The sequence below is a fragment of the Dermatophagoides pteronyssinus genome, unplaced genomic scaffold (genome assembly GCF_027571235.1).
Source record: "Dermatophagoides pteronyssinus isolate colony J.1.1.1.1 unplaced genomic scaffold, Derpt_VIB-CSIC_2022.12 sq0002, whole genome shotgun sequence".
NCBI classification, from domain to species: Eukaryota; Metazoa; Arthropoda; class Arachnida; order Sarcoptiformes; family Pyroglyphidae; genus Dermatophagoides; species Dermatophagoides pteronyssinus.
In genome coordinates, this window is record NW_027461526.1 from 42 (window position 1) to 487,147 (window position 487,106).

Here is a 487,106-nt window from a genome sequence, read left to right on the forward strand (position 1 = left end):
TTTAAATCCAATTTTATTGATCATGTTTTGCTGTTTTGTTTGTTTTTCTCTGATTATCATTATTTGAATCAAAATAATGAAATTGTCAACCAAGAATAATAATGTCAAATGAACGTTTGTTTTTCTTTTGCTTGCTTTGCTTTCTTCCAGTGAATTAATGACCAAAAAAATGAATGAATGAATGACAAGGATAAGACAAGATAGATTGACAATAACAACATTAACAACAACCAAAAAACAGATTTCTTTATATAAATGATTTATGATTAAGCAAATTCTAAGAAACAAAACAAAGAAAACAAAAATCAAATCATAATGTCTGATTATCATCATCAAATGCAATGACATAGGATTTTCTTTTTCCAAGATTTTTTCTTCTTCTTCTTTTCTTTTTCCTTTCGTTTTTATTATGTTCAGGTGGAAAAAGGAAGAGAAGAAGAAGAATCCAACAGAAAATGATAAAAAGAATTTTTTTACTCTTTACTTTTGGATTCTCATTTCTCTCTCTCTCTCTCTCTCTCTCTCTCTCTCTCTCTCCTCTACATCTACCACTGTTTTATTCCAATCTATTTTTTCACCTACACAATAAATTTTTTTGAGAAAATATGGGCAAAAAACATCAATTTGTTGTTGTTGTTGTTATTGATTGATAGCAAATGTTATGAATAAATCATCATTAACCATTGTTGTTGTTGTTGTTGTTATTGTTGTTGTTATTTTTGAATTCTATACATCTATTGATCTTTGTTGTAACACGCAAAATGCATCTATTGATCCATTCTATTTATATGCGAAAACAAAACAGAAAAAATTTATGGTTATATTTTTATTATCATTAGCATCATTTGATGTTGTTGAATTTATCATTCAGACAATGAAACAAGACGAAGCGAACGACATTAATTTACTATACATTATTATTATTATACGACAATTGTCAACCGAAACAAACCGAAAAAAAAGAAAAGAAAAGAATCATTGAATCAATGAGAGAGAAACAACAGGAAAAACACACAATTTGATCTCTCTCTCTCTCTCTCTCTCTCTCTCTCTCTCTTTTTGTTTTTCGATAATCAAACAAAACATATTGACATTTGAATTCAATTAATAAACTCTGTATCTTTGTTTCTATTTTATTTATTTATTCCTGGATGTTTTTAGTATTGCCTTGGTTTTCCCAATTCAATGATGTTCATCATCAACAACAACAACCGGATAGAAAAAAAAACAACAACGTGATATTTTGGTAAAAAAAGAAAATAAAATACACTCTAACAGCAACGAAAACGAAAAAAAATGATGACAAAATATTGATGTTTACTTTATGGATCAGAAATATCTTAGTGAACGAAAAATAACTTACCAACCAACCAACCAATCAACTAACTAAAAATCTACCTTATTTGAAAAAAATATGGATAGAAATGATTCGCCATTTGTGGCTCATAATGTTTATGGCTTAATAACAGTGAAGTTCATTCAATGTTTTCGTAAAACTTTTCATCATCATCATTTTTTTCCAGCTAAAAGTATTTGTATTTATTTTCGTGTTTGTGTGTGTATGGGATGTTTACCTCAGCTACAGTGTTTGTTTATCATTTTGTATTCTGTTCCGGTTTTTTTTGTTTTGTTTGTTGATTGAATTTTTTTTCATTCTTTTGATTTTTAATGAAAAATAAATAAATAGAAAACTTAATCAAATTAAAAACTTGCTTCAATGATGTAATGAAAAAAAAATGTTTTCATTAAACAACATACGAAGAAGCAGCAGCATAAGCAGCAGCAGCGATCAATCGCAACCAATGACCCCATCATCTCCACCACTATCACCACCATTACCATTATCATCATCAGCTATTCCACCATTACAACAACAACAACAATCAACAAATCCATTACTTGGTTCACCATTACCACCAAGATATCGTTTTCGTGAATTATTAATGGGTGCAACAACCGATATTTATAATACATATATTGATGATGGTGAAAGGTATGTTTTTTTCATTTTTTGAATCTTTAAACATTGTTCCAATTTCCAAAAGAAGAAGAAAAAAATTTTGCTGATAATAATTATTATGGAAATTTTTCTCATTTTCTTTTGAAAAAAATCATAATTACCCACAAACAAATGTGTAAATCATTTATTCATAGTGATGATGATGATGATGATAATTACAATAATCACACAATGGATAAGATTTGTTTTGTTGTTGTTGAATTTTTCTCTTGTTGTTGTTGTTGTTTCCATGTAAACAACAACAACAACAACAAACATTTATATAATTGAAAATTCAAACATTTTTGACCTAAATAAATAATCATGATTTGGTTTTTGGAAATCAAAAAAACACAGGAAAAATGGCAGTCATTTTACTTGATTGCAATGATTTTTTTTTGATTCCCATTCGGTTTTTTTTCTGGTTGGAGAAACATTTTGGGAAATTATTTTTCCCAGGAATAATTTTGAAAAATTATCATCATCATTAATGATGATTGCGAAAAAAAATAAAGTTTTCAAGTATTTTCATTCATCCATCCATCTTGACAATTCAATTCAATTTCTATCTTCAAATAATCATTATTATCAAATGCCAAAGGCAAATTTACAAAATATGGATAGATTTTTTTTGCTGTTATTCCGTTTCAGTAAATTTTTTTTAAAAAGGAGAAAAAATAGATGGAAAAATTTTGCTTATGTAAGCATAAATCGGTTGTTGTTGTTGTTGTTGAGAAAAATTATTATTTTCTTTTGGAAAAAATAACGAAAAAATCTTTTCGGAAGATAATATTTCAAAATGTTGTTTATTTTTCCCGAGCAATTTTCTAGGAAAATTTGTCTACAAATAACTATACAGAAAACTGATAATCATATCAATTTTCAATCTTGAATATTCAAAATTTTAGCTGAAACAAGATTTTTTATTTTGTTTGGTTGGGAATATTAATTAATTAATCGATTATCAATAAACAAACATTAACCTTTTGTATTTTTCAATGTAAATGCTTTTGTATCCAAAAAAAAAAATATAATGATGATGTGATTTTACAAAAAAGAAGATTTTTCCCGAATATAATCCTATTATTATCATTTTGTCCAGCTTTCTCTACTACTGAAGCATTTTTTGCTCTAAATGTTGACTGTACTTGAAAATTTTCGGGTAAAAAATGAACGGAAACAATAATAATTTCGGAAATTTAAAGTATCGAATATACGGTCACAGTTTTTTCCCTTGATGCTGATGTTGTTAAAATTCAAAATATAGTAAACTTTAGTAACTTTAGAAGATATCTTTCTTTATTTTCTTTTGCAATTGAGAAAAAAAAACCATCCATTCACCAAATAGACAAGCAATAACTGTGAAAAATAAGTTTTGGAAGAGAGAGAGAGAGAAAAAAACATTCAAGTTTTGAATTTGCATTTGAATAAATCAACCAACCAAAAACGTTTCAATATTGTTGAATTTTGGGTTGTCGTTTTTCAGCAAAAAAAAAGCAAAGCAAAGAAAAGATTCAAAAGAAAATGACAAATGATTAAATACATACAGCCGGTGTTTGTTGTTGTTGTTGTTATGGATGTTTTTTTTGCCAGGCCACAAAACCAACAATGAATAAGACGCATTTTGCGTTTTCGGGTTAAATTGAGCAGAAATTATCATCGATGCTTGTGAATGAATTTTTCTTGATTGTCACGTTGTTGTTGTCAAACAATGTTCAATTCTTGATTCAAATTCCGGAATGAATTCTATTGAAATTCAAAATAGTAAAAATTTTAAACTCAAATGAATCAAAATCCAATACTGATGATGTCTTGATTATTATTTTCCCGATGATGATGATGATGATTACAAAATGTAATTCTTTTCGTTTTGAATGAGACTTCTTTAGAATTTTTTTGTTTGTTTGTAATTCTTGATTTTAAACAGGCAAACAAAGAATATTTTTCTTTAAAAGCCAAAAAATCAAGTTTTTATAAACTTGTAAAAAAAGAGATTGTAAAAAACGAATGTGATTTTTTTAAATTTTTTTTTGGTTGTTGTTGTTGTTGATGTCATCTTTATTTGACAGGCTACCATAACAACAACAACAACAACAACAACAAGAGCATCATTCATTCAAGCTTTGATTTCACAATCACATGGTTAGAAAGAGTTTCCGTTTCGATATTGAATTTCCAAAAACTTTTTTCTTTTTTTTTCATTTTAAAAGTTGTTTGGCTTGACAACAGCGGAGAAGAAGTGAATCGATTTGAAATTTAAAGAAAAAAGAAAAAGTTTTCATTGGAAAATTGTCAAATTTTTTTCATTTTGAAATGGAAAACCATCTGATTGAGTGAGATAATCTTCATTATTTTCAGAAATGAACAAAAAAAAAGTTTTTGTGGTCAATCAAGATTTTCCAGAAAATTTTTCCCATTTGAACATTTGGCTTCACTGCATTGCATTTTTTAGAAAACTGAAAAAAATTTCAACCAAAATCAATTCTTGTGTCTGTATAATCATCATCAAAATTCAATTGACCATATTGATGTAATGAAGATTTATAGCAGATCTTCTTTTTTGTTTTCCTTACAAACAATTAAATTTGATCAAAGATAGAATTTCAAAAAGAAATAAAAATTTCTTTTTGCTTATCTTTCCGTTTGTTGTTTTCATCATGTCCAGCGTTTGAAAATATCATTTTTTTCCAAATGATGACCATTGTTGTTGATGATGCTGAAGATTATTATTATTATTTTTTTTTTAATGACAAAAAAGCCATTAATGATGACCATTCAATTATTCATTTGGTTGTTTGAGTAGGCCAAATTTTAATTTTTGTTTTGTTATGTTTTTTATGGGAAAACAAAACTAAAAATTAATCAGCGAAAAAAATGCAGAATGTTCGTGATGTCCAAAACAAACATTTCTTGTTGATGCTTTTGACTTTGGTCGGGAAAAAATTTTTCCGGTAAACAAAACATGAAAATTTCAATAATTAGGCTATAAATTTTCAAGAGTAGAAAATGTCATCTGAACAAACAAAAACAAGCAAAAAGCAAAAATGTAAAATGAATAATAATCATCATGAACATCTTTGTTTCTCGGGATTCTCGAATGGTCATTGCATTTGTGAATGTTGTTGTTGTTTTGCTCATTTTGCACTCTTCACTTTTTTTCGGCTGGTTTCCTTTTAGTTTAATTCAAAATTTTTCTTCTTTTTTTTTGATGGCGAAAAACAAATATACAAAAAGTTTTTTGTTATTTTCATTCAACAAAATAATGAATTCTATCGAAATGATGTTCTGTTCGGTTCTGTTCTGTTTGTTTTGTTTTGTATTACGCTTTTTGATCTTATATTTTTCTTGTTGTTTTAGTTTTGGTTTTCGGCAAAATTCTCTCTCTGTGTGTTTCTCTTGACATTTGAACCAAATATGTAAACAAAAACGAAGGAATTTGGAGCATTATTTTCTTGAAATAAAAATGGAAAAAAAATGATTGATCGAGTGGTTTGTATCACATAAATAGGAAAGATAAAAAATTGAACAAAATTTATATATTTTACAAAAAAAACTTTGTAGTTTTTTGCTGTTTGATTTCACATTATCATTTTGTAATTCAAAGTTTTTTTCCTAAATTACATTCAATCAATTAGCTTATAAGCCAGATTCGAAAGATAATTTTTTCAATTAAAAGAAAAACATTTCCGACGTCTTTCAGGAGGAAAAGTTGCTGGAAAATTTCCTCATTCGATTAACAAGAAAAAAACGTTTGAAATCTTTAAGTTTCCTCAACATTCAAAGATTTTTGTCGATAAAAGCTACTATGATAATGATGATGATGAACTCAATCGTGAAATATAATAATTTTCCATTTTTGGAAACAAGAGTAGTTTTGGGGAGATGAAGATGATGATTTGTTTCCCCTTGTTAGCGACTATATACACACAAACAAGCAAGCAAGCAAGCAATTAATTTGCTTTTTTCCTTAGCTTTTGACTAATTCGTTTTTTTTCTTATTCATTTGGAATTTAGTTTTTTTTCTAATGTAGATGACTATATTGACATAAATGATTACCCGAGAGAGAGAGAGAGAGAGAGAGAGAGAGAGAGAGAGAGAGAGAGAGAGAGAGAGAGAGAGAGAGAGAGAGAGAGAGAGAGAGAGAGAGAGAGAGAGAGAGAGAGAGAGAGAGAGAGAGAGAGAGAGATTGAAAGCAAAATAATTATCATAAAAGATTCTGTTTTGTTATCTTTGAATCTTCCTAGAATTTCTATTTGATTTTAGAAAATTGAATGGAAAAAGATTTCAAAAGTTTTTCAAAAACTAAATCTTTTTTCTTTTTAATTCAAAATAATTTGATTTTTGTTAACAAAAAAGTTTTTAAAGTTTTAAAATAAACTGTGTTTTTTTCAATTTACTGATCGTTTTTTTTTGGTCAAAAGTTGTCTCTATTTTATTTTTTGCTATTCAAAAACAACTATTTCCACCTAGCTTAACATCAACAAATTGGCGATTCAGCCATTTTGTTGTTGTTGGTTTGCATTATGCATATTCATGAATCCATGTTTTTTTTCTGTTTCGATTCGAAAAATAACAAACAAACGTTTTCCAAACGAATAATCATCACTGCTCATAAATCTATTGTGTAAACAACAAGCATCAAAATGTAAAAATAGCCTCAAGTTTTTTTTTTGAAAATAAAGTCGAATAATTGTTGTTGTTGTTGTTTTATTGTCCAGTTTTACATTTTGGAAATTTAATTTACTAAACATTTCCCTCGAACAACTTTTGATTTGTTGTTGTTGTTGTTGTTACTCGATTCTTGTTTTTTTTTGCCGGCATTTAACCGGTTTGGCCAGAATGTCGAAATAGTCAAAATTAGTGAAATAAAGTGATGTTACCAAAAAGTTATATGATGCTGCCCATATCAAACATTAAATTGTGCAACCAAAAAAAAACAAACAAACATATCATTCATTCATTCATTCGTTCAATATGATAATGATGACAAAAGTGAAATGAAAAATGCAAATGACAAGAATATTCTTCTGTCGATAACAACAAAAAAATCATCATCATAAAATATCTATTGCAGCTTTGTTTGTTCGTTTGGTATAATAAAAAACAAATTTTATGATATTCAAAATGCAGAAAAAAACCCCGATATCATTATATTCATAAAGTTTTTTTTTCATTTTTTTTTATTCTGGCTTGAAAAGATGTGAAAATTCACGGTGTAAACAACAACCAAAAATGTCATCCATTATGCAAACATTTTGTGGCCCAATTTATAGAGTTTGATGATTGATTATTGACTTTATCATCATCATCATGGTTTGGCATGAGCACATTTTTTTTCATTAAATTCAGACTATTTTCGTGTGTGTGTGTGTGTCACAAATATCATTTAAACGATCATTTTATCGATTAAATTAAACAGAAAAAAAAAATCCACAAACCAAAATTGGATCAAGTGTTTTTTTTGTATTGATTGACTGATGGATTGGCAAAGAAATTTCCAAAGAAACTTTTTTTTCTCCAAAAAAACAGCAAATTTTCTATTCAAAATTTGATTTTTGAACAGAAAAATTATTTTCTACAACGTTAATGTACTTTCCTTTTGTTTATGATTACATCATTATCATCATAATCTTAATCATTTCATTTAATTTTATTGTTTGTTTGTTTGTTTGACAAAATGATTGATGATTGAACGATGATGATGAACAAAACAGTGTAAAATGATCGTGGTGGTGGTTAATTTCTAAAAATAAAACAATTCTTACATCATCATCTAATCATCATCTAACCAACTAACTAACTAACAAGTATAATCGGATTCTATTACAAGAGAAAAACAAAAAGAAGATGAAAATGAATGATTCTTTAAATCTGTTCGTTATTTTTCCCTTTGTTGATGCTTCTGTTGTGTTGTAGTTTAGTTAGTAATACCCCTTTCGTTTAATTTTATATTTGACAATTAATAAAATCCCTTTGATAATAATGATTATGGTGATGTTTATAATGATCCTGTTGATGATCATGATGTAATCTTACATTAGAATAACCAAACAAACCAAAAAACCCAAAAAACCAATCCATTAGCATTACATCACATCACATCACATCATCATGATAATCATGATGTCAATGTAATTTCATTATTACAATTCGCTTAATTTCACACAATTTCTTCTTTTTTTTACAACTTATTACAACATTCGACTAACTAACTTAACTTGACTAACTAAATATTATACACTTGGATAGATGGACAAATTTATAATTTACTTTACTTTTTTTTTCTTGGCTAGTTCTAGCTAGATAATTTATCGTTCCAGTTAGAGATATTATTATTGTTGATTATAATTGAAAATATTTCTCCTTTTTCTACACCATATAATATGATTGTCGTTTTTTCTCACTCATTTTTAGATTCTTTGCGTTTAAATAAATTGATTTTTGATGAACATCAAAAATGATGATGATGATATGGTAGACGAAATAAGCAGTAACTAAGCAAAAAATGATGGAATTTTTTTTTGCTGTCCAATGATGCATCATATCATTACATTATCATCAATGATGATAGTAATCATTTCATTTCTTTTTTTTATTATTATCGTCCATTTGTGAATGTGTTTTTTTTTATCATTCGTTGTTATTATTGCCTGACTGTTTCTCTGTGTGTGTGTTATTCACATTAAAAAGAATAAATTAATGCAGAACAAAAAAAAACCACCAAACAATTGTGATAATGATGGTGGTTTAAAACATGGGATTCTATTCTATTCATTTGATTCTGGTTAATGATAATAATTTTCACATTTGAATTTTGGTTGGCTGGTTGGTTGGTTGGCCAATTCTTTTTTTCACTCCCTCTCTTCACATTTAATGATTTTTCCACCAAACAAACAGAAAAAAATGTTCATTTATTCAGCATCTCTCTCTCTATTCAATTTCTGTCATATTTTCACCATATTGCCCTCACTGTTGTTGTCGTTGTTGAAATGAAAAAATGTTTTTCCCATTCAACATCTTCTTCACTTCATTTTAAGTTTTTTATTTAAATTTCTTTTTTCAGTTGCTTCTTTTGTTGTTGTTTTTTCAATTTAAAATTTAATTTTTCATGATTTTCTTCTTGTTGTCGTTGTACTACCCCATCGGCAATATGTTGATGTTTTGGACACTGGGTAAAAAAAAAGTTTACAGAAAAATTCATTTTTTTTTTGTCAGTAAGGGAGAAAAAAAACGGGAGTAAATTTTCTCTTGGTTTTTCGTTGTTTGGATCATTGTTCGATTTTACCTTATGACGCCTCCTATCAGCTAATTTTCTAAAACATCATCCCTTTTTGAGATTCAGAAAGCGAAAAATTGAAAAGAAAATATATATTTTGTACACGATTAAATGTCATTATCATTCATTCATTTCATTCATTTCATTTGTTGGTCGGTCGATCCGTCACTCGGGTAGATTACCATTATATAACAAAATACAATGAATTTTTTTTTTTTTTGAATTCAAATTATTATTTCATTTTGGATATACAGACCGAAACATTTTTGTTTGTTTGTTTTTTTTTTTGGTTCCCAAGTGATTTTTCGTTCCTATTCATTTCCATTTCGGTCGGGCAAAAGAATTTTTCCCATCAGCATCTCTACCACCAACAACATTGCTATATTCAACCCATTATTATCTTTGCTTATTGAAAATTTTCATTTTCCAATACTTTACCCGGTGAATATCTGATGAAGCAGATTCACATTTTGAAAGCCAATTTTTTTGTTTGCTGCTTTTCGGTTTGAAATTTTAAAAATAAAATTTTTTTTGTTTTGTCTGTGGTTCCAATGCAAAATAATTTCCTTATAAGTTATTTTTAGTTATTAAAATCTTATTTATAATTTGAAATTAGATTGATTGAATACAAACAAACAACCGACAAACAAGTAAATATTATTATTATTGGAAATTTTCTTCTTCTTTTCCCTAAGTTTATTTGCGTAGGTTTCAGTTTTATTTATCAACTGAAACAAAAAACAGAAAACATGGAAAACATAGAAATTCGGTTGATTTTGATTTTGGTTGAAATAGAATCCAAATAAATGCTTAAAAAAACAACAACAACAAAATGATAATAATGAATTTTTGAAGAAAAAAAGGAAAAAAAGCAGAATTTTTTAAAAAAAACTTTACAACATAATTTCTTTCCCGGGAAATTTCCCACAATCAATTAATTTGATAATGGATATTTTACCGAAAAAAAAAAACAAAAAGAAAATATTCACATTTTTTCCCGAATGGGTTTTTCATAAACTTTTTTCCATTTTCTTCTTCTTTTCATTGATAAACAAAACAAATAAGAAGAAAATGAACAACAAAAAATATAATCTTTAAACCAAAGAAAAGAAAAGAATGGACATTCTATATTTACATTCATAGATTTTTGTTCTGCTTTTTGTTTTTGTTTTCCTAATCTCTTTTCATATTTTTATCTTTTTTTTGTGTAAAAAAACATACGAAGAAGAAAAATAATGAATCTATGGAAAATGAAAAATTCTTTATTTCATTCGACCATATCGTTTTGTTTGTTTGTTTGTTTTGGTTCATTGCTATCAACTGCATTTATTCTTTAGTGTTGTTGTTGTTCTTCACCAGAATATTCTTTGTGTTGTTGATGATGATGATTTTATTTTTCCGAAGAAAAATGGTTAGTTTCTCTCTCTCTCTCTCTCTCTCCCGACTCTATGTAGAAAGGAAACAGCAACAACAACAATGATTTTTTGTCACTTTTTTTTCCAGTTTGGGATGTCTCCAATATGTTGTTCCATGCTAAAAACTTTTTTTTTGCTGTTGTTGTTTGCGTTGTTCAGATGTATAAATCTTTTTTTTTCATTTTCATTTTCATTTTCTGGTCACAGATAAAAAATACAAGATTGTGAAAGAAAAAAAAATTATGTCCACCAATGCGATACTATACGAGTAAATAAATGTTTGTTTGTGTTTGTGTTTGCTTGCGAGAGAGAGAGAGAGAGAGAGAGAGAGAGAGAGAGAGAGAGAGAGAGAGAGAGAGAAAGATGAAAAAAGATTGTTCACCATCTGAAATATTCATATATGTATAAGAAAATGAATTGCTTTCTTTTTTTCTTTTTTTTCGCCTATTTCCACGCAAACACATAGACAAGACACTTTTCGGATAATGTAATCATCTTTTTTTTCTTCTTCTAACTCTCCTCTACATAGTAAGATAATTTTTTCTTGGTTAAAAAAAAGATAGTTGAATAAAATGAATAAGAAGATATTTATGTCATCAAAAAGTAATGAAAATGATTTTTCTTTTCGTTGTTCGGGATAATATTCTCATTTTACAAATGGAATATTCTCATTTTTTTATATATGTGTGAATAGAATAATGAACATACATATACATTGATCAAATTGATGTTTTTCAAGAATCGAGAGAATTGAGATTTTTCTTCATTATTCTTTAAAATCTTAGCATATTAGTAGGGTTAAAATAGACAAAATTGAAAAAAAAACAAAATTCAAACACCAACAGATTTTCAACAAAGATCATTTGATTTATCGCAAGGTATATATTTGATTTGCAATAAATAAATAAATAACTGAAAATATTTTCAAATAAACATTGCAGCTGGCAATCATCTTTTCGATTTCTTTCTTTCTTTTTTCAACATTTCAAAGTTCTATTCAAAGATATGATATGGAATTTCACTATAGCTTGAAGACAAAGCAAAAAAAAAAAAAAAATTCAATTATCACGCAATTTTCTGTTTTCACCTTTTCTCAAACAATAATAATAATAATAATGTTTCGAAAATGAAAATGAAATTCTTCGATTTTCTTTCTCGATATATATGTTATTATTGAATTTCTTTTCACCTTTTGTTTTTTTTCCGGTAATGTTTTTCCCAAATTCATTTTTACTATCAATTTCCTATTTTTTTTCATATCAGTCAAGAAAATGTTTTGTTTGAAAACAAAACATTAATAAACACCTTGTGTGTGTGTGTGTGTGTGTGGAAATAGATTGGTTTATTACCACTATTTTTTGGATTCTCTTTTTTTTATATTGAATTTCCGTTGAATATTCTGCTTGAAATTTGTTGATCGAACACTAGATGGCAATCTATTTCAGGTGTTTTTTTTTGTTGAAAAAAATGCATTTTCAATTGTTTCAAATTTTTTTTTCTTTTTGCATTCGATAGGTTTCACTTGTTTGAATGAATTTTTTTTGAACAATTTTTATTTTGTCAAAAAGAATACGCCATAGGTAAGCAAACAAACAAACAAACCAGCAAACAAAACAGAACGAAAAAAACAAAACAATACAACGACAGAAACCTTATGACAAATATACATCAATTTAAATTTGAATTTTAAAAAATTTTTTTTGCATCATTTTTTTTCCTGAAATGAATGAATTTTCTGTTGTTGTTTTTCCCATGACAAACAACCAAACAAAACAAAACAAAACAAAACAACCAAAGAAGACAATGAAATTCATTCATTCATTCATTTGCCAAACTAACATTCAAATCACATCGTCATATTCCATATGAATATTTTTTGTTTTTGTTTTTTTGTTTTTTATTATAAATAATTCATTTCTGTCACTATCTGTATGTAGGATTGTTACATTTTTTGTTGCTGTTGTTGACTTGTTTATTTGTCAACGAGAAAAACAAGCAAACAAATTTCGAAATGAAAAATCACTATATCATTATTATCTGATTCTGATTTGGAATTTATATTTCCCGTAACCTTTAATGATGATGATCATAGGGAAAATTCAATGAAAAAAAAATGAATTGCCAATTTTATTTTCGGGTATTTTCCTTTTTTCAATCAACGAAAATAATTAATAAAAAAAAGAAGAAGACTTTTCCTCCCCCCACACCATAAAAACACACTTTCATTATCTGAGAAATTTCTTTTCTTTCTTTTTTAATCACCAAAAAAGCTAAGAAAACTTTGAAATTATTTTTTTATTTTTTTGCCCAATTTATTATTATTCGATAATTCTGTTGTCCGAGGAAAGAACCGAGTAAAAAAGAAAAAGATTTCATTGAGATTTATTATCACTCGAACATACATTATATTATGTTTTTTGCCCTTCAAACAAAGTAATAAGTTATCATTCAAAGTGTATTTGGGGGATGAAAAACACAAAAATATTAATCATTCTATAAAACTGAATCTAGAATATTCTAGCTTCTTTGATTCATTGAAAAATTAGCAAAGAATTTTATTTTTTTTGCTAATATCCAACCATTGTAATAACAATAACTATATACTTATATGACTATTAATCCACAATTCAATATGATGATGATGATGATGATATTCATCATTAAATTATTATTATCATTCTTTTTTTTCTAATTTAAATAATTACATTTTAAATAAGCTTATTGTCAATGTTGATGATCATGATGATGATCATAGTAGAAGAAAAGAAAAATTCTTCTTTTTTTAACAAAACTTTTTTTTCTCAAATTTCTGAAGAATTGAACAAATGAAAAAAAATGTTACCGTTTTCATCTCTCTTTTTTTTGAAAAAAATATTTTCCCTTTATGAAAAAAAAATTTCAATTTTTGATGATGATGATGATGATGATCATTATACTAAGCGTAAACGGAGAGAGAGAGAGAGAGAGAGAGAGAGAGAGAGAGAGAGAGAGAGAGAGAGAAAAAAAAAACATATTATCTATATAATAAACACGAGAAGCGAAGCTTCTCGAGAGTGTCGTGCACAAAAAAATGAAGGGCAAGAGAAATGTGTTAGGAAATTTTTAATACACAAATGTGATAGAAAGGGTCTGCAGAAAAAGTCAATGTGCGCAGCAGCTTGCGCAACATGAATTGCCTCGGGATAGAAACAATTGTTAACGCTTAGGCCCCGGTCTCATTGTTATGGGACCGCGGCCTTAGAGAAAATTGTGGCTTGCAAAAAATCTCAATAGGAAAAAATAGCCAAAAAAATGGAAATATTCAAATATAATTTTAATTTGGTTTAAGCAGGTTAGGTTAGGTTTGTGCAATTAGGTTTTCCGGGAGGAACTAACTAAAGCGCCAATATTTTTGGCTGTTTTTGGCGATTTTCTCCACTATTTTTCTTGGACCGATTTTCGGTGAGACCCGAAACAAATGGATAGAAAACCAATAAATAATTGGATCGAATCCTAAAAGAACAAAACTTCAGCCAAAGATTTGGGCGATGGGCGGCGTAGCCGCTCATCTGCCAGAATCTACGGGCTGAAGCAAGTGTGCGTGCTGCTGGCCGAAGGCCGGCAACACACACTTGTCTATATAATAAACACGAGAAGCGAAGCTTCTCGAGAGTGTCGTGCACAAAAAAGTATGGTGACCAGAGAAATGTGTTAGGAAATTTTTAATACACAAATGTGATAGAAAGGGTCTGCAGAAATAGTCAGTGTGCGCAACAGTCTGCGCAACACGAAATGTTTCAGGATAGAAACAATTGTTAACGCTTAGGCCCCGGTCTCATTGCAATGGGACCGCGGCCTTAGAGAAAATTGTGGTTTGCAAAAAATCTCAATAGGAAAAATAGCCAAAAAGTGGAAATATTCAAATATAATTTAAATTTGGTTTAAGCAGGTTAGGTTAGGTTTGTGCAATTAGGTTTTCCAGGAGGAACTAACTAAAGCGCCAATATTTGTGGCTATTTTTGGCGATTTTCTCCACTAGCGGTATTTTTTTGACCAATTTTCGGTTAGACCCGAAACAAATAAATAGTTGGATCGATCGCAAAAGAACAAAACTTCAGCCAAAGATTTGGGAGATGGGCGGCGTAGCCGCTCATCTGCCAGAATCTACGGGCTGAAGCAAGTGTGCGTGCTGCTGGCCAAAGGCCAGCAACACACACTTGTCTAATGATAAAATTCTTTCACTATCTCTCTCTCTCTCTCTGTATGTGTTCTTTGGATTTTTCAACAAAAAAAACCCATCAGAGTTTGCGTGGTTGGTAAAGGTAAAACATTTGAAAAGAGAGAGAGGAGAGAAAAATCAATGGAAATTTGATCCAATCCATACATATGTGTGTGTGATGTAATGCTGGAACAGAATATTCTTGTTGTTGTAATCATCATATAGACACACACACACACAATAACATTATTATGTTCACAGAATACACACACACACACACACACACACACACACACACTATGATCCAAACAAACTTGTTTGAAAATATAGTATATTATTTTCTCATTTGATCACATCATTGCGCTGTTGTTCAAAAGCTATTTTTCTTTTCGTTCAAATCATTCATTCATTCTTTCAACAACAATGATGATGATGATGATGATGATTAAAATCATCATGGTGATGATTTTTTTCCATATTTTCTTCTACTGTTTTTGTTTTTGATTGGTGACAAATGTGAAAAAAATGTTTTTTTTCTTTCTTTCTTTCTTTCTTTCTTTTGTTTTTGCTTGATTTATTCATTATGAATGAATGAATGAAAAAAAGATGTCTAAAATCTGATTACAGAATGTAAAATTCATAGGTATATTTTTCTATTATCATCACTGAATCATCATTTGATCTTTTCGAACGAATTTTTCTCTCAACCCATCATTAAAATAATGAATTTGGAAAATGTTTGTTGCCTAAAGAAGAACGAGAAAATAACAAAACATCTTAAAAAGTAGTCAAAATTCTGATCATCCTGATTGTGTAAAATGAATGAATGAAAAAATTCAATCATCTGTGAATATATAAATATTCTATTGTTGTTTGTTTGATTCTGATTACATTAATTCTTTGTGATTTGAAATTTGTTCCGTCTACAACAAAAAAAAACGAAAATTCTTTAAGAATTTTCCGTTGTTGTTTCGCTTTTGTTCCCTTCAAAAAAAAACGATTCTATTGTTGTTGTTGTTGTTTGTTCTGATTTATTTTTTTTATATATCGTTATTTGCAATCGATTCAAAGACAAACGACCATAGTAACGCCAAAGAAGAAGAAAAAGAAATCTAAAATTAATCAGATTTTTCTCATTAAATTCAAATTCTGATTCTACTGATTCTGATTCTACTGATTCTAAATCACCAATTTCGTTTGTTATTCACATTGATATTCAATCATTTCAAAGACAAAATAGAAAAAATCAACTCGTTAATCGCTTTTTGCTTTCCATTGACAATTCGCCAATTTTTATCCGAGAAATCTCGGAATTAAAAATGTGATACTTTTGGAGCGTGTGCGCAAAATGTTTCTTTTCATGTTTTGGTTTAAATAAACAAACAAGGAAGATTTTAACAAAAATAAAAAAATTTTAAATTTTAATTAATTAATTAATGAAACAAAAAAAAAGAAATTTGTTTACTTTTTCATCAACGATAACAACAACAAACGGGGTTAAAACCAATCAACCGCCAACAATCAATTGTTTTCAAGTGAAAATATATATATATCCTTGCTGCTTGCTTGCTTGTCTTTCAATTACAACTTGAGGCAAATATTTACTTGAATTTTAATTTAATTTTCAAAAAAAAAAACAAAACAACGAAAAAAATCTATTATCGTTTTCTACGTAAAAACAATCAAAAAATCATTTACTTGATTGATTTTTCCAATTAAATATCCGAAAGAAGGAAAAAAATAAATTCCAGCAAGAATTTTTTCAATGAAACTTTGAGTGATCACATCATCATTTGTTGCGGGTGTCATCGAAATTTTCATTCAACCTCTTTTTTCGTTTTTTTGTTTCATATTCTTTGTGTCATACACATCACAACCAAATACAACAAAAAAAATTTGGTTCAATGTCAAATTTATGGTTTTTTCGTTTACGAAGTGGTTCAAATCCTCCACCAAATCAAATGGATAGACGACGTTCGTCATCCGAACGTGTACCAATATCATCATCAACAAATAATAATAATTCTAATGATAATAATAATAAAGCTCAAAAACAAGTGATTGTAGATTTAGATCATAATTTTAGACCATTTAGTAAAACAATACCATCAGATAGAATAAGTGGTGGTGGTGATGGTAATCAAACAACAACAATGTCCCGTATACAATCAGCTAGATCATCAACAGCATCATATTGTGGTGTACAATATGGTACTACTGCTGCTGGTGGTGGTATTGGTACATTTCATATTTATGGTGATGTACCACCATTACATAGACGATCATTTTTATCAAGTAATCCACAAGCATCTGATTCATTGGATAATGTTGCACAGCTTATACCAAGGTATCATTATCATTATCATTTTTCGTTTTTTTGTTTTTTTTCATTTCCAAAACAAGGAAAAATTTCAAAAATTCCTGCAACAAACAAACAAACCACAATGTTAATACTTTTTGATTACTTTCTTGTTGTTTTTGGATTAGAATTTTCATCTTTTTTTCTTTTGAAGATCATAAATCTTTTTTTTGTTAAACACAGCATACGACAGACGTAATTTCCAATTTTATTTCGATTTGCGTGAAACAGTTATTTATGACTTTGGATAATCGAAAAGCTTGATGAATGTATTTTTCTTTCAAAGCAAATGTCAGTCGTCAAATTTGAAAATTTTTTTTGATTACAAAAAAAATGGTCAACAAACGAAAAAAAAGAAAACTTTTTTTTTGAATTGAAAATGAAATTTTTTTTTCAAATTCTGTCCGCTGTTTGTTTGTTTCCATTCTCGACTCGGATTTTTTCCCATAAATTTCATAGTTTTTTTGTTTGTTTATTTTTCCCAAAAGAGAATCAGAAAAAGAAATGTTTCTGTCATGATTGTCAAATTCGGACTTTAAACAAAACAAAAACAAAAAACAAACAAAAACAAAATGACAATGATCGATCCAGAATGATGAGAAAATGGAATCATTTGGCCCTCTAGGCATATGAGTAACATAGACGAAAAAAGGAAAAAATAAAAAAAGTTTCTCTTACGTTTGCCATTCACGGATATTTCCAATTATTTTCCAAAACAAAATAAAAATGAAAATGAAAATTATCATTATTAGTTTTTCTCTACCAATAGGATAATCAATTTAGGTAAAATTTAGTAATCGTAATCGAAATCTTTACAAGTATTATTAGCTTGTTCAAAAAAAAATAACATCCATAACATTTTTGCCATAGTAAATACAAAAGGAAAACAAAAACTAAACACATTTTCGTAACTTAATATTTATCTCGCTCTCTCTCTCACACACGCTAATATCATTAAATGATTGAGTCAGCAATTTGTCGTCGTCGTCATCATCGTCAACGTTTGTTGTTTATGTCAAATTTTTTTTCAATAAAAATAAATAGTATAAGAAGAAAGTAAAGTAAATAGGAAACAAAAAAAAAGTGTTCCAAAAAGAAATTCGTAAGGAATATTCTTTTTCTTACTTACTTACTTACTTACCCAACCAAAATGATTAAGATTGTTATTATTATTATTATTTTCCTGTGTAATAAGACGACGATATTGTCAAACACAACTACTACATGAAATGTTTGTTTTTAGGGTTTTTTTCGGGTTTTTTTTCGGGTTTCGTGTTTATCCCAGTGTGTGTATGTGGGATATATTTATTAATTGTTTCACTCGAAAAGCCGGGAAAAGGAAATGAAAAATTCTTTTGCTTCTTTTTTCATTCTTCATTAGAAGTTTTTTTCTTTTCATTTGAAATTCTATATATCCATTAGAGAATTAATGTTTTTCTTAGTTTAGCAAAAATATTCTTATATTCTGTGTGTGTGTAATAATATTATTATTATCATTTTGTTGTTGTTACAGAATCTATATTCTGATTGATTATATATATAATCTTATGGCCGGTCTTTGCTTTTAGATAAATTTGCTTTACCTTGTTTTTTTTAAACAACAAAAAGAAGAAGAAAATCATCAGTTATCAGTATTAATATTGGAAATATTTTTTCACCCACCCCCATTGACCAACCAACCAACCAACCAACCAACCAACCAGTCGACCATTATCATCATCCACTATGTAATTATTATTATTATTTCATGGACACATATGAAATTTATACATTCTGTTTCTTTTTTCATTTTCGGTTATTAATGTTTTTATTTTTCGGGTGTTTTTGTTTTTCTGTCCCCAAAACAAAACAAAACAACAGAAAATCATTATATAAAAAAAGGGCCAAATCTTTTTTTTTGTAAGCAAAAAGCAATGAGAGAATATTTCCCTCTCTCATGGCTTAGATTATTTATGCTTTTATGCATTCTTAAATCATTTATTTATTTATTTATGTATTTGATATTTGATATTTGATATATCAACATATATTTGCAATAATGGTTGAATAAATATATTAACTAACCAACCGACCAAAGTATAAATACAGTCGCTGCCTATTGATGCTGATGTTGTCCATAATCATAATCATAATCATAATGATGATAATACAATAAAAGGTTTGCTTTAGCACAACAAAATTATGTAACAAGAATTCTTAATGGTTTTTTTTCAATTACATACACAAACACCTTATGGTTTTTATTAGCAAAAATGAAAATCTGACCAGAATTTCTTTTCCATATTTTTCATTATTATTCTTGATTTTGAAATTGAAATTGATTTTTTTGAATTTGAATTTGAATTTAATTTGTTGTTGTTGTTGTTGTTGTGTCAAGATGTTACACAAATGCTGTACCATATGTGTTTTTCAATTGTTGTTGTTGTTGTCATTCAATTTATTCAAAAAAAAAAAAAAAAAAAAAAAATGATTAAGAAAATTTTTTTTTCTTTTGAATTCCAGTTTTCTTGTCCTGAAAAAAATGATGACGACAACATTTTATTATTATTATTATGTTCCATATGTTTCGTTTTGAATTTGTTTCATTTGTTAACCTGGAACAACGACAACGATGATGATGATGATGATTTGGACAGGAAACTTTTTTTTTCAAAATGAAAATGAAAATGAAAAAAAACATCTTTACCATCGTTTATTATCAATGTTTGTTTGACAAACTAAACTTAACATAAGCCAGACATATATTGGATGTAATAAAATGTACATTTTTTTTGAAGGAAATTCAAAACATTTTTTTTTATTCATTTCCATTTTTGTTAATAGTTTTTGTTGACCAACCGAATAGTTAAAATAGTCGAATAACTGTCATTTACATTATAATGAATTATTACCTGAATTCTTCAATCAAATTTTATCCTTGAAACAACAAAATGATTCCCGAGAAATATTCTTCTTCTTCATTACTTCCAGAAAATATTTCCAATTTTCTTTTTTTTTTACTGATTTTTTTTTTCGTTTCGTTTTGTTTCGCTTAGTTTAGTTTTGTTTTGTTTGTTTTTATTTCACTTCATTTCACTTTATCTTCATTCAAAATTGATTGCTGTTTGGGTTGGTTTTGAAGAAAGTTTGCTTGTTTTTTTTTCATTCATTCATTCTTTCACTTTTAAAATCTCAATTTTTTTCAATTTCTACAACTTTTTTGTTGTTGTTGTTGTTTTTTGTTGTTTATTTAGTTGACTTTAAGGATTACTCTTTTTTTTATATTCTTCTTCTTGTTCCATCACTACAGCTACCTGAATAAAGAATATTCTGTAGTAGACATGGAATATTGTCAGAATAATTCATTCAATTTTTTTTCAAAAATTCTTTGTGAATCTTTTTTTGAATTGCGATTGAATCGCCTTTTGAAGATGAGAATTTATTCTTATTTTTTTTCGTTGATTTTCCATCCAGGAAAAGAAAACATATTGATTTTACCAGATTTTACTTTTTTCGTTTCTTTTCTCATATGACAATAGCCTTTTTGTTCAACAACAACAACAACAACAATGGCTGATTGAATGAGAATGTATTGTGCAATTTTTATGTTTTAATTTCGAAACTATTTTAACATTTTATTGAATGATGATGATGATGATGTTAAAATAGCCAGGTCAATGAGAATTACAGGAATCTGATATCTATTAAAAAGAAAATCGATATTTTCTTTTTTAGTTTTTGAAAGAATTGCTTGTTTTCTTTTAATTTTATCAAAATTTGAAGTTGATTAAATAAACTTTTCTGATTCAAGTAGTGTGTGTGTGTGGATGACTTTTTCAATCGACAATTCTTTTCAAAAAAATTTTCATTCAACAACTTGAATTTGAAAGAAGAAGAAAAATTTTTCTAAGAAAAAGTTTGTCAAGAATATCTTTTATATTCACACCAAGAATATTTCTGAATTTGTCAAGAGAGCTATAGCAAGAAAAAACAAAAATATTTTTTTTAATGACAAACTCACACACACACAAAAAAATTGAATGAAATTTTGTTTTTGGACAAAGGAAAAGCCTTTATATCTAACACAAACACACACACAAAGCAAACATCAAACGCCAATCAAAATGTTTTTGTTGTTACACCAAAAAAAGATAGGAAAAGAAAAGCTTCTTAAATATAGGTTTTTTTATTTTCTTCGATTAACACTTGAAAAACAAACAAACAACAAACAGCAACTATAATAATAATCGATAGAGTTTGACCAAATAAAATGATGATGACAGCCAATACCACCAATCATTATCATTATAGCACAGAGAGAAAACTTGTGTTTCGCAAGAGACAAGGAAAGAAGATGACGATGACTAAAAAAAATCATCGATCCATAATCGATTGGGAAAGTGAATTTGATTTTGAGTTCGATGATGATTTTGCTTGATTTTAATTTGAATTATTTCAGGATTTTTTGCTGTTTCTTCCATTATCAATCAATATTTGATGGGAAAAAAACGAAATGGAAAAAGTCAATTTTCACCTGTTCAATGATGATTCTGTTTTTCTTTTTATACCTTTCATCAAACAAGCGTTTGATTTAATTGAATTTTTTGTTCGGGTACAGAAAAAGAAAAACTCAACAAAGATTCAACAACCAACCAATGTGTGTGTGTGTCAATTCAAAATCAATACATAAACATTTCACATGAAAAAGAAGCAAAATCGATTACAAATTCATTGATCACACTGTATTCATTCATTCATTCATTCATTTTTTGTTTAAAGAATTTTAAATCAGGTGTTTTCTTTTTTCGTGGAAAAAAAATGTTTTTTTCACTGAAATAACGAAAATGATTGATGATTTCCATAACCATGTTTGAATGTTTTTTCCTACAAAAAACATGGTTACTGACAGCGACAACAACAACAAAAATCCAGTTGGATTCTTGTCTTCGTCGCTGTCGATGTTGTTGAGAAATGAAACAAAATGAAACAAAATAACCATTTTATGACATGATCATCATCATCTTTTTTGTAGAAAATTTTTTTTCCATTTTTGTAAAACATGAAAATTCACATTGTTTTTCTTTCCTAAACAGAAGCAAAAGTTACACTTTCAGTTATGATTTTTTCAAGTATGTCAAAAAGAAAAAAACATGATGAAATTTCAATGATGTTTTTTGTTTTCAATAAAATCCAATAAATCATTTATTTTTGGTTTGGTTTTTGGTTGAACTGATTCCAGATTATTATTTTGCAACTAAGCATTTTTTTGTTTGTTCACAATTAAATGATAGGTTTTCTTCTTCTTCTTCTTCTGGATTTTTCCTCAACAAAAAGAAGAACAAATTTGACAAACAACCAGCTAACTTGACTAAGCAATCGATCAATTTTGTTCTTTTTTTGATGAAAAATTTCTTAATTTTTTCTTATTTTTCTATTTTATTACAATACAGGATTCGTGTGGAATTTTATGAAAATGAAAATACGTTTAAAGAAAAATTACATGTATTTTTTATCAAAAATCAACGTACAAGTAAGTCGAGAATTTTTTTTGTTTTGTCTTTTGACTTTTCATTCTTTGAAATTTTGTTTTTTGAAGAATATTTTCTTTTTCTTGAAATTCAAAATGTTTTCAAATTTCGTTTCAAAACAATGCCATTATTTACTATTAGTAAAATTCAAGTGAAAAATCTGTCAAAAAAGAAGAAAATTGCTTGACATTTTTGAAATCTTCTTTTTTTTTCTCTTTCTCTCTCTTTCTCTTTCTAGGTCTTCAAATACGTATCATTAAAACTGTATTGAAATTATTGACATGTTTATTCTACATTGTACGAGTGATATTTGATGCTGGACCATTGTTAGCAAAATGGTTAGTTTGTTTTTGCAAATATACTTTCGTTTGTGAACGCCAACATTGTATATGTCATTCATTTGGATGGGGGAAAAAACAAAACAAAACAAATCAACAAGAATCAAGAATTTATTGATTTTTTCCCTCACCCTTGTGTTGTTCTCTCAAATAATATTTCATTTCATTATCATTTTTGGAGAAATGGTGGTAGTAGTTTCTCTCTGTTATTATTGTTTCATTTTTATTAATCGTTAATATGAACAGAATATTAAATAATAAACAGAGAAAAAGACAGAATATTAACATCCATTAATAGCCATCATTATTATTATTATTAACTTATCAAATATAATTAGATTATTATTATGGTTATGGTTATTTACAGAAGTTAGTTTAATAAGTTCAAGTAGATTCTCTGTTGATTCTCTGCGTTTATTCATTCATTCATGATATTATTTTTACATCTGATAAAATGTTTATTTGTTTTTTTCTTCTTCTTGGTTCTTTTGGAATATGAATTTTAATCAAGTTAAAACAGAATTTGAGAAATATGTCACACATCATCAAACGAACGAAATATGTTTGTTTTTGTTTTTCGAAAAACAACAACACTCTGTTTTAAATTGAGTGCAAAAAAATATTCTGGATAATTTTTTTTTGTTTCTCTTTATTTCTTTGGAATCATATGATTAAATAATGTTTAGCCATGATTGTCCATTACCGGATCTAACTAATCAAACATCACCAAATTATAATTCAATGTATGATTGTCGTATGTATGATAATCGTTGGCTTCCAGTCAATGTTTCTGCTCAGATGGCACCATTAAATTGGTATGTTTCAAATGAAAAAAATAGGAAAATTGTTAATTTCCAATCGAAAAATTATTACTTTTTTTTTTTTTGCAGGCGTGCTATTATTTGGGTCGATAGATCATTTGTGATTTGGTTTTTACAGGTATGTCAACAAAGCCCCAAAAGTTTTAATTTTTTTACACGAATTTCTGCTGAATCATTAAATATTCTTTTCACCCCCCCTCCACATCAAGTCAATTATATCGATTCTGTGCTTTACAGAGGCCTTATTATTAGCTTATCTAAGCAACAAAGTAAGTATTTTTGTTTTCTGCTTTTTTTTACAATTTACAATTTTGTTTCATTAACCTTGTATACAAATCACACACAATTAGAAATTGTCATTTTCCTTTTTTTCACTTATGAAACAAAAAAAAACAAAAATTTTCTTTATTTGCCCATCAAATCAAGCAAAAAAAAATATTCACAAGAAATTCTTCTTTTTGGTTCAGATTTCCAATTTATTTTATTCACAAGTAATGCAGCCATACTGTGTGCGTGCGTGTTATATAAAATAATAAGATGTCAGAATGATGAATGTCAAAAATTGAATTTTCTTCTTCTTTTTTTTGCACTTGTATGCATATTACCATCATCATACAGGAAATTTTAACGAACCATCGTTTTTCAGACGAAAAATGAATGAAACGAAATTCACTAATGGTATTTTATTTTCTTTCTTTTTTTCTTTCATTCTTGTTATGTTTGAATCACAAAATTGAATTGGCACACACAACGACAAATACCGACAACAACAACGATAATAATAAAAGGGAAATTGTTTACAAACAATTTTTACATTTCAATTTATTGTCGAAATTATTACAAATATTCCTTATATTGTATCGGTAAGTTTTTCTTGATTTTTGATTTTCAATCGGATAAATTTATTTTCTCTCTTAAATAATGGAATTTGTAACAACAAACCCGAAACGCTAACGATAATAACGATTTTTTTTTCAGCCAGCCAGCCAATTTAGTCAATTTAGTCAATTTAATAATAAAGTCGACGAAAAACCAGGTGTATAAATTGATCATTTATGTTCTGATGATATTTTCTCATATGCAAAGATTTTCTTGCATAAAAATACTAATTTATTATTTGGTTTTTTCATTCTTTGAAGTAAAAAAATCAATTTTGAATTTCTACACACCGAAGGTGATGATTCATTCATTCATTGTGCAAAAAAAAGATTGTTAATTTTCATCTTCTAATATCATCATCATGATAAGAATATTAAAGAATTTTTTTTTGAAGAATTTAATAAACCAAACTATGGATAGATATTTTGGATAACAGTTGATAATATTGGTAGTGGTGGTGGTGGATCATCAATCAATATTTTCTTTGGCTGGCTGGCTTGCTGATTATGAAAATCGATTGGCAAGATTTGAAATTTTGATTTTCTTCTTTGGCCATCCAAGATCATATGTTTTTTGGCGATGGTGGAATTTCAAAATTACGAAAAGATTCTTGAAATTGATTTTCATTTTCTTCTTTGGGAAAATATTTTAGCAAATTGAATGAAAATTAGAAATTTTGGTATCATTTTTTTTTCATTGAAATTTTTCGTTCTGCTGTTTAAGCTTCATTTATTTATCATACACTTTCTTTCTTTTTTTGTGGAATTTTCTTATTAAAAAACTTTGAAACTTATTTTAAACCGTCAAAATTCCGTAGATGATGATGATGATGATGAAAATTTTGTTCTTCATCACCATCCAGTTTACAAAACGAAAAAGAATGTTTTTTTTTTCATTTTTAGTTCAGATCAAACTTTAATTTTTTTTTTTGCCCAAAATGTTTTACAATGTCGCTTGGTCTGCAAACTTTTTTTACTGGCTGGCTGGCTGTTTATTATCGACTTTTTTTTGATGTCATATTATCAAACAAACAAACGAAGGAAGAAAAATAAAAAACTTTCCGACAATGTTTCTGGAAATTATTTATTTACCCAATGGCAAAAAAACAAAACCGTTATGATGATGTTCAGAAAAATTTTTTAGGAAAAAAAAAAGTTTTTTGATAAAAACAAAACTTTTCTTGTTTTGTTGTTGTTGTTTTTCATTTTCATTTTTTTGTTTGTTTGTTTTACTGTCAATCAATTTTTTTCATTAATTTTTTTTTGTTTTGGTTATCCAGTTTTTCTATTCACCTTTACGTAATCTTTTTGTACCATCATTTTTAAATTGTTGGCTGGCTAAATATACGTTGGAAAATATGTTTGTAAGTTAAAAGTTTTTTTTTTGTTTTAAATAATGATGGGATAACTTATGGTTAATAAACGATGATAGATTATTATCTTAGATCTTGTGCAATGTTTTAATGGTGGTACCTTATTTTTTCTTGATAGTGAATTTATTCAGTAGAGAAAACCGAACAAACAAAAAACCATTTAAGAATAATTATTCCAGTAAATCAGAGAGAAAATATTCTTGATTCTTTTCCTTGCCCTTTGCAATAAAACACATTATGCGAAACCCAAAAAAAAACAAAAATTATTAACATAATTTTATCATTAATAATTTGATCCATGAATCGACAATAAATATTTGGAAAAAAATTTTTACTGACCAAAAACATTGAAGAATGATTTAAATCGTGCAATGCAACGATCACAATCAGCACTTTCACAACGTTTAATGATTCTTTCGGCAACATTATTATGTCTTATATTTACAAGGTAATTTAGAATTTTATTATTCTTATTTTTATTTTTGGTTTTACAATTAATGTTTTGTTTGAATTTTTTTCGTTAAAATTGTTTCACTTGAAAATACAACAACAACAACAACAACAGTCTTTGTGGATTTCAACATTTTCAACGTGCCGGTGGCCGTAATGTTGATCTATTTGAAAGCCTTTATTTTGTTGTTGTAACATTTGCAACCGTTGGTTATGGTGATTATAAACCAGATCGTTGGCCATCACAGCTGTTTATGGTTATTATGATTATTGTTGCCTTGATTGTATTGCCTACACAATTTGAACAATTAGCCTATACATGGATGGAACGACAAAAACTTGGTGGTAGTTATAGGTATGGAATATTAATTCATCAGAAAAAAACGAACCCAAATAAAATGAAATGAAATAAAAATTTCCAGTTCAATAATTATTTTCATATAAATTATCAAGATGACTTTGTTCATTGATGAAATCTCAATGGACAACGAAATGAAAATGAGAAAATGAAAAAAATGAAATTCTAATTTACGACAGTCATCAAAGATTAGTTGATTTTTTTTTGTTTCAAGTTCCGAAAGTAACGATTATTTGTCAGGAAGATAATCAAAAAGAAAAATAAATACACCCTTCATCGATTCGTAAATTTGCTTGATCAGAAAAATTGATAAAGAAATTTGGTTTTTCTGTAGAATTTTTCCGCAGAAAGAATTGGAAAAATGTCAAATTTTATTATTATTATTATTGACATATGTATCGTCGTTATCGAATCAAACCTAAAATTATCAATCATTATCTAATCAAATAGAGTTACATTGAAAAGCAAAAAAAAAGAGAGAGAAATTCTACGTTAAACAAATAAATTATTCTGTTATTGTATCAAAATGATATTTGATATTCAACATTTTTTGAATGCAATCTTTGTAAAAATCTAACTAATCATATTATTGATTTTGAATACAGTCGTCCCTCGTACAACGCGGTTTTGTCGTTCCGCGTAGTATCGAAACCGCGTTGTACGAAATGCATGTAAAATAGAAGAAATGGCTCGTGTAGTATCGAAACCGTGTTCCGCGTAGTATCGAAACCGTGTTGTACGAGACCTACAAATAGTAGAAATATGGAAATTTGTACCGTGTTATATCGAGACTAAGCTTTAAAACATAATTTTTTTAATTTAATTATTTTGCGAATTCGATTTTTCAAAACCGCGTTGTATCGAAACCCTGACCGTGTTGTACGAGGGAAAACTGTATAATTTCGCAATTCTAGAACCGCGTTCTATCGAAACCGCGTTGTTCAAGTACCGCGTTGTACGAGGGACGACTGTAATAATATTTTTTTTCTTGTTTGAATTTCATTTTCATTTCACTAAAACTCAATATATTTTATCTGTTTGTTTGTTTTTTTTAAATATTTGCATAGTACACATCGTGCACAAACCGAAAAACATGTTGTCGTTTGTTCAACAACACTTGGTTCAGATACTGTGATGGATTTTCTAAATGAATTTTATGCTCATCCTTTATTACAGGTAAATGTTTTGAATTTTCTATTCAGTGATTGAAATTCGATCTTTATTTTTCTGATTCTGATTCACTTTTTCAATGTCTAGGATTTCTATGTTGTACTATTATCACCATGTGAAGTTGATACAACAATGAAAATGATATTACAGATGCCAATTTGGGTACAACGTGTTATTTATCTACAAGGTTCAGCATTAAAAGATACTGATTTAACACGAGCAAGAATGAATGCAGCTGAAGCTTGTTTTATATTGGCTGCACGTAATTATAATGATCGTTCGGCTGCTGTAATTATTATTTTTGTTTTTTATTTTTTGAAGCAAACTTTAAAAATTACAATTTTTTTTCCTAAACAAAAAAAAAAATAAAAGAAAGACAGACTAACCTTTCTCCCAAAAAAAACTATCAATTACATTTGCAATCAAGTTTTACCAAACAAAAAAAAAGTATCTGTTTTTTTTTCTTGCTAAATGAAAATCTATTTTGGATTTTCCACATTTTGAAAATAAAGCTTTTGAATAGAAAGAAATCATTCTCACACATAATTCATTAACACTAATTAAAATGATACAATTCTATTTGCGATTGAATTAATGATTCCATTCATTTTCTTTTCTTTTTTTTCTATTCAAATATTTTTTCTTTTTTGTCAATAGGATCAACATACAATACTTCGATCATGGGCAGTAAGAGATTTTGCTCCAAATGTTCCACAATATATACAGATATTTCGTCCGGAAAATAAAATTCATGTTGCATTTGCCGGTAATCAATTGTTCAATATTGTCAATATACATGTATATGCATGAATAAATAAATAATTTTTTCATAATGAATCATTCATTTGGTTTCATTTAATTTGTGGCCCGTTTCTCTCTCTCACTCTCTCTCCAATGATTAATTCATTCAAAATGAATGTTGGGCTTCCCTGTATTTTTTTCTATTATTTTTCTGGCTGACTTGAATGCTTGCTTTTATTGATTTTTTTTTTTGTAAATTAATTGACTTGCATATTGATAATTATTTCTTGAATTGATGATGATGATGATGAAAATAAATTCATTAACATTGTCATTGTTTTTTTTTTTGCTACTTTTTTTATGCTTGTTTCATCTCGTTTTAATCAAAAAAAACGAAACGTAAACGTAAACAGAACATGTTGTATGTGAAGATGAATTTAAATATGCATTATTGGCAAATAATTGTCTTTGTCCGGGTACATCAACATTGGTTACATTATTATTACATACATCACGTGGACAGTAAGTTATTTTTTCGAGGGGGAAAAAATTCCCAGAAAAGTTTCCCAACTATCCAATTACATATTCCATTGATTGATGCAATACGAATCAATTCAATCATTTCTCTTTCGTTTTTTTCATTCATTTTTTTTTGATAATCATTATAGAGAAGGACAAACATCAGATGAAGAATGGCATCGTTTATATGGAAAATGTTCCGGTAATGAAATATATCATATTAGACTTGGTGATAGCCGTTTTTTTGGTGAATATGAAGGAAAAAGTTTTACCTATGCTTCATTTCATTCACATAGAAAGTAAGTAATAAAAATGATTTTTTTTATCTTCTGTGTGTTCAAATCAATTCCATAACAATCTAACTAAAATGATGTTGACTTTTTTTCTTCTGTTCTGTTCGGCTGAAATAAATGTATTGCTATTTTCATTCTCTCTCTCGCAAGACAATCGACAAAAGAATGAAAAAAACAGGCTAATGGTTTTGTTTGAAGAACCAAAATCAAAGAAAAGAATAAAGTGAACCTCGAATATAATTGACTAGAATCGATATCAGAAAGGAGAAAACGAAAAAAAAATCGAAATCGTAATTGTTCGTTTTTGGTGATTTATATGTGTGTGTGTGTTGATCTACAGCAGCAACAATAATATACCCTTATAGTTTTTTTGTTTTGTTTTTATTTCTGTCAACCAAGACCAAGACTTTATCAATGACAATTTGAAGAAAAAAAATCACTTGAAACTGAGATTTATTTTTATATAGTGAGTGAGATAGAGAAAGTGTGAGACAGTGTTAAGCAAAACAAACACAGAGACAAATGGCAGAATGTTGAATGTTTTTTTTTGTGTGTGGAAAAACAATATTTTCAAGAAGAGAGAATCGATTCTGAAAGTGAAGTGGTCTAATTTTTTTTTCACCTTTTCCAATTAAATTTTTTTCCCCGGAAAATTTCTCCATTGGATAATAACAACAACAAAAATCTAGGTCAAAATTACTAATCAAATAAATTATTAAAGTTTTTTTTTAAAAAAAAAGAAAATTCTAATTTCAAACAAACAAAATAATTTTATTAAAGAAAATTTATTTATAAAGGAAAAAAAATTCATTAATATAAAGTGAGTTGTCGTTTTCGTTTTCGTTTCTTTCGTTTATATTTCTTTCGGAAACATTTCCCCTTTTTTTTAATTTTGTTCTTCATTTGCTGTTGATGTGATTGATTGAAACAATGGCAACAAATAAAAATGAAATTAACAATAGTAAAGTATCATTTTATCAATCAGTACATATAAATAAACGTATACCATCAACACTTAGTTCAATTGTTGTTAAACAAGGTGAATATGTTTTAGCTGATAGTGGTATAAAATTATCAAAATTAAAATTAAATCAACAACAATGGAGAAAATCACGAATGAAAAAAAATTCAAAAATTTTTAAACAACAACAACAACAACAAGAACGAAAACCAAGTAAACAACAACAAACAGCAACAAAAACAGTTAAATCGATTGAAAAAAATAAATCAAAATCATTAATATTACAAACAAGAAAAAGTAAATTGATAACAAAATCTAAATCGATACATAAACAAACTAGTAAAAGTAATAGTAAAAGTGATAGTTATAGTGAACGTGCCAGACAAATACAAACATGTTTAAAAGATACAAAAATTATTAAAAAAATTCGTTCCGATGATGCAACATTATTATTACCGGTTGCTGAACAATTTTCAAAAAATTTTAATGAAAAATTATTGGATATTATTAAAGAACGATCATCATTATCAATGGAAAAAATGAAAAAAACGACAACATCAACAATGACAACAAAAGTAACGGAAAAAAGTAAAAAAATTCAACATATTAATTCGGATGTACCGACAATATTGATTGCACCGGGTGATTATCAACATATATTTAAATGTCCAAAAACATTGGATAATAGTGTTAGTCAACAACAACAACAACAACAACAAACATCATTATTACAACAATATCAATATCAACAACAACAAAAAAAACGAATTGAAGATTTTTATCGTATAAAACGTATACCATCCGATACACCATCATTATTGGTTGAAATAATGAAAAAAGAAAAACGTGTAACGGATAAAGAAATTGATGAATGGAAACAAATGCGTGAAAAAGTAAAAATTTTAAAACTACAAGTTAAACAACAACAACAACAACAACAACAAGAAGAATTTGCTGTTGAAAAAAGTAAAATTCCATCAAAAATTATGAGAAAAATTATTAGTATTGATGTTATTAGTACCATTACTCCCACCACCACCACCACCACCAACAACAACAACAACAACAAATCGAAGATTATTGTTAATGATGAACCGATATTGATGAAAAAATCATCATCAGTAAAAGAAATTTCAAATCAAACAAAATTATTACCGAATGAAAAAAATGAAAAAAGTGAAAAAAATGAAAAAGATGATTCATTAATGAATACTGCTGATAATAATATTAATAATGATAATAATCAACAAGAAAATCGTAATCAATCATCAGAAATTATTATTGAAGATGATAATGTTGTTTTGCCAAATACCAATATTACCAATAATGATGGTGGTGGTGGTTGTGGTTGTTGTAGAAATTGTCAGATTATTTGATTCAGCTACAAAACAAAAAGTTGATTATGTCATTTTTCATTATCATCATTATTAACAGAATAATTCATTTATAAAAAACCAAAAGAATAAATAAAATATTACAAACGAATAAAAAATGAATTTGAACGCGCTACGCATTTGTTTATTTGTATTAGATTTTTTTTTTTAATTTAAAAATTACATAACTCAATTAAAAAACTAACTAACTAACTAAAGTGAGATTGCAATGAGTGTGAGTGTGTGAAAAAAAATTCCATTAGCCTGGAATGTAAAATCTAGATAATTCTGAAAAGATTTTGCAATCATGTTGACAGTCGTTTCAACCAAAAACAAAACTGAGAAAAAAAACTTTTTTGGACAAACTGATTATTAGATTTATTTTCTAAATTTCATCATGATTCTCATCATCATTTTCATAATCTTTTTTTTCATTTTCTCTCATAGATATGGTGTTGCATTGATTGGCATACAAACTGATATGCATGGTACATGGCCAATAATGTTAAATCCAGGACCATCATATGTATTAAAACATTCGGATGTTTGTTTCTATATGAATATTGCAAAAGAAGAAAATTCAACATTTGTACCAACAACAACAACATCATCATCGATTAGTGCAACACATTTAACAATATCTGGTAGTCAAATAATATCAAATAATAACGGGGATAAAAATGTTGATAAACCAATTGAAAATTGTAATCTACAACAACAACAACAACAACAACAACAAAATCATCATCAACAACAACAACAACAACAATCGCAACAACAACAACTTTTATTACATGATAATATAATAAATTTTTCAAATAAAAATAATGATAATGATTTAGATGGAAAAGATAATAATGATAATAATGATGATCCAACAATTAAAATGTTGATTGATAATGATGAACAACAACAACAACAACAAAAGCAACCATCATCATTATCAATACCACAATCATCATCTGGATTGATAAAATTGAAAAAAGTTTGTTTGATTTTTGTTGTTATCAATTGATGGTCAAATTAATGATTTTTCATTTTACATTTTTTTCATTAAAGAACGAACGTAATGAAAATAATCGATCAGAAATGCATCTATTATCAACTGATTATAATAATAATAATAATAATGGAAAAGATAATCTTAGTACAAGCAGTGGAAATCCATTTTCATTTAGTAATTTGCGAAGAAAATCATCAAGTTTATTTTTATCTGATTTAGCATTAGGTAAACGTCGTGATTCATCACCAACACGTTTAAAACGTGCTGTTGCTGAATTTGCAACCAAAATGAAACGTGTTACAACTGGTAAACATTTAGGTCATTTAGAAGTACCGAAAATTGAATTTGGTTCACCAGCAACTAAAACAATGAATGATGTTGTTGCTGCACGTGGCCGTCGACCAAGCATTGCACCAGTACCAGCAATGTTAGGTGATAATAGTAGTAGTAGTGATGATGATGATGATGATAATGATGATGATGATGATAGTTCAACCGAATCAAGTAATCAAAATGATGATAATGATGGTAATGATGGTGATGGTCAACAACAACAACAGGAAACAACAATCGAATCAAAAACGAATGATAATAACTTTGGTCAATCAAAAGATTTGACAACAACAACAACAACAGCAAATAAACAATTTGATCGTCATTCAGAAAATCAATGGACATTTCCAGCAGAAAATTCTGTGTAAGTAAAATTTTGATACGTAATTAGGTTCAAAGATTTTTTCTTTCTTTCTCTCTCTTGTGTATACATGATTAACCCATTGACCGATACGTGGTTCATAATTTTTTCAATCAAATGAAACCAAAACACATTGATCTTTTTTTTCTCTCATTTGATTTGTTGTTGTTGTTGCACGTTTCACATTCGGAATAACAAGTGAAATGATCTTTGGCAAAAAAAAAAAGAAACTTTTCCATTAGTTCCATTGTACTACTTGTGATGCTATTTTAGACAAATGTATCAATTTTTTTTAACCGATTTTTTTCTTCGTTTGTTACAAACACACACACAAAAAGAGAGAGAGCCATTGAATTGTTTATATTTAAAATGTGTAAATATTTATTTCAAGAAGAAAGAAGAAGAAGAAGAAAAAAATATGTTTTTTCGAAAATTTTCCATTCATAAAAAGAAGAAAATTTTATCGTCATTACGATCGAGGGAAATAAATGAATGAATGACACAAATGTATTCAAAGATTGGTCCGAAATCAAACATCAGAATATTTTCGGTTAGAGGGTAAATTTATTGATCATCATTCGATTGATTGATTGATTGAATCATATCAGAATGCTTGAGGATATTTTCCCTGGTTTATGCAGCAAAAAAAAATCCAATAATTCTGCATCACGAATTCAGTGATTCGGTTTCCACAGTGAAGATTTGATTTTTTCAATTTGAATTTTCCATTCAATTTGGTTCAACTTTTTTTTTTGATTTTCATTTTTTTTCTACTTTTCTTTCCACTATTCAGAGCGAGCAATAGAAATAAAAAATAAAAGCTAAAAGATTTTCCTTTTCATTGAACTCACTCATAGTTATCATCATTTGATTTCATTTTGATTTGATTTGCTTGATTTTTCTTCATTCGTCTGATATTATTATCACTTAGCAACATCTAAATGAAAAGAAGAAGAAAAAAACTATGATTGATATCGATGATGATGAGACGAATGAACAAATTCAAGAGAAAAAAAAAAGTAAATTGATTGAATGAAATTATCAAAGTTTCTCTCTCTCTCTCTCTCTCTCTCTCTCTCTCTCTCTCTCTCTCTCTCTCTCTCTCTCTCTCTCTCTCTCTCTCTCTCTCTCTCTCTCTCTCTCTCTCTCTCTCTCTCTCTCTCTCTCTCTCTCTCTCTCTCTCTCTCTCTCTCTCTCTCTCTCTCTCTCTCTCTCTCTCTCTCTCTCTCTCTCTCTCTCTCTCTCTCTCTCTCTCTCTCTCTCTCTCTCTCTCTCTCTCTCTCTCTCTCTCTCTCTCTCTCTCTCTCTCTCTCTCTCTCTCGGGTAATCATTTATGTCAATATAGTCATCTACATTAGAAAAAAAACTAAATTCCAAATGAATAAGAAAAAAAACGAATTAGTCAAAAGCTTTTTTTTTTTCTCTGTTTTTTTTTCTTTTGTTATTGTTTTTTTTCGTAATTTAAATCTGTGATTTTGAACCAACAATTACTGAAGATGCCCTATCCAGGGCTAAAAGATATCTCTAATGATACAAGGTGCTATTTATGTGGTCAATCCTTTGAAAAACCTTTTGGTCTACGGGTTCATATTGGAAGATGCCATCCTGAATGGAATCAAAAATTGATAATTGAACGAAAGTATCCGTCATTGATGACGTCGAGGCCTGATATTCGCGGCAATGGCATTCCAAATATCGTTCCACAATCCACGACATTTTCTCCAAATTCAATTAATCATCTGTGCAATGTTAATAATAATGCGTCTACTACATCATCGTGTACTACTATGTCATCAACCACTACCACATCTGTTATACTGGCGGGAAACAATAGTATTCAAATTTCTTCTTCCAACAACATTTCCAATTCACCTAATGCTATTGTTACTGCGTTGACCGCTACATCATCATCATCTGTCCCTGCCTCATCTGTTACAACGGCGGGAAATAATATTCAAATATTTTCGGATAACACTCAAAATTCGACCAGTGACAATAATACTGCGGTTACCGATACATCATCAACATCTACCATTGCCTCATCTGTAATGATGACGGTGAATAATGATAATTTCGATCAAGCAAATGATGGTAATAGTCCAACGACTGATATTTCTCAATCTTCAGAAGTAAATAATAATGAGTTTAGTAACCATTGGTGCAATAAGTTTGATTCTGTTCTTTCAGTCAAAAATGACGGTTTATTCGATTCCACATGTAACGATTTCGTAAAGTCTCTTCTTAATGTTGCATCCGATTTAAAAGGCCCGAAACATCCGGCGCAAAGATATTATCAATATAGGAAAAATGGTTTACCATCAACTAGACAAGCTGGTTATAGTAGCGCTAGTAATCCTCTTAGAGCCAGAAAGGCAAAAAGCAAACGAAATAAAGAAAAATATCAATACGAAATATGTCAATTTGAATATTATAATAGAAGGCGTAAAGTTTTCCAACGATTGAACAAAACAGATGGTAATAAAGCCTGTACAGCTTCAAATGCCGATATTGAACATCATTTTAAGAATAAATTTGAATCTGTCAATCCCAACATATTAGATAATTATATTACGTATAGATGCGACGATACGCTTGAGTTTTTCACAGTTGATGATATATCATTGGCGGCTAAAAAAATCAATTTGGATACGGCACCTGGGTGCGATAAAATTTGATGATATATATACGCAAGCTAAATTGTTTGCCTGTAATTTTAAAAATTGCAAATGTCATGTTGAAATGGTCATATGTACCTCAAATATTTCGTGAAGGAAGAACAATTCTTATCCATAAGTCTGGTGACGTTAGCGATGTTAATAATTTCCGCCCTATCACGATATTCTCTGTCATTCGAAGAATTATTGAACGTATGATTGATGCCAAAGTCCGACAAAGTCTATTCATTAATCCAAATCAAAGAGGTTTTACATCCTCACCTGGTGTTAAAATTAATACGGCTATAGTAGAGTCATTGTTGACTGATGCCAAAGTGAATAAGAAAGATTTGACAATTTGCTTCTTAGACGTGTCAAAAGCGTTCGATTCTGTTGGACATGATCATTTGATGAAAGTCATAAATTCTAGTTCTCTTAATGTTCATCTGAAGAAGCTGTTACATGAACTAATTACAAATAATTCAACATCAATCAATATTAAAAACCAGAATACCGGTACCATCCATCTGAAACGTGGTGTAGCTCAAGGTGCTCCAACATCGCCCTTGTTATTCAATTTATCGATCAATTTTATTATGAATGAATTAACAGAAAATATTATTCAAAGTTCTTACGGGTATTTTCTGGGTGATTGGATCTCTGCCATCGCTTTTGCTGATGATTTAGCAATAATTGGAAATAATGATCAAAATGCCGCTGCACTGGTTGAAATAGCTAAATCTAACTTCGAGAAAATCGGTTTATCCGTTAATTATTCCAAAAGCAAAACCATATCACTAATTAATGGTATCATTAACACATCGAGTGTGAGTTCCGGGTCAAATTTTTTTGATTCAATCGAAAAACTGAAAGATAATGAACGTATCAAATATCTTGGTATTGATTTTAATTCGCAAATCGTCTTGGACAAATCTGCTACGCTGCAAAAGTTATATTCTAGACTCAACTGTCTAGCCAATTCACCTTACCTACATAGCGATCAAAAAATTAATCTAATTAATAAATATATTTTTCCTTCGGTTGTTTTTCCAATCGAAAATGCTCCATTGAATCAACTATCAATGGACTTCTTAATGGACATAGACAAAGCTATTCGTTCGGCGGTAAAAAGTATAATTCAAATTCCAAATGATACGCCTAATGAATTTTTTTACGCGGACAAGAATTTCCGTGGGCTAGGTCTAATTCGTGCCACTTGGGAATCTTTTATTCAACATATCAATTCATGCAAACTATTAGATAGAGCTAGGATTCCACAAGTGGACATAACAAGAAATCTTAAAGATGAGGTCGTCCAATGTTTCGAGAAAATAGGGTTGGAAGCCCATAATGTGGATGATTTTAATTTGATCGATTCGAAAAGTATTCGTAATGATTTGAGGACCAGAGCTTTCGAGCAATGGTGCAGACTTCCGGTCAAAGGTGCCGGAGTCGTTTTATTTAAAGAGTCGCCTTGGACAAACCAATGGCTTTTTAATAGAAAAAATCTATCATTGTCCCAATGGACAAATGCTATTAAAATGTCGACCAATTGTGTACCAGTTCGATCCCTTCCAGGCCGTAGTATGGATGGCAGCTCGTGTAGAACTCAGTTCTGCGCGAAGACAGAAACCCTTAGCCACATCCTACAAGCGTGTTCAAAGGGGGAATCGTTGCGTATCATTCGACACCATCAAATTTGTGATAAAATTAAGGACTGTTTGACAAGCCACGGGTTCGAGGTTTACCGTGAGGTCCACTGTATTGATGCTAATGGGTCGAATCGGAGAGCTGACATTATCGCCATCGATCGGAACAAAAATTTTGGTATCATATTAGACCCGACGATCCGGTTCGAAAGGGATGAATCTCAAGCGATGAATGTCGATATTGAAAAAGGGACATTTATACACCTTGCCTCAATTTCTTGGGGAGACACTACCAGATCAATAATTGGGTAGTTCAGGGCTTGCTGTTTGGCGCCCGAGGGTCTATTCCCACCTTCACGGTGGATGTGTTAAAAAAAATCGGAATTTTTAACAAAGAATTCATTACCGATTTATCATTATTGATCATCCAATCTTCATTAAAAATTGTTCACAATCACCTGTATGGTTGATTGTTTTGGTTGATTGTATTTATATTTATATTTTATTTATTTTATTTATTATTGTTATCATCATCATTTTTTTTTCTTCTTTTTTTAATATGTATTCACTGTGTTAGAAGCAACTCCAGTTAGGAGCAGTTAATAAAAGTTGTTCTCTCTCTCTCTCTCTCTCTCTCTCTCTCTCTCTCTCTCTCTCTCTCTCTCTCTCTCTCTCTCTCTCTCTCTCTCTCTCTCTCTCTCTCTCTCTCTCTCTCTCTCTCTCTCTCTCTCTCTCTCTCTCTCTCTCTCTCTCTCTCTCTCTCTCTCTCTCTCTCTCTCTCTCTCTCTCTCTCTCTCTCTCTCTCTCTCTCTCTCTCTCTCTCTCTCTCTCTCTCTCTCTCTCTCTCTCTCTCTCTCTCTCTCTCTCTCTCTCTCTCTCTCTCTCTCTCTCTCTCTCTCTCTCTCTCTCTCTCTCTCTCTCTCTCTCTCTCTCTCTCTCTCTCTCTCTCTCTCTCTCTCTCTCTCTCTCTCTCTCTCTCTCTCTCTCTCTCTCTCTCTCTCTCTCTCTCTCTCTCTCTCTCTCTCTCTCTCTCTCTCTCTCTCTCTCTCTCTCTCTCTCTCTCTCTCTCTCTCTCTCTCTCTCTCTCTCTCTCTCTCTCTCTCTCTCTCTCTCTCTCTCTCTCTCTCTCTCTCTCTCTCTCTCTCTCTCTCTCTCTCTCTCTCTCTCTCTCTCTCTCTCTCTCTCTCTCTCTCTCTCTCTCTCTCTCTCTCTCTCTCTCTCTCTCTCTCTCTCTCTCTCTCTCTCTCTCTCTCTCTCTCTCTCTCTCTCTCTCTCTCCAAACAAAACAAAACAAACATAGAGAAAAATATTGTCATTGAATGTTTTTTCTTTTTATTCTTTGGTTACATCAATGAATTATTGAAAGAATTTTCCATTCATTTTCATTTTCATTTTCATTTTTCTTTCTTCTTTCTCAAACAAAAATAGGATCATCAAAGGATTTCCACCAGTATCACCATATGTGGGTGTATCACCAACGCTTTGTTATTTGCTCAAAGAGAAAAAACCATCATGCTGTCTTCAAATATCAATGGTTTGTTTGTTTGTTTTGTTTTGTTGTTTTGCCCGAAAAAAAACAAAACCGAAAAAAATTCTTTAACTTTTGAAATCGATATGTTTTATGCTATGTTTTTCAGTATTGCCTTACCACCACCACTACCAGCCCCAGCAAATGAATACCAAAAACAAGGAAAAAGCAAAAGGAAATGATTTGATCTTATCGATTATTATTTAGAATGTCTGCCTGTTTATTTTCTTATTTATCTTATCAACAACAAAATCATCGTCATCATTATTTCATTTGTCGGGAAATAGGTTTTTCTACTGTATTTCAGGTTTTGTTTTGACTTTTAACATCAAATGGGAATGGACCAAAAAAAAAAATTAGGCGCTGAATAAAGATAAGGAATAAAAAAAAACAACCACACAACACAAACCTTTTGTGGTGACATGACAGATAAATTGATAGCAAACAAAAACCAAACAAACCAAAATGTAATTATTTGGTTTAATGCGCGCGTGTGTGTAATCATTATCATCATCGATGGTTAAATAAATAAAAAGAATCTGATCATCATTTCTAAATGTCCAGTTTGTTTGCTCGATTCCATAACAAATGATGATGATGTGATAATAATGTTCAATGGTGGTAATGGTAGTAATCGTTTGTGGTGTTTATAACGGGGGAAAAAACAAAAACATAATGAATATCGATTACCATTCGTGTGCGTGAATACCAGAAACCTTTATTTTTCTCATATTTCATTTCATTTTTAGTTTAGTTTTTTGGTTTTTTGGTTTGTTTGTTTGTTTGTTTGCTTGCCTGCTATCACTTTCTATTAATAATGATCCAAGATGATGATGATTCAGTATAATGGTTTTCTGTTTTATTTATTTTGTTTTTTCGTTTTTCTTCCGTTGTTTTTGTGGTTTTTGTTTCAGCCATGTGAACATTGTCCATATTTTCATTCACGTGATTATGATTGGCAAGGTATAAAATGTATAATATTAGCAGCAGATTATGCAAGTTATGGTATTTATAATTTTATAATACCATTACGTGCACATTTTCATCAATCAACAAGTTTACGGCCAATTATATTACTGTTGGAAAAAACACCAAGTTTAGCATTTATTGATGCAATTTCATGGTTTCCATTAGTTTATTGGATGAAAGGATGTATTGATAAGTAAGTTGTCAAACGATTACAATGTAAATTGATTTTATCGATTGAAATTCATTTTGTTTTTAAACAGTCTTGATGATCTAATTAGAGCCGGTATTAATCTATCCGATTCGGTTGTTGTTGTAAATAAAGAAACAACAAATTCAGCTGAAGAAGATTATCTTTCCGATTGTAATACAATTGTTGCCGTACAAACAATGTTTAAAATGTTTCCATCCGTACGAATTATAACCGAATTATCACAATCAAGTAATATGCGTTTTATGCAATTTCGTGCACATGATATTTATGCATTATCATTATCTAAAATGGAAAAGGTAAATTATTACATTATCAAAGGATTAATACGATCGATACTATCGATATTTTTTTGAATTATTATTATCATTGTCGTTTATTAGCATGAACGTGAACGTGGATCACATATATCATATATGTTTCGTTTACCATTTGCGGCTGGTAATGTATTCAGTGCATCAATGTTGGATACATTACTTTATCAGGCATTTGTTAAAGATTATATGATTACAATTATACGTTTATTATTGGGTATTGATCAAGCACCTGGTTCTGGTTTTCTATCTTCGATGCGTATTACTAAAGATGATCTTTGGATACGTACTTATGGTCGTCTTTATCAACGTCTTTGTTCAACTACATGTGAAATTCCTATCGGTATTTATCGTACACAAAGTACACATTCAAATGATATTGGAACGGTAATTATATTTTTTTTGTTGAGATAACTAACTATTCACTAATCAATTTTTCATACAGGGTATACAGATTTCATTTGATTTTATGTTACCATTAACCGAACAGATGAATTATCAGGCACTTACATATGAAGTTGAACGTCAAGAAATATCTAATTTGGTACGGAATCGTCTTCAAGATCTTGGAATTCCATCCAATGATTATGGTTAGTATTTTGTTTTCGTTTTTTTTTGTCAACCATATAATTATATTCCGTTTTCATTGTCTGTCTCTCCCTCTCAATATATGTCATTGATATAGATAATTGTTCGGAAAAACGAACCGAACTATCCTATGTTATAATCAATCCAAATTGTGATCTTAAACTTGAAGAAGGTGATATCATGTAAGAATTTATTACAAACAAAAATGATCAAATTTTCTAGTTTTTTTTCATTTGGATTTTTCTTTCGTTTTTTTTTCTCTTTTCAATCAGTTTCATAATCAAACCAAGCCCGGTGAATAGTAAAAAAATGTTTCTAAATCGTGCAAGTTCATTACGATCAAAATCACCGTTACGAAAAAAAAGAAAAAAGAAACATTCTAATGATAATGATGATGGTAATGGTAATTGTCATTTAACCAATATTAATCATAATAGTGGCGTTAGTGGTGGTGGTGGTCTTCGTGTAAGTGCAGTGGATGGTATCAGTATGCTTAGTATTGTTGATTCAACCAGACAATTATCATCAGTGAATGGTAAAGGTGATTTAACAACCAAATCCATATCATCCGTATCAAAATCATCATCATCAACATCATCATCTGCATCATCAAATTCATCAAGAGCATCATTACATGTTGATGATAATATTGAACAACATATTTGTAGAAATAATCGTCGAAAAGCACCATATTTAAATAAATTAAAAGGAAAGAATAATTTTTTTTCAATCGATAATAGTAATATTAATAATAATAATAATGATCATCGTCGTCATCGTCGTCATGGTAAAAATAAAAATCAACCAACATCATCATTATTATTATCATCGACAACAACAACAACAGCGACAACGACAACAACAACAATGAGAAAAAATCGATTACCCAAATTAATGATTGAATGTAAAACAAATAATAATAATGATGATGTTATCGATAATGATGATACGGATAGTGATGATTGTATTATATTGCCTGCTATAACAGTACCAAAAAATTATAATGGTAATCTTTTTGATAATCAACAACAGCAACAACATGATAATAATCCGAATACTGATGATGATGATGATAAACATTCTTATCAGCGAAAAATTCATCAAAAAAATTCTGAAATTGTACAGATTTGTATCGATTCACCAAGTGAAGAAGAATTATCAACAAAATTATCAACAAATACTAATGTTACAATAACTGGTCCAACACAAACAACAGCCGCATCAACATCTGCGTCCGTATCCGCATCATCAGCGACGACTAATCATAATAATGATGATAATAATCAAACATTTAATGGTACTATTGTTTAGTTAGAAAAATTATTCAACAAAACAAATTCCGATACATCAGACGTCATCAGATCATCAGATTTTTTTTTTTTTTTTGTTCAAGTTTTATAAACAAGGAAGTCAGAAAGGGAGAATGAGAAAAATGAATTTTTTCATTTTGTTAAACAATTTTTTTCCCATGTTTAAAACTTTGAATATTGTTGTTTTTTATTGGTTCCCGGATGAATATCCCGGTTGTTACATTTTTGTTGTTACATTTTTTTCGATTTTTCGATTCCGGGTAAAACCAAAACAAAAATTGTATGTGATTTTCCATTTCATTTCCCGATCAGGAAACGATGATGATCGATATTTTTCCAACAAAATCGAATCGTTTTTTGTTGTTGTTGTTGTTATTATTATTAAAAGAGAATATTAAAAGTATAATTTTTGATTTTTTATGGATGAAAATTTGTTTGTTTTTTTTTCGGGAAACGATGATTTTCATTTTTTTTTCACAGAATCTATATAGATTTTTGTGGACGGAAATGATACATTTTTTTTGTTTTGGAAAAACTTTTGTTTGTTTTGTTTTTGTTTTGGTTCATATTCAATTGATTTTGTTTTTTAATTAGATTTGTTTGCTTTTCTCGCTCGGTGTTTTTTTTAATTGAGAGAAAAAAATAACATGGAAAAAATTATCCTAACATGGAAAAATTGTTTCATTCAATTTGGTTAGCGCAAAAAATTTATTCAGGTCATGGTTTTTCACAATTTTTTTTCTTTCAAAGTGAAGAAAAAATTCCATTTGGCCAACAAAACGAAAAAAATATTGTTTTTCCTAATCATGTTGATTTGTTTGGAAAATGAAGATGTTTGTTTTGTTTTGTTCTGTGTGTATCGTTTATAATCAATCAATCAATCAATCAATTATCAAATTTGGCAAAGTTATTGGCATCGAACAACCAAAAAAAAAAAAAAAAACGAAAACAACCGAAAACAAAGATTTAATTCAAAATACGAAACAAGGTCATCTTTTTTCTTTTTGTTGATTGAAATTAATGAAGAAGTAAGTAATTAAGTAAAAGTGAATGTAAGTAAAAAATCCAGAACATCAATCAATCGATCAATTGATCGAATGAATGAAGATCATCATCATCATCATCAATGAGGATTTTATCGATTAAATAATCATCATCATGTTTTTTTGGAAAATCTTTTGCTTAGCAACTTTATCATTATACACTGAACTGTTTGTGCTTGATTAATATTAGCGATGAATGAATGAATAGAAATTTATTGAATTTATAAATTTTCAAATCATATTTTATCGAGGCAAAAAAATACAAATATTTTTTTTGTTTGTCCTAAAAGTCCAAAGTTTTTTCGTTTGCATTCGTTAATTATCATTTTTGTTTTTTTTTTTTGACAAGCCAGAAAAAGTTACCAAACATTTTTTTTTTTTTTGGAAGAAAACGAATCAAATGAATTTCGTAAATGTCATGACATGACATGAAATCGATTGATATTGCACACATGCATGTATCATGGAATGAATGAACTTTTGGACATAACAACAACAAGTGTATGAAATATGAATGAATGAATGAATGAAATTTCACTTAAATGGTCATTCGCATTTGATTGATTGCAATTTTGCAATTGCTATACAAAAAAAAATTGCAAAATTGCAATCAATATGAAATCACCATCAATTGAGATCATCCTTGATTCCACCCTTCATTCCCCCCTCTTCATTTTCAATTTTATAATGACAACAGCAAAAATCTTTAAATGAAATGAATCATTGGATTTTTTTTTGGCAAAGAACAACTTGTTGTTACCGGTTTTTTTCCTGATTTCCATCTCTGAAATTACCACCCCTCAGTATATCGGTTTTTTTTGCGTTTTGTTTTGTTGAAATGTTCGATGATCAGACATATCTGAAGAAAAAGAAAAAGAAAAAAAAATCTTGCACATTGATTACACCATGACCGTAATCATCAAACAATCGTAAATTTATTGACCTCAAATTTGTTCACAAACAAACAAACAAACAAACAAACGAACGATGAAACAACGTCGTTGAAGATGAATGACGTTAAACAAACGTTTTTTGTTTTTTTTTTCAGTTGATCATTTCATTCATCGGTCATATTCGGATGCAATAACCATCATCATCATCATGGATGCCAGAATCAAAAAACTAAATAAACATTAAACTTTGAATAATAATAACAATTCTGATGCAATAAAACTATTGAAATATTTTCAAATTTATCAATATTACCAAATGATGATGATCGTCATTCATGAAACAGCAAAAAGCAAAAAAAAAAAAAAACAAAAATCTGTCTCGATATTTTTTATCTTAAATTTTCAATCAAATTAATCTTATTGTACTTTTTTTTTTTGAATTTTTTCAAAGAAAAAAAGAAACCGGCTAATATAAATCTGTCCTTGAAATGTATGACAGTGTTTGAACTTTATTTTCTTTCCACCAAAAAAAGATTCATAGATAGATTTCATTAGTAAAAGTTTTATCATTGTCATTTTACTCCATTCATTCATTCATTCATTCATTCATATATTCTTTTGAAAAAGAAAGATTACAACAAAAAAAAATTTACAATCATTATCATTGATATGTTGAATATATGCATCTTGTTCATATTTTTACGATATACTTTTTTTTGCCATCATTTTTTCGGTCGTTACTAATAATTTTTTTTTTTTCTTTTTTTTTTTGGTTGTTGATAAAATTCACGTTTCACTTATAATGAATATAAATTCAAAAATTTCAAAAATGCTCTGATTTTGCTTCATTTCGTTTGATGCTGCATGATACTCGATTGGAAATGAAAAGAAATTTAGTTTCAAAGAAAATTTTTTTTTTATGATTTACTTTCACTTTTTTTTTCACTCTGGTTATTGGCGGTTCAAATTAGTCTGTCTGTGTCTTTAGGAAAAATAATTTACCAAACATAAATAAATAAATAACCAAATCGTTCTGGATTTATCCAAATTCATTGAATTATGTAATGTGATCACATGATATTTTGTTTCAGTTGGTTTTAATTTATTTTTTTTTTTGTTGGTTAAATCGATTCTTTTCAAGTTTACTGGCTGTCGTCCAGTGTATACAAAGACGCACGTTTCAAGCATTGATTTTTTGAAAAAAAAAGATTTTAAAATTCAAAAAACAAAAAACAAAAATCTAGTCCGTTCGCAAAAAAAATGAATAAAAATTATATGTATCATTTGGAATTAATGTTTGAAACAAGCTATTAATGGCCACCACCACCACCACCACCACCACCGTCAATATCGATCAAACGAAAAATAAAATCTATCGATGTTTATGGATGGTAAATGTATGTATGTATGTATGTATGTGTGTGTGTATATGGTGTGGTGTGTTTTATGAGACGATCATGATCATTGCATCAAATATCATCATCATTAAAAGCACATAAAACATCGCATCGTATCAATGATGATAATAATGATGATGATGACGATGAATAACAAATTTTTTTTTTCGATTTTATTATTATTGTATAAATGCTTTTTAAACTAGATAAATAAATAAATAATAAGTAAATATATATATAGTGATGATCGCCGTCATTGAAATTGGAAATTTGTTTCGAAAAAAAAATTTGTTTCGTTCACTTTCTCTTTCATTCACTTACTTTTCATTCATTCAATTCATTTCATTTCATTCACTTACATCTTGATCATCATCATCAACACGAAATTTGATATAAAAAGAGCATCAATGTTCATCAATTCAACAATATATATTTCCATTTCATTATCGAAATGAACACATAAAGAGAGAGAAAGAGTGAAAGAAAGAGTGAAAAAACCTACAAAACTAATTCAAACATTGATACATTCTATTCAATTGATTGTTTGTCTTGTCTTTTCTTTTCGTACTTCTTAGATTCAAATTGCCTGAATTTTACTTAACATCATTCCGCATAATCATCATCATCATTAATTTTCATCAATCAATAACAAAACACAAACATTTCATTAAAAGATCAATAAGATCATTATCATCAAATCAAATCAACAACATTTACCTGTGTGTAGATTTTTTTTTTCATTTTCTCCTATTCTGCAACTTTTGAAAGTTGCTTTTTTACCCAACACATACTTACATCACATCAACAAAAAATACAACATGAGTTCATCATTCACACAACGAATAATGATCTCGAAAAACATGATTTTAAATCATCATCACCGACAGCATCATCATCATCATAATTATAGGCGAATGTCCTTTATGATCAACAGAAATAGTCTAATGTTGTTGATGACAACAATAATATTCATCATAATTATCAATATAAATAATGATAATACATCGGTATTATGTAATCCATTAATGAATATGAAAAATTTTAATCAAGAATCATCATCATCATTACATTCACGATCAATAACATCAAATATTCATAGTGATGAAAATGATGATAATAATAGTAATAATAATAATGAAGAAAATGATGAATGGAAAAATGTATTGAAAAAAATGACGGAAAAAAATCCATGCGGTTCGAATGAAAATTATACAATGTGTGTACAATGTGGACAATGGACTGGTAATGAAGATGCATTCTATCTTTGTTGTCTTAATTTGGATGGTGTACGTGAATATTGTCATAATTTTATTAATTATGATTTGGATGTTGAACAAAGAAAAAAATCAAAATGAATATTGAAAAAAAAAAATAGGAATGGAGAAACGATAAATCCAGTGATACTCGTAATTCGCTATTTGAATTTATTATTATTATTATCATCATCATTTTGTGGTTCAAATTCCTCTTCTTCGTAAACCGTATCGTATATTTGGTATCGATCATAAGAAATTATTTTTCAAACAAAAATAAAAAAATTAACCACCGATTTTTCACAGCCACATCGATTTCCAAAAAATTACATTCATTCATTATTTTTTTTGGATCATTTTTTCTTCTTCTTCTTCATTCAATTCTGCCTAAATCCTATTTAATCATGTTGATCATTTCATTTCATTTCATTTCGTTTTTTTGTTTTCGCACTATCAATTTTGTTTATCTCTCTCTTAAATTATTATACACATCAATCAATCATTGCATTTTCAATCAATCTGATCATTCAAAATTGATTGATTGATCACTAAACATTATATACTTAAAGCAAACAAAAAACCATATTTTACCTGAAATGGAAATTTCAACAGAAAAAAAAATATAAACAAAAATTCCAATTTTTTTTTCTTTGCAAAAACTTAATTCATAATTTATATAAATTTTGTTCATTATACACACACACACACTTTCATTATTTATTTGTTGTTTTTACTTTTTTTTTGATTGATTGATTGATTCATAAAATGAAAAAAGAAATTTAATAAAAACAAAAATTGATTTTCAATGATTTTTGATTCTAAATTAAGATTCTTATTTTTAGAATCAAAATTTAAATTTATATATTATGAATAGCAGCAGCAGCAGCAGCAGTGATCGATATGCCATCTTTATCGATTTGAAGGCTTAGCAAAAAAGAAACCAAAAATTTCTTTTATTACTTTTTCAATTTGATCAATGGCCGTAATCGTCGTTTACGTTGTTCATCCACATATTGATTGATACGATCATCGATAGGAATATCTATGTAGTTGTTGTTGTTGTAAAGAAAATAAAGAAAGTAAAACAAAACAAAAAAAAAAAATTAATCAAAATTATAACATCATCATAGATCATATGATATGATAATATAATCAAATGATTCCGTTCGTATGATGTTTATTATGACAAAATCATGTGATTTAAATCATCAGATATATTGTTATTAATAAACTAATAATGTTCGCGTGTAAAAATTGAATTGATTTTCTTCTTTTTCTTTCTTTTGAAAATTACCTAAATGTTTTCCAATAAATTGTATGGCAAGATTTGTTGTTAAATCATGTACCATAATCGGGTTGATACGATTACGCCAGCTAAATGTATTGAATATTCGATTAAAGGCACTGAATACATATGGTATATCGCTTTGTTGTAGATGATTACTACCATTTATTATAATAGCTTGTCGATCATCTTTATTATTATCATCATCATTATTATCATTTGATCGAATCCAATCATTAATTAATTTTGTATTGGGCATTTTTGATAAATTTTCTGAAAATATCATCGATACTGGTTGTGGTATTAAATCTAATGCTTCATCTTTAATTGGAAACATCCATGGATCAAGTGCAATAATTGTTTTAAATCGTAATTCAGCTGCACCGGCCATCAATACTGTTGCACCACCAAATGAATGACCCATCAATGATATTCGTTCCATGTCTATTGATTTGATTTGAAGAAACAAAAAATTCAAATTAAATTATAATGAACATAATGATAATCATTTATTTTTTAATACCAAGCATATTTTCAAATTCACGATAATTATATCCTGGATCAAGAAGATTATCAATTTCATAACCAGCATTTAATGCTTCCATTAGATCTAATGCACGTGTACATTCACGAACACGTTGATTGATTTGTTTTTTTCGAAATGCTAGCACATCATCATCAGCACGAAATACGCTTACATAACGAAAACGAATCCATGCTAATTCTAAATGTGGTATATGTGTTAATGCAGTTAATGCTTTTGGTGGTACATAATTAGGATCATCAATTTCATCACCAAAATCAACTTCATCATCGGCATCAACTTGATCACCAGTTTGATTGAAAAAATCTGGATTTGAATTCTTAAATGAATAAGTTGGACGTTTTGGATAAAATGTTAAACAAGCTGAATTATCACGATGTTCTAAAGCTATTTGGAAAAAAATCAAAAATTAAAATTGTTGTAGATTTCTTGACTTTTTTTTTAAACCTTACCTGCAACAACAAATCCTTGTGAGGCCAGCTCACAACAGATTGCTGAATAAGTTGTACGACATGAACCAAGACCATGTGAAAATATTATGATTGGATATTTTTGTCCATCCGGTAATGGATGTGGTCGTGCATTCGGTACAGCCGGTATGAAAACATTTTTTTTACGAATTTTATTTGCCATTGAAAACATAAATTGTGATCGTATATTAGCAACATCGGCATAACCTTGTGTATAGAATTCATGCGGTAACCAATTTGGCCATAAAAATGGATTCATTTCATATTGTTTACCCGAATTCGTTTTAGCTGGATAATAAATACGAGTAAGTATACCACTTTTACGTGATAATCCAATCATTAAATCACGACAACCAATTTTTTGATATTTTCCTGTCGGTAATGGTACATGATGACGATCATTCGTTTTCAATGTATAATTACGTGTTTTACTAAGTTTTTGAATTTTCTTTGGCATATTGATTTTATTCGGGCTAATTAATGATTTAATCATTAAGTAAAATTTGAATTTTTAAAGAATATTTAATCGAATAAATAATGAGCATTGATTGAATTGTGATTGGAAGAAAAATTAAATCGATTTTGGTCATAGATTTGGTTGTTAAAATATCGAAATAATGAGGATATACGTTTGACGTCAATGTAGACAAACGTAATTAGAAACAAACATACACAAAGAGAGAGAGAAAAAACAAAATGATTTGCTCAAATATGGATGGTCACAATAAAAAATTTATGATGTTAATTCTGGTCAGTACAGAAGAAAAAAAAACAAAACAAAATCGATGAAAATATCATTTGCGAATACAAAAAAAAAAAAATGAACTAACGAATTTTTTTTTTGTTTTTTTTGGGCTCGTTTGGTCGTACGAAAGAGCAATTTGATTACGATAATGATGATGGTGATTTTAAAAAGATAATTATCATTTGTACCAAAAAATTAGATTGTTCAAGGTCGAATGTATGTATTTCTTCATTTATTATCCAAAAATATAATTGAATCCAACAACATTCAACAGGTTTGTTGTTTTTGTTTCAGTGATGATAAAGGTATTCAGTAGAAACAGTGTGATGATACCATTTTATTATTATTTTTTCCTGGAAACTGAATGATCAATATAAAATTGAAAAATTGTCAGAAATTTTAACGAAACAAAAAAACTACTACTTACATCAAAGAAAAACAACAACAACATTCGAATCATTCGAATCAATCAAATATTTTTCTATCTTGAGGATTGGTTGAATGCATTCAAAATCTATGCAATTCAACATTATTTTTTGATTTCTTCATTTGTTTTTTTACAATCATCATTATGAATTAGCCATAACAAGTTTTTTTTGATTATGATTTTTTTTATTTCGTTGAATACAAGGGCGTATTCTCGCTTCACTTGCCATTCATCAACTTTACAAAGTTCAGTTCATTGATGGTGTTTATGCGTGATGATGATGATGGTAAAAAATTTCATTTACATAAAGACAATTAATAAAGAGTACATCGTCGTCATATCATTTGATCATTGATTTCTTCATTATATAAGATGCCAAGAAAACTTCTTTTTCATCCATCCATCCATCAACAATTCATATTATTGTTTACATTAAAAAAAAATGTTTATTAACGCCATCTATTGATGGTTTTTTTTCGGAGTGTGGGAAAAAAACATAAAATTCAAATCGATAGATGGTACTGTGTGCAATTAAAAGTTATTTTTACTTTTTGAAAAAGTTGTAATTTATTATTATAATGAAATTCCGGCAATCAAACAAAAAATTGCGTAGGTGTCTTTTCTTGGTAAATTCATCAACAACAAAAAAAAGAGGCAAAAGTGATTAACAAACAGAATAAAGAAACAGAATGATTAAAATGTAATAAATTTTGATTGCGACAGGCGTTGTCATATGATGATGATGATCATCACTTGATTCATTTCTATCAAATCCAAATCAAAGGGAAAAAAATAAAAATGATTGAAAATGAATCAAATCATGAATTGAGCAACTGAATAAATAGAAAAAAAATTATTATTATTATGGCCAAATCTATAGCTATAGAGTGGTAAAGAAAATCAATAAATTCTGTAATTCTATCATCGGGTAATTCTGTTAGTTAGTTAGTGAATAATGAATAGCGAGAGAAAGCCAAAAAATTCCAGATTGATCAATCTCTCCCCTTTCTCTCTATTGAAAAAGAGAAATAAAAAAAACAACTTTGGCGACAAATCAAATCAAATCAAATCGAATGAAAAAAATAATAACTACAAAAATCCTAGGCGTTTTCATTCATTCAAACAACAAAGAATTTTTTGTTTCATATAATAAAAATAATAATAATAACCTAATTCAGTTTATCAATAAAAGTTTAGTTTTAGTTTTATTGCAATTTGAATTTACGCTTGGAACAGAATTCGGAATTTAAACGACGACGACGACTAGACAACAACAGCTTTTATTAAAACGAAGGAAAAAAAATTCATTACCATCATTGAAAGTTAACAACAACAACAACAACAAACTCTTTATTTTAATCGAAAATTCTAATGGGATAAATCAAAATCATAGAGAAAAATCTTTTTTTTATCGAGAAAAAATATCGGTAAATAATCTTTCGCACACACACACACATATAGAGAATCTGGGTTTTTCCATTTTCACTTAATAATATCGATTATTATAAACTTAAGAAATTATTAACCGTCTTTTTTTTTATAAATTATTAATATTAAATATATTAATCTTCTTTATAGCTAAAAGGATTTTCATTTCATCATCATCATCTTAATAATCTTATTTCAGCTGCAAATACACACACACAATGTTGTTGTTGTTGTTGTTGGTTTTTTTCACGACAAAATTTTATTATAGAAAGTGTCAAGCTAGAAAAAATTGATTTTCAATCTATTTTTACAATTTTCATCGATCGATTTTCAATCAAATTTTTTTTTTATAACCAGAATTGATATCGCTAGATATCCAGCATATGTTGTTTGATTTATATTGAACAAACAGAATCCGAACAAAAAAAAAATCCAGAATCAACAACCAGAAAAAAAACCCAGAATCAAATAATTTACCTCCTAGAATCAATTCAACAACAACAACAGCAGAAAAAATTCTCCAATTTCATTTGAACGAAACAATATCCATTCTGTTGTTGTTGTTTTTGTTGTTGATGAATGGCTATTATTATCATTAGATTTTTTTTTATTTCTAATTTTATTTCTTTTGATTAAAAGTGTGTTTAAAACAAAAAAACAAAAAAAAAATGTTTCATTAATGCATTTACGAAAAGAAGAAAATGAAAACGAAAAAAAATAGCGACTGCGTTAACGCCGGCGCCATTCTGTTCTGCATAGCCAGAATTAAACCAACGTACAGAGAATCAACCAATCGACCAAACCAAAACAAACCCCAAAAAAAACACAAAACTAAACTAAACCGACCAATTGTACACACAATTGAAGAATTTTTCTTTTCGCAATAAATAAAATTGCTGCTGTTGTTGTTGTTGACTTTTATTTCTTTTCTTTTCATTCCTTTCGACAAATTTCTTTTCACATTTTGTTGTCGTTTTTATGCAACATTTCAAGTTTTTCGTTTTTATTCATCACCATTATTATTATTTGCTGATGATCATGGCCTTGTTGTTGTTGTTGTTGTTGTCGTCGTTTACATAACATGACAAAATGTTGTTGTTGTTGAATGATTCTTCTTTTTCTTCTTCGTTGTCGTTTTTTTTCGTTCACATAAATTTACGAATCAAAAAACCGTCAAGTGTGTGTTCGAATCAATGTTTGAATGTTTTTCATTGTTGTTGTTGTTGACATTGTGTGCCTTTATTTTTTTGATTTAAGAAAATTTATTTGCGAAAAAAAAACGTGCCAATTTTTCTTATTTGATTTATATATCATGATGATGGCAGAATCAAGAATTTCATTACCAAAACAACAACCAAAACAACAACATTTTAATTATCGAAAAAATTGTCAATTATTAATACCATCATCATCATCATCACCAAGTTTAAATTTTAAAAATTATCATAGCATTGATGATGATGATGATGATGATGATGAAAATTTTAAAACAAAATTAAAAATTTCAACAAAAAATATAACAAAATCATCATCTTTAAATGATAATATTTTGTTGACAAGAATACAAATGACAAATTCATTAATGAATAATGATGTTGATGATGATGATGAACAGCAAAAACAACAACAACAACAACTTTCACCGGAAGAATATGAACAAATATCAAAATTATTATTATTACATTTTAGAGATGGACGACAAAATTCTGCTACTATCGATACAATCGGACAACAATCGCAATATTTAGAAGATGATCCACATACATGGCCATCAAATTGGCAATCACAAGCACCAAAAATGATATTAACACCTGATTTATATTTAAAAGAAAAACCAACATTAAATGAATATCAAAAAAATTTAATTTATAGAATTAGTAATAAATATGAACCATTAAAATATTATTATTTACAAATGATTAATCAACAACAACAACAACAAAAGTTAAAAAATCATAATAATTCTGTTGAAAATGATTTACCTTTAAATTCATTTGAATCATTTGATGAACAACAACAACAATCGTTTAATAAAACATTTTCACAATCAAAAATAAAATTTTTTACAAAATTTAATGATTCATTAAATAATAAGGAAAATAATCAAGCAAATAATTTGTTAATTAATGATAATGATCATCGATTTAGTAATATGAATCACATTGCCAATGTAACAGACCATCATAACCATTCAATATCACCATCAATAACATTATCGTCAAAAAAATCTTCATTATCATTAACCCGCACAACAACAACTAATTATGATAATGATATAATTAATGGTAATGATCAAATATTATCGGTTAATAATATTCATTATGATAATTTGATTAATAATGATAATCAAATATCGATTGAACAATTTCAAAATCATAATAATAATAATAATTCATCTGTATCAACGACAGCATCATCAAAAAAATCATTTAAAAATGATGAAAAATTCATAAATAATCAAAGATCATCATCATCATCATCAAGTAATCAACATATGTCAGCATCAGCAACAACAACAACAGGTTTATCAACAAAATTATCAATATCATCAATACATTTTGGTAAATGGTCAGCTAAAATGAAAGATTATTTAAGAAAAAATTAGATAAAAAAGGTCATCTACATTTGTCAATCTCAATCTTAATCTTATAATCTTTATCATTGTTATTGCTATGTTTTGTATTTTATTATTTTATAAATATTTGTATTTTTTGAATAAACAAATGGCCGTGAAAATAAAAACTTTGTTTTTTTTTTGTTATTGAATATTTTTTCTCCCAGTTTTGTTATTATTCTGATTCTGATTCAATTCGAAAAACAATCAAATCAAACGGATTTAGGTGAATTTGTTCGGATTCACATGTGTGTGATCGATTGATTGATTTATTCTTTACATTTGTATATTCTATTTTGTAATTCTTGATTGTTTATATGAAAAAATTAATAAATAAATAAATATTCACAGAGAGAGCACGGAAAACAAACAAATCACATCCATTGGCTAAAAGTTTTTCATATGGTTTCCTTGATTCTGGCCAAACAAAACAAAAGAATAAGAATAAGAATAAGAATAACAAACAAATGTTACAAAATCTTAAAATCAGTAAGCTTTGTAAGTTTTGTAATAGATATTATTATTATTATTTATAAAGTGTATCATGTGCCAAAATCTTTTTTTTCAATTCAATTCGATTCAATTTAAAGATTTGGGATTTTCAACAACAACAACAAGAGAAAAAAAGAGAAAAACAAACGAAAACCAAACAGAGAGAAACATGAAGAAAACAAATGTATTACATTTACCAAAAAATAATGATAACAATCATCATCATTATGTAGCCATCATCATTGTGTGATGTATTTACATTTTAAATTCATTCTAAAATTCACTGAAATTTTCATGTCATAATAAAAACTTTTTCTTTCTTTGAATAGATATTCTTTTCTTGTTCATTTCTTCTCTCCATATTATTTTAAAACGATTCTTTACCGAAATAAAATTTTCTTTTTCCTCTTTTATTGTACGAAGAATCAAAAGAAAATCGGTTATTCTCTTTCCAAATGGATTAGAATCTTTTTTTTATTTACAAATGTTTTTTTTTCTCTTTATTAACATTTTTTTTTTTTTTTGGGGAATAAAAAAAGTTAATCATTTCAATATTTTGAATTGAATTGATTGACTGAATGACTGACTGACTAACTGAATCAAATTCTTATTGTTGTTGGGTTTAAAAATTTTTCAGAATACAGAATTCTGGCTACAGTCCAGAACTATTAGAATGAATGAATGAATGAACATTATTCTTACAACTTTATTTGTTTTGTTGCTATTGTTATTGTTGTTGTCCAAAATAGCCTACGCAAAAATTCATCCAAAGTAAATATGGATAAAAAAAAAGAGAATACATATCGTATTTTTTTTATATATTTAATTTCTTACCTTATCAAAGTTATATATAGATAGATAGATAGATATCGAGAATATTCTTTATCAAGAAACGAACAAAATGCCAAAAAAAGCAATACAATTATTCCAACCAAACTAACCAGCAACTATAAAGAGAGATCATTGATCATTTCATTGTGTCATTTCAATTTATTTATTTTCACATATATTGCCCTCATTCATTCATTCATTTTGTTTGTTCATTTTTTTGCACTTACTATTTAAAAAAAGGAAACAAACACAAATAAAACATACATTTACAAACTACCTACCTACCTACAAAAAAAGAAAATGTGTGAGAAAAGATGATAAACAAAAATATAACTAACTAACTAACTAAGTGACTACGACAACAACAACAACAACATTAGCAGCAACTTTGGATCATCATTCAACCACAAATAAATAGATAGATAAATAAATAGAATTCCATGTAATATTGCAGGAATGAATGCAGGAATTTTCTTTTATTTTCTTTCTTTCATTCTTTCACTGGTTCGATAATTTCTTTGATCAATTTTTATTTAATGTGCAATGTGAATATTATCCGTTTGGAATATATAAATGGTCGAAAATAATGAAAAACAACAACAACAACAAAGACGACAACGACAACAAAAATGGAATATACATTTTTATCGATATTATCAATCAATTTTGATTGATGTGAATGAATTTGTACAAACACACACACACACACACACACACACATGTACATGTTTAATGCATCTTTAATTCACCCCTTTTTTTCTCCCCTTATTCTTTTTTTTTTGTTGTTGTTGTTCCAGAGACACACGCAGACATTCATTTAAATATTCATAATTTGATCTGGTATTTGATCTTTTTTTTTTGTTTGTTTGAGCCGGGGGATAGAAAAAAGAAATTTATTGATCGAATTTTTTCTGTTTTTTTTCCTGCGGATGCTAACCAATTCATTTCGATTATTTATCCATTTTTTACAACCAATGCTGCCATCTACTATTGATGAATAGATTTACAAAAAAAAATTTCAACATTAATGATAATGATCATCAATAGATGGCAGTTTAGATGTTTGTTTGTTTTTTTTCTTGTTTTTCGCAAAATTAATTTTTTTTTTTAATTTTTCATTTGTAAAAAAGGGGAAAAAATCAGGGTCCTGGTGGTCTGAAAATCTTTTAATAAATCATAAATTCCAAGAAAATTCTCGTAAAAAATAATCATTTTGAATTTGAAAAGAGAAAAACAAATTTCTGGTCAACGAACTTTCTCTCTCTCTCTCTCTCTCTGCGAATGAAAATGGAAATCGAATGTGAAAACAAAACAAAACAAACAAACGAACAGAATTTATGATCCAAAACCCAAAAATAAAAAAAGGAAAAATAATGATCATATTGTAAAATTTCAAGATTCTAAAATCAGTCACTGACTTTTACAAATCATTAATCAAAAATCAAGTGAAAAATATCAAACAACAACAATCATCATTATCAAATGAAGATTCAAAAAAAAAAAATTTATTCAAATAAGAGAGAGAAAAAAATCCATGTTTTTTATCATCATTATTTTTTTGTGAGGGGGGTTTTGTTTGTTAAAAAAAAATTGTTGTTGTTATTGTTGGCGGTGGTGGTGGTGGTGGTGGTGGTATTTTATAAACACCACTACCAGAAAAAAAAAATATCCATACACACCAACAACAACAACAACAACAACAACAATTTACTGCAGTATGGTGGTATTTCTATCTATATACATCTTTGTTTTGAATAAGAAGAAGAAGAAGAAGTCAAGAAGAAACATATATCCAATGGATCTACTTTCACACATTATAATAATGGATGATAATGAAAGAAAAGAAAAGAAACGAAAGAATGGTCCTTCCAGCCAGCCAGCTACCAGCAACAACAATAACAAACCAGAAAAAAAAATCATTTTTGTGAATAAAGAAAGTGAAATAAAGAAGAAAGAGAAGAAAAAGAAAAGTAAAATCGAAAATGTGCTCATGAGTTTGAATGATGATGAAGGTGGTACTTTTTTTTTGGGAAAATAAATAATCTGACTGATGATATAACACACACTGACAATATATTAGGAAGCAATAATAATAACAACAACAACAACAAAGAATCTTGATTCTAAGAATAATTTTTCCAAACAAAAGTGAATGAGAGAGAGAGAGAGAGAGGGAATCTATAATTCCATAATATTCTGGATCATCAAATATTCTCTCACTGTGTGTTTGTGTTTGTGTTGTTCATGTGTGTGTGTGTGTGAATGGTGGTGGTTGTTGTGGTGGTGAATAAAGGTGATTTTTGATCTGTTCCTGGATCAAATTATTTTGTTTTTGTTTTTGTTGTTGTGTAAGTGATGGTGTTTCACGTGTTATTAATGAAATTACAAAACAAGATTTCTTCAAATTTGAATAGAAAATCATTGATTGATTTGATTGATTGATTGATTGATTGATCTTCCCACAAAAAGCAAAAACTTTTCAAATTCCTGATGACATTATTTATTATTTATTATTGTTTTCACTCATCGAAAATCCTCATTGCATCATCATAATCATTGTTATTTTCAATTGAATTTTTAAAATTTCAAAAAAAAAACTTTTGCTCATTTTGCCGGTGAAATACATTGAAGAAGAAAAAATTTTCTGAATGTTTTTTCTCTTTTTTCTCGCCGAGAAAAGAAAATGTCCATACCGGAATCCAATAATAATAGTAGGTGGAAAACCAAATCAGAAAAAAAATTTTCAATAATAATTTACAAAAAATTTACAAAATTTTACAAAATTAGTGTTACAAATCAAAATTGAACAAGATGAATCATTGGATGAATCACTTTATCATGGTAAGTTTTCTGTATAATTATGTTGTTGTTTTTTTTGCGTCTTTAAGCATCCATTGTTTGCGATTTTCATAACCAACAACAAAAACGCAAATTTTTTAAAATTGAAATTTGTAAAAAAAAAACAAAAACCAAAATAAATCATCAATGAATATTTGAAATTAAATTCTGCGTCACTAGATGGCGAAATGTTTAAGAATTTTTTTTTTTATGAATAAGGTTCATTGTTTTTTTTTTGTTTAATCGTTCGATTTCATTTTGATTCGATTTTGATTTTGATTTTGCAGACACATTAAAAAACCAGAAAAACTCAAATTGTTTGTGCAACAAAATATATCAATCATCTTTAGTGATTTAAATTACTAATTTAAATCCAAAAAAAAAGGGCAAAGAATCAATTACAACAACAACGACAATAGACAAAATTTCAATTAAATTTAATTTAAATTTGAAAAAAATCGATTCGATTTGGTTTCGATGATCAACTAAATTTTAGAAAAAAAATGATTAACGATATTTATCAAGATTCGGTTCAACGATACTATTTAATTATCCATGTTTGAAGATGATTTTTTTCTTCAAAAAAATCAAAAGTCAAATTTATTCATTCGAAAATTGATTCACAAGTGTAGTTTATTTGGATTTTTGTTAGTTTGTTTCTCTTTTTTTGTATTCTTGATTTTTTTTTGTGAATTTTTACGTAAATTGACAGCAGCAGCAGCATGAAAATGAAAAAAAATGTGTCAACACCATCATTCTGGGGCGCCCAAATCAAAAAAATGAACATCAACAATGAAATTAATAAGCAGATTATCAACATTGATGATTGCATAAATTCTGTTTCTGTTTGTTTTGAAGGTCAAAAAGTTTTTTGACCAATTCACGAATCTATTCTATTTTCATCGATAATAATCTATCCTTGAAATTCTTGATCAGTTTATTTATGTTTGTTTGTTTTTTTTTCAAAATAAAGAGGATTTTTTTTATGAAGTTTTAGCCGGATTGATTTTTGGGAACAGAACAGAAAAAAATCTATATAGAAATTTGATAATCGGTTAAAATTTCTGGTTTTGTTTCGAATATTATTCCAGTACCTCAATTGAATTTTGCATTTCTTTTTTTCTTGTTTTGACATTTAATTTTTTCAAAAAAAAAATCATTCAAATTTAATTGATAATATGGATCATTTGATGAAATTTTTTGATTGATTGATTGATTGATTTTTTCAAAAAATCATTATCTCAATCAATCGATTGATTTGCTGATTGATAATTCTTGTTGTTCTTGATGATGATGGTTATGGTTTTTGTTGCCACTACCAGTTCGGAAAAAAAAATTGGCAGTGGTTATTAGATGAAATTAAAAAAACGATAAAGCGATTATAACATGTTTGGTTGATTTGAATATCAAGAGATGACAAAAATGAAAATCCATTTTTGGATTCGGCAAACGGATTTATTTCAATTCAATCGATCGATCGATCCTGTTGTTGATGATAATGATAATAAGTTTCAATCCAAAAAGAAGAAAATATTGAAACAATAACGATCAACCTATATCTACCTAAATGGATAATAATGGTCATAATAATGGTCATCTTAATGAAGATGATACACATCCGCAACAACAACAACAACAACAACATTATCAATTATTTTGTGATATAACAGCATTACATTGTTCAAGTTTTAATGGTTATAATTCAAATGATCAAAGATTATTGAATGATATGATAATACAACCATCACAACAACAATCATCATCTTCTGATAATAATCATGATCAGCATAATGATAAATTGATTCCAAAATTATTATCATATTATAATAATGATATAGATGGTGATGATAATGATAATGGTGATAATGATGATGATGATGATGATAATGTTAATGGTGAAATTGATAATAATGATAAAATGGATGTTGATAATAATAATAATAATGGTTATGAAATGATTACTAATCATTATCAACAACAACAACATTATCATCATCATTATAATAATAATAATAATAATAATCATGAAGCTAATCAAACAATGATGATGACCAATTCATATGGTTATCCTCATCATCCACATCCACATGGTCATGGTCATGGTCATCCGGATACAACATTTCCAGCAATGTTTTATCATCATCATCATCGTCATCCATATCATCATCATCATCATCATCAACAACAACATTCGATTGAAACAAATTCAACACAATTTTATATGCAAAATTTTAACCATAATGATCATTATCAACAACAACAACAACAATCGCATCAATCACAATCGGAAACATCATCATCAATTTCAAATTGGTTTAATTCAACAAATTCTTTATATCCATTAAATTTTAATTGTAAATCATCATTATCATCATCAGGTATCTTCTTTGACGATGATTGATTGATTTGATTTGTTAATTTGCGCTGTTGTTGTTGTTGGTGGTGTATATGGATGCTTATAGTTTTTATTTAATTTTAAATAACTTTAAAATTACAAACCCTGGCAGAAATTTAAATTTTAAATTTTTGTTTTGTTTTTTTTGATTTATTTATAGCCGCTAACGGAATAATAACAACAACAAATGGTTCAGGTCCAAATAGTGTTGTCAGTTCGATAGGATCAATATCACCATCATCGAGTAGTACGAATGTATTCTCACCATATCCATCGACATCATCAACAACAACAACCACAGTAACAACAATTCCAGTAACATCATCATCATCATCAGCACAATCAAATTCATTATTTCCAGCATCATCATCATCAACATCAATGAACAATATGTCATCCTCATCAACAACGGCAACATCATCAACATCAACAACAACAACTACTACACCAACACCAATATCAACATCACCACAATTAAATAATGGTAATAATCAACAAATTGTAGCAAGTTGTTCGGTTGGTTCACCACAATCAACAACAAATAATAATAATAATAATAATCAGAATAATAATCAATCAGGATCATATCCACCAAATCATCCATTAAGTGGATCAAAACATTTATGCGCTATTTGTGGTGATCGTGCATCCGGTAAACATTATGGTGTCTATAGGTAAATATTGTCAAAATGTGAAAAATTTTAGAATAATTGATTTTTTTGTTTCTGAATTCATTATTCATAGTTGTGAAGGTTGTAAAGGATTTTTTAAACGTACCGTACGAAAAGATTTATTCTATGCATGTCGTGAAGAACGTAATTGTATTATTGATAAAAAACAAAGAAATCGTTGTCAATATTGTCGATATCAAAAATGTTTACAAATGGGTATGAAACGTGAAGCAGTACAAGAAGAACGACAACGTACTAAAGAAAAAAATGATAATGAAGTTGAATCAACATCAAATTATAATCATGATCTATTATTACAACAAATTCGTGAAGCTGAAATGCGTATCGATATTAAATTACGTAAAGAAAGAATAATGGATATAACTGATGCCGTAAAACAACAAGTTGCTCAATTATTTGAATGGGCTCGTATGATACCACATTTTATGGAATTGCAAGTTGATGATCAGGTATTATTAATGAAATCCGGTTGGAATGAATTGCTTATTGCTGAATTTGCACATCGTTCAATTGAAGCGGATAAAGTATTAGTATTATCAAATGGTTTTTATATTAATGAACAAGCGGCTAAAAGTACCGGTATTGGTGAAGTATTTCAACGTGTATTAACCGAATTAGTAAGTAAAATGCGTGAAATGCAAATGGATAAAACTGAAATTGGTTGTTTACGTTCGGTTGTTTTATTTAATTCGGGTAAATATTGAATGAAATTTCTTTTGAAAAAATTAACTAATTTTTTTTGTTTTGTTTTGTTTTTGGGCAAATTAGAAATGAAAAATCTTAAATCAGTTTCAAATGTTGAACAATATCGAGATAAAGTATATGCATCATTGGAAGAACATTGTAAAACACATTATCCAAATCAACCTGGTCGTTTTGCTAAATTATTATTACGATTACCACCATTACGTAGTATTGGCCTTAAATGTGTTAATCATTTATTTGTTAAACAATTGGGTTTATTAAATAGAAATATTGGTAAATAGAATTGCTGTTATCATATCAAATCCTGATTTATTAATTTGATTTTTTGTTTGTTTTTTCGTTGAAAATTCTAGATGATTATATTTTAGAGAATCTAGAATCACCATCAATCAATCAATAATTTATTCTGGATGCATAATAATCCAATTCTGTCAAAAATGATTGGGTTTGTTTTTTGTCTTGGACAACTTCGATTGACTTTCCATCTTCCAAAATTATTATTTAGTAGTTTTTTTTTGATTTTATTTCTTGATTTTTAAAAATAATTTTTTTTTCTCAAATTCATATCAAAAAATTAGAAAGAGAGAGAGAGAAAGTGAGAAAAAATAGATTTAAAAAAAAAACAAAATTGTAAATTCCAAATTTTTCCCTTTCTCTCTCTCTCTCAATCATTGTGTGCATGTCTCATCGAAATCAAAAAAAAAAAAATTTGTAAAATTCAAAATCCATTTTTCGTCGTTATCACATCTTTTTCTTTTCCTTTCTCTTTCGTTCCATTTTTGTTTGTTTGTTTATTTGATCTCTCTCTTTTCTGACTGATTTTTCTCTTCTTTACTTATTTGATTTTTTTTTTTCAAAACAAAACAAAAAACGACACTTAAGGAACAAAAAATTGATGCAATATTGCAACCAGGCTATATATAAATACTATAAATATAAAATGTGAACGTTACAAAACTAAAAACTAAATTGAAATGAAACCGTATGTTATTTGGAAATAAAAAAATTTTATCCATTTGATTTTATGTTTTGTGTGTGACAATTGTTGGGTTCAGGAAATTCAATTTGTGGAAATTTTTTTCTTCTCTCGAAATAATGATGATGAAATCTTATCCGTTTGTTATTTGAAAATTGATCACTATTTCTCTTTATATTTGAAAAATTCAAAATAAATAAACATCCTCATCATTCAGCTGATGATTTATATATTTGTTTTGTTTTCCACATTTTCATTTTGAAGCAAAAAAATCTCTTCAAGAACAAATTTGAAGCTCGTTTGAAAGTGTGATGGGAAAGGACCATGATGATGTGTTTGTTTGTTGATGCATCGTTTTATATTTTTTGCAAAGGAAATGAATAAACAAAAAAAAACATTTCGAAAAATGTTTTTGGGAAAAAAAACAAACAAACAAAAATGATCCTGACATCGAGATTTGTTTTTTTCTTTCAAATTGAAGGTAAGATAAACAAGAAAATAAATAAAAAAACATTGATCAAATGATCATCATCCATGAATCTATCCTTGTTTAAATGAATGAAAGAATCAATGAATCACTGAACGATAGTGAAAAACACACACACAGCTCTACGATAAAAATTTTAAAAAAAAATTCTCTTTATGAATAATAATAATCTAGTCAATCATCAGCAAAACAAAACAAAACAATCAAAAATGTATAATCTTATAATCATTATTATGTTTTTGATTTATAAATTTAATAATAATCATTTTGTTTATACAACATCACCATCGACATCGGATATTGTTGAAATTTTATCATCAAAATCATCATCATCAACATCGACATCAACAAATTTTCAACATTCATCAAATATATATCGTTTGATCAATAATAATAATAATAATAATAATCAATGTCCAAAAACATTAAACTGTACGGATGGTTATTTTGATGAAGGAAAAGATTGTTATGAATCAAATCGTAATCATTGTAATTGTATTGCACATTGTTGTTTAGCATTTGATTGTCGTGATTGGGGTCATTTAGTACAATGTCGTCGTAAATGTGGTAGTCAAAAACCGAATCGTTTTGGTTTAAAATTAAGTGAAAAATTAGAATGTGAAAAATATTTATGTGATCCATATTATTTTGATCCAACATGGGATGCACGTAATAGTAATAATCAACAACGTAATTGTATTGGTCATTGTTGTTATGCATTTGATTGTCGTCGTGCATTAGGTTATTGTCGTCATGAATGTGGCGTGGAAACATGGGTTACAGCAAGACCATTAGGTCGATAATTATAATTATAATTATAATCATTTTTTTTATTTATAAATTTTTTTTTGTTGTAATTCTATAAAATCCCAATTATATATTAATAAACATTAAAAAAAACTATTATATTGATTTTTTGTTGAAAGCCCTTCTTCATCATTATAATCATAATCATCTTCATCATCATCATCATCTTCATGATTAAAATTGTAATTAAAAAGTTTTTTTAAAATATTTAAATAATTTTGTTGTTGTTGTTGTTGTTGTTGATCAATGTTATTATCGATCGATTTAATTTGATTTTGTATCCAATTTGAATAATAACTTACTCGTGAATAAATACCGGGATATTTTTCACGTCCACAACCAACACCATATGATACAATACCATAAAGTATATAACGATTGGATGATGGATCTAAACGAAATAATGGTCCACCAGAATCACCTTGACAAGAATCTTTATCTTTATCACCGGCACAAATCATATTTTCCGGTATATATAAATCATCATAAACACGTTTACATTCACTAATCATTAAAAATTAAAAATTAAGAAAATCGACAACAGAAAAGATGGAAGATTGAAAAACTTACAAATCTGATCTTACGGTTACATTTACTGCTTTTAATGCTGGTGATGATTGACCATTTTCCGATGTACGACCATAACCAGAAACAGTATAACCATCATGTCGATAAAGTGATATTAATGATGATGATGATGATGATGGCGGTAAACAAATAGCATTGATCCGGGAATTCGGTAACATTGATGGTAATGGTTTAGATAATTTAACCAATGCTATATCATATTTGGATGAATTTTTTCGATATAATGGATATTTAATAACTTTTTCAATTTTTGATATAATTTGATTATGATCATTATTATTATTAAAATTATATTCATTTGATAAAACTGAATTTGTACCGGAAACCATTCTTAAACTTTCCATTTGATTCGCTTTTACTGGATTACCTCTAAGCCTATATATAAGGGAAAAATGAATTTTCTGTTTTGAAAATATGAAAAAAATTGAATTTGATTTTTTTTTGGCCTACCATCCAAAACAATGTGCTGCTGTTATAATCCATTCTGGATTGATGATTGCACCGCCACAAAAATGTTTATAATTTGTTGAATAACGACCACGTAATCGTTGAAATGAAATTTGCCATGGTATTTTTCCAATATCAATATTTTGTCCACCAACAATTCTTAGTTGATTTCGACGAAAATTAAATGGACTAGAATTTGTTATGTCAAATTCATTTGGCATACGTCCATTCGAATAAAAATGATCAATATTCAGACCACAATTCGATGTACAACATAAATGATTATTATGATGATGATGATGATTCCAATATGGTTTTATCGTTGTTGTTGTTGTTGGTTTTGTATACGAAAGCTGCTGTGTTGGTATGAAAATTCCAGTAAAATTTGAATAAATTTTTTCCTGATCATTATTATTATTTGAATAAATCAATGCTAATAATGGATGTAATTGCATTAATTGTTGTTGATAATTCATTAGATTAAATCGTGGAGTGAATTGTAATGATGAAGAATTATTATCATTATTAACAAATTCAATTGATGAATCATTTTGATGATGAAAACCGATATCATTAGCTGAATTTCTTTTGGAAATATTGAATAATTGTAATAAAAGTAACATTGAAGCCGTTGGATGATTATCGATATTCATCGATGGAATCAATGTTGTTGTTGTTGTTGGGTCCAGCATATTGAGATTTTTGTTTTGAAAAAAATTGATCAATTTTCTTAATTTTCAATTAAAAAAAAACAATAGAAAAAATATTCAAATTAAAAAAAAGACATCCAAAGCACACACACAATGACAGTTTTAAAATGAATTTTGCTTTTTTTGAAAAAAGTTTCAAACAGACATTCTAATAAGCGTCATCATTCATTGATGACGACGACGGCGACGACGGTAACGACAACGATCATCATTAGTAATAAACTAAGATAAATATTCAAGGACATGAATCTGGTTCAATCAAAAAATCTAAAACTAGAAAAAAAATCACAACGATATGACGGTTCTCTTCTATATCGTCGTCAATGAAATTTTTTTTTGAAATTGACAAAGATTTACAGGTGAATTTTTTTTTTCCTCTTCTGTTGGTTTCATATGGATGTCAATTTTCTCTGGTTGATATGCGAGAGTGTGTGTGTGTGTGTTTCGATAAATCGGTGCAATAGCTATTCGGTAAAATTTGGTGCATATTTCATTATCATCATCCTCATCAGTTATGATTACAGAAAATCAATTAACGAACTAATTAAATAGGAATTGTTTTTATTAACAACAACGAAAAAAAAACATTGAATTCATTTGAAGGTTATGGCTTGTTAGGCTGATTTGTTTTATTTTTTTATTCATTTTTTTTTTTGAATGCCAAAACCATAACCAATTTGATTGTCAAGTTCGTTTTCATAGTTTTTATTATATTAATTAACAATGAATGTATGTTTTATTTGAAAGAAATACAAAGATACATGTTCATCTGATGATTTCCAACGTAATTCAATTCAATCAATTTGAGTTTCACATATTTTCTTTGCCATTTCATATACATTTCTATGTGATGGAATTGAAAGAAATTTACGAATTTTTGAACGAATTTGTCCAGCAGATTCTTGATAATAATTTCGTTTATCACGACACATAGCATCATAATCTTCGCCATATTTTTCAATCATATATGCACAGAATTTAATCTGATCAGGACTAAAACGAAAATTTTTCGTCGCTGGTTGTGATGCTATTTCGGCTAATTTTTCTGCTACACTTGTTGTTTTTGTGGTTGTTGTTGTTGATTTTTCAGCCACATTTTCAACAGCAAATTCATTGGATTTTTTCATTTTTTTCTTCAATGTTTTTTGATGATTTCGTTCTAGTTTTCTATGTAAACGTTGTACAATACTTTCATTACGATCATTATTCAATGCGGGATTTTTGAATTTTTCATAAAATTTAACATCACTTAGTAATTTATTCGGATCTTCAGCAAGTCCCATTGTTTTCATATTTTTTATTAATGATTTTTTTGGATCCCATGATTGACGAACAGCATCACAATTAATCGAACCACCTTTACGTAATTCTTTCAAACGTTGACGTTTTAATTTATTACTTCGTTTATAATGAAATGATCCGGCTTTCTTTCGTCGTTTGGAAACTCCACGTGCCTTACCCATTTCTTTTTTTATAAAAACAAAAAAATTATTTAATTTGACAAAAATAAAAGTAAACATCAATCAAAATCAAAATATAAACATGCAAACACGTGGATTTATGCGCATGAATTTTAAATTCAAATGCCGTTCATATAGGACATGTCTGAAATTTTGAAAAAATTTTCAAAAACAATTCTATTTTTTCGATAAAACTTTTTGTTTTTATTCAAATAATTCAAGTTTAAAAAAATCCAATTTATTTACAACAAAATAAATCATCATCATTCAATTGTAATTAATTAATTTTTAACATTTTTACGTTTCTTTCCATTCTTCTTTTTACTTTTTTTATTCTTTTTATTTGTTGATTTTAATTTTAATTTTGTTTTCGATTCTTTTGTTTGATCCGATTGATTTTGTTTGGATTTTTTTGCTTTTTTCGATTTTTCAACCCCAGTTTTTTTGGTTTGCTGTTCTTGACCATCAATCGATTGTGATTGATCGACCGATTGATCATCATTGAATTTTTTCTCATTAATATCACGTTTAACTTTTGATTTCGAATCTGATTTTTTTGTTTCAATCATTTCCTTTTCTGTTTGTTTCGATTTTTTCTTTGATTTTTTATTTTCTCCATCAACCAATGTTTTTTCTTTTTCAGCTTTCTTTTCAGTAATATTTTCTTCGGTTTGATTCTCTTGTTGTTGTTGTTGTTGTTGTTGCGTAATAAGCTCATCTTGTTGTGCTTTTGTTTCCACAATAATATCTTCAACAATAATTTCTTTTGGTGTTTTCGTTATTGATGCGGATTGTTTTTCATCATCAGAAGTCTGGTGGATAAAAAATTTAAAAAAATTATCATCATTTCAAATAAACATCAAACACACTTACAACGCATTGATCAACATCGCAGATTTCCGATTCATCAACAGTTTGATCATTTATTTTCACATTTTTATTTTGTCTTTTTGCATCATTACTACCAAAATTGGCCACAAATAATATACAAACAAACAAAATTATAGTCGAAAAACGCATGATTGATTTTTTTAATTGGAAATTTCACAAACAAAAAAAATAAAATGAAAGTTTATTAAATGTTCATGATAATAATAATAATAATAATAGTGGAAATAATAATAAAATTACAATTTACATTTTCAATACGTTTTAAATATTTTCGTTATTAATAATTTTTTCCAATTGTACGTCATCGAAGCCACCGCAGATATCTGTCAAGTCTCTAAAAATAATTTCCGCTGTCCGTTTTATAGATATGTATTGTACATAAGCTTGTATTTGTTTCGGCACGTTTAAGATTTCCATGTATTTTTTATGGTACTTGGTTGTGAGACCATCCCATGTCATGACTATTGGTACTTGAAATACTGTAGCATTGTACATTGATTTCAATTCTTTTGCCAAAATGTCGTATTTCCTTGCCTTTTCCGTTTCTGTTTCTTTTAATCGATCCTTATTTGTTATACCTACTTCGACTATCCATATCTTTTTTGCAGCCAAATCATGTACCAGTAGGTCCGGTTTGTTATTATCGATTCTTGTATCCGTAATTATCGGGACGTCCGATTTTATTTTTACACGGTTATTCTGTATAACGTTCTCAACGCGATAATTTTTCAATCTTTTATTTCTTTCAATGCCGTACCTTTGACAAAACATTAAATGTAGGCTCCTAACGACATCATTGTGTCTATACTTGTATTCCGAGTTTAGCAACCTTCCACAACACGTGGCCAGGTGATCTACTCCCACATTGGTTAGGCTACAATGCTTGCATTTTTTGTTTCAAAGAATAGGTTTCTATCCTGTACCTTACACAATAAACCTTCTTCTTGCGGTGAAATGTTTGATTTCTTTAACCATAGCGATGATTGTTCTATATTCACTGGTTGTTCGCCATGGTTGAACAGTTTACCGTGCAATCTTTTTTCCCTTATCTTTTCCAGCTTATCAGCTTTTTGTTTCTCTTTAATGGTCATTGCGTTTAGGGTTGAGTCTGGGATTTGGTATTTGTTGGTAATACAAAAACAAAAAAATAATAATAATAAGAAGTTATGACTAACTCGAAACTCTTTAAATAATAAATTTCCGACCAAAATAAAATTATCAAGAAAAATTGATTTTGGATATCAATCGAATCATTTTTTTGCTCTTTATTTGCAATTTGTTTATTTATTTTTGCTTGTGTGTGGGTCTATCAAGGAAAACATATTGAATTTCAATTTCTTTTGTCCATTATCGTCAAACGATGATGATAACAATAATCAATTGACGTACACAAAAAAAAATCCAATCATAATGTTTAAACTAAGAAATGGATGAAACTAAGAAATTGAAATGGTCGTGTGATCTGTTTTGTTTTTTCCCAATGATAAGGATACATACTTTCAATTCCATAAACTTTTTTAGAAATTTCATTTTTAAACAACAAAACTGTAGTGACAAATGACGTAAATTGCGATTTTATTTTAGTTATTCATTTAGTTATTTTGATACGTGATTATCGATGAGTGTGACCGATTGTTGATTGATTGATTGATTCAATGATTGATCGCGACATCAATTCAATTTTTTTTATACAAATTTTGTTTGATTTGATTCAAATTTTGCTTGTTTGCTCGGTTGGTTTGGTTGGTCGGATTCCAAAAAAAAAAAAAAAAAAATGATTGATGGACAAGGATTGTCAAAATTAGAATCGTATGCCATTATTATGTTAACAAGGATTGTTTTTGGCTTATCATTCCTCACAATTGTTCCGGTCCATTTCCAGCGAAACAAATGATGATTATCATGTTATAAAAACTGATAATAATTAATTCATCTTGAATTCATTTTTGTTGGGATTTTGTTACAATTTAGAGCAAAAAAAAAAATGATGGAAAGTTCAAGATAAAATTTCTCATTAGTATTGTTTTTGTTATTGAATTATTCAAGCCAAATTGAAAGTCCCGGGTGAAAAAAATCACCTTGAAATATTCTACGGAGAAGAAAAAATATTCTATTTCAGGTAAATTCAGGACAAAGAAAATTGGAAAAAGTATAAAATCGATTCTGTTTTTTTTTTCGGAAAAAAACTAACTTTTCTTCAAAATAAAAAAATTTATATTCCCTAACCATTCTTTTCACTTTAATCGATTAAATGTTACCGTATTGCTCGCCTGATATAGAATAACCGAGTGAGATAGAGAGAATTCTGGTTGAAAAAACCATTTTTTCTTTAAAATAGAAAATCGGTTTTTTCAAATTCAAATTTTGTGTTTGTTTGTCTGCTGTCACAAGAATATTATCATCATCTACCATGAATGAATGGAAATCATATTTTCACTTTTTCACTCCCACAATCAATGAATGAGGGGAAATAAAACAAAGTAACTGTGCATGTGTATATGTGTCTGGTGTGTGTGTATGTAACATTACGACAAATATTCTGCCCATTTGATTCAATAATTTTCGAATGAAAAAAAAACGAAAAATGAAAATGAAAATGAAAAAATTGTTGGCAACCGTTTCGGTTGAAAGCCATACAAGAAGACATAGTGTGTGTGTGAGAGAGAGTGAGAAATAGAAAGCCTATGACAATCAGTTTTGTTTTTTTGTTTTCGAATTCAATTTGGCAAAGAAATACAATTCTGACAAACGATGATGATGATGATCATTCATTCATTCCAATGATGATGATGATGAGGCAAAAGTTTTGTTTTTTACCACAAATTCAAAACAAAAACAACAACCAACCAACCAACCAACCAATTTAATCTTTTAAATTTTTAATTGATTCAATTTCCATTGATTGATTGGTTGATTGATTGATGAAATTAGACAAACAAACAAAAATGCGTATCACGATCATAAGTAAGTAATCCTTCCCTGATCGGATACAATGTTAAAAAATAGAAAAAGAAAAACTCATCAATGTCATGACAACAACATTACCTGTGTTAAATTTTCCCGATGATAATAAAATTGGAAAAATGGATTTTTTTAAATTATTGATTTCTTAAAAATCCTTATTGGGTTACCATGAAAACTAAATTATAACATCATATTAAAAATCATCATGGTTATTAATAAATTGTAAATTTTGATTTGATTTCAATATCAATGGTTTTTTTCTGTGTCTGTGCTTGCGATAATTGAAATTTTTAAGAAAATCATTTTTTTTGTAAATTTTTGGTTTGAATCAATTAAAAAAAAATAATAATAAAATGCTTTCATCATTATCATCGACAAGATTGAAAAAATATTTTACATTTATAATTTGTTTAATAATTTTATCAACATTTTTATTTATTCATCATACGACCAATCAATTTTATCAAAATCAATTACTTAATAATACGCCCAATAGCAATAATAATAATGTAGCAATTTTAAAATATTTTCAACGATTACAACAGATTAATATCGATACAATTCGTTGGATGAAACATTTGAATTTGACTGATTTATATTATAATCGATTACCTCAAATTGAAAAAAATATATTTTCGGATACGGAAAATATAATCATTACTGCTGCTGATCATATTGATAATGATTATGATGATAATGATAATCTAATGTTGACTAAATTTAATCTATCCGATATTGATGGTTTTGATTCGAAAAATAATTTTAAAGGTAATCAATAATAATTTTTTGGATTTTTTTTCTCATTAACTGAATTCTTAATCTTTCAGATAGAATTCTTCTGTTTCATCTTCGATTAATCAATCGAATCGATACCTATATTTATGCTGATCAGCCAATAACCGATGTAGAAAATGAAATTGAACATCGAAGATCAAAAGGAATGAAAACTAATTTGAAAAAATCTGAATTCAAAGTAATAACGAAAATAATTTTGGGTGCAAGATTATGTGATCCATTGGAATATGGTGCCAATTTATCGGTAGTAATATTTGTTGTTACAAAACCGGATGATTTTCATTTACGTTCATTAATTCGTTCAACATGGGCATCAAAATTTCAATCGAACAGCAATACAAGTCGATTATATTTTGTATTCGGTAGAATAATGCGACAAAAATTATTTGATTTTCGTAAAATTGATGAAATGATACGACAAGAAAATGATCATTTTAATGATATTATTCAATGGAATTATTCGGAAGATTATTTTCGTTTAACAATCAAATCAATGGCTATTGTACGTTGGGCAAGTATTTATTGTCCATTAGCTGTTAATGTATTTAAAGTTGATGCAGATGCATTAATCAATTATGATAATTTTATTGAATTTTGTCAAAAATTAAAACAAAATTATCAATATAATCAGCAAAATAATAATGCAGCAAGATTTGCAATCTATGGAAATCTATGGAATAATACTGCTGTTATACGATTACAAAAGAATAAATTTTTTACAAGTTTTCATGATTTTCCAAAAAAATTTTATCCACTTTATACTGGTTCAGCATGGCTTATGAATGGTCGTTCAAGTTGTTTATTTATCTATTTAGCTGCTATACAACAATCAATGCCAGCATTATTATGGGAAGATATTTATATAACTGGTATTGTACCGGAAAAATTGGAAAAAATTTCAAAAATTCCGTTCAAACGTTATCAGATGCCTGGTTTTCAATTCAATGTTAAACCAAAACATATTGATCAATGTATTTATAATCGTAGTATTATATTTACTGAACAAATGAAAGAAACAAATTTACAATCAATATGGAATCATGTAAATAACAATTCTGTTGAACAAACGATAACAGATTCAAATCATACGCCATTATCATGTAAATTTCAATTAAATTGATAATTACATTGTTTTCTCAATTAACCACTGTGATTTTTGCTTGTTTTTTTTTATTGTAAATAAGTAAACGAATTTGATTTGATAATTTTAATAATCATGAATAAAAATATTTTTATAAAATTTTTAATACATTCATTAGTCAATATTATTGCAACAACAGCAAAAAAATAAAAAATAAAATAAAAATATTTAGACTAGGTTCGTAAACTGATTGTCACATATATCGAGAGCGTGAGAGTGGAAAAAACAAATCACCAGATCATTATTATTTTATTGCCATCCTTACAAAAGTATCGGGTGAACCTAATAAATAATATTTTAGTAAATTATAAATGAAAAATAAGTTTCATCTCTTCTTTCCTAACCCTTTTTCTATAATTAATCAATGTTTGATGAACTTCACCATCATATTCATCGAATAAATTTCTTTCTGCCAAATAATTAGCCAATATTACTAATGCAATAAGAATGGAAACCGTAATAAAAATAGTCAACAAGATGATATCTAAATCGGAGAAAATGAGAAAAATTCAAAATTTGAAACATGAAAATATATTTGAAAAAATATTTGATAAACAATTTTACCTCTAATAGATAGTATGAAATTGAATTTATCGATTGGATGTGGTGATGGACCGATGGTTGATGGTTTGAATGTATCGATAATTGAATTCAAATTTTGACATATACCTTGATAATCACATCGACCAGGCATATTTTTTATTTCACATTTTGAATCAACTGGTAATATTCGATTTGGTTTACAAGTTTTTTCGAATTTTTCCAGACAACAAAAATGACAACCTTCAATATATCTTGAACACATTTGACAATGACCATTATGACAAACACCATCCAAATGTTCATCACCACAAAGTGTATAATCGGGTAAAGGTTTACGATCCGGACATAAATATGATTTACCATCACATTCTGAATGGTTTAGACAAAAATTGAGATCATTCGGTAAACAATGTTCACCTTTCATTCGAAATTCACATTTTTCATTACAACATAAAGCATTTGTTTGACTTTGACTACATTTGGCATTCGGTTTTAAACGGCATTTTTTATCGCAACAATTACCACCATCCTTACCTTCATCACATTCTTCACCTTCTTCAACAATTCGATCACCACATTTATTTCTATTTCGACAAGAACCTTCTTTGTTTTAGAATCAAAAAAATATCAAATATATTGATTTAGTTAATCAAAAAAAAAGAAGAAGAAATTAACTTACTTTTAATCATTTCAATAAAATCATCAAATTTCGATTCCAAATTATGATAAATGGCACGATTTGAGCAAGGAGAAAATTTAAAATTATTTGGACCTTTTTTATAATTAAATGGATAGCTCATTATGAATGAACCATTTTCTTCAGGCATACAATCATTTGTTTCAGGATCATGTGGTGAACCAAAATTATGACCAAATTCATGAACAACACTTAGTATACAATAAATTTCCCATGGATTTTTACAATGAGCAAAACTTGATAAACCACCATTAATTTTCTCAAAAATACGTCTTATAAATGTAAGGCCATTCAAATCGGTAATATTTACATTACTAAATACATGTGATAAACAATAATTTTGGTCAGAAATTTTTTCAATATATTCAGTCCAATTATATTGTGGTTTCAATGGATTCATTAATTGTTCTTCTACTTCAATAATTATAACACATGGAAGAATACCAAATCTATCCAATTGATTTTCTGCTGTTGCATTTTCATAACCATTTTCTGACCATTTTGTTTGGAAAAATATTTTATTTACAAATCTGATAACAAATTGACTATGTTGAACAGTTAATATTAAATTTTCATTAAATCTTTGAAATAAATCATAATCAATTTTAAGCTTTATACCACAATAACGAGTTGAACTATGACGTCGATGTCTATGAGAATTCCATTTTGAATAAATATTTGGTACAATAAATGAATGAGGTATATGATTTTCATTGATAAAATGTGTATTTAAATTTTTATCAAAAGAAATACTTGGAGTTAAATAGAATTCATCCGAATCGGTAGAAATTAATAAAGAAATTTCACCATTCACAACATTAATAATACCATATGAATAGATTTTTATTGTATGATTCTTCCATTTGGAATTCATTATTGTGCCTGTAAAATATTTCATTATTGTTAATAGATTATCGATTGGTTCAATATGTCCATCAGATTTGATTGTAAATACATTTAATGGTTCCATATCAATATCAATCAGATTTAATTGTATAATGGAATTATTATAATAATCATTATCAATACAAATTAATAATAGTTCAAATTGATCCTGTTTCGATGATGAATATATTAGTTTAATAAATGCTTGATGTTGTTGTTGTACGTTTGATGATGCTGTTTGATTGACGAAAGATTGAAGAAATAAAATCAAATTCTAATCCAAAATGATATCTATTTTTTACTTACAATTATTGGTTGTTGAACAATTTATTGGATGTGACCAGTATAAGATTATCATTATGATTAGAATATTGTTTGGAATTGGCAGATAAGATGGCATTTTGTTTTTTTTGGTGGTGGAGATTGAGCAAATATAGAAATAATAATAAAAAAATGTAAAAGTGAGATATTTTCTTTCTTTGACCGTAATCAAAGAAAATTTGGCACAATAATGGCTGTGTCAGGGTCAAGTGTTTTCGCTCTGTCTGTGTATTGTTTTCTAAATTGATGATTTAGGGTGAAAAAAAAGAATAATCAACAAGTGAAATGAATTGACAAAATTGAAATCAAAAATGGAGTTTCTTCTTTGTTCATTAATATTACTTGTGATGAAAGTAAATAAAAACAAAGCAAAATTCTTGCTACCATCAATAGAGTGTGGATTGAAACAATGATAATAAATGGCTTATTATTATTATTATTATTGGTTAATCAATGATAATTGCTTAGCAATTCAGTTGCGTGTGATGATTTTATAGTAAAACAATTTTTCATTGTTGCATGACAACCATGATGATGTTCATCATTTTATCACTAATGATGATCACAATTGAATGAATGAATAAAATATTTAATTTGTATTGAATCGATAATTATGCTACCAAATCATTATTTATAAAATTATTATGGCCACTTGAATTGAGTAAATAAATAAATATTAATTAAATTAGAATCGAACAATATAGGCAAAAAACCAAAAAAACAAAACCAGAAAACATTTCGAGATCATTGATCCGATTTGATGCTAAGGGACGCTCCATTTGAAAGATTTCATGAACATTTCGTTTTTGTTTTTTGTTGTTGAAGAAAAAAAAACGTTTCGAAAACGTTTTCATTTTCTGGGTTAAATAAATATGGATGTTGAAAATACCATGATGAAATGATCCGATGCGGCATTCTATTTTTGTCTTCGAAATATCAAATGCGCATGTGTAAAAAGAATCTTGCTCAAAATGCATGCTTTATAAAGAATATTTCCACGTTTATTTTGACGATTTTTTGTTTTGTTTACGTGCATCATTTCAAGTTGTGATTCAACGATTCTTTTTCTGGTTTGTTTGAAAAAAATTTGATGACAACTAATATTATGGCTAATGAACAATTTAATCTCGATGAATTATTCAATGAAATTGATAAGAAAAAATTTCTAATACATTTTGAATATTTTATTAAACATGAAGAAAAATGGTCGGATATAAATGGAAAACGATTGGATATTAATGATATTGTAACGAAAATAACTGAAAATCTATTGAATAATGTTTGTTTATCGGGTTTTAAATATGAAAAATTGTTACTTAAATTACCATGGCTAAAATATCTTTTCAATATCGACGACGACAACGGTGATGATGATAATGAAGAAAAATCATTACGACCAGAAATATTTATCAATTTTATTGCCGAATATATTCGAATATTTCCGAATCGTTGTGAAAAATTTCTTGATGATTTTCTATTCTTTTTACGTGGTAATACATTACTCAATGCATCTGATTCAAATGAAATTGTCAAAATTCAAGATAAAGAATTACAATTATTTAAATGTTTCAAACAAACAATTCAAACATTGATCATTAATGTTAAAAATTTGGAATTTATATTAACACGTCTGATGAAAAAACGTTATCCATTCATTCATAATTCTATTGTACATGAATTTCAATGCTATGCATATAATATAATTAATTTTATTGAATTATTATCCCATGATAATGCAATCGATTTATTGGATTTTTTATTTCAAAAATTATTGGAAATTGATTTGGAACAATTTTTCAATGAATTCATACAACAAAATAAAGAAAATAATCATATATTCGAAATTGAAATTGATTCAATTGTTGATCATGATCAAGAACGATTTAAAAAATTGAAAATTCTTGATTCTATTCTTGATTTATTGTTTGATCATATTGATGATCGTATAAAATATCAAGAAAAACAACAACAACAACAAGAGAAAAATGATAATGATGAAAATGAACATCGTTGGGATAAAATGATACAAATATTAACAACAATATTCTTTCAACGTATTTTATCATCCGATTCGATACATTGTCAATATTTATTATTCTATATTTGTTCACATTCCGAATCATATTGTAATATATTGGTATCCGATCTTTGGACATTATTATCAACACCACAAACACCAATTATTATTCGTCAAAGTAGCTTAAATATTATAATATCATTATTTTTAAATGGACGTTTTATCAATATAAATTCAATATTTTCATTATTGAAACTTATTCTACAATCATTGAATAATTATCTACATTCAAATAATCAATCAATCAAAACGAATTTAAATGAAAATGATTTAATATATTATCAATTATGTATAGGTTTTTGTCAATTATTCTGTATATTTCATAATGATTTTAATCGTAATCAAATTGATTGTCTAAAAAATTTAGATATGAAACGTGCTATAATAACATCAAATTATAAACCATTACAATATGTTTCATTAGAATTAGGTGAACATTTTTTACATCTTTGTAATTATTATCGTATTGGTTATGTAAATATTGCCGATATTCAACATCATACACTTCAACAAACATTTTTACAATATCGTTCAAAAACTTGTTATTTTGGTGGTATTTATTTGAAAACAATTAAAAATCGTATATCAATACATGTAAATGATATGGAAACATTATCGAATGGTACAAATGAAAATATTGGCTATCGAATTCATGATGAATCAATGGTAAATTGTTCAAGAAAAAATGGCTCCAATTATCAACAACAAAAAACAATGATGATGTTATCACAAAGTCCAAATTTTACAACAACAACAACAAGTGATGATGGAATGACTACTAGTCCAACTGAAAGTGGTGGTATCAATAATTCTTTAATATCCAAATTTATTATGAATCATATGCTAAGTGATGATTGTGAAACAATGGAATAAAAAATTTTTTTGTTGTAATTTTAAAAAATTATTAAAATATTCAAATAATAATGCATATTTATTATTCGTTCTATTTGAATTATTAAAAAAAACAAAAATGGTCCAGAAGAAAAAAATTGTGAATCATATTCAATGATGATGACCATCATCATCATCATGTCCATTAATCATCCATTTTGTTTTCGCTTTGACTGATGCCAAATAACGAGATGATGGCATAATAATATAACAATAATATAAACATTTGTCATCGGACAAACACACACAATGTGATCTAATTTCACATTTGTTAACAGTTGTTATAATTGATGATGTTCCAGTGTTCATATAATTTGAATAAGCGTGAAAAAGTAAAAGTAAAAGTATTTTTTGTTTTTATATACAAAATAATAATAATAATAATAATAATAATGGAAAAAGAAAAACAACATTATATACAAATAAAGAATAATCATATTCGCTACTCGATGAGATACATTTTGAAATAATTTTCTAGATATGGATAAAATAATAATAATAATCCATTATTCACTATGCTACACTTAATGTTGTTGTACGACTTTCGGATGGAAAAAAATGTGATGATTGATCGGAATTGAATGTAAAACTATCCTGATCCGGAAGGCACAATTGTTGTTGTTGTTGTTGCTGCTGATGTTGTTGTTGTTGTTGTTGCTGATGATTTTGTTTTTTATTTTGTAAACTTTGTAGATAATGCTATATATGAAATAAAAGGTAAAAAGAAAGAAAAAAAAATCAAAAATTAATCATTTGTTGACGTCTTGATGCAGCAAGCATAATAACCTGTGAAATAACATCACCATGTGCTGTTCGTACTTGATAAAGATAACGATATTTACGATGCCTTTGTTCAAGACGTTGTTCATCTAGATTTGTTGCATTCATATTTATTGAATTTTTTATTGATCGATCATTATTTGAACGAACACTATTTGTAGAATGATGATATAATTTTGCCGATACATTTGGATATGGATAATGATAATGATTTAGGCTACGAATACTTTCACGTGAATGATTTAGAATAGATGGTGTACAACGACCATTACTTGTATTATCAACCATACCATAACCATTATGATATTTATAATGACGTGCCGTACAACAACATTGTATTATAATACCAATCAATGTAAATATTGGCCATAATAATAATATGATAAATGATCCAAAACATAATGATTGTGATCGTTTTATACCGGACAATAAACCATACCAATCATTTGTTGGATTTGTTCCAATTATATTATAACCATTATTATTGATAATATCGTTTGTTGTCGACGATCCAACAAAATTATTACTATTACTACTTAGTTGATCCAAAAACCAATGTATCACTTTAAAATCTTCAAGAAAATAATCGATACATAATAATGCCAATGCACTTCCATACATACTGGATGCCATTATTGTACCGCCTGAATTTTTTTTCATATAAAAAAACGAAAAAAAGAAAGAATAGAAATTAGTTCAAATAACATTCGATTTGATATTTGATCAAATTGAAAACAATGAAATATTGATCTATTTGCGAATAGATCAATGGACAGGAAGGATGTTTTTTTTATTAATAAACACGTTGTGAACCAGAACAAAAAATTTTACAAAGTTTCTGGTCCATCGAGCAGCAACAAATAAAAGATTCATTCAATGAGAATATTAAACACACATACAATGATAATAAAAGACAGGCCAATGACCAATGTACATTTGCAGTTTTATTATTGTTGTTGGTTGGTTTTTTTTGTTGCTAAATAATAAATAAACTATATTTTTATGATAATGTAGAAATAATCTAGTTCAAATAAGGATAATCAAAACTGAAATGTAGATATATAAATTTGATAAAATAAAAAGTCAATGTTCGATATAATGGCCAGTTGAATAATAAAATCCCAAACCAAGTGATCACAAATTATTCAAATGAGTTTTTTAGCTGAATTTTAAAAACTGATCTTTAACTAAATATTTGTACCAAAAATATGTGATCAATGTGTGTATATAAAATTAATTGAAATTGACAAAATGTAAAAAATTTTCCAACCAAAAAAAATTGTCACAACAATATGAAATAATGATAGTATTACATATAGTATTAAAAAAACAGCTTACCTTTAGAAAAATAAACGGTTGTCAATGAACCAACCAAACTTAATGAAATAAAAAATACCAATAATGTTAATGATGATAATGGTGCTTGTAATGGAATATAATATGATCGTAATAGATATATCACAATTAATAAACCAATGGCTAACATAAGGCCAAGATGTATACCGATGATGAATAGACCAAGATAGGCGACTAGCATTGTAAACAAACCAATCATAAGACCGGCTAATAATGATGCAATTAGATTACCATGTTGTGGAATTAATGTTGGCACAATAGATATATTTTCAGCTGTACATATTGTATGAAATAATATGGCACCAAGAATAAAACCAACAAAAAAACTAAATGCACGAAAACAACGATAACCATAGGTAAAATAAACAACACCCAATACCAATAGACTTGAGCAAAGCATCGATGTAATTAATTCATAATCTTCAGGTGAATGAAAACATTGTCGACCACCGGGAGCAAATGAAAATATATTATTTGTATCATCGGGTTGAATATTATCAACAAAAATATCTGTCATTGTTGTACTTGATGTTTGAAAAAAAATTGGTCGTTGATAATCTTCGGTTAAATTTGATGCTATTGTTGTTGATGATGTTAAAAATGGTGTTAAACTAATATTATCAATAGAAGATGATTGACTATGAAGAAGATTATTATTATTATCTTGATGACTATTTTGATCTAGGTTGACAACATTAATATTGGTAGTTGTTGAATAAAGATTTGATCGATTATCATTCGATGTTCGTATTATTCTATTCAAATCGAATAATTTCTGTATCGGTGTCATCATTGTTGTTGATGATGATGATCGATGATTATCATCAACATGATGATTACGTGGATAATGAGGTATTATTGTTGTTGTTGGCATGATTGTTGTTGTTGTTTTTGTCGATGATATTGTTGAATTTAAATTGATCGATGTTGAATTTTCATTAAAATTTAAATCATTTAAAATGCTTGAAATTGTTGTTGTCAAATTTTCGGATGATAGGATTTCAACACTTTCCACATTATGATGATAACCACTGGAATCTGTATTGAAAAATTCCATAAAATCTTCATCATCATTATCATTGTTGGCTATTCCAACAATATCATCATCATCATCATTATGATGATGATTATTTTGATCATTCAATGTTGAAAACAAGAATAAATCCTTCATGTAATGAAAAAAATTGTCAATGTTTTTTGAAAAAATATTTTTATCTTCAATTGGCAATGTTGTTAGATTAGTTTGTTTAGTATAATTTTCCGTTTCAATTTGACTATTATTGTTGTCATTATTATTCAAAATGGTAAATGATGAATTTAATGATTTTTGTTGTTGTTGATGATAAGGTTGTTGTGATTGATTTGTTGTTGTTGTTGTTGATTGAATCAAATTCTGAATTGAAGAATTTAAAAATAATGTTGATTTAGCCATAAGATTTTCAATGATGAATATTGGTCAAGAAATGTTTCCTACAAACAAGTCCAACAAACAAGAAGAGAGTGAGAAAGAAATCGGATTAACATTTTTTCAAAATGGAAAAAAATTGCTCAATTAACACAGGCCATTTTCTCAAATAGATCTGGAAAAATAATAATCTTTAAGATAATGACAATGAAGTCGTGTGAAACATTAAGCATTAACAAAATAGAAAAAAAACACCACACTAGAACAAACCGAAACATTCATTACCATTATCAATGGAAAGAAAAAAGGGATTAAAGATTAATATAGTCGACTTGACGATTACGATTATTATGTCCAATAGTTTGTTTTAGCAATAGTTTATTACGTAGGTGTAAATAAAATTATCAAAATTTTCTACATACATTTTTTATCATTACAACAAAAAAAAACATTATTATTGTTCAATTCAATTATACTGTTCCAGAAAACTGAAAACGATTCAAATTTTTTTAGCTCAGACTTAAAGCCATTTTGCTTTGTGTGAAAAAAAAATATTGACATTATTCAATTTTTCCATTCAATCAAAAATCACACACTCGTATTCAATTTTCAATGAAATTCACAACAAACAAAAAAATTCAAATTGCGTGCGTGTTCATTCATCATTCAAGAAGCAGCAAAAAAAAAATGAATAAATAAACACACAATCAGAAATCTATAAAAGTTTTCCATTTAGAAAAAAAAATATTCAAATTTCAATCGTTTTTTAATTAAATTGGCTGCTGAAATGAAGAAAAAATTGATAATTAACCTTGAAAACTAACTGAATATTTGAATAAATTATTCGATTGAATATCCGGAGAGGAAAAGAAACAACTTTTGATAATTGAATTAATAATAAAGTTCAAGATGAAGGATTCTTTGTCGATTGACATTCATTCACCAACCACAAAATAAAACAAACCTCGAAAATCAATTTGTTAGGATTCATTTTGATCATCAGCATCTTTGATAATTTTGAAGAAAAGCACAATGAAAACATACGAAAAAAACAATAGATTTTCAATAGATGTTATCGGATAAATCACAAAAACAAAAACAAAACGAAATTTGAGCCAAACAATCAATTGGTGAATTCAAATGTTCAAATGTAATTTGTAAACAAACAATCATCGATTGAACAAATCACAATAATGGTAATGATGATGATGGTATGGTATTTTTATAATGTTAATTTTTCGTCGTTCTTGTAGTTGAATAACGTTAAACAATCGTTCGTTTTTTTTTTGAATTTTCAAATCACCAATGAAAATTTTAATATCAAACGAACGTAAAACGAAACGGAAATTTTAATATCAAACAACTTTTTACACAAATGAAAATTATACGAATGTCGAATTGATTGACAGTAAAAAATTTTTGTTTTGGCTGTATAAAATTTACGAAAAGAAAAAACAGTAGACATTATTCATTCATTCACTATGAATGAATGAATGAATGAATGGGAGAAAAACGATGCAATGATTCAATCTTTGTATTTCGTATTTCTCTCTCTCTTACACATTTCACTCTCTTTGTCAATTTTTTTTGCGTTCGTTCATCATCATCATCATCATAATAATCATCTGTAAGTGGTAGTAGTGTTTCAAGTTATATGTCGTCGTCGTTGTCGTCGTATGAAAAACGGATAAAAATCATTCATTTTTACGACTGTTTTTCGCTGTTGTTATGAAATGAAATGAAAATAAAGAGAGAGAGAGAGAAAGGTTATGTGTTTTTATGAACAAGATCAACACACACAAAAAGACCATAGAAAGATTGATAGTTTGGAAAAACAACAAAACAAAAAATAAAACCGTAGTCGTTATGACAACGTTTTCAGCGAAAAAAAGGAAAGGCAAAAAAAATCCAAAATGATGATGGCTATCACCGGTGTGTGTATGTGGATGATTTCAATTTCAAATTTTTTTGTTTTGTTTATCGATCTATGCTGGTATATTTTCCTATATATTGAAATTGAAAACGACAGGATGTTTCAATTCATACGCAAGCAATATTCATTTAAACAACAAAACCACATATGTTTTCGCTGCCAAAGGCCAAAGTTTACAAACATTATTTGGCCAAATGTTTTTGTCTGTTTTGTTTTGGTTTTTTTGGTTCTGAATGAATCGTGAAGGTTAGGTAAGAAGTAAGCAATAACAACAACACCTGGAGAGACCCAAATGTTGTTTGTCATTGAGAAAATAAAAAAAAAGTCACGGCATGTGTTCCCCATTAAGTGTTTTTTTTGTGTGTGTGTAAAAGCCATCAACCTGATATGAACACCAAAAATTACTCTAGGGTCCATTTAGTCATTCATTCATTCATTCATTCAGAAAAAAAAGTCAAACCACAATTGAGTGATGAGCAATGTATGTTAAATAATCTCAGGTGTTTGTTCAACAGCAACAGATAATAATGCATATCTCAATAGAAATCGTGGGATTTTTTTTCGTTCTTCTTTCAAAAAAAAAAAAATTAAATATTTACATAAAAGATTTACCATTCAAAAGAATAAAAATGTTCGACCAGTCAGGTCAATCATCATCATCATCATCAACAACAACGAATAATCGAATCAAATTGATTCGCATCGTTCGATCAATGAATGATTATGCACACATGATGTCAAGTATAGATCAATTTTCCATTTACTTATCATTTTGGTGATCCAGATTATTTAGGGATGATCTTCAACTGAATGAATGAAGTAAAATGCCTTGCATACAACAGCCCTGATGATGATGATGATGATTATGATGACCACTTATGTGGGAAAAAAAAAGCGATGGATAAAGTTGAAAAAATCCCTGCATTTTTTTAATCATCTTATGTCTGAAAGGCATTGAAAACAACTACAACTACAAATCCTATGATTGATTGAATTGATAAAACTGGATAAACACCACCATCATCATCATTGAGAAGAGAAAAAAAACATTGAATAAATTAATAATCATGATCGATTGGCTAATTAGTGTGTGTTTCGGTGTATCGATGTAATTTTACAATATTGCATTCATTATCAAAATGATTTTAACCCTTTCATTGTTATTAGGTGTAGTTTTTTCTTGTTTCAATAGTTTCAATTTCTTTTCTTTTTTTCAAGGAAAATTTTCCTGAAGGAAAACAAAAGTGCTTGAATAATATTGATCCTCCACAGGCGTGTTATTTTTTTCTTCTTTCTTACTTAACATTTGAATAATTATTGGTCTGATGATATTCAAGAGGCTAGACTTTGCCTCACATACATCAATTTAACCTTTGACCAAAAACCTGTATTTAAAAAAAAAGAAATAACGATAAGTGATAAAATATTGTGACCACGTTTTTTTTGATTGCAAGAAACCAAAAAAAAAACTCAAGGTTCATTCAAGTAGGTAGATTGGGTATAAATTAATGATGCTTTTCTCACGGATTTCACCCAAAAAAAAAAGAAAAGAAAGGCGAACACCACACACACACATTAGTTTACAAACGAAAAAAACTATAGTTGATAATCATTAAAGACAAGCAGCATTCAATTCATTGATAATGATGATGACATTATACACAAGGTTTTTTTTTTCTTTATATAATTTGATGACACATAGGGTATCTGGTTTTTAATGGTGGGTTAACCTTGAAGAAAAATTATCATCAAAATTATCATCACGACCACAATGAAAAATGGTGATCAAGTTTTTGGTTGATATGTTAACCATATGGTCATCATTATCAATGACAAGAAAAAAAAGTCAAACAACAAGTGTATCAACTACCAAAACAATGGATTTTGAATGAAATTATCCGTTTTTGTTGACCACCAAAATGTCATTTATCATCAACATGATGGATGATGAATGAATAGCCATATATACCTTATGTTTTTTGAAAAAATTCAATCCAAGTTCATTCATCTATGATGAAATGATAATACGAAAAAAATAGAAGAAAATAATTCACCCATCCTCTAAAAAAGTGTTTAGAAAGAAAGATAACCGGTGGATCATCATTTGTTATTCGCTAATTTCAAAGACAAAATAAGAAAATATTCAAAGAATGGATTCATGGTCCAATGATCATCATTATCATCATCATCATGGATTTTTTGACAATTATCTATCACCATAGGAATGTTGTTGTTGACAACATTTTTGAAAGAAAAGAAAAACTGGAAAAATTTAATAATAAGAAAAAACTTACGGCACTAGTTTTGTGATTGTCACCAAAGTTAAAAAAACAATTATGTGTGAACGTTTTTATTTTTAGAAAAAAGCATTCAATGAATCAATGAAATGAAAAAAACGAATCCCGATCAATTGAAAAATAATGAAATTATCGATTGAATGAAGCAGGATAACGGATACTCTCAGCTAGAAAATTGCTAAAGTTTTTGAACCAGAAAAATCGAGAGCAGAAAAAAGAATGGAATCAGAAAAAAACCAAACTTGGTAGCCAATCATAACCAATCTAATTCAATCAACAACAGAAAAAAAAGATGTGATTGTCAAAATCATTTTGATTATGATGATTATTATGATTAATAACATTCATTTGATTGATGAATTTCAATTGAAAATTTATTGATTGGTGAAACAAAAAATGAATAAATGTCAATCATCTTTTACGATCAAACAAAGAGAGAGAGAAAAAGGTCAAATGTCAAAAGAATTTCCAACTTACTTTAATGCTTTGTGTTTTGATATCGAAGATCAGAAAAAAAGTTTATTGTCGTTGTTGTTGTTGATGAACCGAAAGAATCAAAATCTGAATAATCAATGTGTGTGTGTGTAATAAACAAATGAAATCAACAATCAAAGAAAACAACAACAAAAACAAAAACAACAATAAAAACAACAGAAAAACCAGAAAATTTATTAGTGACAAATGTCAAAATGATAAATGTCAATGATGGAATCAACAAGATTCAATGAAAATAAACTAAACTAAATTACATAGGAAATGAAAAATTTTTTGGATGAAAGGAAATCCGTTGTTGTTATACAAATGGGGAAAACAAAAAATTATGGATTATAATCTTTTTGTTTGATGATAAAAAGAAATGTTTCACTATGGTTACAAAGTTGTCAATCTAAGCATATTTTTTCGTTGTTGGAAAAGAAAAAGAATGTCAGGAATGCATTCATCATGAATCATAAAACGTAAAACGTAAAACGCACAAACAAACGAAAATACTTTTAATCAAATTAATGCAAAACATTAAAATTCTTTTAACTTTTTGAAAAAAAAAGATTAATTAAAGAACCAAACAAGCAATAAGATTAATGATTTGTAAAAAAAATTCGTTAATTCGAATTACTTTTTTTTCTTAAAAAAAGTTTGTAATGTTGACTTTCTATTCGAATTGATTATAAATATTAGTTTTTTTACAAAAAAGTAATAATAATTTCTTAACATTTTGATCCCGTCATCTGTCTGTTTGTGAGTCTCTCTCTCTCTCTCTCTCGTCTACAAAGATCTAAATTTAGACATTTTCTTTCTTTCAGGCTCGAAATTCTCTATTTCATCAAACCAAAAAACAATGAATAATAATAATAATAATGATGATGAATTGATAAACATTATAAAATGTATAGAGAATGAATTTGATACATCATTTAAATGTTTATTGAAAAAATGTACAGAATTTACAAATGTTAACTGTTTTTATTGTAATGAATGTGATAAAACTATCAGCAACAGCCACCACCACCGCAACAACAACAACAACCAGGAAGTGAAAAATGATGATGATTATGATGATGATGATGATGATGAAGATGAATCAAAAACATTACAATCGTTGACATTTACGGATGATTATAGCAATAATGAAAAGAATAATGATGGTGATGGCAATGGCAATGGCGATGGCGATGATAAAAATGAACAAAATGAAACATTAATTGAACAATTGAAACCAGAATTAATACGTATAGCATTATCCGAAGCAAAATTAATGATAAAAACATATTTACTTGCTGAACGTACAAAACAAATGAAACAAAAAATCGAACGTTTAGAAATGGAAAATTTTCATCTACGAAATCGATTGAAATCAACTGTATGGTGTAATAGTATTGTTGATTTGGATGATGGTGAAAACGATGACGATAAACTTTCACACGGCTATGGTGATGCGGCCGACAAATGTGATGCTAAAAATGACACCACCACCACCACCAATCTAATAATGTTAAAATGTGCAATCGAACAAGAAATTCAAAACTATCGAAATGATTATAATAATTATAATGATTATCAACAACAACAACGAGAACAAAATAAACAATTACGTAAACAACAACGTTATGAAAATAAAATTTATGGATTAAATCAAGTGATTAGTTATTTAAAAAAAGAATTATCTGGTAGAGTACAACAAATACAATTATTAAGTAATTTTAATAATCAAAATCAAAATAATAATGATAATCCAATTTATAATGATATAAATGAAATGATTAAAGAATCATCATCATTATTATTAATGAATAATGATGATTATCTAAAAATTTGGAAACAATTAGCATTTGAAATTGAATTGAATCGTTTTAAAACATTGATTCGAATCGCTGAATATGATGATCACAGTGATGATGATGATGATGATGAAGAATTTGGTCAACAACCACGACAATCACTGAACGATTCAGATAAATTACAATCAATATTATTGAATGAAACTGGTATCAAATTGAATTGGAAATATTTACAACAAACTACTAAAAATAATCATCATCAAAAATCATTATCGATGGATTGTAAACAATTTTATGAACGTATGGGACAAATATATTTTATAAATATATTTATAAAAACAGATAAACGATTAGGATTAAAAATTATTGGTAATAAACGTACACCATTAATGATATGGAAAATTAAATCAAATAGTTTAGCTGAAATGAATGGTCATTTTCGTATGGGTGATTTAATTTTATCATTAGATCAAGATGAAATGATTGATAAAACACCTGAAGATTTTTTTAAATTAATTGAACAAAAATATTCGGGAAAATGGTGTCGTTTTAGTATATTACGTATACCAAAAATTTCTAAATATCAATCTGAATTGGAAATGAAATTAAATTTTGAATTATTATATGATGATCCATTTGAATTGAATACAATGTGATTTAGCAGTAAACATATTTAAATGGCAAAAAGAGAAACTAACGATATATCCTTATTTGGTCATCTTTTTTTTGTTGACATCACTTTTTTTCTCTTTTGATTACAATCAATAAAATAAAGTAGTTGATTTCACGCAATGTTTTTTCTTTTTCTTTTTCAATGACCAATTCCATGGACGAAGACGACTTGGATGAAAAACTGAAAACACCTAGATTTAAATCAAATTATTAGTTTTGTTTGAGCTCAGGACAAACTTGTAAATATTGAGAACACCGGATGATGATGTTTTTGATTTTTTTCGGAAAAAAAACCAAACAAACAACATTACGTATCAAGAACAAGGTCAATTTTTTTAAAAAAAAGCATGGAAAAATGATCCAAAAATAACATCACATTTTCAGAAAAAAAAGTAAGTTTAGCCCAGGCGCTTATTTACCTTGATGAAAATTTTATTTTATTTTCAAAATGATGACAAATATATTAATGCTTTCAAACAAACATTCAATTGATTGAAAATTTCATTTTGATGTAAACAAAATTATGATGTAAAACGACGAAAACAACAACAACCGAAATAAACATTTACAGAATAAACACACACTAATAGCACACCAGTGTTATCATCTTTATCCGAAAAAAAAATTTTTTTGATTCATTGATTTTGCGCGATTCGAATATTTTGACTTTGTTGCTTATTTTTTTCCTAGGTCCTTTTCAATTTAACCCACATCAACTACATCTACATTGAATTGACCGAGATTGTTGGGTTCCAACTCATCAACAACGATGGCGGATAGATATTTTTTTTTTAAATACGCCTGTCTGATTCGAATGTGTCAATGATGGCCTAATTTTTTTTCCAAAAAAAAAAAAAAACATTCGAATCTCGGTATATAAAACATTCGAATTGTATACACTACACTGTTAAAAACGGCCTGAGGTTATATCCTCAGAATAAGAAAAAACCCGAGGTTATATCCCCAGATTCCGAAAAATCTGAGTTTATATCTTCAGATTATTTTAAATCTGGGGTTATAAACTCATTTCAATTTTAAAATGAATTGTTTTGATTAGTTTGAAATTTTTTGATAAACAACAAAAATCATGATGGATTGTATGATTCAACATTCAATGGAAAATCGATCGAGTTTTTTTTGTTGTTGATTATATCGAATCGAATACAACATCAATTCGTGAACAGATTCTAAATTCTGAATTTGAAGAAAATCTGGAACACCAACATACAAAGTTGAGTAAACAATTGAGATATTGTCCGGCGTTTGAAAATCGTATTGATCACATCATTTTTCTTATGACCGACTCAGATGTTATCCAGAATTTTTTAATAAAGATCAAAAAGGAAAAAGAAGGAATTAAAATGATGAAATTAAATGAATGTATGAACAGAGCTATTTACACTCAATTCGAGCATGTTGTGTGGAAAATGAAATACGACGCGCGCGCGCGTTTTCAATCCCGCTATTTTCATGTTGTTTACATGTAAACATGAATATTTGGTAAAGTTTTCTTTTAAAAACTAAAGTTTCATTTTTTTTCTGATTTTCAATAAAAAAAAACTATTCTAATAGAAACAATGAATTCGATTAAGAAACGTAAACATCCTATTGTTGATGTCAGTGATGAAGACGATGATGATTTCAATCGAAATTCTCGAAAACATGAATCAAAAAGCAGAAAAAAATCTGCACCTGAACTTGGTAAGAAAAAATTGAAACGTATCGTTTTGGAATCAAGCAGTGATGAAGATAATAATGTAATCGATACAAATATTAGTGATTCAATTAATGATATTAAAAAAGATGCTAAAATTAGAGCACGAAATTTAGCTGCCGGTAAAGCTGATCTAGATGTTGGCAAATCTTCTGCCTCAAAATCAAAATCACCGAAAATTTCACCACCTGATCAAAAGAATAAAATTCTTAATTATTTTAAGCCTAAAAATATTGATTCGAATGAAGTTAAACAAGAAGTGAAAAAACAATCCAACGAAACGAAAAAAGTTGAAACAAAAATCACCGATGATGATGGTTATACATATACCACAGTTAAACCATATAAATCCAGTTCAACAACGACAAAAATCAATAAACATGAAAACTCTGATCATATAAAAAAATCAAATGATAAGAATTCTCATCCGAATGAATCGATCGAGAAAAAAATGAAGCAAAAAATTGATGATTCTCTTGATAAAAAATCCCAGATTAAAGATGTTGAAAAACCCAAAGAAAAGTTAGCCGACAAATCAGGTGATAATATGACGGCAATCATTACAAAATCATCAAATAAGGAATCACCACGTAAATCGGATAATCAGCTTAATACAAATGAAAAAGTTATCAAAGTCAAAGAATCACCATCGAAAAATAAATTGTTGAAACAGGAAAAATCACCCAAAAAATCCAAATTAACGAGTTTACCAAGAATAGTCGAAGCACAACGAGTCTCCGAATTATGGGTAGATAAATATAAACCAACTAGTGTAAAACAAGTAATCGGTCAACAAGGTGATCGTAGTTCATTGAATAAATTGATAAAATGGCTACGTAATTGGCATTCAAATATTGATAAAAAACCAGGATTCGGTAAATGGGGACCAGATGATGGTGCAGGATTTCGTGCTGCATTACTTAGTGGTCCACCGGGTATTGGTAAAACAACTACAGCACAATTAGTATGTAAAGAATTGGGCTATGATTATCTGGAATTGAATGCATCGGATCAACGAAATAAAAAATCATTGCATGAAAATGTTCGTGATTTATTGAAGAATACAAAATTGACCGATTTTTTCAAATCAACAACTAATACCAATGATCATGATGATAGATCTATTGATAATGAACAAAAACTTACCTCAAAACATTGTCTAATAATGGATGAAGTAGATGGTGTTTCGGGCAATGAAGATCGTGGTGGTATTGCCGAATTAATACAGTTAATCAAATCGACAATGATACCGATTATTTGTATCTGTAATGATCGTGGTGATCAGAAAATGCGTTCATTAGTTAATCATTGTTTTGATTTACGATTTCATAAACCAAAATTAGAACAAATTAAAGCAACATTAATGTCGATTGTATTTAAAGAAAAAATGAAAATTGCTCCAGATGTATTGGATGATTTAATTGTTTCATCCAACTTTGATATCCGTCAATGTATCCATAATCTTTATTTACTTTCCATACAACAATCATCATCATCATCAAAAGTTTCAAAATTGATCAATAATAATCAAGAAAAACCGATAAAGGATGTTCGATTGGTTTGTATTTATATTCATATATATATTTTAATACCATTTTTAGCTTATCATTTTTTTTTGATATTTGTTTTTGTTAAATTTCCCACTGTTTCAAAAAAGACACCATTTGATGCTATACGAAAAGTATTTTGTACTGGCCGAGATTATGCTTTGATGTCTTTGGATGACAAATCAAATCTATTTTTCTGTGATTATTCAATAATGCCATTATTTGTTTATGAGAATTATATTTCAATCAATTTGTCTAGTAAACAGTAAGTAGATATTTTTTTTTGTATATTGATTTCCTATTTCGTCATTAAATAATCTTATCTTTCTTTCTTTCTTTTTCAAAAAAAATTGTTTATTTTTTTTCATTTGTTTGACTTATATAGGCCTAGTGTTGGTAAACAATTAAAACGATTATATAAATCAATTGATTCAATATCACAATCGGATTTGATTGAAAAAGAAATACGTTCAAATCAATCATGGTCTTTATTACCATTGCAGGCAATATTTTCAACAGTAATGCCTGGATCATATATGCGTAGCGAAAATGGTCTTGGTTTTCCACAATTTCCACAATTTATGGGCAAATTATCAACAACAAATAAAAATAATCGTATCATTGAAGAATTATCATCACATTTAAAATTATCAGTGAATGGATCAAAACAATCGATTATTATGGATTATTTAGAACCAATCAAAAATACAATTATTAATTCATTGAAAAATTTGGATAAAGAATCGGCTATTACGAATGTAATCGATTTATTGGAAAATTATTCATTAACAAAAGAAGATATGAATTCGATATTGGAATTTTGTGTTTGGTCAGGTGAACAAGATCCAATGAAAACGATTGATTCAAAAATGAAAGCAGCATTAACACGTGCTTATAATAAAAAAGATTTCACCCTACCATATGCACGTGATAGTGATTGTCGTAATGTAACAACAACAAAATCTGGTAGAAAAAAAGGAAAAAATAAAAATGATTTGGATGATGGATCACAGGATGAATCAATGGATGATCAATTCAACGATGATAATGATAATGAAGTTATGGATTTTTATTGAGAAAAAAACAAACAAACAAAATGAATAAAATTTGGTTTGAATAAAAAATATTTTTGTTATTCAAATATAAATAAATGGATTTTTTTTCAATGTTTAAAATTTATCAACAGAAATTAAAAATTTGATTTTAATTTTTTCAAATATAGTTTTTTTCCAAAAAAAGTGAAATTTTTTTTCGCTCAAATTTTTTTTTCAACTTGAGGCATCCAATGATAAGGAAATTTTCAAAATAAAGTTGAATATTTAGCCCAACAATTCAGCCACAATTTCTTCATATTCTTTTTTCATATGTGATAAACTTAATGAATCGATACAATTCTTGAAAACATCATTACTGAAACAAAATTCTCTACATGTTTTATGTAATGATGGTTCACGATACAGGATATAACATTCTTCACAAATACGATCTGCTTTAGCAAATTTGGCACGATCAAAATTACCCAAACAATCGATTGTAGAAAAACTTGATCTTTTTGATCGATTCATTATGTTATTATTATTATTATATTTTTTGTAGTTGTTGTCGATGTTATTTGAATCTTCATTCGTTCGAATAATTGATGCCATTGTAATGGCAAAACAAACAATTAAATAGATGATTATAGTTGTGGTTTTCATCGTTGTTGTTGTTGTTGTTGTTGAAATTATTATTTTTCTTGAAAACAAAACTAAAATTCTTAGTCAAACAACAGTTCTGTTGTGAGATTCAAACTTTACTAGAATCAAAAATAAAATGACAGATAAAATTTTTTCGTTACCAGTTTTTAAATGTTTTGGATGTGTTCAGCGAATTGACTAATATTGCACTGAGAAAGAACGAAGAAACAAAAATTATCAAATGTCAATTCGGTACCGGATATTCATGAATCCACCGAAAAAAAATCCAATCCAATAATCCAGGGCAAACAAAATATATTTACAATTTCATTTATTGGCCATTTTGAAATTCCAAATCATTATTTTAGAGATTAAATTAAATTAATTAATCCATTATAATCATATGATGACGAAAATCATGACGAATTCCATTACATCATTTGATTTTTTTAATTTGAACCCAATCGCCAAACAATAACAACAACAACAGTTTAATGGTGATAATTTTATTTTAAAAATTCAACAGAAATCTTAAAATTCATATATATAGAGGGTTAGTGTTTAGCAGTTAACTGTTGAATAAGTTCTTTAAAATATTGTCTTTTATTTGACAATGACATTGCATCGACACACATCCAGAATATAGGATTATCATAACAATCATCTCTACAATCGTCAAGTAATTCTGCACGATATCGTTGAAAACAATCATAACAAACATTATCCAATTCAGCATATTTGCGTACATCAATTTTACTTGAACAACCATGATTTGATCCTTTGAAATTCATAAGCGTTCTTACTTTTCTTAAATCTTTTTTAACTGAAACCATTGAAACCATTTGAATGACTATCTGAATAACGATTAAATAGAGAATGAAAATGGTTTTTGCTTTCATCGTTGTCTTTAGTATTTTTTTTCTGTTTTCTGATTGAAGAAGAAAAATCAAATTAACTTTCGAAACTTTTAACAACCAATAAAACTAGAAGAAAAAGAAATCAATAGTTATTTATATGGAAAAACAACTAATATGAATTCTAATTTAATTTTTTCCAAAATTAGATTATGGATCTATCGATCACAAAAACAGAATGAATCAATAGGTATTGCACTGGAACAAAAATATCAAATGTCAATGTAAAATCCCGAATCAAGAAACGAAAAATCCTATTCAATAATCCAGGAAAACAAGAAAAAATTCATTCAATTTCATTATTGGCTGATTTTGGAATTCAAAATCATGGTTCGGAGATTAAACTAAATTAATTAATCCATTAAAGCCATATGCTGATGACGGAAAAATCATGACGAATTCCATTACATCATTTGATTTTTTTTTAATTTGAACCTAATCTGTTGACGCGCCAAGCAATGACAACAACAGTTTAATGATGATAATTTTATTTAAAAATAAAATAGATTTCTACATTGTTTATTTATCAACAGAAATTAAATTAAATCTTAATCACAGAAAAACTAGAATTTGAATCGAAATAAATCAGTAATTGTTTATATAGAAACAAAATAGATTGTTTGTTAATAATAAAAAGTTTTTTCTAATTCAATTACAACGTTGTTGTTGTTGACGTCAATTCATTGATAAAAATCATTATTAAGAAGTTTTGAAATATAGAATTTTAAATATGCTGTTTTTTTCTTCTTCTTTTTTTGAGATGATAACACACAGTCGGGAAGAAAAAAGTAATAATCAACTTTTTTGAGATTATCATCCAGATCTAGATCTATTAGCCAGAAAAAACTGTCTTGAATAAATATTAAACAGGTTCATTTTTTCTCTCTATTTTCCCTAATCGATTCTTTTTGAATCGAAATAATTTTCGTGTAATCTTATCTAGTAAAAAAAAACGTTATCGTTAAAATGTTTTCATATTAATGAAAATCGACAATGTCATTGTTGTTTTGGCTATAAAAAACAAATTTGTAATTGCATTTTTACCTGATATCAATGATCAAAAACGTTTGAACGAAAATCGATAGAATAATGAGTTTTATTGAAATTGATGGATTTCAAATTTGTTATGAAAAATATGGTCATGGTCAAGTGGCTGTACTGATCATACCGGGTGCAATCGGTAGAGCAAGCTGTGATTTTGATTTTCAATTCGATCCTGATCATCCAGGTTGTTTTGATTTTAATCGTTTTACATTTATTTGTGTTGAATTAATTGGCTGGGGACGATCATGTCCACCGGAACGTCCATATGGACCAACATTATTACATGATGATGCTGATCGTTGTGATCGATTAATGCGGGTAAGTAATATTATTTTGGCATAACATTTTTGGCATTACATTAATTTTTTTTTAAACAGAAACTTGGTTACAATGAATATTCAATTTTTGGCTGGTGTGAAGGTACTAAAATAGCTGTAATAATGGCACAAAAATTCGTTAACAATGTAAAGAATCTTATTCTACAGGCACCATATATTTATCATGATGATAAAATGACAGAAAAATTGAAAATAATGCGTGATTTTGCTAATTGGGATGCACGATTACGACGACAATATAAAATTATTTACAATAATAATGCTGATCGTGCTGAAAAATTATGGCAAACATATGTTGATTTTATGATTGAAAAATATAATGATATCTATACAGATGGTTTACTTGGTCCAAAAAATGAAAATGGTCAAAATCAAATTGTTTGTCCAACAATGATTTTCATTGGTGAAAGAGATTTTTTCTTCACTGTTGAACAATGTGAAAATTTTACCAAAGAATTTCGTAATGGAAAATTAATTGTATTTGAAGGTTGTGGTCATTTTCTACAAAGACGTGGTGCGATAAAATTCAAAGAAAATATGGAAAATTTTCTTTTAAATAAAAATTAAAATGTTGTTAGTAAAATAAAACGATACGTGTGTAAAAAACGTTTCGAAACCCTAATATAATGAATAAACATTTAATGATGATTATTATTGATTAAAATTCTTGATTATGATCGAATTTACATCATGTGCATGTGTGTGTGTGTGTTTGAAGTGTGTAAGTGCAAATTTATTTTCTTATTTTTCTATAAAAAGGAAGAATATAACATCACATCTCATTTCAAATAGAAATTCATTGCAGCCAAGTAATAACGATGATGATGCGAATTGATGAATTCGATATAGCATATGAAAAAATTGGTCATGGTACGGATATTGTATTATTCATACCTGAAGCATTGGGCACTGTTCAAAGTCAATTTCAACAACAATTTGATCCCGATAATGATGGCTGTTTAGATTTGGATTGTTTTACATTCATTTGTATTGATCTACCTGGATGGGGAAGATCCAATAATCAAGAACGTCCTTATGGTCCAACAATTCTCGATGATGATGCTATCCGATGTGATAAATTAATGAATGTTTGTATATCTAATTAAATATAATTCAAGTTCAACTTATCTGGTTTTTTTATTTGGTCTCAGAAACTTGGATATAATGAATATTCAATCTATGGTTTTGGTTTGGGTGGACAAATTGCTATTATTATGGCAAAAAAAATTGGTTCCCGAATCAAATCAATGATATTACATGCAACGGCAACATATTCGGATGATAAATTAATACAAAATTATAGAAAATTTCGTGATCCAGATTGTTGGAATGATGGTGGTATAATGTTTCGACAATTAAAACATGTTTACAATAATGATTTAGATCGTATGGCCTATGATTGGAACAAATATATTGATTTAGCTGTTAATAAATTCAATGAATATTATCCTGATGGTTTATTGATAATGGATAATCAAATTCAATGTCCATCATTAATTCTATATGGTGATCAAGATAAATTTATTGATATTGAACAGATAAATTATTTGACAAATAATTTATCAAATAATCGATTGATAATATTTTCAAAATGTGGTCATCATTTAAACGATGAAAAACCTAACAAATTTAAAAATATCGTTGAAAAATTTTTATTGGAAAATTTTTGGTGCAGTAAAAATTGTCTTTATTGATTAGAACGATATTATTATTATCGCTAATTATGATATAGCCAATTAACCGATAATGAATTTAAGTATGTCAATTTAACATTGTTGGAAAATATGATGAAATAAATGATTTGAAAACCTGAAAGAAAATTGCACTCTCTTTTTTTCTCTCTTTCACTCTTTTTTGCACTTTCAAACTGACAACATGTCAAGATATGTATGTCCAATTTGATTGAAGAGAGATAGAAGGAAAAAAACTTGTTTGACTTGATAAAAGGTAATGATATGACCGAGTAGTTTTGATAGTAAATAAAATTAAAAAATAAAATAACCTTTTTTGATGACGAATAACGAATAATTATGATTCGAAAAAACAACAACAATAATAATAACAACAACAACAACAATTTCGTTATCTAGGTGGCAATGATAATGATTTTTTAATGAAATTTTTTTTTTGAAAAAAATAAATCATAAATATTTCTTTCATTTTTCTTCAAACATTACATCGATCCATACATGATGGGTTTTATAAAGATTAATGAATTTAATATTTATTATGAAAAATTCGGTCATGGTAATAATATTGTTTTAGTTATTCCTGGCGCTATTGGAACGGCACAAAGTGATTTCGACATACAATTCAATCCAAAACATTCTGGTTGTTTAGATTTTGAACGTTTTACATTTATCTGTGTTGATTTACCTGGCTGGGGTCGTTCGATACCACCGGAACGACCAATCGGACCAAACGTTATTCATGATGATGCTGATCGTTGTAATGAATTGATGGAGGTTGGTAAATTGTTTTTATTCCGCTTATATTTTTATATATTTGGAAATGATTCGCTATAGAAACTTGGATACAACGAATATTCCGTTTATGGTTGGTCCGAAGGATCTAAAGTTGCCATTGTAATGGCAAGAAAATTCGGTGGAACACGTATAAAATCTTTAATTGTACAAGGATTAATGACATTCCATACCGATTCAGCATCAAAACATATTATGTGGTCACGTGATCTACAAAATTGGGATATTGAATTATTACGTAAATATGAACAAGCATATGGTGATGATATTGATCGTGTTGAAGATCTTTGGCAAAGACATTTGGATTTAGCCATCGAAAATTATGGCCGCTATTATCCACAAGGTCTTTTAGGACCAGTACAAGATGGTCTACGTAAAATTGAATGTCCAACATTAGTATTACATGGTGATCGTGATTTTTTTATCGAATTAAAACACGCAGAACATATTGTGGCTAATGTACCGAATAGTCGCTTGATTCGATTTCCAAATTGTGGTCACAATCTACATCAAATTGAGCCGATCAAATTTAAACAAACATTGGAAAAATTTATACTTGAAAATAATATATAAGAATGATTGTTTCAACAATAAATACCAATTGACAATCATCCAATGGACAATTATAAAATTCAATAATAAAAATTTTTGAAAAATTTATTTTTATTTCAAATAATTAAAGTTGAATTCAAAATAAAATTGAAAGAAAAGACAGTTATTATTGTCATTCGGAATTATCATTATGAATTAGAAAAATATTGTTACCGAAAAAAAAGCATTCAAATAAAATAATTAATTAATAAAGTCGAATTGAAAAACAAAAGCAAAAAAAACAGATCAAGTATATGAATGATCAGTAAATTTACTAAAATTTTATATAAAATAGACTAGAAGTTCAAGTGTGACAAAACACAGGTTTGTCATTTGGATCATATATCATTTGATCTGTGTGTTTGTTTTGAGTATATAATCAATCAATAATTCATATATCAAGAAAAAGAAAAGTGATTCATAGAACAGATTAGGAAAGAAAAATGACAAGATGACATTTGAGAATTGAGAGATTTCTTCATTTTTAGAATCACATTATGGCACTTGTCATTGTCATTGCTTCAATTTGGAATCAATCGATTATTTTTGAACAAAAACGACAATATCTCGCAGATTCGATCGCAATTCATTCAATTGTTCCATAGAGTTTTCATTGATACCAATAGCACGTAATGATTCATTACTTTTTTCCAATTTGGTCAATAATTCACGAAAACGAAATCGTTGTTGTGGTAATAATGAATGTTCAGCATATGATAAACATGATTTACGAAATACAAGAACTTTATCACATACACGTTTTAAATTGTTCGACATTCTTGATGGACTTATATTGGATAATGATGCCGTGTCAGCATTATTCTTCGTATCGACATTTAAATTTTTTCTCTCCGTTTGTGAAGTATTCTGTTTTATCTGTTCGTCAAGCATCGATTCAATCTGTTTTGAACAATCAATTATTGATTCTCGATCCGAACCAATTGTAGAATCATCAATATTATTACCAATCGATTCTGATGTGATAGTTTTTTTCGATTTAGTTGAATTGGTCGAATCCGATACAGGCTTTAATACAACATTAAAATTGTTGGTCAATTTGTTGTTGTTAAGATTGGATGATGATGAGTCATTAGAGCTTTTCAGCAAAGATTTTCGTGTTGGAATTCTGTTTGATGAAAAAAAAACAAATAAATTTCAATAAATTTAAAATTAAATTGATATTACTCACTGAGATTTTGTAGCTGTTGGTGAACTTTTTGTTTGTTGTTGTTGTTCACCCATATCAGAGGAAACAGTCATTTTATTACTTGTCACTTTAGAATTGCCACGTGTTTTCAATTTAGGACTAGACAGAGCTGAATTGGATGATAAATTTTTATTTGATTGAATCGATGCAGCCACTGTAGATGAATTTATAGAACTTGTCGAGATTACTGAATCATTACTTTTAGAAATTGAACCAATGCCAGAATCTGATGTTTCGCCGCCCGTATTATTATTATTATTATTAGCAGTAATGGATGAATGAAGTTCCCAAAATTTTTTATAATTTGAAACACCACTATTACGTTTGGTTATTTCATCATCATCATCTGCATCATATCCGGATTGTGAAATGATTGATTTACTCATTATTGATGATGGATCCATCATATCTACAGTATCATTTGTAGTTTTTTCACATTTCATTTTTTGTTCGTCGGATGGTTTTAAATGTTTTTGATTTTTTGCATTTGAACCGCTATTGAAAAATGAAGCCAATTTTGAAGCTTTTGATGTTTTTGCTGGCTTAGTAGATGATGATGATGATGCTGTAGTTTGTTGATGATTATCATCATTGGCTGTTGATTCTTGTTTTTGTCGTATCGATTGAAATGGTTTTAATGGAACTTTTTTCAAAACGGGTGTAACATATTCAGCATCGACGGCTGCAGCTGCATTACTATTATTAACATCCATTGCCATATCATTGTTATTGGTCGAATTTTTAGTATAAAATTTTGATTGTGAAAGATTTGAAAATATTGGAATGGCCGGTGCCGGACAACTTGGTTCCGGTTTTGAACTTCGTTTGAACAGGAATGATGCAGTTTTGGTCGTATTGGCTACTTTGGCAGTAGTTGCTTGGTCCTTATTATTATTGATATTGTTGGATTTTTGTGTTTTCAAACGGAAACTTTCGTTCAGTTCATTTATAAATGCGGAATTTTGAATAGGAATTTTTGAAACGGAATTTGTATCAGTCGATCGTTTGGATGTTGCTTTAGTTGCTAAACGAACTTCATCATTTTCTTTGGGTAAATCTTGATGTTTAATTGTTGATTTATCTTTCGATGATTTCTTGGTTACTTTTGTATTTTGCTCAAAAGTGTTATCGCTATTAAAGTCAACACTATTAAGATCAGATGTTGTTGGTGGAGGTGGAAAATCTTCAGGATTAATAATTTCATCCAAAGTCATTAAATTATTTAATGGTTCTATGTTTGAAGAAGATGGTTTAAATGAAACAAAATCAAAGGATTCACTTTTACTCAAAATTTTCGGAGTAGGATTAGTAGGCGATTTCAATTCAATATCGCCGATTGGAGGTGGTGGTGTAATCTGATGAAAAGATGGTAATATTTGATCGTCAACATTAGCACTGTCAATCTGATCAAAATTGGACGATTTTAATGGCAATCTAGGCGATGCAACTGATTTTAATAATTGCAGATGATTTTTGTTGCCGTTTCGTAATTGTCTAGCTTTAGAGTTTTTAAAGTTGAAATTAACATTTTCGATTGTTTTCGAGTGTGTTAGATCAGATTTTTGTCTAGTAAAATTGAAATGCTGATTAGGTTTGGCCGACATTTGATTGCTATTCGAAATATCTTCCAATATCGATACGTTATTGGTATCTTTGGAAAATGTAGTAATTTTCGGATAATTTTGTTGCGGTGATTTAATCGGTGCTGCATGTTGTAATGTAAGAATATTATCAGAAGAATCATGCAAATGATGAATATCCAAGTTTAGACAATCAACTGTAGACGATGATGTTGGACTGTTGATGAGAAAATTATCCGAATTATTATTATTGCTCTGAAAATTGGTATCCAACATCTCGTTTTGTGGCCGTAATGAATCCAAAAAGGCATTAATCTGGGTACCTTTCGGTATTGTTCCATAACGATTAATGGCACGTTTCATATCAATATCGGATTTTTTACTAGATTTCAAATTAATCATTTGTTGTTGTTGTTGTTCTTGTTCATATGAATCAATGGCAGGATGACGATCGAAATTTATTTTATTATTTTTATTATGTTTGACACTAGATTTTGTTCGAGATGATTTTGTTTTCGTGTTTGCTATCATCATTGCTTGTTGTTGAATATTTTTATTCGTTGTTGTCAATTGAACATTATTATTCGTCGTACTAGATCGAGTAGATGATGTTGATGATATTGTATTTGAATTATAATTACGTTGCTGATCTGTGTCCGAATTGTACATATAGGCAGAATTGTTATCATCAAGCGCAACCGATTGTTGTGCAGCAAAATCGGCCATATTTTTTTCAATTGAGCTAAGACTTTCAAAAACTTTTTCAATATCATTCATCGTTTGTTCAGCACCTTTAAGTATATCCTCATCACCTGTAAATATCAAATATATAATTAACAATTAATAATGAAATCAAGTTTCATTTTTTTGTTTACCTGGTTGTTTATCCTGATATGTTGAATCACGAAATGAACTAGTTCTTTTTGGTGGTGTTGGCGCTTGTTTTACTTTGAGCAAATTTGGATGCATTCGTGGTTGCTGTTGTTGTTCGCTATGGTTATTACGTTGCCTCAGATTTACTTTGGCTGTTGTTTTAGCCGATGGATTGTTTGTTGGGCAAAAGCTTGAAGGCCATATTGGATCACGAGATGATGATGAATTATCATCAACAATATTATTGCCAGTAGAAGCTATAGATAAATGACCAGCAATATTTGGTGAGCTTCCCGAAAGTTTTTTATATGGAACTTGATTTTGACTTGGTGAAGTTTGTTCAGGATTTGTAACTATAGTGACTAAATTAGAAGTTCCTGTGCCACAATTAGAGGAAAAACCGCTTGTAGAGCTACCATCATTGTTTGATTGAAGTTGTTGAGGATCAGTAAATTGATCGGATGAAATGAATTCTTCTAATGAATATCCGCTGGCACATGTTTGATACATTGCAAATAATGTCCGATATAAATATTCAAACGTAGGTCGGTGTGTCGGTTCCCAATTCCAACATTTTTTCATGAGATCATAAATTGGCTGTGGACAGCCATCTGGGCATTGCATTCGATATCCATTTTCAAGTTTATGATAAACATCACTTAATTCGATTCCAGGATATGGTGCCATACCATAGGTGGCAATTTCCCAAAGGAGAACGCCAAATGCCCATACATCACTTTTGGTCGTAAATTTATTATAAGCCAATCCTTCGGGTGCCGTCCATTTAATTGGAAATTTGGCACCAGCACGAGCCGTATATGTATCATCACCCATTAATCGAGCTAATCCGAAATCGGCTACTTTTACTTGATAATCTTCACCAACCAAACAATTTCGAGCAGCTAGATCACGATGAATAAAATTTCTAGATTCTAAATAAGACATTCCATTGGCTATTTGTGTGGCAAAATATAACAAAATAACTGCCGACATTTGTTCACGATCATTATTACGAAGATAATCAAGTAGATTTCCATATGGCATAAATTCCGTAATAATGTAAAATGGTGGCTCTAATGTACAAACACCAATTAATTGAACTAGATTTGGATGTCGCATCTCTTTCATAATTGATGCTTCCTCAAGAAAATCTTTTACAGCCATTGTATCTTCTTTCAATGTTTTCACTGCTACTGTCATATTATATTTTCGCCATCGTGCTTCATAAACATCACCATATTGTCCGCCACCAAGTTTCTGTTTCATAATTATATCGGTTCTATTGATTTCCCATTCATCAGCATTTTCATTTATTGCTGACCAATAGCCCGATGATTGTTTAGTTGCCGGATATAATAACATTGTGATCAATCCATCTTGTTGATTTGAATGATGATGAACAAGTTCGGCAATCGTAATAAATTTACATTCAGGCCTAACATAATAACGAAGATCTTGATCTTGTTTAATATGATAATGATAAACACGTCCATCATATCGCAATGAAATGGTTCGTTGGCCAGGTGATGATTCTGATTCTCGTACCAAAAACGAACCATTAATGCCGCATGACAATAATTGTTCGGCATCCGAACGGGATATATTTCCATGATACCATTTATGCTGATCCAAACATATAGGTGTTATATAGGCTTGTGGTATCCAACCAACTTGATTATTGAATGAGATCGCTTCACACCATTGGCCACTTTGATTACAGGAAACAATTTTCATTTGATCACCTAAAACATTCATAAGAAATTATTCATTAAAAAATCATCAATTAATCAAATTTAATAATGACAAACCTTTACGAAACGATAGTTGATTTTCACCACCACTTTGAAAATCATAAAGTGCAACAAACATTTGTCCATTCGGTAGATGCTGTTGAGAATCTGGTGGTGGTGGTGGCGGTCCAATCAATTGTTGTTGTTGTTGTTCGATTTGAAGAAGATTTTCTTGCGAAATAGAAAGACCAAAACGTTGTTCAAATAAACAACAATCGTTATTATTATCTTGGCTGGCATTTGAATCTAGACTTTGTTGATGTTGATGATGATGTTGTTGTTGTGGCACTTCAGGTAATGGACGTGATGATAAAAATGATTGTTCTATTCGAATTAGATAAAAAAATATAGAAAATTATTAAATAAAAATCTAACAAAATGAACTTGAAACATTTGATAATGGCAGATAATTTATTTTCGATAAACAAAAGTTGTTAACCTGTTAATTATTTTTTCTCATTTCGGTGTTAACTAATATATTTTCAACATCCGTAACATGACACATATATCAAAAACAATGTCTATTTTGAAACAAAAAACAAAAAACCCAAAAATGGTTAAATAAAAATGATCCAGAAAAAAACTGCGTGACAAACAAAGTTCATCGAACCCTGTATGTTTGTGTGTGTAGGCAATTTTAATCAACAAATTCGACCACCAACAGGAAAAAAAATATGAAAGGGCAATTCTCAATGGATTAACAAATTGATGAATGATTATGAATGAAAACAAAAAAATATCAATGACAATGTTGACTATTACGAAATTTTCATATTAAAAAATAAATTTAAACAAGGAAATTGATTATCACTACAACCAACAAAAAAAAATCTCGGTCACAAACATAAAATTTTAAATAAAAATCTAATTTCAGATAAAAATTCCAATGAATTTTGATTCAAAATTTGATTACCATCATTTGATTTAGTTTGCATAAATACAAATTGTTGATGATGACAACAACCCGGATCATCATAAAAAAAACAAGTATCCCACTATATTCGGAAATGGATACATCAACAACAGTGATGAGTTGATGATGAACATATAACCGAAACATAAATGCCAACAACAGACAGGTGTATCAATCAAAGTAATCTATAATAAAGTGGGACACAAATTTTTATAAATCCATATAGAATGTATTCATTTTGTTCAGGAGATTTGATTATCAAGATACAAAAAGGGGGAAAGAGGGAAAAAAGAAAAATATACAAAATTCATTCAACAAAAATTTTTCTTAAACAACATCTTTATATCTTGTTCTCTTTATGGCAAGTTGACTATAAAGCTCTGTTGGGTTATGTATAATAACAAAAGAGAGATTTTAGTTTTCAAAATAGCAAAGAGAAAAAAAATGAATTCTATTTTAAATTTTACATTGACCATCATTTTATAAAGGAAAAAAATGAAAAAAATCAAACAATTGCCAAATACACACAATGATTATGTTATATGCATGGAATAATCTTTTTTTCCCCGTTTGATTACTGTCCATATCGACCATCATAAACATAAAAACCCGGCAATCAATCAAAAAAGAAAAAGAAAAACCGTCTACAAAAATGCAGGACAACTCTTGTAGAAAAAAAAGATATTCGGCTACAGTCATTCATTCATTCTATTTATGATATTTAATGAATTTTTTTTCCTCGTAATCCTCATTTGAGGACATTCATTTTCGAAGGATTTAGGTATATGAAAAAAAATTTAACCCTTTTTTTAAATCAAAGGAAAACTTTTAAAAAAATGAATTTCCGATCGAAATCAAAATCAAAACAACCAATATCAAATGTAGAAAGAGAAAAAATGCTTTAAAAAAAATCTAAAAATTATGTAGAGCAAAATTCATATTACTACATGCATTTGATAACAATCAAAAAAACAACAACAAACGAAATGTAAAATCCATTCCGGTTATATGATTTTTTCATAGCCGCCCAAGTTCATAAATGACATCCTCATTATGAATGTTGTTGATTTCAGGTCATTATTATTATTACACATCATAAAAATAGGCATTTCAATAATGACCATTCTATTATTACCTGATTAACATCATTTCTAAAATATAGCAGACAATTGTCATTTGAATTTTGAAAATAAAATACCGAGAAAAACATAATGATAACAATTAAAATGAAAATTTTTTTAAAAAACTAATTACCCTAATTTTACGCTTTTTATTACGCGGCATATACATGATTTTTTAGTTAAATCACAGTGCATGAAATAATTATCAAACAAACTGAACTATGATTTATGATGATAGTCATCAACCTAACCTAACTCAACTATAAGTGTTAGTCATGGTCATCAACCTAACCTCACTGAACTATTAGGCATAGTCATAGTCATCAACCTAACCTCACTGAACTATTGGGCATAGTCATAGTCATCAACCTAACCTAACTCAACTATGAATCATAGTCATAGTCAATCTTGTTTTAATGCGCCATATACATAAAATAGGGTTTATATGTGCGAAATTATGGTAATATTCAATAAGAAAAGACATTTTCGAAAAAAATTCAAATTTTTCATTGCTTACCATTTGTTGGATCAAATGCAAATAATTGCTGCTGCCGTGATTTTTGATGATGATTTGATTTTTGTGCAACCGAAGATCGTTGGCAGTTATTATTATTCTGTTGTTGTTGTTGTTGTTGTTGTACAGCAGCCAATTGTGATTGTATTGAATCAAGATGACCTAATAGATTTTGTTGTTGTTGTGGTGTAAATGATGTCGATGTTGTCACTGTAAATGGACTAGATGATGATGGTATTGATGATGATGTTGTTGCTGTTGATGATGAATGATGTGATGGTGATATACCTCCACCACCACCACTGCCAATAATAATACCATTATTATTCACTGATGATGATGATGATGGTAAAACACCTGCGACAAATTGTCCCGATATAATCAATTGTTGTTGTGGATCGATAAAATTTGATTGCTGTAATTGTAATTGTTGTTGATGAAATTGTAATTGATTAGGACTAATTTGTTGTTGTTGTTGTTGCTGCGATTGTTGTAATAAAAGCCCAGGATGATGATGATGTTGAAATGATAATGGATGTTGTTGAAATATTTGATGATGATGATGATTATGTGATTGATGATGATGATGATGTTGTTGATGATGATTATTAGGATGGTTATGTTCATTTTTCGATCCTTGTGCTCCCATTTTTTTTCGGTTTCTTGATTACTTATACAAGAATTTAGATCGAAATCAATATCACAAGAAAGAGAGAGGAAAAATTTTTCAATTTTAAACAATAATCAAATGAATCATTCTTCCGGTATGTATATTTGATGTGAATATATTTTTTTCTGAATGCAACAACATCAATCAAAACAAATTATCGTTGACAATTGCAAAAAAACACCATTCCATTTATTCGGCTTTCAAACGAATCTGAAAATGAAAAAAAATATATATAGAAAATTGAAATCATAAACATTTTCAACAACAACAACAACAGAAAAATCTTGTAAATATAAATGGAATAATCATCGATATTTAAGATAATAATCATGCAACAAATCAATCAGTTAGTCAGTCAATCAGTTTCTCAAACATATTTTTTTCATTTGTTTCGCTTCATTCGAATGTTTTTTTCTTCTTCAAACATTCGAACGTTTTCGAAACGTTCGAATCTTTTCAATGTGTGGTGATCAAACAAACAAACAGACAGGAAAAAAACCCCACCATCAAATAAACCCTATACATACCATCATCATTGATTATGAAAAGCAGATTTTTTAATATAAAAGATGATAAAAACAAAAACAAAAAAATTTACACAAACATTACACAAATAAATAAGATGCCAGATATGTAGGAAAATGAATGAATGAAAATCTATATGAGATCTATTGGGTCATTCTGGAACATTGTTATTATCATCATCATCAACGATAACTTTAAAACAAATCTTTTGGATGTTAATCCATTCTGTGAATTTTTTGAAGTAAAATGGAGAGATAAAACCTTTTTTTTCGAACAAAATCAAATGCAAAAGATATGAGCAAAATTTACAATAAAAAAAAATAAAAAGTTGGACCCGATGATGATGATAATGAAGGTTCTTAAAATATAGCCGATTTGGACACATCAGAATAAAGTTTGACCGATAGGTCCAAGCTTGCTCATTTTTGTTTTTTTTTGTTTTTGTCGTCGTCGTCGTCGTCGTCTTCACTTTATTCATTCAGTTCATGGCATGTTTGGGAGGGAATGTTGGAATTTTTTCTGCTTAATACAACCAAAAAAAGTTACGAAATTAGTAGCATAGAAATATGTTTTGTATATCCGAGAAAAAAAAACACAACAATGTTAACTTTCAAATATGCTTATAGCATGATGATACTCTTAACTCAAACACCACACACTCAGCTGTATATCCAAGAGAATCCCAAAATTGATAGAAGCATTTTGTAAAGTTCAAATGGGATTTCTTTTTTTCCTTTTCCATCTTTTTTTCCTGTATACACGCAGACCATTTTTTTGTTGTTGATTGGAAGCATACAAATCTGTGTGAAAATAGTGAGAATTATCGAAATGATTATGCGCAGTTTGTTTTTTCGGCTTTTCTACAAATCAGCTGTTTGTCTATACTTATCACGTGATGTTAGTGATGTAATCGATTTAATCGATTATGAATTTCGATTATTTTATCAATGAAATTCAATGAATAAAAAATTCTGTAATTTTTGGGATTCCTTGACAAGACGTAAACGACAATGATGATTGATTGATTGATTGAAATAGAACCTTGTAAACCTAATATATTGCCAGATTTGGATTAAAAAAAGCCGGATTCGCCAACAACGTCATTAACAACGGATGTAACGTTTTGTAAATTATTATTTCATTTAAATTAGGAAAAATATCGATTTAAATCCATACAACGACATTTATTCATTCATATTTCCGTTGTTTGTATTTGTTGAAGATGATGGCATTTATTGAAAATTATTGATTTTTGTTTTCTCTTAAAATCGATTAAAATTGTGAAACCAAAAATGTTGTTATATTTTCAACTAAGATTCTTTAATTCAAATATTTTATTAGCCATATTTTTTTGTGAAATTTTTTCCATAACCCTTGGTGTTGATCGTTCAAAATTATCGAATAAAAATACATTGACAACGACTACGACAACGACGAAGGCAACGACGGTGACAACTTCAAGAGCAAAACATTTATCCGATAATAATGATCTATTTTTTCATGGTAAAAATGTCAAAAATGATAATCATAACATTAGCAATAACAAGGATTCTGTTCAATTACCGAAATTATCTAAACCAGAAATTTTAACTACAACTACGACAACAACAATTCCAACCATAAATGAAACATCAACACCATTATTATCATCATTAATAAGTAAAAAAATTGAAGTAATTGCATATTGTAAAGATCCTGGACGACCACCAAAATCACAAATATCACCAGTACAATTAACCTATGTTGAAGATGAACAAGTACAATATACATGTGATGAATTTATATCATTAAAACAATATAGAAAATGTTTAAAAGGAAAATGGTATGGTGAAATGCCATTATGTGGTAATGCATTTCGTCAAAATGATGTTGTACAAGTGTTTATTTATGAAGCGGAAAATGGTTTTCCAAAACGATTACTTAATGAATATAATTTGACAAATAATCTTAAACCATTCAATAAATTTGGTAATTCATTTATTGCTGAACGTTATTCAAATCCAGTTCGTGCAAAAGGTGCAAAAGATTATTATTGGAATATAATCTTAGAAAAACCTGCATTAATTCAAATGATACGTATAAGTTTTTCAATTGTAAATCATTTGATTGATCCAAAAATGCGTACAAATGTATTCGAAATTGTTACCGTTGTTACTAATCAATATCGTGATTGTCAACGTGTTTCGAATAATTCCGTTTCACCTTGGCATTATAATTCAACACGTTTTGATTATTGGTATTTTTGTCGGGCAAAATCATTGGATGATTTTTATAAAGAAATTGAACAAATGTCTAATCAGATACGAATTGAAACAACATCACAGGTACCGATTAAATATGATTTAGCAACATTTATTTTAGCTGAACAATATAGTAATAATGATAATTATACTGATCCAATTTGTGGTCTACCTGAAATACCTGTCGGATTAGAAGCACGTGTTATTAATGATCAAATAAATTATCTATTTACATGTGCAAAAGATTTTCAACGTGTTGATAATTATGGTGGTCAATTTCTTACCATACAATGTGGTTATGATAATCGTTGGCATGGTCAATTACCAATCTGTTTACCTACAAGACAATGTCAAAAATTTTCATTAGAAAATGATGAAACACATACATATTTGATTGAAATATATAAATATGATCGTGTGTTTTTTCGAAATGAAACCGATTGGATACCTGTACGTGGTAGTCGAGCATTTTTTCGTTGTAAAGATGAAACAAATATTTTTGTCGGTAAAGAAATACGTATATGTGATGATGGTGAATGGACAGGTAGTTTACCGAATTGTTTACCAACAAGTTCAGTAAAATCAGAAGGTATTTTATTATAATCAATCAAAATTGAATTGAATTGAGATATTCATTGTGTTTTTTTGTGTTAAATACTATTAGATTCATTGAAAACCAGTACAATAATGATGATTGTATTATCAACATTAATATTTACATTTCTAATGTCATGTGGTATGATTTATTTTTTTATGAAAATTCGTAATCAACAACCTGCGGATCAACGACAACAAATGGGTCATAATGGTACTGGTGGTATTATGTTACCAGGTATGGAACTTTCTGATTCTGGTGCATATTATTCAACAGCGATTGGTAAACAAATTGATGATGAACAATATGAATCGATTGATTTTTCCGATGATAATCGTTATACACCATATAATGATTTACATAATGAACAACAACAACAACAACAATTACCAATTTCAAATGAAGAACAAGCCATTTCGGATTATTATGAACGAATGAATACAAATATTTCAACCAACGTACAACCATCATCGCCAATTATAATTTCTGATTCATATTATGATGATTCAAATGTACGGCCATCATATTTAGCAATGAGATGAAAAGTATAAATTCACAACAAACAAAAAAAATCCTTTTAATAAAAAAAAAAACTTTTTTTTTTTGTTTGAAATAAAAAAAATATTGATTTTGTTCAATTACGCATGGATAGATGGTGTGACCTATTTCAAAAATATTTTCAAAATATATATTTCGTATCTATTTTTTTTTTTTTTGACAATTTTTTTTTGCTCAATGTTTATTTGGAGATTATCAATTTCATCAAAAAAAAATTTTTTGTTTTTTGTTTTTCAAATCTCCAATTGTGCAACATACAAATACAAAATACAAATATTTCTGTTTATCATTCGACAATTTTTTCGTTTGCCTCGAGGTTACCATCATTTACCACCATCTAATCATGTATTTTGTGTGTTAAACAACATTGTCGTCTTGAACGAAACATTACAGCAGAAAAACTAAGAAGAAGAAGAAGAAAACTACGTAAATACGTCATACCTTTTTGAAAGTGATTACTGAATTTGATTAGTTTTTTTCTTTTTTTCATTTTGATTATTAAATAAGTAAATCCAACCGTCGATTGATTGGTGAAAAAAAATGATGAAGAAAATATTTTTTTTTTTGATTTAATCCAATCGATTTTGATTAACGATGTAAAATCAATGTATGAATTGTCAACGTCAATTGAAAATGAAAATGGAAATGTTTTGTTCATTTTGAAGAGAATTTGTTGTTGAATTTGTTGTAACGTCATTTTTGAATTTTTTCTGTTTATTTGATTAGTTCCGATTCTAAGGAGAGAAGAGAAAAATTGATTCAAAAATCAGGTAAAGCTAGATTAATTAATTAAAAAACTAGAAAGTGAACTAGAGCTCCTTGAAACATCATCATCTATAATTGATGATGATGACGACTAAAACTTGATCTTGGAACAAAATTTTCCATTTTTTTTACTTTCTTTGATGATGAAGCAAGATTCATTTCAAAAGTAAACATTTTTTCTTGTTCGATAAATGATCAATAAGAAGTTTTTTTTTGCATTTTATTTACTTTGCTTTTTCTCAAAGAAAAACAAGTTTTTCTCTCTCTCTATTTATTGCTGGGATTCTTGAGAATGAAATTTTTTTTTTTCATTTGAAATGTGTCTTTTCAAGAAAAAATTGTTTATCAAAAAAACAATCTTGACATTTTTTTCTTCATTCTTTCTATCTATCTGTCAACATTTTATTTATCCGACATTGAATGTTGTCACATCATCATCATTAAATAGCTGAATGATATCCATATTTTCATTTAGTACATCGCCAGTGTACATTTTTGTCAAAAAAACATCGATTAATTAATTAAAAATCCATATTTTGAAGGTAAAGGTTGGGGAATGGAGAGAGAGAAATTAATCAATAATTTATAGAATTTATAATTGGAAAATTATTATCAAAAAAATTCTCATCATTGAATTTTTCATTTGAAAGACAGAATTATCTTTTTCGTTTTTTTATCCAATAAGAACGAACGAACGAAGTAAGGATCATCATTGATGAACGAAAAAATATTTAACCTTCAAACACGTGTTGATTTTTCTTCTGTTTTGTACAGTTTTTTCTTTTCGTTGATAGTTGTTGTTTCTCTGAAACACCAACAACAACAAACAGCAAAAACCAAAAACCAAAAACACTTACACTTTATTGAGATTCGCTAAAACTTGGTGGTTACCATTCAATCATTGCATTTTGAATGAAAAAAAGAATTTCTATTTTGGTTTGTTTTGGTTGTTTGTGGTTATTCAATCGAAATTTTTCTCGTCACAAAGTTTCTCTCTTTTCCTCTCTCTTTCCTTTTTTCTCTTTTTTGTTGTTGTTGTTTACATTTCAACCACAATCGTCGTCGTTGATGATAATCAATTTTATTCGCATCACCTTTTTGTTTGTTTGTTTTGTTTTTTGAATTGTTCGAATCAATTTCAAAAAGGAAAAAAAAAGACAGAAATTTTTAAATTTCCAAATTGAGCTAATAACAAACAAAACAAAAAACGAAAGTTTATTCGATAATTTACCTCAATGTGAACAGAAATAGAAAAAAAGGAAAAATATCTTGAACACACACGATGAACAAAACAAAAAAACGGTAGTAGTTGATGCGTGTGTGTGTTAGATGTAATTGATCATCATCATCATCAATGATATCATGGCCATCACTTTCTCTTTTTCTTCAACAGGATGGAGAGAACATGATCCATGATAATGATGATAATGAAGAAGAAAAGTAAATGAAAAAAAAATCATTCATAATTCAGTTTTAATTAAGATAATTTCAGTTTTTTTGTTTTGTTTTTTGGAAAAAAATCAAAAAATCATGTCCAAATTAAATTTTTTTCTTCTTCTTCTTCTTCTTCTGAATTCAAGTGAGAATGCGAGAGATAGAGATTGATACATCGAATTGTGATGAGAGTAGAAGAAGAAAAAAAAGGTTGATTGGAAAACGTCATCATCAGATCAATTTGATCATCATTTATTAATCCAGTGTTTTTTCTTTCTTTCAGTATCTGTTTTTTTTGAATATCTCTCCAAAGAAAAAAATGAATTTGAAATCATTTTGTCGTTGTTGATATCATTCTGTCGATGTTGTTGTGGAAGAAAATAAATCATTGAAAAATAATGAAGGGTAAATTTTGTTTTTTGTTTTATAAATCAAAAACATCAACCGTCAACAACAACAACAACATTGATTTTGATCTTTGATTTTAATCGTTTTTTTTCTTCACTTTCTTTGAATTTTTCTGAATAGCCAATGTTTATTCTGTTCTGTAAATGTCAAACAATTTTATTCTTTTTTGAAGATAAAAGTGATAATAATAATGATGATTAATTTGAATAACAACAACAACAACAACAATGGTTCGGATGATGATGAATCATCCGCGAACGTATTGAAAATGACCAAATTCAATAATGATAATGATAATGATGATGGTGAAAAAATGATGAAAAAATATATCATTAGCATGGCATAATCTTCGTTATGATTTTGATGATAATGTTGATGATCGACAACAACAACAACAAGATTATAATCATAATAATTATCGAAAAAAATTTAATAAAAAATTTGATTTAAAAAATTTTCTATTATTTCATCAACGTCGTGGATCAATTTCAACACCAACAACCACCATTATTCAAACATCAACAACAAATTCAAATCAAATCAATGAAAAAATATCAAATGATCAATCATCACCAATTTTACGGCGATTAACTGGTTATTTTGAATTTCATACAGTAAATGGTTTACTTGGACCATCAAATCATGCACGAAAAACTTTACTTAAATGTTTAACCGGTTCGATAAGATATTCATCAGGAATATCATCCGATTCTAGAATTTATCGTTATGAAACAAATGATATTAAATCAAGAAATCATTTTGCATGGATTATACGTAATGTTGATAATTTAATTACATTCAATCATATGACTGTTAATGAGCTATTACGATATTCCTATATATTTCATAATGGAATTTTATCATTATTTCGTTCATATCAACAACATATTAATACAATATTTGAACAATTATCAATTGAAAAAGATAAAGTGATCGATAAAAAACTTAACGAATGTTCATATAAAGAAAAACGACTTATTTCAATTGCACAAGAAATGATGTCCATTGATTCGATGCCTACATTTATGTTTATGGATGAACCATTCGAAAATTTAGATATTATTTCAGCTGAAAAAATATTATTATCAATAAAAAATATATCGAAAAAATATTCCATTACAATGATTATATCGGCAAAAATATTCGATTCATATCTGATTACATTGTTTGATAAACTTTATATATTAGCACATGGTGGTGTTTGTATTTATTCTGGTTCACCTAAATTATTAGTATCAACATTGGAAAAAAATCTTGGTATTATCAATTCATCACACAATAATGATAATGTAGATGATAATAACAATGATGATGAATGTATAGCAATTGAAGAAATGTTAAAAATTTCTTGTTTTGAATTTACTAATCCAAAAGTAAGAAAATTAGCCGATAAAACATTATTGGAAGAACATCATTTTCTATTACCATATTTACAAAAATTAGAATTTCAACCAAAAATTTCTGATATCCCCTGTAAATGTTTTTCAATTATCGATCTATTTATTCAATCATATCGACAATTTCGTCTTTTATATTTAAATCGTTGGTTTCCATTAAAATTATTGATATCGATTTTATATTATCTATTTTTGGCATTTTTTCTTATCGATAATGAAATGATTATTGCAAATCGTTGTTATGATTCAATTAGTGAACGTTTAATTGTACCATCAAATCAAACATGTGAACAAATTATTAATGAACAAATAATGATCGATGGTTATGTTACATATCAAATGTATTCAATGTGGTTTTTAGCTTCATGGTCAATTTTAACAACATCATTACATTGTTTAAAAATGTTAAATCTATTTTGTAATGATTATCAAAATCGTATGTGTTTTATCTTTTATTTAACAACAATAATCCATTTTTTAAACCCAAAAATAGGTCGTTTTTCATTCAATGTTTTTATTATATCATCATTTTTCATCAATCTAATTGAATCAATAATTTGGTCAACAATTTTTACCTGTTTAATGTATTTTCTTATTGATCATACAATGATTGAAAATCATCATTATTATAATCATCAAACAACAATAGAATCATCATCAAATAATAAATGGTTATTATCATCATTATCAAATGTAAATATACAACGTTTTAATCATGTATTATTTGCATATTGGTTATTATATCTTTATCATCAAGCATATGGAATATTATTAAGTGTTTTAATATATCCATTGAATAAGAAAAACTTCAACAGCAGTAACAAAAATAATAATAATTATTCCATTGTGATTATGATTACAATCGGTCAATTGATTGTAATTATATTTCAATTATTAAACAATAATATTCTAGTCATTATTGATCGTATACATTCATTAACAATTCGTTCAATTGCATCAACAATAATATCATTACAACCAATTTATGATACTGTTTTATATTCATTTTATAGTTTAGAACGTAGCTGTGATTATCATCATCATCATCATAGTCATTATCAACAAAATGATTATCATCGATCAAATAATAATCGATATTCATCATCAGTATTTAAACAATATTCAATACCATTAGAATTTAATGAAATTATTAATAATCTAATTTCAATAGTGATCATTATAATTGTGATTCGTATAATATCATTTCTATTGCTTTGGTATTATTTTTGTCCAAAATTAATTATTCGATGTTCAACAAACAACAACAACAAAAACAACAAAAAACATCCATCATCTACAACAACAACAACATCATCGAATCATCATTATCAATCGCAAATAATTCCAATCGATTATGGACCAACTAATCGAAAAAAAGCCAAAGTACGTATCATACAGCCAATATTTAAAGATGATGAAGAAGTTGAATTTTGTCGTGATAAAATTCAATTAGCATGGCGTTCATTATCATTGTTTGCTTGTTGTAAAAAAACTACCGATCATAAATGTGATTCGGAATCGAATTTGATTCTGAAAAATTTAAATGGACAATTTCGTTTGGGTAGTTTGAATGCAGTGATCGGTGGTAGTAATGATAATATTGGCTGTCATAATGGTAATATTCGTACACTTTTACTAAGAATTTTTAATGGTCAATTAAAAACTCGATTAACATCCGATACTCAATTCTATGAAAGTCAATTTGCATCAAATAACGTCTGTTTCATCAGTCGATATCCAAAAGAACATCTGATTTCGGGTTTGACTGTTAAACAATCATTAATTTATGCATCGATAATTAAAAATATTGAAGATGATGATTATAGTGCTAGTCGACTTGATCATGAGGAAATGGCTTTAAATATTCTTGATGAATTAGATTTAGGACATCAATCCGGATCATATGTTGATGATTGTAATCAATCCGAACGTAAACGTTTAGTATTAGCATTAGAATTAACATCACTGCAGATGCCAAATTTAATCTGTATCGAAGAACCAATATTTGATTTAGATGCAATAAATGCTGAACAATTTATTCGTTGTCTTCGACAATTAACCGATCGTCATTCGATTACATTTGTTGTATCATTTCAACATACACAGCATCAAATTCTTGCACAATTCGATCAAATTTATTGTCTAAGTTCAAATGGTCATTGTATTTATTCGGGTTCATCAAAACCACAATCAATACGTCAACATTTGAATCAATCAATTCATCAAATAACCGAAACATCATTATTATCATCATCTAAACGTGCTATTGAAGAATTACTTCGATATTCATGTTTAGATAGTGATGATTGTACAATATCATCAGCTATCGAACAATTAGTCAAACAAAATGATCAACAAACATTAAAAGCTAATGAACTTTTACCACAAGAAACAATATCACTTGAACATAAAGGAATTAAATCGAATGTAGCATCATTTTCAATAATGTCTATTCTACGATTAAGTCGTCGTTATCGTGGACGTTGGTTTTATTCACTTTGGTTTCATTGGATTATTTATGCATCCATTTATTTTATTATTGCACTTTTATTGAATGGATTATTTGGTTCGGAAATTACCAAACCTGATGGTTGTATACGAAAAGATATTTTTAATGCAACAGCCGTTTGTCCACAATATCGTACCGGTACAAAAATGATATGGGATATAGATGGTGAACATCTTTGGGATAATTATCGTTATGTTTATATTTCAACACATTTATTTTTAATGTTAATTTTATTTCAATCGGCAATGATTTTCTATCAAGAAATTAAAATTTTTTTACATGAACATCAAAATGGTAAGACTATATTTTCTATCTGAATATTTTTTTTTACTAATTTTATTCTATCCAATAGGCTGGTTTAGTTCAAGTGTTTTCTATATTTGTCATTTTATATGGATTGATTTTCTACCAATCATACCGATAACAATGATTTATCTTTATTTAATCGATATTGATCATTTTGATTATCCTTATTATGAACCGGATGAAATTATCGATAATGATCGTCAATTACCACATACATATTATTGGTGGGCAGTAATACTCATATCAATTGCAATTGAATCAATTCATAGCCTAAGCCATTTAGTTGTGATTATATCGACAAATCGAATACGTTCGGAATCAATTTTTCTCATTCTTCTTTCATTATTTGCTCTACTTTCGATAACATCAAATTTTCAAATTCAAACAAAATTTTCACTATCATTTTTGAATGTATTTCGTTATCTAAATGAAGCCATACTTATATTACATTATGGTTATTTTAATTCATGTTCATCACCATTATCACGATCAGCCTATATCCGTCAACAACAACAACCAATATCATTGGTTCTATACAGAATTGGTTCCGATGATTTGAATCCTGATTTATATTTTTATCATTATCTTCGTATATTAATCTGCCAGACTATATTATTTCGATTAGGCTCTTTGTTTGCATTGTTGCTTCGTGCAAATGGTGATCGTATATTTCATCATCATCGATTATGGATGACTGGAAAATCTTCATCCACTACCATTCAATCGCAATCATCATCCTATCTGGATCATCATGAATGGTCAGCGACAACGACAACAACAACAACAATTGAACATTCAAATCATCACGAACAACAAGAGCCATCGCCATCAACTTCAACGGGAAGTACATTTAGCGATCTCGCTACAAAACATTCATCATCCTCATCTCCTTCTAGTCTTGACAGTCAGAATAATGATGATGATGATGATGATCAATTAGAATTTCGTCTGTAAAATATATAGAAAAATTATTAAAAAAAACAAAATTTTCTCATTTAAACTACCATAATAAAATTGTGATTTATACAAAAAACAAACCGTGAATTTTCTAGAAATTTTCATCCTCTGACCACTTCGAACAACAAAAAAAAAATATTGTCGTTCGACCTTAGAGGTCATTTGAATTTTATTCATTATTGATTTCCTGTCACGGTCGACGCTTGATTTTGTTTAAATTTAAAAAACAAATCTTCCAAGCCAAAAATCTTTTTAATTTTCATTTTCAAACATGTCGCAACAAAAACAACAACAACAACAATCGAAAGAATTAAAAATTTCATTAGCATGGCTTAATCTTCGTTATGAAGCATCACGTTGGCTTCATTATCGTCGTGAAAAGGTTTCAATTTTACGTCGTTTAACCGGATCTCTGGAATATCATCATTTAACCGGATTTATGGGACCTAGTGGATGTGGTAAAACAACATTGATTCGATGTTTGACCGGTAATATGGCTGTTCGTTCGGGATTATCATCCGAAACGGAAATTTATTTGAATCCATTAGAAAAACGTCGACCAGTTATCGGTTTGATTGATCGTGCCGTACATGAAATGATTTATGGACAATTAAATATTGGTGAAGCATTATGTTATGCATTTTTATTTAAAAATCATTGTTTTTCCAAACAACAAAGGAATGAACATATTCGATCAATCATTGATGAATTAATGCTTGATCCAAAAATTTTAACACGTCGTTTTGATCGTTGTTCAGGTGGTGAACAAAAACGTATTGCAATAGCACAAGAATTAATGTCACTAAGACATCAACCATCATTTTTGTTTGTCGATGAACCAACTACCGGTTTGGATTCTAATTCAGCACTAGTCGTTATGAAATGTTTACGACGTTTAGCTGATAATCATCGTATGTCGGTTACTATTTCAATACATACACCGAATAGCGATATTTTACATCTTTTCGATAAACTTTATGTTCTGGCTAAAGGTGGTGTTTGTATATATACTGGACCACCAGATATGTTGCGACCAATTCTTAAAGAACGTTTTGGTATGGATTCAAGTTGTGATGATCATCAAGAAGATGAATTGGAAAAACCACCGATCGAAGAATATCTTAAAATTGCATGTATGGGTAAGTTTACTGTGAATCTTTGAAGACAAAAAATTCATGAAAGTTTTCTCTTTATTTATAGGAATCGATAATCAAAAAGTACAAACATTATCTAATGATGTTTTAAAATTGGAAAATGATCGATTATTACCATATTTGGATCAATTAGATTTTCTTCCTTATGGTGTTCCACAACATTTCAAACGTTTTCTATTCAAAGATTTTGCCATTGAATTTATTCGTTTATTTCATATAATGTTTATAATCAATTATAAATCAGTGTTGGCAGTTTTGATGACATTTACCTATTTATTTGTTTTCATTTCTACTGTTTTTAATGGTGAAGAAATTGTTCGTTCACAAGCTTGTTGTGAATTACCTGTTTTGAATTCAACAAATATCTCAAAGATTATCATTGCAAATTTCATAACCGAAGATGATGATAACGAATCGAATGGTGAAAATTTAACTGATTTAGAAAATTGTCATGATAATCTTCGTAATAGTGCACATCATGATTCATTTATAATGCATCAATCAATGACAACATTATTCATATCATCAATAGCAATGGGTCTTGCTTGTTTTTTATTCATACCAATCTTACAAGTTTTTCGTAATGAACATCGTAATCGTTGGTATTCGGTTGGAACATTTTTCTGGTCATTAACATTAATTCAATTGATCGAAAGTATTCTTTATGTTTTAACTAGTACTTCATTGATTTATTTTACAATGGATTTTATAAATCTTGATCAAAATCAATTCAATTGGACTAGATTTGGTTATTTTCTATTCTTTTATTGGATTGAATTTCTTTATATGCAATCATTTGGTCATTTTCTACTAATTTTAGCCGGTGATCGTATACAGATTTTTATGGTTTTAGTACAAGTATTCATTACCATATTGTTTGTTTTCAATGGACATTTTATCATTTTGGAACGATTGGGAAATCCATTGGCAATCAAAATATCAAATTTTCTTGCCTCAAGATATATAAACAATGGTGTATTGTATGCTTTCTATGGTCTTGATCGATGTGATAATCCAATGACTGAATATTCAGTTATGCTGCATAAATATTCGGTTAATGTTGAAAAAATTTTCGAAAATTTAAAACCAGTTTTTCGTAATATGTTTTTACTTCGTTTAATGACAATGATTTGTATGTGGTTACGTTTCAGTTATAAGGGTAAAGCTACACGTATGTATCGTCGTTTGGAAAATAATGATAATTTATTGGCTGTTGATCAACAACAAACATCTAAATCATTGAATGGTGAACGAAAACGAAAACGTTCAATTAAAGTTCGTTTTACTACACGAATCAAACCGGATGCTGAAACTAAATTTGAAAATTTTTGTCGTGATAAAATACATTTATCATGGCGTTCATTATCATTGTTTGGTGAACGAATGATACGTGAATCACCATCGCTGATGAAAATGTCAAATCCAAAATTAATTCTCCGTAATCTAAATGGTCAATTTCGTTTTGGAACATTGAATGCAGTAATGGGAACATCAGGATCGGGAAAAACTTCTTTATTGAAAGTTTTAAATGGACGTTGGAAAACCTATCTAAGTGCTGAATCACAAATTTATATTAGCAAATATACACCAACAAGAATCTGTTATATTTCACAAGAAATTTCTGGACATTTATTACCCGGTTTAACAGCCAAACAAAGTTTAATTTATGCAGCCAAATTGAAAAATATTGCCGAACGTTTATATGGACAATCGTATGGAAAAATTGATTATGAAGAAATTGCAACAAATCTTTTGGATGAATTAGATATTAATCATACAGCATCAACTTTTGTTGAATATTGTTCGGATGGTGAACGAAAACGATTAGCATTAGCATTAGAATTAACATCATTACGTATGCCAAATTTGATCTGTATTGATGAACCTACCAGTGGATTGGATTCAAATTCAGCTGCCATTGAAATTCGTTGCCTCCAGAAATTGGTTCGACGTCATTTGATTACATTAGTAGTCAGTATTCATCAACCAAATACAGAAATTTTAAAAATGTTTGATCAAATTTATTGTCTTGCACGTGGTGGTGTTTGTATTTATTCAGGTACAGCTGGAAAAATTGCCGAAAATCTTCGCCGTATTCCGGAAATTAATCTTCCTGATTCATGTAGTTGTACAGTGGTAACCGAAGAATTAATGAAATATTCATGTCTTTCAAATGAAGATCCAATTGTACAATCACTCTGTCAATTATCTGATCAAAGAATTTTAAATGAAGAAATTAGATATGAAGAATTTGAAGAAGATATTGTTGCCGTTGATGATGGTATAGAGCTAAATCGTCCAAGATTTTCATTAACATCATTTTGGTTTCTATTTTTTCGTAATCTAATGTATCAGAAAAATTATCTTTGGTTAGAAACAGTTTCCTATATTGTTCTTTACATTTATCATGGATATTTATTACGATTTGTTTTCAATCCAAAATCCGTTCATACAAGTGGTTGTGTTAGTTTTGATGAAGATTTTAATCATCTATCACCAGCTCGTTTACATGAACAAATTGATTTAGTTAACAATACATGCTATACAATTCTAATGAATTCATTTTTTCTATTAATATTTTTGGTACAATCTTCATTTGCATTGACTAAAGAATTTGTTTATTTTTTTAATGAACATCGAAATGGTAAGTTTGTCTCGTTAGTTTTATTTTGAATTTTTTTTTTCATTTTAAATTATCATCAATAGGATGGTATTCAACAATGTCGTTTTATTTGGTTAAAGCTGGTTTTGAATTATTATCCATAATACCTGTAATACTTGTATACAATTATATTGTCGATGTTTTTGAACCAATACAACCGGGAATGTATATGTGGATGGTTATATTAACATTTTTAGGTGCATTAGTTGTACAAGGACAAAGTCATTTGTTTGCATTGTTAATTGGATCAAATTTTATCGTATTAATTGTTGTGGCATTTTCAAATTTTTTCACATGGTTTGTTCTATCAAATACTTTCAATCCAATTGAAGAGATGCATTATGGTTATCAATTTGTTGCACAATTTTCCGTATTACGTTTTATCAATGAAGCATTATTTCAATTACAATATGGTTTTGGTCGTTGTAATTCGAATGAAGTATCTGTCGTATTATATAAAATGATGCTACCACGTGATGAACAAGGACAATATTTTTATCATTGCCTTCGAATGTTAATTTTTCAGATTGTTTTCTATCGTTCAATTGCATTAGGTGTATTAATATTTAAATGTAATCCACAACAAAATCGTCAAAAACGTGGTCGTCGCATACGAGAAAGCTTTCGACAACGACAAAGTTTACGTTCCGATCAATTGGATACATTTATACCGGGTATGAGTGCCTGGGAACAGGAATTCAATATTCGAACCTATCAATTATAGATTCAATAAGTTTTTTTTTCTAAGATATGTCACTCAATTACAGAAAATAGTGATCAAGTAAAATTTTTTTTTGAACAAAACAAATGTTGAATTTGGAATATTGTATGGTTTCCATAGTTACACACTGTTTTTTTGTAATTCTGCGTTTGTTTCATTTAACAATAACCTCTGTTTTGATAAAGATCATTTTCAAACAATAATTCATAGATATGGATATGGATGATGATGATGATCAAGAAGATTCGATATCATTCAATCACAATAATAATCAAGAAACTAATCAACTAGATTTTCGTCTACTACTAACACATTCTCGTTATGATCAGATTGAAAAAGAATTATTGAAAATGTTTAATGAACGTCATCATAATAATAATCGTTATACAAAAAATCGTTGTACACATCATCATAATCATTCATTGGAACGTTCATTATTTGATATTGAAGAAGATTTACATAAAATTTTATTACTTCTTGTTAAACAATTAGAAATGTTAACCATTAATAAAAATAAAGATGTTAAAATTGAAACACCTGTTAAAGTAGAAATTGATAATCAGATTCCTAAATCATCAGCACTTGCGACAACATTGTCGATGGTTAATGATGATGATAAATTTACGAAAAATTTAATTAAAAATCATCAATCAAATGAAAAATTGAATTATAATCATCACCATCATACGGAACAACAACAAACTAATCAATCAAGCAATACTTCATCTAATCCATCATCCGAATATAGTAAACTTTGTTTGGAAAGTGATGAACGTTTTCGTAATAAATTTAATCGTCTGCAATCATCATCATCAACAACAAATCATCAGATGACAAAATTACCAACAACAATGATTCATTATCGTCTAACCAAACCAGATATTGATTTGGTTCTTGATGGAAATGATCAATCTACTTTAAATCATCAAAGTCATTCAAAATTTGTAACAAAACAAAATCAATTGGCTCGTTTTAAACATCATAGTCCATTATGTAATAAAATTACTGAATTACATAATCAACATCAAAAATCATCGCATCATCATCATCATAATCATCAACAACAGCAAACACCTCAACAAATAATCAAACAAATTCAAAGTTTAATTGATGAATTACATTTGGAACATGATTGGATATCAAAGTAAGTGACAATCAATACTTTTTTTTTGCCAATTTTCTTATTAAATTAATTTATTTTTAGAAAACTTCATCATTATCAGGTACAAAATGAAGAAATTTTATCCGAAAACAAAACATTGGCAAAAATGGCCGATCAAATTAATTTACATAATATGCAAACATTATCCGAACATTTGATTCATGTAATGGATCATCTTTATGAATTACATCAGTTGAATAAAAAACATCTTCGATCAATTTTAGAATAAAATTTAATGAATAAAGAAATTACTCAAACAATTAAAAAAACTATTTATTTATTTATTTACATATAACAATTACAAAGCAAAATCAATTCGCCTTTGACGTAATTTTTCAATATGTTGTTCAAGTTTTTCTTCGATTGTCATTTTTTCTGGATATGGTCCTTGTGATGGATAATAATGTTCTGGTGCATCGCCTTCGACCAATTTAACAAAATAATGACAATGAAAATATCGTATTTCACCGAAACGCATTCGTGCATGTTTACGAAAACCTTTGTAAACAATTCCTTTCGTGCAAAAACTTTCCGCAACCCACATATTTGATTTGAATTCAAAATTATGGTCTTTAACAGCAATTTCTTGAGCTTCTTGTAAGATTTCCTTTACAATAGCACCACCTTTAAGTTTAACATATGAAAGTTGTTTGATTGCTTCATCGATTGACATGCCACGAATCTAATTTTTTAAAAGAAAAGATTGCATATTAACAATTAGTAAAACTAACTGTTAAATATAATACTTACAAAACTGGCTACGAAAAACATTTTTTTCGGTGAATATTTTATATTTTCACGATGATGACAATAATACTATGCATTTTAAAACATTTCTTTAATGATTTTTATTTTTTTTCGATAAAAAAACCGTTGCTTACCTTTTCAACAGGACCTTGTTCAGGTGGATGTATAATTTCATTATATTTTGGCCAACGTTTTGGTTTTGGATATAGCCTATCTTTATGTACTTCTTGATCATGTTGATAGGTCCATGCATCGTATTTAGAATATGTTGTTGATTCAAATCGTTGAGGTTGACATATTAGATTATTACAAATTATTCTTGCATCATAGAATTTATTTGATATTGGCCAGATTTTCGATCGAATTAAATTATTCATTTTTCTTTTCTTCAATCACGATTTGATTCAAAAAAAAATTGAAATAAACATGTGTTCTTGGTAACATAGTATATGGTTGGACAATAAAATATCACACAATAACCGAACAAATTGCGACACGCAACAATAAAAATATTCGTTTGGCCTCATTTTTTTCGGGTATCTTTTTCGATTGAATAAAATTTCTTATTTCGGTTTCGTTTTAAGAAATTTATTATCATTTGATTTGTTTTATAAAGATCATTACCGAGAAAACAACAAAACAATTTTATTCGATCAACTAACAAGAAGATGATTACATCAACAGCAACTAATTAAAAAACTACTGTATTTGTTCATAAATTCACTTGATTGGTCACTTTTTTTTTCTCGCCCAATTATGACTAAATACTGATGGTCAGCAATGACCCGAAATGTTGTTGTCCTTAATTAGTTGTCATTCATGTGACGCGTCAATCTAACCCGTTTTTTTTTGTTGCTTTCATTTCGCCGCCGAATATTAATCATCATTTGTGATCAACTTTTTGAAAACTTCTTAATCAGGTTTAGAAAATAAATTTTTTTAAAACATCTTGAATTAATATGTTATGTTTTCATTCAATCAATCATCAAGGTAATTTCTACAAAAAAAATTTTTTATACTTCAATGGCCAGACATAAGATTAAAAATCCAGTCTCACAACAGACACCTTCATCATCATCTTCATCTTCATCATCAACGGCGACGATGACGAATAATTTGGATGATACGATTGTTGGTATTCCAACTGTTCAATTTCTTAATCACAAAACAAATCACGGTGATGTTAATGAAACATCAGCAGCTAATAATTTATCATCGAATGATGTAATTAATGTTTCTTCATCGCAATTATCGAAATCAAATGATTTGGTTGTCAATGATGAAAATATTATCAATGAAGATAGTAATAATAAATTTAGCCATAATAATAGTCATATTAGTAGTATTAGTAATAATTTACATCAAGAAACTTCAACATTAGCATCACCAACAACATCGTGTAATAAATCATCATCACCTTTATCATTATTATCAACAACATTATTTTCATCAACATCATCATCATCATGGAGAATATCCAAACAAATTTCATTGATTTTTTTATCAAGTACAACAATATTATCACGTGCCAAACAATATCTATCATCATTACGACCCGGTACATTTTTTACATCATTAATACCTGTATTAATGGGCACAATATTGGCATCGAAAACAAGTGGTGGACAATTTTCTTGGATCATACTATTGGCCACATTATTGACTGTATTATCTGTACATGCAGCCGGTAATCTTGTTAATACTTATTGCGATTTTGTTCGTGGTATAGATTCGAAACGTCAATCAGATGATCGTACACTTGTTGATTCAATATTAACACCCGAAGAAGTTGTTAATCTTGGTAAGAAAATTATAAAATTGAAACCCAAAAAAATAAAACTGATTCTAATATTTTATTATGATTTAGGTGTACTTTTTTATTTTATTGGTTGTATCGGATTTTTGGTCGTTGCTATACAATCACCTGCACGAATGGAATTACTTGCATTCATTTATTTTGGTGGCTTATCAAGCTCATTCCTTTATACGGGCGGTATCGGTCTTAAATATATTGCATTGGGAGATATTATAATTATGATTACATTCGGTCCAGTTTCTGTTTTATATTCATTCATAGCTCAAACAGGTAGTTTTTTTGGAAATCTAAAAAAATAACATTAATTTTAATGTAAATTTTTCTTCTGAAAAAAATAGGAACAATTCGTCTAGTAACATTATTATATGCAATACCATTGGCATTGAATACGGAAGCGATATTACATTCAAATAATACCAGAGATATTGATGTTGATCGTCGTGCCGGTTGTGTAACGATAGCCATGTTAATCGGTTATCGTTTATCACATGTACTATTTGCTTTACTTTTATTCATACCATACATATTGTTTGTTGTCGGTGCATTGAATTATTCATTATGGTTTCTATTACCATTAATTACATTACCAAAAGCATTCGAACTTGAACGTCGTTTTCGTTATAAACAATTGAAATCAATACCCAGACAGATGGCACGTTTGAATTTTTATTTTGGAATGTTTTATCTGTTTGCTTGTTTTATGTCACCAGCACATAAATTACCCGGATTATTACCTCGATTATAAATATATTCTGATGTAGTAGTTATACTTATCCTGAATCCCAAGAAGTGAAATGTATTCCATGATTTTTGTTTTGGAAAATACTTTACAATCTTGTGTGATATGACCAATGATTTTTTCAATTTAAATATTTTTGTTTTTGTTTTGTAAACAAAACACATAAATCGAATGACACCACCATAAACACCTATATAAAGTTGTAATTTTTTTTCCACAATAAACGTGGTGTGTTAATGAACAAATTTTTTAAAAATTAAATTTTTTTTCTTTATAAAGTAATTTTATTTATAATTCCTAGATGTCGCGCTTTATACAAGCACGCCAAAATTACAAATGTCTATTCTTGATCATTAGTTATTGATGATGACAAACTCTTGGTTCATTATCAATGATTAACTTTGATCCGATTACGTATTGAAAACTATTGATTATTGGCCAAATACGAACGCCCATTTAATTATCAATAAAATGTGAATCAAAAAAAATGAACAAGGCGTGTATCCAATTCGTTTCGATTAGAATTCCAAAATCACGATAATGATTATTTCATTTTGGATTTCAATTCAATGAAGTGTACAGAATTTATTCATTCAACTGTAAAACTTTCTCTCTCTCTCTTTTTCCCAGAATAGCACCACATATATCATTCTATGGAGAGCAATTCTAAATCGTTTTTTCTTCTTTTCTTTCTGGTAATTTTGCCCGAAATCAATCCATTTCATTTATCATTGCAATGATGATTTGTTTGAATTTCAACTACCCTTTCGAAAACTATTTGCTACTATGCTTATCATCAAATCAAAAAACAATTTTGTATATATATCATTTTCAATTTCAAACTCTTTTTTGTTTCTTCACATTATATTTGATGACAATAAAAAAAAGTATTGTATTGTTCCTTTCCTTATTTTCGTATGTAAGCAAAAAAACCCATTTTCAAACTTGGATTATTTTTCTTGTTGTATGGTTGTATGGATCAAATTTCTTTCATCAAGTAAAAGATGTTATTTTTGTTGTTGTTGTTGTTGTTGCTCTTGTTTGCAATTTGGAATTGTATTCATATAAAATTGGAAACATGTTTAGCCATTAAGAAGTTTTAGAAAATGTTCATTGTTTCGTTTTTTACTTTTCGTTGTTTTGTATTCATTTCAAATGGGTTGGCTAACCATATATTTTCCTTCCTGTTTCTGGATATAGCGTTTCTGTTATTCAAGAGAAAGAATAAAAAAAAACTTGAATCTATCAAGAAAATCTTTTTTTTTCATTCATTCATTTCAATTCATCAACCAACACGAATCATGACAAGCTCTTTATTCTTTCTTTCTTTCTTGTTTTTTGTTGTTAAGAAAGCGAAAGAAAATTTTCTAAATTCCAAAGAATAAATTTTGATTTTTTTTTCTCCAGAAAAGAATTGCATGTCTCTGTGCGAGTGTGTGTGTGTGTGTGTGTGTTTAACTGTTTTTTTTACTAGCTAAAAATCAACGATAATGAAAATGAAAACGAAGAATTTAAATTTAAATTCAAATTTCAACAGAAAAAAATACATTTCGCCATCACACATGTCTTGTTTGATTTTGGCTATATATATTGGTGGCCAAACAAAATTTTTCTTTTTTTCTCATGAATGTCAAACAACAAATCCTTGAAATTAAAATTGAATGAAAGAAGAAAAATTATTTTCCACCAAGTCATGTTGTTTCATATATAAATCAATTATTTGAAACGAATCTTGAAAATTTTTTTCAGTTTGAAAAAAGTAGATTGTTATAATTGAAAAATTCAACAATGTTTTCGGTTTCTTATCTCGTCTTTCGATGATGTTTGTTTTGGTTTTCTTTCTTTTGAAAGAATTTTTTTTCTTTTAATATTTGATAAGAGAAAAAAAAATAAGTAAAGGATGCTTTATTAGCTTGAATTGAATCTTGTTGTTTGTGTGTGTGTGTGTGTGTGTGTGATTGGTATCTCTCCAAGGGATATATATCTAAAGTTTCAAACACTATGCCAAACTTGAACTAGAAAAAAGAAAAGAAAAATGATGATGATAAGCTACACTATGTCTGTTGTTGTTGTTAAATAAGAAATGAACGAAATAGGAACAAAAACCTTATAGAGACCCTTGAGAATCAGTTATATATTTTTTTTTTCTTTCACAAACTAATATGTAGTCAAAGTTTTGTTTTCATTCAATTCAATTATTTATTTATGAAAATTCAAGATTTTTTTCGTTTGTATTATACTTGTGATGTACAGAATATTGAAGATGATAAAGAAAATTCAAGATTAATTCATTAATTTTTGGAAAATTGTGTTGAATTTCTTCTTGTTGTTTATTCCGGTTGTTATCAACTTCAAAAATTACTTCAACATTCTTGATCTTGTCTTTGAATTTATTGAACAAAAAGAAAAACCAAACAAGGTCGTCGACAAAAACAAAATAGTTTTTTTTTATTATTGTCAGACATCAGATATCCATTCATTCATTCAGATTTTGTTGTTACTGTTTTCCATTGTCCAGTAATGATATTTATTTTGTTCACGGTATATTGGTCATGATTCATTGAATAAGTTTTTACTATTTTAAAAACTGTTTTGTTGTAGCCTGGTCAGCCAAGTCATTTGTTCTTTTTTTGTTCTTCATTTTTTTTTATTACCTAAATAAATGGTAATGATAATAGGAATTTCCGAAAAGGTAAATGAACTCTATCAGTTCATTTGTTATTTCATTCAAATATATATTAACCATTTATTCTCGATCGAAGATAAAATGACCGGTTTTCTATTCTCCCATTTGTATTTCTTATCATGAATGTCTAATCGAAAAAAAATTACATTTTAAATCGATGTATTAATGATGATGGCCACAAATCATTCATTTTTTTTTGCTGTTTTGTTTGGCGTTGAGTTAGAATAACTTGTTATATAAAACAAAACAAAACAAAATTCAAGAAATTTTTTGTTTTAAGAAGATGAAAAAAACGATGATCTGGAGAAAAATACCAGCATACATCATTTGGGTTTTATTTTTTATTTTTTTTTTCGAAGAAAAAAAAACATCCAGATCAATTTTGTTCTCTGTCTGTTACAGATGAAAAGTTGGAAAAAAAAATTTTTTTTAACAGAATTTTTTTTCCTGTTTTGTACCAGATGTGTCTAATAGGATTTAAAACACACACATACACATACACACACTAATGGATAACCCGAAACCAGAAAAAATGAAATTTCAAGAATTTCGATATAGGCCAAACATATCATATGAAGGACAAATGTTTGAACTTGAAATTCAAGAAAATTTGTCTTGTTTTAAAGATGTTCAATGTATTTTATTATTTATGAAAAAATTAATTTTAAAAATATTTTTTCTAAGAAACATTTCAAAATTAAATCAGTAATGATGATGATGAACGGATTTTGGATTGTTAAACACCAGATCAGCGTGTGTCTTTCTTTCCCTAAGATTTAAAGTTTCATTTATCATCTTTTTGAGCTTTTGTTTTGTTGGAAAAACAAAGATTCCAAAAAAACTCATGGCGTCATAGTGATCTTTTAATGATCATGGTGATGAGAAACTGGAAAAATATTTTAAATCTGACTTTTTTCTGTTTTGTTTCGTTTTTCTAAACAAAATGAATAACAAAAATTGATGATTATGAAATTCATTATGGAAAATAATAACTGTTTGTTTTAACAAACCAAATAGAAATGAATAATGAATAAAATTTTCTTTTTGTCTATGAAAAAAATAGATTCCATAACCATGGAAAATCCTTAATTGAAGGAATTTGATTAATTAATACATAAATTATATTTTCCATGTTCATCATCATCATTGGTTATACACAATGTAATGAAAATTGACTATGACAATGTTATTATTAATAGAGAATACAAGAATTAACCAAGAATCTCTGTAAATTAGATGATTCTGTTTGAGTCTAATTTGTCTGATGGTATATCAAAAAAAACCATGTCGTAAATATATTGACACATTGTTTTTTTTATCCATTTTTACTTTGATTTTTTTCTCATGAATTCATTTTTTCTCTATGTCTACAATCGTTTCCCTATAGGCTTTTATTATTTATTTCTGTTAATGTAGCAAAAAAAATGTATCAAATTTATATTTTCCAGTGAATATTAACTTTTTTTCTGTTTTGTTCAGGGGGCTTACATTCAATTAATTATTTTTTTTTCTCGGTTCCGTTACATAATTACAAGGAAAATTTTTTGTGTTTCAAAGGAAAAAAACCGTTCGTCCGTCCATAATAACCTTAACTAAGCAACGAATTAAAAAAAAATCCGAAATCCCAAAGAATTAAGGTTATATGATGATCATGATGGGCGTTTTAATCAATGTTGAATCAAATGGATTTTTTTTGCTGTTGTTGTTGTTGTTGTAAATATTTATATATGCTTCTTCTTTCTGGTGATCTTTTCGTTATGATTCAGAAGAAGATACTTCAATGTTAACCACTTCTATTTGGATATCTTCTGTATTTCTACCATGAATGCAAGGTATATATCAATGGTTGTTGCTCAAATCTTTTGTATTGGAAAGAGAACTATTCATTTCATTCATTCACTATTTGAGGGCGTTTGAAGACGAAGAAGAAGAAGAAGCATTGAATCACTGAAAGTTTAAATTCCATACAATATACAGAGAGAGCAAATGAAAAGAGTAAACAAGAAATAAATATTATTCAGACAAACAACCAGAAAAAAAATAAAAAAGAAGTTTGTCCATGAATGAATGAATGGATATCCAATGTATGTGAAAATTTTTTTTTCAGTGTGCCCATTCGCAAAATCATCATCATCATCATATATATTTTTTTTCTCGGTTATTCGGTTATTCTATTCGGTTATACCATACCATTGGATTTTGATCGAAAACTTTTTTTTTCGTGTGCATGTTTTTTTTTTTATAAATATATATTCTTGATACACAAACGATACCGAAAAATTTTTCGAAAAAACCAAACACATCGACGCCAAATCTATTTTGTATTTGTTTGTTTGTTGTTGTTTGTTTGTTGTTGTTGTTTATGGTATTCTGTTGCATTGAATTTTTGTTTTTTGGGAAAATATTTTCTCATATAGAATATTGCATATTGATTTTCGTTATTTTTGGTATGTGGTGATCATCATCATCATCATTATCGTATCGTCACATGTATCATTCGTTGTGTTATAGCATTTGTTTAACATTCAACAACATTTATTTATGTGTTTAAAGAGTGTTTTCGTCAAAATTTTTATGTTGTTGTTGTTGTTGTTTTCAATGTTGTTTTTTTTTAATTTGAAATTCCTGACCGAAACTGAATCAATGTTTTGATGTTTTTTTTTTTGATGGCCTTTCGACTGGATTATCATCATACACGAGTGACATTCATTTTTTTAAGTGACATGTGTGTATGTGTGTCCTAAAATAAATCAAAAGATTTTGTTGCCAAAGTTTGCCAAGAATGAATGAATGAAAAAATTTGTGAATTGAAAAATTAGACTGCAAAAAAAAACTATTACACAGAATCTTTCATTGAAACAACTCATCATTTTTTTGTCTTTGGTAATGTCATGTTTTTTTTACCTTTTTAAATTTTAAAAGTTTTAAAAAAGCAAAAAAACAAAACAGAAAAAACTTTTCTCACAGGCATTTTTAAATTGGTTGGTTAGTGTGTAATATTCTGTGAAATTTGTTTTTGTTTTTTTTTTTGTTTCATTTTATGAATGAATTACGATAATGATTTGGTAATTTGACCAAAACAAGCAAAACAAACAAAACAAAAAACAAACTGACCGATTATGATTTACAAGAACATGTTCCTGACATTCTCTCTCCCTCCTTTTTTTTTGATCAATCGATCTTTTGAATGTGTTTTGTTTTGTTTTACCATATCAAACGATCAATAATTTATTTTCGAACCAAGAAAAGAAATCGTATTTTGTTCAATAATAATAATTTTTAGGGTGGAAGAAATAAGATTTGACTTGATTTTGACGCCTCAATTCATTTAATTTCATTTCAAAAGATGAACATTTTGTCGTTGTTTCTTTCTACTAACTTTCTCATAAGCTTATTGTTTATCATTAATAATGTTACTTGAGATTTTAACATTCACAATGTGTGTGTAGAATAGTAAAGGAAAAAAACTAAGGAAAAGAAAAAATCCCACACACACACATAAAAACGCACCGAGAATTTTCGATTTCTATTCACTGGACTGGAATAGAAAAAAAAATCTTGTTCACTTCTTTGTTTCGATTCTTAGCTTTTTGCAAAACATTGATTATCAAGAAAAAAAATGTGAAGGATTACACCCTGTGTTTCTTACATTTTTCTTCTTTTTATTCTCTTTTCTGTCTTCTTTCCTTATCTCAAAAATTGTTGATAATAATCACTTGGATCATTGATAATTTTTCATTCAGAACACTTCAGAATGTTGATCATATATTTGATAATATTTGTTCTGGGTTTTTGTTTATTCTCACATGAAGCACACGCAAAATACTGTCCAGATCCTTTTCTTCTTTTTTTTTCTGGAAACATTCTGATCCAATTGATCAATAAGATACACAAACACATATTGCAAGTTTATGAAAGAATTGATCAATAATGATGCTTAATATAGAGAATATACAATGTAATGTTTCAATAGTTTTTTTTATCTATGTAAAGATAAAAATGGAAATTAAATCTTCACATTCAATACAGAAAAAATTATAATCTAGTTTAGATGATGGTGAAGATGATGAATTTTCAAGACATTATCATGATGATCATCATCAATTTTTATCTGTTAATAGGTTTTTTCGCTTTCTGTTCATTGTCAGTTTATCAGTTGTTTTCTTTCTGTTTTCACCCGAATAACATTAACACAAAAGGGATGTATTTTTTCATTGAATGACTGACTGACTGATCATCATCATTATCATCACTGAATGGACCAATCGATCAAACCAAGAGAGAGAATATTCTTTATTTTCTCATAGACATGATATGCGGGTGTATGGTGTTTTGTATTATTCTTGGAAGGATTTTCATCATCATTTCTTTTATCTTCACAAAGACAGAATTTAAAATATAATGATGATGATGATGATGATAATGGTTTTGTTGTTGGTAATTTTCCATTTTATATTCATTCATAATGTATTCATCAATTCGATTCTTTAATGTTTTTCATGTTGACCATATATAATAAAAAAAATTTTCTGATGGGAATCAATTGAATGTTTTTTCCTCTAACTGCTTTTACCCTATCGATGGATAATATTTTTGTATTCTCTTTGAATAGGAAAAAGAATAAGAAAAGAAAATTACCATCATTATCTCTTGTTGCATATTGTTTTTCTTATTTTCCACCTGATTCATCTTTCATTCATTCAATCTTATATAAGATGGATGAAACATCTGTGTTTTTTGGCAGAACGCACACACACACTTGATTGTACATTAATTTAATCACAATTACCTGTTTGTTTGTTTGTTTGACTATAACAATAAAATTAGTATCAAATAAATGGGCGAAAAAATCCATAGAGAGAAAGAATAACAAGACAACAAGGTAAATTACCTATATATCTTTACCGTCTGTGTATATTTAAACCAATTTTATCTTTATATATAGCATGCACGATGTATATATCTAAATGACTCACGATTTGAAACTAACTATAACTACAAATAACTACAAAACAAAACGAAATATCAACCTGTGTTTTTTTTGCCCATTAATCATTATTACCGCCAAACACAAGTATTGATTTGAAACCAAATGATAATAAAACAACTCTTGAAATTTCCATTTCCTATAAATATCTATTATTAGATTGAAAAAGCGGTTTTTTGTTGTCGTTGTTTGGCCTAGGATTCACTGACAACAACAACGAAAAAGTGGTCATGTTTTGTTTTTGCTGTTAATTATTTTTGAAACAAAAAAAAGAAAATGCAAATTATCATCATCATTACAGGGATAATAATGTAAAATGACAATGTTTTTTTTCTAATATTCAAATATTATTATGGATCTCATTAATGTTTTTGAAACAAAACAAAACACACAGTCAAAATAGAAACTCAATCTATTTTAATGTTTTCAGTGTGATACAATAATCATCATATAGTCGTCCACCCATTAGCAACAGAATCATTCCACCAAAAAAAACTGTCATTATCATCATGTTTTTTTTTTTGTTTTTTGCTAGAATCGATTACTAAACAACCATTTTTTTCTTGGTTGATGATACACTGGTATAAGTGAGATTCTATTTTCATAAATATATAGAGAGAAAGAGAGATTCATGTCAATAATCAAGGTCATTTGTTTGGTTCTTCTACTTTCAAATCCTATCATACATAATGTTTCACTTGGTTAAACAAACAAATAAACATGGTTAGAATAAATTGACCATAAAATTTTTTTTGTTCTGTATATGATTATGGGACAAATGCTGGAAAGATGTGCATCCAATTTTTTTTTCATTTGAAAATTTTTTTCACAAAAATAAAATTTCCGAAAAAATTTTCCATCAACCACAAATGTTGATCGATTTTTTTTTGTTTTTTTGTTTTTTGCTTTATCGGAAATTTCATTTTTGATTCAGTTGAATTAATTCATTTTTTTTCGTTTATTCTAGCTTAACAAGTATCATTCAAGTGGCCAAAACCAAGAAAAAAAACCAAAACAATTTTCAGCCAAAATGACGATGATGATGATTGCACCAACAGCAACGCTGGAAACAGTAACAATCGTACGACCATTAAAGGTTTGTTTCATTCATTTGAATTTTTCAAGATTTTGTATTTCTGTATTTTTGTATCTCACTGATTTGTTTTGTTGTATTGGCCTTGTTTGGTCGAAGAAACATTTCCAATTTCTTTATTTTTTCTCATTGTTATAATATTTGTTATATTTGATAACATTTCCCTCATCATATTCAATGACGATTGAAAAAAAAATTCAATCAATGCTGAACAAGCAAATATGTTTTGATCATTTCAATCGTTGTGTAGAAGAATTGTCAATTGTGTGAGCAAAAAAAAATCGATTTAAATTTGGTCGAATTGGTTCATTGGAGAACGAAAAGAAAAAAAATCCACAATCCAAAAAACCATAAAAAACGATTTTATTCTTGAACGAATCCGGGACAAAATTGATTTTCCACTTTTTCCCAATTTTTTTTACGTTTTGGACCATGCAAATTGCTTTGTTGTTGTTGTTTATGCATCGGTGATATTTTTCAACAACAACAAAAAGAAATAAAAATTGCCAAAGCAATATTTGAGAGGTATTTGAAATATTGAAAAACTTTTATGACATTTTTTGAAAAAAAATAAAATTTTTTCTAAAATCAATGCAGTGAAGCTTGCTTGTCGTGATTTGAAATTTTTTTTCTTGTTCACCATTATCATATTCCAAACGATAGATGTCGCTATCAGTTTTGGAATTATTTTTTTTCTCACTATCAAAATCAAAGCGGGATACAAATCAAATTAAGTTTTTTTTTATTTTATTTTCATTGTTTGTAATGATGATTATAATTTAATTGCTGGTAAATCCAACAACAGCAGCAGTAGATGTTATTGTTATATGTAACAGTTGGTTTTAACAGATTACAGAGAAATTTTCCAATGATAATAATTGAAATTGATCCAAAAAAAAAAAATCAATTTGATTATTAAGAAAAAAAGAGAAATATTTTTCATATTCCCATGATGCTTTCGATGGAAAGTTTTTTTTTATAACTACAGAAACAGTATTCCCACCTTTAAACTATTCATTATTCTGGACACGAATTTTGGGAATATAATTCTTATTATTATAATAAAGTTATATATGAAATGAGAGAGAAAGAGAGAGAGTGAAACAATAGAATACAAGAATATCTAAATGATAAATTGGTTGATTTATAAAACACACACACACACATACCAATATATGATGCCTAACAAATCATTTTTGCTGGAAAAAATTATTATAACCAACGAATGAATGAGAAAAATCATTGAAGATTCAAGCAAGAAGCAATTATTCCTCTCAAAAGACATTAGTTTTTTTGTTGTTGTTGTTGTTGTTGCAAACCATATCTATCTATCTAAATGATATGTTTATGGCCTTGTTTGGTTTTTTTATTATTTCATTTCTCACATGAATAAATGACGCCGGTTTTAGCTGTTGGTAATGTCGCTGTTCTGTTGTTCTATTTCTTTCAATCAAAATGATTGAAATGAAGCAATAAAATGGGTGAAAACAAAAAAACATGCATGCATGCTAAAAAAAAGACTGCTGTAATTTAATCATTTGGAAAAGATTTATCCAACAAAAAAAAACGTGTGTTTGTGTTTGAGGTCGAGGTTCATCATTAGATTGAGGCAGCCGAAATTCAATAATCATGTACAGGAGAGAGAGATTGATTTTCTCTTTCGGGTATTATTTAATTATCAGAAATTTACAATGGAAAAAAATACATTTCTTCTTCTTCGTCTCGTTGGATTAAATATAGATTTGAAATGAAAGAAAAGTAAAGAAGAGAAGAAAGAAGAAAATTTGCTAATAATCAAAATCAATCGAATAATAATATTAATGATGATCAAAAACATTTTCATTAAAACGATGTACCGAAGGATTAAGAAAATATGTACATTATGGATTTTTCCATTTGTTTTGCTCCCCCCATCAAAAAAAATAAGAATGGAAAAAGAATTTATTTACATTGCTTATTCCGTTTCGTTTCGTTTCTTTTTTTTCTGGTTATTTGGATTCATCTAAGCAAAGCAAAAGGAAATAAAATGAAAAAAAATAAAAAAACATTCAAGTTTGAAAAATTACACCAATTTTATGTAAGACATTTCTTTTTTTTTTTTTTTGCTTGTTTGGCTTTCTTGTTGTTCTTGCTGTTTTGGGATTCAGGAAGCAAAATTCTTTTTTTCGTTTTTTCGTTTTTTTCCCCATTCATTTCATTCATTCTCTATCATTTTTGTTTGTCTGTCGATGTTTGTTGCCTGTCAGTTTTCTGATGTTCAATGATGATGATGATGATGATTGTTATAAAAAAAAACAAAGCTTTTTCTCTCTCTCTGACTACCCCCCGGTTGTATTTTTTTACTAAAGTAAGTAGCCGGCGCCATTCTTTTTTTTTCTTTTTTTTTGGTATTCCCCGTACCGTTTAGTTTTATATAAGATTTTAACTATAGAAACAAAAAAAAACCAGAGAAAAAAAATTAGGAAAAAAAGCCTTTACTTTTTTTTTCTTTGATATTCCTGGGCGCCATTCATTCATTCATTCATCCATCCATCCATACATTATTCTCTGTGTTTTCATAGTGATTCAAAATTTATATGAAAATGTTTCACATATACATTTTTTTTTTGCTGTGAAGCAAACAACAAGAAACATGCATTTACAGAATTTACCAGATATACAAAAAAAAACCGGCTCTATTTTCGGTCTTTTTTTTATCTAATTTTTCTTGTTGTTGCTTGCTTTCTATCTATCTATCTATCATAGTTATATAGAACCGATGAGACTTTTTTTGGTTGGAACAATGGTTTGTACATGGCGCCCAAATCATCATACCATTAGATTGATGTGTGTGAAGCACACGCGCACATGAAAATTGATAAGAATTTGGATAGATAGAATAAATGAATGTTTTTAGATATAAGTCTTTTTCATTTGTTCAAAATGAAATGATGATTCAAGTGAAATGAGAAAACAAAACAAAACCAAACAACAAAAAAACAACAAGATTCACATATCACAACGGCCATGTTGTTTTTTTCCTCTTATTCTCTCATTCTCGCGTTTGTTTTTTTGTATAGGAACAAACACACTTGCACATACTTCAAACAAAAAAAAGCTTCTTTTATCCTGGAACAAGGAATATCCTCAACAAATATACATTTTGATAGTAAAAAGTATTGTGTTGGAGATATATAATATGGCACTGCTATTTAATGATGGCGCCAAATATCCAACGAAGAAGAAAAAACCCATAGATCTTTATTGAACATATAGCATGCGTGAATTTTTCTGGTATAGTGAAGATTCACATTTTTTGTCTTTTGTTGAGTTGATCAGTTCTCAGGTCCGAATTTTTCAACTCTCTCTCTCTCTCTCTCTCACTCTCTCACTCGCTTTCGGTGCCTGGAAACGAACATTTTTTTTTGGTCTCATTTTATTTTACTTTATTTTCATTTTTTTGGGGAGCTCGGATTCCTTGTATGAATGTATGTGTGGGTAGTTTTTTTTTTTTGGTTGTTTAGTTTTTCTGACAAACATAGGTTCCACTTCTTTCATTTTTTTTTCTTCTTCTTCTTCTTCATTCGATTAGTGAATTTTCATCATCACTAGAGTTACTGCTGCTGCTGCTGCTGATGCTGCTATTGATGTCTGTGATTGCCTGGATTTTTCTTTGTCTTTTTCTTCGAATAAATGATAAAAAAAAATTATGTAAAATTTAATTCTTGATAAAGATAAGATTATCATCATCATTATCATTATGGTGGTGGTGAACGGAAAAGTGTTGTTCAACGTTGTTCTTTGTTTTTTTCACGGTTTTAATATGATTTTCTTTGTTTAAAACTTTGAAAAAAGAAAAGAAAACATTTTCGCCAATGTGCGTGTATTTATTCCATTCATCATCATTATCAAGTTATGGATTTAAAATGACCGGTTTGTGTATTTGTGTATGTGTATTTTCAAATTGAAATGAAAACAATGTTTTAAAAAATTTATGTTCATCATGAATGGTTTCATACCGAATACATTGAATCACGTTGTTGGTGGTGGTCAAGCTCCTGGACCACCACCGCAACAACAACAACAACCGGTTATTGTTATGAATGGAGCCATACCAAATCATCTTCATCATAATCAACAACATCAAAATCATTTACCAAATGGTTTTCATCATCATCATCATCAACAGCAACAACAACAACAACAACAACAACAGCATCCTGTTGTTCATTATGTACAGCATCCAAATCCACAACAACAACAACAAGGTCAACCTCAATTGATAATTCCAAATGGAAATGTGATACATTTGGCTCCAAGCCCACAACCACCACCACCACCATTGCCATCATTACAGCAACAAGGCGAAATTTATGTACAAAGACAGCCAAGAATAATGATGGTTAATGGTGGTATATCTGGTGCCATTTTAAGTAATCAATCACAGCAACAATCAAATATTCGATTGGCTCCAAGAGCCCAACAACAACAACGTATGATTCGTTTAACTACAAACGGAACATATGCAGCAACTAATAATAATAATGGTAACGGTAATGTTACCGCTATTATTGGAACCAATAATGGTATTAATGGTTTACGAACACCACCAATATCAACAACATTAATATTAACAAAACAACCACCACCAAAATGTATACTTTGTTGTTTAGCTTGTTTTGGTATGGAATCATTATGGTTTAATCCTAATTTCCATTTTTTCAAGAGTATGGCGGCGGTCCCACTTGTATAAACTAAAAAAACTAGTTTGCCGGATCATGCTTGCTTGATATGTTAAACTCGAAAGTTTGTCAAATCGCAAACTTTTCCCGTTTTCTACTTCCACAGTGCATTTTTCGGTTTAGTCTGTTTGTTAGTTTATACAAGTGGGACCGCCGCCTAAGCATCACTAATTTTTGTTTTCTCACTAAATGAATGAATGAATAAATGAATGTTTAACAAGAAATAATTTCTTCATCAACATAAACTTATGATAAAGAATCGCTATGAAGAAAAAGTTGAAAAAAATGGAATTTTTGTTTTTTTTTCTCTAACATCCAACAACATCTTTATAAATTTTCCACTCTAATTGTTCACATTATGTGTGGTTGTTTGGATAATAATAATAATAATAAATTTTGATTTGATTATTCGCTTGGGTTTTGTCCATATGATAGCTCCACATGGGATTCTTGTTTCATTCATTTTCATTGATCATGGTTGTTGTTTATGGTTTTTTTTCTTCATAGCACTGTGTGTTTGTTCGTCGAAAACTAGTGAATGAATTCGGTGTATGAAGAAACGAAATTATTCAATTCATTATCATTACTGAGTCTTTGATTTGAAAAGTTGATTTATCTGAATTTTTCATTAATTTTTTTCCATTTTTCATTTCATTTCTTTTCTCAAAAAAAACAATAGGTTATCGCATTAATATGTAACATTTTAGTTGATTTATTGATGATATTATGTTTATTATCAACAAATTGGTTAACAACAATAAAATATCGTCAAGGTCTTTGGCAATATTGTATAGATATTGATTCACCACGTCCATTACCATTTGGTCTTGATGATCATGATGGTTGCCATTGGGGACGTAATGCTGGTATGTTATTTTTTCAATATTTTTCAATGAAATTTTTCAAAAAATACATTTTTCAAATCATAATTTTTTACTAATATCATTATTATTTGTATTTTTTTCTATAAAAACAAATATTATAGCTTATATAAAATTATCCGGATTTTTTGCTGTAGCATGTTTTTTATTGGCAATCATTGCAACAATATTAACTTCATTCGGTCTATCATCTCGTGATCCAAATAAAAAATATACATTTTATCGTTTTGCATTGTACATTAATCTTGGCGCTTGTAAGTTTTTTTTTGTTTTTTTACAAATAAAAAAAATTATTATTATGATGATGATGATGATTATCGATCTGTATTTAATCAATATTTTCTTTTTCTCATTTTGTTTCTGTTTTTTGGGGTCTATTTCGACATCAAACATCATTATTATTATTATTATTATTATCATCAAACAACATTGTTTCATTCATTCATTTCATTGATAATAGTGTTAGCCATAATTGTTTCATTAACATTATATCCGGCCTTTTTTTATTCCGAATTACATCATACAAATATGGTACCATCAAATCGTCCACATTGGTATTTTGGTTGGGCATATGGTGTTGGTTGGGGTGCGGCAATATTTTTAATTGGTGCCATTCTTCTATTAGTATGCGATAAAGAAACTGAAGAAATTTATTATCAAGAACGTACTATTGTACATGCTAATAATGGTGGTGCCAGTAATCATTTATTACAACATCAACATCAACATCAGTTAACGAATAATCATCATCATCATTCAAATAATCATCAACAATCGATCAAAGCTTGATTGAAAGAAACAAATGAAAGAATGTCCTCCTTCTGTATTCCTTTTCATTATCAACATTATTTCCATCCTTTTTTCCTTCACCTACCTCTCTCTTTTGATTATTTGCCATATTACACGATATAACAACCAACCAACCATCATTATAATATTGACGGATAGAGTAAGGTGATGATGATGATGATGAATTTTTTTTTAGAGATAAATTTATTTCCGGTGATGAATTTTTTAAATTATAAGCGTGGGTAGGTGTTTGCGTATGTAAATTGAAACAGTGTTTGTTTGTGTGTGTGTGTAGGTGTTAAATTTGTTGATTTTTTGATATAAATATTGTCTGTGTGTGTGTTTATTTGCTTCTGTTTTTCGTTTTGGTTTTCATTTTGTATCTGGTTATAATAAACGCTGGTTATAACATTATCATTGATGATAATGGAATTTATTTTTATCTTTTTTTCCATTTGAAGAAAAAAACAATTCTTGCGTCATTTATTCTTATTATTCAGATAGTTTGATAAGAATTATATGGTCTTCTTTTTTTACAAGTTTCACTCCCACAACACATAAACACGAATGTAACCATTGGCAATTTAATTAACGTTATGTAATGTTTTTTTGTTGAATTCTGTTCTTCTTCTTTAACCCTTTGATTTCATTATCGTAACAAATTATGTTTGTTTTTTTAAAGTTTGATTTTTCCATTTTTTTCGTTTCGTTTTTCTGTTTTTTTTTTTGGAATAGAATGAATCATTATAACACACACGAATATATAAAATGTCAAAAAAAGAAAATCAAAGTAAACAGATTCCCTTCCCTCCATTCTTTTCTAAAAAATAATTTTGTATAAAATAATGTTCAGCCTTTGAAATTTACAACATCATTCAAATATCATCAATTGTCGAAAATTCATTTGTCACACTTACCATCATCATCCATTATCATTGTGCCGGGTCAACAACAACAAAAAAAATTTGTTTCCATTTTTGTTTCCAATCTCTTTTGCCCATTTAATTGTAAATATATATGGATTCTTTGAATAATTTGAATAAAATTCTATTTATTATTGGCAGCAAAATGAGTTTTTCACAATTATTTTGTTTATCATTTCAGAATTTTCCAAAGATTCGAGATTCTATCAAAATCTACTGCACATTTATTTACAAGAGATTTCATTGCCATCTGGTGTAAGAAAAATCGAATGATCAAAATTGATTCGAATTTGTTTCATTTTCACAGAAATTCGAATCAAAAAATAACGTCATCTTGTGGCAAGAATTCCAATTTTCAAATGTTTCAAAATCTAATCAATAGATGGCATTATGATTTCCAAAAAAAAAACAAAAATTTCTGCTTTTTTTGAAAAAAAAGTGACAAATCAGAAGTTAAAAACGAACAAACAAACAAACAAACAAAAAAACTAGATCAAAGGCGGTCCGAAAATGAATGACACTAAACACCAGACTACGATATATATATACCTTTCCTAATGACATCGTATATAATGGAGGAGGCTGAACCCAAAATTCAAATGGGGATAACAACAAAATCAACCAAACACACACACACAGCAAATATATCTTTTGTCATCATTCATTGTCGCCAATGATGAAAAAATCACTGAATGGGATAGAGGGAAAAGCTTTATTTTTTTCTTGCCCTGCATATCATATTTTTACCGCCATCATCACCTCCTACACACACACAGACATCAGCATCATTGAAATGGCCAATACATCCGCATTCGAATAAGAGAGAGAGAAAAAAGCCGGGCATTGCGGTTGCTTCATCATCATCATCATTGGCATCAGTGAGACCATTTTAGCTTTTTAGTTTTTATCCATCAAACCATACATTCATATCATTTTTCGATCCCGCCTTTTTACTCTCTCTCTCTCTCTCTCCCTCTCCTCTCTATCTATGAGAATTACAAACGAGAAAAAAATCAAGTAATTTTTTTTGAATTTATTTTTCCGCCGTTTTTTTCCATTGATGATAATCATTTCACACAATGTTCAATACATTGATGATCGTAAAGAATTGAGAACCTCTATCATTTTCGGGGTGATTAAGTAAGAATTTTTTTTTGTGATGTGTTATTATTGATGAAAATCTGGAATTTTGGATCGATTAACATTTTCCGATTGAATAAATTAAAATTTTTTGTTTGTTTGTTTTGTTTGTTTATTTATGAGAATTTTTAACACATGTTTTTCGTTTTGTTTCTTAAATCATCACGTGTTTTTTTTTTTGGTTTTGGATAAAAAAGTTATTAATTTCTTTTCTAGTCAACATAAGAATTTCTGTCGTATGTTTTCATCATCAGCCTGGAGGTAAATTTGTATAAAAAAATTCAATTTTTTCCGGAAAAATTTGAAGATTTAAATCATCATCACCCAAAAGAAGGAAAAAAATTAATTAATTTTCAATCAACCGAATAACCGATGTTTTGATGCCAACAGATGTGATGATGATGAGGAAATGAACATATTTCTGGTCTACAGACGAAATAATATTGATATTTGTTTTTCAATTTGTAAAAATTCTTTCATTTTTTTTCTCGATTAAATCATGTCGACTTCATCATCATCATCATTACAGCAATTATCACCCGAATCATCATCATCATCAACAACAACAACAACAAATCAATCAAATAGATTGGTTCAATCACCATTGAATGATTCATTATTGATGAATCATCATCATCAACAACAACCACATCAATATGAACTTTTATTAGATCAAAATCATCAACAACAAAATTCTGATGATTATTATAATGATTTATCATATCAAACATCACCATATACAACGAATACAATGATAATGTCACCCGATTCATTTCATTCATATAATCATCAGCCGCATCATCATCTCAATCCAAATAGTCATCACCAACAACAACAACAACAACAACCAAAACAAAAACATTCAGATTCATCTGATCATCATTCAATATTGAATGAATGTTGCATAACAACAACAACAACAACAACAAATTCAATAAATAATGATACGGATAACCATACGGCAATGATTAACGCAGATAATATAAATCAATCATCATCTACTACTATCACCACTACTATTAATGATGATAATATTACTAATGATACATCATTATTATCAAAAGAAATAGTAAAACCACCATATTCATATATTGCATTAATTGCAATGGCCATACAGAATGCACCAAATAATAAAGTAACATTAAGTGGTATTTATCAATTTATAATGGATAAATTTATATTTTATCGTGAAAATAAACAAGGTTGGCAAAATAGTATTAGACATAATCTTTCATTGAATGAATGTTTTATAAAAGTTGCACGTGATGATAAAAAAACTGGTAAAGGTAGTTATTGGACATTACATCCAGAATCATTTAATATGTTTGAAAATGGTAGCTATTTAAGACGTCGTAGAAGATTTAAAAGAAAAAATGAAAAATTATTAGCTTCAAATCGTTTAAAATTGATTAAACGTACGAGAAAAACGAAAACGAAATTGGCAAAAGAAAATGATAAAAATCCAACATCTACACAGATCAATGAATCATTTGATTGTCCACCACAAAATTCAAAATCACTAGTTACGATCAAAGATTTACAACAACAACAATCCGACCAGAATGATTTGAATCCAAGAGATCAACAACAACAACATTTACAATATTATTCAATAACAACTACTGATATTGATGATGATAAAACAATTGAAAATTGTCAGCCAAACAATGATTCTAAATGTGAAATCAATGATTCTTCAACAACAGTAAAAAATTCAAATATTCAATGTTTGTTTAATCAAACAAAGTCGACAAATGATTCAAATCAACATTATCATCATCAACAAAATCAGCTGCCATCAGCTACAATCAAACATTATCCAACATTATCAAATCAACATTACTATGATGAATGTTCTGTTTCTACTGTTGCGAATTCTCATTACAATAATATTGATGCGGATAATGATGGATCAATAGATTATTATTCGATTTCTCATCCACATCAACAGCAACAATCCTCATCAAATGAATATTGCAAAACATCAATCAACAATGATTACTATAATCGACAACAACAACAACATTCAATTGATTCATCAACAATAAAATCTTGTCAGCATCATCATCATCCGCATCAGTTATCCTCAATCAATAGCAATACATTTCCATTAGAATATCCATTATCGATTGTTGTTCCAACCAATCAAATTGTTAATAATTTTAATTTAAATAAAACAAGAATAACAAATCAACAAATTGCTACTGATTTATCTTGTCGTATTAACAACAATAACAACAATCATACACAACAACAACAACAACAACATCAATATGATGACGGCTCAATGATTGTTACCATGAACGGATATTCTAATTGTCATCTCAATCATCATCCTAATCATCACCAAGATCAACAACAATCAATGGATACATATTATAATTCAGTTACATCATCATCCGGATCATTAATTCAATCATCATCATCATCATCAACAGCGACAACATTTATGGAATATTTCAACAGTAACAATCATCATCAATCACCGCCATCATCTTCATCATCATCATCGTCGTCGTCATCGTCATCCGCATCATCTTTGGATTTGTCAAAGACAGTCAACAATATCTATCATCATCATCATCAGTATGGTGATAATGACAATTATTCAACATCTATAATAGGAGAAAATTATCATCCAAATCCACATCTGCCACAGCAGCAACAACAAACATCAAATAGATATCATTTCAATATGATCATAGATCAAGAGAAAAAATTTACAATGAATTCAGTTGATATGATGATGATGACAAATTGGGAAACATCATTTTATCGATCACATCAACATCAGCAGCCACAACAACAGCAACAACAATTCATTGGGCAAGATAATAATCACGGAATGATAATCGATCCAAATGGATCGATTTTATCGAATACACCACCACAAACACCGGCAATAATAACAACAAAATTAGAAATACAAACAACCGATATAATCAATGATTATAATCAATAATTATCGATTTTTACAAATCAAAATTCAAACAAAAAAAAATCAAACCGAATTTTATTGATCTTTGATTCTAGGCAAAAAAAAACGATAAATTTGTACACGTGTTATTTATTTATTCTGCATATTATTTTTCTCATTCAAACATTTTTTTTCCTGGATTCATTTTCAATCCTTTCATTCATGTCTATCTATCTATGTGTGTGTGTGTTTATGTCTATCTCACAGAGCAATAATAACTATGTTTTTTTGAACGAAATTCATTTTCGTTTTCATTTTTTTTGTATATGAATAATTTCCTTGTCTTGTCTTGTCTTGTTGTTTTTTCTGGTAAACGATGATAATAATGACGATTATAAATAAATAAATAAATGAAAAAAATATCAACAACAACAACAACAAGCCAAATGACCTAGATTATTATACATCACATCGTTATGTTATCACAGTGTAAAAAAAATACGAAAAAACAAAACGATTATATGAATGATGATGATGGTGGCGGGTTATTTTTTCTTGTTTACATTCATAAATGCAAAGTTCAAAGGCCAATAGGTAAAAAATATTCGATGAAAAAGTTCATCGTCCAAAAAAAAAAAAACAAACGAAGAATCTGAATGAATGAACAAAATATAAGAGAAAACTGGTGAATGATGAAGAATTTTGGATGACCATTTTTTTGGTGTTTTTTTTTTGTTCAAATTTGCTCAGGTATATCAGCAATTAACCATCAACACTTGTAATATACTTGAAATCAACCAAACAACATGGCTAGTCATTCCTAAAATTAATGTATGGACAAGAAATTCTTATCCACACATTTCTAATCTTTCAATCAATCAATCAACCGATCACTCGAATTGAATCAATTTTGAATTTGGTTATTAAAAGTTTTACTTGATTTCATATAAATCAAAAGAAAAAAAAATTGAAACAAATGGGATCGGTTTTCGTTGTAATATTATCAAGTGGCATCATCATTGATTCTTTTCCAATGAAAAGAACAAAAAGTTATTGCCAAAAACAGATAAAATAATTGTCTTTATTTTTTATTGATTGATTTTTTTCGTTTGTTAGTTGATCAATTTTCAAGATCCACACACACACATATGACACCTTGATTGTTCAATGATCTTAAAGAGGCTTGAGATTGACACTAGATAGATTCACTGGAAACCAAAATTGTGTCAGTGAATCAAAGAAGAAGAAGTAGAAGAAGAAGCGAACAGAAATCCACTTGAATCATATGATCAAGCACCGATTCAGACATTTTTTTTCTATCACCGAAGAAAATATATCCTAATCATATTGATTTCTTTGCAATTCAAGCAAATTTGAAAGAATTCGAAAAATTTCAAAAAGAAAACTAAAATGGATGATGATGGTGGAAAAAAGCAAAATTAATTTTCATCATCATCAGCCACCGACAGGAAAAAAAATCCACGAATATGGATGGCAACAAAAAAAAGATCATCAAAATGGGAAAAAATATATATAAAACTTTTGGATGAAACCATTTCATTGAAATTATCCTCAGCAAAAAAAAAGCTTTAGGGCAATTATCTCACTATGGTCTCATTTTTTTTTCGTAGATCTGGTTGATTGGTCCAAAAAACCAAATTAAATACAGACCACCATCACCATCTACATCACACACACACACAAATAATGTCTGTTGGAAATCGAATCATTCCATACGAAAAAATGAAAATGAAATCAACTTAAGGGCATCCTCTCTTTTACACATGCTGTCACATATAAGCCTATATTTATTTCTGTTTGATATCAAAGATTCTGAATTGAAAATTGAATGAAAATAAAAAAATGATATTTTGAATGAAGTAAATTCATTCATTCACTATCGACGTCAACAGAAAAGAAAAATTCATATATTTTTTCTACTGAACAAAAAGAAGAAAAAATGCACCCATATCATTCAGGAATAGGAAATTCATATTTTCATTATTATTATCATCATCATCACACATGTGACACTTACACACACACACACACACACACACACACACACACACCAAATATATTCGAGTAGCGACGATATGGTTGGAAAAGAAAGAATTTTTCATTTCAATTTAAAATTAATGTTTGGTGGCTAAATATATGATTGATGTTGTTAGTGTTGAGTGTATGGAATCTCACCAGCTAACTTTTACATTCACTTTTACTTTCTCATTTTTTTCCAAATACAAAATCTCACTTCATTCACTTCAAGTAGAGTAGTTTTTCATTCTTGAAAATTTTATATTTTTTCATTTTTTTCTCTTTTTGTTGTTGTCGTAGTCGAGACCTATAACAAAGATGCTTAGAGAGAGAGAAAGAGAGAGAGAAACTTGAATTACTAAATGAATTACTAAGAGTAAAGTGATGTACTATTTGATTTTTTTGCGAAAACCCACACACACACACACAAATGAAGATGATAATGATAACTTCTAATTTTTCAACACTTTCACAATTTAATCATAATTGAAAATTTTTTCTATTTCCACATTGCATTATTGTTATCCTTGGCTTCAGTGCAATATTTCTCGTTGAAAATTTTTTGTTGTTGTTGTTGTCACTTAGATCCGATTAATGAATAACAAAAAACCTTATTTTTTTCTGAAATATAATCATCATATTTATGATTAAAATCTTTACAAGTATGAAGATTAATTTGTCGTTTATCATTCAAAAAAAAAAAAACAATTTTGATGATTGAAATTTTTTTCGTCATCATCGTCGTTGTTGTTATCCAAGCCGGGCCACCAAAGTTGTTTTGGGCGCAGAGAAAGTGATGAATAAGTCAAAAAAAAATAAAGGAAAATCCTTCTTGACAGCCGCGAATAGAACGCAAAAATCTTCGGGTGGTCGCTTTTCTGTTGAAAATTAAACTGGGAAAACAAAAATCTTAATTCTTTTTCCATTTGAAAAGTATTTAAATATATCTCATTATAAGTATGTGTGTGTGTGGTATTCTTAATTCTTACATCGTTAAAAACAAGCTATTTTAATGTTTTTCAATTGGAAAAAAAATTCCTGATATTCGAACGGAATCTTGAATTTTCAATAGGAAAATGAATTTTGAACATAAATTCTTTTGACAAATTTTTTTTTTTGATGATTATTGAACAAAATATCCCAAAGTTTCAAAGTTCATCATTTCAATAATGAACTTTTAACTTTTTGTTGTTGTTGTTTGTTCATTTTCAAATTATTATTGCCCAAAACATATAAATGATTCGGGCAAATCATCAAATCAAATGTTTGTTTGGTCTAGACATGATTTCTTGGTTACAATATTTTTTTCCTTTGATTTTTACAAACGAAAAGGCTATTCGATTCGATTTTTTTGGGTGAGAGGACTAATAATGATTATAACTCAATGTGAAAATACAGTGTGAAAGCCAGAAATATATTTTTTTCAGTAATGTTCAACAACAATCCATATGCAGAATTATTGAAAAAGGAAGCAATGAAGAATGAAAAAAAATGCCGAACACATTTAGCAAGCTAATTTACATGTCATGTTTTTTTGGTTGGTTGTTCGTATGGATGGTTAAGATCTGTTTTCTCAAATTCAGATTTTTCGGTTCGAGAGAATGACTGACTGTAAAAGGACAAGTGTCGGATACTGAAGTACAGAAAAATATTTGAATTTTTCCTTTCTCTTACATTCTCATTTGAGCAATAAATTACCAAAATTGTCTAATTTTATTCTTTTCCATCATCTTTGATGGTTATGGGATGCCATCAATAGCTTTTTTTTTCGCTGATGATGTTATTCATCAATCGAAACATCAATGGTTTTCGAATAGTATAATAAAATGCATTTTCTGTCATAAATAAAGAATCAAATGTCATCAGATGATGAAAATCAAATAGAATCGATTTGTCAAACACACCAAAAACAAAACAAAAATCACATTAATTATTTCATGAGGCCAAAAAAAGTCAAATCTCAAACAACAGGAGCAAACGACCAAGTAACAGCCAGAAAAAAAACCAGAAGGAGAAAAACGATAATATCATTTTAATTATGGTCATTTTGCAACGCAGCAACAGCCGAAAAAAAATTAGTAAACTAAAAATTGTCATCAATAGCATGATGAAAATCATTGATGATAATGATGGTGATTATCATCATTATCATCATAATGACCGTCTTTATTGGTTAGTGGAAATCTACACACACATGCATACCAGTAGTCAATTTTTACCAACCAAAGAAAAAAACATTAAAAATTTTTCGTCGGATCTTTGAAAAAAGAAATCATTGATTTCATCCGTTTTTCCTTATGTATTCTCATGTTATAATATCTCAAATTCCAAGTATTTCGAGCTTTTTTTCTTCTTCTTCTTCTTCTTCTTCAAAGTAAAAAAATATTGAAATGTCAATCGAAAAAAATGTCATTGGAAACGAAATACAGAGAAGAAATGAAGAAAATCAGCTTGACAGACTGCTTGTCGCCAAAACTTATGACACAGTCATTCATTTATACACACACATATGAGAATGACACTATAGTAGTATTTCTTATTGGTTTCTTATTTGAATCGAAATAAATTTTTCTTATTTCTCTATGACAGTTTCCTTCATTTTAATGTTTTTCAGTGTGGAATTTCATTTTTATTGAAAATTTCAGATTGACAGACATACATTCAATGAGAAAAAAATGTTTGTCAATCAAAAATTAAATTTGAATGGATCAAATTATTTAAGATTTTAATTGGAAATCATTTTGCTTCTTCGAAAAACGAATTGATTGACTTTATTGTTGCTGTATGCTTTATCATCGAATGGATCGATGCCAAGACCTCCCATATGGAAATATACAGGCAAACAAAAAAGTAAGAGAAAGAAATTTCTCATCTGCCACACGCAATATCTGGATGAAAAAAAAACGGATTAAAATTAAATTTATTACAATGAGAATGGAGAAAAATGCAAAGTTTTAAGAGAAAGAGAGAAAGAGAAAACTAAACTGAAATGATTTGATTTTTCATCAAGTATAGTTACCATATAGGCATTATCATCAAAATGATTTGCTCGCGAATCATTCAAAAAACGGAATAAAATTTTGTTTCAATTTTTTCATCAAAGTAATATCCACTTGACCAATTGAAATTATTTTTTTTCTCGAAAATTTCAAAAAGTGGAAAATTAGCGAGAAATGAATGAAAAGGTAGGGAATCGAGAAACCAAATCAAAGAGAGGGATCATAGATCTTGGTACTTGAAAATATTGAATTGCGTTTCAAAAATTACGTATTTTCGACTCGTGAGAGAGATTTACGTAAAAGCGAATGAAGAATGATTTAGTTTCTCCGATTAACAAAAAAAAAAAAAAAAAAATGAACAAAACACATTGAATAATTCAATTGCGAAAATTCCTAAAGTAAACATTTTTGTTTCAAATGATGATGAGGATCATAATCATCATTTCCTTTGACAATCTTTTTTCTCTTTTTTTTATTCAATTTGATTCATAATTTTCAATGAGGATTTATGAGCCTCAAATAGCCACTTAATAATTGATTGCTTCGTTTATGTGGATGATGATTGATTCAATATGGAACAATGCTTTTTTGGATGGCTTTATTCCTTCCAATTCACATAACCAACCAGTAGTAAGATTAATTGAATTGAAATGAAATTTGAATCGCATTTTTTTTGTCAATGACAAAAATGTTACCGATTTCAGAACACACACATACTAGCTGACGATTATTTCCACTGTAATCGATTGAAAATTGATTGCGTATTTGTGTGATCTGTGTGTGTTTCAGTGTGTGTGTACAATATGGATTTAGGATCACACACAAAGTGTGAAAAAAAAGTGAAACATATTTTGTCCATTTTTGTTGTTTCCAGCTTTTAGAAAGAAAAAAAAAATCTGATAAGACTTATGTCACACTATATAAGCCACTTGAAAAACAAAAAATATTATTATTATTTTAACGATTTGCAACAGCAAAAAGAAAGAGTGAATGAATGAATGGTCTTTGCTTAGGGGCCGGATCAATTTTTGTTGTTGTTTGTTGCCAATATTATTTTAACATACATTTTTGTATTGTTTGAAAATTAACAATGAACACAACCGATGACGACAAAACATACAAGTTATCAATACACAATCTTTCTCTCTCTATCTGGCTTTGGTTTTTCCATGCTGACCCATACTATTATTGAATATCAAAACGAAAAAAAACAGTGGTGATTTTATACCCGGTTTGTGTTTTTGGTTTAGATTTCAGTTTAGTTGTTTGATCATATAATCGATTCATGTGTATGTGTGTGTGGTTTTTCTGTCCATGTTTTGTTCCAAAATCTTGTCAAAAAAAAAAAAAAAAAAAAAAAACTTTCTACACATGTGATGAATTATGGATGATTCAATTCAATTCACACACACATTCATTTGCATAATAGAATTAGAACATCAATAGAAAGATTGAAAGTAAAAAAAATAAGAACTTATTTTATAGTTGCTCTTTTATAAGGAAGAATTTGATCAAATTGATGATATTCTGTGTTCTACGGTTAAAAATCACAAAAAAATTAAAATTCAAATCCGAATTGTCCAATAAACGAATAAAATTCATTCAATATTCAGGTCATGAGAACAGCATCAGCCAAAAGACATATGGAAACCAATGTGTTTTCCTTTGATTAATCTTTGGTTTCTATCAACTCAACTAGCACACAAATACACACCGAAGAAAGATAACATTCTTGTATTTTTTTTTAATAGAAAATTCAATTTAATTTAATCATCAATTTACTAATAATGAAAAAAATAATTAAAACATAACAAAGAGAGAGAGAGAGAGCGAGAGAGAGAATTTAAATGACAGGAAAAGAAAGATTTAAAGAAAAAAGCCAAAAGAAAGAAAGAGTGAAGGATAACAAACAAACATATAAATTTTGAGATCGAATTAATCATTTTTGATTTTTGTAATTTGTTTTTCGTATGAAAATTGATAAAAATTTTTGCTGTTTTTTTGCTCTAATTATAAATTGATTATAAAGAATTTAATTTAGAAAATTAAAAAATTGTTAAACATGGTGATAAAGTGTAAAATGGAGGGATTTTTGTTTTCATTTCTTTAAATTTTATAATAATAATAATAATAATTTATTAATAAAAATTGAGATAATTTAATCTTCGTTTGATTTTATCGTTAATGATAATTGTGGTGATGTTGATGTTGATGATGAAATAATTGATGCAATTGAATAATCTTTTAATGGTGATGTCGATGATGTATTAATGATAGCCATTGATTTAAAATTTTCCGAACCAGTAGTGTCATCTGGTGAACAACATGATGAATAATGATGACCAATTTCTTTGTTTCTTTGTTCAACACTAGATGGTGTTAGAGGTGATGATAATGGTGTATTATGAACATTATTATTATCGATGCAAACATCAACAGTTGTTGCCGATGATGTTGATAATGGTGATGCTGGTGATGAACGATCTTCCACATCATTTATCATAATGTTTAATGATTCTTTACCAAGACGATCTTGATTTTTTTTCGTATCAATACGAAGATCAATAGTGCCATCTTGTTGTTGTTGTTGTTGTTGATGTTGTTCAATTTCAAAATAATTTTCCAACAAATCATGATTATCCGGTGATGATCTAGTTGATGATGGTGGTGATGATGATGATGATGATGATGATAATGATGTACCACCACTACTTAATGATGCAATCGATAAATTTGGATGATGATGATGATGGTGATGATGATAAGAATCAAGAATTAAACCTGTAGCATTATTATTAGCAACAGTAGAATTATCATTAGTTGCTGTAGTCAATGGATTAGAATATAATGCTGTCATATATAATGATTGTAATGATGGTTGTTGTGATTGAGGATTATAATGTTGTTGTTGTTGTTGTTGTTGTCGTGATAAATCAACAAATGATTGTGATGATGAAATATGATTATTATTATTATTATGATGAAAATGTGAATTCTGTTGTTGTTCAGAATTGGCAAGAATTTTCATTGATTGAAAACAATCTTGTACCGATAAGTTAGTCAATAAACGACGATCTAATTGAAGAAAATTCAAATTATTTGATTTTCATTCCAAAATCAATAAACAATATTACATACCATATGGATTGATATTATTATTAGCCAGTTGTTGATTATCATGATTTAGACTAGAACGAATTTGAAAATTTTGATGATTTAAATGTTGTTGATGATTATGATTATTCATTGCCATACGTTTCCGTTCAACCATCTGTTGATGTTGTCTTTGTTGTTGTTGCTGATGTTTAATATTACGTCGTTTTCGGCGACGAAAATTACCATTTTCAAACATATTATTAAATTTTGGATCCAATGTCCAAAAATTTCCTTTACCTGGTTTATTTTTTTCTCGAATTACTTTTATAAAACAATCATTCAATGATAAATTATGACGAATACTATTTTGCCATCCTTGTTTATTATCATGATAATATGGAAAATTATCCATTATATATTTATAAATACCATTTAATGTTATTTTATGATCAGGTACTGATCTGATTGCCATTGTAATTAATGCAATATATGAATATGGTGGTTTTTGATTGATTGATGATGATTGATTTGATGTATTTGCCGTTGATGATGTTGATGATGATGTGGATGATGATGATGATGTAGGTGTGTGTGGTGATGATGATGATGATGATGAATGACCAATATCGTCATTATTATCAATATGATGATTATTGATTGATTGATAATTAATAACCGATTTTATTGCTGTTGGTGATTGTTGTTGTTGTTGTTGTTGATTATCAAGTTTATTGGTCAAATCAATTGCCGAACTAAATTTTCTTGTTGTTGTTGATTTATCAATATTATTGATCAATGATTTCAAATGATTATCATTTGCCTGTGATGGTGATTCTGTTACCGAATAATTTGATTGTTGTTGTTGATGATGATGTGGATTCCAAATTCCTGTTGCTGTAGTTGTTGTTGTCGGCGTCGATGTTGTTGTTGTTGTTGTTGTTTGTTGCAAAAGATTTGGATTATATAAATTGTTCAACAATTGTCCAACAAAAGCACGATTTATATCGAAATTTAAATCAATTTGATTGTTGTTGTTGGGATATTGTTGTTGTTGTTGTTGTTGTTGTTCGATATTAGCTTTTAATTGTCGACTAAATTCTTGTAAAATGGCCATATCAAAATTATTCTGTTGATTTTCACAATGAATTTCATCACCATCATCATCATGATTATTGTTCATTGAAAATGATGATGATAATAATTTACGTTGATTCTGCAGTTTAGATAATAATAATTCTAATGATAATGGTGATAAATTGTTAGCAATAAGATTGGCAGCATATAATGATGTATTTGTAGAATCTTGTTGTTGTAATGATGATGATGATGAAGGTAATAATGTTGTTGTAAGATTTGAAAACGAATTTGTCGGCATCATTATTGAATTATTAATCGATTGTTTTTCAATTGTTGACATTATACGATCAAAGATAGATAGATAGATAGATAAAGCGAGAAACACAAGTCAAAAAAAAAAGAAATTCAAAAAGAAAAAATCACATGTTGATTTTTGAAGAACAAATCAAATGATTTTGATTTTCATCTACGTCAATTGTTTAAATATCATTCAAAGATTTGTTTTGTTTTTTGTTTCCCAAAAAATGATGATACTGATGAGATTAGTTTGAAATAATAATAATAATAAAAAACTGGAGAAACAATAGCTAAATTATATATAGGTGAAACAAAACAATAATAAATATTATCCATTGGCGCCAGCCAATTTTTTTGTTTTTGGTTTGTTGATAATGATAATGATTTTTTTAACACAGAAAAAAATATAAATATTTTTTTTTTCAATGTTGATTCAATTGGATTATCATTCTTTTTTATTATTAATGGCAATTAATGTTGTTTGTTGTTGAAATTATTTCAACAAAAAAAAAAAAAAAAAAATCTGCACACTGATGTTATCAAATGATGATGATGATGACGATGATGATTGGTGATGTTTATAGGTAGCCAAAAAAGGATTTTTTTTTATCATTGATAAAGACAAAAAATCATATATTAATGGGTTATTTTCACAATAATAATCTTTTAAATGAAAATGATTTTATTATCAAAAAAATTTGTTATTATTATTATTTAGTTTTTCTATACATGACATCATTTATGATGATAATGATGATGATGATGATGAGATTGAGAGAAATCGAGAAAAACAGTGTTTAAAAAAAAATGTTTGTACTTGAAAAAAATGCTGGTACAAATTTTTCTGGTTGAGATGCTTTATTGATTTTGTCAGCTAATCAGTATTTGTAAATTTAAAAATCCTGTTTTATAATGATGAGGAATCTAATAGGTGATTCTTAGGTCCAAATAATCAAATTGAAATCCGTAATTGATGATTTTTATTGCATAAAAAATGAATGTTCCGGTTTTTTTTCAAAACAACAAAAACAATACCAAAAATATGTTTTTCTGTTCGTTGATTGATGTATTTTGAATAACATTGAATTTCATTCACCATTTCAAAGTTATCAATCGAAACGCAAAAACATGTAATCTATTTAAACGAAACAAAACAAAAGCAAAACAACAATGTTTTTCTTCGCCGAATGTTGAAACAAAACAACCGAATGAAACTGGGTGAAATAATGAATCAAATCGCTGGTTTTTATATAATAAAATTTTCAAGCATAGAAATTATTATGTTAAGAAAAATTTTACGAACAGCACACATGTGCAAAATTCATTTGTAAATGTGCAAACGACGACAACAAGGATAACAGACAGCCGAATTTATATGATGATGATAATCAAACAAAACAAAACAAACGAAAACATTGAATTGAAAAAGAGAGAAAATCAAACTACAACAAAATCCTGAAACAAGATAAAAGCAGAAGCGTTTTTGTTTGGTAATTTTCAAATAAAACGAAAATTCTGTATGATGTTTGTTTGTTTTATTTGACGATGATGATGTTTGATGATGTTTGATGATGATGATGATAATTTTCTCTATATATGATTGTCATTGATTTTTTATACTGTGTGTTTTTTTTCGTTGTTTTGTTGATGATGATGATTATCAAATGTTTATAAATGTGTTTCTGTGTATGTTCATAATAACAAATAAATGAATTGAATGAGGAATTGGTAATGTAAATGAAATTTGGGATAGAAAATAATCAAATTATATAGAGATAGAACAAGAGGAAGAAGAAATGATTATGGAAAAAAATAAATATATGCTGTATAAACAAATGCGGATGATGATTTTTTTCCCTTTGAATGAACCCAAAATTGATCATTGATTTTTTTTTTTTTTTGGCTTGGAAAGTTTTAACCAAAATTAAAAATGAATTTAAAATCTTGCAATTTTTCTCGGATTCCAAGTTCAAAACATTTTGAAATTTTTAAATGTTTTTTTTTTCAACCAAAAAACAAAAACAAAAACAATGTCTGTTTAAGGGATTTTTTTGTTTGTTTGTTTTTTCACGATAGAAAAAAAATTTGTTGATTAAATAATATTGCTAATGTCTGATGAACATACATAAACATCATGTACAAACAAATGATAATAATAATGTCGAAAAGAAAGGAAAAAAAGAGAAATTATTGTTTTTTTCTGGCAAATCGATGATGATTTGTAAATTTGATTAATCAATCAATTCCGATTGATTGATTGATTAATCGATTTATGATAATGTTGAGTCTGTGTGTGTGTGTGATGGTATGTTTATTAAATGATAATTAATAATTTACTTTATAAATAATCATTTGACGATTATGAAAAGAAAAGAAAAAAGGATTCAAAAATCGAATGAGAAAATTCATTATCAATAAACTACTAGACAAACTAGATTAAACTGGAAAAAATTTTTTACAAAAACAAAAACAAAAACAAACATTCTTTGTATTATCTTATGATAATAATATCACACCATTGATTTCATAATGACAAAACAACATAAAATAATCAATAATTGATTGATAATTATTTTTAAAAAACAAACGACGACGACGACAATGAAATAATATTAAAATAATCCTGGTAAAGAAAACAAGAGTTTACTATCATATATGATAATGTTATACATACCATACACGGGTTTAATCTGATTTCATTCAGCAAAAAAAAACAAACAAACCAGTTAAAACCAGATTCAATCGATTCAATTGATTGAATGGCAACTATCAACATCATCATCAACAACAACAACAGCAAATAAGAATTATAATTATAATTTACATTTACAGCTATCTTTTATTCAGAATTTTTGTTGTTGTTGTTGTTGTTGTTATTTCAATACGACAATCAAACAACAACAACAACAATCATTATAATGATGATTATTGTCAAATTCAATAAGATTATTATTATTATTTTTTCGTTTGTATTTTATATTCATCGAATAATAAAACAAACATAAACACAACATACACAGAGAGAGAGAGAAATAGACAAACAAACACGCAAACAGGAAAAATATTTGTATTTGTATTTGTTTATTTATTTATTTATTTTTTCTCTCTGTCAAGATATACAATAATAATAATCAAAATAAATATTTGAATGTAAAGAAGAATGGAGAAATATTATTATTATATCGGCTAAAACAAACATTGAAACATTCAATTTATTCAATCAAATGATGATGATGATGATTATGAGGATAATTTAATAATAATAATAACAGAAACGATAAAATGATAAAATGAAAATGAAAATGAAAAAACAAAACAAAAATGAAATTGATAATTGATTATGCAAAAACAACAACAACAACAACAACATTGATATTATCATTTGGTAAACATTTGAAATTGAAATTGAAAAAAAAAGAAAATTCCATTTTTTCCAGTTTTTTCTCATTTTTCAATGATTATTTTTCAATAATAATAACCCCAGTTACAATTTATATTACCGGAATAATGATGATGATGATAATTTTTTTTGGAAGATGGATAATAGAAAAACAAAACAAAACAAAACAGGAAAACATTGAAATGGATTGTTTTGTTTTGTTTTGTTTTGTATGTCAATATTCTATTTGGAAATGGAAAAAAGAGGATAATCCAAATATTTGTACAGAATATATTGATAATAAAGAATATGGTGTATATATTTTGTTCGAACAGGCTCATCTGCAGATGATGAAAACAAAAAATAGCAAAAGCAAAAGAAAACACAAAATAGGAATGTCATGATCAAATTTTGTTCATTTGTTGTTTTTTTCCTGATTAGAAACATGAATCGATACAACAAATAAACAATGGCAAAAACAAAAATAAACATTGTTCAATAGAGAGAAAAATACTATTGATATCGATTCCTATTGATTTTGATGATGATGATGATCATCATTATTGATATTATTATCATTATCCAAAATTGATAAGATAAATCTATATATATCGCAGAGAGATGAAATTCATTTATTTGTTATAAACAATGTTTGTTTGTTTTTGTTGTTTTTTGGTTCCTGTTTTTCATTATTGAATTTTTGTTTTTTTGATTGATTTCGTAATAACCTGACAAATCAAAAGAAAAAAAAACAAGCAAGAAAAATATTATTAAACAAACAAGGGAACCAAACCGAAACACCCATTTAAAATAGAAACACAAATCGATTGATTATTATTGAATAACAACAACAACAACATTGAATGATGTGAATGAAAGAAGAAGAAAGAAAGAAAAAACACTAAAACACCCATCGGGCAATTCAATGTTTATATTTATAAAATATATTAGAATCCAAAGCAGCAAAACAAAGACATTTGTTTTGGTTCTCATACAAAGAATGCAAACAAAACAAAAAGAAAGTAATTCATTGACATCAAAAGATTATTTCTTTTGGTTTTATCAATGTTTTTTTTGGTTCTGTTTTGGGAGAATATTTGAAAAAACAAACAAACAAACAAAGTTGACAATGGTGTAAGAAGAAAAAAACACCCGTTTGAATGTTTTTGTTTACATTTTTAAAATGTTTACCTTTTGTTTTCTCATTGACAAAAAAAAATGGTAAAATCTAGAAAAAAAAAGTTTTCAAATGGAAAAAACCAAACGATTGACAATTACCGTGTGGGTAGAATCACGGAAAATAAAATAAATGATAAATTGTTCCATAATCAAGAGAGAGAAAGAGAGAGAAAACAAATCAATATTTTTGCTTTTTCTTACCACCAAATGAATTTGGCAAATGGCAAAACAAACAAAACGTAAAAACATGAAAAAATTTTCAAAAAAAATAAAATATGATCATAATGATAAGATAAATAGCAAATTAATCGATTGAAATTCTATGGAAAAATTATTAAACAACCACAAAATTGCCGGAACACAACGTTATTTTTCTTTCAAAGCAGAAATCATTCAATGAAAACAAAAACCATAGGTAAAAAACAATCGATCCATTTTGGTTATATTGAATCACTATTTGATGATGGATGATAAAATAGAACGAAACAGAAATCAACTTTTTTTTTGTTTTGTTTTTTATATATTTATAAAATCATTATAGAGGAATGTTATATATAAATAATCATTAATGTTTAGTGTTTATAAATGTCATTAGTAAATGATAATAATAATAAATGAATGGAATGGAATGAATGAATGATTTGACAATTATCGAAAAAAAAGAAGAAAAAGAAAAAAACATTTCATTTTTTCGAAAAAATGTTTTCCATTCAGGAATATTATTATTATTGTTTTTTTGAAAGAATTTTTCCAGGCTGAAGAATAATTTTGGATCAATTTTCCCAACGAACTTTTTTTCCCATAGAATCAAGAAAGAAAAAAAACAAAGCAACCCTCAACAACAACAACAAAAAATCACATTCATTAATAGAAATTAGCAACAACCGAAAACAAAACTCATTTCCTTGAGGTTTATTTTTTGCTGTTGTAAAATTCAAAAAACGAAGAAGAGACAAATCAATGTTATTTTATAAAATGAATTGAAGTTTTTTGATAAGAATTAAATCAAAGATTAAGCAAGTAAGAGAAGAATGTTCTTTTAATGTTGTTGTTGTTGATTTCTCAATGGTACACATCGATATTGAAAATTTTTGAATCATTTACAATGTTATTGCTGTGATGATTAGTGTGGGATAAATTTTGCAAAACAGAGAGATAGAGAAGAAAAATATTCCGGGAAAACAATTTACAAAACAATGATAATAATAGACATACAGAGAGAGAGAATCAGTGTGAAACAAACAAACAACAACAAAAAGAAATTTCATCTTCAAGTACATTTCGATGAAAAATCGAATGATTTCTTTCCCGAATCTAAAAATGAATAACAACAGAATGCAAAGAGAGAGAGAGAGAGAGAGAGAGAGAGAGAGAAATGTACTTTTATCAAAATAAAAAGAATCTATTTGAAAATTCAGAACAGAATATTAGTTAATGAATACAGCCAGAATCCAGAATACAGATGTCTATTTACTCACGAGAATTATGATTCATACGACAAAGCAAAGAAGAAAAAAATGAGAGAAAAAATACATACAGACAAACAAACAAATAAACAAACAAACAAAAGAAGAAATTCGCTAAACATCAATAACCGAAATAAATTTTTCGGTTAAAGCGAAATTTGGAACAAAGTAACTTGACGAATGAAAAACCGAAAAACAAAAAAATGATTACCATAATCACCGGGTGGAGTAAAGTGAACATTATGTTTTCACTTATTGTTATTATTATCACACACAAAGTCCGAATTAAAAGAAAACACACAACTCAAATTTTAATTTAACCTTTTTTTGTATGGGAAATTTGAATGAAATAAAACTTTGTTTCTTCTTTTGCTTTTTCGTTTACCATCATCACATCAGATCCAGATTATCATTACAAAATTATATGGTCTATAGGATGTTGATAAGACAAAAACCAAAAAATTACCTATGTTTAAACATTGTCAACAGAAAAAAAACACATATTTTTCAGGTAAAATCAAAAATTTTCTTGTTCTGTTCTGTTTTATTTATCATCATTATTATTATGTATAACAATCATAATTATGATTATTATGATTACAACAACAACAATAACAACTACAAGTGGTAAGCGAAAAAAAAATTAATAACATAAAAATGTCCATTTTGAAACATATATTATGTGAGAAAAACAACGACAACAACGACAAGAACTTTTGAAAATTGGTTCATCAAAAATAATAACAAAATACTTTGTTACTTTTTTGTTGTTGTTTGAACCTGTTTTGTATCACCTGACTTGATGATGATCATCTTATCAAATCTAGATAGAGATTTTAGGAGATGATGAACACACACACATCACACAAATAATAAACACACGGCACGAGACAAATGATAATAATTTGTCTTTTTGTTGACTTTTTCAAATTAAAATAAATGTTGTTTTTGGAAAAAAAAAGTTTGAAATGAAATGTTTCAATCGTTGTTGTTGTTGTTGTTGTGGTACATGAATTACATAATTGAAATTAATGGTTTGGAAACCAACTGAATCAAAAGACATTTGATTATTTACCTTGTGTGTGTGTGTGTGTGTGTGAACATAAACAGGTCAATTATCTAGTTGTGAATGTTTGAAATATTTCCATTTTCAAACAAAAAAAAAAAAGAAATGATGATAATGATAAACAATTTAAATCAAAAACAAAAAAAAATGGAGAATGGTAGCGGTAGTGTGGTATATAATTTGATTGAATTTTGTTCTTGTGTCCTATAATCATCCTATTTGCATTTTTGTTTTTTTTTCACTGAAAATATTTTCTCGACAAGGATTTTGAATTACAGTATTTAACAAACAACAACAAAAAGTTTCTGGGAAATTGATTTGATGAATTGTTCAGTAGAATGGGAAAAAAGTTTTTTTTTGATAAACTTTTATTTTCTGTTTTGTTTATTTTATTTGGCTTCGTCAATAGAGAAAAACAGAATTCCTTCAAAAATTCATTGGAAAATTGAATTTTTTTTTGTTGAAAATTCTGTCTGGTTGTTACAGAATTTCATTGCAATCATTTTGTTTTCATTGAATTGCAATTGAAATCAATTTCGTTTTAATGTTTATCGTTTGTTTGCAAAAAACAAATACGAAGAAAAAAAAATTAAATAAATAAAAACCGGATAAAACAACAACAGAAAAACAATCCAAAATCAAGTAAATAGGACGAAAAGAAAGAAAGAAATCAATCCTGAATGAATGAAAATCCAAAGAATAAATATACAGTGGTACCTCGGTTAACGACGATGATCGGGTCCTGAAAAACCGTCGTTAACCGAAATGTTCGTTAACCGAGGTACGATTTTCCATAGGTTTCAATGGAGAGCGGATAAAATTGATCCGACCTCAGACCTTGATTTCCTATTATCACCTTAAATTCTCGAAAAAAGCCATGTAATCATAATAAACTGATTATTTTTGAATTCGTTCTTATCTAGGCTAATCCATAGACTGGATCTGATAACGGAAATCATCACTTTTCGGTGATAAAAATGAAAAATGTCCCACTTCCCTTAAAAGTTTGCTTCACTGTCATAATTCTTTACCTTTTTTCTCAAAAAAGAGTTGCAATATGTTTTAGATTGTCTAACGATGGTCACTAAAAAATCCAAATTCATTTGTTTGAAGATCATCACTAAAAAAATCCAAATTCACTTGTTCGAAGATCATCACTAACGAATCCGAATTCACTTGCTTAAAGATCATCACTAAAAATCCAAATTCACTAACGAAGCAATGTTCTCTGACAAATCCAAATTCACTTGCTTAACGATGGTCACTAACAAATCAAAATTCACTAACCAAGCAATGATCACTGAAAAATCCAAAATTCACTTGTTTAACCATTCCAACAATGGCCAGTAAAGAATTCAAATTCACGTGTTTATAACGATTCAATTCGTTCAAAACGATTGAATTCAAAATGAAATTTTGCAAATTTTAAATCCATTCAAACCCAGGAAATTGTTTTCTTATTCAAATCCGAAATCTTTCAAAAATGAACCATATTCTCCCATAGCACTTTTTGATAACCAATCGAATTTTATTCCTTGATCGATAAGATTTGTTAAACTTTTCATTCTTTGTTGGACTTGTTTCGTTTATGAATTTGAATTCGTTACTTAGTTGAAATTGTTTAGAAAATGAATTTTGATTTGTTAGTGACCATCGTTAAGCAAGTGAATTTGGATTTTCAGTGATCATTGCTTGGTTAGGAAATTTGGATTTTTCAGTGATCATTGCTTGGTTAGGAAATTTGGATTTTTCAGTGATCATTGCTTGGTTAGCAAATTTTGATTTGTTAGTGACCATCGTTAAGCAAGTGAATTTGGATTTTTCAGTGATCATTGCTTGGTTAGGAAATTTGGATTTTTCAGTGATCATTGCTTGGTTAGCAAATTTTGATTTGTTAGTGACCATCGTTAAGCAAGTGAATTTGGATTTTTCAGTGATCATTGCTTGGTTAGGAAATTTGGATTTTTCAGTGATCATTGCTTGGTTAGGAAATTTGGATTTTTCAGTGATCATTGCTTGGTTAGGAAATTTGGATTTTTCAGTGATCATTGCTTGGTTAGCAAATTTTGATTTGTTAGTGACCATCGTTAAGCAAGTGAATTTGGATTTTTCAGTGATCATTGCTTGGTTAGGAAATTTGGATTTTTCAGTGATCATTGCTTGGTTAGCAAATTTTGATTTTTCAGTGATCATTGCTTGGTTAGCAAATTTTGATTTGTTAGTGACCATCGTTAAGCAAGTGAATTTGGATTTTTCAGTGATCATTGCTTGGTTAGGAAATTTGGATTTTTCAGTGATCATTGCTTGGTTAGTAAATTTGGATTTGTCAGTGATCATCGTTAAGCAAGCGAATTTTGAATCGTTAGTAATCATAGCTGAATAAGGGAATTCAGATTTGTTCAACCAAAAAGAATCATTTTCGGCTAGCGATTATTATATTTGGAACTTGTAATTTTCATGAAATTTCTTGATTAGATATCAATTCTCATAAGTAGGATGTTGTCTTTGTTGAAAAAATCAAATATTTATAATAAATTATACGCAAAAAAATCAAAAATTGATTTTTTTAAATCGTCGTTAACCGAAAAAATCATCGTTAACTGAGGTAATTTTTTCTCCTGACCCATCGTCGTTAACCGAAAATTTCGTTAACCGAGGTGTTCGTTAACCGAGGTACCACTGTATAGGTCTCATACACACCATTGGGAGTCAATAGATTTTCGGGCGCGTTCCGATTCCATAATAATAATAATAATAATATCAAATGAAATCATTGTACCCGAATATAAACAAACATACACAATATTACATAATGTAAATCGTTTTCTTTCATTTCATTTCATTTCATTTCTTCTTCTTAAATAGTTTATTTGTCAATCATCATTTATTCATCATTGACATGAAAATCGACACCATAAGAAAACAAAACCAAACAGTTTTTGGGTTCTGTTTCTTCCTTGATCAAAGAACATAAATGTGAACCAAAAAAAACTAATGAAAAAAAGATCAATGTTTCAGGTTTGAAAAAAACTTTCTTTTCAAAGAAAAATGAAAGGAAATAATTAAAATTCAACTAAATAAGCATCATCAACATTTAAATCCAAATAGTGAACAGGAAAAAACAAACACACACCGCAAATAATCTGTTTGATGGGAATATTTTTTCCTTCATCAAAGAAAACACATATAGTTAATGTGTGAATTTTTTCGTTAAAAGAAGTCTTACTTCACACAAACACAATGAACAATGGAAACTAATCATTGACATCTCTCTCTCTCTCTCTCTCTCTCTCTCTCTCTCTCTCTCTCTCTCTCTCTCTCTCTCTCTCTCTCTCTCTCTCTCTCTCTCTCTCTCTCTCTCTCTCTCTCTCTCTCTCTCTCTCTCACCAGTGGAAGAATTTCTTTCAACAAAAATTTCATATTTTTTTCTGTTTCATTTGGCCATTCATTGTTGACAAACAAACAAACAAACAAAAACAAAAAATGTAAATCAAAATTAACCAAACCAAAACAACAATGATCCATATTATGAATGATTTAAAATGAAAATAATTAGTTTTTGTTGTTGTTGTTGTTGTTGTTCACGATTCATCATTGTCAACAACAACAACAACAAATGTATTATTATTGATTAGTCGGTGGCGGTGGTGGTTTTCCCGTATGAAAAATGGTGTAATTAGGAAAGAGCAAAAGAGAAACAAACTTTGTTTATTTGTTTGTAATCACCGACCATTTAATCTAAATTTAAAGATTAATTAAAAATTCATCATCATCATCATTGTCGATGGCGGTGAAAAACAAAATGAATCGGAAACAATGTTCATTAAATCCGGATGAATTTCAGTGGAAAAAATAAACAAACAATCAACATGGAATCATAATCGAAATGTCAAATGTTATAATTGAAAATTTTCAGATGAAACAACAATCAGAAAAAGATTCATTAATTCATCATCATTTTTCTAGAATTGGAATGACAATTTATTTTGTATCTTAGTTTCAAGTTTGCAACCTGATTTTTTTTGTTACGAAATTATCATTTATTAATGTAAATCTAGAGAGAGAAAAAAAACCCAAAATGGACAATGGATTTAATTTGAATATACAAGTGAAAAGAGAAACCTTTTCAAAAAAAAAAAAAAAAAATATACAAAAGGCGTTAGCAATGTTTATTATTGGTGTTGTTGTTGTTGATGTTTGGGTTTTTTTTGGTTATTGAATAAAATGAAATGATTTAAACATTGACATATAGTAAATAATAATGAGAAAAACTTGTTGATAAAGATGTATATTGGTGTGTGTTTGTGTGTGTGTATTGCATGCACGCAATCTATGTTTGTATATAATTTGGGTGAATGAAAACAAAAAGGAATGAAAAGAAAGCAAAATAAACAAATGGAATGTTAACAGTGCAAAGTTTACTTGGGTAACTGAAGGTCAACAAATAGTTCTGAAAACAAACAAAACCAAAAAATTGTAAATAAAGAATTGATTCAAATTGATTTTCGGAATCGAAGTCAAAAAAAATCTGATTGACATGATGATTACTACCATTGATTATGATGATGACCAAACAAAAATTCATTGTCAAAATAGAAATGTCAAATCGATTGAAATGTTTATTGGATTTTGATTGATTTTTCTCCTGAACAAAAATGAAAACAATAATCAAATTTGCAAGAGAAAAAAATGACATGTATTAAGAATGACAAAAATAACCGCAAGAAAAAAAAAATCTAATTCATTTTGATTCCATTATGTTAATTATTATTATTATCATCATCATCAACATGTGATAATTCTTTTCGATTCCTTGTTTTTGTCATATATGTGATCTGTCAATACAACAAATAATAATATTCTTTCGACCGTAAATTTATGGGATTCGCCCAAAAAAAACATTCACCCACACACACACACACACATGGACAAACATGGACCAAGATAAAAAACAAGAGAAAAAAACAAAGCAATTCTTTTCCAAAATACCATATTATCAATGAACATATTTGTTTGCCGAAGTGTGCATTTGTCTGTGTAGTATTAAAGATTCGATCAAAATCAAATCAATCAATCTTGAATTTGTATCAACAATAACCAAAAAAATAACCAAAAAAAAAATTTTCTTTTTAATTATCAAAGTTTAGGTTTTTTCAAGTTTTCAAAGCTCAGAAATTCTTTTTTCACCACTTTGATTTGATATCGATATTCAGTTTTGCAAAAAAAATATAAACATTGTTTTTCTTTTCCTTCGAATTCAGTCCAGTTCATCATCATCCATGATGAGCTAGTCCAACTTCATTGGACATCATCATTGCTGTTGATCAAATATTTACATGAAGATTAAAACTTGAATAGTTTCTTCTTCACTAAATATATATACAAAACAAAGCAAAAATATTTGGACAAACCAGTAAATGATAAAAACTAACTTTTGCAGACTTGTTTAGATGAATGATATTTATTTATTTATTTTATTTGATTTGATTATGTTTGGACATATGTCTTTCGATTTTTATTTAGTCTATGAATGAATGAAGCAAATTGATGATGAAAAGGAAAATAAACGAATTTCAATGTTGAATGTTTAGAAACAAGATGAAGAAAACATTTAGCCAAAAAAAAACTAACAACCGAAATCAACCAAGGACAGCAATTTTTCAATGACAGAAGAAATGATCATCATCGAATTATCCCAAAGAGAAAAAGGATTTAGGATTTTTTTTTTGTTCTACATTTTCAACTAACTAAAGAAGAATTCAATGTCATCAATGTTTAATCGGAACTAATTATCGATTTTGAACATATAAAATTACCCAACAACAAAAAAGAATCTGCTAAATTCATTGGAAATAATTTAGGTTAAAATTTAGATTTTCATTTTCTCTCAGGGAAAGGTAACAAGGGATAAACGTTTTTTTCATAGGAAAATAACAATGTAACAGAATAGAAAGAAAGAATCGATCAGCACTAACCAAAACACCGAAAAAAATGAAATTATCGATCAATTCATAGCATGTTTTGTCATTTAAAAGTGGCAATTTCCATTTCATTTTCAAAAAAAATGAATCTTGAGCAATAATTTACAGCCCAAAGAAAAAGCTTAACCGGAAAAAAAATATGGAAAATTAAAAAATTCTCTTGAATGGCATTAATTTCCATTAAGAAATTCCAAGGAATTCTTTTTTCTGTTTTTGTTTGTCACAATTTTTTTTATTTTGTTTTTTTTTCAATTATATTTACCGGACTCTACCGGATATTATTTTCGGTTTTGTTTTGTTTCCATTGGAATCTATTACCAAAAAAAAAACCTGAAAATGGACCAAAAAAAAAATCTTAAATCGATCAAAGCTTGATGATGATGATGATCAATGTAAGTTAATGTAATGTTACAATGTGATTCGATACGAGCTTCTTAATATTTTCTGTTTTCTGTTTCTTTTTCTATATATGAAATGAAATTGTTGGCTATTACCAAACAAAAAAACTCTTAAGATTCGTTATCGATTTAATCTTGACTATAAAGTGATTCGACTACGACAACAACATTTTTTGTTTGTTATTAATGTAATATAAGATGTTTAGACTCTCTCTCTCTCTTCAAAAAATATTGTTACATTGTATATATGGTGTCCATTTTAGTTTTTCTTATTATCATTAACATCATCATTATGATGATGAGGATGATTATTATTATATCAATGAAAAATTATTATGTGAAAGATGTTTGTTTCATAAACATAAACTCTATAAATGAAGCCATAAAATTTTCCCGGGACCAAAAAGAAAAATATAGAAATTCGGTTATTATGGACGGAAATTGTCTAGCATTTCTGGTAAATAAAACAAACAGAGAAAAATGTCCACAAATTCGACTTGATTGTCCATTTTCTTTAGTCCACTCAACAGCAAAAAATCCATTTCCTTTCCATGTATTTTGGTCACTTGATGATGTTGACTTGTTTTTTGTTTTGTTTTTGTCATCATTATCAAGTTTGTTTTTTTTAAATAAAATTTTTTTTCCATAAAAACAACAAATCTTTTCATTATCATTTCGTTTGTTTGTTTGTTTGTTTCTATTAGATTTATAATGAAAATAGATTGCTTCTAAAACAAACAAACAATCCAAATTTATTTATTTATCTTTGTTGATGTTTTGTTATTGCAAAACATTTTGATTATCAGCAATCACTGATCATCATCACAAAAAAAAAAATATTATCATTGTCAACATAGACACAATGATCCAGTGTCATATGACAAACAACATTTTAATCTTTTTTTTTCACTTAACACACACACGCACACCAAATCCAGAAAAAAAACTTGGTCAAATTCCAACATCATGATCATAATCATGATGATAATTAGTGCAGGTTTTTTTCAGGTTTTTTTGTTTTCTAAACAAAAAATAAAAAAAAACTGAAAATAAAAATAAAAACTTTGTAAATTGATCTTATCTTGCTTACAATCTAAAATCATAATCATTTTAAAGAAAGAAAAAAAATTTCAATTTGGCGCCATTCAGACCGACAGACATACAACCCATTTATTGTCTTCTTGTTTGATTTATCAGGTGATAATAATGATTTTATTTCATTTTTTTAAACAAAAAAAAAAACAAACTTTCATTTTGATTGAAATCAATTTCTTCCAAAGTAATAATCCACTTGGATTTTTTAAAAGTAAAATGATAAAAATTCTTACAAAAAAAAATTCTCCATAAAACATGTTAATTAAGAATAAAATTCCATTATCATAAATAATCATTAAACTTTGATTGCAAAAACTAAGCAATATGGTCATCATTATCATTATCATTGCATAAAAATGTCTATTATCAATGTCAAGGATTATTATATGACGCACTTGATTGATTAATTGGATGTTTTTTCAATTTGCTAATTAAACATAAACAATCATCGTTTGCCTAATTAAAATGACTGAAAAAAAAATGAAAAATCTCATTACAAACTAATTTGCAGAAAGAAAATTTCATGGAATCTTTTCCATTTTTTTCTGTTGTTTATTTTCAATTTCAATCAAACACAACACACAAACAATTTGTTTCAAAACAAACAAAATTGTTTGGATGCTCAAAAATGTCCTCAAATTATTGGCCATGTTGATGAATATATAAACAGCTGGCAAAAGACAAATCATTGTTGAATTTTTTACAAACAAACAAACAAACAAAAATGCATATTGCATCCAATCTTTTTTTAAAAAAATTTTTATTGCTTTTTTTCAGGTACAAATTTGTTTGTTTCTCGAAATTTCGTCAATTTTTTCCCTGACTGTTTGTATTTCCCAAAGTTATCAATCGATCGATCGATCGATCGATATTGAATTTTTCATTGTAGTCAGCAATTATTGTTGACAATAATTAAAAAAAATTTTAACATCATCAAGCTAATAACAAGAGAGAAAACACAATGTTTTTTAAAAAAATTCAATTAGTTAGGTAAGAAAATGATGAGAATCCTGAGAATGTTTGTCAAATGTTTGTATTTATTTTTCTTCCATTTTTAACAATTTGACAAATTAATAATAAACTCATGGTCTTTGCTTTCTCTTTATCACATTTGAGTATTTACAGATGACATATATTTGTTGTGAAAAAGCAAAATTTTTCAATAATCATATTCTAATTATTTTGGTTTTCTTTCTTCTGTAAATAAACATTCATCTTTTTTCCTTCAACTGAAACAATCGCTTTTCCTTCAAAAAAAAACTTTTATTATTTTTGGAATGAAATTTTCATCTAATTCTTTCATTTCTAATACAAATATCAGATTACCCGATGACGATGATGCTAATCATAATCATCATAATTTGAATTCGATTGTCATCATCATCATCATCGTTCGGATTGATAATCGTTTATGTAAACATTTTACTTAAATAACAAAAGATTTCAAAAGGGAAATATCATCATCATCATTATAGTGATGAAAATCAAAAACAATTTTTTTTCCGAATGTTTATAGTGTGTGGGACCAATTTTAACAATAAAATATTTTGACAAGCAAAACGAAAAAAACATCGGATTTTTCTCATTCACAAACAAAATCAAGCTGCCATATGTCTGCATTGAAGAAAAGAAATATTCCGGATTCTTTTTGTTATTCATATTCAGATTTAGATCAGTGTAATAACAATCCATAATTTTTATGAAATAATGTTTTTTGGTTGAATAAACATTCAGCAGAATGAAAACAAAACAAAAAAACTATTTTGTTTTGTTTTGACAGAAAACAATTGGAAAGAAGAAGAAGAAATCTTTTGTTGTTGTTTGGAATTAACAAATCATCATCCGACCAGATTTGTAATAATTTATTGCAATCAAAAATCGATTGATTTTTGGATTTTGTTTTGTTTTGTTTTAAACATTTTGTTTCATTGAAACTTTTTTTTTTAAAAAAAAGGGAAGAAAAATCAATCGATCATTGGAAAAATGATTTCAGGGAAAACAAAAAACTGTTGCACAAATATTTTATTTGTTGAAAATATTTTATTTATTTGTTTGATTTTTTTTCTTTGTTTCTAGAAAATTTACCATTTTCTTCACAATATGAAGGACATGTGTGGGCCATGTGTATTTTGTTTTGTTTCATCACTGATGATGATGATGATGTTTATTTTTTTCCAAAATGAATATTCCTTTATTGTTTTGTGTTTTTTTCTGTTTCTTTCTTTCTATTTGGCTTGGTTTTTTTGGCAATAAATCGAATCGAAAAACAAAAATTTGCTTTTCTCTCTTTCATTCTCACTTCAATTGATTCATTCAATTCATTCATCGTTTTGAATTTTTCTTTTTATTATTATTTTGTTCTGATTCATGGCATCCATTTTCACAAACAAATTTATTTGTTTGTTTATTTGTTTTGAACATTTTTGTTGTTTTTCATTCATTCATTCGCTTGCACACAGACAAACATGGTGTTTGCATTTTCAAAATGAAAAACATGCAAAACAAAAAAACAATGATCATCAAATTATGTCAGTAGTAATTATAAGGAATTTTCCTTCAAAAAAAAGTTTGGAAAAAACAACAACAACAATGGAAAATTCCGGAAAAAAAATGTTATGATTGAATAAAATCAAAACAGATGAAAGAATAAAGTAAATAAGGAATCATTAGGAAAAACACCTTTTCGTTCAACGATATCATCATTTGGGAAATGAAAATTGTTGTTGTTTACTTATTGATTTCTGGAAAAGAATATATGTCAACGAAACAATGGAAGAAAAAAAAACAATAGGAAAAAACAATGAAAAAATGTTTTTCTCGATTCTCGACTTTAGGAAAAGGAAATGCTTTTGTTTTTCGTTTTATATTGGAAAACAAGAAAAATTGATTCAACGATTTTTCAAAAATCATGATTGTTTTGAAATTTTTTCTTTTCCGTCACTGACGGTATGACGACAATTGACAATTCTTGAGAATTTTTAATTTTTCTTTGGAAAAAATATTGTTGTTGTTTTCTCAAAATTCTAACGGATTTTAAATATTAAATTTATTTTTTTTTCTCACTTGTGACTTGTGATAAATATATGCAAAAAAGAAAAACAACCGAAAGCAAAAATCGAGATTCCATCGGGAAAACATTTAAGTTGCTTTTTGCGGTTACAAAATTTCGAAAAAAAAACTCAATTTCGTCACCAAAGCGACGTTTGTTATTTATTTGTTGTTTTTCTCGAAAGTTTTCCCAAAACCAAACAAAAGAAACAAAACATTTTAAAAAATTTAAAATAATTCAAATTTCATAATTGTTTTGAAACTTTTTTGTTTCTTTTTTTTGTGTGATCCCGAAATAGAATGCAGAAAACCGAATCATCATTCTATTTTATCAGGTGATTCGTTTTTTTTTGCAACAAGAAAAATAATTGATTTTTTTCCTTCCTTCCTTCATTTGTTTTCGATTAAAATGATATGACAAACATACTGAAGAAAAAAAAATGAAAAATTGTTCAAATTTTGTTGGCATAAAATTTGACGATCGAAAATATGGTCGAAAATAAAGCACAACAACAACAAAAATGATCACGCAAAGATTTATTTAGGTATGCCGTGTTTGTTGTTGTTGTTGTTATTGCATAAACCACTTTTTTTCATTATTTTGTTTTCAATAAAGATAATTTGTGGTCGTAAGAAAAATATGGAATATTTATTCCAACAGTTCCAAGGTTTCATTCAATTATTTTCGATTTTTTTTTTGTTTCTTTGCTGGCATTCGGAAAAAACAATTCAAGTGGGATGATGATGATTTCCAAAGAAAATAAAATTTTGTCAACAATGATCATTATGAGAAAACAAAAAAATGGATAAATTTTTACCTCCCAAGCATACCACCATATAAACAGCCTACAACGTCTAACTTTTTGATTTCAATTTTTTTTTAAATTCCATGGAATCAACGTTGAGATAAATTCTTTCGAATCAAAGAAGAAGAAAAAAGTTTCAAAATTCATAAACAAAGTTAAGTTTAGAAATATTTTTTTGTTTTGTTATGAATTTAATTTTTGTGACAAATAAATGATGATTTCTTTGGAATTTAATCTATAATCAAAATCAAAAAAGATATATATGTTGGCCATGACAACAAACAAACAAACAAACATTGCAATAGAGGAGAAACAAAACAAAAAAATAATTGTTATCATTACGGTTTTAATTGTCATGTTTTTTATTAATCATCGAAATTCATATGAATTATCTTTTCGGACCTCTCATATCATAGACACACACGCGCATCACCCGATAAATCAGGCCATTTTAATCAGTAAATCATGATCAACAAGTGTTTGACAGACAAAATTTAAAAAATTCAATATTTTTTAAAATATAAGGACAATTTATATACGAAATCAAAATCATATTCATAAATAAAATTAAAATCTTTTTTTTTGTAAAAATAAAACTAATCACAAATTATAAAAATAAAAATAAAAACAATAATTTTGGTCGTTGGTTTTGTTATGGAATGTTTGACCGGTATACATATTTTCGATACAAATTTATGAAGAAGATCAACAAATCAATCAATTGGTCCATTGTTTTTTTTCACACTCTCTCAAACATTCAGGCATAAGGATCTTGTTTCATAAGTTCAATATCAGCATCAACCATTTCTTTGACAAGTTCCTGTTTAAAAAAAAAAAAAATCATTATTCATTTGAAAAGTTTATGTTTTTATTATGATAACAAACTTGAAATGAAGTTTTAGGTTTCCAATCAAGTTTTCTTTTTGCTTTTGAAGCATCGCCCAATAGGAAATCCTATATTGATTTTGTAATCAATAAATAATAATAATAAACATATCGATTATGTGAAAGGATTAAAATATGAATATTTTTTTAAAAAGAAAAATACGTACCACTTCCGCTGGACGGAAATAACGTGCATTCACTTTTACACGAATAATACCAGTCTGTTTTTCTTTACCAACTTCATTAAGACCATTACCTTCCCAAATGATTTCTCTATCAATATGTTTGAAAGCTGATTCGACAAATTCACGAACTGAATGTGCTTCACCGGTTGCAATGACAAAATCTTCCGGATTTTCTTGTTGTAACATTAACCACATGGCTTCAACATAATCACGTGCATGGCCCCAATCTCGTTTTGAATCCAAATTACCCAATTCGATGAATTCTTGTCGATTAAGAACAATTTTTGCCACACCACGTGTAATCTTACGTGTGACAAATGTTTCACCACGTCTAGGTGATTCATGATTGAATAGAATACCATTGACGGCAAACATTTCATAAGCTTCACGATAATTGACAACAATCCAATAGGCAAATGATTTTGCAACACCGTATGGAGATCGTGGATAAAATGGTGTTGTTTCACGTTGCGGTACTTCTTGTACTTTACCATACAATTCTGAAGTACTTGCTTGATAGAATTTCATTTTTAATTTTCCATTTTCATTTGTTATATTTGCTGTACGAATTGCATCCAATAATCGTAATGTTCCAAGTGCATCAACATTGGCAGTGTATTCACTTAAATCGAATGATACTTTTACATGACTTTGTGCAGCTAAATTATATATTTCATCTGGTTTAATTTCATGTATTAAACGAACCAAACAGGTACTATCAGTCATATCACCATAATGTAATTTCATTGCTAAATTAGAATAAAATTGCCATTCTTGATTCTTTTGTCCATTGGACATATAATCATGTAATGGGATAGAAATCAACTTACAACCCTCTTGATGTGTTGAACGATCTTTGTAAAGATGTTGAATACGACCAGTGTTAAATGAACTAGATCGTCGAATTATACCATGTACTTCATAACCTTTATCGATTAAAAATTCAGCCAAATATGAACCATCCTTAATTTTCGAAAAGAAATATAAACTAAAAAATGAAATGAATTTAATCAAATTAATCAATCATACCTGGCCAGAAATACCAGTAATCAGAGCAATTTTTCTTGTATGACCATTCATTTTATTATATCAGAAATGAGAAATATAAATGATTATCAAATGACTAAAGAATTTTGTTAGCTAAATTGAGATCAAATTCAAGTCGTCCAGCTTAGTTCGAAACAAATAAAAAAACACATAAACACAAGCTGAAAATATCAATAATTGAAATAAATAAGATATTCGTTTTTTACATCATGAAGATTGATGTTAAAAAATAGAAAAATTCTCAATTTTAAACTAAAAAAAAAAGAAAAAAGAAAAACTTTGGTCCAATAAATAAAAAAGAATTTCTTTAAGCTGACCTGTATCAAAAAACCAAAATCAAAACAAGCTTCAACTGTTCGTATAGAACGTTACCAGAATATTTTGCCGGATCATATTTTTATTCAAATGTAAAAGAAAAAATCATATGTTGATTGTTGAAATTTTAAATAATTCCAACATTATTCGATTATAATCAATCATAATTAATTTTTTATAATGAAAATCTAGCCATACTTCAATTTTTCTTGTTTTAGAAATCATTGTATCTAATTTTTTGGCATTATTATTATTGTCAATATTTTGTGAAACAATAGCCACCAATTTTGTTTTTGTATCATTATTTCGGTTTGGTAAGTTGTTGTTGTTGTTGTTAATATTATTATTTTTGAAAATTTCCTTTTCACCAATATTCATCGTAACAAGATTCATTAGTATACCTTCATATGGTTTTATTCGTATCATATGTGTTCCTTCGGATAATATAATCATTCTAGGTGAATTTATTGATGTTTGAAATGTATTTGGTTTGATCATTGTTTTTGAACCAATTATTGGATCATAATTTAAAAATTTTGCTTCAAATAAACCTTCAAGTACATAGAATCCACCGGATAAAATTAATGGACGTTCATGATGATGATTATTATTATTTGATTTTTTTAGTTGACTTTTTCGTCGTAATTTATTATCTTTTTTATGTGTATTCCAAATATGAATACCAACACAAGCAGCATTTTGTGCAACAAAAAATATAAAACGATTAAAATTTTCATTCAATGTTTTCATTTGTTGAAAACTTTTATTCCATTCATCATCAATATCGATAACATTAGTTTCATTACCACATACTGATATCCAAATACCATTTACTGTTGGATGACGATAATGTTCATATGGTATTAATTTATCAATTGGACCAATACGTCCTTGACAAAAATCATTTGGTTCTTTACAAACACAATGTAAAACCGGTGCTATTGATTCATTATATATGGCGCCATCTTTAATCTGACGATAAAGTTGTCTTTTTAGAATCCATTTTAATGAACAAAAATATATACCATATCTTGGTACAATATCTAATACTTTTGATGATGATCGTTTCCAATTTGTTATTGTACGAAATGAATATACAGGACGATTTAAACGATTACCATTATTTTGATTATTATCAATCGACGATAATATTACTAATGAATCATTTTTATTTAATGTTTCTAACATTTGTACTTTGGTCGAATTTTCTGTTAATAATTCAAATGATAATAAATTCATTTGTAATAGTGAACTTTTAATTGTTGTTAATGAACTCATTAGATTCATTTGTAATGATGATGATTCGGAATTTAAAGATTTTTGATCATCCGACATGATTGATTTTTTTTCAAGTTTCAAAAACAACGAAAATTTCAATTTACTTTTTTCAAATTGAAATTTCGGGAAAATTTTCTCATTTTATACCAAAAAAGAATTCGAAAATCGAATCAACCAGAAGAAATTAAAGAATTATTATTGTTGTTGAAATATTCATCATATTTCATTCCAAAAAAACTAAAAAAAAACAATAATCGTTGTTGTTGTCGTCGTTTGATGTAACATGATCTTTTAAACAGTCATTTTTTGATTCCAGTTTTACCATCAGAAAATCCAAAATTATGATGTTTTATCAATTATAAATTCAATATTCTTGTTTCCACATGTTTTGTAAGTGCGAATTTTTCTTTTTTCGTTTTTTTTCACTGAAATATTATACCCCTATGTCATTCAAGTATTTTGTTTTTTTTTCGGATGTGCAAATAAATTCAGCGAAAAAAAGAACGGATAAACTCTTATTGAATTTTTTTTTGTTTCACATTAATAATGATGATGATGACACTGATAGATATTTATGTTGTGAATATGAAATTATCATGAAAACGGTTTTTTTTTGGTGATCGAATCGAATCGATATCGATTCGATTCGGTTTTTTTCTTGATTGCCAATAATCTTAATTTATTGTTTTTTTTCTTTGCTTTTCCAAAATGTATAATCAACTTGTCTCATTTCAAATGGAATCTTTTTCTCTCTCTCCTATCGATGGATCTTCTGACTTACATTCATCTTACAAACACACATAAATTCACCAACCAACCAACCAACCACATACACACATCCATTGAATACATATGTTTGACATGTCCGAATCTTTTTTTTTTTTCGTCGATCGGTGATCTATTATTGTCGATTTTTTTTTGCTTGCTTCTGTGTAAGAATAGAGGATTTCTTCTTCGTCTTCATCTTGTTCGTCGATCATCGCCAATGAATGATTGTCAATGAATGAATGAATGAATTTGGAACAAACACATTGAATTTCCATTTGCTATTAAGTTTTTTCTTCTTCTTTTTATTTGATTGCCCGAATCTGGTTACTTACGATTTCTTTTTTCTTTTTTTTATTTCGATAAATCCTTGGTCATTGTGTGCATAAGATTTATTCGTATAAAAAAAAAATTGTCCGTTCCAATAATCATTTGGTATGTGTTGATGAATTGGAATGATTTTTCTTTTTCATGGCTGTAAGCGAAAATGTCACACACAATACTAATTCCAGAATCGTAAACACACACAGTTTGATTGATTCGAAAAAATTTTTAAAATGGATTGCTCATTTTTTGTTGCAAAACTTGAATCACCCTATATATCTTATTTTTGTTGTCAATCTTGTTGCTGTTTTGTTCCAAGATTCGATTAATCGAAAATTCATGTATCGATTAATCGATAGTGATGGGGGAAAACAACAAAAAAAGAATGAAAACAATAGTGATTTACGAGAATGAGTTTTTTTTTAATTTAATTAAATGTTTATTTTTTTAAAATTTTTATTTTTATTTATAAATATTTTTTAGGAGAAATTTATATTTTGTATACAATAGGAAAAAACGAGAAAAAGAAGAAGAAAAGAATTTCATGTGTGTAAATTGTGTATGTGTGTGAAGAACAGAGAGAGAAAGGGAAAGAGAAATAAGTCTTGTTTTGCTTTAAATAATTTTGGCTTGATTGTTGTTTGGTTACCAATTTGAAAATTTGAATAAAATTTAACAAAAAAAAAATCATCAAAGTAATAATGTTGTTGTTGATTCATATGTGGATGGTTCAAATCCATCGAGAAGAATAATTTATTTACAATATAATTTTGAAATAGTTATTTTTTCTGTTTTTTAAAATTTTAAAAATTATTTTACAATTTTTTTGTTGTTGTTGTTGAAATACTTATTTGTATGAATGAAATGAAATGAAATGAATGAATGATGATAATGAAAAACGAGAATGGTAGGTGGGTGGGTGGGTGTTAATGTGTAACAAGGCTGATTTGCGAATGCATATTTTTCTAATCAAAAAAAAAAAAAAAAATCTTTACATGCATTGAATTGAAAGTTGAAATTCTAATGGTCTTGCATGTGTGTGTATTTGAATCAGAATTGAGCGCCAAATTAAATTTCTTGGAATTTTTTTTCTGAAATGAAATGAAATCATAAAACATGATCATTTCTCTAACATTTTTGAATTATTCTGGTGTCTATATTGTTGAAAATTTTGTTGAAAAAACAAAAAAAAACAAAATTCAGATAAAATAACATTATTGAAAACCAAAAACAAAAAAAAAAAATCATTCATTGGGTGTTTGTGTGTGTGTGGATGATAATGATGGTGGTGTGTTGAATATTTATAAAGAATGATGATGGTTGGTGATGGTTATGATATTTAATCAATGAATCATTGATGGATGATAAATAAAATATGGAGAGAGAAAGAAGAAAAAATTGAAGCAATTGTCAAGTACATTTTTTTTTATAAATAATATTATTATTATTACCCAATTTGTTGTTGTTGTTATCGTTGCTTGTTTTTAAATATCTTTCCTATAATAATAATGGCTATCAATAAAAACGATTTATGTCTGTGTGTGTGTGTGTGGTTGGGTTAATGGGGGTGTGTGAATTTGAAAAAAAAATCAGAACCAAAAAAACGAAAGGGTAAAGAATTTCTATTGAAGAAAACAACCGAAAATGAAAAAGAAAAATCCAATTACAATCATTTCCTATTCATCAGAATCAAAGTTTTTTTTTCTCGAATTTTTCTGTAAAATTCAATTATCATTCAATTATTTTGTATTGGAAAAAACAAAATTTTTTCTGGTAAATTTGAATTTGAATACATAAAAAAAAAAGAAAGGATAAACATGATGATTACGAGTGATGTTTTTGATTCAATGCAATACCGAAGGGAAAAATCAACAAACCAAATTTTTTTTTGTTTTTTTTTGTGGATAAAATGATTTAACATTCAATTTTGTTTCAAATATTTCAAAATTCTTTGCACAGTTTTTTTATAATACACAAGGTTTTATCTCAAAGGCTTATTTCTTTGTTTTAGAAAAAAAGTGTTTGTGTGTTTTGTCAGTGAATTTACATTTTTGTTTTTGTTTTTTTTGAACTACTTTTTTCTTCTATTTTGATGAATTATACTTTGGTAAATGATGAATTTGTCAGGTGCCTAGATTATGATGATGATGATGATAATGATGATTATTGTTTTTGTTTAGAAAAAAAAATTTCAAAATTTTTTTCACTCTGTTTTCTGTTTTGTTTGAAAACAGAGATGAATGGCAGCGTAGAATATGAAAAATCAAAATATTTGATGCAATTTTTTTTTTTTTTTTGGTTTTTGTTGTGAGTTTTTCTTTTGTTTTGTTTTGTTTTTTGGTTTAACGAATTAGTGCTACATCTTGACGATTTGTATCTTGTCTTGGTACCATTTCAATAACAGCTTCACTACGATAATAAACTTGTCTTTGACCAATATTTGTTTGTTGTTGTTGTTGTTGTTGTTGTTGTCCACTACCATAACCAGTATTTGAATTGGTTGAATTTAAAGGCACTGAAGAATCATCTTCTTCTTCTAATGTTGATTGACCACGTAATAGATAATGTGTTGATGATTGATGTCTACCACTAGCTGATGCTGGACCATTTGATGATGGAAAAATATCATTTTCAGTTAATACATCATCATCAATAATATCATCATTAAGCTCCATTGCTGAACGTTGTTCGGATGGTCCAACACCAGATTCATCACCTTCATCAATACAACCATCAACATCAATTACATCATTGAGCAGTTCATTTGTATCACCATTACTTCCTATAGGCATCGGTGAAGGCCTTTGACTGCCCGGATTACTATTACCGGAAGTTTGTTGTGTTCTAACATTACCACCACCACCACCACCACCTATATTACCAGGTGTAGGTTGATTCGTATAATATGTTCCTCCTCCACCACCTCTTCTTAATGAATTTGGATTATATTGTGATTGATGTTCCATTGATGTTTGTTGCATTTTATTGAGCTGATGTTGAGCACAATCAGGATGATGTTGTGGATGTATTAACATTGATGGCTGACCACCACCACCACCACTAGTCGTTATTATACGTGATGTATGTTGTGGATGTCTATATTGTACAGATTGATGATGATTGTCGCTCATGATTAACATTGATGCATCGGTTAATTTACTTGGATCAAGAGGTAAGGTTCGATATTGTTGTGGTTGTTGTTGTTGTTGTTGAAGACGATTACGAAAATGACTTAATGATGGAGGAGGTGGTGGTGGTGGTATTGAACAATCAGATGATGATCTTATTGAATCACGTTCAATATTTTGTTGTAATTGTTGTTGTTGCTGTTGTTGTTGTTGTTGATGATAATAATGATCACCAACTAATGGTGATTGTGTACCACCAATATGACCTCTTGTATTTGGTGAACCAATCATCATTTGTGGTGGTGTGGGCGTATCAGGTGAATATTTATCAACAGGATCCAAATGATGAGATGTACAAATAGTACCACCATTTGGCTGTACAGTTTGCATCTGTTTAGGTCGCCTTTCATTAGATGATGGATATACTAAATGATGATGAGCAGTTGATGAATGATGATGCATTGGTGCAATATCTAAATCAGGTACATAGCAACCATTTTCTTCTGAATCATAATAACCCATTTGTGGTATATCATCATCATCAACACCAATATCTGGTTTTTGTCTAATAGCATTTGCTGTTACAATTTTACGACATCTTGAACCAGATGATGATGATGTTTGTTCACCATGTTCTAATGGACATGAACGATCTAATGATGTAATAGTCATTGTACGATCTAATCCAACTTCCATTGATGCTTCACGTGAACGTCTTAATTTATATTCACGTTTACGTTGTGAACGTTCTTCAATTTTACTCCAACATGAAATAGCAATGGAAGCACACATACCAAATACAAGTGCACAGAATACAATCAATATAACAACCATATGTTGTGAATTAAGATTCAATACACCTTTGTTACCTATTTTATTTGAAAACAAAAAAAAATCTTTGTGTAAAAAACGACAAAATACAAAATACAAAATTACCTGGTGCACAAGTAGTTTGTTTATCTTCATCATAACGATATTTACAATTATCAACACCATCACATTTTAAACCAATATCGATACAAGTTGAATCTTCACAATCAAATTCATCAGGACGGCAAGTTTCTGCTTTTATATTATGGATTTTGGATTTTGATTTACGTTTGTTGTTTGCGTGGGAAAAAAATTTTATTCACCAAACAGATTAATCATTCAGCAAAAAGCAAATTATTGATTTTAATAAAAAGCCAAATCACACACACAAAAAACGAATTGAAAAAAAATAAGCGAAAAATGCAAACAATTTATAAGCGAACAAGCCAAAACGGTGAAAAAAATGAAAGGAAAAGAAAAAAAGAAGAAAACAAAATCAAGTGCCTGAGTATTTTATTCGACAAACAAACAAATAAACAAAAAAAAACAAAATAGATTTTTTCAATTATAAAATACCTTTATTTGATAATTCACGAAATGCAGTGAATGTAATTTCAAATTGTACATTACTTAATGCGTCCGGTTTAGCAAAAAAACGTATATTCATATGATTATCATCGGATCGTACTGGTTCAGCTTGTGTACCACAGAATCGTTGTTTACGTGCTAAATCGCTTAATTTTTCACCATAAATATCAATATAATTTGCTTCACAATTATTTGGACTTGTTAATTTATATTCTTTAAAATTTAGATACATCTAAAATTGTAATTTAAAAAAATTTGGTTATTTTATCGTTTGAATTAAGCATTACTTTCAATTATTTACCTTATAACCAGCTGCAACAGTTATATTCCACATACAATCAATTGGAACATTTTGTGTTACTGAATAATTTGTTAGCTCAAGTGGTATATCACGATTTTCGATGGTCCCACTAACACCGGTTTTATTAAAACGACATTCATCTGGTGGTTCTGGTCTTTCATCTGAATATTTGTTTTGATATTAATACTTTGTTCGTTGTTGAGAGAAAATAACTTACTTGTCATTTTGATAAAGGAATAAACAGCTCTAAATCCTTGATATTCAATACTATCATCGGATACAAAACGTAAAAAGAGGTAACGATCATTTGAGATAATATCTCTTGGAAAATCTGGGCCACATAATTTTGCCAATGGTGATGAATAACCATATGCACCATCACGTATTTCAAGATAATCATATGCACAATTTGGTGAATCTTCAAGTGAAAATTGATCCCTAAATTCTATACTGATCTGATATCCATGTGGTGCTAAATTAATGAATTTTTTAAATTTTAAAAAATGAATTTTTTTTCTTTCAATAATCATCACTAACCTTGTATCACTCTTTCACATTCAGTATCATTGGGATAATTATTTGGATAATTTGGTGAAAAAAATTCTTGATATTTTAAATTTCCAACTGTAAAATTGTAGCATGGATCATTTGGATCGATTGCAATCATTGCATCGAAACGTGGATCACCACCACCGCCACCACCAACAGTATCAAATATTGTATCATCTAATTCTAATGGTGATAAATCTGCTTGTAAAAAAGCTGGAAATGACCGTAGTCTTTGTTGTTGTTTTTGTTCAGATTTAGGCTTTTTTGTTAATTTTTTTGATTCATTTTTTGGCTGTCTTTTTTCAATCTGTTTGATCGATAATTTTGATTGTTCTTCAATCGATGATAATAGAAATGAATCTTGTATATTTTGGCCCGTTATAAGGGATGATGATGATGATGATGTTTGTTGTGATGGTAGTAGTGGTGGCTGTTGTTGTTGTTGTTGTAATATCACTGGTCCAAGACTATTGTCTAATGATGTATCTTGATGGTGGCCACCACCAACGCCACCACCAACAACACCATTGATCACCGTTGAGGTAGCTGATGATGATAATGATAATGATGATGATGATGATGATGATGATTTAAAGGCGGCAGACAATGCCGCAGATCTTTCGGCAGCACTGCTGAAATCTTTGGCACGAACTAATTCTAGATTTTTTTACCAAATAAAAGATTCAAAACAGTGGAAATAAAAAAATAATAATAAATTGAAAGAAGAAGAAAAAAGAGATTAGATTAGATTTTTTTTTTCATTTCCAAAGCGAAATCAAATCAAATTTTATTATTATTATTATTAATGTCAAACGAAACGAGAAAAAAAGTAAAATAAAATGAAAATTTTCGTATTTGCATGACAATTGATTTGACATGATAATATAAATCCAGCGATTTGTGTGTTTGAACTACTTGATTTGAAAATATGAAAATTCAACGATAGAGAATGAGAAAGAAAGAAAGAAAGAGAAACTTTAATTTAAATGTAAATTTTTTTCTCTCTCACTATTCTCATTCTCGTTTTCGGGTGTATGTGTTTACCCCATAAATTGACAAATTGTTAAAAGAAAAAAAGAAAGAATTTTCAACAAAGTCAAAAACATTTTTTTTTTTTTGAAAATCTCATTCAACAATGATGATGATGATGATGATGTTTTTTAATGACATTGGCTGTTGTTTTGCCGGGGCCAATGATATATATTTTCCATCCATTTAAAATATCTAAATATTCTTTGTCCACCAAAAACATCCACATAGCCGTGATGTGTGTTTGTTGTTTTTTGGTTGGTTGGTAAATGACAAATGCAGATCCATTTTCAAACAATATCAACAAAAAAAAAAACGAAATGGGAAAAAAGATTCTGAATTGCAAAATAGTTCCACATTTTACAAACATCATCATCTTTAATATCAAACCAGAGAAAAAACTTAATCGAAAGGAAAAAAGAATGAAGCGAAAGAAGTAGAAGAAAAATTGTTTGAATTTTAAATTTTCTTTCCAATGTGACCGGCCGGTCATTTTTGTTGAAAAACGAAAAACTTTGCTTTGGGTATTTTTATATTTAAATTTTTCCTTCAAATAAATTATTTCCATCATAAATACATATACTGGATTCTGGTGTTTGAACATACCAGAAAAAAAATTATGATGGTCATCTTTTCTCTCTCTTTCTTTCACTTTCTCAAGAATTCAAGGCGAAATAGAAAATTCTGAATTTGACAGCTGATATACGACACCACCATATCTTATTATTATTCGTTATGTTTTTTTTCTGTTTGTCTGTGTAGAATAATGTCATTTTTGTTTCGAGAATAAAGTTGAGAATTTTTTTTTTTTTTTTGATTCAAACAACAAAAGACAAACATTCGATGAGAAAAAAAACTTTCTATTCCATTATGAAATGCGCCAAGAGAAAAAAAGTTTCTTGTTTCTTTTTTTTCACACACACACACACACACTAACACACAAAAGCATCTTATTTATTCGGACTATGTATCTTTTTGTTTTGTTTTATTGGTTATTTTTTCCCTTGTTTTTGGCTTTGATTTTTCACACACACACACGGTTGTTGTTTACCGTATCGATCGGTAAATGTTTGCGTGTTATAATATTCTATACACACAAAGATTTTTTGGTGTGAAAATAATGTCAAGTATGGAAAAAGTGAATGGAAATGGAAAACAAAAGTTTTCGGTAAAAGAAAAAAAAAATGTTTTTTTTTCCGCTACATTATCGATTATTGGTATTTGAATGGATGTAAGAGAAAAAAACCACAGTGAAAAAAAGTGTCAAATATATTTATATAAATTATCATTTATCGATATTCATCGGAAAACTTTTTTGGAAACAAGTTTATTTTTCTTATCCAAATTTGCATCATTACCATATATCGAGAGAAAATTTCTGGCAAAATTCTGATATAATACGAACAAATCGACAACAACCAGATTATGTAATTACATTGCGGTTGATGTGGTCTATTTTTTCTAATTTTCATTTCTAAAAAAAACTTTTTTCCCTTTTTTTCGCGGTTATGTTCATTAGAAATTTCACACGAATGCACTGTGTTTGAAAAACAAACAACAACAATTTTATGGTGACAGTTTCGAGAGAGAGAGATCGAATTAACCGATTACAAAAAACCGATCATTATTATTGGGAAGTAAAAAAAATAAAATAAGAAAATTCAACTAACCAACTAAAACAAACTAATTTTGAAAATCGAAACCTTTGAACCGAACCATAGAAAAATTTATCGATTCACAATTTCACAAGTATCATTTGTTTACTCTTTTGGATGATAATCTGGTTGTCATTAAATGATTTTTTCTATTTCATCGAGTGATATTCCTTATTAGAATTCAATATTAAAAAAAATCGTATCGTTTTTGAATGACAAGTAGTGGATGTTATGGAAAAATATATTTTGAAAGTTTGAAGCATTTTTTTCCCCTTATAGATAATGGTTGACATTGAAATACTAGCAAGTAAATATGTTTATGAAGGATATGTCAACAAAAAAAAAAAAAAATTTCGATCTCGTTCGTTTTGTTTGGTTTGTAATGAAATTTTATACTCGAAATAATTATTACAAGACATGCACACACACACACACATACATTAAAAATAACAAGAACTAAAAACCATCATCATTATTATTATCAATTTGAAATGTCTTTTTATTATTCTAGCTGTACTGATCATCTAGCATCTTGAATATTTTTGCTTTTGCTTTGGTTTCGTTATATGTAAGCCGATATTTTCACTCTCTTTTTAGTATAATGGACAAATTTTTTTTTAAATAAAAACTTACTTGAATGATGATAATAGATTGGCTGGAACACAACGGTCGTAACCATTATCAAAAGGTATCCGATCGTTTGGTGCAAAAATGCTATTTGTTTGTTTTTCGATTGTATCAGCAAACCGGAAAGATTTTTTGTAAAAAAATTTGAATTTAAAAAGAGAAAAATAAAAAGTAAAATGAATTTAATTTGAATTTTGTTTTTTTTTTCGTTTGAATTTAATTTAAATTTTTATAAAAACAAAAAATAAAAAATTTTAATTTTCATTCAAAAATGTTTGAATTTAAATCTCTCTTTTTTTCAGTGTTGGTGTTGGTGTGGTGGTGAAGCTTTTCTCTTGTCTCAAGATTTAATATTTCTCTTGATTATTCTTCATCTTTTGATTCTTCATTTTCAGTATTTTCAGGTTCCGTTGTTTTCTTCGCTTCAGATGATTTGTTTAGTGATTCTGAATCAGCTGCTGCTGATCCTTCACTTTTTGCTTCCGTAATATTTGTTTTAGTTACTTCCGTCGTAGCTGTAGCTGAATCAGGATTTGTTTTTGTAGTTTCATTTTTAGATTCTGATTCTGCTTTTGTTTCTGTTTTTGTTTCTGGTGGTGGTGTTGTTGCTGTTGTTGCTGTTGTAGCTGCTGTTGTAGCTGCAGTTGTATCTTTTTTCGGTGTCAACATTTTCATCATTATATCCATCATCTTTTTTTCCTGTTCAGCTAAATGATGTGCTAAACGTATCCGTATACCACGAGCAATACAATGAATTTTAATCAGATCATCTTTAATATCATTTGTAATTTGATCTGGTCTTATGTCACGTAAAAGATTTACTACCTGTTCGATTGCTTGACGATTTTTTTCAATTTTAAGTGCTACATCTGAATCTAATTTACATGTATTGAATAAATATTTTGCTGCATCATCATTTTTACCCATTTCTAAAGAAAATGGTACAGTTTTTGATTGAAAATCCATTGGTTTCGATGTTGATCCGGCATTTGATGTATCCACATTAGTTTTTGTAGCTTCAGTTTTACTTTCATCTGCAGTTGTTGATGCTGTTGTTGTTGTTGTTGCTGCTGTTGTTGTTGCATCTGTTTTTGATTTTGATATTTTCGATTTGCTTTTTTTACTTGCAGATTTCTTTTTACCTTTACCTTTTTTTATACCAGACTTTTTCTTACCGGCTTTTTTTGATGCAGCCATAATAATAATAATAATAATCCAAAACGGATTGCCAACAAAATATTTTTATTTTTTTTGTTTTGATACGTATAAATTTGAACGAAACAACAACGAAACAAAAATGAATTGAAATGAATTTAAGAAATAAATTTTTATGGTTATTTTCAATAAATTTATAGCCATTCTTTTCAATTTCAATGAAACAAAAAAACCAAATTGAATTATCGAATTTTTTTCTTTGTTGTTGTTGTTGTGGTCGATGAAAGTGTTAAATTCCAAAAAAAAAGAAATTTTCAATGAAAAAAAAACATACCTTTTGTAAAGCTATTGCCTGCAAGGTTAACCATTTGAAGTAGCGTATTTTGATGTTTTTGTTGTTGTTTTTTTGTTGTTGTTGTTGTTGTTGTTTTTTGTTTGGCTGATCCGTTGGCCTTATGCAAAGCCTTCGTCTAACCGTATACAACAATGGTTATTGTAATAATGAAAAAAATGATGAAAAAAATCGTATATCTTAATATTGAACATCAAGATTGTTGTTTGTAAAAGTTGTTTTTGCAAATTGATAAAGATTCCAAATGATTTTCGATTGACCTGTTATTGTTTTTTTTCAAATAGAGAAGAAACGAAACAAAATAATTAATTTTTATTGAAAATTTTTTTTGAAAACAAAAATAAAAATTCACACATTCCAACGAAAGATGGCGTTGATTTTGGTTAATTTTTTTCAGACAGAAAAAAAATTCAATTTTTCTAATCGATCAATACCAGAAACAAAAAGCAAAACACAACAAAAAATTTTCTTTATCCAGCTATTGATTTTTATCCGAAACAAAAAAAAAAATAAAAGAATAAAATCTGATGAATCAACAGTAATCAACTATGTAAGTAAACATATGGCATCATTGAAAACAAAACAAAAAAAAACAGACAAAAACAAGTCAAAAGTCAGAATATTCTAGTCGATTGAATTCTTTAAAAATTTTTTCGTTTTTTTCCCATACGTTATCTTTGAAAATCAAAATGTATTGTGTTATTTTTAGATTCACAAACGATTCGTTTCAATTTTGCCCATCAAAACAAAACAAAAAACGAACAACATATATCATAATTCAGAGCAATATGAAACCGGCATTCTATGGATCCCGAAAATAAACGACCAACTGATGATGATGATGATCAAAGCAATGTGTTTGTGTGTGTTTAATACGAAGAAAAAACTAACTGAAACAGTCGAAATGAGATGATGAACAATGACATTTGAATATCAGAATTAATTAAGCTCAAATGGTAACCATTTTTTTTTTTTTTTTATTAAACCAAAAACAAAACTATATTCCATCATCATCATCCGTATTGAACATTGTCAGTCATGAATTCATTCATTCATTGAGCTAAATTTAGAAGAAGAAGAAAAAGAAAAAATTCTGTTTTTAGCAAAGAATTAAGAACAGAAGATTATATTATATTCATGTTGATGGTTAAATTTCACATTATCATCATCATCATTATTCTATTCTAGTTTTCTTCTCTTCTTCTTCCCCTTTCACTATCTTTTTTCTTTTCTTTTCAAACTAAAAGAAAAAAAGGCGAAAGAATGAATGAAAAAAATTTCCTGTCTACCGAAATATAATCATATAATATTTTTTTTTGCAAAATGTTAAATATTAGTTGTTCTTTATGATTATCTTCATCATTTTTCTCTTATCTCTCGGTAAAGTTTCCGATTTTCTTTCTCGAACAAAAATACTTGTTTCTTGGAAAATTTTCCAATTTTAAATTTTCTGTCTACAGAAATTCATTAGAATATTTTTCCAAAAAAGAAAAGAAAAAAATAAAATGATAATTTCCTAAGGATTTTCATTCCTTTAGAATCATTGAATCTATGAATGTTAATAACGATGATGATAATTTGAAATCCTTCTTTTTTTTTATTTTACCCGGTTTGTTTTTTCAATCTTGTAAGAAATGTGGAAATCGCTAAATCTCTTTCTCTCAGCTGAATCTTAGAGATTTGTTTTCAATTATTCGGTTCAAAAACAGAAGAAAAAAGAAATTTTCATTTTGAAAAAAATAATTTCCATATTTTTTTTTCTTCGTCGCTATAAAGAAGAAGCGAAACAAAATGTTTGCCATAGTTTTCGTCATTCCAGAGTTATTCTTTGGATTTTCTGCTTTTTTGTTTTTGTAATTTAATTTTTTTCCCATTTAATCGTGCTCGAATAAACGGAAGAATAGCCTCATCATTTCCATATGTTGTGCGTGTTTCTCGGTTCAAAAAAAAATGCCTGTATGTGTGTGTGTCATATTCCACATGTGATGATTATATGAAAACTCACGCTTAAAAAAAATTTGAATTTCATTTCGTAAAAACAATAATAATAATTTTTCATTTTATTTTAAACTTTTAAATTTTTTTCTTCCGTTTTTTCTTTCTTCGCTCACTCTGTTTGTAAACAATCAACAAAATTCAACAACATCCGTCATCTATGAACATCCATCATCAACAATAACATTCGAATTTTTCGAAAAAATATTAATAATAATTCAAAATTGGATCTTTGCAAAAAAAAGAGCAAAAAAAAAATTTCATTTCAAAAAGGAAAAATAATAAACCTCAATAGGCATATATAGACGAAGGCAATTTGTATTTGCAATTGTCATCTGCACCCTTTTTTTTCTCTCGTTTGTTTCGCATTGTTCTCCGAAAAAAATTTTGTTTCTGGTAGCAGCGAAAAATTCATTTTCTTCATTTTGGTCGTCGTCGTCGTCACCATAATAATAATAAACGAATGAGATAATATAAACCCGAACCACCGACCAAAGCAAAGAACAAAAAACTAATTGAATAACAAGAGAAAAGAAGAAAAAAAAATGATGATACGCCTTATCTTACAACGAGCATCATTATCATCATCCAAAACATCGTTAATGTCATCTCATTCAATTTCGAATATTCGTTTCTTATCTTTTATTATGGAACAACAACGAATGTTTTCGTTTAATCATTTGTTTAAACAACAACGTTTCATTTACAATAATAATCTATGCGGTTACAATAATCATCATCATCATAAATGGTTAATGTTACCATTATCATCATCATCATCATTATCATCAAAATGTTTCATCAATTCGAATGTATTTTGGATAAAAAATTTTACCAAAGAGAAGATTAAAATCTATGATAATATTATTTGGAAATCATCATCATCATCATCATTGAAATTTCATGATTTATCATTCAAATCATCATCAAAAACATTGTTGTCAACATTGAATAGATTAACAGAATTTGATGATAATAATGTCATCAATCGATTGAAAAAACCTATTTGGATGTTGTTGTTGTCGTTGTTGTCACAACGACCAGAATATTATTATCTAATCAATAATAATAATAACATCATTGGAAATGATATTGGACAACAACAACAACAATCATCGATTCGAGTATTTTCATCCAATTCAACATCGAATATTGACAATAATAATGATGATGATGATGATAATAGAATCAAATCATGGTATGTATATGATGATGTTTTTTTCAATTTTCTGGTTGCCTAGTGAATTTTTTTTCCTTTTTCTTTTTCTTTCTATTTTCTATATTCGAAATTGTCTATATGGTGGGGGGGGAATGTATTCAATTTAATCCAATTTTCTCTCTGTGTGTGTGTGTGTGTGTGTGTGCATGTGGATGGCTATCACATTCATTCATTTAAATTACATTTCAATTGTAAATGTAAATATAGGAATATATATCAGAAATGTTAGAATGAATGAATTCGAGAGAGAGACAGAGAATATTCTGTAATTGTCATTTACAATGAAATTCTAATGGGTAATGAGAGAGATGCTAGCTATTTTTTTCCTACTACTTTTTTTTTCATATTCAGTTTCAGAAATCAAACCAAATGAGTAGCCAAAAGAATACATTGTATGTATCACTATGGATATATATCTTTTGGTTTTTTTTCTGAATGTTTACAATGATCATCAAGTGCTTTCTACTGTTGTTGTTATTAAGGTTGATGCAAACAAACATTATCACATTTTTTTCACTTCCTTCTGAATGTATCAATGATGATGATGTAATGATTTAATCATTTTCATTAACAAACATTGGGTTATACTAGGGGAAATTCTTTTTTGAATTCCATTTCACAACCATCATCATTATTATTATTTTAATGGATAGAATTTCGATATTGATGGAGAAAGTATTTTCTTTTTCTTCATTTTTTTTTGCATCATTTTATATTTACAATTGATGGCGAAAAAAATATATATCGATATATCGATAGTTGAAGCCCATTAGTTTGATGAATAAATGAATTTTCAAATACTGTATACTGAAATAGAATAGTTTTGTGTAGAGAAATAAAAAAAATTTTCATTCTAAACATCTTTGGAATGTTATCATCTAATATTCATTTCCTTCCCCCCACCACCACCACCACCAACACACATTGAAAACCATAAAATTTTTCAATGGAAAAAAATTTTCCATTTTTCACTTTTAATATTTCTCTAATTTCATTGGGTATTCCAAGAACAACAACATTCAACAACAACAAAATTCATAACCACAAAAAAAAAACATTAACAGGTTCGCTACCAGCGACGCATATGTGCGTCGTTTTAGTTCTTTATTTTGAACCCGACGACGCAAATATGCGTCGTTTTTGTATTACATTTAAGCAAATATGCTTGGTTTTAGTATTAACATTTGATCGAATTTGCGTCGTTTTTGTTTTTACATTAGATCGAATATGCTTGGTTTTAGTATTCACATTTGATCAAATTTGCGTCGTTTTTGTTTTTACATTAGATCGAATATGCTTGGTTTTTGTATTCACATTTGATCAAATTTGCGTCGTTTTTGTTTTTACATTTGATCGAATATGCTTGGTTTTTGTATTCACATTTGATCAAATTTGCGTCGTTTTTGTTTTTACATTTGATCGAATATGCTTGGTTTTTGTATTCACATTTGATCAAATTTGCGTCGTTTTTGTTTTTACATTTGATCGAATTTGCGTCGTTTTTGTTTTTACATAAATGCAAATACTCGTCGTTTAAGATTTTACATTTATTTATCAATTAGATTTTTTCAAATTTCTTATATAATTACTTTTACAAATATGCGTTGGTTTTAAAATCATTGCCATTCAAAGTTCTATTATAAAAAATTCCATGGGCTGTGGTTAAAGATTTGTTTCTCAAGCGCTGGTAGCGAACGAGTTAATGATATTTATCAAGAGAGAAAGAAAAAAGGAAATTTTATGTAGATAAAATTTATTCACATTTGCAAATTTAATTGACTTTCATCATCATCATCGTTATGGGCAAGTTAAGAATTGAAAAAAAATGATGAACTTTCTTGGGTCTATCTTGTGTAGTAAAACTAACCAAATAACAACAACAACAGCAAAAAAAAATTCTTGAATTACAACTAAAAGAATAATGAACAAGATAGGAATGAAAATGGAAAAAGAACAGAAAGAAAAATGAACAAAATGGATTCTTAATGTCCTTTTTTTTCCCTTACACACACACTCTTTTTTCTTTTTTTGGTCGGTTGGTTTGAATTCCGTTTTTATCATCATTTCAATTTCATTTTTGCAGTTATTTAGTTATACCACACACATTTTTCGTTTATCATTGATGAACCAAGAAAAATGAAATGAATGCAAAGTGAAATTTTCGTTTTTTTTGTTCAAATTTAATACTACATCCTTTTCTTTTTCTTTTTTCTTAGTTGGAAATGTGATAAGCCATTACATGAACATCATCCGCAACAACAACATTCGAATGTAACTAATGGATTGAATAATGTTCAGGTACTGAACAACAACGATAACAACAACAACAAAATAATCATTAAATGTCCACATTGTCAAACAATACAGCCAATCAGTAAAAATGTTAACTATTTTCAACTATTTAATATTTTGGAACAACAACAACAACAAACAAAATCAACAACGACAACAACAACAACAAATAATTATCATTTAAATTATAATATCGATTTAGAATATTTACGAAAAAATTATTTATGCTTACAGCAAAATATGCATCCTGATATGAATATTAATCGATCAAATGTATGTATTTTTGAACTAAATTACATATTGAAGAAGAAAAAAACGGTTATTTTTCTTCGGTACGGGAAAAAAAATATGATGATGATAATGATGTGTGGTATCGAGAGAGAGAGAGAGAAAACAAAATGTCTTTATATTTTTGAGAAATTGTGTGTTTTGGCCTTGTTTACCATCTTTTTTTTCAACGATGATAGACATGTTTTTTTCGCCAAAAAAAATCATTTTTATGCACAAACCAACTAACCACCTACAATTTGATAGAAATAGAAACCAAAAGTTCGACAGTTAGATGGATGGATGGATATATTTGAATGTGGATAGAAAAAAAAGGCAGGTATAAACAAAACAGAAAAACAACACGAGTATACCATTAGCCATTATCTTGTTATGTTTGTTTTTTTTGTTGTTGTTTTGTTTCTATCGAAAAATGGTAATTTTCATTTTTTAACAGAGTAATATTTATTGACATTGAAATCTTGGAAAATTTTCAACGCTATAATCATCATCATCATTGCGTTGAAACTTTTTTTTCATCCAAAAAAAAATGAATAAATTCATCAATCCTGATGATGAACTGAATTGATCGAAAAAGAATTAAATAAAAAAAATGAAAATGGCAATCCATTGGAACAACAACCGAAGAAAACTCTTTGAAAGATCCAATTTTTGTTTTGACTTTCGATAATGATAAAAAATGGATCATTTGTGATTTTAAAGAGTTTCAAAAGTTTTTTTTTCTTTTTTGATTTCTTTTTTCTTTGATTTCGGCTTTTTCTCGAGAAAAATTTTGGAGAAAGTCAGGGGAAAAACATCAAAAAAAAAAAGAAATCCATGTTTCAGATTTTTTCATGTTTCGATTCTTCTTTCTTTTCTTTTTCTTTTTTCAAAAGTGTATTTTCAAAAGAAATTGTTCAATTTCATTTCACCAACCAACCAGCCAACCAACCAAAACAACAATATTTTGTTCGACAAGGTCGTTTCATTTTGTTTCGATGAAGAATGTGTGTGTTTGGATGAAAATAGTTGTCGGTATCAGAATGAAAAAGAAAAGAAAAAGAAAAAATTTATGGCTTTCAATTCCATCATCATTTCAGAAATATTGCCGGGTATTTTTCTTCTTCTTCTTCTTTTTCGCTTTCGGTTATTATTATTATTATTATGTTGATAAGGATCATTTCTTCAAGAATTGAATGTTTTAAGTTTTTTTTGTTCATCTTTGATCTTTTTTTTTAATATTACCACATGAATGCTACTACTACGACGACGACGACTATTTTTACTGGTTCTGGTTCATCCCGAAAATGTCATTGTCAAATGTGAAGCAATTCATTTCATTTCAAACATTTTTCTTTTTGGTATTTTGGATTTTCTTTCTTTCTCATCTTTCTTGTTCAAAATGAAGAAGAAGAAGAAAAAAAAATTGAGAGAATGTAATATTTTACTTCTATTCTGGGTAATAGATGTTTGATGAAAATAAACGAATAAAGTTTTTTGTGCGAATGATAAGCAGCAACAACAAAAAAAACATCGTGTTTGGAATGATGGTTTTTATTTTTGTCAACGACTTTTTTGGAAGCTTGGGTAAAGGAAGCAAAACTTAAGATGAATGTATTTTTGATCAGTTTTCTTTTTCGTTTGTTGTTATTTAAGTGGAAATAGTTTTAGGGGAGATCCGGTTAAGAATCAATCGACCTAGCCGGTTATGAAAATATGTGTGTGAGAGTGAGAGAGGAAAAGGTTTTTTGTTTGCCGGTTAAGCTCTCATCATCATCAATTCCGTTTAATTAATCTATCTTTTTCTTTTGTTGTTTTTTTTAGATTGAAAATGAACTTTCATCAACAAATTCATCGATTATAAATGATGGTTATAAAATATTACGTGATCCATATCAACGTGCTATTTATATGTTACAGTTAATGTTCAATATAATCATTGATGAAGGTATTTTTCTTTCCAATTTTTACGTTGTTGTTAATGATTTTGTCAATTTTGTTTTTTGTTTTTCGTTTTCTTCAATAGTTAATGTAGATTCTGAACCAGAATTATTACTTGAAATAATGGAATTGAATGAAGAAATTGAATTGGCCAATAATGATCATGATGGTCAACAAATATTAATGGAACAATTGGAAGAAAATATTGAAAAATTAATAAAAAATTTAACAATTGCATTCGATGAATTGAATGCTAGTGAAGCACGTAAATTAACAATCAAATATTCATATTATAATAATGCATTGGCAAAATTGAAATCATCAATTTTGAAAAACAGTAGCAAATGATGTATTCATGTATTCTTGACCCATTTTTGTTTTTGTATGCTGTAATGAAATATTTCATTTTTTTTTCATTCAATAAAATAAATGTGAAAAAAAAAACATTGTTTGTGTGTTTGCTTTATTTGATCGGAAAATTGATTGAACAGCAACAACAAATTGCATATCTGTAAAGTCAGAAATATCCTTTTGATTTTTTTTTTTTTTTTTTTTTTTTTTTGGTTTATCATGAATAATGATTCTGATTTTTTTTTTGTTTGGTTCTTGTTTACATCTACACACAGAGAGAAAAAAGCTAATCAATTTTTTTTGTTGTGCAACCAAAAAACAAAATGATAAAAAATAATGAAAATGACAAATGAACCATAAATAAGAAAATTTTCAATCATCATAACACTTTTCTTTTGGAACATTGAAAAAAATATATTTTTGTTTTTTTCGATTAAAACCAACTATTTCGACAAATATAATCTATATTAACATTCAGAATTGAATTGGCTATTGATTATTATTATCACCATCATTATCATCGAATAACATCATCAAACCAATAGCAAAGTTGATTCAAAGACAAATTCCATTAATTTGTTTGAAGATCGACATGTAAAAAATAAAAAAATTCAGTTCAATTCAGATGATGATAATGATAATAATAATGATCATTCAGAAATTCTGTGTGATGAAATGATTATGAACCAGCCAAAAAAAACATTAAGCAACACAGCAAAATAATAATAATAACGAAAAAAAACGGAAATGCAAAAACGAACATGGAACGGAAAGGAAAAAAAGAAATGATTTTCATCATCATCATCATCATATAGATTTTGAGCAAAGATTTCCGAATCAATCCCCAAACGATGACGATATAGGGGAAAACGATGATGATAATCATCATCATCGACCGGAAAAAAATTTTTTTCTTCCATTGGATTCAATGGATTGAACCAATTTTATACCAGAAATTCTTTTTTTCTTTGATTATCATTTTGGTTATTTAAAAAGATTGACATTATCAATTGTCATTGAACGATTTTTGCTGTTGCAGTTCAGCTAAGGGAAAAAAAAGTTTTTTTTCCAACAGAAAAATTATTATTCGGGTGCAAATAGCAACAAACACTTTTGCAACACACATATAGATAAAAGTGTGGGGGGCAAAACAAAAAAAGTTTAATAGTTATTTTTTCCGCCTTGTTCATCATCCCCCCCTCAAATTGAAGAATTTGTTGTTGTTGTTAAGATTTGTTGGTAATCATCATCAAAATCATTATAAATAAAAAGTTGGCCCAAGCAAAATTACAACTTTTAATAATAATAATCGAAAAATTCTGTTTCTCTGTATGTCTGTCTGTCTGTCGAATCTAAGATCAACAATAACAATAACAATGAATAAACTAAGTTTAGTAGTAGTAGTAATGATGGAAAATTCTTCATCGCTGAAGACTTTCTTACATTCTTGAATTTTTTTTTGAAGATTTATTGAATGAAAATGATGATGATGATGATATAGCCACATGAAATGAATGTCAATTCTGTGTTGTGCGTTGTGTGTGTGTGTATTCTATGGAATATCGCATTTCTTTCTTTTTACATTCATTCATTCATTCATGTTTCGCGGTTATTTTAGAATATATTTTCTCTCTCTCTCTCTCTCTCTCTCTCTCTCTCTCTCTCTCTCTCTCTCTCTCTCTCTCTCTTTTGCACACCCATCATCATCATCATCATATCGTTATAAGGCAGAAAAAAAGCGGAAAAATGCAAAAAAAAAAGAAAAAGATCCAAGATGATGATTATGTGATGCACGACTTCAATGTATGTGAGTGTGTGTGTGTAAAATCTAATCATTTATCATTTCGTCGTGGGCATACATAGCAAAAGAGATAGCATGGGAGAAATAAAAAAAAAAAAAAAAAGACCAAAAGTTTGTTCCATTCCGTTTCATCATCATCATCTCTATCTTTTTGCGACTTTTTTTCACATTCATTCAAGTGAGGGTGACTTACTGTCTCTTTTACCCGTATACTTAGACAAATCATCTTTTTTTTCTATATTTTTTTCAAAGCTAGACCCTATTTGAATGAATATTTTCTCTATTATGAAAAAAAGAATATACAAGAATCAGTTGAGAATGTAAAGAATGATAGCAAGAAAAAAAATATAAGGTGAATGAATGAATTGAATTGAATGAATTTAAAATTCAAAATTCTCAATTCCATAAATTTTATTTTCAATGAAAAAAAAATTTTCATGTTTTGTATTCATCATCTTGAACAACAACAGCAAGAATATTCTTATCAAACAAAATGATGATGACAGTTAGAAATGGTTTGCGCGTATAGAATTCGAAATGAATTTTATCGATGATCATCATGATGATGATGATGATGATGAGGATCATGATGATGGAATGTCTGTACTTTAACCAAAAATTTCTAATTGATTTGATTCGTTGAACGAACGAATTCTTTATTCTTTGTTTTCTATTTTCGGCTTGTTTTTTTTTTTGCTAGAATCTCAAGCCATAAGAAATGAATCGCAACCGAATGATTTTCTTAATTTTACTTTTTTTTTTGTTGCCTGAATAAAATGACAAGCAAAAGAATAAAGAAATTTGTTCCAATTGTATATTCATCATCATCATCATCATTGAGAAGTTTTTTCGAAAAGAAAAGTGTTTTGCAAGTATTTTCATGAGTGAATTGAGTACGAAGAATAAGGCGAAACAAATCACCTAACATTAGTTGAATCAACCATGCGAATCATCATCATCATCATTATATGGCCAAAATATTAGAATGACGGGCACAAAAATTCAATGACAAAATAAAAATGATATTTGTAAATGAAAAATATATTTTCAAACAAGCAATACTGGCTCAGGAATGATGGATAAATTTAGAAATCAGCAAAAGAATCTATGGTCGATGAATTTTTTCGTTTTCAACTGCGAGAATAAATGAAAATAGTGAAAATGATTCTTTTCAACAGCAGCAATTAACAATTTTATTTACATATTTTCTTCGCTGGGGGAAAACATTCAAAATAAACGGATAGATAGGAATCAAAGATAACACCAAACAAAACAAAAAAAATCAATTTTCTTCTCTCTAAATCAACATGATTCAAGTGATATACCAATTCGGATTTTATTTGATTTAGAAACGAATTTTTCATCAAAATGAATAATAAATTTTTTTTTCATCATCATCGTCGTCGTCGTTTTTTTTTTAAATAAAGTAAATAATAAAGTTAATGTTTGTTTGTCTATGGATGTGTTTGTGTTTGCGTGAGTGTATCTATGTATTCAAGCTCTCAATTCCATTATCAATTCTATAGGAATTTTCAAAATGAATTATCAAACAAACAAACAAACACATACATGTTATCGAGAAAAAGAGAAAAATCAAACTTTGATTTTTTTCTCTATCCAAAAAAAGTTTGGTAAATATCAATTTATAGATCGTTATTAAACTATCGTTACTGTACATATAGGAAAAAAACCACAGATACGAAACGAAGTGAAAATTGAAAATCGTAAACAAATATAAAGCAACCACTAAACACCCAATAGCCATAGAAGAAAACAAAATTAATTTCAAGAATTTCTATTCGAGATTAAATTCGATGGCCACAACACCACGCTATATTTGGATTTGTTTTTTTTTCACTGGAAAATTCAATTCATATAACGGAAAATTTTTTTGTTGTGAAGAAATTCAAACTGATGATGAAAATTTCTTCATTCAATTTTATTTATTCTGTAGATAAAAAAAAAGAGAAAAAGAATAAGCATTTAGATTTGAAAAAATTTTCTTCTTTCTAACTTACACAATTGTGAACCAATATCAAAAATGAATGGTTAACCACCAATGGAATAAAGAAATGTGTCGAAAAAAATTGTAAGGAAACAAAAGTTATGCAATGAATTCATAATGAAGTTTTTCTTTTCATTTTTCATTTTTCGTTGTTGAAAATATTTCGATTTAAACTTTTTGAAAACAAAAAAAAATTTCGTTTTTCTTCAAATTGTCAATCGGATGGAAATTGAGCCTGTTTTTTTTTTGTTTTTTTTTTTTGTTTTGTTTTGTTTGGGCCAACAAGGTTAAAATAGAACAAACCAACAATCGAGTGAAATTAGAATTGAATTTTTTTTTGTTGTTTTGTTCTGCCGCTTGTAATTTCGTTTTTTTTTTGCAAGTTTTCCAATTGTTATTCAAACGAAATAACAATCAAACAAAAAAAAGTAATTTCGATTCAGAAAGAATCCAAGTTCATTCTTTGTCATCATTGAGTTCAATTTCCAAATTCGATTTTATTTTCATTCATTTAAAATGACGAAAAATTCTACTGATGATTAGTTTCAATGTTTTCTTCTTTTTTTTTCTGGTACAGATCCACTAATGATTATGACATTTTTGTTTGAATGTTATGTAATAATGCATAATGTGTTTGATGTTAAATGTTGACAATCAAATGAAGAAAATGAGCTAATTTACAAACAAACAAAAGATCTTTTCTTTTCTTTTCTTTTTTTGTTGTTGTTGGTGAGTTTACATTAAGTTATTTTCATTTTATTTTATTTCATTTTTTCCCTATACACACATTCTAGGATTGTTTTGGTGATTGTACGGGATGTAAAACTGGTAATAATAATAATAATAATAAAAACGCCAATAACCTTTAAACCGAATTTTCGATTTTTTTCATTTCCAATGAATGAAGAAAATTAGATCAGAATATTCATTACCATCGTTTTTCCATCAATAATCATGGATTCTTTTTCAATGAAAATAATAATTTTTTCCAATACGATTAATGATCATCGAAGAAAATTGAGAAAGAAAAACTCTCGAAAACATTCGAAAAAATTCCCGTGAATAAAAAAAAACTATCAAAACTAACTATCGATACTATCGAATCAATGATCAATGTATCAACACTATCGGTCGATATATGTCGATAATTCAAGAGAAACGGAAAATTCAAATAACCGTTATCTTCATTAACATATCGGTTTTTTTGATTGGAGAATTTTTTTTGTTTGGTCCCGTTCTAAAAAAAAAGTTCAGCAACAAAAACATAAACAACAACAACAACATTGTTTCATGATTCGAAAAAAATCTCTGTTGTCCAGTCGATAAGCTTTCGACCGATTTGTTTCGATCACAATTCATGATGATGATGATGTTGTTGGTGTTTAGCAACACAAAAAAAATAAACTTTGAAATTTGGAAGCATCGCCAAGCCAAGACTTGATGAAAAAAATTGATGAAATTCTCCAGAGTTTTCTCGAAATCTTCTCTTTTCTATTTCACTGTTTTTTGTTTTATCATCGAAAATTATGAGTGCAAAAAAACAAAAAAGAATAACTGAATAGAAATCGTAGAAGAAAATTATTATTACGAATAAATCTAATGGGAATTTATTGAAGAATTCTATATTAAAAGTACTTTTTTGTTCGTTCTTGCCCAAGCCCAAAACAAATAATAAACAATTTTTTTTGTTTGTTTGTTTTTTATATGAGGATGCAAACGAAAACAAAAACAAAAACAAAAATTCTGCTTCAACCGTAACGAAAACGATATTGTAATGCAAAATGAAAATATTTCTCTCTCTCTCTCTCTCTCATTTCAATAACCATTCGAATTTGAATTCGAAAATCAATTGACCTAATCATCATCATCATCAACATAGTATTTCCTTTTCTATTTTATTTTCCGGAAAGTTTTTTTCCTGTGGCTTAAATTGATAATATCGAATTGAAATTGATGCTTCGCTTCATCGGTTACTTCTTCTTCTTCTTGATGATAATGAGAAACTATAGATTATTTTGAAATTGAAATTGTAGATTTTTTTTTTCATTTTCGTAACAAATCGATCTTTTGGTATCGTAGTTGTTGTTCATTTTTTTCCATTGGTTTTTTATTTCACTGTTTCAAAAACTGCTATCAATATTTTACTCTGTGTCTGTGTGTATTGGATGTGTCAGAACCAGAACCAGAATTCTGAAACATACATAGAATCAAGAAATGAAATTCCAGCATTAAATTTGGCCAAAATGTTGATTTCTACATTCGATAATATCGAACAATTTCCATTTTCTTGAACTTTAATATAACCGAAAATAAGTAAAAAAAACGAAAATTATTGATAGCAGTTTTTTTCCCATTTTCGGTTGGGAAAAAAAATAACATCCATCAACAATGATTATGATGAACAAAAAATTCGGGTATTTTCTTTTACATTTCACAATTTTCCTTCTGAAATGTTTGAAATAATTGTCATTATGATTTATATGTCTGATTTTTTTCCTTTCTTTTTTTTTTTTGGTTATTTAATTCACTTTAAGAATGGCGTAATCGGCGTTGATATGATAGTGGTGTATGATCATTTCACTTTGATCTTTCTTATAAATGAAAAAAAGAAAAAGAATGACAATCACACCATAGAAAAAAAAGGCACATTCATCACCAACAAATGAATGAATTGAATGGCGGCAAAATATTGTCAATGAAAACTTTGTTGTTGTTGTTGAAGAATTTTATCCCAAAAAGATTATTCTTTTTTTTTTTTTTTGATGTAAATGAATGAGAATATGAGAAAAGTTGAACAGAGAAAGAAAAAACAAATACAAAGTTTAAATGTTTCGAGAAAGTGAGTGAGTGAGTGAGAGATAGTCAGATAGGCTTTATACAACAACAATTTTTTTAAATTAAGAAAAATTACTTTTTTTCCTTTCTCTGGCTTGCTTTTTCCATTGGTTTGGCAACGATATCTATCTATCTATCTATCTGGTTGTAAGCTGCTATGTGATTTACATTTCATCATCATCAAGATATACTATTCGGGGTGTCAAGAAGATTAAAAAAAAAAATACAAATTCCCGGTTTGTTCGTGTAACCGCCAGTGTGTTTTTGAGTTTGCCTATCCTAGATAGTAACACACAGTGAAAAACGGTCCAATGAATAAACATTAGGATTTTTTCAAAATTTTTCATTCATTCTCTCGAAAATCTTGAAAATACAGCCAAAATTGTAATTATTTTTTCTTATTTGCTCTTTTTTTCCCATTCGAATAAAAACACCCAAGCAAACAAACAAACAAAATCAAAATACAGGCCCTGACAAAAAGCCAAATATCATGACGGCGCAACCATATATATGGAATAAATAAACCCCGAGTGTGTTTCATTTTAAAGTTTCAAACAGAAAAATTTAAATGAAAATTAAATTCGGCTAATTCTCTGATTTATTCTTTTTTTTCTTTCTTTTTAGCTGCATTTTGAATTTGTTTGTTCACTGGATCAAAAAAAAATCGTTGTTTGTCATGTGAGCAACAACAACAACAACAACAAAAACATTATGATTAAATATTTGAAATGAAAAAGAAAAAACGAACGAACGGGTTGTGTTTCTCTTCTTTTTCTATGGCACAAATCTCAAACTAATTGCATATTTTTCTTATACAGAATCGTAAAGGAAAGAAAAAATTCAAACGAATCGAGAATTTCAAAATAAAAAAAAATGTCAGAATATTCATTTTGGGCAGAAGAATGTATCATTTTTATCTTTATTATCAAGCATTCTCTGTTTTTCTCAATCAGTCCATCCAAAAAAACAACATTTCTATAGACAGACTTACAGCTTTTTTTTTCTCTCTTTCTCAAAAAGAAAAACACTCGAAAAAATGAAGAAAAACAACATATAGAACAATATGTTATTAGCATCATCTTGAAGAAAATTCTTTGCCATAATTTTTATTTTTATTTTTTTCCAACAGAAATGAAATTGAGAAATGAAAATTCCCATCCCATTCATTCATTCATTCATTGCTTTCAATATATATTTTCCATTGATTGTAACTTTATGGTCTGGATAAAATGAAATAAAATAAAATATAAAAAAAATTTCCATCAATTTTATTCCATGTTTTTTCTTTTTGTTCCCCCAAATGGCAGCAATAACAATAATAACAATTTTCTTCTTCTTCTTCTTCGTTTTTATTTGCTATCGGTTTTGAATTTCTTCATCATCCAATTCAGTCATTGATTTTGAAATTTTATTTTATGAAAATTCTGAATTTTTTTTTGAGAACAAAAATAAAATTTTCAGACAGTCATTGAACGGATGGAGAAAAAATTTAATCTGTTTTTCTGATTCTGTCTAGAAAGTTTTTCTTTCCCCCCACCAAACGAATGAATCATTATGAATTTCATTTCATTTTTCTTGGAACTATTTTTTTCGGGCAAAAGAGAAAAAAAGAAAGCCATAGACGACGTAACCGGTAGCAAAAACAAAAGCAAATCAAATGAATTGGTTGATTGATCAGAAAAATCGAAATATTGTTGAAGAAAATTGAAGAAAAACAAACAAAAAAAGAGAGAAAAATCTCAAAGATTTTTTTCCAAAATTTTTTCATCTTGACAATCTGGAAAATGTGTTTTTTGTTTTCATATTTTGTTCACGCAATATTTTTCCAGTTTCACTTTTTTTAGCTTTTCAAGGATGTTTCAAAAAAAACTGGACACACTGTAGTGCATTTGACATGGATAACATTCAAACATTGAACACCCACACAAACAAACAAAAAAAATCTGAATGATGTATTGTTTACACAACAACAACAACAACAACAACAACAATCAATATCAGATTGAAAAATGAAAATGCACATACATAACCGACGATGATACATTCTCAAGAATTTCATTTTTTTTCGCTTATGATTGATAAATGAAAAAAATAACAAAATTTCAAACGATAACCACAGAATTCAAAAAAACTGCTTCCCGCACTAAATACATTCAGAAGTGAAAAAAAGAATGAAAATATTGTCATTCAAATCCTCGGGTTTCAAATGTTTACACTTGACCATAATGAATATAATGGGAGTGAAGAAAAACCAAGTATATCATCGAAAAATACTATTAGAGAAATGAAATGGATACATTTTTGAAAGAATATTCTCTGTATCTTTATTTATTTATTCAATGTGTGTGTGATGACCACATCCAAAAAAGTTTCAATTTCGTTTATGGTCATTTTGTTTTTTCTCGTTTTTTGTTGCTGTTGTTGTTGATGATGTTAATATTTCAACTTCTTGAAAATCATAAGATTTGTTGTCGCTGATCCATATGATAAAATGATAATGTGATCTGTTTGTGACAAACATAAATGAAAAATCTTATACCGCGAATAATGATGATCCAAGTGACAACCAAGTTGTCCATGTTTGTTTATTCATTTTTATTCTTTTTTTCTGGTTTGGGTTTTGGATACCAAAAAAAAATTCAAAGTTTTTCTTTTTTGGTAGTCATCATCGACGATGAATGTTCATAATGATGATAATGATCATCATTAGCATTTTCTTCTTTTTGTTTGTTTGCTCGTTTTTTCTTTCTGGTTTGTTGGTTTGCAGAGTTTTTTTTGAGGAAATTCTACTTTTTTATTCGTGTTATTTCACTTATAGTCTAATCAGTCAAACACACAAAGTCAAACGTTATGGTCATTACTTTTTTTATATATTTTGGCTAGTGTGGATGTTGTCTTCTTTCTTTCTTTTTTTTGGCTATTCTGTCAAGTGTACACAAACAAACAAACAAACAAAAAATATATCCAAAATAGAATAACTGCATTGACTTTTCGGTTCACTTAATTCAGTGTTATTGTTATTCTTTCTCTCTCATTTTTTTATATTGAATAACATTTGTTGGATACATTCAATAATATGATGCTTGAAAGAAAGTGAAAGAACGAAAGAAAACATCAAATAAAAAAGTGGACAAGTGAAATAATCTTATGTCAATATATATAGTCGAACATTATCGAATGACAAAACCATCATCATCATTTTAGATGACGATGATACTGATGTTGATGATAATAATAATTAGGCTTAATTTACTTTTATGGTTTTCTTTTTTTCTGGTTTGGTTTGAAATTATAACCGAAAAAAAGAAAACATGAAGATAAAGAAAGAATCCTTATCTTTTTATAAACATCGATTCTTTCTATTTTTGGAAGAACCAACCCACAGAAATGGATTTTTCTTTTCTTTTTTTTTGTTTGTTTGGTTCCAGTGAAACTTTACAAATCATTGAATCGAATCGATGACGAATTTTTTCAATTCAGAGAAAAAAAAGGGATGTGGAAAAAGAAAAAATCTTCTTCTTCCATCATCATCATCATTGCCTTCATCTTGTCAAATGAATGAAAGAGAGAGAGAGAAAAAAAACTAAAATCGATTGATAATGGTCAACTAACCATGCTGATGGACAACATGTATACGATAAGTTAAACAAAAATGATGGAATCATTGTCAGGTTGAATGAACAACAATTTTTTCCACAATCGAATATTCAAAGCAAATATAAAGTTGAAAACTGCTTACGATCATTATTCACTTCAATTGAATATTTCAAAAAAATAATATTAGCCATTTAAGAAAAAAAAATTTGATTAAATTTTTTAAAAATTTCACAAAATGAATGATGAGATCATCATTTTTAAAAAAACCAACAACAAAAAAAAAATACAAAGGGAAAGTTTTCGTTTAAAAGAAAACAACAACAAAGATTTATTAGTACAAGTCATATGATTTGTTTTTGGATTTTTTCCCTGGAAAAAAATATGATATTCTTTCGAAAAATCTTCGGGAAATATTCTGGCAAAACAAGCCCAATAAGGCACAGAATATGTCACACAGAATGGTAGATTTTGTTGCTGTTAGATTTTTCCCCAAATAAAAAAAAACATACAACAATAATCACATTACATCATTGAAATCATTCATTACTTTTGTCTTTTATTTTTTTTTTTTTTTGCCATCCACCCACAACAAACACAGTGATGAAAATCAAGGAAACGATGGTGGTATAAAGTAAATGACAACAAAAAAAAAAAAAAAAAAAAAGAAAAGAAAGAGAAAGATTCGGTCATAAATAAAACGGATTATGAATGTGTTGTTGTGTGTAGATGCTATTCGGTTGTCAACAAGGGAAAAAAAAAGTTGCAAATCTTTTTTTTGGTCCATTGTCTTTAGTGTTTTGGTAGAAAAATAAAAAGAAGAAGAAGGGAAAAAACACTATCTTGGAACAATGTTTGTTTGTGTAGATATTTTTTTTCCTGCAAGTTTATGATGGCTAAACACACACACACACATACATGACCATTATTCATAGATTCAGAAATCTGTACAAACAAACAAACAAATAAAGAATAAGCCAAAGAAGAAGAAGAAGCATCCATGTATAAAACAACAACAACAACAACGATGCGGTAATAATAATTTCTCAGATGTTCTTTCTTGCTAACTTCTTTGTCTTTCGGTTATTTTTTCTTCTCAAACTTACTTTTACTGTGAATGTTTTCTGAATGTTGTTTTTTGAGTTTGTTTTTTGTTGTTCATTCATGGAACCAGAAAACAATGAAAAATCCAGAATTTGAAAGTTTTTTTTTTGGGCTCATTTTCTCATTATCATTATGCAATAATAATGAGAAGCAACTAAAGAACTAAAAAACTAAAGAATGTTGAATTTTTGAATAGATTCTGTTGTTGTTGTTGCTGCATAATATCATCTTTGATGGCTAAAATACTTTTTTCTTTATGCAAAATATTATTATTATTGTTCCTGGATTTCATTCATTTTTTTGAATTAAAATTCATATAATTTTTTTCAGGAAAACAAAACAAAGCAATGATGATGATAATGGGTAAAAAGTAATATGAGATCCTTTTTATAACCGAAAAAAGAAGAAGAATAAGAATTTGTTTGTAACAAACAAAAGTTTCAAATTAAATTTTCATGTCATTCGTGAAGAATTCAACAGCAGCAAGAAAAAAAACTTTAAAATTTATTGATTAATAGTTTAGTTGAACAAAAAAAGATTGCTGCTGTTCTACAAATCATTCTTTATCCATTTTCAATTCAAGTGTAAATCAAATTTCCAAAAAAGCAAAAATCATTCATTTGATATCATTCAATGATCCAACCAAAACATATGATTCATTGATTTTCGCTTTTTCTATTTTGAACTTCAATTAAATCAATCATTTTCATCATTGACTGACTGACTGACTAGTCCAGTCTGTCTGTTTGTCATGATCATTGATGATAAATTAATTTTTTTTTTTTTTGCTTCAAATCTTCATTCATTCATTTTTTTAAGGGGCCAAACAAAAAATGATTATTGTTGAATAGAAATCTCAAAAAAAAAGAATCAAATTAAAAATGATACAGATAGATAGATAAACTGGACAACAACAACAAAAAAGTGTTCCAGAATTTCTTCTCTCTCTTGGGTTGTTGTTGTTGTTACCCAAATATTGTCATTGTCCGGAAATGTCTATATGAAAAAAAGTTCGTTACATTCCAAACGAACTACTATTGGGAAATGAAACGAAACGAAACGATCAAATATAAAACATAATAAATCATTAAGACGAATTTTTCTTTTGGAAGTTTGAATTCTTCATTCATTCGATGAAATCGAATTCGACTTTGTCAAACAAACAAGGATAACCAATGTCTTATTGGTTATCCTCCCCTATAAAACAGAATCGGTTACACCCCCTCTGAAAACACACACAGAGATAGACACAAAGTCTATTGACTTGAACAGCTTTGACCAATTAAAATTGAAACGTCATTCGTTTTTTTGTGTTCGGAAATGGAATTTGTCCATTTTCATTCTTTCGTCTTTTTTTTTAATCAATGACGATTCAACAGCAACAACAGTGAAAAAATTTGAACACAACATCAGTATAATCATCATTGACAATTAAAGAACATCATCATCATCATCCTCATCGTTGCTCGAGAATTTGATAAGAAAAGAAAAATTTTATCTCATTTTCTTTCAAATGAATGAATGTGTTTAGCATCTTGTTTTTTTGTTGTTGTTATTATTCTGGGTGTTTTGAGTAATACTGCTGTAATCAAACTGAATAAATAAAAAAGGAAAACACACAATAAGAAAAAAAAAGTGAATAGAAGACATTTTGGCGAAACAGAAAGTCGACGAATTGAAATTGATCCTAATTGGTTCGATTCTTTCAATTCAAACACACACACGCACACAAAGAGATATCAAAAGTCCAGAGAATGGACATCACACATTCAGAATATAATCGATAAGTTTTTTTTCTCTCATGTAGACTCTGGACTCATTTTCACATTCTCATTTAGTTTTCAAATTTCAAACTTTATCGTTTTTTTTGTTTCCATTTCAATAATTTATTTCTTCGCGTTCAACTCTTTATCATTATTTTTTTTCGTCGTTGTCGTCGTCGTTCGATTATGTGTGTGTGTGTGTGTGTGTGATGTGATCCAGAAGATAAAAAAAAAAGTTTCTCAATTTCAAAACTTCATTAGACCCTGGAACAACAACAACAGAGGAAAAAACTCGATAGGCTGTCGTTTATATATTTTTTCTCATTCAATTCATTTTCGATGATCATCATCAATGATGATGATGATGATGAGAAGTTATATAACTTAATATTAATAAATAAAACATTTTTTTTTTCATTTTTGAAGTTTTTTTTATATTTCCAATTTGTTTTTTTTCGGTAAAATATTTCACACATAGATGTAATGATGATATTTGATATCGCGATACAATCGATTTGATTGGTTTTTTTCTCTCTCTTTTTGTTGGTGCATCAACGAATCGATCGATCTTTTTTTCTTTTTTTAAAAAAAGATCATTATTTTTGTTGGTTGAAGAAGAGCTAGGTGTTCAACATTTATAAAGTAGACATTTTTTTTTGGTTCCTACACAAGTGATTTATTTTCAATTCGGTTTTTTTTTCATATATATCGGGTAAATAAATGATGATGGTGATGGTGATCATGGAAATTATCAAAGTTAATAATAATTGTTTTTCATTATATTTTTCATTCGTTTGTGTGTTGATTCGCATTCATTTTTTTTCTGGTTTTATTCAATCAAATTTTCTCATTTTTTGTTGGTTGGTTGGTTAAGATTTTCTTTCGCTTATTCATTCATTGATTATGAGGAAATCGAAACAAAAAGCAAAAAACAAAATCAGAAACCAATATCGGAATAATTTTTTCTTTTTTTTTTGGATTCATTTATGATCCAATTTGATCCTTTCATCTTTTTTTTGCTCATATTGATGATGAATTATTATTAGTTATTGGTTATTCGTATAATATCTGGAACCAAAAACAAACAAAAAATGAATTTCAATGATATGGAAAAAGTATAATAATATTTTGATCCATGTATTTTGGTTGAAAGATGAAAATAAATTCAGCTGAAAAAAAGACAATAATAATGAAAATGCAATATAAAAATGTAAGCCACATATATATTTTTTTGCCTGGAATCTTTGATCATCCATATTTTTGGAAATGGATGGAAAAAAATCATCTTAATAAGAATGGTTTATACACAATGGTTTTGTGTGAATTTTTCCTTTTCACAAAAAAAAAAATCCAAAAGTAATATCCCCAGTGCCATATATAGATGTTTAGTTTTTTTATTTCTTTGGTTCATTAAATCCATTAAAGTTGGAAAACTTTTGCCAAAAGAAAAAAACTTGGAATGGTCATCAGTCTTTTATTTCAAAGTTTCTTTTTTTTTTTATTTCAAAGCGACGATGAATTTGACTTTTGAAATTAAATAAATAATGAAAAACAACATAAAACTAACGGGAAAAACTAAAACAAACTTTTCAATTCAACTTTATTTTTTTTACTCATTCAATTCGCGAATCATTTATTTTCCAATTAACATAATAAACTTATTATCATCATTAGGTTTGCTTGTTTTTTTTTTCAATCAACCGAAATTGAAATAATGACTTTTTTTCACCAGTTTTTCGTTTATGGTTCAAGGAAATCTTCGAGAAAAAAGCACAGTGTCATTACACTGGAACAGCAAAGTTCTCTTCAATCGGATTATCAGAAGATTTTCTCATTTTTTTTGAATAATTTTTGATAATCAAAAAACTAACTAATCCTGATTTTCATAATTTTTAATTTGTAATCAAACAAAACAAAAACAAAATCGGTAACCTGAATCAATGAAAATTGATAGCAAAAAAAACATAAAAAATAATCATTAAAATTAAAATCATTCAACAGAAAAGATAACAAAGTCAAAGTCAATTTTACTCAAGTATATTTTTGATTCATTCATTTGTTTTGTCCAGAATGGTTGTTGTTATTCCGGAACTTTTCATTAATTCAATGTTCACCGTGAAAATGAAAAAAAAATCCAGTTGTGAAATTAAAATGAATGAAGCAGCAAAAGCAAAAGCAAAATTCAACACACACACACAGACTTTAATCCACCTACTAACAACATAGGTCCCTGAATAAACAACAACAACAACAACAACAACAAAAATCCAAAGAGCAAAATAATTAATCAGATAATGAAAGTTAAATCTAATTATAATAATGCTGTCTTATCGTCGAATATATTATGTTGTTGTTGTTGTTGTTGTTGATGATGATGATTATACGTAATTCTTAATAGATCATTTTCATTCTACGCTTTTTTCTCATTCATTCATTCATTTTATACCATAAATGAAGAATCCAAATAAAAAAAAGTTGGAATTAAAAACAAAAAATCATTAATAGTTAAACATATTCCTGTTTCATATATATTTAATAAGGAATTAAACCTTTTTCATCATTATTATGGGGCAAATCAGAAAAAGATTCTGTTGGATTTTTATTCAAGATTTGATCAGAAAATTAGAGAGTAGCTTATAAGATTCTTTCTTGGTTGGAGGACTTGAATTTGAAGAAAATTATAGCCTTTATCATCTTCGAAATGACAGTTGCCACAGGAATAGGGGAGAAAAAATTAATTGATCAGCCATTGACCAGGGGAACGAAAGCAGGATAACCGAAATTCTAGCTGATGACAGGCATTGTTTTGCTTCCGGATTTCATTATCATCGTAATAACGATGGATCGATTCTGATTATCAGTACGGAAGTTTAAAAAAAAATTTTTTTGACGATTTAAAAATGGATTATTCAGCATATTCACCAAGTGTTAACCAAAATCAAAAGGGTTGATGTTTGAGCAAATTAATTAATGATAGAAAACAAAAGAGAAAAATCAAAAAACAAATAATGTTAAAATGTCAAACATCAAACTATCCGGATGACACACATAACTGACCATAACTGGCCAAACAAAAAAACCTATTGGACCATATCATTTGAGAAACAAAAAATATTGATAATTTTTGGCCTTGTCAAAAAATTAAAAACGAAAAACAAAACAAAAATGACAAACACACACACACACACACAACACGGAAGTAAATGATAAACAAATATTACATACCAGGTTATGATGCGATGATGAGGTTTTTTGTTTTGTTTTGTTTCAAGTAAAAGTTTGTTTGTTTTTTTTGCTTAAATTTTGATAAATTATTCATTCATTCATTCATTCATTTGGTTGATGAATTTTTATCGTTGTTATATGATTTGTTTTGGTTGTTGTCATATTTTTTGTTTGAAAAATTGAAATTTGTTGTTGTTTTCATTGTGCATTGACATTTTTCGTCGGCCCCAGCCAAATATTCATTCTGGAAAGAAAAATTTAAAAGAAAAATTAAAAATTATACAAGTTATTGTCGAAAATGATGATGATTTTTTTTCAAAAAGTTTTCTTTCTTGTCTGAGATGTTATCATTATCATTAGGAATAGATGACATTTTTTTGGAAAGGGAGAAGAAGAGAAAAAATTGTTCAAATGTTCAAAGAACGTGATGATAAGAATCTATTACGAATGAATTTGTTTTTTTCTTGTTTTTTTGGTGGAAAAAAATGAAAAACTAATGAGAATCACAAGATCAAGTATGAAGAAGAAGAAGTGAATGAATTGAAAAAATTTTTTCCTATATCCACCCATTTGACTAAATATATTATTATTTCTTTCGTTTGGGAATAGCTTCTTGCTTGCTTGTAGGAGAAAAAAATTCTTAGAATTTTTACGATGATGATAAAGTGTTTAATCATCAAGTGTGAAAATGTCATCATCATTTTTAATGATGATGATGATGATGATGATAAGATTCCAACGTAGAGCAAAACAAACGAATGAATGAGAGAAATGGAATGAAAAAAAGTTTTTCATCATCATTAAGCAAGCGAACCCTGTTGTTCCAAAGAATTCATTCGCCAATGAATTTAGATGAGAATTTTTCACTGTTGTTTGATGCTTTGATCGTTTTTTTTCAGATGAAAATCCCAAAAAAAATTAAATGAAAATAAACCAAAAGTTGATTGATCCGAAGCAACAACGAAAGTTTTATCCGGGTAAACCTTGAATTATTTTGTTTGGTTTTTTTTGGATAAAACTTTGGTGAACAAAAAAAAAATTTTGTTTACGGTTGCAGAAATTGAACGAAAAGAAAAAGTGTTTTTCTCACATTTTCTGAACGAAGAAACGATAGACGAATTTTTTTCAAACATTGATGTAATCAGGCAATGATGTTTTCTGTTTGGTACATGTTGTTCACCACCATCATATACCAACCAACGGAGAAAAAACAAATTTTCTATCCAAGTTGTTTGTTTTTTCTCCTCAGTGATCGATTCTGATATTCTTTATCCATATAGTTTCTTAGTTCAAAATCAACAACATCAATTAATCATTCTGATGTATGCGCCATTAATGCATATTACATGCACACACACAGAAAATTTTTCCTGAAAAGATTCTTTCGTAACACTTTCGCTTAATCATTTTGTTTTTCATTTCGCCATACCCAAATCATGTTTTTCTTACATGAATATAAATGATGATGACGGTGGTGGTGGTCATTTTCATTTAATTTGATTGAATCATTGATTGTTTTCAAAGATATTCTCTAGAAAACAAAACTCGTTTACAAGATTGTTTCGAAAATAATAACCTGAAAAGTGAAAAACAAGCTTCTAGGCCTTTTACCTTGCTTGTTTGAAGTTTCTTTCTCAAAAACATTCCCATAATGTCATCATCATCATCATCATCAATGAAATATGAAAATGTCAAACAAAAATATGTTCATCATATATGGCTATCATTAGATTCTATAAGGAAAAAAGACCAAGATGGTGAAAAACAAGCAATTTTTTTCAATCATTATTTTTCCAGTTTCTTTTTTGGTTCATTCCCATACCAAAATGTAGAGAAAATTACAACCAATGAAAAAATTGAAGGAATCTCACCTCCAGGGCGTCTTATGGACAAAAAAAAGTCAAAGTAAATTTTCTATCCAAACTTCGTCTTGCTCGAGCTCTTTATATGAAGGAATTTTCAGTTGTTAAAAGTGAAAATAAATAGCCCAAATTGATTGTCTAACGTTTTTAATCTTAACAACAACAACAACAACAGTATATTTTTTCGAATGTCTAAGTTGTCAACATTATTTCCATTATCATTGGATGGGTTGGATCATGATAGTTCATTTTTTTCTGGTAATAATTATTTTCATTTATTCAATGGGAAAAAAATGTTTCCAATGAAATTTGAAAACCAAAATGAAATGAATAATTGATTCATCATTAATGAAGATTTTCCCGACGAAAAATTCATTTATTTATTTTGGAATTTTTCAATTGAAATTCAAAGGTTTTTTTTTGATATAACCGACAACTTTTTTCTTCTTTTAGCTCATTCTGATTAATCTTGAAAAGTAATATATTTTTTCTCACGTAAATAATGAGAAAAACAATCTCAAATAAATCACACAAAAAAAAGTAAATAAATTACAGGAATCAATAGAATTTGCAAAATATTGACTATACTGTGAGTGCGAATGAATGCGAATGAATGAAGTCGAGTAAAAAAAAAATAATAAATTGACACATTTTATCCCCGTAAATATTGAACAGGGTTAAATAAAATATATTAACCATGTTTCTCTCTCATGTAATGACCTACCTCTAGTGTATAATACTAGTTCTAGAGGTCAACTTTGAATAAACTATTACTTACTCTCATGTAATGATGGATTCATTATTCTTTTCTTTTTCCCATTTTGATAATATTATGAATCACGTTTTGTTCGTTTGCTTCAAGCAGAACAACAACATAATATAGAAAATATGAAAAAAGAAGCAAACAAAATCATTTTTTTTCAAAAAACCTAAAATTCTATGTCATTTTTTGGGTATACAATGTGTCTGTGTGTATATATATTGATATCATTAATTTTCGCCAAACAAAAAAAAAACAAACATAATTCTTCATGTTTTTTTTCAGGGGAATTTTTCCATATCAGGTTTAAGGTTTGGTTCAGTTTTTTACTGTGTGTGTGTGTGTGTGTGTGTACGATGAAGGCAATCTATTTGTTTGTTTGATTTTTTTTTTTTGGTTGTAATTTATTTTGTTTCATTCATTTATTCGGTATTTTTCTCTTTATTCTTTGGTTATATAAAGATATTGGTTATTATTTAGGTATGTTTAGGTTTCGGGAAAAAAAATCAATCAATCAATATCAAAAATAATATTTGTTATTTTTAGGTTCGATTTTTGTTGTTTGGAATCAATGTTGAACAACAACAACAACAACCAAAAGAACAAAGGTAAGATTGGAAAATGTCTGCGTGTGTATGATATAAATCCTAGTGAAATAAAAACTTTGATATACAGATTTACGATGTTACGGAGTTTGTTTTTTTTTTTTTTTTTGTTGGCTGGGATCAATAATTAATATCCATGGATCAATGGGTAAAAAAAAAAATCGATCATTTTTTTCCTATTTTGAAATCATAAATGTTGAATAACTTTTACGGTATAAACTGACCATTTTTCGTTTATGAGGGAATTTTTTATTTTTGTCAAAATATTTCTTTTTAATTTAATTCAAAATTTTTTTCCACCGGAAAGTTTTTCACATTCAGTTGGGAATTTGAAAGAAAAAAAAGAATTCAAAGTTTAAATTTTTTTTTGTTCTAAAATTTTTAAAATTAAATTAAATTGAAAACAAATGGAAAGAATTTAAGAAGAGAGAAAAATCGATTTTAAAATCTACAACAATGATGATGATGAGATTAGTTTGTCGTTGTTGTTTCGCAGACAAAAAAAACAAAAAACAAAACAAAAGAATCGATATAAAATCAGAACAAGTTTTGTTTTTTCATAAATTCTAATTGGAATAGTTTAATGTAGCATGTCAAAGTTCATTTTCATCGAATAAAAAAAGAGTGAAATTGTTTTTGCATTTCAAATGCATTGAAAGAAAATTTTTATACGATGAAATCGAAAAGAAAGAAAATGAATGTCATTCTGTGAAATCATTCAGAATGAACGGTTGAATGGGTTGAAATGTGATGTTGATGTTGATGATGATGACATCCGATTTTTTTTTGGAAAAAGTCAAATCGATTATTGTCGAAACGGAATAGTAAACTGAAAAAAAAGATTGGAGGGGTAGAAATAGTCGATTTTTTTGCAATTTTTTTTTGTTTTTTCATTCACTTCTATATCGATTTTTTTCTAATAAACAATTTGTGTACAGTGTGGTAGAAATAGGAAAAAAAATTTATTGACACGCTATTTCATCATTGTAGATCAATTTCAAGTGAGGATAAGTGTGTTTGCATGCAAATGATTGAATATTGATTAATTGATTGATTGATTGATTGATAAAAGTAATGGAACTGGAAAGAGCGAGAGGAAAACAATCATGTTCGGTTGATATTCAGGAAAAAATTTACAAAATTCATAATTCTTTTTCAAAAATCAATCTATAATTGGCTTCATCTTCATCATCATCATCTGTTTTGATGATTGATTTCAAGTGTTTCAAGTAGAAACAAAAATCAATATCATTAGTTTACCAAAAAAGAAAATTACGGTAATAATCACGATCTACTTTTGGCAATAATGAGACAATAATGATGACAATCATTACATAATTGACTTGAAAGAAAAGAAAAGAGAAGAAGAAAGAAGAAATTGAATGATAATCAAAATTGATTGGCAAAAACATCATTTTCACAATTTTCTTTTCAACTGTTTTCATTTTGAATCTTTATTCATTAACAATAATAACCATCATCATCTGATGATGATGTACGGCAATGATGAATGATGTAAAAAAAATTTCATTCAGAAAAAAATATTACAAAATCTCAATGGAATTCATTCATATTAAAATTATTATGAAATATATAAGCAAAAAAAATGGATATATTTCAATTCTGTTCATCATCATCACATCTTTTTTTTGTGTTTCACATTGTGGATGATGTTTATATAACTCTTAGGTAGAAAGAAAAAAAAAATTTCTATTGCGTGATACTCTATTCTATTCTATTCTCTATTGTTTATTGGTTTGAGTGAATTTTTTTATTCTATTATTTTCTTTTAGATTTTGACGGATTCTTTCCAAATGCATACACACACACACACAGTCAGTCACGCTTCATGATTTGTATTTTTTTGTTTTCTATTTATCTTATTTTCGACGATCAAAGAAGAAAAAATTTCTTCGTTTTGTTTTGTTTCAAATGTCTGAAACAAGAAAATCTTATTGTTTTTTAAAGAATTTATCCAAAAAAAAAAACGAAACAAATGTGCAAATTACATCAATGAAATGTGCATGTGTTTTTGTTGCATCATTGTTATGTAATAGGCAAAAAGCCAACCAAAAAATATTCCTTGGTTGGTCAAATCAAATGAATGAAAAAACTATTTGGAAATAAAGAACCATCAAAAGTAGAATATGAAAGGCAAAAAGATATATTTTTTTGAAAATAAACCAAGTTAACTGATGAACTAAATATAATGGAATAAATTGATGATGACTTGACTACCTTGAATATGAAAACACACACACACACACACATCAAACACACAGTACATCATCATATTGTGTACTGAACACAAATTATTTTTTGTATGTCCAGAGAGAATTTCACCCATTTCCCAATGCTTCATAAACAAACCAGAATGTAATGTACAGAATTTCAAGAGAAAAAAAATGTGAATGAAAATGAGAGAAAGAAAAATAACGGAACAGAATCCAAAAAAAAACCTGACAACATCAAACCACACGAATCACACGCGAATGATGATGATGACGAAACACACACACACACACACAACAACGATAGTTTCTATCCATCTATGATGTAGAACATCATCAAGAAAAACAAAAACAGAAAAAAAAAATTTATTTGTCGTTTATTCGAACCCATCAAGTCAATAGGATGCAGATAGATAGATAGATAGAGTGAGAATCAAAATATACTTGGAGTAAGAAACAAAGATCCATACAAAGATAGGAGAGAAAAAAAAATTGTGGAGGGGAAAAAATATACCGACCAACCAACAAAGACATGTTTCGGGGTAATTTGACATTTTTGACAACATTTTTATTATGTGATGATGTTCAACTCATTCACATATTTTTTCTCTCTCTCTCTATATTTTTACTTTCATTTTCACCATATTTTTACTTTTTGATGCTTATTGCTTCTGCTACTGTTGTTGTTATTGTCGGCACAGTGTGCTGATGTTTCAACGAAATTTCCCAAATGTTCAGTTCATTGGATTGTTGTATTCGTTTCATTCTCTATCATATCTGAGCTATACTTTTTTGTTTTCCAAAACTGAAAAACAAAACGAAATAGAAAAATTTTTATTTCAATCAACATTGTATGTACGATAGGTTTGCGGCCATATAATATTTCATTCATTTAGCTATTTCATTCATTTACTCTCTAAACATTTATCATATAAATGATAATGATAAAATAAAAAGGAGGAAAGCGAAAGCAAAAGGAAATTTCGGCAATATTAGTTTGATTATTATGATGATGACAGCAAATTTTTTTTTCTGTTTCTCTGATTCATTCATTCATTCATTCAACCAGAAAAAAAGTGAAAGTAAAATATCGTATTTTTTGTTTGGGAAAACAAATGATGATGATGATGATGGCAATGATAATTATCCAAATGGGATTCATTTACAAATGATAATGATAATGATAATAATGATGATTAAGATGAGATGAAATTAGTTACTGATGCTGATGATGTAATCCAGGTAGAAATAGTTTGTTTTTTTGGTGCTAAATGAATGAATATAAATAGTTAATTTTCTAATTTGTTATCGTTTTTAATGTTAAAATAAGATTTTTATCTTTTTTAATATTATTATTTACAATCGAACAAACACACACAAACTTGAATAGATTATCATTGTTTTTTATTTTATTTGGCCAGTAAATCAATCAAATATCAAAAATCAAACATCAGATAATCCTTTTTTTTACAAAAGATCGACAAAGAGAAAAAAAAATCAATCATCACCATTTAATCACCACAATGGTGGTCATCAAAAATCACCATTATTTAACTTGATGGAATTTGAAATGATAATACCGATGATGATGATGATTTTGGCGTTGTAGTAGTAGTAGTATTCCAGAAGAAGGGAAAAAAGTTTCATCGATTTTTCTGATCGATCATTTTTGATCGATTTTTTATATCACCATATTATACAGGATTATTGGCGAATCAAAAAAAAAAGAAAAAACCCTATCCTGTTTTTTTTCTTTTTTGATTGAGTAATCTTTGAAATAAGATTCATAGCAAAACTCGGTCAAAGATATTCATTCATTTCCTTTAAAGAAAGAAATAAAACAAGTTAAGTAACATCATTATATTCATAACCAAACAAAACACTATTATTATTGAAACGATAGAAAAGTTTTTCTTCCTATTTCCACCAAAACATGTAATTCATCAATGGCTAGTTTTTTTTCTCTGGTTCATTCTATGTCTTCGACCAATAAGTTGAAAGAAAGAAGAAAATCTCATCATCATCATTGGGGATCATCAATATTTTAGAAATATATTTTATAACATTGCTCTATGTGGATAGGAAAAAAGCAATCCATCCGATCTTTCATCATCATTGAAATGAAAATTTTTGTTGGGAAAAAATTTACATTTAATTTACATTTTTGATTTTTTTTACGCCACATTTTCCCCTCACTTTTTTCTTTTCAGTAGTTCAAAAGTTTTTTAGCTATCAGCATGCTACCCATCATCATCATCATCAATAAAAAAGAAGAAGAAAATGTTATAACCATTCTATCATGCACTAGGGAAAACTTTCCAGCAAAAAAAAAAAATTGCTTTAGATGAATTTTGTTTTTGTTTTTTTTTTCGGAAAAAATTTCTCAGAATTCAACAACAACCAATGGAATAATGTTATGTGATGTTTGGAAGAAAACCAACCAAACGCATCGTAGACACTGATCCTTAATCATTGTTTTTTTTTTTTTTTTTTTTTTATTTTATTACAAAAAACCCTTATACCTAAAAAATAAGGGTAAAAAACAAAAACAATCCAGAAAGAAAAAAAAAAAAAAAATAGAAATAAAAAAATACAATGAGTTAAACAACATCAAAAAAGAAATAATAATAATAATAATAATAATAACATAAATAAAGAGAGAGAGAGAAGAAAAAAAAAACAATAATCAAATTACACTAAGGATGTTTTTACAAAAGATAGAGAATTCAAAGGAAAAATTTTTAATGATAATGTTCATATTCGATTGATCTAAATTGATATGTATTTGGTTTAAAAAATCCTGACGAAGTGTATTGAACTTTTCACATTCGAATAAGAGATGTGAAGAATCTTGATTACATTGGCCACATAGACATGATGAATCATTGATCAAGTTAAAGCGAAATAAATAAGATTTCAATTTGCCATGACCAGAGATCAGCTGTGTGGTATCAAAATTCGGAAAAAAATTTTTACATTCAATACGACTTTTGACAGACGGGAAGAAGATTTTTGTATTCAGGCCAGTCATAGATCCAATCCATCTTTGCTGCCACTCAAAGACAGCAGCTTCTTTACAAATTGAACGAATAAATGACAAGGGAATAGTATTATAAGAAACAACTTCTAATTGCGTTGCATCTTTTGCGTTGATATCAGCAATTTCATTACCAATTATTCCAGAATGACCCCGTATCCATTCGAAACAAATATGTGCTGTAATTTTCAATTTTTCATATATGGAATTAAAAAGATCGGTTTTTACACCAAAATTTTTACATGCTAACAAGACAGATTTGGAATCAGAATAAATTTTTGCCGGACAATTACGATTTGATAACCAACAAATAGCTTTATAGATGGCCAACAACTCTGCCTGAAAGACAGTGCAGGTATTAGCCAATCTGAACTTTTCGACATATACAGGAATATTTTCATCATCTTCAAAAACCACGAATGCTCCACCCACACGACCATCGATTTTCGAACCGTCCGTAAATATTTTCATTTTATGTTGAATTTGACAAGAATCAATATCACCATCAGAATAGTTAAAATACTGTATCAAATTTGGATCAAATAAACAAGTACGATCAATGATAATTTCATTTAAAAATGGATCGACAAAAGAACCGCTTCTTTTAGCAACGTAAATTTTTGATAGCATCTTAGCTTTGATATCTATAGGCAGAATATTTGCAATTATAAATGAAGCCGAATACGAAATCGTTCGATATCCTTTTATCATACTAATGGCAAAAAGCCTTTGTATTGATAACAATTTTTGGCAGTTACGTTGAATATCAATAGCCTTGATCCAAGTTGAACAAGCATACAATAAAACAGGCTCGATAGCCATAAGATAAATGGTCCTCAAAACGGAATAAGAAAGTCCCCACCGGGAACCAAATTTCCGTCTCAATACATTATAAATCTTCAATACTTTTGCCGAAACATATTCCAAATGTTTACTCCATGTTAATTTTCCATCCAGAAACACACCCAAATATTTCATATTAGATACAATAGGAATTTCAAAATTATTCATTTTTAAACGAGAAACCGTATCGTATTTTCTTTTCCTAGTTACGATTAAAGCAGTTGATTTATTCGGATTAAATTGCAAAAAATTTTCATTTCCCCATGACCAGATTGCATTCAATGATTCATTAATTAGTTTAAAACATAACGAAGAATTATCATGATGACAGAATAGAATTATATCGTCCGCAAAAGCTTGTATATAGCAATTTGATGGTAAAGGCAATTTCAAAAGATCATCGATTAAACAATTCCACAATATAGGCGATGATTTACCTCCTTGAGGACAGCCAGCAGACAAAATTTTTCTAGCTTCACAATTAAACATAGGTAAAATTACCTCACGATTTTTGAAAAAATCCACAAAAACACGATAAATTTTTGTTGGTACGTTAAAAAATCTTAACCGTTGACAGATTACGTCAAAATTTGCATTATTGAACGCACCAGCAATATCAAGTGAAACAATTATACCGAAAGAACGATTTTCCAGTACCATCTCCATCTTTTTAGTTATTTCACTTATTGCATCAACTGATGATTTACATGGCAAGAATGCGAATTGTTTATCAGACAATTTTCCATTCGATAATAAATAATATTGTAACCTACGCGAAACAATACCTTCAAATATCTTTCCAATCACCGGTAACAAAGAGATGGGTCTGAAAGATTTAAACGTGCATTCATTCGATTTTTTGGGTAATAATTTAACAATGGCCTTTTTCCAACAAATTGGAAAAATACCAAAATCATAACACTTGTTAAAAAAGACGATGCAATAAAGACGGATAAATTTCATGAACAATTTTTATAATATTAGCTGATAATGCATCATAACCAGGTGATTTATCATCTTTTTCAACTTTAATTGCATTATCAACTTCATCAACGGTAATTGGATAATCGATAGTTGTTGCATCATAATAAACATGAATTGATGAATTTAATTCATTCACGCCATCTGGGAAAAAATTTTCTAAAAAATGATTCGCTGTTTCCATGGAAGAATTTGACCAACGATTACCGATTTTAATGGATTTAAGTGTAAAATTAACGTCACTATGATTTTTACATTCACGATAAACTTTTTTCCAAACAGAATCTGAAGTTTGAGTAGACAAAAAATCACGACACTTTTGAGTTTGCCAATTTATCAAATCAGATTTGAATAATTTTAGCAATTCAATATATCGCAATTTCCAGGATTGTCTAACTATTAAGCAGCGTTGACGTTGAAATCTTCGACGTACAGAATTTAAGATTGATTTTTGTTGCCTCAGTTTTAAAGGTAATCTGAATTTTGATGGTTTATTTTGAATTTTATCCAACGAATTTTCACAACAATAATTAATTTTCATCATCAAATCATCAACAAAATCATTAAGCTCTGAAGAATCCGAAATATTATCCAATTGTTCAATAAAAGAATTTAAAGATAATGAAGAACGAAACAATGACCAATCAATATTTTTAGTACAATATTTACGAGTTAAAGATTTTGGAATAAATTCACCATCTGAATTATATACAAATGAAATAAGTCTGTGGTCCGAGAATGATTCGCAGTCTTCAACTGCCCAAAAATTAACGAACCTAGATGCTTTTTGGTTGACCATCGTTAAATCAATATGACTTTGAGTACGATTATTATCATAAGTAATGGAACCATCATTAAGAATAATCAAATTATTACTTGAAACAAAAGCCATAAGTAGATCACCACGAGAATTATTATCATTACTTCCCCATAGACGATGATGGGCATTCCAATCTCCAGCAATAATAATTGGATAATTATAATAATCAACAAATAATTCTTCTAACAGATGAAATAAATTATTCAACTCATCTTCAGAATCGTTGTAAGATGAATAAATGGAACATAAAACAAACGGATGTTCAACATTCACCAATACAGCAACACAAGAAGATGTCACGAATTTTGATAAAGCCATAATACCAATTGAATTTGAAATAATTGCACATCGAGCCCCAAAATCAGTACAAACAATTGTTTTGTTATTAAAACCACCAATACCACCACCATAATTGTATGGCTCTTGAATACAGAAGATTAATGCATTTAAATTGTCAGAGTTATCCACAAATGATAATGTTGATTTTAAGCTATGTTGTAAATTTTGCTGAACAATTTTTAAAGAATTAAAGGCCATAATCAATAGATTCATTCAATCTTTTTTCCGCTAAAACATATTGTGGACAACTTTTACTATAGACAGAATGATCAATTGGTATGATGTTATTATTTCCTCGAATACTTTTGTTCTTCCAATCACAATTATAACATTTGGTGATTCCATTTTCATCTTTAGCTGGACAATCATTAGATTCATGATTCTGGTGACAATAATGACAAACCGGATCATTTTTACAATTATTAGTCACATGACCGAAACGTAAACATTTGAAACATTGTGATACATAATTTCCTTTTTTAACATTGCAAACTTTATGGCCAAGAAAAACTTGTCCCATTTGCAAGCACAGATGATATATATTTGGCGATACAGAAAGAACAAAAAAATTGGTACCAATTCGATCCGATTTTGAAATAACCACTTCAATAGATTCTCCTTCATTTTGTAAGCAATTTTTAATATCATTATTTTGAGTTGTCAAAATATCGATGAAATCTTTCTCAAGGATTTCTTTTTCCACACCTAGAATCAATAATCTTGGTTTCTTTTTTTCAGGTACTTTTGCCTTAAGACCACAATTCAGATCATTAATAATGTTACCGACAGCAGTACAATCAGCCTTTGAAGGACATTTAATCAAAACTTTCTTATTACGTATCGGCACTTGTTTGATTATTTTGATTTTATTATCAACAATCATTTTGCAATCTAGCTTACTATTAAGATAAGATAGAGTTTGTTTTGAATCGTTAATTGATGAGTCCACTGCATCGACAATACATACGAAATCTGGTTTTGGCATTGGTATATTATTGGATGATACGACAGAAGCATATGTCCTTTTGCTTGCACGTTCTTTAGCCAATTCTTCTACTTTCAACTGTAACTCTTTCTCAATAACGGATTTATCATCTTTTTCCTTCTTTAATAGATCAGTAGCCAATTTATTTTCTCTTTTCAAAGCATTTATAGTTTCAGTAAACTTATGAAAATCACGATCAATTGCTTTAAATTGTCTTGACAAACCAGCGATAAATGACTCGTAAAAAATAGAGAATTTACCAAAATCATCTTTAAAATGGTTAATTCCAGTATTGCCATGAATCGAATTAACATTCTTAAAAAACTTTATCCATTTATTATATTCTTCGTAATTCTCATGGAAAAAAGACATTTTAAAAAAAAAAATTTTTTTTTTTTTTTTTGTTTATGTTGTTCACTCAATCGACTATATCATTGTGATTATGATCCAATTTTTTTTTACTTCAAAATGATGATAGAATGGTAAAAGAACCAAAAAAAAATTGATAATAACGATGATGATGGTTGGAATGCAGAGCATGCGTATTGTGAATCAAATATTGTTTCAAAAAATAATAATAAAAATTGATGTTGTTGTTGTTGTTGTTGTTGTTGTTGTTGTATATAAATAAATAATAAAATATTCACGAAAATAAACGGATGAGTACAGAAAGAAAGAAAGAAAGAAAAAAACATATTTGCATCAAGAATCGAGAATCGAAAACCATTAAATATTCATTAGAAATTTAAATTTTTTTTTTACTCGCTTCTTCTTCTTCTTCTTCTGATTCTTCTTTCAAAGTATAATTTAATTTTCTCTCTCTCCCTTTCAACTCTATTCGGGTTTTTTTTTCTTCGTTGGCCCTGTATCGATAGATAGATAGATAGAATGTAAAAGGCAATCGAATAAAGAATTTCTCTTTGACTTTACTTTGCTTTGAAATATGATGTTTCTATCATAACCAAAGTAAGGATGAATAAGAAACGACATGATGATGACGACAGCATGAAAAGAATTTTTTCTTTTTTTTTAATATTTTTGATTTGAATTTTGGATCTACAAGCAAGCAAGTGGGTGAAATCAAAAATGGGAAAAACGTTCATTGATACCGATGATCATGATGATGGCTTTGAACATCTCTTTCTCTCTCCCTTTCTGAATATTCCATTCAATTTGAATTGATGGCGTCATGGATGCTACAACACCATGATTATTAGTTGCCCATTTTTTTGTAACGCTGATTCATTTCATTCAATCCTTTGTTATATATTCCCCGATAAAAAAATGAGAGAGAAAATAATAATAATAAATGTATGATGGAATCAAAATTCATCTCTTTGGGAAAATGAGAAATGAAAAAAAAAATTTCTGAAATGAAAAATTCTTCGATCAAAATATAGAGAGAGAGAGAGAAATCTGTGTGTATGTGTGTATGTCGTAGATGGGTATGATTCAATTAAAATTAATGATTCTACCATAGACTGATTATAAGAAGGATTTTTTTGTTTCTGTTAAAGAAATCAAGATACAAAGTAGAAAATGAAATTGTAATGGCAAAAGGGGAAAAAAACCTATTTTTTTCATTGAAGAAATAAAAAAATTTTGTATATGATTCAAATGGGAGAAAAAAAGGATTGTCTGTTTTTTTTTTTGTACCCATCACGAGACAGCAAAATATAATAATTTGATAAAAGTTTTTTAAAACAATTCCATCAACATCGAAATCAAATTGTATCTTTTTTTTTTGTTTTCAAATTTTCTATTCTTTTCAAAAATGAGGAACAGGAAAAAAAGGTCACGACATGAAGAATGTAGACCTTTTTTTCTTTATCAGAAAAAAAATCATTGAAAAATCTTTTATTGATGGAGATTCATTCAATTGATTATGTATACACAAGTTTGTACGTGTCATACATACATACATATCTACATAATCATCATGAATTATAATTAAATTTTTATCACTATATATGGATTATGTAATGTAGAACATGAATAATATTGAACTGAATGATTGCCTTGAAGCAATTGAATTTTATCTATCTATTCATATGAGAATAATGAAATTATCATACAATGTGTGTGTGTGTTTGAAAGTAATTTGCATCAATTAACCTTGATTCTTTTTTTGTTTGTTTTTTTTTCTTTCACACAATGATTGATTAGAGAATCACCCGAAAGAAAAAATTATCATCTTGGTTCAAGAATAATTTAATAATAGAAGATTTGGAAGAAAAAAAATGATGATAAGCTCTTCAAATTGAATTTTTTCCTTTCTTCTATTGACACATCATCATAGCAGTAGTCGTTTTTAAGCAACCGAAGAAAAGAAAAGAAAATCTTCATTCAACAATTGACCAAAGTTTGCCTAAAAACAAATATAGTTTTTTTTCAAGTGGATTTTTTTTCTATCTATATTTCCATCCACTTGAAACAAATACATCATCATTATCATCGTAATCATTTCGAGAGAGAGAAAAAAAGATGCTCATCATAATCATAATGACACTAAAATGATTTCTTCTATACATCATCATCATCATATGTAAATATTTGACATTGACAAATTTTTTTTTATCTATTAGCATCCCAAAATACTAAGAACAAAAAGAAAGAAAAAAAAAACGATGACATAAGACACGCATCATTTGAATTTTGAACAATTCACCAAGAAACTTATATAATCATCTAAACATCCATCCATTCATTCATTCATTCATCCAACCATAACTACTTATATGAATATTACAGAATGATCTTTCTATACATAACTACTACCGTTGTATGTCAAGTGATCAAATATCACTATATATTTGACTATCAAAAGTGAGAAAGAAAGATACCAAACCAAGAGAAAAAAGGGCCAGAAGGTCCACACGTTTTATCCATCATCAATAAATCCAACAACAACAAAGATGATGATGATTATCATCATAATGAAAGAAAATCAAATATAGAAGAAGAAAAAAAATGTTCGATGTGAATACAAATTTACGAATTCAATGTGTGTGTGTGTGTGTGTGTGTGTGTGTGTGTGTGTGTGTATGGCCACAAAAGCTATTCTGTAAAGAATCTTGAAACAAAACAACAGAAAAAAAAGATTCTTTTTCCAACTTTACTTTTTGTTTTCAAGTTTTTTTTTTTTGTTTTCTTTAGGCAAAAAGCCATATATTTTCTCTCTCTATTTTTTTTTTACTTAAATCCATTTGATTGTGTTTCTGTTTGTATTTGTTGTTATTCAATTATTCTTTTCCAAGCAACATCAACACACACACACAAAGTAGATTCTTAAAAGATTGTGATAAAACCTAGCATAGATAGATAGATAGATTTTTTGTTTTTGTATCAAACTAAAAAGAAAAGAAGAAAGAAAGAAGAAAAAAAATTACGATTAAATGTAATGAATTTCGTACAGAATTCTCTCTTCATCATTTAAATGCTTAGCATTTATTTTTATTATTTCTTTTATATTTAAACAAATACAAACACACACAGAGAGAAAGATACACTTTCCAACACTAATTGAAATTACGTGCCCGATTCTAATTCAATTGATTTATTTTTTGGATTCTGGAAAAAATATTCTTTAGCCAGTATAACAATACAGAACGTTGACCAATCAAATGATCAATTGTATGGATTGTACAATTCAACAATAAAACAAACATATCTATTTCTATGTTATATTTTCAAATGAATGAATGAATGATGTTGGGATTTTTATTTCTGATTCGAAATTATATAATGACCGGAATGGATTTTTGGAGGAAAACAAATAAAAAATAAAAAATTTGTATTTTGCTACTGAATTTTAATTATTAATTTGAAATCCGAAAAAATCTACAGCCATATTTGTTGTTGTTGACATTATTATTTCGTCGTATTTGCTAAAAAAAACATTTTTTTAAAAAACAAAAAACGGAAACATTTTTGTTTGAAATGAACCTTTTTTCCCTTGTTCAAATTGAAGGAAAAACAAATGAATAGACAACAACAAGAACAAAAAAATATTTTAATGGTCACAACCAAAATGATTTAGTGTAATTTATCTTTGAAAAAAAAACCATGGAAAAACATTACATCCAGAAATAGTGTAGAAATGAAAAAACTGAGCATCCGTAAAAAAATTGGAAACTTTATTTCGTTTTTGTTTTTGTTTTTGTTGTTTTTGTTTTTTGCTTGGTAAACACCATAAATATTCTGGTGGATAGTTTGTTTTTTTTCGCCTATTTCAACATGATAATGATGATGATTGTTTTTACTTCCAAAAAATAAAACAAAGAATTTTTCCATTCTTTTTTGTGGCTACTTTTTCATTTCATTGTTTCTACAGTATTTCTTCGAACAAAAAAACTGCTAAGATGGACACGAATATTATCATTGAATAGTCCATATGGTGCTTGAATTATTTACATTGTGAAACGATGAAAGAAAAAAAATGGGGAAAACCAAACGAATATGATTTTACAAATGCATAAAAAATTTCTCAAGAAAAAAATGAAAATTCAGTTATTTTTCAATTTTTCGAAAAAAAATTGAAAACGAAAAATTGAAAAATGAAATCCCGATCGAAATTGACACGGTTTTTTCTTCTCGTTTTTTTTTTGGCAGTCATGTCAAGATGCATAGTCGAATATCGATCGACAACAAAAAAAATTCAACATTTCCCATCAATTCATTCATTCATTGTGCGAGAAGATGAAAAAAAACATCGATCGTATTCTCGCATATGAAACATTCATTCATTCATTCAAAGATTAGAATGAAGATCGTGAAACAAAAAAAAAATTTATATATTCACAACGAGAGAGAGAGAGAGAAAAAAGAAAAAATAATCGATTTTTAATCTACAAATTTTTCAATGAAATCAACTGGAAACAATCAAAACAAAACAAAACAAAAAAAAAAAAAAAAAAAATAGATGAAAGCTGAACACAATCAATGTATATTGACATTCAATGTATACATTGATGTGTGTCATGATGATAATCAATCCAACTAATAATAACTAGAAAAAAATCCTTTCGCTACTGATCTATTGATGGAAAATAATAACAACAGCCCCCGAAATAAATAAAAAAATCAAAGATGATACCCACGAATAAAACATTGTGTGATGTTCATATAGTGGTTTGCTAATTTTCTTTTTTATGCTTTTGGCTTTCAATAACAACAACAACAACAACAACAAGAAATTTTCCCTTTTTTTTCATTCTATTGTCGTAAATTACGTAAGAAAAGAAAAAATTAATAAGATTCATTCATTCATTCAACACCATCATTTTTTTTTTCGTAAATATAATGGATATATCCTAGCGGTTAGGTTTTCTGTATAAAAAATAATAATAAATACTGCTGTGTGTTGTTAGTGTTTACACACTGCATTACATTTTCAATGTTTGGTTGGTTAACAAACGAAAAAAAACACGGTAAAAGTTCTGTATACCATAATAATATTATTATACTGGTATATACTGGTGGTGGTTGTTCCATCAAACATTAACACGTATTAAACGTAAAAAAAGGAAAAAATATTTGATATCAAAAACGACGACAACAACAGAAATACAAGAATATCACATAGCATCCCGTCATCATCATCATCATCATCACCATCATACCATACGGGTAACTTAATTTTATTCAGTGTTTGTTTGAGCAACCCAATATATAATGTTTTGTGTGTGTATGTGTCGATGTCGATGTTGATGTTTTTTTTTCACAGGGTATTCTAGAATCCAGAATCCAGATTAAAAAAAACTAACAAGAGAAAGAGAGAGAGAGAAAAAAAAAGTCGTTAGTTTCTTCTTCATTTTTTGTTTTTCTTCATATACATTTTGTTTATATGCGGGGAAAAGTTATTACCAAAAAGTAATACAACAAGCATAAGGGGAAAGGTGTGTATTGCTTGTTTTGCCATTATATTCTCTTTTTTTTTGTTGGAAATTAGTATGCTTGACTTATTATGAGCATCATAGTGTGTCGATTCTTTCATTCTTTTACTTCTGTGTGTGTGTGTGTGTGTGTGTGTGTGTGTTTTTTATATAATGTGAATGTTGGATATATGGATATAATGTCTGTGTGTGTGTGTGTGTGTCTGTGCTTGAAAATTAATTCAGCTATTTAACGGTACAATGCGGAAACCCTGATTCTGTTGATGATGATGATGATGATGACGACGACAAGATCAAGAATAATAATAATCAAAATAGTAGAAAATAACCCTTTTTTACAAAACAAAACTGCTAGTTTTGTTTTGTTTTGTTTTGTTTTTCAGTTCTTCAATCACACTAACACCATTATCATCATCAACGACAACATCCAAAACAGAGAACATTGGTGTTATTCGGTATATACACTTTGTTCTTTCATGATTCTCGAATTTTTTTTTTCGTTGAAAAAATTTCAAAGAATTTTTTTTCCATTTTATTTTGGTGTTATCTTTCTTGCAAAGAGAGAGAGAGATAGGTGAAAAAAAAGAATTCCTGTATAGAATATAGCGGTGGTTGTATGTGGTGTAGGAAAAAAAAACTTTCACTATATACATTTGACCTCGTTTTAAAACATTCGGTTTACATTTTTCCGCATCACCATCATAATTGGTTGTTGAGATGTAAATAAAATTTTTTTGAAAGAAAAAAATTTCGAAAACACAAATGCTTTCCTACTTCTTTTTCTTCCATGTTTTCTGATGATGATGATGATGATCAGAAGACAAAAAAAGGAATATTCCCTGTAATTGATGTCAAAAAAAAAGACAGAAAATTCATATATAATCTTTTTCGCCCAAAGAAATTCAAATTTTTTTTCTTCTTGTTTTTGAATCCAAGAAATAGTTTCATTGCTGGCAAATAAATCGATTCGATTACCATTGATGATGATTATGATCAAATTGAATGGATTTTATGGCCAAGAAAAACAACAACAAAACAACCGATTTATATATTCGAAAAAATGATTGTCGTTGAAGAAATTGCCAGCCAAAAAAAGAAAACTAAAAAAAAAATTCAAATCAAAATTTCTCCAATTTTCATTTTTTCTCTCTCAGTTATATTATTGTTTCAACAAAAACTTTATGGATAAAAATTATTATTGCAATTCGTAAGAATTACGAACAAAAAAAACAAACAAAACAATGCACATTATTTACCGAAATCGATTCCATTTTTTCTGTAAGAATTCATCGAATATAATCAACAACAACAACAAAGATTGAACATTAATCACACGACGACAAATGAAATAAAAAATATAATTTCATTTTGGTTCGTTCCATTCCATTATTGTTATTACTAAAAACGAACGAACAAACAAATAATGTTTTGGGTCGATCAACCAAAATCAATGAAATGTTATGGAATCGATGCGAAAAAAAAGAAAATCAGCAAAAAACAAACAAACAAACAACAGAATCGAAATGTTAAAAGTAATTAAGACTAAACATTATTTACTTTATCGGTTTTTTTTTCAAGCTAGTTTGGTTCAATATCATTAGAATAATTTGGAATGAGAAATCGAAGAAAAAAACATAATGATAAATGGTGAAATGAAGAAAAAATGATGTCCGAATGTGTATAGTTGGATAAATATGTTTTCAAGAAAGTTTCCAGTTTGTCGGCAACTTTATCCAGTTTCTATAGTTTTGGTTATTATAATAGTTTTTTCTTTTGTTTCTTTCCTGGCCAAATAAATCAATGATTTTCACGATCAATCAATCAATTGTTTATTATTCCAACGCGGGTATGTTTGTTTTGGAAAAATACAATGAAAAATCAAGTGAAAGAGAAATGAATGTTTGTCGATTGATAAGACCAAGAGAGAGAGTAATAGAGAAGAATCAAATCAAAAATATGGAAAAGAATTTCATATTGCATGATGATCATGATGAATTGAACATAAACAACATCCCAAACAACAAAAAATGCCTGAATAATTGATGTTCAAGTGTCTATTACACATGTGTTTGTCTATCAGAAAAATTTTATTCTCATTTCCATAAGAAGAAGAAATTTTTGTTTTTTTTTCTTCTTCTTCGAAAATCTTATTTTTTTCCCATTAATAATAGGATTAACGAATTTATTTAACTTAGTATCTTTGATCATCATTTATTACAATAACAGTTTTGTTTTGTTTTGTTTTGTTTTCATTTCATTGATAAAAAAAAAATGAAATTTTAAAGAAGAAAAAAAACATTGTGAAATTTCTTCATTCTATCATCAATATTGAATTATATACAACAACAAACAACAACAAAACATCATTGTCATTACCTTACCAGAAGAGAATCTATGGTGATTCTTTGAAGAAAATTCCAAATAAAAACATAAGTCAGTCTATCAATGTGTGTGGGTGTACGAAGTTCAAGACTTATTCGTATAATTGAATTATATTCATTCATTCATTCGATTCATTCATTCATTTCCGACAGAAAATACATTTTCGTTCAGCCTTTTTTTTGTTGTTGTTTTCTGTTTTTATCATTATAAAGCTGATAATCCATTTTCCATTGAATTTTCTTCTTGTTTTTTTTTCATTGATGAAAATAAGAAATAAGAGAAGAGAAAACAAAAACAAAAACAACAATGTCATTTTAGTGTCTTACATTCATAGAGAATCATTAGTTTCGATTCAATTATAACCCAAACAAACAAACAAAACACAAATACAAATACAAACACAGCAAGTAAAATACAGAATCATTATTTCGTTTATAAAGAAAGAATATTTTTTTCTATATATTTTTTGTCTGATCATTTTTTTTTCTCCAAAAAAAAAACTTTCAGATTCATTATCATCATCATCATCAATTGTGGCCATACAAACAAACCAAACACAGAACTCATTACACGACAGTGTTTGATCAAAATTGATCAGTGCCAAAGAAAAAAAAAAACATTGTGGATCAGAATCAAATATTGTTTTTTTTTGTTGTTGTTTCTGTTACGCAGACACCCACATACACATTGAATGTTTTTTTCCAGTTGTTTTCTGGGTCACCACTGAAAACAGAATAAGCGAAAAAAAACATATTTGGAATCTGAGGAAAAAAGAAAACAATACCCACAAACGACAAGATATAGAAAGAATTCCGGATAAGAACGCAAAGAATCTTTGATTTTTTTCAAGGTTTTCTTTCTCTATCATCCTTTGTCTGTTTGTCTGTTGTCTGTAATGATAATGTTTGATAATCATCGTCATCATCATCATCATCATTTATGTTGATAATGGATTTACTGTATTTAACAACAACAACAACAACAAGATTAATTCGTTTTGTTTTTGTTTTGTTTTGATCATTGCAAATCAATATTGATTTATGTTTCCAGAAAAACAAAATCAATCGATTTGTATTAAATCATTTATAAAAGATTGATTCGAAAGAAAGAAAATAACATCATCATCATCATCGAGAATAACTTTTTTCTGTTGTTCGGTTCTGTTTCGTTTAGCTGGCCGAATGTAATACAAAAAAAAAAATATTGAATCTTGATAAACATTGAAGAAATGAATGAAATGCCTAAATACAAACGACAATGATGAGGACAAATGTAAAAATTTTCTTTCTTTTTTTTTGGTATAAAACCAATTAACCATCAATTTATAGATGGAAGAAAATTGTTGTTACATTTGAAGAAAAAAAGTTTCTTTTTCGATTCTTCTTTCACCAGCCAAAAAAAAACATTAGATACTGATGATTACAGTGAAGCAAATGGGAAAAAACTTCTTAAAAACAATTTCGAATCCTCGAACATTCAATTTATACACTTTTTTTCCACATCACATCGATATAAACCCCATAGACGTTAATGACTTGACTTTTCATTCAAAACATTTAGCAGTTTGTTTTATTTTTTTTTGGTAAGAATTGTTCCTTTTCTTTTGATATAATTCGGATTCTGAAAATGATTATATTCATCGAATGATTTTTTGTTAATGTTGGATGAATCATGTGATGAAAACAAAATAAAAAAAAACTTGTCAATTAGAAACTGTAATAGATAAATGTATTAATGATGGGCGGTAAACAGTTCAAAAACGTAATCGAAATGTAGTTTTTAGATCGAAATTTACGAAAACTTTTATTTATCTCATTCGAATCAAAGATAAATATTTGAGATAAAAAAAACGGATGTTTTTTTTTATTTTGACAAAGTTATTACATCAATGATCACTAAGAAACGAAAAACAAATGCGAAACACGTGAAACGAATATGAATATTTTTCGTGATTAGATGAAAAAAAAAGAGGCAAATAAATCCTGCAAAAAAAATGTGTTTACATCATAACGGTAACGGATGTTTATCAACATCATGATTTAATAATTTTCAAAAACAAAGAAAAAATAATTAATCAATCTGATGATCTATCGAAAGTAATATTCTATTCTCAAATTTTCTCATCTAACACACATCACACATTTAAAATCATCATTCTATAATTATGATGATCATCATAAGATGATTTTAATCAAATTTGGATCATTATTTGCCATCAAAGCCATTGATTTATGCACGTTGTGTGTGTATGCATCTTATGGCTGTAATAATGTAAAGGAGAGAAACAAAAAACTTAATGATAATTATAATAATAACAAGAAAGGATTTTATATTAAAAACATTGGATAGCAAAAAAAAAAAGTTTGATCTTTACTCGTGTGTATTTAAAGATGTTTTATTTTTGGAAAAGATGATTTGAGCGTTTTAATGAGAAACTTATGTGTGTGATGATGATAATGATAAAATGCAAAGAAATGCAAAAAAATATTCCATCATTATGGCCATGTGTGCCTAAATGATAATGATGATTTCTTTTTTCTAAGAGGATAGGAATTCAGAAATAACTGAGAATAATTATGTGCAAACAGGGGTAAAAATGAATGAAAATTTTGAATTTTTTTCAACCTTAATTCAATCGTTTGATTTCCATAAAACGTGTGTGTGTGTACTGCAGTAGTCACAAGATCTCAGATCGATTTTTTCCAGCGATAGCGATTGAAAGATAGGAAAAATTCTTAACAAGAATTCATAATATGAACAACGGATGTTCACAAAGCCAGGATTCTCGATCTTTATTTTCCTTGGATTCTTTAATATTCATTACAAATTCTATTCAAGTATATTTTTTTTATATTTTGATGTCAAAAAGAAAAATGTGAAAGCTAGAATAACAAGATGATGATGATGGACAGATCAAACATAGACCATATATCATTTGATTCTTTCATATTTCTCCTTTTTTTTCTGGTCCAGAAAACCAAACCAGAAAAGGAAAACATTTCAATTTTGTAGGAAAATTTTTTTTTCATTTGAAATGAAATTAATACAATTAATAACTGAAGAAACTAATCAATAAGTGTGTGAAAAAGGAAGGAAATGAACCTTTCCTTTTTATTTTACTGCAGTGCAAAAAAATTGATGTTTTCCATTTCTTCACACACACACACACACACACACAAAGACAAATTAAATCGCTCATCTAATATTCAATGTACAAACATCAAGAATTGAATGGGACGAATTTTGTTGTCATCATTCGCATCGCCATCATTTTCTTTCTTTTTTTGGTCGATAGGGTGGGAAATCTTTGCTGTTTTTTTTCATCTTCTTATTTTTTCGAATTCAATCCAAATTGTACAGAAAATTCTTTTCAATATATAATATCCTTAACAAACGAAAAGTAACGAAAAAAAAAAAAATAAAAAATAAAAAATAAATTCTTGTCTTGTTCGTTCCGTTGTTGGTTGGTTGGTTGAAGATTCGGACCCGAATACACAAGTGTATACAATATACACACAAACACGAATGAAACACATCAAATTTCATGTTCAAAAATGTGTTTTTTTTTTCTTTTTTTTTCCTTCTTGTTCGCCAAAAGAAAAGAAAAAAACGAACGGCAACATCTTCCTTTTTTTTCCAAATTCTTGTTGTTGTTGTTAAGAATTACATTACATTTTCATTTCATTTCTTAGTTTAATTCGACATTGATTACTTTTTAAATGGCCACATTTAATACAGATAGGATAGATTATGGTTTGTTGATGTGTGTGTGTGATATGAGTGAAGAAGATTCTCTTTCAAAAAATTTATTCGATAAGAACAGCAACAAAAAAATGAAAATGAAAAACAATTGTTTCCAATACAGAAACTACGGTCATTCACATAGATTGATGTTTTGAATTTATAATAATTTTCTTTTCTTCTTTCTTTTTTATTACATTGTTTGTAATGAAAAAAAACATTGCGATTTTAATTGTTATAATTTATCATATTTTTTCGTCTTTAACATCACAAAATAGCAACAACAAAAACTAATGAAATTAAAAAAAAATCCTTTTTCATAATCGATTAAAAGTGTTAAAACCGACACAATCAACATCCGAAAGAAAGAAAATGAAAAATCTTCTTATTATTAAATATTCTTTGCAAATACGGCTTGTCATTTATTCCATGAATCCAGGGCCAAAAAAAATACATATAAGAATAAATCTGTTTGAGACAAAGAAAAAAAAATGCATGAAATACACTGTTACTTGATGTGATTAGATATTCTTTGGAACAAACCAAGCCAAACCAAACCAAACAAACAAAAAAAAAGGCCATGACAAGATAATATAAGCTGCTATCGTATCATTATTATATTCATAATAATATACCATGATCTGACATCATGGATTAAGTCGATCTGTCATTTTTTTGGGTTCTTTTTTTTTGTTAGTTTCATCATATATTATATTCTGGTTCGGTTCGGATTCTGTTGTTGATTCGAAACAATGAATTTTCGTTGATCAAAATGGTAGATATGGCCATCATGATGGTGACAACGATTTATGATTTTGAAATTTCATTCATTTCTTTTCTTTTCTATGTCATTTTATTTCATTAATTCATTATAACGATTTTTCCGTTTTTCGCCGGTTTAAATAATATTGTTTTGGATTTTTTTTCAAAAGAATTTTCTTTTTCAAAGAATAAAAACAAGGATATCACTATTTTGATGAATCAAAATGGTTGAGTCAAAATAGAAATTTTTTTAATTGAAACAGAAGTGTGTGTTGCTGGCCTTTGGCCAGCAGCACGCATACTTGTTTCAGCCCGTAGATTCTGGCAGATGAGCGGCTACGCCGCCCATCTCCCAAATCTTTGGCTGAAGTTTTGTTCTTTGCGATCGATCCAACTATTTATTCATTCGATACAATCAATTATTTGTTTTCTATCCATTTGTTTCGGGTTTCACCGAAAATCGGTCCAAAAAAATATTGGAAAAAATCGCCAAAGATAGCCACAAATATTGGCGCTTCACTTAATTCCTCCCGGAAAACCTAATTGCACAAACCTAACCTAACCTGCTTAAGGCCGCGGTCCCATTACAATGAGACCGGGGCCTAAGCGTTAACAATTGTTTCTATCCCGAGGCCATTCATGGTGCGCACGATGTTGCGCACATTGACTTTTTCTGCAGACCCTTTCTAACACATTTGTGTATTAAAAATTTCATAACACATTTCTCTGGTCACCATACTTTTTTGTGCACGACACTCTCGAGAAGCTTCGCTTCTCGTGTTTATTATATAGATTTATTTTTTTACCAGCACACAGAGAAAATCAGTTGAAAAAACCATAAATTTTAAACATGAAATGAGTGAACAATAAAAAATACACCCCAAAATTGAGAGAACATTAAAAAATACACCCTAAAGTTAACTTTACCCAAAAATTTGTCCACTTAATTTTGAAACCCTACAATTAGGATATGATGCGCATGCTTTTATACAACGTGTATGTTAAAACATATGTTTTCTGCAGAAAAATCCGTAATTTTTTCATCATTCTATGACGCAATTATTCAATAAATTCTACATATAAAATTTGGTCATTTTTTGTTTTCTCATCGAAATCATGGTACTTTTAGACGAGGATGCTTATTGTTTCTTATGTAAAACTCGTTTCATTACGAGTGATGAAATCAGAAAGCATTTTAAGAATGTTCATCGCAATTACCAATCTGCAGATGAATACTGTTGTAAAGCTTGTGTTGCTTGTACATATGTAAATTTGCGAAATCTAATCAGACATTTCGTAAATCATCATTGCCAACCGAATCGATATATAGAAAATGTTTGTGATGTCCCTGATGAGAGTCTGAATCAAGATATAGACTATATCATGCAGTTAGATATTGATCAAGCTAATGAGTCAATTGAAATTGATCAAGCTAATGAGTCAATTGAAATTGATCAAGCTAATGAGTCAATTGAAATTGGCCAAAGCGATGAGCTTCAATATGATGATGTAAAAGATGATGATCAAATACTTGACATTTTAAAGGAACATTTATTGAAACAAATGGTTAATGTCATGTCCGATCTTACGCTAACTAGAAAAAAACAAAACATGTTTATTGATTTGGTAAAAGATGCATTGAAATCTATTAATGACTATCATAGAACTGCCTTTCAAAAAATTATCGATTTGAAAGAATATAAAGAAGAAAAAGTTAACTGCTTTCTCTCGTAGCCATTTTGATAATGAAAATCTTGATAAAATTTTTAAAAATTTTAAAAATATGAACAAAATTCAATCAATCATTGGCCCTTATCCAATGCCACGAAAAGTTTTAATCAGAAACAAACCAGATCAATTCAATATAAGTTATATAAATAGCGAGCGAGTCATTTCTAATCGATATTTTTTTTATCAATATATTCCAATAATTGAAACATTGTCTTATCTGTTACAGAACGAAAATCTTCGAAATCTGATTCAAAATGAATCAAATTATCAAATACCGAACGTATTCTCAAGCTATCGTGATGGCCAAATTTTTTCTAAATCTGAATTTTTCAAATTACATCCCAATTGTATCCGATTAACATTATTTGTAGACGAAGCCGATCCATGTTCTGGCTTAGGACCGCGAGCATCAAAAAACAAAATAACCACATTGGCTTTTCAAATTCAGAATATTCCCAAAAAGTATAATTCCACTATGACCACTGTATTTCCTGTGATCATGGCTAAATATTCAGATATAAAAGAAAATTATTGTTCTTTCTTTATAAATTTTGCGGAAGATTTAAAAAAACTTTATTGTAACGGCCATTCAATCAACCTACCGAATGGAAGCCAATATAAATTTCATGTAGCGTTAGCATCCGTGGCAGCTGACACTTTGGCATTTCACGGTATCTTCGGGTTAATGAGCCCAAGCGCAAAACAATTTTGTCGTATGTGCCAAATCGATAGAAATGGGTTAAAAAGCACTGACCCAATGCCTGAGTATCCAGAAAAGGATATGGATTGGTATATACAGGCAACCAATGCAATTAAAAAAAGTAGCGATGAATGCTCAATTTTCGGCATCAGATATGAATCGTTATTGAATACTATTGGTGAATTCCATTTAACAAATAATTTTACATTTGATCCGATGCACGATTTGCTCGAAGGTATTGTTCCTCAAGAACTATCATTAGTTCTAGGTGTTTTCTTGAGAAAAAACTTTTTCACGATCGATCAAATAAATGGCCTAATTCAAAATTTTGATTATGGATTCAGTGAGAAATCAAATCGACCTGAACATATTTTGAAAGAACGACTAATAAAACAAAAACGAATTAAACAAGCTGCATGTCAAAGTTGGCTTTTATTACGAGCATTCCCATTCATCTTTACCAATCGAGGAAATATCGATGAGGATGAGAAAGATGATTTGATTATCTACCAAGAAATGCTTGAAATGATATGTTATTTGATCCAAATCACGCAATATTCCTTTTCACCACGATTTACAATAGATATGATCAATTCATTCAAAAATGTGATAAAAAATCATGATCATCTGAAAAACAAACTTTTTCCGGGAAAACGAATAAATAAAGATCATCATATTTATCATTATCCAAGATGTATCGAACAATCAGGACCGATTGTGCTTCACTCTTGTTTGATCTTCGAAAGGAGAAACGCTTTTATTTCAAGTCAAATCAAAGCCACTAAAAACTATATCAATTTACCGAAATCGATCGCCGACAGGCAAGCCATGAAAATGGCCATTGACCTCAATGATTGGAATTGGAACGATCGGCTTGAATTCAAAACGAAAAAAATGTTTTTTTCTGATACGAAATTTTCCGAACGGGGATTCAATTTTGGTTTGAATGAAATCGAAATCGTAAGAAATTTAAAGTTCAATGGCATCTTATTTAAAAATAATTTGTTTGTATCAATAAATGATATTGATCAATACTATTTTCTAAGAAAATTTTCAATGATTATAGCAATTATATATCAGCACGAACATGTAGAATTCCTTTTATTTAAATATTGAAATTTGAACATTTGATTCGTTGTTGATCAAGATATATCTGAACAATTTCAAATTATCAAAAATTAGGTAAGTTGAAAAATTTAACATAGAAAAATTTTTGCATATTTGCTTATTCTAAATTCCTTAACACGTTCGCTACCATGGTAGAGATTCGCAGCGTTCTCTGCAGAGATTCGGAAACAAATCTTTTACTTCCACAAATATTCTACAAAATACGTACATTCCAATGTTAACATCGGCGATCATGTATTGGTAAAAGATAATCGTTACAGTCGGGACAAATGGCAAACCGGCGTGTTTCACATATCATGCATGCCTGATCCGGCAAACTTAGTTTTTAGTTTGTTCAAGTGGGACCACCGCCTAAGGGTATTATACGTACTTATCGTATACAAATTGGAGATATCGTTACAACAAGAAGCAATCGAGACGTATACCCACTCGAGGAGGGGAGCGATTGCAAACAAATGTAATATGATCTTCATGGTAAATTCAGAAATTCCATATATTCTATAGAACATGAAATGGAATATAAACAAATCGAATATCAATTATTGTTAACGACATCATACATTAAGAAACTCAAAAAAATATTCGAAGGTCATGAATAACAAATAATCTAACAATAACAAACACCATAAATATCATAAAAACATTGAAACTTCAGATTTGTAAAACAGAAGCACATGCATGTGCTTCTGTTTTACAAATGTGTTTACACATGTGTTTATACAATGGATCCATTTGGTCGACATAACACGAATATACTAATTAATCACATGCATGACATGTCAAACAAAATCAATCACAAATTTTCAAATTTGACACCAACATAACACCAAACCGTACAATAAAATTCTAAACACACAACACCAAAATTGCCCTTATATTTTGTAATAGGGGTCTTTTGTTTTGTAAATAATAAAATAACACCAAAATCCCACAATAAATTTCCAAACACAATCTTAAGACCCAAATCTCATCATTCGATCACCATCATCAGTGGACAACGGTCGTCAACTGCATTGCATTAAAAACTTTTGTTTTGTTGAGATCTAATTTGTACATTATTGCAAATTATCAATTTTTTCATTGTATTCTTAAAAAATAATAAATTTTTTTTTTAATTTTTAAACGAGTCTAAGTTATCAAAATGAGTCTAACAGCAACGGAAATTTTATCATCGATAATAAATGTGGATGATGAGAATGATGTTGATTCTAATTTATCATCGATAATAAATGTGGATGATGAGAATGATGTTGATTCTAATTTATCATCGATAATGAATGTGGATGATGAGAATGATGTTGATTCTAATTTATCATCGATAATGAATGTGGATGATGAGAATGATGTTGATTCTAATTTATTAATTGATTCTAATATGGTTACCAACAATGAACCGAAAAATGATGATAAACCGAAAAGTGATGAACAGAAAAACAATGAACTGATAAATGATGTTTGCGAACCAAACGGAACAAACGTTGATAATTTGCCAACGGTAGGTACTTTTAGATATAAAAAACATTTTTAATCGAACTTGGTACTTATTTTCATGTAAACAGTTGGCTGAAATTTTCGAAATTAGAGGCAAAAAATCGTTTTTCAAAAGTATCGTAGAAAAAAAATTGATAACATCTACTGAACGTCAAGAATTGGTCGAATGTGTAGGTTATTTTTTATCGGATCATTACAAAACGTTAAGCATCCCTATTAAATCATTACAATACTGTGCAAAAGAACTAAGTAAAATCAGTCAAGATTCAGAAGTAAGTTTTATTCTAAAAATTTCACTCAATTGACGACCTATATTTTTATAGGGAGATTATTTTTGCTATTGGAAGTCGTCGCGAATTAGAGGTGGAAGAGTGGTGGAACACAAAAAACCGATTGGAAAATTGTACAAATTTTTTGAATATCGTCGAAGGAAGTTCCGACGAGGACAACGATCATTATTTGCCGAAAAAAAAACCAAAAAAAACTCTATCGAAATGGACGATTCAGGAAATAACATTGTTGATCAAGTAAACATTCAATTTAGATCTTATATTCATATATATTCATACATTTTCAATTTAGAAAAAAAAACTGGATGCGATCATACCAATACTAGCCAACAAATCAATAATTTTCAATTTATTTTCTGTCACGTATACATTAAGGAATATTATCCGCTGCAATTGTGATGACCCTGGGTCAAAACTCATAAAGGAATTCGAATGTTTTTTTTTCTTTGACGGTTTATTGGTAAGCATTCTAATAATATTAATGGACTCTTATTAATCTTTTATAATCTTTTATCTATTTTTCAGATAGAAGAAGAATTCAAACTTATATATCCACATTCAAATGCTTTGAATGAAAAAGCGAAAATCAACGAATTAATCAAAAAATTCAAAATTTTTTCAAACAATGATGATGATAACAATGATGATGATGATGATAATGAATTTATGAATTTGTTCATTTTTTTGAAAAAAAAACTGAAATGTAGATCACCGATCACCACACGCAAAGCTTGTATTGATTTATCAGATGAATATGATGGGCTTTTGTTCAATTTACAAGTATGTTTTGACTATATAGTTATATTGATTATTGACTTTATTTTATTTTATGAATAGATGAACGATGATGTTGCAGCCATTTCAAAAAAAAATCAATGATATTTATAATTTTCCTACTGTATTGAAACAAGTCGACGTTTTTTTCCTATCTTATGGCAACAAAAGCATTAAATTGGAGTCCTTCAAAAAAAGCTTCATGTTGCTTTTAAAAATGTCTTTAGTTTTAAAACTTAAAGTTAACAATGCCAATTCCAACATAATGACATTTTTAAACCTCGTATTATTTGATATAAAAAAATCAATAATGTCGAAAAAAATCAACGATTTTTGTGATTCAATTGGTTTGGAAAGAAAAAAATGCTGCTAGAATCATTCCCTGAAATGATTTTTACATCGAAAAACACAAAACTATAATTAATTTAATGTTTCTTCGAATAATTAATGTCTCTTTTCAAACTAAAAATTCCCATTGCCAATGCCAAAATTTTGAAATTAATATATTAATTTATAAATTTTTTGTAAATTAAATTTGAGTAAAATTTTTTGTAAATTAAATTTGAGTAAAATTTAGTGTGAATTGCATTTGGGTGTAAAAATTTCATGGTGTGATGCATTAGGGTGTGAAAATTTCATGGTGTGATGCATTAGGGTGTGAAAATTTCATGGTGTGGTGCATTAGGGTGTGAAAATTTCATGGTGTGATGCATTAGGGTGTAGGAATTTTATGGTTTAATGCATTATGGTGAAGAAATTATGGTTTTTTTGACGAAGCCATAAAAATTGAACCTTTTGGCATGGAACAACAAAAATGAAACCCTAAGTTTTTACTCTCTGTGAGGTGATCATCAGATCAGGTTAAATCAAAATTCTTTCTTTTTATTATTACCGAATCCGATTGGTTTTCAATCAAATTTGCCAATGTTTACCTATTAAACCAAGCGAAATGATTATTATTACACTATGGGTGATTGAGAGAGAGAGAGAGAGAGAGAGAGAGAGAGAGAGAGAGAGAGAGAGAGAGAGAGAGAAAAAGAATCCAAAATAAATTATTTTGGATTCTTTATTGTTCTTTCGAATAAGATCCCGAATACGATTATTATTTGGTAACAAAACAAAACAAAAAAATTTCATCTGTTTGTTTGTTTGTTTACTTGTTTACTTATCTTTTGATATTCTGATCCGAAATATAAACGAACCAAACAAACGAACGAACAAAATCGACTTTGGTTCGATGATCAATCAATCAGCATTTTTTTTTCTTTCTTTCTTTCTTACTCTCATTCATGAATCTGATGATGATGATGATGATTGTATTACATAATCATCGTGAAGAGACCAAACACACACACATATACAAATAATCTATTGATTCAAGTGAATAATATGAGCAAACATGATGAATATAACAACAACAACAGTGTAATGTTTGTATATGAATGAATGAATGAATAATAAAATGATGAAATGAAACGAATGTTTTGATTGGATCGATAAACAAAAAAAAAAACGTGATTTCTATTTGAATGGTTAAAGATTTTTCGCATCTATCAATATTCCATTACAAACTGAGGAATTTTTGAAGCCAAAAAAAAACAAAACAAACAACAATTCTGTAGCCAAAATTTTCATTCATTACAAGTTGATTCAAAGAGTTTTTGACAAAACAAAAAAATGGTGTTGCTTTTCCATTGACATTGTAATCATCATCATAGAAATCGTTACAGCTAATTTTATCAACAACAACAATGATTGAATGATTGAATTAACCGAAAACAAAAAAATAGCAATAGAAATTTATGGCTGAATGAATCCATTATTATTATTATTATGATTATCATTTAGCAAATTAATTAAATAATAATTATATTTCATATACGATATACAACACAGAATGCTGAATTCACAGAATCTGAAATCTATCTATCCATATAGAGAATGTTGTTGTTGTTGTTGTTGTCGATTTATAATCATGTTTTCATCATTCGATAATCATTTCATTTTCATCATGTCGTTTGTTGTTGTTTTCGTATTAATAACGACAACAACAACAACATTTTGGGAAAAAAATCGATATTTTTTATATGAAACAAAATGGCCAATCAATCCAAGGATGGGGGGAAGAGAAATAATATTCGAATGATGAAATATAATGTTTCATCCAAAAACCGAAACAAATTTCGATGGTTTTTTACAAATTTTTTCGATCTGTTGTTGTTGGTTGGTTGTCATTTGGATGATCCCCATCGATATGATGATAGTGAAATGTAAAAACATCAGGCTTTTGACCGCATCATTTTTGTTTTGTTGTTTTTTGGTGAAACATCTGGTTGTTCTGGTTTTTGTTTTATTTGTGGTATATCTCTCTCAATGTGTGTGTATTTGTATTTACTTTTTTTTCTCTGGATTCTTGTTTTTCTTTTATTCACAAATATCCAATAGAACATATTGAACATTGATCAGAAACAACAACGAAAATCCAATATCCACAAAAAAACACATATCTGGATAATAAAAATGATAGATTCAGATTTTTTTTCCGATAATAAATACTATTTTCTTAATTTCGAAAAATGAATCGAAAACGAAACCAGGAAAAAAAATATTGAATTTCTTCAAATATTTTGCTGATTCAATCATTTTTTTTCTCAATATATATCTGGAATATGGACACAGAGAAACCAAAATGTTCAAAAGTCAGATAAAGAAACCAATCGACCAATTCATATACAGATCTTTTTTTTCAAAACTATTTTTTTTTTCAAAACACACAAACGTCCAAACAAGTCTCATCATTCTTAAATTATCTTCAACTTGAAACTTTTTTTTTTTGGTACGAAAAAAAAGAAAGAGTGTGTATTCGATAATGATAATGGGAAAATAGACATGGATCAAATGGAAAATTTCGTCTTCGTCTTCTTCCTCTTGTTTCATCATTTGTTTTTGTTTTTTGCACTCATTTTCTTCGATATGATGATTATGATCATAATGAATGAATTGATGGTAAGTAACAACAACAACAACAACAACAAAAGTCACGTCAAAACATTTGGTAGAATATCAACAACAACAACAAAAATCTACTTGGACCGCGGTAAAAGTGAGAAACATTACCAGAAAAAAAAACGGTGCGAGGGAGAGAGAAAAGTTTTCGAAAACTTTTTTTTTTTTTTTTTTTTTGATAATGATCAACATCTTTTTATAGTGTGAAACTTTTTTTTTCCCGTTGTCAGGAATGTTGTCCCCAAATGATAATAATAATTTTTTTTTTGTTGTTGCTCGTTTTGAATTAGTTTCTTTTATCCGCTTTTTGTTTTTCGTTCAGAAAAATCATCAACAAAAAGTTTTTTTTTTTGATAATAAAACAAAATAATCATAATCATCAAAGTTTGAATCATTCAAAGAAATGATCAGAAAACATCAAAAGAATCAAAGAAGTCAAATCAAAAAAAGTCAAAATTCCAAGAATTTCAAATGAGAAAAGTTTCTTCTTCTTGTGCAAAAATTTTATTGGATGTCCTGGAATGAAGATCAAAGTGAATCATTAAAGGAAAAGTAAATAATTTTAATTCACAAAATCAAATTTATTGAATTTGCATTTTTGAATTCATTCATCATGAACATCAACACATATCATGATTCTTCTGGTTCACTGTTTCTTGTTTCATCCTTTCATTTTCTAATTAATCAATTGTAATTAATGTTTTTTTAATTTCTCGAATAGAATCACATTCCAAATGCATTTTATGCAAAAAATTATGGAAAAAAAAGTATAATATTGGCACGGTGGTATTTGCATAGATTTGGCAATGTTTCATCCCACATATATTTATCCCGAAAAAAAGCCTTTAATAACCATGGTTCATTCTGCTAAAGCTTTATGGCTCCTTGTAGAGCCATGATTATCATGATGATGATGATTACCGCATGCTGATTGCATTATTTTACCGAAAAAAATAATGAGATGATGATGAAACGAAAAAAAAACCGAAACTGAAAACCAAACTGAAAATTGATGAATAGTATCTTCAATTGCAAATAAAAATATTCGGCCATTCGATAATGATGAAACAAAAACAAAAAACTTGCTAAACAACAACGCGGAAGCCATTGAAAGATTCCATTGAAGCATAAAACAAAAAATTTAAATAGATTCAAATCAAATAGCTGAACAATTTTTGTAATCATAAAATCTATGCTCAAAACATTTATAAAATATACCCACACACACACACACACACACACAGAATCCCAAAGAATAAATGTTTCAAATCTCGAAACTTTAAAGGATTCTCTCTTTTTCTTCTCACCAAATTTTATCCTTTTTTTAATATACGAATTTTGTTTTTTTTCTGTAACAACAAAGATGATTTCAAATGAAATGAGAAAAAAAAACAAAACAAAAAAGTAAATCTCTGACGATGAAACAAAAATAAACAAAACAAAAACTCTGTCAAACACAAACACATAGTACATTTTTTTAATATTAAAAAAATCCGTTTTTATTTTCTCATTTCCGTATCTTAGAATTATATTTGTTTGAAACCGAAAATCTTGAATTTCTATTTCGACCTTAGTTGTTGCCAAAAGAAAAAACATAAAGTGATAAACATGCTCAACGTTTTTTTTATCTATCATTTGAAAGGATGAATTCAAACTCCGGGAAAAAAAAGAATGAAATCAACAACAATAAACTTGTTCAAATGGAATTTTCAATGCGAGAAAAAAAATCGATCATTATTGAAACCTACCGAACTCTTTCTGTTGTTTATGGATGAAAAAATGTGGTTTCTTTTTTTTTTTTGTTTAGATTTTATTATTATTTTCATCGGTTATATGTTTAGCAGAACAAATTTACCGTAAAAAATAAAAAGAAAATATATTCATCTCTTTTTTTTTCCTTTTCTATTCACAAAAGAAAGTGGATTTTTTTATATTTTCATTTCAGAAATGGTTGCTGTGTGAAATCGTTTCTTCGTTTTAAAGAAAACTTTATTTGAATTTCAACTCGATTCTTATTTTTTTCACCCAATGAAATCTATTCATTCGATTCTGTGTTGTTGTTGTTTCTTTTTTTTGTTGTTGTTGTTATTTTGGTTGTGTAAATACCAACAACAACAACAACAAATCTTACAACCCGAAAAAAGTGACTATTCAATAAACGGATAAATAGATTTATCGTTTTCTTTGGCTGGCTTTCTTTTTTTCAAAAAGTTTTGAATGAAATGAAAAGAATTTTCTTATTGAAAAAACGCTTTTTCAATCGAATCAATGAAAAGGGAAAAGAAAGTTGGAATAAAATTAACCCTTTGTCTGATTTATTTTTATTTTCCAGCCATTCATTTGTAACAAATGTTTGATGAATGAATTGAAGAAGAAGAAAAAAAAATGAAATTATAAATCATTTTTCTTTGCATTGAAATTTTTTTTTCAGGAAAATTTTCCGGAAATAATATCCGTACGAATAATGATTGTTCAGTTGAATTCACCTACGAAAAAAAAATGAATGAAATTTTCATCTATAGATATTAAATCTCAATCTTCTGTTCATTTCAAAAACAAATTGTTGTCGTTAGCAACGACTGAACTGTACTGGAAAAAAAAGGAAAAACCCCTTTCATACTGATTCCAACCAAAGGAAAAACAAATCAATTGAAAATTTTCTATTTAAAAAAAAATAGAGCATTTAATTAAATTGTCATTCAGGTTTATGTTCGATTTTGGATTCAAGGATGTTCTATGGTATATGTTTGTGTATATATCTCAATCAAATTCGGGAAATTGAAATCATATGAACATCAAGCAAATGAATGAAATGAATGAATGAAATGAATGAAATAGGAAAAATAAAGTAGTAGAGACTGCACTAATAACATATTTTCATCAGAATCAATAGAATTGTCCTGTTATTTTTTTTTTCTCTTCACTTCACATTATTTCGGTCCATAAGATGAATTGGAATTGAATAGGGAAAAAAATTTTCCCAATTGAAATAACGGAATTTTGTAATAAGCTTCAGGGGTCTCTTTGGAATGATTATAAATTGGATTGATTGTCATTTATTATTATTATTATTTTTCAGGCTAGGCTTTTATTCAGTATACAGGATATATAAGTGGATGTATTTTAACTTGATCCACATTTGTTGTTGTTGTTGTTGCTCTTGTTGGACACTATGCATCATTATTGTCATATTCGTAATCACAGTTACTTGACTTTTTTTTTTCTGTTTTTGATATGGATGAAAATCCAATAAAATATAAAACAATTTCTATGTTAAATCTTTAGTAAATAATAGCCTAAAACTCTATATAGAAATTTTTCAAAAAAATCATCATCATCATTATAAAGAGAAAGAAAAAAAAACCGATTAAAGTCGAAATAGCCGGCCAACAAATTATTTTTAAAAAAATGCAATACAGTGAAGCCAACATTTCTTTTGGCCAATTTTGCAAAAAAAAAAAAGAAAAACATTTTTCCACCATTCAACCATTGTGTTGTATTAATCATCATCATTCGCTTATCAAAAAAGAAGGAAAAAGAATTCATTTTTTGTTTCATAAAGAAAAATTTCTTTCTTTCCTTTTTCTTTTCTGAAATAAATTTAGCAACTATAATCTTATTATTATCATCATCATCATTAGTATTATTTACTATAGATGGATGTGTGATGGCCAAACAAAACAAAAAAAATTGGCTAAAATGTTTTGGTGTCCAAATGTAAAATGAAGAATTTCGATTTCAAAAATTAAAGAAAGTTTCATTTTCTTCCCCTGCTTGCTTTCAATTCTTGTTCAAATTGCCCAATTTTTTACTATTTTTCGACCGCATTTCAGTTTCTTTCCGATTTTTTTTTTGTTGAAAAAATAAAAAATTCGTTACAATTTTTTTATAGAAGTCAATCTAGACTGTAGAAATCGTACAATAACATTCGTACAAAGTCAAAAGAACCAATAATTTTAGCATCATCATTTTAACTAGAAAAAAAACAACAAAAAATCTATCTACCACTACTATTTTTATTACATCCATAATACAAGAAAACTATTAGTTTCATAAAACAAGAATGAAAGAAAGAAAATTCAAAGAATCGCAATTTGAACTTACAACAACAACAAACCCATAACAACAACAACAACAATTCTATCGAATGTTATATGTGTGTTTCTGTGTAAGTATAGTCAGTTCAGTAAGTCTATATTTTCTTCTTTTTTTTACATCCCTCAATCAGAATTTTTATTCTCTATGTGTGTTTCTTATGTAATAGATAAGAATATATTAGAAACAACAACTAGGGGAAAAAATGGTAATGGAATTCGAAGCAAGGTAATGTTAGTTGTAGTTGGTATACTAAGGGAAAGGATGGGGGAAAAAAATACATAAAGATAGAATCTAATGGTTTAGTCATTTATTTTATTACAATAATATTTAGAATGATGATGATGATGATGATATACCCCCTTGTGAAACAAATAGCCATACAAAAAAAAACAATAATAATAAAGAACCAGAGGAAAAAAAATGGTGTAATAATAATAAATAAACCAAATGAACAAACGGTATGTCATATCAGAATCCATATTGATATATCCGTATATGGTACATTGAGAACAACAACAGAAAAAATGTGGAATGTATCCAAAAAAAATGAATTAAGAAAACTACTGATTTTGTTATATTTCTTCATTGTTTTGTTTTACTCTTTTTTTTTCTCTCTGCTGTTGCTGTTTTGTTGTTTGACTTTCTAAACATTCCATTTTTATTTGAAACAAACAAGTCAAAATACTGAACAAGATAATAATAATAATAAGAATTTTTGTAAAGAATGTAAGAAGCTTTATTCTGTCTGTTTGTTTGTATGTTATTGTTGTTATTGTTAATAATAATAATATTCTGCTGTTCATCATTTGAACAACAGAATAACAATATGAAAACGTGAAATATGAATATTTTTCTTTTTTTTTCATTAAAAAAACTCAAATATGAATTTTCTTTCATTTTCATTTTCGTTTTTTTTATGTTGAAAATTTTACAAACATCATAGACAAATTGTATATGATTGAACAAAAGGAAATCGACACCCCAAACCAAAAAAACGAAATTATTTTCTGAATGAAAATCAAATAGAAAAACAATCTGAAAGTAGAGAGAGAGAAAACGTGGAAACAAAACAAAAAATCTCATTTTGTCACTTTCACCCGACCATTTTTTTTCTTTCTTTCTCATTCGCACAATGTTGGTGTTTATTTTTTGTTTTCCTTTCTTTCTTTGACGCCATTCTTTTTTTTTTCTCCAAAAGAATTGATATTATTTTTCATAAAGAAGAAAAAATTTCATAAAAAAAATTCTGCCGAAAACACACATACACACACAATATCCGTCCAACACAACACAAACATAACGGAACAAAACAAAACAAAACGAAAAAAAATTCCTGCAGAATCAAATGAAAGTGAAAAAAACAAACAGAAAAAAAAGGCAGAAATGAAAAAGTAAATTAAAAATATATAATACACACAGAAAAATGAAACGTAAAATAGTTCGATTTTTTGCCAAAAAACCATAACATTTTTGGGTTTTAACGTCATCCACAAAATGTTATGGTTTTTTTCCTCAATATTTTATGGAAAACTGAAATCGTGAAATATTAGGATTTTTTTCCAGAATATTTCATGATTTTTTGCCAATCTTATACTCAGCCCAAACATTTCATGGATTTTTTGTTTTGCCCAAACATTTCATGGATTTTTCTGCTAGCCTCAATATTTCATGGATTTTTCTGCTAGCCTCAATATTTCATGGATTTTTCTGCTAGCCTCAATATTTCATGGATTTTTTCACCAGCCTCAATATTTCATGAAAAATTTCTGGACTTAGAAAAAATTTTAAAATCTTAATTTTCATTTTTTGGATTTATCAAAATTTCATAATAAAATATGTACGATTTGAAAAAATATGTTAACTGAATGACACTCGGCCAAATATATCGCGTTTGCAATGAATTTGCGAAGTTGGATCTACAAAAAAAATGATAGATTTGAAACCACGTTTCAATGAGAATGGAATCCTATCTCCCGGACAGAATAATCATACAGACAAAATGGATGTTTCCTAACCAAATTTTTTTCAATGGGGCTAAAGAAGAAGGTATTGGATTGGATCTTCCTTCATTTGTCTACGATGAGTTCCACTCGAATTGACTAATATCTAATTTGGTTTAAAAATATGAAGGGGACAGATGTGGCAATTTGTTCATGAAGCCAAAACTAGTGGCTGTTGTCATTCGGTGGCTTCGTAAACAACTTATAACCTAAAATTGCTTTTGAATATCTGATTGGATTCATGATCGATTCATGAAAAGATTTGGTAAATCGATGTTTGTTCGATTTAGCCATAACAATTGAACTTGAAATTTGAAACAATTCGTTAACATTCGAAACATTGTTAATAATTCAATTAAACAAATGAAATAATTCGAATCCAGCATTTTTGTTTTTAAACGAAGTTTTTGTTTTTCGTTTGCCATTTGACTATTTTTCGAATCAGAAATATTATTTTGTGTAACAGCTTAAAGCATCGAAAAAACAATAGAAAGCGTTGTGGCTGGATAAGGAAATCTCCAACGGTCGAGCGAGAAATCGGAAGCGATACGGAACTCAAGCAAGCATCAGTAGTGAACTGAGGGCAACCAAGGAAGATTCATCCATTCATGATAAATTATTAGAAATCACATAGCCATGATTTGAGCGATAATCTGGAAAATAAAGCAAACAAATCGGAGAATTTTAATCTATCCTTGGCCAATAATCTTAATTATTTTATTCACTGATTAACTTGTTTACTTTTTGTTTATGAATTTAAAAAATGATCTTTATGCCACCTTAGTCGGCTAAATTTATCTTTTCTTTTCTCTTTTATTTCGCATTTTTTTGTAAATAAAAATATTTTTAACCAGAATATTTCATGGATTTTTTGCCCAAAAATATTCAGTCTTTTTCCAGAATATTTCATGGATTTTTGTCCAAAAATATTCAGTCTTTTTCCAGAATATTTCATGGATTTTTCCAAGAAATATTAGGTCTTTTCCAGAATATTTCATGATTTTTTGGCCACAAATATTTGAGTTTTTTGCCTCAATATTTCATGGATTTTGCCCAGAAATACAAAAAAAAGAAAAAAAAACGTAACATTTTGTGGATGACGTTAAAACCCAAAAATGTTATGGATTTTGCCGTATATTTTACGACTTTATTTTTCTGTGTGTATGATGATGATCGACAATCGAAAACTTTCTCATTCTTTGCTTTATTTATTTTTTTTTTTTTTTGGTACACTATTTTTCTTGATTCTTGATTCTTTAATTCTCTTTTTCCCGATGTGTGAAAATACTTTTTTTCATTTCATTTCATTTGCCTTGTTGTTTTTTCCGGTCGTAGCAAAGAAATAAACTAATAATTCTGTTGTTGTTGTTGTTGTTAAAATTGAACTTTTCAACAACAACAACGACAGAATTTTAAACGGCTAGAAAAAAAACAACAACAAAAAATTCTTTCATCGCACTCAAATGATAACTAAAGATAATTTTAATTTGTTTTTCGTAAGATCTTTAAAATGTGTGTACGCTATCTCTCTCTGTGTGTGTATATATAAGAAATGAATTTTATTTGAAACACACACCGGATAAATCGATGTTTGTTTTGTTTTTGTTTTTGTTTGTCGATCAATGTGGAATTGTTGAAAAAAAAAATCCAATTACGTTGAGTTGTGAGAAAAAAAAACAAGGAAATTTTGAAGTGTTTATCGTCGTTGATGTCGATGTTGAGCAAATTGATTTCGAATGAAATTCTTTACCGAAAATAATGATGATTAGTAGGCGGTAAAAGTGTTAGTAAGTTGTTTGATGATGTTAGTGTTTTGCTTGTTTTGTTTGTTTGTTTGTTTGAATGACTTATAATGATGATGATGATGATATTGGATTAATGATTAACCAAAAGGGGAAATGAAAAAAAAAGAAAATGGGCGCGTTACGATTTCATCATCGTTTCAATAGTGTTGTACGTTAAAATAGACGCCCGTAACAAAAATGTTCATCGAAATCGAATGTGTCGATGTGTTTGATGTGTTTATCATCATCAACAACGAAGAAGAAAACATGAAAAACAACACAAATTGGCCATATTTGAAAGGAGAAAACCAAAATAATTAAGAAACGATACAACTTTTACACACCCACATAACCAGAAACAAGAAACAAGAATAAAAGAAACGTAATAGATTCTTGAATCAATCATTGATGTATTGCAGAATATCGAAACCGGTATCAAACACAGAATTATTATCACATTTAAATCAAATTAAATGAATCAAATGAATCATCATCGAAAAAATTGGTTCAACAATGATAACACTTTTTTTTGGTGTATTATGGATCTTTAAACAAACAAACAAACAATAATATAACGGACAGAGCACTTAATAAATTAAATACACAGATGATAATAATGATAATAACAACGACAACAACAACAACAAAACACGAATAATATTGGCCATCACAAACATTGCACAAATTACATAATCATCAACATCAACACACAAACAAACATAAAAACATCAATGAACACACACATCATTTATAATAGAAAAATAGATCAAACAAACCAAGAAAAAACAAAAACACAAACATTGCACATAAATTTGTTGGATCAACATTTGAAAACGAATAAGAAGAAGAAACTGTAGAAGAAGAACAGAATCGTCATTCATTTCATTCATTGATGTTTGAAAGAAAGAAAGGAAGAAAGAAAGGAAAAAGATTTACTTATTTAACCTTATTTTCGCTTGGATTGATTAAGTGTTTTGATTCATTTTTTTTTCTCCATTGAAAATAAATTGATTGTGAAAAAAATTGATTTTTTTTCTTTCAAAAATTTGAATCGCTTCTTTCAATGATGAAATCATAGATTACAAATGTTGATGAAATATTTTTGTGTGTGTTTTTGTTTGTTCACTACTCACTTACACAAAAAACAACGAATTGATAATTAATTAAATTTTTTCTTCTTGTTTCTTGATTCAAAACATTCTTGAATTTGGATCATGAATTTTCAGGTTGGTTGTCGTTTGCACATTGTTATGAAATTCCATATGAAAACATTTTCAAATGAATTGTAATAATAATAATCTTCTGGCTGAATGTCCTGAAGCTAAAATTTCTGGGAGAGAGATAGAGAAAGAGATAGTAAAAGAAAAACAAAACAAGAATAAATATTACAATTACAATGAATGTTTGAATTCAACAACAACAAAAAAATAATAATTATCATCATTGTTATCATCAATTGATTTTGGCAGTTGTTTTTGCCAAAAGTAAAAAAAAAATTTTTGACAAAGAATTTTTTTCAAACCCGAATCGAATGACAAATGATGACCGGAATGAAAATGATAGGAATTTTTTTTTTGTTGTTGCTGCTGGAAACATCATCATCATCATCAATGAATAATGAAACATTAACGAATAATGACAACTATGACTATATGAAGCCAATAATAATCGAAAGAAATAAAAGTCTAACATAACAACAACAACAACAAAAAACCAAGCTTCATTCACATACTGACAACTGACCAACGACCAACGAAAAAAAGAAACGAATTTGCCCATCATTTTGTTTTGGCTATTTTCACCTCATCTTACTTTAACTTTTAGCTATAGTGTAATAATATGTGTCGATGTCAGCTTCAATTTGGATCGAATTGAATCAATTAAGTTCAACAACAACAACAACAGCAAGAATGAATGAATGAATGAATGAAGACGACATCAAACGAACAACAAAGAATTTTGTTGTTGTTTTTCTTTCTATTGGGACCAAACAAAAAAAAAGAAAGAAAGAATTCCAGTACTAAGTTTATTGCATTTTTTTGTTTCATTTGAGTTGCATGGTTGTTGTTCTATATTTTCATTCTATGGTTTTTTCTTGCTGTAGAATTTATCTTGACCGGCTATATCTATCCATCTATCTATTCATGATTCAAAAATATCTCAATCTTCAATCTATCCTTGTGTGTGTGTGTGTGTATTATGTCATTTCTCATTTCTTCTGGGTTCTCTCGATCTGTATCGGTGTGTGTGTATGTGTTTCTGGTTCAAATCAAAAGAAACGATCCTTATTGAAAATACAAAGAAGAGAAAGAAGAAAAAGAATACCATACAGAATCGAATGATGATCAACAAAATTGGCTAGATCAAATGAACAAATAAAATACAAAAAAAGAGAAAGAGAAAAAGAGAAAAAATTGGCAATCCAATCTCTATGGCCATTTGATATTACCACTATTTTGACCTAAATGATGATGACTACTTTTTTTTTGTTATTCCAAACAACAACAACAACAACAAAAAAAAAATTTTATCTATTTTTCTATATAAATAAATAAATCCCTAATCAGTAAAAAAAAACTGAGTCAAATTAGCATTCATATATGATTATGATGATGGCCTCTATATGATTATCATCATCATCATCGATAAATGGGTGACAGATTTTTTTCCTTCATCATCATCATTGTTGTTGTTGTCGCTAGTCTTTTGTTGATTCCATATCACATTATTATCATTGAACTTTGTTGTTGTTGTTGTTGTTATGATGTAAAGATTGGATGCACGATGATCAAACGATAACAACAACAACAACAAGGAACTATGGAAAAAAAACTAACAAACTTGATGATAATCGATTGATTGAATGGACGAATGAGAACAAACACACAATGTGACAAAAAAAAACTATTTCAACATAATTGAAACTAGCTAATTTTATCTTTTTTTGTTTTCTTTAGCAAATTATATTCAATTTGTTGGCCTGATGATTATTCAATTTTATTTTAGCATCATTTTTTTTTTTTGGTTGAAAATACGTGGCTACTGATCATCATTATCATTTTTATGATTATTATTATTATTACTGGTTGTTATTTGAAGTTGAATTTATTCTGAATAGTAATTTCATTGAAAGATAAGATGCTGTACGAACAAACGGAAAGAAAAATTAAACAAATGTTAGATTACAAAGATGTGTGGAGAGAGAGAAAACGATGCTTCTGATGATGATTATGATGATTATGAACGAAAATAAACTTAAAGATAAAGATAAAGAGGAAGGTTTGCCCGAAAATCACGAACATGAAGAAACTAGAAAAAAAAAGAAAAGAAAAGAAATGTGTCGAGTATTTTTTTACTATACTGTGTGGTATAGGCAACTGCTGGAATGAGAAGCAACAACAACAACAACAACAACAAAAAACGATGAAGGAACGGAAGATGATTTCACGAATCTTACTAATGATCCAGAAATGATCCTTCCAGAATCAAGAAAGAAAAAAAAATGATCCAAACGAACCAAAAAAAGAATGATGATTATATAAGAAAGGCAACAAAAAAAAAACATCAAAAAAATGTTCTCTGTATGTCTGACTGTCTGTATTCTATTTTGCTTTCATTTTTTTCTGCTTTCTTTTTGTTTTGTTTCGGTTCCAAGACCCAAGACATGATTTGTTTTTTTTCTACTAAGCTTTGGGCAACAAATAAAGAGAGAGAGAGAGAGAGAGTGAAAGCAAGAAAAATGAAACACAATGAAATCAGAACAGAGAAGAAAGAATGAGAGGAATGAATTCTTGTTTTATGAAAGATTGATAATGATAAAGATTTTCATATATTTTTTTTAAATGTGAATTTGAGCAGAACAATGATGATGATTATTATTTAAATGAATTTTTTTTTCATTGTTCTCTGCTTTGATAATTGACATTACATTACAACAGTTGAAAATTGAAAAAAATTTTCTTCTCAAAATTCAAATTCATGAAATCTATTCATGATTCGGGACGATTTGTTGTTTGGATCACGAATGTTTCGTGTTCAAAAAATTTGAAAGTGAAGAAAAGTTTCAAATCGATTTGTTCTTGTTTTGATCACTTGTTTTTTTCCGGTTGTTCAAAAGTCAGAAAAACAAACAAAAAAAAAATCGATTGATGTTAACAAGATGCAATGCAATGAATGAATGATGTTCACGTTTCTTTTCTCAAATTTCTTCTTTAAAAAAAAAAACATTTCATTAGTGAATCACTACAGAAGAAGAATCATCATCATCATATTCACTATTGGTGTGACTTTTTTTTTTGTAGAAAAAATTGATGATGCTTTTTTCGAGAAAGAAAAAATCGATGACAATTGAAATTCAATAGTCTATTTATGTGTGTGTGTGTGTGTGTGTGTGGGTGGATGAATTTTTTCACTTTTTTTTCCTTTTTCAACAACAAAACACACACACACACAATCATTTAACAAATTGTTCAATAATTATTATCAAATTACAAGTGAAAAAAAATAAGGAAGACATTAATGATGATGATGATGATTTGTAAAATTCGAAAAGAATTCAATGATTTTGTCTGACTTGAACGACAACGACGAAGATTTTTATTTGCTTTTTATCATTCAAAAAAACACAATTTGCACACCTATGCACCACACACACACACAGACATTTGTGTAGAAAATACAACAAACGAAATTCTGATTCTTGATATACCAAATGAGAAAAAATTCACATCACCATTGTATATCGCGCGCGCAATTCCATTTCCAAATTCATTTTTTTTTTGTTGTTCACAACAACCATAAGAATCGGATGCATAGATTTTTCTTGTTTTCGAACCAGCACACACAAACACACACACATAACAGACTTTTCTTCAAATAAAATTCCGATGCTGTGAATTTATGAATTCACAAAAATAGCGGCCTCAATGATCATAGATGTTGTTGTTGATGATGATGATGCAAACAACGGTAGTAGCATTTATTGAATAAAATAGTAGACTGTAGTGGCAAAAGAATTTAATGATCATCAAAAGAATAATAATAATAATAATAAAGATGCGGCGCTTCTGTTCTCCTTATTCTTTTCAATAAAAGAAAAATTCCTATGATGCGCAAGTCTTCAACCAGCAGCTAACCAAAAAAAAAAAAGCAAATTCCGATGCACAATGTTGTTTGGATTCTTTGCCACTCCACTTTTTTTTTCTGGGGTAATCATCATTAATGATATTTGTACAAGGCCATTTTCAGCAAAAAAAAAACCGATTTTTTTATCATCATCATCATAACATTTTCGAATGCTTCTAGCTTTTTTCATTATTATTCTCGTTTTCAAAAAAAAAAAAAAAATAACAGGGAGAAAACAAAAACATCATCAATCGAAAATCGCATCCAATGGCCAACCCAAGAAAAAAAAATATATATCCAACAACAACAACCAGTAAGCCAAAAAAAATAACATAACTAGCCAATACTGTTTGTGTGTGTGTGTGTGTAAGAATCTAATGTCTTTTCACTGTTGGCATCTGTATCTTTCTATCTATTTTTGCATGTGTATGTATGTCTGGTTGAAAAAAAAATTTATTTCCGCACTATCCGCATTTGCTGGTTCTTGTTGGATCGATTCTGTCCAAATCGTATTTCTCATTTTCTATTTATCTCGTTTTGTTGTTGTTTTTTTCACTTTGTGTCTTCTGTTATCGTCGCTGTTGTTGTTGGTCGGTTTGGTTTGGTTTTGTACGATTTGTTCTCTTCTAGATTCTTGTTGTTGTTATATTTACCCAATATGTATGTCTATTTTGGTTAATGTCGATAGTGGCCATTTAAACAAATAGTTATTGTACCAAAAAAAAAAAAAAAAAAATATATGTATGAGACACATAAAAAAAATCTATTGCATCCTCAATATAGAGAATATATGAAGATTATGTGTGTGTGTGTGTATCTAAGTTCCACATTTTTAATGTGTTCAATGTTCTTATAAAATACACACACACAGAATATAGTGAAAGAAAAAAAAATTCATATATAAAAAATGGGGCAAATCAAAAAAAAAAAAAAAAATAATAATATCATCAACAACCAAGTAATGTCATCATCATCATCATCATTATTATCATCATATATTTTCGAGAATAACGATTTACAATTTTTTTTTCTTTCTTTCTTTCTTTTGGTACAATAACAATATATTTTTAAAAAAAACCGATTCAAACATTGTTTCTGCGTTTAGCATTTTGAAGATTTTCGATTCTTCATGATGACAATTTTCATTTTCATTTTTTTTGCTGCTTTCATGTTTGACTTTTTTTTCTCCCTTCTTCATCCTCTCTATATTCCTTTTATTTATTTGCATCGACCATCATCCACATGGCCCACATCCACATCACCATCGTCATTATCATTGTGTGTGTAGAAATAGGCAAACTATTTAAACAATAATAATAACGTTACTGATAGATAAACTATGTTGTTGTTGCTGTTTTTTTCGATTACTTTTTTCAGTTGTTGTTGTTGTTGTCTACTATAGTATAAACATATGGATTTTTTTTCTATTGACAATGTTTATATTCGTTTACAACAACAACAACAACAACAAGAATCAAGAAAAACACAAATCTAAAATTATAATTTATATAGCCCATTTAGTTATATTATTTGTATATAACTGGAAATAATAATAATAATAATAATAATTTTGTTTTTTAACCCAAAGTGTAAAACAAGGCAAAAAAAAAACGAGAGATAATTCTGTCGGCCGGAATTTATTTTCATTGATAAAAATAGCAGTAGTAAAATTACTGAGATAGTGGTAGTGGTGGTGGTTGGTGGTTGTTGGTTGTTTTTTCGAGAATTAATATCTTGTTTTTTTTTATTTCTAGTATACAATAATTTTGTGTGCGAAATATTTAAATAATAATAATAATATAAAAAATACAGAATACAGAATCGGTGATTAAATTCTTTGATTTTTTTTTTCGTTTGTTGTTGTTGTTGTTGTTGAATGAATGCCAAGAATGAAGAATGATGAAGAAAAATAACGAAAAAGAAAAAATGTATAATCTTTACAATGATTTCTTTTCTTTTTCTTCTTTTACATACATTTTTTTTCACAAGATTTCAGATGCCAAATAGTTTTATTTTTTTACTTTTTTTTCGTTCAGTCGGAAGAGAATTTATTATTATTGAGATTGTGAAATGTAGATTATTATTGTTCATCATGTCATGACTATCATCATTTTTTTTTTTCTTCTTTTTCTCCGATAAATTTTCTTTTCCACTTGATGTTTATGATGATGATGATCATCATCATAATCATAATAGTATGATTCATTTACAATGAATGCATGTCATACATGTCTTTGCAAAAGAGAGTGTAAATCCAAGTCTTTTATAGTTTGAAAATGATTGGCCTTGCTTTCCAAGTATGTGATATGGCTTGATGATGATGATGATGATGGTGATGGCAATGGTAACCACAATTGTATACGAATTACTCGTTAATTTTAACTTCAAGAAAATAAATTGAATGTATGGAACGACCAAGTGGGGGGGGGAAATTGTATCAAACCATTCCATGATGATGATGGTTCCATTATCCCATAATGTTCTGTTGAAAAAAAAGTTTTTTCTACAGAATCAGTGAGTGAAAGTGAGAGATGGACAACAACGAAAAAAAAATTTCAAAGTTTTCAATCAATATGATGTGTTGGCCAAACTTTTTTTGTTGTTGTTGTTGTTGTTGGTCTATTTGGGTTGATTTCATCATCAGCATCAATTCATCTTATTACCCACACAAACAATGTAATCCATAATTTTTTTTTTTCTTTTCCTTTTTACCAAAATATCCAATCGAAATCAAATAAGCCGATTACATTTTTTGGTGTGTGTTTTTGTGTGTGTGTGTTTGGAGTACTTTAATGTTATTGTAAAGAAAAATGATGATACTATTTTGAAAAAAATAGATCTTTGATATATATCAGAAACAGAATCATTAAAGTGATGTGATGACCATCCTGTTTTTTTGATCATAGTGCTGGCTTTTTTCTCTGTGTTTTTCTTTGTGTATTTCATATTTAAGAATGATTTAGCTGATGATAGCAATTTTCTTTTCTTTCTGGTTTCTTCTTATCTTCCTGTTCTGTTCTGTTATTTTTTTGTTACTTAATTTCAGAAGCAATGAAAATCTTTTCTTTTTTTCATTCGAAACATTGATCATTTCCGTTGAAAAAAAAGGTAAATTCTTGATTAATTTCAAAAGAAGGAAAATCCAATTTTAAAAAATGGCCATTTTACAAATCAATTTCAAGGTATTAGAATTCTTTCGAATTTGTATCTGTATTTGATAAATTTTTCCTTGACTGAAAAAAAAGTTTTTCCCAATTTCCAACCATCATCAATAAAAGTAAATTCTTTTTTTGGAATATTTTCATTCAATACAAATTCGATCTATTGGTTATCGAATGAATAAATGAATGAATGAATGAATGAATGAACTGAAATATTCAAATTAATACCTTTGATGTTATATGATAAAATCTTCTTCTTTTTTTTTTGTTCATTATTCTTTTCACAAATGATTCTTTTCATAATGGCCAAAGCCAAAGCAAAAAAAAAAAAAGTTTTTTTTCCTTCAATGAATTGAATTGAAATATATTTATCAGCTACGAAGCTTTTTTTTCTTCTCTTCATGTATATAAAAGATCATAGATAGGCTTGAAAAGATTGTATGTATTATTTAATGTCTATTTTTTTCTCTCTCTTTATTCATTCAAATTTGCTGGCTGCTTTTTTTGTTGTTGTTGTTGTTGCATTCATTGAACAAATTACCGTCGTTCTTCTTCTTCTTCTTCTTCTTTTTTCGGTAATATGTATTCAATACTTTTCAGAAGAAGAAGAAGAAAAAAACTTTAGATTAATGGATAGATAGACATGGTAATTTAATGATATCATGAAATCATGAAAGATCTTTACCCCGAACCGAACCGAACCGAACCAAACAAAGAGAAGTAAAGAGTTGATTTTCATTCAAAAAAAAAACATTCTATGATGCACCCACACACACATACATAATTTCCCAGATACAATAAAGAATGAATGAATATTGGAAAGGGAGAAAAAAAGAAAAAAAGTTACGACAAAATCAATATTATAAGTATGGTTGAGAGAGAGAGAGACAAAAGATGAATGATTTATATACATGAATTTTTTTTTTTTTTTTTGAATCCAAAGATTGTTGTCTTATGGTTTTTTTCATTCTTTCTTTCTTTCTATTCTTGCTTACTTATTATTCTTCTTTTTTTGTTTTGTTTCTGGAAAACAGTGAAAATCTTTAACCTTGAAGTAAATTATATGTACTCCCCGATAGAAAATATTCAGCCATTTTTTTGTTCATTTGTCTACCAATGTGGATAATGTGGTTTTCTGGAAAATGAAGAAAAAAAAAATTGATCAAAAGTTTTTTTTATTTTCGCTTGGTTCATGATTGCCAAGATCAATATTTTTTTTGAAGAAGAAGAAGGATATAATCACCCAAAGAAGAAGAATGAAATGAAAAAAATAAATCAAAAGTAGAAAAAGTTTTCTATTAATTTTTTTTTTTGAACCCTGGAAAAATACCGAACCAATGATTATTTTTTTTCTGCAATGATGATGATTATGTAGAGAATCTAATAGTGAATCAAGAGAATGAACCCGAAGCAAACAAAACAAAAGAAGATTTTCATTTTCTACAGAATCTACAAACTAAATCGGTTAGTAATAGTTAGTTATTATATAGATAGAGAAAGAGAGAGAATGATTGCATGAAATGCCGGGATGTTTTTTGGAAATTCTCAAATTTCCCGAATTTTTTTGTTTGTTTGTTTGAATCATTCATTGAATGAATGAATGAATGAATGCAAATAATGATGATGATGATGATTAAACCAATTTTCAAAGCTGAATAATGCTTTGAACCAGAATTTCGTTAACAAAATAACACTAGGTCTACTTTTGTTTTGTTTAGCATACATGATGCCAAATCTATTTTATTTTGTTGTTGTTGATTTTCCCATAGTCCATACTGGCTTGTTGTTTTGTTGTTTTCGTTTTTTTTAATTATGATGATGATCCTATTATATCATAGTTTTTTTTATATATTTCATTTTGTTTCACGGTACAATTCAATTGATCCATATGATATCAAATCATTTCTGTAATTTTCATATTTTTTTATTTAGTTCAGTTTAAAATCTTTTCATTTCTGGTCATTAAAATCATCATTTTGTGTAAAATGTGTTGTAACCCAAAAAAAAAAACAAATATACCATGAATACTCTAGAATATTCCCAATTGAAACCGGTGTCATTCATTCAGTTTTTGTATTGAATTAATTGTCATTCACATTTGAAATTATTATCATTTTTCTATTTGCATTTTCGTGGGTAATAAAAAAAAATAAAAAAATACCCAAACAAAATCCGAATAAATTATACTGAATTGAAAATAAACATGATGATAAACAACAACAACAACAACAACCAACAACACTACATTTGGAAACAAAATTCTCAATAGGTTCAACAACAACAACAACAAAAAACTTTCCCGAATTCCGGGTATTTGGTTGTTGTTGTTGTTGTTGTTATATGTTTGTGATAATGCTGATTTCAAAATCAAGCAAAGGAACAAAAAAAAATTTGCTTGTTGTCGTCGGGTTTGTTACCGGCTTGTTCATTACTATACTATATACACAATTCACAAAAGTATTCTCGGGTACGGCAAGAAAAAAAAAAGTTTCGAAAAACAACATTGTCAATTTTATATATATATTATTTGGTGATATTGTGTGTTGTTGCATGTTGATTATGAAATCTAAAGTTAATGAGCTGAATAAATTATTATTGTGTCCGTAGTCGTCCGTAATATTCTCTGGTCAAAACAAAAACAAAAAAAATCTTCAATATTTAATAGCCATTTACACATACACACACACACACACAAATGTCCATGCAAGTAACATAAATGATTCTAAAACTTATTATCATCATCATCAGTCGAGAACTTTTTTCTTCATCAACGGATGCAAACATCTATGATGTGTGGATTTGGTCAGGCTAATTTGTTCAAATGACAAACAAAATTTTGTTTTTCTTGTGTTTCCTAATTTTTCTTTTGTTGATTTTTTGTTAATTTTTTCATAGGAAAAAAAATACTCATTTGACATTTGAAAATTTGAAAATCAAAAAAAAACAACAACAAAAAAAAAAATTCAAACAGAAAAATTCTCCAGAGAAATCTGTCAGAATGTCGATCAAATATTTTTCTCTCGTTTCTCTCCCCTTTCCATTATTATATTGAAAATCTGATTTTGACTGAAAAAAATAATTCTCTCTTCAATTTGTATTATAATGAAATAATAATGAGAATTTCTTTTTTTCATTCCAAACAAAATAATAATAAATCCAAAAGATAAATCTGTTGAGAGTTGTTGTTTGATTTCCCCACCAATTCAAACCGAATTGAGAATATGTATTGTGAACAACCACGAAAAGTCTGATAAAAATTTGCATCAACTGTGCTCTTTAAAATTACATTGATGGTGTCGAAATTTTTTTTGTTTAAAATTCATTTTTTTATCTTATGATAGAATCGGTGTCTTAGGAGAAAATTTTCGGCATTTTGTTTCCAAAGAAATTATCTTCTTTGATTTTTTTTTGGCAAATTTGGCTTATTTTCTAGTGCAAATTTCTTATTGCCTGATAAATGATGTGATTATTCGATTTTTCTTTTCTTTTGAATCATCATCATACGATTAGACATTTTTTGTTTGGCTTACCTAATCATCAAACTTTGTTACCAATGAGCAAAGTATCAAAACCAAATGGAAAGGAAAACTTTCAATTTTTTTTCAATTTTATTGAGCAAGAAAACAGATAGATTTTTATTTGATTATAATAATGAAAAATAAATTTAATTTGGTAAATTTAAAGATAAAAATATTAAATAAGAAATATCAAAAAAATATTTATATAAATATCACAAACAAAAAAAATCACCGAGAGATCTACTAATTACAAATTATCATATATCATATCAATTATTAATCAGGCCGTTTAGGAAATTGAATTTGACTAATTTCGTTTTCGTCATCACCATCGTCATGATTCTTCATTTCACCAAATAATTGTCTATTGTTTTTTCACTTTTTTGGGTATTTTTGCTTTTGTAATTTTTGTTTTGTTTGCAACAAATTCATCAACAATTTTTGTATATTGTTCTGGATATTTTTTATAGATAAGTACATGTAATGCATCATGCCAACAATGTAATTCAGAATTTTCTGGATTTCTTGATTTCCATCCATTATATATTTCAATATTATGTGTAATACTACTGACAACATCAGCTTTTGAATGTAGAATGCATCCTGTTTGTTTGAAGAGAAGAGTATAAACAAAAAAAAAATTTGTATTTAAAATTTGTTATTTGTGGTTTTTTTTCACACATTTATTTACCTGGTAATTTTGATTCATTTGCAAACATAAGATCCTGTACTTTAATATAACGATCATATGTAAATGATTTTGTTAATTTTAAAAATTTATCAATAGTTTTTTCCAACATTGGTTGAAATATTGGATGATTTGTTATGGCTTTTGATGCACCTGGTGGACAATCCTGTGCATATACTAATGAATCAACAATTATACCTTTAAGTGATTCATAGATATGACGTATTCGTTCATTTTTATCTTTATTTTCTTTTAAATAAAGAAAAATTTCACCCATTTGATATCCACCAACAGAAAATCCATGTATGAGTATTTCATCATAGACAAGATGATGATTAGCCAAAAAATTAATCATTGTTTCAGCATTTCTACGGCCACCAATTTTTGGTAATAATAAATGCATTGGTAATGTTCGTACTGAAAGTATATCAAAACCACGTTCAAACCAAAATTCACGATATTTTTCCATATGAATTTCTTTTGCTTCTAACCAACCAAAAAACAATAACAATGGACGTTTGGATAATTGTCGAGTTTTGGTTATAGCCAAATTTTGTGTTTGATCTTCATCACTATTTGGACAATAACGCATAACAATATTTGATGGTAATTGAATTTTTTTCTCTGTTTTAGTTCTTGAATCAATATTTCTTGATAATGGTATGGCAACAGGTGATTTCAATATAGCCTAAAATTTAAAAAAAAGAAGAAAAATTAACATCTTTGTCTGCTAAAGGAATTATTTATTTAAATTACCTCAAAATGTTTTTCATTATAACTTTGTCGATTAACATTCGAAACAACATTCAATACACGATTTGATTTTACATACGATGATTTTGATCGATTCATTTGTATCATTACAACAAATGAAGTAGGAATTTTTTGATTGACCATCATAAATTGATCAGATGATGATGTGATGGCCATTTTCATCATTGATGATAATAAAGTTCGTTGTTGTTGTTGATATCGATACATTTTTGTTTTCTTTTTTGTTTAATTGTAGATTTCAAAATTTAGAATTAATTTTGCACACAAACAAACATTCACTAAATCACCGGATCAAAATATGGATCAAATCACCGAGTTTTATACTCAAAAAAAATTTTCAGCTGTCAATTATTTCTGTTCGAGAACATATCGAACGAGAGAGAGAGAGAGAAAGAGAAAAAAACTAACAAACTTTTTTTTTTTAATCACACTCTTTTCACATGTGATTGTCATTCGATTGGGAGGAGTGTATGTTTTTTCTGTTTGGTTGGTAGTTATCATCATGTAATAATAATATAAACATATATCCTCATCATCAACATAATCATTTTACATCTATTGAATCCATGTGATAATTATTATCAAACAATTTTAAGTATGTGGGGATGAAGAAGGGGGCCAAAAAAAATCGATGATGATGATGAAAATGATTATTATTATGGGTTCATGTTGATGATGATGATGATAATAATCATTTTTAATCGTATGTCGGCATTGAATTTTGCCACGAAGTCATAACATGATGATAATGATGATAATGGGTAGTGGTATTAGTTGGTCAAAATATTCATCATCATCATCATACAGAAGAAGAATATTTATCTAAACAAATGATAAAGAGAGAGAAAATGAAAATGAAGATGATGAAAAAAAACCGGTATCACAAGTTCTCTGAATCAAACAAACAAACAAATTCATTATATGAGGAAAATTGATTCAAAAACAATTCAATAATAATCATTATCGATCACATCGATCATGTGTAATACGTGTGTGTTTATCACTCTGTTTACAAGTGAATACGGTTAGGTTGGTTGGAAACACTCACATGGAAACAAGCAACAAGGATTGTTTTTTTGGAGTGATGGGTGAAATAAAGGAAAAAAAAGATGTTTTTGGGGAAGAGAAAACCGGATTTTTTTTTGCCTAGCTGTTGTTATTGTTGTCGTTGCCAAACCACAATGAGAAAAAGAAAGAAAGAAAGAAAAAAAAACAAACTAACTAATTCAAATTATCTAATCATTGTGTTGGTTAGTTAGGGGTTTGATCATCATCATCATCATCCGCACCATCATGATGTATTTTTTTTCTGGTTGTTGGCAAACGAACAGAAAAACAAAAAACAAAAATCTCATAATGATTATGCGGATGACGACAAATAATTAAACAATCCTTGTTTTTGTTGTTGAACTTTGCCGTTAAGGTACATTAAATGTTTTCGATTTTTTTTTTGATGATGATGAGGATGATGATGATTAACCACCACTACTAAACAAAAAAAACAACATCGAACAATCGAATGATTTTAATATTGTTTCGAATCATCATCTGTATTCTGATAATCTGGAAATGACATGTTTCTCTCTCCCACTCTCTCTCTCTCTCTCTTATTTCATTTTATTGTTTTGTTTTGGTCATTGTTTTGGTCATTTTGTTTTGATTGCAAACAAACACACATTACATGACCGGATATTACAACATATATATCCTTGTTGTTTTAGTTTATTGTAAAAATTTGTTTTTTTTTCTTCATAAATTAATGTTTCCGCATCCTGTATTAACGAGGTTTTTTCTTTCTCTATTGAAAGAAAGAATATTTTTTAACACGCGAACATTCCCGGGTTTTTTTTTCGATTTGATTTGATTTGATATAATGTACCTAGCACATTATAAATATATCAAATACATTAAATCAAACAGTTCGAAGAAATCATATCTAACACAACCCTAAAAATATCAAATATCAAAAAAAAAAATGATTTGTTTTCAAATTAGGATCGAAAAAATGTCCTAAATTTTTTTTCGATTGAGATTTTGATTTGTGTGTTTTACCCATCACATATATTGAGGGTAAGAGGTGTGTGTGTTTGGTTGGGTGAAAATAGATTATCAATTCATTTCCCTATTTTTTGTTCTCGTTTTTTTTTTGCAATAAAAGTTTTATAATTTTGTGAGTGCATGATGTACATTTTTTCTCGTTACAAGTATCAATTTCTATAGAAAAAAAAATTGTAATTTTAATCTGTACTTTTCCTTTGATCAATTTTTTACAATGTTGTTGTTGTTGTTGTTGTAAGTACGTACATCCAATAAAATTAACAACAACAAAATTCAAATTCACGCGATTTATTTTTCTGTGGATTTGTTTTCATAAATTTGATTGATTGATTGATTCGATTTGATTTCAAATCAATTATAAATCAATGTACTTTTTTTTCTTATTTGTTCTTTTTTCATTTATCATTTATCAATGGGTAACAATCTCTTTTTTCACTTAACATAATTGTAATTATTAAAAATAGAAAAAAAAAGATCAATCGGAACAAAAAGAAAAAAAAATTTTGTACATACATTCATTGATGATGATGATAATGATAATGAGAATGGTGTTCATTCAGCAATTATTTTTTCTTTTGAAATTTCAAAAAAAAAAAATTATATTTTCATAAAAATTGGTTAAAATTCTTTTTTTGTTGAATAAGAAAACTTTTTTTTCGTCAATAATAAAGTGCTCAATTTCTGCAGAATGGAAAAAAATTGTGTCTTATCTAATTCATTTGAAAATTATGATTTTATAATTTGTTTGATGCTTTGGGGCTTTCGAGAAATCTCATTTTATTTTTTTTTCAATTCGAATGCCAAAAACAATTTCATTGAGCCAATTTCGAACGTTTTTGTATGTACGAACTTGTGCTGCCATCCTTTGGAATTTTTTATTTTTTTTTGTTACCTTTTGTTCGATTCGAACGTTTACAACAAAAAAAAACGAAAAAAAATGGAAAAAATAATAATAACCATTATGATGATAATGATGATGATGAACACAAGAATTCTTTGCCAAAAATATTCTATATTCCAACGATTGTATCCATATTCTAGCGACGATGGAATTTGAGAATACACGTATAATGATTATTATTATTATTATTATTATTATCGTTGGAATTCTCATTTTCAAATATGAATTTTTCTTTTTTCGTTTTGTTAAAACAACATCATTCTTATTCTTCCCAAAGTCTATAACCATGGTAAATAATAATAATAATAATAATAAAATAAAAATGAAATAATACAATTTTATATCCATCCATCCATCCATCCATCTATTTATTACGAAATATTTTCTTCCAGATAAAATTCTTTCAAGAGTTTTCTTCATTTTATTGGTATCTATCTATCCAATTTTTTTCTCCGAGTTTTAGTTTTGGCCTCATCACGAACATTATCCGTATACAACAACAACAAAAAAAAAGTGAACGAAATTGAATATGAAGATTTCAGGAATGAGCAACGAAAAACCATTTTATCGAGAGAAAAAAAATGAATCGAACAATAGCAAAAAAAAAAACAAAATTTTTGTCTAAAAAATTGTGTTATTTGTGATTCTTGGATTTCATCATCATCATCATCATTGAAGGCAACAACAACAAAAATGTTTGAAATGTTATCCACCATAATAATGTTGTGTGTTTGTGTTATTCAAATGTGAATCTTTCAAACATTTCAATTCAATAATTGTATAGTGATTCTCATAAATATTTTTTTTTTTATTTTTGCAATATGAGTACCGTTAACACTGATAATATAAAGAAGAAAAATAATAATGGTAAAAAAATTCTTCCCGAAAATGATTCCATAAACTTTTCTCTATTGGTTTTGTGAGTTGTAGAGGGGAAGGAAGATGATAGTTTGTTGTTGTTGTAGTTGATGTTGTTTTTTTTTTGATTTGGGGTAAAAGCAAATAATAATAAAAAACAATCGATATCCAGCCATACATTAAAATCCTAAATTTTTAATGTTCACACAAACAAACACAAAAAACACACACGTTCGACAATTAGCTTGTTTGGCACGTATCACTACTATATCATCAATTTACTTTTTTTTTTTTTGTTTGGTTATTTGTTTCCGTTTTTTTTCTTGTTCATTCTTTCAATTCATTTTGGAAATTTTCTTCGGGTTTTTTCATAATAAAAACACACACACGAATATATATAAAATTTATGGCTACAATCGTGATTTGGATCAATGTTTCTGTTGGATTCACATTTATATTCGATACAAAATACTAATGCGATAACACCATCATCATCATCATCATCAAGGGGTTCTCTTTGCACCAAGACATTGAAATATAACATCAATCTCTTCGAAGAAACTTTATTTCTTTTCTTTTTTTTTTATATGTTTTGAAGAAATTTATTTTCAACAAAAAAAAATTCCATTTGTAAAAATCTTGTCAATTTGTTTTTTTCCACTGATACGATTTGCTCAATGTGCGGATTTAATGTTTTTTTTTTTTTTTTGGAATTTTTTATTTTTCACTTGGATATGACTGGGATCCCATATGGATCATTGCTGATGTTGCTGCAGATGCTGTGTGTGTTTGTATCGGATTCAATTGGATCAGTCGAATCGAGATTGATTGATGCTGTCTATTGAATCAGTTTATTTATATTTTTTTTTTTAAAGTTTAGTTTAGTTAGTTAGTTATTCTTTGGTTTTTTTTTCGAAAACTGATGATGATGATAATGATGATGGCGGTGGTCCTGGTGTATTCTCTATTTTTTTTTTTTTGTTTTGGGTAGGATTGATAAATTGTTGGAACGGTCGAATGTATGGGGGATAAACACTCCTTACTCACAACCATAAAAAATAAAAATAAACAACTTGAAAATTAACAAACTTTGTACTTTGATACCAAAAGACCCAAGAGAAATGGTACCGGAATTTAGTTTTATTTATTTATTTTGTTTTTTTTTCGCGAAAGAAATCGAAATAAACAACCAACCAAATAATAATAATAAAGAATCGACAACAACAACAACAACAACAACAAAAAAACCGATCACGGATTGTAAATTCAATTCGATTTAACAACAACAACAAAAACAAAGATTGGAGTAAACATGTTAAGAATATACAGTGTTAAATTATCAAGAACCCGATAATCACTATTTTCACATACATAGTCACAGTGACGGTGAAAATGGTTGAAAATAATAATAAATGTTTACGGAACTCAAAAAAAAAAAAAAACAAAAACAAAAAAACAAAACAGGAAAAAATTACATTGCACTCATTGCACATTGATTACATCGTTCGTATAGCGCTAAGTCCTGATGAATTATGAACCATGTTTATCTTGGATTTTTGTTGTTGTTGTTGTTGATTATAGTTAGTGTCCGAACAACTAACCAACCAGAAAAACAAAAACAAAAAACTTCATCAATTCTCATGGATTCTCTTGAATAACTATAAATTTAAATTTTGTTGTTGTTGTTTTTTTTTTTTTGCTTTTCAAAATTAATTTTCATTAAATTCTTCTTCTTTTTTTCCTATAGGAACAAAAAAAAAAAAAATTTCAATTACCATCATTTATCAACAGCGAAAACACAGTGTGCGAAATATTGAATTAGAATTTGTTGTTGTTGTTGTTGTTGTACACCTGATATGAATCAATCGATCAAACTATTTGGATGTAATGAACATTGACAACAACAACAACAAAAATGAAATTGTAAATTTGAAAACTGAATTTTTAAAATTTAAAAAACGAAAACAATATCACGCAATAATGCAATTGGTCAGAGAAATTTTCCCGAGACAAAACTGAGATAACTGAGACAATTTTACTGGGAAATATTTTTCAAATTGAATGCAAGAAAAAAAAACAGACAAAATTATTGTTTTGGTAAATAAAGTTCAATCGAAATGATATTCTACAAAGTGAAATCAAAATCTTATTCTTTAAATGGTAGTCATATCATCATCATCATCATCAAAAAAAAGCCGGCAGCAATGACAACAACAACAAAAAAACGATTATCATCAAGTTACAACAATCGATTGGAATGTTTCAAAATCATCATCATCATCATCGTTTCAGAAGATTCATTTTCAACAATATGAACATATTTTTTTCTGGTTTGTTTGCTACCTCTATATTAAATTATTGTTGTAATCGAAATTCCAATCCAGCAACAAACAAACAACAACAACAGAAAAGTATTTCTGGAATTTTTTTATTTAAAAGGATAAGGGGATGGGGAAATCTATGTACCTTTTGTTGTATTTCGTGATTTAGATTTAATTAGATCAAACATTTGTAAAGTTAATGTTAACATTTAATGTTGTTTCATTCATTGTCATCTGAATTTTGGATATTTTTTTTTTTTTGACGTCAACAACGATTATTATCGTTTCGTTCTTGTCATTTGAAACATGATGATGATGAAACAATTTCGAAATTTGAACAACAATTTTATTGACCATATTTACATCGAATATAATTATCATCATCGATGATAATGATGTAACCAATGGTCAAACAAATCAAGAATAGTAAATGTAACAACATCAACAACAAACGAAAGAATCTTGAAAATTTTCTCCAAATCGATTCAATCGAGAAAAAAAAAATTTTCCATTAACCATTTTTATTCATATTTTTGTTGTTGTTGTTGACATAATCACATCACATCATTCAATGATGATGATGATGTGATGATAAAATAAAATTTATTACAACATAAAACAAAATGATGTTGTTAGTGAACAACAATAACAAAATCAAATTTTGTATTTTTCTTTTATTCAATCATTTATAATAAAAATGAAAAAAAAATTGAACAAAACGATAGAAAAATATGTACCGATTGTCCAATGAAATGGAATAAATTCAATCAAACAACTTTTTCTTCTTCTTCTTCTTCTTCTTTGTCCAAAAGATGCAAAAGCATTGGTCATTCTTTTTTCTTTTCGTTTTTTTGGACGAAGAATTTCTGATCCAAAAAAACTTTTCTCTCTCAATCACTCACTCACTCATTTTTCTTTCATTCACCAAATCGGTTTCGTTTAGAAGAAAATGAAAAATATTTTTTTATTTTATTTTTCCTAAATTTAATTTCACACTCCTCAATCATCATCATCATCAATGGTGGTTCCATTATTTTCGGTTAAGTACCCGAAATATAGAGAAAATTGCCGGGCACATCAATTGTCCGAACCACCAGAATCTTATGTGTGTGTGTGTGTTTTATTTCATTTTTTCACTAACAAACCAAACCAGCCAGCAGCAGAACCGTAATCATTCTTTGTGTGTGTGAAATAAATTAAATTCTTATCAACAAAAACTGTTTTCTCGTTGTTGTTCGTTTTTTAAAAAATCGTTTCTCTTTTTCTTGTTTAACTCATTTCTTTTGTTTTCCCAAAAGTCTTCAAAAACCATCATCATCAAGGTTTTTTTTGTTGTCATTGTTGTTTCGTTTACAGTCGATTTTTTCTCTCCCTCTCTCGTAAAACAAATGATTCTCGCTTCACAATTTTATTGATGAACGCCAAAAAAAAAGTGCAAAATTGTTTTGCAGGCAAAGAATTTCAACCGAAAAAAACAAAAACATTTTGTATCGACATTTACCATCATCCAGTATGTTCAATGTTGAAAAACGGAAAACAAATTACTTTTTTGAAAAAAAAAGTTTTAAAAATCTTTAATGTTCTGTTTTGCTTTTGCTGCTGTTTGCTATCGTAATCTTACATGATTCGATTTTAAAATCCGTTTTTCAAGTCAAGTAACAAAAAAAAAAAAAACATTTCCATAACCTTCAACTGTTTTCTGTTCGTTAATTATATTTGCTACTTGCGATGTTTTGTTTTTGTTTTGTTTTTTCATGATCCAAATCATCATCCATCACTTTCAATGATGAATGATGATATTGTCTTCTTTTTTCTTATTTAAATTCGTGATTCTTAAGAATTTCTTTCGATGAAAAAAAAATCTATGCCGAAAACCTATTTAGGAACACAGACACCAACTCACCTTATTTCATTATGTTTCAGTGAAAAAAACATTCTCTACCAAACTTCATACTAATTCGGTAATCGACTTATGTAATTCTCATTCGCCTGTATCGCATACATTGACTTTTTTTGCTGTTTTGTTTTGTTTCTTGCCTAATTTGATTAAAGTTTCATTATGATTATATTAATGAGCATCGTTGGTTTTCTTTGAGAACAAAATGTTCATTCATCTTTGTATATAACATTCGGGTTAAGCATATGAAAAAGAAAAGAAAAGAAACATGAAAATTATATATATTTGATAATGTCACCTTGTTTTCATTGTTAATAATCAACATTGATAATCATTAGTAAAGACAGCTGCAATCGTTTTTGTCTTTTTCTTTTCTTTCTTTCCTTAAATGAATAAATAAATTTAGTGATAATTTACTATCATCATTATCGATATTGTATAATTTTTTGGGGAATTTTTCTCAAAAAATAACCTCTTTTAAATTTCCCCTTTTAAATTATAATTTACAAAAAAAAAAAATAATCCAGATGTTTTGCCCGTGATTTTCATTATTATCATTACCACCAAAAAAAAAAGAAAAGATAATTTATCTATTTGAATAACTTTAAATTACCGTTTTACGTATGTTATGTAATTAATAACACTTAATTAACAGCAACAACAATAGGATTCTTATTAAGAATTTCTTTTTCTCAATTTCTATTTCCTATATCAAGTATTGTTGTTGATTACTTATACCACCAGCAACAACACTTACTTATTAAATATTTGCCGACATTAGCATAAATTTTTACAATTGTGTGTCAGCATCTTCTTCAATCTGCCGATTTTCTCTTTGATTTTTTTTCTTGTTTCGTTTTCGTTTTTTTTTGACTAAATCAGCAACTACTACTGTGTGTGTTGTTATTATCAACTTGATGGTGAATTTTGTCACGATATTAACTCAAAAAATTTTGGTTGGCTATCCCAAAAAAAATAAAACGATCATTTCCTTGACATTTTGGAAGTATCATGTTTTTCTATAGTTCAGTGTCTTTCCTTCTGGACATTTCATATATGAAACCTGAGTAGCGCATCTCACAAAAAACACGATTAGAACTTGGGCCCATGATGATGATGATGATGATGATGAAAAGTTTCTAATGACAAAAAACTTGACTTGCTTGAGTTCAAACAGTATTTTTAGGTTGTTATTGAATATTTTTTTTTTTTTACTTTCATACACACACACGAGACACTTACAATGTTTTTTCTGGAACACATTTAATATTTTTCTATTACATGTCTTTGCTTGAAAGAGAAATTCTACAAATTCTCCAGAGAATTTTTTTACAAACATTTTTTCTCCCTTGTCTCTCTTTTCATTCGTTTTTTTTAAGTTTGAAACTTTTTTTTTTACATTCAAGTTTTTTTTAACTAAAGGCAGTTCTACTAAGAATAAATTCACTTTTCACTTTTTTTTTTACTAGATTCTTACGAAAAAAAAAATATTTGTCCAGAATGAGAAATTTCATTTCAAATTTTAATTTAGAATCAAAGAGAGAGAGAGAGAGAGAGAGAGAGAGAAAAAAAAATCAGAATCAACGAAACATCATTATCGCAAAAGTATTAGCTTTATGCATGTTTTTTTTGTTGTTGCCAATTTAATTCATTTTTGTCATTTTCTTAGTTGTATTTTTGAAGAATTTTGTTTATTTTTTTTTCATATGTAATTTGTGTATCGTATGATTATAATGATGATGATTATTATTATGATGATGACTATTTATGTAGTCACAAAAACAAAAAACAAAAATACCAAAATTCTTTTTAGCGAAAAGAAATTTGACTACATTTTATATAGAAGATTAGATTCGTGTGCTGTTGTTTTTGTTGTTTCTGGAACGAAAAATTGAAAGAAATAAAGAAGACAGAAAAGACTAATCATAGGCCATTTTTATTATTATTATGGCAATAATTTATTTTTTAAGGAAAAGTAAAAATAACATTATGGCTAAATAAGAATACTCGAAATTGAATGAGTACAAGGGATAGAAATTTTTCAATATTTTTTTTCTAAAAATAAACAGAATAAAAATCTGCATTTGCATATCGATTGATATTTATATGCCCTAAAGATTCTTTGTCATGATTTAAGTTTTCAATATCATTATAAGAATTATGAATGATTTAGATTTGTGTTTCATTCGCATAAACAATGATTTTGATCTGTATAGCCAAATCATCATCAAAACGAAAGAAAGAAAGAAATCATTATGATCGAAATCAGAAATGAAAGAAAAAATGTATTGAACCAAAATTGTTACTTGATAATACTTTACTGATATATATCAATTGACAATTGTAAAAGATAAGATTTGTTTCGAGATAAATAAATTGACTCTATTTATTATTATTATTATTATCATCATTTTGTTTCTTCGTTATATATTTCTTCGATTTCCTATTTTTTTCTTTTTTTCCAAATCTTTCACTTTTTTCTTTTTTTTTGTTCAGTTCATTGAATAGTTCAAAGAATTTTTTGTTTTGTTTTGTTTAACGATGATAATATTTCTTCAGTTTCTGAAATGAAATTTTCAAGAACATTTTTCATTCTGTTTTCATCATTTTCTTTCTTTTTTTTTCGTTAGTATAGTTTTTGTGGAAAGCGGATGTTCTGTAAAGCCAATAGATTGAAATTGATTATATCTATCCATCAGTGTTTTCGTTGTTGAATAATAATATTTCTGAATTCATATCAAGAGTAGGAAAAAGGCTTAAATCTTTTTTCTTCTTCTTTTTATCAAGCTATTTTTCATCAACAAAAAAAATGTCAAATATCATCAGATTATCCTGCTGTATTATTTGATTGATATTGTCGATGTGAAGGAAAAGAATCAGAGGGATAAAAAAAAATTTAATAATAGAAAAATCCCGTTAACACCAATGATGATGATCCCTATGTGTGTGTGTTTCATATTTGATCAATGATAGGATTTCTTTTTTTTTGGTATTAAAAAAAACCTTAAAAAGAAAATTCATTTGTTTCATTTGGAAAAATGTTCATCGATACTTTGATTTTTATTGACATTTATTTTTTCTTCGTTTGGTTTAATTTGTTTGGATAAATCCACCCATTGGATCCATTACCTTACGAAAGTCGACTGGATTATTTTTCTGAAGCAGACAAACCAAATATGAATATTATTCTCATCATTATTTTTCGTTATCGAAAAAAAACTTTTCAACACTTTCAACCATCACACATCATCCAATTCATAAGAAATCATTTTTTTCTTTTTTTCTTTCCGTTCCTTCTGGAAACAAATTGCATAAATCTTTTGATTTTTTTTTTCTTCGTTTCCTTGGTTCACATATGCTTTTTTCCATTGATGATAGAATAAATGTTGTTCCTATGTAATAAATCTCAAATGGATGATAATGATGATGATAAAAAAACGATGGAATACAAAAACAGAGGAGAAGATAGATGATGAGCATGGAAAAAATCTGAATATATGAAAAAAAAACGAAATGAACATTCTCATCATCATCATCAGCAATGGAAACTTGATTTGCAATGTTCCGTTTCTTTCTTTTTTTTTGTAATCAACTTTTGCTTGCAATGCTTGAATACTAATAAGATCTATATGAATCTAGTCTCCGGATGAAAAGAAAGAAGCAAAGAAAAAATCTTTCTTTTTTCCCCCTTACACCCGAAATGAAGAAATGTAGAGAGAGAAAATGTTAAGAATTGTTTTGAAGATTGGAAATTCTTCAAGATGTCGTTATCAATTCATGCTGATCATCATCATCATCATCATCATCATTAACACTGGAGACAAAAGAGAGAGAGAGTACAACGAAAAAAATTTCACTACAACAAATTTGATATTTATAGATCAGATAATCTTTTGCACAAAATGTGTGTGTGTGTGTGTGTTACACTATAACATTTCAAAATAATCATATTCTAAGATAAAAAGAGAATTCCTTAATGGTTATACAATCGGTTTCCATTATTAGATTATGAGAAAGAAAACGAAGAAGACTCAGACTTGATTTGAATTGAGAAAAAGAAAAAAGATAATGTTTTTCTTTCAAAAAAAACAATGGGATCTTCTTGACGATAACCTATCTTGTGTAAGTTATGAAAATTTGTATTCTGCAACTAATAATAATAAATAAATAACCGTAAAATCAATTAGGCAAATATTATAAAAGACATGTCACACAAGACTGTATATGTATGTTTGAGACATTTTAGTATCAATTTCATTTTTTTTGTTTTGTTTCTTGAGTGCCGATAAAGAGATTGGGAGAGATTGAAGAAGAAGAAAACAGAAACATAAACGTCATCATATTTATGATGATATAAACAACACCAGAAGCTTATTGATAATAGCCATATTTGTCTATTTGTTTGTTTGTTTGTTTGTTTGTTTTTGTCTTTTTTTTTCTCTTTTTTTGGCTATTATTGTCATTATTATATTAAGCTAAAATGATTATTATTACCAATTTATAAGACATTCAACAAACAGAGAAACAAATATATATATTTATGGCTTTGATTATGACAGAATAATATTATTGCGCATCATTTTCATCATCGATTATCGAAACATTATCCCTTAATAATATTTGTTAATAAATGATCAGCCATGAAGAAAATGTCCGAATTTTTTTCCAATGTCAAAAATATTCTTTTATTTGAATCGATTTTTTCTTTTTTTCTTTGGCTAAGATTTAGCTTTATTCAATAAGCTCATTTAATTGTCATCATAATTTTGTTTGTTTTTTTGTTTCTCTCGATTCGTTTCGCATGAAATTGATTGATTTTTAAATGAATTTCTAGTTCTCATTTTTTTTTTGTGAAATTTTCTTTTCTGAAATGTTTTTTTTTTGATGGAAAGGATTATTTAAACCTTTTTCTGAAATTTGATGTCCAGAAAAAAAAGCAAATCCGATTCATTGATTGAAAATTTTTTTCAAATTCTTTAACGGAATTTAATTGGAACATCTTTTTTTAGCCAATCAAAGTGAAATAATTGTCATCAAATGAATTTTTCTTTCAAACTTTAATTTCTCTATAGGAATTTTTGGATGAAGTTAATAACAAGTTTACTTACATTGTTGAAAAATAAATAAATCAAATGCTTAAAAGTAAATTAAATTTCTTTTTTGCTTGCTTCCGTCAATCCGTTTTAACATTTTGGCCAAAATCAATTTACTGAATTTTGTTTGAAATGGAAAATAGAATCAAAATTGACTGCTTTTTTTTGGCCAAATCTTAAACTTTTTTTTCTTCACAATTCAATACGATAAATTAAATTTTATTGAATTTTGTTTCAAATTTTGTTTCACAAGAAGAAAATAACAGCAATTTCGTTAATAAAATAGATTAGTTAGTTTTTAATTTTGTTTTGAAGTCAAAATATCAAAATTTTTCCAAACAAAATCAAACCAAAATGCAATGCAATGAAGTTAACATTTTAGTTGTCAAGTGAAAAAAAAATTTAGATGAAAATAATACTTTATCGAGGTAAATATTTCATATTGATTATATCAACGAAATGATGTTTACAAAGTTTTTTGTTATCATTAAATTCATGATAAAACTTTATTCATATTTTGTATGTAATTGATTGATTGATTTTTGATTGAACAAAAATCTTTTTTTCTCATTTTTTCTTCCACTGAATAATTTTCAAATCTGTCAATCAAAAAAAAAGACAAAATTTTCTTTAATCACAATCTCTGAATTCATGAAACATGAAATCAGGAATTTTTCATTCTAAACACTAATGCTTTTCATATTAATCGAATTTGATAACAAACGAAACAAAAAAACAATGACTACAAATAACAAATTATAAAGATGATGATCGCGTTGCATAATAATAAAAATTTCGTAGCATCCATTAGTAATCATGATGATGGTGGTGGTCATATCAATGATAATGGTAAGGTCCCTGAAGATTTTCATTTTTTTTTCTTTCTTCAGAAATCATCTGAAATTCAAATCGTCGGTATCCAGTGAAAGACGGGGGAAAAAATTCTAAACAATAGTCAATAAAGTAAAAAAATGAAAATGAAAATTCTAATGGAATAATTTTTCGATTCATATTGTCTAAAAATATTTCCAAGGAAAAAAATGTGATTGATTCCAAATGTCTCAAGAGAAATTACTGGATAATAATAATAATAATGATGACCAAATGTGAATGAATGGCCGGCCAATCATTTTCATTTCTTTCGAAATCGAATGAATGATAATGAAAGTCCAACGGTTTTTGGAATTCTGGTATTTTTAACGAATAATGGATAGTTTTTCTGTTCATTCCAGTGCTGAAAGAAAAACAACAAAATAAAGTTTAATCAAATTCATTTTTTTCTGTCATTTATTTTGAAAAAAATCGATAATTAATCAATTATTATCTATCATCTGTATGTTCAATTCAATCAGGTCAATCAATTCTTGTTTTTTCTTCATTTAACTTCTCCTGTATTCCGAACAAACAAACAAAAACAAAAAAAAATTCAACAACAAATAAATCAATCTTGTCTTCATAATAGTTTTTTTTGTTCTGTCTACCCATAAACATTCATTGTTTATTAACAAAACTGGTTTGTTTGTTTGTTTGTTGGAAAACAAAATAATGAAAATGAAAAATAATATTTATGAAACAACAACGAAGAAGAAGAAAACCTCATAGAATAATGATGGACCATAAATAATCTGATCATGTTGACGTTGTTGTTGTTGTTTTTGCTATTCATTTTCATAAATAGAAATTTTTTTTTTTTTTTGATATATTGACTGTAAATATACACGAATAAGCTAATAGTGTTGTTGTTCATTCAATTTTTGATTCTTTCATGTTATACACACTTATTCACTTTTTTTTCGAAACATCATATGATTTAACCAAAAAAAGGCTGCTGTTTGTATGTATTTCATTTTTCAAAAACAAAAATATTAGCCCTTGTTATTTATGTGAAAAAAAAGGAATTCATTTTTCAATCTAGATATACATTCGATAATGATGACAACAACGACCAGGACCAGGACGACAACTTTATGAAGGATTGAAAAAAACCAAGATAAAAAAAGTGTTAATGATGTTTTTTTTGCGCTCAATGATAATAAGGGTGATGATTACCGCGCATCAATCATTGATTTTTTCTTTTTTCTTTTTGGTTTTCCGATGAATATATTTATTACATTTGGTGAATAGGGAGAATAAATTTCCTAATTAATCAAATGAATAATGAATATTTTTTTTCTTTTTGGATGAATCTTGTTTACTTTCGACCCAAAACAAATTTCCAAAATTGATAGTCAAAGGAATGGAGAAAAAAATAGTGTTCCAATGTAGATAAACAACAACAACAACAAAATCATTGACAGCTACTCTATATTGGAAATTTGCATATGATGAATATCGATTTAGTCATCGATATGAAATTTCATTTATCGGGGTTTCAACCAAAAAAAAAACATTTGCATTATTCAGTATGTTGTGTCATTTTTTGTTTTAGAAGAAACAAAATCCAATCACTATTTAGTCAATTATGGTTTTTTTTTGCAAACGAATACATATCATAAACAAACAAATATGAACGCATATATCAAACTTCAGTAAATCAAAAATGGGAAATTTCTTCTTTCTTCTTATTTTCTTCAAATGAAATTAAATTTTATGATTAATTACATTTTCAATGTCAATGTGAAAGAAGCAAGGGAAAACAAAATGAACAAGAATCGAGATATATTTTTGATTTTGGTGTATTCGATTTTCAATCATATCATTCTTATGCTATATATATGAAAGAGAGAGAGAAAGAGAAAAAAATTGGAAGCAATATTTCTTTTCATGTTTTGTTTTATTATCATACGGGGGGAAGTGGGGTGAAGAAAACAATTCTGCTGACTAATGTTATTTCCATATGTACACACACACACATTATCTGATTATGTTATTGTGGGTGGATTGTGTGTGTGTGTGTGTGTAAGTATTCGGACCATATATATCCACTTTTCAATGTTTCATTTTTACATCGGATTTTTTCCGTTCATTTTGCTTTGTTTCGTTTGAGAGAGAAAGAATTCATCCTTAACAAAATAAAACAAAATACATCGACAGCCGGCTATGTTGTGAAGCAAGTTCGGTTCGAATTTCGAACTATATTTTTTGATCAATAGTATATTTAATTTGTTCTTTATTTTAACCATTTATTCGCAGCACAACCTTTGAATAAACAACATTGTTTTACTCACAATCGATTTGTATGATTTGTATGATTTGAAACTGAAATTGTGTGTACTTCATTACATTTATTCAAAGAAGTATTGATGCGAATCAAAGATTTGATTTGAATTGTTTGAATATTGATTTGAATTTGATTAAAGAATTTTGATTTTGTTACGATTTGATTTATATCATTGAAGATTAAAAATGAAAGATATACCAGATGAATTGGCAAGTAGATTGAAATCTTGTAGAATGAATATCACATGCTTATCGTTCCGAAAATGGGATAAAGATCGTTCATCATTATTGAAAGATGAATTACATGAACTGCATGAACAATTGGTCCTTTTGCTTGAACCTGATGAAGAATTTCCTCCAGAATTATTGAACAAAATGATAGAATATTCTGATTTGATTGAAAATTATATGAAACGATTTGAGCCTAAGATTCAAGTCAATGATGTGGTTGTTCGTAACGTTAATAATAGTGACGGTAATGGTGGTGATGATGGTGGTGATGATGGTGATGTTGTTAATGAATTGGCTAGCTTATCGTTATCGAACAAAACAAAAATTCGATTAGAACAGTTGCCAACATTCGATGGTAAATTCGTAAATTGGAAACCATACAAAAGTATGATAGTAAACTTATTGATAAGCAACATGACTATTGATGAAGTGATGAAGAAATCTTTGCTATTGAAAACGTTGTCTAATGAACCTGCTCGTATAGTTGGAATTTTAATTGGCGAACTAAAAGGCTTATCGGAAATTTGGGTCAAACTGTGTGAAAAATATGATGACCACGAATTGGCCATTCTAGAAATTAAGAATGATTTAAATAAAATTCCTAGGATTGTCAATGAAAACCAAACCGATAATTTAAAAATGGCTAAGGATATTGTCGAAAATGCAAATTTGGCTGTGAAATTTTTAGAAACTGATTCTTCTTTTTATGTCACGAATTTGATACAAGCTGTTGCCTATAAGTTTTATTATCGGGCACAAAGAAAAATGCTATCTGAAATGTCGAATTTTGAAGATGTTGTAAAATATATTGATAAATTATATAAATCGGCATTGAAATATGATTATAACAAAATTGAAAAGTTCGATCAATCTACAAGAAATAAAGAAGAAACGAAAAAAGCTTTTGTTGCTGCTATTTCATCGAAATATTGTTTTATTTGTGGCAGTAACCATCAAAAAACTTATGAATGTTTTGGAAAATTTGATTCGAAAACCATTGCTGAAATGATCAAAGGCAAGGGTTTGTGTTTGATATGTCTGCATAGAGGCCATCTTAGCAGAAATTGTTCTTCGATTATTGATAAAAAATGTGAAAAGTGTGATAAGTTTCACGCTACTGAAATGCATGACGTATTGAATGAAATATATCAAACTAAACCGAAAGGAATCGCTGCATCGATTCCATCATCATCGGAATCGTCATCATCATCAGGATCATCGAATGGTGAATCTTCGGATAGTGGATCAGTAGCCGCTATCTCTTATCGAAGTTTGTCTAATGAATTTGATGCAATAAGAAATGGTAATCTTGAAAATCGTCCAATGATCTATGGAAAATGCAATGGAAAAGAAAGCGTTATATTGTTGGACAGTGGTTCTAATATTTCGTTGATTGATCCTGATTTGTTATTAGATGATCAGAATATTTCGGATAAAAACTATTCAATGTTAGCATCTTCGCCGTTGGGAGAAGACAAAACCAGTCACAAGAAAGTGGTTTTGAAGATTCGTGGCAATTCATACGAAATTTCTATTGATTTGTTCGCCATGAAAATGAATGAAAAGAATTTAATCATTATTGGAACTGATAACTTAGGTTTCTTTTATAAGAATCAACCAAAAGTTCTGTCAATTCCCACGATTTTTGGTGACATCAGTTACCAAGCACGAAAGGATTTTGCAGCTTGTAGCTCAACCGAAATGAATAATCCGGCTGCTCGTGAAAATGTATTCGATATTGTTGAATTTAAGGATGAACAATCATCTATGCCTAAAGAAGAGTTGTTGAAACCGGAATCAGGAAATGTTTTGAATATCGACAATGATAATTTGAACATCGATAGAGATGAAGATGATGATATTCGGATCAAGCTACGAATTGGTCAAGTTATTGGTCGTTTTGAAGCTCAATTATCGATTTTATCCGTTCAACGTCCGAAGGACAACTTCGAAAAAAGTATCTGTCGCTGAATCAAGACTACTTGCTCCATATGAACTAGGCAATGTATTGAACCAAATGCACTTTGTTTTTTCTTCCCGTATTACAATGTGTTTTGACTCGATGTTTAATGTACAACGTTTTGGCTCGTCAACATCTATCAAGAATCTCGAGTTAGCTGATCGTGTTGTTGACTTGCAAAAATTGATTTCTATTGCTCGATTGTTTATTTTTGTGGATAAAAAGAAAATGATCTTCAGCGATAATGAAAATTCTAGCAAATTGGATAATCGAAAATTTGAATGGATATTTTTTCCACTTGGTGCTTTTGAAATTGCAAACGGACGACAACAACAGCCGATGACTGACGACGTTGCTGTTTTGGAAACAAATGGAATTTGGCCTAACCGTTTGAAAGAATTTCGTTCTAAATTTGAAAAGTTTTGGCATCCTCATTGTTTGGCTTTTCTTAAACAGATTAATGAATCGAATTTTACTGATAACAATACTGGAACTCTTGGTATAGTGTTTTTCGATCGTTTTATCAGTCGTAAACCATGGCTTATCGCTTTAGCAGATGACAACGTATTTAAATTCCCTTTCCGCGCCGGGAGTGTTGTGAAGCAAGTTCGGTTCGAATTTCGAACTATATTTTTTGATCAATAGTATATTTAATTTGTTCTTTATTTTAACCATTTATTCGCAGCACAACCTTTGAATAAACAACATTGTTTTACTCACAATCGATTTGTATGATTTGTATGATTTGAAACTGAAATTGTGTGTACTTCATTACACGGCTAATTTTGTAAATGGACCAGCTATCAAAAAAAAAAATTGACATAATCGAAACTAGCCTTCTCTTAACGCCCCAAATTGAATAGAGCAAAACAAACACTTCAAACAAAAAAACGATTTGAATGAGCCAAACTAAATATTAGATTAATAAATAATGAATTGTAAATGCTTTTCTTCTTTTTTTATTAGAGATGTGTGTTGTTTTTCATTGAGAAATTCTAACACACACACACACACCTATCTATAACTACCTGAATTTTATCATTAATTTGTTATTATCATCATCAAACATCATTGAATTGTTGAATTTGATCGTTCGTTCATTGCTTCTGTTTGTTTTTTTTTCACATTCCGGTTTTTATAACAAAAAATAATAATAATAATAATAATAATAAGAATTTCATATCGAATTCCTTAAATTTTCTTTTCACTTTATCTTCGTTTTTTTTTGGTGAAAAATAAGAATTTTCTTTCCTTTCGGATAAATCTTTCAATGATGATCGTGATCGTCTATTACAACAGCGTTATATTCTGTTATTATTATTATTATTATTATGATTACATGGAAAAGCTACTTAGTTTGGTGGATATAAGCAAACGCCCAAACGCATCTATAATTTAATGTGGAATGTGGAAATATACGAAAGAGAAAAAAAAACGAGAATTTAATTCAATTATGGTGAACATATTAAGGGAGAAAAAAAAAGTAAAAAAGAGACAAGTTTAAGCAAAAAAAAATGTTCTCATCTTGAATCTCGGAGGCAACGGTAAAGATTTGCAATTCATAATTTTCCTTTTTTTTCTTCCATCACCGATAAAATACGGCTACAGAATTTTGATTATTGAGAAAAAATTAAAATTCTTTACATAGGTTGTCTGATGCTTTTTTTTTCGCTTTTCTCATTCAATTTGACTGGACACAATATTTAAATCACTGTATTTTATTCATATAGTATTTTATGATTCATAGCGTACAAGGTATATTCAATTATTTATAAACTGGTTCCCTTGTTTATTATGATCATCATTCCATTATAATTCATTGCATTTCAAAAACAATAGGCCAACAATACAACAACAATGATAATCAATAATTTAGTTTCTGTTTTTCAATGGTCCCTGTTCAAATTCATTCTTTCTTTTATGTTTGTTTTTTATTATTATTATTGGCATTAAATCATTAATTTCAATTATCGTAAACAAATGAGAATAGAAAAAAATATATTCATAAATTAGCTATGTTAATATTTCTAACAATATCCATCACTATATATAATATTGAATGATAGTGAATGATATATATTATATATCATTCACTTTCATTCATCAATACCAACACAAATTCTACTTGTTTTTCGAGATTTTTTTTTGTTGAAAATTCTTTATTAACCATAGTAAAATATGGAACTAGGGCTGCCATCTATTTTGTAATGTTAATTTTTTTTTCTTTAAAAACAGAATCAGAGAAAAAAAATTGGCTCGAAAACAACAATCGATTAGTTTGATTAAAAAAGATAAAATCTCAAAAATAAAAATAAAAAAAAACATAACATGATTTCATAAAATTATTTGAATGGAAATTCTGGATGTTCTCGTAAATTATTCATTTCCATTCGAACTCGTCGTCCCTTTTCGCCTTGATCCAATGAATCAAGAATTTTACAATCCTCATCACTGATCTCGAAATCGAATACATTAAAATTAATTTTGAGCCGTTCTGGATTTGTTGTTTTCGGTATGGCAATGATGCCACGCTGTATAAGCCATCGTATAGCAATCTGTGCTGTTGTATGGCTATATTTTGTAGCAATAGATTTGACAATTTCATCTTCTAATACACTTTTCTCACCGGCACGATTTCTAGACAATGGACAATAAGCTGTCAAAATGATTCCATGTTTTGCACAAATTTTTTGCAAATCAAATTGTGCTAAATAAAGATGGCATTCAACTTGATTTGTGACTGGATAAATCGAAATCGAAGATTTCATTAAACGTTCAACTTGTTCAGCATTAAAATTCGATATGCCAATCGATCTTGTCAATGCTTTACGTTGAACAGTTTCCAATTCTCGGTAAACATCAACGATGTTTCGATTACCAAAAATTAAACGATTTGTACCAGGTTCCAATGGCATCTTTTCCGTATCAGAATCACCAAGAACGAAAGGCCAATGAAGAAGAACAAGATCAAAATAATCTAAGCCTGATTCTTTGAGATTTTTTCGAACAGCAGCTTCAACACGACCTTCTCCATACCAAGTTGGCCAAACTTTGGTGACGATAAATAAATCTTCTCGTTTGACCTTACCATCAGCAATTGATTTTCTCACAGCTTCTCCTAATGGTACGAGATTCTGTTATTGAGAAACAAAAAATTGAATCAACATTAACTAAACAAGTTTTCTTTTGAATGATAAAAATTACATCATAATAATCGGCTGTGTCAAAATGACGATATCCAACATCGATAGCTTTAAAAATGATTTCTTTTAAATCATCACCGACAGCCGCATAGGTACCAAGACCAAGAATCGGAATTTTAACACTGCCTTTACATTCAATCGACCAAACTGGTGATGTAGCCATTATTTTGAATAACGATTGTCAATTGAAAAGGACAAAATAAAACAACCTTCAAATTAGTTGTAACAAATAAACAAGTGTTAATTATCAAATGATGATTAATGTATTTTATAATATCATTATCAAATGATATAAAACAATTTAGCAAAAAAAAAAAAAACAAATTAATATCAATTCGATTTTCTCCGCCCTTGTTTTTAATATTTTTTGCATTTCACAGATGACGTAGCGGTGAGAAAAATTCCAGAAAAATCAAAAAAATTCGAAAAATTCAATCAATAAAATATAAATTTATTATCAAAAAATGATAGTGAATGAAAAACAAAATCGATTCTAAAATGAATGATACAAATATTCGAAAATTATAATCTACATAAACAATTTTTTTTATAATCATGCGAATTTTAACAAAAAAAAAGGAAAACAAAATATATTTACACATAAATCAATTGCAATTTGGTGAGAAAAAAAAATTTTAGTAATGGCCAAAAAAAAAGTCTGAAAAACCAAAACGAAATATTATGTTTCATATGAATAATATTGAGAATTGAAATATCATTTTATAGCCAAAGTGATAATAGTTAATGGATAATGAATGAAAATTTCCGAAATAGATTCAATAGATTTTTTTTAAGATGTTATAGAATTTGTGTGAGTGCTTAGATTAGGGTATTTTGTTAGATGGTTTTGCTAAATAAATTGGCACTTTTCCAAAATATAAATTTGAATTATTGTTTCTATCACAATAACAACTCGTCATCATTATTGTTTAGATTACGCAATGCTGTTTCATCAATATTTGATGATCTATTCATTAACATGTTACATAGATCAGTCATGACAATATCTTTACATGCATTCATATCACAATCGATATCCAATTCCAATGCTAAATGTTCGAATCCAAATTTCCGTAGAAAATCACCAATGATTATGGGAGATTTTATCAACTCAAAACAAGAGATTTCATTAGATTTTTCCAAAATTTTGACATTACCAAATGTATTATAAAGATAGTATTGAAACAAGGTAACGACTGCCAAACATTTAACCGATACAGGTAATGAAAAATTATCCGGTCTTGGTGATACGATAAATGATCTTAGAACTTCAACGCCGCCATCTTTTTCCAATAATGTACAATATTTATTGCCTGAAAAATAAGTAAAAATTTTTCATGAAAAAATTAAAATGAATTATATCAATTGGATAAATCTTACTATGAACACGTGTTAAATTGGCCAATGCCCATACAGCCCAATATTGTGCTTGCCATGAAATAGACAAAACACGAAGTAATCGTAGAATAGGTTCGAATGATCTACAAATCATTAAAATTTATGTCATTAATAATCAATATTAATTACATAAACAAAAAAATTAATTTACCTATAATTGATATTTCGTTTTGAATTAATCTCCCATCGTGAAATAGCACATTCCATTCGAGCAAGCATTTCATCACGATTACAAGTGGGAAGATGTCGATTCCATATTTCGGCACCATCCGATGCAATATGGGCAAGAATACCAGCCGAATTATAGCTAACTTCAATACCGTCAGATTGTGAATCCAAAAGCTGTACGAATCGAAAAATATAATCATCTTTCATCAATCGATATCGAAGATGAGCACATTCGGATACATTTCCCAATAATCCCATCATGTTTCGTAATAATTCTATAACATCGATAACCGAAAAATCAATAAAAAATTTTGTTCTAGTAAATTAAGTAATCAATGTACCTGGATGATCAGGAAATTTTTCCATACAAGTGACAAAAAATTCCATTCCATTATGATTCAAAAATCGTTCACAATTTATTGGAGTTTCATCTAATCAAATAACAAAAAATCATAAATGTTCAATTTGATTTCTAAAACTTACCTGTAACATTCCACATTGTACTCCACGCTGTTTCCATTACTTCATCACAAAGATTACGATTATAACGAGATTCGATTAAATTCAACATTTTTTCAATAGCACCCAAATTGCCTACAATTGTTTTCTGTTCTCCTTCCACTTGACAGGCTAATAAATTTAGCAAATAGATTCCTGAAAAAGAAAAAAATCATGAATTGTTTTAAAATATCATTTAATTTGCTCAATAATTCTTACCTAATCGCTGTACAAAATCATCATCATCCATTCCGACAATGTACAGAAGAATATCAGCCAAACGAGTGTATTCAGAAATCACATCGGCTGGTATCTGAAAATGTATTAGATTCAGACAACCATTTCGTAGCATCTAGAAAAATTAAATAAGATTTTTGTTTGACAAAAATTTAAAAAAGGAGTGACATACTGTTTGATCATATCTAAATGTTTGCATAGCATCTAACAAACGAGTAACAATTAATTCTTTGATTCTTCTACCCAATATTGGTTTTGCTTCGTCTGATTTAATGACATAAAACAATGTAGCCGAAGCTGCCATTTGAATCATTTTATCATTAGGATGACGGCCAAGTGAACAGACTAGAATTTTAACAGCTCGTTCCAAATCATGATGGCCATCCTAGAGAATTGCATCAAAAATTTAATTTTGCGATTTTCTTAAACAATAAAAAATACCTCATAACGAAATATATGAAATAATTCATTTAAACATTTTTTCAACATTTCTGGTCGATTCATATAGGCCTCACATGAATTCAAGACTAAATCTTCGAAATTTTCTCCAGCAATTTTTATGGCTGGAATATGATGTCGAGAACTTGGCTCAACATTTGTATTGAAAATGCCCAAAAATTCTAATGGATTATTTTCCCGTTCAGCTAGACCGGTTACGATTCCAACTAAATAAAACAAGTCAAACATCAATATCATCGATAATGAATAAAATTACTTACCAGCTATATTTGAACCGGAAATATCGAGTGAGACCAATTTTGGCAATGATGAGATGAGAGTTCTAATCGGAATTGTAGGCATTTTAGGATCACGTGTTGCTGTTGTTTGATCTCCCGAATTAGAAATGTCTAATACTCTGTTTTCATATTTGAAACATTAAAGATTAGATGAATCAAATAATTTTAAATAGAAAATAAACATACTTCAATGATTTAATGTTACAAATCGAATCAATTACTCTATAAATTTCTTTGACATTGTATAGAATCAATGTTTCTAGATTCGACATTTGTATTAATGATCGACCATCATCAATAGATTGACATTGACTTAAATCCAGATGAGTAATTCTATCGAGATATTTGGAACCGGCAAAAAATTTCTCTTGCATATCTACTGGCCATTCATGTATAGCGATTCGTTTGAGATGATTAAAATCTCGATTCAATATAATTGATTGACGAAGTTCTGGACGCATTTCTTCAAGATTTTGTGGCATCAAACCAGGTCCAACAGTCAATGATTCAAGTGATGATGGTGACCATGTGACGACTTCAACAAGTCGTACATAAGGATAGCCTGGTGTTTCAATGCGATATACATGATACGGATACATTTCGAAACGAAGCATATCTTCCGAATAATAAAGCTCTGAAGCTACATCTTCAGATGTTGTTGTTTCAGTATTGTACACTAAACTTAAATAATCAAAATAATCATATTCAGGAGGACAGTTTTTCGGATGTAATGGACAGGTAATCTCGTGTGTATTCACTTCAAATACATTAACATCGAGTGAATCTCGTGAATCATCCTCGGATAATACGAATGACATTGAAGAGGTGGGTGAAAAATTTCTTGGTGATGATTCATCCTTGACATTTTGATTAATATCAATCGTATTGACTGTCGATGATTTCGAACATTCCGAATTATTTTCATTATGATCATTTTCGAAAGTATTATGTGAATGTGGTCGAAATTTTTTCAAAAATTTTGGAAACTTATGGCTATTGCTGTTTGATGTTGATTCTTCCATCAGAGCGGCCAAAGATTCTCCGGGTAAATTATTAGTTTCGAAATCATAGAATGCAGCTTCAGCACAACTTGACAAAATTGGACATGATGACGAAGTAGCCGCAGCTGAAGTCATTGATTGTGATGACAATGTTGAATCACCGATAGAATCCACTCGTGTTGGTTGTAAAGGTGGGAATTCTTCCGAATTCAATCCATCAACCGCATTATTTCTTGATAGTAACGTGGGGAATGCATTTCCCGATAACTGAGATGATGTATGGATTCGTGGAAAGTATTGGTCACAAGAGCTGAGCAAACTTCGCCGACACATTGATCCGAATGGATATGAAAGATCATTGAATAATGGAACATGACGGCTTTTCAAATTGAAAACCGAATATGGAAACGAATTATCAAAATATGATTCATCGTCATCTTCGGGAGCCGAAATATCCGTTTCAACATTCATGTCAATTATTGATGATTGTTTATTATTATTATCATTAACAAATTTTGATGGACAAACCGATGATTTGGATAGAAATTTATCATCATAAGAAAAATAACGGCCATAATATTTACTGAATAGATGCATTGAATGATAGATTCCTTTTGGTAAAATCATAATTTTTTCTCGATTAATACCGCTACCATAACAATAGGGACATTGATTTGGTTCGAGATTTTCATTAGGAAATTGTGAATTATTTTTAGATCTTATAATCTGTGAAGCACTAATGAGTGGATATTGAATTTCATTCAGATGATAAGTTCGGTGGTCATCGATTAATCGATCATAACATGCATACGCTGTAGCTTCCATATCGAAAAGAAATTCTTTGGCAAAATATGGATCACAAAATAGGCCCATTTCACGATTTAATTCATAGTTTGTTTTCGGTATTCGTGAACAAGAATGTTCAAATGTCGTTTGTAAAGAATTAATGAAAACATTTTCATCGATTGTTGGTTGAGAGTATTGTGGACATTCTTTACGTAACATGTATGAATTTTGAAGATACGATTCGGGACATGCTGTTTTATAGTTTTTATTTATTTCGGTTAGAATTTTGCCTTTATGATAAAATTTTCGAATGACAAAAGGATAATTTTGTCGTACCAATGATCGTGGAATTTGGCATGGATGATCAGCAGGAATTTCATACACTGTAACTAATCGACATAATTTTTCAACATCATGAACTTTTAACAATGTTCGATTGACTTGTAATAAAACATTGGAAGATAATCGGCTACATTTTGAAAGATTTAATGATCGTAATGTTTTGCCTTGCGCATCAATAAAATCAGTCAATTCTTCATCGGTTATATCCAGATTACTTAGATTAGCCGAAACTACTGAACAATGTTTCGTACTTAATGCGGATAGAAATTTGTTACAAACTTTTTTTGAACGATAAATTCGAAACAACTACGCCAATTCAAAAAAATAAATTATCAATTAAAGGAATATTTTAGAAAATTTTGATCTTACCTCGATTAGATTGTCACAAATTTCTGATGGTAAATGTTGATTAATAGAAATTTTCGAAATATTTTTTACAATATATTTTGCACATAAAACATATAATGATAATGGTGAATTGTCAGTAATATCTAATGGTTCAAGTGGACCCTGATAAGAATCCACAAATGGAACCGGATGAATGGGTACGGTGAATGACATTTTTTGTTATTAATTTTTTTTTTGGACCAATGAATTTGGATGATGATTGATTGATTAGTTGGTTGATGTTCACAACAAAACGGATTATTCAGATTTTACTATTTTGTAAAAAATCTGAAAAAAAATAAGAAAAAAAAGTAGATTTGCAAAATGCAATAAGATGTTGATCTCATCATTCGATGGTGTTTAATAAGTGTTTTATTGATTATTCAATCATAAATTTTGATGAGTATACTCATCATTGCTGTCGTCATATTATGCGCATTCAATTTTTTTTGATGATGATTATTATTATCGAATGATGATGATGATGTCGATGATTTGGTCTATTTAAGGTTATGAAAAAAAAACAAAATGAAAAATCAATATTTCAAAAAAAAAAAAAAAAAAAAAAATACTGAATAAACTTACAAATTTAGAGTTGATGATCAAATCAATTAATTAAAGAATCAGTCTGAACGTTCCAAAAAATTTTCCAAAAAAAAACCTTGAATATAAAACGAAACGAAAAAAAATTTCATTATAAATCAAACAACTTATTTATATGATAAACGGAAAGAAGCGAAAGAAAGCTGCTGAAAGCAGCAATATGATGATCGGATCATAATGAACAAAATACTTTTGAATCGATTAATACCTCTAGAATTTTGTTGTTGTTTTTTTTGAACAAAATTAATAAACAAAAAAAAATGACGACAACTGCACATCATTGACGAAAAAAAAGTATGTGTAAATGTGAGTTGAGATTGAGATAAGAAAGAGAGAGAGAGAGAGAAATAAAAATTTATTTAAGGAAAATGTAGACGGAGAAAATTAATGATTCTCATCGCAAGTAAGTAACGACAACGACGTCAATTGTTTTGTATATTGACAACAAAACAAAACAAAAAAAATGAAAATTTCTCTGGAACCATTTCATTGGAACAAGATAATCATGAAAGAGAGAGAGAGGAACGATACTTTCGAATGTTTTGTTTTGGCTTCTTTTCAGTTTGGTTTTCAGTACTCAATAGTGGTGGGAGTGCGAGAGAATAAAATTTGTCACAATGTCAATAGACAGAAAGAAATTTTTTTGTTTGTTTGAGAAAGTTTTCAAGAGAAATTTTTTTTTTAATTATAGAAAATGTCTATAGGTCTATCTGACAAAAAAAACAAGATAAAAAGGAGAGAAAGTGGACGTATTGGGATATTTTTTTTCAACAATATCACCATTATCAAATTGAAAATAGAGAAAACCTTTTTGAATTATTAAATGGATGGTGATGATGATAAAAAACTTACTTATTATGAATGATGATGAAAAGATCGATAAAGAGAGATTATTAAATATTCTCTTTTCTCTCTCTCTCTCTCTCTTCTTTTTTTTTCTTTTTCACAAAACAAAATTTGATAAATTTTATCAGGTGAAGGTCAAAGGTAAATAATGTTGATGACGATGAAAATTTTCACAAAACAAAATGAAAACAAAAAAATTAAAGGTCATCAAATTGACATTAAATCAATTAGAGACGATATAGTTTAATTGGTTGTTTCGAACACAAACAAAAAAAAAAAAATTTACGAATGAAATTCACTTTCACATTTTAATCAGAAAAAAACAACAATAATAATAAAATGAAATCAATAACAAAATGATAATGATGATAATGTTGTTGTTTTTTTTTATTTTGGTTGTTGTTGTTGTTGTTATTTTACACCAGAAAACAGAAAACAAAATCCAATCTAATCCAAATCCGATCATAATAAACAAAACAAAAATATTCCTTGTCTCTCTCAATACACTGTTATATAGAAAAAAAACGAAGTCAGCTGCTCAATTTTTTTTTCGAAATACACCAACGAAACGAAAAAAAAAATGATCCAAAGCTCAAAATGATTTTGGTGTAATGGCAACAGAAACATTGGAATAAATGAATGAATAGATATATGGTAGTGGGCGCATTCTCAACAACAAACGACTATAGTCGTATACGACGACAACAACAACAACAAAAAATGTTTATTTGGCCCTGGTCGTATCCTTGTTGTTACATGTTTTCTTTTTCTTTTTTTTTGTTGAATGATTTTATCGCCATCTAGGATGGAAATAGTTTAATGTGGAAAAATTTTTTTTTCTTTGAAAATTATACTGATAAAATTGATAATTTTACCTTTTTCTTTTTGGTTAAATTATCAATTAGATTTCCAAAATTTATTATTGCACCGAGAAAAAAAAATGAAAGTAAACAAACTAAATTAATATACCGGATATATCGGCAAAATTGTCAACATGTTTTTTGTTTTTGTTTTTGAAATGAATCTATTGTTGATTTATAATTGTTTGTTTCGTTTAAACAAAACTATATTGGAAAAAAATTGACCGATAAATAAAATCATTAATCAAATCGAAATATATATTTTTTTTTGGTCAATATTCGAATTCAAATTGTTGACTAATTTTTCATTCATAAAATTTTTTTTCCACCCTTGTTCATTCATAATTGTTTACTCAACTACTACTACTTCACATTATCGAATGTTATATTTTCGGCATGATATTTTAACTAATATAATGCTGCTAGCATTTATCAACAACAACAACAAAAAAAAAGGATAAAAAATAAGATATCCTCCTCGTTACCTAATTACAGTGATGATTCGATCGATCAAAAAAAAAATCGAAAACAGTTTTTTTTTTGATAGACAAAGTTTTACTGTAAATTCAACTATCATCATTCAAGTACATGTATATATATAGTTTTGGTTTTTATAAATATGGTTTTCTTGTTGATTTAATTCAATCATTAAAAGAAATGGGATGATTTCGATTGTAAAAAGCTTCGATTTTCAATCGATTGTAATCATTATCGGTTTACATTGATGATATACACCTCTTCTTTCAAACAAACAATTACAACAATTCTGTATTTTTCATTTTTTTTCATCATACAATAATTCTTATGAATACAAAGTTTGTTACATTGAATCGTTGAATTCTTCACCAAAACAAAAAAAAAAAAAAAAAAAGAACAATGAATTCGAACAGAAAATATATCGAATCCAAAATGTCACCTTTTTTTCGATCATGATTTAACCTTCGATTTTTTTAAAATCACTTTCTCTTTTTTTTTCTCTCATTCGTTTATTGATGAATAAAATTCAGCTGTGTTGATTTTTTCTTTTTTTTTAAGATTTTTAAATGGTTGTGAAAACAAAACAGAAAACATAAATGATGAAATTTCGTATGATTTTCAATAATAACAATAATAATAAAATTTCCATCATTGTCTTTCCATTTGTTTTGATGGTGAAATAAAATTTTGAAACATTCCCGCAGCAAAAAAATTTTCATCTCGAAAATGAAACCATCGGCGAACAAAATTTTCAATTCATTATTTTCATCTCAACGTATGAATATTCTTTATTCATCATGGTCTTCATTGAATAATCATAATATTGGACCATTATCATCACCAACAAACGGATCATTTCATCATAATAATAATCATCATAATCATTTTTATAATCATCATCATCATATATCAATGTTTTCAATTGGAAAATTTCGTTTATCATTATATTTTATTTGTATATTGGCCATAACAACAACATTATATTGCCTTATTTCATATCGTTCAACATATTATGATTATCATCATCTACAAACACCATTGATTTCCATCAATAATAATCATGATAATAATCTTATTAATAATAATCAAAACATTAATGATCAACATAATGTTCATCATCATAATAATAATAATAATAATCAACAAGAAGATAAGGTATCGAATTCATTATTATTATTATTATCATCATCTAAACAGACAATTATTGATAAAGTGATACATATGATTAATCAATATTATCTTGATTATTTTCATCTAATGATATTTGATAATAATAATAATATTAATAATGATCCTGTTTTTGTTGTTGACACTTCCACAAAACAAAAACATAATTCAGTGCCTATTATCAATAATAATAATGGCCGATCAATTGAATTATATAAATTGGTCAATATGATTGACAATCTAACACAAATTGATGATAATATTGATTATAATTTAAAATTATCATCAAATTCATTCAATAAATATCTTCAAGAACGTGATAATAATAATAATCAATATGTTGACGATTATGTTAATGATGATGATGATGAATTTGATTCAAGTAGTATTGAATATCAATTACGGCAATTAGGTTTCAATCTTAAACATATCGTTTATCTATATGCACGTAATCATCCAGATAATTTAACAATGGCATCAATGGCTAAATCAATCGAAGATTCATCATTTTCAACAACAAAAATTAAATCAAATCGACGTTTTTATCATCAACGTCATGCTCAAACAAAATCAAAATCACAAAATCTTTCCGGTTTATTATCCGATGAATTTCTTGAATCAATCATATTTATAACGGCAATCGATTCAAATCAATTTCAATTGGGTAAAAGTTTCATCAATTCTTTTGGACATTTTCGCAAAATTGGCAAAAATTTATTGAATTTTGAGCTTATGATTTATGATCTTGGTTTGTATCCCGATCAATTGAGTCAAGTAAGTAATAGAAGAAAAAAAATGTCACGCAATTTTTTCATCTTTCCCTCTTGTATAGATTGAAAGACTATGTCAACAACCGAAAAGAAATGGAAAACAAATATTATGTACAATTCGTACATTTCAATATGATATCTATCCATCACATGTTTCCGATTTACGAATGGCTGCATATCGTTCAATTATCATACAAGAAATGTTACGTGATATCAAATTGACAAGACAATATCGTCGAAAACAAATGATTAAAAACAATGAAAATAATATCCTTAATAATAACGACAAAAAAGACAAAATATTTAATCGTAATATCAATGATACAACGACAATAATTTGGTTAGATCCACAATATCATTTTATTGATTCCAAACATTCGATTATTGAACAATTACAATCAAAAATTCTCCATCAATCTGGTATATTATCATGGCCGATTGAACAACCAACATCAGCATTGACACATCCACGAATGTTTGAATATTTTCATACAACTAAAGAGAATTTTTATTTTCATCGAATGATTCGACCGGGTCATTTGATGATTACCATCAATGATCAAACATGGAAACCATTCGAATGGGGAATCATGTTACCTTGGGTTCGTTGTGCCTTGACAAGTGATTGTATTTCACCATTAGGCAGTCAATGGCGATCTACATGTCGATTAGATAAAAAACCACATTATCGTTATAGTGGTTGCCATCATTATGATATGTCAGCATTGAATGTTGTTCTAGGTATTGCATTCAATTTTTCATCCTCATCATATTCAGCACGTTTATCACAGCGATTTTTTTGGCCATTCAATAAACCAATGCCGGCAGAAAGACAGAATAATCAAGGTAATGATGATGATGATGATGATGATATTATATTTGAATATCAATTTGAAGATGGTGATGATCAACAATCAAATAATGTTCCTGGAAGATATGATCTTGTTATGAATGATGATGATATACCGGAAGAATTTTTCGATCAATCACAGCAGAAAAAATTTTCTGGATTTCTTTTCTCATCAAAACCATCATCATCATCAATGTCTTCCAGGTCTTCATAAAAAGATTCAAAAAAAAAATTCGTTACTAGTCCTAAAAATTCTTGTTTTAAATTTCAAAAAACAATGTGATATTCAAAAAAGTAAACATTTTCATCCCGTTTTTTTCGCCCCATAAATCAAATCAAGATAAATTTGGAATCTGCATCGATTTTCGATTATTTCCACGAATATTTCCAAAAAAAATTTTTATTAAAATTCTATTCAAACTAGTCGTAGAATCATTGTTGTTTGAAAACCAAAAACACTTATCACCCACATCTACTTAATCCTAATGTCCATGATTCAGTTTATTTTGAAACAGAAAATCACAATCTCCAAGCAAAACAACAACAACCACAAAAAAAATCATCAAAAAAGCCTTAAAAATTTCTTATAGTTTGTGATTCTTTTAATCTGTTTTTTTTTCGTTTGTTTATTCTACATGTGAAAATAAAGATAAAAAATTTGACAAGAAAATTATTTATTTCATTTATTACAAATGACACAATACACATGATTTATTTTATTTTGTTTTATGAGAAAAAGAAAAAAAGAATGCAAAAAAAAAATTGAATGAGAATTAATCAATCAATCAATCAATAATAAAATCACAACAATGACAGAAAGAGAGAAAGAAAAAAATATAAAGGTTCCAAATTGATGAAAAATAATTCAGCGATAGAAATGATGATGATTATGATAATGATAATAATGATAATGATAATTTTTATGATAACTTTTCATTTATCCACATTATATTTAAATGTATTTTGTGTGTGTAAATGATGAATGATGACAAAATTGGATTTTTTTGCTTGTTTTTCCCCGTATGGAATCAACAACATCAAGTCAATGTAACAAGTATGTTTTTGTTCAAAAAAAAATAAAAATTAAAAATTGAAAAAAAATTAAAAATTCATTCAAATTATCAATGAAAATCATAATCAAACAATAATTGTGTAATGAATGTTTATGTGTGTGTGTGTGTGAAAGTGTATAAAAATAATTAAAAATTAAAAAAAAAATGAATTATGAGATGAAATATAACAATGATGATGATGAGACCGATTAGATTTTTTTTTTCGTTTTTTTTGTGATGGCATCGATTATACAAAAATTATGAAAAATTTCTGGCACTCATTTTGAATTTTTTTTTTCGTTTTTTCCATTTTTTTTTTGTTTGTTTGTTCAAGTAATATCCTTAAAATGGCTGTTCTAATATTGATAAAGTTTGATAAGATTTAAATTGAATAAAATGGATTTCATTTTGGATAATTTTTAATGCTTTTCAGCTACTACTGTATGGATGGATCCAAAAATATTACCAGAATTTCGTTCGAAAAAAAACGATTATCTACATTAAAATCTTCAAATTCTTTTCAATGATCGCCACTACAATCTCCAGTTCCAGTTGTACATTCTGTACCACGATGTCCAATATTACCACAATTATAACAGGATGCTGATGAAGTTATCGATGTTGTTGATGATTTATCATCAACTAATAATTGCGTATGATGTAAACACATTGTCGGACCTGTTGGAATAACATTCGTACCGGTTGTAGCATTTCGATCGACAACAATCAATGAATTTGGAGGTGATGGTCCAGCAGCAATCAATGGACCACCAGCCAGATTGGCTGTCGTATACATTGAATCCAACTTTATGAATTGCTGTCCGATCTGAGTTGTTGTTGCTGTTTGTGGCATAACCTGTACAACTGCAGGTTGAGGTGGTAATTTATTACTTGACACTGAGGATGCCGGTGATATTGATGAAGGTGATGGTGATGATGATTGTTGTTGTTGCTGTGATTGTGTCGATGATTGTGGTTGTGGTGAACTCATCTTTAGCATTGCAATATTCTGTATAACAGCATTAGTCGCATTTGATGGTATTGGTGGCGGTGGTGGTGGTGGTCCCGTCGCTGTAAAAGTTATATTGGCACCCAATGGACTTTGTATAAATGGAATATATTGTTGAGCAGGTGCAACTTGAGGACCTAAATGCGTTACAGCTGATGTAGGACCACCACCAGCATTATGATGATGATGATGATGATGTTGATGAGGTTTGTGACCACCGGAAGTACCTGATTGATGATAACTGTGATGATATTGATGTGCTAGATGAGCAGATAAAGCATTTGCTTGCGTAGATGGCTGCTGCTGAGCATTGGTATTAGTACCTCCACTGTCATTACCAGTAGAACCGGCCGATGGATTAGCTGGCGTGGTGGCTCTTGGATGATAATTCGATTGTTGTTGACCAGATGATGGAATTACAGTAGCCGATGTTGCAACAATCGGTACCGGTATCGTTGCATTGGAACCAGTTACAGCAACAGCAATTGGCTGAGCGGGAACTGGAACCGCTTGTTGATTTGCAACAGCCGCTACGGCTGCTTGACAAGCTAAAAATTGTTGTGCACGCAAATAATTGATAATATTATAATAAAGCTGTTCAATATCTTTCTTTTGACTGGCCAATAGATCACGTTGTTCATAGGTAAACGCAGGATGATACATTGCCATCGTTAATAATAATAATATTTCAGAAAATAAATCATCAATATTCTGATTTTTAGGTAGATAGATTTGATCGACTACTTGACAAATATTTTCATGTGACAATTGTTTTCTTATAGCATTGAATACAATTGATGAACAATGACTATTACTTGGATTCATCAGACACAATGATATTATCAATTTAGATCGTGATGGAAAGCTGGCAATGTTTGATGATATATTTTGATTCGTTGCGGCCATCGTTGTCAGTGTTGTTGTTGTTGTTGTTGTACCGATTGTTTGTTGTTGTGATTGATCAACACTTTTGGCAATTATATTATTTGAATTTGTCAATTTGCCATTATCATTATTTTTATTCTCATTATTATTATTATTATTATTATTATTATTATTATTATTTGTCGGTGTTGTCGTATTTGAATCACGATTATTTGATTGTGATGATGCTGATGATGTTATCGATATGGCCGACGAAGATGACGATGTAGTTGTTACATTATCATTTTGCATTTCATTATTATTAGTTATCACCGCTGCCGGTATCGTATTATTAATAATACCATCATCATAATATATTTGATTATCGGTAGTAGTACCGATTGTAGTTATTGTTGTTGAAACTTTTTCCAATAAAAGATCACATTTACAAACAGTATCTAATTCTTGAAAAGTGTTTGCTTTGATTTCTGCATCTCTAAATGAATTATAATCACGTTTGACCATATCTTGTATGACATTATCGAAAAAACGTATTTCCAATGGAATGCACATTGAAATTAATCCACAAACCATTTCAATACGTTTAGCTCCGGATAGGCTTTTAAAATATGAAAATATTTCCTCTTGCTGTAATGGTTTCATCATTATGATAGGTGATGATAATGTTGTCAACGGTACTTGATGCTGTTTAAAACAATCGTCGTCTTCGTTGCCTATCTGATTACTTTCGTTGTTAATAAAATTATTTTGATCGAAATAATTATAATCTTTCATTCAAACGGATAAATTATTTTTCAACTATTGAAAATTGAAAATTCAAGATAAACAAAAAATTGATGACAACTAGAATAGTAAGATGAAAAAAAAGTCATTCAAATATATGTGAATGACCAGAATGACCTATTGAATTGGAAATAAATATTTGAAAAATTATTATTAATTTTTAAAATATAAAATATATGGCTATAGCTTACTTTGATGAAATTTCCCAAAATTTACTCTTTTTTTCTTAATCAAATAAATCAAATGATGATAATGAAAAACATTATAAATCGAATCGATTAGTTTCAAATTATTATGAATATAGATAGATGGATTCGAAGACCATATACGATTGTTGGTTTCTTTTCTTTTTTTTTGTATCAGTCGACTACAAATTACAAAAAAATCATTATCATTATATTAAGAATTTCCATATATAAAAAAAAGAAAGAATCAAATTCAGATCAGCAACAATAACAAACAAACAAATTAACAACAACAATTGTCGTTCTAATTGATCATCAATATATTAATTGCTTTTTTTGGTTAATTAATAAATAAATCATCTATAGATTATGAATCTCGAAAGAATAATGATTACACACAGTGAATTTTTTGGTTAGAAAAAAAAACAACAACAACAAAACACACAAAGTGATGATACTGTTGTTGTTGTTGTTGTTGTTGGAATATATATATATTTTTTTTCTTTGGAGATGGAGATAAATGAATGGAATGAATTGGAAATAATGAAAAAAAAGGGGCTGCTTAATAATTTGAGAGAGTGTGCGTGGTGTATAGGTGGCGCTCAATGATACAACCGATCAACACCATCATCATCATCATCATTATCAACATTACAACCAACGACGACGAAAGCGACGATCACGACAATCGAGCAACAAACAAAATGGTTTTTTTTTAATTTGTTCCCGATAGATGGCAAAACAATCATCATCAATGGATCGATTTTTTTTGAAAGGAAAATGAAATTCAATAATCATTATTAATACACAAGAAATAAGTAATTTTATTTCAAAAAATTAAAAATTTTTATTCGATTTCTTTCTGTTGCCTGTTGGTTTTTTTGTTTCATTTGGATTGATTTGTTTTCGTTGTTTCGGTATCATTCTTGATGCACGACTATAAACATCATTGATAGCGAATGGATTTGATCGTACAAGATAATCTGGATCAGTTAGAATTGTTTGCATATTCAATAATTTTTTCTCTTCAACAGCAGTTTTTGATTTACGTTGTTGTGGTATTCGTTGATCTTCACAAAGTATTGGATTATTAGCATGTTTACCACCACGTGGCATTGGTAATGAATATTTTTTACCACGAATTCGAATTGGACGTTTAAAATTTATATGCATTTTTACCGTACCATCTTTGTTGATTGTAATAGCAACACGTTTTAACGTTTGACAATTACCACAATATTTGCAGAATTTCGTGGCTGTCGATGGATTAATTCGGCAACATGCATGACATCGCATTATATATTGTCGTGTTTGTCGAATATGTAGACCATCTTTTGGTGATACAACATTCAATCCCATTTGCATGAGAACATTTTGCATAGCAAAATCACCCGTTATACATGCTACCGTCAATTCATCATCATCGTCTTCATCTTCATCGAATTTGATACCCATTAATTTATCACGAATTTCCTGAAAGTTTTCCTCTGTAATCCAACCATTATCATCATCATCATCATTATCATCAACTGGTGGACCATCTGTTTCAGGTTCATTTTCCGATTTGATTTCATTGATTTCTTGTGTTTCATTTTTATCGATTGAATCAATAATTGCACCATTTTTAACATCATAACCAAACAATTCTAAATCTTTTACTGTCAAAGAATTTGAATTTGATGATTTTGTTGGCAATATTTTGATATCGGGATTTTCTTTCAAGTTAATACCTTTATTTATTTCTTTTTCTAGACGTACGGTCAAAGCTATCAAACGGATATCGGTTTTGGATAGTTGATTAAAATCGCCAGTTTTTTTAGCAAAATAGGCAACAAATTTAATATCTTCATCAGTTGGTTCACGATATTTTAATTCATATGGAAGAATCTGTAATGATTCACGTGTTTTTTCATCTTTGATTTCATTGACAACATCATTTAGTGTATAAATTGTTTCACCATAATCCTACAATTAAATGTGAGAAAAGAAAATTCATTAGAAAAACAAATTTGATTAATAAATAAACCTTAATTAACCTGTAATGGACAATTGAATATAAAGGCACCGGAATCGGCAACAAGATGTTGAACTTTTTTCTGTATCATCATCAAAATCAATCAATTTTAAATTGTTAACATAAAATAAACCAAAAAAAAACTGAAAAATTTGCTCGAAAGAATAGCCAACAATGATTCTTTGTATCACGTGGTGGATCTATGTATCCAAAAAAAAAGTATTCATAGAATAGAATAATGCTACTACCATAATGGCGAATAATTTGCTACTATCATCTGTTTGCCTTTTAACTAAGTAAAGTAGCGGTTCACTGTAATATAACATTGTATCTCACACACAGAAGAAATGTATCCACGAAAAAAGGAGGAGGAGGATGAGGAAAAAGAATAATGTTGAAAACAAAAAAAATGGATTGAGAAACGCGTCTGCAAAACACACACACACACATACTCAAATCAGTTATATCCACTCAGTGTATTTGATCCTTGAGATATTGCAACAAGACGACAAAAACGCTATATCCAATATGTGACTGTATAAAATAATTTTGGACATTTTAATGTTCCACTCACATTTTCATTCATTCATTCATTCAATCATCATCATGATTCATTGAAAAAGTGGATCCTATGGACATCAATTCAGACACTAAAACCTGCAAAACACACCCAAATGCTAGAATTTGGGCCAAATTTATTCAAAAGAAAAAATCATTTCCCATTCAACAATCAGATTTTATTCTTCTTCTTCTTCTTCTTCTGCATTTACAAGATTCTTTGAAGAATATCGAACAAAGACCTTTGTATTTTTTTTTGTAAAATCTATCTTCGTGTGTATGAACAGAAAAGTAAAAGAAGAAAAAAAAACGTCAATAGCCACGAAAAAAAAAGATAATTTACAAAGACAAATTATCCTTGATGTTTGTATTTGGTTGATCATAATTTTTTTGTTTCTCTTTTTCAACTAAATTTTTTTTTCTTTTTTACATCATCACCATTTCGAATGGTGGCACAACCCAAAAAAACAAAACAAAACTACTATATTTTGTCATTAACACATTCATTCAATATAGCAGTGATACAATAATATTAAATCGAATTGAAACAATTATCATCAAACGTATTTCCTTTCAATGGAAACGAACAACAACAACAACAAATTCATTCGATTAAATTTTTTCTAATTTTATTTTATTGTTTCAACTAAATTAACAATCTAATCATGATCAAAGATTACAGAATTCTCAGTTCTCATTTTTTTTTGTTTCGAATCTCGAATTCTTGTTGATCCAGATTTTTCTGGCCATTATGATTCTCAATAACAAAATTTTGATTTAAATTTTTTTGTTTGTTGTTGTTCACACACACATCCATTCGATATATTTTATTTGACTTTTTCAAACACACACATGCATGCAAATTCAATCATGGCCGAAGTAAATAATAATAAATCTTTGCTGTTGATCAATGGACAACAGCAACCAACATCTCATCAATTTAGTGATAATTTTATCATCAAAAATAATAATTCTTGTCCTGTTGTTCAATCATTTCAAAATATTGATAGAGAATCATTGTTACGTTTAGAAAGTTTAATTAGTGAATTTTTTCTACCAATTACCTGTAATGAACGTAAACGACAAATTGAACAATCATTAGCAGAATTTTCCAACACACCAAATTCATGGCAATTATCATTTGTTTATTTTGAACATACATCAAATGAATATACAAAAATGTTTTGCCTTACCGTTATCGAATCATTTATTAATCAACGATGGCATACATTATCAACAGATATTCGTCAATCATTTCGTAGTTCATTATGGAAACATTTGTTTGAAAATCATGCTAATATTACACCGGCAATTCGTAATAAATTTTGTAAAATATTAGTCACAATTGCCCGTTATGATTGGCCTTATCAATATCCGGATTTTATGTCAAACATTCTTGAATTATTAACACCTGATCCTGGACAGAATATATTACATTCGGCTACATTAATTTTATTGGGATTAAATCTACTTGGAACAGCTGTTGAAGAATTATCATCAAATAAATCCTATCATCATAATCATTTTACTGGCACAATTGAATTGGTCAGAATTTTGCAATCACAATTACCAAACATGTTGCAAGCATTAACATTATTGTTAGAATCAATTATTTCCAAACATGTTAATTATTATTCGGCTACACCACCACCATCACCAACATCGATACATAATCAGAATAGTAATAGTAGTAGTAATAGTAGCCGAAGTAATGCCGGTAGTCCACCGAATATTCTTTCACACATCACCAAATGTAAGTGTCATTATTTCAAACATACAAACAAACAAAAAAAAACTTAATTTTTTTAATTTCAATTCTGTTTTTTTTCACAGCCAACGATACATTAGGTAATGTCTTTCAAATGAGTCTAAAAAAAGGATTATTACATTCCATACCTGAAATGGACCAAGAATTTGTTCATCTTACATCACAGATTTTTGTTTGTCTATCACAAATTATTGATTTTATGCCTGTAAGCTATTTTCAATCAATCAATTCTACATTATTATCGGCTCTTTATGTTTTGGCAACATTTGGTTCAATAAATCCATCATATAATTCATCAAAATTAGGCCTGATCTCGATGAACTGTATTAATGAATTAATATCAAAAGTATCAACATTTGATTCGGAAGCAAACGAATTCATTTACAATGTATTTCATAATACATTTATAATTTTACAATTAATTGTTTCATCATCGTTAAAATCACCGAATGATGGTGAAACAAGATTCGATGAAATTGATGAAGATTATTTGAAAAAATTTATTGATTTTTTAAAATTATTTATCAGTAATCATTTGGGTCGTTTTGAAAAATTTATATCATTTCCAACAAAAGATTTTCTTCAATTATTATTTGAATTCACTACAAAAATGTGCCATTCATATGAATGTTATCTAATGTTATTGGATACATGGTCAGTTTATTTTGATTATCTTGAAAATTATATTAATCAAATAACTGGTAATAAACATCATAAAGATAAAAGATCAATAATGGATGAAAAATTCGAATCAATCAAAGAACCTATATTATCGTTTTTGTTGTTTATTTTACGTTCCATACAATATAGTTGTAATCATGATTATCTTAAACATTTAGATGATCAAACACTTGAAGATGATAGTCGTACAGAATTGCAAAATTATTTTTATCGATCGATTGAAATTGTGGCTAAAATAGCTGATATTTATCCAGAAGAAACAATCAGTTATATTGATAATTATTATAATGAAAAATTACAGAATCTATATTATGGTCTTGAATTCTTAGTAAACAACAATAATAAACCTCTATCATCATCATCATCATCATCATCATCGATGATGATGGTGAATGGAAAATCATATTGTTCATCACCTACAAATAATCATAATCATATTCCAATCGAACAATTAAAATTACATTTAGAAGATTTTATCATTACACTTCAGATGTTTTCACGTTTTGCAAATTTTTTTATCGACATACAATTTGAAAAATATTTTATTCGTACTAAAATGAAATTTGATAAACTTTGTGAGATTTTACATTTTATTGAAATACATAAATTCGATGATGATCTTCATGGACAAACCACAACAACGAATCCATTGTTAAGCGAATTTCTTTTGCTTAAAGCACAAATTATTGCTACGTTTAAAGCTTATATCGTATGGTATCAACAAGTTTGCTGTGCCAGTGATAAACATTCGATTCAATTAGCTCAAGCAATTGATCATATAACCATCATAATCAATACTTGTTGTTCGATTATCTGTGATACAAATAATTGTTCTCAATCATTAATCGATCATCAACATTCAATTACAGCCAACAGTGATTTACAATTGGCGCGAATTTCAAAATGTTCGGATGCAAAAAAGAAAATGTTTCATAGTGCAGCATTGACATTGAATACATTTTCAGCAAATGTTCGACCATCGTTTGTATTCAACTTACAATCTGTACAACGACTTTTTGATCAAAATTTTCAATCCAATCTGCTTCAATTAAACGTTTCGGACAAAGGAAAATGTGAATCAATGCCACCGCTTGTTGATAAAATTTTAATTTCACAATCAATTTCGAATTTCTTGATTTTACCATGGTTTCAACTATCGAATGAAGAACAAAATTGGGAACGTCGTTCCATATGTTTTAATATGTTTATTGGAAATTTTTTGCATTTATTCAACAATATTGATCTTGATGATTCGAATCGTATCATTGTTACAACAATTCAAGATAAAAGTATTGATGAAACATCCAAATGTCCAAATGTTTATTGTCGATCATTGTACATATTAAAACAAGTGATAAAATCACATTCAGAATCTCCCTTGAAAAGTAAACAAATGTTATTAATCAGTTTAAATTCATCATTAGAAGCATTCATACAGCTGTTGGCACATAATCAACTATTAAATTCGACCATTATCGGTTGTCAAATAACTAAACATATCCTTGCATTATTCATTGTCGTATTTAAAGTTTTATTATCACGTATTCATACGGATTTTGTCGAAAGAACTATACAGACATTGTTGCAGATTATAAATCGTCATAATTTTATGACACCGATTTCTAGAGATACAAATTTATCTCAAACGAATTCAAACACAAATAATAGTGAAACATGGCCTGGTTTAAGGGTGATAATTAAATTTTTAAAATTATTAATTCTTGTCATTGGACAACCATCGTTGAATTCATTTATCCGAACAATATTACCGGATATTATTGATTTTGCTGTGATTCGAATTCAAACAACTATGATTAATTCAAAATCACCAATGACAATTTATTTTAAAAATTCAACCGGATTTCATTATGATATATATCATAAAATGTTAAAAGTTTATTATCGTTTTTTGTATGAGCTTTTGCTCAATAACTGCCGTTATTTTTTTCCACAACGACTTAATTCAATACAACAACAACAACAGCAACTATGTACTGTGCCAACAACAACAACATCACCGATTAAATCATCAAACGATAATTATCATGATAGTCAACAGCAAAGACATTTTGATTCGATAATGGAAATTATTGGCGAATCATTTTTACAGCCAGAAAATATACATTTATTTCGACAAAATGTTGATTCATTAGAATCAATGAATCAAAAATTAAAACTATATGAACGTTTAAATTTTCGTGAAAAATTCTGGGAACGATTTCTATATTTATTTATGCAAACATTAAATGATCATTCATTGGATCTTTTACAAGAATCACTATTTACCATTATATTTCATATGGCTCAAGTTGATTTTATACAATTTTATGAATCATTTATGCCTAAATTTTTATCAAATCTATCACGTTTGAATGATCAACAGCGATTAGAATTGATGACAAATTTTAAAATAGAACAGCAACAACAGCATCATCATCTGACACATCAACAACAAATACAGATTGATTTTCCAACATTTAGTTCAAAATTAAATCAATTATTATGTAATGTTCGTTTCTTTTACAAGTGCAATAATTAATATTTTATGTTTTAAAAGGGGGGTATGTATTCTATTGATTTTCTGTAAGCAATTAAATTAATCAATTTTTCTTTTTTAATTTATAGTTTGGATGTGTTTGATCATCATTGTAATTGTGGAGACATTTTTTTTTAAATGATATTTTTTTTTCTGTAATTTCTATAAAATTCTTTCATCTTATTTTTAAAAAACTTTTTCTTTCTCACTCTTACAAATGCTGCATTCGACCATTTTACAATTTACATATTTTGCATGAATCTTTCTCAGAAATTGTGATCAATTTTTTTTTGTTCAATTTTGATTGAATCATATTTGGTAGATTCATTCAAATTTTATATATTCCTGTTCATATTTTTTTTTCTGTCGTACAAATTATTATTTATGAATGAAAAACAACAGATGTACGAATCGTTTTTTTTATTGACTCGTAATGATTTGTTAAAAATTTATGAAAAATTAAACTTTTTTTGAATAATTATTTTTATTTATAAATTTTTTTTCTCGCCCATCATTATGCGCTAAAATCATCTTACATCATTTGAAAAAATTTTATTAGAATTATTAAGAATTGTTGTTTGTTTTTCCAATGCAAATCATTTTTTCCAGCTAATTTATTTGTGTAATCTAATTTTTGGGTTTCGATGATGATGACAGCGGTTGACGGAAAAGAATTTTACGCGATTTAATCGTTGAACCTAAATGTCGTTTCCAATACCATAGTGCAGCACCGATCACGCCCAATACAAGCAAAGACTGTCGAAAATATTTTGAAAATTTTTTTTTTGTTGTAAAATGAAAAAGTATTGATTTTTTCAAAGATAACTTACGTCAATTAATAATTTTTTACGTTTATCATGTTCGGGTTGTGCACACCATGCTAAAAATGTTGTCACATCTTTAGCCAATTGTGATGCTGTTGGTGGTGTACCATCTGAATATTCTACTGCTTCATCATACAATGCTTGAGCCATTGAAATAGCACCACCGGGGAAATACGGATTAAAATATTGTCCTTCACCGACAATAAATCCGGCCGGTGGTTCTTGATAACCAGTTATCAACGAGAAAATATAATTCTCATAGCCATGTCGTGCAAGCACAATATAACTCAAATCCGGTGGATATGCACCATTATTGGCAGCACGTGCAGCTTCTTCATTCGGATACGGTGATGGAAATGCATCGGATAGTTTACCCGGTCGCATGAACATTTTACCATGTTCATTTGGACCATCTTGTACTTGTATCTTGATTATAGGATATTTTTAATAATTGAAAAATTTAAAAAAATAATGATTACCTCTTCGGCTTCAGCACGGGCTTCATCTTCTGTATGTGAAACACCAATCAATTCACGATAACGAACAAATTTAAGGCTATGGCAAGCCGCACAAACTTGTTTATATACCTCATAACCACGACGAATTCTGAAAACAAATAGCTAATTTTTTTTCAATTCGCTTTATTTTAAAAAGAAAAGAGCTTACGCTTTATGATCAAATGATTTGAAAATACCATAATGTGGCCACGGATAATCAGGTGGATGACAATAGATATCAATAGCTTTAACCGATTGATGTAGACTATAGATTAAACCGACAGTTCCAGCACCAAATACACCGGCCGTAGCCAATAGAATTTTTCGTTTATTATTGGCATTCGTGTAGGAGGAGACATTGTTCTTATAATCACAAAGAATCAATTACAATTAAAATAATCATAGGTACAGGAACAAATACCTTTTGATTGACCAAATTAATCGATTTGTTTTTTATGTTGGCCAAACATTTCGATGATGAACGCGATAATATGGATGCCATTGATCAAATTTGATGAATCGTTTATCAATTATAAATGGCAGAAAATTTTGATTAACAAAAAATAAATTATTTTAAATCACCTGGATCAAAATGTCTTCCTCACTATCACCGATTTTTATTCAATAAAATTTATAACACCGAAATTTATCCGTGTGGACGACACTACAATTTTCATATGTCCTCTACAACAGTGTGAGAAAAGAAAAAAGCTGACATCGATGTATATGTGTGTGCTATTTTAATTTGATCAAACACATAGGGTTCATTTAGCCATTATGATTGGAATAATTTTTTTTTTCATCATTCCAATTGCGATTATAATTTTTTTATTCCATACACCTGGCATATTTTTTTTAATTCAATTTAATATTTAGTAAATATTTCTTTATAAAAAATCATGGCCAGACTTTTCTTCAGATGATTGATGATTTTAATCGTTAGCTTTATTTTTATTTTCATAAATATAAATAACCAATTTTCTATTTCCAAAGAATAGCATTGTGAATTTTTTTTTAAAAAATAGACAAAAATGAAATATGTTAATAGTAATAATTCCATTTCATCATTGGTTTCAACACATACAAATACAAGTAATAATTCTTCATTTGAAGAACTTGTATCAAAATTATTCTCCTGTAATATCGTACTTGTATTGACCGATAATGCCAAACAATTTGTACGAAATTGTTTTGACAATGTAACATTTGCATCGATTTTAAATCAATTCGCATCGATCGCAAATCTTCATTGTGAGTTTTATTATTTCTTTAAAGAATTTCCATTATTGAAGAATATATTTTTTTCCTTTCAAAAGTGACAATCCGTGATCTTAATGGACATAATGCCTATGCACTAAATAAGATTCGGTTTAGATTTTTTGATATTGATCAATTTAAAAATCGTCCGAATGGAACACAGCTAAAAAAACTTCATTCCGATATTATATCTTCCATGTCAAATGCATATTTAATGCAACAAAATGATGATGATAATGGTGATAATAATTTTATGAATGAGACACCTTGGTATGATATGTGGAAAAATGTCTTCATCGATACGTTAGAACCAACCGAACATGATTTTATCGGTACAAATTGTGGATGTTTTTTCGTGATAACCAAAACTGAATTACCTCATTATAAAGTTATTTTTGAACGTCTTTGCTCATCGGTCAGTAACAAATATCAAATTTTGCTTTTATTGATTGTCTCATTGATTGACAGGTGAAACAAAATTCTACACTTCGTTTCATTCAAGCAGATTTTGTTCGATATTTTATTGTATTGAGTGATCAGATACTTGATTCTCCATTATCACCGAATGCCGATGAATTCACTAAAACGTGTCAAAATCTAAAGCTTGATTTTCCAAATTCATTTGTTTTTTATATCGATGTAAATGGTGTATCATCATCAAATGCCCGTCCTGATGATCCATTCAAATCGACGACTGATGCAATTGGTAATCAAATACCCGACGTGATTAATGAAAACATTATGGGTGATATAAATCCTACCGATCCTCTCAGTGTTGTTTCGGAAACAAATAACGAGAATTCCAAATTTTATCAAGAACTTCAATCACAGCGCCAACAAAGTCATCAACAACAAAATAATAGCTCAACAACAACACCTTCGTTACAATCACGTGATATTATTAATGATTGGCTATCTCATTTGTCCATCCATGATCATTTAAAAGAGTTATTAGATTCAGTTTCAGAAACTATAGATTTCATGCTTAGGTATATTTTATGCTTTTCTTGTTTTTGAAAATTTACTTTGTCTGATTCAGATAGTTTTTTTCGTTAACAGAGAATTCATATCCAAATTTCTTGTTCCATGGGCTGAACGGCAAATCAAAATTCTAGGTGAACTAATCGCTCTACGTCGAGGTTTTCGCAAAAGTTTATTCAGCGCTACAAAATCATTGCTAAGTAATATGTCTTCATCGACTGTTGGCCTGTCAAAATCGCTAGGAAGTTCCGGTGTTATTTATATTCCTGATGCTCAAGAAATGCAACAAAGAAAATTGGCCGATATTTGTATGATATTTAATATCTATGAAATGGCTCACAGTCTTTATTATGGTGCTAGAAAAGATTTTCAATCCGAATCAGCATGGATATATTATGCAGGTGCTTCGGAAATGAGCGCGATTTCTTCATATTTCCTTCATAAATATCAACACAATCATATGGAACAGGCGATTACAACATATCTTGATCTTTGTCGTACGGTAAATCTAGCTACTCGAGCAACCATTTTGGCATCCGAACTATTATGCCAATTACATCGTTATGATGATGCGGCCAATCTTTACATTCGAATGACCGGTGATGATTCTGATCTTCGTTCTGCTTTATTTCTTGAACAAGCATCCAAATGTTATTTATCTGTGTCACCAAAATTATCTTTGAAACGATCATCAACAAGTCAAATATTATTGAATGCAATCGAAAAATCTTTCACCGATGATCGTGTCAGTACATTAGGTTGTCGATATCGTAAAGCAGCATTCCACTATATATTGGCTGGTCATCGTTATAATCGCTGTGGTTTGAAACATTTTGCCTTGTTTTGTTATCGTCGTTATAATTATCCCAATTGGGAAGCGGCATCCGATCACGTTAATCTAACTGTTGCTCGATTATTTTTATCCATAGCATCGACAAACAATTTTCGTAAACAAGCCGAATATTATCAAAAAGGATTGGAAATTTTGAGGAAATTTTCACACAAACAACTTTTTTTCAATGAATTTTTACGTGAATTGAAAAAAATGTCCAATAATTGGCCAATCGATTCCAATGATACTGTTCAACAGTTGCAACAAGTGCAATCATCTAATCTATACGTTTTAGATATTCCATACATTGATCGGATTGAATTCAAATCACCTGATTCGATACAATTGGGTGAAAAAAGTCCGTTGGTACCACGGAAATTGATTCGAACCACTTGTTTTGTCGGGGAAGAAGTGCACATTCAATTAATCATTATTGTTCCATTCGAATTGGTCATATCAAACATTTCACTTATACCAGATAAACCAGACCATATAACACCGGTTGTTCACATCGAACCAATAACTATTAGACCAAATGAAAAAAATCTGCTTGATCTGAAATTTATCGCAAATTTCGAATCTGAATTCTCATTTATTGGTCTCAGTTATCAAATAGATGGATTAAATTTCAAGAATCTTTTCAAACAAAAAACACAAAACTTATTGGCATTTGTGTCGATACATGGGTTACCATTGATCATGTTCAACGTTCACTTTAATGAACTTCAATTTGGTATTAGGGAATGTCCAATTGAAAAGCTTTTAACCACTAATCGAATCAATATTCCTAAAAAAGTATATGGATCAGAAATATTAACGTTTGGTATTACATTCGAAACGAATGTTTCTCATAATGAATTGAATTTGATACAATTGAGTACGAATACAAAAGATTTTTATGAATGGAATTTGAATGAATCAAACGACGAACGATTCGAAGCTCATTACATAATCAAAGATTTAAATCAACCATTGAACTTATCGATGCAAATACCGCCAAACATTAATGAACATATTGTCTATTTTAAACTCAGCTATCAATCACCGGATGGTCGTAATCGAACCGTTATTCGAGAATTATATTTCGAAGTTATACCTTGTATTGAAATCGAAATGTTTCTATTTGATCAAGTGATTACATTGCATAATCTTAGTCAGACAGAATCTTTAGCCATCTATGATGTTACTGTTGGTGATGAGAATTCATCAATCATGCCGTTAAATCATTCTGATTCGAATTGTGTACTTATTCCGATCAATTTAAGCGCTCATCTTCTAATACAAAAATCATCCATACAATGGGTACTTTATGGCAATAATATACAGGAAAATAATCGTCATGGTAAAATCAATCTGATTTTATCATCATTGTCAATACAAGTTTAAAATTGCATGTTTTGTTGTCGATTTTATCAATTTTTGGCCTTTAATTTTTTTATTGTCACAATTATAATTATTATATTGAAATTAGTCTTTTTTTATAATTTAACTTGAGAATTATTGATATAAGCGGATTTTTTTTTATTTAAAAAAATGATTAGTTCCAGAAACAAAATACATTTGATAAAAAATTAAATTTCAAAAATGACATTTATTTTACTTGTTATGTGGAAATAGTTTTGTTTAAAAAACGATTCTGCTTTAGCCAGCAGACACATGATTCGGTTGTAAAAGAAGATCAAATCCTCTTAACCTAAAAATGCTTTCATTCGTAATAAATTTAAGAGGTAAACAGCTACGTTTATTTCGAAATTTTTATTATCGTTTGATCAGAGATTTCCGACTATTGAACGATCAACAGCAAAAAGCACCCGATGGATTCGGTAAATTTTTTCCTAAACAAAAACCTCAACAATCACAAAAACAACAACAACCGAAGACTCAACAACAGCAATCTGGAGCAGAGAAACCGAAAGAAATAGAATTTAAATTTTCATTTGGTACTCGACCCGGTGGTGGTGGCGGTGGATCAAGTGGACCGAGTCCAACCGATACAAACATGTGGTCATTGATTGGTTTCGCCGCTACTTTCACATTGTTGATGGGTTATTCATTTTTCAAAATCCGATATCATGAAATTACTTGGAAAGAATTCATCAATCAATATCTTCGAGGGGGAATGGTGGAAAAACTTGAAGTTGTTAATAAAAAATGGGTCCGAGTGAAATTTATGCCTGGAGCACCTGTTTCATCCAATACTACACTTTGGTTCAATATTGGCAGTGTCGAAACATTTGAACGAAATTTAGAGAATATTCAACTCGAAATGAATATTGAACCTGCCAATTTTACGCCTGTTGTTTATAAAAACGAAATCGATAGGTATGATTGTCTTTTATCTTTCAAAATCGAATTAATAAATATCATCAAACAAATCCAGTTCCCATGTTATTTCGTTTTTGCCCACAGCTTTGATCATCGGTCTAATATTATGGTCAATGCGTAGAGCCAGTAATGTAATGGGTGGTGCGCGAAAAGGTGGCGGAATTTTCGGTATGGGTGAATCGACTGCCAAATTGATAAATCCGAAAGATATTCCTGTAAAATTCAAGTAAATTGTTCAGAAATTGTTTGGCTACAAAAGTTTATGTAATTCATTTTTATTTATAGAGATGTGGCTGGTTGTGAAGAGGCTAAATTGGAAATAATGGAATTTGTTAATTTTCTTAAAAATCCATCACGATACACCGAATTAGGTGCTAAAATTCCAAAAGGCGCACTTCTAACTGGACCACCTGGTACTGGCAAAACTTTGTTGGCCAAAGCAACAGCCGGTGAAGCTAAAGTGCCTTTCATCACTGTATCTGGTTCCGAGTTTCTAGAAATGTTTGTTGGTGTTGGTCCTTCACGTGTTCGAGATATGTTTGCAATGGCACGTAAAAATGCTCCATGCATTTTATTTATTGATGAAATCGATGCTGTTGGACGTAAACGTGGTGGCCGTAGTATAGGTGGTCATAGTGAACAGGAAAACACATTAAATCAATTATTAGTCGAAATGGATGGTTTCAATACGGCTTCAAACGTTGTTGTGTTAGCCGCTACTAATCGTGTAGATATCCTTGATAAAGCATTGCTAAGGCCTGGTCGTTTTGATCGACAAATATTTGTTCCACCACCAGATATCAAAGGTCGAGCTTCAATTTTCAAAGTTCATCTAAAACCATTGAAAACTGATCTGGATAAATCGGAAATTGCTCGTAAATTAGCTGCATTGACACCTGGATTCACTGGTGCCGATATTGCTAATGTATGCAATGAAGCTGCTTTAATAGCAGCTCGTGATCTGAGTCAATCTATTACATTCAAAAATTTTGAAGCCGCAATTGAACGTGTGGTGGCTGGATTGGAAAAGAAAACAAAAGTATTGCAACCAGAAGAGAAAAAAACCGTCGCCTATCATGAAGCTGGCCATGCTGTTTGTGGTTGGTTTTTGGAACATGCTGATCCATTACTCAAAGTATCCATCATACCTCGTGGCATGGGATTGGGTTATGCTCAATATTTGCCGAAAGAGCAATATCTTTATACAAAAGAACAATTATTGGATCGAATGTGTATGACATTAGGTGGAAGAGCTTCAGAGCAGATATTTTTCAATCGTATCACATCGGGTGCCCAAGATGATCTGCAAAAAGTAACGAAAATTGCCTATTCACAAATCGTCCAACTTGGTATGAGCGAAAAAGTCGGAAATCTTTCATTCGATATGCCTGACAAAGGTGAATTAGTCATTGATAAGCCATATAGCGAAGAAACTGCTCAGATGATCGATCAAGAAGTTAGAGATTTAGTCAGCAAAGCATATCAACGTACAATCGATTTATTAACACAACATAAATCTAACGTAGAAAAGGTTAGTTCAAAATTCATGTTCATTAATAGTTTGTATAATTAATCAATTCATTGCAAATAACAACAGGTAGCAAAACGTTTGCTTGAAAAAGAAATTCTTGATCGTGAAGATATGATTGAACTTTTGGGTAAACGTCCATTCAAAGAAAAATCTACATATGAAGATTTCGTCGAAGGAACAGGCAGTCTTGAAGAAGATACAACTTTGCCAAAAGGCCTGCAGGATTGGAATCAAGAGGAAACAGCAAAAGAAAAACAACCAGAAACAAAATCATAGATTGTAATATTTTTTTTTTTTAATTTTAAAGAGCAAATATTATGGAGATGTAATTTGTGAGTGATATTAAAGGTCAAAAATTTAAAACGAATTTTTTTTTTCATTTGGGTTTATTTTGTGATGGTAATGGCAATTTTGTACTTGAATTTTAAATCGATTAATATGTGAGATGAAGGGGGGTTTTAAAGGAATAAAATTGAAAGGAATGTGTCATTGTTTAGACAAATAATATCAATAATGAGGAATAAAAATGGTATAAGTAAACAATTAGAAATAGCCAGTATGATAGTTTTTTTTAAACAAAATCATTCACTTCACCACAAACATCATTGTTATCAATAAAATAACGTTCATTCTTGATAATGACTAGTTTGAAATATTTTTTCTTTTGGTTAGATCTTGTATGTCTCGGAATTTGTTTTTCATCAAAAAAAAAGACAAAGATTAGAGAATAGAATATTGGTTGGTTATTGTTGATTTGCAATCCAAAATGATGATAAAAATAAAAGTTAAAAGATTCTGTTAGTTTTTCGCTTGCCATATTATTTCATCGAGAATTTTTGTGATAGGATGTTAAAAATTGAAAAAAATGGATTGATGATCATGATGATGAATGTCTATTAATTCCACATCTTAACAACATCCACCACCAGTACCAAGTGCTTGATTACCAGATGAAGATTTTTGATTTGATGGTGATAATTGTGGTCCAATTTTGATTCCATTTGCCTGAACCAATATGAAAATTATGAAAATTATTTGGGATTTTAATTGGATTAAACAAACCTCATTGTTAATATCAAAGACACCTTCTTGAATTTTGTCGAAAATTTCTTGGGCCGTATTGATGAAAGCCTCTTCAACATTTGCAGCCGTTTTTGCTGATGTTTCCATAAATATTAGGCCATGTTCACGTGCAAATGCTTCTCCTTCTTCGCGACGAACTTCACGGCGTGATTCTAAATCACATTTATTACCAATCAACATGATGACCATTGATGAATTGGAATGTTGTCGTGCATCTTCTAACCAAGTGGTCAAATGATTAAATGTTTCACGACGTGTAATATCATAGACCAACAATGCACCAGCCGCACCTCGATAATAAGATCGTGTTATAGAACGGAAAGCTTCTTGACCGGCCTAATATTAAGATTAAAAAAAGATTAATTCGATAATTCATAAACGAAATAGATTCAAAACAAACCGTATCCCATATTTGCAATTTAATCTGTTTATTTTGAATGGTAATCATACGGGCACCGAATTCAACACCAATCGTAAGATCATGAACCGGTTGAAAACGTTTATCGGTAAATTGTAACAATAGACATGATTTACCGACACCAGTATCACCGATAATAATATATTTGAATAAATAAGCATACGACATTTTTGTTTTTCACTTTAAAAAACAAAATCGATCAAATATTGCCTGAATAATTTAAAAATGAAAAAAGAACAAAATAAAATTCAAAAAATATTCAGCACAAAAGGCTACAAGTATCAAAATCAATTCGAATGAATGATTTTTTTTTCACAAAAGGCAGAAAAATAAACAAGAAATATCGTGTTGGCCAAAACATAAATTAACGTTAGCAATAATAGGAAAAAAGATGATGTAAAACGTAAATTCGAGCACAAAATCAATTCAAAACTATATAGAATCCCTATATATCCTGTTGGTATCTATTTTTTTCCTGTTGTAAAACTACTATAGTAAATAACGATATGAATGAATTGTTGTTCGTATGAAATAAATTTCACAACTTGAATTAGGATTCTATTATCTGGATAAATAGCAAGTGAGCGAAAGAAAACAAACAAACAAACAAACAAAAAACAAAGATTTCCCAAATTACTGCCATATGGAATAATATCTTGATTATTATTGTTGTTTCGAATCACAAAACCAAGTGAATCGAAGCATTCAACTTGGAATCTTATTCTTCATCAATTAATTAGTCAATAAAATACTTGATTATTAAAAGTAAAAAAGCTAAACGATTTGGATCATAAAGTGTTTATATTACATTTAGATTTAATTTTTGGAAATATTCAAAACAAGATGCGCCGAATCCATTTAGCGATGACATTTATTCAAATTCATTTATGGTTAACTAAACAACTGTTTTACTCATCAGTTATCTATTTTGTTTCACTAATAAATTTTTCTGACACACTAATGTTGGATACATGATTAATGGGGGAAAAGCAAATAGTGAAAAAAATGCATTCGAAATGCATAGTTGATGATGATGATTGATGAATCACAATCTTAAATCAAGAATTTAATTTAACTTACCAAATTCGTAATTTGAATAATTTATATTTAAAACTAATTTGATTTATTTTTTTGAATAACTTTGAAAATATTTTTAATTAATTCGTAGAATGATTGATAAAATGAAATTGAAGTTTTTCAACAACAAAAAAAAATCACTTATCGAAATACGCCACAAATTATATTTATTTATTTTTTTTTTTTTGTCAATCCAATTGAGTATTTGCAGTCGTCGTCGTCGTCGTCGTTATTTGTTGATGCTAATTGGTACTAAAAAAACAAAACAAAATGTGTTGCAAAAATATATTGAATTGAATTCAAAGTTAGGTTGTTGCTGTCGTTTGTTGATTTTCTTTTCTATTTTTCTCATCTATTTTTTTCTGATCATCTAAATGCGCATATATCATTCATTTATTTATCTGTGGTGTATATGTTTACAATACGAGTCATTCATTTATATAGACTTCTACCAAAAATTAAAATACTCATCATGAATGCTTACACACATAAAACATTGGCAGACACCCTTCCCCCAACACACATCTTTCAAACAAAAATAATTTGATGGCTCCATCTATATTTATATTTACATCGATTAAATCATACAATGTTTAGGTTGACATAGCCGATTTTAATTTTGATTCTTGACCCAATTTCTCTTTGTTGTTTGTTGCAAAAAGATAAAGTTATTTCTCTGTCAACAACAATTTTGATAACTAATGAAATGATTGTGTTCCATTTATTTGACTAATGATCAATTGAAAACTCTTTTTTTTATTCTATTTTGGCATTTAGACAATTAATGAAAATTCAATATAATTGAAAAATCATGCAAAATCCTTCAGGTTTGCCGCCACATATGCGTAAATTACTTCCACCATTATCCGGTCCGGCACGACCATCACCTTCGGGACGATTATTAGCCTCGAAACATTTTGCATTACGACGAAAATCAGAACGTGATTTTACTCCTTCCCATTGGTCAGAGTATTTTACTGCTCAACAAGATATCACGATCAATGATGGCAATGTTTTTCGTGTCTATTTACACGAACAATCTGAATTGATTGATAATATGCCTGTATTGATTCTGTTACATGGTGGAGGTTTCTCTGCACTTACATGGTCATTATTCGTTAAATCATTGGTTGAATTGTGTAATGTTCGCGTAATGGCCATCGATATTCGTGGTCATGGTTCATCACATACTTCAAATGATGAAGATTTAAGCGTTGCCACAATGGTTAATGACATCACTCAGGTATTGCTTAAAATGTTCAATCAATCAATGCCAGAACTTATTCTAATGGGTCACAGTATGGGTGGTGCATTGGCAGCTCATTTTGTTGATAAATGTTCGGAACCATCAATTGATTCACGAATACTCGGATTGATTGTGATTGATGTAGTTGAAGGAACTGCTAAACAGGCGTTATCTCAGATGCAACAAGTGCTTCAATCACGACCTTCGGGTTTCAGATCCATCGAAAATGCAATTGAATGGTGTGTTCGAAGTAATCAAACAAGGAATATAGAAGCAGCTAAAATTTCGATGCCTGGACAAATTAAACAAAGTCAAACTGGAATTTGTGCTGCCGATTTGGTATTAGATACCAGATCTGAAACACACGATGAATCCCATCATACTGATATGCCCATAAATTCATTCGGTCTATCAACACTGAGTGAAGATTCACCTATATCAGAAAATAAGCCGGTTGTCGCTACTTCAGATGATTTAAAATCATCAGATAAACAATTTATTTGGCGAATTAATCTGGCACATACAGAACCATTCTGGATGGAATGGTTTGATAATCTCTCTCAAATATTTTTAAATTCAAAAGGTGGCGCCAAACTTTTATTATTGGCTGGTGTAGATCGTTTGGATGGTCCGATGACCGTTGGTCAAATGCAAGGCAAATTTCAAATGCAAATTCTTCCACGTGTTGGCCACGTTATACAGGAAGATGATCCTGATTCAGTCGCACAAGTGGTCGCTACTTATTTATGTCGAAATCGTTTCTCAACATCTAGGATAGATTTCGAACGTCCATTTCCTTCTTGTTAATAATTAACAAATTGATTGATTAAAAATTTGTATTTACATGATACATTAAATGATGATTAAATTATTATATGAATTAATTGGTATAAGTGTTTTCGTTTTTCAAACATGCAATCAAAATTCATTACCCCGCAATTAATATTTACATTTTCGATTAGGATTCTGATTGATCCATAATAGCATTATTTGATGATTGTTGATTACGTTTTTGATGTAAATCTTTTAGGGCCGGACTTAGGAATGCAAGATAGCCTTTTGGACATTTATTTGCATAATGTCCTTTTTCACCACATTTGAAACAGGTAACCTGATCTATTGGTCTATATGATGGCTTAGTTTTCGGCTGATTTGCTTGATCATCAGAATTATTTGAATTTTGTTGCTGTTGTTGTTGTTGTTGCTGCTGTTGTTGTTGTTGATGATGATTAGGATGATGATGATTTGGATAGTAACGATTCTCAGGACTAACATAGTGAAAATTGTACTAAATTTTCAAGAAATAAAAAAAAATCATTAATTTTAAAAGTTGAATTTATATTCATTACCTGTTCGCTAAATCGTTGAATAAGTTCATCCCGTTGTTCAGGTGGAATCTGATTACAGGTATAAATCTTATGACCAACTTCATTACAATAATGACAAACAACACCAGGTTTTTTTGGTGCCGATGGATCAGTTGAATTGGCTGGAATTGGTATATCGAAACGCATATGAATAAATTTACAGCCAGGACCATCCGGACAAAATCCACAAAGATAATTCAAACATGCAACACGACGTGTATGACGATGACGACAATTGGGACCATGTCGACAAAATCCACGATCATACCATGGGCAATCTTTAATTTTTGTTTCCGGATCAATATGCAAAAATGGACATTCTTTATTACTGCAGGCACGAAATTTTGAATAGAAATAACATTCAGGCATCTTGGACATGTTATATTCATGTAAAAATTCACAGGAATCACCTTTCGAAAACATTTTTTGGAAAAATAATAGACTTGTTAATTAATCCATTTCTATTATTAGTTTGATGCTAACCTTTTTTGCATAAACCACGAAGCCAATGTTTACAAACAACTGTACGATCCGGTTTGATATGTCGATATGGACACATTGATCCACGTTGACAGATACCACGAATATGAAACACACAGGTAGCAGAACCAGATTTATCCATACCTGGAAATGGTAACGGTAATGCTCCAATTTGTTCATCAAGATCTCTTTCAATATCGAATTTTATATCGATAATAGGTGCCACGAGTTCTTCCATGTTGTAATGTAAAATAATACAATTATAATTGATCAAAGTTTCAAAGATTTTAAATTTATGACAAATCTGTGAATAAAAATTTGAAAAAGATATGGTCAATTTCGGAAACTATTACAATTGCCATTTATGATGAGAATTCATTGTCGAAAAAAAACTTTAGAAACTAATTTTTCAAAAAATTCATGTTTTTTCTAAAATTTTTGTCTTGGTCATTAAAATAATGATTGCGCGTGATGAGTATATGTCGGCAGAAAAAACAAACAATGACACATGTGAGTGAGTCGAAATAGACGGCACTATTTTATCGCAATTCGATTCTCGCGCTTTTCAAAGTCATATTCAAAAAAAATTTTATTCAAAAAATAATAATATCCTAATCTCTCCATGTGACTAGAACATCATCCGTTCGAAATCTTTGTGTACAAAATGTATCATCAAAATCAGTCGTTTGTCCAGATTTATACATTAATGCACCTGCATAGGCAATCATAGCACCATTATCGATACAATATCGATCATCAGTAGCATGTAATTTAGCATTCCGTTCTTCAGCCATTATACGCATCATTTCCTGTAATCTAAGATTACAACCAACACCGCCTACAATCAAAACTTCATCGGATCCGGTATGAGCCATAGCACGTTCAGTTGTTTCGACCAACATGGCAAACATTGTTTCCTGAACGGAAAAACATAGATCTTCTTTAGTGTATTCACCGCTTTCAAGCCATTTTTCAATTTTCGGTTCAATATAGGAAATAATACCGGAAAATGAAACATCCATTCCTTTGACTACATAGGGTAGATGAACAAATTTTTTACCCCTAAAATGAAATATAAATAAAAATTCATAATACATGATGAAAATTTGGAAATTTTACTTTTTAGCCATTTGTTCAATGTTATAACCAGGACTAGGATCATTTGAGAGTTTTAGGAGTCGTGCAAATCGATCCAAACAATTACCAACAGCAATATCAATAGTTTCACCAAAAATACGATATCTTTTCTCACTATAGGCAATCACTTGTGTATTGCCTCCACTGACATATAAAACGGTTGGATTATTTGATCCGGTTACTAAACGTCCCATTTCGATATCTAAAGTTGATCAACATTAACATAAATGAAAAGAATGATTTTTCAAATGATACTCACGTCCAATGCAATGATTTACTCCAATGATTGGTTTGTTCCATAATAAAGATAAACATCGAGCAACAACAGCAACAGAAACTAATGGTGCTCCCATTCCTGGTCCTTTAGTATAGCAGATAACATCAATATCTTTTGGTTCAAGACCACTGATATCTAAAGCTTCTTTTAGAAGATTCAATATTCGAGATCGATGATGAACGGCGGTAAATCTTGGCTGAAATCCTTCACCTGGTGGTGTTATATAAGTGACACGAGGATTGGCCAATACTTCACCATCGCGAACAATACCAATACCTAATTTATTGGCCGATCCTTCAAAACCGATTGCAACAACCATGATATAATAAATGAGAAAGAATTTTGAAATTTATCCAAAATGATGGATAATAATCATGTGGTACCGATTCCATACGGCTGTCCATCACTAGATGTCGCTTTTTGATTTTTTTTTCAATTCGCGAATCCGATTCTATTTCATTCGAATTTGAATTGTTCATTTTCAAATTTTAATCAATTTCCTACGGGAAAAATAAAAAAACAATTATTCAATTGAATCTATTGTGATTTTTTTTTGAAAATTGCGTAAATTAGCTACTTAGAAATTGTATGTCTGTGTTGTTGCCGTTACATAACATATAACATTGATGAAAGAAGGACAACTACGATGATGATTATTATGATGATGATGGCAATACTTTGAAGGTAAGCAAATAAATAAATATTTTAAAAAAAATCATGTGAGACTTGTTTTTTTTAATCAATTTATCATCGAACATCCATATGTGCCAAACAGAAAAAAAATCACTGAATAATTAGCAGGAAAAAAAACGACTATCAGATTACGGATTCATGGAATGATCTTGATGTTTTGAAAATCAATTATATGAAAAGATTGAAAGAAATTTCATTCATTTATAAACATTTATGAGAATGATATTCAATTCAATCAACTCATGTCAAATTTGATCTAAAGAATCGATAATTTATAATTGGAAACTTTGTCCTACATTACACACTTATATCTTTGTTCAAGATCAGATATGATAATGAATTTTCCGACAAAGTGACGTAGTGAAAAAAAGAAAAAATCGATTGATTAATGAAAAATTTGAAGAAAAAAAATTACATCATCTGTTTAACACATACGGTTTTTTTTGTTGTTGGATGTAATTTTGGTCTTCTTTCAAAATTATCATAAAACATGAAAAGAATGGCGCCAGCCTTGGACAACAACAACAACAACAAATGAATGAATGATAATAATATTGATTTGCGTAAAACAAAATTTTCTTTCTTGCCAAAGTTTTTAATTTGTTATTTTTTTTTAAAGGACCTATTTCTACATCCGGCTGTTTTTTTTTGAAAAAAACTTTACTTGTCAATTATCAATTCTAATGTTTATTTTCAATCGATAATAATGTAGAAAACAAAAATATTTCAACTATTTCAAAACGTTTGTCTTGATTTTCTCCAAATGAATAATTTTTGCTGTTGTTGTTCAACAATGATAATGATCAATAGATTTCATTTTTTTATTTCTCCAACAATTTCAACAATTTAACCAAAAAAAAAAAAAAAAAAAAAAAAAAAATACCGGTGATTGAGAAAATTCGTACCAACAGAACAGCAACAAGAAAACAAGAAAAACAAGAAATCATTTTGTAAAGATGACAATTTTTTGATGAAATGATTAAATTTTTTGTTTGTTTGTCAAGATACAGATCTAATTTTAAACATTGAAAAATTACAAAAAACAAAATGACATTGATATTTTTCTTATGTTGAGATTGGTTATTGTTACCGTTTGTCACCAGAAATAAATCAAAAAAAAAAAATGTTTCTTTTTATAAATTTTTTTTTGGTTTGCCTATAAAAATCCATTCCAATCGATTAGAATAGAATCAGATTTCGATTTGTATCGATTCAAGTTTTGATTGAAATAATAATTTTTGGTTTTTCAAAAACAAACATAGCAAAAAAAACAAACGAACAATGAAATTCATTTTGATTACCGTTTTGTTTATGTTGAGTTTATTGTTGATCAGTACCGAAGCCTATGGTCATCATGGTCATCATGGACATAAATTGAAAATTAAACATGTTTGGAAAAAACATGGCCATAAACATGGTGGTTATGGTCATCATGGTTATGGTAAAAAACATGTTGGCCATTCAAAACGTTATCATAAACAAAAACATCATCATGGTAAGATTGTTTATTCAAATTTTCTTCTCGGTTGGTTTTTTTCACCTAAAAAAATTTTTCAGGTTATGGACATGGACATGGTCATTACTGATGAATGAAATTAATGGAATCCATTTGAAAAAAATCTACTTACAAAAAAAAAATTTTAACAGATTTTCAAAATTTTATTTATTTTTTATTATTGAAAAAAATCATTATTTTGTAATTGTTTCATTCATGTCTTGTGATTATCTTTGAAAATTTTTGAAAAAATTTGAATAAATTTTCTGTTTCAAACATTTTTTTGTTTTCTAATTTAAATTTTGAATTAAATTAATAATCAGTGAAATTGAATTGAATCAATGAATGATATTTTATTTCGATCAATTACGACAAATCACTCAATGTGATTATCATCATCATCATCATCTTTATTTAATTAATAAAAAAATTTAATTTAATTTTTTTCTCATGACCTTCGACATGGAATCACAGACTTGTTAGTCCATATAGTTGTTGTTGTTGATGATGATAAACTTGGACAACAACAACAGCAGCCATATTCGACCTTTTCCGGTCGTTGAATCAAACAACAACAACAAAAATTGTTCTCAAATGATGATGTGATATTCAACCGAATGTTGAATGAATTTTTTGTCTTGTTTTTTTTGTTGGAAAATGTTCATGGCTATTATTTAATGATCCATAACAACAAGGTCTTTCATAAATAACGTATAACGTCCGGTCATCAACATCATCAATACAATAATAATGGAAACAAACAAAACAAAATCAATAACACACAAAAAAAATTTTCAATTAATCAGAAAAAAAACAACAACAAAAATCATTGGAATCAATGTTTTTAAAAAAAATCATCATTAATTCATAATAATTGTCCCTGTAATAAATCTTATTTAATAACAATAATGTAATTTTCTTCTTTTTCTTCTAAGTTCTTCTTTATGGTGTTAACTTGAAGAACAAGAAAAAACAAAAAGAAGAAAAACCTTGACGATCCTATTTCAAATAGCATCTTTATTTTCATCATCATCATCATCATCAACATCATTCTTCTTTTTTTTTTTTTGGGGGGGGGGGAATTATGCAATATTGTTCAATGTCTGAATGATTATCATTGTTGTTGATGATGATGATGATACTCAAAAAAAATAATGTTCCAAACAACATTATTCGCGTCATATAATGAAACAAATTGATTATTATTTTTGTTTCCCTACGTAGAATCCTTCAAACATTGAAAAGTGTGTATGTGATAAAATGAAGAATTACAACAACAACAACAAAAATTGAATTTACCTGACATTTTTTTTTTCTCACATAGAAACGAGAAAAACAAACAAACAAACAAACAAAATTTTTTCGTCCCATGTTAATTAATGTCTATTCTACATTAGGAAAACATCATCTTTTGAATTATGGATGTGTTTTGTCGCCAACCTAACCTTAATATTAGATGATAAAGAGAAGGAAAAATACAAAAACAATTCATTGATGAAACAATCGATGATTCTCAATATCGAAATCGATTGTGTCAACGTCCAATAACAATGGCAAATTTTTGTTTCATAATTTTCTTTTTTCAATTGAAAAATAAATTAATTATCAAAACTAATCGATTTTACATTAAGAATTGATTAGATTATTATCGAACAATAATGATGATGATGATGACAATTTTTCTATTTGGTCTTATCTTTTGGATCTTTGATAATTGATAATTTTATTTTCACTCGAATGATTATATATGTGTGTGATATGTCTTGGCCTTGATTTGAATAACATTTTGGCCAATTTTTTTTTGAAAATAGATTTTTGCCATTTTTTTTTCTATGTCTGCCTAAAACATTGTCTAAATGTTGACCTTGTATGAAGACGATGGCGACAACAAACAGACAACAACAAAAAAAAATTAATGTTTCCGCTTCATCGGTTCTATGGTCTTTTTTGTTTTGTTTTGTTTTGTTATTGACAATGCCATTGTAATGGGCAATTGGCATTCAAAAAAAAATTCAATACTTTTGGCCCTAAAATGCGAAAATCGATAAACAATCAATCGATAATTAGTGTTTAACAATAGTATAATAATGTAATGTTATGTAAAAAAAAATCGAAACCATAAATTAAAAAGGTGAAAAAAAACTTATTAATATTTTTCATAATGGTCAATTGGTCGCCATTCAATCATTCATTCATTCGTTATTTTTTTTTCCTGGCTAACATTTGTCACCATTTTTCTATATCCATATAATCTTGATTGTCACCATTCGTTTTTTTCTTTGCTTGTTGTTGAACATGTGAAAATGAAAATGAATCGAGAACAACAACAACGAGAAAAAAAAACAGTTCATTGTCATTCACAAGAAAAAATTACGAATATTGTATCTCTCTTTGTTCAAGTGTGTTTGTGTGTAAATGAATTTGTTGAAAAAAAAGAGACAAAAATCATATGTATTTCCTTATTAAGTTCCAATTGAAACTGAATTTTTTTCCCCCAATAAATGATGTGCATGAATGGATTGCGATTCAAATTTTTGACAAGAGACAAATTTTCTTCAACTGTTACTGTATATATTTTTTTTGATAATGATGATGATGATGGTGAAAACAGACAACAACAACAACGAAAAAATGTATGTGTAATGTTATGAATGGATACAAAGAGTTGGATCGATTTGAATGGGAAAAAAATGGCCATTCCGATCCATATAAATATGGCCGATTAGCCAGTGGAAAAAATCAGATTCGAACCAACAAACAATTCGAAAACAAAAACAATTTTAACAATGAAACTTCGATTCTTCTTCGCTTTTGTCTTATTGGCATCAATGTGCATGTCAGTATTCGCCGGTGGTTATGGTGGAGGTGGAGGTGGTGGCGGTGGATATGGTGGCGGTGGTGGAAAAGGTGGCGGCGGTAAGTTTTCAATTTATTATTTTAAACAAATTCCGAATTTTGATTCTAATTATTCTGATTAATAATATAAATAGGAGGCGGCTATGGTGGTGGTGGTAAAGGAGGTGGTGGCGGCGGCTACGGAGGCGGAAGTGGTGGTGGCTATGGCGGTGGTGGTGGTGGCGGAAAAGGTTATGGCCGTCGTTAAAAAAAACATATCTAAAAATCGTTATCAAATAACGTATTGAATAAAACCGAATTGCATTCAACCAGAAAAACAAACACTGTTCATAATAACACACGCTTATACGATTAAACAACACCCACACAAACATATCGTAAAAAATATGTTAAAAACATTCGTAAAAAACAACATTATCATCTAACCATCTATCTTATATTTATGACCCGATAAAAAAATACCGAATCATCACAACATTCACACCAACAACATATAAACATATTATCATTTCCATACGAATTATAGAAAAAAAAATTATTACATAATAATTTACGATCAAATGAATAGAAGTGGGGGGAAAAAATGAATAAAAATTTTTTTCAAAAAACGAATTCTTTTTTTTTGAATCGAACACTTAAATTTTATCCATCATCATGATCTTTAGGTAGTGGTCTGGTTGTCGGACAGAAACAAAAAAAAACTTCTAGTGGTACCCGTGTGTTCTTAAACATATATGCCAAAAGTCATTGATATAGAATATAGACACGACCGCAGCCAAAAAAGAAGAAAAAAACCTGCTGCCATTTTATTGTTTTTATTGTTTTTTTTTGAATTTTTTTTTTGGGTTTGATTACAAAGTATACCAGTTGATATTAATGGAAAAACAAATGTTAGGTTGTTACTCTCTCTCGCTCTCCGGCGGCAGAACAAAATCTATATTTTCACTTTTTTTTTCATTCATTACTTGAAAACTTGTTTGCTATGTCGAATCAACATCATTGACCAAACGATGATGATGATATAATTATTATTGAGTACACGTGTAAATCCATAGACAAAATTATTCGATTTTTTTTTCTAATTTGTAAAAAATTTTATCTCGGTATGTGTTTTTTAATTGAAATTCGATCTGTGAATTTTTTTTTTATTTTTCATTTTTCTATAGAAAAACAATAATCATGTCGAATTTAATGACAAAATTTATTGTTATCAATACAAAATTACTTGTAAATACATATACAGCCATTACATTACCATTGTATACAATATATCAAAGACCATGGCAAAAATTACGTAAATCAAAAATGTTTCAGGTACAAATGTATAAAGATAAAAATGGCCGAAATATTTATTATCGTAATGGTCCTAATGAATTAGAATGTTCATTTATTAATCATCATCGAACAGTAACCGATTTACTAAAAACATTGGATCGTAATCGAATAGCAGTAGGTGCACGTAATGTAATTAGTGAAAAATTACACTGTGATCAAAATGGTAAACCAATTATTGTTGATGGAAAAGAATTGACCAAAATCGAATTAAGTAATGATTATAAATGGTTAACATCCGGTGAGATTATGGATCGTGCTGATGCTATTGCACGTGGATTACAGCGATTAGGCATCAATCAAAATGATAAAGTCATTATCTATGCTGATAGTAATGTTGAATGGTTTTTAGTTTCATTAGCTTTGAATCGTTTATGTGCTATAACAATAACATTATTCTCTACATTGGGTGATACCGGTGTATTGTATGGCCTTAATCAAAGTGAAGCACCATATCTTGTTATTGGTGAATCGTTGTTGAAAAAAATTGATAAATTTGATGATAAAATTCAATATCTTAAGAAAATTTTTTACATTCCAAATAATCCTGCATCTTATAAAAGTAATGATATAAATGTTCAAATTGCCAAAGATAGATTAGGAAAAAATTATCAATTATTTTCAATGAAACAAGTGGAAAAAGATGGTTCACAAATTCAACCATATGAATTTCCTGATGCCAAACCAGAAGATGTAATGATGATAATGTATACGTCGGGCACTACAGGCAATCCAAAAGGTGTAATATTAACACATGATAATTTTTCATCATTTATATCATCATTATCAAAATGGAATCATGAATGGCCTTTGATTGAACCTCAATCAACTTATCTATCATTCTTACCAATGGCTCATCTATTCGGTTTTATTTGTAATTTATATGCATATTTGGGCAATAAACGAATTGCCTTTTCTTCGCCAACTACAATGTTCAGTTCATCAATATCTCATGTTCATGGCCAAACTGGTGATATTCGTTTGATCCGACCAGAACTTCTAACATGTGTGCCATTAGTAATTGAAAGGATAATCAAAGAAATCTATCAAAAATTGAATTCAAAGTCTACTGTTGCCTCTCCTGTATTCACTTATCTAATGGATTATAAAATACGATGGTCAGAGCGAGGTTATGATACACCATTGATTAATAGATTTTTATGTAAACGAATTAATCAACAATTTGGTGGCCGATTAAAAACAATCGTATCGGGTAGTGCACCACTTAATAAACGTGCACATGCCTTAATCAAAGCTGCATTGAATGCCAATGTTATTATCGGTAAACAAAATATTTCTTTCTTTTATTTTCATAAACATAGAGTTTATTTTTATATTTGAAAATTATATAGGTTATGGTGCTACAGAAGTTACTTGCTGTTCAACTTTTATGGCAATGACAGATCTATCATATGGAAGATGTGGCATTCCATTGGATGCGGTAAAATTTTATCTCGATAATTGGTCCGAAGGCGGTTATAGTGTTGATGATCAACCGAATCCTCGAGGTGAAATTATAATTGGTGGTAAATTAGTTTCAATGGGTTATTATAAAATGCCCGAACAGACAGCTCAAGATTTTTATGTTGATGAAGATGGTTGTCGTTGGTTTCGTACCGGTGATATTGGTGAATTGTATCCAGATGGTACATTGAAAATTATTGATCGTAAAAAAGATCTAACTAAATTGGCTAATGGAGAATTTATTTCGCTTGGAAAAATTGAATCCGGTTTACGGACATCACGTTATGTGGAAAATGTTTGCATCTGTACCGATCGTTTTCGCAATGAAATCATTGCATTAGTCGTGCCTAATCAACAAACACTTCGAACATTGGCCAAAGAATTACAGAAGGAACATTTATCATTGGAACAAATGTGTGAAGATTCGACAATTAATCAAAAAGTTTATGAATCGATCGTTGATCGTTGTCGACAATTAGCGTTTAAAAAACCTGAAATACCTGTCAAAATTGTAATAGTCAAAGAACAATGGACTCAGGAAAACAATCTTCTAACTGCTGCATTCAAAATGCGACGTCAAGCAGTTCAAAAATTTTATCAGGAAAAAATACAAGCCATTTTCGGTGAAATTCCTTCGAACATATAGAAAATCCATAATTTGGTTGCTCGTTCTCGAAAGACTTGTACTTTCAAAAAACAAACAAACCAAAAAAAATTTTTTTGGAACTCTTTACCCGGGCGCATGCTACTTCCATTTGTTTTCTACCTGTTTTTTTCTTACCTTGGACCCTTCCTAAACGACCAGAAAAAGTTTTTTTTTACTAATCATTTTTATTCGATTTTTACTCACTTTAAGATTTTTTTATCAATTTTTTCTTCAAATTATTTTTAATTTATTCGAAACAATATCTGTTGTGTTTAACTTAATACTGTGTAATCAATTCATTTCTATTATTATCATTCGAGATATTGAAAAAAAACCGAATCATATTGAACATTAATCAATGGTAACATTCGATCTGTATCTTTTTTTGTTTGATGATAGCAATAGTAACAAAACATTTTGAAACAGCTACTTCAAGTTTGAAGTAAATGTGATATTAAGAAAGACAAAAAAAAATTTATTTATGAAAATTCATTGATGTGTTGTCTATAAGTTTTTGAATTAATAAAAAAAAATTTAAATAACAAAACAAAACAATGCGATCGAATATTGTTATTTCAATACTGAAAATTGTGGTTACCATCTATACAGCCATAACTTTACCATTTTATTTTATTTGTCAAAAACCATGGAAAAAAGTACAAGCATCAACTTCGTTTCAGGTTGAACAGACCAAAGATAAATATGGCCGAATAATTTATTCACGTAAACAGAAAAAACAACCGGATAGTCATCTTTTCAATTATCGAACCTATTCGGAAGCATTAAAAAATTTAAGTCGTGATTTAATTAAAGTTGGTCGTAGAGATATTGTTAATGAAGAATTACAATATGATGAAAATGGAAAACCAATCATGTTTAATGGTCGAATGTTGTCGAAAATCACATTAACCGATTATCAATGGGTAACAAGAGGTAAGATTTTAGATCGTGCTGATTCAATTGCTCGTGGTCTTCAACAACTTGGTGTTCAACAAAATGAAAAGGTTATGATCTATGCTGAAACAAGTCTTGAATGGTTTTTGGTTGCTTTAGCTTTGCATCGTTTGTCATCAATTACAACAACACTTTTCTCTACATTAAGTGATTCCGGTATTGTACATGGTTTAAATCAAAGTGAATCATATTATCTGGTCATTGATGAATCATTATTGACAAAAATTGATAAACTTCAAGATGAAATTAAATTTATTAAACAAATCATCTACATTTCTAATCATCCTGCATCGTATAAAAGTCGAGATACTGAAGTACAACGGGCTAAAAATCAATTAGCCAATAAATATGCGGTATCATCATTGAATGAAGTTGAAAAGATTGGCGATCTAATTGAACATTATGAATTTCCGGTAGCTAATCCAAATGATGTGATGATGATTATGTACACATCGGGAACAACTGGTGATCCAAAAGGTGTAATTATAACACATGAAAATTTCTATACCAGTGTTTTGAATCTATGGGGTAGAGATTTAGAACAACCGATTTCATTATCACGATCCGATTTACCAGTATTCTTACCGATGGCTCATATATTTGGCTATTCCACTATTCTGACATTTTTTCTAAGTGATGGCCGTATGGGATTTTCATCACCATTTACATTGCTCAATTCTTCACCATCGCATGTTACCGGGCAAGTTGGTGATATAAATTTGATTAAACCGGATCTATTTCCGGCTGTTCCATTGGTGCTTGAAAAACTTGTCAGTGAAATTTATCGAAAATTGAATGCACGTTCACCATTGGCTGTAGAAATTTTCGATTATCTTATGGATTATAAAATTCAATGGAGATCAAAAGGTTTCGATACACCAATCATTAATCGATTGATTTGTCAAAAAATTAATCAAGAATTTGGTGGCCGATTACAAGCACTTTTGGTAACTGGTGCTGCATTCAGTGAACGTACTCATGCATTAACAACCGTAGCATTGAATCTTGTTTGCATCTATAACAGTAATTATTAATTTTCACTATGATAATTTTCATAATGTTAATGTTAAATTCCTTTTCTTTTGAATAATAGTGTATGGAAGTACAGAAACTACATGTCCAATGGCTATCATGATGATTGATGATCTTAGCTATGGTCGTACCGGTGTACCATTGAATGATTTCAAATATTATCTTGATGATTGGCATGAAGGTGGATATACCACTAAAGATGAACCTAATCCAAGAGGTGAAATTGTTGTCGGTGGTCCTACCGTTGCTTTGGGTTATTATAATAAACCCGAAGAAACGGAAAAAGATTTCTACACCGATGATGAAGGATGTCGTTGGTTCTTTACCGGTGATATTGGTGAAGTTTTTCCCGATGGATCATTAAAAATTATTGATCGAAAAAAAGATTTAGTCAAATTGGCTAATGGTGAATATATTTCACTTGGAAAGGTTTGGTGAAAATATTCAATATTTATTCAATTGATTAATTGTTAATGTTTAAAGATTGAAACAGGTTTACGTTCATCAGATTATGTGGAAAATATATGTGTTGTAACCGAACCATTTTGTAGCGAAATAATTGCCTTAATAATGCCTAATCGTTTAGCATTGTTGGAACTTGCAACCAAATTAAATTTGAAACATGATTTTCAACAATTATGTGATGATCAAATGATTAATGATGAAATATGGCGATCCATACAACAAAAATGTCAACAACTTGGATTCAAAAAACGTGAATGTCCAGCTAAAATTATTTTGGTCAAAGAAGAATGGACACAGGCTAACAATATGTTGACAGCTGCATCGAAAATGCGTCGTAAAACAGTTGTTGATTTCTATAAGAATACCATTGAATCTACATTCCGTAATCTTTGAATCAAAAATCGAAAAAAAAGTTATTTATTATCTTTATTATCATAAATGTGTGTTATGTGTCTTATTGTAAACTTAGAATCTTAGATTTCACTTTGTCACTAAATTTCGTTCACTGAAAATCAAAGAAGAAAAAAAAATAAAACATTAAAAAAGAATATAAATAGCGGAAAAATTGTCATATGATAAAATAGCGTGATGATAATTTGGTTACTTTGAAAAGTCATTGATTTTTTTTTATCATTTGAGATTTCAATCAATTTTTTTTACTTCGATCACTGAGTACATACTATCATACTATCATACGGGCGGCTATTCTGAAAATTGATATGAAAATTTTGTAAGCAATGATGATAATATTAGTAATAACGTTTGTACCCATTCGATCGTGAAAAAATAAAAATGAAAAATTCCATAAATTTCTATCTTGTTCCATCATTGACATCGTTTGAAAAATGTCGAATCTTATGGTAAAAATTGCACTATTGAATACGAAATTAGTTGTGAATGCTTATACGGCTGTTACCTTACCATTCTATACGATATATCAACGACCATGGCAAAAATTACGTGCAATGAAATCATTTGCTGTTCGCATGGAAAAAGATAAACATGGACGAATTATTTATTCAAGACAAGCGGCCATACGACCGGATCATAAATATTTTCATATTGATACATATAGCAAAGCATTGACTACGCTCAATCGCGATGAACCTAAAATTGGCCAAAGAGAAATAATCAGTGAAGAATTGCAATATGATCAAAATGGACAGCCAATCATGGTTGAAGGTCGACCTTTAACTAAAATTAAGCTATCCGATTATAAATGGTGGACAGTCGGACAGATACTTGATCGGGCTGATGCGATTGCTCGAGGTCTACAACAATTGGGTGTAAAGAAAGGAGATAAAGTAATGATTTATGCCGAAAGTAATGTCGAATGGTTTCTGGTTACATTGGCTTTGAATCGTTTATGCGCTGTAACGGTTACTTTATTTTCGACACTTGGTGATTCTGGTGTTTTATACGGTTTGAATCAAAGTGAATCCGAATATCTTATCATTGGAGAATCATTACTACAAAAAATCGATAAACTTCAAGATCAACTTCAATACATAAAGAAAATAGTTTATATTCCAAATTCTTCGAATTCGTACAAAAGTCGTGATCCAAAAATTAAAGCTTCGAAAGAAAAAGTATCGAAAAAATATTCTATATTATCATTGGAACAGCTAGAAAAAAATGGTAATAATATTCAACCTTATACATTTCCAGATCCTAAACCTGATGATTTAATGCTTATAATGTATACATCCGGAACAACTGGAGATCCAAAAGGAGTGATGGTAACACACAAAAATTTTATGGAATTTTGTAAAAATTTATTACGAAGAGATTTAGAATCACCGATAAAATTAATTCGTTCAAGAAATCCTGGATTTTTACCGATGGCTCATATGTTCGGCTACATTAGTAATTTATCATCGTTTTTGAGCGATGGTGATTTTGGTTTGTCTTCACCAGCAACATTGTTGAGTTCATCACCAACACATGTAGAAGGACAAAAAGGTGACATGGATTTGCTACAGCCATTATCACTTATGAGTGTTCCATTAGTATTGGAAAAACTTTTAAGTGAAATTTATCGAAGATTAAATTCCCGATCATCGTTAGCGACACCGTTGTTTAATTATCTAATGGATTACAAAATAAGATGGCGATCGCGTGGTTATGATACACCAATTATTAATCGTTTAGTATGTCAGCGTATTAATGAACAATTTGGTGGCCGATTAAAATTTATTGTCGTTGGTAGTGCTGCCATTGATGAACGTACACATAAATTGGCAACGGCTGCATTGAATGCCACTTGTATTATGAATGGTATTTATTAACTTATTTTCTTGTTTTAAAAAAAATTCGTAATTTTTTTTCATTTTTGAACACAGGCTATGGAAGCACAGAAATGGGAGTCATAACAGTCATGACACAAGATGATCTTAGCTTTGGTAGAACCGGTGTACCTTTGGAAGGTATGAAATTCTATCTGGAGGATTGGGATGAAGGCGGCTATTCGGTCAATGATAAGCCTAATCCACGTGGTGAAATTATAGGCGGTGGTGATCAAGTTGCATTGGGATATTATAAAAAACCTGAAGAAACGGCTAAAGATTTTTTCGTTGATGAGGAAGGATGTAGATGGTTTCGATCAGGTGACATTGGAGAAATATTTCCTGATGGTACATTGAAAATTATTGATCGTAAAAAAGATTTAGTCAAATTATCGAATGGTGAATTTATTTCGCTTGGAAAGGTTTGTTTAAAAAAATTAAAATAAAAAATTTTAATACTAATATCCAATTTATGAATTAAGATTGAAGCCGGTCTTCGAACATCTGGTTATGTAGATAATATTTGCATTGTTACGGATCCATTCCGTAACGATGTTATAGCATTGATTCGGCCAAATCGACCAACACTAATGAAACTTGCAGCTGAATTGAAAAGACCACTTGATTATGAACAATTATGCGATGATCCAATCATCATTCAAAAGGTTCTCGAATCAATACAGAAAAAATGTCAAGAATTAAATTATAAAAAACCCGAAACACCGGTTAAAATAGCTTTGGTCAAAGAAGAATGGACACAGGAAAATAATCTATTGACGGCTGCATTTAAACTTCGAAGAAAACCGGTCATGGATTTTTATCGTGATCTTATCAAACAAATGTTTAGTGAAATTGATAAGAAAGTTTAATTATTATTAATATTTTTAAAAAATTTTATTTTATCATTAATTTAAAAAAAATGTTAAATATTATTACAAAAAAAAAAAAGAAAAATTATTAAAAGATCAAAAGCAATGACATCTATTGATCACCAAATGTAATTAAACAGACCATCATGGCTGAGAATTTTCTACGTGATGAAACGATTATCACAATTATTTCGCAAAAAAAGAGAGATTTGGATCGATCGATGAAATTTGTTGATTTTTAAGCAATTGTCATGGGAAAAAAATGTAATAAAAACTTATCAATGAAAAATGATTTCAATCTAAACAAATTGGTATGGAATAACCAAAAGTTATTGATGATTGAGAAAACAAAAATTCACATCCTGGCAAACATTTTATGAAAAAAAAATATTGTGATCTATGAATAAATGATAAATAACCAATGGTTATCATAAATAAAATGTAATGTTTTTTTTGTGTAAACAATGCAAGCGAAAAGAAAAAAAAATGATGCCATCAATTTATTGAATTATAAATCAATTTTTTTCATGAATTTTAATGAGATAATCGAATGATAAATAGAAAATCGATATAAGCAAACGTTCTTGTTTGATTTTTTCTTTTTATTGTTGTTGTTGTTGCATTAAAGAAAGATGATTCACATCGAAGATTGTGTTTAGCTTACAAAAATTGTTCACACCATTCGGTGAGACATTCATAACAATCTCTGGCTTGTTTTGTATTAGCGTTAGCTTCATCTTTTAGCCACTCGATAAATAATTCTTGATTCTTTTTCAATACTAAATATTGGCCCAGAACGACATAAGCCTGAATGTAAAATGGAATTTTAGAAAATGGATTATCAAAGAATAGAATCATATTACCTTGTCATATCCTTTACTGGAAAGTCGTTTGCCAAGTACTTCACCGATACCGGCCAAATCGCTCACAGGCTTTTCACCCATCGGCTCGGATATAAAACTTTGATGTTTTTGTGATGTTGTCATTTTGTTCCTAAGTTAAAGTAAAAAACTAAAAAATCTAAATCAGTATTAATTTACCGGCAAATGATTAGAATGAAGCTATTTCGTTTTCACTTGACAATGACATCTAAATCAACAGTTTGGATCAGAAACTCACTTGTTTTCTGCAAGTTGGGAAAAATTGAGAAAATTATCAACGTAAAATATAATTAAATTTAATTAATTAAGATTATAATGATAACAAATTAATCAAAAAGCGAAAAGTTGCGTCAAACGAGCAATGCCAAGAAACAATGTGATACTGTTCATAAACACTAGGATCGAATTAAAAAAAAAAATTCATTTTTTAAAGAAGCTCAAAGTGAGCATCAAAATTGTTTTGATTATTTTTTCTAGAAATTTTTTTTTGTTCTTTGGATTTTATTTTATTTATAAATCAATTTTTCTTTTGCAAAAAATGTCAAATAATTTGCCATCACATGGTGGCACAATAAATTCAATCGATTCTTCATCATCAAAAAATTCTTTACATAATCATTTAAGAAATATAACGGGTTCGACGACATCATCTAATATGCCTGGTAATTTACATAATCCTACTTCTAATCATCAACCACCATCATCACAATCATCATCATCATTAACAAGCTCAAGTAATATTAATGGTCCATTACCAGATAATGAATATGAATTTCCATATTGTGAAGATGTTAATAAATATACCAAAATTAGTAAAATTGGACAAGGTAAATGTATTGCTTTCGAATCAACAATTTCTAATATTTTTATTTAATGCAAACAATTCAGGAACTTTTGGCGAAGTTTTTAAAGCTAAACATAGTAAAACAAGAAAATTAGTTGCATTGAAAAAAGTTCTTATGGAAAATGAAAAAGAAGGTTTTCCAATAACTGCTTTACGTGAAATAAAAATTCTACAATTACTAAAACATGAAAATGTCGTGAATTTGATCGAAATTTGCCGTACATCTTCAACTGATCCAAATTATAAGGCTACATTTTATCTGGTTTTCGATTTTTGTGAACATGATCTTGCCGGACTTTTGTCCAACATTACAGTCACATTCAATTTAGGTAATTGTTTAATATTGATTGAATATTGATAATAACGATTTATCTATAATCAGGAGAGATAAAAAAAGTTATGCAACAATTATTAAATGGCTTATTCTTCATTCATAAGCAAAAAATTCTACATCGTGATATGAAAGCAGCCAATATTTTAATCACTAGAAATGGTGTACTTAAATTGGCGGATTTCGGCCTAGCAAGAGCCATTTCTGATATTCGTAGTGATCGATACACAAATAGGTTGAATTCAATTTTCTTGTTTATATGAAAATCATTGTTTTTTATCCCAATTTTTTCAGAGTTGTCACCTTATGGTATAGGCCACCAGAACTGTTATTAGGTGCACGAAATTATGGCCCACCAATCGATCTTTGGGGTGCAGGTTGTATAATGGCCGAAATGTGGACTCGTATTCCAATTCTGCAAGGAAATACCGAATTGGCTCAGTTGCAAATGATCACACAATTATGTGGATCAATAACACCCGAAGTTTGGCCTGGTGTTGAAAAACTTGAACTTTTCACTAAAATGGATTTGGGTAAAAGTCAACGACGAAGAGTGAAAGAAAAGCTGAAAATGTTTATCAAATGTGATTATGCGTTGGATTTGTTGGATAAATTATTAATTTTGGATCCATCCAAACGACTTGATTCGGACAGTGCACTTAATCATGATTTTTTCTGGTCCGATCCAATGCCACAAGATCTTGGAAAACTATTATCAAAATATACTAGTTCAATGTTTGAATTTACCACACCACGTCGTCGTGCAGCTCCACAAGCACAAGCAGGTGGTGGCCCTTCAGCACCTGGTCCACATGTTTATCATCCTGGTCATCATCCGGGTGGTCATCAACGTGGTCCACCTGGTCGTATGGGAACCCAGAATTCTGGTGGCCAATATATTGATCGTGTATTTTAACAAAAATAAAAAAAAAAAAAGAATTTTTCTTTATTTTTTTGTAAAAACATGTCCATATCAGTCGGCATATTATTGTTTATATCAAAAAGAAAAAGAAATTAAATGCAATTTGATACGAAATTTCCGGTTGACAAATTGTGAAAAAATCGACCAAATAAAAACAAAACAAAAAAAAATCAAATTGCAAAACATGATTAATCATGTAATAGTATACAGAAGAGAAATTAATTAATTAATTCATTATCCTTTCAATTTTCCCCCTTGTCGTTGAAATTAATATGTACAAAGTTGTTAGATTGATGATTATGATGACGATGAAAAACTGGAATCTCTGGTTTTGTTCAGCTTATTGATAATGATGATGATGATGATGATCACATGAAATATTTTCAACCTCAAATTATCATTGCCAAATTGTCATATTGCTTATAATAAAAAATTTTTTTTTTTGAGTAAATTTTAAATGATTTTTTTTGTCTGTTGTCCGCTTATGGGGATTTATTATTATTATTTTTAAATCTATGTGGTAATTAATATTAATTTGTCATACGACATGCTATGAATGCAAATTTCCGTTTATTTTCCCAGGCGATTAAACGATTAGTATTGTAATGATTGACAACAACAACAACAAAAAAAATTCAATCAATCAGTATTGATCAAAACAAATCAATTTTAGGTCAGAAAAAAAATCGATTGATTTTTATATCAATATCGATCGAATGGGACAATGTATGTCGAGTGTTTGCATTTGAATCATTCAATGTTTTTTTTGTTCATTATATTGTTTTCTTTCGATAAATTGATAAATTTGATGATTGTTCCATTTGGTGTTTGACATTGTGAAAGCATATTGTGTGTGTGTGTGTTGTATGATTAAATAATCAAAAGCATATAACCTTTGATGATTATGATTAAGAATTTTTATTATTTACAGTTTATAGTTTGATGGATCATACCATCATCATAGATAATAATCAATCAACTGATAATAAAATGATGTACTATCGATAAGGTAATTTTTTTTCCTATTCAACCACCATCAAATATACTTGATCTTATCACCAAGGAATGTATGTATGTATGTATTTAATAAAATAAAATAAAATAATATATCATCTCATATGGAAAATGTCTCTTAATTATCAATTACTTGTTTCTTATCAATAAAAATGATTCGATTATAGTGTTTGGCAAAGTATCCACCACATCATACGAATGTTTTCTAACGAAATTTTTTTCGTTATTCATTTTAACCATTAAAAAGAACATCGCAACTCAATATACACCCATCCAAAACAATACAAATTGTTGCACAGACATCCCATGTCCATCCATCATACGATTGATTTAATTGATTGAAAAAAAAAACGAAATTGACTGACAACTCTTGACAAAAAGTTGAACAAAATTTCATCGACAAATTTTTAAACCTAATTAAAGCATCATATAACCAGTTTTTACAAGAAAATGATGATGAAAACATCTTTAGCCATAACGGCACATCGTTTTATTTTAACTAGAAAGTAAGTCCATTTTGTCAATAATTATTTGCACACACACACACACACACGAACATTATTTCATTTTTTTCTTCTTAAAGATCTTTAATATTTCCTTTTGATCTTATCAATCATTTTTATTCCAATTGCATCAATGGATACGATCTTTTCTAATGATAATAAAGGTAGTTTTTCATCTGCATCACTGAATCTTCTGAATCGAATGATCATTCATTATGGATATGTTCGATGAATTATGATCATCAGATTCATACGATATTTTCCTGATAATCGAAGCTGATTATGATCGGAAAACTTTTTTGTTTTTAATCACAATAATCAATGATCAAATGTTGTCATCGTGATCATCGTGATGATCATCAATGATAGAAACAAACTAAACATTTATCAGAATTTTCCACAAGTTTTCTAAATTACAAGGGAGTAAAAAAAAATTCATGATGACAAGAAAAAATTACTGCTAACAAAAAAAAATTGTCAAATTCATTATTAATACAATGTTTTTAACTTGGACAAAAAAAATTCCGACAACAGCTTTGAAAATGCGCTCTGTCATCACAGTACCAAAATGGCAAAAAAAAAAACAACATCATTCGACAAACAATATTTTTTTTTATGACGCCATTGTTTTTTTTTCCATCAAAGCGGTCAAAATGACCTGTGACCTTGTTTGTTTTCCAATGGCGTATTTATGGAAAAATTAAAATTAATTGAATCGTTTAATGATAATTGATATATTGATTGATTTATTGTAATCTATCTATCAATAATCGTTTGATATTTTGATTTTGATGGCAATCCGTTTCATTTGTATTCGGCAAAGTTTTAGTACATTCCATTGATATATCAAAACAGTTGTAGTAGTGAATGAAACTTGATATATATCGGTTTTGGCTCTTTTTTCCAAATGATTTTTTTTGTTGTTTTATCTCATTTATGGCAAATTGTTTGTATATTTTGATGATAATTATGACGTCGAAGAAATTTTTTTTTTCACAAATCGTGTGTTGCCATTTGAATTATTATTTTTTTCAAATGTCGTCGTCTTGCTTGTGTTTAATAGTAAACAAAGCAAAATGTATATGTCGGCCTATATATATAAAAAGAGATGAGTATTCGTATTTCAATTTAAAATTTTATGCCATCTAAATCGTTCCATGGCTAAAGAACAACGACATTATTCGATTCAATATTCGACCGTAAATATTTTTTTCGACATTAATGAATCGTTTCCATTTTCGATGCTAAAAGGAAAAGTCGATACTACTGCAGATCATCATTTACATTTATTTGAAACATTATTCTCAATCTAGATTTTTATATTTTGAATTATTTTTGGTAAATTTTATCGACTATTATTGATAAACTAATTGTAATCATAATTTTTTTCATTGTTTTTTTTTGTCCCATCAATAGTATACGTTTGACCGATCTAGTTAAACATCGAACGATGATTTCCGTTGCATATCAAAAAGGTCATTTTGAAGGTACAACAAGCCTTGGTTGTCAAACGACCAAAACATTTAATACCGTTTCGAATCGTGGCCTTACAAATCTTAGTGCAGCCACACTTAGTGAATCGGTAAAGAAATTTATCGAAGAAAAAGCACGTATCTGTAAACCGGATCAGATTCAAATTTGTGATGGATCCGAGGCAGAAAATCAACAATTGATCGATCTGATGGTCAGCCAGGGAATGCTTGAAAAGCTTCCGAAATATGAGAATTGGTACGTTAGTCATTCAATGAATATATTTTTTATTTAACAACTTGAAATTTTCCACTTATAGCTGGTTAGCCAGAACCGATCCAGCCGATGTGGCACGTGTTGAATCCAAGACGATAATTTCTACACCAAACAAACGTGATACGGTACCAATACCGAAAGAAGGTGTCGATGGAACATTAGGCAAATGGCTTTCACCAGAAGATTTACAGAAAGCTTTAGATGAACGATTTCCAGGCTGTATGAAAGGTCGTACCATGTATGTTATACCGTTTAGTATGGGACCAATCGGTTCACCATTGTCAAAGATTGGAATTCAATTAACCGATTCAGCATATGTTGTTGCATCGATGAGAATCATGACAAGAATGGGTGAAGCTGTGCTAAAAACATTGGGTGAGAGTGATGATTTTATTCGTTGTCTTCATTCGGTTGGATGTCCATTGCCATTACAACGGCCATTGAAACAGAATTGGCCTTGCAATCCTGAAAAAACATTGATTTCACATATTCCTGCTCGAAATGAAATCGTTTCATTTGGTTCTGGTTACGGTGGAAATTCATTGTTAGGAAAAAAATGTTTCGCTCTACGATTAGGATCGATTCTAGCCAAACGTGAAGGATGGTTTGCAGAACATATGCTAATCTTGGGCATTACTAATCCACAAGGTATTAAACGATATGTAGTGGCAGCTTTTCCATCCGCTTGCGGTAAAACAAATCTGGCTATGTTAACACCAACATTACCTGGATATAAAGTTGAATGTGTTGGTGATGATATTGCATGGATGCGTTTCGATAAAAACGGTGTTTTACGTGCAATCAATCCGGAATATGGATTCTTCGGTGTTGCACCGGGTACTAACAATAAAACCAATCCCAATGCAATGAAAACCATCTCAAGCAATACTGTTTTCACCAACGTTGCCAAAACATCTGATGGTGGTATCTATTGGGAAGGGTTAGAAGATGAAGTTGATCCAAAAGTAAAAATTACCTCATGGCTGGGCGAAGAATGGACAAAAGATAGCGGAAAACCAGCAGCACATCCAAATTCACGTTTCTGTGCACCTGCTGGCCAATGTCCAATAATTGATCCATGTTGGGAAGATGCACAAGGTGTACCAATCAGTGCCATCATTTTTGGTGGTCGTCGTCCCGAAGGTGTTCCACTTGTTTACGAATCATTTGATTGGAAACATGGTGTACTAGTTGGAGCATCATTACGTTCGGAGGCAACTGCAGCTGCTGAACATAAAGCAAAAGTTATAATGCATGATCCATTTGCAATGCGACCATTTTTTGGCTATAATTTTGGCCATTATCTTGATCATTGGTTAAGTTTTGCAGAAAAACCAGATTTACAGCTTCCAAAAATATTTCATGTTAATTGGTTCCGAAAAGATAAACAAACTGGAAAATTTTTATGGCCAGGTTTTGGCGAAAATTGTCGAGTATTGGATTGGATCATACGACGTGTAGAAAATGAAAACATTCAAATGGTATTTTCATATATTTTATTTGACCAACAACTGATTGACTAATTTAAACAATTATTTTCCCTGTAGGATTCACCAATCGGTTATCTTCCAAAAAGAGATTCATTCCGCGCTGAAGGGCTAGATATTGACTATGATAAATTGTTCGATGTACCTAAAGATTTCTGGAAACAAGAAGTCACCAGTATTCGTAAATATTTTGACGAACAAGTTGGTGAAGATTTGCCTAAAGAAATAGCCGAACAATTGAATAAATTGGAACAACGACTCAATCAGTAATGATTATGACAATACAAAAAAAATGAACAGAAAAATGAATATAACATTTATTCTTTTCTTTCCTTATCGATTTCAACGAAACTCCAATGTGTATCTAACTTAAAAAAAACTTTTAAAATGAATAAAAATATATTTTATATTGTATATTTGATTTTAATTCAAAGCTATTTTAAATTAACCAATTAAATAACTTAATAAATCAAAAAATCTAGTTTTTATCAAATTACAAAATTGGCAGAACATTATAAATTTTGGAAATATTTCGACTTTAGAGATGAATCTAGAATAAGATTTTGCATTAATCAAATGTTAGACTTTAAAGTCCAAAATAATGTAGTGATTACAATAACCTCTTCATTATTTATCAGTCATCTTGAATAGTGACCAAGATGAATTCAAAATTCATCCAATCAATTGACCAAATTGACAATCTTTATAGAATATGAAAATATAAGGATGTCACAGTAGAATGAAACAAAGCCATTGAATAAATCATGAATGATAATCGTGATCAGTACGGGCATAGAAATAACAATATCCAGTGGTCAAGGAATTTTTTTCAAGTTGTTTGAAAGGAACTTGGGTAATGATGCTATCATCACAGTGATACCATTTTTGATAGTCAAAATTATATACATAACAAGTATAATGACCACATGTTATTGAAGGGCCTTGATGACAGATTACTGAGACTAGTTGATATCTTTCACATTCGGTGGATTGATCAAATACAACTTGATCATTTGTATCGGTCTCGTTGTTGGTTTGTCGATTTAAATTTGTTGCCGAAATGACCATAGCACCATTATTTTCATCTGAATTCAAATTCATTGATCTAATGTTAGCATTACTGTTGCTTGTAAGTCGAGACGATGTTGATCCAGAATTTATTGGCTCATCAAATTCCAGTCTTCGGGTTACTGATGAATTCTTTTCTTTCAAAATTGAATTATATGATTGTGTTAAACTGAAAATAAAAGAAATTGATTAAACAAAATTAAATAATAAACATTGATTTGAATATTACCTTGTCTTATATGGAGTCGATAACGGTGACATTAAACAACTTTGTATACGAATAAATTGTTTGGGCAAATAGATTGTATGGGCAACTGGAACAGCTGTATTATCTTTTGAGCCATCTTCCGAATATCTTAACATTTGAATGAAAAGAATCTTGGGCAGTTTAACGAAACGTTTTTTTATTATGAAATTTTCATCACAGTCCGGACATTTTGATCGACTAATTTCATTATTAAAATATCGCAAAATCGAAACCTGAACATTTGAATCCAATGGCAAATGAAATGTGTTGGATTTGTAATTAGGATCGACTGATTTGGCGCATGGTTTTCGACATTGAGGACATTCAGCTTCAGCAAGAATTTCATACTCGAAACATCGATCAATAGGATTACGATAAGATGAAGCAGGAGAAAAAAATTTGCTATGATTTTGATCAATTTCTTGTTTTATGTTATCAAGAATCAATGTAAAAAATTCGGCAGCATCTTGTTGTTCATTGGATTTGAAATTTTCAACCCAGGAACAGAAAGAATTTTGAAACAAAGTCAAAAATTCTTCGATTACTGATCGATTTTCTCTACTTTGATATTTGAGATAAAGTTCAATAAAATTATAAGTTATTGGTAATTGATTCTCAATTTCAGTACGTATATATTCACTTAATTTTGTATAGGTTTCGATAACATCTTTCATGAAAAAATCAAACGAAAATAAAATCTGAACAATAGCATTCATGTAACAAGTATTGCCAAGATTAATCAAACCAAGTGGGGCATTCTTTTCATTAATAAGATCTGGATCATATTCAGCTAATCGTGCCCATAATTCTTCATCATTTTCAGTTTCACGATTATTATCGCCGTCATAAGCAACAGATGATAGATTGTCATTGTCAATATTATTGTTGGCGTTTTCAATATTCAGTTGCTCATTAGCCGTGTGATTTTCCTGTGTGCCCAATATATCATCAATTTCTTCAAATTCATCCGATTGTTGATCAATCTTTTTTTTCTTGATTGGTGTGAACGCAACAATCGGCTCTGAACGTCGATTATCTTCGAAATAATCTTTCAGAACTTTTTTTGGGGCATTCGTTTCCGTTGGCTGTTCTGGATGTCTATCGAAACTAACATTTTCTCTATTATGAGCACGACGGAAACTGACAATATAGTCGCGCATATTACTCTGGCCACAGTTATTTATTAGGTCTAATTTTTTGAATGGTTGCTTATGAGCACTCATAGTTTTTCCTATTAATAATCAAAATAAATTATATGAGAAATTCCATTAACATTATAATATACGTTTGTATCCATGATATTCCGAATTCGTAATACGAATATTCTTTTTGGCCAAACTTTTTACAAAACGGTCGGAATTCCATTCGAATTTTTCCACCTTTCTGACCGGTGTCGTTTGTTTGACATTCTTGTTGTTACTATCCAAAACATCACTATAATCAGTACCAGCGTAAAATTTATCTGGTGTGAAAACCATTTCGTAATTAATGGTAAACTTGATGTTCAACTTGATCAATCAAATTTAAAAATAAAACAATTGAACGAACAAAATTCACAAAAATCAACATGAAAAAAGCGCATTTTTTCCTTAATGGTTACATTCATAAAGTACGTGTCATTTGCAAATATAATTTTAATTTTTTAAACACAAAGCAAAACGGCTTACTTCAATTGTTATTTACAGTTATTATAATCAGTAAATTAATGATTGAATCCGACTTGATCAAAGAACTAAATTGGAAAAAAATGATGCTGCTATTCTTTATTCATCTCTTTTGATTTGTTTGCTATAAACGTTTCGATCCTTTTCTTAAGTTCAACATCGGGAATTAACATGTCCATTGTAAGAGGAGTACGGGTATATGGATCGGTATGATCACTAAAATTAGGGAAAAATATTTTAAATTTTAATAAAAATTAATAAGAAATCGTACTAACCTCAGTAAGTGACGAGTTATTGTAGCTCGATCCAAAATCTTGTGGGAATTGGGCAAAATAACCGGATCGCTCATCAACGTACTCATCAATGGATCCAAAAATTCTTCGGGTATATCATCCATAGGAATTTCACTATGTCTATGACGAAAAATCAATTCTTTAACAGATTTATCCACAACAAGCATATCTTGACCGAGCATCGGTTGGCCCAATTTATTGGTGAGAATTTCTTCTGCTTGAATAAGAAGATCAGGCGAATAGGACCGATCATCACGACCAATGGCTAAACAGAATTCTTCATATCTAGGATTGACTTTATTGCTTCTAATACCACCACCTATCGTATTATTCATATCTATTGATATCGGATTATTACAGGCCAGATTGACATAAATTCTGCTGATATTTTTGACCAATTCACCAGGATTGAATTCATAATCGTTCATTTGTTTTACTTTAAAATTACGTTTATTCGGACCCACCAGATTATGTAGAAAATAGTTCAACATTGCAGCCATTCGATCAACAAGAATTCGATGTGAGAAAAAAGATTTCACATGAGAAGTTATGGTGGCCAATGTTGCTATTGTATCACGACCGATAAAGTTATGAAATTTGGCCAGACGGCCTAAATGTACAAAATTAGCTTCATTATGTTGCCGTGTAACTTGCGGTAAACGTGACCAAGCATCTGATTCACGTTCCTGTTGAATTTCACGAAGTTTAGACATAAGAGATAATCCTTCATCAAGCAAGAAGATTGCATCGTTAATCAACAGATTAATGAAACGCAGAAATATTGGCAATTGTACACAATCAACATTGGCTTCGGCAAACGCGGCCAGATCAATCAATTTCATTTGATGTTGTTCAATCGTACATAAATACTTGAATACAACATACATTGGTCGACGATAATTGAATTTTTGTTCGAATGCAACCACATCGGCATTATTAGCCTCATCGGATATTTCAATACTCACAAATCCACTGAGCAATGCCGGAAATAATTCTTCAATGAAATATGGTTTAAGGAATAATTGTTCCAGATGAAAACTATGAATATAAAAATTAATTACGAATAAAACATAATAAACGGATCAAATACTCACGGTGCAAAATTTGCTTGTACAGTGGGCAATAAAGCTTCGAGCATTTCGGCCATTTTGGCACGCAAATGAGGATTACGCATTCGTTGAGGTGATCCCATAAACAAAATACTCATCACCATAAATGGTTCAAGACCGGATTTTAAACTAAATACTTTTGGTTTGATTTCAAAATAACGCAAAAATAACATAAAATCAATGATATTTTCAATTATGAATTCCGGAACCCATTGAAGGCACGGCGAAGGTTTAGATTGGAAATAATTTTTTCCATTGATTTGCGCATCTAGTCGAATGAATGAATCGGGACCTTCTTTATCCAACGGACAAACAGCTAGATTATTGATCCACGAAGCAGTAGCCAGATAAAATTCGAGCAATAAATTCAAGTAATTCGTTTCGGTCAATGCAGATTTCATCGATAATGTCACAGTCATGTTACGATCGAATTTAGTCAATGTTTCTTGTTGTTGTGGATTTAGGTTGTTTCGAGTCATAGAATTAAATCCCATTCCCATTCCAAGCTGATCCAGACGACGTTGCAACTGCCCATTTTCCTGGTTGATCGCAGTGAATCGTTCATGGATAACACGAAAACCGATATGCAATGATTTATGAGTCATGAAAAATAACCGACTTATAAAATTTGGCTGATAATCATCACCACTAATGTTTGGTTTTTCATCCACATTAGATTGTGAAATATTAGTTGTTGAAGATGATTGATCTGTTGTACGATTATTCGAATTGTCTCTAGCCACTCTAGATGCGAAATTATCACCGCTGATTAAAGAAGATTCTTGTTTCAAAATATTTAGATATGGTCCATAATCATTCGGCCTGTTGGTCACTGTTGTTGTTCCTTCTTGTCGACAATAACGAATATAAAGAGGATCAACTTTTAACATTTTTTCATTGATTGAATATGCGGGATAGATTTCGATTAATTTGCAATTGTTTTCACTCCATGTACAAAACGGTTTACATAGATTCAACAATACTGCCGAAAAATTAAGAAGAAACCCATCAGATATTTGCGATGTATTACCACTGACTAGCGTGAACAATTCATTCATCCATAATTTGGAACGAGTATTGAATGTAGCCAAACAACATTCAATCCATTTCAATGTTTTCGTTCGAACTTGTGGTGGCGATCTTAGTAAAGAATAGAATAGATCGGTTAGTTTAGTGCGTAATTTTTGTAGATAATCATCGATCTGTAATTCAATTCGTTCCATTTCAGATGGTGTATGTGTGGTTGGAGAATTGAAAAATTGATATTCAAAATCTGGATTGTTTAGTATCAAATTTAACAAGTTAGTATTGTTTTTTTTCGATGAAAATAATGATGGTAATGGAGAATTGGATAACAAAATGCCCAACAAACATTCTTGAAAGATTTTCTCCTGACTTGTATCGACCGAATTGTTTGATTGAACGTTCATAATTGAATTGAGAAATACATCACGCATAGGATTGCGAAAAGCATCTTCATTATTATTGAATGATGGTCCTCGGTTGTTTTGCGAAGATGATGCATTACTGGAAGAGGTCACACCGGATTCAAGTAATGATGACGGACTATTCAAATCGATGAATATTTCGGCTAATGTTGGAGATGCGACCAATATGTTCAACGAAGTAATATCATCAATAAATATCGGAGTTAAAAGATGAGACTTTTTGAAATTTTCACAAAATCTTTCATATAAAGGCTTGATTATTAAATTTAGGTTCAATTCACCAGGCGATAAATCTGACAATGAAGAATTATATTCAGAATTTTGTATGCCCATTTTTGCAGCATGTATAGTATCGGTAATATCGACAAAAAACTTTTTAAAATAATTCATATGATCGGAAAGCCATGGAGTGGTAAGTTGAGTGATTTCTAATAAATCGTTGAACGGTTTCATGGTTTGATCATCGTTACTACCATTTGTCGAAGCTACTTTATTCAAATCGGGCATGACTAATAACAAAGCAGCCTGATCAATAATATAACGTTTCAAAGTTTTTTGTTCGGACAATGGTATAAGATTGGCAAAATCTTTGACAATCTCATAACGACAATAACAATCAAACAAATAGGCCATACTATTGGTATAATCATCGAATATTCGAAATGCAAATCGATTCGAACGAAACAGACTTGATCGTTGATCCGAAAAGAATCGTTTGTCAATATAATATTTGTTTTCATTGAAATTTTTTTCAATCAAACTTTCGAATACATAAAGAGAATAATTTTCAAATGATAAATAATCATCACTTGCATCATGAAAAACTGAACATATTATCGGTACATCATTTTCGTTATCGGATTTTTGTCGTTCACCATCGTTAAGATTGATACCATTATTTTGTTGTTGTGGATAAATCTGAAATATTGCCGTCAAATACTGATGATTATATAAGGTTTTATTTTCCAATATATTAATTTCGAGGTCAGACATTGTCGTTTGTTTCGAAATTTTAAATTTACGTTGAATTCTTTTTTTTATATAAATAAATTTTCTCAATAATCTATTTCAACAATCACACGAATAACACACACACACATGAATTGAATTAGTTAAAAAAAAATCGAGTTATAAATGTTAAAAAAAACTTGATTCTCATCAAAGAAAAAATTAGGCAAATAATTATTGCTTAACCACAAGAATCACATAAATTGAAACGTATAATAATTTGGATACACACACACAAAACAAAAACATTGAATCCAATATCGGCCAAGAAAGAAAAAAAACTTTGCAATCATTTGCTGAGTCAAGCCACTATCCTTGTTTTTCGTTCATAAATGACGTTCGCTCAAAACATTCGAAAAAAAAAATTACAATTTTAATTTTAAATCAAATTTTTTTTTTAAATATTCAACAAACAAATTTAAAATTAAACTCAAAAAAGAAATTCGAATTCCATGTAATATTTCTATATGAAAAAAAATTTTTTGATTAATTCAATTTTTTTTTGGTTTGGTTTGAAAAAATTTAACATTATATTTTGAAAATAATGATTGATAAAAACATGGTATACATGATGATTTGTCTGGATAAACTGCTGGCATAATTGCAGGCATTCTCGGAACATGACTGAAAACACAAAATTCAAAAAAAAATCAAAATTCAAAATTAGGATTTTTCAAAAAATGTTGACTAACTTGAACACATCCTTTGACGTAACGATTGTCGAAATAGAATCCACCACAATGTGACACTAAATTAAATTTTATTCAATGTTATTTATCAACTCAAAAATAATAATTAAATAAATACTTACTTCGAACAAGTTCAGTATCTGTTGTCAATGAACCTGAATCTAATGCACAATCTCGAACAATCATTGTTTCTCCATTATCCTCTATTGCGATTGATTTAATTCATTGATAAAATAATTTATTATTATTATTAAATTATATCAATTTCATACCAAAACGACCACTTAGTTTAATACAAGCTGTAGCCGGATAAAGTCCATCACGTCCTTTTCTACCAGTCCAACAAGGTGATTGTAAAATAGTTGATGAATAATTATTATGAAATGGATCTTCACACCATTGATTAACACCACCAAATGATGTACATCGAAAACAATCAATAGATTCTATATAGTCTGATTGAGTCAACCGATTCAATGACATTATTGATCTACGAAAACAATGAATGAATGAATGAACTTACCAAAATTCAATTGCACTAACAACAATAATAATGTTGTTGTTTGAAATATTGTTGTTGATGGTATTGGTTGTTTGGCAAACATTTTTTATTTGTTTGTTTATTTTCTCATTGATAATACATTAGATTATATAATTTCAATGCAATAATCATTCAGATAAAATCTAGTAATATTTTCAATATTTTATCGTAATTTGCTCACTGTGATAGACAGAAGAAGAAACGAAAATTATTATCAATTCAGTAATTAGCAATAATAATAATAAAAAATGTTACCAATGAAGCAATAATGATTGGAATTTGTGCAGTGAAGAAATCATTTTGTATATTTGGATCATCATATAATTCAATTGATAAACGAATGAACCGCCAATATTTTTTTTTGGTTTATAGATTAGATCACTTAGTGCAATGACCAACCAAGCAATCAGCAAACAAACAGAATAACCAAAATCATAAAAAATCATAAAAATCTTTCGGATGATGATTATGATTTTGTTGTTGTTTCCATAATAATAATAATAAATCTCTCCTCAACAACAACAATTCTCTATAGTTCACCCGAAAATGAAAACAAACTATAAACACACATTCTTCTACCTTTTTTTTGCCGAATTTGTATTCTTCATTTTGGATTCAGATTCACAAACACACATACACACACACACAATCAATATTGGGTGACTCTTTGATTCTCGAGTTATGCATTTGAATTGTTTTTCTTGTTGTTTTTTTTCTCGTTTGAATTAAATTCTTTGTATATATGTTGTTCATTGTATATGAGTAATTCATGTTTTCTGTTGAATAGAATCAATTGGAGCAAAGAATATTCTTTTGTCGTTTCCCATCATCATCATCATCATCAAAGAGCATGATCAACAAACACACAAGCTACTCAATTCTGATCAAATCATATAATCATTTACCCCGAAAAAAAAACATATATAATGTATCTAAATAGAAATTCTTGAATTCATTTCATTCAACAACAGAGAAAAAAATCAAACGTTTTATTTTGAAATTCCTGGCAGAAATTTTTCTTTAATTAATAATTTCTTTTGTTGGAGGGGGGATTTTGGGAAATAATCAAACACTATTGTTCTGTTTTGTTCATTCAATTTTTTCAAGATTTTGATTTGAATAATTATTTTAGCTTAATGAATATTCTGTCAATCAATCAGAACGAACAAAGAGACAATAGATTGATTTGTACGGAATCGATTTCCTTATCCATTTGGCAAAAAAATGAATGAATGTTCGATGATGATGGTAGTAGTGGTGGTGGTCCAGAAGAATTATTTCCATTTCAATTTCTTCAAGAAGCTAAGCAAAGCAAAAAATCTTTTTTTTTCTAATAATATAAATTACATCACGTCGTTCACCTAAATAAATAATTTTCGTGATTGCAAAAGCGAGAGAGAGAGGGAAAAATTGAAATTTATGATTCCAACGATCGACAATAATAAACAGCGAAACCAAAAAAAAAAAAAAAAAACATTATTGAAAATTCTTGTAAACCACAATAAATCTAATAGAATTTTGTGGTTTGTGTTAAATAAAACATAAATTTTAAATTGTAAATTTTTCATTTTGATTGAAAAATGAAAATAAACATTTACATAATGATCATTATCCTTGATTCATTGGTCATTTTTTTTCCTACTAAATAAAATCATTATCCAATGAATTTTTCTCTGTAGTTTATAACGACGAAAAAAAGTTTGACAAATCATTTTTTTTTCTTTTTTTTCTTTTCTTCTTTTGTTGATCGGATTCTATCAAATTCTTTTGAGATAATGATGATGAGGATGTGTGATACGTGCATCGGTAATGATAAAATTCTCTTACATCAACAACGATCAAACGTTTTAAATTGATATTTTTGGTCAAAAAAAATCAAATTTCATTTGACTATACAAAAAAATGTTAATTTAATTAATTTTTTTTTCCAATTTTTCAACAACAAAAAAAGAAAGAAAGACGTTCATTTCTCGGAGGAACATGTAATTCACCATTATTGATTTGGTTGGTTCCTGAATATCTTTTTTTTTTTGTTGTTGTTTATGTTTCACAATCCAAAGAAAATAAATAAATAACGATTTTCACTATAATTCAATTTTGACTTGTTTTTGTTTTTGTTTTTGTTTCTATTCAATGACAATGTTTGTAGTTGGTTTTGTGGAAATTTTCTCTATTTTTCCCCTTGATTCTATCTGATTTTTCTTGAATTTTTTTTCCAGAATTTCGATTATCTGCATCTGCAAAGAAATATATTCCGTGATTGAATTATTCAACAACCAACAAAAAAACAACAACAGTGTTTTGAAAATTGTTGTTTTGTAATTTTCAAAATAAAATTACAAAGAATATATCGATCCTCAAGAGCTTAACAACAACATGAACAATGTTTGATTTAATTGATTTTTTTTCTTCTTTTTTTTCAAATGTTTCTTCATTTTGGTCATTTAGATACGAATGAAAGAAAAAAAAATCTCATTTTCAAACTTTAACTGTAGGTGTTATTCGTATCTTCTTTTTTTTCTTCTTTGGTTGCTAATTTAATTATCTAATCAAGAAAAAAAAAGTCAATTCAAAAACAAAAATGAAAACAAAAATATAGATTCATTGCGATTATGATTGATTTTGAAACAATAATATTTATTTGATGATAATTATCACCCAAAAACAAACAGATAGATAATATTTTATCAAATCGAATACATTTTGATGATGATGGTGGATGACTGCTACTGTTGTTTTTTTTTTTAACTTTCATAGGAAAAAAAATATCAATTTCGATTCGAATAGTTTTATGTTGATAATGATAATTTTCATTTGCGTTAAATCTATTACTATCCATCATCATGATCGTCATAAATGGTTGATTTGATGATCAGCTAATGTTTCAAAAAAAAAATCTAAATCATGGCCATGAAATAATTGTGTCGCATTGCTTGATAATCATATTGGCTGTCTCTTATTGAACCAGTGTCAAATCATTTTTCATTTTTTTTATTGAAAAAATTAGGAATTTTTCAATCATAAATGTTTGTTATAACCGGTCGTAATATTTTTTCGATTAGAATCAATTCTATTCGATCAATTTGTCCATTATTGACAAAAACATTATGTTCATCATCGTCATCAGCAGCAGTAATAAAGCGAACATCTTTATATGAATTTCATTTGGAAAAAGGTGCAAAAATGGTACCATTTGCTGGATATTCGATGCCAATATCATATAATGATCTTTCGATTCGTGATTCTCATCATCATACAAGAACAAATGTATCATTGTTTGATGTATCACATATGTTACAACTTGAATTATATGGTAAAGATCGTATAAAATTTTTTGAAAAATTAGTTGTAGCTGATGTTGAAAATTTACCAATAAATGGTGCAACATTAACCTTATATACAAATACTAATGGTGGAATAATTGATGATTTGATTGTAAGTAAAAAACCTGATTCACTTTATATTGTATCGAATGCATCACGTTCAGAAGAAGATCTAAAACATCTTGAAGAACAAATGGCAAAATATTTACAAACAAATCCAAATGCTGATTTGAATATGAAAATATTAAACGATAAAAGTTTATTGGCATTTCAAGGACCAAAATCAGCTGAAACAATTCAAACAAAACTTGAATCAATTGATTTAAAATCATTAAAATTTATGAATGGTGTAGAAACTGTATACGATGGAATACCTATACGTTTAACTCGTTGTGGTTATACTGGAGAAGATGGTTTCGAAATACAAGTATCAAATGGACAGGCAGTCGATTTAGCTGATAAATTATTACAAACACCGGTATCAAAATTAGCTGGATTAGGTGCAAGAGATTCATTACGTTTGGAAGCTGGTCTTTGTCTTTACGGTAATGATATCAATATGACAACAACACCAATACAGGCAACATTAGCCTGGACAATTGCAAAACGTCGACGAACAGAGGCAAATTTTTTGGGTGCAGAAATTATACTAAAAGAATTGAAAGATAAACCGAAAATTAAACGTATCGGATTGATTGGAACAAAATCTGGACCACCTGTTCGTTCGGGTAGTAAAATTTATAAAGATTCATCCATGAATGAAGAAAATTTGATTGGCAAAACAACTAGTGGTTGTCCATCACCAACATTAGGACAAAATATTGCAATGGGTTATGTAAAAAGTTCATCATCAAAAATCGGTACAACATTATTCTGTGATGTTCGTGGTAAACTATATGAATATAATGTTTGTAAAATGCCATTTGTACCTTCAAAATATTATATTTAAAATTTTCGTTTTTTATTGCTACAAAATGCATTGTTTTTTTTAAATCATTTGTACAAAAATAGACACACAAACAAACAAACACACACACAAACGAATTGACAAAAAAAAACTCAAATAAGTTCATTTAGAAAAAAAAAATTTGATTGATTGATTGATCTATAATCGTGTTGAGAAAAAAAGATCGATAATAAATGATGAGAAAACAAAAACAAAAAATAAATATTATTGATTTTCTTTTGTATGACAAAAAAAAGAAAGAAAGAAAGAAAGAATGTTTAATGAGGCAATAAAATTGATGTAAAAAGAGAAAGAGATGTAGAAAGAGTATGTGATCAAGTGATGACAATTCCTTTGTGAACACATATTCCATGCTGAAATAATGTAGGCCATATATAACATTTAATCAAATCGGATTCAGAATCAGAATCGATTGTACGTGAATGCCAATCATGACGAAATAATTTGGTTTCAATATCTAATTGAAAATTTATTTGTTGAACATTGAATGACCAACAAAGTTGTATACATTGACGAATAAAATCAATTAATTCTGTACATTTTTCCAGGCACGGATAATCAAATAATGTATCCCAAATTTGTTGACAAACATTCTACAATTGGAAAAAAACAAAAAAAAACAATTAGAATGTCACAAAATGGTCAGGTAGATTTTGAAGAAAAAAAAAATATTAAAACTTACTTGAACATTAGGCTCTAAATCAAAATAGGCACTAGTGATACGTAGGTATTGATTAATCGATGATTCAATTCGATCAAAATAAATTTGTTTCAATTCTTCTTGTTGTTGTTGTTCATCATTATGATCATTTTGAATAGTATTGGCAGTAATTTCCGATAATTTTAATAATTTTCGTAGATTTAAATGTAAATCTTTGAATGTTTGTTCAGTTGATCGATGAGCAAGCTAATCAAAAATCATTCGTGTGAGAAATACGAAAAAAACGTAAACGAAAACGAAACGTGCATCCAACCGAAAATAACCGAGAAAGAAAAAAAAAAGAAGAAAAACATAAAAAAATTAGTTTATTGTTGTTGTTGTTTTTTTTTGTTGAAACAATTTTGCAACAACAAAAACCCAAAATGATATCAATATCAGAAAAAAATGAATCGGAAAAAAATTTTCATCATTAGAAACGAGTAATTTTTATTTTTACTACGAAAAACAGAGACAGAATTGCGGGAGGATAACAGGATTCCCGAAGGGCCATGATATCAAGATATAATATCATTTCGTTCAGAAGAAGTGAACACACACATACACATATATACACAAAGTGAGAGGAAAGTGAACAAAAATCATCAATATAGAGGCTATTAGATTCAATTATTACACTTTTCTATTGAATTATTAATGTCACCATTTCCTTCTTTCATTCTTTCTTTTCCTTTTCTTCCCCAATTCTGTTGGATAGAGAAAAAATTATTATTAAATAAATAAATAAATTCCGTTTTCCTATTTTTACCGAACCCCGAACCCAAGAAAAAGGAAAGAAATCGAAATAGTAAATGTGAGAGTAACACAATATCTTTTTTTGCATCATTTTTACCAATGTTTTTTGTTGTTGTTGTCGGTGTTGTCGGTGTTATCGTAGTTCATTTTGACCAATGGTCAATGGATAGTAATCATTATTAGACCTTTTTTGTTGTTGTTGTTGTTTTTGTTGTAATGATGACTACTTTTTTTCTCTTCCTTGTAGTTTCCATCATCATTATCATTTGGGTAGAAATAGAAGAACAACAACAACAAAAACAACCTAAAAACATGATCACGTATCATTTTTTTTTGTTGTCTATTGATGATTTGGTTGTTGTTGTTGTTTTTTTTTGGGAAAAGAAAAATTTTTTCCCCTTCTTCTTTTTTTTGACTTTTAATGCTTGTTTTTACCGTTACACACTGTTCCATTATCCTGAACAATTCCCCCCAACAACAAACAAACATTTTCGATTTTTTTTTTATATACACCGCCTTTTTTCGATTTAGTTAGTGTAATTGAATGTGAACAAGAATGAGAGAGAGAGAGAGAGGAAGATAATATTATCATTACATTAAATAAAGTTTATTTAAGTGATGGTCAATCTTGTGTATCAAGTAAACTAAACTAAACTAAAAAAAAATCATTTTGGAAACCAAAAAAAGCAACAAGAAAAGAAGAAAAAAAATGATTACACTTACCACTATGATTGAGAAAAGTAATTTGATTTTAAGCTCACTTGAATCTTTTAATTCATCAAATTGATCCAAGGCATCTATCACATCGACACGTACTGTTTGGTAAGAAAAAAACAAACGAAGAATGATTACATGATGTTACAGCAGTAGTTTTTTAGAAAAATTATCATTATTTTGATTGAATCAAATGGAAAATCAAATCAAATCAAAATTTACCTTGTGAATAAAGATATTCATAATGACGAATCAAACCATTTGTTTGATTAGATTGATCTAAATTTTCAAATCGTTTTGATTCATAATTACTTAATGATAATAATTGTTTTGATTGTATTTGAATTTTTTCCAATAAAAATTTTTGTTGTTGTTCTAATTTTTGTATACGTATTTTTGAACATTCCAATTCTATTTGTAATTTATGATTTTGATGATTTTGAGTATCATTAGGATTTTTATTATCAGCAGTAGCCATAGTTTTTCCATCAATTTCAATACGACATATTGAATTTGAACAATTATTATTCATCATTGATGATGAACACAATTGATGACCGCCACCACCACCGCTATTCACTGTTATTTGTCCATCCAATAATGTTGTACCATCCGGTTGGCCAGTCATTATGGCAACACTTGGTTGTTGTTGTTGTTCAGCTTCTATAATGTAATTTGTTGATGATGAAATGAAATGAACAAAAAAAAATGAGAAGAAAAATTCATTAGAAAACATAAATAATGGAGAGTGAGTGAGAGAGAGAGAGATCATATTTGTCATCAACAAGAACATTGTTTGTTTGACAAAATCCATTCACATCACATAATAATAATAATAATCATCATAGGGAGACCAACCAACATTATGTCATTTAACAATCATAATGGTAATTATGTGGAGAGAAAGAAAGTAAAAAAAATTGAAAATTGAAAACATGAAAGTTTTTTTTTTGTTTGCCCAAATTCCCTGGTTGTTGTTAACCCGATCCAAATTTTTTTATAGAGAAAAAAAATGAAACGACCAACAGTGAGGAAAAAAAAGATTAAAAATTTAATGTTGTTGTCAGAAAAGAAAGGAAAAGAAAAACAAAACCACATAGACCCAGAGAACACGATATGGTCGGGTTTTTATTCCATTTTTTTTGTTCCTAGATTGACAAAACATTTATTTATCAGGGCTTTCTTCATCAGATTAAGATAATTAATCTGATGAAACAAACAAACAAACATGGTGTCAAATTTTTTTTTTGGTTTTCGAAATTGTTTTTGTTCTATTCATTCAACTAAACCAAATATCAATTGTTTTTTTTTTTGCAACTCTTTTTTTTCACCCTGAAAGAAAAATGCAAACAAATTTTTAATGAAAAAAAAATATTGATGATGATGAAATAGACAAAATGAGAATTCTGATATAATTATCTCTCATGGAAATTTAATTTATTCTCTTGTTTTTCTGGTCACCGACATCATTATTTTGCTGTTGTTGTTGTTTGGTACATTGAATCAAATCATCAGCTAATATAATTTTCCGGTACATCCAACAAACAAATGTAGCAATATTCAATAGAATCATTGAACATCAATTTAGGTTTTGTAACTCTTTTTTTTGTTGTTGTTCTGGTTTTGTTTACCCAAATCGAACAACCAAGAAGAAGATGATGATGAAAATCAATCAAAATTTGTTGATTAATTTTATTTTCATTCATTCACTTGAATGAATTGTAAATATAAATTCTCAATTATTATTTGTTTGTCGTTTTTTGTTTTGTTTATTTAGATGTTGTCATTCCAAAATAACATCAGCAAAACAGCAAAAAAAAACCCATAGAAAAAATCTCTGAAAATTGGAAAATCCAAATATGGATATCTTAATTAGCCATAGAGATAAACTTTGGGTGAGAAAGTGATGATGTTATTTATAATAAATTACCAGTAAAAAGAAAAAAAAGAATTGAAAGTGTCAAAGTAAAAGTCATCACACATAATAATAACAGTATTTTCTTGTTTGTTTTTGTTTTTTGTTTTCAAACAAATCATAATCGGCTTATGTTTGATATAAAAAAAAGCAGCCAAAATAATGTGTTGTTCTTAATGCAAGGTACCCGAATTTTTTGTTTGTTGAAAAAACAAAAAACAAACAAACAGACAATGTATATTATCAATATCGACAAACAAACAAAACAACTAAACATTTTGAATCAATCAATTTAGCATATTTTCGATTCATCATAAATTCAATTGATTCATATGAATGAATGCATGAATGAAAATACCTTTACAAAAAATTGAAACAATTTGTTTGCTGCTGCTGCTGCTATTTTTATTGATAAAATTGATCTTGATAACAAAAATAGAAAATAGAAAAATTTCATAACATTATACGATGATGATAATAACCAAAAAAAAAAAAAAGCAAAAAACAACAGCAGCAAACGTATATTATTTATTATTTTTTCTTTCTGGGGATATTAACTATACATCATCATCATCATCAACAAAATATCATCATACATCATCGACATTCAATGAAAATAAATGGACAGGAAAAAAACATAAACGGTAACACAGAGAATTTTTTTCTTTTTTTTGGACCTTATAGTGTAAAAATAGTATTCATCATTACCTAATAAATCACTGATCATTTTCTGTTTTCTTTCGTTACTTTTTTTTCAACCCTCATTTACTTTTTACACAGGCAAACTTCTGTGTTTCATTTAACTTCTTTGTGTTGGTGTGTGTATGAAGTGTTGATCATCACCGGGCGCCATCATCATCATCAACATCTCTTATCAGTATTTTTGCAGTGAGACTTTTGTCGAGAAAAAAAACAAAAATAACGGTAGTGTTAAACACCGAAAGAATGAGAGTGAGAGAGAGAGAAACCGATTTTTTTGTTTCTCCTATTATTTTCCTTGGGCTCCTTGAATTTGTTTCGTTTAAGTTTTTTTTCACTTTAAAAAAGTGAAATTTTCACAAAAAAAAACATAAAACAACTGGCTTGTTTTTCAAAGTATTTTCGTTGTTGTTGTTGTTGTTAAGTTTTTCAAATACCGTTGAAAAAAAGTAAATTCAACTAACTGACTGACTTAGTTTCGTCAAGGGAATTATTATTACAATAAAACATTGTTGTTCCATCTAAATGCACATTGAATGTCTATCAATGTTATGTTATGGTTTTTGGTGGATGACCAAATTCATTCGTTGGTGATTAAAAACTGAATTCTGATTGTTTGTTTGTTTTCAAAAAATCATTTTGTTCTTGAAAACTTGAAGCATTTGATTGTCGTCATCATCATAATCATTATTTGATTGAATTTCAAATTAATGAATCATTTAAAAAAAGACAACTTTTTTTCAATAAGATTATGTAATAATATTGTCATCATTTCCGTATATTAAGCAATCATAAAAAAATAACAATGCTTTACTTTCTAGAATTGAATCTCAAAGTTAATTTGTTGTTGTCGTTGTTCAATTATATTGAATGTTAATTTCCATCTTTCTCTCTCTATCTGTCGCTAATTTAACCTGATGTAATGATCATTCTGATAATGATGATGATTATTTTCAGTTATTTATTTATTTATTTTTCTCTTAAATCATTATTAGCAAAAAAAACGATAGAAAGAAAGAAAATTGAAGAATATGCAAATTATTCTTATATATGTCATTTATTGATAATGATGATGATGATAACGACAACAACAACCAAAAAAGAAAACTAATTTGAGTAAATAATTTACTTCAAATTGACTTCACAAAAAAAAACGATTAGCTTTTGTTAGTAACTATATTTAAATTTTTCACCCTGTTCCAAAAATTCATGCGGGTATGGTTTTTTGGGGTGCAGAATGAACAATAATAACCAAATATTGACAACAACAACCGCAATGTACCGAAAATAAGAAAGAAAAATCTTTTAAACACATATACTCAAACACAAACATAGAAAGTAAGTAAGTGAATGAATGAATGAATGATGAAAGAATCTAAACTTACACAAGATACAGCAACCGAAGCAAAAGAAAAAAAAGCATTATTCAATCGCTTACAACCAACCAACCAACCGACAACCGATTTTTATTTAAACAACATTGGATGTTTTTTGAAAAAAAAATACGGTAGTACAGTGTGTGTGAGAAAAAAAATCGAAATATTGTTCCCAGAAAAAAAAATAGAAAAAGGAAACCAGAAAGTTTTTTTTTGTTGAACACACTTTCATTGGACAAAGAGACAACCAAATAGTCTCGCCTGTAAAACATATGGAAGAAAAATGAGAAATTTCATTTCGCTTTGATAATAACCCTAGAATATTCTGGCATACCACTGAATGCAATATATTATATAAATAAATTCATCACTATCATCATTTTGGTATGGATGGCCCCTGAAAAAAATGATGATGATGATGTTTTCTCGTTATTGTTGTTGATGTTGTTGTTGTTTGATGATGATGATAAAACATAACATAACATTCCAATTAATAGATCCATTTTCAATTATTATTATTATTCGATATACATAATATGTTTATCCAAAACAAAAAAAAAAATTATTAATGGAAAATACGCGTGTTATTTGTGAAATGAAATGTCACGTGAAAAGATTGTGTGTGTATGTGTATTCACAACTTATGCACATAACATCATAGATGTCATAGAATCAAAATAAAATACATTCAAATCCGGAATTTCAAGGATTTCCCGACTGCAAAAAAAAAAAATAAATGAATGAATCCAATATAAAACCAACGAAATATTAAAAAAACACATACAAATGAAATATGAATGAATTAATGATGAAATAGGAGAGAGAGAAATAAGGAAATGATCGATCGAAAATGTATGAATGTACAGACAACATCATCATGTACATGATTGTCTGTGTGTGTGATTTAACATTCAGGAAATTTGTATTTTTTGGTGTGTTATTTATATAGAAAATACATAGATCATCATCATCATCATTTAACATTTTTTCTTTTCTTTTTTTTTTTTTTTGAATCGGATTCCCATATATGTCATCATTGATAGTTCTTTGCAAATGAAACAAAAATGTCATATGAATGAATTATGAATTATATTCTGTTTTTGGTGGAAGCAAGCAAGGTAACCCAAAAAAAATGAAGAAATCAAGCCAGTAGGCAAGCCAAAAAAAATCAGTATTAAATTTTTACCTGTCACAACCAACCAACAGCAAAAAAAACATATTAAAATATTCATCATAATTTTGCCATTAAAAAAAGTGTATGTAGTTTCATTTTTTATGGATTATAGATAATTGCCATCAGTGAAATCAACTTGGAATGAAATAAATTCTTTGAAAAGAATCAAAAAGGAATGAATGATAGGCAAGAGAGAGAAAAAATCATGTACCGGTATTCAAAATGAATGAATATAAAAATGAACAAACAAAATTCTTTTGCCCAAAAATGAGATAAAGCCTATTATTGCAATTGCATATTCACAATATCCATTTTTTTCCAGGTTGCTGCTTATGCATTACCATTACCATTTATCCATCTAATATTTGGTTAATATCGTTTTTATTTTTTCGTTGATCGGTAATAAAAAAATGGATATTAATAATGATGATGATGATGATGCTAATAATAACCAAATGAAATGTATCCAACAGAAAAAAAAAGATTTTCTCTTTTCTCAAGTAGAAAAAAACAACAATTTTTGCAAAACTGTAATTCATTATAGACAGAAAGCCAGCCAGCCATCAAAGTAGGTAAAATGATGGAAATGAAAAAATGAATGTTTGCAACGAAATGATCCGTAACAATAATAATAATAAAAACGATGATGAAAGAAAAATTATTGATGATCAAAATTGACAATTTCGTTCTTTTGGTTGTTGTTTGCTTCGACAGAACACATCATAATGATATACCATCATACCCTGGCAGAAATTTTTCTCTTGAAAAACAGTCACAGAACAGTAAATCGTTAACTCTTAAAACACCATTCTCAGAGTCTTAAAAAACGCACGATTTTTCGAAGTTTAAAACTGTTTTTTAAGAGTTTTCCGAATGAACCGAAATGGGGGTTTTACCGGTCCAAAATTGAAATCCCTTGATTCTTAATTAATTATTCAAGCTAATTGATCGGTTAAGAATATCAATTTTTATTTTTAAATCAAAAAAATCATAATAAAATTGTACAATTCAAAAAATACAGTAATTAACAAAATTGACTTTTCGATTCAACATTGGCTCTCAATATCATCTAAATCCAACGCTCACAAAATGTTAGCTTTTTCTGTAGCCAAATATTTTCAAATATTGTTTCAATCAATCGAGTGAATTGTTCATATTCTTTTTGATTATAGACAATTTCATGCCCATCTTAATGCATTTGCCCCAATTCCTTGACCACTTTTTCCGATTATTGCAAACAATGAGTTGAATCCATTATCAGTCAGAAAAGCTTTCTGTATCTCATCATTTGGATTGTAATTTGTTTCCGATATAAAATTTGATGATAAGTTTTGAATTTAGCTGAAGATTAAAAATTGTATTAGCAAACGAAGAAAATTCATTCATTCTTAGATTTATACCTGTATTGTTTTTGATTGTTTTGTAAATGATTCGACATGGATTATTGGACAGAATACTGAAACTTGGGCAAAAAGAGATTGAGTATTGTGAACAACATAGCATTTTTACTTACTTAATGGCATAAAAATTAAAGATATCACCCATTCAAAACAGATTGATTAATGGCCATAAAGAACATAAGCGGAAAAGGGACTTATAACAGAACAGCCAATTGTCATGTATTCTCGGACATCAAACAAATAATGATAATTTTCCAAGTCCGACTTTGGCTTAGAAAAATTTTATAAGTTGAAGTCGAACTTGGAGAAATTTTCTATGTCGAAATCGGACTTTGAAAAATTTTTCAGAGTTGAAATTGGACTTGAAAAATTTTCAGTTGGAATTCGGATTCAAGTTTGAAAATTCATCACGATGGATTCGTATTCAAAGAATTATTCAATTTGAATTCCGATTAAAAGAATTTTTTAATTTCAATTTTGATTTTGAAAATTTTTACAAGTTAAATTCTGACTTAGAAAAATTTTCAATATTTGATGCGAGCATGAAAAAACTTTCCACGTGCAATTTTATTTTGTATAATTCATGAAATATGTGACTGTGCATAAAAAGAACTGACTTTGATAATAACTTTTTAACAGTTTTAAATTTTCATAGTTTTTTAATAAAAATTCAAAATCGTAATATTTTTTTAAGAGTTTTCAATAGTTATACAGTTTAGAACTGTTTTTTAAGAGACAAATTTCTGCCTGGGTAGAGACAGTATGTGTTATTTAAACAGAAAAAAGCCATTTTCCTTGGACTTATTATTTTGAGAAACATATTTTGCTTTGTTTTTTTCTAGTTTATCATCAAATAAATATTTTTGATACAATTTTCTTCGGTATTGATTTTTTGTTGTTTGTTTGATATTGTCATTAATTGATTGAATTTAAGTGAAAAAAAAAATCAAACAAATCCGAAGAAAAATCGTGACCATTTTTGCGTCGAACAAATTAAGGATTTTTGTTTCCGTTGTTGATGAAAACGAAGAAAATTGAAAAATTGTTAAATTTTGTTTTAAAAAAACAACAAAATTCCTTTTTTTTCTAGGTGTTAAAAGAAATAGATTACCAACAGATCTTTTTCAACATAACATTCATCTATATCTTTTGATGATAATCGAATGGAAATTGACAGCTTTTTTTGGGAAAAAAACGAAACACTACCAGAATCGACAGAATCTAGAAGAAAAAAAAAACAATAAGAAAACAAAAATCGAATTGAAGAAAATTGTTTTCTTCTTCATCTCTATAATAAGTTTATTTATTTCAGGCAAAACAAGTCACGAACTGTTTTTGATTTGGATTTTCTCCTTTTTCATACTCAAGTGAAACAAAACAACAACAACAAAACAAAGGGAAAAAAGATAGTGAACGCCAAAATCCCAATCACATACTTTTTTTTATTATTTCTTTATTTTTGCAGGTGTCGAAAGACAATTGAAAATTATATTCTACTCAAATACAAGAATGAATGAATGAATACATTTCCTATTTTCACTGAGTGATAATAAAGAATACAGAATCAGAACGGGAAAGAAAATGAAGAAAGAAAAAAAAACTGAAACGAGAATCAATTTGATTAAATCAGTTATAAACATAGTAAGTGAAAGTATACTATCATTTACTTCAGTATGTATGTGTGTTATATAATACTATTATTTTTCTTTTTTTCATTGTAATGAATAATGGATATTTTTTCAAGATCAACACACACTGTGTGTGTGTGAGAGAGAGAGAGTGTAAAAGAATCTAGCCAAAAAAACGATCGAATCAATTTCTCATTCAATGACTGGAAAAAAAAGAATGATGATATGAATAAACGAGATAAGAGTTTGGGTAAAGAAGTAAAAAAAACTGGGTAAAGAAATAAGTCAAATAAGTAAGTCATCCAAATATATGGGTGAGTTATATACAGTTGGACACAGCCGTAACATATACATAATACGATCATCATCAGTTTTTATTCTTTTCATTTCAATTTCAATCATGATGTTTTTTTATTTCTATTACGATTTTCAGAATTTGAATAATTTGAATAATCCTATTTTGGATTAGTTAACAATCAAGAAAATCGATACTTGAAACATATAATGATGGTGGAATATGTGAAAAAAATTAAAAAAAAAAACATTTTAATTCAATAATGAAATGCGGACACGCGTTAACCCTTTCGTGTGAAAGTCATTTAACATTCTACAATTTTCATCATCATCATCATCATCATCATCGTCATCATTATCATCATCATCATCATTATTAATATTATTATTATTATTATCATCATGCAACATAAACAACAAATTTATAATTAATGAGCTTAATGCCATACACTGCCAGTCTTATCCAGAATTTTTATGAAAAAAAATGGAGGGCATGTGTGTGTGTGTGTCTGTGTATGTTATATACACCAAATGGAACATTGGCATCAATTCTCCATTGACTAAAGGTTCATTTTTTTTTATACGCGAATGGATTTTTTTTTTTGTTGTTGATTATATTTACTTGCATCAACTTGCTTTATAGTTGGCCAAACATCGATAGTTTATTTCATTTCATTTTTTTTCTATGTTTTTTTTTGCTTTGGCAAATTTTTACCGATTTTTTTCCCAGAAACAAACAAACAAACAAAAAAAATCCAGGCAATAAGTTTAGAAACTAGCCTAGGTTCTTTTTTTCTTCTCTGATTAGTTATATGATGCTAATTAGTATGAAGAAGAAGAAGAAAAAGTTATCACAACATTATCAACGGCAATCAGTATTTCAGCTTATGATGATGATGATGAATATAAGAAGAAAACAAAAAATAAAAGTAGAAAAAATATTCATTCAAACGAACCGAAAGTAAAAAAAAATCATCATCATCATCATCTGCAAACAAATCATCTTGTGTTACCTATGTTAATGTTGGGTATATATCTTGTTGACCAGGTTGGTTAACATAACGAATCAGGATGAAATTCTGAAAGAAGATACGCAAAAGCTAGAATATTCTTCATTTTTTTTCCCTCTTTACTTTGTCCAGATAATTTTTTTTTTTTTTTGTCAAAACATAACATTACTTACTTGATTTTGATGAATGAGGTAAAATATAGGAATTTTCCGTTGCTGTTGTCATCATCATCATTGTTGTTGTTGAAATTTTATTATTATTATTATTGTTGTTTTTGATATTTAATCGATTATTATTACTAGCCAATGGTGATTGAGTATTTATTGGTGACATATCCGAATCAGAATGATAACCAGAAATATCGGAAGAATCATCCGTTGCAACCATCATTGTTGGTGCTTGTGGTGGTGGTGGTGGTGGTGGTGCTGATATTGTTGATTGATTGGAAAAATTTTGTTGTTGTTGATGATGATGATGATGATGAAGAACAGTTGTATCATCATTGACATTTGTACAATCAATCATCATTTGTTGTTGTTGTTGTTGTTGGTGTAATATATTGTTGTTGTTGCCTGTACATGGAATTGATGTCGATGAACAACAAGATGATGATGATGATGATGGTGATAAAGATTTTGTATTCATTTTTGTTGGCTGAATTTCATTATTAACCTTATTATTATTATTATTATTACCGGTAGCCAAAGTAAATGTTGTTGTTGTTGATGATGTTGGACATTGAGATGTCATTGATATTTGTCGATGTTGTTGTTGTTGTTGTTCAACAACAACAACATTTTCAACATTTTCAATTGTTCCATTTTCATGTTGAATTTCTTTAAGAAGATTGAGTACCTATCATGTCAGAAAAGAAAAGAGAGAGTGAAAACAATGAATAAAAAACAATGAAATTGAAAATGAAAGAAAAACAAACAAAAAAATCATTTATACGGTTATGGTCACTGTTGTTGTTTTCGTGTATGTTTTTGACTTTATTTTCAATTGTCATCTTAGATATATGTTAAATTGGTGGATAGTAAAAACAAATAGGAAGTTTGATTTTGACATTTTGAATGGCATCATCATTTATTTGATCGGCAAAACCAATCGACCATCGATGGAAGGTGATTTGGGGAGAGAAAAAAACTGGAATTCGATTGAAATTACAAAAGTGTCATCAAATTTTATTTTATGGTTCCATCCAAAAAAAAAGATTACTAGATTAAATCAAACTGTACAACAACAACAACAACAAAAAAAAATTCAATTGAATTGAAATCAATTAATTCTTTGAAATTCAATTCATTTTTTTTTTTGTTGTTGTTAACCTTGTTTGAAAAATTCATTGATCAAATGATATCGATGATTAATTTTTTTAAGAAAGCCTATAGAAAAAATACATATGTGATACACACTTGACTTGATTCCAGGATGTTAATCACACACACACACACACACACACACACACACACAATCGAAAATGATAAAGAAGTATGGGTTTTTTTTCCTGAGAACCAAAAACAACAATAAATTATATGGAAATCAATCAATTTACAATCAAATCACTATGGAAACATCCATTTTGGTTTTCTTCTCGTTCAAAAGTATAAAATGGAATTTAAATCATTAACACCATCATTATACCTTTATATGATTAATATAATCAATCATTGTTTAACTTTAAAAATGAAATTTATTTTAGCAATTATCATCAACATATTGTTCATTGTATCGAACATCAACAACATTTTCATCGATGCAAAACATTGTCCAGATTTGATAAAAACTTTTGAACAGTTCAAAGTATGAAATTGTTTTATATATTTGGCCAATTTGGATTCATGTACATGATTAACATTTGTGAAATGTATTTTTTTCTCTCTCTCTCTCTCTTGTTCCTTTTTTTTCCATTCCCTTTATAGGAAATTTTCAATAAACATTATGAAAGTATTGAAGCGGAAAATGTTGCCCGAATAAATTTCGAAAAATCATTACGTTATGTTGAAGCTAATCAAGATATGGCTTCCATTAATCACTTTGCCGATTTGGTTTGTATTTTTAGTATATATATAGTAGTGTAGTGTAGTTGTTTTTATTATTATTTAGAAAGAAAAAAAAATCATCATCATCATCATCATCATTTCATTAATTTAATATGTTCTCTTCTTTTCTTTTTTTTAAAAAGTCAAATGAAGAATTTCGTAATAAATATCTGATCAAATATGATGATTTTGTTATGGATGCCAATATGCCTAAATATGTTGATCCAAAAAATTTAACACATTGTAATGAATTTTTACCAAAAAATTTTCCCAAAGAATTTGATCTAAGAAAATTGAAAACATTATCGAAAATTTATCAACAAGGTGGATGTAGTTCATGTTGGGCATTTGCAGCATTAGCAGCTGTTGAATCGGCTTATTTAGCTTCTGGACAAAATATAACAGAATTATCTATACAAGAATTAATTGATTGTCAAACTGAAAATGATGGTTGTAATGGTGGTTATATATTTTTAGCTTTAGATTATGTATTAAAACATGGTGTTTTAACTGATAAATCTTATCCCTATGAAAGAATTGTATGATAAATTATCACTATAAAAAAAATGAATATTAAGTATTTTTTTTTTGTTTTCCCCTACATATAGACACAAAAATGTGAATTGCCAAAAATAGGCAAAAGATATCATATAAAAAATTGGTGTCTAATTTATAATGGTAATCATACTGAAGAAATTAAACAAGCATTGGTCAATTATCGAACAGCAATTCCGGTACAGATTATTATCAAAAATAGTCAACCTTTTTTTCTTTACAAGTATGTATGAATATTTATCAATTCAATTGAATTGAATTCATTCATTCATTCATTTTTTTTCTTTTAAATAGTGGAAAATCAATATTACGTGAAGATTTAGGACAAGAATTAAATGTTCATGAAGTAAATATTGTTGGTTGGGGATTAGATAACAATGGTATTGAATATTGGATTATGCGTAATAGTTGGGGTACAGGTTGGGGTGATAATGGTTATGGTTATATTGAAATGAATAAAAATCTTTTTGGTATTGAAAGTTTTCCACATGTTGTCACTATTTAGTTGATTAAAAATTTATTTATTTTTTCTCAAAAATTTTTTAATTTTATTAAATAAAAATTTTAAATCTTTTTTTAAAACAAAACGAAAGGCAACAGGTAATCAGTTGATACATATCGATTACCAATAAAAAAACGTTTCAATGATAAATATGTAACAGATGTGTGTATGTGAGACCACAGATGATAATTATCCCAATAAAATTAACAATCATCATCATCATCATCATTGACTATTAAGTGTAGGTGTGTGTTTAGTAGTGAAACAATTAAAACTTAATTTTAACAATTTCATTTTTTTTCAATGGAAATAATTAGGAAAAAAATGGAAGTGAAATAAGAAAAAAAACCTTCAATGAACAAACGAGATTTTTATCTTTTCCTTATCAAACTCTTGCTTTTTTAAATTAATCAATGAAAAATGAAAAAAAACATCATGATTTCATCATCATTCATCATTCGGCAAATTGCACCTGTTCATTCATTTGGGAAATTATCCATTGAAGGCTATTTTTGGGTGGCCGAAAAAAAATTTTTGATTCTAATTGTTTGTCTACATATCACATAATCATCATTATCATCATTATGATGTGATGACATTGTCATCAAATGTGAATTGAACAGCTGTTTGTTTGTTTGTTTGTTTGTTTCATCAAACAAAATAATAATTATTATCATTGTAATGATTATCAAACTAAACAAATTTTTCGTTTTGTTTTGAATGGAACAACAAATCAATCGATCCAAAAAAAAAGACAAACATATTTGATAATTTGAAAATAATAATAACAAACTAAATGAAAAGTTTTTTTATTTTGTTTCATATTAAAATTCCAATGCAATTAATCAATGATCAATAATGATAGTTTTCGTTGGTTGTTTCATTCCTGTCTAAATAATCGATTGATTGTCCACCACCACCACTATAAGTAATTGACGAAAATTATGTTTGTGTGTGTGTGTGTGTGTGCGAGGGACTCTTTTTTACGTAATAAATGTTTGTTTGTGGATCAAGAATTATTATTATTATGAATTTTACCGTTTCAACAAAGAGAATTATTATTTGCGAATAAACCCGAAACAAAAAAAAAAATGAGAGAAAACTGAACAAAGGAGGAGTGGTGGTGGTGGCGGCGGTGGATAGAAAGAGAAAAAACCAAAATCCCGAATAAAATTCATCAAAAAGAATGAAGAAAAAAAAATAAATTCTGTATTTTTTTCATGACTTGAATTCTTGAATATCTTGACTATGGGTGTGACATATACACATGGTAGTTTGTCTTCTGTCAAGTATGTGTGTGTGTGTCAGTATGAAACATAATTCTTTCCTTTATACTACACACACACACTGATTATTATTCGTGATGGTTATTCGTTTCATAATAATAATAATAATAAGTAATAAGTAACCCACACACACACAATAACTGAATGAAATGAAATAAAATTCTTGTTTGTATGTGGGGGGTTCATGGATGGAGGAGGGAAAAACGAAGAAGAAGAATAATCATCAGCATTGACATATAACAATCATCATCAACAACAGTCAGTGAATCTAAACAGAATTAAAATAATTTTTTTTTTTTGGCTGCCAGGTTTGTATTGCGTTTGTTGTTGTCATTTTTTTTATTGTTGTTTTTGTTTTTGTTATTATTGTTTCAATCCCAATAACCATAGTGATGACCAGAATATTCTTTGTTTTCATAATTTAATGATCTTTGTTGGATTCGTAATCGGTCGATCATTTGTCATTTTTTTTCCAAATATCCACAATGAAATATAATTCCGAAAGAAAATTATCAAATCAACAACCGGAAACAAAATGAACTAAATTCACTGATCTGAATGTTTGAAACAATTCTGGAACTGAATTCTGCAACTAAAATTCTGATGATGATTTTTTTTATTGGCTTCCCATTTTTTTTTCTTGGTTAATTCATAAATGAATGATCATATAATTAATAAAGGGAAGAATTTTATTCAATAAAAGTATTTTTTTTTCCTATGTGAATTCATTCATTCATTCATTCGTTGCTCACCTCAATTTTTTACTATATAAATCTGTATAGGCAGCTCGGTAAATGTGTGTGTGTGTGTGTGTTTGTGTAGTCGGTGTATCACCTAATGTTTTACCGAAAAAAAAATATTTCGTTGTTGTGGTGATACCATTACACAAAGAATATCGTTTCGAAAAGCAAAAAAAAAAAAAATACTGACTGTGTGTGAATATTGTCAAAGTTTTTCTATTCGAAAAATTCTACTGAAATGACTCATTTATCAACTTCCTTGAAAATTTCAAAAAAAAAAAAAAAGATTTTGACCTGGACTATACTTTTACCATTTTTTTTCGATCACATTTTTTACTGGGTGTGTTTGTATGTGGTATATGAAATATAAAGCTTGGAAGGAGGGAAACAAACAAACAAGTTTTGGAATCGAATTTTAGTTGGTCGAGTCTATTCTGGATGATTTTTTTTTTTGTTATTTGGTTTAGTTTGATGATTATGTGTGTGTGTGTTTGTGCCATTCTTTCTCACGCACATTACCGTTATTATCCCAAAATATTAACCGACCGACCTATGAATGACTGACGGACGGACGTACTTGACGGGTAGGCTTCAAAACACAAACACACACACAAAACAGATACAGTGAACGAATCGAAAAAAACTAATAATAAAATACAGATCCAGAGAAGAAAAAAAAACATTTGCAACAAACCTGGTTACAGCCATGAGAGAATCGCATTAAAACTGGTGCAACAACCGAATCACGTTCAAATTGATTTGAAAGTAATGTACGAGACTTATGATGATTATTACGAAAGTTTGTCATTGTTGAATTTTGATTATGATTATGATTATTACTTGACGACAATGATGATGATGACGATGATGATGATGAAGAAGAAGATGATGTAGAAGAAGAAGAACCGACAACAACATTAGAAGAACCATTTGATGATGATGATGATGATGTTGAATATTCTCGACTTAATTGTCCAAATTGAAATAATGTTTCTTTATCATAATCGATACGTTTCTGTAGAATAGCAAGTAATATCTGTAATGAATGATTAGTACGAAAACAAGGCTCTAATGCACATAATAATGATCGATTTTTATTCAATCTATCTTGAATTTCTTCTTGTTTTAATGATAAAAGACGTTGATGTGAACTAAATGTTGGTGCTGGTCCTTGTGATAATGATCGTGTTATTGGACCACCATCTTTACCATTTTTATTTGTTGCTGATAGTTCATCAATTTTAGCAATAGCACCCTTATATTGTTGTATAACTCTTTCGAATTCTAAACGTAATGCTTCATGTAAATTCATCAAAGCATCATTTGAAGTACCAACAAGACCATGATGACCCATACCTTCAACAGCACGATCGATCAATGCTTTTTTGATTAGCAGCTGTTTACGTAGACTAGGATCGGCGATAAGAATAACCTTAGAAACAAAAACAAAAACCAAAAACAAAGAATAAAAAGAAAATACATTAATATCAACCAGCAAGCAAGAAGAAGAAAAAAAAGTCAATCGAAATTCCATGAAATAGTGAAACATGTGATTAATGACACCCATACACCATCATCATAACTAATTAACAATTCACTATATATTCTTATCATTCCAAGAAAAAAAACCCCAAATATAGCTTGAAAATCGATAGTCACACTTCAGATTTTTTTTTGTTTGCTTTCACATTTATTGATTAAATGTAAATTACCTTTCAATAATCGATTTTTTTTTGTTGTTTGTTTGCATCCATTTATATATGATATAAATGGAATCAAATGGAATGTGCTATATGTTGCGAAATAACAAATAAATGAATAAAAATTGACTTACCTTTAAAAGTTTTTTACAAATTGAGATCGATTCTTGACTGGTTGGATGTGAATAAACATCACATATTGCAAACATACGTATCATATTTGATACAACATTTTCCGGATGTAAAAATTTGAAACCAAATGCTAATAGATCACGACCAGAAAAGAAAACTTTTGCATACAATGCATCCAATATTGGTAATGATGATGGTATTGCTTCAACAAATACATCAACAGGAAGATCAAGTACAACCGAACGAAATGTTACATATGGCAATCTTGATATAATATTTGCTGCTTCACAATATTCACCTAATTCATATAATTGTAATAAACGTCGTATGGTCATTGTTGAATTGATCGTACATTGTTGTTGTTGTTCTAGTAAAGAATTTTGTAATTGTGTAGCTGTATTAGTTGTTGTTGTTGTCGCTGTTGTTGATGATGATGATGATAATTTCATCATATTATTTGTCACAGGAGCCATTATCAATGAATTGTTTACATTTGTCATAGATTGTTGTTGTTGTTGTTTTCGTATAATCACATCAGAATTGGAAGAACATTTTCGTTGTTGTTGTTGTTGTTGATTATAATGATTATGATTATGATGATGATGATGATGATGATTCTCATTAAAACTAGCTCGATTATTAACAAATTTTACATCACAGTTATTATTGTTATTAATTTTTCTGTTTGGTAATGTTTGTGAACGAATTGTTGTTGAATTCTGTTGTTGTTGTTGTTGTTGCATTCGATTGTTATTAACACCATTGAATGATTTTCCATATTGTTGTTGTTGTTGTTGATGATATGAATTTTTATCCAAATTTCTAATAAATTGATCATCATCATCATTATCATCTTGTTGTTGTTGTTGTTGTTGACAATCCATTAATTGATGATCATCATTAACAACATGATGATGTTGATGTTGTTGTTGTTGTTGTTGATAATGATATCGATGATTATTACTATCAATCAACATCTTGTTCAAATGTGAAAAAAAAACAATTAAAAATCAATCAAGTGATTGACAAAACAAAATAACATTTTTTTTTTTTTTGTTGAAAAAAATTTAAAGGCCGCAAAAATATATTCCAATTGAAATTTTCATGAAAGAAAGGAAAATTCAAACTAAAGTGATGACTAAACATACAAATACATTTTATACACATTTGAGAATCGAGAATGAAAAATGTTATTGTATGTGTCGATGGTCTTTGGATCGATGTGCAAAAGTGTTTGTGCCTTCTGCTACAAATCAACGCGCGATCCACGACGATCCAAAAAAACAGACAGACATTTAGGAACAGACCATCATCATCATTGGAATCAATGGCTTTTTTTGTTTGTATTTGATATGAAACGCGCGCAGGTGACGTTGTTCGGAAACAAAAAACTATGCACTTTCGTATTCGTTAATGTGCAATTGGAACAAAACAAAATTTTCAGTTTTTTTTTATAGCTGTAAAGTGTACAACCATGCATACATAAAAATACAGATCAGATATATGCGAAAAAAAGCTAAATCGACTAACGAATAAGAATTTTGTTGTGTATATCCGGCCAACAATGACACCTAGCGAGTGATTGATTGAATAATCAAAGGTTTTTTTTCATTTTTACGAAAAATTTGAAATTTGTTTTGTTTTATTTTTATCCGTTTTTTTTCATTGATACAAAAAAAGTGAAAAAAAAGCAAAGAAATTTACAACAAAACAATAATAATGGTAGTTAGAATGGCCAATGTTTCTAACAGTAATAATATTTGCGATAATGTTGTTGTCGATGATGATGATGTTACTTTGATTTTCCATCCCATATTTTTTTCAGTAAAACTTTGATAGAATATTGTATCGGGTGTATTGTTGTCCGGTCTCCATCTAAATGATCCAACATTTCCTTTCTGATAAGAATAAACAAAACAAACAGAAAAAAAATCAGCCAACCGACCGATCAAAAACAAAAAAGGAAAAAAATTATTATTTTAACCATAATGTTAATCATTATCAAATACATACTCCACAATATAATCGTAATGTTTTACGATAATCTTCAATTGAATAAATAAATGCTGGATCAACACGAGAACTTTCAATCAATTCACAATAACGACCAGTTCCTGGTTGTGGATCAGCTATACCATCATGAAATCTAATTCCAGCATATATATGATGATTTATGGAAAAATTATTTGGATTACCACCTTCACGTGAATCAGTAATATAAAATGGATGATAATGTTTTTTATCTGTACGATTATCACCGGTTTCAATTAAAAATGTATAATCATGACCACGAACAACATGTAATTCTGGTATGAGTAAATCATTTATCCAGAATGCAATACCAGGAGATTCTTGGCCAGTGATCGATGTATAACCTTGTTGTGCATTACCAGCTGGTCCAATTACAACATGAAATACGTGATTATTGGTCGTTTTTATTATGGCAGGTTTCCATGGTCGAAGTTCATAAATTATTTCCGTCTCTGAAACCTGTGAATTTGCAATTGTGTTGAAAATATTTGCCGGTTCGTTGATCACTTTATCCCATAAATTTTCATAACAATTTCGTTTAGGATTTTTACGGCCAAAATTAACAATAGTCATTGGACGATATTTGGATTGATGATATTTTGTATTAACTGCAACAGTATGATAACTTGGATTTTTATGCGTATCCAATGTACCGATTGCTGCTACAATTGGATTCGGATCATGTATTAAAAATGGTAGATCATTTTGATGATCACGCATTACAGATATTGAACGACGAAATGTAACTTTAATCAATCCATCAATGTAACTGGACATTAACAATTCCAGATCATTGTTACCGCCAACAAGCGTATCCGGACAAACACCAATTCCTGTTTGTAAATTACATTGAGTTTTGCCCGTTACAGTGAAATCTTCCAGAACAACTTTATTGCTACAAATAATAATAATAATAATAAACAGAAAGAACAGAAATTGAAAAAATAAATGGATGGATGGATGGATGGATTTTGTTTGCATATTAGAATTTTGTTTTTAATACTGTAATGTTTTTTTTGTTATTTTCTTTACCTGTCAGCATCATAATAGGTAACAAATACATCGGAACCAATCATTTTACTTTGTTTAAATGAACCACTGGGGAGAAATCAAATTACAATCAGAAGAAAAAAAACGAAAACAAAACAACAACATCAAAAGTGTTCATTTAATAAATAAACGTTAACTTTTTCTTTTTTTTCATACCTCAATCCAAATGCAGCATATTGATTTGATGCTTTTATGGTTTATGTTAAAAGTTGTATCATTTTTTTGTTGTTGTTGTTGTTGTTGTTTATAAATAACATTCAAGTTTAAAAATTATTGAAAAAAAATTTAAAATGTGGTACCCAATAGACTTTCCATCACAGATAACATCTATTGGTCTTTTAAAAGAAATAAAAAATTCTTCTTACCAATTCTAGCTTCAAGTTGTATGTAAATATCTGGATGACGAATTTCCCATGAAATATGCATCAATCCGGGTAATATTTGTTCACAATTGGAAAATAATGTAACCTAATTTTTTTTTTGTAAGAAACGATTATATTATCATCATTTTTGTTTTTGATTCAATTATTCTCTCTTTAAACATCAATTTTTTCATCATCATTATTATGCTTACATAAGTTAACATGAATGCCATACTTGGTGGTATATTTAAATTTTTTTTATCAATATGAATATAACCATAACATTTATTATGTTCAGGATCATATATAGCAAACCAATCGATATTATTTATTAAGCTCAAATCACGAGGTAATCGTAATATTATATCTTCATTATAATAGTTACGTAATTTGGAAAAGCTATAAATTATAAATCAATCATTTCAAGGTTCGGATTGCAATGAATAAATGAATTAATGAATAAACAAACCTTGCATGTTCATCGGGTATTTTGATTCCAAAAGAATTTGGTATCGCACCGTAACCGACAAAAAAACCACAACGTAAACAATTAATATTGTAATGAAATTTTCTATGAAAGTAACCAAAAACACACAAATTGTATACTATTTTTCGAAACGAAAAAAAAGCTCTTTAAAGATCTACCTGATCAAAATTGTTTTATCATCGATGGCGAAAATATTTTTAGCTTTTACCGAATCTTTTGTATTTATTAATGGTCCTAAACTTTTTAGTTCAGGTACGGCAATCGTTTTAACAATACGTATTTCGGCAAGACTTTTCTGTTTTTGTTTTTCGCAAATAAAAATTAAGAATTCAAAAGAAAATAAAAAAAAGAATGTTTACCAAAAGTCTTTTACTCCATAATGATATCCAGCGAATTTTATCGGCAGAAATTCCTTTCGGTAAGGTAAGTAAAATGTTTTGATTTCGATAACGTCCCAGTTGATGAAATCTTTTCAATGTGAAAATATTTTCCAGTTACATTAGTAACAGTCGGAAAATGAATGAATTACTTGTTAATTACTTACCTTCCCAACTCATCAGGTATAATGATTCCATCTGTATTCGATCTAATATTCGGATCATTATGGCCACCAACTTTGAAATAAACATCTTTTTTAAAAAATCATAAAAAAATGTCATGTTTAATTACGGCAACAAAATATTTCAAATATTTGAAATTTGAGAATTGAAATTTTCAAAATTGTCAAAATAAAAATCATCAAAATAGAGTGAAACAAACAAAACAAAACCAAACAGCAACAGACTTGATTCTTGACAAAGAATTTCACAATCACCAACCACAAACACAACAATAAGATTATTATTGTTACAGGATTTTTTCCCGAAAAGAAATTATCATAAAAATTCATTCCGAAAGGTAGATCAAGAAAAAATGAATGGAATGAAAGAAAGAAGAGATTTTGCTTCCGTATCATAAATTGACCATGTGTGTGTGAAAAGTATGTTGTTCGGACAAGGCCAAAAACATTAGGCAAAATCATTATATTCAAACGAAAAAAAATGGTAAAGATATTTAGCTTCAAATAAAAAACATACACACACACACAAAAACATAAACCCAGACTTTTTTCTGAATGACAAGCTATAGCGAGAAAACTGTCTATATTGGTCAAACATTATGCAAATTAAACATTTGCTGTTTTATTTCGTTCCCCTTCAACTATTTGTTTGGTATTTTTCGCTATTTTTTTGTTCGGACAATGTTGTCCAATTGACTTTGTGTGTTTTAGGGAAAGCAATCGACCAAAAGATTATTCTCATATTACCACCGTTACATATAATACACTTACAATCGACTGCTAACCATGAAACTCTCTTCTTTTGTTTGTTTGTTTGTTTGTAGAATGTGTTTGTATTATATATTGAACAATTATATTTTGGTTGATCAAATTAAGTGCAATGAAAAAAAAGGAAAGAAAAATTTATATAGTGTGTATCGTTTACCTGATTCTTGACCATTAAAACTAAAATTGTAAAGAAATAATGTATGTTTATTGACGAAATAAACATCACCGGTAATAATATTATTCCAATTATGATTAAATGATCCAACATATTGACCAAAATATCGATTATTTCCATTATCTATTATCATCATTCGGCAATATTTTGTAGGGGAATGAAAATGAAAAGGTTTTTTTCAAAAATTCAACAATTTGAAAACGCAAAAACTAAACAAACATTACCCAATGATGATGCTATTTCAAATAGTAGCCAAGAAAATATGAAAAAAATTATCAGAATGCAAGAATGAATAAATCGGTATTTCATTATGAAAAAAAAACGATAAATTTTCTTTATAAATAAAATTTTTAAATTTATTTTATCATTTAAAAATTTATTCTTGATGATTTATGAATAATCCAAATGAATTGTGATATGCTTAATATAAACAAATTATGAAAATTAAGTTAATTGATAATGATGAATTCTTTGTTTTTTTTCGTCAATAAAATGAATGATAAAAATGAGTGAAGAGTTTATGTATGAATGAAAGTTGTAGAATGTTGTCTGTTGAATAAATGTGTTTTTTAAATAAAAATTCCATCACAAATTATCATTATGCAAAAGTTTGTCAGAAAATATACATAGGATTTAGAAATTTTTTCATATTTGTTTCGTTGGTTGAAAAAGAAAATTACAAAAATCAATATTTACTTGATTCACACAAAAATAAAGAAAAAAATTTCTGCAATTCTTACATCACCATACACCCACCACAAGCAAGCATCCCACGAAAGTGTTGAAAAATGTAAAATATTTACACAATTAAAAAACAAAACAAAACGTAACCAGAATATTCGACAACAAACAAAACTATTGATGAAATTGTAAACGATTATTCTTTGTGTTTTTTGTTTGTAAATGATGAATGAATGAAACTTGGAAAAGCAAATAACCTGCCTGAAAATGATCAATGATCAGAGCTAAAAGAAAAACATTTCAACTTTTCAATCAGAAAGTAAGCACACATTTGGAACTTTGGAAAAGGAAGAAATAAAAAGAGTCAATCATATTAAATGTGATTGAGAAAAATAATGAATTTTGAATATATTTTTTTTCAAGTGTATATGACAGTTGTTGTTGACATTCGCCACCTACGCGATATCGGTCAATTGTGAAATAATTTTTTCTTTCTTTTTCCCAATAATAATGTTCTAGCTCTGCTCCATTAAGATACCGGGTGTTCATTTTTTCGATTTTTCATGGATCGCCCGACGATCCGAATCATTTCCTTTGAAAACAATATCATGTGTGCGCGTTCTGGTGAATGGTTTCATTGGACTGGAACTACACATTGGTTCTCAGTAAACTCTACATCGATCAAGTCGGATATAATTTTTTTGTCATATCGGTTATTTTGTTGTTGTTGTGGTTATGTAATAATACAATGGTCAGACTAGTGTATGATATATTAATGATGTTGATGATGATGATGATGATGATTTTGTCGTTAAAAGAAAAAAACTGCTTAATATCACATTTATGTTCGAATAATAATACTCTTCGAGAAATATTCTTGTCGTCGGTTTGTGTGATCACAATGAAGAAAAAAAATACCTAGTTCCAATAATTTAAATTGATTGATTTTTTTTTCTCAACAATTTTCATTTGTTTCTTGTTGCGATATAATCATAGCAGCAGTAGCAGCAGCAGCAGATGATGATTTTGTTGGATGATTTTCCAATTTTCGACATAGAAAATCAAAATCATAACATTTGTTGATTGTTATAGATGCCGGTTTTGTTGTTGTTGTTGTTTGTGGTATGACCATCAATGATGTTGTTGTGTCTTTGTTGTGTTGAGGTATCATTGTTAGATCATCTCCATTCATATAAATACGATTATGATGAATAAGTGGTGGTGGTGTTGTTGGATCGTTAGGATAACCAATCGTTACATTAGTTGATGTTGTTGTGTAATCATCCAATTCTTTAGTCATTTTGTTATTTTCTTGTTGTTGAAATAATGTTGATGATTGTTCACGTAATAATGTTTCACGTAATGCATTTCCATTGATATAATGATGATTTGAACCGGCAAATCTTGATGTATTCATATTGAACCATTTACCCGATAATGATGAATCATTATCATTAATTGTATCGGTTAAACCTAATGCTGATATTGGAAAATTCATTGCTGCTGAAGCATGCCAATTATTATATCGATGTTCAATATCATTATTATCATCGTTATAATCATCATCATCATCTCTTTTTCTAAGTCTATCATTATCATATTCTGATGTGGCAGCAATAGTCGATTCGTTTGTTTCATCTTCAATGTTATCTTCTTCAGAACTTGATGCTGAAGAATGAACATCAACACCTGGGAAATGAAGTGTAGCATATTCCTATATGAATTCATTTGGTTAAAAAGTTAAAATTTTAAATTATCAATTTTTTCAAAACTATTTTGATCAAAGATTATCACATACTCTGTTTGAATAGGAATATTCTATGTTTTCAATTTCTTTAACTAGCTGTGCAAAACTAGGGCGTTCATTTGGCTGTTTATGCCAACATCGTCGCATAATGGCATAGATTTGTTCATCCGAATTGATTGGCTGTTCCATACGATATCCACTTTCTAAACGTTTCCATAGTTCATGAACATTTATACCCGGGTATGGTGTTCGTCCTAATGTCATTATCTCCCATAATAGTATGCCAAAACTCCAAACATCTGAATGTGTTGTATACATTTGATTTTCTAACGATTCGATAGCCATCCATTTAATAGGCAGACGACCATTCGTTGTTTTACGATAATAATCACCTTGTATTCGTCTTGCCAAACCAAAGTCAGCAATTTTAAGAATATTATTTTCACAAACAAGAACATTACGAGCTGCTAAATCACGATGTACACATCTTTTGGATGATAAATATTCCATACCACGAGCAATCTAAAACATTCAAAAACAAAAACGAAACAAAAAAAAAGAAACAACAACAATGATGATTATGATGATGATTCACCATATAACCATTAATTTAAAATTGTTATTGAAAAAAAAACATTCGAATTTCAACAAACCTGATATCCAAAATTGACTAAATCTAAAAATGTCAATGATGAAAATGATTTTAGCTGCAATTTTTGTTGTTGATGTTGAAACATTTCAGGAACATAATGAAATTCTTTTTGTTCATTGATATTGTTATTCTGTTGTTGTTGTTGTTGTTTGAATGTAATCATTTCTTCTCGTTTTTTACGTAGAAAATCCCTAAGATTTCCGTAAGGTGCATACTCGACAACTACCCATAATGGTCCTAAAAATAATAATAGAAAACATTATCCATAGGGATTATTGAATTTGAAACATATTAAAATCGAACGAAAACAACAAACATAAAAATAAATAAATAAATAAATAAATAATACCATTCTGTGTACAGCAACCAATCAAATTGATTATATTTCGATGTTTTCCAATACGTTTCATCACTTCTAATTCAGAAATCAGATTAATCATTTCATCATCGGAATGTCCTTCTTTTAACATCTTGACAGCCACTTCAGTTTTATAAATTGAATTTGACAATTCTCCTTTGACAACCGTACCGAATTCACCTTCGCCCAATTTTTCTTTCCAATAAATTGTAACACTTGATGATGATGATATTGACAAATTAAAAAAAAAAATGATTTGTTTTTTTTTTGTTAAAACAATTTTCCAATTTATAATAATTGAATTATTTTGATTTGATTTGTTTTGAACTTACTTGTTACGATCCATTTCCCATTCTTTATCCAATGGTATTTCATATTCTGTCATACCAGATTTTTTTCCAATATCCAAATCATTCGTATCAATCAAAATATGTTCACAATCAATTTTAACTAATGGTGAAAACATATCAAATGATCCTCCTTTACCATCCAATATTCGATTATTATCAAATTCATTATGATTAATCATCATTGATGATGATAATGTTGGATCACCATTACTACCACCACCATTTGTTGATAAATCATATGACAATGGATTTTCAAGTATAATTTTCTTTTTGATTATAAAACTTTTCTGTGCTATAATCGTTATTTTTTTATTTGTTTGTAAACGGCTATTGTATAGGATATAGGTGACCAATATTGTTGCCAATAATATTAATAAAACAACTACCCATAACATGTGGTGTGCATATGGTACAAATGAAAATGACTCTACAGTTGATATCAAAAGGGAAAGAAGAAAAATAAACGAACAAATGAATGGAATGCAATGCAATGAATGAATAGAAAGAAAAAAACATGACCAGAAACAAAATTGAATTGAAATTTGATTGAAGAAAAATTACATCAATAGTTTTTTTTAATATCTAATCTCTTTGTCCCCTGTATATAGTTTTCCTTTTATTGAATAACCGAAAATTGGATTTGACCTTTTACCAATTGATGATTCATATAGTGATTCTTCAGAAGAAAAAAAACAATTCAAAACTCCTGATACAGTATGTTTTTGCTTTATTTGAGAATGTTCAATAAGCAAAAAAAACAACTAAAACTAACTATGTATTTTTGTTGCTTTTCTTTTCTCATTTATGATGTTTAGCTGTTAATATTATCATTATTACTGGATTCTTCTAACATTATGTGTATGTATGTTCTTGCCCAATCGTTTTACATTGGTGATGATGTTCAATCGAAACAAAACAAAAAAATTTCTGTTGCATGAATCTATTGAACATCATCATCATCAAACAAAGCATCACATGAACACAACATCAAAAATCACGGATGACTATTATGTAAACTGTGTGTGTATATATGTTTAATTTATATAAATGTTCTTTTTGGACAAAAGAGAGGGAAAAAACAACTAAACAAAAAAACTGAAAACGATTTTTTTTCTACTATAAATTGTTATTGTTGATCGTCATTTTTTTTTGGTGAGGATTATATTGCCAATATGTGTGCCGAATATGGTTCCAATCCAGTTTTTTTTTTTTTGTTGTTGCCTGACTACATTAATACGATTAATGATTACACAAACACACATAAATATATTGACTGGATAAGCAAAAAACAAAAACAGACAGAATTTTTTTTTCAATCATCATCATTAAATGTAAACATAAACAAAACAAAAAATGAAATCATTTTGAATGAATTCGATTTACATATGTTTACAAGTGAAAGAAAGAAAAATCAAACAAACTCTAATGTAATGATAATGAATGTAATCTTTTTTCATAATAGTTGATCAGGAGGGGGGAACACAAGAAAAAACTTTTGTAATTGTATTCGCGATTTGCAAAAAAGACAAGAACCAAAAACACAAAATGAAAAGAAAAATGTATTTATTTACCTGAAACAACGTTGAGTAAGAAATAACGTTGAATAGTTCCAAAAGGATTGCTGACAACGCATGTATAATTTCCGCTATCATCTTTACTAACATTTGTTAGATTCAGCATAAGCGATTTTCCCTTTAAAAATTTTAATTTGATGATTAATTGATTTATAATTAATAAATAGCAATTTTTTCAAAATAAACATCGATGAAAAAAAGCTGATTATTCATTCTCATTATTATTTATATTAAAATTATGCTTACATTATTAATTTTGTCTGGATCTTTATCTGGATAAACACGAAACCAGCTAAAATTAGCAATCACTGCTGAACGATAACGACAATCAAATGTTACATTATCACCAACCAAAACTGTATTGTTAATCTTGACATTTAAATTAGTTAATACGGGTGGATGTCTTATTGAATCTAAAAAAAATATTTAATTAACCAAATGATATAATTTCAATATCATCTTATTGTTGTTGAATAACTTACAATGTACACGTATATTAAATGTAAAATTATAATGACCATATGGATTCTTTACATCACATGTATAATTACCAGCATCAGATTGGCCAATATTTTCCAAATCTAATTTCCATCGATCAATTTTCATCTTTATTTTTTTTTACAATGACAAATGAATCAACAGGTTTTTTTTGGAAAAAAACGAAACTTACATTTTCACCATTATCACGTAAATAACCTTTCAGTATATTTGATCCTTTAAACCAACGATATTTAGTATTATTTTTATGGCCACGAATTGGACAACGAAGTTTAACTAAATAACCGGATTGTTCTTCTAATTGCATAAACGATGGAAATTCGCTTACATTATATACATGAAATTCTTCACCATCATTTTCGATAAATTTTAGTTCAGCTTTTATATTGGGGTTTGCGAAAAAAAAACAAAGACAAGGTAATTTACTAGGTATTTCATTTATGATATTGATAAACTTACAATCCAATGGCAAACCTTCATATTCTTCATCATCTAAATCTTTATAATCATCTTCACCTTTATCATCTTCATAATCATCATTACTTTCATTATGAAAATCATTATTAAAAAGCCATGATTCGACACCGGCATCAAAATTTCTATCAACTACCGTATGATTTATTATTTTATTTTGAATCAATGAATCATCGATTGATTTTTCTGCTCTCTGATACAGTTGAGCCGTTATTGGTTGTAAATGATCATCATCATTTTGATTTGGTTGTATAATTTTTAATTCATATTGAAATGTTTCATTTTTTGATATTAATGTTTGATCAGTAGAATTGATAGCCCAAACAGAACAAAAATAAATTCCCATATCATGTTCATTTAGATGTTTAATTTTCATTAAACTAGCTTCATCATTATTATTATCCGATTGAAAACGATATCGTTCATTAATACCAATTAATTTTCTATCTTTTTCAATTGGACCTAACCATTGACCATTATCACGATACCATGATCGTTTTAATTGTAAATTTTTTGATTTATTCAAATGATGATAATGATGATGGTGATGATTTTTTTCATCAATAAAATCAACACGACAATTGAATGTTATATTTTGATATAATTCACGAATATAATGATTTGTAGATCGATTCTTTTGTTGTCGTATAAGAATAATTGCTCTATCTAAATTATAGGTAATGAAACGGAACCATTGTGATTGTGGAATAGAAGAAAAAAGACAAAATCAAATATCAAGTTTCACATAATATACCAATAAAGAAAGTGTGAAAGAAATTAAAATCAATATAGAATAAACATATGTTGGTCAGCGAATAAAAATGACCTAAATGAAACACACACACACACACACTTGGTGACATTCACCAAAAAAAAAAACTTTCAAGGTTTTCTAATTTCCAAATCGAAATTTTCTTTTTTTCCCCTTTTACATATGTAGGAAATACTACTTCAATGGATTTTTTCGTGTAGCCAAATTGATCATTATTCAATAATGAAGACCAACAACAAAAACGAAATATAAAAGAATTACTTACTTTTTCCATTAGCAACGGAAACCGGATGCGAATTCAATGACGATGATGATGAAGATGAAGATGATGATGATACAATAATTATAATGAGGATGATTATTGCATCGATATGCAATCTTAAATAAGCCATTATTGATGAGTAGAAAATTCTTGATGGGCACCGGAAAAAAAAAGATTTTCTTTTTTCACTTATATTATTCAAATAATCAAGAATGATGATGTCCAATGAAGGAAAATTGTCCAAAAATTGTATTGAACTTTTGCTTATTATGGTCAACAATTATTGAATGCTGTTAATATACAATTATACGATGATTGTTAATATGAATTCTAATTCAATTCACGACAACAAGCAGCCATTATTAACCATTTGGTCAGATTGAATATTGAATTTGTAAGGATTCGTTTTTGGTATTTGCAGCTAAAGAGAGTGTCCTGCTATATGGACAATGTCAATGAAGATGAGACAATTTTTTTTGTTGAAAATGTCACCATTTGAAAATCATCAAAAATTGACAATCACCGGCACACACACACCACACCAGATAGACACAGGGTACAACAACAACAACATGGGTGCTATTGAAAAATGTTTAAATTCGTTTTTTTTCTGCTTTGGCTTTCTTTAAATTTATATTTTTTCAAAAGAAAATGATTGGTTGGTTGGTGGTGGTATAGTTTTGTTTTGTTTGATTGGTTGGTCGACGTTGTCGAATTCATTCAGTTCCAAATAATGTAAGGGAGAAAGATAGAAAATGCAAAAAAAAAACAAATTCATTCATCTAGTCTAAGAAAAAAAAATTAAGAAAAGCAAAATTAGTGAATGAAGATGAAACACTCACACAATACTGCAACACTGTGTGATGTGTGTCTATGTAAAAAAAGACATTTTTTTTTCTTTACCCAAATGAAGTTTCAATGTTTTTTACACAAACAGAGACACAAAGATCTAATATATAAAACTGTAAATGAAAAAACAAACAAACAAACATGAAGAAGAAAAAAATAAAAAACTTTAGATGATCTTTCTGATCATCATCATCATTCATTCATTCATTTATTCACACATCTGTAGACCATATGGTCGCAATAAATCGATTACAAGTAATGTTGGTTTGGTTTGGTTTGGTTTGAATTGTAAAAGATTTTTTTTTTTAAGACGGACCAGATATCTACGGATCGGAAGATAATTTAGTGTTAATGGTTTTTTTTAAAGAAATGATGGTCAAAGATTTAACCAAACAAAAAACGGAAACAAAAGAAACAAAGAAGAAGAGTGTCAAGGCACGCGTCAAAAATAAGGTTCAATTTTTTTTCCAAAAAAAGTTTCTTAATAAAATATTTATTTGAATAACATTCAGATGACACGTGCCACATGATGATGATGATGATGACATTGATGGCGAAAAAAAAACCAAAGATGTTGATGATTGTATGGTTTGATTATTTTCTTCCAGTGTAGCATTTGAGATTCAAAAACAAAAAACAAAATGTTTCCGGTCCTACATGTGTTGTGAATAAAAAAGGAAAGAAAAGAAGAAACATTCAACAAGTCAGATGATGAAGATTTTCAAAAAAAAATTCGATTAAAATATTTCGATTTTGAAGAAGAATTTAAACAGAATTTGAAAGTTTGATTCTGTTTATTACCAGTTTAGAAATGCGAAATTGTTTGTTTTTTGCAATCACAGAAAAAAAACTAAACGAAACCAAACGAAAAAAAGGTCTGTTTTATTTCAATGTTTGAATGTTTTTTTTCCTTCTTCATTTTCATTGAATTTCATTGCCGATTATCATCGAGATTTACATGGTCGTTGATGTTGTTGTCGATGATGAAAATGTAAATGTAATGTGTGTGTGTGTGCGTATGATGAATACGGCGTATTGATATGTAAATCGAATTCTGTTTCTTTCTTTTTTTTTTTATTTTTTGATTCTCGCTTTGAAAAAAAAATTTCACATCAGCACACATTTAAATAGTGAAAATAGAAAAACAAATTTTCAAATAAACAATTTTCGGATGAGAATTTTTATTTTCTCTTTTCATTCTATAAATGTGAGTGAGAAAAAAAAATTCTGTTCAAGAATCTGCTGAGTGTGTGTGTGTGTGTGGGTGGGTGGGTGAGCATCATTCATTCGTTTCACAAAATGAATGAATACACTGACTTTTGAACTAATGATGCACATCACAAAAGTAGCGGAATGGATTTTTTTTTCGTCATCAAATAAAAAAATGAAAATTTTAATTATGATGAACCGGATTCATTCGGAATTTTCACACGAAACAAAGAAAAAAGCAAAAAAATGAAATGAGAAAATCATAAAAAAGGGAAAAAATGATCAAATTTGGAATTACACTTATGATGCAATATGCAGATAGAATTTATTATTCATAAATGACAAATCACAACGGATCTAATCGAACACTCACACACACACACACACAACATCAATTAAATCATCATCACCCATCACCATTTTTGATCAGGAGAAAAAAAGAAGTAACATTCAAAAATCAAAGCAAAGCGAAACAAAAAAAAATATCAAAACATATTTTAGATCAACAATCATTCATCATCATCGATTTCATATTTAAAATCAAAAATGAAAATAAATCAAAATCGATGATGCAATTGGATAATGATGATGATGATCTTTGAAATTTTCAAATGGTAACACACAGCAACAGTAAATTTTTGTTTTTGTTGTTGTTGTTGTTGTCAGATACGTATATGCAAAAATTCTTCATTTTTTCTGTTCTGTATTTGTTTTGGTTAATTTTTTTTGTTGAAAATCGAAAACACCAGTGTCTGTGTTTCTGACGGCGCCATACAGTGCCTATCTCGATTTGTTTGCAGAAAAGAAAATCTTCAAATACACACCCCTTTTTTTTCCAGAAAAAAAAACCATATACCTCTCAGTGTAAGTATGGCATTATTTTTGTTTTACAATGCGATTCCGATTCCGTCGTCCGTTCGAAAAGTGCGGTTTTTACAACAACACAAAAACAAGACAAAACGCAAAAGTAATGAAAAATTCCTATATTTTTAACATAACATTTTTTTTTCAACAAGTGAATGCAAAAAAAAACATCATGATCATCTAGCCATGCAGACATTTTATTTTTGGTTATATATTTTTTTTCCGTTTTTTCTCATCATTTGATCTATATAATGTTTGGCATCGACAGAAAGAAAAAACACATACAGTTGAAACGGAAAAAAAATAGTATTATTTTGGCAAAAACACACCGAGGCAACAGGAGTTTATTTTTAGTTTTTGTCGTTTTTTTTATATTTTATTTTATTTTATATTTTCTTTTACTTCTTTTACACAATTCAGTTTATTATTATTATTATTATAAATCTATATACAACTATTAAATCATTGCTAAAGTGTGTGTGTGTGTGTATGTTATTGGTCTGAAGAATCATCATCATTATCCATTGATGTTTATGTGAAAAAAATAGGAAGAATATATTTGTTGTTGTTGATGTTGTTGATGATGAGGATGATGATAAAAACGGATGATGATGCGGATTTTGAATTTATTTTATATAACAAAATCTTCATTTTTCAACCACCTCTCTTCTTTCCCTCCGTTTATTGGTAGTTGAATATCATCATCAGCATTGTTGTTCATTCAAAATGATGATGTTATAAATTTTTTTTGAAAATAAAACGGAAGAACATCATAAATTTTGATTGTCAGAAATTTTTTTTTTGTTTCGTTTGGTGGTTTTATATTCTTCGTTGGATAATTCAAAATGATAATAAACACAATTCTCTTTATTCATTCATTCATTCATTCATTGTTGTCGAAAGATAATCTTTGATAGATTTTTTTTTATTATAAAATGTATTTGTTTTCATCATCATCATTAACATGACATTCTTGCCACTATTTTTCATTGATGTTTGAATAAGATTTAAAGAATTGTCTTTTTTTTCTCTCTCCACTTTTTTACATTGCCAGACAGGAAATGTGGTATGAGAGAAAAAAACTGTTTTCATTGTTCGTATGGGATAATTATGGCCGGCAATGAATTTTTTTTAAAGTTATTTTTAAAACAAAAATCAAAATATAAAAAAAAATAATGTGTGATATAAGATATACAAAACAAAATTCGATGAGAAACTTAACAATAATTAAGACAACAAACATTTTGATGATGATGATGATGATGATGATATATAGTGAACAATAATTTGAAACAAATGTTAATCTTTTTTTATGCAATTTTTTTTCTATAGGATTATTTGGTTGGATCCAGGCTACAAGGACGATGAAATATTTGTCCATGTTCACGAATCCAAAAATTGGCAACTAGTTTATAATAAATAAATGAAAATAATAAGATATTAAGCAACAAATAAATAAATATTACCCCATTTTTCTCCAATCAAAACTGGACATGCACCATGTATTGTATCGATAATTCCTTCACCATTACGTAATAGATTATACCAAAAAATGGCAGCTCCCTTAACCGGATTCACACGAATACCAAGCCGGGTGAAAACTGTCGAACCACCAACTTCAACATCAGAAAGCTATTTTATTTATATAATAATAAATAAAATGTACGATTCATGTTGTTGTGTTGATTAGAAAAAAAACATCCATTGTTTTGAAAATAAATACACACAGCGAGAATTACAATGATGATGGATGTAAAGTATAATATTAATAATAGCGATTATAATGAGAAAAACAACAATGAAAAGAAAAAAAGATGGAAGAAAAATTATTTTCGGATAATGATGACTAAGAAACAAACCGAGAAAAAACAATGAAATAATTGATTATACATACATAGAACATAAATGTTGCCATACGATCGCCGGCATATTGATCTTTTTCCGAAATGTTTGTACGTTGGCTTTCAGGCTTATCCTTAATAAGATAATCATAATGTGGAACATAATGACCGCCAATACCATAATTAGCAATCTGTACTAGTTCACAATCACTTTTGTTCATATTCACTGAAAGTCCGGTTATAGCTTCAATACGACGATTTAATCGACCAATTAATGGTTCGGTAGCTTCGGTAAACCAAGCAGTTTGTGATACACGTACGGTCGATATTTCATTATCTTTTTCATCGGTCAATACTCGTGCTCGAGTTAACTGGTATCAGGAAAAAAAACATCATTTTGTTAGGTCATGAAATTTCAATCAAACACTAATACGTAAATCATGATATGTCAATATAATAATAAACTTACCATTGGCATTGATAATTCTTTGATCATTGCAATCTCTTTATCACTGATAACATCATAATACATTGCTATAAATGGTTCACTATTGAATTGTTCCACTTTTAATGGTCTTAATATTAGATATGGATGTCCATTGTTGGTTGAATAATAACATCGTTGTACTGATGCTCGCCGCTTTGATTCAGTTTTCTAAGTTTTTTTTTGATGTGAATAAAAAAGAAACAAAATTTTCATCCCAAAAAATAATGATTTTTTTCATTTATACTTACATTCATTGGAAACTCTTCACCACGACAAAGCATCTGATAATGTTTATAATCTAAATTATCACCTTCGACTACACGAAGTTTATCCGAATGTCGTGGATAATTTTGTTCTCGCAATTCATCGTCTAATCGCTCGATCTATGAATGCATGAATGAATCATTCTAAAAAAATAGGTTATCTTTTAGTACAGGAAACTTACGTATTCGATAGCCAATTGATAAAATGGAATAATTTCATCTACCGATGCTGTACGATTACCTTCGTGATATGCACGCACTAATGCTTCATCGAACCATTCTAATGAATGGCCATAATAGCCATGATTGAATGCATTTTTACCCAAATAAAGACAATCGCGTGCTAACCAAATTGAATGCAACAATTACAATTTCGTTATTAGAAAATTTCCTGGTAATATTATCCTGTATAAAAACATTTACCTGATAATCGTATGGAAGAATCTTTACCCATAATATAACCATCAGCTAAATCGGTTAAACTTAGATTATAAGTATCTTGTAAACGAATCAATGCCAATGCAGCACCATTTAAATCTTCTTGTTTCGGCAATAACATACTATAGCTAGTCATTAATCGATCTACTTCTTGCCATTCATCATCTTTTTTTACTGTTTTAACAATTTTATTCCAATTAATTGTTAAACGTTTAACTAATTGATATGCCTGTAATGGATTATCCATTAAATTATCTGCATAAGTTCCGGCAAATTGTTTCTGTCCAGCTGAATAGGCAAATTCACTTAGATATCTGAATTCATTCAAATATCGCACATAATAATAGTTAATGTTTACTATTTACAATTCAAAATTGAATTTCATTTCTACATACATTTTAATCTGATTTGTTAATTCTTCTAAATTTTCCATATATAATGTTAAGGAAGTGACAAGATGTCGTTCACTATTGCCAATTCAACCAGAACATAAAAGATGATTGACATAAAATTATCACAATTAAATAGAGAGGGAGAGAGAAAAAAAGTAAAGATTATAAATAGTATCAACAACAAAAAAAAGAAAATAAAATTGAAAATTTATTATCGATTAGAGGAAAAAAATAATGTTATGTGCGTGCGTGTTTGTCTCCACGATAAAGTCATGATTGTAATTGTGATTGTGAATGAGGAAAAGAAAAATAACTTACAGGTGCATTAAACTTTGAATGGTAGCCGTTGAACTAAAGATATCACAATTAACCATTGATATTCTATCATATTGTAAAAATAGACAAGACAATATGATTATGGATAAAATTTTATTATTATTATTATTATTATAGTTGCCATTTATTAATGGTAATGATGAACATATAAATTTTCGATGACAATAATTTGATTGTCGTCGTCGTCGTTGATTGATTAAAAATTGAACATAATGATCATTCATGATGAGATTTTAATTATTATAATAATTATATTTGAATTCAAAAAAAAAGTAGAAATTTGAAGTAATAATATGAAATCTGATTATCACAATAAGATTATTTTTTTCTTCTCAAAATGTTTATCACAACTTGTTGCTCACAATATTGATGAATGAATGAATGAATGAATGAATGAATGGATGATCACATTTTTCTTTTCTTCTTTTTCAACATTTAAACAGTTTGAAAATGACAATACAATGATTCTTGAATTTTTGTTGTTGTTGTTGAAATTAATTAATATTTTGAATAGGAAATGAAAAATACACAAATTCGTTTGTTTGTTTTTGATGGATTTTGAATGGACAGATGTTGTCAGAAACAAACAAACACACAAATCCTTTTTTTCCGATCAATATAAAAAATGATGATGATTTATTTGATTGCTGTGTTGGTTTTTCGTTTTGGGATTTATGGTCAGATGATGGTGATGATGAAAAATAAAAGAAAAATGGAAAAAAAATTAATTTTTGTTTTTCTTGTTAAATGACCAAGGCTGGAAGTATTTGAAAATCTTTGAATTTTTATTTATATTTTCGTGATAAAATCCTTAGATGTTTTCTTTTTTTTCCTTTCTTATTCAATAATTTATTACGAATGAATTTACGCGATTATGGTCATGATGATGACCGACTAAATAATAATGATGTTTTTTTTCCTTGGATAAGCAAAAAAAAAGAAGAAAAATTCAATTGTAATGCTAATCATTTTCATTAGTAATCTTTAAGAAAGTAAATTCAACCAAAACAACAAAAAAAAAGTATGTCAAAGTTATAATCAATAAGGATTGATTGAACAATAATAAATATTGAATAAAAAGAATCAGATTGAACTACATTATGTTGTTTTATTTTTGTAATAATCGATCAGTATACACACAAATAGGTAATTTTTTTCAAAAAAAAAAAAAAAAAATAAATCGATCGACCAATTTTTTGTTGTTGTTCAACTTTTTCTTTTTGTTCACTTGTTACATCAAGATAGTTTTGGCCAAAGAAGCAAAAAAAAAAAATAAAAAGATTATAGGTCAAATCGATAATCGAATGATAAACAATGATGATTATGATTGGTTTAGTTTAGGTTTAGGTTTGAATACAACTTTTAACTGATTTTTGATGATTTATTGGGTGACCGATTTTTTTAAATATCCGGCCGATGATCTAGTTTTTTTTGTTATTATTTTGTTGATTTTGTTTGATTTCATTATCATTCGATTAGCAAATTTTGAAAAAAAAGTGTTTGTTTTTCTGAAAAACTTACCTTGAATGAATTGGGTGATTTTCCACAAGAAAAAAACAATGATCAATATTCTTTAAGCCAAAACAGAATAACGTTCGAAATGAATGAAAAAATTGTAAATTTTAACGAATAAAAAAAAACGTTCGATTCGAAAAAAAATCACTGAGCGAACAAAAAAAATGTTACATTTTGTTTTCCCACTCAAAGGAAAGATATAATAACCAAACTATTCAGTTCCTTAGGTGGAAATAGATTATTTTCATATTCGATTCACATATGATGATGATGATGATAAGCTAATGACCAATATCACCAATTGTTATTATTTACATTTAGAGAACAACCAAAAAAAAAGAGAATAACAAAGGAGAAAGTTATCTGGTAAACTTCGGCAACAACAACAGCAACAAAAATACTGAAACTGACATATTTAAGAGATGTTATACGATACATTTATGTTTTATTATGTTTTATTTATTTTTTTCGCATACCTGAAAAAAAACTTTTAAAAAAAAGGTAGCACTTTCGAAAACGTTTTCTGACAAAAGATGAAGAGAAAATAAACATACTGATAACAGAAAATGTATAAAAAGAGAGAGAAAAAAAGAGCCACTCCAAAATATAAATTCTCTTTTATCATTTTTTTCTGGTTAAAACAAAACAAAACGAAAAACCAGTTGCTTTTGAATATCCGAAATAAAGTTGTGAACTGGGTCACAATCATCATCATCATCATCATCTTTGACACAATCATCATCCACATTGGACCACATCTAACCTGTGAATGATGTTCGATTTTGATGATGATGATGTGCCGGCGGTCATTACAAATCGGCCAACCGTATATAAGAATTATTAAACCAGACCAAAAATATAATATTTATTTATATAGAAAACAAAACAAAAACATAATGTATATTTGATGATGGCCAACGGTAATAATAACGATGATGATGATGATAATAATGATGATTAGGCCAAAGTTTCAATAACATCGAAATATGATGATGATGATGATGGTGATGATAATAATAATAACAGTAACAGTATTATCATCATCATTAAAGCAATATACTTTGCTTGTGTTTTGTAAAAATCAATTCATTCAAAGAATTTATATTTGTTGTCATCATTATTATTATCATCATCATCATTGTTGAATTTTTTTTTTGTTGGCCAAAATGATCTAGTTTTATTTTATTATTCTAAAATATTATTAAATAAATAGTTGTAGCAGTAGGTAATTGACCGTACATATTATTAATCAAAAATTCGGGTTGAATGGATTCCCAAAACCAGCCTACGAAATAAATTCATCATTATGATCATATTTGGTCAAATATATTTGGTTGTTTGGTGAAACACTAAAAAAATCAGAAGAAATAACCTTATGAATTTGAATGTAGCCTAAACCCAAATTGATGATCAGTCTTTTTTCCTTTGATTACCTTAATTATCTGAACCAACAGTGAAAAAAAACAAACCAAAACAAACAAACAAAAAAAAGTTGAAATTGTCATTTAATTATGCTGGTTTGTTTGAAAAAAAAGAAAAGATTAATGTCCATGCGTCATGGTTTTAACTAAGACAATTATAATGATGGTAACATTCATTGGATGATTTTTTTTTCATTAAAGATTTATTTACTTTTCTTCAAATTAAAATTTATTTCATTTTTAATTTTTAATTTCATTGATTTTCACAGCAACAAAAAAAAAAAGATTTATTTTTTCTTTGTTGATAAAGTATCAGCAATAGATTGAAGAAATGTTTTACCATTGATTATTGATGTAGTTGCAATGATAAATTCTGAATTGACATTTTCTTTTTGTGCCAACAAACGAAGTGCAGATATTTCCGAAAATGTACAACCACCAATAAATAATACCATCACTAATTTATCATTTGTTTCCGATGTTGATTGCATTGATAGTGTATCAGAGTTACGTCGGCGACGTAAATTACCTGTCGATTGATTTTCTTCAAATATTACATATGGATTTGGCACATTTGGTTCTGGTTTACTATTTCGAGTGAAAGCATCATTAAATGATCGGTAACCAAATTGATCGATATGTTGTATAATACGAGCAGTGAATGGAAAATAAACATCATGAACTTGTCCCTGATACAATAGTAGCTGATTATCACCATTAGCAGTATTAACATTATTCGATTTAGTAGATTCGTTTGTTAATCGAAATTTTGCCCGTAATCCTGAATATAACATTCCATAACCATTCGAAATTCGAAGTAAGCCACATTTTTCCAAAGCATTTAATGTTAACAAATGTTGATAGCCATATGTTTGTACAATTTCACGTTTATAATAATCAAGAGTTTTTTGTTTAAGACCATTAGCACAAATAGTTTGTAGTAAAATTAAACGTAAAACAATTATTATATCTTCTGAACGAGCAATACAAGTTTCAATAAACGGATTGATTGTATCGATTTCGAAACAATTTAAAAATTCGCTCTCACACTGTGACAAAAAAAAATTGAGATAAAAATAAACAATAAAAATGTTTATTAACGAAAATGGAATAAGTAAAACAATTGATTAAATTGATTGAGATGACACTTACGAAAATTCGTTCATGAAAATCTTCACGGTCGGTGACTTCACGAATTAGTTCCGCCATTGATGTATGATTAGCTTGTAAATTTCGAAGTCGTTGAAGGTATGGTATTTTCTCTACGAATTGTTTTATCTCTCTAACAGTTTTGGCTGTCCTTCGTTCATCAAATTGGGCGGATAGATTTTTAGCTGATATGCGTAAAACTGGTCCAATTCGAAGATAATAAAGATCACGAAGTTTTTTAAAAAGTTCATCACCGGAATTCAAATAGAATTTTCCTATTTGTGATTTTTTCGGCACTGAGGTTGGCGTTTGATCATCATTATTGGTCATGAATTTTTCTGGAGGCAAACGAATGGCTGTCTGATTGATACCGTATATTTCATCCAATAGACCTTCATAGGTAAGTTGGGTAATGGTCGGTGAAAGTAAATCAACCGATCTATCGATCAATATTAATTGATCAATTACGGAGACAACATTGTTTTCAATACTGATTAATTCACTTTTCATTTTGTTCATAAAATCAAATAGAATTTTTGATAAACGACCAATACCATAAACTGTTGGTATAATTCCGAAGGCACATTGTAATGTCATTAAAGATTTTGCTAGTTGATATAATGAAGAATAATCCATTTCAAGATTACATTCACGAAAACATAAAGGCCATTCAATAGAAATAATATCCGAATCTAAAACAAAAAAATCGGGAGAATATTCTTCAATCGAAGTAAACGAACCAAATACGCCCAATGTTTCCAATCTTTTTTCACATAAAATACATTTTCTTGGTATAAAAATTATATGAAAATTACAGTTACGAGTTGATTCCCAAGCTCGAATATCATCTAGAAATTTTTTTTATAATTAATCCAATTGTAAATGTCTGATTGAAAATTTCCAATTCAATGCTTACCAGCTATTGCGTCCATGTAACTTAATGTTGGTCGAATAAAATAAACAATATTTTGAGCTTCGATCATCGATCCTTGTACGGATCGAAATTTTAAATTTTGTACAACTTTATGTTCCATGAATGATGTTATATTACTAATCAATTCAAAAGGAGCAATTAATTGTTGATCCCATACGATAGCTTTAGTTCCATCGATCGAATCCAAAAGAGCAAATAGATCGGTTCGTTGAAAATCTCGTAAAGTTGACAAATTCAAACGACCAGAATTTAGATGCGTCATGGCTATTAATGACTAATTAATCTTTTCAAGATGATACAGTTTTGATTTTTTTTAAAAGTTTAAAATTTTAAATCAGAATTTGATCAAAATTGACTGAAATTTATCGGCCCACAACACCGAATGATTACTTTGTTTATGGATAGATTTGCTGATGATGTTGTTGCAAAAAAAATAAATTATTTTTGTTTTGGTTCCAGATCAAACAGCTGTCTTTGATTGGAAACTTATTGTTTATTGTCAAACAAAAAAACATCTTCGAATGCAATGCAATAGACACCAAATTCAGATTTTTTTTCATGAATGGATTCTGAATCTATTTCATCTGCAACAGGTGTGGATTTGAATTCCGATACAAATTCATTGTTTACAAATAAAATATCTGGATCGGATTCATTGGAAGATGTTGCCAGCAACAGTTGCAGTAAACCTGTTAAAATTCAAAATAACCGTAACCATGTTTTATTGTTGGATGAAGATCATTTTAGCATTAATTCTGATGTCGATTTTCTAAATGATATTGAATTTTCGGTAATTATTTTCATCTCTTTATCGTTGTCTAAAAAAGTTGTTGTTTACTTTATTTAGAATCTTAAACGTGATGAACAGATAGAATTGACTATTACTAAATATCGCAGCCAATTACAATCGTTAGAGACTGAAAATTTGATTCAAAGCGATAAAGAAGAAAAGAAACGTCAATTAGTCAAAAAAATTTGTGACCTTAAAATCAAATTAGTAAAGATTCGTGAGGAGGATGAATTTAACAATCTAAAAGTTGATGCTCAATCACAAATCGATGATTTGAAAGATGAGCTTTCTGGTAATTTGATTGCAAACATTTCAATCCTTTTTTAAGCAATTATTTTATTTAAATCATATGAATAGACGATAATCCAATATTCTTTAAGCGAATATATTCGTTTACAAAATCTATTGGTGGACATAAATTAGTACTATCCAGTGATGTATTCGAAAATGAAAAACGTCTTCGTGCTACTTGGAAAAATTATGTTAAAAACTCATCACCATTATCTTTATCACCACCATCATCTGCAAGCGAAATGTTGAATAATTCGTTGCCAATATCCCGTCTACTGAACCTATTAACATCCAATCATTTGTCATACTTAACCAGTAGTTGTGTAAACTGGCCTATAGCTTCTTGTCAACCACCTACAAACCCGATGCAACAACTAGTCTGTGATCATTGTTGTAAAAAATCGACAAAATCCTTAAATGATTATATTTTTGATGCTCTCAAATTTGGTAAAAAAGATGATTCTGCACCAGCAATCAGTATGCAATCTTCCACCGATCTTCGTTCATCCAATCCATATCTTGTCTGTATCTATTGTTTTTTCACCATTCATTTTAATTGTCTGACAAAAGATGTACGAAAATGTCCAAAGTTATTTTTCGATTCATTGAACGATGATGTTATTGAAGAATTTTATGCACGTTTATACAATTATAATAACTCACCATTATCATCCGACTCAAGAAAATCGAATAGCAATTCTGGTAATAATGATCCAAATAAATCAACACCGGTTAACGGCATTATAGAGAGCTATCAACAAAGAATGAAGCGTATAATATTAAAAATTTGTCCAGAAATCGGTCTGGCAAATCAGGATTTTCGATGCGCTGAATGTCGAATATCAATTTCACCATCACCAGCAAAAGATTCGACAAAAATCGTATCGAAACCAAGACTTTGTGATTATTCGGGTCTTTATTTTTGTGAAACTTGTCACATGAATGATATTGCAATTATTCCAGCACGAGTTATTCATAATTGGGATTTTCAACCTCAACCAGTTGCTCGTGTATCATTACAAATTATTTCCTATTTACGAAATAAATCATTCCATTATGATCGTGCTGTTCTTATCAATCTGGTCGAAATCAATCCAATGTTGTATGGATTAGTCGATGAATTGATTCAGATTAAAGTAAGTAATTGGATAGTTTTTTTTTAAATAAAATAATATTTTTATTGATAAATTTTAATTTTAATTAGCGTTTACGAACTGAACTTTGTCATATATACAAATATATTTGGCTATGTAAACAACCATCAAAACCACGACAATGGATCTCGATCATGTGCCAATTGGGATCACATCTGTTGAATGAACAAGAAATCAATTATCTTTCATTTTGTGATATATGTGATCTAAAGTCATTGGTCCGTAATTTATCTGAACTTGAAAATTTATTCATCAATCATATTACAACTTGTGAAGTATTTGCTGAATCGGATTATTATCCTCAATTTTTTTATTGATTATGATTTTTTTTTCAATTTTATCCAAAGGGTTGTCGTGGAAAAGGATTTTATTGTGAACTTTGTCCAAACAAAGAAGATATATTGTTCCCATTCTCACCGAACACAACTATTTGTCCCATTTGTGATGCTGTTTATCATAAGTAATAATTTTTCAAATACAATTCTATTATTGATTTTTTCGTTTTTTTTCTTCAGAAACTGTTATTATCGCCGTAATCGTTTATGTCCTCGATGTAATCGAATCAAAGGCAAATATACAGTCAAATTGGATGGCATAACAAATGGTGAAATTGATCAAGAAAATGAGGCTTCGTAAATTCGCATGAAGGATATTAATTTTTTTAGGAATATATTTTTTTAAATATAAATTGATTTGTTTGCTTATAATATTTCAATATATTGATAATTTTTGAAACTTTCAACAACAAAAAAAACGATTTAATAATTTAAATAAAATACCATCTATTGGTGAAAAATTGTACTAAAACATAAGAATGTTTTGTTTTTGAGAATTTTATTTGATTCACAAGATTCTTGCTGATTTTTTTAGGAATTTAAAATGGGTGTAACTGGTTTATGGAGTTTGATCGAAGATGCCGGAACACGTGTTGATGTTCAAACATTGAATCAGAAAATTTTGGCAATTGGTAAGACTAAGTCCATCTGTGGTTACTTTTCATCATTATTGTCAAAAAATATTTAAATAGATTTGTCAATCTGGATTAATCAATCCATTAAAGGATTTCGTGATCGAGAAGGCCGAAGTGTTGAAAATGCTCATTTATTAGGACTTTTTTATAGAATTTGTAAACTTTTGTTTTATCAAATTAAACCAATCGTTGTTTTCGATGGCGAATGTCCAACACTCAAATTGCATACCGTTCAAAAACGTTTAGAAAAGACAAGAAAAAATTTACAAAAATCCAAAAATTTGTCCATGAATGTATTGGAAAATTATATCAGTTCTCTCTTACCTTCGAAACCATCAACAACGATTGCAAGTCAAAAAATAAAATTAGATGACAAGAATTTAGCTTCGCAGATATATTTACCTCGTGAAGATCCCAAACAAACGGATATTTATCAAAATTTCGCCCAATCTAAAAATGATGAATGCAAAATTTCAATCAGCGACGAAGACGAAGAAGAAATTCCGTTAAAAAATGAATACTACCATCATTCTTTGCTTCAAAACTTGCACGATATTGATATAAATTCGCAACTTTTTAAAATGTTACCCGCCGTTACACGTTATGAGATATTAGTTGAATTAAGAGATAGCTACAAAAATCGTAAAAATACTAACATTGAGTTACTACCAAAAGAATCAAATAGTTTTTCGCAATTTCAAATGGCCAAACTACTAAAGAAACGTAGTCTTCAGGAGGAAATCGAAAAATTAATCAAAGAATTCAATAATGTTCAAGGGCAAGATAATATTGAATTACTTAAAAACACCCAACATAGTAGCCTTGATATATTTGCTTCGAAATCATCACAGTCTACCGAAATAACAACAGGGTCATTGGCTTCGGATGAGCAAACTCGATTTTTGCTTCTTAAAACATTGAATCAAGCAATCGAAGAATTTACGGTTGAAGAAGAAGAAACTTGTATAATTGAAAATGATAGTCAAAGCCCTATTTATAAAGTTCCTAATGGTTTGCCCGGACAATCCAAAATCGAAACCGATGTTGAACGAATTGAATTATTATCAAAATCTTCCGAAATGATTCCCACTAAATTTTCATCAAAGCAATTGTCGCAAGATATTGATCGTAATTTCAAAAAATACTCAGATGCTAATAAAGATACAGAAAAACTAGTTCTTAGTGATAATGATGAAACTGATTCAACAAATTCAGAAGATTTTATTGAAGTTCCTGTTGATGAACAATTTGATGATGATAGTGATAATAATAAATTGGAAGAATTTGATGAATCTTTACCTTATGATACTAGTTATGCAATCGATATTCATGTTAAAGAAGCAAGTTGTCAGGAAAAAATGACCTTAGATTTATCAAACAAATCTGTCGAAATTATAACTGATAACGAAGAAATGCTTGAGAAACAAATTGTTGAAAAAGATGTTTCCAAAATATCTGAAGAAAAAGTTATGGAGATAATTTCACAAGAAGATGATATGTCAAAAATCGTCGAAAATGATAATGATAACAAAGAAACCATAGAAACACCAATCGAACGATCATCACCAATTGACTTTGATCAAATGATTAAAGATTCAAAAGAATCAGCTAAATTAAGTAGACAGGCTAACAGTGTTACTAGTCAAATGATAAATGATTGTCAGCAATTATTACGACTGTTTGGCATTCCTTGGATTGTAGCGCCCGGTGAAGCTGAAGCTCAATGTGCTTGTCTGGAGTCGTTGGGACTTTGTGAAGGAATCATCACTGATGATAGCGATGTTTTTCTATTCGGTGGTCAAAATGTTTATAGAAATTTTTTCACTAATTCCAAATTTATAATGAGATATAGATTGGAAGATTTTAAAAAATACTATGGACTTGATCGTCATAAATTCATTTGTTTAGGTATGCTATGTGGAACTGATTATACGCTTGGAATCGATGGTGTTGGTCCGGTTACAGGTATAGAAATTTTAAGTCAATTTCCTGGCGAAGGACTTGAACCTTTGAATAAATTTTCCAAATGGTATCGGGAAAAAATCTCTAACAAAGATGTTCGACCAGAGAATCCAATACGGGCAAAATTATTGCGATTATTAGTATCTGATTCATTTCCGAATCGAGTTATATTCGATGCATATCAAAATGCAAATGTTAATGATTCAAATGAACCGTTTAGTTGGTCAATGCCACAACTTTCAGAATTACGGCAATTTGCAACCGAACGTTTTGGCTGGTCTGAAGCTAAAACTGATGCTTTTTTGTTACCAGTATTAAAAAGTCTTAATTCAAAACAGGTTTGTCTATTTCTATCTCTTGTTATCAAACTTAATTTTCTTTTTTTTTACTATTTTTTTCAGACGCAAAAGAAAATCGATTTCTATTTTAAAACAGCACTTAATCAATTATCTAATAACAATGTTATAACGGAAAAATTAAAAATTAAACGTAGTAAACGTTTAAATGAAGCCATTCGAAAAAATCTTCAATTATCGATTGATAAAAATATGCAAAATGATAATCAATCAAATAACAATCAAGGACATCGATCAAATCAAAACAAAAAACGATCAAAATCTAATAAGTTTATTGATAGAAGAAAAAATAAGCGCATAGTAACATCCGCATTTAAACAAACTTCTCCACTTAAAAAAACTAATGTTAACTGTTTATTATTATCAGAAGAATCATCGAGTGATTGATCAACTTAAAAGTTGTTAAAAAATTTATGATGTTCAAGGTTAAATTGATGATAGTATTTTTCTGAAGAAATCAATCAATAAATACCGTTACTTTGTTTTTTTAATGATCATTGCATTTTTAAAATTATCGATTTGATCAGAAAGATGCCTGTGTTAAAAGTGCTTTTCGTTCCCCTTGATACATATGGTCATATAAATTCATGCATCGGAATTGCAGAAAAAATCATACAATTTGGTCATCAAGTAACATTTGCATTGGAAAAGGCTTGGTTGGGAAAATTGTCAAAATATGGATTTAATGAAATCATTTATGTTGATCAATCAAGAGGTCCTAATCAAGGTCCAAATGATTATTGGGTTAAATCAATCGATATGATTGCGGAAACATTACCGGAAGATTCTCTTTACAAAGCTCAACATCAAAGTGTTAAAGAATTTGAAGATTTTGTTTTTAATGTATTAAATTTTAATGATGAATTAAAATCGATTATCGATCAAATTAATCCGGATGTTATTGTACTTGATCACTATTTTACTGTTCCTGCTATTTATCAAAGTGGTCGAAAATGGATCTACATGACAAGTGCAACACCGTTGAGTGCCATTATTCATCCTGATACACCGCCGACAGGATCAGGATATCCTATCGATGGCGATCGAAAAGAATGGCAAATATTTAATGAGGTATCAGAAAAACATGATGGACCAATCATAAATAAATTTAATCAAGTTTTGATGGAAAAATATGGTCTTCCTAGTTTGCCGGAAGGCAGTGCTTTCCATCCATCACCATATTTAAATATCTATGCATATCCTGAAGAATTAGATTATCTTGATATTCGACCATTACCAGACAAATGGAAACGTTATGATAATTTTATTCGATCTTCTCAAGTTTTAACGAATCAAAAATTTGAACTACCTGATAAATTGAAAAATCGTTCGGGAAAACTAATTTTTGTATCAATGGGATCAATGGGTTGTTCACAATTGAATCTAACTAAACGTTTAGTAGAAATTTTGTCTCAATCACCACATCGATTCTTGATGGTCATGGGATCTTGTTTGGAAAATGTCAAATTACCTGACAATATATGGGGTGATAAAATGTTACCACAAGTACAGATTTTACCTATGGTTGATTTGGTAATCACACACGGTGGTAACAACACTGTCATTGAATCATTATACAATGGTAAACCAATGATATTATGTCCATTGTTTTATGATCAATATGATAATGCACAAAGAGTGACTGAAAAAGGATATGGTTATCGTACAAATCCATATAAATGTGAACCACGTGAACTATTGGAAATGATTGAAAGTATTTTAAATGATCAAAATATGAATGATCGATGCCGAAAAATATCGAAAAGAATGCAAAACATTGATAGTCCAATGCAAGCAGCTAAAGATATTATCGATATTGCATTAGAGAAATAAATAAGATTTTATTTAGAAATTTGTTGAAATTAACATTTTAATTTTATTACAAAATTTTTATAAAACATTTTCTATATTTTTATTCTAAAAAAAATTTAATAAAATTTTGCTTTTTAAAACTGTAATTTTAATTCAAAATAAAAATGCTTGCTATAAAAGATGATTGTAAGCTCCATCTATTATCAATACAAACGAGGATAATGATGAGAATTGATTCGAAAGAAATCAAGACGGCTAAAAAATCTGGTTGTTTGCCAAAAAAGTTATCCCTGTCTGATAAAGATCCTCACATTAAAAAAAGAAAAGATATTTATCATTTTTTTTGTTGTCTTTTATCTAAAAAAGATTTGTCATCAGATTTCGATAAACATATTAAACCGAAAACACGTTCCATTTACAATGGTAATGGCAATAATACCAATCTGGTGATTTATTGATCAATTGATTGATTGATTGATTGATTGGAATTTGATGTTTGATTATGCGTTTTAAGAAGAAAACAAAAAACTGAAATTAAATTAATCAATCATTGATTAGATAATCAATCAATAAATAGAGGAAGGTATTCGAAATGCGAGCCACACAAACACAGAAACAAACAAAGGATTGATGATAAGAGGAGAAAAAACATTTCTAAATGTTTTTTTCGAATATTTTTTTTTCTGTCTTAAATCATCACCGTCAAATCTCAACATCAGTTTAAGGCATTCATTATTAGTTTTTTTTTTCTTTTGCATAGTGATTCATTAAACATTGTCCACTATTATTCATGTTTTTTTTTTTTGTTTGGTAATCATTATAATTTAAGAGGAAATTTTTGTTTTTTTTCCTTTGGACAAGCAATAGAATATCATACGAGTGAAAAAACCCCATAGTCAAAAAAAAAATCTTTATTTTTTTAAATATATAAAATTCCTTATCTTTTCAAGCAAGAATTCAAATCCAAAAATGCGAAGAAAATCGGAAAAAATTATACGATTCTGTGTGGTTTGTGGTGACAAGGCAAAAGGTTTGAAATTTCATTTTCATTTCAATTTTTTTTTTTAAAGTAAAATGAATTATTTTTAATGATAATCATATAATTAGGAATGAATTTCAACGCATTAACTTGTCAATCATGTAAAGCATTTTTTCGACGAAATGCATTATCAAATAAAGAATTAAAATGTTCATTTGAAAATCGTTGTCATATTGATAAAATTACAAGAAAATTTTGTTCAAGTTGTCGATTACAAAAATGTTTTATTAATGGAATGAAAAAAGAATACATTTTAACGGATGAGGAAAAACGTTTGGTACGGGAAAAAATCCTACAAAATCGTCATCGTCGTGAACAACAATTAAAACGTATGAACGATAGTAGCTATAATAATCATTCAAATAGATCATCATCAGCTATATCGATTACATCACCATTCAATGATGATGATGATGATGACGATGATGATGATGTTGTTGTTGATAATAATGTAATCAATGCTTCAGTAACATCATCAATATTGAAACCATATTCGTATAATTCATTAATGGATTGCGATCGTGGATTAGTAGATCAATTTTATACATCGCCAACAAAACGATTTTCACCGGTCAGCAATAGTGATCATACTACTGACTATATGATGAGTCCTTGTAGTTCAACATCGATTTTTCCCGAACCCGAACAACCAATGTATATGGCTCATCTTCATCTTCATGATACAATCGATGTAAATATTCCTTATGTTGGTCCGTCATTTGATTCACATGATTTAGATGAAAATGTAAAAAATTTACAAACATTAAACATTCAACAAACATCATTCAAAAATGGTACAGGAAATATTATCAATCTTGATATGAATTATCAACAAACACCGTTAAATTTTGTTGCTGAAAAGATTGATGATGTTCCAAGAAATGTTACAGAAAATCGTTCTATTCCATTGAATAGTATGAAAATGGAAGAAGAGAATTGTGATGATTGTCTAAGATATCATCTACAAAAATCAAATGATTTGGATGATGAATCAACGATTGAAGCAATTAATGAATTTCAAGTTAGATTTGATATGAATATTTTTCATTCAAATGATTATGATTTGATGTTTTCGGAAAATGATAAACTTTTGTTAAAAGAATTATGTACCGCATGTACATGGCTGCATAATCCTTATAAACGAATGTTGATCATACGAAATCAACATTATCTTAATGATTCACCACATGATTGTACATTGGTCGATTCTTATCTATATCGAATAATTCGAGTGTCAAAACGATTAACACCATTCACATCATTACATTTGGATGATCAAGTACAATTATTAACATTTGGTATGATTGAAATTATTGGCTTATATTCAATGTTATGTTTTGATCCAGAATTTCAAGGATGGTCTTTCATTGATGTAAGCATATATTATCACTATGTCATTCTAGTTATTTGAATTTTTCGTTTTTTGTTTAGGATCATCATAAAATGACAATCAAAGTAAATATGGATTGTGTAACACCTTGTTGCATTAAATATGATTACAAAACAAGTGTTAAAAATTTTTACAATACATTTAAATATGAATGGAAAACTGATTATATTATTATTAATTTGCTTACGGCAACCATTTTGTTCACTGAAAGACCAGGTATTCGTGATTCGGCAAAAATCAGGTAATTTTCGAAATTGGATTACTTTTTTCTCAATTTTAATTATTTCTTTTTTAACTGGATAGAGAAAGAAAAAATCTATACATTCAATTATTGAAACATTATCTAAATCTAAAATATACGGATAAAACGGATGCAATATGGGCATTTGATCGAATGTTTTTAACAGTAAAAGCAATGCAAATGGTACAAACAGATCTAACGTTACATTTGGTTGCCAGTACTGCTGGTAAAAAATTTAGTCCATTATTGGGTCAATTGATGGCACAACATATAAGTCAACAATTATGGCATGAAGATGATAAAAAACATGATTGTAATATTAATCGTTTAGCAAATCGATCACGAATTATATGGCTTAACAAATCAGAAAATACGGAAACGGATCCGATTCGGACAGCCGAAAGCAATACTTTTAGCTTTTCATAAAATTTATTTATTTTTTTTATTGAATCTGATTACAATTGATAAAACTTTGTAAAAAAAATTATTCAATCAATCTAAATGTTTAGAACATGTTATTGTTTTATTTAATCTTTTTGTTTTTACGATTGGGTGTTTGTTTGACTAAATTTCGACCACATAAAATGGCCATTTTGTAGAATAGAGAATTGACCAAACCAAGTGCAACACCGAACGAAATACGTAAAGGCCAATTAAGTTTTTCTAAAAATGGATACACCCAAAAGTTGGTGGTGAAAGCGATGTAAAGTACCCAGAATGAATAGACATAGCTGAATAGATTGATTATGATCAAACCATGTGCTTGCTTTGAGGGAGGATTCCGATTACCGAAAATCAATTCGATCAATACTAGGAAAGCGACCAATGTGTGCTATATTATTTTTTAAAAAAAAGGCAAAAGAATAAATAAACATTTATACAATCTATTATTACATGCATTATATATTTTTCAGCTGTTCCAGAAACAACAGTTGTATAATGTTGTAAAGAAAAGGTAAAAAAAACAAATCATAATCATCATACCGATGTTTGATTTAGCCAAAACGGATAATATGCATCCAATGCTTTTGGAAATACCAATTCACGGTCTATAGAATAAAGTGTCCAGAATGAAATGGTTACAATCTTTATGGAATCAGGAAAAAAATATATGTCAAAAACTTATAGATTTTAACATTTTGGAAGATAAATAATAATAATTTACCATGGCGATTGGGAATACCAATGAATAGAACAGAAAATCAAGCAAACGTCCAAATGATTTTGGTGTCCATCGAAACGAACCAATCAATGCCAATCCGAAAAATCCAAGTTGTAATAACTGTGACATTTCAAATTGAAATTAAATGGATAATTTATAAATTATTAAGAAAAACGAAACAAAAAAAAAATTATAATTTACCAAATCCCAATAGGTTAGATATTTCCATTTGCCAAATGGTCTCCCTCGTACTTCAGGTGGTAATGTTTCATATGTCCAAATATAATATACTGAATATCCATAAGCAATAAAGGCGACAAATCGTACAATTAAAAGAAATTTATTTGATGCCATTTTAGTCATAATATTTTCCCATGTACCGATGATTATTATATTAGGGTTCAAACAATTAATACCATTAAACAAATTATTCAATAACAGCAGAAAAAAAATGAAATTGTAATCTCAACAATTTATCATTGTCGTTAATAATAATTTTTCCAATGAAATATACTCAACGATTTGATATGAAGCCACTACTCATGTATGATCATTATCAACAAATAGTTTAAACCAACATTGAGTATGAGGAAAATAGTCGTCAATTTTTTTTCTTATTTTAATTGAAAGTTGTCAACGGATAGTTTTAAGATTGGAATCTTCCTCAACACATTCATCATTTGAAAATATCTATCGATTTACATTTACTCCAATTGAATCATATTACAATTGATAAAACTTTTGTAAACAAAACAAACAAACAAAATTATTAATCAATCTAAATGTTTAGAACAATATTGTTTTATTTAATCTTTTTATTATTACGATTGGGTGTTTGTTTGAAGAAATTCTGTCGACAAAATATAGCCATTTTATAGAATAGTGAATTGATCAAACCAAGTGCAACACCGAAACAAATACGTAAAGGCCAATTAAGTTTTTGTAAAACAGGATACACCCAGATATCGGTTGTAAGAGCAATGTAAAGTACCCAGAATGAATAGACATAGCTGAATAGATTGATCATAATCAAACCATGTGCTTGTTTTGATGGTGGATTACGATTTGCAAAAATCAATTCGACCAACACAAGTAAAGCGACCAATGTATGCTATATTATTTTTCAAAAAAAAAACAACAAATAAACATTTACACAATCAATATTTTTTTCAGCTGTTCCAGAAACAAAAATTATACTGGTTTATAGAACAGTAAAAAAGGAGAAAAAAAACAGATCATACCGATGTTTGATGAAGCCAATACGGATAATATGGATCATATGCTTTTGGAAATACTAGTTCACGGTCAATCGACCAAAGTGACCAGAATGAAATGGCCACAAACTGTATGGAAACCGGAAAAGATTTGATTAATACTTTATGTTTTCATTTCATGTGTGTGTGTGTGTGTGTGTGTGTAAATGTCACTTATTGATTTTAATCAATAAAAAACATTTTGATAGATAAAAAAAACAAAGCTAATTTACCATGGCGACCGGGAATGCCAATGAATAGAACACAAAATCAACTAAACGTCCAAATGATTTTGGTGTCCATCGAAACGAACCAATCAATGCCAAACCAAAAAATCCAAATTGTAATAACTAATGACATTTCAAATTGGATTTTCAAATGAATAAATTCATAAATTATTGAACAAAACAAATTTTTTTTTTTTTTGAATTTACCAAATCCCAATAGGTTAGAAATTTCCATTTGCCAAATGGCCGATTTCGTAAGTGAGGTGGTAGTGTTTCATTCTTTTGACGATAAAATACTGAATAACCATACAAAAGGAATGCAGCAAATCGTATGATTAAAAGGAATTTATTTGATGTCATTTTTGTCATAAAATATTTTTTTTCCAAAAATATTGATGATAATTATATTATAATGATTTAACAACAATTGATGACAACAACAGCGGGAAAAAAATTGACATTGAAAATCATCAAAACAACAATAATTTACAGCATAAAATCACCATTGATTTAAAATTTTTTTTGCTCACTGGTTTGACTGGTGTTTGGGATTTGATGCCACTACTTACTCTTGATCATCAACGATTTTAGTTAAACCAGTGTGACGGCTAAAATAGTGATCATTATTTTTTTCATTATTCTTTTTTTGTTTTGTTTTGTTTACGAAACAATTTAATTGTCAATGGGACGTTCCATTTTTATGTTGGAATTGTTGTCCTTGACTTTATACATTACCGATCATCATCATTCATCACTCGAGAGTAATACCTAATTATATATTAGATAATCATTAAATGAATTGAATAAAATGAAATGAATGGTTGTTGATTTCAAGGATGATCCAGGAAGATTTTTTTTTGTTAATAATCATTTTAATCCTTTATGAACCAATTCTGTCAAATTTATTTATTAAATATTTTTTTTTGCTCATGTATATTTATAATATAAAGAGTCAGTAATGATTATAATAATAAAAAACAAATGGGAGAAGAAAAAATTAATTATTAATAAATAGATAAAGCCTGGAAATGACTTGTTGTTGTGTTGTCGTTTTTCAAAAAATGAATTTGAAGCAATTCATAATTGAAAGCAAGAGCGAAAAAAAATGATTAATTTCAATCACGATAACCTCGGGTATTACTATTGCTACTTGAAGTGGTGGTTGTTGTCGATTCCAGATAACGATTTATAAATTGTTCTTTAATATCACTGGTCAATTCCATAATCCAACGTAAAATTTTCGAATGAAGCATAAAATATTTTTCATATTCTGAACGTGGTTGTAAAGAATTTTTAAAATTTCTTTCCAAATTATACATATATGCTTTTGTAATGCTATTCATAACATCATTTGTATTTTTAATCAATTGATCTAAACTTTGTACAATCATTGATTGTGAATATTCACTATTTTTACCATCCGAATGAACATAACGTTCTAGTTGTGTATTTGTTGATTTAATTTGTTCATAAAATTGATCAATTTGATATGATGCATGTGATTTTGTTGAACGTGTTTCCGATGAAACATCTGTCCATGAAATTGGATTAATAAATCCATGTCCATAGCCCAAAATTTCAAGTGCAAGATCATTATGACATAATAGTTGATAATCACATGTCATAATTACATCATGCCATAAAAATTTTTTCAATATACCATACCATGGTTGACTATCTTCAAGTTGTATAAATTTTGTTTTATTAAAATTTAATTGTTCAATATTTTTCTGTATCATTTCTAATGTACCATTAATAACATGTTTATCTGTTGATGGATAACGTATTGGATTATCACGTATAATTCTAATACGTTCATATAAAAGATTAATATTATCTTCATTTGAACAATATTTTAAATTATTTGGATAGGTAGGATCATCTCGCCATCTGGTAAAATAGATTTCTCGATCAATTAGTACTGGTTATCAACGATGATTATGATGATAAAGAACCCCAAAAAAATATATAAATAATAAAATGGAAATACATTAAATAAAACAGAAAAGAGTTAATCAATTTTTCATTATTTATTTTGTTTTTGAAATGAAACATACCCGCATCGGAAATAGATATTTCCAACAACATCAATATGGCAATGACGATAAAAATTAATATCTTCATGTTTTGTATTTTGGTATTTTTTTTCTTTAACGAACAATAAATTATTAGTTTTTTTTTTTGCTGGCAATGTAGATGATGCGTATGATGAATGAATGAATGAATGAATGAGAAGCCAATTTATTTTTGGGCCCAGAAAAAAAATATAGTTTTCAATCACACACAGCTTAGCTAAGCGAATGTTTTTCGATGATGATGATGACGACGACGACGACGACGACGACAATGATAATGAATAATCGTAGCTGAATGTGCAATCTTATTCCTTACGAACGAAATAAAAATATAATAATGTTGTCCACCACTTTGTATTCGAGATGATTTTTTTTCGAAAAAAAACAACAACACTAGATGAAGAGACAATTTAATTAATTGCAATTCATTGAAAAAATATCATGGCCAATTTATATATAGAGAAAACAGAAATGATGATGATTCAAAGAAGAAGATTAATATTAGAAGAAAAAAAAATCTTCTTCTATTTGGTTCTACGATGTTGTTGTTGTTGTTGTATCAAGTGAAGATGATAACCTCCTCCAACCAAATTTTTTTTTTCTCTTTTCAAGCATATTTTTTTCTGAAGAAGAAAAAACATCGAGCATCATCATGATAATAACCAGAAACAGATATAAAGAGCTCCATATCACATTTATAATTTAAATTGATAATGATGTTGTTGTTTTTCATTTTAGATGGTTGGTTGATTGATTGGTTTATTCTTTGGGTTATTTTTCATTTCAATGTTGAATAGACCGATCATTCGACGACCGGTTCGAGAACGAGATGCAATAAAAAAATGTTGAGGCTGATTTCAACAAAACAAAAAGAAAATACTAAAGAAGATACATTCAATATGTGTGTATACGAAAATAGATGTGATTCATTTCAAGTTTTGTTTGAAGAATAATATTATGATCATTATCGAAAGACAAAAACAAAATTTTTGTTTTGATTTTTAGCGACTACATCATCATTACAGTTGATAAAGGAAAAAAACAACAACAAACAAGAACTTTTGCCAAGTTCTTTGAATTTTTTTTTTCATTCAACATTCAATCCTTTCCAAACCAATTGTAAAGAAACAAAAAAAAACCAGAATACAATAGGAAGTGAATAAATAATTTCAAGGTTAATGATTAATAATAATCATGATCATCAAAGGGTTAAAAAAAATAATAATACCGGAAATATTTTAATCAATCAAATCATTATTCATTATCGGTCAATGATCGAATAATGATTGAATATTTTTACCAAAATGTCCAATCCAATTCAATTCAAAAAATTAAGGATGTGTAACTTTTTTTTTATTATTCAAAAATTTTGTTTTTCAAATGTAAAATGATAAAGATAGAAGGAAAAAAGGAAAAAAAACAATTTTATCTATAATTGTTGTTCATTTCAAAGAAAAAACAAGGTCTGGTGGTATATTATTCATCATCAATATCAAAGTTTGTTTTTTTTTTGTTGTTGATTTGATTGATTAGATTTTTCTTAGCTGTTTCCGTTTAGTTATTATTATTTTTTTTCATTCATATGATGTGCGTGTAATCGGTATTTGGGTGCGTTTGTAATGTGTGTGTGTGTGTGTGTGTGTTTAAACAGGCTATTGATAAGCTAAAATGAGTTAGTTTTTTGTTTGTTTGTTTGTTTGATTGATTTAAGATTCATTGTTTTTTTTCAGGTTAATCATATATTTTGTGATTTTTGTTGTCGACGAATACCGCGTAGATCGATAATAAACCATGCGACCAATACAATGAATAATATATACATGATGATTTTACCGATCAAAATTGGTTCTTCAGAATAGATACCAACCACTGTTGTATAAAGTAGGCCAACAAATGTTATAATAGCATAGGTCAATGATAGACAATAATGTTCCATAATGACACCGATCAAACCGATCAAACAAATGATGAATCCGATTACGATAGCAATTATTTGACCTACCCACTTGATAATGATAATGATAATAAAATATAAATGGGAAAAAAAGATATTTTTTTTTTTTTGGTTTCATTGAATTTACAATTCTTACCTTAGTTTGTCCTTCATTTTCTCTCGCCTTATTCAATATACCATCGAGAAATTGTCGAGTTGAATTATTATCAATCGAACCAAGATCGACATTGATTCGTGTTATATTTAATTTAGCCAAATTATCACCAACTGTATTCACTGCATTTGTTATTTGACTTAATGTTGGAATTTTGCTTGTAGTATTACGATTATCCGGATTAATATTATCATCGGAATTGTTTCGTTGTACTAATGCAATGGTTGTCAAAATTAATACCAATAGATCGATCGAAATCAATACGACTAATGTCCATTTACGGCATTTAAAACCGGACGGATAATTTACTTGACGATTCATGATTTTTCAAGGATTATATAAATCAACAATAATGATGATGATCGATGAGAATCAATTGAGAATAGGAAAAAAGATGCGAAAAAAACAAATTCAAGGCAATCTTAAGGCAAAAGACACGGAACAACACAACACAATCGTGATTGAATTAATCAAACCAAAACCAAAACCAAACCAAACTAAACAAACGAATGAATGATTATTATGCGACAAAAATTCAACTTGAAGAAATTGTGCAAATGAAAATTAGATCACAACAGAATTGAATTCTGTTTTTTTTTATGATGATGATGATGAGGACTATAAAAAGTGTGATGACAGAGTATTACAGAAGTTTTATGAGAAACTTTTTTTTTATTCACTTTATGATCTAAATTCTATTTGGTTAATTCTTTCGACGAAATGTTAATGAATGAATGAATGAATGAATGATTATATCAGAGCTGGCCAAACTGCGGCTCGCGAGCCGCATGTGGCTCGCGAGCCACACTTCTATAATTCAAAAATCGAGGGTGAGGAGGGTGAGCTTGGCCACCCCTGGATTATATCAACGTTATCATCGAAAGAAAAAAATTCGAATGTATTTTTTTTCGTGTGAGCGCGTGCGCCACAAAATTCTGTAGGTTTTGGGAGTTGTCATCAACAAAGTTTTTCTTTTGGTTTCATAACATACCGAAATGAAAGCAAGTGTTTTTCATTCATTCATCCAAACAAAAAAAAAACTAGCCGATGTTCCATCATCATCATGTTATCATTATTATTATTATCGTCATCATCATCATCTGGCAATTACATCGATGTACAAAGAGAGAGAAAAAAATATATAATTTAGCCTTGTAACCGAAAAGAAAAACAATAAAAAAACACGAATTAAACATGAACCACTCCAACAAAATGCGACAATTGTTGATGATGATGATGATAATAATGATGAAACTTTACCGCCTATATTCAATTCAAAATGAAAATTTTCAAAACGAAAATCCTACATCCATCCATCTGCGTCAATATTTATTCTATACGACGACAACAATATATGGGCGTATACACAATAATTTCGAATGTTTTGAATGTGTTTTGTGTTCGAATAACGCATGTTCAAGAACATTTTGATTTTTTTTTTTTGAATTTCTATTTTTTTGTAGTTAATTGGAAAATGTTCAACATTAGGTATTTCTATGTTTTTTTTTCAGTCTGAATGTTGGTGTCTAGTCTCACTTGAAGAACAATGAAAAAAATGAAATTATCCATTTCAAGGTTAATTTTTATGAAAAATATACCATAAATGACCATTTTTGATCATTATGAAAATCATTATCATTATCAAATCAAAAATGTTTTTTTTTGTTGTTGGCAATGATTACGGAAGAAATCATGATTTTATTTTTATTTTTATTTTCACTGATTCTTTTCATTTGATTAGAATCACTTATGAACTTTACAATACTTGTAAAAAGAATAATGAATATTTTTAGAATGTTAATTATTTTTCATTCGATTTAGCGGAAAAAAAATCAAGAATAAAAGAACAAATGTTTACATAGAATATATAATTGTGCCATATGTTTAGAAAACAATGAACAAACTGATCTGAAAATTCTGATTTTCTTGAGAGTTAGAAAATTATTATGTCAGGTATAGAGAGACATAACAAAAATGTCCTTGATATTCTGGTGGTCATAGTTACCGAATTTAATTTTCTTTCCCTTTTCCACACCGTTTCGTGGAAAAAAATCCCGAATTCTCCATTCAAAAACCTGTTGAAATTTACCTTTAAAGAATTTCCCGATTTCCAAGTTGGCTTTTGAAATATTGGTTTTGAATATTTGTTCAAGATTCAATCAACAGATGTCCGTACTAAATTTGTAAACAAACATTCATTGTTTTTTTTTGCATCGCATTATTTTAATCAATTGTTTAATCACCGCATCTTTCTAAATGATCTTTTCATTTTTTTTGTTTTGTTTCCCAATAACATGCAAACATTTCTGCTATTTCATCCGAAGACAATCATTATCCACTACTGTTACAGTAATTGAGTAATTGGATTCGATTTTTATTTGTATGTTTGTATGTTGGAGTATGTTCATTTTTTTTCGTGAACAAAATACACTTTTTTTAAAAAAACAAAATCATTTGCCAAAAATAAAACAGTTAAAACCACATTTTTGTTAGGTGTTGTCATAAACATCGAATTACATCAAATTTCTTGAAAAGGCGGATACTTTTTTTAATTTACATTGGCATGCGCTACGGATAATGATAATTTTTTTCACTGTATATCAATGGATAAATTTGTCAACGAAGTTTTATTTTTTGCTAAAGATTTACGAAACAAAGTTCTATCAACAATACCGTTAACAATGTCATCACGTTCACCACATAACATAATCGATCCAACTTCATTTTCATCGGTTGTACGAAATCCTAGTCTACCGGTTTGTTGTTCAATTCCTAATGGTAGTTTGGAACTTGGAACTTTGATTTCAATCTATGCTACCATAACATCGAATGGTCGTAAATTTCGGGTCGATTTTTTCGAAGGAAAATGTCCACACATTCATGGTGATGGTGTAAGATGCGATGCAGTTAGTGATGATAACAATATTGCATTTCATTTTAATCCTCGAATTGGTGGTGGTGCCGAAGGTCGTGATGTGGTCGTAATGAATTCATTCTGCAATGGTCAATGGGGTTCGGAAGAACGTTTTCCAGAATCTTTCCCATTTCAAGCCGATGCACCGTTTCGAATGATGATTTTAGTCGAATCGGATGGATTTAAAGTTGCTGTCGATGGAAGGCATTCATATGAATTTAAACATCGATGCGATTTTCGTGATATTGGTATGTATGGTGTATTTGTTAATTTGATCTAATACACTATTCTATGATGATGATAGCTCGAATGCACATTGAAGGAGATCTCATATTGGATTTGATCGAATTTCGTAAAGAACTTCGTTATCTTGCTCGAACAGAATCAACATCATCATCATTGACAGTTGATTCAACAACATCAACCGAAGAGGCTACTGGACCAACAGCTCCTATTGGTGGTGACATACCATCATCAAATGAACAATCGAAATCTGTAACATCTCCCACAATTCCTTACATGGAATTCGATCCAAATCTATCGCGACCATGTGATATTTATATTGCAGGAATGTTACCCGCAAATATACGGGATAATTTCACCATCAATTTGGCAAATAGTGTTGAAGCTGAACAAAGTGACGCCGGAATTGTTAACATACCGGTTCACATTAGCATTCGAGCAGATATTCAAGCTATTGTCCGTAATACAATGACAAATGGTGTATGGGGTGAAGAAGAACTTTATCTTGAGGGACCTTTTCAATTGATACCTGGAACACATTTTGATTTAATGATCAGTAATCGTGAAGATAAAGTAGTTATGGCTATTAATGGACAACCAGCATTTGAATATAAACATCGACATGATCCGAAAACAATCGATTCATTACAGATTAAAGGTGGTGTTGTTTTAGTTTCGATTCGTTATGAATTCAAATGAATAAGAAAACTATGAATGGATGAAATGTTTTTTTTTTGGTTTAATTTTAATCATCGACATTATTGGTCATATTTTTTTTTTAAAAAAAATCAAAGATTAAATTCAGTGTTTCTAAATAATGATATTTTTTATTATTATTTTATCGTTCAAATATTGTAAACAACAATTGTATTTGTTTAAAATTAAATATCAATCACTTGATCACTGATGATCATGTGGAAATTGTTGAATGGAAAATAAAACAAGTTCTTTTTGTTTTGTTTTTGTTTAAACGAATTTTTTTCTCCATTATCAATCATTCGGAAAAAAATTGCACTTGATAAATTAGTTTTTCTTCAAATCGAATGTAATCAGAATTCGTAAATAGTTAATTGTATAAGTGAATATTTTTTTTGTCGGAGTATAAAACCGGTGTGCATGTGTTTCATCGAAAATTCAAATATCGATTGGAAATCAAACAAATAAAATAAAATAAAAAATATTTGACATGAAAAATGAGATTCATATTTTTACAATTAAATTAAATGATAAAAAATGAAAAAAAAATAAAATGGTTAATTGCAATGACAAATCTATGAGGACAATTTTCGTTCGGAAAAAAAATCAAGAAAGTTCCAACATTTGTGTCGAACATTCATCGGTTTCTTGTTGATCTTTTTCGTTTGATTGATTATCAAGATGATGATTTTGAATAGATTCCTCATCCATTGATTCTTCATCATTAGTATTGTTGACTAGTTCTTCATTATTAACATTATCATTTACATCTTGCATATCTTCATCCTCATCATCATCATCATCATCGTCTTCATCATCAATACTGATAACTTCATTATTATTATTATCGACTAAACTCCTGCTATCTATTTCTGGTTCATCATCATTATGATCTTGTTTATCTGTATCATCGATAGATGATAGATTTTTTGTTAATTGATCTTCATAATTGATTGTTTCTTGTTTCTGTTGCTGTTGATCATCGGAAATGTCTTCAGTTTTTAAAGTTGTTATATTTGAACATTCTTCATTCTTAAGAATTTTTGATGATTGTTCATCTTTAAATTCAACATTTGTAATATTCTCCGGTTGTTTACAAGATGTAACATAATTTGGTGTATACTTTTCTGTTCCTTGTAATAACCTTGATAAAATTAATCGTTTGTTATTATCGGATTTAGGAGATGATATTTGTTGTTGTTGCTGCTGCTGCTGTTTGGCAGCCATTTGGCTTTTAAGGATGGCAACAGGATTAATAGGTAATACCAAATCAGATGTTGATCGTGGAAGCTGAGCTAAAAGTGTGCTTTGTTTCATTATTGTAGCATTGACTTTTTGTTGTTTTAATTGCCTTGAGACAAGAGAATTATCAAAGGCTGCCAATACGGGAGTCATAGTTACAGCGAATTTTCCTTTGGTTATCGATTGTTGTGCGGAATAATTTAACATTTTGTTGGAATAAGAATTAATCAACGGTGTTGGTGATTGATTTCTTGAGCTTGATCGACTATTACTACTACCACCACCGCTACCTGGAATATACTTGTTTTGAAAATTATCGCCCATCAATTGTGCTCGACGTTTGATGGCCGAAACAGCCTGTTTAGTGATTCCATAATCACGTGCAATTCGTGCACCCGATTCATTACGTTTCAAACGATTAATTATGTCCAATCGTTCGTCACTAGTTAGATGAGGTCTTTTAGGTAATGATGCAACCGATGGTGATGTTGAATGTTGAACATTCATCGTATTTTTTGCTTGAACCGTAAAATTCGGTGGATAAATCTGTATGGTAGCACTGTTCATCTTTGACCTATGACAAAAAAAAGAAAATTAAATAAAAAATAAAGATTTATCATTTCACATTCATTTACTAACATAGTCAGAACTTTATCGTCGGTTTTTGCAGGCTGAACATTGGAAATGTTCGAATTATTCGAAGATTGATAATTGCTATATGGTTTCAGGCCAGATTTTAGTACCGTTGATAATATTGTTGATGATAAAGGCAATGTTTTGGATTTATTTTTTGTTTCATTATTGTCATCTTCCAATAGAATAACATCGTCATCATCATTGGAATCTTCTTCAGAATCTCCTGATATTTGATCTGATTCTCTATCACAATTGTTTTTATGTGATTGACCATTTAGAATAATGGATGTTTTATTCATTGAATGAACATCATTTGCTTTGAAATCATCATCGTCATCATCCAAATCGTTGATTTCATTATTATATGATGAAGAATCATCACCATCATCATCCTCTTCGTCATTGTTTGTAATACGACTATTATTGTTATTGTTATTTTTGTCAACAACATAGGTTTCCAACTGTGTCAAAGCATCGAATTTTCCCATAAGAATCTGATCCAATGCATTATTTAATTTATCTAAACGTTCAACATCTTGATCGGCCAGACGATTTGTTTCCAGATTATTGTTTATCAATGTTTGCTGTTGCTGAAAATTTGTTGTATTTTTTAATTTTTTTATCATTTGATGATGTTTTGTATAAGCAACAGATTCATTGTTAAACATAGCCGATGATCGTTTACGAATTAAAGCATCTTTTGTACTATATGGAATGATGGTTACTGGATTTTTTGTTGATGAAGTATTGACTATATTTTTGTTTGAACTACAATTATTCCAATTGATTGGCTGGATTTTATCCAAAAATGATCGAACCAAACTTTTATCTGGACGACCATTTACACTGTCACAGTTGACCAATCTAATATCTAAATCATTGGAAAATTTATTTTTCAACGATGATGATGATGATGTGGATGTATATTTGCCAGCAAATCTAACATTACCATTCATCGAATTTGAATGACATTTAAGTGATATTAATTTTTTATGTTGAACATTTTGATTATCGCTATCATCATATTGATCATCACCATTACGAATAATATTATTCACTATTTGTGTTTGATTTTGTTTAATCGGTAATAAACGTTTATAATCTTGTTCAAATTGATTCCAACGAGACCAAAGTTGATCTTTGCCATTACAAACACAGATACTCATATGTTCTTGTACAAGATCACGATATTGTTCGAAAAGATCTAGCAAATCTTGTGTAGCACCTAATTCATTTGTAATACGATCATTTTCACGTCTTAACTCTTCAATGGCATTCATCATTTCAATGTTATTATTTTGGTTATGGTTGATCATTTCTTTATCTTTCACTTGATTTGAATGGTGGCTATGAAATAAATGATTTGTATTTGTCAATCGTTGACTTTTGTTTATTGTCGAATGATTATTTCGATGAGTTGATGAACCGGCCATATTGATATGGCCAGATATGTAATCATCACTTTTTAAATCATACGAATATCTTTGATTATTATCTGTCGAATTATATGATATTTCTTTGACCAATTGACGATTATTCTTATTCGAACAAACATTTGACAATTCTTTCAATGATATTTTGATAGTTGGAAGTTTTTGTAATGGTGATGAACAAGTAGATGATATTGGTGAAGATGGTGATGATGGTGACGACGACGACGACGAAGATGAAGATGAGGATGAACACGATAATGATGATGTCATCAAGGTTTTTCTAGACAAATTAGTTGTCATAGCTTTTTAAACAATTAAATTCAAAATTGATAATCAGATTTTATTTGTTTGTTTGCAACTAAATTTAATTGAAAAAAAAATTGAAATCAATTAAATTTTTTCCATCATTTGAAAAGTAATAAAAACTAACAACAAACCTAGATTGATAAATTTTGGTTTGAAAAAAATGCGAAAAAGAAAATGCCGATTAAAGAAGTTTAAGTTGGAAGTTTAGAAATATGCACAAAACACATGACAGAGGGAAAAAAATCAACAATTTTTCTATTTGGTTTATTTTTGTACTCAGAATTTTAAGTTTTTATTTACTCATTGCACAATTTGCACTTGGAATAATATCACATAACACAATCAAGGGAAATTTCAAAAAAAGATGGCACCGAAATCATAGAATTTCTATTTTATTGCAAAAAATAATGGTTAACCGGAAAAAAATAGGAACTTTAAAATTTTTGAACTTTTTTATTTCAATAATTGAATCGGTTTTTGTACTTGAAAATTTTCGTTATAAAAAAGAAGAATGATATGTGTGATGTATGTTGTGTTCGGTGGTATCGCTTAAACGATGATCATCATGTTAAATTGAAAAAAAAATTCAGATATCTGATTCTGTTTAGTTGTTGAATGGAAAACATTTCCTCGTGATGATGATGATGAACAACAACAGTAACTCAAATCAAAACCCAAACACAGAAAAAAACATAAAGTACAATGGCTTATTATATGATAATGGTGGATGGCGGCGTGGTTTATATCCCATTTTCACATAAAATCATTCAGCATTAATCAATGTGGAACATGATGATAATAATTGTGAGTATTTGAACGAAAAAAAAACATTAATTTTCTAGGAAAAAAATGTATCATCTTTTACGATTTTTTTTGTTGATGGAAATAATTTTACATTATCGATTGATTGAATTTGACCATAGTAATAAATATTTTCTTTTGTTGAAAAAAAATGTGCAGAATAAATTGCCGAAAAATAAAAATTCACCGGGATGTTTTATTAGTGTGCGTGGATGATAGGGTTGTTGTTATATTTTATTCAATTTATCATCAGTTTTTATTGATTGATTGAAGAATCGATAATTTTTTCAGATTTTTTTTTTCGTTAATGTTGTTCGGAACAACATATTCGTTAACACACACACACACACATGATCAATGCCATTTATAATTTAACTTTAAATTTTCTTTACGCGTTTCATTTCATTTCATTTCATTTTTTTTACACAGACAATAAACATACGGACGAAGGACGACAATAACAACATGGCCATCTTGCGCGCGTGTGTGTGTAATGTTGTCAGTATGGTGTTGTGCTCAAGTCACGTAAAAAAAATCGTATACACATTACATTGATGAAAAAAGAACATACCATCCAATAATATTCAATATATTGATGGCCAAATGTGTATACATGTGTAAAACAAAACCACCGAAGTTATTATTTATCCATGGATGGATATTCATGAATTTTTCTTTTTTTAAAAATGACCATTAGGGTCAATGTTTGAAAGAATCGAATAATTTCACTTTGAATGAAAGGAAGTAGTTAACGATAACTATTTCAACATAATTTGAATCGAATTATCATTTTTGTTGATTATATTGAATCGAAATAGTTGAATGAATTGTTGATGACCAGGATTTTGGATGAATAAAATTAAAATTTCTGGCCATACTATCCGTTTAGTATTTATCCTTCAACAACAACAACAACAAAAAAAAGACAAGGTGAAATCAATGATAGAAACACAGATTTGTTTTATCATAATCCTCATCATCATTCAATAATATTTCTTTAAAAAAATGTCATCTCATTTAGTCAAATGATGAAAAAAAACTTATTAACTAACTCTAACTATACCACTAACCAGTTACATTCCAAGACGATATTAATAATATAATTTGAATGAAATCCAATTAACAATTTTCATCATTATTTTATCATTCATCATCATTAGCTTCTGAACAGCAAAATTCAGACGATAACACCAAAAAAAAACAACACATAATTTAACCTTGGTTCATTTTGTATATTCGTCCGTTCTCCAGATCAACAAACAAACAAACAAGACAAAGTCATTCAAAATGATATTTTTTTACATTTTGGTCTTGTTGTTGCATATCATTTTGCCTGACTTTTGTTTGTCCTTGTGTCTCTCTCTTTGTTGTCACAAGGTAACTTGTGTCATTGTGTGGTTTTTGTCTCCTCCTTTTCACATTTTGAATTTCTTTTTTCTGCTAAAAACTCAAAATATTTTCATTCATGAAAATATGGGAATCTGACAAAAAAAACCAGAAAAAAATTGAAAAAAAATCAATGATGATTGTCGCGACATCTAGAAAATTCTATTGACCAATCGCTCCAAATTTTTTTTTAATTCGGGCGTTTACATATACCGACAACATTTATCAAAATATGCCGCTGCCTATATCAGTTCTACAACACATGCGTTGTAGCATCGGGCACCATATAACAATGGATACCATTTTTTTTGATTAGTTGACTTTCGTTGACTTAAACTTTGGGCGTCAATCAATCAAATCACAGCAAACAAATGAATGAATGATTCAAGAATGAACCTCTGTTGCTATTTATCATTGTTGCTGCTGCTACTCCCGGATAATAATGAATGTTGAAGGACATTGGATGAAAACAAAATGCAAATCATATCCATTTTTTTTCAAAAAAAACAAAACAAAATTGGATACAATCTATACACAAATGTTATGGTAATTTGTTATAAAAGCTGGCGCAATCGGTCGGTTAAATTTTGTCAATATAAGCTAGCGCACACATGGCGCCTCACAATTGTTATCATCATTAGTAATCATATTTGACTCATACATATAATATGTTGATCGAGGACAAACCAGCGCCACCATTATCATAATCATTGAATTTTTATCATTATTGTAAGAAAATCTTATTCATCATTCTTTTATCGAATAATAAAAGGCGCGTTGATTATATGTCCTTGATGATTTGATCATCATAATTCGTGAAACGATATACTAAATATCTTTGAAAAAAAAAGCGCAACAATCATCATCTTTTTATTATGAACAAATGATTATAATGATTTAATTTAATTATTATGACACTAAAATAATCTTTATTTGACCTTGATATTGGCATATTAATTCGGTTTGTTATTTTTTTTGTTGCAATGAATTCTTAACACGGAGGGAAAGGGTAGAAAATTATCGCCCAATTCATAGAATTCTCATTTAGAAATCAACAAATGATTTTCAATCATCTATGATTTGTATTGGGATCCATATATTCATGTTGAAGGATTTTTGTTTGTTTGTTGCTTGTGTCGAATAAAAGACGCCATATTATTGTGTTTGACCTTGTGGCGACAAAGTCATCAGCCAATTGTGGTGGCCAGTTGATTGAAACTTATGGCGAATATTTATATTATGAATAGTATATATCAGCAGTAATAGCAAAATATTGTTATTCAAGGTTAGAAGCAAACAAACTTTTACAAACACCTATATTTATATATGGATGGATAGGGAGAGAATTTTAAAGACAAGTCATCATCATTGGTATCCATAAATATATGAAAACAAAATATATGACATTGACAATCCACAAAACTGGAATTAAATTGATTTTTTTTCTGGTTAAAACAAAATAATGTTTCTAAAATAAAATATTAGGATTTAATTATTATGCCGGTTACAATCAAAGCAACAAGTGGCATAATCTATAGTGGTTATCATTTAATATTTAATCATGTAGTCAAATTATCCTTATGGATACAAGATTTTCCCGATTCATCATATTCAAGTTTAGAAATCCATAATTGTTGAAATGTTCCCAAAGATGCAAGTATTGATCCACCAATCCATGATGCATATTTACGTTCAGTTGAAGAATTATTCGCAACAACTTTATGACGTACATTTTTTGGTGCTGTAGCCATCATTTCGTTTGTCATACGATCGGTAAATCCTTCGATCAATGTATTTCCACCAGCTAATATGATAGATGATAATAGTAATGGTCGTATATCGATATCACATTCATTAACGCTTGATAGTAATAGATCTGGATAGGTTAGCCATTCTTTTGGTAGATTTGATAAATATGAATATGAACATGTTGTCGATGTTTGTTGTTGTTGTTGTATGAATTCCGATATATTAAATGATTTGTTGAAAAATATTTCAGGTATTAAAAATTGATCATTCAATGAAACATCCATATTGTAGCCATCAGGAAAATGATAATTAATTGGATCATAATACTTTTCTGCTTCATTAAGATCATATTTGGTGTCATAAACTTTCAATACTGATGCTTTATAGTTACGTATTTCGGATAATAGCATATAATTTTGCCATGAATTTGTTAATCCTATTTTTGTTATTAAAATATGAAAAATATGTGTAACGATTATTATGAACTTGAAAAATCATCATAATTACCATCAGCAATCTGTCGTTTATTCCAAATGGCAGGTTGTCCTGGTTCAACTGGTTGTTTCGATTTGATCATATAATATGGATTGACTTCGACTTTCATTTCATTCAAATGTTTATAACATAAACTGGTAATAAATTCTCCGGCAAAATGATTACGTTTAATCGCTTTTTCGATCACATAGCCTTCGTAAACAGGAATAGCGGCCGTATGATCGGCACCAGAATCGAATACAATTCCAGATGGTCGTCCAACACTGAATGCTACAAGCATTGCATTTTTAGCCAAATAGAATGCCGGTACATTATATTTTTCAAACATTATTTCCGTTATTTTTTCACGACATTTTTTGGAATTCCACTAAGAATTTTAACAAAGTAAAAGTGTAAATACAATGAAATATTGAAAGCATGCTCCATTATCTTATTTACCGAAACTTCCGAGAACATAACTGGATGCTGTGATGATTCGGACATGATATGTCGAGCATAAATATAATCAAGCATTTTTTCAAATAAATCCCAATCGTCAACTAAATTGAAAGATATCAATCATCACTTTTCATATAAAAATTATCAACGTACTCATTCCATCTCGAAGAAATGTTTTAATCTCTTGGCCAGGACGGGCAACATTTACTTGTGTGGTATCAATGTAAAATCTTCGCTCTTTACTACCAGTGGATGAAGAACCGCTATCTACACGATCCATTTCCGTGGCCAATTTACTTGGAGCATCGTGTATGGCAACTATGGATGGTATTTCCGATTTTGGTGCATCTTCACCTGCATAGCCAACTTTTGTTGAAAAACTACCAACATCGAAAACAATTGCACCAACTTCGTCTATCGTATCATGTGTAAAGTAAAAAAGCTATTATAGCGCCATACTAAATTGATTTCGATTAACAAACCTCCACCATAGACATTCGACATTATTTGTAAATGAATTTCTGATTTTAAAAAATCCGAAGATTTTTTTTTTTTTTTTGTTTAAAAAAATATTGTCAAACTCAGAATTCAAAACAAAGCATGTATGGGCTCAACGTAAAGGACGTTTTTTTCTTTTTCAGACAAAAGGATTCACCTTTTGCAGACAAAATGGCAAATTCTGTATTAATTTAATTAATAATAAAATGTCAAGTGGTTAAAAAATATGATAATACATTTTCTAAATGATGATAAGCCATACATATATTAATAGCTAAATTGAAAATTAGGTCGGTTGTTTTTTCTATCAAAAGATGACATACGTTAGTGAAATGGCTTTTCTCTACTTCCTTTGGTTAAGTTTATCAGTTCTTATTGTTGACTGTTCTGACTATGCTGATTGGTATCTAGTCTGGCAAGATGAATTCAATGGTGAAGAATTAGATTTGAATCATTGGGAATATCAAATTGGTGGTATCAATTTTGGCAGTCATGAAATAGAATACTATACAAATCGAACGAAAAATGTTCGTATCGAGAATGGCAGTCTGGTGATTGATGCTCAGATTGAAAAATATGATTCATATAATTTCACTTCGGGTCGAATTCATGGTAAACAATCTTGGACATATGGAAAATTTGAAGCTCGAGCTCGTTTACCTAGTGGACATCAACTTTGGCCAGCTATTTGGATGATGCCTCATCTCAGTAAATATGGTAGTTGGGCGGCAAGTGGTGAAATTGATATTATGGAAAATAAAGGTGATCATCCTGCCGTTATCGAAGCTACTATTCATTATGGTGGTAAAAGACCATATAATACACATACAGGAAGTGGACCACGTGATTTTCACTGTGATCTTAGTAAAGACTTTCATTTGTATGCAATTGAATGGAATGCAAAAGAAATCCGTTTCTATTTGGATAATAATCACTATTTTACTGCAGATATCGATCGAATGATGTGGTCGGGCAAAGGTCCAAATCCATATACTCGAAAAGGCCAACCATTTGATCAATCATTTCATTGGATTTTGAATGTTGCAATTGGTGGTAGTTATTTCGGTCCAGGGCCTTATGTTACACCTGAACAAGCAAAACATTGGCCAAAGTCCACAATGGAAATTGATTATCTACGTGTTTATCAACAAAAAAAATAACAATCTTGAAAATAAAAATTGAAAGAACAATTAATTAAAAATTGATCACTTGTAACATATTATGTTTTTTTGTTGATTAAAAACTAACTTTTTTGAGGGAAATTTATGCAGCTGAGCAAAGAATGATATTTTTCAAGTTTTAAATAAAACACTTGAAAATTACCTGTTTATGCCAATGAAGTGGTTATTGAGAGTGTTGATCATTTTGATTATGATTATGTCTTTTTTCTCTATAAAAATAGCCAAACTAATTGAACTAAAATCTATAATCGATAATCAACATGATCGCTAAATACATTCTAATATTATGTGCCTTTACCATTGGCACTTCGATGGCCAATTGGCAGATGGTCTGGCAAGATGAATTCAATGGTGGACATTTGGATCAAAATCATTGGGAATTCGAAACCGGTGGCGGTGGCTGGGGTAACAATGAATTGGAATTCTATACTGCTAATCGTTCGCAAAATGTACGCGTTGAAAATGGCCATCTTGTGATCGATGTACGTGTTGAATCATATGGTGGTCGAGATTTTACGTCGGGTCGAATTCATTCAAAACAAGCTTGGGCATATGGTAAATTTGAAGCTCGTGCTCGATTACCAAGTGGTCATCATCTTTGGCCAGCAATTTGGATGTTCCCAAGAGATGATAAATATGGTCCATGGGCTGCAAGTGGTGAAATCGATATCATGGAATATCGTGGTGATGTTCACGACAAAATTGAAGGAACCATACATTATGGTGGACAATGGCCGAATAACATCTACACCGGCAGTGGACCTCATCATTTCAATGTTGATTTCAGCAAAGATTTCCATAATTTTGCTGTTGAATGGGATACAAAAGAAATCCGCTGGTACATGGATGGAAACAAATATTTTAGTGTTAACATTGATCGAAATATGTGGTCGGGTAAAGGTAATAATCCTTACAATAAAAATGGTCAACCCTTCGATCAACCATTCCGTTGGATTTTGAATGTTGCTGTCGGTGGAAATTTCTTTGGTCCAGGACCATATGTTACACCTGATCAAGCACGTCATTGGCAAAAACATACCATGGAAATTGATTATGTTCGTGTTTATCAATGGCGATAAATTCACATCCATTTTTTTATGAAAAAGCATTTAAATTTTTTTTTCGAATAAAAAATAAAGAGATTTTAAAAAAATCAAGTGTTTTGTTCTAAATAAGATAATTGAAAAATACTTAAAACCCAAGAGGTTTGGGCCTCTTGTTGATCTAATTATCCTAATCGATTACAGTGAAAAACGTATATAATGCAGAACGATAATCATTTAAAGATTTATATCAAAATTTTGTCGATAAAAATGATGATGCAAAATTTTCTTTTGTTTTCAACTCTTGTTCTACTTGCTGGAACAACACAAGCTGAATGGCGACTTGTCTGGCAAGATGAATTTAATGGTAATCATGTGGATTTAAGCCAATGGGGTTTTGAAGTTGGCGGTAATGGTTGGGGTAATAATGAATTGGAATTCTATACGTATAATCGAACCGAAAATGCTCGAATCGAAAATGGAAATTTGGTGATCGATGTTCATGTTGAAGATTATCGTGAACGTCAATTTACATCAGCTCGTATGCATACTAAACAAGCATGGAAATATGGCCGATTCGAAATTCGTGCACGTATGCCTAATGGACATAATCTTTGGCCTGCAATTTGGATGATGCCACTGGAAAGTATTTATGGAATTTGGGCTGCTAGTGGTGAAGTCGATATTGCCGAATTTCGTGGTGATATTCTTGATAAGATCGAAGGTACAGCTCATTATGGTGGTACATGGCCGAACAATATCTATTCGGGCAGTGGACCACGATCATTTAACGTAAATTTCAGTCAAGATTTTCATACATTTGCATTGGAATGGGACCATAAACAATTACGATGGTATATGGATAATCAACAATATTTTTCATTCGACATTGATCGTATGTTGTGGTCAGGTAAAGGTGCCAATCCTTATACCAAAAATGGTCAACCCTTCGATCAGCCATTTTATTTGATGCTTAATGTTGCTGTTGGTGGAAACTTTTTCGGTCCTGGTCCATATGTTACGCCGGATCAAGCTCGCCAATGGCCTAAACATACTTTTGAAATTGATTATGTCCGTGTTTATCAACAATAACATTAAAAATTTTATAAAATTACAAAGTAATTTCAAATATTGTTTATCATTTAATCATTAAAATTGAATAATTTTTTCTTTAATCAATGAATTCTTAACGTTCAAATATTGTTTGAACATATAATTCACACCTATACAAATTTGTTTAGGATCATATTCAAAATTGTCAATAACTGCTTCCTTTTGATTTAAAGTAACACCCATAAAAACAACAAGACAAAAAAAGTAGCCAATTTTTGTTTCGTTCATGATTTTTTGGCATGAATTTTCTGCTTTTGTCGAATAGCCGGGATCGATTTGGTCCCATCCTTCAAGATAAAATCGAATAAATTTTTCAAGAACATCATCCGATGGTAGATTTATATTTTGAAAATCAAATAAATTTCTATCCCATTCTATTAAAAATGTTGCTAAATCGTATCCACGAAATCCATATGCACCATATTCAAAATCACAAATAAGTAATTCTTCATTATCTTTTAACACCATTATGTTGCTGCTACGAAAATCATTATGACAGAAAACCATTGGACATTGATTATCGTACTGTTCCATAAATGAATAAAACCAATCCATTTCAGCAAGAAAATCATTTTCAAGCAAACCAGTCAGATTTAATTCTTTGGCCGATGATGAAACGTTTATACGATGATATCCATCATGAATATAATTGATTACTATATCAAGAAGATTGAATTTATCCTTCGCGATCGGAATATCCAAACTATTCAGCTGTGCTAAACAATGCGCTAGTTTTCGTAACAATCGATCATTTTGTTGATATTTCGGAGAGAATCGTTCATGCTAAAAGATTTGAATTATTATAAAATTTTATAAATTAAAACATTCAAATGAATACCTCATGATATGATTGTATGATACCATTCGGTATAATACCGAATACTTTTGGTCCTAAACCTCTTTCACTCATTATTATTGAAATAATTGTATCATTCAGACGTTCATCATCGTTATCATCTTTTTTAAAATGTTTACTTTGATAGAATTTTATTGTTATAGCATTATTTGTTTCATCGGAATGATTCTTCAATCCAACATAATATAGTTGATTAGTAAGACCACCGGTAATACGACGGATATTCAAATCATCTTTCGTTCGACATAATCGTCTCCAATCATTATTATTTGCCATATAAATTTTAGCAAGCTTAAAACATTGTTCACCAATATCATCGGGTGTTGTTCCACGAAATAATTCTTCGGGAATTAAATTTTTATATTTTTCAAACAATTCATCTTCAACTTTTTTCTCCTCATCATCAATCACGGAAGAAGACATTATTGATGAAAACAGCTAAAAAAAATAAAATTCAAATCAAATGCTCGAATCGAATGATACACATAAAATTTTTTTATAAAATTTAGGCAACTTTTATTTATTTTTCATTTATTAATCAAATCATGTGAAAGTTTTTAAAATCATAATCGTGAAATCAAAAAAAAAATAATGATAATCAAATCAATATCAATATCAATCAAAAAAAAGATAAGTTAATCAAATTTGTTGTTGCTCTTCATCGATTTGTTTTTGTTGTTTTTGGATCTTTACCAAATCTTTTACATAAAACAAAAGAACCGTATAGCACACGATTGTCATTATCATTTGTCCCAATGTTGAATAGGTTCGCATTTCGGTATACATAACAATTGTACCGATTAAATTTATTGTACCCAATACGATATAAATCAAACTAAGATAATAATGTTCTTTAATAACAGCAACCAAACCAATTAAATCGATAATTATTTCGGTAATGTTTGTATAAAATTCTGTCATTAACTGATAAGATAAAATGAAATTATTTTTTATGATTATTAATCTTTTCAAGATTAAAGAAAATACCTGATTAAAATCTTCATTTGATTGTGGATGTTGTTGTTGTTGTTGTCGATAATCATAATAATCGATATATGGAGAAATGGCAAAATTATTTTGACGAATTGATTTGGTCGAATTCATAGCTATCTGTTGTCGTTGTTGTTGTTTTTGTTGCAAATTTCCAAAATAATTTGATGTCATAATCAAATTGATGACCAAAAATGTTAATACTATCAAATTGATTGAATTCAATATAATTGTTGACCATTTTTTCAATTGAAAACAATGTGGTTTTACAATTCGATCCGTTTTTGCCATCTTTATCTTAATCATCAAAAAGAATTGTGGAAGAATATTTTTAGCTTTTGGTTGCATTTTCTTTACTTTTCTACTTTTTTTTCCTCGTTTATGATATTCGGGAAAAACAATAAGTCGTAAAATGAGAATAAAAAATTTCACACCATCAATTTAAGCAGCAATTATAGTCATGACATCTAGTCTAATGGTCAAATGTCATGATGACACAAACAAAAAAACAATGAATGAATATTTATCAATCATAAAAATAAACTATTTATTTTTTTTAATGATGGATGAGCACAATTAGTAATAAAATACGAAAATATTCTTCTGTCTGAACAAGATTATATTTGCTTGTTTTTTTGTTTTGTATGAAATCTCACTAATAACATTCTTATATAAATCATTATTGTTATTATTATTATTAAGGCAACAGATATTATTATTCAACAATACGAAAAAAAAGTAACAAAATATATTATTTTCTTTCTTGAAGTTACAAATATATAAATATTCTGGCTAATATGTGGTTGTTATTTGTCTAATAAAATTTGTCTTTAGATTTATGAATATAACAAAAATATGTTTTGTCGGAATATTTTTTTTTGTTGTTGAAAGAATTTTTCAGTAAGAGCTTAATTCTTATTCTTCAAAGATTGTCAAATTTTTTTTAATCAATATCCAATATTGGTCGTCCATGTAAATCTTGAACATCACGATAATTTTCCTTAACATTATGATTAGCATCACTGCTTGAGTCTTTTTCATAAAGTTTTCGAAATTCAGCAATTTGTTTTTCACTGGCACGAATTGGTGTTTTCATTAAATGCCAAAGTACTGATTCATTGTATGGTGGTGTTGTTAATGATCCTAAATAAAACCAATAATTGGGTGAATGACGATCGGGCACCAATTGATTGAGGTCCAAATGTTCATTTTGTACGGATTTTTTATCGCCTTTATAAGGAATGGTCGGTATCAAACCTATGAAAAAGAAATTAAAAAATAACATATAACGTTTGTTGTTTATGCAAATAACTTACTGTCAATGATGGCGAAAATTGGATGTTGTTCGCAGCCAATCTCAACAAAAACACCAATAACAGCCAGACCATCTTTACTTTGTGTTTGTGCTTGTTTTGGATTCGAATATTTTGTTGCATTCCAATGGACCAAATGTAGTTCACAAGGATAGGTTCGGCCATTTACCGTATGTTCAGAGCCGGTGTTTGAATCTCTACCCCAATGAGCATGAATCTGAAGTAAACGATAATGATCGCTACCCAAAGTACCACCGGTAATTTCTATTAAAAAAAGATCAATTTTTATTTGAAAATTAAAAAAGCTTTTTTTCTTACCACAATTTTTTGCATGTTCATCCGGAATGCTTAATTGCCAACCATGACCAGTATTTTGAATAGTCAATTGAACACCAGTCAATGGACTATAATCAATATATAATGGTTTAGAACCATCTTGTAAAACTGAACGTTTTGTTCGTTCATTAACAACATTTTCCGTACGAATATCGATGGGTGATTGTCGTTTACCGGTGACTGGAACTAAAGTCAAAAATAAAAATAAAATAAAATTAATTTACAAAGAAAAAGTAGTAGAAAATCACTACACTAGGTGGCACGATTTTAATTTTTCAAATTTTTTTTTTCATTTTGAAATTTCACCAAAAACAAAAAAATATTTTGATTTAAATTTTCTTTTTTTTCAAATCTATTCAAATTACCTTCAGGCAATTGCTGTTGTTTTGGTTGGACTGCAGCCGACATTGTTTATTGAATTAGAAGGGGATTAAATTTCTTTTTTTTTAAATAAATCTGCCAAAAAATTATGGAATCGGATTTGGACAAAAAGAAGAAAATATTAGAAAACAAAAACCGATAAGAACGTTTTGAATGACAAATATCAAATGAATCGAAATGAAATTAATTCAAACAATAATATAGAATTTATTTTATTTTATTTTCGAAGAAAATGAAAAAAAAACAATGTACCAATATTCGATCGAAATATTCGATTGATTATTGAATTGAAAAACAAAAACAACAATAAAAATAAATATTCGATAACATGAATCAGCACCTATTATGATGGGAAAAAATGTATCAACCAAATTGCTTTCCACCATTTTTTGTTTTACCATTATCACCATCACTCCCACCATCACAGCAACAACAGAAACATGTCATTGAATAATGATTCGATTCGTTTGAATTTAAATTATTATTCAATGTTTTTTGTTTTTGTTCTTGGTAGCAGGCAAATCTATCGATCGATCTTATCAACATTCGAATCTTACCAAAGTTTTTGCGTGAAAAAAAAATTTTTTGTAAAATAATGAAAAAACAAATTACCTTTTCGATTGAGAAGAGAAAAACAAAACAAACAAACCGAAAATGAAAAATGATACCAAAAACGAAAAAAGTTTCAAAATATTCAAAAAAAAGAAAGATTAAAAATTGTTTATGAATGTTGTGAATGAATGAATTGAATGTGATGAATGCCAGCATAAAATACTTTTAGCTTTCAATGCTTACATCACCATTTGATCGTCATGACTTGATGATGATGGCGAAGGCCATGGTTTTATATTACTTAAATTAAAATCATCATAATCGTTTATAATTACAATGATAATACCACAATTTATATTTTTTTATTTTTTTGAAAAAAATTGCTCTTTTTCAATTCATAAAGAAACATCGATGGCGTCATCATCAACAACAATGACAATAAACGGCTGGATGACGATGGCGGCGACAATCATCATCATCATCAGGGAAAAAATGACTAAACACACTTTACAACCAAAGAATGTTTATTTTTCTTTAATATTTTTTTCTTATTTTTTTCAAAAATTTTTCCCTTTAAAATTTTTCAATCTTAGCCATTTCCAACCCCCTCCTCTCTCCCAAAAGAAGGTAACAATAGTTTATTTTAAAAATCCTAAAAGTAATAAGTGAAAAAAAAAGAGAAAGTCGTAATCGAAAAATATAATTGCAAAATGTAAAATACTTCATTATACGATCCTGGACCGAAAACCTAACCAAAACCAACAAATAGCGATACAACCTGACCAATTTTTTTAATCAAACTAAAATATTTCATTATAATCAAGTGGTGCGTTATTGCAATTTAATTTCTATGATCTAAATAATCACCCCCCTTTCCATTAGATCATTGTACTTTTGATTATGAATGTAATTATTTCAAATGTGAGGAAAAAAAAATATCCGGTATTGTTTAGTCTGATAAGAATGAAAACAGTAACAACAAGTAACAAAAATTTTGTTTGTTTGCCAGGAAATGTCAATGTGATTATGATTAGTCCAATGTCATTTTGGAAATTAAAACAAAATAAACATTTTATATTGTGGTTTTTTTCATATAGAAATAAATTCAACACACCAGATACATCAGATAGATGGATTCAATGGTTTAACAGAATTTTCACATAAGCTATTATTATCAATTTGTCAATGACAATAACAAATTTTTTCTTTTTTCTTTTTCTTTATTTTGTAATGATTGAAAAAATAAATTATTATCATTATCATCAATTGTTGGATAATTACATTTACCCATACACACACACACACACACGCCATAAAGCAATTTTGAAATCCTTTATTGCTTGTTGGTTTGTTTAACTAATCAACTTGACAGACAAACAAACAAATTTTCAATCATAATTATTATCCATAATGATGATTATGATTGAATTCCTATATATGCAATTCAACCTTGGCAATGATTATTTAAAGTATAATCAGTCAATCAGGCAAAGCAACAACAACAACAACAAATCAAATCAAACAACATTCCAAAATGAATTTTTCGAAATTTTTATTTCTCTTCGTTCATCATCATTATCATTTGTTAGTTAAATCATTCGATTGATTGAAATAATTGAATTCAGAAAACATTAAATTATCGCATCCATAATTTTCATAGCTATTTATAACTTACATTTCTTGTTCTTTCAATCGTTGATTATTATTATTGTCGTTTAGATTTGTTGATTCATCTTGTTTTGATTTGATTTGATTTGAAATAAGTTAATTGGAAAAATGGAAATGCACCATTAATTACGAAAATATTAATTATGTATAAATTAATGCGACAATGTATAAAAAAATAGATTAAATCTGTTTGATCTGGATCGGATCTGAATTGGCCATTATCGTTATCATCATTATCATCAAATCAGTCGAATATTTTATCGATTTGGCGGTTTAGAATCTTGTTTTTTAATTTCACAATTCATTTTGGAAGCAAAAATAGAAAAAAAATGGAAATGGAAAGATTTGTGCGCAAGTATCAAGTGTTTACAAACTTTGTTTGTTGATGATGATGACAGATTGGTGGAAGTTTAGGGAATATCTGATGGAATTTTCAATAAATTATTATTATGAATGTTCATGATGTTCATGATGATTGGTACATTCGTCAAATGGCCAAAATAATGAATGAATGAATGAATGGTTTTGATGCGAACACCATTCCATTTTTTTTTGTTGTTGTTGAATTGAATTTGTATTGGAATTTATCGTAAACATTTTTGTCAATGGGAAAAAAAGATGGATGGATTCAATAATTTACTATAGTTATTTGTTGTTGTTGTTTTCGTCCATATAATTTATTCATTCACAAAAATCATAAATTCCTAGTTTCATTACACCACTATCATTTTGTTTTTGTTTTTTTTTCTCATTGAAGATTGTCGATATCGATAAACAACTTTTCAATAATCAAATGTATGTGTAGGTGTATGTACTATAAGTATTTCATAGGAATTACTAAAAAGAAGAAGAAGAAGAATTTATGGTCAAAGACGTCCTTTCTTTTTTTCCCTTATTTTCTTTGTCTCTATCTATCTGTCTTTTTCTTCTTCTTCTCTATACAATATAAACTTATATGAAAAATTATATTGAATTAAAATCATCATCATCATCGTTGCTTTTCCGTGTATATACCGCAACCCTGAAAAACGAAAATGTCGATGCAGTTGATATTGAATTCTGTAATGTTTTTTTTTTGAAAAAATAATATAAAGTTGCTACAATAAAAACACCCCATACAAAAATACCGCTACTATAATATTGCATCTATACAATGCCACCACAATAATATTCTATACTTTTTTTTGACATTGAGAAAAGAATTTGATTTTAATTTGAGATGTGTGTGTGGTATAATTTACCCTATGTATATAGTGTGGACCCAAAAAAACGAATGATTCTGGAACGGGTAAACTTTTTTTCACTCTTTATCTTTTCTATAAGTCAAATCGGTCAAATTGGCTAGGACATGGGCGGTTGTCACAATTTAATGTTTCCCAAAGTTATTCCGGATTTTCTATTAATAATCATTTTGAAAGAATTTGGCCATTAATATTGATTTCCATTAAATCGATATGCTGTATAAATATACTACACAGTTCAATCTAAATGAACCATTTTGCATTTCCATTCCATATCAGTTTTTATGCCGGATATGAAACAAAACAAAAAAAATCGAGAAAAACAGAATTGAAAGAATATTTACCCTGACATCTGATATTCAAAAAAACAAACAAGAAAAAAAGTGAAATTCGATCAGAATCGATAGCGACATCTATCGTTTATCAACAGAAAATTATTATTTGTTAATCTTTTATGTTAATTTTTATCAATTTTTGTCAAATCATTTTTATCTAATCAAAAAAAAAAAAAAACAAAATCAATAACTATAATCACATAAGATTAAAGTCATAAATTTATCTTTCTTCTAAAACAACAACAACAAAATAATAAATCAGGATGCAATAATTTATTTATCAAAATTTAGCGCTAAAAAAATCCGAACCAAAATCCTGACCAATTCAAATGAAAAAAAAAAACATGTACATGCAGAATACATGCGCACTTTTAAATCCATCTATCAGCATAGATATTTTTTTTTTTTTTGTCAATATGTTTGTTGTTTTTCTGAGTAACATGATGGCCGATGATATATTAAGTGTTTACTGTTTTGGTTAGTGGTTTGTTATTTCTGACTCATATTTTTGTTTCATGTTAATTTTATTGCTGCGTATTTTTTATTCAAATTTTTTCAATTTGTTTTGTACACGCACGCACATAAACCAAATCATATCAATTGATTTACAATTTGTTGAACATTATCGAAAGCATTATCACCAAATTTGTCATAAAGGCTTCAACAATATTTCAAATTTTGATCACTTTTGATTTTCGATTGCTTCTGTCAAATGTAATAAACAATTTCATCATCTCTAATTACAATCAATCAACAAATCGTTAAATATCAAACCAAATAATCGAATAATTGATTGATTTTTTATTGTGATCAGAAATTAAATTCTATCTATCATCATGGGTGAAGGTTCTATTTCCTGTATGCGTTATATTCTTTGCGCTTTTACGCTTGTATTTGTCATATTTGGCATCCTGTTAGTTTATACTGGATTCTCTACTTTTATAAGTTTGAATCAATACAGTCTTGTTATAACTAATAGTCCGGATGCAGCAACAATCGTACTTTTGGTACTTGGCTTTGTCATCTTTTTAATTTCATTTTTGGGTTGTTGTGGTGCCATAACCGGTAATGATTTTATGCTTCGTACATTTTCATTCATTATCACATTGTTATTGTTGATCGAAATCATCACTGTTGTATTTGTATTCACATTCAAAAAAACGGTAATTCATTAATATCATTAAACGGTTTGTCATAACAATATAATTTTCATATTCTTTTCAACATAGATTCGTCAATCATTGGAAAGTGGCCTGGATGAAGCAATTCGAAAATATAATGATAGTGATGATTCAGCTATCAATAAAATGATTGATGATATTCAAACACGTTTTGCTTGTTGCGGTGCAGATAATCCAAAGGATTGGAAAAATAATACCAATTATACTGATGGATCATTACCAAAGAGTTGTTGTGAAAAGGATCATGGTGTACGTTGTTCAATGTCTGGTCCACATTTTGTATCCGGATGTGTAGAAATCATTACGGGTGAATTACGTAATTCGGTCAGTTATCTTGGATCGTTAGTAGTCACTTTGATCGTGGTTCAAATCATTGGCTTAATTTTCTCCTGTGTTTTGTTGGGTCAACGTCGCCGATATAATTATGTTTAATCATCCAAAGAAAACACAAATCACACACAAACATAAACAAAATTATGAACAAAAAATGAAAATGGTTGAACCATTCTTCATTATTTTTTCTTTCATTCATACCAAGAAACTTTTTTCTACTTTTTTTTTTATAAATTTGAAATTTTAATCATAAAAATGTAGATATAACAATATATCCTTTTCAAAGCACAATAATTTTTAATCTCAAATAAAAATTTTGAAAAAAAATCACAATTTTGTAAAAATTATATTTCGATTCGATATTTTATAATTTAATTCCATGTTCGATTGATTTGATCGATTGAAACAACGTAAAATTCCATTTATATTTTGTGAATAGCCCGTTTTTGGACAATCACAATCAAGCCAACAATCACATTCGAAGATAAGATTATTAATCAATAAGTTCCATTTGGATTGATCATCTTGAATCATTGAAATACCGATAAAAATTTTACCTTGTTTTTTGTATAAAATTGATTGAATTTTTTTGATTATGAGAAAAGTTTTTCGGGCTGATATTCCCAATGAATTGAACACCTGAATATCATCGATTAATATGATAGATTTTTCCGGCATTACAGATAATTTTGATTCAATGTTTTCGACAAATTGATCGGAATCGATTTCATTATCATAATCAAATGTATCGATAACTTTTATTAGGCCATTGTCAATGTAATTTTTTAGATTGATTCCACATTTCATCGAAACAGCGCTATAATGTTGAAGATTTTGTGCCAACAATACAATAAGAATGGATTGACCATTTTTGACAGATTGTTGTAACAAAAGATCGAATGCAAACGGTGATATTAATGGACTTCGATTCGTATTTATAATCAAACGACATTTGTCCAATTCAAATAATGATTGAAATTTTAATAACATGATTATAATCTGGAAAATTCAAAATTAAAACAAAAAAAAAATATTATTCACGTGTTGAATTTTTTTCGCAATTAATTTCATACTTGAAAAGTACTAGAATTTAGTACGCCATCTAGTTATGATAAAATATTGTATTAAAAATATTGGTTGAAGTGTTCCAGGATCAAACAAGAATATAAATAAGAAGAATGTATGTGTTGAGTTTTATTATTATTATTATTATTCTGGTTGTATTTCGGTGTGCATGTGTGAAAATTTATGTTTGCAGCAAGGTATACATATTAATATAGAGATAGGTATTTGAGATGGCGAAATGTAGAGTGAAAAAAGATAAAAATATTTCATTTCAGATGAACTCTTCACAGTAATCGATTCTAATGTTTTATAGCAATCTTTATCAGTTTTTTTTCTGTCTCGATTCCCGGGATTCTTTTCATCAACCTGAAATCAACTTGAATTGAATATGCGCTTCGAATCGAATCGAATAAATAATCCAAGAACCATAATGACTAAACAAAATTGTCAAAACTTATTATTCTGTAACCAAACAACAATTTGATTTTTTAGATTTTTTTTTCTTGTTTCATTTGTTTGTTTGGTTGTTCAATTATGGAAAAAAATATGAAATATTTTGTTTTTCTTCATTCTTCATTCCAAAATCAACATCGACAACCTACGACGAATAGAATATATTGGCAGCTGTCAAAAGAAGAAAATAAAAAATTCCTATTTAATCTAACTAAGTAGAAAAATAAAATAGGTGGCTCCCAAAATTCTGTCGCAATTTTTTATTCTGCTATAGTTGTGGTCTATATTATTTTTGTTGTTGTTTGGTTTTGTTTTTTTTTTTGTTTTGTTTGTTTGTTCGGTCTACGTTTCAGGATCTCTTTTTCTTTACATTACACACACACACACAATGTTATTGTTCAAAATGTATATTTTTACGACGACGAATAATTAATGACTTCAATCTATCTTATTGGAGGTATTTATTTCATCATTGCCTAAAATATATTAACAATGATATCTCACTTTTATTTTCCTATCGTTATCGTTTCTATAATGGTTAGGTGATTCTTTTTCTCATCACACTTTTTATTTTTTAAAAAAATATTAGAATCGACGCTATGAACAAAATTTCTGCAACAAATACAATTTCATTGGATCCAACCCAAACATACAAACAAACACACCGTGTTTTATATATACGTGTATTTTTTTTCATTCGATTCTTTCAATATGATACTATTGTTGAGCCAAAAAAAAGAAAAAGAAAAAGATTTTCTATTGAAATATTATCGACAACAACATTTCATTCTAGTCATTTATAAATGAAAATGATTTAAATATTCGGTTATTGTTGTTACTGTGTTGTTATTATTGTTATTCTTGTTGCTTATCATCGATCTTTTATATATTCTGTTGATGTTGTTTTTATTAGAAAACAAAAAAAACAAAAAAATTAACTTGAAATTTGATTGAATGAAGAGATTTTTTTCTCCCATTCGTAAATGAATCTCCATTTATTAGCTACTTTTGAGGTATGTATAAAGTGTTTCTGTAATTTTAAATTGAAAATATTCAAATTATTCAAAAAAAATATAGGCTATTTTTATTATAATGCTGATTGTTATCACTTGGCGACAAGATTCAATCAAATTGTTCAAGTGTTCAAGAGATCGTTCGAAAATTGTACGAGATGTTATTTACAAGGTAATCGTTTTAGATGAAAATGAATTTAATTACGTAATTTTTTTTGTTTGTTTGTTTGTAGAAATTTATTCCAATATTCACACGTCATGAAACAAATTTATCCTATGAATGTCCATTTCATCCGGATAGAGAATTTCTTTGGTGGCCAATGTATGGCCACTATGATGATGATAATGATGATGATGATGATAATGAAGTAGATAATCATCATTCACGTTGGACTTGTCCAATTTGTGGTATAGATTTTCAATGTTCAAAGCGTTTAATTTTTCATTGGGATACTGAACATCGTTATTCTCGACCATATGTAATGAATCAATTTTTGTTGTTTTTTTTTGTTGTATTTGATATGGTTATTTTGCATTTCTTTTTTTTCAGAGAGAAGATTTCGTATGTTTAGCCGATTATTGTGAAATATTTCGATGTGATATCATTCTAAAAAGAACATTACAAAACCGAAAAAGATTTCTTAATTATTTATCATTTGAAAAAAATTCCGATATAAAAATTGGCCAATGTGATTCGGCCAATATGGCCATCCTACAAGAGATGTGCCTGAATGTAATACAACAATGTATGATCAGTATCGAGAATAATATCTCAACAAGTCAAACATTACGATCGTTACGTAAAGAACTAAGCGATTCGTTTTGTTCCTACCTCACCTGTGAACATTATCACGATGATCTATTTACTGATGATGATGGCACAATTGTATGTTTTTTTTTAAATTTATTTATTTAACAACTAAAATTACATTTATTTTATTTTTTAAAATTAAAAGTCTCGTAAAGTGCCGATAATTTTATTTACAATTGTTGGATTCATTATGTTCATCGGATTTATTCTAGTCTATTATTTTATCTGGAATGTTTTCAAGTAAATTTATCAATATTTTTTAAAATTCGTTTTTCATTTTTCTTTGAATTTCTTCTAGTCGAAACATAGTTAACAATAATGATAATGAAACGAAAAAAACTTTGGATAAATTGGATCAACAAAATTACGATAATAATACGAGCTTTGCATTAAAGACAAAAAAAGAAAACTCTAAAAAATCTTTAAAACAAACAAATATTAATAATTATAATCATCTTCACAATAAAAAACAATCAATGTCCTCCTCCTCATCTAATAAATTTTTTGAAAATATTTTCGAGTTTAATCAGGAAAAATATGATGATTCATTTGAATTCAATGATTTAGAACAGAATCAAGTGTCTAAATTTAAAGCAAAACTTCATGCGATAAATAGCATAATTGAAGAAGAAGAAGAAGAAAGTGAATTTGATATAAGTGTACATTCATATCCGAATATTAATCGTAAAATTTTTCGACGCAATCAACGTAAAATTAAGCTGCCAATGAAAGAAAAAGATGCGAAACATTCATCACAAGAGATTTGCTTCCAAGAGTTGCCCATGAAATTTCATCCAAAATATGTTCAACCAATTAAGCAATTGTATTCAGATCAATATCCGTGTAACAATGATTCAATGTCCGATTCATTTGCCAAGTTATCCAATAAATCTCGTTCATTTTCGCATACACATTTACGCAATGTTCATAATAACAATTTGTCATCCAGAATGTTTAGCAAAAATCCTAGACGACAATATTCAGTGGATGAAGTGGAATGGGAACAACCATTACCTCCAAGAAATTATCAACAATCACATTCTAATCCTTTATTACAACAATTATCGCATTCAAATGCTCAGCCAATTTATTCAAATAAACAAATCAATCCAATATCATCATCATCATTGCCCTTAACATCAAGATATAAATTTTCTGAATGTAATGGACCTTCACGTCATAGGCCAATATCAAAATCAGCAATGTCATATCATATGATGCATCCGGCTAAACGAAGAGAATTGTATGCTGCTTCAAAAACAAATAGCGATGCAAGTATCGGTTCATGTAGTAGCCGATGTAGTAATCCAACTTTTTTCAAAAATTGATTAATATTTTATGTCGAACAATGACTTGAAATTAATCATTAATGAGCATAATAAATTTCAAATCTTTGATATCGACACTGACATTGAACATAATAAAACCCTAAAAATTTTCAATGATTCAAAAAAAATCCGAACATTCCGTTTTATGTTTTTTTTTCCAAATATCTAACTGCGATCACAAACACACACACCAAACAAATGCACCTTTTTTATTTAACACCTGATTTCCTCTGTTAAAACCATCACACCACCACAATCAATCATTGATATTTAAAAAAAAAAATCCTTTTGAGAAAGAAAAATTATTCCTCTTGTTTTTTTGAGTGTCTGTGTGTTTGTATCTGAAAATTCACAAATATAATTATAATATGTTTTCACAGAATTTATTGTTTTAAAAGAATTTTATCAAGTTTTTTTTGTTAAAAAAAATATTATACACTTAAAAAATTTATAATCAACCAATTATAATTGAATTTAAAAAAAAAATTATCTCCCTTTTTGCTCTCCAAATAAATAAATAAATGAAAATTTGATATTTTTTTCTCGTTGCAGGTTAGGTTTATTCAACTTCAATCAATCTAAATTATGTTTAAGAACTTGATCATAATGGATTCCAGCGAAAAAATTTTTTTTTAGAATCCATCTTCTCCAAATGTATAGGATTATGATATTTGTTTGTTTGTTTGTTTTTCCGCTACATTGATAAAATGTTTATTCATTTATTTTTTGTCGTCATCATTTTTTTTTGATGAAAACATTTTCTTTTTTAAAGTGGTTGCATGATTATCATTTATTGACATCAATATTTTTTTTCTTGTTGATGAAAAGATATTATTTCGTTCATTATGTTTTTTGTTGGGGCCTCCAATTTTTCTTTCTTTTTTTTGGCCATTAACATGATAGCTAAATTCATTCAATGAATGGCTTGATGCACAAAGACAAACGAATGAACAAACGAATTAAATGAGGCTCCCAACCTAAAAAAAACAACCAAACATTTATGACCCGAAACTTTAACGAAAAAAAAACTAGCATCATCGAAATAATAACCAGAAGGAAAAAAAATAATGATAATAATAGTCGAAAAAAAGGGGCCTCATGACATCTCATCCGCATTGCTTTTCATTAAGAAAAAAAATTGAATATTTTATCCAGAACAACGGTTTTATATCCGAAAAGATTCAATAAATTTATTGTTGTTGTTCTTATTTCTGGTCAACCAATGATTACCGGTAATAGTCCGATGTCTACTGGTGATAACCCGTTTTAATTATACGGAATTTCTGGTAAGAACAACGGCCATTACACTGGAAGAAAAAAGGATTTCTATTCAGAAAGTGAAAAGATTATTATTTTTTCATATAAAACTGGATTTGGGAAATACCTTTTTTTTTTGTTTCTTTCCCATATGAAAATTATAATGATGATTTTATCTTACAAATAAAAAAAAAAGAGAAAAAAAGAAAAGAGTAATAAACTTGTTTGATCATCATAAGATTTTGACTGATTGATGAAAAAGAGACAAAAAAAAATGAAGAAATACCAAAAACACGTGATTACCGGTTAAAACTAGTGATCACATGACCTCTATTCTCTTTGAACTTCCTTTATTTTAAAGAAAATATTCTTCTCTTCTTTGTTAACGACCTTTATTTTTTTCAAATTTTTTTTTGTGTCGAACATTTTTTTTTTTGGTCCTCATACGGATGTGTATGACATTGACCTAAGAACATCGTCATCATGAAATAATGCCGGATAAATAGGTCGATTCATTTTGTAATTTTTCTGTTGTTGTTCAATACGATTAATATTTGTAATTTTTTGATTATAATAATTGTAAAACGATAACGATAAAAATCTTTTTCCAATCATCCTGGTCTTTGAACTTTTCGACGATAGCAAAAACAAAGGAAAAAAAACAATGGACAATAAGTTGTTCAATCATTCAATTTTTTTTAAGTTTGTTAATTGCCTGATTAATTATCTTGTATTATATAATAAAATCTTGAACAACCAATCCATCGAACCAATAAACATCATCGATTAAAGATCTTTGTTTTTTATTTTATTTTCTACAATCATAATCAAAACGATTGAAAATCAATTAGTATTCTATCTATCTATTGATCAGTAACCAGATTTTCTTTTTTCAACATTCTGTAACATTTATTTTACTTGATTAATGATCATTTATATGAACACCATACACACACACACATATACACAGACATTTATGAAAAAAAATCAGGTTTTCTTTTCGTAATTTACAACGCCTATTCGGTTGGAAAAAAAAAATAAACGAAATATTGAATAGAGAAATTAAACCAGTTAATACAAACAACAAAATGACGGAATTATCATCAATCGATGATTATGCAACATTGTATAAAACAACATTTTGATTTTTCATTTTTCTTCGTCGCCATTGCTATAAAGTTTTTACACAGGAGTTACACAAAAAGTGTTCAAAGAAATCCTTTCATTTCATTTTGTTTCGATTTGAAAATAAAATGGAAAAATTTTTTCGTATGAAATTTTCAACGAATTAGCGTTTCAATTTGATTTTAAACTTGTGATTACAATTGAAGAATAACAATGACAACTTTTTTTTCAAACCATCATTATCATTGAAATTCCAATTCTAATTCAGATCGAACCAAGTCAAAATTTTTTGTTTTGTTTTAAAACTTTAGTTAACGTTGATTTCGGCATCATTATCTGGAACACGGACCAGCCCAAATTCCGAAGAAACAAAATAAAATTTTTTGATTACCTCAATGCTGATTATTCTTGAATTGATAACATAATGTAAAACAAAAACTTTCTACTATTACAACAGACCACTATCATCATCATTATTCGATACCACCACCACCGATTCTTGGAAAAATTATCTTCGATCCGTAATTAGATGTTATTTTGTTTGCATTTCGATTTTCATTTTACTGCAAAAGTTTTCATCCCAATAAATCTTCAAAATAGAGCGGAATAGACATTTGGAAAAAAAATTAAAATCAATTGAAATTCAAGGTTTTTTTTCCATTTTTTCTCCTCACTGCGATTCTCGAATTCTCATTTTATATTGTTTTCTTCGTTATCGTCATCGTCGCCGTCGTCATCGTCTTGTTGTTATCCAAGCTGCTATATAAAAAAAAATTTCCAAGAAAGATCGTCAACAACAACAACTATACACCACCACCATTATCATCTACCACTACAATTTATCATCATTTTGATGAAATACGTGAAACAACGAAACAAAAAAATCCATGATATACGGTGTGTATTTGCGTGCGTTTAGTTTCTTCTCCTCGTTTTTTTTTCGTTGTTGTTGAAGACATCGACGGAGACATTGATGATTATCCTCATTCAACATTCATACAACATAGATAGATATAAATAAAGTCTATAGAGACTATCAAAAAAATATATAGTTAACAATTAAAGAAAAATTGCTACAATCCAATTGTAAAAAAAAAGGAAAAAAGGGGAACACAAAAAAAAGAAGAAGAAAATCTTTCCAAAGTCAAAGAAAAACATCTATATATATTTGAATGCATGCAACAACAACAACATTGAATTGAATTGTATACGACGAAAATTTGAACAAATGAGGAAAATTTCAATAATTTATATCCTTTTTTTGCTGCATTATTTTATGATTGGGATCCACAGTTTTTTTAATACTCGTGTGTTTGTGTGTATGTCTATGTGAGTGGTTGTTGATGGTGGCTGTTTGTTTTGTTTGTTTGAAACTCTTTTTTTTTGTCACTGTTTTTTTTTCTCTCGATGATAATGATGATAATGGATATATATGGTTGTCCTTGTTGTCTGGTTTTCAACAACAACAACAAAAAAACAACTGAATGATGGAAAATTTCATTGAATTAATTGAATGAATGAAACAAAAACAACAAAAAAATGACGCATCTTCAAGTGTCCAGTGTTTTATTCAAATGATTTGTTAAATTCTGATAATTTATCCAAAAAAACTGATTCGAAAATCGATTACGATAAACTTCGATTTTATATGGATTTCCGTCAAGTTTTTTGTTGTTGTTGTTGTTATTGAGAAAATTTACGTGTCCAATTTCCCAAAACATTCATCATCATCATCATCATATTGAAAACATTGTTTTTTGTTCCTGTTTTATTATTATTATTGTTGTTTTGTTTTGTATCAGCTCAAAACATTTGCCTAAAATCTTTTGTTATCGTTTTTTTGTTTGCTTGTTTGTTTGTTATCAGTTATTTATTTATTTATTTTTAAAAATCATCAAAAAAAATTTATTTTGGGAAGAGGAAGTGGATATAACTCCAAAATTTCTTCATTGTTTTTCGATTTGTTGTTGTTATTGTTTTTTTTCTTATGGAATTAATGATGATCCAAATTGAAATGAGCAATTTTCCGAAAGATTTATTATTATGGATCATAATGGATTTGGTGCGATCATCATCATTTTTATTCAATTAAAAATAAATTATAAAAAATGAAACGAAAAAAACGTCGTTATTGTTGTTAAATTATCCCAAAAATTAAAATAATTTGATTCGTTCTTCAAGCAACAACAACCACAAATGAAAACCAAACTCAGGAATTTTGTTCAATCTTTTTTCACAAAAAAACAAAATCTAATCATTATTATTTTGTCTCAACATTCATTAATTTAATTTTTGTCGTGGTAAGTGTTTTCAAACAAAAAAACAAAAAGATTATCTTTATTCTTATCATTTGTTTTTTTTTCTTTACAAAGATTTACCAGATCAAGTCAGCAACCAAAGAAACTTATTGTTTTTTTTTCATTATCATCATTATTATTATTTAAATTGAACAAGAAAAAAAACCGAATCCCTCGATATATTCTTTAATTCCATAATAATTGCAATCAATTTTCATAAAATCATTAAATTTTTCATTTTTTGTTTTTGTTCAACAACCACCTCATCATCATTATTATTATTGTTGGTTATCTTTTTTTTTCTATAACAATTCTACGGGTACATTAAAATTCAACTTGAAAAAATTATCATTGAATTTAACATTATTGTTATTCCATTGAAATTGAAAATAACTGACAAAATTCACATCAAAATATCAAATCCATTTCATTTGTTTTCAAATTGAAACGACTACGGGTATTGTCATCATCATTATAATTTTCTTTCGAAAAAAATATCGATGACATTAAACTACTGGATTTCATTAACGAAATTCTGCAATTATCATCATCATCAACATTGAGAAACTTTCGAAAAATTACGGGAAAATTATTAAAACAAAACAAAACAAAAAAATGAATGAAACATTTTCAAAAAACAAATCATATGCCAAACTTTGATTATAATTTGAAAGTTGAACAAAAAAAAAATAACTTTCAATTTTAAACTACTACGGGTTAATAGTAAACAATTATCAATAGCCACAACAACAAAAACAACCATAACTACTACGGGTCATCTATTCTAATCGAATCAATCTTTCTAATCCAAAATATCATTATCGCAAAAAAAGAAGAAGAATACAATTTCATCCGATTCATTTTCTAAAATCAACATAGTTTTCTTCATTCATCATAGTTTTTTTTAAATATTCTTCGTTCGGGTACAAACAAACAAACAAACGGGTAAAGAATAAACCTGGTGAAGATATTGCCAAAAATAAAAACAAAGGTACAAAAAAAACAACAACAACAACAAAAATTATACCTCAACTAAATCATTATCATTATTATTTGTTTGTTTTTCATTCAAATAAACAAACAAACAAAAAGGAAAAATAATCATCATCTATATTTGCCAATGATTTTTTTTCCGAAATGAAACTTATTCTTATTCATTGATTCACAATTCAATTCAATTCATTTATAAATGATATTAACATCAACCAAATCAAGTGATCACAATTGTATGGCACTATAAACAATCGAATTAAAACGAAAAACAAAAAACAAAATCGCATAATTATTATTATCAAATTTTTTCTCTCTTATATCTGAATAACTAAAGTGTATTAGGTGAAACTTAATTTTTTTCAATCAATCATGGAACCATTAAATGGATCAGATTCTTTATTCAATTTTTGCAACTATTTTCAATCACAATTACAATTAGATCAAGATAAATTATTAATGTCTACCGGTAAAAATTTGAATCTAATTACTAATGGTTCATTATCCAAAGATAATCAATGTAATATCAATGGATTTTCACCATTTTTATCATCATCATCACCGTCATCATCATCGCCATCATCACCACCATCGACATCAATGAACAAACATCAATTTACTGAACGTAATGAAGATTTGAATTTGCAAACATTGAATAAAAATTTACATTCATTATTGAATGATGATTTATTGGCTATTCGACCGAAAAATCCTAATGATCCGGTAATATTATCATCATCGACGACTAGCTCATCTACTGATAAAAGTTTAAATAGTTTTTGTTCTGAATCGAATGATTATGATTCGGCCAACACAAATCAGGATTCATTATTGCTCAATCTTAATGGTTTTCTTAATGCTGCTGCTGCTGTAGGTAATTCTTCAAATCATAACAACAGCTGCAATGATCAACAAAAACCATTACTTCATCATGCAAGTCATCAACAACAACAACAACCGCAACAATTCAGGGAAAATTTACAATCATCGGCTTTTTTCATGTCGAATCATCATCATAATTATAATAATCAACCACAGCAACATCAAACATATGCTTTTCCATCATCATCGAATTCTTCATCACCACCATTGTCACAGACATCGGGTCCATCATCGGCATCATCCGAAGCGGCAGTAACAAACAACACAAATGTTGTTTTCAACCACAACAACAACAATAATAAACCCGATAATGCCAATCGTTTAAATTTTCTTGATTCACAAAATCTTTCTTCGTCATTGGCTCCATCATCAACAACTAACAACAATACAACTTCACCACTTCTATCAAAAGTTATTACTAATTCATTCAATAATCAGATTTCAAGGAAAAATGATAATTTGTTTCATTCAAACATAAATCCATTGGATAATGCATTTTCATTGATGGTATCGAATTCATTGTCGAATAAAAATTCATCAACAAACAATATCGATACAACAATAACAGGACAACAACAGGATATATTACCATTATTTTTAAGATCAAATAATGGAATTTCATTGGGATCATCCACCATAGATTTAGCTGGTGAAAATCGATCATTGATGGCTATCAATAATAATAATAATAATGGCTTACGTAATGCTTCATCAACAAGCTTGATCAACAATGTCAACGCAAATATTCATCCAGAATCTTTATTGTTGAATAGCGGAATTTCATCCACTAATAATTGTAGTAGTGATGGTAATCTTATTTTAGGCAACAATAGCAACAATCAATCACGTAGCAAGATATCACCATCATCATTTAGTAAAAACAATACAAATTGTATGGGAAAAAATTTAGCTTCAAATAGCAATGTATCACCTCCAATCTTGACGAACAACAACAACAATAATAACACCAACATCAATAATAATAATTGTAATTCCAACCAAACGTTATTTACTCCCAATCAACTTGCCATTCTCAATGATCTTTTGGAACAACAGCAACAATCAACAACATTACAGCAACGCTTGTTAAACTTAAATAATAATAATAATAATTTGAACAACTTGACATCATCATCATCATCATCATCGACTGTTTCTGGTTCTAATATTTCAATGTTGACACATTTCGATCATCAAATACAATCATTGGCAAATGAAATTAATTCCACTGTTCAACTTTATGTCAATAGTATTCAGATGCGTAAAGAACAATTGTTAAAACAATTGGAACATGTTCGTAATGCTTATTCATTATTGATTAATCAACAACCAACGGCCACTAATAATAATAATAATAAAAATAAACCACCAATTACTCAATTACCGAAGATTACATTCACACGACCTGATCAAAATCTATTCAAATCGATCACATCATTTGGTTTCATCAATACGCCTGCATTCGGTCCTTATTGTCAAATTAGTGGTGAAGGTCTTTCAATGGCCATTGAAGGAGAACCAACATGTTTTTCCATTATCACTCGAAATTGTTTCAATGAAGAAATGTTGATTGGTAAGTATCTGTTACTATTTTAATTTGATTACAATTTCATTACTTATAAATGAATTTTAGGTGGCGAAAATATTGATATTGAAATTCAATCAAATGAAACGACAGGTCAAAACAATCTGTTTATTTCTAATCCGTCGTTTCAAATACAGAAAAACATTCTTGATAATAATAATGGTAAATATAATGTCACATATACAATACCACGTGGCAGTGGAATACGTTCGGCAAAAATACTCATCAGTATCAATGGTCTACTAACAAGTAATTCTCCATATTTGATCACCGTCAAAACTGAACGATTACGAGAGAATTGGAAACTACTTACTTTGTATGGTGAAGAAGGAACTGAACCGGGTAAATTCTGTCGACCATGGGGTATAGCGATCACACGGCTACCATTACAAAAAGATCCGAATCATAAATTGGTCGGCGACGTCAATGCACCAAACATTCCAATGCAATCAAAATCATTCTATCAATGGCAATGTCCTAATTACCGAAAAGACTACCTCTTGACTGTCGCTGATCGTAGTAATAATCGAATTCAAATATTAAAACTTAGTATCCATGAAAATGGTAACAATAATAATAATAATAATAACTCTTCGGGTCAATTTGTAATGTCGAATTCATCATCAATGGCAATGAACAAAGCAGAAATATCAGTATTGCATGTGTTTGGAAATGGTCCTGGGACTAGACCCGGTTTGTTTGATCGACCTGCCGGTATTACTATTAATTCAAATCTTGGACAATTGATTGTGGCTGACAAGGATAATCATCGCATTCAAGTATTTGTTATTTGCGAGTTAAAATCGATTTCAAATTATCTTATTTGAATTTTTTTCATTTCAGGTTTTCGATTTAGCTGGCGGATTTCTGTTCAAATTCGGTGAAAAAGGCTCAAGACCTGGACAATTTTGTTATCCATGGGATGTTGCTATCTGTCCGCAAACATCGATGATTTTGGTTTCCGATACACGAAATCGGCGTATTCAATTGTTCACACATTATGGACAATATATTTGGCATTGTGGCCAACCACTTGATTCTCCACGTGGCGTAGCTTTTCTTACTCCTGATCGTTATATTATTTCTGATTTCAATAAACATCGATTATTAATTATCGATCGAAATGATTCAAATTCTCATCAGGTAATCAATTCAAGAGATGATTATATAACATCAAAATATATAGGATTCGGTGAAGGATCAGCATGGGGTGAATTTCTTCGACCACAAGGTCTTGTCGCTTCAATCAAAAAGAATTCAATGGTCAGTAAATATGTACAGGTATTGTGTGCCGATTCTCGAAACAATCGAATAGCCATTTATAATTCATTGAATCAAAATTTTGATTATATTAATGGAGATTCATCTATGGCCAATGGCGCTACATTTGATCGGCCATCCGGTATTGCTATTGCAGACAATATTCTTGCTATAATCGATTTTGGTAACAATCGATTGCAAATATTTCAAAACAATCTTGGCTAACGATAAAAAAATTAATTGATTGATTGATCAGAAACAAAATCAATCAAATACTCAATTTAATAATTAATTAAAAGTGCTCATCGATTCAAAATTTTTATCATCATCATCATCATCACAATCACAAAATTTACATAATTTCCAAATTTTACAGTCATTATTTTAAAAATGATGACTGTTTTTTCTCTAAAAAAAATATTCATATAAAAAACTTTGTTCCGAACAAAGTTTTCAAATTCTTATAATTTTTTCTTTATTATATTCTCTTTAATTTACATTACAGACACACATACAATATACCCACAATTTTTCATTATCATTTAGTTTTAATTAATTCTCCACATTTACATCATTAATTCAATGCTCAGTGGTTTTTTTCTGTTGAAAAATTATCAAATTAGTTATTTAGTATAGATTCTGTTAACATATTAGGTCAATATTCATTCATTCAATAGCGTTATAATTCTCAATATGATTTTCGTTTTTGCCCAATTTCACTTTCAGATAACCCTACCACCAACAACAACAAACAAACAAAAAGTGATCATTTGAAGATTCTGATTTTTTTTCTGACTAATCAATCAGAATATTTTGTGATGTCTTTATTTCTTTTGAAATTTTTTTTCGCCATCATTCTTTTTTTTTGTATTGATCACTGCTTTTAGATTTTTTTTTCTTTCATTTCTTTTTTTTTTACTTTTTTTTTGAAATTTTATTTCATCTTCGAGTGATAATTTTGATTTTGTTTAATTTTACACTGACATTACACACTCATATCTATTTCAAAACAAAAAAAAAACCTAAAAAAATCAGCTTTTTCAAAAAGCAATTCTCTCTCACACACAACAGACATAAGAAATTAATAGGAAAAAAATATATAAAAAATTTGGCAAAGATAATCGAAATTATTATTATCTTAAACAGCCTATGATAATTTATCCTTTTTTCTATTGAATATAAAAGGATATTAAGCTTAATATTATTCGGATTAACACGTACAAAACATGCACACACACATATTAACTCAGGTTTATTATTCCTGAAAACATAAGATACATTGAAAATCAACAGAATATATCTCAGGTGTTTATTTTTTTTGTCTGTTTTTTCTCTCGCTGCTTTATTATTATTTACCCCGGTGCCCAATGGACAATTCTACTTTTGAGAAGAAAATCTTTTGGGCCATAATTTCAATTGATTGAAAAAAATTGATTTGTTTGAATACAGATAATATTCATTTTATTATACGAAAAGATAATTCATATATACTCAATTTATAATTGAAAAACATTCATTGATTTTTTTTTGTTTGAACATCAAATACATTTGTGAAACACCAAGATGTGTAAAGAGAGATGTTTGAAACAAAACAAAAAAATATTAATTATACGGAATTTTACTATCATTATTATTATACGGGTTCTTTTTTTCCAAATATTAATTAGTATAAAAAACAAAACAATGTTATTTACCCATGTATTTGTTTCCAAAGGATATTTTGTTTTCAAATGATGCAATTGTTTTTTTCAAAGAATATAATTAGATATCAATTATGGTATTCTGGCTTCTTCTTCTTTTTCTTTTTGCTGCTGTTTCTCATCATTATTATCAATTAGACAAATTTCAACAATTCTCAAACAAACAAATTAAAATAACTGTAATTGTACCCCTCCGATAACCTAAACACAACAAACAAACAATTTAATGACAAAAATTTTGTGAACAAAAACAGACTATAAAAAACATCATCATTCTGTGATCGTATATGATCGGATTTATTGATATGATTTTGTGGTGACATTTGTTGTTGAACAAATAAACAAACAAACAAAAAACACAAATTAGATATTTTAACCAATACAATATTCATTGTCAAATGTTTTTTTTTCTTCTGATTATTCCCGATTGAAACATATGTGAAACATTTTCTTTCTGACTTTTCTTTCTGTTTATTCTTATCTTTCCCTAAATTATAATCTGGCAAACAAAAAAAAATGTCAATTTGCAATTCATACAGAGCAATTCATTAAAGAAATTTTAATTGAAATAAATAAAAATTGATTTTTTGAAAAGAATTATCATTTGAAAATATGTTTTGGCTCGATAGATGGCGTACAAGGTGGTGTTGGAATTCATTTTTGTTTTACTTCCAACATTCGAAATTATTTGGATCATCATTGGATTTCGATTGATTTTGGAAACAATCAATGAATTAAACATAAAAATTATCAATGGTTAATATTTACAAAAAATCATTAAAATTTGGTTGAATTTAGAAAAAAAAATTCATATAGATCTTACGAAGAATCTCTAATAATAATCGTCATCATCATAATGACATTAATTCGGATGATTACCATGGAATTTCCCAACAACAAAAACAACAACAAAAAAACTGATGCATTTTCTCATTATTATGGCTCATTATAATCATCATCATCATAATAATAATGATAATATAAGCTAATTCTTTACGTATCATTTAAAAATATTACAATTTGATTCAAAAGGATGATTAATCTAAATTAATATCCTTAAAAATGATAATGATGATATGATGATTTAGCAGAAAAAAAAGAGTCTGAAAAACGAAAGATTCTTGCTTGTGTGTTTCAGTGAATAGAATATGAATGAAAATTATCCAAAAAATTCTTTCCCAAATTGAAATCACGTCTTTTTGTTTTCTAATTTAATCTTCAGTTTATAATGGTTTTTATGTTTTTTTTTTTATATACGAAAATGGTTATTGTTTTTTCGGTAATTCGATTCTAAATTCTTGAATAAATGAATAGACTGAAAGTATATTTAGTGCAGAAAGAAAATCTAGAACGATCATGATATTCATCCGGAATTGAGAATTCTACTACTAGAACCATAATACCGATTTTGTTCTTTAATTTCCAAGATTTTGTACTCAAAAAAAATTTGTGCAAGAAAAAAAAATCTCATAATAATTTTTTATCTTTCGTTTCTATTTTTTGCTGTGTGTGTGTGTTTGGTAAATGTTTTTTCATACTTTCACTAAATCAAAATGTTTATTTTCCTCGATGATGATGATGTTTATGGAATTATGTTCAAAGATATATAAGTCATATACCCATATGATTACAACTTTGTTTCCAGGCAATTAATTTTTCAAATATTCTTCTCATTTTCTTTTTTGTTGTTGTTGTTTTTTTCTTCATTTTTTTTTATAGTTATGGGTATTTGTTTTCCCTGGTTCATCATGATGTTGGTTCTGATTTTGTTTTTTGTTGTTGTTTTTTCTGGTTTCTGTGTGGTAAATCATCAAAAAAAACCTTTGCTCAAGAATAGATGAAACTTGTAAAAAGTTATTTTGTTCCATTTAGGCTTTACACTAATGATAATGATTTTTTGTTCCAAAATTTCCTTTATGGTGACAATTGAATCATCGATTGTCATCATCGATGATGTTGACCGTCATATCAACCGAAAATGACACACACACATGTATACAACACTAAACAATCATCGAAACAAGATCAATGGCCATTGATATCACCAAAGAGAAAAAAAAGAAAGAATAATGTTATCGTCGACAATGGAATAACAAAAGAAAGAGAAAAAAATCCAAACACAAAAGAATTTAAAAACAAAACACGTGACCGGATTCTTTAGCATTGTGTGTGTGTGTGTGTGTCATATCCAGGAATTCTTCTTTGTTGTTGACCAAAAAAAAAGAAGAAAGAAGAGAATATAACTAGATGCACGTGTCAAGCTTGGCACGCTAACACGCCTTATGTTCGACATTGATATCGAACATATTACCACTATACAATGAATGAAATACAACAACAACATTAATCTTTTCAAACCTATGATATTCTTGTATTCTTTGTATTCAAAGATTTCAAGGGAAAAAATGAAAATTTAGTGAGTGATGAAAAATATATAAGTGTTTTTGATTCATATTAACAACGTAGTATGCATACAGGATTCTCATTTTCGTTTCCGTTTCGTGTTTTCGTTTTCATTTTATTTCATTCAATGAATGAATGAATGAATAATGAATGATGAGACTTGAACGTTCATAAATGATGAATCGTCATTGACCTTAATCAGGTTATACTTTTTCCATACTTTTTTTTCTGATTATTATTACTATTACTGAATTCTGAATCAACAAATAATGAACATATCAATATTCCTATCGTTTGTTTGATTTTGTATTTTTATGTGATACGTGTGTGTGTCAACGTTTAACTACATTGATAACTTATTTTTGAATTTTTTTTTTGTTGCAAACAATAGAATTCGGATATCGATCGGTTGTTTTCGTTTGGATTTATCAATCAGTGAGGATAGATTCTGTTTTTTTTTCTTTTCGAAAAAATTATCTTCATTTTTTTACACAGGAAAAAAACGATTTTTTGAGATTGATTTTTTTTTGTTGTTCCAATTCGATTTTAGGATTTGAATCAACAACAACAAAAAAAAAGAAAAAATTTCAGATTTTTTCCCTCTGCTGCTGTCACTGAATTTATTTTTGAAAAAAATTAGTTTTTTTTCACTTTTGTTTCGATTCAATTCAACAAAAAAAAAAAATATTTCATTTTTTTTCAATATTTACCGAAATCAAAATTGTACACCCAATATAAATCGTATTTATTCATGCATTCAATAGAAACTTTCGTTTTTTTTTCATTTTTCACTGACTTTATCTTTTTTTTTGACAAAACAAAATATGATTACGCCCGAATCTAACGGTTTTTTTGCTGGCTCTTTTGTTCCTCGAGGCTGGTCGATCCAAATGTTTTTTGCATTTGCATGTTTGTGTGTGTGTGAATGACAAATATAATTAAATTTTAATCCATTTTAAATTCAGCAACAAAAAAAAAAACACTGAAATAATTTCATTCAAAACAATCATGTTGTTTTTTTTTGGGGTGTTATCTTTCAGATTTTGATGTTTGTTTGTTTTGTAATGATAATTTTTTCAGCAAAAAAAAAATCTTTACATGTCAAAATCATCAACAAAAAAATGATGATGCAAAAAACAAAACATCATTACCGTTATCATTGGCTAGATTAATGATAATTTTTTTTTTGTTTGGTTGGTTTAGAAAAAAAATTTGCAAGGGTGAGGTTTGAAATGTTTTTAATCCATTATCTGAATGTTTGTTTGATGTTTCAACAGAAAAAAATTCATTTTGTCAATGATCTCGAATTGTTTGTTTGTTTGTTTTCTTTGATATTTGAATTGAATTCCAAAAAAAAATTGAAACAAGAATAAAATCCATTATAAACGACTTTTTTCCACTCTCTCTGGTTGAATCTCGTTTTTTTTTGTTTTTTTGTTTGAAAAAATGAAAAATAGGCTTTGTTTTCGTTGCTCGTCGTCGTCGTTGTTGATCATCAAAGCGTAAGCAAATCTTAATTCAACCAACCAAACAGACAAAGACCCACACACACCGATTCAAGAATTATTCTGTCACTGTTTTTCCCATCTTTTTCCAAAACTATTTTTCTGTTTGAATTATGTTGTTTTTTTTTCATTTTCCATTTTCAAAATTCATAATCTAAAGCCGAAAACAAACGAAAAACGAAAAACAAAAAAAAAATCATTTTGTTTATTTATCAGTTTGAAACAAAACAAAACAAAAACAATGATATCATTATCATCATTAAATAGAAATGATTTATTTAATAATTCTTTTAATGATTCTGTGATACTGATGATGGTGGTGGTCTTTGCTTTCCGAAATTCTGTTGAATTCTGTGTTTTGATAGAATTTATTTATTTTTTGTTTTTCTCTTCGTTACTAATTATCATTATGAATAATGAATTTTTTTTCATCTTTCGTTCATTCATTTATCAAATTTTCTGAAACAACAAAACATTCAATGTTTATCGCGGTTTTTTATGTGCTGCTTGTTTGTTTGTTTGATATCGATAAACATTATCAATTTCTCTTCTCAATAAGGATGATGATGATAAAAAAGATTGAATTCTTTACATTGATCATTGAATTGACATAACATTGCTATGCTATATCAATGTTCATTCATTTGTTTGGTGACAATTGTTTTATTATAGCTATCATTATCCATTGATAATGATAATGATGATGATAATAGTTTTTTTCTTCTAAAAACCATTTCTTAATCGTCAATCATTTTTTCTTTTTTACCATTTGACGATATAAAATGGATGGCCATGTCATTTGAAGAATATGGATGGCCCTTTGGTTTTGTTTTTTGAAAAAAAGCCCAGTCATCATCATCATCATAAACTGGAAAATGTTGAAAAGAAAATAAACTTGAGATTTATTGTTTTCGATTCTGTGTGTGCGATGTAATGTCCTTTTTTTCTGGTTTTCCTGCTTTAATAGAATTTTTCTCTTGTTTGATGTCAAGCGTTGATGGTCTATTCTTTTTGCTATCTTATTGTTCATTTGATGATGATGATGATATGATTCTGAATTCTGTGTGATTCTTTTCTTTTCTTTTTTTGATTGTGTTACAAACTAAACAACACAATTCTACACATTTTGAAAACAAAATGATGACAGCTAAAATCAATGACCATCTTGTTGTTGTCGTTTGTCTTCTTTTTTTTCAAAGTACAGAATATCCGATGAACAATCATTATTCAACAAACCAAAAAAACAAAACAAAATCTGTATTTAAAAAAAAATATATTGTCCAGAACGAATGTATCATTCATTCATTCATTCTTTTTGTTGTTCCTCCACTACAAAAACAAAAAACAAGAAGAAAATCATTTCAATATGACCACATATTGAGTTTTTTTATTTCTAAAAAAACAACAGAGAATCGTTTCGTATCCGATTCCGATTTACACGATGTTGATGATGATTGTGATGAAACCGAGAAAACCAAAAGGAAAAATAGAATAGAAATTATCCTTTGTTTCATTTCAATGACCATATATATTGTTGTGAACATTAATATGGTGATAATAATTCAATTCTTTTTTTTGTATATATACTCGGGCCAAACAAAAAGGATGCGGAAATGGTCCAGAAAAGATTGAATGACGTGATTTTTTTGTTTTCATTTTGGTTACCATCATCATCACCATCATCATCATTATCATCGTTTTGTTTGGGATGTTTTTTTTTGCTTTTCTACAACTAAGTTCAGCACCGAACAAAACAAAACAAAAAATAATTAATTGTTTGGTCATTAATGGCATTTTCGTTTGGTCGTGTGCGTTAGTTTTCGCCTAATACATTTGAAATGACATCTTTTTTTAACGAAAAATTTATTACTCGTGCGTATCTTGTTTTTTGTTGTTGCTGTTATTCCCATAAAAATTTGGGCTTTTACATTTACCGTTTTTTCTTTCTTTGGACTTTGGTTTTGATTCTTTTTCCTATAGTGATAACAAATTCATTTGTTTGATTCACGAAAAAACAACAACATTCATTTATTTTTGTTTGTTTCTGGTGATAATTTGATTATAGGATTTCTTTTCTTTTATTTTTTACATGCACACAATGGTTATCTAGGCACAGAAATTCATAGTTGATCACAAATAATCATAATAATTCATAATGTCATTCGATGATGATGTGGTTATATCGTTTTGGACAATTAATTTATTTTAATAATAAGGATTTTTTTGGGTTCCTACCATCATCATCATCATTTAGGATTTATTCATTCATTTTTTTTCGAATCTAGGCCATAAAAAATTGTTGACCATTAAAAAAAATATACCCACAACAATCATTATAATCAATCATCAATGATGACCAAACGAAAATCTACGGTCAAATAGACATGGCTCTGTTTCACTGTTTTGTCCTTTTGAAATTATCATGATCATCATTAGTAGATGGAATGAAATAGTTCATTATCATTATTTATGATTCTGATTTTTTTTTAATTTGACATTCAAATTCAATTTGTATTTATATCTCATAATGTTTATAATAGAAATTTTCAATATTTATCATCGATCGATTAACTTTTTTTTTTGTTTTTGTTTTTTGAAAATCGATTATTATCTTTGGGTTAATTCTATATTTGTTGGTTGTTTTTGTTTGAAAATTTGAAACAAAACAACAACAACAGAAAATCTAATGGATATTTGATATTTAATACCCAAATCCGAAATGTTTATGTTTACAATAACAGTAACAACAACGAAAAACAGTAGCTAGAGAAGAACAAAAAAAAAAGTTTATTCGTTCGTAATGAGTTTGACTTGAATCGATGATTGATGAACTTTTTTCTTTCTTTTCTTTCCTTCCTTTTCTATTCTCGTATTGTGTGTGTGTATAAATGGATGGACCTATAGCGAAAAAAATACCGGGTTTTGTTTTTGTTTCGAAATTTTTTCTCCATTTTCTGAAATGGAACAAAGCGAAGAAAGAAGGGAAGAAGTGAAACACTAACCGAAAAACTAACCGGCTTCAGATTTTTCTTCATTCTTTGAGATTCTCTATGATCTGTGATTTTTTGTTTTGACCATTTCGAAAACTGAAAAAAAAATTCTTTACCAATTTGCAGAATTTTGGAAAGAATTCAATGTATATTAAACAAAACATGCATTCCATTTATAGAATGGAATGTATATTGTTTGTTTGTTGATATCATGATGATGATGATACTAATTTTAATTATTCATTCATCATCACATCCATCATTACTTACAACAAACATATGCATGTAATCATCAAACATATTTTCCTTCAACAACATCGAAAATGATTGATCTATTTTTTTCCTTTCCACCCCTCAAAACGCCAAATCTATTTTTCAGGCCATTGACTGTATTGATTGTCCATTGATTTTTTTGTTTGTTTGTTATATGTTTTGATCATCTAATGGTCATTGGTCTTTATCACCTTTTTTTTTATTATTATTTGGAAATCATTTTCTTCGAATCTTCACATATTTCTATACTTTGGAGGGTTATTATATTACAATATTAATGTGATTGGAAAAAAAATCATTATTTTTATTGTGTTCGATATTTGATAATAAAAAAAAAGATGTGGTCGGTATTGATTGATTCTTTTCAATTGAACCAAAATGAACCAAAAAAATTCGCCGATTGAATAGAGAAACAAGAGTAAGTGATCGAAACAAAATGTTTAACCGATTCGTCGGCTTGATCGTTTGATCCAACAGCAACAGTTTTTTTTCAATTCAACTTTTTCTTTTTGTTATTGGTGACGAAAGTGTTTTTCAAACATTTCTTTTGCTTTCTTTTTCTCTCTCTTTCTCTTTCTCTAGGTGTTGTTATTGTTGTTAATTGAATACATTTTTTTGATATGAATGCGGCAAGCAACAACAACAACAACAACAAAAAACAAACCTGTGAAATAGATATATCAATCGTTTTTGGAATACAATCGATTTTTTTTTATCGGTGAACAACAACGACAAAGAATGTGTATTTCTCTGATCACTTGCTGTTACTGAATATTTTTTTATTTCGCACCACTTTTCATTGGGTCATTTTTCTTTGTCCAAATATACCGAATGAAAGAATTACAACTATGAATCAAAAAAAAAAATATTCAATCTTTATTCCCAGATCTTTTCAGTCTCTTATGTGTATGTGACATTAATCTAGTAAGGATTTGTTGTAGTTAGTTTTTTTCTGTTGTACTGAATTGGTTGTTTGATCCTTTTTTTTCAAACAATAAATACAACAACCAAACAAACAAATAAAAATCCGTTTCAATCATGTGTTAAATTATGTTGTCTGGATTTTTGTTTTGTCGTAGACAATCTCAAGTGTGTCTTGGAATTGAGTTAATCCATGATCAAAAGATACCGTTAGTGATTTTGATTCATTTTAGAACAACAACAACAAAATTCACAACAAACTTGTTGCACAAAAGATTGGAAAGAAAACAAGAATTTCTCTCCCAGACTAAATCATCAATTTCTTTTCGCAAAATTGTTTCGTGCTCAATTTCATCCAAAAAGAAAAAATCATAATCAAATTCTCATTTGTTGCTTGAAGAATTTGCTTTTCTATTCGTGTTTTTTTTTGTTTCCTATTGAATAACCCAAATTTTTGATCAGTGATGCGGCGGTAGTCATGATGCGTTTGAATGATTTTCAAATAAAAATAACAACAACCAAAAAAAAAAAAAGAAAGAAAAACTTTAAGAGCAAACAACACCCTCCCTTAAGATTCAATCGTGCGAGAATCACCACCATCATCATCATCATCGTATAAACATGAAATAGAAAATCATTCATGCTGTATATATGGTTGTGATGTAACCAATCGGATCAATCGAATCATCGGTAACCATCAATGCATGTAAAAATCATTGCATTTGAAATCATTGGTGGTTTTTTTTCTTCTTCTTCTTCTTTACCATCTTCTTCTTGTTCGTTTTCTCATCCAGATTTTTTCAAATGTATGTTTCGAGTAAATTGAGTGCATCCAACAAAAACAAACATACTTACCATTTACACCATATACACATCACCATGACATTGATACGAATGAATTCACTGATCATCAAATAATAAATAGAGTCATTTCATCACTTGCACACCGTACAACATGTTCAAATGTATAGAGTTAATCTAATTTGAAATCATCGACCAAAAAATAACCGTAAAACAAAATACAAAAAAAAATAAGTAAATATAATATACTCTGGTTAGTAATGGAACAACAAAAAATAAATCTTAAAGTATCCGAGCGTATAACACACTATGATCTATGTGAAAAATAAAAGGTGGTTTTGAGATTATACACATTTACAGACACTTTTCAGGTGATTGCACAATCATCAATTGTATGTCTAACAAACGACAAAAAAAAATTTCTATAATGATAAATGTCTGATGTTATAGATGGATTTTCTTTAAACTTTTTTATTTTTATTTTTTAATCATCTAAACAACAAAACCCGAATAAAACCACTGTAAAGAATCATCCATGCAAAAATATATCCATCAAAACATCCATCCATATAACACACACATAAATAAATAGAAATACTGTTTGGACATATGGCCAATGATGGATTTGAAATTATTTTTTTGAAAAAAAATTCGTAAATTGAATTTCAAACAAAATCAATTCAATTTTCACTTACTCACTCTCTCTTATTGTTCATTCCTTCCAATTGATTATTATTATTTTTACTCCATCTCCCTTTATATCTCTGTTTTTGTTTTCATTTTATATAATATCTTCATTTTCAGGAAAATAATAATAATAAAAATGATCACGGTTGAAAAACAAAAGCAATGAGAGAACAAAAAAAAAATTTACGGTAAACTGATTTTAATTTCTGGAAATTTTCTGCTTTTTTTTATTGTTGTTGTTCCAAATATAATGAATGAATCGATCAACCATCGAATATATAACGGCTGTCACTTTATTAGAAAGCTGTATAGATCTATCTTTACCTTTAAGATTCCTTTTTTCGTTTTGCTTCGTACTTCATAATATGTGTGAATGTTGAAATTTAAGTAAAAAATAAAATGGTACGATATTTGATGATGATGATAATGATAATAAAATTATTCTGCACTATCGATTTCATTATTATATTTACACATTCATGAACACATTGTGTCATTGATAATTTTCAATGAATTTCATTTTCTTTCTTACCATTTTTTCATTATACCTTTTTTCTATATTTGAATCAACCTTTTTGATCATAATGGGCGTTTCGATTGATCGCCTACGATCATTATTTTTTTCCCCCCAATTGCTAAATCGTTTCACATCTTTATTCATTTCATTTCATTTCATTGTTGTGTAATGGTAAGTTTAGTTTCATCAATTTTTGTTATCAGGATAAGTTTGAAACCGTTACGGTATAGAATAATAAAAGGAAATCTTTTTCTTTTTCCGAATGTACGTACGTGTGTGTGTGTGTGTGTTGCATATTGGACAATGGAAAAGAAAACCTCAAATATATTATATCTGACCACAATGGATTTTTTTTTTTTTTTGGTTTAGTTTTTTTGTGTGAAAAAAAATTATCAATTTTTGTTTCTGGTTATCCAAGAACAAAACAAAAAATTTGATTCGCTTGAACAAGTCAAAATTGCCTCCGTTTTTTTTTTTTTTGAATTTTAAATCGTCCATCGCCAATTTCTTTCGATTTTCGTTGTCTATATCTTTATTCTTTGCCGTTTTTTTCTTCTCATTGCCACTGTTTTTTCGTTTTTCTTTTGTTTAAATTTTATTTTATATTTTTCTGATCAAATGAAGTCATCTATGGAAGTTGAAAGTTGTTTTGGACACACACAAACACACCGACACCGGCCCAAGATTTAATAATGGTTCAACAAACTTGTTGTTATTGTCGTTCGGTTTTTTTGGTTTGGTTAAATGATCCATGTTTTTTTCATGACCGATATTTTCTTTGCGGTATTGGTTACCTTATTCTAGCAGCTTGTTTTTTTTTGATCATATAAGATTTATATTGGTGGATTGTTTAATGGTGATTTACATTCATTCAATAATGAAATGGAAAATTGATTTATTATCAATTTTATTTGGATTTCTTTATTACCTATTTCTTTTCAATCAACCAACCAATCATCATCATCAATCGTCACATCAGTATACGATCGATTGATTTAGATTTTAGCAAAAAAAAATAGATCTGTCATAACATAACAATCAGATAATGATGGATTTTTTTTTCAAAAATTTGACCAAGATTCTTTGATTTCAAATTGATTATTCCTGTTGTTTAATGTAAAAGAAAAACAGAAGAAGAAATTTGGGTGCTATTCGGCTTCTTTTGAAATGTTTTTTCTGGTGATATCCATCTTGCGGCATTTTTTTTTTTTTGTTCGGGTTTCTGTTTTTTCTTTCTTTTATTTTCAAATGAAAATTTAGTGAAAGAAAATATTATTATTATACCATTATGACTACATTATCGGCTATTAATAACATTTTTCAGCAACAAAAAAAAATGTTGAACATTTCACATTTTGTTATTATTATTATTATTGTTGTTGTTGTTTTTATCGGTTTGTTTTCGATCGATTGGTGGTGGTGGCGGCGGTTTTGTCCAAAGTGACCCGAATATCAATAATCATAAGTGTGTGTTTGTGTGATAATGATAATGATAATAACCCAAAAAAACAGTAGCAATTTTTCTGTATTAAATGTACGTAACCTGCTATAACCAAATGACTTTTTTTCATTGTAAAAAAAAATGTTTGAATTTTTTTTTTGACCTTTTTTCTTTCCCCTTTGTGGAATAAGTTTCTATTTTTCTGATTTCAATGTTTTGTTTGATTCATTCATTCATTCATTCATACATTTAACTGTTGTTGATTTTCACTCCTGGTTTTCTTTTTGTTGTCAAAAAATTCATTGTATTGACCACTGCCGCCAAACACACAGAGAAATGCCGACAAACTCAATATCATTATCATCATCATCATCATCATCACTATAGGTCTGGTCTATTTATCCAATATACAATCAATTTTTTTTTCACCTTCAACATTATATATGTTCACCTTTCAAACGTCAAGCGTTGTAGTTGAAAACAAATCAATTGACCACAAATGGGTCTGGATAAATAGTGGGTAACATCACAATTGTGTAATAACCTATATGTATGATATTTGTTGTTTTTTTTTGTTGTTGTTCATACATTAACCGACCAAAAATAAATGAATGAATGCCTAACTTGATATTTGATCTTCGTTGTTGTTTAGTTGTTCCACCTTTTTTTCAATTTAAATTTTAGTCTCTTTCTCTCATCAATCTTTGTTCAAAGATTCAGATACAATCTATCCATATATATAGATTATCTTAAATCCATGTTATCGATTAATTGATTTTTTTCATTCTTTTTTTTCGGTAATCGAAATTGAAACGTATTTTTCTCTTTTTTTCTCTCTATAAACTCACCAATTCACGATTGTTACAATTGAAAATTTAAAAAAATTTTAGTTTCCCTTGCTGAAAAAAATTATTACCAGAAAAAATATCGTTTCATCTGTCTTGTTTTGTTCAAAACGAAACCAAAAAAATTGAATCTTTCGATTGGTTTTCTCTCTCCTGTTTCGATTTTCACATTTATCCAACACACACACATACACAATATTCAAATCTATTTCCAGCAAAAAAAAATTTCCTATTCCCCATCCCTATATAGTAGAGTGTATATATTGTGTATTGTGATTGTTTCATCAAACGTAAAACGAAATGATCATCGGTGCGGAAGTAAAAAATTGACTCTATTGTATATGTGTGTGTGTGTATGCTGGGTGCTATATAAATGTATATTTATGTGTAGCCAAAATGAAATACACATTGGCTATATTTTTCCCAAATGTTTTTTTCACCCCCCATACAATTCGTTATGTTTCACGTTATTATTCGTCGTCGTTATTCGTTTTTTTCTGTTGAAATCTCATTCTCATTATATTTTGTATTTATGTGATGATGATGATGATGATGACAATAATAATAACGATGATGGTGATGGTAAAAAATCTGGTAAATATATTTTGATTTTAATTTTGTTTTTTCATTCTCTCTCTCTCTCTCTCTCTCTCTCTCTCTCTCTCTCTCTCTCTCTCTCTCTCTCTCTCTCTCTCTCTCTCTCTTCTTTTTTTCAGATCTAATAATGGTGGCTGGCTGGCTGGCTGGATGTTTCTATTATTTTTCGTAGCATCGTTGATGAGAGATGGAAGAAAAAATTTAATTTTAGATTCAATTCGATTCATTCGATGAATACACCTTTGATCCACCTTTTTTTTTAATTTGAATTTTGTTTTCGTCATTTTTTCCTATTATATCCTTTATATTTCCAATTCGATGATGATGATATTAAACCGTTCTGGAACGATAAGTGTATTCAACAAAGAGCAATGATAATATCTTAGTAGAAAAAAAAGGAGAATATGCTTTTTTTTAATTAACCTTAATCTTTACAAAACATCGTTGTTGTTGTTATGTTCTTGAATTATCAGATTCTTGATGATAATTAAAATATTACGTCAGATTTCACAAATTTCTAATTATTTCAAGTTTTTTGTAATATAAAATTTGTATTTTTTTTTCTCACTGATGTTAGAAGAATTTCTTCTTCTTTTTTCTATTATTTTATTCCAGAGAAAATCAGAATAAAAATCTCGGGATGATGATGTTTCTCCAAGTTATGTCATTATTTTTATGAATTTTTTTTCATTATAAAAAAAGCGGCAAGATGTAACATTTGTTCACGAATAAGAAAACAAAAATTTAATTAAAATCTGGATGATGATGATGGTGGTGGTGATAGTTGAGAAAAGAAAAGATTGAAGAAGAGTTTTTTTTTGCTTTTTTTAATATAAAATCAAACATTTGTTCAACAAAGAATTTCAATACTCAATCTGTGATTATATAACAATGATGATGATGAATGATTCGTTACAAATAAAGAAAAGAAATGATAATCAGCTATGAAATTGGACTATTGATATAATTCGAATATATTTGTGAAAAATAATCAATCTGTTTCTCTCTGTTTGATTGATTTAAATATAATTTCTTTCGCCTAATTAGTCATTGATTTTTGCTGTGAAAGCCAAAATATTTTTCAATGTTTCCAAATTTGTAAAATAATTTATCGATTTTGTTGTTTGTTTGTTTGTTTGTTATTGAAAACATTGGTCAACAAGCTGTGTTGGTTTTTTTTCGGGTAAAAAAGAGAAAGAAAGACCAAAATAGACAGAACAATTTTATTCGTGTCGCCAAAAAATTCGATTATCAACGCTTGTCAATTCAATCCTGGATCAAGTTTAATGTGAATAATGATGATGATGGTGGTGGTGGTGAAAGGTGGAAAATTTGAAATTTTTTTTCAAGTCTTGATATATCAATAGGTATAGTTTGTATAATTAGATTTTTTTTTGTTATAAAATTGGGAGTGTTTCCATCCGAGTGATCCATTGTACTTGGATTGAATTGGATGTCATCCACACCAGTGTCATTAGATATTGAAAAAAGTTAATTAAAACAAACAAATGAAAACAAATGGAGAAAAAGAAAGTTGATGATGAAGATGTCATTTTGTCTGCTGCGGATGATGATTTGTTTTCAATTAAGTAACAATCAAAAGATCAATTTCATTTCGGATGTTCATTCATTCATGCTGGAGAAAGATGAAATAAATCGAATCTGAAACATTAACGAATGTAACAAAATTAAAGGGATGGACAAAAAAAATATTATTGTCAAACGAATATCAAAACAAAACAAAAAGTTTGTCATTCATTGTCAAATGGGGAAAAAAAGGTCAAATTTTGACTGGTTGGAAACATCATGGCACACATGTTGTTGTTGTTATTGAATGATGCAAGCAAAAATAAAAACATTTTTGGATCCACCTTTACGCTACGATGACCATTTATGGTTATTATTGGATTGGATATGAGAGTGAAAAGTGGGAAATGATTTCCAAGAAATCTAAATAATATGATACTTAATTTTATGCCAACAATATGGTACATACAATATTGTCCTGGTTTGTTTCAAATTTTCATTTGATATTACATCAGCCGTTCTTAATTTACATCATCATCGTAATGGATAATCGAATAGAAAGACAAAAATCATAATGTTATCAGCTAGATCGATTGATTTTTTTTTCTACTCTGTTTTCCAAAAATGTTACAAACAAATGGGTGTCAGATTCGACACTTTTTATTCATTTTGTCCATTGACTGTTGTTGTTGTTTTTACTAAAGAAAAAATTGGCTAGATTAAATCGAGTGAATTCAGGTTTAAAAGCGTAAAAAAAATATATAAGAGCTTTTTTTGCTGGAACACTATTAAAAAACATCAGATATGGGGAATTTCAACTTGGATTCTGTGTTTCATTCAATGGCTATCCAGATCAATAAATACGAAACAAAACAAAACAAAAAAACGAGAAGCAGATTTGACTTTTGGATGTTTGAGAGGATGATGATGGGGAAAAAATTGATGATATTCTTAGATTCTTTCAAACATTTTATACATTTCAAAAAAGAAAAAGAAAATACCAGACCATTAGGCAGCATAGTCAAATAGTATTATTTTTTATCGATAGAAATGCCTTTAAAAAGCCCTATAGTTTGTCTTTGCTTTTAATCTTAGCTCAATTTTGTTTTCAGATTCTAAATCAGAAACAAACAAACAGCTGGCTAGCTTAGTTTTAATGTTTTTCTTCTTTCTTTTTTTCATTTGATAATATATATAGGCGCGTAAACGCATAAGAAACAAAAAAAAATGTGTGACCGCTGTCGCTGTATTTCCCTTAAATATTATATTACATAGGATTGGATTGATGCTTGGTTGGTTGATTGTTTGGCTGGATGGCTGGTTGGTCGCTTTAGTTGGTCGGTTGATTGCTTGGATGGATGGATGGATTTGTGTTTCAAGCTTGGTTGAATGACTGAGTGTATGGTGTATGTTGTTGTTGTTGTTGTTTTGTTTCAGAAACGTCTTTTTACCATTTTATCCAACAAAAAAAAGTGACAGCCAAAAAAAACAACAAAGTGATATGCATGTATATGTGTGTGTGCATTTGCTTCGTTTGATTCTTTTTTTGGCATCATCGTTTTTTTTCAATACTCTTCTCTTTATGAATCACTTTTGGATACAGTTTTTTTTCTTCACAATTTTTTTTAAAAAAAACTCTGATAGCTTTTTTTTCTGTTGTTGTTTATCATTGAATTGTGAATATGTAGGAAATGTCATAATGACTTGTGTGTATAGAAGACCATGGCCAAAAAAAAATGCTGTTACTTATTCGTCATCGTTGTTGTTACTGTTTAAGGAAACCAAAATCTAGAGAAGTAACAAACAAACAAAAAAAAAACTTGACTAAATCGTTTGACAAAATAAAAACGATTCGATAGATGGATGGATGAATGGATGGATGGATGGATGGATTCATTTTATGTTATTCATCCGAGAATTATCGATCGATAGGGATCATCGAATCAATCTGTTTATATATGTTTATGTTTGTTAATCATTCGCCCTAATGGTCCATATGCACACACAAACACACATAGAGAGAAGATAGATTTATTTATAACGGTCCATAGTTTCTTTTATTTATTTATTTATTTTTTTCATTCCAATTTACAAATGATTGGATTCATTGTCTATCTATCTATCTCACTTGGTTAATGTTTGGTTGGTTGGTTGTTTTGAACCATGAAAATAAAATGTCAAAGCAAAGCAAGAAAAATCATTGACATTCATGCTTATTCATTACGTGTTGATCCAAAAAAAACAACAACAACATCATTGATGTAATTAAGTTTTTTTTCCTTTCTGTTTGTTTGTTTGCATAAATATTATCTGGATGAATGAATGAAATTGTCAAAAAAAAAAAAAAATGAATCTTATGATTAAAGTCTCGTGCCAAAAGATTATTATTATTAGTCTGTGTTTGATGAACCATTGATTTTTGTTGTTGTCTCAATATATAGGTCAGTTGATGTTTTGATTTTATATTACAAAAACAACGGCAACAACAAAAGTTTTGAATGGTTAGTTAATAAAGTTTATTTTTTTTTTGTTGGATGGAATACTCAGGAGAGATTGCCTTTTTCATTTTGAGGTTTTCAGCCAAATAATATAATAGTTATGGTTGCTACATTTACTTCTTTTTTTCAATTCGATAATGATAAATGAGAAGAAAAATTGATACATCAAAATGAATTTGATCAGATTCGATGATAGCAGTAGCAACAGAAAATGGTACATCTAGTGGCCAAATCTAATCAAAATAATAATAAAAAAAATATTTATATTTGATCGAAAATAGAATCAAAATGAAAATAAAATACACGTCAAAAGTAATAAGAATTCAGAATTTTGCTTGAAGAAAATTGCTTTTATGTTGTTTCTTTCATTTCTTTCTTTTCTCATCGGCATTTTTGCAATTATGCTGTCCGGCCAAACGTAAAATTTGGAAATTAAAATTATACAGACAGACACACACACACACATTGCACTGTACTGTATTGTATAAATAAAAATTGAGCTTGAAGACAAGATCTTTCTTTTCTTTTTTTTTGGTGATAGTCATGGAATAAGCATCAACAACAACAACAACAACAAAAAGAAATGAGAAAACTCTATACCATACTATTTGTCGAGTGTTGTTCACAGAATCGAATTGAAAATGATGATGATGATGCTGATGATTGAAACAAGTATTTTGGAATCAGGCAATGAATAACCGAAAATGGAATTAGAATTTCGACATATATAACTTGATGGGTTTGAACAACAACAAAAAAAAAGCCTAGGAAAAAAACTTATTTTGACAATTCTAACCGAAAAAGCAACTATCTTTGACTTGAATCAAATCAAATTCATTGGTCATTGGAATTGGATTTTTTTTTCTCTTCTCCACTTTTATTCTAGGATCATCATTATTAATGGAAAAAAAATTCCATTGATTAAGATATTCAAGAATATAATCTATGATCTATGGAATTATGTATATATAAAAATTATAATTATTCCTTATAGACAGAAGCAAAATTCAACATTTGTTTCGAGCTGATAATCTATTGATGTTTTGTTCCAAGAATCGACAAAATTTGAATGTGAATTATCGAGAAAAATTTCGTTCATATGACATTTAACGAAAAATAATAATGTTTTTTTTTTTCGATGTGAATATAAAGATTAGAATTCTTCTTTCTTTGTTTTTTTCCACTAACTGTTCATTATCACAATGTGAACCATCAGCCTGTCAATGTCAGTGTCTAGTTTTTTGGAACGAGTTTTGGTTTTGTTTTGTTTTTTTCCTCATTGTTGTTGTTGTTGATCAACTGATAATGGATGAATAATGTTGATGATGATGATGATTAAGGATTTTTTTCAATGGGGGCCAATTTGTTCAATGTTTTGTTAAACAACAACTGTTCCAACAACAAAAAAAAATGATTGAGGCATTTATTATCAAACATTTTAGAGAAAAAATCATTGATGACAAGTGACACATGTGTGTGGTATATACAAACAGCATACGGGTAAATATCGTTTGATCTCCCCTTCACATTGAAAATGACATAAAAATTTTATCGGTCGGTGTATGTGTGTAAATGGCATCAGGAACATACCAAATGAATGACATGAAAACGCCAACAAACAAAAAAAATGAATTGACGACCTTAGTTGACAACATATGCGCGACCAATGAATATAATCCATACACAAAGATTTTTGAGTCCAAACGAAACGACCAAATTCAGATTTTAGTGTACCAGTCAGCCCAGTAATAGTCATTCGGTAGCATGTGTGTGGGCCATCATTATACCAGAATCGGAGAGAATGAGAAAAAAAGAATTAAAGAACAAGAATCATTGGCCAATTTATAGTTTTTGTTGTTGTTAATAAATTATTCTAAATCAGAAACATACACTATAGTGATGTGATGGTGGATGAAAACAACAATAATAATAATAATCATCTTTACCCGAAAAAAATAATCATTATTGCTTGTAGTTGTTGTTAATGAAAGAAAATTGGATGAATTGGCCACCACCACCGAAACAAACCAAAACCAGATTGGATTACAACAAATTTTCTTAATTTGATTATTACCCTTGTTTTTGAAATAGGAAATGAAATGAAGGAAAAATAAATCGATATAGTAAATTATTCGTTAAAATTACCATTTAAAAACATTATACATATGTGTGTGTTAGTTGTGCGTTTGATCTTCAGTTATTATCATTATTTTTATG

General features: G+C 28.5%; 88 protein-coding genes, 5 long non-coding RNA genes and 1 pseudogene across 119 annotated transcripts; 48 read left to right on the top strand and 46 right to left on the bottom strand.

Annotated features, from left to right (window-relative positions):
- The first annotated feature begins 1,152 nt into the window (after positions 1 to 1,152).
- Positions 1,153 to 43,367, top strand: SLO2 (slowpoke 2). 3 transcript variants are annotated; one of them, XM_075824933.1, is made up of 24 exons: positions 1,153 to 1,993; positions 22,678 to 22,757; positions 22,994 to 23,093; positions 23,780 to 23,908; positions 23,984 to 24,032; positions 24,124 to 24,183; positions 24,703 to 24,777; positions 26,073 to 26,156; positions 26,519 to 26,613; positions 26,731 to 26,970; positions 28,041 to 28,149; positions 28,231 to 28,431; positions 28,801 to 28,909; positions 29,298 to 29,406; positions 29,553 to 29,702; positions 32,478 to 33,015; positions 33,090 to 33,730; positions 39,459 to 39,564; positions 40,473 to 40,720; positions 40,788 to 41,034; positions 41,119 to 41,436; positions 41,495 to 41,639; positions 41,735 to 41,819; positions 41,910 to 43,367. In XM_075824933.1, the coding sequence occupies exons 1-24, from the start codon at positions 1,737 to 1,739 to the stop codon at positions 42,946 to 42,948; spliced, it is 5,214 nt and encodes a 1,737-aa protein (XP_075681048.1). In that variant the 5' UTR covers positions 1,153 to 1,736; the 3' UTR covers positions 42,949 to 43,367. The 3 variants fall into 3 exon arrangements, with proteins under 3 accessions (XP_075681048.1, XP_075681047.1, XP_075681049.1); XM_075824932.1 differs by lacking the exon at positions 1,153 to 1,993 and adding an exon at positions 16,546 to 17,236; XM_075824934.1 differs by lacking the exon at positions 1,153 to 1,993 and adding an exon at positions 18,958 to 18,975.
- Positions 35,181 to 36,580, top strand: LOC113791313 (uncharacterized). The gene is made up of 2 exons (XM_027341076.2): positions 35,181 to 35,856; positions 35,915 to 36,580. Exons 1-2 carry the CDS (start codon positions 35,224 to 35,226, stop codon positions 35,957 to 35,959), a joined length of 678 nt encoding a protein of 225 aa, XP_027196877.2. The 5' UTR covers positions 35,181 to 35,223; the 3' UTR covers positions 35,960 to 36,580.
- A 2,528-nt stretch (positions 43,368 to 45,895) lies between the features above and the next one.
- Positions 45,896 to 48,101, top strand: LOC142646238 (uncharacterized). The gene is made up of 2 exons (XM_075824547.1): positions 45,896 to 46,280; positions 46,856 to 48,101. Exon 2 carries the CDS (start codon positions 47,099 to 47,101, stop codon positions 47,633 to 47,635), a length of 537 nt encoding a protein of 178 aa, XP_075680662.1. The 5' UTR covers positions 45,896 to 46,280; positions 46,856 to 47,098; the 3' UTR covers positions 47,636 to 48,101.
- Positions 48,102 to 48,296: 195 nt separating this feature from the next.
- LOC113798791 (platelet-activating factor acetylhydrolase-like) lies at positions 48,297 to 51,418 on the bottom strand. Its single transcript, XM_075824540.1, has 5 exons — positions 51,005 to 51,418; positions 49,815 to 50,937; positions 49,342 to 49,749; positions 48,828 to 49,262; positions 48,297 to 48,575 (listed from the first exon to the last, which is right to left on the bottom strand). The coding sequence occupies exons 2-5, from the start codon at positions 50,323 to 50,325 to the stop codon at positions 48,490 to 48,492; spliced, it is 1,440 nt and encodes a 479-aa protein (XP_075680655.1). The 5' UTR covers positions 50,326 to 50,937; positions 51,005 to 51,418; the 3' UTR covers positions 48,297 to 48,489.
- Positions 51,419 to 53,054: 1,636 nt separating this feature from the next.
- LOC142646235 (uncharacterized) lies at positions 53,055 to 55,193 on the top strand. The gene has a single exon (XM_075824542.1). It carries the CDS (start codon positions 53,634 to 53,636, stop codon positions 55,035 to 55,037), a length of 1,404 nt encoding a protein of 467 aa, XP_075680657.1. The 5' UTR covers positions 53,055 to 53,633; the 3' UTR covers positions 55,038 to 55,193.
- Positions 55,194 to 58,135: 2,942 nt separating this feature from the next.
- On the top strand, positions 58,136 to 64,019 carry LOC113797476 (retinoic acid receptor RXR-alpha-B-like). 3 transcript variants are annotated; one of them, XM_075824533.1, is made up of 6 exons: positions 58,136 to 59,080; positions 59,157 to 59,210; positions 61,763 to 62,276; positions 62,347 to 62,987; positions 63,063 to 63,272; positions 63,353 to 64,019. In XM_075824533.1, the coding sequence occupies exons 1-6, from the start codon at positions 59,053 to 59,055 to the stop codon at positions 63,397 to 63,399; spliced, it is 1,494 nt and encodes a 497-aa protein (XP_075680648.1). In that variant the 5' UTR covers positions 58,136 to 59,052; the 3' UTR covers positions 63,400 to 64,019. The 3 variants fall into 3 exon arrangements, with proteins under 3 accessions (XP_075680648.1, XP_027203658.2, XP_027203657.2); XM_027347857.2 differs by lacking the exons at positions 58,136 to 59,080; positions 59,157 to 59,210 and adding an exon at positions 60,698 to 61,585 and having other exon boundaries at positions 61,763 to 62,086; positions 62,183 to 62,276; XM_027347856.2 differs by lacking the exons at positions 58,136 to 59,080; positions 59,157 to 59,210 and adding an exon at positions 60,704 to 61,585.
- A 443-nt stretch (positions 64,020 to 64,462) lies between these two features.
- On the top strand, positions 64,463 to 66,164 carry LOC113797477 (uncharacterized). The gene has a single exon (XM_027347859.2). It carries the CDS (start codon positions 64,618 to 64,620, stop codon positions 65,263 to 65,265), a length of 648 nt encoding a protein of 215 aa, XP_027203660.2. The 5' UTR covers positions 64,463 to 64,617; the 3' UTR covers positions 65,266 to 66,164.
- LOC113797445 (uncharacterized) lies at positions 65,119 to 67,446 on the bottom strand. Its single transcript, XM_075824539.1, has 3 exons — positions 66,308 to 67,446; positions 65,840 to 66,232; positions 65,119 to 65,773 (listed from the first exon to the last, which is right to left on the bottom strand). Exons 1-3 carry the CDS (start codon positions 66,994 to 66,996, stop codon positions 65,353 to 65,355), a joined length of 1,503 nt encoding a protein of 500 aa, XP_075680654.1. The 5' UTR covers positions 66,997 to 67,446; the 3' UTR covers positions 65,119 to 65,352.
- Positions 67,447 to 67,703: 257 nt separating this feature from the next.
- Positions 67,704 to 68,560, bottom strand: LOC113797331 (nucleolar protein 16). The gene has a single exon (XM_027347688.2). It carries the CDS (start codon positions 68,532 to 68,534, stop codon positions 67,809 to 67,811), a length of 726 nt encoding a protein of 241 aa, XP_027203489.2. The 5' UTR covers positions 68,535 to 68,560; the 3' UTR covers positions 67,704 to 67,808.
- Positions 68,561 to 68,696: 136 nt separating this feature from the next.
- Positions 68,697 to 69,509, bottom strand: LOC142646237 (uncharacterized). 2 transcript variants are annotated; one of them, XM_075824546.1, is made up of 2 exons: positions 69,351 to 69,509; positions 68,697 to 69,286 (listed from the first exon to the last, which is right to left on the bottom strand). In XM_075824546.1, exons 1-2 carry the CDS (start codon positions 69,492 to 69,494, stop codon positions 68,756 to 68,758), a joined length of 675 nt encoding a protein of 224 aa, XP_075680661.1. In that variant the 5' UTR covers positions 69,495 to 69,509; the 3' UTR covers positions 68,697 to 68,755. The 2 variants fall into 2 exon arrangements, with proteins under 2 accessions (XP_075680661.1, XP_075680660.1); XM_075824545.1 differs by having other exon boundaries at positions 69,348 to 69,509.
- Positions 69,510 to 72,644: 3,135 nt separating this feature from the next.
- On the top strand, positions 72,645 to 74,293 carry LOC113797358 (beta-1,3-galactosyltransferase 9-like). The gene is made up of 2 exons (XM_027347719.2): positions 72,645 to 73,097; positions 73,157 to 74,293. Exons 1-2 carry the CDS (start codon positions 72,683 to 72,685, stop codon positions 74,242 to 74,244), a joined length of 1,503 nt encoding a protein of 500 aa, XP_027203520.2. The 5' UTR covers positions 72,645 to 72,682; the 3' UTR covers positions 74,245 to 74,293.
- Positions 74,294 to 74,316: 23 nt separating this feature from the next.
- Positions 74,317 to 77,047, bottom strand: LOC113797357 (ADAM 17-like protease). Of its 2 annotated transcripts, none has more exons than XM_075824537.1 (5): positions 76,697 to 77,047; positions 75,488 to 76,624; positions 74,830 to 75,408; positions 74,611 to 74,749; positions 74,317 to 74,549 (listed from the first exon to the last, which is right to left on the bottom strand). In XM_075824537.1, exons 1-5 carry the CDS (start codon positions 76,788 to 76,790, stop codon positions 74,510 to 74,512), a joined length of 1,989 nt encoding a protein of 662 aa, XP_075680652.1. In that variant the 5' UTR covers positions 76,791 to 77,047; the 3' UTR covers positions 74,317 to 74,509. The 2 variants fall into 2 exon arrangements, with proteins under 2 accessions (XP_075680652.1, XP_075680650.1); XM_075824535.1 differs by having other exon boundaries at positions 74,830 to 75,411.
- A 409-nt stretch (positions 77,048 to 77,456) lies between these two features.
- On the top strand, positions 77,457 to 79,677 carry Tif-IA (RNA polymerase I-specific transcription initiation factor RRN3 homolog Tif-IA). The gene has a single exon (XM_027347818.2). It carries the CDS (start codon positions 77,802 to 77,804, stop codon positions 79,659 to 79,661), a length of 1,860 nt encoding a protein of 619 aa, XP_027203619.2. The 5' UTR covers positions 77,457 to 77,801; the 3' UTR covers positions 79,662 to 79,677.
- Positions 79,674 to 91,224, bottom strand: LOC113797306 (uncharacterized). 2 transcript variants are annotated; one of them, XM_075824532.1, is made up of 4 exons: positions 90,818 to 91,224; positions 81,798 to 83,285; positions 80,466 to 81,103; positions 79,674 to 80,378 (listed from the first exon to the last, which is right to left on the bottom strand). In XM_075824532.1, exons 2-4 carry the CDS (start codon positions 83,245 to 83,247, stop codon positions 80,193 to 80,195), a joined length of 2,274 nt encoding a protein of 757 aa, XP_075680647.1. In that variant the 5' UTR covers positions 83,248 to 83,285; positions 90,818 to 91,224; the 3' UTR covers positions 79,674 to 80,192. The 2 variants fall into 2 exon arrangements, with proteins under 2 accessions (XP_075680647.1, XP_075680646.1); XM_075824531.1 differs by lacking the exon at positions 90,818 to 91,224 and adding an exon at positions 84,185 to 84,306.
- On the top strand, positions 88,611 to 90,518 carry LOC142646234 (uncharacterized). The gene is made up of 2 exons (XM_075824538.1): positions 88,611 to 88,686; positions 88,752 to 90,518. The coding sequence occupies exon 2, from the start codon at positions 88,787 to 88,789 to the stop codon at positions 90,380 to 90,382; it is 1,596 nt and encodes a 531-aa protein (XP_075680653.1). The 5' UTR covers positions 88,611 to 88,686; positions 88,752 to 88,786; the 3' UTR covers positions 90,383 to 90,518.
- Positions 91,225 to 91,534: 310 nt separating the features above from the next.
- Positions 91,535 to 94,834, top strand: LOC113797305 (replication factor C subunit 1-like). Of its 2 annotated transcripts, XM_075824530.1 has the most exons (4): positions 91,535 to 91,898; positions 91,971 to 93,670; positions 93,770 to 93,924; positions 94,045 to 94,834. In XM_075824530.1, the coding sequence occupies exons 2-4, from the start codon at positions 91,976 to 91,978 to the stop codon at positions 94,733 to 94,735; spliced, it is 2,541 nt and encodes an 846-aa protein (XP_075680645.1). In that variant the 5' UTR covers positions 91,535 to 91,898; positions 91,971 to 91,975; the 3' UTR covers positions 94,736 to 94,834. The 2 variants fall into 2 exon arrangements, with proteins under 2 accessions (XP_075680645.1, XP_027203461.2); XM_027347660.2 differs by lacking the exon at positions 91,535 to 91,898 and having other exon boundaries at positions 91,905 to 93,670.
- Positions 94,766 to 95,588, bottom strand: LOC113797472 (crustacean hyperglycemic hormone-like). The gene has a single exon (XM_027347850.2). The coding sequence runs from the start codon at positions 95,354 to 95,356 to the stop codon at positions 94,979 to 94,981; it is 378 nt and encodes a 125-aa protein (XP_027203651.1). The 5' UTR covers positions 95,357 to 95,588; the 3' UTR covers positions 94,766 to 94,978.
- Positions 95,589 to 97,270: 1,682 nt separating this feature from the next.
- LOC113797471 (serine hydrolase BPHL-like) lies at positions 97,271 to 98,279 on the top strand. Its single transcript, XM_027347849.2, has 2 exons — positions 97,271 to 97,611; positions 97,671 to 98,279. Exons 1-2 carry the CDS (start codon positions 97,339 to 97,341, stop codon positions 98,196 to 98,198), a joined length of 801 nt encoding a protein of 266 aa, XP_027203650.1. The 5' UTR covers positions 97,271 to 97,338; the 3' UTR covers positions 98,199 to 98,279.
- Positions 98,280 to 98,393: 114 nt separating this feature from the next.
- Positions 98,394 to 99,412, top strand: LOC113797469 (serine hydrolase BPHL-like). The gene is made up of 2 exons (XM_027347847.2): positions 98,394 to 98,719; positions 98,783 to 99,412. The coding sequence occupies exons 1-2, from the start codon at positions 98,450 to 98,452 to the stop codon at positions 99,323 to 99,325; spliced, it is 813 nt and encodes a 270-aa protein (XP_027203648.2). The 5' UTR covers positions 98,394 to 98,449; the 3' UTR covers positions 99,326 to 99,412.
- A 244-nt stretch (positions 99,413 to 99,656) lies between these two features.
- Positions 99,657 to 100,828, top strand: LOC113797470 (serine hydrolase BPHL-like). Its single transcript, XM_027347848.2, has 2 exons — positions 99,657 to 100,096; positions 100,157 to 100,828. The coding sequence occupies exons 1-2, from the start codon at positions 99,821 to 99,823 to the stop codon at positions 100,685 to 100,687; spliced, it is 807 nt and encodes a 268-aa protein (XP_027203649.1). The 5' UTR covers positions 99,657 to 99,820; the 3' UTR covers positions 100,688 to 100,828.
- LOC113797468 (uncharacterized) lies at positions 100,760 to 109,582 on the bottom strand. The gene is made up of 5 exons (XM_027347845.2): positions 108,707 to 109,582; positions 106,174 to 106,479; positions 104,368 to 106,107; positions 101,895 to 104,304; positions 100,760 to 101,831 (listed from the first exon to the last, which is right to left on the bottom strand). The coding sequence occupies exons 1-5, from the start codon at positions 109,350 to 109,352 to the stop codon at positions 101,246 to 101,248; spliced, it is 5,688 nt and encodes a 1,895-aa protein (XP_027203646.2). The 5' UTR covers positions 109,353 to 109,582; the 3' UTR covers positions 100,760 to 101,245.
- Positions 109,583 to 110,743: 1,161 nt separating this feature from the next.
- On the top strand, positions 110,744 to 113,320 carry LOC113797336 (uncharacterized). Of its 2 annotated transcripts, XM_075824534.1 has the most exons (3): positions 110,744 to 111,401; positions 111,480 to 112,727; positions 112,803 to 113,320. In XM_075824534.1, exons 1-3 carry the CDS (start codon positions 111,191 to 111,193, stop codon positions 113,273 to 113,275), a joined length of 1,932 nt encoding a protein of 643 aa, XP_075680649.1. In that variant the 5' UTR covers positions 110,744 to 111,190; the 3' UTR covers positions 113,276 to 113,320. The 2 variants fall into 2 exon arrangements, with proteins under 2 accessions (XP_075680649.1, XP_027203493.2); XM_027347692.2 differs by having other exon boundaries at positions 110,747 to 112,727.
- Positions 113,321 to 116,218: 2,898 nt separating this feature from the next.
- On the top strand, positions 116,219 to 121,143 carry LOC113797443 (uncharacterized; the record flags this gene model as incomplete). Its single annotated transcript, XM_075824529.1, has 3 exons — positions 116,219 to 117,731; positions 117,789 to 120,098; positions 120,157 to 121,143. Coding segments are annotated over 3 exons (4,731 nt in total), but the record flags the coding sequence as incomplete, so codon positions are not given.
- An 86-nt stretch (positions 121,144 to 121,229) lies between these two features.
- Positions 121,230 to 125,607, top strand: LOC113797345 (uncharacterized). The gene is made up of 3 exons (XM_075824528.1): positions 121,230 to 122,206; positions 122,268 to 124,865; positions 124,928 to 125,607. Exons 1-3 carry the CDS (start codon positions 121,339 to 121,341, stop codon positions 125,605 to 125,607), a joined length of 4,146 nt encoding a protein of 1,381 aa, XP_075680643.1. The 5' UTR covers positions 121,230 to 121,338.
- A 208-nt stretch (positions 125,608 to 125,815) lies between these two features.
- LOC142646236 (uncharacterized) lies at positions 125,816 to 127,014 on the top strand. Its single transcript, XM_075824543.1, has 2 exons — positions 125,816 to 126,748; positions 126,809 to 127,014. The coding sequence occupies exons 1-2, from the start codon at positions 125,817 to 125,819 to the stop codon at positions 126,993 to 126,995; spliced, it is 1,119 nt and encodes a 372-aa protein (XP_075680658.1). The 5' UTR covers position 125,816; the 3' UTR covers positions 126,996 to 127,014.
- On the bottom strand, positions 127,015 to 128,023 carry mRpL22 (mitochondrial ribosomal protein L22). Its single transcript, XM_027347703.2, has 3 exons — positions 127,648 to 128,023; positions 127,517 to 127,582; positions 127,015 to 127,448 (listed from the first exon to the last, which is right to left on the bottom strand). Exons 1-3 carry the CDS (start codon positions 127,888 to 127,890, stop codon positions 127,065 to 127,067), a joined length of 693 nt encoding a protein of 230 aa, XP_027203504.1. The 5' UTR covers positions 127,891 to 128,023; the 3' UTR covers positions 127,015 to 127,064.
- A 17-nt stretch (positions 128,024 to 128,040) lies between these two features.
- On the top strand, positions 128,041 to 130,313 carry heix (UbiA prenyltransferase domain-containing heix). Its single transcript, XM_027347702.2, has 4 exons — positions 128,041 to 128,433; positions 128,504 to 129,314; positions 129,381 to 129,599; positions 129,668 to 130,313. The coding sequence occupies exons 2-4, from the start codon at positions 128,537 to 128,539 to the stop codon at positions 130,072 to 130,074; spliced, it is 1,404 nt and encodes a 467-aa protein (XP_027203503.1). The 5' UTR covers positions 128,041 to 128,433; positions 128,504 to 128,536; the 3' UTR covers positions 130,075 to 130,313.
- Positions 130,314 to 134,802: 4,489 nt separating this feature from the next.
- On the top strand, positions 134,803 to 146,294 carry LOC113797377 (transmembrane protein 47). 3 transcript variants are annotated; one of them, XM_075824565.1, is made up of 5 exons: positions 134,803 to 134,838; positions 138,709 to 138,837; positions 144,235 to 144,421; positions 144,541 to 144,690; positions 144,897 to 146,294. In XM_075824565.1, exons 1-5 carry the CDS (start codon positions 134,818 to 134,820, stop codon positions 145,223 to 145,225), a joined length of 816 nt encoding a protein of 271 aa, XP_075680680.1. In that variant the 5' UTR covers positions 134,803 to 134,817; the 3' UTR covers positions 145,226 to 146,294. The 3 variants fall into 3 exon arrangements, with proteins under 3 accessions (XP_075680680.1, XP_075680681.1, XP_075680682.1); XM_075824566.1 differs by lacking the exon at positions 134,803 to 134,838 and adding an exon at positions 134,920 to 135,637; XM_075824567.1 differs by lacking the exons at positions 134,803 to 134,838; positions 138,709 to 138,837; positions 144,541 to 144,690; positions 144,897 to 146,294 and adding an exon at positions 141,922 to 143,495 and having other exon boundaries at positions 144,235 to 144,400.
- Positions 146,295 to 147,576: 1,282 nt separating this feature from the next.
- LOC113797442 (uncharacterized) lies at positions 147,577 to 150,588 on the top strand. Its single transcript, XM_075824696.1, has one exon. It carries the CDS (start codon positions 147,788 to 147,790, stop codon positions 150,248 to 150,250), a length of 2,463 nt encoding a protein of 820 aa, XP_075680811.1. The 5' UTR covers positions 147,577 to 147,787; the 3' UTR covers positions 150,251 to 150,588.
- A 6,456-nt stretch (positions 150,589 to 157,044) lies between these two features.
- On the bottom strand, positions 157,045 to 159,992 carry LOC113797392 (uncharacterized). Its single transcript, XM_027347757.2, has 2 exons — positions 158,380 to 159,992; positions 157,045 to 158,316 (listed from the first exon to the last, which is right to left on the bottom strand). Exons 1-2 carry the CDS (start codon positions 159,752 to 159,754, stop codon positions 157,400 to 157,402), a joined length of 2,292 nt encoding a protein of 763 aa, XP_027203558.2. The 5' UTR covers positions 159,755 to 159,992; the 3' UTR covers positions 157,045 to 157,399.
- Positions 159,993 to 178,458: 18,466 nt separating this feature from the next.
- Gmd (GDP-mannose 4,6 dehydratase) lies at positions 178,459 to 180,370 on the bottom strand. Its single transcript, XM_027347878.2, has 5 exons — positions 180,229 to 180,370; positions 180,030 to 180,162; positions 179,182 to 179,948; positions 179,015 to 179,083; positions 178,459 to 178,949 (listed from the first exon to the last, which is right to left on the bottom strand). Exons 1-5 carry the CDS (start codon positions 180,277 to 180,279, stop codon positions 178,887 to 178,889), a joined length of 1,083 nt encoding a protein of 360 aa, XP_027203679.2. The 5' UTR covers positions 180,280 to 180,370; the 3' UTR covers positions 178,459 to 178,886.
- Positions 180,371 to 180,666: 296 nt separating this feature from the next.
- LOC142646302 (uncharacterized) lies at positions 180,667 to 181,930 on the bottom strand. Its single transcript, XM_075824878.1, has one exon. It carries the CDS (start codon positions 181,894 to 181,896, stop codon positions 180,667 to 180,669), a length of 1,230 nt encoding a protein of 409 aa, XP_075680993.1. The 5' UTR covers positions 181,897 to 181,930.
- Positions 180,762 to 201,241, top strand: Hsc20 (iron-sulfur cluster co-chaperone protein HscB-like protein, mitochondrial). 5 transcript variants are annotated; one of them, XM_075824875.1, is made up of 5 exons: positions 193,476 to 193,672; positions 193,832 to 194,078; positions 195,363 to 196,315; positions 198,553 to 198,901; positions 200,720 to 201,241. In XM_075824875.1, the coding sequence occupies exons 3-5, from the start codon at positions 195,663 to 195,665 to the stop codon at positions 201,182 to 201,184; spliced, it is 1,467 nt and encodes a 488-aa protein (XP_075680990.1). In that variant the 5' UTR covers positions 193,476 to 193,672; positions 193,832 to 194,078; positions 195,363 to 195,662; the 3' UTR covers positions 201,185 to 201,241. The 5 variants fall into 5 exon arrangements, with proteins under 5 accessions (XP_075680991.1, XP_075680989.1, XP_075680990.1 ...); XM_075824877.1 differs by lacking the exon at positions 193,832 to 194,078 and having other exon boundaries at positions 193,538 to 193,672; positions 200,720 to 200,843; positions 200,922 to 201,240; XM_075824876.1 differs by lacking the exons at positions 193,476 to 193,672; positions 193,832 to 194,078 and adding an exon at positions 180,762 to 180,875 and having other exon boundaries at positions 195,429 to 196,315.
- LOC113797486 (uncharacterized) lies at positions 183,367 to 260,667 on the bottom strand. 3 transcript variants are annotated; one of them, XM_075824872.1, is made up of 10 exons: positions 259,551 to 260,667; positions 217,515 to 217,758; positions 193,105 to 193,382; positions 191,622 to 191,702; positions 188,293 to 188,961; positions 187,973 to 188,227; positions 187,756 to 187,916; positions 187,443 to 187,686; positions 186,993 to 187,118; positions 183,367 to 186,925 (listed from the first exon to the last, which is right to left on the bottom strand). In XM_075824872.1, the coding sequence occupies exons 3-10, from the start codon at positions 193,136 to 193,138 to the stop codon at positions 185,271 to 185,273; spliced, it is 3,225 nt and encodes a 1,074-aa protein (XP_075680987.1). In that variant the 5' UTR covers positions 193,139 to 193,382; positions 217,515 to 217,758; positions 259,551 to 260,667; the 3' UTR covers positions 183,367 to 185,270. The 3 variants fall into 3 exon arrangements, with proteins under 3 accessions (XP_075680987.1, XP_075680985.1, XP_075680986.1); XM_075824870.1 differs by having other exon boundaries at positions 186,993 to 187,121; XM_075824871.1 differs by lacking the exon at positions 259,551 to 260,667 and having other exon boundaries at positions 186,993 to 187,121; positions 217,515 to 217,773.
- On the bottom strand, positions 191,781 to 192,927 carry LOC113797489 (uncharacterized). Its single transcript, XM_027347879.2, has one exon. The coding sequence runs from the start codon at positions 192,810 to 192,812 to the stop codon at positions 191,979 to 191,981; it is 834 nt and encodes a 277-aa protein (XP_027203680.2). The 5' UTR covers positions 192,813 to 192,927; the 3' UTR covers positions 191,781 to 191,978.
- LOC142646314 (uncharacterized) lies at positions 204,300 to 205,301 on the bottom strand. The gene is made up of 2 exons (XR_012847268.1): positions 205,007 to 205,301; positions 204,300 to 204,936 (listed from the first exon to the last, which is right to left on the bottom strand). It is a non-coding gene; the product is annotated as an uncharacterized LOC142646314 (long non-coding RNA).
- LOC142646313 (uncharacterized) lies at positions 205,592 to 207,053 on the top strand. The gene is made up of 3 exons (XR_012847267.1): positions 205,592 to 205,722; positions 205,788 to 205,821; positions 205,901 to 207,053. It is a non-coding gene; the product is annotated as an uncharacterized LOC142646313 (long non-coding RNA).
- Positions 225,479 to 227,754, bottom strand: LOC142646246 (uncharacterized). The gene has a single exon (XM_075824611.1). The coding sequence runs from the start codon at positions 227,516 to 227,518 to the stop codon at positions 225,659 to 225,661; it is 1,860 nt and encodes a 619-aa protein (XP_075680726.1). The 5' UTR covers positions 227,519 to 227,754; the 3' UTR covers positions 225,479 to 225,658.
- Positions 229,180 to 230,383, bottom strand: LOC113789309 (uncharacterized). The gene has a single exon (XM_027338828.2). The coding sequence runs from the start codon at positions 230,347 to 230,349 to the stop codon at positions 229,180 to 229,182; it is 1,170 nt and encodes a 389-aa protein (XP_027194629.1). The 5' UTR covers positions 230,350 to 230,383.
- On the top strand, positions 243,566 to 249,710 carry LOC113797580 (uncharacterized). Of its 5 annotated transcripts, XM_075824583.1 has the most exons (7): positions 244,475 to 246,369; positions 246,451 to 247,810; positions 247,875 to 248,078; positions 248,130 to 248,333; positions 248,389 to 248,556; positions 248,622 to 248,876; positions 248,934 to 249,710. In XM_075824583.1, exons 2-7 carry the CDS (start codon positions 247,457 to 247,459, stop codon positions 248,973 to 248,975), a joined length of 1,227 nt encoding a protein of 408 aa, XP_075680698.1. In that variant the 5' UTR covers positions 244,475 to 246,369; positions 246,451 to 247,456; the 3' UTR covers positions 248,976 to 249,710. The 5 variants fall into 5 exon arrangements, 2 of the variants coding, with proteins under 2 accessions (XP_075680698.1, XP_075680699.1); XM_075824584.1 differs by lacking the exon at positions 244,475 to 246,369 and having other exon boundaries at positions 246,376 to 247,810; XR_012847215.1 differs by lacking the exons at positions 247,875 to 248,078; positions 248,130 to 248,333; positions 248,389 to 248,556; positions 248,622 to 248,876; positions 248,934 to 249,710 and adding an exon at positions 243,566 to 243,875 and having other exon boundaries at positions 244,714 to 246,369; positions 246,451 to 247,438.
- LOC142646308 (uncharacterized) lies at positions 251,883 to 253,386 on the top strand. The gene is made up of 2 exons (XR_012847263.1): positions 251,883 to 252,428; positions 252,598 to 253,386. It is a non-coding gene; the product is annotated as an uncharacterized LOC142646308 (long non-coding RNA).
- An 11,069-nt stretch (positions 260,668 to 271,736) lies between the features above and the next one.
- LOC113797395 (uncharacterized) lies at positions 271,737 to 273,854 on the bottom strand. Its single transcript, XM_027347760.2, has 3 exons — positions 273,006 to 273,854; positions 272,253 to 272,937; positions 271,737 to 272,164 (listed from the first exon to the last, which is right to left on the bottom strand). The coding sequence occupies exons 1-3, from the start codon at positions 273,228 to 273,230 to the stop codon at positions 271,926 to 271,928; spliced, it is 1,149 nt and encodes a 382-aa protein (XP_027203561.1). The 5' UTR covers positions 273,231 to 273,854; the 3' UTR covers positions 271,737 to 271,925.
- Positions 273,855 to 275,830: 1,976 nt separating this feature from the next.
- On the top strand, positions 275,831 to 279,021 carry LOC142646241 (uncharacterized). Its single transcript, XR_012847208.1, has 2 exons — positions 275,831 to 276,271; positions 276,375 to 279,021. It is a non-coding gene; the product is annotated as an uncharacterized LOC142646241 (long non-coding RNA).
- Positions 279,022 to 293,639: 14,618 nt separating this feature from the next.
- On the bottom strand, positions 293,640 to 295,009 carry LOC113797424 (1,5-anhydro-D-fructose reductase-like). Its single transcript, XM_027347796.2, has 2 exons — positions 294,706 to 295,009; positions 293,640 to 294,635 (listed from the first exon to the last, which is right to left on the bottom strand). Exons 1-2 carry the CDS (start codon positions 294,865 to 294,867, stop codon positions 293,844 to 293,846), a joined length of 954 nt encoding a protein of 317 aa, XP_027203597.1. The 5' UTR covers positions 294,868 to 295,009; the 3' UTR covers positions 293,640 to 293,843.
- Positions 295,010 to 295,404: 395 nt separating this feature from the next.
- LOC113797412 (uncharacterized) lies at positions 295,405 to 302,284 on the bottom strand. Its single transcript, XM_075824863.1, has 13 exons — positions 301,714 to 302,284; positions 300,844 to 300,919; positions 300,241 to 300,758; positions 297,929 to 300,177; positions 297,725 to 297,861; positions 297,447 to 297,670; positions 297,178 to 297,390; positions 296,988 to 297,120; positions 296,754 to 296,924; positions 296,612 to 296,701; positions 296,254 to 296,545; positions 296,085 to 296,185; positions 295,405 to 296,017 (listed from the first exon to the last, which is right to left on the bottom strand). The coding sequence occupies exons 3-13, from the start codon at positions 300,430 to 300,432 to the stop codon at positions 295,605 to 295,607; spliced, it is 4,215 nt and encodes a 1,404-aa protein (XP_075680978.1). The 5' UTR covers positions 300,433 to 300,758; positions 300,844 to 300,919; positions 301,714 to 302,284; the 3' UTR covers positions 295,405 to 295,604.
- Positions 302,285 to 303,066: 782 nt separating this feature from the next.
- LOC113797417 (uncharacterized) lies at positions 303,067 to 306,501 on the top strand. Its single transcript, XM_027347788.2, has 2 exons — positions 303,067 to 304,985; positions 305,044 to 306,501. The coding sequence occupies exons 1-2, from the start codon at positions 303,771 to 303,773 to the stop codon at positions 306,043 to 306,045; spliced, it is 2,217 nt and encodes a 738-aa protein (XP_027203589.1). The 5' UTR covers positions 303,067 to 303,770; the 3' UTR covers positions 306,046 to 306,501.
- A 229-nt stretch (positions 306,502 to 306,730) lies between these two features.
- LOC113797418 (uncharacterized) lies at positions 306,731 to 310,216 on the bottom strand. The gene is made up of 2 exons (XM_027347789.2): positions 309,752 to 310,216; positions 306,731 to 309,677 (listed from the first exon to the last, which is right to left on the bottom strand). The coding sequence occupies exon 2, from the start codon at positions 309,549 to 309,551 to the stop codon at positions 307,404 to 307,406; it is 2,148 nt and encodes a 715-aa protein (XP_027203590.2). The 5' UTR covers positions 309,552 to 309,677; positions 309,752 to 310,216; the 3' UTR covers positions 306,731 to 307,403.
- Positions 310,217 to 310,542: 326 nt separating this feature from the next.
- Positions 310,543 to 311,964, bottom strand: LOC113797421 (RNA-binding protein NOB1). The gene is made up of 2 exons (XM_027347791.2): positions 311,782 to 311,964; positions 310,543 to 311,710 (listed from the first exon to the last, which is right to left on the bottom strand). Exons 1-2 carry the CDS (start codon positions 311,851 to 311,853, stop codon positions 310,583 to 310,585), a joined length of 1,200 nt encoding a protein of 399 aa, XP_027203592.2. The 5' UTR covers positions 311,854 to 311,964; the 3' UTR covers positions 310,543 to 310,582.
- Positions 311,965 to 312,051: 87 nt separating this feature from the next.
- On the top strand, positions 312,052 to 319,144 carry ebo (exportin ellipsoid body open). Its single transcript, XM_027347782.2, has 3 exons — positions 312,052 to 314,070; positions 314,151 to 317,327; positions 317,392 to 319,144. Exons 1-2 carry the CDS (start codon positions 313,170 to 313,172, stop codon positions 317,303 to 317,305), a joined length of 4,056 nt encoding a protein of 1,351 aa, XP_027203583.2. The 5' UTR covers positions 312,052 to 313,169; the 3' UTR covers positions 317,306 to 317,327; positions 317,392 to 319,144.
- Cyt-c1 (Cytochrome c1) lies at positions 317,840 to 319,323 on the bottom strand. The gene is made up of 5 exons (XM_027347798.2): positions 319,045 to 319,323; positions 318,793 to 318,986; positions 318,606 to 318,732; positions 318,133 to 318,552; positions 317,840 to 318,058 (listed from the first exon to the last, which is right to left on the bottom strand). The coding sequence occupies exons 1-5, from the start codon at positions 319,123 to 319,125 to the stop codon at positions 317,930 to 317,932; spliced, it is 951 nt and encodes a 316-aa protein (XP_027203599.1). The 5' UTR covers positions 319,126 to 319,323; the 3' UTR covers positions 317,840 to 317,929.
- Positions 319,324 to 319,440: 117 nt separating this feature from the next.
- On the top strand, positions 319,441 to 323,269 carry l(3)76BDm (trafficking protein particle complex subunit 8 homolog l(3)76BDm). The gene is made up of 4 exons (XM_027347783.2): positions 319,441 to 319,874; positions 319,940 to 320,295; positions 320,349 to 320,869; positions 320,940 to 323,269. Exons 1-4 carry the CDS (start codon positions 319,655 to 319,657, stop codon positions 323,077 to 323,079), a joined length of 3,237 nt encoding a protein of 1,078 aa, XP_027203584.1. The 5' UTR covers positions 319,441 to 319,654; the 3' UTR covers positions 323,080 to 323,269.
- Positions 323,270 to 323,331: 62 nt separating this feature from the next.
- Positions 323,332 to 325,916, top strand: Afg3l2 (AFG3 like matrix AAA peptidase subunit 2). Its single transcript, XM_027347785.2, has 4 exons — positions 323,332 to 324,015; positions 324,074 to 324,244; positions 324,304 to 325,549; positions 325,616 to 325,916. Exons 1-4 carry the CDS (start codon positions 323,393 to 323,395, stop codon positions 325,823 to 325,825), a joined length of 2,250 nt encoding a protein of 749 aa, XP_027203586.2. The 5' UTR covers positions 323,332 to 323,392; the 3' UTR covers positions 325,826 to 325,916.
- Positions 325,823 to 328,459, bottom strand: Rab2 (RAS oncogene family member Rab2). Its single transcript, XM_075824709.1, has 4 exons — positions 328,131 to 328,459; positions 327,033 to 327,260; positions 326,612 to 326,968; positions 325,823 to 326,554 (listed from the first exon to the last, which is right to left on the bottom strand). The coding sequence occupies exons 2-4, from the start codon at positions 327,216 to 327,218 to the stop codon at positions 326,459 to 326,461; spliced, it is 639 nt and encodes a 212-aa protein (XP_075680824.1). The 5' UTR covers positions 327,219 to 327,260; positions 328,131 to 328,459; the 3' UTR covers positions 325,823 to 326,458.
- Positions 328,460 to 328,706: 247 nt separating this feature from the next.
- On the top strand, positions 328,707 to 330,257 carry LOC113797420 (protein phosphatase methylesterase 1). The gene has a single exon (XM_027347790.2). It carries the CDS (start codon positions 328,939 to 328,941, stop codon positions 330,178 to 330,180), a length of 1,242 nt encoding a protein of 413 aa, XP_027203591.1. The 5' UTR covers positions 328,707 to 328,938; the 3' UTR covers positions 330,181 to 330,257.
- On the bottom strand, positions 330,196 to 331,646 carry Clp (Cleavage and polyadenylation specificity factor subunit 4). Its single transcript, XM_027347794.2, has 3 exons — positions 331,224 to 331,646; positions 330,723 to 331,150; positions 330,196 to 330,661 (listed from the first exon to the last, which is right to left on the bottom strand). Exons 1-3 carry the CDS (start codon positions 331,456 to 331,458, stop codon positions 330,332 to 330,334), a joined length of 993 nt encoding a protein of 330 aa, XP_027203595.1. The 5' UTR covers positions 331,459 to 331,646; the 3' UTR covers positions 330,196 to 330,331.
- Positions 331,647 to 331,791: 145 nt separating this feature from the next.
- On the bottom strand, positions 331,792 to 333,083 carry Tcs3 (Probable tRNA N6-adenosine threonylcarbamoyltransferase Tcs3). The gene is made up of 3 exons (XM_027347792.2): positions 332,617 to 333,083; positions 332,340 to 332,559; positions 331,792 to 332,282 (listed from the first exon to the last, which is right to left on the bottom strand). The coding sequence occupies exons 1-3, from the start codon at positions 332,951 to 332,953 to the stop codon at positions 331,832 to 331,834; spliced, it is 1,008 nt and encodes a 335-aa protein (XP_027203593.1). The 5' UTR covers positions 332,954 to 333,083; the 3' UTR covers positions 331,792 to 331,831.
- Positions 333,084 to 338,488: 5,405 nt separating this feature from the next.
- Positions 338,489 to 341,302, top strand: LOC113797287 (long-chain-fatty-acid--CoA ligase 4-like). Its single transcript, XM_027347642.2, has 3 exons — positions 338,489 to 338,781; positions 338,845 to 340,292; positions 340,363 to 341,302. Exons 2-3 carry the CDS (start codon positions 338,858 to 338,860, stop codon positions 341,118 to 341,120), a joined length of 2,193 nt encoding a protein of 730 aa, XP_027203443.1. The 5' UTR covers positions 338,489 to 338,781; positions 338,845 to 338,857; the 3' UTR covers positions 341,121 to 341,302.
- Positions 341,303 to 341,552: 250 nt separating this feature from the next.
- On the top strand, positions 341,553 to 344,010 carry LOC113797289 (long-chain-fatty-acid--CoA ligase 4-like). Its single transcript, XM_027347644.2, has 3 exons — positions 341,553 to 343,097; positions 343,168 to 343,535; positions 343,590 to 344,010. The coding sequence occupies exons 1-3, from the start codon at positions 341,675 to 341,677 to the stop codon at positions 343,962 to 343,964; spliced, it is 2,166 nt and encodes a 721-aa protein (XP_027203445.1). The 5' UTR covers positions 341,553 to 341,674; the 3' UTR covers positions 343,965 to 344,010.
- A 308-nt stretch (positions 344,011 to 344,318) lies between these two features.
- LOC113797288 (long-chain-fatty-acid--CoA ligase 4-like) lies at positions 344,319 to 347,178 on the top strand. The gene is made up of 3 exons (XM_027347643.2): positions 344,319 to 345,848; positions 345,914 to 346,278; positions 346,339 to 347,178. The coding sequence occupies exons 1-3, from the start codon at positions 344,417 to 344,419 to the stop codon at positions 346,723 to 346,725; spliced, it is 2,184 nt and encodes a 727-aa protein (XP_027203444.2). The 5' UTR covers positions 344,319 to 344,416; the 3' UTR covers positions 346,726 to 347,178.
- A 24-nt stretch (positions 347,179 to 347,202) lies between these two features.
- On the bottom strand, positions 347,203 to 347,980 carry baf (barrier to autointegration factor). Of its 2 annotated transcripts, none has more exons than XM_027347649.2 (3): positions 347,845 to 347,980; positions 347,589 to 347,736; positions 347,203 to 347,532 (listed from the first exon to the last, which is right to left on the bottom strand). In XM_027347649.2, exons 2-3 carry the CDS (start codon positions 347,709 to 347,711, stop codon positions 347,386 to 347,388), a joined length of 270 nt encoding a protein of 89 aa, XP_027203450.1. In that variant the 5' UTR covers positions 347,712 to 347,736; positions 347,845 to 347,980; the 3' UTR covers positions 347,203 to 347,385. The 2 variants fall into 2 exon arrangements, with proteins under 2 accessions (XP_027203450.1, XP_027203452.1); XM_027347651.2 differs by having other exon boundaries at positions 347,589 to 347,745; positions 347,845 to 347,975.
- Positions 347,981 to 348,034: 54 nt separating this feature from the next.
- Positions 348,035 to 348,808, top strand: LOC113797294 (cyclin-dependent kinase 9 pseudogene; annotated as a pseudogene).
- A 41-nt stretch (positions 348,809 to 348,849) lies between these two features.
- On the top strand, positions 348,850 to 349,697 carry LOC142646304 (cyclin-dependent kinase 9-like). Its single transcript, XM_075824885.1, has 2 exons — positions 348,850 to 349,016; positions 349,076 to 349,697. Exons 1-2 carry the CDS (start codon positions 348,850 to 348,852, stop codon positions 349,695 to 349,697), a joined length of 789 nt encoding a protein of 262 aa, XP_075681000.1.
- A 1,056-nt stretch (positions 349,698 to 350,753) lies between these two features.
- On the top strand, positions 350,754 to 354,867 carry LOC113797290 (phosphoenolpyruvate carboxykinase, cytosolic [GTP]-like). Its single transcript, XM_027347645.2, has 5 exons — positions 350,754 to 350,770; positions 350,885 to 351,223; positions 352,637 to 352,948; positions 353,010 to 354,447; positions 354,514 to 354,867. Exons 2-5 carry the CDS (start codon positions 351,168 to 351,170, stop codon positions 354,721 to 354,723), a joined length of 2,016 nt encoding a protein of 671 aa, XP_027203446.1. The 5' UTR covers positions 350,754 to 350,770; positions 350,885 to 351,167; the 3' UTR covers positions 354,724 to 354,867.
- Positions 352,636 to 357,254, bottom strand: LOC113797293 (uncharacterized). The gene is made up of 3 exons (XM_027347647.2): positions 357,054 to 357,254; positions 355,751 to 356,999; positions 352,636 to 355,690 (listed from the first exon to the last, which is right to left on the bottom strand). Exons 1-3 carry the CDS (start codon positions 357,244 to 357,246, stop codon positions 355,216 to 355,218), a joined length of 1,917 nt encoding a protein of 638 aa, XP_027203448.1. The 5' UTR covers positions 357,247 to 357,254; the 3' UTR covers positions 352,636 to 355,215.
- Positions 357,255 to 357,382: 128 nt separating this feature from the next.
- Ube4A (Ubiquitination factor E4A) lies at positions 357,383 to 361,524 on the bottom strand. The gene is made up of 3 exons (XM_027347641.2): positions 358,820 to 361,524; positions 357,708 to 358,763; positions 357,383 to 357,648 (listed from the first exon to the last, which is right to left on the bottom strand). Exons 1-3 carry the CDS (start codon positions 361,273 to 361,275, stop codon positions 357,525 to 357,527), a joined length of 3,636 nt encoding a protein of 1,211 aa, XP_027203442.2. The 5' UTR covers positions 361,276 to 361,524; the 3' UTR covers positions 357,383 to 357,524.
- A 117-nt stretch (positions 361,525 to 361,641) lies between these two features.
- Positions 361,642 to 363,304, bottom strand: LOC113797342 (uncharacterized). The gene is made up of 6 exons (XM_027347699.2): positions 362,776 to 363,304; positions 362,503 to 362,700; positions 362,252 to 362,434; positions 362,102 to 362,182; positions 361,983 to 362,038; positions 361,642 to 361,914 (listed from the first exon to the last, which is right to left on the bottom strand). The coding sequence occupies exons 2-6, from the start codon at positions 362,582 to 362,584 to the stop codon at positions 361,819 to 361,821; spliced, it is 498 nt and encodes a 165-aa protein (XP_027203500.1). The 5' UTR covers positions 362,585 to 362,700; positions 362,776 to 363,304; the 3' UTR covers positions 361,642 to 361,818.
- A 2,084-nt stretch (positions 363,305 to 365,388) lies between these two features.
- Positions 365,389 to 367,012, top strand: LOC113797404 (aminomethyltransferase, mitochondrial). The gene has a single exon (XM_027347771.2). It carries the CDS (start codon positions 365,545 to 365,547, stop codon positions 366,790 to 366,792), a length of 1,248 nt encoding a protein of 415 aa, XP_027203572.1. The 5' UTR covers positions 365,389 to 365,544; the 3' UTR covers positions 366,793 to 367,012.
- Positions 366,985 to 386,702, bottom strand: LOC113797341 (uncharacterized). The gene is made up of 7 exons (XM_027347698.2): positions 385,433 to 386,702; positions 384,293 to 385,030; positions 378,647 to 379,328; positions 369,200 to 369,640; positions 368,987 to 369,078; positions 367,493 to 367,717; positions 366,985 to 367,403 (listed from the first exon to the last, which is right to left on the bottom strand). Exons 1-7 carry the CDS (start codon positions 386,405 to 386,407, stop codon positions 367,125 to 367,127), a joined length of 3,432 nt encoding a protein of 1,143 aa, XP_027203499.2. The 5' UTR covers positions 386,408 to 386,702; the 3' UTR covers positions 366,985 to 367,124.
- Positions 375,086 to 376,293, bottom strand: LOC142646321 (uncharacterized). Its single transcript, XR_012847275.1, has 3 exons — positions 375,655 to 376,293; positions 375,542 to 375,603; positions 375,086 to 375,482 (listed from the first exon to the last, which is right to left on the bottom strand). It is a non-coding gene; the product is annotated as an uncharacterized LOC142646321 (long non-coding RNA).
- On the top strand, positions 380,070 to 381,662 carry LOC113797340 (peptidase 1-like). Its single transcript, XM_027347697.2, has 5 exons — positions 380,070 to 380,276; positions 380,396 to 380,521; positions 380,659 to 381,054; positions 381,124 to 381,293; positions 381,365 to 381,662. Exons 1-5 carry the CDS (start codon positions 380,085 to 380,087, stop codon positions 381,573 to 381,575), a joined length of 1,095 nt encoding a protein of 364 aa, XP_027203498.2. The 5' UTR covers positions 380,070 to 380,084; the 3' UTR covers positions 381,576 to 381,662.
- Positions 386,703 to 387,102: 400 nt separating the features above from the next.
- Positions 387,103 to 390,493, bottom strand: LOC113797440 (protein Skeletor, isoforms B/C-like). The gene is made up of 11 exons (XM_075824930.1): positions 390,120 to 390,493; positions 389,905 to 389,989; positions 389,720 to 389,828; positions 389,519 to 389,655; positions 389,343 to 389,444; positions 389,086 to 389,272; positions 388,877 to 388,979; positions 388,668 to 388,698; positions 388,494 to 388,559; positions 387,444 to 388,356; positions 387,103 to 387,328 (listed from the first exon to the last, which is right to left on the bottom strand). The coding sequence occupies exons 1-11, from the start codon at positions 390,379 to 390,381 to the stop codon at positions 387,131 to 387,133; spliced, it is 2,193 nt and encodes a 730-aa protein (XP_075681045.1). The 5' UTR covers positions 390,382 to 390,493; the 3' UTR covers positions 387,103 to 387,130.
- Positions 390,494 to 391,538: 1,045 nt separating this feature from the next.
- LOC113797385 (uncharacterized) lies at positions 391,539 to 399,236 on the bottom strand. 2 transcript variants are annotated; one of them, XM_027347751.2, is made up of 12 exons: positions 399,134 to 399,236; positions 398,234 to 399,017; positions 397,182 to 397,862; positions 396,895 to 397,100; positions 396,707 to 396,830; positions 396,471 to 396,637; positions 396,222 to 396,342; positions 394,633 to 395,077; positions 394,292 to 394,515; positions 393,944 to 394,179; positions 393,342 to 393,812; positions 391,539 to 393,257 (listed from the first exon to the last, which is right to left on the bottom strand). In XM_027347751.2, the coding sequence occupies exons 2-12, from the start codon at positions 398,358 to 398,360 to the stop codon at positions 392,499 to 392,501; spliced, it is 3,561 nt and encodes a 1,186-aa protein (XP_027203552.1). In that variant the 5' UTR covers positions 398,361 to 399,017; positions 399,134 to 399,236; the 3' UTR covers positions 391,539 to 392,498. The 2 variants fall into 2 exon arrangements, with proteins under 2 accessions (XP_027203552.1, XP_075680869.1); XM_075824754.1 differs by having other exon boundaries at positions 397,182 to 397,858; positions 398,230 to 399,017.
- Positions 399,237 to 402,061: 2,825 nt separating this feature from the next.
- Positions 402,062 to 405,264, bottom strand: LOC113797386 (prolyl 4-hydroxylase subunit alpha-1-like). The gene is made up of 9 exons (XM_075824759.1): positions 404,892 to 405,264; positions 404,577 to 404,648; positions 404,167 to 404,495; positions 403,926 to 404,086; positions 403,729 to 403,863; positions 403,463 to 403,648; positions 403,047 to 403,364; positions 402,619 to 402,784; positions 402,062 to 402,557 (listed from the first exon to the last, which is right to left on the bottom strand). The coding sequence occupies exons 1-9, from the start codon at positions 405,131 to 405,133 to the stop codon at positions 402,487 to 402,489; spliced, it is 1,680 nt and encodes a 559-aa protein (XP_075680874.1). The 5' UTR covers positions 405,134 to 405,264; the 3' UTR covers positions 402,062 to 402,486.
- Positions 405,265 to 408,132: 2,868 nt separating this feature from the next.
- car (vacuolar protein sorting-associated protein 33A) lies at positions 408,133 to 410,334 on the bottom strand. The gene is made up of 3 exons (XM_075824757.1): positions 409,911 to 410,334; positions 408,998 to 409,842; positions 408,133 to 408,894 (listed from the first exon to the last, which is right to left on the bottom strand). The coding sequence occupies exons 1-3, from the start codon at positions 410,188 to 410,190 to the stop codon at positions 408,133 to 408,135; spliced, it is 1,887 nt and encodes a 628-aa protein (XP_075680872.1). The 5' UTR covers positions 410,191 to 410,334.
- Positions 410,335 to 410,358: 24 nt separating this feature from the next.
- LOC113797387 (uncharacterized) lies at positions 410,359 to 412,959 on the top strand. Its single transcript, XM_027347753.2, has 6 exons — positions 410,359 to 410,718; positions 410,776 to 411,010; positions 411,076 to 412,145; positions 412,214 to 412,438; positions 412,511 to 412,623; positions 412,679 to 412,959. The coding sequence occupies exons 1-6, from the start codon at positions 410,491 to 410,493 to the stop codon at positions 412,797 to 412,799; spliced, it is 1,992 nt and encodes a 663-aa protein (XP_027203554.2). The 5' UTR covers positions 410,359 to 410,490; the 3' UTR covers positions 412,800 to 412,959.
- On the top strand, positions 412,949 to 415,838 carry LOC142644810 (DNA excision repair protein ERCC-5 homolog). The gene is made up of 3 exons (XM_075824755.1): positions 412,949 to 413,130; positions 413,191 to 415,433; positions 415,497 to 415,838. The coding sequence occupies exons 1-3, from the start codon at positions 413,043 to 413,045 to the stop codon at positions 415,836 to 415,838; spliced, it is 2,673 nt and encodes an 890-aa protein (XP_075680870.1). The 5' UTR covers positions 412,949 to 413,042.
- A 16-nt stretch (positions 415,839 to 415,854) lies between these two features.
- On the top strand, positions 415,855 to 417,409 carry LOC142644798 (NDP-glycosyltransferase YjiC-like). The gene has a single exon (XM_075824760.1). It carries the CDS (start codon positions 415,983 to 415,985, stop codon positions 417,282 to 417,284), a length of 1,302 nt encoding a protein of 433 aa, XP_075680875.1. The 5' UTR covers positions 415,855 to 415,982; the 3' UTR covers positions 417,285 to 417,409.
- Positions 417,410 to 417,814: 405 nt separating this feature from the next.
- LOC113797384 (uncharacterized) lies at positions 417,815 to 420,435 on the top strand. The gene is made up of 4 exons (XM_075824756.1): positions 417,815 to 418,293; positions 418,371 to 419,674; positions 419,734 to 419,933; positions 419,996 to 420,435. The coding sequence occupies exons 1-4, from the start codon at positions 418,233 to 418,235 to the stop codon at positions 420,357 to 420,359; spliced, it is 1,929 nt and encodes a 642-aa protein (XP_075680871.1). The 5' UTR covers positions 417,815 to 418,232; the 3' UTR covers positions 420,360 to 420,435.
- On the bottom strand, positions 420,432 to 421,595 carry LOC113797389 (androgen-induced gene 1 protein-like). Its single transcript, XM_027347755.2, has 4 exons — positions 421,297 to 421,595; positions 421,099 to 421,215; positions 420,918 to 421,019; positions 420,432 to 420,765 (listed from the first exon to the last, which is right to left on the bottom strand). The coding sequence occupies exons 1-4, from the start codon at positions 421,456 to 421,458 to the stop codon at positions 420,457 to 420,459; spliced, it is 690 nt and encodes a 229-aa protein (XP_027203556.1). The 5' UTR covers positions 421,459 to 421,595; the 3' UTR covers positions 420,432 to 420,456.
- Positions 421,596 to 421,861: 266 nt separating this feature from the next.
- On the bottom strand, positions 421,862 to 423,064 carry LOC113797391 (androgen-induced gene 1 protein-like). The gene is made up of 4 exons (XM_027347756.2): positions 422,783 to 423,064; positions 422,582 to 422,698; positions 422,337 to 422,438; positions 421,862 to 422,206 (listed from the first exon to the last, which is right to left on the bottom strand). The coding sequence occupies exons 1-4, from the start codon at positions 422,942 to 422,944 to the stop codon at positions 421,898 to 421,900; spliced, it is 690 nt and encodes a 229-aa protein (XP_027203557.2). The 5' UTR covers positions 422,945 to 423,064; the 3' UTR covers positions 421,862 to 421,897.
- Positions 423,065 to 423,454: 390 nt separating this feature from the next.
- LOC113797388 (uncharacterized) lies at positions 423,455 to 425,584 on the bottom strand. Its single transcript, XM_027347754.2, has 2 exons — positions 424,633 to 425,584; positions 423,455 to 424,496 (listed from the first exon to the last, which is right to left on the bottom strand). Exons 1-2 carry the CDS (start codon positions 424,697 to 424,699, stop codon positions 423,691 to 423,693), a joined length of 873 nt encoding a protein of 290 aa, XP_027203555.1. The 5' UTR covers positions 424,700 to 425,584; the 3' UTR covers positions 423,455 to 423,690.
- Positions 425,585 to 425,981: 397 nt separating this feature from the next.
- On the bottom strand, positions 425,982 to 427,530 carry LOC113797332 (uncharacterized). Its single transcript, XM_027347689.2, has 2 exons — positions 426,741 to 427,530; positions 425,982 to 426,655 (listed from the first exon to the last, which is right to left on the bottom strand). Exons 1-2 carry the CDS (start codon positions 427,077 to 427,079, stop codon positions 426,386 to 426,388), a joined length of 609 nt encoding a protein of 202 aa, XP_027203490.1. The 5' UTR covers positions 427,080 to 427,530; the 3' UTR covers positions 425,982 to 426,385.
- A 1,831-nt stretch (positions 427,531 to 429,361) lies between these two features.
- On the top strand, positions 429,362 to 430,886 carry LOC113797334 (galectin-4-like). The gene is made up of 2 exons (XM_027347691.2): positions 429,362 to 429,920; positions 429,977 to 430,886. Exons 1-2 carry the CDS (start codon positions 429,362 to 429,364, stop codon positions 430,612 to 430,614), a joined length of 1,197 nt encoding a protein of 398 aa, XP_027203492.1. The 3' UTR covers positions 430,615 to 430,886.
- Positions 430,701 to 434,622, bottom strand: LOC113797333 (uncharacterized). The gene is made up of 3 exons (XM_027347690.2): positions 434,360 to 434,622; positions 432,493 to 434,280; positions 430,701 to 432,427 (listed from the first exon to the last, which is right to left on the bottom strand). Exons 2-3 carry the CDS (start codon positions 434,220 to 434,222, stop codon positions 431,218 to 431,220), a joined length of 2,940 nt encoding a protein of 979 aa, XP_027203491.2. The 5' UTR covers positions 434,223 to 434,280; positions 434,360 to 434,622; the 3' UTR covers positions 430,701 to 431,217.
- A 3,258-nt stretch (positions 434,623 to 437,880) lies between these two features.
- On the bottom strand, positions 437,881 to 439,744 carry LOC113797379 (actin-like protein 6B). Its single transcript, XM_027347743.2, has 5 exons — positions 439,580 to 439,744; positions 439,251 to 439,511; positions 439,098 to 439,198; positions 438,672 to 439,026; positions 437,881 to 438,600 (listed from the first exon to the last, which is right to left on the bottom strand). The coding sequence occupies exons 1-5, from the start codon at positions 439,599 to 439,601 to the stop codon at positions 437,975 to 437,977; spliced, it is 1,365 nt and encodes a 454-aa protein (XP_027203544.1). The 5' UTR covers positions 439,602 to 439,744; the 3' UTR covers positions 437,881 to 437,974.
- Positions 439,745 to 439,869: 125 nt separating this feature from the next.
- LOC113797304 (glucan endo-1,3-beta-glucosidase-like) lies at positions 439,870 to 440,857 on the top strand. The gene has a single exon (XM_027347659.2). The coding sequence runs from the start codon at positions 439,910 to 439,912 to the stop codon at positions 440,753 to 440,755; it is 846 nt and encodes a 281-aa protein (XP_027203460.1). The 5' UTR covers positions 439,870 to 439,909; the 3' UTR covers positions 440,756 to 440,857.
- A 143-nt stretch (positions 440,858 to 441,000) lies between these two features.
- LOC113797301 (clotting factor G alpha subunit-like) lies at positions 441,001 to 442,994 on the top strand. Its single transcript, XM_027347657.2, has 2 exons — positions 441,001 to 441,839; positions 442,104 to 442,994. Exons 1-2 carry the CDS (start codon positions 441,037 to 441,039, stop codon positions 442,909 to 442,911), a joined length of 1,611 nt encoding a protein of 536 aa, XP_027203458.2. The 5' UTR covers positions 441,001 to 441,036; the 3' UTR covers positions 442,912 to 442,994.
- LOC113797303 (choline/ethanolamine kinase-like) lies at positions 442,942 to 444,293 on the bottom strand. The gene is made up of 2 exons (XM_027347658.2): positions 443,771 to 444,293; positions 442,942 to 443,715 (listed from the first exon to the last, which is right to left on the bottom strand). The coding sequence occupies exons 1-2, from the start codon at positions 444,209 to 444,211 to the stop codon at positions 442,969 to 442,971; spliced, it is 1,188 nt and encodes a 395-aa protein (XP_027203459.2). The 5' UTR covers positions 444,212 to 444,293; the 3' UTR covers positions 442,942 to 442,968.
- A 9-nt stretch (positions 444,294 to 444,302) lies between these two features.
- On the bottom strand, positions 444,303 to 445,246 carry LOC113797300 (uncharacterized). Its single transcript, XM_027347656.2, has 2 exons — positions 444,776 to 445,246; positions 444,303 to 444,712 (listed from the first exon to the last, which is right to left on the bottom strand). Exons 1-2 carry the CDS (start codon positions 445,124 to 445,126, stop codon positions 444,428 to 444,430), a joined length of 636 nt encoding a protein of 211 aa, XP_027203457.2. The 5' UTR covers positions 445,127 to 445,246; the 3' UTR covers positions 444,303 to 444,427.
- Positions 445,247 to 445,300: 54 nt separating this feature from the next.
- Positions 445,301 to 449,626, bottom strand: LOC113797297 (carbonic anhydrase 1-like). Of its 2 annotated transcripts, XM_075824737.1 has the most exons (6): positions 449,403 to 449,626; positions 449,036 to 449,308; positions 446,793 to 446,883; positions 446,410 to 446,613; positions 446,095 to 446,355; positions 445,301 to 446,035 (listed from the first exon to the last, which is right to left on the bottom strand). In XM_075824737.1, exons 3-6 carry the CDS (start codon positions 446,833 to 446,835, stop codon positions 445,722 to 445,724), a joined length of 822 nt encoding a protein of 273 aa, XP_075680852.1. In that variant the 5' UTR covers positions 446,836 to 446,883; positions 449,036 to 449,308; positions 449,403 to 449,626; the 3' UTR covers positions 445,301 to 445,721. The 2 variants fall into 2 exon arrangements, with proteins under 2 accessions (XP_075680852.1, XP_075680851.1); XM_075824736.1 differs by lacking the exons at positions 449,036 to 449,308; positions 449,403 to 449,626 and adding an exon at positions 447,421 to 447,566.
- A 1,528-nt stretch (positions 449,627 to 451,154) lies between these two features.
- Positions 451,155 to 452,300, top strand: LOC113797298 (CD63 antigen-like). Its single transcript, XM_027347654.2, has 2 exons — positions 451,155 to 451,767; positions 451,834 to 452,300. Exons 1-2 carry the CDS (start codon positions 451,441 to 451,443, stop codon positions 452,215 to 452,217), a joined length of 711 nt encoding a protein of 236 aa, XP_027203455.1. The 5' UTR covers positions 451,155 to 451,440; the 3' UTR covers positions 452,218 to 452,300.
- On the bottom strand, positions 451,291 to 468,350 carry LOC113797299 (uncharacterized). Of its 3 annotated transcripts, none has more exons than XM_075824738.1 (2): positions 467,879 to 468,338; positions 451,291 to 453,117 (listed from the first exon to the last, which is right to left on the bottom strand). In XM_075824738.1, exon 2 carries the CDS (start codon positions 453,106 to 453,108, stop codon positions 452,446 to 452,448), a length of 663 nt encoding a protein of 220 aa, XP_075680853.1. In that variant the 5' UTR covers positions 453,109 to 453,117; positions 467,879 to 468,338; the 3' UTR covers positions 451,291 to 452,445. The 3 variants fall into 3 exon arrangements, 2 of the variants coding, with proteins under 2 accessions (XP_075680853.1, XP_075680854.1); XM_075824739.1 differs by lacking the exon at positions 467,879 to 468,338 and adding an exon at positions 453,192 to 453,691; XR_012847241.1 differs by lacking the exon at positions 451,291 to 453,117 and adding an exon at positions 454,947 to 455,256 and having other exon boundaries at positions 467,879 to 468,350.
- On the top strand, positions 454,501 to 457,292 carry LOC113797330 (uncharacterized). Its single transcript, XM_027347687.2, has 6 exons — positions 454,501 to 454,649; positions 454,714 to 454,821; positions 454,883 to 455,128; positions 455,200 to 455,535; positions 455,606 to 455,700; positions 455,759 to 457,292. The coding sequence occupies exons 1-6, from the start codon at positions 454,620 to 454,622 to the stop codon at positions 456,786 to 456,788; spliced, it is 1,845 nt and encodes a 614-aa protein (XP_027203488.2). The 5' UTR covers positions 454,501 to 454,619; the 3' UTR covers positions 456,789 to 457,292.
- On the top strand, positions 461,068 to 468,477 carry LOC113797329 (uncharacterized). The gene is made up of 4 exons (XM_075824734.1): positions 461,068 to 461,470; positions 461,543 to 464,912; positions 464,973 to 465,703; positions 465,768 to 468,477. Exons 2-4 carry the CDS (start codon positions 462,830 to 462,832, stop codon positions 466,407 to 466,409), a joined length of 3,456 nt encoding a protein of 1,151 aa, XP_075680849.1. The 5' UTR covers positions 461,068 to 461,470; positions 461,543 to 462,829; the 3' UTR covers positions 466,410 to 468,477.
- The last annotated feature ends 18,629 nt before the right edge of the window (positions 468,478 to 487,106 follow it).

Bases quoted from the DNA above. Each gene is read 5' to 3' on its own strand.
- LOC113797385 (XM_027347751.2), bottom strand. From the start codon at position 398,360: ATGGCTTATTTAAGATTGCATATCGATGCAATAATCATCCTCATTATA. The intron at 395,078-396,221 runs GTAAATAAATAC...TATCAACTGTAG, and splicing joins CTTACTCAACGTTGTTTCAG to AGTCATTTTCATTTGTACCA. The intron at 393,258-393,341 runs GTATGTGATAAT...GAATTCATATAG, and splicing joins AATATTCCTATTCAAACAGA to GAATATGCTACACTTCATTT.
- LOC113789309 (XM_027338828.2), bottom strand. From the start codon at position 230,349: ATGTCTTTTTTCCATGAGAATTACGAAGAATATAATAAATGGATAAAG.
- LOC113797486 (XM_075824870.1), bottom strand. From the start codon at position 193,138: ATGGTTAACCTTGCAGGCAATAGCTTTACAAAAG. The intron at 187,687-187,755 runs GTAAATAATTGA...TTACAATTTTAG, and splicing joins CTGTTGCAGCTGGTTATAAG to ATGTATCTAAATTTTAAAGA. The intron at 186,926-186,992 runs GTAATTTTGTAT...CAAATAAAATAG, and splicing joins ACAAACTACTTGTGCACCAG to GTAACAAAGGTGTATTGAAT.
- LOC113797345 (XM_075824528.1), top strand. From the start codon at position 121,339: ATGTCGCAACAAAAACAACAACAACAACAATCGAAAGAATTAAAAATT. The intron at 122,207-122,267 runs GTAAGTTTACTG...CTTTATTTATAG, and splicing joins TCTTAAAATTGCATGTATGG to GAATCGATAATCAAAAAGTA. The intron at 124,866-124,927 runs GTAAGTTTGTCT...TATCATCAATAG, and splicing joins TTTTAATGAACATCGAAATG to GATGGTATTCAACAATGTCG.
- LOC142646237 (XM_075824545.1), bottom strand. From the start codon at position 69,494: ATGCGTTTTTCGACTATAATTTTGTTTGTTTGTATATTATTTGTGGCC. The intron at 69,287-69,347 runs GTAAGTGTGTTT...TTTATCCACCAG, and splicing joins GCGATGTTGATCAATGCGTT to ACTTCTGATGATGAAAAACA.
- LOC113797287 (XM_027347642.2), top strand. From the start codon at position 338,858: ATGTCGAATTTAATGACAAAATTTATTGTTATCAATACAAAATTACTT. The intron at 340,293-340,362 runs GTAAACAAAATA...AAAATTATATAG, and splicing joins GAATGCCAATGTTATTATCG to GTTATGGTGCTACAGAAGTT.
- LOC113797340 (XM_027347697.2), top strand. From the start codon at position 380,085: ATGGAATTTAAATCATTAACACCATCATTATACCTTTATATGATTAAT. The intron at 380,522-380,658 runs GTTTGTATTTTT...TTTTTTAAAAAG, and splicing joins TTAATCACTTTGCCGATTTG to TCAAATGAAGAATTTCGTAA. The intron at 381,055-381,123 runs GTATGATAAATT...CCCTACATATAG, and splicing joins CTTATCCCTATGAAAGAATT to ACACAAAAATGTGAATTGCC.
- LOC113797293 (XM_027347647.2), bottom strand. From the start codon at position 357,246: ATGGTTTTCACACCAGATAAATTTTACGCTGGTACTGATTATAGTGAT. The intron at 357,000-357,053 runs GTATATTATAAT...GATTATTAATAG, and splicing joins GGAATATCATGGATACAAAC to GAAAAACTATGAGTGCTCAT. The intron at 355,691-355,750 runs GTAATATTCAAA...TTTTATTTTCAG, and splicing joins TCGACTCCATATAAGACAAG to TTTAACACAATCATATAATT.
- Ube4A (XM_027347641.2), bottom strand. From the start codon at position 361,275: ATGTCTGACCTCGAAATTAATATATTGGAAAATAAAACCTTATATAAT. The intron at 358,764-358,819 runs GTGAGTATTTGA...TTATATTCATAG, and splicing joins GTACAAGCAAATTTTGCACC to TTTTCATCTGGAACAATTAT. The intron at 357,649-357,707 runs GTTAGTACGATT...CCCTAATTTTAG, and splicing joins ATAACTCGTCACTTACTGAG to TGATCATACCGATCCATATA.
- LOC113797440 (XM_075824930.1), bottom strand. From the start codon at position 390,381: ATGATTTTGCCTAATGTTTTTGGCCTTGTCCGAACAACATACTTTTCA. The intron at 389,829-389,904 runs GTAAGTAATTAA...CACATTGAAAAG, and splicing joins ATACCTGATGAGTTGGGAAG to ATTTCATCAACTGGGACGTT. The intron at 389,656-389,719 runs GTAAACATTCTT...AAACAAAAACAG, and splicing joins TATGGAGTAAAAGACTTTTG to AAAAGTCTTGCCGAAATACG.
- LOC113797305 (XM_075824530.1), top strand. From the start codon at position 91,976: ATGAATTCGATTAAGAAACGTAAACATCCTATTGTTGATGTCAGTGAT. The intron at 93,671-93,769 runs GTTTGTATTTAT...GTTTCAAAAAAG, and splicing joins CGATAAAGGATGTTCGATTG to ACACCATTTGATGCTATACG. The intron at 93,925-94,044 runs GTAAGTAGATAT...TGACTTATATAG, and splicing joins ATCAATTTGTCTAGTAAACA to GCCTAGTGTTGGTAAACAAT.
- LOC113797332 (XM_027347689.2), bottom strand. From the start codon at position 427,079: ATGAATCGTCAAGTAAATTATCCGTCCGGTTTTAAATGCCGTAAATGG. The intron at 426,656-426,740 runs GTAAGAATTGTA...ATCATTATCAAG, and splicing joins AAAATGAAGGACAAACTAAG to TGGGTAGGTCAAATAATTGC.
- LOC113797298 (XM_027347654.2), top strand. From the start codon at position 451,441: ATGGGTGAAGGTTCTATTTCCTGTATGCGTTATATTCTTTGCGCTTTT. The intron at 451,768-451,833 runs GTAATTCATTAA...TTTTCAACATAG, and splicing joins TATTCACATTCAAAAAAACG to ATTCGTCAATCATTGGAAAG.
- mRpL22 (XM_027347703.2), bottom strand. From the start codon at position 127,890: ATGAATAATTTAATTCGATCGAAAATCTGGCCAATATCAAATAAATTC. The intron at 127,583-127,647 runs GTAAGCAACGGT...TAAAATGCATAG, and splicing joins AACAAGGTCCTGTTGAAAAG to TATTATTGTCATCATCGTGA. The intron at 127,449-127,516 runs GTAAGTATTATA...TTAAAAAATTAG, and splicing joins TGTTTTTCGTAGCCAGTTTT to ATTCGTGGCATGTCAATCGA.
- LOC113797331 (XM_027347688.2), bottom strand. From the start codon at position 68,534: ATGTTTACTTTTATTTTTGTCAAATTAAATAATTTTTTTGTTTTTATA.
- Gmd (XM_027347878.2), bottom strand. From the start codon at position 180,279: ATGAATGGTCATACAAGAAAAATTGCTCTGATTACTGGTATTTCTGGC. The intron at 180,163-180,228 runs GTATGATTGATT...TCGAAAATTAAG, and splicing joins TTACTGGTATTTCTGGCCAG to GATGGTTCATATTTGGCTGA. The intron at 178,950-179,014 runs GTTTGTTATCAT...TTTTTTAAACAG, and splicing joins AACCTAAAACTTCATTTCAA to GAACTTGTCAAAGAAATGGT.
- LOC113797341 (XM_027347698.2), bottom strand. From the start codon at position 386,407: ATGTTGATTGATAGTAATAATCATCGATATCATTATCAACAACAACAA. The intron at 385,031-385,432 runs GTAAGTCAATTT...TTTGTTTCTAAG, and splicing joins TTTGTAAAAAACTTTTAAAG to GTTATTCTTATCGCCGATCC. The intron at 369,641-378,646 runs GTAAGTAATGTT...ATTACATTATAG, and splicing joins ACCTCATTCATCAAAATCAA to AAGCTGAACAACAACAACAA.
- LOC113797379 (XM_027347743.2), bottom strand. From the start codon at position 439,601: ATGTCGAATGTCTATGGTGGAG. The intron at 439,512-439,579 runs GTTTGTTAATCG...ATGATACGATAG, and splicing joins GTCGAATGTCTATGGTGGAG to ACGAAGTTGGTGCAATTGTT. The intron at 438,601-438,671 runs GTAATTATGATG...TAACAAAAATAG, and splicing joins TAAACGACAGATTGCTGATG to GATTAACAAATTCATGGCAA.
- LOC113797469 (XM_027347847.2), top strand. From the start codon at position 98,450: ATGATGATGCGAATTGATGAATTCGATATAGCATATGAAAAAATTGGT. The intron at 98,720-98,782 runs GTTTGTATATCT...ATTTGGTCTCAG, and splicing joins GATGTGATAAATTAATGAAT to AAACTTGGATATAATGAATA.
- LOC113797386 (XM_075824759.1), bottom strand. From the start codon at position 405,133: ATGAATGATCATTATGTTCAATTTTTAATCAATCAACGACGACGACGA. The intron at 403,864-403,925 runs GTAAGTTTCCTG...ATGCATTCATAG, and splicing joins ATCAATTGGCTATCGAATAC to ATCGAGCGATTAGACGATGA. The intron at 402,785-403,046 runs GTATGTATAATC...TAAATAAAATAG, and splicing joins TGGCAACATTTATGTTCTAT to CTTTCTGATGTTGAAGTTGG.
- LOC113797421 (XM_027347791.2), bottom strand. From the start codon at position 311,853: ATGATGATACAGAAAAAAGTTCAACATCTTGTTGCCGATTCCGGTGCC. The intron at 311,711-311,781 runs GTTAATTAAGGT...ATTTAATTGTAG, and splicing joins TATTCAATTGTCCATTACAG to GATTATGGTGAAACAATTTA.
- Cyt-c1 (XM_027347798.2), bottom strand. From the start codon at position 319,125: ATGGCATCCATATTATCGCGTTCATCATCGAAATGTTTGGCCAACATA. The intron at 318,733-318,792 runs GTAAGCTCTTTT...ATTTGTTTTCAG, and splicing joins AAATCATTTGATCATAAAGC to AATTCGTCGTGGTTATGAGG. The intron at 318,059-318,132 runs GTAAGTTATCTT...TATTTTCGACAG, and splicing joins GTAAAAAATTATTAATTGAC to TCTTTGCTTGTATTGGGCGT.
- LOC113797392 (XM_027347757.2), bottom strand. From the start codon at position 159,754: ATGTCAACAATTGAAAAACAATCGATTAATAATTCAATAATGATGCCG. The intron at 158,317-158,379 runs GTATGTAATATT...TTCTTCAATTAG, and splicing joins TAATAATATCAATCCATATG to ATCGTCGTTTATTGACTAAC.
- LOC142646302 (XM_075824878.1), bottom strand. From the start codon at position 181,896: ATGTCGGATGATCAAAAATCTTTAAATTCCGAATCATCATCATTACAA.
- LOC142646236 (XM_075824543.1), top strand. From the start codon at position 125,817: ATGGATATGGATGATGATGATGATCAAGAAGATTCGATATCATTCAAT. The intron at 126,749-126,808 runs GTAAGTGACAAT...ATTTATTTTTAG, and splicing joins GAACATGATTGGATATCAAA to AAAACTTCATCATTATCAGG.
- LOC113797358 (XM_027347719.2), top strand. From the start codon at position 72,683: ATGCTTTCATCATTATCATCGACAAGATTGAAAAAATATTTTACATTT. The intron at 73,098-73,156 runs GTAATCAATAAT...TTAATCTTTCAG, and splicing joins TTCGAAAAATAATTTTAAAG to ATAGAATTCTTCTGTTTCAT.
- LOC113797290 (XM_027347645.2), top strand. From the start codon at position 351,168: ATGATGATGAAAACATCTTTAGCCATAACGGCACATCGTTTTATTTTA. The intron at 351,224-352,636 runs GTAAGTCCATTT...TCCCATCAATAG, and splicing joins CGTTTTATTTTAACTAGAAA to TATACGTTTGACCGATCTAG. The intron at 354,448-354,513 runs GTATTTTCATAT...TTTTCCCTGTAG, and splicing joins AAAATGAAAACATTCAAATG to GATTCACCAATCGGTTATCT.
- LOC113797303 (XM_027347658.2), bottom strand. From the start codon at position 444,211: ATGTCTTCTTCCGTGATTGATGATGAGGAGAAAAAAGTTGAAGATGAA. The intron at 443,716-443,770 runs GTATTCATTTGA...CAAATCTTTTAG, and splicing joins TCATACAATCATATCATGAG to CATGAACGATTCTCTCCGAA.
- LOC113797329 (XM_075824734.1), top strand. From the start codon at position 462,830: ATGGAACCATTAAATGGATCAGATTCTTTATTCAATTTTTGCAACTAT. The intron at 464,913-464,972 runs GTAAGTATCTGT...AATGAATTTTAG, and splicing joins CAATGAAGAAATGTTGATTG to GTGGCGAAAATATTGATATT. The intron at 465,704-465,767 runs GTATTTGTTATT...TTTTCATTTCAG, and splicing joins AGGATAATCATCGCATTCAA to GTTTTCGATTTAGCTGGCGG.
- LOC113797445 (XM_075824539.1), bottom strand. From the start codon at position 66,996: ATGCTGGACCCAACAACAACAACAACATTGATTCCATCGATGAATATC. The intron at 66,233-66,307 runs GTAGGCCAAAAA...CCTTATATATAG, and splicing joins GCAGCACATTGTTTTGGATG to GCTTAGAGGTAATCCAGTAA. The intron at 65,774-65,839 runs GTAAGTTTTTCA...TTTAATGATTAG, and splicing joins GTAACCGTAAGATCAGATTT to TGAATGTAAACGTGTTTATG.
- LOC142646238 (XM_075824547.1), top strand. From the start codon at position 47,099: ATGAGTTCATCATTCACACAACGAATAATGATCTCGAAAAACATGATT.
- LOC113797387 (XM_027347753.2), top strand. From the start codon at position 410,491: ATGGATTCTGAATCTATTTCATCTGCAACAGGTGTGGATTTGAATTCC. The intron at 411,011-411,075 runs GTAATTTGATTG...TCATATGAATAG, and splicing joins TTTGAAAGATGAGCTTTCTG to ACGATAATCCAATATTCTTT. The intron at 412,439-412,510 runs GTATTTGCTGAA...TTTTATCCAAAG, and splicing joins ATCATATTACAACTTGTGAA to GGTTGTCGTGGAAAAGGATT.
- LOC142644798 (XM_075824760.1), top strand. From the start codon at position 415,983: ATGCCTGTGTTAAAAGTGCTTTTCGTTCCCCTTGATACATATGGTCAT.
- LOC113797477 (XM_027347859.2), top strand. From the start codon at position 64,618: ATGAATAATAATAATCTAGTCAATCATCAGCAAAACAAAACAAAACAA.
- Tcs3 (XM_027347792.2), bottom strand. From the start codon at position 332,953: ATGGTTGTTGCAATCGGTTTTGAAGGATCGGCCAATAAATTAGGTATT. The intron at 332,560-332,616 runs GTGAGTATCATT...GATCAACTTTAG, and splicing joins AGTAAATCATTGCATTGGAC to ATATCGAAATGGGACGTTTA. The intron at 332,283-332,339 runs GTAAAATTTCCA...ATTTCATTTTAG, and splicing joins ATTGAACAAATGGCTAAAAA to GGGTAAAAAATTTGTTCATC.
- LOC113797377 (XM_075824565.1), top strand. From the start codon at position 134,818: ATGAATGAATGGATATCCAAT. The intron at 134,839-138,708 runs GTATGTGAAAAT...CGTTTATTCTAG, and splicing joins TGAATGAATGGATATCCAAT to CTTAACAAGTATCATTCAAG. The intron at 144,422-144,540 runs GTATGTTATTTT...CAAATATTATAG, and splicing joins CCATTGGGGACGTAATGCTG to CTTATATAAAATTATCCGGA.
- LOC142644810 (XM_075824755.1), top strand. From the start codon at position 413,043: ATGGGTGTAACTGGTTTATGGAGTTTGATCGAAGATGCCGGAACACGT. The intron at 413,131-413,190 runs GTAAGACTAAGT...ATATTTAAATAG, and splicing joins TCAGAAAATTTTGGCAATTG to ATTTGTCAATCTGGATTAAT. The intron at 415,434-415,496 runs GTTTGTCTATTT...TATTTTTTTCAG, and splicing joins AAAGTCTTAATTCAAAACAG to ACGCAAAAGAAAATCGATTT.
- LOC142646235 (XM_075824542.1), top strand. From the start codon at position 53,634: ATGTTTTTCATTGTTGTTGTTGTTGACATTGTGTGCCTTTATTTTTTT.
- LOC113797384 (XM_075824756.1), top strand. From the start codon at position 418,233: ATGCGAAGAAAATCGGAAAAAATTATACGATTCTGTGTGGTTTGTGGT. The intron at 418,294-418,370 runs GTTTGAAATTTC...TCATATAATTAG, and splicing joins TTGTGGTGACAAGGCAAAAG to GAATGAATTTCAACGCATTA. The intron at 419,675-419,733 runs GTAAGCATATAT...TTTTTTGTTTAG, and splicing joins AAGGATGGTCTTTCATTGAT to GATCATCATAAAATGACAAT.
- LOC113797391 (XM_027347756.2), bottom strand. From the start codon at position 422,944: ATGACAAAAATGACATCAAATAAATTCCTTTTAATCATACGATTTGCT. The intron at 422,439-422,581 runs GTAAATTAGCTT...GTTTCCATACAG, and splicing joins TGGCATTCCCGGTCGCCATG to TTTGTGGCCATTTCATTCTG. The intron at 422,207-422,336 runs GTATGATCTGTT...AAAATAATATAG, and splicing joins ATTGGCTTCATCAAACATCG to CATACATTGGTCGCTTTACT.
- LOC113797442 (XM_075824696.1), top strand. From the start codon at position 147,788: ATGTCGACTTCATCATCATCATCATTACAGCAATTATCACCCGAATCA.
- LOC113797468 (XM_027347845.2), bottom strand. From the start codon at position 109,352: ATGGGAGCACAAGGATCGAAAAATGAACATAACCATCCTAATAATCAT. The intron at 104,305-104,367 runs GTAAACAAAAAA...TGATATTTACAG, and splicing joins ATATCAGGATAAACAACCAG to GTGATGAGGATATACTTAAA. The intron at 101,832-101,894 runs GTGAGTAATATC...TTCATCAAACAG, and splicing joins CCAACAGCTACAAAATCTCA to AATTCCAACACGAAAATCTT.
- LOC113797404 (XM_027347771.2), top strand. From the start codon at position 365,545: ATGTTTGTTATAACCGGTCGTAATATTTTTTCGATTAGAATCAATTCT.
- LOC113797424 (XM_027347796.2), bottom strand. From the start codon at position 294,867: ATGGCTACATCACCAGTTTGGTCGATTGAATGTAAAGGCAGTGTTAAA. The intron at 294,636-294,705 runs GTAATTTTTATC...TCTCAATAACAG, and splicing joins ACACAGCCGATTATTATGAT to AATCTCGTACCATTAGGAGA.
- LOC113797336 (XM_027347692.2), top strand. From the start codon at position 111,191: ATGTTGTTATATTTTCAACTAAGATTCTTTAATTCAAATATTTTATTA. The intron at 112,728-112,802 runs GTATTTTATTAT...AAATACTATTAG, and splicing joins AAGTTCAGTAAAATCAGAAG to ATTCATTGAAAACCAGTACA.
- LOC113797418 (XM_027347789.2), bottom strand. From the start codon at position 309,551: ATGAAAGATTATAATTATTTCGATCAAAATAATTTTATTAACAACGAA.
- LOC113797306 (XM_075824532.1), bottom strand. From the start codon at position 83,247: ATGGCTAAATCAACATTATTTTTAAATTCTTCAATTCAGAATTTGATT. The intron at 81,104-81,797 runs GTAAGCTGTTTT...AAAAAAATTCAG, and splicing joins AACCGTTTATTTTTCTAAAG to GCGGTACAATAATGGCATCC. The intron at 80,379-80,465 runs GTTATTATGCTT...TTTCATATATAG, and splicing joins ATGGTGATGTTATTTCACAG to CATTATCTACAAAGTTTACA.
- Afg3l2 (XM_027347785.2), top strand. From the start codon at position 323,393: ATGCTTTCATTCGTAATAAATTTAAGAGGTAAACAGCTACGTTTATTT. The intron at 324,016-324,073 runs GTATGATTGTCT...AAACAAATCCAG, and splicing joins TATAAAAACGAAATCGATAG to TTCCCATGTTATTTCGTTTT. The intron at 324,245-324,303 runs GTAAATTGTTCA...TTTTATTTATAG, and splicing joins GATATTCCTGTAAAATTCAA to AGATGTGGCTGGTTGTGAAG.
- ebo (XM_027347782.2), top strand. From the start codon at position 313,170: ATGCATGCAAATTCAATCATGGCCGAAGTAAATAATAATAAATCTTTG. The intron at 314,071-314,150 runs GTAAGTGTCATT...TTTTTTTCACAG, and splicing joins TCTTTCACACATCACCAAAT to CCAACGATACATTAGGTAAT.
- LOC113797472 (XM_027347850.2), bottom strand. From the start codon at position 95,356: ATGAAAACCACAACTATAATCATCTATTTAATTGTTTGTTTTGCCATT.
- LOC113797330 (XM_027347687.2), top strand. From the start codon at position 454,620: ATGAATCTCCATTTATTAGCTACTTTTGAG. The intron at 455,536-455,605 runs GTATGTTTTTTT...TAAAATTAAAAG, and splicing joins CTGATGATGATGGCACAATT to TCTCGTAAAGTGCCGATAAT. The intron at 455,701-455,758 runs GTAAATTTATCA...AATTTCTTCTAG, and splicing joins TTTATCTGGAATGTTTTCAA to TCGAAACATAGTTAACAATA.
- LOC113797470 (XM_027347848.2), top strand. From the start codon at position 99,821: ATGATGGGTTTTATAAAGATTAATGAATTTAATATTTATTATGAAAAA. The intron at 100,097-100,156 runs GTTGGTAAATTG...GATTCGCTATAG, and splicing joins GTTGTAATGAATTGATGGAG to AAACTTGGATACAACGAATA.
- LOC113797420 (XM_027347790.2), top strand. From the start codon at position 328,939: ATGCAAAATCCTTCAGGTTTGCCGCCACATATGCGTAAATTACTTCCA.
- LOC113797476 (XM_027347856.2), top strand. From the start codon at position 60,775: ATGGATAATAATGGTCATAATAATGGTCATCTTAATGAAGATGATACA. The intron at 62,277-62,346 runs GTAAATATTGTC...CATTATTCATAG, and splicing joins AAACATTATGGTGTCTATAG to TTGTGAAGGTTGTAAAGGAT. The intron at 63,273-63,352 runs GTAAATAGAATT...TGAAAATTCTAG, and splicing joins TTTATTAAATAGAAATATTG to ATGATTATATTTTAGAGAAT.
- LOC113791313 (XM_027341076.2), top strand. From the start codon at position 35,224: ATGCCCTATCCAGGGCTAAAAGATATCTCTAATGATACAAGGTGCTAT. The intron at 35,857-35,914 runs GTAAATAATAAT...CTGTTCTTTCAG, and splicing joins ATATTTCTCAATCTTCAGAA to TCAAAAATGACGGTTTATTC.
- LOC113797304 (XM_027347659.2), top strand. From the start codon at position 439,910: ATGACATACGTTAGTGAAATGGCTTTTCTCTACTTCCTTTGGTTAAGT.
- LOC113797300 (XM_027347656.2), bottom strand. From the start codon at position 445,126: ATGCAACCAAAAGCTAAAAATATTCTTCCACAATTCTTTTTGATGATT. The intron at 444,713-444,775 runs GTATTTTCTTTA...TTATCTTATCAG, and splicing joins CAAATGAAGATTTTAATCAG to TTAATGACAGAATTTTATAC.
- SLO2 (XM_075824932.1), top strand. From the start codon at position 16,794: ATGTCAAATTTATGGTTTTTTCGTTTACGAAGTGGTTCAAATCCTCCA. The intron at 26,614-26,730 runs GTAATTTAGAAT...CAACAACAACAG, and splicing joins TTATGTCTTATATTTACAAG to TCTTTGTGGATTTCAACATT. The intron at 41,437-41,494 runs GTAATTATATTT...TTTTTCATACAG, and splicing joins ATTCAAATGATATTGGAACG to GGTATACAGATTTCATTTGA.
- LOC113797297 (XM_075824737.1), bottom strand. From the start codon at position 446,835: ATGTCGGCTGCAGTCCAACCAAAACAACAGCAATTGCCTGAAG. The intron at 446,356-446,409 runs GTAAGAAAAAAA...TTTTTTTAATAG, and splicing joins TGAACATGCAAAAAATTGTG to AAATTACCGGTGGTACTTTG. The intron at 446,036-446,094 runs GTAAGTTATTTG...TCTTTTTCATAG, and splicing joins AATTTTCGCCATCATTGACA to GTTTGATACCGACCATTCCT.
- LOC113797395 (XM_027347760.2), bottom strand. From the start codon at position 273,230: ATGTATCGATATCAACAACAACAACGAACTTTATTATCATCAATGATG. The intron at 272,938-273,005 runs GTAATTTAAATA...TTTAAATTTTAG, and splicing joins ATAATGAAAAACATTTTGAG to GCTATATTGAAATCACCTGT. The intron at 272,165-272,252 runs GTAAATAAATGT...TCAAACAAACAG, and splicing joins AAATGAATCAAAATTACCAG to GATGCATTCTACATTCAAAA.
- LOC113797412 (XM_075824863.1), bottom strand. From the start codon at position 300,432: ATGTCATTCACCGTACCCATTCATCCGGTTCCATTTGTGGATTCTTAT. The intron at 297,121-297,177 runs GTATGTCACTCC...TAATTTTTCTAG, and splicing joins CATTTAGATATGATCAAACA to ATGCTACGAAATGGTTGTCT. The intron at 296,546-296,611 runs GTACATTGATTA...TCGATGTTATAG, and splicing joins AAAATTTCCTGATCATCCAG to AATTATTACGAAACATGATG.
- LOC113797288 (XM_027347643.2), top strand. From the start codon at position 344,417: ATGTCGAATCTTATGGTAAAAATTGCACTATTGAATACGAAATTAGTT. The intron at 345,849-345,913 runs GTATTTATTAAC...TTTTGAACACAG, and splicing joins TGCCACTTGTATTATGAATG to GCTATGGAAGCACAGAAATG. The intron at 346,279-346,338 runs GTTTGTTTAAAA...TTATGAATTAAG, and splicing joins AATTTATTTCGCTTGGAAAG to ATTGAAGCCGGTCTTCGAAC.
- Rab2 (XM_075824709.1), bottom strand. From the start codon at position 327,218: ATGTCGTATGCTTATTTATTCAAATATATTATTATCGGTGATACTGGT. The intron at 326,969-327,032 runs GTTTGTTTTGAA...TCTTAATATTAG, and splicing joins AATTGCAAATATGGGATACG to GCCGGTCAAGAAGCTTTCCG. The intron at 326,555-326,611 runs GTTTGTTTAATC...ATATTGGTTCAG, and splicing joins TCTTTGATATTAACAATGAG to GCAAATGGAATCAAAATTGG.
- LOC113797333 (XM_027347690.2), bottom strand. From the start codon at position 434,222: ATGACAACTAATTTGTCTAGAAAAACCTTGATGACATCATCATTATCG. The intron at 432,428-432,492 runs GTTAGTAAATGA...TTTTTGTCATAG, and splicing joins GACGATAAAGTTCTGACTAT to GTCAAAGATGAACAGTGCTA.
- LOC142646304 (XM_075824885.1), top strand. From the start codon at position 348,850: ATGCAACAATTATTAAATGGCTTATTCTTCATTCATAAGCAAAAAATT. The intron at 349,017-349,075 runs GTTGAATTCAAT...CAATTTTTTCAG, and splicing joins AGTGATCGATACACAAATAG to AGTTGTCACCTTATGGTATA.
- LOC113797289 (XM_027347644.2), top strand. From the start codon at position 341,675: ATGCGATCGAATATTGTTATTTCAATACTGAAAATTGTGGTTACCATC. The intron at 343,098-343,167 runs GTAATTATTAAT...TTTGAATAATAG, and splicing joins TCTTGTTTGCATCTATAACA to TGTATGGAAGTACAGAAACT. The intron at 343,536-343,589 runs GTTTGGTGAAAA...TAATGTTTAAAG, and splicing joins AATATATTTCACTTGGAAAG to ATTGAAACAGGTTTACGTTC.
- LOC113797389 (XM_027347755.2), bottom strand. From the start codon at position 421,458: ATGACTAAAATGGCATCAAATAAATTTCTTTTAATTGTACGATTTGTC. The intron at 421,216-421,296 runs GTAAATTATAAT...GAAATGTCACAG, and splicing joins ATCTAACCTATTGGGATTTG to TTATTACAACTTGGATTTTT. The intron at 421,020-421,098 runs GTAAATTATTAT...GATTCCATAAAG, and splicing joins TGGTATTCCCAATCGCCATG to ATTGTAACCATTTCATTCTG.
- heix (XM_027347702.2), top strand. From the start codon at position 128,537: ATGGCCAGACATAAGATTAAAAATCCAGTCTCACAACAGACACCTTCA. The intron at 129,315-129,380 runs GTAAGAAAATTA...ATTATGATTTAG, and splicing joins CGAAGAAGTTGTTAATCTTG to GTGTACTTTTTTATTTTATT. The intron at 129,600-129,667 runs GTAGTTTTTTTG...TGAAAAAAATAG, and splicing joins TTCATTCATAGCTCAAACAG to GAACAATTCGTCTAGTAACA.
- LOC113797301 (XM_027347657.2), top strand. From the start codon at position 441,037: ATGATCGCTAAATACATTCTAATATTATGTGCCTTTACCATTGGCACT. The intron at 441,840-442,103 runs TTATCAATGGCG...GATGATGCAAAA, and splicing joins GAAATTGATTATGTTCGTGT to TTTTCTTTTGTTTTCAACTC.
- car (XM_075824757.1), bottom strand. From the start codon at position 410,190: ATGACGCATCTAAATTCTGGTCGTTTGAATTTGTCAACTTTACGAGAT. The intron at 409,843-409,910 runs GTAAGCATTGAA...AAAAATTTCTAG, and splicing joins TTACATGGACGCAATAGCTG to ATGATATTCGAGCTTGGGAA. The intron at 408,895-408,997 runs GTAAGTGTCATC...TTTTTGTCACAG, and splicing joins ATTTTCATGAACGAATTTTC to TGTGAGAGCGAATTTTTAAA.
- LOC113797417 (XM_027347788.2), top strand. From the start codon at position 303,771: ATGAAACCATCGGCGAACAAAATTTTCAATTCATTATTTTCATCTCAA. The intron at 304,986-305,043 runs GTAAGTAATAGA...CCTCTTGTATAG, and splicing joins ATCCCGATCAATTGAGTCAA to ATTGAAAGACTATGTCAACA.
- baf (XM_027347649.2), bottom strand. From the start codon at position 347,711: ATGACAACATCACAAAAACATCAAAGTTTTATATCCGAGCCGATGGGT. The intron at 347,533-347,588 runs GTAATATGATTC...TTTTACATTCAG, and splicing joins CCAGTAAAGGATATGACAAG to GCTTATGTCGTTCTGGGCCA.
- LOC113797580 (XM_075824583.1), top strand. From the start codon at position 247,457: ATGAGTCTAACAGCAACGGAAATTTTATCATCGATAATAAATGTGGAT. The intron at 247,811-247,874 runs GTAGGTACTTTT...TCATGTAAACAG, and splicing joins ACGTTGATAATTTGCCAACG to TTGGCTGAAATTTTCGAAAT. The intron at 248,079-248,129 runs GTAAGTTTTATT...ATATTTTTATAG, and splicing joins AAATCAGTCAAGATTCAGAA to GGAGATTATTTTTGCTATTG.
- LOC113797489 (XM_027347879.2), bottom strand. From the start codon at position 192,812: ATGGCTGCATCAAAAAAAGCCGGTAAGAAAAAGTCTGGTATAAAAAAA.
- LOC142646246 (XM_075824611.1), bottom strand. From the start codon at position 227,518: ATGGAGATGGTACTGGAAAATCGTTCTTTCGGTATAATTGTTTCACTT.
- LOC113797299 (XM_075824738.1), bottom strand. From the start codon at position 453,108: ATGTTATTAAAATTTCAATCATTATTTGAATTGGACAAATGTCGTTTG.
- LOC113797357 (XM_075824535.1), bottom strand. From the start codon at position 76,790: ATGCCATCTTATCTGCCAATTCCAAACAATATTCTAATCATAATGATA. The intron at 76,625-76,696 runs GTAAGTAAAAAA...TCAATCAAACAG, and splicing joins TTGTTCAACAACCAATAATT to CATCATCAAACGTACAACAA. The intron at 74,550-74,610 runs GGTTAGGAAAGA...ATATTATTTATT, and splicing joins TTGATTAATTATAGAAAAAG to AGGTTCACCCGATACTTTTG.
- LOC113797342 (XM_027347699.2), bottom strand. From the start codon at position 362,584: ATGTTTGCCAAACAACCAATACCATCAACAACAATATTTCAAACAACA. The intron at 362,183-362,251 runs GTATGAAATTGA...CAATCGCAATAG, and splicing joins TAAACTAAGTGGTCGTTTTG to AGGATAATGGAGAAACAATG. The intron at 361,915-361,982 runs GTTAGTCAACAT...TTGTGTTTTCAG, and splicing joins ACGTCAAAGGATGTGTTCAA to TCATGTTCCGAGAATGCCTG.
- Hsc20 (XM_075824876.1), top strand. From the start codon at position 195,663: ATGATGATACGCCTTATCTTACAACGAGCATCATTATCATCATCCAAA. The intron at 196,316-198,552 runs GTATGTATATGA...CTTTTTTCTTAG, and splicing joins GATAATAGAATCAAATCATG to TTGGAAATGTGATAAGCCAT. The intron at 198,902-200,719 runs GTATGTATTTTT...TGTTTTTTTTAG, and splicing joins TGAATATTAATCGATCAAAT to ATTGAAAATGAACTTTCATC.
- LOC113797471 (XM_027347849.2), top strand. From the start codon at position 97,339: ATGAGTTTTATTGAAATTGATGGATTTCAAATTTGTTATGAAAAATAT. The intron at 97,612-97,670 runs GTAAGTAATATT...TTTTTTAAACAG, and splicing joins GTTGTGATCGATTAATGCGG to AAACTTGGTTACAATGAATA.
- Clp (XM_027347794.2), bottom strand. From the start codon at position 331,458: ATGGAAGAACTCGTGGCACCTATTATCGATATAAAATTCGATATTGAA. The intron at 331,151-331,223 runs GTTAGCATCAAA...TGTTTTCGAAAG, and splicing joins TCGTGGTTTATGCAAAAAAG to GTGATTCCTGTGAATTTTTA. The intron at 330,662-330,722 runs GTAATGAATATA...TTGAAAATTTAG, and splicing joins TTCAACGATTTAGCGAACAG to TACAATTTTCACTATGTTAG.
- LOC142646234 (XM_075824538.1), top strand. From the start codon at position 88,787: ATGAATAATAATAATAATAATGATGATGAATTGATAAACATTATAAAA.
- LOC113797334 (XM_027347691.2), top strand. From the start codon at position 429,362: ATGGATAAATTTGTCAACGAAGTTTTATTTTTTGCTAAAGATTTACGA. The intron at 429,921-429,976 runs GTATGTATGGTG...TGATGATGATAG, and splicing joins ATGCGATTTTCGTGATATTG to CTCGAATGCACATTGAAGGA.
- LOC113798791 (XM_075824540.1), bottom strand. From the start codon at position 50,325: ATGATTAAATCATTAATTAGCCCGAATAAAATCAATATGCCAAAGAAA. The intron at 49,263-49,341 runs GTATTAAAAAAT...TCAAATCAATAG, and splicing joins TGAATTTGAAAATATGCTTG to ACATGGAACGAATATCATTG. The intron at 48,576-48,827 runs GTAATTTTCAAA...ACAACTACATAG, and splicing joins ATTTATTGGAAAACATTTAG to ATATTCCTATCGATGATCGT.
- LOC113797388 (XM_027347754.2), bottom strand. From the start codon at position 424,699: ATGAAGATATTAATTTTTATCGTCATTGCCATATTGATGTTGTTGGAA. The intron at 424,497-424,632 runs GTATGTTTCATT...GTTGATAACCAG, and splicing joins AATATCTATTTCCGATGCGG to TACTAATTGATCGAGAAATC.
- Tif-IA (XM_027347818.2), top strand. From the start codon at position 77,802: ATGACAACTAATATTATGGCTAATGAACAATTTAATCTCGATGAATTA.